This window comes from Anolis sagrei, chromosome 1, assembly GCF_037176765.1.
Source record: "Anolis sagrei isolate rAnoSag1 chromosome 1, rAnoSag1.mat, whole genome shotgun sequence".
In the NCBI taxonomy this organism is placed as follows: Eukaryota; Metazoa; Chordata; class Lepidosauria; order Squamata; family Dactyloidae; genus Anolis; species Anolis sagrei.
The window spans coordinates 321,947,871-322,494,729 of NC_090021.1; the positions used below are offsets into that span (position 1 = coordinate 321,947,871).

The window sequence follows — 546,859 nt, forward strand, 5'->3', positions numbered from 1 at the left end:
CTCCTGACAGATGTTCAAAAACTTCCAGAAAAAGAGACTTCAACACACTTCCAGGCAGCATATTCCACTGTTGAAGTCCTCGTACCCTCAGGACATTTTTCTTAATGTTTCAATGTAATCCCCCCCCCCCCCCGGTAATTTGAATCCGTTGCTCTATCTCTAAGAGTGCACCTATACCGTTGACACCATTTTACCTGCCATGCCTCAATGCTATGGAATTTGGGAGTTATAGCTTGGCGAGGCACGAGCAGTGTTTAGCAGAGGAGGCTAAAGACCTTGTGGAACTACAATTCCCATTATTCTATTGCTTTCATCCATGCCAATTCAGTTGATGCTATACTGTGATAATTCCACAGTGTAGATTCAACCTAGGACTTTGAAGCAGCACAAAACAATCTTCCCCTCTCCTCAATATGACATCCTTTTAAATAAACATAGTTATCATGTTCTCTCTAAACTTTTGTTTCTCCAATCTAAACATCCCCATCCTCAAATGGCTCCTCATTGCATTTGGTTTCTAGACCTTTTACCATTTGGTTCACCTTTCTCTAGACACGTTTCAGCTTCATGCAAACCAGCATTTTGTTTTATAAAGCATCCGTTTCCTAAGCCACAGTTCTATGAACGAATTCACCTTCTCTTAGCAACGGGACCATAACTGCACAAGTCTCAAGACTGCAAACCAAGGTTGAGCTCCATGGAACATCTTTTTGAGATTTAACTAAGCTCTCCTCTTAAATGCCATCTCTGATTTAGAATATTTCAGCTGATAGATGATAGCAAAGACCTTTCTGTCCAAGTTCTTGGGCAGCTGCACCAGTCCGAGAAAACAATCTAGCTTGGCCACAAGTATTTTAAAGTTCTTTGTCACCACCATACACTGCCACTGAAAATTAAAACTACTCAATAACACACTGCTCTCTGATGGACATTCTGCACTTCTCTCATTCCTCTGTCTTCCAAAATCTGTTTCCCCCTTCATAAAAGTCTATTTCTGCGCAATGTACAATTGCTCCAGAGTTGAATGGATGTTGTAAAGACACATGAGTGACCCAAGGCAGTCAATATGGATTTGTTAAATTGACCTCCTTTATTTGCATTGGATTGTAATTCTCACAATAGGAGCAAAAAACCCTTGAAATATCATTTGCCTAAAATAGCATATACTTGGGCAATCATGTGTTGCTAGCAAGTATAGCAAATGTTTAAACATCTGCAAAAGTTTTAGAAGAAAAGAGGTCTTTTGGTATTCTGCATTTGCACATTGATAATCCCTAAACATAGCAAAGGTCACATAGGAATATATATTTTGGCATTCGTATTCCAAAATTCTTTTGAAGGATTATTATCATGATGGTTCCATGGCACTCACAAATAGGAATTTTATTTATTATTATTTATTTATTTGCTTTATTTCTATACCGCGTTTCTCAACCTAATTAGGCGACTCAATGCGGTTTACACAATAATTAATTAACCACAGCAATAACAATTAAAACACAGCATACACCATAACAAACACACCACAATCATACATAATGCCTCGATCACAAACAAGATCCAGTCTCATATCCTTATGCCGTTCCTATGTTCAGTTTACCGTCATTCTGTGTTCAATTGCGCTGATTAGCCAAACGCTTGCTCAAAGAGCCAGGTTTTGAGCTTCTTCCGAAACGCCAGCAGCGAAGGGGCCTGTCTGATGTCATTTGGTAGGGCATTCCATAACCGAGGGGCCACCACCGAGAAGGCCCTGTCTCTCGTTCCCGCCAGCCGTGCCTGTGACGCAGGCGGAACCGAGAGCAGGGCCTCCCCGGACGATCTTAATGTCCGTGTCGGTTCATAGGAGGAGATGCGTTCGGAGAGGTAGGTGGGCCCGGAACCGTTTAGGGCTTTGTAGGCTAACGCCAGCACCTTGAATTGTGCCCGGTAGGGAATTGGCAGCCAGTGGAGCTGGCTCAACAGAGGAGTGGTATGCTCCCTGAGAGCTGCTCCTGTTAGCAACCTGGCTGCCGAGCGCTGGACCATCTGAAGCTTCCGGGCAGTCTTCAAGGGCAGCCCCACGTAGAGCGCGTTGCAGTAATCTATACGGGATGTGACCAGAGCGTGGACTACCGTGGCCAAGTCCGACTTCCCGAGGTACGGGCGCAGCTGGCGCACAAGCCGGAGCTGTGCAAATGCTCCCCTGGCCACCGCTGAGACCTGAGGCTCCAGGCTCAGCGATGAATCCAGGGTCACACCCAAGCTGCGAACCTGCGTCTTCAGGGGGAGTGTAACCCCGTCCAACACAGGCTGTAACCCTATGCCCCGTTCGGCCTTTCGACTGACCAGGAGTGCCTCTGTCTTGTCTGGATTCAACTTCAATTTGTTCACCCTCATCCAGTCCGACACAGCAGCCAAGCACCGGTTCAGGACCTGAACAGCCTCCTTAGAACTGGGTGGAAAGGAGTGACAGAGTTGGACATCATCTGCGTACAGATAACACCGCACCCCGAAACTCCGGATGATCTCTCCCAACGGCTTCATGTAGATGTTAAACAACATGGGGGACAGTATTGAACCCTGCGGGACCCCACAAGACAATGGTTGTGAGGACGAGCAGCTGTCCCCCATCAACACCTTCTGGGTACGACCCTCTAGGAAAGACCCGAGCCACTGTAAGACAGTGCCTCCAAGGCCCATTCCCGCGAGGCGTCCCAGAAGGATACCGTGGTCGACGGTATCGAAGGCCGCTGAGAGATCCAGCAGGACCAACAGGGACACACTCCCCCTGTCGAGCTCCCTGCGGAGATCATCCACTAAGGCGACCAAGGCTGTCTCGGTACCATGTCCCGGCCTAAAACCAGACTGTGCCGGATCCAGATAATCCGTGTCTACCAAGAATACCTGGAGTTGTGAGGCCACCACACGTTCCAGGACTTTGCTCAAAAAGGGAAGATTGGAAACAGGCCGATAGTTGACGAATTGAGTGGGGTCTAGTGATGGTTTTTTCAACAGCGGTTTTATTACAGCTTGTTTTAGGCTGGCTGGAATTTTGCCTTCCCGAAGGGAGGCATTAACCACCACCTCCACCCACTCGGCCAATCCCCCTCTGGCCTCCTTTAGAAGCCAGGATGGGCAGGGGTCTGGGATGCATGTGGTAGCTCTCATTCCTCCAAGTATCTTGTCCACATCCTCGGGTTTCACCAATTGAAATGAATCCATCAAAATCGGACAAGCAGATGCTCGTGTTACATCCTCAGAGACTGCCGTTAACGTGGTATCCAGGCCAGAGCGGATCAAAGCGACTTTGTCCGCAAAGAACCGAGCAAATGCTTCACAGCGGGCCGTCGAGTTGTCAGGGTTCCCATCCGGAATGGTGGGGTTCAAAAGCGCTCTGACAACTCGAAACAGCTCCGCCGGACGGTTCTTTGCGGATGCAATATTGGCCGCAAAGAAAGCTTTCTTTGCAGCCTTTATTGCCACGGCGTATGCCCTTAGTAGGGCAACAAACCGTGTTCGATTTAACTCGCTCGGGTCCGAACGCCACACGCGCTCTAGTCTCCTCTTCCTTCGCTTCATCGCTGCCAGCTCCTCGTTGAACCAAGGTGCTGGTTTAGCTCGGCTACTTGAGAGGGGCCGTTCCGGAGCAATCGTGTTTATGGCCCTAGTCATCTCCCCATTCCAGAGAGAGACCAGGGCTTCAACAGGATCACCAACCGAGGTGGCAGGAAAATCCCCAAGAGCCATCAGGAATCCATTCGGATCCATAAGCCTCCTGGGGCGGACCATCTTAATGGGTCCCCCACCTCTGCAGAGGTTGGAAGGTGTGGTGGGTCTAAATCTGACCAGATAGTGGTCGGTCCATGGCAACGGAGAGGTGGATAACTCCTCGACACTGCCACCTTGCTCCCATCCCTGACAGAAAACCAGATCTAATGTGTGTCCCGCACAGTGGGTGGGGCCAGATACTTGTTGGGACAGCCCCATGGTTGCCATGGATGACATGAAGTCCTGAGCCGCTCCTCCTAGGGTAGTCTCGGCATGTACATTGAAGTCCCCCAGCACAAGAAGCCGTTGAGACTCCAATGCCAGGCTCGAGACCACCCCCGCTAGTTCAGGTAGGGAGACCGTAGTGCAGTGAGGTGGGCGGTACACTAACAGAATCCCTATTCTGTCCCGGTCGCCCACCCTCAGGTAGACACACTCGAAATTGGTTGACTGTGGGATAGGGCCTCTGGTCAGAGAGATTGAATTTTTGTAGACCACCGCAACTCCGCCTCCCCGCCCTCCAGGCCTCGACTGGTACTGTACGGAGAATCCTGGCGGACAAAGCTGGGTCAAATTTACTCCTCCAGCTTCATCCAGCCAGGTCTCCGTAATGCACGCCAGATCTGCCCGTTCCTCCAAGATTAGATCTTGGATGAAGGATGTTTTGCCATTGACAGATCTGGCGTTCAGCAGCACCATCTTCAACCCAGAGGGACTGCCATCCTGGGTACACCCACTTACCAAGTCAGGAGACCGATTACAGGTGATTAGATTATTTTTCTTTCTTTCCCTAGGCCGAATTTGGGTTGTTAAATTTTTTCTATTTCTAGGCCGAATTAGCCGAATTAGTGGTCTCCCTTTCCCGTATCTCCCCCTCCCCGTCACGGACTCTATGGGGGCCCCCCGGCCAATGGAATACCCCTCTTCTACCATATTGCACTTGGAATTCGTAGCTTCAACCCATGATTTGTTCCAGATTATTTGCTTTTGCCACCCAGTCTCAATCCGATTCTTTTCTACTCCTGCTATGCTATTTCCGGGGTCCCCCCACCCGTTCCACCCTCTATTATCCTCCCAGTCCACCAGTAACACAGTAAGCAGAAACCAAGGGAGGAATGCTGACATTAGGGAACAGGGTTGATACAGGGTTGAGTTGGAACGTTAGGATTCACGTAGCAGTAGGTCTTAAAATGCTAGGTCTTAAAGTGCTAAAAGTTTAAGTCTAGAGCTGTTAAAGTGCATTCAATAACGCGTTGTAAGAGACTAAAGTGCTATGGTGACAACTTAATAGCATTAATTACACAGGGTTAAAGTGCGATTTGTTGGTTAAAGTGCTGACAGTTGTCTAACTTAGCAGCGATTGGCCCAAAATAAAGTGCTAACAGTTGGAATATTTAGCAGCACCGGTTCAAATTAAAGTGCTGGTGGTTGGAAGATTTAATAGCGTTGGCTCATATAAAGTGCTGGCAGTTGGCAGGGATATCAGCGTTGGCTCAGGTGACAATTTACTAGCGCAATAAATGTGCAATTTGATCGTATAGTCCTCAGTCTTATTGGTGGATGTTAAATCCAGTTGATCTCTCACCTCCCCCACCCACTGTCAATGTCAGGGTCGGATGGCTGAGGGCCTTGCAATAGAATGACGGATCACTAAGATGGCCGCCGGAACTGCTGATGAGCTGGATAGTTCCGGAAATGGAGGCAGTAACGCGGTGGGTGGCGTTACAGTAATGGCGGTTGATCTCAAAACATGTAACAGCAGCTATGTAGCGGGATATAAAGTTCCAGCCGCCCAGGAGTCAGCCTAGCAGTCGTGAAGTCAGCGTTGCTGGGCAGGAGCGTTGCAGGCAAGAAGATCACGATCGCCGTAAGAGATCTTAGAAAAGACGCTGAGTCATCAAGCGGCGTTGGTCAGGCTCTCCCAAGAAAGGTGCTGAGTCACCGCCGCTCCGCAGGTCCGGCTCACCCACTCGAGCTTGCCCCAGTGGCAGCAGACGCGCGGGAGGACCAGCCAGGACGTCTCCGGGCCTCAGGCAGAGATGGAATATGAGGCCTGTCTCGGTTGGAGCCGCGGCGGAATCGCACCTCCGGGTGCAGGGGAGTCCAAGCTTGCCGCGGAGGGATCGGCACGAAGTCCGGAGAGCCGAGTCACGCTAGGGATACAAGCGGATGATGCAGAAGGAAACCGGGCCGGATCGCGCCGTGGTGCAGGCGGATGATGTAAGCGCTCGGGGCGACAGCAGCCCCAACAGCTCTCTTCAGCCCGGTAGTCCTTCAGCCCGTCTCCGACCGGCTCAGGCCACTATTCCGGCAGGCTCAGGTTGCAATCCAAGCCGCGGACGAGTCCGAAGCGCAACAACACAGGCCGCACAGCGCACACCGCCGAACTCCAAGGACGGCCGTCCCAGCCTCCCTCCGGTAATCGCAACAGCGGTGGAAGTTGGCGAGCTGGCGGGTTAGATGTTCCAGGCCAGACCGAGCAAGCGGGTTGGGAGGGAGCGTGCTAGACCGTAGCAGTAGTAGCGGCCTTCGCTCTACCTCCTTCCTCTCCCTTTCTTCTTATTTTTCTCCCTGGTTCTTCCCACTCAGCCCCCCTCAAGACCCCCTCCGGGGTCCTGAGGAGATGCCGGTTCAGGAGCCGATGAAAGGAGTTCAGAATAGGGGTGGATGGATCAGATTAAGCTCGGATTAGGAACTATCGCCTTACCCGGACGGGAGGTTAGCTGTTAGCAAGTCGCCATCTTAACCAAACAGTTCTGTCCTGTCCCGTCCCCCTCAAGTAATCTGTTTTTAATTCTGACTGATTTCCTGCCTGCAAAGTTTGTCAACTGGGACAGCATGGAAAATTCCCACCTTTTTGTCCACAGGGCACATATTCCATAACGATAGGTGTCAACACTATTGTTTTCAAAACAGGTTGTTGCAGGCATGGGCAAACTTTGGCCCTCCAGGTGTTTTGGACTCCAACTCCCACAATTCCTAACAGCCAGTAAGCTGGCTGGGATTTCTGGGAGTTGGAGTTCAAAACACCTGGAGGGTTGACGTTTGCCCATGCCTGGGTTATGCCATATTCATTTTCTAGCCATTGTAATTTGTTTACACCCCTTCCAGTTTTATGGTCAAATGTTCTTTTGTTGATAATGGAACCAATGTTTTGTTGATAATGGAACCAATGTTTGTGAATATCCACCCTTATCTTCTAAGCTTTGTAAAGATATCTGGCTGGTGTTGGGGCTGGGAATGTGTTTCCAGTTTGGCGAATGGTTCCATAGCATTCCTGATGACATGGAAGTCTTGCATACAAACTGCATTAATTCCACTGTAGATGTCAATCATCTGCCAAGCCTTTTGCAAGACTCCTCCTCCTTTGCATTCAGTGTAAACGGGAAGGGAGGTAACAATAATACATTTTATTTATTACCCGCCTCTCCTGATGGATTAAGGTCATTCCACAGTCTTCTTTTGGGACTGATGAAAAGGTCTTCTGGGTTCTGGTTAGTGGAGTGAGTGTCTGAGAGGACCTCAGTGTCCTAAAGTGTCGTTATAGAAAGAAGGTGATCCCATAGGTCACCTGGACCCAGGCATGTAGCCGGGGGGGGGGGGGGGGGCTTGGGGGGCTTCAGCCCCCTCCCCCCCCGAAATTCTCATGGTGGTCCGCGAGGCGACCTTACTGGTGCATTAAACTGTTAAGTTATTCATATCATGATCTGATCACCATGCTCAATATATCCCATATACATGGGGGTATTGGGGTAACGATACAAAAAGTTTGCTAGGGTAGACCCTCTTTCACTCAGACTCAGCCCCCCCATCTCCGAATCAAACTCAGCTCCCCCCGAAACAAAATCCTGGCTATGGGCCTGCCTGGACCCAAACCATGTAGGGCTTTAAAGGTCAAAACCAACACTTTGTATTTTGCCCAGAAACTAACTGACAGTCAGTGGAGTGACTTTAGGTTAGGTGTAACATGCTCACTCCTAGATGTTTCTGTAACCAATCTGGCTGCTGTATTTTGAACTTATTGGAGTTTCTGAACTTGGTACAGAGGTAGCCCAATGTAAGGTGCACTGCAGAAGTCCAACCTTGAGGTTACCAGTTTGTGCTCCAAAATCAATCCTCCCCCCCACCCCCCAAAAATTCGGCTCTCCTTATGTGTCATTACTACATGCTGGGAGAGCTTCAGCACAACTGTAATGGAGGGCAGGTAAGTTTTCTTTAATCTTAAAAGAGGTATGGGGGTTTTGGGGGAGGGAGTTGGGATTCCCACAGTTTTCCAGACTAATTTAGTCCGGAAAATTGTGGGAATGGTGTCTGGACTGAAGCCAGACACTGGAAGTAGTGGGTTTATCTAATTAATTTGCTACAAACCACAGTTTTCCAAGTTTGTGGCAAATTAATTGCAAGTTGCCCAGAACGTCATCTGGACAGCCCCCTTTTTATTGCAGAAGTTTATTGCGGAATTTCTGCAATAAAGGGGCTGTCTGGATGGGCCCCCAGTTCAAAGCAGATATTGTGGGATTTTCTGCCATGATATTCTGGGATATAGGGCTCTGTGGAAGGGCACTATCGCCCAGAATATCAAGGCAGGAATTCTCACAATATCTGCTTTGAACTGGGTTGCCTGAGTCCACTCTGCCATATATTCCAGTTCAAAGCAGATAATGTGGGATTTTGTTCAGCTATGTGGAAGGGGCCAAAGTTTCACAAGGTCTTCTTTACAGCTTCCTGTGCCCAAGAGTGCTGCTGCGTCTGTTGCCTCAAATTCCACACAGCTGTGTCAAATCCACATTGAACTGGACTATATGGTGGGTCGGGGAGAGGGGGGACTGAGATTGCACCCAGTTCAAAGCAGATCTTGTGGATTATCCTGCCTTGATATTCTGGGATATACATACATATAACCCAGAATATCAGGTAAAAGTATGATAGCTGGGACCAAGTGCTGGTAGTGCTAAGCTGATTCCAGAATGGTGGTTGTGAATGAGGAACATGTGTGTGACCATGTGGTCCATCTGAACATTAGGAAGAATTTCCTGACTCTGAGAGCTGTTCAGCAGTGGAACTTTCTGCCTCGGAGTGTGGTGGAGGCTCCTTCTTTGGAGGTTTTTAAACAAAGGCTGGATGACCATCTGTGCGGGGTGCTTTGAATGCAATTTTCCTGTTTCTTGGCAGTGGGTTGGACTGGATGGCCCATGAGGTCTCTTCCAACTCTTTGATTCTATGAGTGAGACCAGGCAGAGTGAGAGACGCAGGCAAGGCACAGTCAGCAAGATAGACGAGCCGCATGCGGGTCAGAAAGGGGGGGGGGACGACATAAAGGAGGGGACAGAAAGGAGGGCAACAATAAACAGGGAAGCATTACTCCACTGTTATCTGTGTCCCGCCTGTGTTAACTCAGTTGAGTGGTATCCTGGCGCCGGACTGCACTACCAGTGTTTGCAAAGTAGCGTTCCGGAATCAGCGTAGCACTACCTGCACTCGGTCCCAACTATCATACTTTTACCAAATACCATTGCATATATCAAGGTATACACACACACACACACACACATGCCTTGATATATGCAGTGATATTCGGTAAAACTATGATAGCTGGGACCGAGTCAAGGCATATATACACACACACACATGCACACACATACATATATGCCTTGAGATTATATATACATACATATACATATATATGCCTTGATATCCTGCCATGGTCCTTCCATACAGGCAGATGTATATGGCTGTGTGGAAGGACCATGGCATGGAGGAGCCGTGGCATTTTGATCGGCGGGGTGCTAGAAGGCAGCCACATTGCGCTATCAGCATTGGCGAAGTAGCGTTCTGGAATCAGCATAGCGCTACCTGTACTCAGTCCCAGCTATCATAGTTTTACTGAATATCATTGCATATATCAAGGCATATATATATATGTGTGTGTGTGTCAGGCATGTAGCTGGGGGGGGGGGCTTGGGGGGCTTCAGCCCCCCCCCCAATTCTCATGGTGGTCCACGAGAAGCCCTTACTGGTACATTATTTCAACTGTTATGTTTATTCATATCATGATCTGATCATCATGCTCAATATATCCCATATGCATGGGGGTATTGGGATAACAATACAAAAGGTTTGCTAGGGTAGATCCTCTTTCATTCAGACTCAGCCCCCCCCCCCCCAAATCAAACTCAGCTCCCCCCAAACAAAATCCTGGCTACGGGCCTGGTGTGTGTGTGTGTGTGTGTGTGTGTGTGTGTGTGTGTGTATACCTTGATTATGTGCAATGATATTCAGTAAAAATATGATAGCTGGGAAGGCATATATATGCATATGTATGTATGCCTTGACTGGTCCCAGCTATCATACTTTTACCGAATATTATTGCATAGATCGAGGCGCATACACACACACACACACACACACATGCCTTGCTATACTGTATATATACTCTGTGTTCTGGAACAGATGTTCCAGGAGCTCCAGATTTATTTGCTGTGTTTGCATGTTTGTGTGCAATCCCATGCTTGGGATTTTGCAGCAGGGAGTTTCCTGTTATAATTTGCATTTATAGGGTAAGCCACCTGCCAGTTATTGTTAGGTTCCCTGGTCCCGCCCCTTTTTGAGTTTTGGAGGGAACAGGAGCCTTTTTGAGTTCAGTTCTCACAGAGAAGCCTTTTGCACAGGACGTAGAACGAAGTGGCTCCTGTAGAAAAGCTTCGTCTTTTACAGCTTGGCCAGGGTTATACAGCCCTACGGCTTGGCCAGGAGACATACAGCCACAGCTTGGCTGAGGGTCTTCAGCCGGCCATCACAGCAACCTGGACTCCTTTTTCCCTGGAGGTCTACAAAGCTCTGTTGGGGCAAGGGTTGCTTGCGGAAGCCAGACGCAGTTGGTACCGGGTGCAGGGGCTCCACGTCAACAGAGGCAAGTACAGACTGCCCAGATTAGAAGTTAGGATTTCCCCATTAGTTAGTTACAGTTAAGAAGATAGTGCCTGTTCCCAGTGAACAAGATTGCAAGAGCCAATAGACTGTTACGAAACCTTTAAAGTACCTGTTTATTTTCATCAATAAAGAACTTTGTTGGACTTACTTTAAGCCTCTACAGAACTTTGTTTGGGGGAATCTAAGGGCCTTTAATCTGAGGCAGCCCCGGCGTCCCGTTGGGCAAACAGAATTTATGTCCTGTCTACAGTCATGCGCACAGGCCCAGCGTGCGACAGCACACTCTGTGTGTGTGTGTGTGTGTGTGTGTATATATATATATATATATATATATATATATGCCTAGATCTATGCAATAATATTCGGTAAAAGTATGATAGCTGGGACCAGTGTGTGTGTATACACACATACATACACACACACACACATGTATAAAGAAGGCATATATATGCATATGTATATATGATCTGAACATGAGGAAGAACTTCCTGACTGTGAGAGCCGTTCAGCGGTGGAACTCTCTGCCCCAGAGTGTGGTGGAGGCTCCTTCTTTGGAAGCTTTTAAGTAGAGGCTGGATGGCCATTTGTCAGGGGTGATTTGAATGCAATATTCCTGCTTCTTGGCAAGGGGTTGGACTGGATGGCCCATGAGGTCTCTTCCAACTCTTTGATTCTATGATTTGATTCTATGATTCTATCTTCTAGGTTTTATGATATATGCCTTGATATTCTGTCAAGGCCCTTCCACGCCGCTGTATGTATATAGCTGTGTGGAAGGACCATGGCATAGAGGAGCCGTGGCATTTCGACCGGCGCGGAGCTAGAAGGCAACCAGGCGACCGACCAATGGATGAATGAATGAGGCGCGCGCATGTTGGTGCGGGGTGTGTGTGTGTGCGTGCGTGCGCAACCGCGTCAGCCAGATAGGCAGGCAGGCGGCAGCGCGCGCCCATTGCGCTGGTGTGTGCTTTTGCACAAAAGCTAGTGCGCGCGCCAGGTCCGCGGTGAGCCTTTGGAGGAAAGGAGGAGGAGGAGGAGGAGGAAGGAAGGAGGAGGGAAGAGGAGGAGGAGGCGGACAGCCTGCCTGCCTGTCTGGCGGAAGTGTCTAGCGGCGGCGGCGGGCAGCCGAGCCCCGCAGGCTTTGTGCCTGTCTCGCTGGCACACACTCCTCCCGCCCCAGGAAGAGAGGAGCGGGTTCCCATCCACGCAGAGAGGGGTTGCCAGGAGGACTATGGCCGGGCCCTGGGTCCGGATGCACGGCGCCTCGCAGGAGGAGGAGCAGCAGCCGGAGCAGGAGCAGCAGGAGCAGAAGCAGGAGCGCCCTTTGGCAACGGAAGGGCCGAGGAAGGGGGCGCCGCGGACGGGGAAGAAGGCGCGGAGGGGCTGAGCGTCGGCCTCGGGGATCTCTCATTCTCCTCCCGCCTGGCCCCGACCACCACCACTACCACCAGCAGTGTCAGCATCAGCATCTGACAGCAGCGACCCGAGCGCGAGCCCTCCATCCCGGTCCCGGGAAAGCCCGCTGCGGCGAAGGCAGGGGAGACGGGAGGAGGAGGAGGAGGTCGCAGCGGCGGCTGCGCAGAGCGCGACTGCGGGGAAAATGAGGTGAGTCACGGCCGGCAGCAGCTTCTCCTCCTCCTCCTCCTTTCCTTCCTCCTCCTCCTCCTCCTCCTCCTCCCCTTGCTCCTCCACACAGGTGCAGCCCACCCCCAGCCCCGTCTTGTAGGAGAGAAGGCAAGAGGGGCAGGGCTGAGTTGCTCCTTCATCCCCCTTGCACAGATCAGGCGTCCCATTGAGACAGCTTATTCTCTCCTCCTCCTCTAAAACACAGAGACATGGCAAGGGAAGACATCCCACCTCAACATTAGGAAGAATTCCCATTTTGGGCAGTACAATAGACTGCCTGGGAGGGAGTGTATTGGAGCCTCCCTCCCTGGAACATGGCCACACAGCCTGGGAAACTCACAGCAAGCCATGAAAGCCTTCAACATCACATTGAACTTCCTGACTGTGAGAGCTGTTCAGCAGTGGAACTCTCTGCCCCAGAGTGTGATGGAGGCTCCTTCTTTGGAGGCTTTTAAACAGAGGCTGGGTGGCCATCTGTTGGGAGTACTTTGACTAGGTTCTTGTAGGTTTTTTCGGGCTATATGGCCATGTTCTAGAGGCATTTCTCCTGACGTTTCACCTTCATCTATGGCAAGCATCCTCACTACCTCACTACCTCTGAGGATGCTTGCCATAGATGCAGGCGAAACGTCAGGAGAAAAATTGCCTCCACAACATGGCCCTATAGCCCGAAAAACCTACAAGAACCTAGTGATTCCAGCCATGAAAGCCTTCGACAATACAGTACTTTGACTGTTTCTGTGTTCCTAACTGGCAGAATGAGGCTGGACTGGATGGCCCTTGGCAGGCATGTACCGGGGGTGGGGGTGGGGGGTGGATAGCTTGAGGGGCTTCAGCCCCCCCCTCCCCGAAATTCTCATGTTGGTTCACGAAAAGGCCTTACTGGTGCATTATTTAAACTGTTATGTTTATTCATATCATGATCTGATCACCATACTCAATATATCCCATATGCATGGGGGTATTGGGGTAACGATACAAAAGGTTTGCTAGGGTAGACCCTCTTTCACTCAGACTCAGCCCCCCCCCCGAAACTCAGCCCCTCCTGAACCCCCCCCCCCCCTGAAAAAAACTCACCCCCCCCCCCCCGAATCGAAATCCTGGCTACGGGCCTGGCCCTTGGGCTGTCTAAGAATCCATAGAATCCCTTCTTGAGCTGCCTGAGTTTACCTCAGAAATGGCATTTGGAGTCATAGAATCATAGAATTGAAAGAGACCTCGTGGGCCATCCAGTCCAACCCCCTGCCAAGGAGCAGAAAAATCACATTCATAGAATCATAGAATCAAAGAGTTGAAAGAGACCTCATGGGCCATCCAGTCCAACCCCCTGCCAAGGAGCAGAAAAATCACATTCATAGAATCATAGAATCAAAGAGTTGGAAGGGACCTCATGGGCCATCCAGTCCAACCCCGTGCCAAGGAGCAGGAATATTGCATTCAAATCACCCCGGACAGATGGCCATCCAGCCCCTGTTTAAAAGCTTCCAAAGAAGGAGCCTCCACCACACTCTGGGGCAGAGAGTTCCACTGCTGAACGGCTCTCACAGTCAGGAAGTTCTTCCTCGTGTTCAGATGGAATCTCCTCTCTTGTAGTTTGAAGCCATTGTTCTGCGTCCTAGTCTCCAAGGAAGCAGAAAACAAGCTTGCTCCCTCCTCCCTGTGAATTTCCCTCTCATATTTATACATGGCTATCACATCTCCTCTCAGCCTTCTCTTCTTCAGGCTAAACATGGCCAGCTCCTTAAGCCGCTCCTCATAGGGCTTGTTCTCCAGACCCTTGATCATTTTAGTCGCCCTCCTCTGGACACATTCCAACTTGCCAATATCTCTCTTGAATTGTGGTGCCTAGAATTGGACACAATATTCCAGGTGTGGTCTAACCAAAGCGGAATAGGGGGGTAGCATGACTTCCCTGGACCTAGACAGACACTATGCTCCTCTTGATGCAGGCCAAAATCCCATTGGCTTTTTTTGCTGCCACATCACATGGCTCATGTTTAACTTGTCCATGAGGACTCCAAGATCTTTTTCACATGTACTGCTCTCAAGCCAGGCGTCCCCGATTCTGTATTCAAAGCACGCCCAACAGATGGCCATCCAGCCTCTTCTGAAAAGCCCCCAAAGAAGAAGCCTCCACCACACTCCAAGGCAGAGAGTTCCACTGCTGAACAGCTCTCTCTCACGGTTAGGAAGTTCTTCCTCATGTTCAGGTGGAATCTCTGTAGTTTGAAGCCATTGTTCCATTGGTCCTAGTCTCCAGGGCAGCAGAAAAAAAGCTTGCTCCCTTCTCCCTATGACTTCCCCTTACTTATTTATACATGACCCTCAGAAAATAAGCTTGCTCCCTCCTCCCTATGACTTCCCATCACATCTTGATCCCTGGCCCTCATCATGTCTCCTCTCAGCCTTCTCTTCTGCAGGCTAAACATGCCCAGCTCTTTAAGCCACTCCTCATAAGGTTTGTTCTCCAGACCTTTGATCATTTTAGTTGCCCTCCTCTGGACACAGTTCTATGATTCTTCCAATTTGATGATTCTGTAATGGGCTTGGACAAACTTTGGCAGTCCAGGTGTTTTGGACTTCTCAGACTTTTCAGCTCCGGTAGGCTGTTAGGAATTGTGGGAGTTGAAGTCCCACAATTTTTTCCAAAGCTTCAAGGAACCATGACAAGATAGTTCAGAAGGGATTTGCTTTGCTTTTCTCCGAAAGTGTGATATTGAATCATAGATCCAAAGAGTTGGAAGAGACCCCCAAGGATCATCCAGCCCAACCCCATTCTGCCATGTGGGAACACCCGATCCAAGCACTCCCAACAGGTGGCCATCCAGCCTCTGCTTAAAAACCTCAAGAGAAGGAAGCTCCGACATGCTCCATATTTCACTGTCAGGAAGTTCTTCTTAATATTTAGATGGAACCTTTCCCCCTGTAATTTGAATCCATTGCTCTGTTTTCTAGCCTATAGAACAGCAAAACAAACTAAACTAAACTAAACTAAACATGCTGGTTTCATCTTCAACATGACATCATTTCAAGTAGTTAAATATAGCTATAATGTCCCCTCTTAACAGTCTTCTCCAGGTGAAACATATCCATTCCTTGAGTTGCTTCTCATAAAACACGGTTTCACTTGAAACCTAGACCCTTCCACACAGCTGAATAAAATCCCACATTTTCTGCTTTGAACTGGAATATATGGCAGTGTGGACTCAGATAACCCAGTTCATAGCAGATATTGTGGGATATTCTGCCTTGATGTTCTGGGTTATATGGCTGTGTTGGAGAGTCCTCAGGTAACGTTACCTGCTCCTTAGGAGCCCCCAGTGGCACAATGAGTTAAACTAGTGGTTCTCAACCTGCAGATTCCCAGATGTTTTGGCCTACAATTCCCAGAAATCCCAGCCAGTTTATCACCTGTTAGGATTTTTGGGAGTTGAAGGCCAAAACATTTGGAGACCCACAGGTTGAGAACCACTGAGTTAACCTCTTGTGCCAGCAGGATTGAAGACCAACAGGTTGTAGGGTCGAATCTGGGGAGAGCGTGGATGAGCTCCCGTCTGTCAGCTCCAGCTCCCCATGCAAGGACATGATAGAAGCCTCCCACAAGGATGGTAAAACATCCGGGCATCTCCTGGGCAATGTCCTTGCAGATGGCCAATTCTTTCACACCAGAAACGACTTGCAGTTTCTCATGGAAAAAAAACTGCTCCTTTTCTTCTGATGGGCCCCTTGGAGGTGCAGCGGGTTAAACTACTGAGCTGCTGAACTTGCTGACTGAAAGGTTGGCAATTCGAATTCAGGGAGCAGGGTGAGCTTTGGTTGTTAGGCCCGGCTTCTGCTAACCTAGCAGTGTGAAAACATGCAAATGTGAGTCGATCAATAGATAACCCTTCTGCGGGAAGGTAACAGCCCTTCATGCTGTCATGCCGGCCATATGACCTTAGAGTTGTCTACAGACAAAGCTGGCTCTTCAGCTTAGAAATGGAGATGAGCACCACCCACTAGAGTTCCACACGACTAGAATTAATGTCAGGGGAAAACCTTTACCTTTACTTTTTTTGGATGCCTCAATTACTTTTCGATATGCTCAAGTGAAAATTTGTGAGTTGCACAAATGTTAGTGATTTGGGGAGACAAACTTTTTCGTTGCAGGGGCAGTGCCTCTCATTTTGCCTCCAGTGCAAAAATCTCTCTTTGGAATATTAGTAGGATTACCAAGTCTTTGGTGGGATAGGAACCAACAAAGCAAGATAAGTTAATAGTGCCCCCCTTTAACAACAGCATTATAACAACAAAAAGGAACCCTGTTGGCACTCTTAGATAGCTTATTGTGGACTATAGCCTTGTTCATGTGAAATGATTTGACCAGATGCAGAAATCTGGGGCCCCTTCCACATAGCTGCATAAAATCCCACATTTTCTGCTGGGATATATGGAAGTGTGGACGAAGATAACCCTGTTCAAAGCAGATATTGTGGGATTTTCTGCCTTGATATTCTGGGGTATATGGCTGCGTGGAAGGCCCCTGGGTAAATCTGATAGACAGGGGCAAATAGTGTCCTCTTGATGCATCTCAGGAGTCATGGTGGCACAATAGGTTAAACCTTTGTGCCAGCTGAATTGCTGACCCGAAGGTCAGCAATTCGAATCCACAAACCAGGGTGAACTCCCATCTGTCAGCTCTGGCTTCCCAAGCATGGACATTAGAGAAGCCTCCCACAAGGACAGTAAAACATCCAGGCATCCCCTGGGCAACATCCTTGCAGACAGCCAATTATCTCACACCAGAAACGACTTGCAGTTTCTCAAGCCGCTTCTGACACGCACACACACAAAAATATCAGTCACTGTGCATAGCACCCCAAATCAATCCTATTATTTTGGTATCTGAGGCCAAACAACCTTCCACACAGCAATATAACCCAGAATATCAAGGCAGAAAATCCCACAATATCTGCTTTGAACTGAGTTATCTGAGTCCACACTGCCATATATTCCAGCTCAAAGCAGAAAATGTGAGATTTTATTCAGCTGTGTGGAAGGGGCTTTGCTTCTCAATTCGTTTTCTGTAGTTACAGTAACTATCAAGGAAATTGCTATCAACCCTTTCATGACATCCTGAATCTGCTGCCTGAGGCCATCTCCTCCATCTGCTTCTCTTAGGTGATGTGAGGTGAACTCCTTTTTATTTCAGCATGCGACAGACTGAGGGTCCTTTCATGCTGCACAATTGTAGCACTGTGAATACACGCCATGCTTCTCCTCAGGTTGAAGGGGATAATCCCCAAAGGGCCAGTTAATTTTATTTTGGCAGCTGTACCAGACAATTCCATAAGTGTACCTCTCCACCCACAGCAGGAAAAAAATATAGTCATAATAAATATAATAACGAAACCTTTCATGGTCCCCCAAATCATCCATCTGAGGAGTCTCCCTTACGTTTCCTATTGAGAGAGTTCACCTTGGTTAGGCTTCTGTTCTGTGGAAAGTTCCACATATTCCTGGTTTTTGTTAATCAAGTTACTGTTAGAGGTAGAAAAAAATAAGTCAGACTTTCCCTTCTCAGCTTTAAAACTGAAATGAGGTCATAACCATGAGAGTGTCTCTGAGCACATGCAGAATGGCTTGTCTTCAAGTCTTTGTCTTCAAGTCTTAAGGGCTGCTTTGTGCAGTACCTGGCTTTGGGGTATATATATCTCAGGAATGTGCTAATTCTCCTGGTAGTGTGTGCTGTTTGCAACTCAATGGCAAAGGACTAATGACAAGGGGCACCTGTCTATCAATCTATCCATCTACCTACCTACCTACCTACCTATCTGTCTATCTGTCTATCTGGCTAATGACGAGGACATCCATCCATCTATGTACTTACCTATCTGTCTATCAAACTATCTATCTACCTACCAACTTACTGTATATACTCGAGTATAAGCCAAGTTTTTCAGCCCTTTTTAAAGGCTGAAAAAGCCCCCCTCAGCTTATATTCAAGTCAATGTTATTGATTATTTAATTTTGCTATTATTATTACATTTATTACTTTATAATAATAATAACAACAATAATAACATTTACATTATTTTACTCTATATCATTATTATTACATTTATTATTTTAATCTATTTATTATTATTATTATAATTATTATTACATTTATTATTTTAGGTTCTTGTGGGTTTTTTCGGGCTATAGAGCCATGTTCTAGAAAGCCTTCGCTACGGGGAGAAACTGTTCCAAGACACAAGGAAATTGGAGAAACTAAGGACCAGGAAAGCACATCTACTGTGCTCCCTGACTTTCCTTCTACGCTGCAGAGACACAGATACCATCCCACAATTTCTCGCAGCCAAAAGGACTTTCAAAACACCACAGGCTCATCGGATCTAGAACATGGCTCTATAGCCCGAAAAAACCCACAAGAACCTAGTGATTCCAGCCATGAAAGCCTTCGACAATACATTTATTATTTTATTCTATTATTCTTACATTATTATTTTACTCTATTATTAGTATTACATTTATTATTTTACTTTATTATTATTGTAATTACATTTATTATTTTATTCTATTATTCTTACATTATTATTTTACTCTATTATTATTATTTCATTTATTATTTTACTCTATTTATTATTTTACTTTATTGTTATATTACATTTATTATTTTACTCTATTATTGTTATTATTACATTTATTATTTCACTCTATTATTATTACTGTTATTATTACATTTCCAATATTTTACTCTATTAATATTGTTATTACATTTCCATTATTTTACTCTATTGTTATTCATTTTATTAGATTGATTATTTTACTCTCTTCATTATTATTAGGATACGTAAGCACATTTACATTGAAGGAGGTTAGAATAATAGTTTAATCAGAGTTGGACAGTCTTATCGTAAATTGCAGTTTTATGCAAATGTTCAAAAACATTTAACCTACAGATGCCTCAATTGATGCAATTTTATGGGTATCTATTTTTATTTTGAAATTTATCAGTAGCTGCTGCATTTCCCACCCTTGGCTTATACGCAAGTCAATTTTTGTGGTAAAATTAGGTGCCTTGGCTTATATTCGGGTCAGCTTATAGTCGAGTATATACGGTACCTATCTCCTTCAAATTATATAGTATATTGTACATTGAAAGCAGTTAAAACCAGTCTGTTTGGCTCCTACTCTTACAGAGAAATGTTTATAAGGCAAAGAGACTTTGCGATGGACTTCAAACTCTCCCCCTTTTAAAGAGCGGTGTTTGTATCGGGGCAAATTCCTTCTCCAATCCATGAACAAATGGGTAGTGAAACATCATCTGGTCCCTTTCCCCAGTAATATTGGGTGTGTCTCCTGCACAAGATTGAATCTTATTTCTTGAACCTGTATGACAGCTTATTTGTACGTACTACTGGCAACATGTTGGCATTTTTTTTTCTGGGGACTCTTTCTGCATCCTGGCACTTAGTTGTACTTTTGCCCCATATTTCTTACTCCGTTCCACACCTCTGCCTCACAGGCAGCCATTCAAATGTAACACCATGCCTACACTTCTGTGATGTGTGAAGTCGGCTTTGTGGCCAGCCTTCCTTGTGTTATATATAAAACGCATGCTCTTTCTCCATTCTGTTTAGTTCCATTGTCATTCCAGCAAAGTCTTTCAAAGGTAGCCGTTGGTGTGTGTTGCTCAGAACACTGAACATGTATGCGCTGGTATGTTTCATACAAGCTAACGCTGTAGAGGGAAAATGGGCCTTTACATGCTGAATGATGGCTGTGGAGTGCATCACATGGAGAAATACAGAATATGTGCATGGCAACAGAGAGAGGAAACACGTAATTCCCCTCTGTTGCCATGAGGTGTGGGTGTGTGCGTTTCCTCTGCCGTGCAGAAGCAGTGTGTGCATGCTGAACGGTGGCTTTATCTTTGTCGCCATGCATAATGTGTGCTTTATGGTCTTCTGTGTTCATGGGTATTTATTTGTTTGGGGTTTTCTTTTGGCAGGGAGAAAGACCAATATATCCCAGCCTGTTTCTCTCTTCTACCTTTTTACATAAAAATGTGTGTATCCGCTGAAGCTCTCCTTCCCATTTCCCCATCTCGGTCTCATGCAGAGCTGGCATCATTGAGACAGCATTGTTGGGAAACTGTCAAGATCACCATCTAGCATGGGGTCTGCTCCTGGCCCCAGTTCCAAAGCTTTTTGGATCTTTCTCTTCTTGTTCTTTCATAGAATCATAGAGTTGGAAAAGACCTTGTGGGCCATCCAGTCCAACCCCTAGCCAAGAAGCAGGACAATCACATTCCAAGCACCCCCGACAGATAGCCATCCAGCCTCTGTTTAAAAGCCTCCAAATTAGGAGCCTCCACCACACTCCGGGGCAAAGAGTTCCACTCCTGAACAGCTCTCACAGTCAGGATGTTCTTCCTCATTTTCAGGTGGAATCTCCTGGAATATTCTCTGCAAATGTAAGCAGCAGCAAGAGAATAATTGGAAGAATTATTTCCTCTCTGTGCCCATAATATGCTTTCCTACTTAATAAGTGGGTCCAGGTAGAGGGCCAGTGTGAGGAGCAGACAAATCCATCGACATTTATGGGCCCCTCCGAATGTGGAACCTGGCCCCATGTAAGCCACCTCAAGTCTGTTCGGGAAGATGGAGGCGGGGTATAAAAAATAAAGTTGTTGTTGTTGTTGTTGTTGTTGTTGTTGTTGTTGTTATTCTCTGTATAGATAGTGATATTGCTGAATCTGTATGCTTCACATTTCAGGAAAAGAGATTCCACCTAAACATTAGGAAAAACATTCTGATCGTAAGAGCTGTTCAGCTACAGAGCGTGGTAGAGGCTCCACCTTTGGACATATTTAAGCAGAGGTTGGCTAGCCATCTGTCAGGAGTGCTTCGATTGTGTATTCCTGTACGGCATGGGTATGGACTGGATCACCTTTCATGATTTCTTCCAACATTATAATTCTATCATACAATTTTCCTGTATATAGCTTGCAATCTCCCCTCCCTGGGAGTGGAGATGAGGGAGCATGCCTGACTTCTGATAGCCCAGCAACTCCTAGAAAACCCTCAAATCAGCGAAGCCATTGCTGTCCAACAGAGTAACTTTACCATAGCTCAGTGATTCCCAACATGTGGTCCGTGGATCACCAGCAGTCCTCAAGAACTAAAATATGGTCTGCGGCCCCACCATTATTAAACTGTTGCAACGAGAACGATGGGTCTTGTGAAACCCTCTTATAGTGCTGAGGCAGTGAGGATGTCAGGAGGGGAGAGGCTGATTGTCCACAAAAGGTGTGACCACAAGCCTCCTGGCTGCCTTTTCTCCTCATTCTCCTCCCTCCCCCTGAGCAGAGCCGTTCCTTGTGGCGCCTGGAAGTGGAGACACTTTGGTGTCTTCATTTGTAGGACAGTTCCTGGGGTTATTTAGAGTGCTGATTCAGAAAATTGCATTGGATAGACCACATCACCTCTAGATTATTAAATATGGTTTTCTGTGGGCAAGTAGATGGCAATTATGGGATGGCATATGTTCTGTATTAGAAACTAGAGTTGATGTGGTCTATCCAATGCAATTTTCTGAATCAGCACTAAATAGCCAACTCAAATCTAAAGTTCACCAAAAACCGATTCATAACCCTTTTGGTGCTAATGTTGGAGAGTGGTCCCTGGTCAAAATGGTCCCCGGTCAAAGTGGTCCCTGGTCAAAAAATGGTTGGGAACCAATGCCATAGCTCCTGCTTTGGGATTAAGGGACAGGTAACATGTATTGACTGAATGTATCACTTTTTCTCTGTAGTACAGATTGAGCATTCCCTTATCCATAATTCCATAATCCCCAAATTCGAAATACGGTTCTCCAAAATCCAAAATTATCTGTAGGGATGGCTGAGATACGTGACACCTTTGCTTTTTCTGGTGGTTCAGTGCATTAAAACATTGGGTTGTTTTTTTGTTTTTTGTTTTTTGCTAAATTATTAAAATAGTATGTATAAAATAATTTTCAGGCTATGTATATGAAACATAAATGAATTTTATGTTCAGTTTTAGAGTCCATGTCCAAGATATCTCATTATGTACATTTATGTATTTATTTATTTATCATGTCAAAAGCAAATTGAGACTTCAGTTACAACAAAATTAAAAACTTGGCATTATGCTAAATGTCCTTGACCAGTAGCCAGCCACTTGGTGTGCCTCTGGTGTTGCTATAAGAAGGACTTCCATTGTGTATGTAGCAGGGCTCAGACTGCATTGTAGTAAGCGGTCTGTGGTTTGCTCCTCTCCGCACACTCATGTTGTCAACTCCACTTTGTAACCCAGTTTCTGAAGATTGTCTCTTTACCTCATGGTGCCAGAGCACAGTCTGTTCAGCTCCTTCCCAGTCACCAAGTCTTCTGTGTGCCCAGAGGGAATCTCTCATTCGGTATCAGCCATGGATTGGGGTTTTGGGTTTTAGCCTGCCATTTTTGGAGTCTTGCTTGCTGAGGTGTTCCTGCAAGTATTTCTGTAGGTTTTAGGAAACTGTTTTTTGATTTAAGTTGTTGGCATTCTGGCTGATATCCGAACAGAGAATGGGCCGGAGATGTCAATGCCTTGATACTTTCGTTTCTGGCTGCTACTTCTTTGAGGATATCAGGTGGTGCAATACTGGCTGAACAGTATAATGTCTCCATGCGGCGTTGGGAGTAGACATCCTGTGATAATGTGGCATGTTTCATTAAGAGCCACAACCACTGTTTTAACGTGGTGAGATGTATTCCACACTGGGCATGCGTACTTAGCAAAGCGCAAGGACAGATGTCTTCACTGTATCTGATATTCCAGATAAATGCAAAGATTCCAGAATCAGAAAAACTCCTAAATCCAAACTACTTCTGCTCCCAGACATTTTGGATAATGGATACCCAACCCAATCTTGATAGAGACATGGCAGTTTCTGTGGTGTTCTTTATTTTCTTTGCTTCTGATTTATGAAAGCAGGTGCCTTTGGAAATGATCCAGGAACAAAATTCTGGCAGAGGATTTTGGTGCAGCAATACCAACTCTGTGCAGTTGGCATTAATGCGCTTGCATGTGGCATTTCATTATCACTTATGTGACAGTCCTTTGGGATAAGATCAGGAGAAAAATGGAAAGAGAGAATCTGTCCTTTCTCAAGTTTTGTTTCTTCATAGGCAGACTTGATCTGAGAGGAGAACAATAACAAACTCCTATTTATAGTTAACGGGACATTCCCTGGTCAGAGAATTCTGAAACGTCATTGCATCTTGCTGCTTCTTGTTTGGGAAGAGTTGGACATCCAGAAAATAACATCAAAGCATCACCTGGTTTCTCAGTCTTTCACCATAATGAATGGATATAATGCTTGGTGGGTGGTGTGTTTCATTGCCATGACTGGCTGTCATCACTTTATTATGAGAGACGATGTTGGAGGTTGGAAAATACTGTAAACAATGCTTGGAAATAATACACCACCCCTGAGTTCTGTGCATGGATGTGTGTGTCTTGTCTTCTACTGTCAGGGGATGTGCTAACTGAAGTGCTTGTTAAACCTCTCATTTTTATGCTTATGACAAATATAAGACTGTTTAATTGTGTTAAAAAGCTGTTTGGAGACAAAGGAAGATACTTAGCACTCTCAGATGTATGCCCTGGACATAATTTGTGATCACGCAGCACAGTGGATGTTCAACTTGGCTTTCTTTTCACAGCTTCCTTTTTATATACATAGGGTCAAACTAAGTTCTGGCTATTCAGTACATATTTAGAAGAGGGGCTCTCTTAAGAAGTGGAAGATATCTCTTAGGGTACCATTGCTGAATGCAGTAGAGTCCTGGGATTTGTAGTTTGTTGAGTCGCCAGCACTCTTTGGCAGATAAGGGTGAAGATCTTGTGAAACTACAACCTTCTTGATTCCATGGCAGCTCAATAGTATCAGAGTGCATTAATCTTATAGTGTAGATGCACCCTTTGTCATAGCACATGCTTTCTCTAATACCCACACATTTTACATTAAGTATGTTTTATTTTGTGATTAGTCATTGGAAGATAAATATGGGTACATTTGCAAGTTTCATTGCTGAATCTAATCTCTGAAGAAATCCCATTGCTAAGGGTGAAATTGCGTTAACTGCAAAGAGTATACATTCCTGTAAATGTTTTCTTGGGCTACCTTTCAGGTTCAAAATTATTTGTGGTTAGATTTTTTCTTGTTGCCTTCTTGTATAAGATTGCAAACAAAAATCAACTCCTAGGACGTGGAGAGGCATACATAAAAATTAGTTCTGCTTTGCAACCAATAAGGTTTAAAAGATGGATGCAAATTTTAGTTTGCTCAAAGTACTCACTGACATTAAGTAACACAACTGCAGACATTAAAGGAGTAGTTCCCAACCTTTGGTCCTCCAGGTGTTTTGGACTTCGACTCCCAGAAATCCCAGCCAGATTACCAGCTGTTAGGAATTGTGGGAGCTGCAGTTCAAAACTCCTGTAGGACCAAAGGTTGGGAACTACTGCATTAAAACCTGAAGTGTGACAATGCTCTTTACAGTGTAGTCCTGTGTCTCCCACCATTCCTTTCACAAAATTCCTTAGACTGCTTAGATGAGTCCAGCTGTCTCTTCTGAACAGCAGCTATCTCTGTTTTGCGTGTGTCTGCGTGCGTGTGTGTGTGTGAGAGAGAGGAGTGACTTGAGAAATTACAAGCTGCTTCTGGTGCGAGAAAATTGGCCATCTGCAAAGACATTGACCAGGAGATGCCCAGATGTTTTACCATCTTGTGGGAGGCTTCTCTCATGTCCCCACATAAGAAGCTGGAGCTATAGACAGGAGCTCACCCCGCTCTCCAGATTTGAACCACCGACCTTTTGGTCAGCAATCCTGCCGGCACAAGGGTTTAACCCAGGGGTCCTCAAATTAAGGCCCTCCAAGGACATTTACCCGGCCCTCGCTCAGGTCAACCTATGTCTAAAACGACTTAAAAGCTCACCACCACAACAACAATCCTATCTCATCAGCCAAAAGCTGGCCCACACTTCTCATTGAAATACTAGTAAGTTTATATTTGTTAAACTTGTTCTTCATTTTAATTATTGCATTCATTTTAATTATTGCATTCTTTTAAAGTGTTTTTTGCACTACAAATAAGATATGTGCACTGTGCATAGGGATTCATTCCTGTTTTTTCAAATAATGTCTGTGATACTGTTGCTGTGAACCGGCCTGAGTCCCTCTGCGGAGGTGAGAAGATCGGTATATAAAAGTTCTAAATAAATAAATAAATAATCCAGCCCTCCAACAGTTTGAGGAACTGTGACCTGGCCCTCTGTTTAAAAAGTTTTGAAGACCCCTGGTTTAACCCATTGCCTCACCAGGGGCTCCATCTTGGTTAAAAATAGCAGGGAAGCTTCACATGGTTCAGATATTGTACTAAATCACAACTAAGGGTAGACTTTTATGATACCTGAAATAGATAAGCCATGGTTTGTGATCAGGGACCAAACCAGAATTTGAAACTGTGGTTTGAAGCAAGTACCGTTATTGGTTTTAAGTATTTGTCGTGATGTCCGAGCAGAACATCTGGACACCCATCCCAGAAAGCGTGCATCCCCCGGGAACATCTGTGTTTTAAAAACGCGAATGATCCTGGGATAAAGGACTGTCTGGAACTGCCCCAGGTGTCTTAGAGCTGATACAGAAGATTGCATTGGATAGAACACACAAGCTCTAGAGTAATAAATATGGTTTTCTGTGGGCAAGCAGATGGCAACTACAGGATGGCATATGTTCTGTATCCGAAACTAGAGCTGATGTGGTCTGTCCAATGCAATTTTCTGAATCGGCACCTCAAATAACCAAACCAAATCTAAAGTTGACCAAAAACTGGTTTATAACCCTTTTGGTATTAATGTTGGAGCGTGGTCCCTGGTCAAAGTGGTCCCTAGTCTAGTGGTCCCTGGTCCAAAAAAGGTTGGGAACTACTGCTGTAAATGATGCTATAACCTCATATTGAATGAAGAATGAATGTGATTTGATTCTAGTCGATGTTATCATAGCGTGCCTGTCTGCAGTTGTCAAGCTACCTCCACAATACTACTGAGCACACATAAAAAAGCAAAACAAAGAGAAAAGGAGAGTGCTAATAAGCCTCCCTTACCTGCTGCCTTCAACAAGTTAAAGCATAAATCTATAGGTTGACCGTAAGAAAAGAGAAAGTTGTTAAAGAAAAAGTTACCCTGGTGACTTTTTGGAAGAAACCTTCAAGTGGTCTTTTAAGGGTTCAAAATGGTTTTATTGACTTCTTCAAGGCTTACCTAAAATAGTTGTTTCATTTCATGTGTGTATATTATTAGTTTTGAATAAAAAGTTTGCTGAGACATATTGAAGTGCTTTTCATTTTGTGTCTTTCCATGTTCAGATACCAAATTTTCTATTAGAGTAATTAACTGAGGTGCACCCATAACTAAATACTATAGAAGGCTGTTAGAACTACAGAGAGATTGATATGTCCTTTTTTCTTGCAGTTCATCAGGAGCGAAACTATAATCCTAATTCAGTTTATTATCTCGGCCCGGATCTAGCAAAATAGACAACACAATCCAGTGCAGTGAGGCTGTTTCCCAATCCATGCAGTTTGCTGCATTACAGATGTTTTCCTCTTGTGTTACAAATACTTTGCAGCATCTTGGATGTATTCCTTGGGTTTTTGCATCTTCACAGCACTCTATAAAAATATGAAGACCACTGTACATGGCAGAACTTCAAAGAAAGAAATAGGACATGACCTCTCTATTTAAGCCAACAGGAAAGTCAGTAGTGACAAATGTAATATTTTTTCCAGAGCAAAATTAGTTACAGTTGACTCAGCTTGGACTGACCTCCTTTGTGCCCATTTCTGGATCCGATTTAACATTTTAGAACCACTTGAGTTAATTATGGATTAGACCAATACAAGATCCATGAATCAATTTGTGGAGCAAGGAGGATCCCATAAGGAAGAATGGATTCTGGCTGGTTGGCTGCAGGCAAGGAAGGAATGGTGACATTAAACTCCACATTTATTAAGTTTAGCTTGAATTAAGATACACTTCAAAGCATCCCCCAAGCCTTTGCTAAGATATATTTTAAATGAACTCCTGTGTTGGTCATTGTTAATGTAATGTATTTTAATTGCTATTCAGGGTATATGTCTTAATGTTTACTGATGTTTTAGTTTATTATCTCATAGTGGATTGTTTATATTTTGTTTTTCATCTTGTGAGCACTCTGAGGCTCTGTTGCTGAAAAATCAGCTATGCAAATCTAGAAGATAAAATCAATAGCAAATGGTAGAAATAAAATCCCGTTAGATCACAGATGAGAGAGATTTAACTCTGTCTCCCAGTCAAGACAAAAATCATCAATCTGAAACTACTGTTTGCATTGCCTCTGTGTATATATCCTGCTATTTTCCTAGACGGAACTTGAAATGTCTTATGGAAGACAAAAAATCACAATGAAATACATATAATTGAAAACACATAAAAGTTATGATTTAAACAACAGAATGTTTATCAACAGAATTAAAAAAAAACATTGAAAATATTGCTTTAAAATTAAAAACAGGATAGCACCATAAAAAACTCTTCTGCTGTTAACAGTCAGTTTCCAAAAGCTTGCTGGAATAAAAAGATCTTAAACAGCTGCCAGAAAGACAGTAAGGAAGGAGTCGTCCTAACTTCCCTAGAGAGGGTTTCCACAGCATGGGAAGAGCCACACACAAAAGGCTGTCTTCTGTCTTACGACCAGATGTGTCTGTGAAGGCAGTGGGGTAGAACGAAGTTCTTCCTTTGAGGATCTTAGAGCTCAGACAAGCTCATATTGGATGATATGACCAAATAGCCGTATACTGACATTGACTGAAACTTCTCTTACAATCAAAACATCTATGACAGATGGCCATTCAGTCTCTGTTTAAAAACCTCTAGAGAACGAGACTCCACCTCCCTGCGACGGCATCATATTCCACTGCCGAACAGCTCTTAACGTCAGGGAGTTCTTCCTAATGTTTAGATGGGATCTCTTGTCCTGCAGTTTGAATCCATTACTCTCTGTCCTATTCCCTAGAGCAGCATGAAATAAACTGGCCCTCTCCCTCTCAATGTGATATCCTTTCAAATATTTAAGTATTGCTGTAATGTCACCTCTCAATCTTCTCTGCTTCAAGCAAAACAAAACAGCTCCCTAAGCTGTTCTTCATGGGGTTTACCTTCCAAACTTTTGATATCTTTGGTCAACCTTCTCTGGACACTTTCCAGCTTGTCAACAACAACAACATACTGGTACTTTGTTTATCTTCTGCTCTAGCGGTTTGCATAGTTGTTGGTTATATGTGTTGCTATAAGGAGGTCCTCCATTGTGCATGTGGTGGGGCTCAGGCTTGTAATAGGTGGTCTGTGGTTTGCTCTTCTCCTCACTCGCATATCGTGGACTCCACTTTGTGACTCCATTTCTTAAGGTTGGCTCTGCATCTCATGGTGCCAGAGCGCAGTCTGTTCAGCACCTTCCAAGTTGCCTAGTCTTCTGTGTGCCCCGGGGGAAGTCACTCCTTAGATATTAGCCATAGCTTGAGACTCTGGGTTTTTGCCTGCCACTTTTGGACTCTTGCTTGCTGAGGTGTTCCTCTGAGTGTCTCTGTAGATCTTTTTCTTGATTTAAGGCTGACTGATATCCGAACAGGATGGGCTGAATACATCACTGCCTTGGTCCTTTCATTATTGGCTGCTAGGTGAGCTCTGACCAAAGTGGAATAGAATGGGGCTATGACTTCCCTCAACCAGGTATGGGCAAACTTTGGCCCTCCAGGTGTTTTGGAATTTAACTCCCACAATTCCTAACAGCCGGTAGGAATTTCTTTCCCAACTGAGGGTATCTAGGCTTCCCTTGTAGCTGTGGTTTGCATAATTAAAACATGCTATTTACTTTTTCACAAATGTCATGACTAGTTTGCTTTCTGATATGAACCATGACCAGAAAGCAGCCAAGTGTACAGCCTGGTGCTGGATTTTGCTTTATCAGAGCACATATTTAAGGCAAACTGAGCAGAACAGTAAAGATGATTCTGGTGTTTTGCTGTAGATTTTTGTTTACATTGGAGATCATGAGATGCTTGGTTCCATGCGTTTAATTTTCTCTGAGGTTTGCCTGACTTAAATAGGCATCAACTCCTCTCATTCTTGCAAACTTTGAAAATCTCTTTTGCTTTGCCTGCAGAAATTGCTATTTTTAAAACAAGGGGAAACAATTGCAACAGCTACCATTGAGGGGCAGCAGCAGCAAGCCATTTTTGAAAACCATCCCTCTCCACCTCCTCTTCCCCATAACATGCAAGGAAAAGAGAAGAGAAGTATATTCTATAAACAAAGAAACAGTTGTCAAACTTGAAAGCATGGTGATAACAAGGTGACTGTTTGGATTAGGGAAACCTGTTCATAGGCAGGATATTATTCATTCGGTTCTTATTCGAGGTTGACTGCCGGATACTTCTCTTTGATCAGGACTGAGCAATAGAACAGGAAGCAGTAATGAAGTCAGCTAATGCTGCGGCATTAATGCTACAGATTAAAACACAGGCATGGCCTTAATGTAGAGGGGCTTAAAGAAAGCCAGGGGAATATTTTCCTTCTGCTGTATTGAGATCTGTAGGAGGACAGGTATGGGAAGTGGGGCAGTTTGTTCAACCGAGAACTGGGAAGGCAAAGTCTGATTACTTGAAGTATGTGGAAGATGATGTCCTTTTTTAAAATATATATCCACATTCTCTATTGCAGTGTTTCTCAACCTTCCTAATGCCGCAACCCCTTAACACAGTTCCTCGTATTGTGGTGACCCTCAACCATAACATTATTTTTGTTGCTACTTCAAAACTGCAATTTTGCTACTGTTATGGATCGTAATGTAAATATCTGAAATGCAGGATGTATTTTCATTCACTGGACCAAATTTGGCACAAGTACCCGATATGCCCAAATTTGAATACTGGGGTAGGGGTTGTGGGGGATTGATTTTGAAAATACTGGAAAGGTTTGGTGGGCACTGACATTGAGTTTTGGAGTTGAGTTCACCTACATCCAAACAGCAGTGTGGACACAATGATGGATCTGGGCCAAACTTGGCACAAATTCCCAATATGTCCAAATGCAAACACTGGTGGAGTTTGGGGAAAATCGACCTTGACATTCGGGAGTTGTCGTTCCTGGGATTTATAGTTCACTTACAATCAAAGAGCATTCTGAGCCCCACCAATGATAGAATTGGGCCAAACTTCCCACACAGAACCCACATGACCAACAAAAATACTGTGTTTTCTGATGGTCTTTGGTGACTCTTCTGATACCTCCTTTGCGACCCCCCAGGTGTCCCGACCCCAGGTTGAGAAACACTGCTCTATCAGCTCCTTGGTTCTCTAGCAGCTCCATATTCTCTATCAGCCCCTTCCTGCATCGCCAGAAGGAGGTCCATTCGACTTGCAGCTGGAGCAGCTGAACGGCATTTCCATCATGTTTGGTGGAAACTGGGCCAGGAGTATTTAAGGAGTATCTTATCTAAGTATTCATAACTAAATACAGTCAGCCCTCCTCTTTTTCAGATTTCCCTTTTGCAGATTGATTATGTGAAGGTTAGATTTAAATGTTATCTCTAGAAATCTCCAGGTCCTTCACAGTAATTCTGTGGTCAGCTTCTGGCAGATGTTGACCATAGATTCATACTGGAGGAGCTAGAGATTTCTAGAGTGTGTTGTCTCAGTTTAAAAAATAGCTATTTCTTTAATTGTGGTTTTTTAGTTTGATTTGGGTCATGTGCCCCTAAACCAATTGAATGTGAGGAGCTGACTGATAGGAAATGCAAAGTCTGCATTTTTTAAAGTCACTAAATATTCTGCTGTTCATTACAGATCGTAAATGTTTCAGATATAATGAAATGAAATGAAATTTATTTATAGCCCGCCCTATCTCCCTGAAGGGACTGAGAGTGGCTCACAACAAAATACACAATGGCAAACATGCTGACAGTGATATATAAGCATATCAATCAACAAATCAAGAACAACTCAATACATTATAAACCAACGTAAATGAACAAGACATAGCGTAATCCACATAATTACTAGCATATTAAATACTTGAAATATCATTTAAAACCTCCAGAATTCAGCTAAAATTGTTGGGGGAGAGATGGAAAACAGCAAGTTACCAGAGTGGCTGCTATCAGCTAGTAAGGTGCAAATATATGTTCTTAATCTTCCTCCTCACTGTAAACTAAATGGCATAGATGTGTTTTTAATAGCTTTTTGAAGGAGAAGAGGGAGGAAGCCATTCTTAACTCTTTAGGAAGGGAGTTCCAGAGATGGGGAGTGATCACAGAGAAGGCCCTCTCTCATTCCCACCAGCCGCGTTTGAAATGGGAGTGGGACCAAGAGGAGGGCCCCCTCCGTTGACCGGAGCACTTGTCTTGGTTTGTATACGGAGATGCAGTCTTTCAAATAGTCTGGGCTTGAACCATTTAGTTTTGGTCTTGTTGTTACCTTTTCACAACAATGATGGGGGCAATTATCAAATGTAGTATTTATGAATGGAAAGATTGTTACTAAATGTAACGTATTTCAAGGGAGTACAACAGGGGTCCTCAAACTTTTTAAACAGAGGGCCAGGTCACAGTCCCTCAAACTGTTGGAGGGCCGGATTATAATTTGAAAAAAAATGAACAAATTCCTATGCACACTGCACATATCTTATTTGTAGTGCAAAAAACACTTTAAAACAATACAATAATTAAAATGAAGACTATTTTTAACAAATATAAACCTAATAGTATTTCAGTGGGAAAGTTTGGGTCTGTTTTTGGCTGATGAAGTAGGGTTGTTGTTGTTGTAGTTGTGTGCTTTCAAGCCGTTTCAGACGTAGGTTGACCCTGAGCAAGGGCCGGGTAAATGACCTTGGAGGGCCGTATCAGGCCCCCGGGCCTTAGTTTGAGGACGCCTGGAGTAGAATAATACATGGAAACCATCAAATGTCAGGTTTGTAGAATTGTTTTCCTGTTAGTATTGTCTGTATATATATGTGTATATGTGTGTTTTGTGTTTTGATGTAGGTCTGTAAGTAGTAGGTAAAATTAGTATTGCATTTCTGATAAATTCTTTCTTGAATAAACATTGTTTTAAAATTATTTTGCATATAAAAATATGAAATAATGTGTTTTTTTATATAACAAAATGACAATCTAAGACGAATCAATCCACATTTTAAAAAGAGCTATTCAGGTTGGATTTACACTGCCCTATAATCCAGTTTCTGGATCTAGATTATCTACTTTGGATTATATGTGTCTACACTACCATATAATCCCATTCAAATCACATAATGTGGATTCAGAAACTGGATTGTAGGGCAGTATAGATGGGGTCTCAGAAATATAAAATGCCTAGAATTTTTAAAAAGATTGTGCTGAAAATATAAAAAAACTTTGCACCAGGCAAACCCCTGGGGTAGAGATTTCCAAAACTGAGGCATCACAACAGAGAAGTCCCTGCTTCTGCCTCTCTCCAAAGAGGATGTTCATTAATATACAAGCAACTTCATGTGAGAGAATATTATACCCTAGTCTTAGATCATGCTATAAACTGAATGTGACAGTAGGTTCTATCATTTTTTCTTATTTAGAATATTATTAATTTGTAAAATCCTTTACAACAGAACAAAGTGACCTTGTTTACGTGATGACTTTTAAAACATGTCAGATATGGTCATAGTGACACATGCAAGACTAGGCAACGTGAAGCCCACAGGCTAAATATGGTACCCAAGTTCTTTTGCAGTTACAAACAAATGAACTCTAAGAAATCTAGCATCTCTTAGTTTCCGCCAATTAATGAGAAGCTGGCAAAAGCCTAAGCTGGAAACAGAAAAAGCCAAACAAGGGAAAAAGTTGCTATGCATTTTGAATTTAGCCTCTTCTACATTGTCAAGAAAGCACTGAAAGAGAATAGAAAGCAAAAAGTGAAATAACTTAAGACTCACTGAATACCCATTTTGCTTCATGACATGTTGTCTAATCAGTCTCGTTGTTTTATTACTACCGGTGTCAACTGACCTTTTCTCTTCATCATCTTCATCGACTTTTAAAAATTCAGATTGACACACATTGATCTCCACTTTCACATGCTGGTTTATTTCTTGATTTGGTGTGACTATTTCCAGGCATAGTCAAAGACTACGGGAAGCATGTATTAGGATCTGCAGACAAAAAGGAGGAAAAGGTCATCACATGTTTATTTTTTGATTATATTTTTTATTTAAACAAGTTTTTTTTGTTATTGATGTCTTTGCATTTCCAGACATAGATGAGTTTTGTTGATGTGCTGCAGAAGACAGAAGACTCTACATTATAGATTGTGTTCATGGACAGAGTATCTATACATGATCTGTGTTCCTTTCCAATATCAAGCTACATGTCTATTTAGAAATCTCTTTTGGAGTAATACTACTAACATATGAACACATAAGCAAGGGGCAGCTTGTGGGGTGCATGAAACTCAAGGATACCTGTCGGGAGTAAATTGTCCCCAAACACAAGGGTTGTGTGGAAGGCATTTTTACTATGTTTGGAGTCCCCCTTGGACCTCTTACAATTCAAGCAAAATGTTTAGATCCCCCCCCCCCCCCAATCTTTTAGAAATCTGCCTACCTTGGGTTTCATTCTGGGAGAAAGACATAAATTGTAAAATAAAAATAAAAATACATTTTAAAAATCAGCCAGCTGGGAGATCAGCTGGCTGAAGGGTTAAAAACACAGTGAGGGAAGAAGTGAGTTGTGCCATATCCTAACCTTGTTCAGCTCAAAGGCACAGCCCCATGCTGACACAAAGTTTGGCAGAGTTAAGATTGACATAAATTATGCCCAACACATGTAAATCAATGGAGACTCCTCTGAATGAGATTTCTGGGTTCCAGTTCCATTGCCCAGAGCCACACCTTTTCTGGAAGGGCTGATGGCTGGATTCAGCACAGCTTCAGTTAACCTAGGGACCTTCCACACAGCCTGAAAACCCGGGCTAAAAAACGGATTATCCTGAGGTATCTAGATGACATTTTAGGCTAATCCATTTCAAACTCAAGTAAACCGAATTTACTCGGTTTAATCCAGGTTTAAAAAAATACCTGTAAAGATCTGGACCTTAAGCTAAGATCTGGATATTTACAGGTGAGGGACCTGTGGGGACCGATTCTCAGGACGTTAGTTCCCACAGCCATCTCGCCTCTTCAGGCTCTTAAAAGGCCAGAGGAACGGGATAGCACCCCCCTTTCAGCCCCCCATTCCTTCCCCCAAACTTACCCGAGTGACCTGCCAGCTATGCAAACCCCTCTGAGGAACTCTGTAATTGCATCAAAATGATGCTTCAGGAGATGGGGGGGGGGGGGACATTCCTCACCCCCCCCCCCCCACCTCCTGAAGCATCATTCTAACATGATTACAGAGCTCTCCAGAGAGGCTTTCATAGTTGGCAGGCTCCCAGGCTAAGTTTTAGGGGAGGGAACAGGGGGCTGGAGCATGGCTGGGTGCCCTTTGGTTGACCCGGGCTGGTATCTACTAGCCACTCCCTGAGGGAAACCCCAGGTTTGGAGGTTGGAATGGGGACAAAGGCCTGAGAGGAATCAAGATTTTATATCCTGATTCCTCTCAGGACTTTCATAAGTTTGGAATGGCCCCTAGTGTTGTCTCCACTTACTGTTGGCCTTCTTCCTAAGTTAGGATTGCCCTGTGCTTGACAATTGTAGATCTGGAGCATATGGAAAGTGACAAAAGTGACATACCTAAAAGGGCAGCAATGATCTTGGATGTGCCTCCTGATAATCACCAGTCAACAGAGAAAAAAGTTATTATTTCAAATGTACTCAAAAATGCTTTCAAAGCAGTGTGAGATGTGGAAAACTTGGGAGTTGAATGTAATTTGACCTGAGATTCTGTGAAAATATGTAGGGATAGATCCAGGAAGGATGTTGGCAGAACATTGGCTACATCTCTATGGGAAAAAACATTTGGTGGTAATTAGAGGACTCTTCTGAGTAATGTAATTTGCCCGAATCTCCAGCACTTGTTCTTTCATGTGCAGGAGAAGAAGGCAGTAATATGTACTTGAAAATAAACAGGGAAACATTTATTTTCAACTCCACGTTGGTTTTCTTCCTCTGAACTCTGAAAGAAGTCCACTGTATCACTTGGAGCTTGTTTCCATGATGCTGTAGTATCTGTAATTCTCAGTGGAATAATAATAATAATAATAATAATAATAATAATAATAATAATAATAATTTTATTTTTAGACTGCCTTCTCTCCCCGAAGTTTTTTAGGGCAGTTCACACACAAAAAAGCAAGCATTCAGTGTCTCAGGTGAGTACAAATGTATCAAAATAAAACACAATTAACACAGTAATAACTGAGCTTACAATGAAGAGTCAAGCATTAAGATGAAAAATAAAATGAAACAATTCAATAAGATATAGTTAACTAAAATATAAGTGAACATTACAACAAATACCCTAAATGCAATTTAAAATACAGTTACATTAAAAATGCTCCAGAAATTGCATACAAGAAGAAATGGGTTGGGAGAATGTGAAGTTATCTTTTAAGGCAGCCTACTGTGTTAGCCAACAATCGTAGAAGCTGTGGTAATGCATCCCTGGAAGCATTTTAGTTATTTTTCTGCATGGCTGGGCCACAGGTTCTTCGGTGATGCCCCTTGTCACCACCAGCAAGCAGCTCTCTTCCCAAAGGCTTGGTGGTGACGTTACATTTCTTTTAATAAATCGTTTTTATTAATTAATTAGAAATGGAGATTAATTAATTGTACAATAAACAAATCTACAAATAAACTCTTGAGAGGAGAGCTATGACAAATCTCAATAAAATAATGAAGAGTAAAGACATCACACTGGCAATGAAGATCCGCATAGTTAAAGCAATGATATTCCCCGTAGTAACCTATGGATGTGAGAGCTGGACCATAAGAAAGACTGAGCGAAGAAACATAGACGCTTTTGAACTGTGGTGTTGGAGGAAAATTCTGAGAGTGCCTTGGACCGCAAGAAGATCCAACCAGTCCATATTTCAGGAACTAAAGTCTGATTGCTCACTGGATGGAAGGATATTAGAGGCAGAGATGAAGTACTTTGGCCACATCATGAGAAGACAGGAAAACTTGGAGAAGACAATGATGCTGGAGCAAATGGAAGGAAAAAGGAAGAGGGGACGAGCAAGAACAAGATGGATGGTATGCTTGAAGGGACTGGCTTGACTCTGAAGGAGCTGCGGGTGGCAACAGCCGATGGAGCTCTGGTGTGGGCTGGTCCATGATGTCACAAAGAGTTGGAAGTGACTGAATGAATAAACAATAAACGAATAAACACCCAATTTACTATCAATATACACTCATCAAACACACGAAAATACTCCTTCAAACATTTCTGGTCATACGGCTTAGTGTCCGACAGAACTTCACCAGAAATGTTAGGTTGCCAGCAAGCCTTTGGGAAAGAATGGCTTGCTGGTGGGTCCGTTGGTGGTGTGGACACTAGATCAGACTGGATCCAGCACAAACTATCTGTCCACAACTCCCAACACTGTGGGGTCCCTCCAGAGTTTCCAAAAATCCTATGTTTGTTCCATTATCATGGAGCAATGGATGGATGCAGTAAATGAGTTGTGAATCCAGCGCATCAGTCATGTGGATTCACTGCAGCATATGAGCGATGAGTCCACATTATTTTGGCTGAGTAGACATGGCCTTAGATTGGCTATTACTATAATGCCCCTTCCTGGCAGTAAAATCAATGAAACAATGACAAGAAAAAAATCAACCCTGCTTTAACATTGATCGCATATGCAGATAAAACATCCAATATTATTTCAAAAAGCATTTCCAGTATGCACTTTTGAGAGTTAGGAAACCAATGCATAGAAGCATTCTTGAGGAAGAAATTAAAAATTCTATTCTGTGTTGCAACAATATTTTATAAAATAATTTTGTGTGGCGAATGCACCCATGGCTATAAGTGGTTTTCCATTGTGCCCCATCGTTCCTTTCAAAATAACTGAAGGAAATAAAACATATTATTTGTAAACATTAACTGAACAGGCCGCTAAAGAAGTAAACATTAAAAATGCCACCTCGTCTTGCAGGAGCCTAGGCAAGGAACCAACTAGTGAGAATTGCATTTTTCCATCTCCTTGTGAAAATAAGATGAGGTATCAGAGGAGTTTACCATATGAAATGCTGGACAATTTTAGGACTATTAAGTGTCATTAAAGAATGTCCGTTGACTCATCACACTGAAGTGGAAAAATTAAAACATTTCACATTTTTGTAAGGAAATGGTTGGGCTTTCATGTAATCATACTGACTAATCTCAGTCTTAAATAGAGAGTTCAGAGTGTTTATTTTATTTTATGAGGCACAGAGATCAAATTCTTGTATACCTAGCTGTATAATCCAAGGCATGTTAGTAGAAATCCCACTGATTTGAATGGAAAGTACTGCCATAGTAAAGGTAAAGGTTTCCCCCTTGACATTAAGTCTAGTTGAGTCTGACTCATGGCTGGGGTGGTGGTGCTCATCTCCATTTCTAAGCTCAAGAGCTGGCGTTGTCTGTAGACAACTCCAAGATAATGTGGCCAGCATGACGGCATGGAGCGCAGTTACCTTCCCACAGAAACGGTACCTATTGATCTACTCACATTTGAATGTTTTCAAACTTCTAGGTTGGCAAAAGCTGGGGCTAACAGCAGGCGCTCACCCCATCCCACGGATTTGAACCACCAATCCTCCAGTCAGCACGTTCTGCAGCTTAGCGGTTTACCTGCTGCACCACCGCAGCCCCCTTAGACAGTGTGTATTTTGTTTTAATATGTGATGTATATTGTCTTGGATTCCATGTTGGGAGTAAGGCACAAATTATATAAGTAATCAAAAAGCTAAATAAATAAATAAGCAAACAATGGTTGCCTCAGAAGTTGGAAAAACTGGCCTCATACTAACATTAATTTTGAATGGTTAGGGAACATTATTTGGCTAATGATAAAATATTATGAAATACAGTTAAGAGAAAGAGAATGTATAAAAGTTACATTAAGAGAAAAATATTAGATTAATCAATTTGGATCAATTATATATATGCTATTAATTATTTATTTAATCCAGTTTTCTCCCAAATTGTACCTAAAGTAGCTCATACCATACTGTAAAGCTATATAGTTAAAAACAATCTGGAGTACAAAAAAGGGGCTGCGGTACCACAGTGGGTGAAACCTCTAGTTGCAGGAAATTTGCCGACCAGAAGGTTGGCAGTTTGAAGCTGTGAGTCAGGGTGAGCTCCCGACTGTAAGCCCTAGCTTCTGCCAACCTAGCAGTTCGAAAGCATGCAATGTGAGTAGATCACTAGGTACCACCTTGGCAGGAAGGTAAAGAGGCACCCCATGCAGATATGCAGACATGTTGGCAACACAATCGGAGATGTCTATGGACAACAGGCTCCTCGACATGGAAAAATTGAACAAGAGCCCCTCCCTTTGGCCAGAATTGAGTATCGCCTCCAGAAGCCGGAGATGGAAGAAAGAGGAAGGCCTTTACCTTTGCCTGTGTTGTATGTCATTGTTCACTGTGTGTAAAAGGCATTGGATGTTTGCCTCTTATGTGTATAATGTAATCTGCTCTTGAGTCCCTCTAGGGAGATAAAGCAGAATATAAATAAAGTGTATTATTATTATTATTATTATTATTATTATTATTATTAAATACAGTCTTCTTAAATAAAACAAATGAAAAGATCAGAAACTATTAAGTCAGTGGTTCTCAACCTATGGGTCCCCAGATGTTTTGGCCTACAACTCCCAGAAATCCTAACATCTGGTAAACTGGCTGGGATTTCTGGTAGTTGTAGGCTAAAACACCTAGGGACCCACAGGTTGAGAACCACTGTATTAAGTAAAACAATTAGTATTCATGTTTACATAATTAGAAAATTAAACTGTGGTCAAAATATTGATGTCATTGCAACTGAATTATTAAAACTGGTGGTAAAAGTGTGGTCAGAAAGATTTCAGGTTCATTTGGACATCTCACGATGGACAACAGCTTGTAGTTTACTTTCTGGTTAAATAAATTTCACCCCAGAGCTCAGAGATGAGTTGGCGACTGCTACTTTTGACTTCTGAGAATCTGTTTTTTCATCGATCTTTTTTTTAGTGGTTCTTCTCTACCGTGTTAGGTTATTCTTTGCTGAAGAAACAAACATTTTAGTTCTGCAACCCTCAAGGTTTTTCTGCTACTATCTTATCTTCTCTCATCTCCCTGTTTTTAGCTCCAGTCCTGTTTGTTCTCGCTCCTGGAGTTTGTTATTAGAGGAAGTCATAAATATTTTGTTAAGAGACCACTGGGAGAGTTTAAAGAATTTAGAAAAAAAACCCTTTCTTTTGTTTTGATAGTACTGCATGCAAAGTCATCCTTTGAAAGGAATTAAAGAATCCTATGGTCTAACAAATAAAATAGGTTATATTTATTTTTGAAGCATGCTTCCTACTACTGAACAGTTTTTTGTATTCTGAGATCTGATTGGTAGATGCAAAAAGGGCAGAGTGGTTTTGGAGCACCTTTATAACTAACCATTATTTTCAGCATAAACGTTTATGGGCTGGTTGTTGTTGTTGTTGTGTGCCTTCAAATAGCTCTCAACCTATGGCATCCCAAAGGTGACCCTATCATGGATTTTCTGAGGCTAAGAATGTGTAACATGCCCAAGGTCATCCATTGGGTTTCCATGACCAAATGGATTTGAACCTAGATCTTCAGAGTTGCAGCCCAACTCTTGGTTCTGAATGAATTAGTTCTGAAGGTGTCACAGACTGCTTCCCCATTTCCACTCAAATAGACTTACACAGCTACTACTCTGAAAAAATGATTAATAGATGTAATTCAGCTAACTTGGAAAACTATGCAGCAGAAAGGGCAAGAGGGAATTTATTGGGGATAGTTTTTAAGCTGAGAAAGTTAAATAACTCGGGGTTATTATGTGGTTTCTGGGCAATATAGCTGTCTGCTAGCATCATTTTCTCCTGACTTTCCTGCATCTGTGGCTAGCATCTTCAGAGGACCATCAGGAAAAAGTGCTGCTAGAACACGGCCACACAACACCCCAGTGACTCTGGCCATGAAAGCCTTCAACAATAGATTAAATAAATCCCCTTCTATGTTCCATGCTCCAAATTCTTCCTTCTACTTTTCTTCAAAAAATAAAACAGAATCAAGACTCAGATTCTATGCAATGTGTAGTTAATTGTTGAGAATACGACAGGAAATGTGTATAACGGATACGCATCAGTTTCACAATTCATGTTAGTTTAGTTTGTTTGGGATTGGGGCCATTCTAAAAACTCTAAAATATAAAAGTAAATAAGGTACAACACTAAAAAACAGGGGAATTCAAGACAAGAAACCATCAGGGTCAGCTAATCACCTCGTAACCAAGGATTCCCCCAGGCAGCCAGACCTTGAAACTGCTAGGCCATGAAATAAAAAAAAAAATAAATAAATTAATAAATTAATAAATAAACAAACCTCAAACAGACAAGAGTTCTTTCTCCCATCCTGGACAATCCACAGATATATAAACCCAATTTTCCTAGTTTCCAACAGACGTTACAACATCTGAGGATTCCTGCCATAGATGTAGGTGAAATGTCAGGAGAGAATGCTTCTGGAACATGGCCATACTGTCTGGAAAACTCACAACAACCCAATGATATTGGTCATGAAAGCCTTTGACAATACATAGAATTAATGCCATTTGAAATTTGGTGAGGCACCAGCACTCTTTGGCAAAAAAGACGGAAGACCTTGCAAAACTACAACTCCAGTGGTTCCATACCGTTGAGCCATGACGGTTAAAAGTGGTGTCAAATTGCATTAATTGTACAATTCAGATGCACCATAACTTTGGAAGCCCAGGAAGTTACTTTATATTGAGGCTTCATCTACATTGCAATAAAATGCAATTATGTTATTGCCTTATAATGGACAGTGTAAATTCGCATCGTGCAGTTCAATGTAGTTGATCTGCACTCTGAAACTGCATTCAGTCTCAACAGTATTGCGGTGTAGATGGGGCCTACAGTCAGACCAAAAGTTTGTTTAGTTCAGTGTTGTCTACACTGAGTGAAAATAGTTTTCCATTTTCAGGCAAATGTCTTTCCCAGCTGTGAAGAGATAGGAATCTGCATTTGGTTCTGAATGTAGACTGTTTTACAGTACACAATACAGTGTTCCCTTGCTACTTCACGGTTCGCTTTACGCAGACTCGCTGTTTTGCGGATTTAAAAAAAAAAGAATTTAAAATATTTACTCATTCCGTAGGTGGCATGAGCTGCGAGTGGACATGCTTTGTCCACCTCCTCGTTCGGGCAGGGATGCAGCCCGCTGGAGGCCCCGATGCCACCCCAACAACATCCAATAATGAATAAATATTACTATTAATATAGTGTCCCTACTTCATGGATTTTCACTTATTGCGGATGGTCCTGGAGCGTAACCCCTGTGATAAATGAGGGAACACTGTAATACCACTATAATTTGATTGGTTTCCCCCTGTAATTTGCAGTTTAGGGAGCAGCATTTTAAATTCTCACCCAGGGAGTTCAAGAGTCTCAACGAACAACATATTTTTGAATTCCATGTGACCCAACCTTGGCAGTTAGATGGGGAATGACAGTTCTATATTTATTTATTATGAAATGGCCCTTTGACTATATGATAAGATATCTCAGTAATACTGAAGTCACGCCATCAACTACCAGTTTGTTTCCAGGCACACATTTCTGTGTTGACATTGTTCAGTACAGCACAGACATATACCCCAGGCCAGAAGCTAGGATAAATGAAGGACCCACATAGCAAAAAATCTTCATTAGTGCTCTTCTTCTGTTATAGTGAAATGGATGGAGACTAAGGCCCCACTACACTGCCATATGATACAGTTTCTGAATACAGATTATCTGCTATGAACTGGATTATATGAGCTTACCCTATATGGCAGTGTAGAGTCATAGAATCCAGTTCAAAGCAGATAATGTAGATTCAGGATCTGGATTATATAGCAGTGTAGATTCAGCCTAAGAAGAGGGTATTTTTAGTGGTGGCACCATTTTTATGGTTTCCTACACCTAACAAAATATGGGAAGATGTCAGGGCAACATCTCGAAGATCTCCAAGTAAGCACATTATTTTGACACAGTCCAGAATATAACTAAGGCCTTTTATCTTATTTTACAAACATTTCACCTTTCAGCGCCGCTCATTTTCTACAGAGAGGAATATTGTGCAGAAAGGGGCTGTTGGACTTGAGATTTGTTACTCTTTCATCTGTACTTGAGCTTCTGATGGGCCCTCTGTATTGACTGAATGATTTACAGTACTTATATTGTACTCTTCTCACCCCTAAGGGCGGATCACAGAACACGTATATGGCAAATATTCAATGCCAATTATACAATGACAAGACGGACAACAGATAGAGGTATATTTAGGCTTTTTCTCATCATTCAGCATCTTTTGGAGGCTGTTCTTGGTTCTGGCCACAGGGGTTGCTGTCACTCCATCTCCTTGCTGAAGAGCTTTCTTTGTCCATAAACTTTCTGCCTAAAATGCTTCCCCGCTTAATGCGGTTCCTATTAATCTACTCACATTGCTGTTTTCGATCCTAGGTGGCCAGGGCAGTTGAGCTGAAGGTCAGGAGCTCACCCTGACACAGCTTTGAACTGTCAACTTTTCAGTTGGCTGCAGAGTGATTAACCTGCTGTGCTAAAGCCGTATTGGTGCACTAGCTCCAGGGATTGTGATTGATGGTGATCAGGGAAGGGCTCTTGAAAGAAAGGAAGCAATGTTACATTTTCCCATTGTGAAAAAGTCTTTAAAACCCACTATTTCAAAGTCTCTTCACTCTTTTGGAATACAAAAAATGCAGGTTCCTGTTTTGCACAGAACATGAACTTTTCTGTTCAAAAAAATATCTGTGCAGGATACAACATTTTCTTCACGGAAAATTGTATTTCTGTTTTATTCAGGGAAAAATGTTTCCTGCATAAAAGCAACATGCGAGTTTGAACAAAGAATATGTCTTGAATCACAGATATTCTTCTTAGTTAAAGGTTCTTCCCATCAGATTTTCTTCACATTCAAAAAAACATGTTTTATGGAACATTTTTGTATATTATTTCTTTCTCTACTTGACAAAAATGCTTCCTTAGCCTCTGAATCTTGTGTCACTGTTTTAGTAAGATAAAAGCTACACAAATGCAAACACACTGAATCCTTGGAGTTTCAAAGGAGATGATTTCAGACAAATTTGCATCAAGTTCCTTGGCTTTCTTCCCATCATGTTCCCTGTCTTAAAAACTTCAGTAGATTGGATATTTCTAAACAAAGAATTTTTTCCATGAGGTGATGACAATTCATACGGCTTTAAAGAGATGGTTGTTTTAAAATTCTTTCCTTATATGGAAAGTTGCTCCAGACTTGGCTGTCATCACCAGTGAATATTTCTGCTTCCCTAGAAAAAAAGCATCTCCAGTGTTTGTAAAGATCTGGTGAGTAGATGATGTGCATAGTTTCCGATGTTTGCTTTTTACTTACAGTCTGGCAGGAGGATCTGAGAAGCCCATGTCGACTCAGGGTTGAAGTGGAAACCTTTAGAGTTTCACTTCTTGAAAGAAGCATGACATTTCTTGGGTGTTATGAATACTGGAAGGAAATGTCACCTTAGAGATTCTTTTGCCTCAAAAGATCACACGGTTTAGCCACATACATATTTGCAAATATGAAAGATGATCACGAAAGATAGTTTGGGGGTTAACACTTAGGCTGATAAACTACAATTTAATTTCATAGAAAGCAGGGCACACTATTGGTGTGAACATACAGCTTGGTTCTTCTTAAATTTGCCTGGAAGAACTTGTTAAAAATATTAACTCACCTGGTGCTTGAAAAGATTCCCTTAGAAGGCTGCCTTATTTCAGGCCATCTAGGCAATATTACCATCTCTGACCGGGAGTAGATATTGAAGATCTTGGGAAGGAATATTTCCCATTACCTGCTGACTAGCTTGTTTATTTATCCTCTTCTTGCTGCCTACCTAGCAATGCAAAGAACATGATTTTGTCACACTTCAGGGGCTTACCACATATATTTGTATATAGGTTGTCCTAGGCATGGTCAGACTTTTTTGCCTTGGAACCACATTGTGGGCCTGGCCGGGAGGACCAGGGTGGGAGGTAGGGCAGCCAGGCACATGCCCGGTAAGATGGGCCTGGGAGGGAGAGGGCCTAGGAGAGGGTGGGGCCAGGAGGGGCCAGAACCAGAAGCGGTCATCTTCAGGTTGTCCTCCTGGCATAAGGACGGGGCTGCTGATCCCACCCTTATGCCAAGAGGAAACAAAAACATGCAACGATTGCTCTTATTCTACTCCTCAATACTCTTCCCCCAATCTTCGGGCTGTCCCCTCAGCATTATGCCAGGAGGAGGGCAAAACAGGCGATGTCCAAGAGCGCTCCGGAGGGTTCTCAACAAGATCTGGTAATTGCTCCAATCCTACTCCTCAATACTTCTCCCCCAATCTTTAGACTGTCCTCTCGGCATTATGCCGGAAAGAGGGCTCTCAACAGCTGTGTGCCTTTCTTGAGCCATCCCATCGACACAAGGACTGGGCTGCTCGTTCCATCCTTATGCAGGGAGGACGGCAAGACATGCTGTGGCTGAGAGTGCTCCAGAAGGGTCGCAGCTGCTGCATGCCTTCCTCTCCCATCCTTCCTGCATAATGATGTGGTGGGCCAACACATCCTTATGCTGATAGGACAGGGAAAATGAGGAGGGCCTGAGATAAGCACCCAGGGGGCCACATCCAGCCCTCAGGCCTTAGTTTGCCTATGCCTGGCTTGACCTCATGTATAAATCCAGGGTAGGTTTTGAAGCCAAAATTATGAATTTTGGTATGACTCATGAATAAGCTGAGTATTATTCTATTGAAAGGGAAAGCACCAATGCTGTCTCGGGTCACTACCAGTGCTATTTTGCCATCAAAGTATTCAAAAAAGTCAGATGTGGCACCACATCAGAGAGAGCAAAGGGATCGGTACTTCTTTAAGGTTCTTGTACGATGGACTAAGCTCTTGCCTTTCACCACTCTACTCAGAGAAGGAGATGGTTCCATTCTTTGATAAAAGTTAAGGTATAATGCTCCAATTGACCCATGGATAAGTCGACCCATTTTTTGGGGGTTGATTTTTTGTCTATAATTTCTAGACTTATACATAAATATTTAAGTTATACACTATCTGTTGAAAAGTGGTTTTGTGGATGATGAGTTGTCCAAATCACTATTAGTGTTGATGCAGGAATCCCACTGTTGATTATAGAATTCTGCAGGAAGCCATAAACATCTGGGTTCTGTATTGATGTAAACATATATATGGCACAAAACTGATTTCCAAGCTTGATTTGGGCATTGCTGGGCATGACATCTTATGTGAAAAGGATTTTTAAGTGATTTTTTTGGTTTTTTTTTTTTTACAGTAGATTAACTGAATGGGCAGGACTCTGTTGAACAGTTAAGTTGAAGCTCAACAAGTTTGAATCTTAATTCGATGCCACCCATATTGCTTTGGAAAGGCAAGCTCAGACGATACTCATAGTTTCAGATTCATACTAAACTGGCTGCTTTAGGGCAGTGGTTCTTAGTGTGTGGCAAAATCTCAGAATCTCTGAGCATTGTTAAATCTGCAGAAGAATGGGTGAAACTGGAGAAATATGGGAAGTGCTGGATTCTGCTTTCCCTCTATGGAAATTGCCTGACAAATTGATATAACAAGACTTTTCTCATTTCCATATGGTCATTTTGATTTACTGTTGATGCAATGTGTAAATAACTCATGAATGAGTGACTGTATTATATGTATTGCTTTTGTGTGTCATTTTTTTCAGTTGTTGGAAGCTGTCACTTTCTAATCAGATGCAATATACATCCACTTAGAAAACTTTAAATAGCAAATAGTACACATTATACAAAATGACAGTGAAATGTAATTGCTGATGATTCACATAAACTTACATTCATCTTTACCTGTTTATTTATGCTCCATTGCCTTTAAAAGCCAGAAAAAGGTATCAAAGACAGCTTCAAGCAGTGACATTTAAACTTGGCCTACACCTGTTAGACCGTTCCTCATTACAGTTTTACTATATGTTTATTTTGCATGCCTAATTGGAATAATTATGAATATTTGCTTGCTTTTGCACAGCAAATTTTTCATTATTTTTATATTGCTTTTTACCTGTAAGGATGAAGAGAGCTTTTAATTCAACAACTACAATATAAAGAGCTTCTTATTTTCTCTGTTTTGTTTATTACATTTATGGCTCACATTTCTTTGCATAGGCACCCTCTTTTATTCTCACAGCAGCCCTGTGAAATATATTATTTTCTTTCTCTTGTTCAATGGGAATATACTGCACCCCTATTAAAGCAGCTCCACTGGCTGCTGATAAGTTTCCGGCCCCAATTCAAAGTGCAGGTTATGACCTGCAAAGCCCTAAACCAGGGGTCCTCGAACTTTTTAAACAGAGGGCCAGGTCACAGTCCCTCAAACTGTTGGAGGGCCAGATTATAATTTGAAAAAAACATGAATGAATTCCTATGCACACTGCAAATATCTTATTTGTAGTGCAAAAAACACTTAAAAACAATACAATAATTAAAATGAAGAACAATTTAACAAATATAAACATTACTATTTCAATAGGAAGTGTGGGCCTGCTTTGGCTGTTGTTGTTGTTGTTGTTGTTGTTGTTGTATGCTTTCGAGTCATTTCAGACTTAGGTTGACCCTGAGCAAGGGCCGGGTAAATTACCTTGGAGGGCCATATTCGGCCCTCAGGCCTTAGTTTGAGGACCCCTGCCCTAAACGGTTCAGGCCCTGCTTATTTTCAGGATCACATCTCCCCCTATGAACCGATGCAGGCTCTAAGATCTGCTGGAGAAGCTCTCCTCTTGCTTCCACCACTGTCATAAGCACAGTTGATGACGGCAAGGGAGAGGGCCTTCTCGGTGGTGACCCCTCGTCTTTGGAACACCCTCCCCAGGGAAATTATGCAAGCCCCCACACTGTCCTCCTTCTGTAGGGATCTGAAAACCTGGATGTTCCAGCAAATTTTTGAGAATGATTAGTCCCAAGACCCAGTACCTAGGTAGCCAGAAAGCTCTCTGCCCTGCACTTCATTCACTTCCCCAGTCCTATGATATGCTGTTTGCACTATCTCTTGCCCAGCCCTTTTATAGTTGGCCACGTTCATCATGTAATTCTAGCCACTGGTCTGTTGAACCTCTACTGATGGAGCTACAATGAAATGGGTTTTTAATATTTTTATTTTCAGTGTTTAACAGGTATTTTATGATGGTTTTAGTTGTTGTTATTTTGTTCGTTAAATTAAACTAAGTTGTGTTATATTGTCAAATGTGTTTATTTTGATGTACCGTAAGTGTCTGTATGGTTTTCTTACAAGCAACTGAATGTTTGCCTTGTATGTTGGAAACCACCCAGAGTCCCTTCAGGGAGATAGGGCGGTATACAAATAATGCATTATTATTGTTGTTGTTGCAGAATATTATTATTCTGTGATGAGTATTCATTTCTTTTGGTTTTGTTTATTCATTTTGTAATGCTAGCACTGTCATTTATTTAAGAACCCCTTTCCCAGTAGTAGTTAGCCCTAAGAAAAATAATAAATGGATATTTGGAGAAGAGATGCTAAGAGGCATGTTGATCCCTGTATATATTTCATAATCTGTGGTGTGGTTTTCTGATTTTCAGAAAATAAAATAGCTTATTGATTGGCTTCAAAAGATCTTCAGATTTAATTGAGAAGATTATTCAATTAATGTCCATTCATCACTTGACAGTATTCAAGAATGATAAGAGAGGGACAATAAGAGGTTTTGGTTTTTTCAGGCACAAAGTTTTTTTTGTGAAGTAATTTTGCTATTTTTTCATACAATATCATCTGCCTATCCTAGGGAGTTCCATAATACTAACAATTAATACCTATAAAATATAACATTCATTTTCTATAGTTTATAGGTTGTGCTTGTATCAGATACAAGAGTGCTTTTGGTCCCATTGTGAAAATTTGTGGTCAAGAAATGAATATATCTACATTGCTTGGGATATTCTTGCAGTAAGTCTTGAGATAATTGGAAATGAATCTAGCTCTCTGTGGTGCTCCAGCAGTCCCTCCTATTTCTTCATCATGTCATTGACACCATGAGACCCCATTCCAAGATTTTATTCAATTTTTTATCATCCAAATGAGTTGAACTGCTTCTTCTAAGAATTTATAAGAGTTACAAGAAATAATACGATAGGGGTCTTTGGTTTTAACTTTTGACATTGGCCCAGTTCACTACTGGGATCGAGTATCTCAAGAACTTCTCTGAAATTGAATTTAGATACCCTTTTAAATCTGTTTTCTATTCCCAAGTGGAATGTTCTGCACAAGAATGAAGAATCTGTAGCAAAGGGCTTCTGGAAGTTAAAAACATCTACTACTCCCATCATGCTTCACCCTTGGCTAGGTTGGCTCTGTCGAAGGAGAATCAAAAACTTGGAGAAGACCATAGGTTCTCTCATGGTTTATTGCCTGGTGTCTTCACTGTTTAGCAAACATTATTTGAATGCAAGGAGACTTGGCAAATATAATATACAACTCTGTATTTGATACTAAGTGATTTTCAAAGTACAGGTAATTTTTATTTAATAATATCTTGTGTGTAACAAATCAGCATTTGACATATAATTTGTTATTGCAATAGTCATTGTACCAATGGTGTCTTCCAGAATGACTTACAATGGAAGTGTTGTTGTTCATTTGTTCAGTCATTTCCGACTCTTTGTGACTTCATGGACCAGCCCACGCCAGAGCTCCCTGTCAGCCGTCACCACCCCCAGCTCCTTCAAGGTCAATCCAGTCACTTCAAGGATGCCATCCATCCATCTTGCCCTTGGTCGGCCCCTCTTCCTTTTTCCTTCAATTTTCCCCAGCATCATTGTCTTCTCTAAGCTTTCCTTTCTTCTCATGATGTGTGAATCTCAGTTGAGTTCCTGCAAAAGCAGAAGCATTTTTTCACCTTCAGATCATTGGCCTGTGTACACACATTTTGCAATTCTTCAGCCTTAGTCAGTCCATGTGAGCAGATCTTGGTAACGCCTAATCTTGTAACCATAGCTCTGGGGCATGACATACTGGTGTTAAGTAATACTATGGCGTAAGCACAACTTGCGTTCTTAGTTCCACAGTGATTGAGGTAAACCAATGAACTTTTCATGATTCCTCGTATGATGGTCTTATGCTTTGAGAAATCATGCCTGAGGCTGAGCAGAGGTAATGATTTTATTAGAAAACCAACCATGCTATTCATGATAGTTCTAGGATTTCTTGTTCCTTTAAAATTAAAAAGTTGCTTATGTTTTTTTAATACCCACATTATTTTCCCTTAAGAGCAGTTTTGATGGAATATAAAACAAGTCAAATTATTGTTACAAGATGGAGTTCCCTATTGGCGAGAGAGCATGGGTAGAAAGAGCACTCCAGATGTCTTTGCTTAGAATCGTAACAATTGAAATAGGGATGAATTGGGCAAAAATGTAATATAGTGGGCCCTTCGGTATCTTTTGTGATTTTATTCTAGGACTCCCATGGATAGCAAAACCTGTGTATGCTCAAGTCCCATTATATACAGCAGTGGTTCCCAATCTTTTTTTGACTGGGGACCACTTGACCAGGTACTTCTTGACCAGGGACCACTTTGACCAGGAACCACTCTCCAACATTAGTACCAAAAGGGTTACAAATCGGTTTTTGTTCAGCTAGATATTCTGTTTGGGGTGCTGATTCAGAAAATTGCATTAGCTAGACCACATCAGTTCAGGTTTCTGATACAGAACATATGCCAAAGTTAGCAACATGGAAAGAGTGGCAGACGACGCGAAAGGAGTGGAAATAAACAAACAAACAAAGAGAAAGGAGGATTGCGGACCAGATTTTCATCCTCACAGCCCACCGGTGGTCCGAGGTCCACAGATTAAGAACCACTGATATACAGTACTATAATAAAATGATGCCGCTAATATAAAATTGTGACATCAAAGTTTGCTTTTTTGAATTTTGGGGGGAATATTTTCCAACCATGGATGGGTCAATCAGTGGATTCAGAATCTGTGAATTAGGGCGGGGAGATTGCATACAATCTTAGACAAAAATCTTATCAAGTGAAGGTTTAGCAAAGCTTTTCACTGGGTTTTTCAGTTCTGCATAGGATTGTGTTTACCTAAACATCTTTTCAATCCTTTCCCATATTGTTTAGAGCAGCTGGTATTACTTTGTTCTGATGTATTCCAGGAATGTTGCTCTGCAGCTCATTCCCAGCTTTCTCACATGCATATAATTGTCCACTGATTGTCTAGCATGCTAACATTGAAAATAACTGTTTTTGTAGCCCCCCATCCTTCCTCTTCTGTTAAGGCCACGTTTTCATATGTTCCTTATTCCTTATGTTTCATAGAGTTACCAATTTGTTCCCATGACCGCATGTTGTCTTCTGACCTAGAATGTTCTGCATTGCTCCTTGCGCTGTGGCGCTGTTGCTAGGCAGTTCTGGCATGGCCGTTCGCATGCTTCATTTCCCAACACTTTCAGCTTTCCTTAGCCTCATCTCACTCAGCACTATTTCTGAAATCTGACTTTGCTAATTTAGCCCTTTTCAAGCCATGCCATTCAGGCAGAAACAGTGTAATCCTGCCCTATGTTAAACCCCTTCATATGCCAAGATGCTGGATGTTTTAGGGATGTTTAAATGCCATGGCAAATAATTGGGAAAGATGAGAAGAAGCAAAATCATGGAGTTGGATAGGATTTCTACATGGTGAGGTGACTGCTTGGGAATCCAAACAGCTTCTAAATGGGATTGTAAAACCCAGGATAAGGTACTAGGCTTGTTTATACACAGAAGATAAGACTTTTTAATGGTTACGAATCATGATGGCAAGATTAGAGTGAACGTGTTTACAAATTCAAGCTGTATATCACTAATATAGTAGAAGAAGCCAATTTGATTTTGTGTTTTGCTTGGGTTCTTTGGATAGGCATTTGGCTGCTCACTGGAAGCAGGACGTTGGAGTAGATTGATCTGATCTTTTAAATTCTTTAACTAGTGGTTCCAGCATGGGAAGGAAGCTGTCCTATATTAGCCAAAAACTGTGGTCCATTTAGGTTAATACAATCTACACCAGTAGTTCTCAAACTTTGCTCCTCCAGATGTTTTGGACTTTAGCTCCCACTATTCCTAACAGCTGGTAAGCTGGCTGGGATTCCTGGGAGTCCAAAACAACCACCCGGCGGAGCATTATTCCTCTGATCTACACTGATCTACACAGTAGTTGTCAATCTAGGATCTCCTGATGTTTGATTTCAACATCTGTAGAGCCAATGTTAGAAATTACAGTAGACCCTCAGCTTCCAGTGGTGTTAGGAATGCAAGACTTTGGCAACAATGGAAAATCTACAAATTAAAAATGCTATTTTTAAAACTGATAGAACAACTATTGAGGACCGTAGAATTGCCCGGGAGAATCTCAAGATTCCTAGAAAAGTATTCGCTTTAGAAGAGGGGTGTCAAACTCATTTTCATTGAGGGCTACACCATCCTTATGGTTGCCTTCAAAGGGCATTTGAATCTGTGGTCGAAAAATCCATCGATATAGAGGGCCAACCATAATTGTTTTACATAGTTGTCATTGCTCTTTCGTTTTTACCCAGTTTGGGTCCCCAGAAGTTATTGGATGACAGTTCCTATCACTTTTGATTATCTACCATTTGTGGCTGTGAGGTTGGAGAAAAGGAGATTTTAAAGTCAGGCATCATATCCACAACCCTTGTATGTAAATTCAAACCCATTCTCTTGTCTAACAGAACAAACTGCAGTCTTCCAGATGTTACAGTATCCTAACTCCCATCAGCTCTAGACATGATGTCTAATGATGAAGAATACATGAGTTATAGCCCGGCATCTGGCGGGCCATGAACTACTTCATCACACTATTTATTTACAGTATTTCTATACCGCTTTTCTCACCCCTAGTGGGGACTCAAAGCACTAGAGAATTAATCCACTTTAAATCTGGTTTTTGCCTCCTGCAGAATTCTGGGGGTGTAGTTTAGTGAGAAAATGTGGAGGCAGGGACAGACTTTGTATTTCTAGGTGTAAAGATTACTAAAGATGCAGACTGCAGCCAGGAAATCAGAAGACGTTTCCTTCTTGGGAGGAGAGCAATGACCAATCTCGATAAAATAGTGAAGAGTAGAGACATCACACTGTCAACCAAGATCTGCATAAAGTGATGGTATTCCCCATAGTAATCTATGGATGTGGGAGCTGGACCATAGGGAAGACTGAAGGAAGGAAGATAGATGCTTTTGAACTGTGTTGGAGGAAAGTCCTGAGAGTGCTTTGAACCGCGAGAAGATCCAACCAGTCCATATTTTAAGAAATAAAGCCCAACTGCTCACTAGAGGGAAGGATATTAGAGGAAAAGATGAAGTACTTTGGCCACATCATGAGAAGACAGGAAAGCTTAGAGAAGACAATGATGCTGGGGAAAATGGAAGGAAAAAGGAAGAGGGGCCAACCAAGGGCAAGGTGGATGGATGGTATCATTGAAGTGACTGGCTTGACCTTGAAGGAGCTGGGGGTGGTGACGGACAACAGGGCGCTCTGGAGTGGGCTGGTCCATGAAGTCACAAAGAGTCTTAAATGACTAAACAAATGAACAACACTTCCATTGTAAGTCATTCTGGAAGACACCATTGGTACAATGACTATTGCAATAACAAATTATATGTCAAATGCTGATTTGTTACACACAAGATATTATTAGATAAAAATTACCTGTACTTTGAAAATCACTTAGTATCAAATACAGAGATATATATTATATTTGCCAAGTCTCCTTGCATGAATAAACAACAAAAGTTTAGTGAGACTGTTAAAGGCTCCTCCCTAAACTACAAACCTCAGAATTCTGCACCAGACAGCAGAATTCTGGATACTATGAGGTCCATAGTATGACATGGAGGGCTGGATTTGGCCCATGGGCCTTGGGTTTGACACATGTGCTTTAGAAATCTCTAGGTCTTTTGGTGAGGCTCTATGTTCATCCTTGGTCAGGAGCTGACCACAGAATCATTCTGGAGGACCTAAGGATTCCTAGAGAGAACATATTTATCAAATTGGTGAATATTCAAATCAGTAAAAGTCAAACCCACAAATACGAGGAACTGGCTGTACTTCCCTATTTGTTAAAAGCAATCCTTTTTGAGTTTCAGACATTGCTATTTTCTAGTCCTACCTTCCAATGGCAGGATTGACCCTGTTACCAACTGGGCGCAAAGCTTTACCCCAGAGCTATTCCCCTTTTTCTCTGTGTGTGATTTCTCCTTATAGCTGCTGTCTTTCATAACACATTGCGTATCCAAAATAATCTTGATGAATTTAGAACTGATTCAGCTCACGCTCCAATTATCTAAATGAACAGGGCTTAAATATGCTGGATCATGTCCTCGCTTTGCGGGGGCCTAATGAAAATCCTATTCAAACACCGGCATCCTCTTCTCTGCAGTCTTTCTCCTGCTTCTATAAATACTTTTATTGTTTGCATTTGCAACAGAAGAAGAAAAAAGAAGGAAGAGCACCCACACACGTCAGGAATCAGAGGTGTTAACTGCTGAGCATGTCAGGGTTCTGCATGTATGGCACCGATTTGGCATGAATAACAAAGATATCCGCCTGTATTCTTGGACTATGCTGCATTAATCAGACTTGCTGGAATGATCACATGGTATTCTATTGCCTTTCCCTGCGAGCTGCTGCTTGTCAGCAGCTGGCTGAGCTGCGGGCTCCAGGCCAGTATCTGCAGCCCCTTTTCTCTCCAAATGCCGCTCTCCGTGATGCCTGTAGCTTGACCAACTCAATGTTTTTCCTGCACTTTATGAAGATTGGGTTGTTTGCAGACCTCGAGGCCTTTGTCTTATCTTCTAGGCCATGTATGCTTTTGAAGAATTCAGGTAAGCTCTCCGTTTCGTTGCATCAGCATGCTTGCCTTCCCTCCCCCCTTTCCCCCTGTGCTTCTTGTGAGAATTTGGACGTTTAATGTCAGGCTGTTTTCACACTGTAAAAAAGGCTTCTTCCGAGACACAGACTTCTGATTTTGCATGGGAATCGTAACCCTTCTCTGGCATTTGGGAGGTGGGTGTGTCAAGCATGAAATGCAGGTAAACAATGGCTAACTGCATGATGAAGTATATAGATGAGCAATAGCATTTTTTAAAATATATTTTGCTGGATTGGGTGGGTTTTTAAAAAAGCATTGTTGCAGCGTAAATCTGCTTGTACAGTCTGGAGCTGTATATAAAAAAATGTGCTGTGCTGTCAGGAAAAAATGAAAAGTACCACTGCTATTTTTGGTGCATGACAGATGCTTCTCCTCTGTAAAGAATACAGAATATGATAGTTAACGGGCAAAATATTGATGCTGGGATCATACATGGAATGTGATGGGGAAGCTGTTGCACAAGAGATAGATATGTCTGCTGCTTGGGGTTTCATAGCTGCAGAATTTCATCAAACTCTCTTGGTAAAAATCAGATGCTCTAATCATACCACTGCAGGTATTTTGCTTTGGGTGAAAATGTCAGTATTATGTGCAGAAAAGCCAATATGTTATTTCATAGCCTGTTCCAAATTTATCATTGTGAGAGGTTTGTGGATTGTCTGCCAGATTATCTCTTTTCCTATGCAGTCTTTCTGGATTTACAGAATTTAAGGAAAAACCCTAGTATTTTCTTGTTGGAAACAAAACCGTATCCTGTAAGATTTTCTGACCTTCAGTGGTCTTTCACTTTTTTTAATGAGCCATTTCCTCTGTTGGGGTCATGTCTGCATTTTGTGTTGTTTCAGTAATATTATTTTTAGAGTTTGTTTGTGTGGGAAAAGAATTGCTTACTTACACACATAATGAGATTGAGGGGGAAAGAACTGAATTTTCTTATAGGGGCTGATTCATTTTTTAAAACTATTTTTAATATGAAGCATATTTTTATGTCAAATAGAATAGCAATTGGAGGTTTTATGTTTGCTTATCAGAAGTATTCCTGATGTTGATTATTAACACACATCTATTTTAATTTCTATTTAATGCAGAATGCAATGTAAGAAGGAGCTTGTAGGAACCACTACCATCTTGGTAGATGGAGGATTTTCCAAACGCTAGTGTGGTACTGAATTAAAACTGCAGTCATCACAAGAATAGGAGCAAATTTTGAGGAGGGCAATTACTGTCACCAAGTGAAGCTGCAAATATAGATGAGATGCCAAGCCTACTGTCTTTTTGTGCAGTCATCCTACGTAGATAGGAGGCGAAGTGATGGAAAAGCGATTCTCTGATTGTCTCACACAAAATATTTTTATATGCCATCTTATAGAGGGCAAGGCCCAGATATATTTATTTGACAGCCTTAGTTAATCTCTAAGATATGTCAGTCAAGATATGTGCTTTCTTATGAGCCACGGAGCAAATTTTTGGATTCCGTTTCCCTTGCGTATCTGTTTTTCTTTTGTTAGTAAGGTTTAATTTGGAAAACCAAAATAGTAGCTGATACTGTTCACCATATATAGCTGTTACCATGATAAATCTCTAAGCACAGAAGAGATGAAAGAAGTAGAAATTTTGGCATTGTGATAATTTTGTTTTAACCTACATAGACTTGACAGAATGAGAAAAGTAACAGATGTGCAAAGGAAACACAAATGGCTATAGGGGAAAATATTCAATTTAATTTAAATGCAGTCATCATATCCAAAGTGCATAAAAGACATGAGAAAATCCAGCTGCATACAATATATTATTAGTAGATTGTGGGAATGCTGTAGATGTCATTTATCTGGATCTCAGCAAAGCATTTAATAAAATCTCTCATAATATTTTGTGTAGCAAAATGATTAAAGGTGGACTAGGCAGGAATGTTGTTGGATGAATCTGTTAGAAAACCTTGCTCAAAGAGTTGTCATCAATGGTTGCTAATCAAACTGGCAAGGTTTCTGCCCTAGGGCCACTATTTTTCAGTATTTCTTATCAATGACTTACAGATGAATGAGAGAAGGAATATTTATCAAGTTTGCAGGTGACACAAAACTTGGAAGGGTGGTTCACACATTGGAAACCAGGAACAGAATTCCAAAGGACTCAGATAAACTTTAAAAATGGGCAGAAATTAATTAATCAAATTCAGTAGAGACAAATTTGAAATCCTATATTTAGGCCACAAAAAACCAAATGCACAGGCCTAGGAGGGAGGATATATGGTTCAGCAGTTTAATGAATGCCCCCATCCTATACAAAAAGGGTTTTGGGATGGTTGTCAATCTTCTGGAAATACTTTAGTTGGAGATCCATTATTATTATTATTATTATTATTATTATTATTATTATGAACTTTATTTATACCCCGCCTTTCTATCCTTAGGGACTCAAGGCATGTAACAATCCCACACTTTGGTTGAACTTGATGTCTAAGAAGATCCTTTATACTCTATGATGAATTAGAAACTTCTGCATTGCTAACCTTTTATATCTGAACTATGAAGCTAGGGTTCCATAGTAGTATTCTAATTCACCCAACTATGCCTTTGGGAGTCAGGAACAAAACTGCACAACTGGTCTAGGTTGCAGTTCTGTCAGCTTCAATCAAAATACTCTTTCAAAATGAGGAGATGCTGGTGGAAGCGTCAGCGGTAGCCCAGTAGTGCCCAGCAGTTCTATCAGCCAAGCTTGGAACTAGCACCCATGGAAGTAGCTACTACTCAGCCTGCAAAATAAGTGCAAGCAAGCTTTTTCTGAGCAGGCTGAAGAAGAGTTAACCATTCCAGCTTTTATGGACCTGCAAAGAGTGAGGACTCAGCTATGCAGTGCTTCAAGACTAGCTGAGAAACAAGCCAGCAGCAGATATCACATGAGAACTTCTGATTTAAGGAATTCAAGAGAGGCACCTAGTTGCTGGTTGCAAAGTCAGTTCTAGAAGCTATGGTCTCAAACTCTTGCTATCTTGTATTCCTGAACTCTGGACTTACCTTTGGACCCTAGCTTACGAATTCTAATTCAGCTTTGTACTCTGGACTCTCTAGTATTCGGTTTACGGCCCTGGAACTGACATTTGACTTCTGTGTTGTGTTGTCCTGTTAATGCTTGCCTTTCTTTTGGACGATCAGCTTGACCTCAGACCATTGATTAATGCTCTGCTGGTATTTGGGGATTGAGGCTTCTGACAATTGGGCTATGACTCTGGAGATCAGGATTTGAATCCCAGTTTGGCCATGGGAAAGTCACCTTCGCTCATCCTCAGATGAAGGCAATAGCAAGCCTCTTCTGAACATATCTTCCCTAGAAAACCCTATACATCTCCTTTAGGATCACCATAGGTCGGAGTGCCTTGAAGGCGCATAACAACAACAAACATCAAGTTGATAAATTCACATTCTTCTTTGTTTAAACTTGTGTCCATTTCTTCCTTCCTTTTCTGGTGTCTCCTCTGCCTGAAAATTACATTGTAAATGCCCCAGGAACAGTGATTTGTCTTCTTCTAAGTTGTAAAGCATGATGCATTTTGATTGTACCTTATAGACAATAATGACAACAGTTTTGCTGAGTGTGATATAGTGTGGAGATATTGGGTCAAAGGTTTCAATCAATAAAAGAGTGGCAAAACCACATGAAGAGATGCATAGAATTCAAATCAATGAGTAATCTAGCAAATAAATTAGGACTGTATGTTGGGACACAGCACTGTTTTGAAATGTTCATGCTTTTTTGGGAGGAGAGCATCTGAGAGGGAAAAGTAAATAGATGGAGAAGGGATGCCTGTGGATCCCGCACCCCCTTACAATCTATCACTCTAGTTTTATGCATGCTTCTCTAACGGAAAAGTAGATTTTATGGGAAGGATTGAAGTGAAGAGTAAGCAATCTGTGTCAATCACTCTTCCATATTCTTATTGGTTTTGTCCGTAATATACTGTACTGGTTACTCTTCCATTAGCTTTAGCTGGAAAAATGTACTCCCTGGGAATATATTTTATTGATCTGTTTACTGGATGCAGATCAGGTCTGGGCAAACCCTGGTCCGTGGCCTGGATGTGGCTCCTTGGGCTCTTGCCTCCGCCCCAGTTCCAGCTGTGTGTCACAGCTCCGGTGCCAGCCCTCCTGAGAGCTCTGCACAGCCGTGTGCCAAGTCCTTCTCTTTGCGGGAGGACATGGTTGGCCACCATGTCTTCGAGCAAAGAGAAGCGCCCTGAGGGATGTGTGGCTGTGTGGGACACCATGTCTTCCAGCGAAGAGAAGCTCACTGAGGGATGTGTGGCTGTGCGGGACTCTCTCTCAAGAGAGAGAGCCTTGCACAACCATGTTTCAAGCCCTCTTCTTGGCCTCCATGTCCTTCTGTGAAGAGGAGGCCCCTGTAGGCACACATAGAATCATAGAGTTGGAAGAGACTTCATGGGCCATCCAGTCCAGCCTCCTGCCAAGAAGCAAGAAAATCACATTCAAAGCACCCCTGACAGATGGCCATCCAGCCTCTGCTTAAAACCTCGGAAGAAGGATCCTCCACCTGATTCCATCTGAACATGAGGAAGAACTTCCTGACTGTGAGAGCCGTTCAGCAGTGGAACTCTCTGCCGCGGAGTGTGGTGGAGGCTCCTTCTTTGGAAGCTTTTAAACAGAGGCTGGATGGCCATCTGTCAGGGGTGATTTGAATGCAATATTCCTGCTTCTTGGCAGGGGGTTGGACTGGATGGCCCATGAGGTCTCTTCCAACTCTTTGATTCTATGATTCTATGATTCTACCACACAGAAACTTCCACTGCTGAACAGCTCTCACAGCCACGTGTGCCATCCTGCACCAACCACCTCCCGGCCTCCTCCCCTGGTGCCAACGCTTGGCCTCCCCTGGCTCGCCTGGCATGCGTCCTCCTTTGCAAAAAGTTTGCCCATGTCTGACGTAGATCCTACTGTCTAAAAATGGAATACATCTCAAAATAATATTAAATAAAATAACAGTACAATCAAAACACAAATACAGTAGTCTGCTGCTCCAGAGAGGCAGAGTGGTGTAGTAGTTTGAGTGTTGGACTACAACTCTAGAGAGCTTGGTTTGAATTCCTGTTCAGCCATGGAAACATGTTACATTCTCTCATCCTCAAAGGAAAGCAAAAATAGAATTCTTCTGAACAAATCTTGTCAAAATTTGATTTGGTTTGTTGTAGGTGTTGTAGGTACATCAACCCAGTGATTCCGGCCATGAAAGCCTTCGACAATACATTGAAAATTTGATTTGCCTTAGGGTTGCCATAGTCTTGAAGGCACACAACAACAAGAAGAGTCTAGGATCCAAAAGAGTGTATTCAACTTACAGGAATAGTAGGAAGAACTTTTTTTTAATTCTAAGAGCCGTTCAGCAATGAAATAGATTGCCTTCAGGGTGGGTGGACACTCCTTCAGGTTGAATGGGTGTCTTTGAGGAGTGCTTTAGTTGCATGGTAGGAGATGAATCTAGATGGCCTTTACGGTCACTTATGTATCTAGGATTCTAGGATTCTATTAAAACATGACATACTATTAAAATAATTAAACACAGATCTATAAGAAAAATGCAAAACCTAACTGGCAACCAATTCCTTCTTCAACAGCCAGTTGATAGAAGTCATCAAAGTCACAATACAATTTCCATATTCATGAAGGAAATGTTCCCGGACTTGCTGAGGATAAATGAAACCTTTGGATAATATTATTTAGAAAGGAAAGAATGACTAAATTACAAAGACAGGGATGTAGTCAGTGGTTTCCAAACATGGTTTTTCCTAGCATTTGGACTTCAACTCTTAGAAGGTTTGGCCAGCATGGCCAACAGTTATGAATTTTGGGCAGTGAAGTTCAAAACATCTGAAGGAGCAAAATTGGGAAGTGAATAAGTGAAACCATGAATGAGTAAAACTGCATCTATTTGTTCTGCAGATATGAGGCCCATACTGTAAACCCAAAATGCCCACTGGAAGAAGGACGGCCAGGAGTGAGACCTAGCGAGATAATCAATCTGTTTATTCACTTATGTAATCATTTATAATCACACTTTCCCTGAAACTGGAATTTTACCAAAACAAATGAATATAAAAGTGCATGCAAAGACATAAATAAAAAATACAAATGGTTGTTAAAGTGCTACTAAAGTATTCATAGAATTAAAATGCTTTAACAATCCTTAAAGATTAAAGATAATAGCCAGTCACTGGGTTGTTGTAGGTTTTTTGGGCTATATGACCATGTGGTAAAAGCATTCTCTCCTGACATTTCTCCTGCATCTATGGCAGGCATCCTCAGAGGTTGTGAGATCTGTTGGAAACTAGGAAAGTTGGGTTCATATATCTGTGGAATGTCCAGAGTGGGAGAAATAACTCTTGTCTGTTAGAGCTAGGTGTGAATGTTTCAATTGACCACCTTGATTAGCATTTTATAGTTTGTTCCTGCCTGGGGGAATCCTTTGTTGAGAGCTGATTAGCTGTCCCTGATTGTTTCTTGTCTGGAGTTCCCTTGTGTTTGAGTGTTGTTTTACTGTTATAATTTTAGAGTTTTTTTTAATACTGATAGCCAGATTTTGTTCATTTTCATGGTTTATTTATTATTTAATATTTATTGATTAACCATATTTATATACCGCTTTTCTCAGCCCGAGGGCAACTCAGGGCAGTTTACAAATGGCACAATTTGATGTCTACTATAACAAAGAACAATTAAAACATTTAACATAGATAACATTTGATAAAATAAAATAAAACCGATAAAAGTGTAAACCCATAGCATCTCATTACTAAAATCATTACCCAATCGCATTGTCCAGTCGTTCCGAAGATCAGAGTTTGTCTTCCTTTCTGTTGAAATTGTCCACATGCTTGTGGATTTCAATGGCTTCTCTGTGTAGCCTGACATGGTAGTTGTTAAGAGTGGTCCAGCATTTCTGTGTTCGACAATACAGTAGACAGTTTATAAAAGCCTGTTGGAACAGAAATGTTTGCACTTAATAGTGGAGGGAGCCACCCTAGCCTTTACTGAAATTCTGCTCTTCTATAAGTTATAGGAAACCAAAAGATATTTCCTAATTCTGGATTTTGTTCATTTTAGAATAGCCTTTGTTAGGCAAAAATAGACTGACCATCTATACACATAATAAAAGTGGAAAACAGTGAAAAATGTATATGTGTGTATGTGGTGGAGGTGTCCACTTACATAGACACCCTCCCACCTCCACAAACAGACTAAAGTTCCAAGTGCCGAGAAGCCTCCAAAGGCACTCCCTCCACTGACATTGCAGGTTATAGTGAGCGCCATGAACATGTAGCCCAGACGCTGACCATGTCCTCCACAAACATGACAGCCCACCACCCAAGGAATGCTTTCATTTGGGGAGAATTTCATCCTAGATTTGACATGTTTCTTCCACCGCAGGCAGGCATCCCAGGGTTCCTTGTGTAAAATTTGCATGACCATAACCCTTTCCTACGCTTTTCTGTGGCACACAATAAACAGAGAGGAATTGATCAGCAACTGAACAGGCACACAGATCCAAAATGGCCAATACTGGCAGGATTTGGGGGTGACTGCCCTTGACATATGGGAGTTATAGTTCACCGTTATCCAGAGGACACTGAACCCTGCTGCCCACAGATCTGGACCAAACTTGACACACACCCCCAACATGGCCAACTATGCATATAGGCCTGGCATAGGGAGGATTGACCCACGGTCCTGGGAATTGTAGTTCACCCACATCTTTATGTATTTTCTAATGTGAGCATGCATAAAAAATGAAATCAAAGATTGGCTTTTTCCTAATAAACAGTGTTACTTATTTTATTTTTTTTGTGTCGTGTCAGGAGCGACTTGAGAAACTGCAAGTCGCTTCTGGTGTGAGAGAATTGGCCATTTGCAATGGCGTTGCCCAGGGGATTCCCGGATGATTTGATGTTTTTATCATTCTTGTGGGAGGCTTCTCTCATGTCCCCGCATTAGGAGCTGGAGTTGATAGAGGGAGCTCATCCGCCTCTCCCCGGATTCAAACCTCTGACCTGTCGGTCTTCAGTCCTGCCAGCACAGGGGTTTAACCCACTGTGCCACCGAGGGCTCCAGTGTTACTGATTAACTAAATGATATTACCGAACACCTCAAAACAAATAATTTATTTATTTATTTATTTCGAGATTTTATATACCGACCCTCTCACCTTCAAAGAGGGATTCGGACCGGTTCACAACATGTGTTAACATACAAAAAATATGCAATAACAACACAATGCCACTTCATTACACGATTAAAATATCAGCACCATACACATTAAAACATTATCATCACAGTTAAAAGAGCCAAATCGTCCAACACCATCACAATCCCATTCATCATCCTCCTTTCATGTGGGCAAAGAATTAAATCAGTTGTCAAATGTCACGTTCCACAACCAGGTCTTTGTTAATTTCCTGAACGTCATGAGGGAGGGGGCAGTTCTGATCTCTAATGGGAGGGAGTTCCAAAGTCGAGGGGCCACCATCGAGAAGGCCCTGTCCCTCGTCCCCACCAGCCGTGCTTGTGCAGGCGGTGGGACCGAGAGCAGGGCCTCTCCAGACGATGGTCTTGATGGTTCGTAGGGGAGAATACGTTCGGAGAGGTAAACAGGGCCGGAGTCGTTTAGGGCTTTATAGGTTAACACCAGCACTTTGAATTGTGCTCGGAAGCTAATTGGCAGCCAGTGGAGCTGGTGTAACAGCGGAGTGGTGTGCTCCCTGTACCCAGCACCCGTTAGTAATCTGGCTGCCGCGCATTGTACTTGCTGCAGCTTCCGGGCAGTCTTCAGAGGCAACCCCACGTAGAGAGCGTTGCAGTAATCTAAGCGGGATGTAACCAAAGCGTGTACTACCGTGGCCAAGTCAGCCTTCCCAAGGTACGGACGCAGCTGGCGCACAAGTTTTAATTGTGCGAAAGCTCCCCTGACCACCGCCGAGACCTGGGGTTCCAGGCTCAGCGATGAATCCAGGAGAACTCCCAGACTGCGTACCTGCGCTTTTAGGGGGAGTGTGACCCCGTCCAGCACAGGCTGTAACCCCGTACCTTGTTCGGTCTTACGACTGACCAGGAGTACCTCTGTCTTGTCTGGATTTAGTTTCAATCTGTTGTCCCTCATCCAGTCTGTGACAGGACCTGAACAGCCTCCTTAGTAGCAGGTGAAAAAGAGTGATACCTTTTTCAAATAACCTGGGTACCAAACTAGTAATTTATAAAACTGAATGGGGCCTAAAATATTTTAAAATAAATAAAATCTTCAGAGTGTAACTTCTCTGGTCTAATGGATAGATGCAAACATGGAATCACTAAGTTAGGTTTGTGAGCTTGCTACTTTACAAGGCTCTGAAAATGTTAGAGTACATTTCCCGTACTACTTAAATGGGTGGGATAATAAATACGTAATTTAGCTGTTGCATCTTTGTGTGCCAGGTTATATTTACTTGGTTATGAGGCTGCTCTGACTCAGGAGGTAAAGATGCCTGGCCATAGCTCTTGGATAACTTCCAAATGAGGCCATTATGTTCTGTCTACTCTGCAGCTCCATTTGATGCATCCTTTTCATTTTCCAGCCTATATTGTTGTACCAGGCAGTTGTGCAGTCTAATATAGCTAATGGATTTCTTCCTGAAAGAATAAGATGCTGAAAGAATAAGATGCCTAATTTCAGTGGCGGATGAAGAACCTCTATAATAAAGTACTTGTGAGGGGAAAGGGGGTCAAGTCTACTTTGAAGTTTGGGGGAGAGTTGGATTTATACTTGTAATAGTTTCGTGTAGCTACTTAAATGACACAATCCTTCAAGTGTTTTCCTCTCTCTCTCTTGTTCTGTATTGTATAGGATGCCAGCCACATCGAATTGAAGTTTTTGATCTCATTATTTTGCCATGTGACCTAGGAAATGTCACAAAGTCTTTTTCGCAAAATAAATAAATAAATATGTGAATGAAACCTAACTGCACTCCATGAAACAAAGGGCCAAACTACATATGAAATTAACTGCGTGGATGCTTTTGAAGTCCATATTTTTGTGTAGATCAGAACTTTCCAAACATTTCATGTTGGTGATTCATCCTTTCGTGACAAAGTAATTCAGTTTTATTAGCAAACCAGGGGTTAAACCAACCTCTTTTTTTTATTTTTTTATTTATTTATTTACAGTATTTATATTCAGCCCTTTTCACCTTGCAGGGGACTCAGGGAGAATTACAATGCACATATACAAGGCAAATTTAGACATTGCTATTTAGACATTACACATATATAGACAGACACAGAGGCAATTTAACATTCCAGCTTTTTCCAACTTCATGAGGGTATGCTTGGTTCCAGCCACAGGGGGAGCTGCCGCTTCACCATTCATTTGTGACACCGGGTCCTTTGATGGAGTACTTTCTCATTCTTCTGCACAGTGCTGGAAAGTTTTATGGCATCGTAAATTAGTTAAATTAAACTCCCTGCATAAAGCGGGACTTAAATTTCCTACTTGACAGATGCAGCTGTCTTTTGGGCTGCATAGGTGAACAGCAAGCTAGACTATTACTAGTCGGGAGCTTACTCTGACCCGGGCTGGCTTCAAACTCATGACCTCTCAGTCAGTAGTGATTTAATGCAGCTGGCTCCTAACTAGCTGCGCCACAGCCCGGTCCTATATCTTAAAAGACATACAAAAATTTTCTCAGGACTGTGACAGGGAGCGAAAAGGTTAAATCCCCCCCTTTCCATAGACCCCCCCTCCAAAAAAAACTGGTATAAGAAAAAGGAGTGCAAATTAATGGTACATCCAAAAGTGAAAAGTGGTTTGTGTGCACTGTAGTATTTTCCATCTTTAGTGATGTAAAAAGTTGCTAGTTCTGTTCTCTTCTGTGTTAATTAAAAAAAATCAAGTTATTTTGAGATAATTTGCAAATGTTGGTGAAATCGTATTCTCCATCTGCATAAACTACATTGAACAGGTGTGGGGGTTCTGAACAACAGACCCACCTACGTAGCCCATTTAATGCAGATTCAAACAGGTATTGAAGAAAGTGTTTCACTGTAAAGATGATCACATAAAACATCCTGGAAACAGTTTGAGGCCCGATGGTGATCACAAAAGCCACAAAGACCTGATGCTCATTAAAAGCTTCCTATTGCATACTTTCATGGGTGTTTGTTATCTGTCTGGCACAATCTGAAGCTCGATTCGAACTGTATTACGTGGTCAGTGTAGATGGGGCCATAGAGAATGAAGATGACTGTGGGTGCACCTACAGCGTAGAATTAATGATGTTTGACACCCCTTTCACAAGCACAGCTCAATGCTATGGAATCCTGGGAGTTGTAGTTTGGCAAGGGCAAGATCTGGTAAAACTACAAATCCCAGAATTCTATAGCATTGAGCCACAATAGTTAGAGTGGTATCAAACTGCATTAATTCTATTGTGACGATGCATCCTGTCTTATCATGCACTTACGACTTAAATATCCTAAAGGCATCAGATCCTGTTGGATCTTGGAAGGAAAACAGAGTCAGCTCTGTGTAATACTCAACCGGGAGACCACCAATGGATGCCAGATGCTGTAGGCTATATTTTACTGGCAAAGCTACCTCTGAAAATTCCTTGCATAAGAAAACCAATTCTATGTGTGGATCTTTCTGGTACAGTGGGCTTTACAATCAAGTAGAGTCATAGAATCGTAGAGTTAGAAGAGACCACAAGGACCATCTGGTCCAAGCAAATCCTATGGAAGTCAAGTAGATATGCACCTATGAAGCAAATGTAAGCATGCTTCCAAAGGAGTGGGCTCCACAGTGGCTATTACTTCCTAGATATATGTGGCAGTCTCGTGCTATCAGTATTAGGATAGTATAGTGCTTTAGTGACATGAAAAGATATCAGAGTTCTGAAACTGCCCCTGGGAGTGAAACTGAGGAAGCTAAGAGCCTGTTCATAAACTAATTTCTGCCAGATTATTACAGATGTCTGTTCAATGAGAGTGCAATGTCTGAATTAATAAAGTCAAGAATCATTACAGACATGGAACCAATGTCCCAAAAAGGACTTTTAAAAAATCTCTGTTTTCTGGGAGTTGCAGAAAAAAATAATTCTTAATCGCTAGCAATTCTCATCTTACATACAGTCTACCTGGGACTGTTTATATGAACCCAGCAGAGATACTTTGAGTGGGACTTGGCAGGCATCCCATCTATTACATTAGTGAGATGAGAGACTAGCTGGGTCCCAAAGGTTAGAAATCACCGCATTTATAACAATATGATATCACTTTGTTCTTAGGCTAGCAAAGCAAGTTCCATGCTTGAGAAAGCTCCTTTTTGAACTACAACCACCAGAACCCTCTAACTAAACAACCGTAATTGGACCGGGTTGTGGCGCAGCTGGTTGGGAGACAGCTGCATTAAAAATCATTACTGACCGGAAGGTCATGATTTCAAAGCCAGCCCAGGTTGGAGTATGCTCCCGACCATTTGTCTAGCTTGCTGTCGACCTTTGCAGCCCGAAAGACAGTTGCATCTGTCAAGTAGGAAATTTAGGTACCGCTTATGCGGGGAGGCTAATTTAACTTGTTTACAACACCATAAAAATCTCCAGCAGCGTGCAAAAGAATGAGGAAATACTCCATCGGTGTGACACACGGACGATGAAGTGACAGCTTCCCCCGTGGTCAGAATTTGAACGTACCCTCACGAAGCTGGAAAGTTAAATAGCCTCTGTGTGTTTGTCTATATATGTTGTGTGTCTATGTCACTGAATGTTTGCCATGTATATGTGCATTATGATCCGCCCTGAGTCCCCTACAGATTGAGAAGGGCGGAATATAAATGCTGTAAATAAATAAATAAATAAATAAACACGGCTATGCTGACTGGCGGATTCTGGTAGGTGTAGTTCCAGAAAGTAATTTTTTCCCATGCTCTGAGCAAAATTTATTTTTTAAAAGCCAATCTCTGCAAACTCTACATAACTCTTTCATTGTTTGTATTTATGACAATAGTTACTATATTTCCCCAAGTTTTTATTTATTTGAGTTTCACAAATAAAACTATGCAAACAACAGGGAATGTTCAAACTACCATAGAATGTGAATTAACAGAGAAGTTTGCCTACAGGATGTTTGACAAATTATTCCAATTGTGTCACCGGGGCTTTTTTGGGTGCTTTCATAAGTCAGCATCTATTTACTTACTTACGCAATCCTTCGCTGTCTGAATATGGTGGCCTTCCCAGTGTAGTGCCTTGGTGGTAGATACGTAGGTGACTGTGGAGTCCTATTCTTGATCTGCATGTTCTTCCACAGTGAGGACATTGGTTTCCAGGTGGAAGGCAGTCCTGGTCAGGGTTAGCCTTGACGTGCCTTCCTCTTGGCACGTTTCTCCCTTTCGCCCTCCATTCGTGCCTCTTTGAATTCCACAGCACTGCTGGTCACAGCTGACTTCCAGTTAGAGCATTCAAGGACCAGGGCTTCCCAGTTCTCAGTGTCTATGCCACAGTTTTTAAGGTTAGCTTTAAGCCCATCGTTAAATCTCTTTTCCTGTCCACCAACATTACATTTCCCATTCTTGAGTTGGGAATATAGTAACTGCTTTGGGAGATGGTGATCAGGCATTCGGATAATGTGGCCGGTCCAGCGGAGTTAAGGGTGCTGTACTGCTGGTGATCTCTGCTTCTTCCAGTACGCTGACCTTTCTCTGCCTGTCTTCCCAAGAGATTTGCAGGATTTTTCAGAGGCAACACTGATGGAGTCGTTCCAGGAGTTGAGTGTGACATCTGTAGACAGTCCACATTTTGCAGGCCTAGAATGTGAATTAACAGAGAACAAGTTATTCCCATGGTGTCTCCAGGGCATTATTGGGTGCTTCCATAAGTCAGCATGTCTAAATGGTTGTTGATATGAATGTAAATTGGTAGTAGCATAATCAATAACAATGGATTAGTCTGCATAAAGAGCGTAGTTCATTGTGTCCATTACTACTATTGATATTATTTAAAAGATTTTCAAGCAATCATGTATTTCAGACTCTCATCCATCATTTTCCCAAGGTAAGATCATCCACCATTCAGCAAGCAGCTATTTCACTTGTAAAGAGAGGCAGGGTTGGGAGTTTGATTGGATTTTGCTGCATGACGGAGTTATGGACTGGATGGTGCTTGGAATCTCTTCCAACTCTGTACATTTATGATAAGAAGAAAATCAACTTATTCGAAATTTGGAGCTTCAGATATAGTTCTATGAATACCATGGAGAGCAGAAAAAAAATATGAATGGGTCTTTCAACAAATCAAGCATGAAATTTCATTAGACATAAATATGACAAAACTGAAGTTGGCATACTTTAGATACATAATGAGATAATGTGACTCATTGGAAAAGACAATAACTCTTATTAAATTCAAGGAATAGGAAAAGAGAGAGACTGCACGATATGTGAATTGCTTCCATCAGGAAAGCTCATGCTTCCCAATTTTGCAAGACTCAGCAGTGCTGTTGATGATCTAAGCTCTTGCAGGTCTCTGATTCATAGGTTCACTATAAGTCAAAGTTGACAGTGAATAACAACATCAAGAAATGGTTAGTTGAACTATTGATACGTGTTATGGTTACTTCTACATTAAATGAATTGAAGCTGAATACATTGCAAAAGTATTATAATTGGGAATTGTTTTTATAGAACCATAGAATTCTAGAGTTGGAAGAGACCACAAGGGCCCAAGTTTTTAAGTTTTTTGGACCTCAGGTCCTAAAAGACCGGCCAATAGTCAGAAATCCTGGGAACCAAAGTTCACCATTATTTGAAGTAAAGCCTGAAGTGGATTTACCACCCCAGTGGCAATAGAGTTATCAACATTCACTGATGGCTGAAAGCAAAATTTGCAGCATTGACACTAGATCCATTTGCTTTAGAACTCAGATGGGAAGAAATGAGGGAAATGAATTCTTTTAAAACTTAAGGTTAAAAGGATTATGAATCATTTCTGTCTTTGCAAGTGTAAAAGTTTGAAACCATACTTTATTTTTATTATTTGGCCTTTATCATCGAGACCGACGTGGCTTTTAGTTAAGTCTGAGGTGTGAATGTGCATCTGTTACTATAAAAGGCAAGAAGGGAGAAACGGGATCCATCAAGGTGAGAAATTGATCCCAACAATAAGAAAACCAGCTTCGCGTAAAGTTCAGAGATGAGGTTTTCCACTCAAGAAGGAGACTCTGGGGACTGTCTCTATAAACAGCTTGGCAGGTTTAAGGGAAATAAGAAGAGGAGAAAGAAAAGGTGAGCAGATGCTCTTGAGAGTAAAGGATTTCAATGGGGAGGAGTTGTTCCTTGTCCTGTTTCCCACATAAGTGGCTTCAGATTCCTTTGCATCATGCGTGCCCTCTAAGATCCTAAACCAGGGGTCCTCAAACTTTTTAAACATAGGGCTAGGTCACAGTCCTTCAAACTGTTGGAGGACCAGATTATAATTTGAAAAAAAATGAATGAATTCTTATGCACACTGCACACTTATTTGTAGTGCAAAAAACACTTAAAAACAATACAATAATTAAAATATTAGTATTTCAGTGGGAAGTGTGGGCCTGCTTTTGGCTGATGAGATAGACTTGTTGTTGTTGTTGTTGTTGTGTGCAAGGCTTTTCAGACTTAGGTTGACCCTGAGTGAGGGCTGGGTAAATGACCTTGGAGGGCCGTATCTGGCCCACAGGCCATAGTTTAAGGACCCCTGCCCTAAACTGTTCCAGCCCAGCTTACCTGTCCGAACGTATCTCCGTCTATGATCCATCACAGAGGTCAAGATCATCCGGGGAGGCCCTGCTCTCGGTCCCGCTTTGCAAGTGTGGTTGACAGGGATGAGAGACAGGGCCTTCTCGGTGGCTTCTTAACTCTGGAACACCCTCCCCAGCGAGATTAAATCAGCACCCTCCCTCCTGATCTTTAGAAAGAGAAAAAAAACTGTGATGAAATATCTACCTGAAAAACCAAAATGGATTTTAAATAGAAATTTTGTCAGCACTTCCCTTGCATGCATACTTGCATACATGTATATACCTAGGTAGGTAGGTAGGGAGAAAGATAGATAGATAGACAGACAGACAGACAGATAGATACCTGGGTGGATGGATGGTGAGGGAGCTAAGACCATCTGGCTTTAGTCTGATAGTTTATATATGTCTTTCTGCTTTTATATATAGCTATGTGGCATCATTCCTGATAGAGTAGTGGTTCCCAACCTTTGGTCCTCCAGGTTGGGAACCACTGCTCCCACAATTCCTAACAGCTGGTAAGCTGTCTGGGATTTCTGGGAGTTAGAAGTCCAAAACAACTGGAGGACCAAAGGTTGGGAATCACTGTGATAGAGGGAACTCACACAAGGCTCTGAGCTTGAGTTTGTGATCACTGCCACAGCTGTATTGAAATTTGTTCAGAAGGTTTTGCCTCACTTTGACATTTGGATTTTGAAAATTTTGGCTTGTAATGGCAATATGTTTTGGTGATAAAGCTTCGGAAGAGACATCTTTTCCCCATGACAACTCTTAAATGAGTGAATTTCCCTTAATAGAGCTAGATTTCGTCTCACTTCCTATTGTCGCACCTCTCTTCATTAAAATAGGAGTCACTTGTAAGTCAGATGTTTGTAGCTCAGAGATCGACAATATACTATATATATGTGTGTGTGTGTGTATTAGCCGCCCCCTGCCACATGTTGTTGTGGCCCAGTCTGTACATATGTGTTTTGTGTGTGCATATATGTGTATATATATTTGTGTATATGTGTATATATGTAGTTTTGCTTAGTCATTGTAATGGTTTTGTTTTTGTTTTTTGCTTTTCCGCTGTGTTTTTCAGTATTTTTATGAGTGATGGTTACTCGTTGGCCTGATAGGTGTATTGTGTCCAAATTTGGTATCAATTCGCCCAGTCTTTTTTGAGTTATGTTAATCGCACAAACGAACATTACATTTTTATTTATATAGATGTGTGTGTGTGGGTGTGTGTGTGTCATTGTTTGCATATTTGTGGTTGGAGTTACACTGAATAATGCACCTCTTCTGACTTACATACAAATTCAGCTTAAGAACAAAACTACGGAACCTATATTGTTTGTTACCCATGGACTGCCTGTATCACTGTATGCATGTGCTAAACCCGTATGAACCCTCTGAGATAGTGAACCCACTCTGGGTTTTAGTCTGAAAATTAGAGTTACCTCAGGTCCTGAACTTGTTTGGGAGATAGGAGTGGATTCACCATCCTAGAGAGTTAAGGTAACAGCATCCATCCCAGAGGATTATGGTGCACAAGTGATGGGAACCCTGTTTGTCACACCTAATGAGAACTTGAGTTGATGTGGGAATCACTACATCAACCCTATTAGAATTTGTGACATTGACAGCTTGGTGCTGGGATGAAGCAGCCTCAAAATGATAGTTGGGAATATTTGGGGGCTTTTCTTACAAGAGCCAAGCCCACTTTGCCTTCCTCTTATTTCTATACATAGGCTTCTTCCTTTGAGAGAACGTATCACATAGCTAAGACACAAACACCACACACTTTCAGCCTAGACAATTGCACAGGTGGTGTGTTGCATAGGTGCCACTCTGTTTCACAGATGTTGGAATCACTGTATCCCTGTCCATGTTGCCCTTGCTTTTTATAAAGGCATCCTATCTGTCACGCTAACGACATTTATCTCTCCCCGAGGCTTTTTCAATGGTTACACATTCTAGTAATCCCATCTGCTGAGATTTATCATATTATGAACTCTCCATGAACAAGAACAAGCTACTCATCACCCCAAAGCCTCGACTACACAATTGAGAGGTTTCTAAGCAGTGTATTTCCACTGGGTGACATTATGCTCTTTATTGTTGTGTGCTCTGAATATAAGCTGCTACGGTCTGGGTGCTGATTGCATTCTTTTCCCAGCCACATCCGAGGCTCAGAGGTTCAGCGTTTAGGCATTCATGAGTTCCTACCAAATGAATATGATAAATGATATATTCATATATTAAAACACAGAAAGGTGATTGTTCAGAATGGCAATTTTGAATCTAGCTACTCTCACCAATATCTTAAATTCTGTTCTCAAGAGTGCTTTCACAGCAGCATCACAATCTTTCCCAGCAGCATCCATGCTCTCTTTCAACAAATGTGAAAATAGATAGATGTATTTGAAAGGCTTTATGAGAGTGGGTATCTTTTGCATTCTCCAAATGAGAACAAAATCATATATTTTTTTCTTTCTCTGTTCCTATTGATCCTAAAGCAGTGTTTCTCAACCTGGGGGTCAGGACCCTTGAGGGGGGTCACGAAGGGGTGTCAGAGGGGTCACCAAAGACCATCAGAAAGCACAGTTCTGTGTTTGGCCCAATTCTGTCGTTGGTGGGGTTCACAATGCTCTTTGATTGTAGGTGAACTATAAAGCCCAGCAACTACAACTCCCAAATGTCAAGGTCTATTTTCCCCAACCTCCACCGGTGTTCGTATTTGGGCATATTGAGTATTTGTGCCAAGTTTGGTCTATCCCCATCATTGTTTGAGTCCAGAGAGCTCTCTGGATGTAGGTGAACTACAACTCCAAAACTCAAGGTTGATGCCCACCAATCCCTTCCAGTATTTTCTGTTGGTCATGAGAGTTCTATGTGCCAAGTTTGGTTCAATACCATCGTTGGTGGAGTTCGGAATGGTCTTTGATTGTAGGTGAACTATAAATAACAACAACTACAACTCCCAAATGACAAAATCAATCTCCCCCCCGCCCTCAACCTGACCAGTATTCAGATTTGGGCATATTGGATGTTTGTGCCAAATTTAATCCAGTGAATGAAAATCCATTCTGCATATCAGATATTTACATTATGATTCATAATAGTAGCAAAATTACAGTTGTGAAGTAGCAATGAAAATAATTTTATGATTGGGGGTCACCACAATATGAGGAATTGTATTAAGAGGTCGTGGCATTAGGAAGGTTGTGAATCACTGTCCTAGAGCCAGATGTTGGATGAGACTTTAAGAATTTGTAGTCTGCACATTATTGCACTTTTGCCACTTGAGGAAACCTATGCAACTTTAATTCTGTCATTTGCCCCTCTTCCATACCCATTCTGTCCAATGAAAATGGACAGGCCCATAAGGACTATTTAATCCCAAATCCCTGTCATGCTGATGGCTATCATATCTGATTAAGTATCCCCAAAGACAGGGAGCGTGTCAGCTTCTGAGGAAGTCTGTTCCATTGTTGAACAACTATGTAAGATTTTGGAACAATATAATTACAATGTAATATGAATCCCTTTGGTCATGTCCTAGTCATGGGAGCAACTGGAAAAAAAGGTATTTTTCCACTTCTACATATTATCCCTTCAGCTATTTAAAAATGTGTACCACATCTCCTCTCAGTCTTCTGTTCACCAAGCTGAACATGCCTAGCTCCCTCAGTCATTCTTTGTAGGGTTTCCTTTCCAAACCTTTAAATCTCAGAATGTTTGAAATTCATTTATATACCCACCATACATTTTAAAAATTTTCTTTTAGTTATTATTTACTTGACTTGTATACTGCTTTTCTCACCCCAGGGAGGGATTCAAAGTAGTTTCCAACATATGAATAGCAAAATTTAATGCCTTCCATACATACCAAAAAAAAAACAAAAACCTAACATAAAGCAACAATAACATAACTATCAATTAAATCATAAAACATGGCACATTTAGATGATTAAAGTGGGGAGTCTAAAGCATATTAATATAAACATTAAAATCACATAATCCAGAAATCATGGTCTAAGTTTTGAGTCCCCCTCGGGGTGAGAAAAGTGGTATACAAATACTGTAAATAAATAAATAAGTCCGCTCCAAATGTCAAATATCCATTGCATATTATCCCTGCTAATTCCTTGTATTGCTTACTGCCAACGGCTTGGTCCCATAGCCCAGTTTTTACTTTTTTTCTGAAGGCCAAGAGGGAGGGCACTGATCTAATTTCATTGGGGAGAGAGTTCCATAGTCGAGGAGCCACCACTGAGAAGGCCCTATCTCTCATCCCCACCAGTTGCACTTGCGAGGGAGGTGGGACCAAGAGAGCAGGGCCTCTCCGGGTAATCTTAAGCTCCGAGATGGTTCGAAGGGAGATATATGTTCGGACAGGTAAGCTGGGCCAGAACTGTTTAGGACTTTATAGGCTAAAGCCAGCACTTCGAATTGTGCTTAGTAGCAGACTGGCAGCCAATGGAGCTGGCATAATAGAGGGGTTGTGTGCTCTCTGTACTTCACTTCAGTAAGCAATCTGGCTGCCTCCCGTTGGACCAGTTTGAGCTTCTGAACTGAAGACAATGTGGGGTTGTCTTCAAAGGCAACCCCACATTGCCTTCCCACTTTTCATTCTTATTGGAGTTGTAGGCAACTGTGCATTTGATATGCCTTTCCTGCATGGTTTTTGAACCAGAAACAAGTCATCCTTGACCATGTGGAAACTTCTCATGGATGAGTAGGTGCCATATGGCAGGAATGAGAATTGTACAGTTATCCAAGTATCGTGAGAAGTATCACCCCACAGTCTTAGTCATAATTCCCAGTGATGATGAATGTTAGAATTTGTTGTCAAAGGCTTTCATGGCCAGAATCACCAAGTTGCCGTGAGTTTTCTGGGTTATATGGCCATGTTCCAGAGGCATTCTCTCCTGACGTTTCACCCACATCTGTGACAGGTGAGGCCATTCAATACTAATCAAGGTGATTCATTGCAGCATTCACACTTGCCTCAAGCAGACAAGAGTTATTTCTCCCATCCTAGACATTCCGCAGATATGTAAACCTCACTTGTCTAGTTTCCAACAGACCTCACAACCTTTGAGAATGCCTGCCATAGATATGGGTAAAACGTCAGGAGAGAATACCTCTGGAACATGGCCGTATTTCGTTTTTATTTATTTATTTACGACATTTATATGCCGCCCTTCTCACCCCGAAGGGGACTCAGAGCAGCTTACAAGATATATATACATACAATATATTATATTATTAGCTTAGTACAATATCAGTATTAAATATTACTATGTTGTACTATACCATTATATTGTAATATTATTACTAATATTACATGTAATATACATATATAATTAAAATATATTATTAGTAGTATTATATTGCATTACATTATAATATTATAAATATTATATGTATATACAATATATTACATTACATTATATTATATGCATAATATTGTATATTATATACATACAGCTTGGAAAACTCACAGTAACCCAATGAATGCTTGGAGTTGAATTTCAGCTCTATTTGGCGGATCACACAATTCCCATCAGCACAACACAGCAACAAGACTGTGTAAAGAATTCCTGAGTTTGAATTATGTTTGTCTTCATACTGCAGAAAATGGCAGCTAACTGTCCAAACATTTTAGATGCGCAACACAGGGTCAAATAATACTTAAATACTTAAATATGATGAAATGACTTTAAACCAACCAACCAACCAACGTTATCAGATTCAAAACTGATATTTGATCCAAGCACTGTAGGAAATGCCATTGCTTGAAAACGTAACACATTAAATACTCACTTCTGAAATAGGAGGGTGCTTTTTGTTCTTTTCTTTTCAGTACCTACATTGCCTAGATTATTTCATCTGAATTTGCCCTTATTTCCTGCTTCTATAACAATTGTCCTTGATTGGGCTTTGAGCCTTTCCTTTGCTTTCGCGGGAACATGATAAAGCTGTGGTTGCATATTTTGTTTTCAAAGCACAAGCAGTGATTCTGTAGCTATTCTGGCATAATTGGGACATGCATGCATATCTTCCCAAGAGGTTCAGCAGCCTTTGCTTCCATGCACTGATGCAATTGCCCCGAGCCATTGTGGTTACAAGGTCACATACACCAGCATACAAGTCGCTCCACTTCAATCGTTTCACCAAGAAATCCAAAGGGCCCTCCATGGCATGAATTTTGCCTTGTTTTAAATGCAAGTACAGTCTTTTAATCACCACTATAATCATATCCTCAGACGAGAAAAATAGAGGACAACAGCAAATGGATGTTAACATTTACGATTTCCAAAGAATCATTTGCTTGCTGACTCAAGGTTTTTTAAAAAAACAAAACATTTGAAAACAGCTGTGGCTTTTCTGTGCCAAGAAGAGCTCACTTATGGGTGAACTCCCCGCCTGCTTCATTTCTCTGCTACCAACATGACATAGTAAGGACCGAAAGGACAAATCCAACATGCAGACAGAGGAAAAATCTGACTGTCTTGACAACTTTTTGAAATTCTTACACTAATGGTATTTTCTGAAAAAATGTTTAATGTATATGTGTTCTACGTCAAACTTTTGCCGTGTGTGTGTGTGTGTGTGTGTGTGTATGTGTTGATTTTGTCATTTGGAGTTGTAGTTGCTGGGATTTATAGTTACCCTACAATCATAGAGCATTCTGAACTCCACCAATGATGGAACTGAACCAAACTTGACACATAGAACTCCCATGACCAACAGAAAATACTGGAAGGTTTGGTGGGCATGGACCTTGAGTTTGGAGTTGTAGTTCATCTACAACTCAAACAATGATGGATCGGGACTAAACTTGGCACGAATACTCAATAAGCCTAGATGTGCACACTGGTGGAGTTTGGGAAAAATAGGCCTTGACATTTGGGAGTTGTAGCTGCTGGGATTTATAGTTCACTTGCAATCAAAGAGCATTCTGAACCCCACCAACGATAGAATTGGGCCAAACCTCCACACAGAACCCCCATGACCAACAGAAAATACTGTGTTTTCTGATGGTCTTTGACGACCTCTCTGACACCTGCCCCCCCCCCCAGTGGTCCCAACCCCCAGGTTGAGAAATGCTGGAATAGATAATAGACTGCTGCATTGTTTTCCAAAGCCAAAAATGCTGCCTGCTCAGTTCAATTATTTTTGCTTCCCAGCAAGGGATCACAATTGGCCCTCTAGACTTGGCAAAGGCCTGAAGAATACTTGAAGGAATAAAATCTCAATCTGTGTATTTCATCTTGCAGCTGTTGAGAACATTACTTTATCAATATTGTGTAAAGTTTAAACAGATTCAGTTGTTTATTTATTATCTGTGCCACCTCTCAAGGCACCTTATCAAATCTGCACAAAAACAGTAGTCCATTAAACATTAAAACATTGTGGATTGGGATCAAGGTATTCTTTTCTTCGTTCAGTGTTCAACTCATATTTGAAGGTATTTTCCTAATGTCCCATTAATATAATGCAGCTCAATGCAGTTAAACTGCATTATATAAGACTACACTGACCATATAATGCGGTTCCAAACTGCCTTCTATGGCAATTGGGACTATGAGATGAGGCCTTTTATACCATGTTGACCAGCTCTGTTTAATTGCTGTTGTGTGCCTTCAAGCCATTTCCAATTTATTGCAACTCTAAAGTGGAGTTATCACAGAGTTAAAAAAGGGTTTTCATGGTGTCACTTTATCAGGAAGTAGTCATGTGCACAGTATTCATTTGTGCAGTCAAATTCGTGTTTTCGTTCCATTTGTTTGATTTGGGGTGGTACAAAAATTAAGCCTGAAAATTAAAAATAAGTGGGAATGGTGACCGTATTTTGCCCATTTTTTGGATTTTCACCCCATGTGAGAGCTGGACCTTAGGGAAGGCTGAGCGAAGGAAGAGAGATGCTTTTGAACTGTGGTGTTGGAGGAAAGTTCTGAGAGTGCCTTGGACTGTGAGAAGATCCAGCCAGTCCATCCTCCAGGAAATAAAGCCCGGCTGCTCACTGGAGGGAAGGATACTAGAGACAAAGTTGAAGTACTTTGGCCACATCATGAGGAGACAGCAAAGCCTAGAGAAGACAATTATGCTGGGGAAAGTGGAAGGTAAAAGGAAGAGGGGCCGACCAAGGGCAAGATGGATGGATGGCATCCTTGAAGTTACTGGACTGACCTTGAAGGAGCTGGGGGTGGTGACGGCCGACAGGGAGCTCTGGCGTGGGCTGGTCCATGAGGTCATGAAGAGTCGGAGACGACTGAACGAATGAACAACAACAAAGCCCTAAAAGTGAGGGAAGGGGAGTCAGGGAAAACCCACCCATGTTGGCCAATGGTCCAAAAATTTCCGTTTTTTCGAACGCAGAACGAAAAAGCTCATTCGGAAAGATGTCTGTTTTCAGAAGGCGTGTGAAAATGAAATTGGGGGAAGGGGGGGGGGCTGATGACTGAAAAAAACAGAAATGAATAGCGATTCTGTATAAATGCACAAGGTTATCAGGAAGCTTGCATTGGCCTCACCTAATAATTGTTCATCTTTGCAAATTACAAAGCGAACAGACCAGAATAGTTTTTTCCCCATTTATCGTGCAGAGCTGAACATTAGTTATCCTTTAGATTCCAAAACTTTTCTGAATTTTACTATGCATTTCTCAGTTCAAAATGCATTATATAACACACATATACACATAGTGGTGTATGGTGTGGTGTAATAGTTTAATTTTATTTCGCTGCGGATTAACATGGAAATGCAAAAGTGACGTGAATAAAAATAGATTCATCTGCCTATCCCTATTACTGTAGAAATAATTTATTTTCTAATAATTTTATTTGAACTGTTTGTAAAGCATTAAAAAAAACAAATATATCTACTTCATTGCTTGAATTATGCCCATATTCCATTCCAATCCCTTCCCTCTCCATCCCCTGTTTTTATGACTCAAGAGTGAGTTCATGTTTAGTATTGATTGATTGATTGATTGATTGGATTTCGATTTTATCTCTCTCCCAAGATATTTATTTATTATTTATTTCAAAGTTTTCTATACCGACCTTCTCACCTCATTGAGGGACTCAGCCCGGTTTCCAACCATAAAAACACATACAATCAGTAAACACATACAATCAGATACGATTCATGGTAGCCCATAACAGACCAGTCTTTGTAGTGTTGCATTGTGCAAATTGTTGCCTTGACTACTTCTTATAACATCTTATATCTGATAGGCTGCGTTGGGAAGCCCCCCATTGAGAAAAAACATCTCTAGTGCAAATCCTGGAGTTTTATGGGCATGATCAATGATCCATTTCCTCTAGTTTGCAGATTATACTGTTCTGTCTACATATGAAATGACAGTTCTGAAAATATATAAGATGCACAAATGCAGTTTTCTCCTAGCGCTAAAGATATTACATAACTGTATACCAAAATACCAGAGATGTGATATTCTGACGGGAAAAGTGGGGGAGGAAAGAACTAGGAAGACAGTTGATAGGCATTTTAAGCCCAGCTAATAGGAGTACCGTTACTAAGGTTGCAGGCCTTACTTGGATAAAATGCATGACATGGGGGGACCATCATTTAATTCAACAAGCCTAGGATTCTCTCCGCTGTTAGTCATGCCCCACCTTCTAAAAACAGTAGCTGAAGGAGCTTTGCTTTCTGTAATTTGAGCACTTTCATCTGGGAATGAAATCTCTGCACTTCAAAGCATTGCTTGTGGGGCAATTCCCAGATATGACCTGGGCAGAAGAAGCATGTCTGTTGTAGGTATTGCTCTCCCAAAATTATGGGAAGCATTCCAGTTTGATCTTTGATGGTTAATTGATATAGCACACCAGGATGGGTGGGGCAATGAATACGGTAGGATCCCAGGGCCTGTAACAAATCAGGCATTGCAGCGCTGTATTGTGTGTGATTTCTAGCAAAATATTGTATCTGAATGAAGGGTACAAGTTGTGGCAGAATAAAAATCACAGATAGTTCACGTCTTTACCGATCCATACACTGTTTTGCTAGAGAAAAGATATGCCACACAGATTATCAGTAAAGAATAAGGTGTTTACTCTTTGTTATGTAGAGAAACATGGATACAGTCATGTGAACTATTGCATTGACTCACACAATGTCCTTTCAGAGAGATTCAAAAGGTCCTTAGGTGTCCATGTAAAGGATCTCCTACCAGCAGCCAAGAAGCAAAAAAGACAAACTGTCCTTGTAAGCCCCTGCACAGAAAACCTAAACATGTAACTGTTACCACAACTCCCAGGCTCAACTAGCTTCTTGGGCATAGCCCAACCAATCAGCTTTGTACTTTGCATTTTTCAGTTAACACACTCACCAAGTGGTATTTACATGCTCCAACACAAGTCCCTTCTTCTGTTTTAACTGTTCTGTATTCCTGATTAGAAGAATCATAGGCTGCCCCTACACTGTAGAGTTAGTGAGGTTTGTCACCACTTTAATTGCCATGTCTCAATGCTATGGGATCATGGGTTTGTAGTTTAGTGAGGCGGTAGCGCTCTTTGGCAAAGAAGGCTAAAGACCTTGTAAAACTACTACATGATTCCGTAGCATTCAGCCATGGCAACCTGCATTCATTCTAGAGTGCAGATGCACCCATAGAGATGGAAGATACCACAAGGGCCATCTAGTCCAATCCTGGCCCCATCTACACTGCCATACAATCCAGTTTCTGACTCCAGATCATTTGCTTTGAACTGAATTATATGGCAGTGTAGACTCATCATCTAGTTCAGAGCAGATAATCTAGATTCGGAAACTGGATTATATGGCAGTGTGCATCGTGCACAATCAACGCACTCCAGCAGACGACCATCCAGTTTCTATTTAAAAACCATCAAGGAAGGTGACTCTGACACAATGTGAGGCAACATCTACTATCGAATAGGTCTTAATGTCATGAAATTATTCCTAATGTTAAGGTGGAATCTTTTGTGGGTTTCTTTCGTGATATTCTTGGGTATCCTGCACTGGATTCTTGGGTATCCTGCACTTTGCTCATCAGTCAACATGCAGGTTGGTTGAAGCCTCGATTCAGAACCATGTGTTAACCAATCCTTGTCTACACCTGTAATCAAACTAAATACTCGCTTAATATTATATCCAAAATATGGTGTCTGTCTGGGTTATTTGAGGTTCAATGTGTGGAGCATATTTCACACCTAAACACACAACCAAGTCCTGTTGCATTTAAGGATTTTTTTATTCCCAGGTAAGTTTGTACAGTATGGCATCAGTTCTGTAGTAGTGATTATGCAAATGCCAAAGGTAAAACAGGTTGAGAGTAATATGCAGGTGCCTATGGTAAAATAGTTGAGAATAATATGCAGGTGCCTAAGGTAAATAGATAAATTACATAGTTTTGCTGTGAAGATCATTGCCTGTTTGGTTAGGATTTTACTGGCACATTTAATATCTTAATTAAGGTTATGTAAAGTTCAACTGTTTAATTTCTTAAACTTGAGAGTGTGGTGCAAAAAGAGTTAGACATATATTTTGAATTAAAGAATCATGAGCCAGGGATCTGTTTTGATTAATATGTTTTATTTCTGGTGCTATTTATTTTGTTTATTGATCGAGTCATCAGCAACCAGTCAGTTATATTACATTTCTAACAGAACAAAGCAAACAAACAGACAAAATACAAAAATACAAAATACAGAGTACAACATTTATGAGTTTGGTAGTTGATTAAATGTCCTTTGACCAGTATCTGGCCACTTGGAGTGCTTCTGGTGTTGCTGCAAGAAGGTCCTCCATGGTGCATGTGGCAGGGCAGCAGGTGGTCAGTGGTTTGCTCTTCTCCACACTTGCATGTCATGGACCAATGACCAAGGCAGAGACATCTCCAGCTCATCCCCTGTTTGGGTATCAGCCAGCATGCCAACGACTTAAATCTAGAGATAGTTTTCTAAGATCTACAGAGACACTCGCTGGAACACCTCAGCAAGCGAGAGTCCAAAAGTGGCAGGCTCAAACCCAGAACCTCAACCAATGGCTGATACCAAATGAGAGACTCCCCCCTGGGCACACAGAAAACTGGGCGACTTGGAAAGTGCTGAACAGACTGCGCTCTGGCACCACGAGATGCAGAGCCAACTTTCAGAAATGGGGCCACAAAGTGGAGTCCACGACATTTCTGGTGCTGAAAGAATGGATGCAATTTGGGAAACCTAATGATAGATCATAGAACTATTTTTTAAAATACATGAGTTTATTCCTTATGGAGTTTAATTAGATCTTCTCCATGAAATAAATATTCTAACAGGTAAAGCAAGGTGGTTTCTTTGTAACTGCATGCTTTATTGTGCGGCATTTTGACCCTTGCAGGCATGTATCTGGCTGAACAAAGTATTATCTGACTGCACACAGTTCTGTTTTTCTGTTCAGTTAACATTAGTGCTATTAAATGTTTAAAAGTATGTAAATCAGTTGCTTATAAAACAGCACTTCTCTTTATTGTAGGTGGAAGTTGGAGTTGGAGTTTTGATCCACTAAGATATGCAAAAAAATCACTGGAAAATAAATATTTTAAAAAATATGTATATCCTGCTCTTTATTCAAAGATCTCAAGGCAGCTTACAATAAAAGCATCTTCAAACAATCAATAATTACAAAGGTTTGAAAACAGACACTTTCAAACCTGGGTTGCTGTGAGTTTTCCAGTCTGTATGGCCATATTCCACAAGCATACTCTATTGATGTTTCACCTACATCTATGCTAGGCATCCTCGGAGGTTGTGAGGTCTGTTGGAAACTAGGAAAATGGGGTTTATGTTTTCATACCTGCCTCAAACAGACAAGAGTTCTTTCTCCCACCCTGGACATCCCACAGATATATAAATCCCACTTTCCTAGTTTCCAACAGACCTCACACCGTCTGAGGATGCCTGCCATAGATGCTTCTGGAACATGGCCATACAGCCCGGAAAACTCACAGCAACCCTTTGATTCTGAGCATGAAAGCCTTCAACAATACTTTCAAACCTGTTAAAATTATCCTGAGTAATATAACGATAAAACATCTGCAGACAGGATTAGTTTTATACAAGACTTATTTTTAAAGAATCTGTTGTCACTTTCTGTTTTGCATTATCCGTATCCCAAAGTCCTGTTTTGTTGATTCTTCGTATTTAGGAAACCTTGTTTAAGCAGCCCTTTAATGAGTGATTGCTTGCAGGGAGCCTTCTTATGGGATGTGGGCTCCAGCTTTAGCTTTTCTGTTTGTAATTATTTTTATATTGTATTGTCAAAGGCTTTCATGGCTGGAATCACTGGGTTGTTGTAGGTTTTTCAGGCTATATGGTCATGTTCTAGAAGCATTCTCTCCTGACGTTTTGCCTGCATCTATGACAAGCATCCTCAGAGGTTGTGAGGTCTGTTGGAAAATTGGGTTTATATATCTGTCGAATAATGTCCAGGGTGGGAGAAGGAACTCTTGTCTGTTGGAGCTAGGTGTGAATGTTTCAATTGTAGGTTTTTTGGGCTATATGGCCATGTTCTAGAGGCATTATCTCCTGACGTTTCGCCTGCATCTATGGCAGGCTTCCTCAGAAGTTGTTATTTTTATATTGTTTCATGCCTGCTTTTTAGTATTTTAATTGTGTTTCAATCTGTATTGCTATGATTTTTTTTTTTACTTTTTACTTTTGGTGAGCCGCCTTGAATCCCACATGGGAAGAAAAGTGGCATGTAAATGCAATACAAATGAAGTAAAGTAGCTGTGGGAATAATGCACAATCTATTATAGTTGGCCCTTGGTATCTGCTGGGGTTTTGTTTCATGATACCCCATGGATACCGAAATCCATGGATACTCAAGTCCTGTGATATACAAAGTCTTAGGGAAATTGTGCCCCTTTTAGAAAATGGCAAAATCAAGATTTGATTTTTTGGAATTTCTAAAAAAAAGATTCAAAACATAGGTGGTTGAATTTGCAGATAGAGGATCAGTGGATATGGAGGGCTGATTGCATATAGGTCATGGCATCATTAGGACTAGTTAGTTGTTAATGGATACATAGGTATTAATGTTTTGATCCTGCCAAAAGAACCACAATAGTTCTCTATAGTGCAAAGACACTTTGCTTGTGAGTGTCATTGGATCAGAGTTGTCAGCCTTGTTGTAGACCATCTTCCTCAAATTTTGAATTTCATTTAAAACTCATTGAGGAGGAGGAGAGCTTGACTAGGAGACAGAGCAATGGATTCAAATACCAGGAAAGAAGATTCCACCTTAACATTAGAAAGAACTTCCTGGTGGAAAAAGCTGTTCAGAAAGTAGAATATGATGCCTCAGTGGCATCTTGTTCTCTGGAAGTTTTTAAGCTGGGTGGCCATCTATTGGGAGTGCTTTGATTGTGTGTTTCTCCATGATGGGGGTTGGACTCGTCTCTTTCAACTCTGTGATTCTATGAAAACCAAATCCTGGATTTTGTTGATACTGTCATTGAAGCTGGATGAGTCACCCACTTCTTTCCTGCTGGAAAGCACAACCCACACTATGGGCAGTTAAGCTTGTATGCGTTCCTAATCCAGCTAGCTATTTTTACCATCTGTCTTCTGGGTCCCTGAAGAAACTAGTGCAGAAGAGTAACCTACTCTGACTTCTGACATATGACCTTAATTAACAAACTATTTGGCTTAACTCAGCTATCAGAATGTGTAAACTATCTCTCCACCCCTTCCACTATTTTGTTTCCCCTACTCCGTCCCCGGCATTTTAGCGTTTTGCCAAGTCGGAGACTTAGCAAACTCTTATAAATCTGGCCAAGTAAGTTGTAACGAAGCGTTAATCCCACCGCTTGTCTACCAAAAATGTAAAGAAGCAGCGCTAATCTCACTAGATGCCACCAAAAATTATGTGAGGAAGCATTAATCTTCTTTAATGCCACCAATATTCTGTGAGGAACCTTCTTTTAAATATCTATTAAGCTGCCACCAATATGTTTAGAGACGCTGGTTTATGTCTCTGTTTATCTTTAGTTGGGTTGTGAGGTGATTTTGGTAGTGTGGAATGCACCAAGCATAACAGCAACGGAGGAGGCAGGTTTGAAATAAAAAGAGAACAAGTTTTATTGTTAACAGAACGTAATTGTTGCAGTTTTGAGAGTTTGAACTTGGCACAAAGCTTGATGTTACAAAATGGCTGGTTTGAGATACTTTCAGGCTTCTGAATGTTACAAATCTACAAACTCCTTCTTTAGTGAAGTGCTTATACTATTCCAGAGTTCCCTATTGTGAATGTCCACACTGTTTGCCCTATACTCGGAACAAACCACTGATCACCAGTCTTTCCTTACTGGCAATCCTGAAAACCCCCTCTGTTAGATTCTTTAACCTAAGTAATCTAACAAGGTAACACCTTCAGCTCTCTTGCTGAAGAAATATTCACAAATTCTAGGAACTACTGAATTCTCACAGCTTCACAACAGAGCCCTAACTGGGTCTCTTTCACCGGACTAAACTATTTTCCCCAGAGTCCTTTCTTGACTCTGCTATTTCCCAGAGCCCTTAACTGGCTCTGCTCTTCTCCGGGTCTCCTCCACCGGACTGGAGCTTAACTGCCACACTCCAACCTTTTTCTCCTTAAGCTCCGCCCACCTCCTCTTCTGCCTTGTCTTGTCACCATGGCAACCTATCCCTCACAGCTAGGCCATGGCAATAAATGTAATACATAAATGCAGTTTCAACACAGTACATTAAACACTCTATAATAAACATTATAAATAACACTTTATAATGAACACATCTCTACACCTTCCTCCCCAGAAATATTATTTTTGTACCATTCTCGATCCCAGAATGGCAAAAATAATTCCACATCTTATTTAACAATATATACCTATACATCAATTCTGAAAGGGAAACGCATCATAGTTAGGTACATTTCAACTATACATATATACAAACCTTTAACCTATGGAATTCTAGTATCATCTATGGATGTGGTATCAAAGTCTCACATTTTTATACTTATATATATATTCGTAAATATCTATTGCCTATTGTAAAACATATATACCTACCACACTTTATTATAATGGGATTATATTACACTACCTTACACATACATTAGATTTTAAAAGCTAAATCTTTTTCCATGGAATCAGTATTGATGAAACACCTTCCAATGAAACTAACAGGCTAACACTAAACCTATATCTATATAGCTTACCTGAATAAAACTATCCTTGTCTAAATGTGTTTCTATCCCATTAACATATATAATTGACTTTCTACCTAGTCTGGTCAATTTATGAGACATTTATCTATATACCATACCACAACTTTTTTCCATACATATGGTCCCACTTTGTTAATAGCCCACACAATAGTTAAACTCCCACATTTGATCATTGACATGTCTTAGTGTCCAATGTCCCATGGTTCAAACACAACCTCGGTTGTATTGGACCAACTGTCCACAGCAATGTCTCTTTATGATGATCTTTTAGCTTCTTTTTTTCCACTTCTTCGTTTCTTCTTTTTAGGTTTCTTCTTTTGTCTGACCTTCCAATTATCAGGAACAGTTCTGTTTCTATCGATTTTCAGGGCTTGAACAATGGCTTGCTTCCATGAAGCATCAGGTTGTGGTGAATAATCTGGAATTCCTCGAGCATCTTCTCTTGGCACTGAAGAGAATTCACTGTCCTTGGAAGAACGAACACGAATATTGTCCTTCTTCATGGCAAGCTCATCACTGCTATCTGGACAAACTTCCAAAGCTAGAAATTGCAGCTTTTTCTTTTTATCATCACCAATATAGTCTGTGTATATTAGTTTTCTTGTCAGTCTATCAGCTTGGCTTTTATTCTCTCTTTCCTCTCCGTTCAAGGATAAAGGAGATCTCTCTTCCGACACATGGCCAAATCTTCTTTTTCTGTTCACTTTCTCTTCAGATGTATGGATCTTTGTTTCACAGAAGACCCCTGGATATTCTGAACTCGCATCAGCTTCTACTGTCACATCCAGAGTTTGTTTTCCTTTAGCTTTCTCTTTTACTTTTATTTTATTGTCTTTGTCAAAATGTTCGGCTGAGGTAATTTCTTTATGTGGCGCTGAAGGAAATACATCTTTTAAGGTCAAGGATTCCTCTTTCTCCTCAGAGTTTATCACTTGTCTTTCCAGACCTATTGTTTCTATACTCTCTTCACTGGCTCTCAAATAATCAGCCACTGGAATCGGCTCTGCTACAGGGCTTGTTCCTCGTTTGCATGGTCTCTTCTGGCTGTACACTTCTGACTTTATATTTGGAACACCATCTTCAGCAATAAATCTACAGGGTTGTTCTTTTGCTCTTTGTTCCTGTTGAATTTCTTTGACTCCTCCTGTCTTCTTAATAAGCTCAGCAACCGTAGTGCTAGATTCTGGCTTCTCGTCCCCATCTTGTTGTATGGCAAAACACAGGGCTTTCTGTTCAGGGCTTTCATTGTTACATTCTTTCTCCCCATACGCCATCTTACAGTATTTAATCTCTTCAGCCAAATCATTTCCAATTAAACATTGATATGGTATGTCAGGACTGACTGCAAAATCCCACACACCCTTCCATCCTTTATATTCTATTGGCAAGGTCACCACGGGTGTCGGGATCGCGGGACCTAAACCTTTTAATCTTACTTCAGAGGTTGGCTGCTGAAATCTCTGAGGTATTATTTCAGGGTGCGCGATGCATATTTCGGAACCTGTATCTCTGAGTGCTTTCCTGTCTTTGTGATCAATATAAATGGTTTCTAAGTAGTCCTTAGATGGGCTGCCTGACAGGATGAACAGACATTGTTTCTCTTGAGGCTCTGAGCTTGAACTCTCCTTTGAAACAGTATCTGCTTCTGCCCTTGGTGTTTCTTTCATTTTATTCACAAAGAGGGTTGTTTTCTCTTTCCTTAACAAGGGACATTGATATTTTAAATGATTACATTCTCCACATAGATAGCACCGTCGTTTTACCTCAGGAGCAGTTGGTCTTATTACACTCTGCCTCCTACAGGTGGTGTCTTCTAAGTCAGCACCCTTTTCTTGCTGTGGGCGCTTTTGTTGTGAATAAGATGGCTGCCTGTTTGTTCTTTTGTCCCCTGGCAGATCTTCCCTTTCAAATCCTTCTTTCAAGGTTGTTATTTGATCTGCCATACCCGCTGCCTCTACAATCGTGGATGGCTTGCGATCTTGAATCACCCAACGAATTTCATAAGGAACTAATTGGAAAAATTGTTCCAATTTCAAAAGTTCCCTCAGCTGTTGATAATCTTCTACCTCAGACGTCTTTATCCAACTATCGAACAGTTGAGACAATCTAGAGGCCACCTGAGCAAAACTTTGTGTTTTATCTTTCTTCAACGTCCTGAACTTAAATCTATAATATTCAGGAGTCAATCTATATTCCTGTTGAACCTGCTTCTTAAACAGATCATAGTCTCTACAAGACTCCTCCGGCATCTGTCCATAAATCTGTAAAAGCTTCTCATTTATCTGAGGCCTTAGGTATATCATCCATTTGTCTTTAGCCAACCCAAAATCTCGACAACATCTTTCAAAAGATATAAGGAATTTCTCTGGGTCATCTCCTTTGGTAAATTTTGGGAATTTCTTTGTCAAATCTGGGGTATCCACTCCAGATCTCCCTTCCTGAACATCACTGGATGTTTGAGACAAAGTCAATCTTTGTTTTTCTAGCTCAAACTCCATTCTCTTCAATTCTAACTCCCGTTCAAATTCTCTCACTCTTTGTCTTTCTTCAAACTCTCTTTGTTTAGCCTCTCTCTCCATCTCCAATCGTTTCATCTCTAACTTGTACTTAAAAGCCATTTCTGACATAGGCACTGCCTCTGTCTCTGACTCAGAGCTCAAGCTTTCCCCTATGTCTCCCTCTCTTTCCTCAGCCAGCTTTCTCTGCCGCCTGGTAGCCATTTTTCAGCAACTTTTACCTCACAACTTATTTTAAAATTAAACTTAAGGCACTCGATTAGTTGTTACACGAATCCCGTCGTCTGCCACCAAAAATGTAACGAAGCGTTAATCCCACCGCTTGTCTACCAAAAATGTAAAGAAGCAGCGCTAATCTCACTAGATGCCACCAAAAATTATGTGAGGAAGCATTAATCTTCTTTAATGCCACCAATATTCTGTGAGGAACCTTCTTTTAAATATCTATTAAGCTGCCACCAATATGTTTAGAGACGCTGGTTTATGTCTCTGTTTATCTTTAGTTGGGTTGTGAGGTGATTTTGGTAGTGTGGAATGCACCAAGCATAACAGCAACGGAGGAGGCAGGTTTGAAATAAAAAGAGAACAAGTTTTATTGTTAACAGAACGTAATTGTTGCAGTTTTGAGAGTTTGAACTTGGCACAAAGCTTGATGTTACAAAATGGCTGGTTTGAGATACTTTCAGGCTTCTGAATGTTACAAATCTACAAACTCCTTCTTTAGTGAAGTGCTTATACTATTCCAGAGTTCCCTATTGTGAATGTCCACACTGTTTGCCCTATACTCGGAACAAACCACTGATCACCAGTCTTTCCTTACTGGCAATCCTGAAAACCCCCTCTGTTAGATTCTTTAACCTAAGTAATCTAACAAGGTAACACCTTCAGCTCTCTTGCTGAAGAAATATTCACAAATTCTAGGAACTACTGAATTCTCACAGCTTCACAACAGAGCCCTAACTGGGTCTCTTTCACCGGACTAAACTATTTTCCCCAGAGTCCTTTCTTGACTCTGCTATTTCCCAGAGCCCTTAACTGGCTCTGCTCTTCTCCGGGTCTCCTCCACCGGACTGGAGCTTAACTGCCACACTCCAACCTTTTTCTCCTTAAGCTCCGCCCACCTCCTCTTCTGCCTTGTCTTGTCACCATGGCAACCTATCCCTCACAGCTAGGCCATGGCAATAAATGTAATACATAAATGCAGTTTCAACACAGTACATTAAACACTCTATAATAAACATTATAAATAACACTTTATAATGAACACATCTCTACATAAGTGCTTTGCTAAACAGGGGACCTGATGGCTTAATCAGACTTGAATAGGACATGATTTTTGATTACCCCCAAGAAGCTGGAGAATGCTAGCCTGATTTGTGCTGCTGCTTGAAACTATAAGAGGAGATAACCGTGTATTTATGTGCTTGCTGGGTAGGCATAATTAAATGTATCTAAAGAGAATGATGCACAGGCCTAAGTACGTTGGTTTAGCTTCAGCATCACAAGATGCTTCATGTCTTTAATTAATTGTACCTTGTTTTAGAGTTTCATAGAAATGAAAAAAATGCTATGTGAAAAAAATACAAAATGTTCACTTGATCATTTGACAGTAAACATCTGAGAAGAGAAATTGCATTTCTGAGCGTATGTGTACTTATTTAATTTTTGTTTCTAGTTATTTATGGAATGTTTTAAAAGTACTTTCATCTGTTGTACATCGTCTTTAGTGGACCGAGATGTGATAAATAAATGCCTTAAATAAACAAGATGTCTGATATGTAATTTCCACTGAACTCGGCAAGACATACGGGTTTCCAGACCAGGCTTTTATTATGTAATGGCACTCTGTCTCATTCATAGAATTTGAAAATGGGTTCAGAAAACAGCATCTTACAAAAAAGGTGACTTGCTGTATTTCCTGTAATCTATCATTTCCAAAGTGCAGTAAGGCAGAAGTATCAACCTACCTTATTTCACCAAGAAGTAAAACAGGGCGAAGTGGCAGCTGGTGAGATCAGTAGGGTGGTGAATATACTCCAGGTTTTAGAACAGTGGTTCTCAACTTGTGGGTCCCCAGATGTTTTAATCTTCAATTCCCAGCAATCCTAACAGCTGGGATTTATGGGAATTGTAGGCCAACACACCTGGGAACCCACAGGTTGAGAACCACTGTTTTAGAATATAATCCAAAGAAGCTATCCCAAAATACTGAAATTTTTGAAGATTAGTATTAGTGTTCAGTACCCTGGATAGTTCTTTTGAAGTTCAACCCAAGAAAAGATTCCCTGCTGCATTGACTTTGAAGTTACTGATGGCGAGTGCCTGGGTGTGCATTTTGCTGCTTATTTTGTGGATTTTGGGCATGATGTGTCCAAGATGAAGCCAGCGTCATCATTACTTCAAACAGATGTTTCAGCAATTCATTCCAATATGCTCTGTTGCTGATTATGTCTGCAACGGAGCATTCCGATCACTGTTTTGTCAGAATCCATGCAAAAAGAAAATGAACTTGTGGATCATAAACAAGACTAGAGGAGAAATAATCAGCCAGAAGTGAGACCAAATGTGCAAAGTGGATCTGAGATGTGTTGAGACATTACAGACTTAACTTTTATTTGGGTGGAATATCTCAAATCATATAGCCCTTAACCTCTCTTATTATTAAAGTATGAGACAAGATCAGTGCCCACATCATTTGTGCCCAGAGATGGAAGGCAACTAGACCATAGGAGAAACAAGTTGAAAGAAAGCTGTGTGCTCATATAAACAGCTTGCAGTGAGATGTAATGGGAAATGAAAAGATTGTGTAAGTATAGTGGTGCTCTCTGATTTCCTGGAGGTAATAGCTGAAGTTCATAATGCCCTCTTAGCGAGTTAATCAGAATTATGTAAGAGGTAAACCATGTCCAGTATGAGGCTGGAGTAAATAATGTTTGCTATCCTGCCCTTTTGTATATACAGATTTTAAAGCAATACAACTGCCAGGAGTTGGAGGGCTGCATTGTCTGTCTATACGGGCCTGGCCAGACAGTGCCTTTATCCCAGGAGCTCCCACTTCAGAATAGAGGGTGACCAAACAACGTCCTCTGAAAACACGGGAGCAATAGCTACAAATGTCAAAAAACACGAGATTTTCAGGTGTGGCTGGAAAATGCGGATATTCAAATCTCTGTTATGTCCTTGCACTCAGAAAATATGGGATTTTTTAATGTTGGTTTGTTCCTGGATTATACATGTTGGTTCTTAATTGGTTGTATCTTAAAGACATGGCAACAATTGACTAGAGGGTGAAAACTTTATCCTAGCAAGAGAAACTATGTCTTCCACATATTTAATAAAGTTTGTGACAGACTAACAAATTTTTGCCATGTAAACAACTTTCCCCATGTTTTATGATAAACGCAATGAGGAACAGATATGTAGAACCCAGGAACAGCACCCTGTTGTTCCCAGGCACAAGTACACGGCCAAACTTGTCTGCACAGATGGCCATACAGCCTCTGTGCAACCCAGGAATGGAACTTATACAATGATTTGCGTATTTGCATCTTAAGGATTTTTTTTTTAAATCGCCAACATTTTCAGTGGATGTCCTGGGCTGCTATCTTGGGGGCTGCAAAATCCCAGGACAAAGCAGCAAGTGTGGACAATGGAAGAAGGAATCCCAGAACTCTTCCCAGGTCCCAGGATTTTTTGCCTCTAACTAAAACCTGCAATTTGGTGCTGTTTGGAAGTACCCTAAGACCTCAGAACAGGACAGATTTGCCAGCTTTAACTACCCTCTCTCCCACCCAGGAGAAGTTTTTATTTAACTACAAAATCCCCTTAATGGAGTAAACGGGGGCAATTTTTTAGTTATTTAAAAGAAAAAACAAAACAGTAGAATGGCTGGAGATCCCCCCAGGCTTAAAAACCAGTCTTGGGCAGCTTATACGTAGCCTACATACTTTATTTTCCTTATCTCTATTTTAAAAATCACACAAACCTATTTCTGGTGGAACAAGAAGGTCAGCAACCCCTTCCATGTATTTTGAAGAATACTTTCAATTTCTGGCAGCTTTCATTGAAAGATATGGTTGGAATTAACTCCCATCATACCTTTGCTATCTTTTGCAGCTAAGAGATGATCACTAAGTTGGGGTGAACAATATCTGCTGCTATGCACCTCCTTGGATCCCATTCCTAGAGGAAGGTGGCATATAAAAGTAATAAATAAATAACAGATAAAATAAGGAAACATTGAACATCAGGTATCCACCAGGGCTTGGTTATAGGATTGCTCATAGATACCAAAATCCATGGATGCTCACATTGCATAATATACAATGGGATAGTATAATGGTGTCCATTATATACAATGACAAAATTAAGTCTTATTTTCTGAACATTCAAAAATATTTTCAAGGTGTGGATGTTTGGATCCATTATATAGAAATTGTGAATACATGAGCCAACTGTACTTAGAAATCTACCTCCCTAACTGATATCTTGCCAGCCCTAAAACTACATTTATGGCCTGCTGGAACATGTGGCACAACTGAAACCAACATTTTCTTCCCAATGTTCAGCCAGGGGTCTATGCTCTTTTTCAGGTTTAGGATGTTCTGTCATAGTGGCACTTTTAAGTGTGCAAATAATTGATAAGACAATAATATATGCGGTTCCTCCCACATATAAAAGGGTATGTCTGTTTTATGCAGTAATTCTTTAAAACTGTGGTTTTTAACCTTCCTAATGCCACGACCCCTTAATACAGTTCCTCATGTATAGTGAAATTATTTTCGTTGCTACTTCACAACTGTAATTTTGCTACTGTTATGAATCGTAATGTAACTATCTGATATGCAGGATGTATTTTCATTCACTGGACCAAATTTGCCGCAAATACCTGATAACCCCAAATTTGAGTGCTTTGGGGGGGGGGGGGGGGATTGATTTTGTCATTTGGGAGTTACTGGGATTTATAGTTACGCTGCAATCAAAGACCGTTCTGAACTCCACCAACAATGGAATCAAATCAAACTTGGCACACAGAACTCCCATGACCAACAGAAAATACTGGAAGGTTTGGTGAGCATTGACCTTGAGATTTTGAGTTGTAGTTCACCTACATTCAAAGAGCACTGTGGACTTAAACAATTATGGATCTGGACTAAACTTGGCATGAATACTCAATATGCCCAAATGTGAACACTGGTGGAGTTTGGGGAAAATAGACCTTGACATTTGGGAATTGTAGTTGCTGGGATTTATAGTTCACCTGCAATCAGAGCATTCTGAACCCCACCAACAATAGAATTGGGCCAAACTTCCCACATAATCCCCATGATCAAAAGAAAATACTGTGTTTTCTGGTGGTCTTTGGTGACACCCCTTTGTGACCCCCCAAACGTTCTGACCTCCAGGTTGAGAAACGCTGCTTTAAAAGCATCCAAAGGCAACTGATACTGTGTAAAACATCCAAGATGTGTCCATCAAGTTCCAAATGTGTCAAATATTGTTGTGTGTTCAGCCTCATATCCTGATCTGGTTTCATGTGGATCTCATGAAGTTCGTAATCGTATTCTATGACTGCTTCATTTTTCTCTAAACTAGCTAGATGTAATGCTGGTTTTAATTTGCTACTTTTTAAGTGCAGTTCTTTGGAAGCCAAGATACAGCTGCTTTTTTTATTATATTTCAGATAGCTTCTGCTGGGATAAGCATGTATAGTATAAATGGCCTTTTCATGCTTCAGAGGCTGTTGTTTGTAAGATTGATATTGAAAACATCCAATGAGTCACAACGTCTCTGAACGTTGCACCACGGAAATCAGTTCCTCACAGCAGGATGATTTGCAGATAAATTGGCTGAGATCTCAAAAACTGTCCTGCTGGAATTGTTGTTTTGCCAGAGGTTTTATTAAAAACAAAACTACATGACATGAAAATGATAGACTTTCTCTGAAGAGAACTTAACTATGACTGTGAAATCTGGGCAGCATCCAAGTTGGAAGCAAAAAACAAAAAAAACAAACAAACATCATTAAAGGCTTTCACGGCTGGAATCACTGGGTTGCTGTGAGTTTTCTGGGCTGTATGGCCATGTTCTAGAAGCATTCTCTCCTGACGATTTGCCTGCATCTATGGCAGGCATCCTCAGAGGTTGTGAGGTCTGTTGGAAACTAGGCAAGTGAGGTTTATATATTTGTGGAATGTCCAGAGTGGAAGAAGGAACTCTTGTCTGCCTGAGGCAAGTGTGAATGTGTGACTGGCAACTGCCATAGATGTGGGTGAAACGTCAGGAGATTATTTATTTATTTAAATATTTATTTACAGTATTTATATTCTGCCCTTCTCACCCCTCAGGGGACTCAGGGCAGATTGCAATGCACATATACATGGCAAACATTCAATGCCATTTAGACACACAACATATATAGACAGACATAGAGGCAATTTAACATTCCAGCTTTCCTGGCTTCATGAAGGTATGCTTGGTTCTGGCTACAGGCGTAGCTGCCACTTCACTGTCCACTTGTGACACCGGGTCCTTTGATGGAGTACTTCCTCATTCTTCTGCATGCTGCTGGGAGGTTTTGTGACGTCAACTGACTTTTGAGATGCAACTGACTTTTGTACTGCATGGGTCAATAGCAAGCTAGAGTATTAATGGTCAGGAGCTTACTCCGACCCAGGCTGGTTTTGAACGTATGACCTCTCGGTCAGTAGTGATTTAATGCAGCTGGCTACTAACTTGCTGTGTCATAGAATGCTTCTGGAACATGGCCATACAGCCCACTCACCGCAACTCAAAAAGGAATACCTTTGTCCTGGATTCTGCATCTTTTAAGATACCTGTATGTTGATTTTGTATCTGTTTAAATTCCTTAAGTGACGGGCTCCGTAAACTATGTATAGCTACTCTTACCAGCCTTTTACAGGTGACATGGTACATAGATTCAGTGTACCCTGTGCTAGAAGATTGTTCTGGTTCTGTATGGCCACATTGGTCTTAAAGATAGCTTCTTATCTCAAGTGACATGTATTGATTGCACAGTATTGTATAGGGGAAGAATCTGCTCAAATAGAAGAGATGTATATTGGATATGCGTGTGTATAAATATTTTGTTAAAACAGAAGGTAAACAAAGTATTCAAGGTTAGTTATTGGACATTGAACAGAAACATAGTGTTCCTAAAAGTGTCCTTTCTTAATAGATATAGTTACTCACGTTTCTTTCTTCCACCCTCTGTTCGTGCCTCTTCAAATTCTACAGCACTGCTGGTCACAGCTGACCTCCAGCTGGAGCACTCAAGGGCCAGGGCTTCCCGGTTCTCAGTGTCTATGCCAAAGGTTTTAAGATTGGATTTGAGCCCATCTTTAAATTTCTTTTCCTGTCCTCCAACATTCCTTCTTCCATTCTTGAGTTCGGAGTAGAGCAACTGCTTTGGGAGATGGTGGTTGGGCATTCAGACAATGTGGCCGGTCCAGCAGAGTTGATTGCGGAGGACCATCGCTTCAATGCTGGTGGTCTTTGCTTCTTCCAGCACGCTGACATTTGTCTGCTTGTTGTCCCATGAGATTTGCACAATATTGAAATAGTCCTTAGTATTGTTTCCCTCATCATTCAATACCATAGAAGGTTGTAGTGGGACCCAAGAACATATTTTTAACTGCTCCCATACCAGTTATGGAAATGCATGCTCGTAAGCTTAACTTCCAGGGACATGGGAATAAATGTATAATTAGGAATACATATCTAAAATATTGTAGTCTCTAGATGAGGATAAGGGAGCTGACCTCAACTGCTTAGATCAGATAAAGATTTTAGATTGAGTGGAGGATTGAGTGGAGGAATTGGTTAACAGCATATCCCTCTGTGAAATGGTGACTCAAAGAGATAACAGAATCCTGAAAGCAGCAGCTCCAATCAGTGCGAATTAGAGAACTGAAATTAGGACTCATTCCGAAACGGAGAAGCAACCAGGAGATAAATGTGTTGTTGAGCACTCTTAAATGCTCTGCATGATTGATTGACGTAGATTATTTACAGGGGTCCTATTAAGGGGTCTGTTGAATTAATTTCATGCTGGGCTTAGACAAACCTTGAAAAAAAGATCTGCGGTTAGTCCCAGCATTTTTGAACAAATCTGAAATACATGCAAGATGTCATATTTTGAAACAGAAATGGAAATCTGGGCCTAAATCCAATTACCAGTTTTCTTGGCAAGATTTGTGCAGAGGCGGTTTTGCCTTTGCATTTCTTTGCAGCTGAGAGAGTGTGAGTGCCCAATTGATTGTGTGGTTGAGCAGAAGGTCAAACCCTGGTTACCAAAGTTCATGGTCCAGTGGAGAACTAGGCAGGTTCTTGTGTGACTTCCATCTAAGTCAGGCATGGGCAAACTTTGTCCCTCCAGATGTTTTGGATTTCTACTCGCTCAATTCATAACATTTTGTATTCGCCAATTATTTATTTCGTATCAAAAGCATTGCATAAATTAGTATAAAACTGATAAAAAATAGAAGGAGCGCAGGTGGCTAAATATCTTTTGACCAAAAATGGGAAACAGCAATAGCATTGTCTGTAGCTTCCAACAGTTCTTCCTCTATACATGAGGCAGGGCATAGTGGACAAGCATACAGATGCGGAGTTGTCTGTTCTGCTCCACAGTTACATAAGGTGTGGGATTCTTTTAGGTAGTGCCATTTTGCCAGGTTGTCTTTTGTTCTTCCCACTCCACTTCTGAGTCTGTTCATGGACTTCCAAGTTGCCCATTCTTGGTTTGCCCCTGTAGGAAGACCCTCGTGGGGGGCCATCCAGTTGGGATTTCCTGGTCTAGCTGCCCAGAAGGATATCCATGCTGTTGCTGGGGAGAGTTGCCGATGAGCAACTCGTCTACGTACAGTGTGCTACCTGATTGTGCAACTGCAATATTTACAAAAATATGCATAGAATAACAATCAATATATTTGTAAAAATATTCAAAACAACCATAAAAATATTGTCAAAATATTCATTAAAATATATACTAAAATAATCATAGAAATATTTACAAAAACATTGACAAAATAATCATGAAAACAATCATGAAAATATTCACAGTAATATTCATGAAAATATTCGCAGAAATATTCATAATGGAACGTAAAGGGAATTGATAAGTCATTCTGCCTCAGCTGGTCTTTTAAACAGCTTTTAACAATAATTATTTATAGTTATTGTAACTGTTCATTTTTAACTTAATGTACAATGTCTATTATTGTTTTTGTCTATTTTTATTGGGTTTTTTTGTTTATATGGGCATTGAATGTTTGCCTCTTATTTTGTTATTTTTGAGTTTCCTTGGGGAGATAGGGCGGGATAGAAATAAAACTTATTATTTGTTATTATTATTATTTGAAACACAACAAGATGAGTCCACAGCAGGCAAGATCACTCTGCTGGCTGTTGTATTGGATCACACGTCGGACACTTCCCAAGTGTCTAGGACTGTGTGATGTATCAGCGAATAATGCGTGCAGATCTCAGTAAGGTGGCCTTTTGCAGCCGGCAGATGGTAATTTTGTCAGCGCCGATTGTGTTTTAGTGCAAAGCAAGGTCTTTAGGCACTGCACCCAGTGTGCCAATCACCACTGGGACCAGCTTTACTGGTTTGTGCCAGAGTCTTTGCAGTTCGATCTTTAAATCCTCATATAGTGTCAGCTTTTCCAGTTGTTTCTCTTCAATCCTGCTGTTGCCTGGGATTGCAACATCGATGATCCATACTTTGTTTTTTAACACGATCATGAGGTCAGGATCTGTAACTTTTTCAGGCTTGTGATAGCACCAGTCCTTTGTCGCAAGCAGATGGTATTTGTGGCACAATTTCCAATGAATCATCTGAGCAATGGTGTTATGCCTCTGCTTGTAGTCTGTCTGTGTGATCTTCTTGCAGCAGCTAAGGATGTGATCTATTATTTAATCATCATCATCATCATCATCATCATCACGAATGCAGTTTGACACCACTATAATTGCTATGTCTCAGTGCCATAATATCCTGTGATTTATAGTTTGGTGAGACACTAGAATTCATTGGCAGAGAAGGCTGAATACCTTGTAAGACAACAACTCTCACAATTCCATAGCCTTGAGCCATGGGCAGTTAAAGTGGTGTCAATTTGCATTAATTCTATTGTGTAAAAGCACCATTTGAAAGTTAGCATTGTGAATTGTGTACCTTTTTGGACGAACTAAATCAAGTATTTCACTGCTACGAAGGGGTTGGCTCCATATTGACAACATCTCCCTGGACATGTTTGTTACTTTCTGCCACTTTTTGTGTGTTTTATTTGTGTGTGTTTGGGTTTTCATGCACAGAAAAACATGTTAGCTACAGCAGCCATTCTGCTGGCATAGCAATGGCTTTTCTCTCCCTCTTCTCATCTCTCCCACAATTCCTGATTTAATATGAATATACAATTCCTCTTAAAATTGGCTTCTTTCATGGGGGTCTTTCCAACAGAAACTAGGCAGACACTGTCTTAGATGTGACCTCCTACCCTTTTCAATTCTAGCATTTTCAGTCAGAAAATAAGAATTTAGCTGCAGATAAAAGGTCATCCCCATCATGGCATTTCTCCTTCTGTCTTTTAGCTGGGTAGTATTAAAACTCAACCTGCTGAATGTCAAGTAGTCCAGACAAGGGGCAAGGGGTCAAGGGCAGATTGCAGATTCAGGTAAATTAAGATAGATTTTTCCTCTGCAGTGTAACCTAAATACTGCAAGTTTTAAAATGAGGAAGATGAGAACAGTTTTGTCAGAGGAAAGATGTGATAACAATCTTTATTTCCACGTTTCCCCCCTGCTATTGGCCTATAATCCTGAAATACGCCTTTGGAAGAATGATTAATGGTTTAATAGTAGTACTGTTTAGAGTATGTGAATGAGATTCAAGTCAACTGCAGCTTACCGTATATACTCATGTATACACCGACCTGAATTTAAGCCAAGGCAACTAATTTTGCCACAAAAAACTGGGAAAACTTATTGACTCGAGTATAAGCTGAGGGTGGGAAATACAGCAGCTACTGGTAAATTTCAAAATAAAAATAGATACCAATAAAATTCCATTAATTGAGGCATCAGGAGGTTACATGTTTTTGAATATTTACCGTATTTCAAAGAAAAACAGTAAACTAGCTCTGTAGGTGGAAAAGTAGGGTCAACAAAAACAATATGGTATCAACAATATAACAACAACAACAACAACTTCATTTGTCAATAGTAGTAAACTGCTTCAAGTGCAAAAGACAAAGTAAAAACACAATCCAGAGCAGAAGAGAAAACTGGCGAAAGAAGGCTCCCCATGAAATTAGCATATATATAGTATATTTATATAGGATTTGCAGAGACTTGCAAACATGTGAGGGGAAAATTCAAATCTAAAAATAATGTATAATAGAGTCAGATGTACAGGTACATGGAAATCTCTAGATATCTATATGTGAATAGGATTTGCAAACATATGAGGGGAACATTCATATATAAAATTAATGTATATAGATAGATACAGATATATAGGTACATAGGGATTGCAAAGGTTTGTAGGGGGAAATGCCTATACATCTGCAGGAGAGATTAACAAATGTTTCAGGGGAAAATGCTTTTATAAGATTAATAGCTATTCCTGACTTGTTAGGGATTCTCTCTCCCTCCTTTCCCTTTTCAAAACATTCCAACCTGGGAGGAGAAGCAGAAAAGAAAACACAATGCTAAGGGAGGGGAAGATGAGAGTGAAATATATCTTATATTGCAAACAATGGCTTCCAGGCTCTGCTGCCCGACTTGACCCCATTATAAGCCGAGGCTTTTTCATCCCCCCCCCCCTTAAAAAGGCTTATCTTTGAGTTTATATGGTAACTTTGCATGTAAATATCATACCAAGTTTAGGACTACGCTAGGACTCTTTCTTTCTTTCTTTCTTTCTTTCTTTCTTTCTTTCTTTCTTTCTTTCTTTTGGATGTTGGCAGTAAAGAGGACCTGCTAGGGAATAACTAAATCCTTTTGTTATTTGTCTTTAAGTGTATGTTCATTTAATTAAGAAGAAGGTCTCTCTGCCCTGTTTGTGGCAGATGTTGTAGCCAAAAAAGAGTTCCTTTTAATGGAGATTTCATATATGTATGAAAAATGCCTCATAAGAGCTCAGTCCATTTATGTATACCCTCTGGAGAGCCAATGATTTATGCCCAGATAAAGTGGCTGTAAAACTCAGATTAATTAAAGTGGACATATTCGCAGTCACCAAGCAGTGGCATAAATGGCAGTGCAACGTTGCGGGAGAGTGATCTTCTTAACCTATAGATATCCTTTCTTCGCCAGCTGGGCAATTAGAAGGCATTCATGTCAGCCTGAATGAATTTGCTTGTAATATGCCTCTCTGTCCTGTCCTATCTTTTGCCCAGTTTTGTTCTATTTAAGTATGCATCTTTGTTTCTAAAAGGCATAAGGTATCTCTCATTCGAAAATCTACAATGTAAACAGATGTCCATTTTTATTTTTATTTGCCTGCAGCATTTTGTTTGTATAGCAGGATATTCTGTGGTGCAGTGAGGGGATGGTCCTTCCTTGAGTATTTCCATGGCATCCATGAAGAGTCCATGCATATTTGCTGGCCTACAGCTCCCAGAAATCCCAGCCAGTTTACCAGCTGTTAGGATTTCTGGGAGTTGAAGGCCAAAACATCTGGGGACCCACAGGTTGAGAACCACTGCTTTAGATGTTATCCAGTTCCAAGTTCCAGTAGCCGGAAATGATAATGAAAACTGGTGGAATGGAGCAGTAGTTCAATAACCTTGGGAAGTCTGTCCAATTCCTAAGTTAACAGGAGGTGTGCTATTTAAAATATCTAATAGGGGTTAGTTAGGGAGCCATGGATCACTTTAATAGTGGCTAAGTTTTTTTTGCTGCAGCTACAAAATTAAGGAGTCAGATTGCAGATGGTTTTAGTAGATAATGCTTTTACCTACACATATCATTGCACAGATTTTAATCAGGTGTTATTTGTTACCCATGCTTCAGACTCCACGGGGATTTGTATATACCATGTCTCAGGCTTGTCATGGATATTTTTGAAATAGGAAGCCGATTACGTTAGTTGCATATCTTGGACTTTCTGCTAACAACAACAACAACATTCAGAATTTGGAAGTCCCAGAGTTACAGAAAACGAACAGGTCAAAACACTCTGGGACTTCCGAATTTACACTGACAGAATTTTGCATTATTCACCGATATATCACATAGTCCTAGACACTTGGGAAGTGTTTGACAACAACAACAACAACAACAACAACAACTTTATTTATATTCTGCCCTATCTCCCCGAAGGGGCTCTCCGAGTTTAATGAGTTGAGCTTTTGGTTTTAAAGTTTCAAAAAACTCTGATTTTAATATTTTAATGTTGAAAACGTCTGGTCTGTGACTGTAATCAATAAATTAATTCAGCAGGAGGTGTTCACCTTAAACCCACCACCCTAAGCATTCCGCTCTGTTCTGTGGCAATAATACACAGTCCACTTTCCTCATTCACTGGGCTTAGTAGTGCAGGGGCCCAACTCTGCTTCTCAATTCCAAGGAGCCCCCGGTGGCGCAGTGGGTTAAAGCCCTGTGCCAGTAGGACTGAAGACCGACAGGTCGCAGGTTCGAATCTGGGGAGAGGTGGATGAGCTCCCTCTATCAGCTCCAGCTCCTCATGTGGGGACATGAGAGAAGCCTCCCACAAGGATGATAAAACATCAGAAATCATCCGGGCGTCCCCTGGGCAACGTCCTTGCAGACGGCTAATTCTCTCACAACAGGACACTCCTGAAACGACAAAAAAAATATAAAAATTCCAAGTATCCAAGGAGGGTTGTATCGTTGTTTTGTATTGAGGCTGTGGAATTCTGTGCATGATCAGATTCACTTAATTTTTAATAAAAAGTACTATTTCATGCCTATTTCCTTATAAAGCACCTAATTCTACACCAGGTAGTATTTGTGTTTCTTAAAAAGGGGGCATTGACCGAGATAGGATGCAACATTAAGTGGGTCATGGCTAAAACAGGAAAAAGCAAGGCTAAGTGCAAAACCATAACACAATCTTCATCTTTTTCTGTCTGAAAATGTCCAATTGTGTCCTGTCAACCAGTCAAGATGTAAAACCTATTGATCAAAATCAGATGATTCAGATATCAAAGAGGAATTGTGGAAATTAGCTGTGGATGCAAGCTTAGTAAAACACTATAGTAGGTAAATGCTAGCTGCAGTTTTTTGAAAAATCTGCAAAACGGAGATACATTCAGCGAGCGCTTGTGTGCATAAAGGCCACAGCATGCAATGCCAGTGATGCCGTGATTGTTAGAAACACTGACAGTCTTCCCTCCAGCTATTAACATTGTCTACTTTCAACAACATAAATGTCAAAATGTCTGCTAGCCTAATTAGAGCAGTAGGTCAACTTGTGCTTTCTGTGTAGCATCCTGGGCCATTAGCTACATTAAAAAGGACAGGCTTTGCTTATCTTTTTCCCATTCATGTTCATGTGTAGAAAGACAGCAGGTTTATTTTTCCATGTGGGTCTTATTGATGACTTGGAAAAAAAAACACACACACACACAGAGTCATGCACATTGGTGGTGAAAATCTATTCATTGAAATGTTTATACCCCACCTTGTATCTAGAGGTCTCAGGGCAGCTTACATATAGCATTAAATAAGTTAAAAATAACATATTCTTACGTATAAGTAAAAAAAAAGTCAAATATAAAAACATTTAAGTCAAAAAATCAGCCCCCAAATTCTGGGTCAGCTTATCCGCTGGTCACTATGAGTATTATCCCCTTTTCTGATTAGAGTGACATGCAATGGGTACTACTAGCACAATCTAGAAGAATCCTCCACTTTGTGTGACTATAGAGCAGAACAAACAACTCAGCATCTGTATGCTTGCCCATAATGCCCTGCCTAATGCACAGTGGAAGAATTGTTTAAAGTTAATAGACAATGCAGTTGCTATTGCCTGTTTTTGGTCTAAAATTATCAAGCTGCTTGTGATCCCTTTATTTTATCAGTTTTAGATAAACTATTTTATCCATTTTAGACACATTTTATGCAATGCTTTTGACATGAAATAAATAAATAAAGTGGGTACTAGTGTGTGGTGTAATGTAAAATAAACAATGTGTAGTTCACGTTTGATCAGCCCGTTTGACTTGCCAGATAAAGAAAATATTCCCCGCAATAAAGAACAAGTAGTTTACTCTTCTTAGTTCAGAACAGCATATGTACAATATGATCAATTGTATCAACTCATATAAATGACCTTTTATGAGAGATTTAAAATAGACATTTCTGTGTCCTTATGAGAGAACTTCTTTCAGCAGCCAAGAAGCAAATCAGTCTGTCTTTCTCTGCTTCTCTCTTCCTCTTTTTATGCATCTTCATACCTCAAGCCTGAACAAAAATGTAACAGTATCCAAAAGTTCCAGGCTCAGCCATCTCCCTGCGCATTGCCTAACCAATCAGCTTCATGCATTTTATTTTACAGTTGACACACACACACTCAGTGATTACTTATATGGTCTAACACAGTGGATTTAAATGTGCCCACCTTAGTGTCTGGGAATCTACTTTTATTTTCCAAACCTCTCCTATTGACATGCTTCTTGGTAACCCTAGAATTCCTTGTAAATATTCTAAGGATTCTACAAGAGAATTTTTTTTTTAAGTAAAAAAAATTCTGAACTATAGATATAATTTTTTTATGCAGGACTTCCTTGAGACCTGAAAATTATTACAATTATCACAGCCACAAAAACAAGGTTTCTGGAGTATAAGAACTACTTTCAAAGTAAGTACAGTAGAGTCCTGCTTACATAAATGGGCTGGCAGAATGTTGGAAAGGCAAAAACATTGGATAATAAGGATGAATTAAGGAAAAGTCTATTAAATGTTATGTTACGATTTTACAAATTAAGCACCAAAACATCATGTTTTGAAACAAATCGACAGAAAAAGCAGTTCAATACACAGTAATTACTGTATTTACGAGTTTAGCACCAAAACATTGCAATGTATTGAAACATCAGTGGATCCGGGCAGGAGGCACACTGCATTGGACAATACAGGACGTTGAATGAACAAAGGTTGGATAAGCGAGATTCTACTGTTTTGTTGTTGTTTATTTGTTCAGTCGCTTCTGACACTTCGTAACTTCATGGACCAGCCCACGCCAGAGCTCTCTGTCGGCCGTGGCCACCCCCAGCTCCTTCAAGGTCAACCCAGTCACTTCAAGGATGCCATCCATCCATCTTGACCTTGGTCGGCCCCTCTTCCCTTTTCCTTCCATTTTCCCAAGCATCATTGTCTTCTCCAAGCTTTCCTTTCTTCTCATGATGTGGCCAAAGTACTTCATCTTTGCCTCTAATATCCTTCCCTCCAATGAGCAGTCGGGCTTTATTTCCTGGAGTATGGACTGGCTGAATCTTCTTGCAGTCCAAGGCACTCTCAGAATTTTCCTCCAACACCATACCACAGTTCAAACACCACAGTTCAAAATCATCTATCTTCCTTCGTGCAGTCTTCATTATGGTCCAGCTCTCACATCCATAGGTTACTACGGGGGATACCATTGCTTTTACTTTGCGGATCTTGGTTGCCATTGTGATGTCTCTACTCTTCACTATCTTATCCAGATTGATCATTGCTCTCCTCCCAAGAAGTAAACGTGTTCTGATTTCCTGGCTGCAGTCTGCATCTGCAGTAATCTTTGCACCTAGAAATACAAAGTCTGTCACTGCCTCCACGTTTTTCCCCTCTATTTCCCAGTTATCGATCAGTCTGGTTGCCAGAATCTTGTTTTTTTTATGTTTAACTGCAGCCCAGCTTTTGCACTTTCTTCTTTCCCCTTGATAAGAAGGCTCCTTAGCTCCTCCTCGCTTTTGGCCATCAAAGTGGTATAATCTGCATATCTAAGGTTGTTAATGTTTCTTCCAGCAATTTTAACCCCAGCCTTGCATTCGTCAAGCCCCGCACATCGCATGATGTGTTCTGCATACAAGTTGAATAGGCTGGGTGAGACTTTACTGTACCGCACAATTAAACAGGAAATAACACTTTCAAACCAGGAGCAAAAAATGTTTCGCATTTTGTTACATAGTGTAAAAGTTGGTGTGTTTAAAAAGCCACAGTTAGTTTCAGCTTCTTAATGCTCCATAAGCAAAGGCTGCTGCCTGTCATGGGATTGGAAAACTAGCTTTGTAAGGGGTCTTGGAGGTCAGTATTTCATCCGTGAAACCTATTAACAACCTAAACAGTATATACAACGACAGAGCTAGGAGAAGCTTTGCTTGATTTGCGTTCTGTTTGTACTGCATTGACTCAATTTTGCTCAGACCAAAGAGCAGCAGAGCATCTCTCATATGATAACAAACCAATTATTTATATACATGAGATTCCCCGGCAAATTAATTAAGGTTTTGGTTTGGATTGAATCTTTAGGGGTCGCTCAGCTCATCACATTCCCTTTCAAGTAAGCCAGTGGCATTGATGATGGTGTAACACTGATCTGATTTCTAGTCAGTCTTCCTTGGTCTTGCCTCTGAATTAGCACTGTAATCAAAGTTTGCTTTTGGAGAATATCTTTGCTGTTGCATTCTGAGTGAACTGTACTAGTGCCGTCAGCTGAACTCTTGGAAATATACATTTCCACTATTTTCTCACAGCATTAACGAGAGTCTTCTAAGCATATCATCTCATACTGATAAGAAGAGGGATTCGAAAATCTTGTCTCTTCTTTAGGTTCATATGTAAGGTGGCTATTTACACATAGTAAGAAGAGACAAAAAAGGTTTGTCTTGCATAAAACAGCATGCTCTGAGTTATAGGCATAAATTGGGTTACTGTGTCTTTTTCGGGCTGTATGGCCATGTTCCAGAAGCATTCTCTCCTGACCTTTCTCCCACATCTATGACAAGCATCCTCAGAGTTTGAGGGGTGGGGATGCCTGCCATAGATGTGGGCGAAACATCAGGAGAGAATGCTTCTGGAACATGGACATACAGCCCAAAAACACACACAGCAACCCAATGATTCCTGCCATGAAAACCTTCAACAACACATAGGTACAAATGTAAAACAGAATTAATTACAAAAGATCTCAGCTGCAGACTGTGACCATGTGATACCCAAATACGGCATAGGTAATTGATATTAAGGACAACTGACGACGCAACTGGACAATGATTGGATACGGAGACGCTTTGATAATATTTTTTAATGCTGTGCATGGTTTTTATATTTTTATTGCTATCAGTGTCTTAATGGTATTTATGATTGTTTTAATTGTTGTAACTGTTCATGCTTCGAATTGTTACCTATTGTTAACCACTCCGAGTCGCCCTTGAGCTGAGAGGGGTGGTATATAAGCGTAATAAATAAATAAATAAATAAATAAATAAATAAATATCTGCAGGTTAATAGTTTGAATGATATAACAACTACTACTACTACTACTGATATAACAACAACAACTACTACTACTACTACTACACTTTATTTGTATTCCACCCTTTCTACCCGAGGGGACTCAGGGCGGATTCCAGCATATACAGAGACTCAAGGCAAACATTTGGTGCCTAAAACGATCTCTGGCTCTGGGGGTTGGTGCTCATCTCCATTTCTTAAGCCGAAGAGCCTGCGTTGTCTATAGACATCTCCTGGTCATGTGGCCGGCATGACTGCATGGAGCACCGTTCACCTTCCCGCCAAGATGGTACCTATTGTTCTACTCACATTTGCATGTTTTTGAACTGCTAGGTTGGCAGGAGCTGGGGCTAACAGCGGGAGCTCACCCCATTCCACGTAGTTGAACAGCCGACCTTCCGGTCAACAGGTTCAGCAGCTCAATGGTTTAATCTGTTGCACCACTACAGGCCCATATCCCTCTTACGATTATTTAATCCGTATATCATAAATGGCCAACATCACCCTTCAAATGGAGAAAATTTTAAAAAAGAGGACTATCCTTTAGCACACCTGCAAGGCTGTCCTTTTTTCTCTTCTGGGACTATAAATCTTATTATGTTCCACATCTTTGCTTGGTTTTCCCAGTGGCCTTCTCTTCCAAGTAGGTGAATTGCAGAAGAGCTTGTAAAAGTTTGGGTTTTTTGGACTGTAACTCCCAAAAATGCACCTAAACGATAGAATTAATGCAGTTTGCCACCACTTTAACTGTCTTGGCTCAATGCTGTGGGATTGTGAGTTTTGTTGTTTGGTCAGGCACCAGCATTCTTTGGCGGAGAAGGCTAAAACCCTTGTAAAACTACAATTCCCATAATTGCATAGCATTGAGCAGTTAAAGGGTCAAATTGCATGCGGGTTGGGCTGTCTGGCTTTTTTTTTAAGGATTAAAAAAACCCTTTTTATAGTAACAAAGGCATAAGCAGGTACGGGTGAACTCCTTTTTATCTAGCAGCAATCTGCCCACAGTGTGTGGTCTTGCTCTGTCTTCTCTATGAAGTTGGAAACCCGGCTGGCTCATGTCCTGTACCACCATGGTCTCAAGTCTCTCTTGTTCATAGACTCGAGCCTGGCTGTATGGATATGTTTATTTAAATATATGTTATAAAAATGTCTCAGGCACTTGGGGCCTCAAATCCTTTCATGCTTTAAATTAAATCTGTTAGCCATTTTGGAAGAGGCTAAATGCATTTCCATAGAGTACTGTCCCCGTGACTTGGCATTTGCTCTGCATCAGCTAATCTGTAGATGTGCTGCGAGTTGACACTGTTAGAAAAAGGCATTCCAGAGACTCCATTGTATGTGTGAGTTGGCAGATTATGGCTCTCCATATGGTCTATAAATTGTTTCATTGCCGCTCAGCGTGGGGTCTTGGCTCATTACCCATACCACAGTTTACAGAGAGAGTATTTTGCAATACCCACTGTGTTAAAAAGTTATAAAAACACTGTGTCACTTAACTCAGTCTCAAGCCAGCAGATTCTTCATTCATAGACTTAGAGGACAGCTGACCTTGAACCAGAAGTCTCCAGATTGTACTCTGATGGAGTTTGAAAATGTGGAATGTTTGAAGCAATGGCCAGAGTTTGACACACTTGCAAGGGCTACACGATGGTGGACATCAGAGTAGAGCTGGAACTATAGTTTGCCCTTCATGTCGATGAATTCTATATCCACGGATACCACCATCCATGGCTTGAAAATATTCTAAAAAGCAAATATTTATTTTGATATTTCTTTTTAATATACTACTGTATACAGTGGGACATGAGCATTCATGGATTTTGGTGCCATCAAGGGGATCCTAGAACCAAACTCCAGCAAAGACTAAGGACCCACTGCACTCTGTTGAACTCTTAGGTTCATATTTATCCCATTTTTGCTATAAGTTTTTTTTCTTCCCATTGTATATAGTAAAGGTAAAGGTTTCCTCTGACGTTAAGTCCAGTCGTGTCCGACTCTGAGGGTTGGTGCTCATCTCCATTTCTAACCTGAAGAGCCGACATTGTCCGTAGACACCTCTAAGGTCAGATGGCCAGCATGACTGCATGGAACATCATTACCTTCCCGCCAGAGCGGTACCTATTGATCTACTCACATTTGCATGTTTTTGAACTGCTAAGTTGGCAGAAGCTGGGACTAACAGCGGGAGCTCACAGTGCTCCCCAGATTCGAATCTTCAACCTTTCGATAAGCAAGTTCAGCAGCTCAGCGGTTTAACCCACTGCACCACTGGGGGCTCCCTCCCTCCAGATATGTGTGTGTGTGTGTAATGTTCATTTGTGGGATTAACATAACTCAAAAATCACTGGATGAATTGACACCAAATTTGGACACAATACACCTACCAGGCCAACGAGTGACCGTCACTCATAAAAACACTGAAAAACACAGCAGAAGAAACTTAAAAAGCCAAAAAATAAAAAATACATTACAACGCATGCACAAAACCACATAGATACATACATACACATACAAAACACATATACACAGACTGGGCAACAGCAACACGTGGCAGGGGACACCTAGTGTCTCTGTGTGTCTGTGTATATAAACCAATCTCACTAGCTACCAGATAGCCTGGACCTGTGTCCTACAAAAAAAGAGAAACGAAGCAGGTTAGAACATCCAGCACAGGGAAATGAGATGCAAGAAGTAAAGCAAAAAAGAACAAAATACCTGACTTCTATAGCAAGAAAACTGTAGACTAGACAACATCTCATCATCTTGTAATACTATAACAAAGTCACTCCCAGTTGACTATTACAAATGACCTGATGTGCCTGTGAGTAGATTGCCCAAGTGCTACCTATGGCTATTTTCAAGTTGTTTTCTGTATTCAGTGCTGCCTCCAGTACAACTTGTTAAGCCATCTATATCTTCAGAATACTATTGATTGTAAATGTGTTCTGGTGGCCAAAACAAAACAATTTTGGTATACTGGCAAACTAAATTTCAGATATCTGAAAGCACACCTTTCAGCATAAATTGGCGGTTCCCATACTTTAGTCTTCCAGGAATTTTAGTTCCAACTCTCAAGTCCCCCAACGAGGACCATAGTGAGGTTTCTGGGGACTTAAGTCTAAACATCTTGAGAATCAAAAGTTACAATGCCTTGATTCTCAATGCTTGTGTTTTCAATTGGTTGTCTCTACAACTTTTTTCCTGCAAACACAATGAATGTAAAAAACACAGACGCAGTCTAGTCAGAGTCGAGTACTTTTTAAGTACCACTGACATCAGTCCAGAACACACTCAACTTTTGTACTGAAATCAATGACACTTTAAAAAACAGTGATTCTTAACTTTCATTGCATGCAACCCGTGGTTTCTTGAATCTACATACAAACATACAGTTATGACAGAATTGTCATTCTCTGTTAATATTAGAACTCAAAGGCAGAACTTTAAAAACATAAATTTTGTCACACTCAAAATATCTGAGTAAAAAATAAATCAAAGTAACACATAGTATACCTTAAAACAATGTTTCTCAACCTTCCTAATATCACGACCCCTTAATACAGTTCCTCATGTTGTGGTGACCCCCAACCATAAAATATTTTTGTTGCTACTTCATAATTGTAATTTTGCTACTGTTATAAACTGTGATGTAAATATCTGATATGCAGGGTGTATTTTCATTCACTAGACCAAATTTGGCACAAATTTATAATATGCCCAAATTTGAATACTGTTGGGATTGGGAGTGGATTGATTTTGTCATTTGAGAGTTGCAGTTGCTGGGATTTATAGTGAACCTACAATCATAGAGCATTCTGAACTCCACCAATGATGGAATTGAACCAAACTTGGCACACAGAACTCCCATAACCAACAGAAAATACGGGAAGGGTTTGGTGGGCATTGACCTTGAGTTTTGGAGGTCACCTACATCCAGAGAGTGGACTCAAACAATGATTGATCTGGACCAAACTTGGGACAGATACTCAATATGCCCAAATGTGAACCCTAACCCTAACCCTAACCGTTTAGGGCTTTAAAGGCTAAAGCCAGCACTTTGAATTGTGACCGGTATTTTATTTGTCGTGTCAGGGCAACCAGTATTTCATTTCTAACAGAACAAAACAAACAAACAGACAAAATACAAAATTTGCGAGTTTGGTAGTTGATTAAATGTCCTTTGACCAGTAGCTGGCCACTTGGAGTGCCTCTGGTGTTGCTGCAAGAAGGTCCTCCATTGTGCATGTAGCAGGGCTCAGGGTGCATTGCAGCAGGTGGTCAGTGGTTTGCTCTTCTCCACACTTGCATGCCGTGGATTCCATTTGTGGCCCCATTTCTTGAGGTTGGCTCTGCATCTCGTGGTGCCAGAGCGCAGTCTGTTCAGCGCCTTCCAAGTCGCCCAGTCTTCTGTGTGATTGTGACCGGTAGCAGACTGGCAGCCAGTGGAGCTGGCGCAACAGAGGAGTTGTACGTTCTCTGAGTGCTGCTCCTGTTAACAACCTGACTGCTGTCCGTTGGACCAATTGAAGCAATTGAAGCTTCCGAACAGTCTTCAAAGGCAGCCCCACATAGAGAGCGTTGCAGGACTACCATGGCCAAGTCAGGCCAAGGTATGGGTGCAGCTGGTGCACAAGTTTTAACTGCAAATTCTCCCCTAGTCACCGCCAAAACCTGAGGTTCCAAGCTCAGCGATGAGTCCAGGATCACACCCAAGCTGTGAACCTGCGTCTTCAGGGGGAGTGTAACCCCGTCCAACACAGGCTGTAACCCTATATATGCCTTATAAATACATATTTACAAGAATATCTGATCTTGCTTCTCTTCAGAGTTCTTTTTACATCCTTGAAAAATTGTGGCTTTGGAGCATATAATAATCAAATTGTATATCTGATAAGTGGTTACGGAGTAAAGGTTAAGAGCCCCAGGTACACATCGACCATCAGCAGCTCTCCAGAGCATCAGAGTAGAGTCAAATAAGATGCTAGACCTTGTAATAATTGGGGATGTTGTGCATCTTTTCTAACTCATAAAAAATGCAAGCATAGCGGGACTTATGGTAATGGAAAAACAATAGCAGTGATTTGGGTAAATGGAGGAGAATAAAAAGAGGGATGGAGTTAGATGGACTGGGCTCTGTCCTATAGTTTAGGGAAGGATGTTTAGAAGTCTTGGCCAGAGAGCTTGAGCCACTCATCAAATTATCAGGATTTCATGGAATACGCTGAATCCATGGTGCTATAATTCTGAAGTGTGGAAGGGCTTCTGGTCTTGACTTTAAGTATTGGAGGTGTCATCTCATCAAGGGAAAAGGATGTTTACATTCCAAAGTGTTATGGAAAGACAATAATAATGAGCCCTGTCAACAAGCTCCACATCTGCCAATTTTCTTCAGAATCAGCCCTGCTGAAATTGGGTCGTCTCTTTTCCGAGTAACCTAATCTGAAAGGCAGCATTTGTGGAATGACAATTGGTTTTGTGCAGAGGCTTATATTTGCAAAAAAATAATGTATTAATTGATCATATGATTCCCAGCTAGACTGTCTAAGAATAATGATGTCACATTGAAATAATTTCAGTATTTGTAATCTTTCTAGCAGCTTGTTAATTTTCTTTTCTTTTCTTTCTTTTTTCCAAGGATCTTTAGGGGTCACTTAGAAGTCATTTCAGAAATTGCTTGTCTGTAATGCAATTTTGCTGTCAAAAGAAAGGCAGGTGTATTGTTATCACTCTACTAAAAAGGTTATTTGGGTATTTTAACTACTGAAAACCTGATTTGTCTTTCTCCTTGTTAAGATCTTTGACCTTCTGCAAATTAGATTGAAATGCCTGGGTGTTAATTGTGAAGTATTGCATCTGGATTGGTCACAGGAACAGATATAGCACAAGACTATAACCTAAATATAACCCATGTTTCTTTAAACATTAAGCGGTTCTGCTTTAAAAATAAAAACATTAAAATGAAATGTCTTTTTTAAAGTAAGTAAATAACCCACATTAGATTTCCATGACATTTGTTTGTGGAATTGGAATCTACTGTATTTTCCTTTTTGGAAAAAGCATGGACAGTTTGAGTAGGAATCTGCATTGAATGAAACTTGCATATTTTGACCCCAGTGTCTTGGGATTGAGATCTAGGGGTAGTGGATGTCCCAGATTTAGACATCTTTAATATTAGTATTATTAATAATAATAATTCTACTTTTTTGTTTTAATTTAACAATTATAATATTTAATTTTAATGTAATATTTATATTTTGTCGGTTTTAAAAAAATATTGAGAGACACTTTGGAACTGAAAATGGTGTCAAAATGCATCTACAGTCAAGATGCACTCAAAGAGGCTTTTGCTGAGAAACCAAGCTATATGTGCAGAACAGCAGGACTTTAGCCAACTCTTGTTATTACTGTGCAGAAGAAGGCAATGGTAAACCACCCTGAGTGGCTTTTACCTCAAAAGCCCTATTATGAGAGAGCCTATGAGCATGAATATGCACGCACATGTTCTATGCATGCATAACTCCTAATTGCCCTAGTTTCTATTTCAATTCCCACAGAGGCTTTAGCTATTATTTCTTATTTTTCTTTTTAAAATGGATAGCAAAATAATATTATTTTGATATTTTACAAAGTTGGAAGGAAAAACTTCGTTTCCATACCTGTTCTTTGTAAGTGTCAGATATATAGATGGTTCACATATGTATGTGTATATTTGTTACAAGTATTGTAAGTATAAGTGTTTTGTTTTCTCTCACTGTTTTAACCATGTTGTCCCCTGCCTCAAGCCACAAGGAGAGGCAAGATGATGATGATGATGATGATGATTATTATTCTGACACAAAACACAGTATACCACAGCAAATGAGATATATATGCTGTATTTCGTATCACAAAAACACAAGTCAAACACTTCCCAAGCATTTAGGACAGTGTGATTATTTTCAAATGATGCGTTCTGCACATATAGTTTGGCTTCTCAGCAAAAGCCTCTTTGGATGCAGTTTGGCTGTAGAATGAATGCAGTTTGAGACCATTTTCACTTCCAAAGTAAGGTTGCCGTTTGCAGTTGACAGATCGTGATTTTGTCAATGTTTATTGTTTCCAAATGCTGGCTGAGATCTTTTGGCACGGCACCTAGGGTGCCAATGACCACTGGGACCACCTATACTGGTTTATGCCAGAGCCTTTGCAGTTCGATTTTGAGGTGCTGATAATGGCTGAGTTTTTCCTGTTGTTTTTCCTCAATGAAGCTGTCACCTGGTATGGCAACATCAATAATCCAAACTTTTTTCTTTTCCACAATCATGATGCCTGGTGCATTGTGTTCCAAAACTTTTGTCAGTCTGGATTCGAAAGTCCCACAGTATTTTTACGTGTTCATTTTCCACTACCTTTGCAGGTTTGTTTTTATTATTTTATTATAATTTTATAATTTCATAATTATTTCATATTTTTTTATTATTATATTAAAAAGCTAATTGCACAAAAATAGTTTCTCATAGTTGCTCCTCAAAAGGTCCAGTGGTTTGTTTGTTTGGGTGGTTGCATACTGCAAGTCTCTTCTGGTGTGAGAGAATCAGCCGTCTATAAAGATGTTGCCCAGGGGACACGCAGGTGTGTTACTATCCTGTGAGGAGGCTTCTGAGAAACTCCTCCCTGTGCACACAGAAGTCTGAGTGATTTGGAAGGCACTGAACAGACTGCGCTCTGGCACCATGAGATGCAGAGCCAACCTTAAGAAATGGGGCCACAAAGTGGAATCCACGACAAGCGAGTGTGGAGAAGAGCAGACCACAGACCACTTATTACAATGCAGTCTGAGCCCTACCACATGCACAATGGAGGACTTTCTCAGAGTTACACCAAAGGCTCTTGAAGTGGCCAGTTTCTGGTCAAAGAAAATTTAATATAATGCCAAGTTTTTAACTTTCTTGTTGTGGTTTTTCTATACATTATAACTGTATTCTCAATTCGCTTCTGGGCCCTCTAAAATGTCTCTGGTATGGAAGCAACCCCTGGGGGTCTTTGGATCTGTTTTTTATTGAGCAACTATACCCAAAAGGACAAGTTGTCACTGGATCAGGAATAGGACCTGATCCAGGGCTGTCTCATATGATTTAGGGCTGTTTCATATGATTTAGAAAAGTCCCCTCCACCCCAAATGACTTGGCTCAGGGAGATAGAAGAAAAACATTTGCCACTTTTGTAAAGTTGTGTTGCTTTACATCTCACTTCTCCTTAGCCTACTTCTAAAAGCAACGTTTCCGCCATCCTCTACTGGTCACCCTTCAAATATAACAACAGGAAGAGTTTATAACGCTGTTGTGCACTTTCTGAAAGGAAATGAAACATCTCAACTACACAGAGTAGTAGCAAACCCCAAAAGCCATTCACTATCAAAAGTCTAAAACATTAGATTCTAGTTACAGTCTTCTATATCAATTGTAAGAATGCCTTCCTGTTCAGCATTTTTTTCTGCATTGAGTAGTAACTCCGCAAAGTCTTGGGCTGAAATATCTGATTAATGGGTTGTGATGTAGGCAACCAAATAACCAGGATCCTGTGAACAATTGAAAATACATGAAAATATAAAGCATAGACTATCTATCTATCTATCTATCATCTATCTATCATCTATCTATCTAATAAACTGTGGAAATATGTATGTGTATATGTGGCTGGGGTGCCACAGACGGTTAGGATCCCACTTCCTCAAACAGCTTTAACCCACAGTACTGAAGAGCCACCTAAGGTCCTCCCTCCAGTGACACTGCAGGTTATAGCGAGCACCATGAACAACTAGCCCAACCCCTGCCAATGTCCTCCCCAAACACTATACTGCCTAGCACCCAAGGGATGTTTGCATTCAGGGACAACTTCATCCTACATTTTACATGTTTCCTCCACCAGACATCCCAGTGTTTCTTACTCTCTCCATTGGTGTGGAATTTGCATGATCCCACCCACTGCCTCTCCCTTAACCCTTTCCTATTCTTTCCAACTCTGTCTGCACAACAAACAGAGAAAAAGTAATCATCAACTAAACTTACTGGAGGAATTTGGGGGATTGACTCCACATGATAGAAGTGTCACCTTGAGTCCCCCTGGAGAGATAGGGCATGTTACAAATAAAGTATTATTATAAAGTAGTAGTAGTATTTCAGGACTGAATTTCCCTTCCTAGGGGTCAATTTATCTCGCTTCCTGTTATCTCAACCCCATTCTTAACTATGAGTCATTTGTAAGTCGGATGTTTGTAACTCAAGGTCTGCCAGTACTTGTTAAGACAACATAAACGAGTCAAAGGAGGTTGCTGAATCCAACCGTTATTTTGCAATACAGCTGATGCTGGGAAAGAACACAGAATGAAATAAACCTCAACATGCACTTTGAAAAAAAGTTTCAAGCCCTGGTGGTATTGAAGCTAGGTTTCCAAACATCTGGACAATGCCTGCTGAAATCTCATAAGCTTGTTTGGGTGGAGGTGTTACTTTCAACATAGCTTCTTCTCCTTTCTCATGGCTATCTGAAACCAGAACAAGTTATGCAAAATGAATTATGCAGATTAAGATATGCAAAATAAGAAGAGTCACAGCAATGTAGATAGTGCGCACAAATTTAGATTCCAACTGATTCAGGGTTTTATTTTCTATCGAATGTATTGTGTGCATTTGCCATGGAGGCAGAGATGGCAGACATGTTCAAGAGGAAGAGATTAGGACAACACAGTTACAGCAGTTTGCTCCTGCATAGACCTAATGTCATCCAACAGGATTTTGGGATTTGTAGTTTGGTGATGTACTTAGCTTCATTGCCATTCTAGTGATTGGTGCTCTTAAAACGACTGATTCACAGAATAATAGAGTTCAAAGGTGTCCTATGGTCTATCTAGACCAGGGCTTCTTAAAATCTTTCCACTCATGACCGCTTCCCACCCAAGATTTTTTTATGTGACTCTAGATATATACGTATATATAATAGGTATAAAAATCAAACATTTACTGATCAGCATTTGCAAGGCTTGCTAAACATGCTGATTCCCTTTTTGTGGAGTGCAGCTTAAATATTTTCTGTAAACACTGCACTTTGTTGCCAACAGATTTGTATAAATGGGCGGCGTTCAAAATCCATTTACTGTTGAAAAATTTTCAAGACCCCAACATAGAGCTAAGGGGCCATTTGGGATTAGGAGCCGCAGTCTAAGAAGTAATGTCTAAATAACCCCCTGTTCAATACAGAATCTCCAACTAAAGGATTTCCAGCAAGTAGCTACCAGCCACTTTCTGGAGATGTCCAGAGAATGAGACCCCAGGCACATCTACACTGACCACTTAATTTAGTTTGAAGGCATCTTGACATTGCGGTGTCTAAACAAACATGCATGAAGGGCTTTAAACTGGAATAAGTAATACTGCAGGATACTCAGAAGTAAAGCTCGTAATGCAGTCAGCTTGCCTAAGTGTAAACTGCATTGCATGGATAAACCCTTTAAGGCAGTGGTTCCTAACCTATTGTCCGTGGATCACCAGTGGTCCCCAAGAACTAAAATATGGTCTGTGGCCTCTCCGTTATGACACCATTGCAACGAGAGTGAATCATCTTGTGAAACCCTCTTATAGTGCCGAGACAATGGGGATGTTGAGAGGGGAGAGGCTGACTACCCACAAAAGGCGCAACAACAAGCCTCCTGACTGCTGCTTCTCCTCCTCCTCCTTTCCCCTGAGTGGAGCCGCACCATGTGGCACCTGGGAATGGGGGCACCTTGGTGTCTTTGCTTTTAAGCCTGTTTCTGGCGTTATTTGGGGCGTTGATTCAGAAAAACTGCATTGTATAGACCACATCAGCTATATATTATTAAATATGGTTTTCTGTGGGTGAGCAGATCGCGACTACCAGGTGGCGTATGTTCTATATCAGAATCAGGAACTGATGTTTTCTATCCAGTGCAGTTTTCTGAATCAGCATCCTAAATAACCAAACTGAGTTAACCAAAAACCGATTCCTAGCCCATTTGGTACTAATGTTGGAGAGTGGTCCATGGTCAAAGCGCTCCCTGTTCAAGTGGTCCCTGTTCAAAGTGGTCTCAGGTCAAAAAAAGTTTGGGAACCACTGCTTTAAGGAATAAGTACTCCAGCAACCTACACATGCATATTCTGGTAGGGAAAGGTGAAAAGGAAACCGGATTCCTCCATGGCCGTCAAGTCGAATACTGCAGATCCTGGAACTGGTTCAAGGCCAGCCTCTAGGTACATATAAATACCATCCAGGACCTGAACTGGTTCCAGGGCTTCACTTGTAATCATCTGCATTGTAAAATTTCTTCCTTCTCTGCTGGGTTCACACCTAAATAAGTGGTCAGTGCAGATGTGCTGCTGCTTATCTCTCTGGGCAATTGATTCCATTGCCAAACCGTTCTTCCTGTCAAGAAATTCTTTCAAACCATTAGGTTTTGGGGCAGCAAAAAACAGGCTTGCCTTCTCCGCTCTGTGGCTGCCCTTGAGGTATTTAAAACATGCAATCATGTCATGCCTCAGTTTTCTCTTCACCTAGCTGAACATGTCCAGCTCCTTCAACATTTCCTCGTGTTTCTTCGGCATGACGCTTATCATTCTTGTTGCCCTTCTATGAACCTGCTCCAACTTTGGTTTGTATTTTCACTCTGCCAATAAGGGTGGTCCAGTTTGTGCATTTTAATTTAGATCATTCATATCTCTTCTCCAGTAGTCTCTCTGTTGAACAATAGAGTTTGTTTAGAGAGAGAAAAAATCTAACCAAAAAACGCAGAGTAGTTTCCTGCACATACGCTCTCTATTTTGGTAAAGCTTCCTTTTCCTGTTTGGTTACAAGAGTCTGTGTAAACTTTCAAGTTGAACTGCTTTGCTTACTTCACGTTCTGCTTTATAACGTGATAAACGTACAAGGACTACATGCTTTAGTGTCACGGTGGTGCCGGATAAGCTGTTAACACTGTATTTTCAAATAATTCCTGCTCTGGCAATGAGGTGAGTACAAGGATAGAATGTACACTCTGGTATGTTGCTGTTGTGTGCCTTCAAGACTTTTCTAACTTATGGTGACCCTTATTAGGACAACCTGTCACAGGGTTTTCTTGGCAGGTTTGTTCAGAGGAGATTTGTCTTTACTGTCCTTTGAGGCTGAGAATGTGTACGGATTGTATATTGTTAAGTATGCGAGACACAGATCCACTGCAGAGCGATAATCCTTGTTTACAAAGAGGAGGAGTTAATTTATGAAAAGTAGTGTAAAATTAAGTTCAATCTGTTTTCTCTGTGTGTGTGCATCTATGTATGTGTGTACCTGTTTACGAGAGAGAAGCAGACCAAGCAAATTATCTAGACCAGTGTTTCTCAAGCTGGGGGTCGGGACCTCTGGGGGATAACTTATCCGACCGCATCTCTGCCTATGAACCCACCAGGACTTTGAGATCTTCCGGGGAGACCCTGCTCTTGATCCCGCCTGCTTCTCAAGTTTGGCTGGCGGGGATGAGAGATAGGGCCTTCTCGGTGGTGGCTCCTCGGCTGTGGAACGCCCTTCCTACGGACATTAGACTAGCACCATCTCTAATGGTATTCCGCAAAAAAGTGAAGACCTGGCTGTTTGAGCAGGCGTTCCAATAATTAGTGCAATGATTGGTTAATGAACACTGGAATGGAACAATGGATGACGAATCTGGAACATGTTTTTGATGACGAGACGACAGTGAATGGGTATTGTAGTAACTGTTTATTAATTGTGTAATGTGTTAGGTTGTTAACTGTTTCTATACTGTAGCACTGAATTTTTGCTGTTTGTATTTGTTGTGAACCGCTGTGAGTCACCTTCGGGCTGAGAACAGCGGTATATAAGTAAGGTAAATAAATAAATAAATAAATAATAACGAGGGGGTTTCAGAGAGGTCCCAAAGACCATCAAAATCACACATAGCTGATGATCTTGGAAAATCAAATCCAGTATTTTCTGTTGGTCATGAGGGTTCTGTTTGGGAAGTTTGGCTCAATTCTATCGTTGGTGGGGTTCAAGGGGCTCTTTGATTGTAGGTGAACTATAAATCCCAGCAACTACAACTCCGAAATGTCACAGTCTATTTTTCTCAAACTCGACCAATGTTCAAATTTGGGCATATTGCCACGTTTGGTCCAGATCCATCATTGTTTAGTCCACAGTGCTTTCTGGATGCTGGTGAACTGCTCAAGGTCAATCTCCACCAAACCCTTCCAGTATTTTCTGATGGTCATGGGAGTTCTGTGTGCCAAGTTAGGTTCAATTCCATCATTGGTGGAGTTCAGAATGTTCTTTGATTATAGGTTAACTATAAATCCCAACAACTACAATTCTCAAATGACAAAATCAATTCCCAACCCCACCAGTATTCAAATTTTGCGTATCGGATATTTGCGCCAAATTTGGTCCAGTGAATGAAAGTAATCCTGCATATCAGATATTTACATTATAATTCATAACAGTAGCAAAATTACAGTTATGAAGTAGCAACAAAAATAATTTTATGGTTGGGGGTCACCACAACATGAAGAACTGCATTAAGGGGTCGCAGCCTTAGGAAGGTTGAGACCCACTAATCTAGACCATGGATAAAGCCCATTTAGTGGTCCAGATACATACCTGGTGTGATTTTGTTTTCTTTTGCATTACCAGTATTGAATGATTCTCAGAGAGCTTCATTAGAATCCCCCAATCTGATTCACAAAATGCTGTGCAACGAATGGCATTCTGTTTATGTCCATGTTGTTTCAATAATAAAACTAGATTTTGTAGTTTCACTGTACTCTTTTTCTGTCAAGTTGGGTTGGGTTTGAAATCTTACACCATTTCTAACTGAACAACATTTCTAACTGAACAAGTTTGCGGTTTGTAACGCAAACAGTCAAGGCTGAAGAAACTTGCTGGTCTAGTTAATCAACTAGGTTTACAGACTTAAGAAGCAGCTTATTCACTAAGCAATGTGAAAGTGTATTAACAGACTTGATGTAAATAATACGTACACTTTTCTTAAAGCAATACGTTTTAAAGGATTTTATAGGTCAGTTAGAATCAGCCTGCTAGTGTTGTCTGGCTGAAAATGTATTTGTGTTATAAACTGGAATGCATGATTGAGCAGTTTTAACTAAAACTATAGAATTTATTTGAAGGTCCTTCAACTAGTTTCTGTAAATGATGAAAAACTGTTGCATGACAGGAGCAACTAGTTACTAGCACATGTTCCTTTCAGCCATTTGCTTATCTTCCCTTTGGCCGTAATACATTAAGCACCTGCCACCCTCTTGGAACTGCAGTGAGGAGGAGTGAGGTTGTTGTTCTCTGTGATTTCCTTGAGAGAATTTCATTCACTGCTACAGCTGGAACTACTAGCTGTTAAAAGTTGTTTTGAGGATTCCCAGCACAGGGAATAACTTATCAGGACTACAGCTCTCTGAAACCACTAAGTAATTTTCCCAAAGGGGGACAAGAAGGTCGTTTTGAAAAACATTTTGGTAACTTCTGATAATTGCTTTTCAGCTCTCCATAGTATCTGTACAACTATAGTTCCCAGGATCCTGTCAGTTCTACTTTTGAAGGAAATTGCTCAATTGCTGCCAGTGAAGAGTGATTCATTTGTAGTCTGGTCTTTGCCAAACCAACTCTGTAGTGGCCACTGACCACCCTGGATCTGTTTCTTTATGCCAACACTTTAATGCATCCAACTGAAAGCTCAGTTATGCAGGGCTGATGCGCCACTCCCAGCAGTGGAATCCCAATAACTGATGTACAAACAGAGGTACAGAATTGAGAGAGGGAAGATTTCCAATCCAAAGACTTCCCAAGCTTTCTGCAGTCTGAATACTCCATTAATATTGATTTAATTAAGTTGGTTCTAGTGTTCAGTGTTCCCTCGCTACTTTGCGGTTTGCTTTTTGCAGACTCGCTGTTTTGCAGTTTTTTTTAAAAAAATGAATTTAAAATACAGTACTGTATACAAGTAGTGAGGGAACTCTGGAGGAGGAAGGAGGGGCGGATGGATGGATCTCTGCATAGGCTCAGCCTCCTCGCCCTCTGTACCTTCCTCCTCCTCCCCCTCTTCCTCCTCCATGGCGCCATCACACATTCATCATGGAGCCCAGGCTGGGCGCAAGCTCGAGGTGGAGGGAAAACAGTGCCCAGCAGCACCCAGACAGAGAGAGAAATTGATTGAGAGAAGGGGGGGCGTCTTCCAGAGGGAGGGCGGACAGGGGACATACGTATATGTATGTATACTGTACATATACTGTAAGTGTCCCTGCTTCGCAGATTCTCACTTATCGCAGGTGGTCCTGGAACGTAACCTCCACGATAAGTGAGGGAATACTGTATTCACATCTCTCGGTCGTCAACCATTCATAGTTTATATCATTTGGAATCCATTAATTTCTCAGATCTGGAATGCATATGAACATGGGGGAGTACATCTGCACTGTAGAACTAATGCAATTTGACACTACATTAAACTACAACTGCTATGATTCCACAGCATTGACCAATGTCAATGCTGTGGAATCATAAGAGTTGTAGTTTTACAAGGTCTTTAGCTTCTCTGCCAAATACAGTCATGTCATACTGCAACAAAGGGCAACTCCCACGATTCCATAGCATGTTAGAAAGTGGTGACATGCTGCATTAATTCTACAGTGTAATTGCACCTGAAAATTGCAGTCTTTTGCAATTATCTGTGTTTTGGGTTTGCCTGTTTTTTTAAAACCATTTAAGTTTGTAATGCTAACCTATATCATTACCCTTTCAGGTGTTAGATACTTAGTTCCATATGATTCCTGGTTGTTGATGTTTTGCTAGCTGTGGCAAGATCATCCAATTTGATGGACACTTAGAATGTTTTTGTCTATCTGGTGTCTGCAGTGGCTAGAAATACCCTTTAAAGCATTGATATCTAGGTTTTCCCTCCTGGAGAGAAAGGACATGAGTGCTCTGGTAAACTCTCAATGTGACTGTTGTAGTGTTTTATGTGTGGCCCTTGGAAACATCATTGTGGCAATATGAAGGGTACAAACCGTAGAGATCATGTGGCACCTAGCTTTCAAAGTTGCTCTGATTTCTCCTTTGTTTTCAAAATTCTGCTTTTGATCTTTAGCACAAAACAGCATGCTTTTATACATTTTCATCTCAGAGCTTTTACAGAGATTAATGAAGCATACTCTTGGTAAGTGGCTACAGGTCTAGAATCTAAGTAGTCTATGCTACAGATTGAATGGTGTACATTTCTTTAAATCCCCCAACAGTATTTCAGTAGTACACCACTAATTGAGTTAAGCCTTTTTGCAGACTGCAGTCGCTCCGTCTGCTTTGAAAGTTTTAGTCATACAAGGAAAGGGAAAGCAAAAAAGGCTCAATTTTAATGTATAACAAAACAAATAGAGGAAAGTAGTACAAGGAAATACATTTTTTATTTCAAGTTTTGAATCCTCCTCGAACCATTGGATGATGATGAGGAGGAGGAGAGGGACAATTTTATTACCTGCCTCTGTTTGGATAACCTTGGCAAGTCACAGACTCTCAGCTTCAGAGGAAGGCAGTGACAAAAGCCCTCTGAACAAATGCTGAGAAGAAAACCATCTGATAGGTTTTCCTTAAGCTAAGTTGGAAATGACTTAAACCACAAAACAGCACAAATGGTTACCATCTTCAGATATGTGTGAACGTGATATATAGTGTTTGTGGTCTCCTACTTCTGTGTCACTAATACATCACAATAAGCACAGCAGGACAACCACATATCCTGTGCCGTGGCATTTCTCATGCATTTAAAAAAAAAAACATTGCTAGGCTTATATCGCACCAGCTAGACATTTTTGGTACTATTTAAAAGGATAAGCTGGTTTCCATACACTTGGCAGCATTTTCTATTTCTCCAAACTACATTATTATCTTGTTCACACAATACATAAACGACTGAAACCCTTGTTAACCAGAATGTGGCATCTGTGCCAAACAGTGGTAAAAGAGCTCATATTGGCAAGTTTTGTGTTGGTTGCAGGATATTCTGGTCGTTTTATGAGGTTCTGTGATGCAGTTCCCTCTTTCAGAAATGGATTACTAAAACCATAGTCTCATTTTAAGAGAGATTTATTTATTTATTTATTTATTTATTTATTTATTTATGTGTTTGTTTTTTGTTTGTTTGTTTGTTACCTACCTCTCCTCACAGCTCAAGGCTGGGCACAACACAGAATATGTCTGAAACACAAGGTGTAGAACTAAAGCAACGTAACACCATTTTAACTTCCGTGGCTCAATGCTGTAGAATTCTAGGAGTTGTAGTTTGGTGAGGCCACAGCACACTTTGTCGAAGAAGGCTAAATACTTTGTGTGTGTCTGTCTGCGTGTGTCAACTTGAGAAAACTGCATGTCCAGGGAGGTTTTGTTAATATGGAGCTTAACTTTTCATAATAGTGAAACACTTGATTTAGTATATCCAAAAAGGAACACAATTTACGATGCTAACTTTTAAATGGTTCGCTGTAGATTTTTTTTCCGTATGAGGAGCGACTTGAGAAATTGCAAGTTGCTTCTGGTGTGAGAGAATTGGCCGTCTGCAAGGACATTGCCATGGGGATGCCTGGGTGTTTTACCATCCTTGTGGGAAGCTTCTTTCATGTCCCTGCATGGGGAACTAGAACTGATTGAGGGCACTCAACCTGTTCTTCCCAGATTCGAACCGCTGACTGTCCTGCTGGCAAAAGGATTTAAGCCATTGCGCCACCGGGGGTGCCTTAAATACCTTGTAAAACTCCCAACTTCCATGGCGGAGGTTGACCATTGAGTCACACTGGAGGATCTAAAGCAGTGGTACTCAACCTGTGAGTCCTCAGGTGTTTTGGTCTAAAACTCCAGAAATCCCAGCCAGGTTACCAGCTGTTAGGATTTCTGGGAGTTGAAGGCCAAAACATCTGCGGACCTACATGTTGAGAACCATTGATCTAATGATTTCTTGTAAGATATTATCCAAGGGAAGATAGATAGATGCTTTTGAACTGTGGTGTTGGAGGAGAGTTCTGAGAGTGCCTTGGACTTCGAGAAGATCCAACCAGTCCATCCTCCAGGAAATAAAGCCCAACTGCTCACTGGAGGGAAGGATACTAGAGATAAAGTTGAAGTACTTTGGCCACATCATGAGGAGACAGCAAAGCCTAGAGAAGACAATTATGCTGGGGAAAGTGGAAGGTAAAAGGAAGAGGGGGCGACCAAGGGCAAGATGGATGGATGGCATCCTTGAAGTGACTGGACTGACCTTGAAGGAGCTGGGGGTGGTGACGGCCGACAGGGAGCTCTGGCGTGGGCTGGTCCATGAGGTCACGAAGAGTTGGAGATGACTGAACGAATGAACAACATTATCCGAGGTGTAAAAAAATAGCATTTTAAAAAATACTTTTTTGTGGTCCTACACCTCCAACCCTCATGATAGTAGAAGGCCTGCAACATGTGTATGTATGCATACATCTAGTTATTTATTGGCTTTATATCCTTCCTTTCTCCCAAAACAGGATTCACAATTATGATTAGTAATTTTGCTTCTCTTCAGATAGTAAGCAAAGGCTGAAATTAATGAGTTAAATATAGCAAATAATAGCTTGTTTATCATCATCTGACAAGAATGAAGTAGAGAAGGGGGAGGGGAGGAAAGAAGGGACAAAAGGAAGGGAAGGTTGTGTTGGGTTGCATTGGATTGAGTTGGTCCATAGCTAGCTACTTAGATGGTAGGAGTGAAGTCCATCTCTGGGGGAACATCTGCATTGATTGATGAACAAGAGCCATGTAGTGTGCTTCTACAGCTGTGGTTCATTTCTTGCCAGATGTGAGAGCAGACTTATGCCTGTTGCCCAAACAGGCAGTCTAATTTCTCCTTCTCCTTCCTCCCCTGTTCCAAGGTCAAGGAATACAAGAATATATAGCCTTATATCATCCTACTCTGGTTTTCCTTGCCCCTTCTCATCTTCTTTGGGGGCAGCCAGGATATCCAGAGTTTAATGGTACGACATGGCATCTCACGAACCCAAACATCCCTGGAGAGAAGGAGGGCACAAGTTGCTGTTTTAGGCAGCACTCCCATGTTTTTGCCATAGTGTCTCTTTCTGCCCTCAGGAGAGATTGGACTGGGTGACATTCAGGATGATCCTGCCCAAAGTGTTTCCATGTGTTTTCAGAGACTGCCTCTTATTTTACAATAATGCCAAAAAGAAAATAAAAGGAAAAAAGATTAATTCCAGTGGTCTCCGTTAATCACTCCGCATACTACAGTGTCCCTTTTGTTAGCTTACTGCGCTTGGGATTGTTCCAGCAGAACACGCTTCATTGCTTTTTCTCATAGGCAGTAATTGTTTTTGCCCATTTTGTGAGTCTGGCCATACTGAAAAGGAATTTGTTTTGCTTTCCCCCTCTTCTGGTTCCTGAACCAAAATACTTGTTTACTCTTCACCTTCAACTTAAGAGTTCATGGATGTCCATAGTTCAGTGGGATAGATTTCTTCCCACTCTCATTTACATCTGAAAAAATATGAGTATACGTGTGTATTAACTCATCCCCTTTATTAATACATAGTAAAACAATATCAATACCAGAAGAGAATTGGAAATTTACTTTGAAAATACACTTTTTTGTATAAAATATCCCAACACTCTCCCATCATATGTCAAATTTGTTCTTATGCCCCCTTGGACACATATTGGGCTATTTAGAGTTTAAAAAATTAACAAAATAAAGTGGTCAAGAGGGGGAGATATTATTTTTATGGAATGTAGAGTGCTTATAAAGATCTACAGTGCCTACTTTAAATGTTAGGGGAGGCCCTTCTCTCGATCCCACCTCCCTCCTTGCAGGCACAACTGGTGGAGATGAGGGGTAGGGCCTTCTTGGTGGTGGCCCCTTGGCTATGGAACTCCTTCCCCAGGGAAATTAGATCACCTCCCTCCCTCCTAACCTTCAGGAGGAAAGCGAAGACATGGTTGTGGGACCAAGCATTTGCACAATGATTGCCAGTGCAACAATGATCCCTCTGTGCAATAATGATTTATTCAAGTGACAGTCAAGACGGTTCTTGGAATACGCTTTTGGATTGTGCAATTATAAGTAACTGTTTAAGTTTTGGGTGTTTTTTTTTTTGTGTGTCCAAAGAAACTGGAAGTCACTTCTGGTGTGAGAGAATTGACCGTCTGCAAGGACATTGCCCATGTGACACCTGGATGTTTTGATGTTTTACCATACTTGTGGGAGGCTTCTTGCATATCCCCGCATGGCGTGCTGGAGCTGACAGAGGGAGCTCATCCATGCTCTCTCTGGATTTGAACCTCCGACCTATCGATCTTCAGTCCTGCCGGCACAAGGGTTTAACCCATTGCGCCACCGGGGGCTTCTACTGTTTTAAGTTGATATGTTTGAATTATGTGATTTTAAAGTATATGTCGTTTTATGTTATATGTACTCATGGCATCGAATTGTGCCTTTGTTGTGAGCTGCACTGAGTCCCCTTCAGAGTGAGAAGGGTGGGATATAAGTGCAGTAAATAAATAATCAAAGAATAAATAGACAATTCACCAAAAAGTGTGACTGGAAAGACAACTGTAAAAGTAGAACCATTGTACAAACTTTCAATTTTGTTCATGAATCTGGGCTCAGCTCTAAGCCGAGGGAAAGCTCTGCCAGCTCTGCTCGTCTAATTTTTTTTTTACCTGACCCAGTCATTGAAGTCTTTGCAACCCCTGGGTTAGGTCAAAAAAATTAGACTATTCAAGCTCAAATGCTGCACAAAGCTGTGCATAAAACATGAGAATTTACTTCTTTCCTTTTAAAAAAATGTTATTTAAAAAGAGGTCACTAGAACAGACTGTTGCATTGTTAGTAGGGCAATTTATCATGTAACAGTCTGATGCAGATTAAGTGAATCATTGGTTAAATTTGAATTTAAACATGAAAAGGACAAGTTTTTGAATTATATGATCTGGATTATAGTCTTTGTAAGGGCTACCTTCAGTTTCATAGCCTCCACATTAAGATCAGTATGGATGAGATTACAAAAGTTATTAATGAGAAAGAACAGATAAACTGGGAGAGGTTGCAGCAGTTTGCTTTTGCCTGAAACTTCAGGAAACAGGAAATCTCTGCTTCCTCTTCTCTCTCTCTTCTCTACTGAGTTTGAGCACAAAGTAATTTTGCCCTTTGGGTTTGGTTCACACAATGCAAACAATCCAAGAAAGACAAAGAGTGAAAATGAATCATAGAATCAAAGAGTTGGAAGGGACCTCATGGGCCATCCAGTCCAACCCCCTGCCAAGAAGCAGGAATGTTGCAGTCAAATCACCCCTGCCAGATGGCCATCCAGCCTCTGTTTAAAAGCTTCCAAAGAAGGAGCCTCCACCACTCTCCAGGGCAGAGAGTTCCACTGCTGAACGGCCCTTCTCACCCTGAAGGGGACTCAGTGCAGCTCACAACAAAGGCACAATTCGATGTCATGAGTAAATATAAAAATAAAACAACATATACTATAAAATCATATAATTCAAACACATCAACTTAAAACAGTAGGAGCCCCCAGTGGTGCAATGGGTTAAACCCTTGTGCCAGCAGGACTGAAGACCAACATGTCGAAGGTTCAAATCCAAGGAGAGCGTGGATGAGCTCCCTCTGTCAGCTCCAGCTCCCTATGCGGGGATATGCAAGAAGCCTCCCACAAGTATGGTAAAACATCAAAACATCCAGGTGTCCCCTGGGCAATGTCCTTGCAGACAGCCAATTCTCTCACACCAGAAGTGACTTGCAGTTTCTCAAGTCGTTCCGGACAGACGCACACACACTCAAAAACACCCAAAACTTAAACAGTTACTTAAAATCACACAGTCCAAAAGCAAATGGGCAGAGGAGAAAGAATCTGGCACATTTTAAAAGCTGTTGAAAAGTTGTAGAGATAAAATATTTTTCAGGACTGTCCATACAAATCAAATAAACATCCCTTATCTGGAATTCCAAAATACTTGACAAGCCAAAATTGTCCACAGGAGATAGTGACACCTTTGCTTCCTGATGACTCTATTTATAGAAACGTTTCATGTGCAAAATTATTTAAAATTATTGTGCATACAATTAGCTAAAGTGCATGTATGTTTACACTTGGGTACATATATGCCAAATCCAAAAAAGCTAAAAGTCAATATAGTCTGCTTCCAAGCATTTCAGATAAAGGATACCCATCCTGAACCCTTCCCTTTTAACTCTAAGTCTGCAATCCTTCTCTATGAAATCATTGGTTCATGCTGTCATTTCTGTTTTCTGCTGCATAAACCAACAATTTCACTGAGAAGGAAATGGTGGCTTTAGCTCTTAGCCTGTGAAAAATGCCTAGCCACATGTGTGTGGCCTGTGGAGCGACGGTCTCTGGTGGGTTGCACTGCAGAAAGCTGCATTAGGAAGATAACACGCACATGCATACATGATCAAACACACACACCCCTGGTGCTTCCACTTCATGAAGGATTTGAGATCCTTTTCCTTTGTAGGGCAAATTAAGGCACTGCTTTGTAAAATCACGCTCCTCCGATTGGGAAATATTTCCATTATAAATCTTCCAGAATATTTACAAATGAATCCAGTATTGTATCATTGCTGCTGATATTTTTCACTGCAAGCAGAATTTGTCAGCAGAACCTGAAAAGTGTCATAGGGCCCATCCAGACAGGCCCATGACCCGGGACCTGTCTTGGTTTTAACGGAGGCGTCCAAACAACGCCTCCAGTGAAACCAAATTAATTCAGAACAAACCCAAGGTTTCTCTGGAAGTGTCGTTTAATGCTTCACTCCCTCCACGAAAGGCCCCATGTTGTGCTGGCTCGAGCAACGTTTTCCCCGTATGATGGAGAAAGCATCACTTTGAGGAAGTGGTGTGCAGGGTGTCAGAAATATTAAAAATGATTACAAAGGTGTGAGTCAAGCACTGAAAGAGTTAGTAGTCCAAATCCTGTTAGAGTTAGTAGGCCAAAGCTAGCGTCGTCCTGAGCAGTCTGAGGTAAACCTCAGTGGGAGAAAGGTCTCAGTCTGTGAGAAGGCTGAGTGTGAGAAGGCTTCGGTGAAAGAAGCCCCAGGTTGAAGGCCTTATGTGTAAATCCTCATGTGTAAAGCTCCAGTATAAAGGCTGCTGTGTGTAAAAAGCTACTGGGTGAAGCTCCAGTATGTGTTCATTATGAGAGGAGGCTCAGTGAGAGCGAAGCTGTTTATCTGCATGAGGAAGAAGCCCAGCATGGAAGCAAAGAAGGAAGTATAAAGGACTTTATTTGTGTTGTGGAAACCTTGTTGTTATAAATAGTACAACTATATTATTTTACTACAAAGAAAAGCCTCCTATGGAAGAGATAACATTGTTGTGTTTTTGTTCCTTTTATCACTTTGGGCTACTGGGCTGGGTCACGCTGCTGCTAATAAGTTACTCTGCTGTACATTTATGAGGAGGGTCTTTTGTCATTAAGCTCACTTGCCCAACACAGGGCAAGGGATTCACCCCAGCTGCTCCTCGTTTCCGTGGTGAAAACTGGCTAATATGATGAGGCGCTAAGACAGTCAACATAGTTTAGTGACTTGAGTATTAACTATGATTCTGAAGAGCAGGTTTGAATCTTCTACTTGGCCATTGAAAACCATCAGGTGACTTTAGGCAATTTACTCTCTCTCAGCCTTGGGGGATGCTAAAAGCATCCCTGAACAAAACTTGCCAAGAAAACCATGAGATAGGATTGCTTTTGAGTCTGTGAGGATTTGAAAAGGGACGCCATGATGTAATGGGTTAACTGGAAAGATGTGTCAGCAGCTGATTGGCAGAGCGTGCCAGGAGCCAGAGTTCTGATTGGCTGCTGCCTCTGGCTTGCTGCTGACACCAACGGTTCTAACTGTCATTTTCACTTTGGACAGTGGAGAGAGAGTGCTGGCTGCCAACTATCTTGAAACCTGATCATTTTAAGGCATAGGGCATATTTTAAAGACTATTAGAAGGATTATTTTATTCCCTCTCTTCTCTGTCAATTCAAAAAGACCGCTGTATATATTGTTGCCCTGTTTGAACTTTTGAACTGAAGTAAAGATACTAGAGAAGACAATTATGCTGGGGAAAGTGGAAGGCAAAAGGAAGAGGGGCCGACCAAGGGCAAGATGGATGGATGGCATCCTTGAAGTGACTGGACTGACCTTGAAGGAGCTGGGGGTGGTGACGGCAGACAGGGAGCTCTGGCGTGGGCTGGTCCATGAGGTCACGAAGAGTCGGAGATGACTGAACGAATGAACAACAACAACAAAGATACTGTTACTTGTTACACAAACTTGAGTGACATTTTATTATACTTCAGGGCATATCTTGGTTTAAATACTGTGGTAAAGCTTCTGCTTATTTACATTTATCAACCCTCACAGAGTCATCATGGGCTGGATAGGTTTTTCCAAAGCCAGAGGAACAAATTCAATCTCATTTCTCCACCTTTGTTTTTCTTCAGTATCCTCTTGTCTTGGGAAAGGGTTGCAGAGGGGAAGGATTTCATATTCTCCCTCTGTTTCCCTACTTTTCTGCTGAAAAATACCTCTTGGGTGTTTAATTTACCTTCTTTCATAGTCATAGATCTGTATCCACAGCACTTAGTTTGACTCCGAGTTCAAACCATGATTCACCACTATAATGATTTTAGAAAAGATTTGCAAAAAAACTGTTTTTTCTTTTAGTTTGAAAGGAAACAGGATGGAAGGGCTTTTCCCCAAAGCTAATAATGTTTAAGAGACTAGCTGAGAATTACTTGTCCTGGTTGACTTCTGATATCCCAGCCCACGCTCTAATGTGAAATGATTTTATTTTAATGGCACATTTAATGTGTTTAAATTGATTTGTATTGCCACTTTGTATTGTTCATTTAAATGGAGCTTAATGGAATGCTGGAAAATGTCATTTTTCATACTTTGCATACTCTTGGTAACTATCCCATTTTACATACTGCTTTGAATAGAGTTTTTTGTTTTTCCTTTTCAGCATGGAATTCAATAAAGTGAATTTCCACCCAAAGAAATATTTCTTCATTTGTTAGACTTCATATATTTTATTTTTGAATGACATGTTCTGAACAATCGTAGCTGGTAGTTATGTATGATTGACATTACTAAGGACCATTCCTAGGAATTATATTTTGGCCCCAAAATCTCTGGGCTTAAGATGATTCTGACTTGGCATCTATGACTCACAATATTATCACAATATCCCTATGAGGAAGAACATTGCCACACCCCTTCTTTTTTTGCAGATGCATCCCTTTGGGTCTCATGACATTTTCTGTAAAATATTCTTGCAATTTTTCACCTCCAGGGGAAATTTCTGCAGCAAGCAGAACAATTTGGGAAAACTGCCTTTTCTGTTTTTAAAAGTTGCTATCTTAAATGTATTTGTATAACAACAACAACTGGCACAAACAACAACAACAACTGGCACAAGCCAGTAAAGGGTGGTCCCAGTGTTGATCGGCACACTGGGTGCAATACCTAAAGATCTTGGTCTGCACTTAAAAAAACAAGTACAGAAACAAAGTACAGATATTGACAAGCTGGAATGTGTCCAGAGGAGAGCAACTAAAATGATAAAGGGTCTGAAGAACAAGCCCTATGAGGAGCGGCTTAAGGAGCTGGGCATGTTCAGCCTGAAGAAGAGAAGGCTGAGAGGAGATATGATAGCCATGTATAAATATGTGAGAGGAAGCCACAGGGAGGAGGGAGCAAGCTTGTTTTCTGCTTCCCTGGAGACTAGGACGCAGAACAATGGCTTCAAACTACAAGAGAGGAGATTCCATCTGAACATGAGGAAGAACTTCCTGACTGTGAGAGCCGTTCAGCAGTGGAACTCTCTGCCCCGGAGTGTGGTGGAGGCTCCTTCTTTGGAAGCTTTTAAACAGAGGCTGGATGGCCATCTGTCTGGGGTGATTTGAATGCAATATTCTTGCTTCTTGGCAGGGGGTTGGACTGGATGGCCCATGAGGTCTCTTCCAACTCTTCTATTGATTCTATTCAACTCTTTGATTCTATGATTCTATGATTCCAAGGTAAAACTCCAAAACTTGAATCATGAATAAAAAAAGCAATTAACACATGAATCTATCCAAGGCAAGACTTCCAAGGACCGGGAAAGATATCTTGATTCATTTTCAACGTTGCTTCGCCTGAACTACAGATTGTGTACTTGGCACGTTTATCCCCTAATCTACTGATTGTCCCAAGAGGCCTGGAACGGAGTTCGTTTCAGCCTTGACTCTGTTATCAATTTCTCTCAGCCTGGCAGAACACCTAAGAGATTGGGTTGTTTGCTTGTTCTGACAAAAAACATGCCTTCTATCTATTGGCTCATTAATTTCTGCAGCTGGCCCAGGTGCTGAGTTATTCTCAGGCTCAAAGTCATGGGAATTCCCTCTTCCACCATCCCCAAAGCCTTCAGGAACATTCTCATCAGAGAAGACACTTTGAACAGGAATCCCATTGTCATTCTCTTCATCAATAGCAACCTCATCATTAGATACATGAACCTCATTGTCATTCCCAACATCCAGAGTACGCTGATCATTAGACACAATCACAGGCTGAACTCCATCAATTCCAGGGATTGGTTTGGAACTCTTTGCATGGAAACTGAGACTCTTCCAACTTTCACAATCTAGAACAAAGCTTGGGATTGGTCTCATCAGTGCTAGCTGTTGTCATTGTTATCGTGTACCTTCAAGTCATTTCCAGCCCTAAAGTTATCCTATCATGTTTTTTTTTTCTAAGGCTAAGGGTGTGTGGCTTGCCTCAGGTCATGCAATGCAGGAATTTTAATCCTATTCTCCAGTCATAGTCCATCACTGAAACCACTATGTCATGCTTTCCCATGGCTAACACAGTAATGTAAAAATTTCATTGACGTTAATTCATTCATTGTGTTAATAATTAATAATACATTAGTATTACATTTTTAAAAATGATTTAAATTAATATATCTAAGAAATAAGAGTTGCAGAGGGGTTTAAATTTTTTAAAACCCTCAAATTAGTCTCTAAGAGAGAAAAATTACATTAGTGTAAAAATATGAATCATTACTCAGCTCGCTAATGTCATCATCATTAAAACAATTAACATCATGACTTGTACATTATTGTTAAAATGAGTTACAAGCAGTAAACTAATTTTAAGCATTAATTTGCCCCTGGAATTGCCTTGGACTTTCATACAATAAAAATGAAAGTGCTGTATTCATTCATTGGACCATTCTTTTCTGATTTTGCATCAGTCAGTGACCGTTTTAAAAATACAGTAGAAATATACTTTTTTCACAAAACCTGCATTTCTGTATACATTTTACTCTAAAATGGCATTTTGCTGCTTTTGCAGGCCAAGATCTACACAGTTCTTGTCCTTGTGGACAATAGATTAAACATGAGCCAACAATGACATGTGGTAGCTAAAAAAGCCAATGGGATTTTGGTCTGCATAAGTAGGAATCTAGTGTCTAGATCGAGAGAAGTCATACTACCTCTCTATTCTGCTTTGGTCAGACCACACCTGGAATCACACTGTGTCCAGTTTCCTGCACTGTAATTTAAGGGAGAGGTTGACAAGCCCAGAGGAGGGTGACTAAAATGATCAAGGCTTGGGAGAACAAGCCATATGAGGAGCGGCTTAAAGAGCTAAGAAGGCTGAGAGGAGACATGATTGCCGTGTGTGTGTATGCTTATGTATGGGAGTCATAGGGAGGAAGGAGTAGCTTGTTTTCTGCTGCCCTAGAGACAAGGATGAGGAACAATGGCTTCAAACTACAGGAAAGGAGATTCCATCTGAACATGAGGAAGAACTTCCTAACTGTGAGAGCTGTTCAGCAGTGGAACACTCTGCCTTGGAGTGTGGTGGAGGCTCCTTCTTTGGAAGCTTTTAAGCAGAGGCTGGATGGCCATCTGTCGGGGGTGCTTTGAATGCAATTTTCCTGCTTCTTGGCAGGGGGTTGGACTGGATGGCCCACAAAGGTCTCTTCCAACTCTATGATTTTAGAATTGACCCTTGTATCCACAGAACCAGTGCCAGTTGTCTCAGGGGTCCCCATCTGACAAAATATATAATCTCTAGTCATTTTCCAGGTCTTCCTGCGTGATTTTATTGTATTCTTGGGCCACAAATTTTCATTTCAATAGGTTTCACTATTATCTTCAGTATCATATATTCACGCGAAGTCTGGGAATGTATCCCTCATGGGTTATTATTTAAAAATTCAGCAATGTTTTGGAGGACAACAAGATTCAATTTGTGGGATTCTGTGAATTCATCAGTTTGGTGGAAAATGCTGGGCAGATTATAAAATATTTGACACATATCTTTCCCTCATTGCCTTATCATTTATGATTTTTTTTCCCCCTCTCCTCTCTCTTTTTCAGTGAACAGAGTATTTGCCAAGCCCGGGCGTCAGTTATGGTCTATGACGATACCAGTAAGAAATGGGTGCCTATAAAGCCCGGTCAACAAGGCTTCAGCCGAATCAACATTTACCACAACACTGCCAGTAACACATTTAGAGTAGTTGGAGTTAAACTTCAGGATCAGCAAGTGAGTAATTTGTGACTTTCTCAATTTTTTCTTCCTCTGCTCTTACAGGGATCCTTTTCTCTTTCCCAAGTTGCCTAGATCCCCTACCTTTCCCATTCAGCACCCTACATTTGATGAAGTTGGAAAAATTAAATCAGTTGCTATTCCAAAAACTCTCAAAAAGATTAAACAAGTTAATGTTCAATTAAGAGTTCTGCCTCCTTCTCTTTTGGTTTTCAAATTTCTAGCATTGCAGTGACTTAAGCTTCAGTTAAGCATTTAGACATAGAGGTTAAATGTCCATAGAAGAGGGGGACAGACTGTATGAACACAACAAACCTGGGAATTCTAGGTTTGAATTATTTTCAGGCTATCACTCTTTGCAATGCTGGAAATTTGAGGACTGAAGGAATATATCAAGAGTTGAATCAAATTCTTATGGAGACCAATGCCTTGTTTTGCCTCCTTGTAGCTCTCTGCATGGCCTTCTGGTGGCTTAGTGGGTGTCCCCCCCCCCCCCCCAGGGTTGAGAAGGGCGGGGTACAAATATTTGAAATAAATAAATAAATAATAAATTAAGCCACTGGGCTGCTGAATTTGCTGACTGAAAGGTTGGTGGTTTGAATCCTGGGAGTGGGGTGAGCTCCCGCTGTCAGCCCCAGCTTCTGCTAACCTAGCAGTTCAAAAACATAAATGTGAGTAGATCAATAGGTACTGCTCTGACGGGAAGGTAACAGTGCTGCATGCAGTCATGCTGGCCACTTGACCTTGGAGATGTCTACGGACAACACCTGCTCTTCGACTTAGAAATGAATATGGGCACCATCCCTCAGAGTCGGACATGACTAGACTTAATGTCAGGGGAAGCCTTTACCTTCAGCTCCCTTTAGTTACCTGAAAGCTCAAATTAGTTTTGATTACCCCACCAAAAATCCATCAAAGTCCTCAATTTTGTTCCCAAACGAGTTTTCAAAGAAGAACCCTTCTTTGGGACTTAATTCTGGTCCTTTTGTACACAAAACAGTTTCTCCATTGCTGAGCTACAGTATATTCTTGTCTTTCATTTGATGTATCTATTTGTTTTGCTGAATGAACTGCACATCCAAGCTATATGCAGTTGCCGGGATATAAGGTGAAACTCCAGAGAGAAATATGGAGCCATGTTGGTCTATGGAGCCCCATATCATAGGGCTATTGGAAGACTCCAGTGACCTACACCAAAGTTTGTTAACCATGGGGTCATGACCCCATTTGAGATCCTTCTTCTGAATTTGGGGTGTCATGAAAAATTTGTGTAGCTTGCCACCTTGTGGCTGTTTTAGATGTTTACATGAATTTGTTAGCAGCCATATGCAGCAAATGATTCAGTTGTTCTTTATAAAATAAAAGGGGAAAATGAGCCTTTTTAAAAAGTGCTGATTTTGCTTGATGGCTATATTTTCAGTTTCAGAAATATTTATCTTCAAATTTCCATTCTAAAAAACTAAGTTGGGTTCAAAAAACTAAGTTGGGTTTATTTCCATTTCAATGGAAATAAAAAAGTCAGTCATTTTTGAAGAATTTGCCAGAAATTTGTACAGGGAGGAAAGAGTTAATACCACGTATTTGTTTTGTGTAGAGGAAAAAATCTGGATAGCATACATGTATGTCAACAAATCATGATGGGAACAAGAGAAAGGTAGGTATGGGTCTGTTTCAGGCATATGGCCCAGTCTGCAACCTGGGACCTTTAAAGTTGGAGGTGAGGACCCCCAAAAAACCCCATTGTGATCTACCAAATCAAAAGGGAAAATGAGATCCAACAGAGTATTTTCTACCACTTGAGGTTGCAAACCCAGTATGCCAGCATGGCATGAAAAATGTTGAAGATGCTCTGGTATCACATATTCAGATTTTTTTTAGTTGATATCTTACTAGTATCATCTTATTAGTATGGAAACTAGGAGCCCCCGGTGGTGCTATGGGTTAAACCCTTGTGCCAGCAGGACTGCTGACTGACAGGTCAGCAGGTCAAATCCGGAGAGACTTGGTTGAGCTCCCTCTGTCAGCTCCAGCTCCCCATGCGGGGACATGAGAGAAGCCTCCCACAAGGATAGTAAAACATCATTGTGGGACGTCCTTGCAAACGGCCAATTCTCTCACACCAGAAGCGACTTGCAGTTTCTCAAGTTGCTCCTGTCATGAAAAAAGCATGCATACTGGTTTTCGTCTTTAATAAATGGTAAAATTATGCATATACCAAAGAATGGTTTTAAAATATGTTTATTATTTATTACCAGTAAATGCAGCCTGTTGTAACATGGAGTACAGGTTGAGTATCCCTTATCCATGTGCTTGGGAGTAGATGTGTTTGGATTTCAGATTTTGGAATATCTGGAGTTGCGTGAAACATCATTTATTTTATTTATTTATTTATTTATTTATTTATTTATTTAATACGCTTGTATACCGCTAATATCTCAGCCTAAGTCGGCGACTCATTGCGGTTTACAACACTTAAAAAACAGTATTCAATTTAAAAGCATAAAACACATATACAATACAAATTATTGGGCCACCAATAATAATCCTATGCATCTCGTAACTGGAATCGCAATCCAAAATTCGTCGTCCATGATTACCAATCCTTTAGTCATCAAAATTCGTTGCAACGGATTAACCGAATGCTTGTTTAAACATCCATGTCTTCAATCTCTTCCGAAACACCATCAGCGAGGGGGCTGATCGTACCTCTATGGGGAGGGTGTTCCAAAGCCGAGGGGCCACCACAGAAAAGGCCCTGTCTCTCGTTCCCGCCAGCCGCACTTGTGAAGCCGGCGGGATAGAGAGCAGGGACTCCCCAGAAGATCTTAGGGTCCTGGTGGGCTGATAGGCTGAGATACGTTCGGATAAATAAGTTGGATAGGATACTCAACTCTAAACTATTATTATTATTATTATTATTATTATTATTATTATACTTTTTTGTGTCAGGAGCAACTTGAGAAACTGCAAGTTGCTTCTGGTGTGAGAGAATTGGACATTGCTCAGGGGATACCCAGATGTTTTGATGTTTCACCATCCTTGTGGGAGGCTTCTCTCATGACCTCGCATGGGGAGCTGGAGCTGACAGAGGGAGCTCATCCACACTCTCCTCGGATTCGAACCTCCAACCTGTCGGTCTTCAGTCCTGCCAGCACAAGGGTTTAACCCATTGTTAAACTCCTATTAAACATGAAACAAAAATGCATTAATGATCATTGGAAGGAAATTTAAGACAGTATTTTAACAATTTTGTGCATTAAACAAATTTAGTATAACCATCAGAAAGCAAGGAGAGTCACTATCTCAGCTACCTATGTGGACTATTTTAGATGTAATTCCGTATAAGGGATTCTCAACTCGAACTGCACTAGAAAGATAAATATCCTGACCTAATATAAGCCGTAATATAATCCTTTGTTCTCTGAAATGTTGAGATTTCATATACTGGCACTCTGCACATTTTTCCCTGCCAAAACAGTTCCCTCGAAGATGAAAACATTATTTTATTTTTTTTTAAAAAAAACCAACACTCTTCCCTGAAGGTGAATAACAGTATTTACTAACACATAGTTTTTGCACATTGTCTAACGCTGAAGCCATGCTAGATTTCAACCCCTATTTTAGATAGCAACCAGACTATAAAGACTAGTGTTGTTTCTGCATTGTGCAGAGAGAATACAAGAGTTGCTGGGTTTTCTTTCACTCTTTCGTGTAACTCCTGCTTTCCCTAACCCTGTCATTTCTTTTTCCCTAGCTGTCTTGTATGAGACAGGCTTCAGTGGGGTGCAAAGCACAGTGGAGCTACAAGTAATGAAGTGCTAAGAAACCCAGCTCAAATTTATAGACTGAGTCTTCATTCCCTTTCCATTGACATCAACAAATTTTAGCTGGGACATTGGCAGGATTTAGGGGTGAGACTCTGTAGGGGACACATGTTGTAATTCTACATGGCACATGATTCCCTAACCCCCATGCATGTACTTGTAAGGAAAATGTAGATATACACTGCATGATTCATTTTTAATATAATTTGACCCTTCAAAAACTGTTGGCAGGCTTTCTGTTTCAGAAATATTGAAAAAATGAAAACAAGGACATGTTTCCTTTCTTGTTGCTTTGTTCTGAGATTGTATGGTTACGTTGCTTGTGTTTTAATGTTATTTGCAAATGCTTTTTTTGTTTTCAGCTGATTTTCCTCTAATGTTATCTATAGTGTAAAAAATGAATAAGCACTGTATAGAAACATTACGTTGGTAGCTTGGTTTGTTTTGAATGCAAAACTAGGTTTCTCGGAAATTAGTGTTTGAATCCCCATCTAGCCATGGAAACCCACTAGGTCACTTTGGGCAAGTCTCATTTCTTAACCCAACAGAAAAGCAATTGCAAATCCCCTCTGAAATAAATATTTCCTAGAAAATTCTATAATTCAATTACCTTATGTTGGAGTTAACTTAAACCAGTAGTTCCCAACCTTTTTTTGACCAGCGCCCACTTTGACCAAGGCCCACTTGAACGGGGACCACTTTGACCAGGGACCACTAATAACATCAACAACAACAACAATAATATTCAATGTTGCAATACCAGGTGACAGCAGGATTGAAGAGAAACCACTGGAAAAGCTGATATGATGTGAGGATTTAAAGATCAAACTGCAAAGACTCTGGCACAAGCCAGTAAAGGTGGTCCCAGTGGTGATCAGCACACTGGGTGCAGTGCCTAAAGACCTTGGCCAGCACTTAAACACAATTGGCGCTGACAAAATTACCATCTGCCAGCTGCAGAAAGCCACCTTACTGGGATCTGTACGCAGTATTCACCAATACTTCACACAGTCCTAGACACTTGGGAAGTGTCTGCCATGTGATCCGCAACAACAGCCAACAGAGTGCCTGCTGTGGACTTATCTTGTGTGTTTCAAATAATAATAATAATAATATTTATTTATACCCTGCTACCATCTCCCCGAGGGGACTCAGAGCAGCTAACATGAGGCCAAGCCCGGGAATTACAATAAAGCAAAATAAAATCCATACAGACAAATAATAACATTCAATAACATCAAACGAAGTGCAAGAATAACAAAATAATGCAATAAAATAAACAAAAAATGATCACAGAATTGAACATAGTGGGCTGGGCCAAATATAAAGAAGAAAATTGTAAAATCCCAGGGTGAGATAGGTAAATAGAGCAATGTATCCAGTGGGAGACTCAGGTGGGAAACACAATAGGGTTAATCTTTTCTGGGGGATGGGATAATGTGCATCAGGTGGACAAATTAGTACTGGGGTACGTATGGTATGGGGATTTAAATGGTGTATTGTAATATTGAAATAAATGTTTTTAATGTTTATGTATGCATATATGAATTCTTGTCCCGGCGTTGAATGTTTGCCGTATATATGCTGTGCTTGGCCCTGAGTCCCCTTTGGGGTGAGAAGGGTGGAATATAAATGTTTTAAATAAATAAATAAAATTTGTTGTTCATCCACTCTCCAACATTAGCACCAATAAGGGGCAGGGCTGGTTAGCTCTGCGGAAATAAAATAAACAAATAAAGAGGAAGGAGTTTGCAGACTGGATTTTCATTTTCATGGAAATACCATGGATTAAAGAACATTATCTTTTAAGCTTGACTGAATACCTCTCTGGGAATCTCTAGGTCTAGAATTTGGCTCTGTGCTCAAAATCCTCCAGAGTTGCACTGTATGATCCAGAGCAGGACTTCTTAAACTGTTTCATTTGGGGCCCTTTTTGGCCTGAGAAATGTCTATGTGACCCCAGGTGTATAGGTATATAAAATAGGTATAAATGATTTTATACCTATTTTATATACTTATACACCTGGGGTCACATAGACATTTCTCAGGCCAAAAAGGGTCCCAAGTGAAACAGTTTAAGACATTTTACTGATAACAAACATTGCTAAAAAGGCTGATTTTTTTTTTTTATGAAGTACAGCTGAATCATCTTCTGCAGACTCCACTATAAACAATGGACAACAGATTTGTGTAAATGTCTAGGACAGCCACTAGGTGACATTCAGAAACCTTTTACTGTTGCAAATTTTTGAGGGACCCCAACATTGAGCTAAGGGAATTTGTTTAAGAAGCAGTAAACTAGAGATTTCTGGATTCCTAGCGACACAATATTAATCAAATCCACAAATAATCAAATCTGCAAAAGTTAAGCCCACAAATATGTAGGGACAACAGTACATTCAAATGGCAAGTTATTAGAACATAGCTAAAAGACAGCTTTATGTAACAATAAAAAACAGCAGTAGATGAATTGCTGATTTAGGAGGAAAGCATCCATGTTTATTTTTTCTTCCTCGGCCACAATTATTAATCTCCTCTATTTCAATTTCAGGTAGTGATTAATTATTCAATTGTGAAAGGATTGAAGTACAATCAAGCAACGCCAACATTCCATCAATGGCGTGACGCACGGCAAGTGTATGGATTAAACTTCGCTAGCAAGGAAGAGGCAACCACATTCTCAAATGCCATGTTGTTTGCTCTGAATATCATGAACTCGCAACAAGATGGAGGTAAGAGGAGCGTCTGCCTTTGAACCTCTTCTAGGGTTCTTGTAGGGCTGCATTTGGGTTATTTCTATGTGTTTTCAAATATTGGGGGTTTGAGTGGTTTGGGAACAAGATTACCAAAAAATGATCCTGATTTTTTTTAATTAGATGGCTTTGTGGGACTGCTGGTAGTGGGGCTTTGGGACCGCATACAGTCCACAGACCACAATTTGTCCATTCCTGCTGTAGGGTCTCATTTGAAGATGGTATGCGCTTCAGATTTTATCACTGTATTATGGTAGTGGAAGTGCAGTAATGAATTTACCATCTAGTGTGCGATATGGCCATTGCTGCTATACAAGTTGAATGTGTTTCAGTGGTAGTATATTATTTCAGGTGTTTTGGTATATTGTTAGAGCAGCAACATCACATTGGTTTTATGATGAGATCCTGGCACTGGGATTTTTCTTGGATCTGGTCATAGTATCTTGTATAATTTCCTGCTCTCCAGGATGCCTTCTTTGGCTTTCTCCCAGACATTCTGTGGTTGCTTTCCAAGATGACATTTGAGATTGCGAAATCTTTAGGTCAGAGTTCTAGCTTCGTCATCTGTCATTGTTTGATTTCAGTATTGCCAAAGTTAGGGTGAGTGTTTAAGGCTGCAAGTTTTAAATGTGTTTATCGCAAGTCAAGTTCTTGTGAAATTAATATGATTTGGTTTAAAATAAATGCGTGTTGGGATGCTGCCTAGTAAACCTTATGAACTTTATGAAAGTTTATATATTCAATAAATAGTCAGTTCTTTAAAACTGCACTTACATTCAGCTACAAACATTGACCTGGCTTCCTTCTGCTGAAGAGCTTAGGTTCAGGTTGACCCAGGAGGATTAGAAGATTTGCATTCCTAGGTGTCAACATTCAAAGACATACTTGAACATAAGCTGAGTTTTTCAGCCCCTTTTTTTAGGTGATAAAGTCTCCCTCGGCTTATAATGAGGTCAAGGCTCGGAGCCATTGCTTGCAATATATGATATATTTCTCTCTCCTCCCTTAATAGTGTGTTTTGTTTTCCAAAGCCTCCCTCACTCTGCTTCTCCTCCCAGGTTGGAGTTGCCCATTTTGGAAACTCTTACTTTTCCATGAAATGCACTTCATTTCATGCATCTGATAAAGTAGACTTATGTCTACAAAACTATTTAAAATGTTGTATACAATTACATTATATTACAAATATAACTCGAATGTAAGCGTATACAACATTTTAAATAGTTTTGTGCATGAAACAAAACATTTAACCAACAGAAAGCAAAAGTGTCACTATCTGAGCTACCTGTGTGGACAATTTTGGAATATTTTGGATTTCGGAAGTCCAGATAACTACAAAAGAACAGGATGAGTCTGGCCTACCCCCCCCCCCCCCCAGATCTCTGAAACAATAATCTAGAAAGTAAACATAATGTGCGGGGTGCAACGTAAGTACAGTTCTGGAGAAAGAAAGAAAGAAACGCGTCATTTGGGCGCCTTAGAATATTCTTGGATATCCTATTTCAAACCTTGGTTTACTTCATAAACCAGCTTCTCGACACTTCAGTGTTTAGATGTTTGCAAGGCCTACGAGTCAGATTTTTGGCAGCATTCCTCTTGCTGCTTACTTAACTGAAACACCCACTTATGTGGTCAAAATCAATCTGCTGGCTGGAATGGGATAGAAGGGAGAATTCTTAGCACTTGGTGTGCTTTGAGTGGGACCTGTTTGTATTATGCAGCCATTTGGGGGGGGGGGGGGGGGGCAGCATGTTCCAAAGGTTGTATGTAAAATTAAATTTAGAATATAGGAGCAGTTCTGTCCAGTTTTCAGTTTTTATGTATGCACAGGGGCGGCTCAACCCATTACGCAAAGTAAGCATTTGCAGTATAGTTGCTTTTGCCCAGGGGCGCTCTTGAGCCGCTCTTTGGGGGGAAATAGACCTTGACATATGTGAGTTGTAGTTACTGGGATGTATAGTTCAGCTACAATCAAAGAACATTCTGAACTCCACCAATGATGGAATTGAACCAGATATGGCACACAGAACTCCCACGACAAACAGAAAATATATATATCAGTGATTGGTTGGGGGGGGGGGGGGCAAAATACTGTTTGCTTACCGTTGAAAATTACCTAGGGCCACCTCTGTGTATGCATTACATCCATATATTTTCAGGTTTCTCCAAACCAGTGGTTCTCAACCTGGGGTCCCCAGATGTTTTTGGCCTACAACTCCCAGAAATCCTAACAGCTGATAAACTGGCTGAGATTTCTGGGAGCTGTAGGCCAAAAACATTTGGGGGCCCCAGGTTGAGAACCACTGCTCTAAACAATAGTCACGTTCTTTGATCTCTCTCCAAAAGAAGTTCACTGTGTAATTTTCTGTTTGTTTCCTACTATTTTAATAATTGGGGAACACACGAAGTCTGCAGTAAAACTCTTGACAGAAACTGTGCGTCCACCTTTCCCGACCAGCAATGCTCTGACATTCAAACCAGAGCACAGAAAAATCCTGAGGGAGAGTCTCTTGTTTTCTCGTCTCCTGCAATGCCATCATATGACAGTGTTCCTGTTAAAATAGAAACTTGTTTCTGCTGAGCGCAAGCTTCATGACTGTTCAGATGTGTCATCAAAGTATAAGGGTTCACTTTATGTTGGGCTACTGTTTAAGCAAAACTCCAAGAAGTCTTGCAGATTTGCAGAAAGATGGTAGCTCAGCAGGAGGTTTCCAAATCTGTGACATTAATATGCAAAAGTTTTAAGGATGAAGCTTCAGAGATGGGTTTAAGTCAGTCTTTTTTTTTTTACTACCACTGGTATTGGACTCAAGACCTTTCGCAGCTCCAGGACTTATTAGGACTGGTTGTTTCTATATGCTTTTCTATATGCCTGTTACTTATTTTGTGAATAGTATATCCTTAGTTGAATTATAATATGAGAATTGTACTTTTACTACTCTGAATTTGGAAGTCTTTTTGACATAGTAATACAGCATGAAGTAACCTACTCTGAGTCAGAGTTTTGCGAGCCACGCACATACATTGTTGTTTTGTTGGTTGTTGCCATAGATATCTGTGCATTACACACTTTAAGTCAGGGTTCCTCAAACTTTTTAAGTCGAGGGTCAGGTCACAGTCCCTCAAACTGTTGGAAAGCTGGATTATAATTTGAAAAAATGTGAATGAATTCTTACGCACACTGCACGTATCTTATTTGTAGTACAAAAAACACTTTAAAACAATACAATAATTAAAATGAAGAACAATTTTAACAAATATAAACTTATTAGTATTTCAATGGGAAGTGTGGGCCAGCTTTTGGCTGATGAGATAGGATTGTTGTTGTTCTTGTTGTGTGCTTTCAAGTCGTTTCAGACTTAGGTTGACCCTGAGCGAGGGCTGGGTAAATGACCTTGGAGGGCCGTATCCGGCCCTCGGGCCTTAGTTTGAGGACCCCTGCTTTAAGTGAACCTTGCCCATCAGTTATAATGCAGTGTGATCTAGAGTGTTGTATGCAGGCCTAAGAAATTCCCTCATGTTCTGTGAGTATTGGCGAATACAGTACATTAATTTGGACCAATAGTTGATTTACTTGCTAGCAGCTCTGGGATTGATGTAGTTTCTTCATATACCTTGTTCATCAAGGAATCCAATTTATTTTATTTTTATTTATCGTGTCAGGAGCAACCGGACATTTGTATTACATTTTTAACAAAACAAACATACATACAAAACACAAAGTTTGCAAGCTTGGTAGTTGATTAAATGTCCTTTGACCAGTATCTGGCCACTTGGAGTGCCTCTGGTGTTGCCACAAGGAGGTCCTCCATTGTGCGTGTAGCAGTGCTCAGGTTGCATTGCAGCAGGTGGTCAGTAGTTTGCTCTTCTCCACACTCGTATGTCGTGGATTCCAGAAGCGACCAGAAGGAATCCAATGGGCAGGACCTATTAAAGGATTCCTTATGCCCTAAAAATCAACTTTTTGGAGAAGTCATGGAGAAGAGTTATCTGTCACTGCGGAGTGCATCAGTGTTCTAAATTTATCTTGCTGTGCAGTGTTTGCAAAAGGTTATGTATTCATGAGAAAATGTAAGACAGACATTAGCCAACTGTCAATTTTAAGGATGAGTAGCAAGGTCTGTCAGTCCTATCTTGCAAAGCCAAGGGATGTGGAATGCTGGGAGAGGCAGTCTCACAACATCTGTAGGGCTATCTAATTTTTTGTCACTGCCTTACATGGCATGATATTAGGCAGCAGTGACAACAAAGGTAGCAGAGTTCAGAGACATAGCTGTGTTAGTCTGGAATACCAGTATGCAATATCAGTAGCACCTTAAAGTTTAATTGAGAAAATGAAGTTGGTAACATAACCTTTCATAGACTTCCTGAGATGTACAGAGTGAAGTGCCTCATAACACACCTTTATAGGCAGATTCTGTGTGTGTGTGTTGTGAACAGCATAGAAATGCAAAACGTGTGGTGATAAGGTGACAAATTAGGTCCTTGGGAGACAAAGGCAAGAGGAAAGAGGGCCATGTTCCAACCTCTCCAAAAGAAGCAATTACAAGACTTTTGTTGGAAAACACTTATTGGGATCCCACCTTCCTAGATAGTTTTAGGCCAGTCTCTCTTCCCTTTCTAAGTAGGTCCTAAATGACGTGGTGGACATTCAACTCCAGTCTTTCTTAGATGAAATTGATTACCTGGACCCATTCCAATCTGCCTTCAGACCAGGTTTAAAGTTTTTCTTGTCAAAATGTTCACATGGGGTCAGGCATGTAGCCGGGGGGGGGGGGGGGGGCTTGAGGGGCTTCACCTCCCCCCCGAAATTCTCATGGTGGTTCGCGAAAAGGCCTTACTGGTGCATTATTTAAACTGTTATGTTTATTCATATCATGATCTGATCACCATACTCAATATATCCCATATGCATGGGGGTATTGGGGTAATGATACAAAAGGTTTGCTAGGCTAGACCCTCTTTCACTCAGACTCAGCCCCCCCCCTGAAACTCAGCCCCCCCAAACCCCCCCCCTGAAAAAAATTCACACCCCCCCCCCCCCCGAAATGAAATCCTGGCTACGGGCCTGCATGGGGTGGTGCCAAGGATTGTTATTCAGTCTTTTGGCTATTTCTATGTGGAGTCAATACTATTCCCTATTATTTTCAACATCCATAGGAAGCCACTGTGAGATGTCATCTGTGATTTTGGACTTCAGTTTGCTAACGATACCCAACTCCATCTATCTACAACTGGTAGCAAAGAGGCTATGATAGCACTGAATAGTTGCAGTAAAGGATTGGACCTGGATGAATAGATTGAGGTTTACTGGATATGGAAGACAGAGGTCCTAAGAGGAGTATATAGCTTGTACAGGTGGATCTAAGCGAATGAACCATGGATAAGTGAAAATGAATATGAGGATTCCGCAGATATGAGGATCATACTCTACTTACTTGCCATTTCAAAGCATATTGTGGGAAAGGTACCCACAATAATCATAACACAGTATTTCCACATCTCTTATACCAGTCAGCTGTTCTTCCAGGGACTTATTCTGGCTTATCCTTGAAGTAGTAAGAGAACCGACCACGACAGGACACAGAAAAAATATGCATGCACCATAAGCAATTACTGTTATGAGCATTCAAGTGTCTGAAAAGCTTTCATCTTTACTTTTATCTTTCAGTGGTACTTCGCATATAATTAGGATAGGATGGAAGCGTATTCTGCGAAAAGATTAAACACTTATTAGCTAATGGCAAGAACCAAATGGTCACAAGACAAGAACACAGGGGCATCGTAGGTTCTGATTTTAAGAGTGACTTTCAAGGTTTCTCCTTGACATTAATCTTAGTTGTGTCTGACTCTGGGGGGGGGGGGTGCTCATCTCTATTTCTAAGCTGAAGAGCAGCATTGTCCGTAGACGCCTCCAGAGTCATGTGGCCAGCATATTGATCTACTCACATTTCCATGTTTTTGAACTGCTAGGTTGGGAGAAGCTGGGGCTAACTGTGGGAGTTCACCCCGCTTCCTAGATTTGAACCACCGACCTTTCAGTCAACAAGTTCAACAGCTCAGCAGTTTAACCCGGGCTCCAATCAGCTGATACCACTGAGTTATTTTAGAGTGTTATTTTTAGTTTTTGACTATACATACAACTAACAAATTACAAAGAAGTATCAAAAACCACTGGGTGAATTGATACCAAATTTGGACACAAGACACCTATCAGGCCAATGAGTGACTATCACTCATAAAAACACTGAAAAACACACCAGAAGATATTTTAAAAGCCATAGAAAATACATTACAATGCATGCACAAAACCACACACACACATATTTATATATATAAATGCAAACACACACACATACACACACACACACATACACAAATATATACACACAGAAAACACATATACACAGACTGAGCCACAGCAACGTGGGGCATGGGACAGCTAGTAATCAGTATATACCCATTCAAGCAAGCCCATTGGATTGAAAATGCTTTTGCCTAATGCCACCTTGGTGAATAGTAAAATAGCTACCATCAGGACTTGATGCTGAATCAATATGCCGACCTCTTTTAGCATTTCCCACCAAAACCTCTGAGCAGCAATCTGATGTTACATGGCCACGCAACATCATGTATCCCAGTTTTGATCAGTGAAATGTTGGGAGTATATGGCATAGTCCTAGTCAGTGAGGAGAAATGTATTGTCAAAGGCTTTCATGGTCGGAATCACTGGGTTGTTGTAGGTTTTTTCGGGCTATATGGCCATATTCTAGAGGCATTCTCTCCTGACATTTAACCTGCATCTATGGCAAGCATCCTCACTACCTCTGAGGATGCTTGCCATAGATGCAGGGGAAACGTCAGGAGAGAATGCCTCTAGAACATGGCCATATAGCCCGAAAAAACCTACAACAACCCAGTGAGGAGAAATACTTGTGGTACTGTAATACAGGGCTGCATGATTTCTTCCTGTTCCCATCTAGTATCTTATTTAGCTGCTGAGAGCATGGAACAGAGTCTCTTCATCCTCTCTGTCTGAAAATGAAACAGGAAAATGAGTTATTTATATTTGTGAAGCACACAGGATTTCCCATAGAACCACTTTGAAGTGTGTTTAAAAATATTGCTACTTGTGGGAAAGTTTCTTTATGTTTTCATGACATTGAGAGAGAAAAAAGTTCTCCAGAAACAAAACAAAACAAAACTAGCAAGAAGATGCAGAGAATTGATATAGATTGAATCAAGACAATGAAGAGAATTTAGAAGAGTTTCTTTGTGCTGATACACTAATGCTGCTGCCTTTTTCAGTGGCTAGCAAAAGATGCCCATCTCTTGCAAAGAAGCAAGTGCTTGGCATGTGGATTTACCATATGTACACATGTGTAAGTTGACCTCATGTATAAGTCAAGGTCTGATTTTGGGGCCAAAATTATGGATTTTTATACGACTCGTGGATAAGTCAAGAGAAATGACCACTAATAGAGAATGCACCAATGCTACCCTAGAAGATGAGCTGTTGCTGTTCACATTTGCCCACTGTAGAGAACACCAGTACTTATTTTGGGTTCCCCCAAGACAACTTTTTTTTTTTTTTGGTAAAGGTTAAAGTATAGTATTTATATTGACCCATGGATAAGTCAGTCCAGGTTTTTAAGGTTGTACATGAGTGTATAGCAGTGGTTCTCAACCTGTGGGTCCTCAGATATTTTGGCCTTCGACTCCCAGAAATCCTAACAGCTGGTAACCTGGCTGAGATTTCTGGGAGTTGTAGGCCAAAACACCTGGGGACCCACAATTTGAGAAACACTCGTATTTAGGATACTCAATTTATAAAAGGTGTTCTGCTCTCTTAAATGGCCTTTCCTACAATGCAGATGCTTACGCTTGGAGCTTTCTACCCAGGTTCTTGTGGGATGTCACCCTCTCTGCAGCCATTCTTTTGTCCTAATGGAATGGAGGGTTTTTATGTGTAGAACAATTAATGGGGTTGCGCCTGATGTCACATGGCTGACTCACAAGTGGTGGCATACAATGGTCCCCCTTGAGGCTGTCCTCAACACGTGGACTTGGAGAGCTAAATAGGGAAGAGTAATTGCTTTTGATCTGTTGTGCAGTCCTTCCTCTTAATCCTGTTTAGCACATTTCCATGAAAGTTTGACTACAAGTTTAAATTGAATTTAGTTACCTCTGCGCTTGTACTGTTTATACATTAAGTTGTTTAAAATGAACTCCAGTGTGGAATATAGATTTTGTATATAGCACGTTGCTAGTTCAGTCTGTGCCATCTCTAACTTTAAAGAGTCTTGTAGCTTGTCTATGGGGCCTAAAATACCCAAAAGGCACCTGATCCCATCTGATCTTGGAAGCTAAGTAAAGGCAGGTATTCTTAGTACTTGGATGGGAAACTGCCGGTGAATCCTCTCGGTCCCACTAACATCACATGTGCATTTGGCGGGGAGACAGGGCCTTCTCAGTAATTGCCCCTTGGCTATGGAACTCCCTTCCTAATGAGATCAGGTCAGCCCCCTCCCTCTTGTCCTTTAGAAGGATGATAAAAACGTGGCTGTGGGACCAAGCCTTTGGGACTGTGCAATGAGGCAGCGATAGGAACCCTTAGTATGCCAGCCAAATTCGATATGGTTGTTGAGACAGTTTTAACTAGTGGATTTTAACGCCAAGATAAGTTATTTTAATGCTTTTGTATGTGTATGGTCTAATATGTTTCAACATTGAATGTTTGCCGTTTATATGTTGTGCTCCGCCCTGAGTCCCCTTCGGGGTGAGAAGGATGGGATATAAATACTTTAAATAAATAAACAAATAAATAATATTTCAGGAACTGACAAAACCACCTCTGAATATTCCTTGCCTAAGAAAACCCTATGAAATTCATTGGGTTGCCATAAGTCAAAAAATGACTTAAAGTTGCACGCATGCACGCACACTCACACACATAAATATGACACCATAGCCAATTGTTAGTCCTTACACCGAATCAACAGAACATACATAAATGATTTACTGATTTTGATTCAGTGAATCTAACTCCAGTTGGGACTAATAATTAGAATTAACACATTATTTTTATTATTAATAAGTGTCATCTGTCTTTCTGCCGGTGCAGAAATGTTCATCTGGCAGTTCAAAGAATCCTCCCCAATTATTTGTTGCATGATCCATCATATCAGCTAACTACTGTGATCATTAGCTCCTGTTAGATTAGTTCAGTGTATAGCGTTAAACTTTCTGGTTAATGCACAAGTCCTGGAATATGCAATGGCATAGTAAAAATTCTGTTCCGTATATAAAATGGCAAAATCAGTTGTTGTTGGGTTTTGGGTTTTTTTGGAATTTTGCTGCTGTTATAATTTTTTCAAGCCGTGGATGGTTGAATCTGTAGATGTAGAATATGTGGATAGGGAGGGCTGTCTTTTCCTTAGTATTCCCATACTCATCACTAATACCATGTTGCTTTTCACTTTATAGTCATATTCATATACATTTTAGTGCAGTGGTTCTCAACCTTGGGTCCCCAGATGTTTTGCCCTACAACTCCCAGAAATCCCAACTAGTTTACCAGCTGTTAGGATTTCTGGGAGTTGTAGGCCAAAAACATCTGGGGACCCCAGGTTGAGAACCACTGTAGTGCATGAAAGGTTGCCTCTCCATTTTAGAATCAATGTAGCTTGACACCATTTACACTGCTATAGCTCAAAGTGATGGAATCTTGGAATTTGTAGTTTAGTGAAGCCACAACGCTATTTGGCAGAGAAGGCTAAAGAACTTGTAAAATTACAGCTCCCAGGATTCCATCACATTGAGCCATGGCAGTTAAAGTGGTGTCAAATTGCATTAATTCCAAAGTGTACATGCACCAAAAATCAGATGCCTTGGCCTGAATCAACAAGTCAACTAGTACAGTCAACAAATCTCCTCTGCAGACATTATGCTAAGAAAGTATTATGATAAGTCCTCATAAGTTGGAATCAACTGGAAATAAACAACAACAAAACCTTTCATTCTTATTTCAGTGGTCTTTACAGAAATATTGCAGAATCAGGCTTTGGCAATTCACTCCTAAAGTTATAATTATCAGCTGGTGATTTCCGTTTTAGTGTGGCGATGATTCTACTCCAGATTTTAGCCTGAACTTAACGAACTTCAACCAACTATCCAAGATACTGAGCTTATTTGGGGGATTGAATTCCACACCTTTTATTTATAGCATGTTCAAGTTCACCCCGTCACTGACAAACATGTCATTACTTTACAGAATCATTTAATATATTTGCTGAAAACATGGTCTCACTCAAAACATGAAATTTACTGAGCAATGAATTGATAATGTTTTATTCAGAGTTTTAACTAGATCCATTCAGTTGCTGACCCACATTTTTGGCTGAGGCTGTGGGAAGTTCATTTGGACATTCATCAGATGTTTAATTTCTGTCTGCAGAAGATGGATTGCTTTTTTTTTTTTTTTGTAAAAGCCTTGATTTTTTTTTAAAAAAAGTGTACTTCAGTTTTATCTCAGTTTCTTATTGGCTTGGTTTCAAGACTAGTATTTTGAGAATCAATATATTCTGTAGCTCTGCGGGAAAAGGATGACTTCATTGCATTTAGAAACTGGAGTAAGATGGATATAACACTTGATATTGTCTTGTCTGACTTTCAGTTAGATTTTAATTACGAATTCATTGCTGACTTTTTGTCTGTATCCACATATTTAAAATTTCCAAGGGCTTTTTTCTATGTGTAATTAATTATTGTTCCCCTTTGTGTTGGCATGGTATTTGCCAGGATATTCTGGCAATTATCCCTTATTCCCTTCGCAGGAAAAAAATGTTTATCTTGGTAGAGAGCATTCCCTATTGCAGTAGACTAATGTCAACCCATTTCTCTAAAACTATGTAGTTACCAAATGTTATAGCCCTATGGTTCCACTTTATCTGCTATGACTGCATCCTGACATTTGTAGTTTGGTGGAGTATCAGAGCTCTCAGGCACAGAATTATTGTACATATGTATTCCATTTTTATGTTAGCTTTTTCCTGATACAAAACCCAAGGCTACTCACAATGCCAAAACGAGATCAGCTAAAAACCTGACAATACAAATTAGCACACAGTTAAAAAAAATCATTGCATTTTTTCCCCACGCTCAGTGGCACAACAGGTTAAACCGCTGAGCTGCTGAACTTGCTGACTGAAACGTTAGTGGTTCGAGCCCGCAAACTGGGTGAGCTCCCGTTGTTAGCTCCAGCTTCTGCCAACCTAGCAATTTGAAAACATGCAAATGTGATTAGATTAATAGGTACCACCTCAACGGGAAGGTAAACAGTGCTCCATGCAGTCTTGCCGGCTTGGAAATAGAGATGAGTACCACCCCACAGAGCCAGAAGGGGAAGCCTTTACCTTTATCTGTGTTTCGTTGTTTCTAGGCATTGAATGTTTGCCTTTGTGTTTGTATATGCTGGAATCCATCCTGTCCCCTCGGGGAGATAGGGTGGAACACAAATAAAGTGTTATTATTATTATTATTATTATTATTATTATTATTATTATTTGAAACACAACAAGATGAGTGAGTCCACAGCAGACACTCTGCTGGCTGTTGAGTTGGATCACACGTCGGACACTTCCCAAGTGTCTAGGACTGTGTGATGTATTGGCGAATAATGTGTGCAGATCCCAGTAAGGTGGCCTTCTGCAGCTAATTTTGTCAGTGGCGATTGTGTTTAAGTGCAGGCCAAGGTCTTTAGGCACTGCACCCACTGGGACCACCTTTACTGGCTTGTGCCAGAGTCTTTGCAGTTTGATCTTTAAATCCTCATATCGTGTCAGCTTTTCCAGTTGTTTCTCTGCAATCCTGTTGTCACCTGGGATTGCAACATCGACGATCCATACGTTGCATTTAGCACGATTGTGAGGTCAGGAGTATTATGCTCCAAAACTCTGTCTGAATCCGAAAGTCCGAGAGGAGTTTTGCGTGTTCATTCTCTGTAACTCTTGTGATCCCACCAGTTCTTTGTTCCAGGCAGATGGTATTTATGGCACAAGTTCCAATGAATCATCTGAGCAACGGTGTTATGCCTCTGCTTGTAGTCTGCCTGCGCAATCTTCTTGCAGCAGCTGAAGATGTGATCTATTGTTTCATCTGCTTCCTTGCAGAGTCTACAATTGGGATCTGTTGTCGACTATTATTATTATTATTATTATTATTATTATTATTATTATTACCCTTCTCTGAACTATAGATTTCAAGCTTCCATAGGATGGAACTTGGATCATAGAGTTGTGCTGTGTGAAAGAGCCCTAGCTGTAAAAAACTTGAAAGCTAGGATTTGTTAGAAAATGTATTTCAGCTCCTGATCACTGATATTGACACCATCCACATTACAGAATTATAGCAGTTTGATACCACTTCAACTGCCATAGCGCCATCCTATGGAATCCTGGAATCTGTAGTTTGTTGTGGCACCAAAACTATCTGACAGAAAATGAAAAAAATACCTCACAAAACTACAAATTCTAAAATTCCTTAACATCGAGTCACAACAGATATTAAATAGATTTTGTTTTATGGATATATCCATAATAAAAATTATTCAAAAATTAGGACACTCTTAACTGTAATGGTTTATTTCAGTGGCCAAAGTGTACAATGGTAAGTTATTATGATACTGAAATAGGATCTTGGTAAGAAGAAATGTAACAGTGTGCTGTTAATGAGAGTTGTCTATTTTAAAATCCTAGGTGTTAGTAAGACAAACTGACCTGTCATGAGTGCATTTTTTGGCTATCATTCGACAAGCCAGTAACTTACTTCTGCCAGGCTGAAACTTGTGACTTAGACGGGAACGCCTTCCAATCACATTGCTCACAGGCACAGATCTGTCTGTTCCCATTAGTTTTGGTATGGTGTTCGGTATGATGTGTTTATTTACAGAGAGAGTCGATCCAAGGGCAGCTGGTGGATCCATTGCCATGGGGTGGTGAATCCATTCTCATTTTTTATGTCCCCTCCTCCCCGAGCTGCACCCGGATTGCCCAGGAGCCATCAGCATTCTGGATCCTGTTTCTAGCAGAGATTTAGCACTTGTGCTGGAAGATCTCTCATACATTCCAGCAGCTTTAAATCCAAGAGTGAATGTAGTGCCCCATAACAATTGATCCATGAACCACCCTTTAGTAGGTCTACTATGTGTATTGTATTGTCTTGTATGGGAATAATTAAATTAGTTAGTTTTTCAAAGACAAAACAAACACTGAGCACAATCTGAGCACAATCCAATCAAACATAACAACAACAACAACAACAACAACAATGTGGCCCAAATGATTCACTGGAACAACTATGTGGCCCAAATGATTCACAAGTACCACCTGCCAGTAGTAAAGAACACACAAAAAATACTGTAGGACTTTCGAATCCAGACTGACAAAGTTTTGGAACACAATACACATGACATCACGATTGTAGAAAAGAAAAAAGTTTGGATTATTGATGTCGCCATACCAGGTAAAAGCCGAATTGACGAAAATCAACAGGACCTCAAAATCGAACTGCAAAAGCTTTGGCATAAATCAGTAGAGGTGGTTCCAGTGGTCATCGGCACACTGGGTGCCGTGCCAAAAGATCTCAGCCAGCATTAGGAAAATATATACATTGACAAAATCACCCTTTCAACTGCAAAGAAAACCCACCTTACTTGGATGTGTGCACATCATGTGAAAATGCATCACATAATCCTAGACACTTGGGAAGTGTTTGACTTGTGATTTTGTGACACGAAATCCAGCATATATATCTTGTTTGTAGTGACATTGAATTGTGAGGACTAATCTAATTTCTCTGGGGAGGGCATTTCAGCACTGAGGGGTCACTACCGAGAAGGCCCTCTCCCTCATCCCCACCAACTGTGCTTGGGACGGAGGTGGGACCGAGAGGAGGAGTGTAACCCCGTCAAACACAGGTTGCCACTCTATACCCCAATTGGCCTCTCGACTGACCAGGAGGACCTCTGTCTTGTCTGGATTAGGTCTGGATTAGGTCTCAGTTTAATAGACATGTTTGGGTCCTATTTATTTTCTTGGGAGGAAAACAGTTTTTTTTTTATTTATTTACTTTATTTATACCCCATCTTTATCCTCATGGGGACTCAAGGCAACTAACAACCACACACTTTGGTCATAATTTAAAACAAAGTGAGTTCAATTAAAAAAAACACACACACATAATTAAATTATACAGCAAAAATATAATAAATACAATTAAAAATACCTTTTAAAACACACAATCCACCTACAAATCCCACCCAGAACCTCCCCCTTGTCTTGGTCATGACAACCCACTGCTTTGGTTTGGGCAGGTAACATACTCTTAGCCTCAGAAAACTATAACAATAATAATTCTTTATTTATATCCCGCTTTTCTCCTTCACGGGACCCAAAGTGGCTTACAACATATTAAAATCATGTACTTCATAAGTTGAAATTACTTGAAGGCACACAACAACAAATTCCGGCTTTGGATAACTAATTTAGCCACTGTGGATCTCAAATCAGGGGAAACATATGATATAAATACATTTTGAAAACATTTCTTTTTGGTAAAGATTTAATACAGCATCAGTGACATTTCCACTCGAATATGAAACCGAAGGAATGAAGTCTAGTGGAATGCAGTGCTGGTGATGGTGGTGATTATTATTTTATTCATTTATATCTTTACCCAATATGGCATATTTTGGGGGAGGAAGGTTCCCTGCCAGTTAAGTTGGGTTAAGAAGCACTGAACCCAGAACAGAGGGAATCTATTGGTATGTAAAATGGGGATGAGGTTTCAAAGGTGTAAGAATTGCTTTAGCTAGAAGTTGGTCCAGCTTTTGCTGGGTCAAAAGGTGAAGACAAGCACAATATTTTTCCTACACTCTGTATTCATATATTTATTTTTTTTAACTGTTGGAAGACTGTGTGTGTATTGTGATACCTCTATGTAAGAAACGATACCCTCCCCCCAATCTTGCCTCCCCTGACAGCAGGGCAGTATTCTGTTTAAAAGGCAGAGGTTGCAAAAGTTTCCATGGCAGCTGATAAGAAGGTCTGCAAGGTTGGATTTCCCCCTTTGAAAGGTGAACCTTTCTCTTGCCTTGGAGGGGTGATCTGATATGTCTCATGGCTCCTGGAGCACCTTCCCAAGAACCTGGTAAATGTTGCAATCCCTGAATTTCACCCGCTCAGTTCAAACAATGGAGCATATTTAGTGTCACGGCACCAACCCTCTGGAATTATCTTCCAAATGATAGTAGGTGGCCACAGTCTTAGGCACATCTCGGATTTTGTCCCCATTATTATTATTATTATTATTATTATTAATAATAATAATAATAATAGCAACAACAGCAACAACAATAATAATAATAACTTTATGCTTGTACCCCTCCTCCATCTCCCCGAAGGGACTCAGGGGGATTATATATGGCACAAAGTGCCTAAAACAGAGCATAAAAAATACAATACAATAAAGTAAAACATATAGCATATAAAAACAACAACTTAAAACTCAGAACAACGCCCAATAGCCTATAGTTTTGTGTGTGTGTGTGTGTGTGTGTATTTGTCAGGAGCAACTTGAGAAATGGCAAATCGCTTCTGGTGTGAGAGAATTGGCTGTCTTCAAGGACGTTGCCCAGGGGACGCCCGGATGTTTTGATGTTTTACCATCCTTGTGGGAGGCTTCTCTCATGTCCCAGTATGGGGAGCCGGAGCTGACAGAGGAAGCTCATCCAAGCACTCCCTGAATTCGAACCTGTGATCTGTTAGTCTTCAGTCCTGCCAGCACAAGGGTCTAAAGCACTGTGCCACCGGGGGCTCTTATAGCCATTAATGACAACTACCGTAAGACATGGCCAGACTGTAAACAAGACAAGAGAGAGTAGCTGGTGGCTGAAGCAAGATTACTATACATTGTAACATTTTGTTATAAATCCTATTTAGTAAAGCACAACAGACTGAAGGGTTCATTAAAGTAACATAATTTCATTAGACTGAAATTTATTTATTTATTTATTTGAACCATTTACATTCCGCCCTTCTCACCCCGAAGGGGACTCAGGGCGGAGCACAGCATATATACGGCAAACATTTAATGCCGGGAAAAGAATTCATATACACATACACAAACATTAAAAACATTTATCTCAATATTAAAATACACCATTTAAAACCGTCTTGGTCATCGGCGTCAAATCTAATTGGCCTGGTAATCTTTCCTATTGCTGCTTTACTGCCCTGTTCCAAAGGCTTGGTCCCACAGCCAAGTTTTTACCAACCTTCTGAAGGACAGGAGGGAGGGGGCCGACCTGATCTCACCAGGAAGGGAGTTCCATAGCCGGGGAGCAATCGCCGAGAAGGTCCTGTGTCTCATCCCCACCAATCGCACCTGTGACAATGGCAAGATGGAGAGCAGGGCCTTCCTGGAGGATCATAATCTCCATGATGGTTCATAGGGGGAGATGCGTTTGGACAGGTAAATTGGGCCGGGGCCATTTGGGGCTTTGAATTGTGCCTGGTAGCAAACTGGCAGCCAGTGGAGCTGGCATAACATGGGAGTTGTATGCTCCCTGTATGCCGCCCCAGTCATTAACTTGGCTGCTTCTCATTGGACTATTTGAAGCTTCTGAGCAGTCTTCAAAGGCAACCCCATGTAGAGTGTGTTGCAGTAGTCTATCCTGGATGTAACGAGAGCGTGGACCACCGTGGCCAAGTCTGACTTCCCAAGTCTGCAATGGACCAAATTCCCTAAATCTTGAGTCTAAGGCTTGTACATTTTTCTGTAAGACACTGAAGTGTACATTGTGTAACTATTTTTCCTTCCTGAATGATACCGCAAAAGCTATTTTATGCCAAACATAATACAGGTCACATTCAAATACAAGAACATTTAATTATTTTGAAGTATGAAGGGAAAAATGATCTCCAGACATAAAAGGAAGACTGGATTTTTTTGCATAAATTGTTAATGTCTGAGACTTAATGAGCTCTTTTCAACTGTGGCTTCAGAACTAGGTAACTGTGTTAGAGTTCTGTAAGGGTAATCAAGCATCCAGTGAATCTCTGTTTCTGTGCTTCATTCTTCCCTTCTTGCTTACAGAAATCTTGTCTTATTCATGGTTGCGTGGAGAGTGCTGAGTGAATCATTTGCAGCTCTCGGGGTGAATTGGGTCAGAGAGCTCCAGTGAAGACCCAGATAATTCATTGAGGAATAAAATCAGGTCACAACTTGTATTGACCTCAGTGCATGGTGCTTACACGTATTATTCCTTTTCTGTGCTCCTTGTCTTTTGTCACCTAGCTTGAAATTGGGTTCTCCAGATAAGTCTACTTACCCATGCTTCCCCTCATTTTTAGTAGTTCTTGACTCACTATAAATGTGAGCATGGAACAAAAGTACTCTTTTCTGAATTACTAGAATAATGCATGAAGCCCTGCAGTACAGTTAATAACTTAACAACAACAACAACAACAACAATTTTGTTTATATCCCACCACCATCTTCCAAAAGGGACTCAGGGCAGCTTACAGTTAGACTCCCATATCTGTGGAGGGAACTGTATTTCATCTCATATTTGTCAACACCGCATAATGATCTCTGTTGGGTTTCATCCCTGTACTGCAGAAGTGTCTTGTGTCATCAAGTCTCCAGTTCTCAATGAGTAACTGGAGATAGGATTAAAGTGAGGGATACCTCCCTCCACATTCCTGTGTATGCTTATACCAGAAGGGGCTTTGTTTTTTACTCCTTCTTTCCACTATCTCCTCCTCCTTTGAAGATGTAGCAATATAATCTCTATCAGGTCACTTCCTTTTTAAAGGTATTTTGATTGCCCTGGGCTTGGCCATGTGGTCAGCCTCCATTGTTTTTTCCCCCTGACTTTTCTTCCTTCCAGTGAAAGCACATTTTGCCTCTCTCTCTCAAGGCAAAATGTAGTTGCATGGATATTTTGACTTTTTAACCTTTTCACATTTCTTAGAAGATGAGATTTAGTAAGCTAGTTAACTTTTCTATTTGGAATGTATTTCTTTTCTTGAATAAATGTTTTTTAATCTAAAGTTTTAATCTAAATTTTGTATGTTGTTGGATTGACTTTTTGCTCTTGTTGTGAACCGCCTTGAGTCGCCTACGGGCTGAGAAACTGCGGTATACAAGCAAAGTAAGTAAATAAATAAATAAATAAATAAAGTTCTGACTCTGCAATCTTGTGCTATCCTGTTGAATTGAAGTTTCTCCTGGCTTAACACATGTAAGTTTCTGTTGGTTACGGAGTTTATTTCTAGTATTCTGCTATATTTATAGTGGAATCACTCCAACTGAGGGTTATATTTGAGCCTTACAGTTCGGATTCCCCAACAATCTCACTCCCCTTTTTGGGTCCCAAAATGGTTTTTCCTCCTTTCCCTTCGTAATCATCACAGATGGTTTTAAACAAAACAAAAACAAACTAGAGTTGTCTCTTCTTCCTTCAAAGTTAGTTTAAACAAAAGTATCTGGAATGAGCTCACCCTCCTTCCACCTCTTTGTATCAGAGGTAATACTTAAAAATAACAAAAACAAAACCAAACACCATTTTCTTTCATTGCATAATAGTCGCACCCCCCCTTTTTTTTTTTACTAAAAAAAGGAATTTCAAAATGACTATTATGCAGTGACATCCAATACATCTCCCATTATGTGAAACACTGATATGAATGCATGCCATTTAATTTCCTCACTTCTGATCCCAGCATATCTTAAGGTGCATCAGAGGATCTAAAGATTCTTGGAGAGGTATTTGTTCTAGGAATTTCCCAGATCCTCCAAGGCAACTCTGTGGCAGCGTCCGGGGGAAATATGTCATAAAATGGCCCTGAGAACCTATCAAATGCCTAGAGAAAAATGATTAAGCGAAACCATTGATATCGGATCCACAGTTACAGTGATCTTACTGTATGTAAGAATAGCCCATTCATTCTATAGCTTCCTGTGGAGACTCAGAAGATTATGCCTTGAATGGGAGCTGGGATTTGCAAAGTGAAGAGTTTTGCAAGCCAGAGACCCGTTGCAGTGAGACAAATTATTTAAAAAACTAAAAAAAATCTATCTCCGCCAACATTGCTTTTCCCCACTCACTACTTGAATGCACCTCTCATGACCCTTCTCATATTGGGCTGAAAGTGTCTATCCATGTCATTTTCCCCACTCACTACTTGAATGCACCTCTCATGACCCTTCTCATATTGGGCTGAAAGTGTCTATCCATGTCATTTTTCACATATGTATGCATGGATATTTACATTGAAATATATGCAAATATATGCAAATATATTGAAATATATGCAAAACATGTTTCCCTTAAATATAGACTGAAGATTCTTACATTACCCAAGGGACATAGGGTTGATTAGTCCTGCAAGTCACGCTTTCCCACGAGATTAACAAAACCGGATTAAAAGGCTATAATACACTAAAACCATTTCATAAGATCTCCTTCCACTTTTTGCAGAACTCTGTCCCTGCTGTAATATGGAGCATTTAAGTGTCCGAGGATCTATTATAATAGAGTGTCTTGATATATTTTTCATTAAAAATCAGATGTTTTCAGAAGCCCTAGTGATTTTTGTTCTCAGGCAGTTCCATTAATTTAAGGAGGGTGCATTGTTCATTTTTGTATGCTGATTTTTAAAAATTGTCCTCTGTGTTGGTGAAATATTGCACCAAAAACTGGCAATTTAAATAATAAAAACGGATTGAGCAATGTTGGGGACAGCATTTCAAACCTCTGTGCCAACTCTTCCACTAATATCCAGCCTTTAGAACATCTGTCAATTTGGAACACTTCTTTCCTTCTGCAGATTAATTGTGATTAATCTCATTAAAATTTGCCTGGGAGTTAAGTGCTTAGGCCAAGGGGATCTGGCAATGAAGACCAAATTCTCAGGAATGAGTTTTGAATTCTTAATTTTCCGCCTCCACTCCAGCAACTGTCTCTGAGCTAACTGGTCCTCTTGCCAGTTTCCTTGTTTATCCTCTGATACAAAGCTAATAATATTTCTAACTTAGCAGAGTTGGCAGCTTTAGCAAAACATTAGTTTCTCCCTTTCCTTTCCTTTAAATGAAACAGGTTGTTTATAGTGTCTAGACATCTTTAATTTTCTTTCTCAAGCTCAGTGCGTGCTCTTTCAAAGTCGAATCCTGCTTTGCAAAGTGGGATCTCGAAACCCTGCTGTATTTCGTGTTGACAAGTGACATGTGATGCCGGTTGATGGGTCTCAAAGACGCATCTCCTGTTTCAGTCCTTCCAAAGTCTGCCTAATCTAAGACATATATGGTCGAGGGAGGCATGTGTTCTTTTCCCCTGCCACGGCAGCTCTGATTGGAGGGCTTTTAGGTCCAAAATATCCCAAGGAGTCTTTAGGGTTATTGGCTGCATTTCAGGTTTACTCTTCTCTCTTTCGCTCTCTCCTGTCCCCTCCTTTTTTTTCCTCCACCCCACTCCTGGAGGGGTATTTTTTCCTGCACAAGGGATTTTCCTTGTTATGTTGGAGACTGGTTCTGTGGCTGTTTAGCAACAAGCCCCTCTTCCGGATGTGTCGTTTGGAGACAATATCCTCTATGCCTCATGCAGAAATCAATCGGAGGGATTGTTTAAACTGGAACTCTTCATGTTGCAACGTGGGAAGTAACTCGATTTGTTTAAAATGCCAGTCCGGCGGACTCGGCACGGTCATCTGAAAGGAGTAAGCTGGGCCACAATCAGCCTCAGTACACGCTGTAAGTACGGACTTCAACTCCTTGGGACTTTGCAAGTCATGCAAGGCCCTCGCGTTGCCCTCCAATGAGCTGCAACAGCTCAGCACTTTTTTGAGAGTTTTTGTGCACACGCATGATTGTGTATTTGAAATCTTTGAAGGAAAACAGTAACAGGGGCTTTTTGAGCCCACGCTTCTGAGAGTTTAGCTGTCACAATTTTATTTGCTTCTTGTGTAACAAGGTTACAGCTGACTGCTTCATAGAGTCACTCTTCTATAATAATAACCAAGAATAACAATATTTCAGTTTAAAATGACAGAGGTGCAGAGTGAAAGCAAAAAAGAATAACGGGATGGATCGCAATTCTGCTCAGGCAGAATTACATGTTATTTTCTTACTAGATATCAATCACACATGATTTTTGGATAATAATGAAAATGTGACATTATGTTCCAAAAGCAAGAAAATAAGAATTGGGAAATTTATTTATCGTATCAGAAACAAACGGAGGGTACAGTTGTAATGTATTTTAAAAACACAAAGTTTAAAAAACTTGGTTTTATACTAAATGTTCTTTTACCAGTAGCTGGCCACTTGGAGTGCCTCTGACGTTGCTATAAGAAGGTCCTCCATTGTGCATGTGGTAGGGCTCAGACTGCATTGTAATAGGTGGTTTGCGGTTTGTTCTTCTCCACACTCGCATGTCATGGACTCCACTTTGTGGCCCCATTTTTTAAGGTAGGATCTGCATCTCGTGGTGCCTTCAAGCATCTTCCAAGTCGCCCAGTATTCTGTGTGCCCAGGGAGTTGTCTCTCATTCGGTATCGGCCATGGGTTGAGGTTCCAGGTTTTAGCCTGCCACTTTTGGACTCTCGCTTGCTGAAGTGTTCCTGCGAGTATTTCTGTAGATACTTGGGAATTAGGAAATAAGAATGAGAGAAGACTGTGATGAATAAAATGTATTGGTTTCTTTTAAATGTTCATTCTTAAGGGACTGTTTACATAATTTGACAGCAGTATTCCTGTTTCTAATTCCATTCTTATACTGTGGCAGTCATTTAAAGTATCATGAAATATAATGCATAGTGTAGGTGACCACATTGTTATGGGTGTTGTTAGTGAGGTACTTTTTAGAATTTACAAGTAATGGGAAAGAATTACTTATTTCAAGTAATTTCACAAGCAAACTTCGGCCCTCCAGGTGTTTTGGACTTCAACTCTCACAATTCCTAACAGCCTACCGGCTGTTAGGAATTGTGGGAGTTGAAGTCCAAAACACCTGGAGGACAGTAGTTTGCCCATACCTACTCTAGCAGGAGAGCTTGTTAATTTTTTCAAATACTGTTATGTGTCACAATATCTGGAAGGAAACAAGTGGTATTAGAATTTAAAGGGCTACACACCTATATACTCTTTCCTACGGGCAAATCCCAGACAGGCTTCTCCTAAGTAACATGCTTAGAATTGTCTTGTAAAACCAATTTGTTGCAGAGATATTGTATTGTGAGACATTCACTATAATGTGCCTCAAAACAGAATGATTTCTTGATAACAAGGCTGTTTGCTATTTTATTCTGTCTTTCTGCTACATCATTAGTTGCAAGAGTAAAGTATGGTGGACTCAGCTGAGTTATTTAGGATTTACAGCCCTCTGAAGCTGAGATAGCTTCTGGCTACTTGAGGTTAACTTGGATTGTAAATTATCCCCACCCCACCCCGATCTTTGCAGGGATAACAGAAGTAACGTTGAAGCCTGAAGTAACTGGAAAGTTTTCTCTTTGCCTACTATATAAACTCTTTGTTATATGTGACCTACTTTAAAATGGACAGAACTCTTTTTATACATGTATGCTATGAGTCAGCTGACCCTTCTAGTCCGTCGTAGCTTTTCAGAATACTTATGCCATGTGATGAACTTCACAGAGTATCTTTCAGTCTGAATGAGGCCCAAGGGATGGATGACTCATTTGCCAAGTGTATGGGTTGCTTCTCCACTCCAGGGACTATTATTCTGCGTTATTTGAAATGTAGTAAGAGCAAAAATTAATCACCACTGGAAAATAGAGGTCTTATTAGTCACAATAACTCACCTTTCCATGCACGAAATGTTGGATGGGTTCCTTCAGTGAACAGAGTGAACTGACAGCAAATAACAATACAGATTATGATCTTGTGAAGCATAGAAATTGAAAACAGAGGTTATAAGCTAGACTTTCTGGGTTGACAACATGAGTTGTGCCTCCAAAGGAGAGATACTTGGGGTGGTTCTACCCTGCTATTCAATGTGGTGCGGAAATCAGCCTGCATGTGTCCATACAACACATGCTAGCTGAAGCGGGCTAAGCCAAGGTAGCAAGATTTGGACCTTCCCCTGTGTTGGGATAGTGCAGCCACTCATTCAAGACGCCTATGTGGAATCTGGGGCCCTGACAGTCATTTCACGCTACCTGGGCCCAGGCAACCTGGGGAGCGGGGTGCGGTGGCACAACGGGTTAAACCATTGAGCTGCTGAGCTTGCAAACTTGATGGTTGGCAGTTTGAATCTGCGAGACGGGGTGAGTCCCTGCTGTCAGCACAAGCTCGTGCTAATCTAGTAGTTCAAAAACATGAACATGTGAGTAGATCTGCGAGATGGGGTGAGCCCTTGCTGTCAGCACAAGCTCGTGCTAATCTAGTAGTTCAAAAACATGAACATGTGTGAGTAGGTATTGCCTTGGCAGGAACATAAAAGGGCGCCCTACAAAGTCATGCTGGCTATGTGACCAGGAGGCGTCTACAGACAACGCAGGCTCCTTGGCTTGGAAATGGAGATGAGCACCTCCCCCAGACCTTGAGATGAGCACCGCTTCCAGAGCTGGAGATGAAAGGGGAAGCATTTGCCTATGTGTATTTGTTCTTCATTGTGTTTTTCAAAGATATTGAATGTTTACCTGTGTCTGTATATATGCTGGAATCTGCTCTAAGTCCCCTCTGAGAGATAGGGCGGAATACAAAAAAAGTGTTGTTGTTGTTGTTGTTACTCTCAGTACCCACTTCCCCCTCTCAAAAAAACAAAAACAAGAAACAGGAAAATTGCATTTGTCCTCTGGGATGCTTGCTTTGTGATCCCTGCCATGTGACTGAGCAAGACAGCTTGGGAGGGAACAGGAGGGAACTCACTCCCAACAGAGTTGTCTCGGCATTGATATTGAAGGCCAGTGCATGTTTAGCCTGCAGAAGAGAAGGCTGAGAGGAGACATGATCGTCATGTATAAATATGTTAGGGGAAGTCATTGGGAGGAGAGAGCAGGCTTGTTTGCTGCTGCCCTGGAGACTAGGATGCAGAACAATAGCTCAAACTACAGGGAAGGAGATTCCACCAGAACATGAGGAAGAACTTAATAACTGTGAGGGAGAGCTGTTCAGCAGTGGAACTCTCTGCCCCAGAGTGTTGTGGAGGCTCTTTCTTTGGAGGCTTTTAAGCAGAGGCTGGATAGCAATCTGATGGGGGTGATTTGAATGCCTTTTTCCTGCTTCTTAACAGGGGGTTGGACTGGATGGCCCACGAGGGCTCATCCAACACTATGATTCTATGACTCCAAATGCCATTTCTGAGATAAACTCAGGCAGCTCAAGAAGGGAGGCTTTTGATATAATGATGATGATGATGATAAAGAGAGGAAAAAATGCCTCTTTAACAGGGGTCCTCAAACTTTTTAAACGGAGGGCCAGGTCACAGTCCCGTAAACTGTTGGAGGGCCAGATTATAATTTGAAGAAGAAGAAAAACATGAATGAATTCCTATGCACGCTTCCCATATCTTATTCGTAGTGCAAAAACATGTTAAAACAATACAATAATTAAAATGAAAAACAATTTTAACAAATATAAACTTATTAGTATTTCAATGTGAAGTGTTGGCCTGCTTTTGGCTGATGAGATAGGATCATTGTTTTTGTGTACTTTCAAATCATTTCAGACTTAGGTTGACCCTGAGCAAGGGCCGGGTAAATGACCTTGGAAACTGTATCCAATCCCCGGGTCTTAGTTTGAGGACCCCTGCCATAGAACATGGCCATATAGTTCGAAAAAAAACCTACAACAAACCAGTGATTCCAGCCATGAAAGCCTTCGACAATACAATAAAATAAAACTTTATTTATATACTGCTCTATCTCCCCGAGGGGACTCAGAGCAGTTTCCAAATAACATCATCAATACATACAGAGTAAACAACATAACCATAAGATTAACAAAACAATATTAGCATAAAAATTGTCGCCATAACACATATATATTAAAAGTAGATCAGCAGAGCCGAAGTATGCCCATGGAAATTTTATTGTATCCTGATCAGCCATGTTATTGCTATGTGTCTTCAAATCATTTTCAGGTTATGGTGAACCTGATACAGGGTTTTCTTGGCGAGATTGTTTTAGACGACAATGTTGTAAGGGTGTGGCATGGCAGAGCAAGATTCTTCACACACCGGCCTCCCATCTGTTATTTAAACCACTAGACCACAATGTGTCTCATCAGCTTTCAAATATACACATTCAGAGACCCAGCAGACTGGAATAAAGCACCTTGTAAAAGAGAAGAATCCCATAACTCGGCTTCCCTTTGCTGTGAGCTGGTTCAAAGAGAACTCAGCTGGACAAAGTTGTTAGAGGTTAACACCCTTTGCCCCTCCTTCCCTTGAGGTCCCAGTAATATAATCTAGATCAACATACTCATCCAGGATAAGGTTCCCAGTTTTGGCTGTTTTCCATATACTGACTTGGCATTAAGAAGTAGGTTTATTAGATGTGGAGGACACTTTAGGGGGCAACCAACCCCTGTGGCTCTGTCCTGTCTTGTGGTGATAGGCTCATGATGCCACAATGCCTGATGCCACAATAAATGTTAAATAATGGCAGTAAAGAATGATAAGTTTGTAAGAATAACATTGCCATGTTGCAAAGAAACAAAAGTCCTACTTGCTTAAAAACCTTTAACATCCATCTCAGCAAAAAGCACAGTGAGCATGGACATCACGTACACCCAACCTTAAGTTTCATACCAAACTCTTTGATTCCTCTTAAGTTTTAGGGCCAAATTGGAAGTGACAGTAATTCTACAGTATGTACATATATGCTTTCAAGTTGCCTGTCGGCTTATGGTGACCCCATGAATCTCATAGGATTTTCTGAGACAAGGAATACTCAGAGGAAGTTTGCTAGTTCTTCTTCTGAAATATAGCCCACAGCACTTTATTATATGAATGCAATTAGTGTCCCTGTTTTGGGGTGGGGTTTTTTAAGCCATGGGTAAGCCAGTATAGCTAAGGGTTGATGTGAAGAGGGAATTTTAACTTGTTATATCTCCGTCACAGTTCCAAGAAGAACTAGTCCCCTGAGGCTATTGCTTGCATCTCCAAGTAAGTTTCCATTGACTCTAATGAGAGCTTCCATTGAAATGCAATAATAATTTTGATTTTTGTCAGGACTATGACAGGGATGGTTGACGGGAGCCACCTCTCTGCATCTACTGTGATTTGATGGTGCTCAGACCTCCCAACAGCTGATATTTATATAATAGAAATTCTGAGTTGCAGCAAACCTCATGAGCTAGTGATCTTTCCATGGAACTATAATTTCACTCAGTATCTAATTTGGTCCCAAGTTCCATTTTTCTCCCATTCAACCACTACAAGTTCCAGAATAAAGGAGATATGTTGGGACTAAATTCAATGTTGATCCCAACTAGAAACAGAACATTTACGTGAATAGGATTTATGTAAATAGTTCCTCAATCCTCTTTACTATGTCTGCCTCTCTCACTTGTATTCCACCTTCATCTCAGTTATATTCTATTTTTCCTCCAAGCTGGAACTGAATGTATCCTACAAAAATTAAAAGAAATGCAGATAAAATTCACATGGAACCTTAAATAGTCACATACAAAAAGTAATTAAGCATTCCATAGAATTAATTGCACTTATTAAATTAATTAAAAAGGCAAAAAAAGAAATTGGAGCTGAAGAGGATAATGGAACAAAGAGCGGGAGATACGACTATCCATTGAGCAGCTATTTAAAAGCCTGGCATTACTGCTTGCAAGTAGTTTACACAAACTTTAATTAGACTCAGAATTGTTTGTGGTTGCACTATTTTTCAAAGGTCATGCGCTGCTTATTTTTAGGACAACTGCTTAGCATCTTTACTCCTTTCCAGTGATTATTCCTAACTTCATCCCGCTGTGTCTTAACAATCCAGTTCCAAAACGAGAAAAACAGCATTAGAATAAGCTAACATAATTTTCCATCTGGATGCATTTTCTCATGTTTTTACCGAAACTAGGTGATAAATATGGCTTATCTGAGCAAACACAGGGCTGTGTTATTAGCTGTAAATACTCATGTGTAAACTGAAAATTTTGGCACCAGATGATTCTAAAAAAACTTGGTAGAGTTATATATGTGTCAATATTGGAAAAGGGACCTTATATGAAACACTGACCCCCATCCCCCTTTGTAACCCCTCAAGTAAACAGATAGTCTCCTTCCCTTTGGCTCTTCCTAATCTCTATGCATTTTTAAAAGGGAGGAAAATACTATTTTACATGCCCCTTACTCTTGACTTATCCGTAGTTCAAAGCAAAACCCATATTTTTGTCCCAAAACCTGCCCTAGACTAAAAATGAGTTTGACTTCTACAACGGTGTATACATGGTAATTAACCCTTGGACCAGATAGTATTGAATCAGTAATCTTTTGGCTGGCATTTTCCTAAGGAATTTGTCTAAATAGTTCACACACTAAATTTAAAGGCAGCATGCATATCCCATAGGGATTGGCTAATGTTTTGATAAAGGCAGCCTTGTATTAAGTTTAATTCTTGTGATTGGCTTCTTCTTGCCTGTGTTACAAAAATGAGACTTTCTGCGAGAAAACTAAATCAAGCTGGTGATGTGATCAGAGCTGAATAATGTGAAATTAATAAAAGTATAAGGGGGAAAGGAACCATATTGAAAGTGCCAATGAGCCCTCAGAGTCCCATATGTTCTCTGGAAAAAGGGTCTTTTAAATCAACATTTGACAAAGGGGCTTTATAGAGCGATATATCTGTTGCCATTCATTGCTTTCCTCCTATTCAACCACTACAAGTTCCAGAAACGAAGTTTTTTAGCTGGAATCATATTTTTTTTTACTTAAATCCTATCAAACTCTTCTGAAGGAAATGTACAGTTTCTGGTTCTGGGTACATTCAGAGGTCAAAATATTGGAAAGCTAAAAGTGAATTGTGTTTCGTACATGTTAGGCTCTTCCTTTCTTTTAACTCCTTGTGTGCATTGATGGTGCAAACCAAGCAATCTTTCAGTATCCAGTGAATTAGTCTTTAAATCCAAGTCTTGAGCAATGGAAACCTAGAATTTGAGGTTGGGTTCTCTGAATGTGCAGATGCTATGTTGTGAATACTCTTTGACAATACTTCCTTGGAAGTATTTTGGAAATTAATATGCACTAAACTTTAGGCTCCTCCATAAAGAATAAACATGTCTAGGAGTTGCAGGGTTTGTTGCTTTAGTTTATATTTTCCCCATTCTATCCCATAGTTTTGTTATATCTATTTGTCTGCAATCTATGGTTCTATTTTGTATCAAAAGCATTGCGTAAAGTAGTATAAAACTGGTAAAAATAGAAGGAGCACAAGCAGCTAAATATGTTTTGACCAAAAACCGCATTGCCTCCAACAATTCTTCCTCTGTATATGAGGCAGGGCATAGTGGACAAGCATACAGATGCAGAGTTGTCTGTTCTGCTCCACAATTGCACAAGGTGGAGGATTATTTTAGGTAGTGCCATTTTGCCAGTTTGTCTTTTGATCTGCCCACTCCACTTCTGAGTCTATTCAGGGACTTCCAAGTTGCCCATTCTTGGTTTGCTCCTGGAGGCAGACTCTAGCTGAAACATCTGTTCCCATCCTTGAATGAGATCCTTTGTAATTCAGAACGTATCAAAACCAAAAAATTGTGGGGGGTTTTTTCTCTTTTTAAAATTTTAGATTCAGAGTACATCAATGAAACAGTGAAGAGGCGATTTTTACTGTATCGGTGCAGATTGAATAATTCTTATCCAAAATGTGTGGGTCCAGAGGTGCTTTGGATTTCAGACTTTAAAAAAAATGTGTATATATAGTAAAGTATTTCAGAGATGGGATCCAATCCTAAGTGCAAAATTCATTCTATTATATGTTTGTCTGTGTTCTTGGTGTATATCCAGAAAACCTTGTTGTCTATTGTACAATAAACTGCTGATTATTGTATTGTGACAAGTCCTGTTTCTCAACCTGGGGGTCGGGACCCCTGAGGGGGTCGCGAGGGGGTGTCAAAGGGGTTGCCAAAGACCACCAGAAAACATATTATTTTTTGGTGGTCATTAGGATTCTGTGTGGGAAAATTGACCCAATTTTATTGTTGGGCGAGTTCAGAATGCTCTTTGATTGTAGGTGAACTATAAATCCCAACAACTACAACTCCCAAATGTCAAGGTCTATTTTCCCCAGACTCTACCAGTGTTCACATTTGGGCATACTGAGTATTCGTGCCAAGTTTGGTCCAGATCTATCATTGCATGAATCCACAGTGCTCCTCTGGATATAGGTGAACTACAACTCCCAAACTCAAGGTCAATGCCCACAAAACCCTTCCAGTGTTTTCTGTTGATCATGGGAGTTCTTTGTGCCAAGTTTGGTTTAAATCCATCGCAGGTGGAGTTCAGAATGCTTTTTGATTATAGGTGAACTATAAATCCCAGCAACTACAACTCCCAAATTACAAAATCAATCCTCCCCCCCCCCCAACCACACGAGCATTCACATTTGGGCATATTGGGTATTTATGCTCAATTTAGTGAATGAAAATATATCCTGCATATCGGATATTTACATTATGATTTATAACAGTACTAAAATGACAGGTATCAAGTAGCAACGAAAAAAATATGGTTGGGGGTCACCACAACATATGGAACTGCATTAAGGGGTCACGGCATTAGCAAGGTTGAGAACCACTGTTCTAAACAATTTGGACAATGAGTTTAAACAAAATATAAATGTGCAATTCTCTAAGTATTTTACAGCTAGTTTTACATCAACTTGTGTACCAGATTTGAACATTGCAGCCAAGAAATCACCTATTCCTGTTTGCAGCTCAGAGTTCAGCACTATGATTTTAATGTTTGTGTATATTTATAGTTTATGTCCTGACCCCTGCGGGGTGAGAATGGTGAAATATAAATGTTTTCAATAAATAGATAGATAGATATTTCAGTGCAATCCCATATAGATCAAATGGGCATTGGGAGCATTTCCTCTTCTTGGAGATAAGACATTACTCAGTGGAGTACTATAATTATTGATTTCCATAACACTGTGGATAACATAAGCCACTGCTTTAATTTGAGGAATATGTTAGGTTTTTGTCTTTTCTTATCTTCCCTGTCTCGCTTCCTATATGAACAAACTGGATACAGCATTAGAAGGAAAACTGTTTTATTGTGCTTAATTCATAGAGCATGATTAAATAGGGAGAAGCAAAACAAAAAACTCCTGGCCCAGTTTCTTCCACATATAGTTTTTCCTCCTTCCCTTTGAAATGTCAGATTTAAACAGTAAATAAATAAATAAAGCAACTGCATTAAGCAGAAAATAAAAGGGAAAGAAATATACAGGTGCCGGGTGCAAAGATGAGATGCCTGGAGATGTAGAGACATTTTTAGGCCATTCTGCCAAGATAGCATTGACAAGACTGTTCTGCCTCTTTCAAAAAATTCCCCCTCTTGAAGGTTGTACAAGCAACCAGACAGACCTTCCCAGTTTCTCCAGAGAGTCAGTTGCTGTTGCAGGTGATTAGGCTGAATTTCAGGTCACTTGGTAACTAAAGCAGGCAGCTTGCCATGTGCTAAGGTTCAACTTGGGTGATAGCTAAGTAGAAAGGAAGACAAGAAGTGGGGCCGATCTGTCACGTGGTCCCTCCCTTTCCTGACCCCCTTTTCCTCCTCTGTGCCTCATAGCGGTTTTGCTGGGAAACAATGCAACTCCCATTTGGATGCAAAGGCAACCCTCCGACATCAGGACTCTATCTGCGGCAGCTGCTTGGTCCCTCTGCTAATGATGCCGTGGAAAGGGTTTCAGCCCAGAAGCAATTAACGCAATCAACCCACCGCTTGTGAAGCCTCCTTGTCTTCACTAGGTCACAGCAGGTGGTGCACAATGATAAAAAGGGGGATCTTATATTTGAATGGGGTCATGCAGGATGAGAGGGAAAGGAGGGGGAGGGAGATTGAGAAATCTGAATATTTGCCCCAATCTTTTCATTGGTTATGTTGTCTCTCTTGTCCACAAACTTCAGGAGAAAATAGCTTTATGTCTGCATTTTTCACACAACAGCTTTTGTGATTTTACTGTTGTTTTGTTTTTGGCTTTCCTTGTAAATAGAAAATGGATATTCCAGTATTAGAAGATGAACACATCGCTTTGGTTTTTCGTTACTATATTGGAGATATAAACAATATTCATAAATGTATTATTTGTGACAAAGAAGGCAGCGTCACACCGAAAAAATGGAGAACAGCCATTAGAATAATAGGCTCATCGAGTTGGAAGAGGTACCCTAGGGCAATCTAGTCCAACCCCATATTTTTCACGTGGGAATCTACAGTTAAAACACTCCTAATAGATGGCCATCCAATCTCTGATTGTAAAACCTCTACCAAACTCTACAGCCACCTATTCCATGGTTGGACAGATCTTACCATAAAATCATAGAATCAAAGAGTTGGAAGAGACCTCATGGGCCATCCAGTCCAACCCCCTGCCAAGAAGCAGGAATATTGCATTCAAATCACCCCTGACAGATGGCCGTCAGCCTCTGTTTAAAAGCTTCCAAAGAAGGAGCCTCCACCACACTCCGGGGCAGAGAGTTCCACTGCTGAACGGCTCTCACAGTCAGGAAGTTCTTCCTCATGTTCAGATGGAATCTCCTCTCTTGTAGTTTGAATCCATTGTTCCGCGTCATAGTCTCCAAGGAAGCAGAAAACAAGCTTGCTTCCTCCTCCCTGTGGCTTCCTCTTACATATTTATACATGGCTATCATATCTCCTCTCAGTCTTCTCTTGTTCAGGCTAAACATGCCCAGCTCCTTAAGCTGCTCCTCATGGGGCTTGTTCTCCAGACCCTTGATCATTTTAGTTGCCCTCCTCTGGACACATTCCAGCTTGTCAATATCTCTCTTGAATTGGGAATTACCATCAGGAAGTTCTTCCTAAAATGTAATCTCTTTTCTTGTAGTTTAAATCAATTTTTCTGTGTCTTAGTGTCTGGACCAACAGAAAACAAGCTTGCTCCCTTCTCAATATAACATCCTTTCACTATATTTACTACATAACAAAAAAGTTCCCAAAATGATGTATAAAAAATCAAAAACAATAATACCAGAAAACAAACTAATGAGAAATGAGGCATACAAACACATGAAAGTAGCATCAAAACTAATAAAAGCATCATAAAAGGGCAGCTTGATAAAATATGTGTGAAACCTTGTTTATATACATACTCTCAGACAATGTATGTTAAAATGTGTTTTTTGAGCATACAAAATGATTTTCTGTGCATACAAAATGATAGTTTTGCACAGAAAATAATTCTTCATTTCCTCCACCCATTTTACATCTATTCATTTGTATCTTGATTTTTTCCACCACCTCCTGAGGTGTTTTTATAAAAAAAGAAAAAACACAAAAATGGACCAAAATGTCATTTTTTAATGTTTTGAGCCTTCTCTCAGAAAATTCATATGTGCAAAAATTTGCTTGTTTTGTTCAGGGGTTAGAGAAATATTTCTCCCAGTGAAAGAGGAAATATTGTGAATACATTAGCATCTCTTTTTTTTAACCTAACATTTCTCTAGGCATTTCTAGTTTCTCCAGAATGATTCTATGATCAACATCCAGCAGAATTTGTTCATAAAATCATACTGGCAGATGTAGAAATGGCTAGAGAGATTAATTTTTTTTGGTCGCATATAAGGCAGCATTGTCAGAAGTGGCAAATATAGTTATCTGTGAATAATCAAACCCACAAATGTTTAACTTGAAAATATGGAGGGATAATTTTTACATCAATTTCTCTCTGCCAGTTTAAATTGATCATTATTAGTCTGCTTCCAATGGAAAAACATTGTGCAGTGATTCCATCCTTTGCGAGCTGTGGTGCAGCTAGTTAGTAGCCAGCTGCATTAAATCACTACTGACCGAGAGGTCATGAGTTCGAAGCCAGCTTGGGTCAGAGTAAGCTCCCGACCATTAATAGTCTAGCTTTCTGTGGATCTGTGCAGCCCGAAAGACAGTTGCATCTGTCAAGTAGGAAATTTAGGTACCGCTTTATGCGGGGAGGTTAATTTAGCTAATTTAGTATGCCATAAAACCTCCCAGCAGCGTGCAGAAGAATGAGGAAGTACTCCATCAAAGGACTTGGTGTCACAAGTGGACGATGAAGCGGCAACTCCCCTGTGGCCGGAATCGAGCATACTCTCATGATGCCGGAAAAGTTGTAATGTTAAATTGTCTGTCTATATATGTTATATGTCTAAATGGCATTGAATGTTTGCCATGTATATGTGCATTGTAAACCGCTCTGAGTCCCCTGTGGGGTGAGAAGGGCAGAATATAAATACTGTAAATAAATAAATAAATAAAATACTTATTATATCCTAGTATTCTGCTGCGGTCCCCCTGGTGGCACAGCGGGTTAAACTGCTGAGCTGCTGAACTTGCTGACCAAAAGGTTGGTGGTTTGAAACCGGGGAGCAGGGTGAGCTTCCACTGTTAGGCCCAGCTTCTGCCAACCTAGCAGTTTGAAAACATGCAAATGTAAGTAGATCAATAGGTATCACTTCTGCGGGAAGGTAAAGGCACTCCATTCAGTCATGGTGGCCACATGACCGTGGAGGTGTCCACGGACAATTGGTGGCTCTTTGACTTAGAAATGGAGATGAGCGCCACCTCCCAGAGTCAGACATGACTAGTAGGCCTGGTCAATCCATGGTTCTAAATGGTTCTAGAGTACTTACAAAACTAAATTTCTGGTGGTGAAAATGTCAGAACTCTAACAAAACTTTCAAAATTTAATTATGATTTCATTATTGGTGATTTTTATGATAGAACTAATTAGGAACTGCCATTTATATTGAAGTTTTGAGAGTTTTTTTAGAGTTCTGAAATTTTCATCACCAGAACTTTAGTTTTGTAAGTACTTTAGAACCATGGATTGACCAGGCCTAATGACTAGACTTAATGTCAGGGGAAACATTTACCTTTACCTTTTAGTATTCTGCTTCCAGAAATACTCATAGAGTGTGAGAAAATGATGGCCACTTGCTTTTCTTCTGAGTCTGTGTTGTATGCCCTTGGTGCCATTTTGATCATATTTCTCCTTGCTCTCCAGCCAACCTGTTATATTAAGAAAACTAGCCCTCCAATGAAACCATCCTGATAGGCTAGGAAAGGCAGCCTTGGAGTAAATAATTCAAGGGAGAGGCCCACTGTGCTCCTGCGGAAGGGTATGGATTACACCGCGTGTAACATAGCCCATTGTTGGAAGCCAGGTATGTGCTTGGCCATGAGAGAGTAGCGTTGACGTTTATCCGAGCAGAAGTGCCACCATACTATGGTTAACAGGGAATGGATTTGCCACTGCTTCTGCCTCTGTCAGTGTGACTGCATCCTCCTGTGCAGAATGTCTTGTAGGTGATGGAAATTTTCTCCTCTTCTTTTTTTGATGTTCTTTCGGGCTCAAACCACTGCTACAAGGGGTGGCATTGTTGATTCCTTGCCCTGTGTATTTGAATAGTGGCAGGGTTTTGAATTGGAAGACCTCCCTTTGGGAATCCCTTTGAGATCTATTTATATTTTCTTGTGGTTGATGACTGAACTGCAAGGATATTTCGATATAAGTTTCAGTTGTTTGGAGGGGAAAGGTCTGAATAGGCATAGAGAACCCTGACTTTATTATAAGATGCTCTGAAACCAGATTGTATTACTGCCTGTGAAATTCTGTTGGTATCAGTGTCATCTTATATTTGCTTTGTGTCTGCTGCCATTCTCAATGTGCTGTTACTTCTTTGCTTTGCTGTACTTTAGGACTTAGTTGTATTTTTCAAAATGTCTCTTCATATATATTTTATACATGTATGATCTTGATGTATAGGTGTGTGCAGACCTTGGCGGCAGGGTGGTGAATCTATTTCATATTTTATTTCAAACATTAAATGAGCTTTTCAGCGCATGGAATTTTTTTTGTGGATAAGGTTTATATTTTATTACTCCTTTAAAGCTATAAATATATTAAAACAGGTACTATAACTAAAATATGTATGCAAAGACTATTAACAAGGTATTGGTTTTTTTAATCATGAAAAAAGCTATTGTGAAATTGTAATATAATAATTATAATTATATAATTATTATTATTATTATTATTATTTATTTGTATCCCACTCTATCTCCCCGTGAGGACCCAAAACAACAGGCAAACATTCAATGCTTATATAAAACAAAAACCACAACAATTTAAACAAAGAACAATGTTGTTGTTGTTCATTCGTTCAGTCGTCTCCGACTCTTCGTGACCTCATGGACCAGTCCACGCCAGAGCTCCCTGTCGGCCGTCACCACCCCCAGCTCCTTCAAGGTCAGTCCAGTCACTTCAAGGATGCCATCCATCCATCTTGCCCTTGGTCGGCCCCTCTTCCTTTTCCCTTCCACTTTCCCCAGCATAATTGTCTTCTCTAGGCTTTCCTGTCTCCTCATGATGTGGCCAAAGTACTTCAACTTTGTCTCTAGTATCCTTCCCTCCAGTGAGCAGTCGGGCTTTATTTCCTGGAGGATGGACTGGTTGGATCTTCTCGCAGTCCAAGGCACTCTCAGCACTTTCCTCCAACACCACAGCTCAAAAGCATCGATCTTCCTTCGCTCAGCCTTCCCTAAGGTCCAGCTCTCACATCCGTAGGTTACTACAGGGAATACCATGGCTTTGACTAGGCGGATCTTTGTTGCCAGTCTGATGTCTCTACTCTTTACTATTTTATCGAGACTGGACATTGCTCTCCTCCCAAGAAGTAAGCGTCTTCTGATTTCCTGGCCACAGTCTGCATCTGCAGTAATCTTTGCGCCTAGAAATACAAAGTCTGTCACGGCCTCCACGTTTTCTCCCTCTAATTCCCAGTTGTCAATCATTCTTGTTGCCATAATCTTGGTTTTTTTGACGTTTAGCTGCAACCCGGCTTTTGCGCTTTCTTCTTTCACCTTGATTAGAAGGCTCCTCAGCTCCTCCTCGCTTTCGGCCATCAGAGTGGTGTCATCTGCATATCTGAGGTTGTTAATGTTTCTTCCAGCAATTTTCACCCCAGCTTTGCATTCATCCAGCCCCGCACATCGCATGATGTGTTCTGCATACAAGTTAAAAAGGTTGGGTGAGAGTATGCAGCCTTGCCGTACGCCTTTCCCAATCTTGAACCAGTCTGTTGTTCCATGGTCAGTACTTACTGTTGCGACTTGGTCCTTGTACAGATTCCTCAGGAGAGAGACAAGGTGGCTTGGGATGCCCATCCCACTAAGAACTTGCCACAATTTATTATGATCCACACAGTCAAAGGCTTTAGAATAGTCAATGAAGCAGAAGTAGATGTTTTTCTGAAACTCCCTGCCTTTCTCCATTATCCAGCGGATATTGGCAATCTGGTCTCTGGTTCCTCTGCCTTTAAACATTATACACTAAATTAAAATAAGCAGTTATATTAAATAATATTTAATAAATTGTATTTAAAAAACCCAAGATTTTGCATAAAAAAACAGGAGAAAGGAACAATGTCATAGTAAAGGTTTCCCCTGACATTAACTGTAGTTGGGTCCGACTCTGAGGGATGATGCTCATCACCATTTCTAAGCCAAAGAGCCAGCGGTGTCCATAGACACCTCCAAGGTTATGTGGCCAGCATGACTTCATGGCGCACCATTACCTTTCTGCAGAAGAAGTACCTATTGATATATTCACATTTGCATGTTTTTGAACTGCTGGGTTGGCAGAAGCTGGGGCTAACAGCGGGAGCTCACCTGCTTCCCAGATTCGAACCGCCAACCTTTTGGCCAGCAAGTTGAACAGCTCAGCGGTTTGACCTGCTGTGCCATCAGGGGCCCCAGCAATGTCATCCTCATCCTCAAATCATTCCAAGATTAGTCATTTTTTTAAAAAATCTCTCATCCAGATTTCTTTCCCACATTCTGCAAAGTTCTAAACTACAGTAGAGTCTTGCTTATCCAACCTTTGCCCACCCAACGTTCTGTATTCTCCAACGCAGTCTGCCTCCCGCTCGGATCCACAGCTGTTTTGATACATTGCAATGTTTTGGTGCTAAAAATAACATTATCATGTATTGAACTGCTTTTTCTGTCGATTTGTTGTAAAACATGATGTTTTGGTGCTTAATTTGTAAAATCATAACGTAATTGGAAGTTTAATAGGCTTTTCCTTAATCCCTCCTTATTATCCAACATTTTCGCTTATCCACCGTTCTGCCAGCTCACTTATGTTGGATAAGTGTAATTATTTTGGGAATATGAAAACCAAAGTGGACAGATGCTTTTGTTGTGAGATGGAAACAATAGAAATATGGGGATATGTTCTCTTTGTTATTACCATCCCTCATCTGAACATGAGGGAGAACTTCCTGACTGTGAGAGCCGTTCAGCAGTGGAACCCTCTGTCCCGGAGTGTGGTGGAGGCTCCTTCTTTGGAAGCTTTTAAACAGAGGCTGGATGGCCATCTGTCAGGGGTGCTTTGAATACAATATTCCTGCTTCTTGGCAGGGGGTTGGACTGGATGGCCCATGAGGTCTCTTCCAACTCTTTGATTCTATGATTCCTTTTCCCCAGGATTGTGACACAAAAGCAGCTCACATGTGATGTTGAAGAGGAAATGGACAATACCAAAAGAGTTAAATTGCATTCTCTCATGAAAACTCTTTTTATTTTGAAAAAGCGAGTTCTTGATTTTAATGGCATGCAAAATAAGTCCTATTGTTGTAACTATTATACTGACTATAGGAGTTTCCTTTAGAAATGACATATGAACAGTTGCTTCAGTTTTAATGGTCAGAGAAGACAACCGTTGTAGCAGATGGGGATCTGATCAGATTAGGCTGCAAGCAGGAGTTGGGGCATTAGATACTGGCATCTGCTGGTTTCCATATCAGGTCATGGAAGCCAATGAGATCCACTCTCATTTGTAGTCTGAACTTTAAAGTGACTATCCATGTTGTTAAACCTTTTTTTTTTCTTGTATTGATGCCCGTAAGCTCTGTAAAGTCTGGGTTAAAACCTACAGTAAACGCATCACCCAACTGCCATGGAAACCACAAGCCTCACTGGTATTAGGGTAAGCACTTGCTCCTTCTCCAAAACGTAATTCCCAATAGCCCAGACCAACCCGGCCAATGGTAAAGGTTTATGAGGATTGCAATCTAACCATCTGGAGGGCCAAAGGTTCCTCACACCATATTCTCAGTTTCTTGTACAGATGAATAGTAAGAAATAATTGCTATTCTGTTTTGTTATTGTTTTGATTTACTTTCACTTGGTGACTAAAACATTGAATTCCATTCATATTAGAGAGAGTTGTTGAAAGACAAATTCAGATTGGGTGACAGCCCTGTGACAGTGTTAAATTCCATATGTTTAGCATAGAAAGTTGTTGTGTTGTGGGAGAAAGGCAAGAAGGTTGGTTGGTGGGTTTTTTTGAGAGGCAGGTGCAATCCTCACTGGATAGGGTTACAGTCTTCTCTTTAGAAATGGTTCCTTGGTAATTTGATCATTTCTTTAGTTTTGTTCTTTCCAAGTACAGAGTTCCCCGGCCTAGCAGAAAATGACAAATGGTTGTCCAGTGCTTTGCAGCAAAGCTGGAGTACCTCTGGCCTTCCTGATGTTTTGGATTTCAATTCCCAATAGCCCAGATCAACTTGGCCAATGGTAAAGGTTTATGAGGATTGCAATCCAAGCCATCTGGAGGGCCAAAGGTTCCTCACACCTGGTTTATAGGTTTTAGGTTTAACCCTTGGGGTTTAAGGGTTTATGTAATAATTTTATAGCAGGGTTGCACTGTCATTTAAGCCCCAAGAGTCACTTTTGGTGTCACCTGGCATTTCAAGGGCTATGTAGGGACAGAGAGAGGGAGAGACTCGAATCACAGTATGCAGAGATGTGGATGTTAACTTCTGACCTTGCTTGCTGGGATCTTGTGGTTGTTTCTATATGTCCGGAGGGAGATAACTGAGAACCTATTCCTTTCCCTAGCTATCCCAATTGAGATTGCAGTTTTCTCAGTTGAAAAGAGCTATTTTGGAAGCTGGTGAAAAGGTCGATGTGAACTCCCTACCTTTGGATGCTGCATAAGGAATGTCTACAAATTTATCACTGTGGGTGCTTCTTTTTCTGGGGACTTTTCATAGAAATATCCTAAGGCAAGAAAGATGCAGTTGTTCTGAATGAAAGACAGCAGAAGCCTTTTTATTAACTGTTTGATGGAATCAAAAGTGAAAGAAAGTGGCAGGAATGCGGTGGGTAGAAGATAGACATTGAACATCTTCCACCCAGACAAATATCCAGTATATCCCAGTCCTGCCACATCCTATGTATATAATGGGATTTGAGCATTCACAGATTTTTCTATCTACAGGGGATTCTGAAACCAAGCTCCAGCATATTTTTAGGGCCCACTGTATCCATGTTTACAACTTGCCCATTATTTGTCAGTTGTTTTAATTCAGTGGGTTTTTCAGTTTTTGAAACTATATTCTTGTATATATATTTTTCAAACTGAGTTTTGAAAGGATGCATGCACAAGAAGCTATCAAGTTTTGTCATGTTCCCCATATGAACTTTTTGGCTATTCTTCTTGATCCCAATACATCCATGACCTGTACACTCTTAAGTCAATGTTTCTCAACCTAGGGGTCGGGACCCCTATGGGGGTCATGAGAGGGGTGTCCAAGGGGTCGCCAAAGACCATCAGAAAACTCGGCATTTTCTGTTGATCATGGAGGTTCTGTGTGGGAAGTCTGGTCCAATTTATCATTGGTGGGGTTCAGAATATTCTTTGATTTTACTTGAACTAGAAATCCCAGTAACTATAACTCCCAAATAACAAGATCTATTTTCCCCAAACTCCACCATTGTTCACATTTGGGGCATATTGAGGATTCGTGTCAAGTTTGGTTCAGATCCATCATTGTTTGAGTCCATAGTGCTCTCTGGATGTAAGTGAACTTCAACTCCCAAACTCAAGGTTAATGGCCACCAAACTCTTCCAGTATTTTCTGTTGGTCATGGGAGTTCTGTGTGCCAAGTTTGGTTCAATTCCATTGTTTTTGGAGTCTAGAATGCTCTTTGATTGTAGGTGAACTATAAATCCCAGCAACTACAACTCCCAAATGACAAAATCAATCTCACCCAACCTCACCAGTATTCAAATTTGGGTGTATCGGGTATTTGTGCCAATTTTGGTCCAGTCCATCCTGCATACCACATATTTACATTATGATTGACAACAGCAGCAAAATTACTGTTATGAAGTAGCAACAAAAATAATTTTATGGTTGGGGTCACCACAACATGAGGAGCTGTATTAATGTGTAATGGCATTGGAAAGGTTGAGAAGCAATGCTCGAAGTATTTTGATGGATACAATACAGTTTGAATAGCCCTTAATGGTGAGGAACAGGGTTGCTGAACACCAGGATGCTTTTTGGCAGTGTTCCAGTAACAGGTGGCAGACTTATTAGTCTGTATATCACTACCAGCATAATTGATCAGCTGCTAAATTACTTATGTCTGGCTCGGGGGTAAGGATGGGTGAGAATTTATTTCAGTTTGTGTCTTTGATAAAAATGTGTCAAATTCTAGTGAACAATTTGCCACGAGTGCTATCTAAACAGTTATTTTTGCGTGTCACAAAGGTCTCTAGACCAAGATGGCTAAGCTGTTCCATCTAGAGGACCACATTAATCCTCACCACCAATGTCTTTAAGCAGAGAAAGTAACAGTGGAAGTGACAATAAGTTCACATCTAGTTTTCTACAAGACAATTTTTTGAAAGATTTCAGGGAAGATAAACCTTGTTTTTGGAGATATTTTTTGAAAAATTAATATCAAATTAATTGTTGATATTGCTGCTGTTGCAGTGTGTGTCTTGGTTAATGCACTCTTAATTGAGCTGCCTTTAGAAACTGTTCTGAAATGTCAGCGGGTTCAAAGTGCAGCACAGTTGGCAGTTTCAAGAGTTATTTAACTCCCCTGTTGCAACATTCAACCAGCTACCAGTCCATTTCAGAATTCAAACTGAATTCAGCCATAAACATCTTGGGTCCAGACTGTCTGAAAGACCATATCTCCCTGTACAAGCTGGCTTGAGTGTTGTGACCTTCAGGACAGATGTTTCTCTCAATCCCACCATCATCATACGTCTGTCTGTTAAGGATACAAGAGATAGCCTCCTCTCAGGCCTCTTTTACACTGCAGATTATCTGCTTTGAACTGGATTATATGGCAGTGTAGAAGGGGCCTTAACTGTTGGCATTCTCTTTTGCACTCTTTCTACTGGCAGGCCAAGACCTTTCTAATTTCTAATAGGATTATAGTGTCTAGATCAATGGTTCTCAACCTGGGGTCCCCAGATATTTTTGGCCTACAACTCCCAGAAATCCCAGCTAGTTTACCAACTGTTAGGATTTCTGGGAATTGAAGGCTAAAACATCTGGGGACCCCTGGTTGAGAACCACTGGTCTAGATCCAGGGATGTCATGCAACCCCTCTATTCCGCCTTGGTTAGACCACACCTAGAATATTGGGCACCATAATTGAAGAGAGATATTGACAAGCTGGAATGTGTCCAGAAGAGGGCAACTAAAATGATCAAGGGTCTGGAGAACAAGCCCTATGAGGAATGGCTTAAGGAGCTGGGCATGTTTAGCCTGAAGAAGAGAAGGCTGAGAGGAGACATGATAGCCATGTATAAATATGTGAGAGGAAGTCACAGGGAAGAGGGAACTGACTAGTTTTTTGCTGTTCTAGAGACTAGGACGCGGAACAATGGCTTCAAACTACAAGAAAGGAGATTCCATCTGAACATTAAGAACTTCCTGACTGTGAGAGCTGTTCAGCAGTGTAATTATCTGCCCCGGAGTGTGGTAGTGGCTTCTTCTTTGGAAGCTTTTAAACAGAGGCTGGATGGCCATTTGTCGGAGGTGCTTTGAATTTGATTTTCCTGCTTCTTGGCAGTGGGTTGGACTGGATGGCCCATGAGGTATCTTCCAACTCTATGATTCTATGATTTTATTTAGGCAGTCTTTTGACGCACAATCAGTGGAACTCTTTGCCCTGGAGAGTGGAGGCGGCTCCTTCTTTAGAGGATTTTAAACACAGGCTGGATGGCCATCTGTTAGCGGTGCTTTGAATGCAATTTTTCCGCTTCTTGGTAGGGGGTTGGACTGGATGGCCCACGAGGTCTCTTCCAACTCTATGATTCTGTGATTCTAGGAGCAGCATGTTTGAAAGTGATATGCTGTGTCTTCATCTTGTATCCTCACAGTTATCTTTCAAATCTGTTCTAAAGTGTTTTAGAATCATAGAATCATAGAGTTGGAAGAGACCTCATGGGCCATCCAGTCCAACCCCCTGCCAAGAAGCAGGAAAATTGCATTCAAAGCACCCCCGACAGATGACCATCCAGCCTCTGGAGTACCATCCAACATGGGAGTTTCATTTTCTGGCACTATTTCTCATTTTAACCTTGTGCCTTTTTATTGGAACTGTGATTCAATTTTTCAAACTTTTATAAGTTTTTAGACAAACTTGTGTTTTTTTTTTAAAAAAAAATGTTCCTAGAACATAGCTATATAGCCCGAAAAACCTACAACAATCAAGTGATTCCAGCCATGAAAGCCTTCAACAATAATTTATTATTTTGTAGGGTTTTTAAAAAAAAATAGGGAAAAATTTTCTAGAACCCCCCCCCCCCCCCCCCCCGGTCTCCAATAAACTGGACTATCCTTTCTTTCTAGCATCCCCTTTTGGCCTTTGTCCAGATAATGGAATAGTACCAATCTTTGTTAAAAGAAGATTCATTGCCATAGTTTTTATTAACTGATATACCTGTAATCAGAAGAAACAAAGCAGGTTACTTTGATGTAGAGTGTCGCCTTTATGTAGCTATATTTGAACAACATAAATCAGGCATAGGACCCCTGGTGATGCAGCGGGTTAAACAGCTCACTTCTGAACTTGCTGACCGAAAGGTTGGTGATTTGAATCTGGGGAGCGGGGTGAGCTCCCACTGTTAGTCCCAGCTTCTGCCAACCTGGCAGTTCGAAAACATGCAAATGTGACTAGATCAATAGGTACAGCTTCAGCAGGAAGATAATGGTGCTCCATGCAGTCATGAACTTGGGGGTGACCACGAAAAACACCGGCACTTCTGCTTAGAAATGGGGATGAGCACTTAATGTCAGGGAAAACCTTTACCTTTACTTTAAATCAGACATGTTGGTGTTAGAACTTGGAAATGTTACTTTCTTGGATTGTGGCTCTCAGAATCCTTTAGGAGTTTAAATAAATAAGTTTCCCAAGATTGGCTGGTGGTCTCGGTCATGACGGGAGGCAAGATAATAAGCAATTTCCTCTCTGTACAGTCAAGCAGAAGATTGACATAGAGACTGGAATCCTCTAATTGAGACTGACAAAGAGAATTTGAGTTGAACAACACGTAGGCAGGCAGCTTCTGGGGAAATAGACACTAAACCCTTTTCTAAATCAGGACAGTATTAGCGGAGAGAATTCAAAGATATATCACCTTTCTTCTGGGAGACATACATCCAATAGTGTTCATTCATACCTTGTGTATATTTAGGATCTGGACTGAAAAGTATCCTGAAGCACTGAACTTAAGCATGCTTTATTCCTAAGGAAATAGCCATCGGAAAACCTAGTTGGAGGAAGTCGTTGTCAAGTCCCTGCAATTCTCCCCCCACCCACCCCCCTGCCTTGTGTGCATGGACCTTCAGGTTGCCTGTCAATTTATGGTTTGGGTTGTTGTAGGTTTTTCAAGCTATATGGCCATGTTCTAGAAGCATTCTCTCCTGATGTTTCGCCTGCATCTATGGCACGCATCCTCAAAGGTTGTGAGGTCACAAACTCTGAGGATGCTTGCCATAGATGCAGGCGAAACATCAGGAGAGAATGCTTCTAGAACATGGCCATATAACTTGAAAAACCTACAACAACCCAGTGATTCCAGCCATGAAAGCCTTCAATGATAATTTATGGTTTTGTAGGGGTTTTTTTTATTAAGGTATGGAATAATCATAGCCTAAGACAGTCTGACCAGTGTTCCTGCTGATAGGAAGACTATGGAATTGATACTCCATAATGCCATTTGATCTTTCCCTGCTGCCTACATTTGAAAAACAGAAGACAGTGTGTATGTGTTGTCACCGAACCAGTAGTATGGATGCTATTTTTATGGGAAGCTGTCCAACAGTTATGCATATTTTCCTTGCATCTCAGTTCTCATCTTCATAACTTTTCTCTTCCTTACATATTCTTATACAGGAAATCTATTTATTAAAAGCCATCAAACAAATCATGGGAAAAGGAATAAAGTGGGGGGGGGGAGTGTAAATTGTTCAGTCTAATTAGAAAAACAAAATTAAACTCCCAGTAGAACAGCTGTGGTCAAATATTGGGAGTGTATCTGCACCAGAGAGCTTGGTTTACAAGTGACCTTGGGAGCTGTATCCAACTATGCTTCCATTAGTTTGTTTTGACCAGCTGGAAGTGGCATAACTAACCGAAAACCTATTAGCATCTTCCAGAATCAGTGGAAGAGAGGCAACAGCATGAAAGCAATCCCATGTTCCCTGGGCCAGGGTACATTCTTGCTAATTATCATGAGCTGAGAGAGGAGTCAAAACAGAATATAGTACATTTCCGGTATGGTTGCTCCCAAAAATACATTGCCATCTGATTCATAGCATGCTTGTACAAAACGCAGGGGTTTTTATTACAAAGTAATGCATGGAAGGAAGCTTTAGGCATTAGCAATATAATTCCAGAATGAACTACATTGCTGGAAAGGTCAAATTATAAAAAAAAATGCATCCTGGTATGTTTCCTCCCATCTAACCAGTGATTAAAGCAAAATAGAAAAATTCTGCTCATCTGAGCAAATTGTCAAAATTTGTCGCATTACACAGGTGACATTGCAGCTCAAGAGGGGGTGTTCAGATGGGGTGCAATCTATATAAATAAAAATGTAATATTCGTTTGTGGAATTAACATAATTCAAAAACCACTGGACGAATTGACACAAAATTTGGACACAATACATCTATCAGGCCAACGAGTGACCGTCACTCATAAAAACACTGAAAAACATAGCAGAAGAGACTTAAAAAGCCAAAAACCGAAAAATACATTACAACATGGATGTTCGAACAAGCATTCGGTTAATCCGGCGCAATGAATTTGATGATCAAGGATTGGTAATCACAGACGATGAAATTGGATTGCGATTTTAGTTAAGAGATGCATTGGTTTGTTATTGGTGGCCCAATATTGTGTATTGTGTATGTGTTTTTATGCTTTTTAAACTGAATATTGTTGATTATTGTAGTGTTGTAAACCGCGTTGAGTCGCCAATGTAGGCTGAGAAACAGCGGTATACAAGCACAGTAATAAATAAATAAATAAATAAACATGCACAAAACCACATATATACACATATATACACACACACACAAAACACATATACATAGACTGGGCCCCAGCAACGTGTGGCAGGGGATGGCTAGTTACTAATAGAATTGCATGCTTCTCATTTTTTGAAATACATGAAACAGTGCTTGAGATTGAACAGCTACATCTGTTCAATTAAAAAAAAGATAAGAAATGCTTCTGGATGAAGTGTTGAGTAGTTGTACTACATCTGTTTGTTTTTACACAGTTCATAGAGTTGGAAGACTCCAGACAATTTGACAAACTGCATCTCCCACTATAGACCAACTCAGACACTGTAGACATCGGAGGAGGCCCTGCTCTCGGTCCCACCACTGTCCCAAGTACGGCTGGTGGGAACGAGAGAAAGAGCCTTCTCTGTGGCCACCCCCCCACCTCTGGAACTCCCTTCCTAAGGAGTTAAAGATGGCCCCCTCCCTCCCTCCCCACCTTCAAGAAACAGCTGAAGACGTACCTTTGCTCATTAGCTTATGAGGAAGAGTAATAGGAGTAGATGGTAATACTACCATTTTACCTCTAAATAATACCTACCATCCATATCCATGCCCTGTTTGCCCCACCAGCTCAATAGACATCTTGAGCAATGATCAATCTGTTTGCCCCCAAGGAACTGGGAAATTGATGCTTCTGTTTGATGTTTAATGTTTTGTCTTATGCCTGATATAAAAGGTTGTGTTTTTTATTTAATTTTAGTTGCTAAGGCATAATTTGTTTTTATATGTTGGGTTGTCAATTTTCGTTATTAAGGGTGTATAGTTGTTGTGTTCTGCCATTGAATGTTTGCCTTTTATGTTTGTAATCCGCCCGGAGTCTCTCTAGGGAGATAGGGCAGAGCATAAATAAAGTATTATTATTATTATTATTATTATTATTATTATTATTATTATTATTATTATTTGAAACACAACAAGATGAGTCCACAGCAGACAAGATCACTATGCTGGCTGTTGTATTGGATCACACGTCGGACACTTCCCAAGTGTCTAGGACTGTGTGGTGTATCGGCGAATAATGCATGCATATCCCAGTAGGGTGGTCTTTTGCAGCTGGCAGATGGTAATTTTGTCAGCGCTGATTGTGTTTAAGTGCAGACCAAGGTCTTTAGGCACTGCACCCAATGTGCCAATCACGTCTGGGACCACCTTTGCTGGCTTGTGCCAGTCTTTGCAGTTCGATCTTTAAACCCTCATATCATGTTAGCTTTTCCAGTTGTTTCTCTGCAATCCTGCTGTCACCTGGGATTGCAACATCGACGATCCATATGTTGTTTTTTAGCATGATTGTGAGTTCAGGAGTATTATGCTCCAAAACGATGTCTGTCTGAATCCGAAAGTCCCAGAGGAGTTTGGCGTAACTCTGTAACTCTTTCCGGCTTATGATCCCACCAGTTCTTTGTTGCAGGCAGATGGTATTTGTGGCACAGGTTCCAATGAATCATCTGACCAATGGTGTAATTGTTATTGTTGTTATTATTATTTATTTTGCTGACACAAAAATACAGTATGTCACAGCAAATGAGATACATATGCTGAATTTTGTATTATTATTATTACTATTATTATTATTATTATTATTATTATTATATAAGAGACCACCAGGGCCATCCAGTCCAACCTCCTGTTGGTATAGTCTTTTCATTGCAAAAGTTTTCCCATATTGTTTCTACTTTTCTTCATAAAGATAAATAGAGGAGAGAGGCAGTAGTGACAGGTGTATCGATAAATCTATTCTAGGTTTTAGTTAAAATTTCTGCAGCTCTCCAAAGTGTTGAATCTCATCCCCTCCAAAATATTCAGCACCTTGGATAGCTCATTTAAAATTCAGTTTAGAAAAGATTAGGAGCAGATTCACCATCCTACTGATCCTGAAGATACCAGCTGCCATGGGAGGGAAAGACAATAACGAGAATACAGTTGTTTTCCAAAAGTACAAAACTATTGATGTGACTGGATTTAGCTACAGCTCCTTTGTCTCTTTACAACAGTCATAACTGGGAGTGGGCACACTTTCTCCTTTCTGTGTGATATTATTGCAAGAAAGTTGGGTTTATTGATAGTGACGAGAGTCTAACTTCTTAAACTCTCCAGGAGATTAATGTATTGTCGAAGGCTTTCATGGCTAGAATCACTGAGTTGCTGTAAGTTTTCTGGGCTGTATGACCATGTTCCAGAAGGATTCTATGGCAGGCATCCTCAGAGGTCGTGAAGTCTTCAGCAGATTCTTCTGTGCTTCCTTTTTTCCTTTGTTTGTTTTAATACACGCATAATTCATTTGATAATAGGCTTACTCTTTCAGACATTCGGGGCAGCAATTCAATATCTTCTAGGCACTGTAGCAAGATTAATTTTGCTCTATTATAATCCAAGATAGAAGGATTTGCAGACTCCATGCTTGCAATGAGAGAAATGATCCTTTGTTTGCAGGGAGCAGGGCCCATCTCTTCCACCACAGACAATATAAATCCCAATGTCTACTTAAATATCATTTTAGCCAATAGAAAAGAAGCAAACTTATAAACAGTTTTACCAACCTTTTGTTCCAATTCAGCACGAATTGTTGGCATTTAATCTAAATTGGGACAGAAATAATTATGTGCAAAATTGTATTAAGGGTTCATTTTATTGGTTCTAATTTGACCACAACCCATAATAGTCCCATGAAACAATTGTGGCAGCATCCTAATGGAATATAATTCTAAAGATGATTGCATAGACCTGCCCTAGTGCTAGTTCTAAAGGCCAAAAATCCTCTTTTTGGAAAAAAAGAGGAGTTAATGAAGTTAAACAGTATAGTTGTAAAGGTTCCAGTCTATTTTAAATGAGAATGGGTGCTCCTGGGTCCATTCATAGTACACTGTGATAGCACTATATACATTAACTGCCATGGTAAGATCAAAGCACAGACTTGTAATTTGGTGGGGCACTAGAGCTCTTTGGCAGAGAATTTAAAATGCCCCTTCTTAATCTACAAATGCCAGCTACAAACTGAGCATGGTAAAATCAAGATTTTCTTTGAGGATTTTCATCTGAATAGTTTTAAGGTGCCATTGGGTTTAAGCAACTATTGGAGGGCAGGCTGTAAGGGTGCATCTACACTTTAGAATAAATGCAGTTTGACAGCACTTGAATTGCCATAGTTCAATTCTATAGAATCAAAGGAGGTGTGGTTTCAAAAGGTCTTTAGCTATCTCTGCCAAAGTATGCTAGTGCCTTACCAAGCTACAACTCTTAAGGATTCCATAGCATTCAGCTGTGGCAGTTCAGATGGTGTCAAACTGCTTACTTACTTAGGCGATCCCTCGTTGTCCAAGTATGATGGCCTTCCAAGTGTAGGGTAGATTTGTAGGTGACTTTGGAGCCCTATTCTTGACTTACAGTAAGGGCATTGGTTTCCAGGTGGAACGCGGTCCTGGTCCGGGTTGGCTTGACGCACCATTCTCTTGGCACATTTCTCCCTTTTGCCCTCCATTTGTGCCTCTTCAAATTCCACAGCACTGCTGCTCACAGCTGACGTCCAGCTAGAGCGCTCAAGGGCCAGGGCTTCCCTGTTCTTGGTATCTATCCCACAGTTTTTAAGATTAGCTTTAAGCCCATCTTTAAATCTCTTCTCCTGTCCACCAACATTCTGGCATTTGGTCAACATGGCCAGTCCAGCAGAGTTGATGGTGTAGGAGCATCGCTTCAATGCTGGTGGTCTTTGCTTCTTCCAGAACGCTGATATTTGTCTGCTTGTCTTCCCAAGAGATTTGCAGGATTTTTCAGAGGTAACGCTGATGGAATAGTTCCAGGAGTTGCATGTGATGTCTGTAGACAGTCCACGTTCTGCAGGCATATAACAGGGTTGGGAGGACAATAGCTTTATAAAAAGCACCGTAGTATCTCTACGGATGTCCTGGTCCTCGAACACTCTCGGTTTCATTCGGAAAAATGCTGCACTCGGAGTGCTCAAGTGGTGTTGTATTTCAGTGTCAATGTATTTCAGTGTCAAACTGCATTCATTCTACAGTGTGGAGATGCACCGTTTGTTGGACAAAAAACGCAATCTGAAATGGTTGAGGACCATGAGAACAGCCTTGAAGGGCTACATGCAGCCCTGAGGTCAATTACTGCAATGGATACTATCCTGCTCTGATTCCTTTTACCCAGGTTGTTTCTCCTTCCCAACAAACAAAACCTGTTTGTTCCTTGGGAAATATTACTTGTGGGAGACAATTTTGAGCATTAAAAATAGGGGGTAAAAGATTAAGTTTCTCCCTTTCCTCCATTGCTTCTCTGCGCTGAATTGTTGCTTTCCACGGTTTCTTTTCATTTTTAAAAATAATGTGACCCCAGTGTGCAGTTAGATGCGTTTGTGTGTTTTGTGCAATCAGCCCCTGAAGTGAGTGACTGTGGTCAGCTTCAGACAGGTCAAGTGCATGTGAAATCTGGCTGCCTACAGCTAAAAATAATTCTATGTGCTGGATATATGCATGAAGTTTGGCAGAACATAAATGCAAAACTGAACTTCACGTACCCAGAGTGAAGCAGGACAGCATTCTGAGACACTGACTCTAAGGTCATGTAAATGTTTAATTCAACAATGGATAGTTTTCAAGCAGTTTTTATTTCTGACGTGACATTACCCAGACTTTTTTGGACTGGTAGTGGCCATGCTGAGTGGGGGATTCTGAGAGTTTTACTCCAAAAGGGAATGTTTCCAAACAAGAAATTTCAAAGGTTTTATCCTCACCTGTGCAACAATATATTTCATATCAGTCTCTAAGGAAACTAATCCTTTTGCACAAATTGTATAGCTAATCTGCAATAGTTGCTGTCTTTTTTCACTAATTAAACAAAAATAAGGAATTTAAATGGTTGTTTGCTCATTTTTCGTATAGATAAAGGTAAAGGTTTCCCCATGACATTAAGTCTAGCCATGTACAACTCTGGGAAGTGGTGTTCATCTCCATTTCTAAGCCAAAGAGCTGGCGTTGTCCATAGACACCTCAAAGGTCATGTGGCCAGTATGACTGCATAGAGCGCTGTTTCCTTCCCGCTGAAGCAGTACCTATTGATCTACTCACATTTGCATGTTTTCGAACTGTTAGGTTGCCAGAAGGTGGGCCTAACAGCAGGAACCCTGCCCCCTGGATTCGAACTGCTAACCTTTCGGTCAGCAAGTTCAGCAGCTCAGCGGTTTAACCCGCTGTGCCCCCAGGGGGGCTTTCCATCTGTACAGTCTTCTACTGCAGGGGTCTTCAAACTTTTTAAACAGAGGGCCAGGTCGCAATCCCTCAAACTGTTGGAGGGCCAGATTATAATTTGGAAAAAAAAAACCATGAATGAATTCCTATGCACACTGCGCATATCTTATTTGTGTGCAAAAAACCTTAAAAACAATACAATAATTAAAACGAAGAACAATTTTAATAAATATAAGCTTATTAATATTTTAATGGGAAAGGTGGGCCTGCTTTTGGCTGATGAGATAGGATTGTTGTTGTTGTTGTTGTGTGCTTTCAAGTCGCTTCAGACTTAGGTTGACCCTGAGCGAGGGCTGAGTAAATGACCTTTGAGGGCCGTATCCAGCCCCTGGGCCTTAGATTGAGGGCCCCTGTTCTAATGCTCATTTCATGTGTGCATTTTGCTTCATAAATGGAAAAGAAACTAGTTATTCGTAGAAAGACTCCACTAATTGCAGAAACTTCAACAGGCAAAACATCCAAGAACAAGTAATTCAATAACATTTATTTACCTCTCTATTTTGAGCTCTATGGCTGCATTGTATGCCTTCCTTTTTCATTCTTGGGTGTCATTATAAGTCCTTGTTCTGTTCCTTGTTTTATGATCTGTAAAAAAATTGACGTCTTCCATGGAAACAATCCATTGTGTGGATTCCACAATCTTGTTCATTAGTTTGGTTATCTAAAAATAGAAGTGCTTAATGTGGAGATTAAGTATCAAGGGTGATCCTATATCCCCTATCGAAAGTAATTTTGAAGTATATGCTTGCTTTCTGGACATCAGGGGACATCTCTTGATTTTGCCCAAAACTAATTCTTGTCTGTCTGCCTGTTGACTTATGATGAACCCCATGGTTTCATAAGGCTATCTTAGGCAAGAAGTGAAATCAAGAAGTGAAATCAAGAAGTGAAACATACTTTGTTGGCTACTGGTTCTGTATCACAATACTCCTTGATTCAGAATACTTCATATTCCTTGTATGTATGCGCCTTCAAGTCACTTGTTAATTTATGGTGGTCCCATGATTTTTACAGGATTTTCTTAGGCTAAGAGTTCTCAAAGATGGTTTTGCCAGTTTCTGCCTTGGAAATATCAACAGCAACTGGCATTCTTTGGCATGATCCCAGCCAAGTAGTAATCAGAGCTGACCCTGTTTATCCTTCAAAATCAGATGAAATCTGGTATTTCTGCCTCCTATCTCTTGCTAAATACAATAACTAGAGACAGTCCAGGTTATTCAATCATAACTTCCCATTATATCCAAACTGCTGAACTTTGGTTAAAGGATTCAGAACAAAACTGGATTTGAAGCATTTTGTTCATTTTTTAAAAGTTTTAACAAAATGATTATCTTAAATTTAATTTATTCATAAAATTCACAATTCTAAATGTATTTAAATGGATTTTAAAATATACTTTATCTTATCTTAAAACACACATTTCATGAGATTAACTTCACAATTCAGCAGCAGATCAGTTGCACAACTTCAGCGCTTTCCAGTAGCTTCTTCCTGCACAGTATTTTCAGTCAACTGCTTCCACAGCCTGAAGTCACTCTGGAACCTTTTACAGACACTTGAGCACATGCCTGGCCATTGTCAGTTTTACCATTGTCTTTTCCCCAGTCTAGATGACATTACAGACTTACCACAGCACACAGTTATATCTTGTCTTAGCAGACAGGTTCTTTTAATTACATATAGCCTTCGACGAACAACATCACAGCACAAGGAGAGAGAATACACTGTATATGACTTCCTTATATACAATTCTATACAATTACACATAGCAATCTCTGATTGGTTCCCAACTCATTGACTTAACTCAGACCCAGGATTGCATCATTCACAATCACCTGGACTAGGCCAGAACACATTCCCCAAATGAATCCCTATATACAGTTAATGCATGACTCAGCATTTCCAATAGAAGCCCATTAGCAGTGCATGACTCAGCTATATTACATTACAATACATTATAAAACCTATATTACATTACAATACATTGTAAAACCTAAGTCAATGAGACAGTATTTTAGTATACTCTTGGAGCCAAGAACATAATTGTGAAACTATGTTCCAGTCTGGACCTCTACAGTCACTGTATTGCAAAGTGCAGACTGAGGAAATCCATTGAGCATCCTTATATATCCTGTATTCTATAGTGGAATAAGCTATACTATTCTTGGGTTTTAAGTCATTGGCAGAGAACAGTCACAGAACTTGGTTGTGTCATCACTAGCTGTTGAACACTACTTCAGTTTAATTCATCTTTGCATAAATCCTTCATCTCATGGAGACAAGCTTACTACCTTTGCACTGATGAATGTATTTTTTCTAATATCTTCTAGGTCCAACAACTCAACGCCAAGTTCAAAATGGACCGTCTCCAGATGAAATGGAAATTCAGAGAAGGTAAGGAGCAAAACTCTGTTGAAATTCTACAAATTCAAGTTAGATTTTTCAGAGCATTGGAATAAACAATAGCTGGCAATTTCATACCATGTTGCCACCAAATCACCAGAGAATTATTTTAGAAGGTGTGTGACTGTGTAGGTCCTTTGCAGTTCAACAGTGTAAAAACCATGTCAAACTTGGCACAGTAAATAAAATGTTTATCCTTTCGAAGTTGACAGTTAGTTTTAATTCTGTCCAATGTTTACAGTCTTCATCCATTAAAAGCAGAGCTTGGCAGGCTGTGCTCCTGTGTTGATCAAAACATTTACCAGTTGTGATTGTAGCAGCGTGAGCTCTCTCAATCCCATTACGTAGTATGAGATCCAGTGAGAAAGATTCCTTGTCATCAAGGTCATGTTGTATCAGCCGTGAATGTTTACATGTTGTTGCTATACCTGACCAAGATGTGAACGAGACAAATCTACATGCACAGCAGTGTTTTCACTTTTCAAATAAGTCTTCCTACTTCTCCAATACTAATGCATTGGGCTATTTTTTAAGTGTGGAGTCAGAGTTACAATTTAAAACATAGCACTTTGAATGACTTTACCATTTTGAGTAGCTTTACTCCTACTCAGTCTGCTACTTGTACTACCACTGTTGTACTTTGTCTTTGCTCAGAGTGCATGTGGTAATTCAGGTGATAAAATCAAATGGTTTCAGTGATCAGGATCGATTGTTTAATCTAAGACATGGTAGCTGCAGCAATGAAACAAATTGAATTCAAAGGCTAACTCCATGTTTGAATGCTACTCATGTAGCATTAGCAACAATGTGAAATATGTACAGTGGTCTCTGCAGAAAATGCTTCAGCTATACTCCACAAAAATAAAAATCATCCTGTTTAGCAAGGCTTGCAAATGCTAATTTATTATCAGGGAATGTTTAGTTTTTATACTTATTTTATATAGCTATAAAAATGGGCAGAAAAAGTTTGGAAAAAGTTTAAGAAGCCCTGCTACAGAGAGTGTTGCGTCAGCTTTATCTGCAATGGTTATTTCAATCCATTGTATGTGATTGCTTATCCTCAACCTAGAATGGGCAAAGTGCAGCATGAAAGTTCAGAAGATGCAAGCCCATATGCAGAATAAATCCTAAATAGTGAATAGGCTTTGAAAACAGCAGCTTTGTAACATGTAATATACTCCTTGAGCAAGTTGCATCTTCTCAGTCTCATAGGAACAAACATTTCCAAAATAATCTTAAAGTTGAAAAGGCAATGCCAATAACAAAACACATAAAATCAGCTCTTATAACTTTGGGTCTGTAAACTAATCCATAGGCAAAATCCAGTGAAACCTGAACTCACTGGCATGGCACATTGTTGATATTTATGATACCACTAGAATTTAAGAGTTTCATTTCTTCATGGACTTCTTGCTTACGAAAAGAAGCAACATAATGTATAAAAAAAGAAGCAATCCATGAAGCTGGGAGTAAGAGTTGCTTGGTGGAGAAAGAAGTATATCTGATATATCAACAAGGGTATATCCAAATATATATCCTCTGTTCAGGTATCAGCCAGCATGCCAACGGCCTAAATAAAGAAACAGCTTCCTAAGATCTACAGAGATACTTGCAGGGACACCTCGGGAAGCAAGAATCCAAAAGTGGCAGGTTAAAACGCAGCACCTTAATCAGTGGCTGATACCGAATGAGATATTACCCCCCCCCTCCCCCCAGGGAACACAGAAGACTGGGCGACTTGGAAGACGCAGAACAGACCGTTTTGGCACCAAGAGATGCAGAGTTAACCTTAAGAAATGGGGCTACAAAGTGGAATTACGACATGCGAGTGTAGAGAAGAGCAAACCACAGGCCACCTACTACAATGCAACCTGAGCCCTGCCACATGCACAATGGAGGACCTTCTCACAATGACATCAGAGGCACTCCAAGTGGCCAGCTTCTGGTCAAAGGACATTTAGCATAAGGCCAAGTTTTTAAAACTTTGTTTTTTTAAATGCATTTTAACTGTACCCTCAACTCACTTCTGACACAATAAATAAATAAATCAAGGGCTGCTCACAGGAATTCAGGACCAATATTGGTTGTGAAACTTAAGGGCATAGCATCTTCCTGGGCTGTATTAGACCTGCCATTATGGCCATTTGTTGTTTAAATTTTGTGGCAATTGTGATTAGTTTCTGGGATGCAGGAAGGTGTATAAATTAACCTATCACTCTTGGTTTGCTGAGCAGAAAATCTTCTTCCGGTCTAGAAGGTTCTTCAGTTTTGTCCTGTTTTGTTTTGCTGGCACCACAGCTGACATTTTGGCATCAGGGTTCTGTCAACAGCTGCACTAATTTAGTCACTGCAGTTTCAGTAATGGCAAATTGGGCTGTTGGGCGATGCAGAAATGACTTTGGGGGCTGTGGGCTACAGACCACATGCTGTCAACCGCTGCGTTCCATCTTTGCACAAGGCAATTTCTGTACTGACTAAACTGCAACCTGTGGCTTTTCAAAGAAGAAAGCTTTGAATTGCTTTAGACAACAAGGACTAAAACCACTGGCCTCATATGCTCAGCTAAGAGAAGATTCTCCCCTATAGCATGAGGGTTTCATGTGCCGACGTTACTGCTGTGCTAAGGCTTCGTGGACCACAAAACTAACCGCGAATGAATCCGATTTTGCTATTTTCTTGTTCAACGGCAACCATTTAAATATGAAAAGGTTATCATGCAGCCCAAATTCTGATCATTTCTAAGTTAGGTCTGTTTCATTCTAGGTAGTGTTTGCTCACAAGCAATTGTAGAATCTAAAGATGAGCTATTTAAATCTTTTTCTTTTAGGCAAGCAATGGAGCAACAGCAGCAGCAACGGCAGGAGTCTCTGGAAAGAAGAACCTCTACCACAGGCATGTATCTTGGCTTTGTACACAATGCAAACACAGCATTTCCCCTGCTTGACTCCTCTGACTCTTGGCTGCTTGTTGTGCTTTTATGGAAACCATTTGGCCTGTGATGCTTCGCTGTAGCTCTTTTGTGGTTTGAAAATATTTCGGTCAGATAGCAACAGTAGTGCATAACCGTACATAGCAGGATACTGTTGCATAGATACTGTTGTAGTTCACCAACTCAGCTCAACATGCAATGCACTTTTGAGTGCTTATTATTTTCTGTAGGATTTTTTCTTACACCCAGGGAATTAAACTAACTTTGCTTTGAGTCACTATGTCAACATGACACAAATAATATGAGACGTATTTGCATTATCATCAAGTCTAAAGACACTGTAAAATGCTATAAATACTGTCACACAAGTGGTTGCATTCTCTTGGGGCTCTGCAAGGTGGAAACCTACTTAGGATTCACAAGTCCAGTTACTTAGATCCATTGCACAATTGTCCCTTAACAATTGAAGGTTGGATTTTTCCTTGAATTTGATTAATATGGCCTCTCCAAAAACTCTAGGACATTTAACATGACTCCGTGGTCAACTTTTGGTGGAGAAGACCTCTCTAGAATGCTGTAGATCCTCCAATGCAGTGTTTCTCAAACTCTGCTCCTCCAGGTGTGTTGGACTTCGGCTCCCAAAAATCCCAGCCAGCTGACCAGCTGTAAGGAATTGTAGGAGTTGAAGTCCAAACCATTTGAAGGTGCAGAGTTTGAGAAACAGTTTTGAGTGCAATCGAACAATCAGCTTCCATATAACTTTCACTGGAGGACCTAGGATTCCTAGAGAGATATTCTCCTTGTGTTCTTGTAGGTTTTGGGGGCTATGTAGCCATGTTCTAGAAGCATTCTCTCCTGACATTTCACCTGCATCTATGGCAAGCATCCTCAGGCCTCACAACCTCTGAGGATACTTGCCATAGATGCAGGCGAAACGTCAGGAGAGAATGCTTCTAGAACATGGCTACATAGCCCGAAAAACCTACAAGTACCCAGTAATTCCAACCATGAAAGCCTTTGACAATACATATTCTCCTTGGTTTTTTTTAAAAAAAGCCTTTCAATTTGCAACTTTTCACTTTCTTAAGGGTTCTGTACTCCTAACTCCTGTAAATGTGGAGGGGCTTTTGCAAAATGTTGTCCAAGCAATTGTGCTGTTTAGAAGAATTTGTAGTGCGATTCTGAGCATGGGAGGTTGGATCATGTGCTGACCAATTGCTGAACAACAGGAGAATTACGTACTCTACCATATTACTCTTGCATAATCAGTGGTAGAACAGTGAGTTCCAGTAGCACAAGTGTGGAGTTGTGATTCTCCGCAGAAGTGCCACTTCAGCATGAATAGAGATGTAAAATTTCCAGAAACTCTGAAATCATGAGTGTTTCAGTTTATTGTCTCAGGGATAAAACAGAAATCTTCAGAAAATAATGGGGACAAAAACAAAATGTTAGCATCCTTTATGAATTAAAGATTTGTTTATTTTAGGAGCATAAAATATGTTATAGTCAGAATACAATATAATTATACCCATTTTTGGCTTAAAATTATTGCCCTTCTGTTGATGAGATTTTAAGCCAAGCTTTACTCTAAAGGCGACAAATTCCTCCTGATTTTGGAAGCTCTAATTAGTATGGCCATCTGTCAGGGGTGATTTGAATGCAACATTCCTGCTTCTTGGCAGGGAGTTGGACTGGATGGCCCATGAGGTCTCTTCCAACTCTTTGATTCTATGATTCTATTTAGATGGAAGACCACCAATGAATAACAAGTGCTGTTGAATATATTTCAGAGAAAGGAACTGGCAAAATCACCTCTCAGTATTCCTTGCCTAAGAAAACTCCTTAAATTCATGGGTTTTTTGTAAGTTGATAGGCAACTTGCAGATGATATGCATAAGCTAGGCTTAGGATCGCATAACTTTTGAGATCCACATTTATGGTCATTAAAATAATCCAAGTAGAACCTAAAAGAAGCATGGACTCCCTTTGCTGCAGTCAGAACCACTTGTGGCCCTTTTGAATGCCTGGGAGGGAAAATGACAGTGGCCAAGGGCAGCACCTGAGGAGGTGCTGGCATGTTCCCCTTCTTGCAGAATAATCATCAATCTATCCTTGGGTCTCCTGGTGGTGCAGCAGGTTAAACCACTGAGCTGCTGAACTTGCTGACCGAAAGGTCACAGGTTTGAATCTGGGGAGTGGCATGAGCTCCCGCTGTTAGCCCCAACTTCTGCCAACCTAACAGTTCGAAAACATGCAAATGTGAGTAGATCAATAGGTACCACTCTGATGGGAAGGTAACGGCGCTTCATGTAGTCATGCCGGCTACATGACCTTGGAAGCGTCCATGGACAACACTGGCTCTTCAGCTTAGAAATGGAGATGAGCACCAGCCCCCAGAGTCAGACACAACTAGACTTAGTATCAGGAGAAACCTTTACTCTTTACCTATCCTTGGGTCATATCAAATCCATACTTTGGATCCCAAAATCTACCACTGACTTATACAAAAGTATATATGGTAGTTATAAACTAAGCTAAAGCTCCTCAGCTGTAAAGAACTTCTTTGGTTTTTCCACTATATTAAGAGAAAGTCAAAAACAGAATAAGCTACTGACCTTGATAAAACAGAGAAGGTTATTTTGTCTCATTTATCCTGTCAAAGCAGACAGAAATCATTCATTCCCATTTAAAAACTGAGAAAAAGATAGCAATACCACAAATTGCAGTGATCAAGACACTGTACATTATGTTACATAAACGTCTTCCCGCTTTACAATTTTTAGAAATAATTTGGAGGCAGATAAATGTATGAACATATTGTCTTGAAATATTTTCTTCATTGTTCTGAAATGAAACATTCCAAAATTCATTTCTCCATTTTTTATTTTAATTTTTTTCACTGTTTCTGAAAAGATGGAGTTGGGAATAGGATGAAACTGTGGGTTCCTTCTCCTCTAATGTTTCCTTCCCTCCAATCCCCAGGCCAATCACTCTTTTGGCATGGAGATAAAATGTATTATACTTCTTTCTTTGAGGTCTGCTCATTATTGCAATATTCAGTACTGAAAATAATGAAATGCAACTGTACAGAAGTGGCAACTGTACCACCAATCTAACACAAGGACTAATTTTGCTCTGAGTAAACCACTGCTTGCCTAGAGTTGTTTCTCTAAAATGCATGACTATATACCCAGTCTGGTGATATGTCAGTCAGTAGCTTAGGAGTTCCCGATGGCGCAATGGGTTAAACCAGTGGTTCTCAACCTGGGGTCCCCAGATGTTTTTAGCCTACATCTCCCAGAAATCCCAGCCAGTTTACCAGCTGTTAGGATTTCTGGGAGTTGAAGGCTAAAAACATCTGGGGACTCCAGGTTGAGAACCACTGGGTTAAACTCTTGTGCCGCTGAGAGGTCAGCGGTTCAGATCCGGGGAGAGCGGGCTGCGCATCCTCTGTCAGCTCTAGCTCCCCATGTGGGGACATGAGAGAAGCCTCCCACAAGGATAGTAAACATCCTTGCAGACGGCCAATTCTCTCACAACAGAAGTGACTTGCAGTTTCTTAAGTTGCTCCTGACACACACAAAAAAGCCAGTAGCTTTTCTACTGTGTGTTTTGGAACTCATTTGTAGGTTACCTAATCCCCTAGGGACAGTGCTAGGACATTATTCGACACCCTTGAACCCAGTGAATGGCCTGGATATAGTTGATGTTCAAGTATTACGAAACAAGAAAGAACCCCACAAGTGTATGGATGTGAGGCCACTGGGTTCCTCAAACAACTGTGACCTCAAGACATGGGCTATAGAGGATTCAATAAATAGGAAACTTCTTGGTTTAAAAAAGATAATACAGCTGGGTTGTTGTAGGATTTTCGGGCTATATGGCCATGTTCTAGAGGCATTCTCTCCTGATGTTTCACCTGCATCTATGGCAAGCATCCTCAAAGGCTCACCAGATCTATGACCGCCTGGAACGCAACCTCTTAAGAGAGAGAATTCACACCATCCGCAAAGAACTCGCGAACCCAGACAAGGAACTGTTGCATCTCCATATCAACATCAGCCAGGACTGGGACAAAATCGACAACCTCACCTACAAAAAATGGAGAAAAACATGACTCTCCACAGCAACAGACAAAAAAAAATTCCACAAACGCCAAAAGCAACAGCTGAAACCAGAACTGGATACATCGCGGACCATCATCAACCTGACAGACAGACAACTCTCTGAAGACGAAATATCCATACTAGCGAAAGGAAGAAATTTTGCTGTAACCGCCACCAGGATCCCAGTAGAAAACATCATTGTCAATGTCTAATCAGCAATTTACTGCCTCCCCGAGAAAGAAGCAGAAGAAGTAAGAGGGAAACAGCAAGGATCCTGAAAAAGGCAAAACTTCCCCTCAGCAACATAACAAGGAAGGAAAGACAAGTCATCAGAGATCTCAACTCAGATCCAGATATCATCATTCTCCCAGCAGACAAAGGGGATGCCACAGTAATCATGGATACAGAACAATACAAAGAAAAGATCAGAAAACTCAGACCTCACAATCTCTGAGGATGCAGGCAAAACGTCAGGAGGGAATGCCTCTAGAACATGGCCATATAGCCCGAAAAGCCTACAACAATCCAGTGGTTCCAGCCATGAAAGCCTTCGACGATAATGCAGCTGTTTGCATAATCACACATACAAGGAAATAAAAATCAACCTGTTTGGGGGATTCTCATTATTCGACCACCCAAATATCATTAATGATTCAGTCTCTTGCGATCTCAAACACTCAACATCAGGCTTGATATTCTAGAACTTGTTTACTTAAGGTCTTGAAAGGTGAACATAGAAGAAAAACTGTTTGGTCTGTGGTTAAAAAGTGTAGTAATCACCAGACTAGGACAGGGCTTTGTCATGGGCTGACTTTTGCACTAAAAGAATGAGCAGTTTTGCACTAAAACTATTCCTGGCTTTGTCTGGACATTCTTACATCTATGTGTCCACTAATCTTTTAAGCATTCGCTTCATTTCGATTTTATGTTTTATTTCGTTTCTTCATTTGCTTCTTCTATTTTGTAATCATTCCTCAGTATCAATCCATTTTATTCTTCCTTCCCCCTTTCCTTCTCTGTCCTTTTTTGTTTTCAGTTTCCACCCTTCAGATAAAAGTGTCTTCTTCCCCTTTCCACTGCCAGTCTCCTCCGCCAGACTACAGTCACTACAATGCTTCTCCTTCTACTGGCGCTGTTCCTCCGCCTCCTCCTTATGCCAAAGTTATCTCATCAGCATCTCCTCCTCTCCCTGAGCCTACTAACAGAGCTCCTTTCAGATCTGCTGTTCCTGGGGGCAGAGAATCCGCTCTGCATTGTCACCGTCCTTCTTCCTCTGAGTTCCTGCCTCCTCCTGGCCCTTCTTTTCCTCCAGCCTGGCCAGGCCACAGGACAGTTACACAGAGCACCAAACAGATCCCTCCATCCCCTCCTCCGGCTTCCCACTATCCATTCACCTCTCATCAACCTCTCAGACGTTCCTCTCTCTCATACTCTCCTCACTCTTCTTTCTCTCCTCCAGTGACCCTTGCACATCCCATACCAAAGGGGCTGATCTTGCAGCCCCATATTCCAGTAGTCCTTCCTGTAATTTCTGCCTCAAATGGCAGAATCAGAGGGCCTACAGATGCAGTGGTCCAAGATGTTTCTGCACACGTACCTCATCTAGGTCTGAATGGCCACCGTGAAGAACATTTAACCACACAAATTCCTCTAAACTCCTCTATGACCCAGGGAAAGAGAACGGACGGGTCCTTTTTCTCATATTTAGAAGCTGTGCCCGTTTCGCATCTACCCATTGCAAGCAGCCCAGCTGGGACCTTTATACAGGGTTTTTCTCAGCCCTCACAACAGTTGCCTTATTCTCCACACCAATTCTACCCATCCATGTCACATTTTGTTGCATTACCTCCTCATTATGCTGCTGTATCTGAGGTGAATTTTTCCAAGAGGACCCCTCCTTACATGACTTCATCAACCATTTCCCATTTGAGTAAGTACTTGGCTCAAAACAATTATATTTTTAATGCACAATGGCTCATATCCATTAAGAAAATTTCATAGTCCATAATCAGATAGCTATACGGTCAATTTTGATTTTAGGAACACGTTTAAGATCTTATGAGAGACTAGTTGTACCCGCTCCACATTGCTGTGGCCAACCTTCTCTCCTGCTTTCTCTCCTTCCTTCCTTCCTTCCTTCCTTCCTTCCTTCCTTCCTTCCTTCCTTCCTTCCTTCCTTCCTTCCCCCCTTTTCTTTCCCTTCTCCTTTCTTCCTACTCTACCTTTTTATTTCCTTCCTTTCTTTGTCGCTCTTTCTTTTCTTCTTTTCCTCCCTTTACTCTCCTTCTTTCCTTCTCTCCTTCCTTCCTTCCCTCTTTCTTTCCTTCCCTTTTTTCTTCCCTTCTCACCTTCCTTCCTTCTCTACCTCTTTGTTGCTTACCCCCTTTCTTTTCCTTCTCCCTCCTTCCTTTTCTGCTTCCTTTCTTCTCTCTTTCCTTCTCTCCTTCCTTCTTTCTCCTTTCTCTCCTTCATTTCTTCCCTCTAGACATAGGCCAGAAAAGAATTGGACTCGAAAGTGGCGCTTGAGAGAGGTTCGTCCCTGCTCTCTGCAGAGCAAGGGCTCCATGCTTAGTAAGCTGTGTGTCTGCATCTGTATCGTCATTTAGCTTTTTTGGGTGGTTTTAAGTCCTTTCTGCTGCTTCTTTTTTTGGGGGGGGGGGGGTTATGAGTGATGGTCACTTGTTGGCCTGTTAGGGGTGTAGGGTCCAAATTTGGTGTCAATTCATCCAGTGGTTTTTGAGTTACTTTAATCCCACAAACTAACATTACAGTTTTATTTATATAGATGTAGGATATAAGCTACAATAGAGTCTCACTTATCCAACCTTCGCTCATTCAACGTTCTGTGTTATTCAACGCAGTCTGCCTTCTGCCCAGATCCACAACTGTTTTAATACATTGCAGTGTTTTGGTGCTAAATTCGTAAATACAGCAATTACTACATAACGTTATCATTTATTTATTTGCAGCTTTTATATTCCGCCCTTCTCACCCCGCAGGGGATTCAGGGCGGATTACAGTGTACACATATATGGCAAACATTCAATGCCAATTTTGACATACAAACATAGACAGACATAGACAGAGGCTATTTAACTTTTTCTGGCCGCCGGGGAGCTGTCGCTTTCATCGTCCATCTGCGACGCTGATGAAGCACTTCCGCATTCCTGCATGCTTCCCTGCTGGAATGCTTTGCTGGAGTCTTCTTTATGACCTCATAAATCAGTTAATTTAGCCTCCCCACACTTTAAGGTGGTACCTTATTTTCCTACTTGACAGATGCAGCTGTCTTTCGGGTTGCAAAGGTCGACAACAGGCTACACATAATTGGTTGGAAACCCACTCCAACCCGGGCTGGCTTCGAACTCATGACCTTTTGGTCAGAGTGATCTTAATGCAGCTGACACTCAGCCAGCTGCGCCACAATCCCGGTGTATGTATTGAACTGCTTCTTTTGTCGATTTGTTGTAAAACATGATGCTTTGTAAAATCATAACATAATTTGACATAAAAAGACGTATAATAGCCTTTTCCTTAATCCCTCCTTATTACCCAACATGTTCACTTATCCAACATTTTGCTGGTCTGTTTATGTTGGATAAGTGAGACTACTGTATAACGAAGGGAACCCCAAAATCGGTGTAGTGTAGAACCATATAAGGTATTTTGAGGCCTAAGCCCTATTTAAATGTTCAAAAGCATATTCCATGAAGAGAAGGAACTGTACTGGACCAAGACACCTTTTTGTCTGGGATGAAAACAAGATTTCCTTCATCTCCATGTCTTATCATCTACATACTGAACTAACTTCCAAATCTCATACTCATCAGCTGTAGAGGGGAGTTATGACACTGAGGTGAGGTTTGCCACCATGTCCACTGACACCTCTGTTGGTTGGGAAAAAAAGCTTCCCACGTTGATATTACTTCTTGAGTTCCCAGTGTAAAAACTAGAAAAGATTTCTGTATATTTTATTGTTGTTTAGAAGAATGAATTCCAGCTGGTGTTACTTGTTACCTGGTTGCTGAATTCCCTCTTCTATACAACCATTAAAAGTCAAATTTTCAGTGTGGCAGCCTCAACTATTTCCACATACACTTTCTCATTAAACATACTTTTGAACGGGGCTATAGTATAGTGTAGCATCAGAAAGACTAAGCTTTAAGGAAGGAATTACTTTGTTATAAGGAGCCCCATGGCACAATGGGTTAAACCTTGTGCTGGCTGAACTGCTGACCTGAGGGTCGGCGGTTCAAATCTGCAAGACAGAATGAGCTCCCATCAGTCAGCTCCAGCTTCCCATGTGGGGACACAAGAGAAGCCTTCCACAGGATGGTAACACATCTGAGCGTCCCCTGGGCAACATCTCTGCAGACAGCCAATTCTCTCACACCAGAAGCAACTTGCAGTTTCTCAAGTCGCTTCTGACATGATTTTTTTTTTAAAAAAAAAACCTTGTTACAACATGACTTGTGTTGTGAATTCACAGGGTGATTATTGGTGAATCACTTTAGATTCTGTATAAATGCTGACGCTTATCCTTGTTTAACTTGATACTACGAGCAGGGGCGGCTCAAAACATTACGCAAAGTAAGCATTTGCAGTATAGTTGGTTTTGCCCAGGGGCGCTCTTGAGGCACTCTTGGGGGGAAAATAGACCTTGACATATGCGAGCTGTAGTTACAGGGATGTATAGTTCACCTACAATCAATGAGCATTCTGAACTCCACCAATGATGGAATTGAACCAAATATGGCACACAGAACTCCCACGATGAACAGAAAATATATATCAGTGATTGGTTTGTGGGGGGGGGGGGGGGGACACACAAAAATATTGTTTGCTTACAGTTGAAAATTACCTAGGGCCACCTCTGACTACGAGCAGGACTCTGAGAACTAAAAATGACAGAAATTCCAACTAGAACAAATGGAGTTGTGACTAAACTGTCTTTGAACTTCAACGTGACAATCTCTTAAATAAGTGAATAAAATGCATTGCAAGGGAAGGAACTACAAAGCGACTGCATAGGTAGCAGGCTAAGAAATAAAACTCAAGGGGGGGCGGGGACTGGATGAAGGAATGTAGAGACCACATACATGCAAGCAAATTGATTTTTTTTCATTTGAAGGGCTTTATTGTCAGTTGAACATACTAACTTTTTATTGCATTCTTTGATGAAAAAGTGAAGAGTATACTTTACAAATGATAACCCTAAATTAGAGGAATTGCAAGCACTTTTGTCAGATTAGAGATCAAAGTGGTTTAACTGATAAAAGAAACTAGAACTGTAGACAGGAAGAAATTAATCTAGTCATATGAGAAGGAATTTACTTGGGGAAATGTGCACAGGCAGAATGGAGAATCATTGACTGAGTAACTGATGGTAATTTGTAGGCTATTATAGACTCCACAGGCTATTATAGTCTCCAGCAGTCTGAACGTTGGTCAGACTATTGAGAAAAAGGAAGAAAACCAAGAGGCACATACATTCCCTTTCTTTTCAATACAGACCATTCCACAACTGGTTTGGTTCAGCTAAGAATCTTGAAAAATGTCAATAGATATGTGGAGCTCATAATTAGGAAGATATTGCCTAAATCCATGTGTTAATCCCAAGTATAAGTAGCTCCTTGTCAACGTGTCTGCTCTTATTGTGATCAAAGTAACAACTCTTGCGTTGGACTTATTGAATTAATTTCAGTTACAAAATGGAACAAGGTTGACAAGAATTAACAAAATAACAATAGCAACAACAGTTTACATCTTAAGAACCATGGATAGCATTCCACTTCAGAAGTGTTCATCTTCAAAAATTGAAGGAAGATGGGATCAAATATTGGAAAAGAAGTACAGGTATTTCTTCAAAATACATGTAATAGATCAAAAGTCATAGAAAGGCTTCCCTCATGTCGCACAATGTGTGTAACCTTTCAATTAAGTCTACAAGAATTGCTGTGTCACAATATATGTACTGGTTTGACTGTTTACATTTAGGGATTTGTGATCTAGAGCTGACATTAGACATTCGCACACCTTCTTATGGAGGGAGCATATCTTACTCGTCAACTTTAGGATTTTTTTAAAAAAAACATTACTCCTTGTTTTGTCGACAGCTTTCATGGTTGGAATCACTGGGTTGCTGTAGGTTTTCCAGGCTATATGACCATGTTCTAGAAGCATTGTCTCCTGATGTTTCGCCTGCATCTATGGTGAGCATCCTCAGAGGTTGTGAGGTCCTCACAACCTCTGAAGATGCAGGCCATAGACACAGGCGAAACGTCAGGAGAGAATGCTTCTAGAACATGGCCATATAGCCCAAAAATCCTACAACAACCCATTACTCCTTGTTGTTGCTTGTACTGATGGCAAGTTTGTATGTATTGGTCTGTGTAAAGGCTATCTTTAGAAGTGGTCTAGAATTCGCCCCAAATAATGTCTGTATCCCAAAATGTACAAAGAAAAAAATTGAATAAACAAAACTTTTGCATAGGAGAAATAGTAATAGTAACACTATGAGACAATAAATTACTATGCCCTCATTATCCTTAGAAGTGACATGGTCAAGACAACAGCGTCATTTATGTTCCATATTTTGGTTTTGTTGTTGTTGTTATGTTTATTTATAACCCCTTTTCTCTCCACAAGGAGACTTAAAGTGGCTTACATTAAAAACATTTCAATTACAATTTAAAATCTACAAATATACAAATGTTAAAACAGAATAAAATATCATTGGTATTTTAAAATGCAGTTAAAATCCATAAAAAATATTCAAAGCTTCCGTATATTCTCAAGTATAAGCCAATCCGAATATAAGCTGAGGCAACTAATTTTACCACAAAATACTGGGAAAACGTAATGGCTTGAGTATAAGCCAAGCGTGAGAAATGCAGCAGCTACTGGTAAATTTCAAAATTAAAATAGATACCTATGAAATTCCATTAATTGAAGCATCAGTCAGTTAAATGTTTTTGAATATTTACATAAAACTGTAATTTAAGACAAGACTATTCAACTCTGATTAAACCATTATTCTAACCTTCTTCAGTGTAACTGTGCTTACGTATCATTCCAATAATAATAGAGTAAAATAATAAATGTAATAATAATAGAGTAAAATATGTAATAATAACAGTAATAAAGAATAAAATAATAAATGTAATAATAACAGTAATAAATAGAGTAAAATAATCAATATAATAATAAAATAATAGGGTAAAATAATGTAAATGTAATAATTATAATAATAAATACAGTAAAATAATAAATGTAACAACAACAACAACAGGCTTAAATGATGAATAACTTTGATCCGAGTATAAGCTGAGACGGGCTTTTTCAGCCTAAAAGAGGGCTGAAAAACTTGGCTTATACTGGAGTATATAGGGTACTTAGTTATGATTGTGACATTTCCCCCACAATCAAAACACCACCATCCCAGCCTACTTTACCAAGCATGATCTGCCTGGGAAAGAAGGTCAGTTCTGAGGTCAACTGGAGCACAGGTGAATGATATTCCCATCAGGTTTAGAGGTGTTGGCCCAGGAAAGGTAATTAGTTAAGTAGGTAATGTAAAATACTAGTTAACATCATTTCTTGTAATGTATCACTTCCAAAAAATACAATCTAGTTCTGCCCATCTTAAAGTGTGCAAATCTTTAAACAAGAGAACAGGTGTTATTGCCCATAAAATGTGTGGAATCTAATTTATTACAGGAAGGCTTTTGGATTGATGCACCGTTCAGTGATAGCAGTCTAGATAACATATCTGATTTAGTGGATTGATAATATGCAATAAGATTCTAGCCCTTTTACTTGAACAGACAATTTTACAGAATATTGAACAATTTTCCATATTATGTCTGCACTTTGAGATTGATATACTGCACCTCTTAGTTCAGATAAATGTAATAAAACTGACTGGAATATGGATCAAGATAGAAGACTATGAGAAGTGCTCCAGGTGTGATGTTCCAGATGTTTAATGAGATTGAAAAATGCAGTGGAATCCTTGATCCTATTGGCTTATCTGAAGAGTTAATACATATGACAGTTTCATAAATCATGACATCAATTTTTAGTAATATTTGGGAAACATGGAAAATACTGGTACTCATATTGATGCGAAATGTATTGTCAAAGGCTTTCATGGCTGGAATCACTGGGTTGTTGTAGGTTTTTCAGGCTATATGGCCATGTTTGAGAAGCATTCTCTCCTGACGTTTCGCCTGCATCTATGGCAAGCATCCTCAGAGGTAGTGAGGTCTGTTGGAACTAGGAAAAGGGGTTTATATATCTGTGGAATGACCAGGGTGAGGCAAAGGACTCTTGTCTGCTGGAGTTAGGTGTGAATGTTTCAACTGACCACCTTGATTAGCATACAATGGCCTGACTGTGCCTGAAGCAAACTTTTGTTGGGAGGTGATTAGATGTCCCTGCCTGCTTCCTCTCTATTGTTGTGCTATTGCAATTTTAGAGTTTTTTAATACTGGTAGCCAAATTTTGTTCATTTTCATGGTTTCCTACCTTCTGTTGGACAATTTCTATCCTCTATGATGAAGAGCCGTCAGGACTTCCTCCTTCCTTTTGGTCGCCTAGCATTTTCTCATCTTCTTTCTTTATGGTGTCATAAAACACCTCCCCCGCTTTTAGCGGTACCTAATTTCTCTAATTACAGCTAAAGCTGTTTTCAAATTGCTTAGGTACGCAATGAGCAAGGCTGACGGTAGCTCACACCAACCCGGGGCTTCGAACTTCCAACCTTTTGGTTGATAGATCTTATAACTGCTGATGATTTACCAGTTGTGCTAAACCTCCAGCTCTGTATTTTAGTTTCTGCTACTGGGAAATATCAAAGTTTCATCTTAGTTATCATATCAGACCCATTAGCTTCCTTAGAGAAGACCCGCTTAAGTTTTCATCATCTGTTGCACATGTGTTTTTTCTAGATTTGTCGATTCTTCTTATTGTTACAGTTAGAAAATAAATATATTTTCTAACTGTAAAAGCCATATTAATGTGTCATGATACAGAATCCTCTTGGCAACATGACCCTTGTCCATTCTGGATGAGGAATTTGGAGAGTTGTACAATAAAAGGGCGCCAGATCCTGTCCGATCTGGGAAGATAAGCATGATCAACTCTGGGCGGATAGTTGGATAGAGATTGCCAATGTGCTGCAGATTATATTTCAAGGGGAGGAATTGGCTAGACCACCTGTGATGCCTAAGAAATCCTATGAAATCCATGGGATTGCCATAAGATGACAGTGCACAGGATGAAAAGGTAACCTGTCCTAGCTGTGATTCTAATAGTCCAAGAAATGGTTTCTCACTTGGTATGTGCTTTGCCTACTGATCACTACACAAGTAAAAGCTGGGCAGGATAAAGATATATATACAAGCAACTTGCAATTCCTAAAAGATTATTCTTTATGTTTTAGGTCCTGTCCTTCCACCAGGTCATCCCTCTGCTGTTGGACTACCTACTTTATCTGGAGGACCTCCCCCTCCTCCTCCCCCACCCCCTCCGCCTACAGGAACCGCACCACCACCGCCCCCGCCACTGCCAATAGGTGGTGGAGGAACAAACATTGATGACGGGTCAGTGTCCGGATTAGCGGCAGCTCTGGCTGGTGCCAAACTAAGGAGAGTACAACGGGTAAGGAGGCTTGTTGTGGCACAGAAAGCTTAAGCTGTGGGTGGAAAGCCTAGCTGTCAGATTTAAGCATTGCTGTGAGTTTCTTGAGATGGGCAGGGGCCTCTCTAAGCATGAGTCTCCTATGTTGGAGCCTTTGTTGTAGGGTCTGTTGTGGGCCATATTAGTCCAGAAAGAGACCACATTGTCCCACAAGGAAACAGTGGTTGGCAACACATCCTGACTACCCCTTCATATTGCTTCAAAATGTTCCCAATGCCCTCTGGGAACCATGTTAACCTAGGACAAGCCTTTTAAAAAACTCTTCACATCCTATTTTTAAATAAGATTTTTTTCTGATTTACAAAATTCCAGAAGATGCACATCTTTGCCCAGAACATACACACATAGTATTCAGCTAATAAATACACCTCAAAAATAATAAACATTGGCAAGGCAGCACTGTTGCAGTGGAAATGTCAAATTGTAAAGCAATACAAAACAAAACAAAAATCCACCAATAGCCTTGTGTTGTATTTTAGCGATTGTTTTCGTAACAACAACAATTGCCTTTAGTTCCAGAGGATCTAAAACACTGATTTCTGTCTCAAAAGCCAGAAGATGTATCCGGAGGCTCTAGTCCCTGTGGCGCTTCCAAGAGCGATGCCAATCGAACAAGTAGCGGAGGAGGAGGTCTAATGGAAGAAATGAATAAACTATTGGCAAAAAGGTTTGTGGTCCTGACCTCTGCCTACAGTAATCGAGGAATGATGTGTGTTGCATTTACTGTATCTGTGAGCCATAAAGCCTCTACCGGTCCTCCTCAAAAATTTCAAGGTGTCAAGAGAGGAAGGGACTGATTTTGTCCATGGAAAACCAGTTGCTGATTTCTAACCCAGGAAATTAAGTTTTTCAAAGCAAGGATCTGTTCAGAGTCTAGATAAGAAATGGGCAATTTCTGCCACTCCCTGGGCCAATTTTCTTTCCATGAGAACCTTGCAGGGCTTCATAGACAGCAGAAAAGCCCAAAAGAAATGAAACTTTGGAAATCCACTTCTCAAAATTATGCATTTTATGTCAATGTTCATTCTTGCCTCAAGCAGACAAGAGTACTTTCTCCCACCCTGGATATTCCACAGATATATAAAACCACTTGCCTAGTTTCCAACAAACCTCACAAGCTCTGAGGATGCCTCCCATAAATGTGGGCGAAACGTCAGGAGAGAATGCTTCTGGGGCATGGTCATACAGCCTGGAAAACTCACAGCAACTCAGGCGTTTTTTTTATGTTAAACACCGCAGGAAAAATATAATCAATTTAAAAAGTGTGTTTTCACTCTTAGAGGCTCCCAGCAAATCCCTTTATATGACCAGAAAAATGATAGTTTAGAAAGACTGGACCCCCTGTGGCACAGTGGGTTAAAGTACAGAGCCCCCAGTGGCGCAGTGGGTTAAACCGCTGAGCTGCTGAACTTGCTGACCACAAGGCCACACGTTCGAATCCAAGAAGCGGGGTGATCTCCTGCTGTTAGCCCCAGCTTCTGCCAAGTTTGAAAATATGCAAATGTGAATAGATCAGTAGGTACTGATTCGGCGGGAAGATAACAGCACTCCATGCAGTCATGCTGTCTACATGACCTTGAGGTGTCTATGGACAACGCCAGCTCTTTGACTTAGAAATGGAGGTGAGCACCACCCCCTAGAGTCTAGACTTAATGTCAGGGGAAAACCTTTACCTTTACTTTAGGGCCCTCCTACACCGCCCTATATCCCAAAATATCAAGGAAGAAAATCCCACATTATCTGAGTGTGGACTCAGATAACCCAGTTCAAAGCAGATATTGTGGGATTTTCTGTCTTTCTGTGTGAAAGGGCCCTTAGAAAGTCTGGATGGGTCAAAGGCCACACTTTGCCCACCCCTGATCTGGATGCTTACTGTCATTGTTGTTTCAAGATGTTGATCCACATTTTATTTGTTCAAGTTGCTATCCAGTCTGGGTTCTTTGTCACATTGCACTCTCTGCCTTTTGCACAAAATTGTTCTGATTGTGGGAGGAAAAAACATATCAACCAATTCGTTCTCTGAAGTCTTAGGTTGTAGATGTCTTTTTAATAGGGCTCCCAGGCAGAGATGCCAAGTGTCAAAAGAGAAAATAAGGGACGCAATAACAGTAACATTCTGGAAAAGGATGTTTCCACTCTCTTTCCCTCCTTCAGGCTCCTCTCTGTTACATTTCTGCTACACTGCCCGTTTCAGCGATGTAGTGGAAATTATGGGACATTTGGTGTACAGGGAAAGAATATAATGGGACGACGGGACATTTTATTCAAATATGGGACTGCCCCTTAAAATCTGGGAGGCCTGGCAACCCTGCTCCCAGGAGTCCCATTTTATATAGGACATCCTGCTTGTGGGGGCTTGAAGTCACATTGGTTCCAAATCCATATTGGTCCCAAATCCTATAATCCACCTAATCCCATATTCTTGATGTGTTCAGAGCATCATTGTTCTTTCAATGGACTAACTCCTGAGTACTTAATGTGCAGTGATAAAGCCTAACATACTAATTGCCAGGGGTTTACATTATGGTATGAAGGCTGGTATAGTGCTACTAATCATCTTTCTCTCCAGCCACTCAGTTAGAGTAGCCCAAAATCAAGTATTTTTCTCTCCAGCATGAGTGGAAACAACATACACCAGCTATGCCCATAACAAATGGATCCCTGAGAATTTGGTGTGTCCCAAAATGCCCCTAAATGGCATACAAAATCTTCTGGGGGTCTGTCTCTTTTGAGTACAGCAGACACCCATTCTTCCTGTTTTTGAGTCTCCAGGCACAGAAAACCAAACTAAGTAGCATGTGAAGTAAGCATATAGTAGACCCCTATATGACCCGACAGATCTGTTCCAGGATTCTTCATGTTATAATCCGGAACTTTCTTTTTCTTACCTAAAATACCTTGCACTTTCAACCAAAGCATACCAAAGAATCACACTAGAGGACTTGGAAAATGCCTTGAGAAGTGTTGTCATTAGATCTCCAGTGTGATTCTGTGATCTACTTTTATTGGCACTTGTTGACCTTAGAATTGCACTTGGAGACCTAGAGAGCATACTTCACTGGGCATTTCCTAGGTTCTCCACAGTGATTCTAAGGTATTCGACGCTTTTCAGATATAAATGACACAACAGAAAGAAAGCTTCCATAATAAACAAAGCTACATTATTTAAGTTTTGCTCACATCTCAGTAGAAGGTGGCATTTTGTGAGAATCCCAGGCTTTGGGAAAAGTGAGGTGGTAGAGACAATGATGATGATCATCAGAGGAACCTGGAACCATACAGTCTGAAAAACTTACAATAACCCAACCTGGAACGGTTTCAAGAGATTCACATGACTTGAGACAGCGTTTATATAGGCTTGCTTCACCTGAACTGATCTGGCTCAGAAGGAGTGTATTATATTGACGTTTGGAAAACATGGCAACTTCTGGGTTGTTGTAGGTTTTTTGGGCTGACACTATCTCTGAGGATGCTTGCCACAGATGCAGGCGAAACGTCAGGAGATAATGCTTCTAGAACATGGCCATACAGCCCAAAAAACCTACAACAACCCAGTGATTCCTGCCATAAAATCCTTTGACAATACATGGCAACTTCTTTACTTTCCAAGGGACTGGTTTATAGTCTGTCTCTCATTATTCCTAAGGAGGAAAGCAGCATCACAGTCAGACAAGCCAGCTGACAAAAAAGAAGAGGAAAGCCAAAATGTAAGTGAAACACACCCTCTCATGGCACATTCTCCGTTTGCAGTAAATGTTTCCTAGACCTGCTGATACACCACAAAGTCCATTTACAACATGCAGCAGGATGACAGGGAATTATAGATTTATTCTTGATTTGAAGATGACAGGATAAAGTGATTTTGCCTGACAAAATGCAAAATTCGAAAGAAACAAGAAACAAAGATTGTTTATTTTCTGACCCATAGACAGGAAAGTCTAATATTATTAAATTATACATAAACTTAGTACAGGTTGAGCTTGGGACTGTAAATGTTTTAGGTTTTTTTTAATTTTTTCAGATTTTGGAATACTTGTATTCGCATATATGAACATAATGAGATATCTTAGAATTATGACCCAAGAGTAAAACTAATATTCATGTATGTTTCATATATACCCTGTTTCCCCCAAAATAAGACTGTGTCTTATATTAATTTTTGCTGCCAAAGATGTGCTAGGTCTTATTTTCAGGTCACATCTTATTTTTCCATGAAGAAGAATTGACATTTATTGTTCAACAAAAAATTGAACATTTATTATATACTGTACAGAACTTGTCAGTATATAACAAATATATTGGCCCTCACACACAAGGTCACAAAAAAGGGCTGTAAAGTACCTGGCTCCCACACATTGTCTGGAGACCACTTCTACAACAGGGATGGTATTGCAGCTTCCAGCCACCAGGGGGAGCATGCTTCCAAACAAAAACTTTGCTAGGTCTTACTTTTGGGGGAGGTCTTATATTTAGCAATTCAGCAAAACCTCTACTAGGTCTTATTTTCAGGGGTTGTCTTTTTTTCAGGGAAACGGGGCGCCTCATACACATAGCACATAAGTAATGTTATGTGTAATATTTTAAATAATGAGCATTAAACAAAATTTGCACCCATTGAAACATCAGAAAGCAACGCTGTCATGAGCTCAGCCACCCATTTGGCTGCCAGACATACAAATTCAGATAAGCAAATAGTTTCTATTTTTATCTGAACTGTTTCTTCAATGGTTTACAATGAAAGGTAAAAAAAAAAATCCAAAGAAGGAAAAGTAAAACTTCAAAAATGTGCATTAGATAGCAAATGTTTTAACTCTTCTCTTAGTTCCAAAAAAAGACAAATAGCTGATGGTACTCTGAGGTCAGCCTGCTGTATTTCCCAGATTTAGATGTAAAATACGTTTCTGATATAGCACTTCAGCAAATTACCATTCAGAACCTCTTACCCAAGTCATGCTTAATGTGCTGTCAAATACACTTTCGGGGTCATGATAGTGGAGTTGCAAGAAAGAGTGGAAGTTTACTGGCTACGGCATGTATTTCCATGTAAGTGCAAGGATGTGCTGTGTTATTTCTGGTGTATTGGTCCTGGCAGTGCTTTTAAAGAAAATTGTATTCCCATGAGCTATCTCAGAGTACGGCCACAATAGTATAGCACAGGCTCTGAGTGTCAAAGGTTCAGTCTGCAGCGTTTTCAGTTAAATGGATCAGGTAGCAGGTGATCACATAAAACCCTGCTTGATACCTTGGAAACCCAATGCAGGAGTAGATGAATAAATAGTGTGACCTGGAGCAAGGCAATTTCCTGTCTTATCCGGGCAGACTGGCAGCTTCTCTTCACTTAACTACAGTCCCAGGTATTCCCATTCTTGCAGAAAAATCAAGAAGGAAATGGGAGCATAGAAGAGAATAAAAGCAGCAATTGCCATCAACTAAAGTAGGCCTTTAAACAGAGGCTGAATGACCATTTGTCGGGGGTGCTTTGAATGCAATTTTCCTGCTTCTTGGCAGGGTTTGGATTGGATGGCCCATGAGGTCTCTTCCAATTCTATGATTCTATGATTCTAGACCTACCTAATCATTATCCGGACCCCCAGTAATGCAATGAGTTAAACACTTGTGCCGGCACGACTGCTGACAGAAAGATTAGCAGTTCATAACCATGAAGTGAGGTGAGCTCCTGTCTGTCAGCTCCAGCTTCCCATGTGGAGATATGACAGAAGCCTCCCACAGGATGGTAAAACACCCAGGTGTTCCCCTGTCCAACGTTCTTGCAGACAGCCAATTCTCTCACACCAGGAGCGACTTGCAGTTTCTCAAGTCGCTCCTGACACACACAAAAAACCCAACATTGATGATAAAAGCAATGCTTATATAAATCCCATAGTTTTATTGTGTTTGCTCTAGGTAGAAGTAGCTTGTATAAAATTCATATAATTTGAATCTGATGTAAATCATTGGACCCTTAAATGTTTATACAGATTGCAGTGAGAGAAAGAGAAACTCACATTAATATACACACATACCTATGCATATACAAGAATGAGTAAAAAATTATCAGCACTCTGGTTATATTAAAACTTCTCTTATTTATTTATTTATTTATTTATTTATGTACTTATTGCGGTATTTATATACCGCCTTTCTCAACCCCGAAGAGGACTTAGGGTGGTTCACAGTGGCCGCATTGTCTTATCAGCTCTTTCCATATTATGTCAGTTTATTTGTGATTGCAGTAAAAGAAGAAATCCCCCCCCCCCCCCCAGTGTATAGGAAATAAAGGAGCAAAGGGTTCAACAATCAAAAATACTCATTACAATGAGATGCGCACCGAAGAGCTGACAAAATTGGGACAAAACGCAGTAGGCTGCTCTCCAAGGACATTGTGTTCATAGAATCATAGAACAATAAAGTTGGAAGAGACCACGTGGGCCATCTAGTCCAACACCATGCTGCCATGCAGGAGAAATGCAATCAAAGCACCCCTGACAGATGGCCATCCAGCCTCTGTTTAAAAGCGTGCAAGGAAGGAGCTTCCACCACATTCCAAAGCAGAGAGTTTCACTACTTAACAGCTTTTACATTCGGAAAGTTCTTCCAAATATTCAGGCGGAATCTCCTTTCCTGTAATTTGAATTGCTCCATGTCAGTGATTCCCAAAGTGGGCGTTACCGCCCCCTGGTGGGCGCTGCAGCGATCGGGGGGGGGGGGGCAGGGGTAATGGCCACAGCTGCATTTGGGGGCGATGAAATCATAAAAGAAAGAAGAGAAGATTTATAAAAATAAATTTCCAAGTGGTATGCCAAATAAGTTTGGGAACCACTGCTCCATGTCCTAGTTTCCAGGGCAGCAGAAAACCCCTGTTTGATCTTCTGAAAGAAACCCTACGAAGAGAAAAGGTTCATGTCTGATGAAGAGATGAAGAAAGTGGTGCATTTGTGGCTTGCAGCTCAACTTAAAACATTGCTTTTAGTAAGGAAATACAAAAACTTGTTGACAAATGGACAAAGTGTATTGGAAAGCAAGGAGATTATGTCAGAAAGTGATATATTGATTAAAATAAATTCTATAGCCAGAATGCGGAAATTTTTTGATTCACCATTATATATACATGTATGTGTATGTGTGCATGCCTAGCCATAGTTCAATTTTTTTCCTGCCACTTAGGTTCCTGAGGTCAGAAAAGACCATGGAGCAAAATCAGCAAAGCCCTGTAGAGGGGAAGTAACACATACTTGGAGCTCACCTGCTGATCTCTATAATACAGAGATTCATATGACAAGATGATCTAGTCATAGAGAAGTGAGAGTTCTTCCAAAATGCTAAACTGGTATTTTGTTTTGTTTGTTTTTTTAGGAAGACGCTAGCACCTCCCCTTCACCTGTTTCACGAGGCCCTGTTCAGCAACAGAATTCTTCAGGTATTCCGCCCTTCTAACCTTTCCTCCCAGAACAGTCAGTGCAGTGATGGGATCCTGGCTCCCTCTCCTGGTTCTGAACCAACTTTGTTGCAGATTTGCTTATTCATAGGTTTGATTAATATGTTCTTCCTTGGAATCTCTTGGGGCCCTTCCACACATACCAGAATATCAAGGCAGAAAATCCCATATAATCTGAGTGTGGACTCAGATAACCCAGTTCAAAGCAGATATTGTGGGATTTTCTGCCTTGATATTCTGGGATATAGAGTTGTGTGGAAGGGCCCTTGGTCTGTGGCACAGCTGGCTGGGAGTCAGCTGCATTAAGATCACTACTGACCAAAAGGTTATGAGTTTGAAGCCAGCCCGGGTTGGAGTGAGTGTCTGACCAATTTGTGTAGCTTGCTGTTGACCTTTGCACCCCGAAATAGTTGCATCTGTCAAGTAGGAAATTTAGGTACCGCATATGCGGGGAGGCTACTTTAACTAATTTACGATGCCATAAAAATCTCCAGCAAGCCTGCAAAGAATGAGGAAGTACTTCATCAGGGTCACAAATGAAAAGTTAGAATTTTAAATTGCATCTGTATCTGTCTATATATATTGTGTGTCTATGGCATTGAATGTTTGCCATGTATATGTATATTGTAATCCGCCCTGAGTTCCCTGTGAGGTGAGAAGGGCAGAATATAAATACTGTAAATAAATAAATAAATAAATAGTATGACTCTGTAGTCATATTCTACCAGAGGACCTAGAGATTCTTATAGAGGTCTTTTCTCAGGTTCAAAACATAGTGGGAGGTTTGTTTGCAGTTCTTCCACTTTCGTGGAAGTCCTGCACCCTATAAAAATGGAGCATCCAGATTCTCTAGGAATCTCTGGGTCCTCCTTCATGATCAAGCAAAGAGATTTGTAGTATTTCTTTCTTTTTTCTTTTTAAACAGATGCTGGCAAGAAGCTTTGGGAGCGAAGCAACTCTGTGGAAAAGCCTGTCGCTTCCTTACTGTCAAGGTGAGCTGCAGAGCATCCTTTACAGGTCACCTGCACGTTTTGAACTCAATGCATGATGCTTCCATTTGTGTTCATTTCATATGCTTTTTCATTTCATTGCCATAGAAACTCATCAGTGGACAGAAGTTCTGAACCTAAGAGCCCCATTCAATACCAACCATCCACTAGGTACCAAAAAATCCCCTGCTCTGACTCCTCTGTTGTCTCTTGGCTTATCCCCTGCAAAGTTATATAATTCTTCCATCATCAGCTACCAACTACCTGTATATCTAGATTTTTTTTATCATGCCAGAAGCAACTTAAGAAACTGCAAGTTGCTTCTGGTGTGAGAGAATTGGCCGTCTGCAAGGATGTTGCCTAGGAGACCCCCGGATGTTTTATCATCCTGTGGGAGGGTTCTCTCATGTCCCCACATGAGCAGCTGCAGCTGACAGATGGGAGCTCACCTTGTCTTGCAGATTCGAACCGCTGACCTTCAGGTCAGCAGTTCAGCTGGCACAAGGGTTTAACCCATTGCATCACAGTGACTCGTTTGTAAATCTAGATCAAGCATGGCCAAACTTCGGCCCTCCAGGTGCTTTGGACTTCAATTCCTAGGACCAAAGTTTGCCCATACCTGATCTAGATGCAACTTGCTACCATTTTCACTTCCTGTTATTCGGCAAATGCTGGTCTCAGTTTGAGTCACTCAAGAAAACATGATTTTTTTTCTTGTTCCATAAAAGCATAAAAAGCTGCAGGTGGCTCTGAAAAAGACATCAAAGAGCCAAACTGCACATTACGCTAAATTCATAATTTGGGGCTGCATTATGCTTTTTTAAATAAACGTGATCCTGTTAAGTAATTACAAGATTTTTTTAAATGGACTCATAACCACTAAGGATTCACACTGACAACTATTAACAACCAAACAGAATCCTAAAAACCTCTTTCAACCTGGCAGCACTCGAGTCAGAAGGTTCCAGAGTGAAAAATTAAATTGCTGGTTATGAATTTCCCTATATCATAGAAGCATTCTTCAAAATGCTACATCAAAAACACAAATTAGAAGCTAATTTCTATTATCAATATCTGCAAATACTCTTACAGAGCCCCCAGTGGCACAGTGGGTTAAACCACTGAGCTGCTAAACTTGCTAACCAAAAGGTCACAGGTTCGAATCCGGGGAGCAGCGTGAGCTCCTGCTGTTAGCCCCAGCTTCTGCCAACGTAGCAGTTTGAAAATGTGCAAATGTGAGTAGATTAATAGGTACAACTCTGGCAGGAAGGAAACAGCGCTCCTTCCAGTCATGCCGGCCACATGACCTTAGAGGTGTCTATAGACAATGGAGGCACATTAGCTTGAAATAGAGATGAGCACCACTCCCCAGAGTTGGATACAACTGGACTTAATCTCAGGGGAAAAACTTTACCTTTACCTACTCTTATGGTTAATACACATTTTGCTGGCATATTTATTTATTTATTTACCGCTTTTTTCACCCCGGGGGGGGGGACTCAAAGCGGTTCACAACATAATCAGTGGCAAAATTCAATGCCTCACATGTATAAAAATACCACATATCAAATCAACAGCATATGAAAATAGATTAAAACCATTAAAACTATAAAACAAGAATCGCAGACACAATGTAAATGTGTGGTGCAACACAGTCACAGTGTGGTGCAACACAGTCACAGATCACTTTATCACACAAAGATATGTTCAATGTGCTGCCCATACAATGGCCATGTATGTGAGGGGAAGTCATAGGGAAGAGGGAGCAGGCTTGTTTTCTGCTGCCCTGGAGACTAGGACACGGAACAACGGCTTCAAACTACAGGAAAGGAGATTCCACCTGAACATTAGAAAGAACTTCCTGACTGTGAGAGCTGTTCAGCAGTGGAACTCTCTGCCCCAGTGGAGGCTCCTTCTTTGGAGGCTTTTAAACAGAGGCTGGATGGCCATCCGTTGGGGGTGCTTTGAAAGCAATTTTCCTGCTTCTTGGCAGGGGGTTGGAGTGGATGACCCATGAGGTCTCTTCCAACTCAGTGAGTCTATGATTCTATGGTTCTACTCCTCGGAAGGGTAATTCACTCCTGAAAGACTTATTGTCAAGGGGAAAGGGTGTCTCCACTGAAGCTTTATCACCAAGCCTTGTTTCCAAGATAAGCCATTTTTTTTCAAAATCCAATTATCACAGGAACAGAAAGTGATGTGAAATCTTCCGAACATGGACACAGACAGCAAAACAAAAACTATAGGGGTGTTAACCTTCCCTATGCTATTAAGTGCTAACACACACACATACACAAACACATGGCTGGAGTTACACTTAGAAAATGTATCTGTTCTGACTTCCAAACAAATTTAGCTTAAGAACATACCTATCTTGTCCGTAACTTGGGGAATGCCTCTACTGCAAAACATGAAAGTAGTGAAATTGCTGCTGTTATGCATCTTCAGTTCATAACATCTCTCTTATCGGGTTTTCTTGACAAGGTTTCTTCAGAGGAAGATTTCCATTTCCTTCCTCTACATCTGAGAGTGTCACCAGCCCAAGATTACACTGCGGGTTTCCATGGGGCTCCAGAGTCCTAATCCAACATTCAAACTAATATATCACACTGTGAAATTATGAGGTGGAATCTCACATTCAAGTTTCATCTCTCATGTTTGAATGTTTCTTGGCAGGGGGTTGGACTGGATGACTCACGGGATCTCTTCCAGCTCTGTCTATATAAATAAAAATGTAATGTTCGTTTGTGGGATTAACATAATTCAAAAACCACAGGACAAATTGACACCAAATTTGGCCACAATCTACTTATCAGGCCAATGAGTGACCATCACTCATAAAAACACCGAAAAACACAGCAGAAGAGACTTAAAAAGCCAAAAAAAATTGCATTACAACGCATGCGCAAAACCACATATATATAAGTATACACAAATATATACACACAAAACACACATGCACAGACTGGACCACAGCAACGCATGGCAGGGGACAGCTAGGTATAAATAAAAATGTAATGTTCGTTCGTGGGATTAGCATAATTCAAAAATCACTGGACGAATTGACACCAAATTTGGACAGAATACATGTATCAGGCCAACAAGTGACCATAACTCATAAAAACACTGAAAAACACACCAGAAGAGACTTAAAAGCAAAAAAAAAATACATTACAATACATTCACAAACACACACACATATGCAAACACACACATATACGCATATATACAAAATATGCACACACATACACACACACAAAGCACATATACACAGACTGGGCCACAGCAATGCGTGGCAGGGGACGGCTAGTGATTCTATATAATCTCATCCAAAACAAAGAGAGCAGACGGTTTGGTCCTTCTTGCACCTTACTGCACTGCCCAGTATCAACCACATGAGGTCCCCCTGGATCTGTTATCAGAATGAACAGCAACCAAAATGCTTGGATGAGAGAAGCAAACTTTTTGGACTAGACATTGGTTACTTTTTGTTGGGACATATGGGTGAAACACCAATTGCATTATTAGCGGGGAAAGTGTAGCATACGTGGGAGGATAATAAGTTTTGAAAATATCCCTAGCAGACAACCTAGCCCAGAACCTCTGCAAAAATTAGGGTAAAGATTTTTCCCCTGACATTAAGTCCAGACTCTGGGGGTTGTTGCTCATCTCCATTTCTAAGCCGAAGAACTGGCGTTGTCCATAGACACCTCCAAGGTCATGTGGCTGGCATGACTGCATAGAGCACCGTTACCTTCCCGCCAGAGCAGTACCTATTGATCTACTCACATTTACATGTTTTCAAACTGCTAGGTTGACAGAAGCTGGGGCTGACAGCAGACGCTCACGCCTCTCCCCAGATTTGAACCTGCAACCTTTCAGTCTGCAAGTTCAGCATCTCCACACTTTAACCCACTGTGCCTGCAAAAATAGAGCATAGTAAATAATTAACAGTAGCAAATAGCTCGACAATGATGTAGTCATGGAAATTATCTAGATTAGCATTGCACATTAAAAATCCTTACGTACACTGATGTGTTATTGACTTGGTCCTCCCCGCTTCGCAGTGTGTTTTCATGCTTTTAATGATGGAAGGCGGAAAGGGTGTAATGCAGTTTGCTCAGGAAGTCTTTCCTGCAAGAGGGAAGCAAGGCAGAGTCGGAAGCAATTAAGGGTTCATGTGCTGTGTGTTGGGCTTCTGCTTGCTTTCATGCTCCACTTTGCTCATAAGAAATTGCTTGCTCAGTACCTTAATAAACAAGACCAGTGGCTTTCCAAAACAACGGGAATACCTGCCTTTATTTCCTTTTGTTTCTCTCTTTCTCAAGAATGAAGCCGGCAAGCAGCAGCAATGATGTGGCAATGGACACCTTAGATTTTGATCGCATGAAACAAGTGAGTTCCTAGTATATTCCTCCATCAGTCCAGATGACCGAGACTTTTATTCATTGTTTGTCCATTTGGATGGCATGATACGAAAATGCACGAAATGCAAAGTGCCCGGGCCTAGGGGTGCAGGCCTTGGGCCTTGCAGGGCCAGCAGCCGAGCACCGAGTACCCCCCATAATGGGTCAAAACAAAACGGATCTTTCAGCCCCCAAAACAGAAAAATAAATATCTGACCTCCAGATTTTGAGAGGCTCAGACAAAACAAATTGAGGCACCCAGTGAAAGCTGGGACACAAAATGGATCAAGGTAAGTCCCAAATGCACATGACTAGTATCTATCCATTGTTTAATTTAGGGGTTTTTTTTCCTTCCTAGGAAATATTGGAGGAAGTTGTAAAAGAGTTACACAAAGTAAAAGAAGAGATAATTGATGGTAAGTAGGAAAATGGAACTTTTGTGCTGGTCTTTTCTAAAAATAAAGTAAACAAGGAGAGGGGGATTTTTTTTCTTGTTAGTGAGTTATCAATTTAATCAGTGTATTCCATAGCTGCCAACCTAGATGTATGTGGGAATAAAAGAAAAGGAAGCTGGGTATATTTACATAATGTCAGTTGTATATCAAAATAGCTTTCATAGCCTCCCACTGACAATTGCAGGCTGATGAGAACAAAGCTAGGAAGAATACATTTTGGGATTGCATCTTCCCAGTTTGAGAGCCAGAATAGTGCAGTGGTTTGAGCATCGGACGGCAACTCTGGAAACCAGGCTTTCAAATCTCCACTTAGCCATGAAAACCAACTGGGTGACTTTGGACAGGTCACACACTCTCAGCCTCAGGTAAAGGCAAAAGTCCTTCTCAAAAAATCACACCATGGAAACTCTGTGACGGGTTCAGTTTGGGGTCTCCATAAGTGTGAAATAACATGAAGGTATAAATTAAGATGGCCCCACTTGTGGCACAGCGGGTTAACATGCTGAGCTACTGAACTTGCTGACCAAAAGGTCGGTGGTTTGAATCCAGGGAGTGGGGTGAGCTCCCGTTGTTAGGCCGATCTTCCAACCTAGCTGTTTGAAAGCATGTAAATGTGAGTAGATCAATAGGTACTGTCTGGCAGGAAGGTAACAGCGCCCCATGCAGTCATGCTAGCCACATGACCTTGGAGGTGACTACGGCTTTTCGGCTTCAAAATGGAGATGAGCACCACCCCCTAGAGTTGGACACAAGTAGACTTAGTGTCAAGGAGAAACCTTTACTTTACCTTTATACAATAACAACAATTCCCAAGACTCAGGATTTGGGGAGTTGTGACTCAAAAATAATGAAAAAGACTCTTAAGTTCTGAGTATAAGTACAGAGATTTCTGTGTGAATACGAGCCCAGCACCCACAAAGAATTGCTATTACCAAACTACCCAACTGAGCAGGATGAACTGATATGAGGGACTGGTGATTTCGTCCTTAATATCCCGTTATTTTGCCCATTGACTACTATTGTTTTTTTCTTTCCTGGAAATACTTCAGACCATTAAGCAATGGCTTATGGATTGGCACTATTGCAAGGACCACCACTTTGAACACACTAAATTGGTATTAATTATTCCTAGAGAGTCTGGAAAATAAACGCTTAAAATAGCCTTGTTTTGAACCTCATATTAAAGCCAGTGTTGCGTAACGCACTGCTAATCAAAGTGTGACCTGTAGACCATCACCAGTCCAGAAACCATTGTCTGCTGGTCTGCAGCGAGTTTCCAAGAAATAAAGAGTTGTAGCCATTGCACTAAGATACGAGGGTTGAATGAAAAGTAATGCCTCCACCTTCGTAACTCCTCAACAGATGGCAGTACTGGTATGCGGCAGGTACTGGCTTGTTCAGTAGATTCTCCTCTACAGTTCCATTTTGGCAGGAAGCCTTAGCATTGAACTGTTGCGTTGTTAAAGTACGAAGTATGGAACCCTGCACAGACGGTTGTTCAATGTGACATAAGCAACGTGCAGTCATTGAATTCTTGACAGCAGAAGGTGTCACCCCAAAGGAGATTCATCAGAGAATGCAAGCTGTTAATGGTGATTGTGTTGATGTGAATACTGTGCGTTGTTGGGTGAGGTAAGTTTAAAGATGTTGAGGTGTGAACATCTGACTTGCGTGACAAACAAAGAGTTGGATGTCCTGTGACAGCAACCACTGAGTTTCACAAGGAAAAATTGACAGATTGATTCAGGATGATCATCGTATCACTCAGAGAGAAATTTCAAGCATAGTAGCCATTTCACAAGAATGTGTGGGTCACATTATTGTTTTGCTTGGCTATCGGAAGATCTGTGCACCATGGGTACCCAGGATGCTGATGCCTGAAATGAAAGCGCACAGATTTGAAATTTCAGAGACTGGATCTCACCACCGTACGACATCCTCCATACAGTCCAGATTTAGCACCATCTGACTTCCATCTGTTCCTGATAATGAAATAAGATCTGCTGGGACATCATTATGCTTCTGATGAAGACGCTGAGAGAACTGTGGAACGCTGGTTAGAGAAACAGAGTTTCGACTTCTTCTGTGATGGCTTCAGAAAACTTGTTCATCGTTGGTTAGAAATGTATCCAATTGTCTGGTGATTATGTTGAAAAGTGAATAGTGGTAGTTAAAGAGCACATTCTAAGGATTATTTCTGTGTTTTATTTATTAAAATATTCCCATCCAAACCCAAGTAGCAAAGGTGGAGGCATTACTTTTCATTCAACCCTCGTATTTTGCATGTTGGGAGATAAACATGTCATACCACATTGCTTATGCATGACACAAAGACAATAAAGACTCGTGTTTGATGAAAATCAGGTTTTCCCCACCTTTGTTTGCATTTGCTCTCGCTCCACCTCTAACTGTGCGTTAAACACACAGTCTTGCCTTAGTGCCAATAGCTGCTTCATTGAGGGAGAGCAGGGAAAACCCTGACACTTTTCATGACATTGAATGAAAGGATTACCCTTGGACTTCTTGACTAAATTGAGGCTGAGCAGTACAGTGCTTAAAGGGAAAACAAAGGCCTGCCATATGACCTAAACTCATTGAAGCCAAGAAATTGTGGGGGAAGCGTAATGCTGCATTTCCTTACTGTTATGGGATCAATTTCCATGACACTTCCCCACTGTCCAGCTTCCTCCCCAACTTCTTCTATGAGAGGTTGGTGTACATCCAACTCTTCTGGGCTCCATTTCTCTGTGCTGCCAGCATGAAGCCCAATGGAGCCCCACCAGAAGTAGACCTGCATCATCTGATGGTTTCCAGGGGACTCTGTGTCAGCGGCATGTTGACAACACAGAGAAGCGTAGAGAAGACACTTCTTAACCTCAATGTGATGAGGTCCATAGTAACATCTCCTTGGAGAAGTGGGGGGAGGAGGGAGTGGTAAAGAAACTGTTTATATCTAGTTCTCTTCATAAGAAATGGCCCTACAGAATTCGCAAGGGATAGCAAGATGAAAAGCCAAGAAAAACACAACTACAAAATCACAGAGCTAATCTGCAGATGGAGAAAGGGGGTGGAGAGGTTCCTACAAAACTCTTACTGGAGTGTAAGGGAACAAATGTGCTGCCTACACTAGAATTTCACCTGTTGAACTGCTGATCTGTGCAGTGGGTTAAACTGCTGAGCTGCTGAACTTGCTGACCAAAAGATTGGTGGTTCGAATATGGGGAGCAGGGTGAGCTCCCACTGTTAGGCCCAGCTTCTGCCAATCTAGCAGTTTGAAAACATGCAAATCTGAGTAGATCAATAGGTACCATTTCTGTGGGAAGGTAATGGCTCTCCATGCAGTCATGCTGGCCATATGACCTTGGAGGTGTCTATGGACAATGCCAGCTCTTCAGCTTAGAAATAGAGATGAACACCACGCCTCAGAGTCAAACATGAATAGACTTAATGTCAGGGTAAATCTTTACCTTTACCTAAGGCTTTTTTCTGGAAACCACAGTCTGTGGTTTTTTTAATCCATTGGGCAACTGTCATGTCCAATGGGCTGCTCTGGCCATTGACTTGAGTGCTGATGATGTGTTCGTTTTGAATAGGGCACAAAGGGCTGGCTAAATTTCCTTGCAATCCATCAACATTCAAGGAGCCACACATTCCCCAGCAGTGATATAATGAATCTGGGGTAGAACTCATGTCCTAAATATCGTATATACACAACACATCCTTGTGTTGTTTCTTCAGTAATTACTAGCATCCTGTTCATGATTTGTGATGTCGTAAGTCAGGTATGTAGCACATTTATAGCTGTTGTACCATGGCAATGATCAAAGGTGCCTCTAGGGCCTACCTTTTAGGCAGCAAAGGCCCCTCTCATCACCCTCAAAAGTGTTTCTAAAGTTCTGGAGAGTACAACAGAATGTGAAGGTGCTTCTAGCCCTTCTCCAATAGAGCCAGCTGGAGGTATCATGCAAATATGGGCAATCTTCAGCCCTCCAGGTGTTTTGGACTTCAGCTCCCACAATTCCTGACAGCTGGGATTTCTGGGAGTTGAAGTCCAAATCATCTAGAGATCTGGTTTGCCCATGCTTGCATCATCACATACTGCCCACTGTCCAGCGCCTTATTCAGTGGGGTGCGATCCTGAAAAGGTCTATTTCATAGGCAGCTTCAGGAAATGTAGCTACAACGTCTTCGTAGATGGCTGATTCAACATTATAGCCACATCTCCTGATACATGATCTCAGCCTGGGATTTCAGCCAATCCCAAAATTGTTGTGTGCTCACTATGTTAGGTGTGAAGTTGTGACCGCTTTGAGCCTCCCTGTGGAGAGAAAAAGCGAGGTATAAATAAACATAAACATAATCATCATCATCATCATCCGCCAATACATCACATAGTCCTAGACACTTTGAAAGTGTCCAGCATGTGATCCAATACAAAAGCCAGCATAGTGATCTTGTTTATTGTGTGCTAATCTTGTTGTCTGTCAAATAATAATAATAATAATAATAATAATAATCCGCCAATACATCACATAATCCTAGACACTTGGAAAGTGTCCAGCATGTGATCCAATACAAAAGCCAGCATAGTGATCTTGTTTGTTGTATGCTAATCTTGTTGTGTATCTAATAATAATAATAATAATAATAATAATAATAATAATAATAGGCACTGGTTTGCATCTTGGGAGTCCTCCTGGACTTATCACTGAGTCTGGAACCTCAGGTTGCAGAGGTGGCTAGGGAGGCTTTCACACAATTAAAACTTGTGTGCCAGTTACGCCCATACCTTGGGAAGTCAGACTTGGTCACAGTGGTCCACTTTTCGTTACATCCAGAATAAACTACTGCAATGCACTCTACATGGGGTTGCCTTTGAAGACTGTTTGGAAGCTTCGAGAGACAGCTAGGTTAATAACTGGGGAGGCATACAGGGAGCACACAACTCCCATGTTACGTCAGCTCCACTGGCTGCCTGTTGGCACAATTCAAAGTACTGGCTTAGGCCTATAAAGCCCTAAAGGGACCTGGCCCAGTTTACCTGTCCGAACGCATATTCCTTTCCGAACCACGATGAGGACTAAGATCTTCTGGGGAGTCCCTGCTCTCAGTCTCACCACAGTCACAGACGCATTTGGCAGGGAGGAGAGACAGGGCCTTCTCAGTGATTGCCCCCAGCTATGGAACTCCCTTCCTGGCAAGATTAGATCAGCCCACCCACTCCTGTCCTCCTGGCTGTGGGACCAAGCCTTTGGGACAGTGTAATGATGCAATAATAGGGAACCTACTCTACTGACCAGAGCCAGCATGGTGTTTTGAAATGAATTTAAACAACTGATTTTAAAGTAGATATGACTGATTTTAATGTTTATGTATATTTATAGTTATTTTATGTCCTGGAATGGGCCATATATATATGTTCGGGGTGAGAAGGGCAGAATAGAAATGTTTCAAATAAATAAATAAACAAATAAATTCATTTAGCCTTAAGCACAAACATTTTTCATTGTTTCTCTCTCTCTCCCTAGCTATCAGGCAGGAGTTGAGTAGAATCAGCACAACATAATGACCATGGAATCATCCGGAAGTTGAAAAGGACAAGAGACAATTGGATCATTTCTAGGTGTACCAAGATCATGCAAGATGGTGAAAGAGGACACCTGGCCCTGTCTTTTGTTCTAAAATCCTTTTTATTAGCAGACTCAGCAGACTTTGAAGCTTGCTGCTGCCTTGGATTTGCTTCATTTAAAAAAAAACGAAAGAAAAGAAAAAAGTCTTAAAATCGTAAAAAAGAAAAATATTAAAATTTAAATATTCTGGATTTTTTAAATTTCATCTGACAATGCACATCAGATTTGGTCAGCCTTTTTTGTATTTTGTATTTGCTTATTTAAATGTATGACATTTTTCTTTTTAGTATATAGTAGGTAAAGAAACACGTGAACCATTCGCTTTTACTAGATGACTTCAAAGTAATTTTACTGGTAGTCTGCATTGTAAATGAAGACCTTTTGCCAACAGAATCTTATTTGTGGCATTACCAGTGGAAGCCGAAAGACGCCAGCTGTCAACCAGCAAGTCACTGGTCTCAGAGCTATCACAATATTAAAGCGGTACATCAGTGCATCACAGTATCTGTGTTCATATTGGTAATAAACTGTTCATTGTCCACAACGTGCATGGATTGGCTTTTCTTTCATCTTTCTGCAGCAGACTTGGACTCCACTGTGGAACCTTCTATTTATAATTTATATTCCTGAGATTACTAATTGGCAAATATTACACACGAAACTAAATAATGTCAGTCCCCAGGTTATGCTTGCAAAAACAAAGAATTGTTAAAAAAGATTTCACGCTCTACATCTCTGACAATGGTTGTCTTCCTCTTAGTTATTCCCAAATAAAATAGGCACATTCAATAAATCAGTGTTTGTCAACCTTCCTAATGCCGCAACCCCTTAATACAGTTCCTCATGTTGTGGTGACCCCCAACCACAAAATTATTTTGTTGCTACTTCATAGCTGTAATTTTGCTAGTGTTATGAATCGTAATGTAAATGTCTGATATGCAGGATGTATTTTCATTCACTGGACCAAATTTGGCACAAATACCTGATTTGCCCAAATTTGAGTACTGGTGGGGTTGGGGGGGGGGGGGGATTGATTTTGTAATTTGGGAGTTGTAGTTAATCTACAATCAAAGAGCTTTCCAAATTCCACCAACAATGGAATTGAACCAAACTTGGCACACAGAACTCCCATGACCAACAGAAAATACTGGAAGGGTTTGGTGGACATTGACCTTGAGTTTTGGAATTGTAGTTCACTTATGTGCAAAGAGCACTGTGACTCAAACAATGATAGATCTGGACCAAACTTGACACAAATACTCAATATACTCAAATGTGAACACTGGTGGAGTTTGGGGAACTATAAATCCCAGTTGTAGTTGCTGGGATTTATAGTTCACCTACAATCAAAAAGCATTCTGAACCCTCTCACACAGAACACCAGTGTCTTGAAGGAACTTGCTGGCCCAAGCCTCCCTCCACCGTTGGCGCTCTCCCTTGTCCGTACTTGTGCACCACGCTGTCAGGCACTCGCCCCTTCCCACTGGGAGCTCTTCCCTTGACTGAGAGGCTACCTGAGAGGCCAGCCAATCACAGTGGAAGAGGGCTTTTGGTTGAAGATTTGCCGTCTGTTTCAATAAGGAAGAGATCAGGTGGAGAGATCTTTAGCCTTCTTGGCCAAAGGGGTTGCTAAGACCATCAGAAATACATGTTTTCTGATGGTCTTTGGTGAGCCCTCTGAAACCCCCTCAAGGCACCCCCCCCCCCGGGGTCCCGACCCCCAGGTTGAGAAATGCTGCAAAAATGGTTGGATGGCGAGTCAACATGGAGACAAATTCCACTAATTCAGTAGGGTTTTCGAGTCCGAATTATCAACAGGATTAACAATAATATTCATGATTGAGATACTACTGCCTTGATCATAAGTGCCTCCAATTCACCTGAAACTCCAGAGAGTTTGGACCAATGCACTGGATTTTTCAGGATGATATATTGACTAACGTCTTGCATTCAAGCCAAGGTATGGCAGCTTCCACTTTATTATTGTTGTTATTATTATTAGTCTTTATACCCCGCTTTTTCTCTGTCAAAGGAGACTCATAACACTGCTCAAGTGGTGGGAGAGACTGGCTGCATTATCCTAAAGTGCCCCATTCAACTGTGCCACAGATTTTAATCACTTGTAGTTTATTGATTCCGTATTGGTGACTATGGTTGCATAGCTAGAAACATGATGGGTTGTTGATAGTTTTCAAGGCTATATGGCCATGCTCCAGAAGCATTCTCTCCTGAAGTTTCTCCTTCATCTATGGCAGACATCCTCAGAGGTTGTGAGGTCTAACGACACAGAAACATCAGGAGAGAATGCTTCTGGAACATGGCCATACAGCCTGAAAACTCACAACAGCCCAGTGAGTCTGGCCATGAAAGCCTTTGACAATACATAAAAACATGATGTAGGATCTTGGCTCCAATGTTTAGGCATCTATTGCATGCAGTCTTAACTTGGGAGTGTACACCCTTAAGCTCATTGAGGTTTTCTTCTATGTAAGGCATGCTTAATGTTTCTCCATAAGCCAACAAAAAGAACTGCTAAGCACCAGGAAAATTAATGAGTTTTATTTTAGATGAAGTTCCACAGACTCATGTATCAGATACATTTGCTAAAGTAGGCTTGAATACATAAACTCTGATAACTAAAACTAATTAGTGTTTAAAGTGCCTCAGGATTCTTGTTTCTCCTGTTATGTCACATGAGATATCCGTAACCATAAACAGAGAGATGTTATTGTATTCATATCAGGGTACATCCATTCGGTTTAGGAGGATTCAAGGTGTTGCATATGCCATTGCATTGGCTATAAAAAGTGTTCCCATTTTACCTTTCCAACCAATATGCATTGCTAAATCTTTCATAAGCATCTTAAAGCTGATACTTGAAGGCTTTCTTGTATCCATTGGCTGTTATAGAGAATGTCTATTGAATCAGCCATCAATGAATCAATCAATATATAGGTAATCACAATTGAGTGAATGGCTCAGTTCTGGTCAAAATGATCCAAGTAGGATTTCCCACTTGTGAGCTCCAAACATATTGGTAGCACGTATCATTGGATTATCGATTTTTATTTGACATACGGTAGATATCTAAATACCTTAAATGATGTCTGGCCACTCTCCTGTTTGCTGCAAAAGCTCCTAGGATAAAGATACTGTCTGGACAGGCCCTAAGAAGACCCACCCTACCTTGATCCAACATACCTTGTCCCTCTGAAATCTGTTTTCTACAAAGAAGCTATGATCTTCAGGTTTTGTTTGATTTGCCAGAACCAGCAGAGACAGTAGCCACATGTGATGGGAGCTATACTTTTTTTTAAAAAAAAATGGCGGTATGGGTTTTTTTTAACCATTCATGACCTCTGATCTATAGCTTAATAAAGAAAACAAAATACAACACAATTTGAAAATACTTCTGACAGGCTTCATAGTCATATTTCTTCATAACTGGATTACAGCAAATCCTCTGAAAAATAACATCAGCCTTCTCTGCCTTGCAAGCATCTATCACAGAACATACTTGTTGGATAAGGAAGGTATGCAGAAAGTCAAAGGTCTGTTAAGCTTATAACAAGTAAGGGTGGAGCTGGAGCTGGTATCTATTGAGATTCTGATGCTAGCTTGCATATTCGCTTCACCCTTGAATAAGGGCCAATGGTATTGTCGAAAACGAAGTCCCAAAGAACTCGAACCCAGGACTGGTGCTGTGGTAAGGTATCGTAATATTCTGCTGCTATCTTCCTTACCTGTAAAAATAAACAAGATTTTTTTTATAAAATAAATTCTTTACAACCTTTAAAGTCAGCATTTTTTTCTAAAGTAAATTCTTTATAATCTAGCTTCAAACTAGTGAAAATATTCAATCATACATAGTGCCAATAGTTCATTGAAAACAAACTTGTGGGGAGGGGGAGGTTGTGTCAGGAGCAACTTGAGAAACTGCAAGTCGCTTCTGGTGTGAGAGAATTGGCCACCTGCAAGGACGTTTATTTATTTATTTGCAGTATTTGTATACTGCCCTTCTCAGCCCTTAGGCGATGTTGCCCAGGGGACGCCTAGATGTTTGATGTTTTACCATCCTGTGGGAGGCTTCTCTCGTGTTCCCGCGTGGGGAGCTGGAGCTGCCAGAGGGAGCTCAACCTGCTCTCATCGGATTCGAACCACTGACCTGTTGGCCAGCAGTCCTGCCAGCACAAAAGTTTAACCCATTGCACCACTGGGGGCTCCAACAAATTTGGCAAGTCTAATGTTTATTAAGGCGAGGTTAGCAGGTGACTAATCGACCTAGTTTATTAATTGTTTATATACATTGTAATTCAAAATTTTGAACTAGGTAGAGCCAGGAGGTCAACTGAGAAATCAACTTTGCATGCTATCTAAGGACAGTAACATATTAGTTGATTTTCTAGCTAGAAAAAAATAACTAGAGTGGCCTCCTTGACTTCGGTCTGTGTTTATGTGTTATTTTTTTTCCCTTGGCTCTAACAGCAGAATATCAATAGCAGGTCTTGTATGGGATGCTGGTATCTTGACTCTTCTGACCCTGACTTTTTCATAAATGCAAAAAGTCCATGCGTGGTTCCAATGGACATACATTTAATGTCAGTACAGATATTAAACCTTGTGCAGCAGTCTCCATGAGTGTTCAAGTGATTCTAAGACTCTACACAATCAACGAGCCATAAGTAAAAATAAATAAATAAAGGCACATAATGGAAAAAAAAGGATGGGAGTATGTCACTGCCTGAAGACAAATCATAATAGCACACGCAGAACACTGGTTGGGACACTTCCTTCAAGCAATAATCTAGAAGCATAATCATTTGCACAAACCAATTTATGCCAGGCTTAGAGACTAACAGGATCCCAGCCCTAAAGTCTAGTTGGTTGCACATTATGACGCCTTTCCAGAGATAGGTGTGGTGTGTATCAAATTGACTCTTCCTGCTTACACAGGACTGTTAATGGAAAATGTGACTGATTCCACCCTTTCAAATAACAGAGGTGCCTAATAGTTCCAAGTGGCTTGCATACATTGTGAAGTTCTTTAAGATGTCATTTTACTTGAATATCAAAAGCAGTTTTAACATCGGCTTTTGAAATGCAGTGAACCAAACTCCCATTCGACACACCTTTCATGTCTGCATGCAACAAGCGAAAGATCCCTTGGCAATGCACCCTTTCCTGCTCTCTGTGTGTGAGGAGGGGAGGAGGGGAGGCGTGTGGGGTGCCATGAGCCACCCCATGCATTTTCCTTTTTGTCTTTGGGCCATGTGAAGAGATCCTGAGTAAAGTTATTAATGAGGAGATGTGGCATGGACAAAGGGACATACTTTTATTTATGATGGTAATGCCCCAAAGTGAAGAGTTTTTAGAATGATATATTTATCAAAATAGGTAATATTATAAAACTAAATATTACTCTGGATGCTTGGTTAGTACTTTACTTACTTACTTACTTACTTACGTACTTACTTACTTACTTAGGTGATCCCTCATTGTTCGAGTAGGATACTCTTCCAGGATCAGTGTACTGGCAGTGGGTTCGTAGGTGACACGGGTCAGAGCTTCCCAGTTCTGTGTCTATGCCAGAGTTTTTAAGGTTGGCTTTGAGCCCATCTTTAAATCTCTTTTCCTGTCCACCAACATTCCATTTTCCATACTTGAGTTCACAGAGTAGAGCAACTGCTTTGGAAGATGGTGGTGAGAAATTCAGACAACTTGGCCAGTCAACGGAGTTGATGGTGGAGGACCATCGCTTCAATGCTGGTGGTCTTTGCTTCTTCCAGCACACTGACATCTGTCCACTTGTCTACCCAAGAGATTTGCAGGATTTTTCGGAGGCAATGCTGATGGAATCGTTCCAGGAATTGCATGTGACGTCTGTAGATAGTCCATGTTTCACAGGCATATAGCAGGGTTGGGAGGACAAAGCTTTATAAACAAGCACCTTGGTATCCCTACGGATGTCCTGGTCCTCAAACACTCTCTGCTTCATTCAGAAAAATGCTGCACTTGCAGAGCTCAGGCGGTGTTGTATTTCGGTGTCAATGTTGACATTTGTGGAAAGATGGCTGCCAAGGGAGCGGAAATGATCAATATTTTCTAATGTTACACCATTAAGCTGTATTTCTGGCATTGGAGAGGGATTGGCTGGTGACTGCTGGAAGAGCACTTTGGTTTTCTCGATGTTCAATGACAGGCCGAGCTTCCCGTAAGCTTCTATGAAGGTTTTTAGAGTGGCTTATAGGTCTTCTTCTGAATGCACACAGATGACATTGTTATCAGCATACTGGAGTTCTGTAACAGATTTTGTTGTAACCTTGGTTTTGGCTTTCAGTCTGCTGAGGTTAAATAGCTTGCCATCTGTCTGATTTCTACTCCTAGCCACTAGTGGAGCGGCTAGGTTAGTATTACTAACGGACGCCACAAAAGTGAATTTAGAAATGGAAAAGAAAGAATTGGTGATTATTTTACTCACAGTGGCAAGAATTATAATCTCAAGGAATTGGAAAATAGTAACTTATCTTACACCAGAAGCATGGTATAGGTAGGTATGGAATGTAGCCTTAAACGCTACACTATCATTTAAGTTTTTTGGGCTGTGTGACCATGTTCTAGAAGCATTCTCTCCTGATGTTACACCTGCATCTATGGCAGGCATCCTCAGAGGTTGTGAGGTCTGTTGAAAACTAGGAAAGTTGGGTTTATATCTCTGTGGAAAATCCAGGGTGGTAGAAAGAACTCTTGTCTGTTTGAGACAAGTGTGAATGATGCAATGTTCCTAGATTCGTGTTTGGGCAATGCTGCGTTTGGTGGTCCCTATGTAGATTTGTTCACAGCTGTATGATATACGTTAAACTCCTGCAGAGGTGAGAGGATCCCTCTTGTCCTTTGCTGAACGTATCATTTGTTAGATTTTCTTAGTGGGTCTGTAGATTGTTTGTATGTTGTGTTTCTTCATCAGCTTCCCAATGCAGTCAGTGGTTCCCCCTTTTTTGCAGGTTTTTTATTTATTGTTATAAAAATTATACATAACCATAATTACCATGCATTTTGTCCTTTTTCATTCCCTTCTCCCTCCCCACTCCCACCCCTCCCCCTTCCCTGTTGACAATGTAATCCTTTTGTTTCCTGTTACATCAATTCTATCCAAGTTTTACTTCCAGCTTTCATCATCTGGTTTAGCAACCTATAACCATCTTTTAAATAGAGTCCAAATTTATTTAATTTTCTTCTGTTTGTCTGACCATGTCTTTTTGCTTCTTATTATGTCCAGAATATCCAGTTGTATTTGGTCCCACACATATTTATACCATTTTTCAAGTGCCCATTTTTTTTTCTTTACACCCCTGAGCTATTACTACATGTGCTGCTCTAAACATCATCATCATTCATTCTTGGTCTTGGTCCTTAACTCCTCTATCACCATATATTCCTATTAATAGAATTTGCATATTTATATCAAATTTTATTTTAGTATGTAATTCTACTTGGTTTAGAATTTGTCTCCAGAATTTTTGTATCTCTTCACACTCCCACCATAGATGTGAACACCATGCCTCCCGGCTTCCACAACGCCAACATTTGGGATTTAATCCCTGAATCATATGTGCCTGCTGAATTGGTGTTCTGTCAGTGGTTCCCTTGATGTATGGCAAGAACACTTTTCCTCTGGGTGGATCTTTGTCTTTACTATCGTGGTTTGTTGTCGGTCTTGCTGCTCTTCTGATGTCTGAGGTGGAGTCTCCATTGGCCTGTAGAGCCCAGCTTAGCTGGTTCGGTTCACCTTGTAGGAGGTGGGGTTCACAGATACTTTTTGCACAGTCTGCCAGGGCTTTAATGGTGCTTCTTTTCTGACTTGGGTGATGGTTGGATTTTTTTAATGTAGGTATCTATCTGCGTGTGTAGGTTTTCAGTGTGACCCAATCGTTGAACATGAAAGGCACTGCAGGTTACTTCAACCAGAGAAGTCAGCCATAGCAGAGCACCTGATGAACCACCCTGGACACCACATATTATTTGAGAACACGGAAATGCTAGATTACTCTAACAACTACCATGTCAGGCTCCACAGAGAAGCCATTGAAATCCACAAGCATGTGGACAGTTTCAACAGAAAGGAGGAAAACATGAAAATGAACAAAATCATTGGCAACCAGTATTTAAAAAACATTAAAATTATAAAAGTAAATAAAGAACAAAACTCAAACAAAGGGGAGCTCAAGAGAGGAAACAATCAGGAACAGCTAATCACCTCTCAATGAAGAATTCCCCCAGGCAGCAATCAGCCAAGCTTTGAAGCTACAATGCCATTTAATGCTAATCAAGGTGGCCAATTGCAACATTCACACTTGCCTCAAACAGACAAGAGTTCTTTCTCCCACCCTGGACTTTCCACAGAGATGTAAAGCCAATTTTCCTAGTTTCCCACAGGCCATGAAAGCCGACAATACAAGGAAATGAGGGTATTCGGGGGGAAACAAACAGATCGGATTTTGATGCATACTGTTTGGTTTTTTATTAAATATGCTTTAGAGAGTGAAAATAGATAACAATATAACTTTGTTGGTCAGGAATTTTGGATATGACATTTGATTAATGGTTGATGTATAAATATACGGCAAAAGGAAGGATACTTGTTCAGGCCTTGGTGGTGGGGTTATGTGTTTGAAAATGTTCACTGTTTTTGTGTTTTGTTTACACTGTAAGTTGTTAATGTATGTAAATAAAAAAAACTACAAAAAATTAATGAGGAAGAGCACATAAGCTAAAAGAGGCCGCCACAATTTGCTTTTGTCAGAGCATACAGTAAAGGGCAAGATTTTGCCCCTTCTCTTCTCCATTTTGAATTAATTCAGTGCATACTCCGCAAAGCGAGACAACAGAATCAAAGCCGCTCCTGCCAAACTGAGATAGTTGGAAGGCATGTGGGTTTGATCAGGCTACAAAACTTATTCTCTTTTTTTGTAGCAACTATATATCAAAGAACAATCCAAAAAAACTGGGGGAATTCAACTTGCCTCTTTCTATTTGTTCACAGAGAGACTGTAATTGCATTCAGGAGCTAGTCTGATGGCATGAAACTCTCATGCACTTAATTAGTTACTCATTTTCCTGCAGGTAAAATTGCCAGACAAAAAGTATGAATGCTCTATTGTAATGTATTGTTAGAGGGGGGAGAGAAAAACTAAGTGTGAAATGTGTCACCGGTTGGTACTAGATTTTCCTCGCCTGCCTCAAAAAAGTCTCCGTAACTTGCTCAAGGAATATGCTACAAGGATCCCCAAAATATTATGCTGTATATGCTATCTGCTCAACAAATTGAAATGAGATGCAAACAGTGCTGAGTGGTACCGTATAGACTCATGTATAAGTCAACTTCATGTAAAAATCAAAGGCAGGTTTTAGGGCCGAAATTAAGGAATTTAGTATGCTTACTTATTTAGGTGATCCCTCATTGTCCTAGTAAGATTGTCCCCCAGGGTTGGTGTACATAGGTGACTGTGGAGCCCTATTCTTGACCTGCATATTCTCTTGCAGTGAGGGCATTTGTTTCCAGGTGGAAGGTGGTCCCAGTCGGGGTTGGCTTGATGTGCCATCCTCTTGGCACATTTCTCTCTTTCGCCCTCCATTCATGCCTCTGCATGACTGCAGCACTGCTGGTCACAGCTGACCTCCAGTTGGAGCGCTCAAGGGCCAGGTCTTCCCAGTTCTCAGTGTCTATGCCAGAGTTTTTAAGGTTGGCTTTGAGCCCTCTTCAAATCTCTTTTCCTGTCCACCAACATTCTGTTTGCCGTTCTTGAGTTCAGAGTAGAGCAACTGCTTTGGGAGATGGTGGTCGAGCATTCAGACAACATGGCCGGTCCAGCGGAGTTGATGGCGGAGGACCATTGCTTCAATGCTGGTGATCTTTGCTTCTTCTAGCACACTGACATTTGTCCACCCAATTTTCCCAATTTAGTATGATCCATGGATACGTTAGGGGTCATTCTGCAGAGAGCCATCCACCCATGTTGCCACTGCCATTTCCCCACCCAGGCACTGAAAAAGGCCAGAAGTGGCACATGGCAGAGAGGGTTGAGGGATTGGTGCATCTTTTAGGTTCTGCTACTAGGTCTTTAGCCTTCTCTGCAAATAGCATTGATGTCTCACCAATCTACAGTTCCCATTATTCTACAGCATTGAGCCATGGGAGGTCCCTAGATAGGCATCTTAGTGATCCAATCACAATGGGATTTAGCTGTTCTCAGCCTAGTCTTTGGAAGGACTCCAACCCTTCTATTCACACCTATTCCCAGAACCAGCCTACTCATCTTCTCCCAGGTTCTCTACTTGTTTCTGCTAGATTAGAAGAAAATGTGTATTTAACACAGTGATCGCAAATCAGCAGGACAAACTGTGCAGCCCTGCAGTCATTGGTGGGCTGCAACTTCCACATTCCACACATTTGGCTATGTCAGCTATGGCTTTTGGCAGTTCATGTCCTCTTAAAAATGAAGTCCCATCAGTTTCAGGTTTGCGGCACAGGCAAGAATGAAATACTATCAGTTCTAATGAACTGGACTGGACTAAATTATGCTGGAATATGGGAATGGGAGTCATCTTGACATCAGTGTCCTCCTTCCTGGCCTTCAGAAAGAAACAAAGACGTGGTTGTGGGATGCAATGCAAAGAATAGTCAGGAAAAACATGCTATGGCAATCGGAATGGCCACGGTGGACAATTTTTGGATCATGTGATTTAAATATTTATATTAGGCTGTTTTTAATGCTTTGTCTTAGTGCTTACATGTTGTATATGCTTGTGTTTAATTGTTTAAATGATTTTAATTTATAGTTATATGTCAATGTTTAGATATTGTGATTTTATTTTATTATATGTATGTTGGCATTGAATTCTTGCATTAATATGTTGTAAACTGCCTTGAGTCCCCCCAGGGGCGAGAAAGGTGGTATATAAGTATCCTAAAGAAATAAAGAAAGAAAAGGGCAGTTAACGTGGTATCAAACTGCTTTAAATCTACCCCAAAGAGATTCAGATATCCTCAAAAAGGTAGACTCAGAGAAGCATCTCACTGTATCTTCCTAAAGAGATGTGAAAGGATGACATCAGCACCGAAATCCACTGGGATCTTCTGAAGGACTCAAATGCTACTGTGTTCAGATCAAGGCATAAAATTACCTAGCTGTCACTTTGTTGGTGTGTTTACATTTTTATTCTATTTATTCATGGTTGTTAGTTGTCAAGCAAAGAATGCCAACTAATAACTTTCAAAAGCAACATAGTCTACCCAATGCTGGTACCATAAACATGGATTGAATGCTGGTCCTTACCAGTGGCAGCTTGGAACCAGGAATGCTGGGGAAATCATGATGCTCCATATGGTAGCCAACATTAAATGTAATGCAGTTGAGGGGCCCATAGTAGGAATATGTTTCATATCCTTTCAAATACATATAGTGTTCTGCGATGAAGTGCCCAGAAATTGGATGCAATCCCATGCAAAGTAACGTTCCACTTATCATGTAAATAATGGGCTTCAGACCCCACAAGTAGAAGACGAGAAGGTCAAAGGCGAACTGGATCAAGGCGTTAAAGATTTCCATCTCAGTAATGGCTTTGGGATTCACACAGAGTGGTCTCAAGGCATAAAACAACGGCTGGAGAGTGATCCAGACCAGTTTCCGAAGTGGCGTGCAAAATAACCAACCCTCAAAATCGGTAGGAATATCCACATCCAAATAATGTCCGCCAAGGTACCGGTGGTGGTCAATGTGGTATTTCTTGAAGGAAGCAGAGTAAGGGAGTCCAACGGGCAAGTTGGCAAAGATAGCAAACCATCTGTTCCACTTGGCTTGCTTGTTCCCAAAGGCCACGTTGTGAGAGATGTCATGGATCGCCAGCGTCATGGAGTGGTTGATGCAGCCTCCGAAAGCATAGGCCCAGAAGAAAACCCACTTCCAGGATAAATTTCTCACCAGGTAACAGGCCAGAATCTGGGTGAAGACCATCCCTGCCACAACCCATTTTAAGTGGGGATCTGGCCCCATTAGGGATTTGATGGCTGGATATTTTGCTGAGGAGGGAAAAAAAGAAGATATCAATTAAGTACAATTAGAATTCTGTTGATAAAGAATGTATACTGTAATTTTTACAGGGATTAGATATGCTGTACTGTGCTTTTCTGATGTCCTGATCAGTTCTCCATTAATGGAAGATAATGAGCAAATTAGTATTGAAAAATGTAGTAATCCCCTTTATCTGTGGGGTTCACTACATTCCTCGTACATAAATCTGTGGAAAATAGCTAACCCTATTGAAATGAAGGCCTAGGAATACTATAGAGGACCAAGAAAATTCCTAAAGAGAACATATTTTATCACACATGAATAAATGAAACGATGGATACTGGTGCTGCAGAATTCATACTGTATAACCAACATTAGTGCTATAGCCATTGGAACAAGGTTGCAGATACCAATCCAGAATTATTTCCTTTGAACCTGTTCTGTATGGGTACTAATTTATGCTTATTTTGTTCACTGAATCTGTGTTATGTAAATCAAGTAGGTAGGTTTTATTTTGGGCTTCTTCTTCTTTCTTTCTTTTTTTGTCGTGCAGGAGCAACTTGAGAAACTGCAAGTCGCTTCTGGTGTGAGAGAATTGGCCATCTGCAAGGATGTTGCCCAGGGGATGCCCGGATGATTTGATGTTTTTATCATCCTTGTGGGAGACTTCTCTCATGTCCCCGTATGAGGAGCTGGAGCTGAAAGAGGGAGCTCATCCGCCTCTCCCCAGATTCGAACCTGCAACTTGTCGGTCTTCAGTCCTGCCGGCACAGGGGTTTAACCCACTGCGCCACATTTATGCTATTCTTGTTTACAGAGTCTGTGGACTAGAATTCAGAACATTCTAATATAATGTAAAGATCTGCAGGGCACGACTGAAAACAAACACAATGCCAATGAATTCTAATTGCAAATCATGCAACCTGTATATGATACACAAAATGCTTGAAAGTCACTATGGGCAGTTCCAGACAGGCCTTTATCACAGAACCATTTGCATTTAAAAAATGCGGATGTTTCTGGGGGCCTGCCTACACACACCCCACAAAGCTTTCTGAGGTGGGTGCCCACGGAACTGCCTGCGAGAACATCTGGACGGCCCTACCACCCTTCCTCTTTCCCCTTTCATCTAATGAAGCCACTAGTAGGCCTAATGAAATTGATCCCATTAGAAATGTTCCCTTTTGTGCTACAATTCCCACCATTTCTCTTCTCCAGCCTAAACATGTACAGCTCCCTAAGCTGCTCCTCAATGAGCTTTTCAAGAAAGAAAGAAAAAATTCAATAGTCAGTTCCTCTAATCCTGTTAATTCAACCATCCACAGATCAAACTTTTGAAGAAAAAAAACCACATTGGTTTTGTAAGAGACATCATTTTACTACACGATAGCAGTAGTAGCAGTTTATTAATGTTTAGAACATAGTCCATTTGCATAAAATACTGTAAATAAATACAATATAAAAGTGCAACAATACAAAAATGCTACACAAAACAATTGATATCTAGATTCTGCTTATTAAAAAGTCTACACAATTAAAATACGATGCAATTAAAGCACATTAAATAAGAATAGCATTAAAGAATTATATTAAAAAATTAGATTGTATATAATAGGATTTGAGTATCTATGGACTTTGGAACCCAAATAGGTTTGGGCTGAGTGTGTCCTGGAGCCAAATATAAAGGGCCTTTTCAACATACCTAGATCCTTAGGGGATCTAGTTTAAAACATATTTTTCTTTGCTCATCACAGGAGTGCCCTTCCACACAGCCCTATATCCCAGAATATCAAGGCAGAAAATCCCACATTATCTGAGTGTGGACTCAGATAAACCAGTTCAAAGCAGATATTGTGGGATTTTCTGCCTTGAAATTCGGGGATGTACAGCTGTGTGGAAGGCCCACAGTCCCTGAAACTACCTCCACTGAAGCACAAACATACCCCAAGCAACTGGGAATTTGGGGCCAAAATGAGGAATTCAGCTCTCTTGACCTGTGCTCCCTCTACTGGCAACTATGAAATTGTTTTTGTTGTCTGACCTCAAGTTTTCAAAATAAGGACAACTGCAAGGTGAGACTAGAATGTAGAGCAAGAGAGAAAATAACATACACACCCATCCACCAGCCAAATATTGACTGTGCTTTTCATGCTCTTTTAGCCTGCCAACCATCCTTTCAATAGGATTTTTATGAGACTTATTTCCTGCTGCTCAAGAAACCAAAACACTGATACCAGGGAGTTGTTGAACCTGAACCACATGTTACCCGTTTCTCACAATGTTAAAAGTGAACACATTTTACTGGCTGAAGATACATTGGCAGTCTCTGAGATGTGATGGTATCAGAGACCAAACTGAAATGGACAGAATTTAATAATGTGAAAGTTATTAGAAAAACTGATGATAGAAAGCAGAACTTTCCAGTTGTCAGCAAACCTGTGGTGAGAAAAAATAGTGCCAGAAACAGTGAATAATGATCCAGAATATAGCTGGATCCCAAGCAGCTGGACATGTCTGTCTTTCTGTCTTGTAGTAAGTATCCTCCTCAGTCAAAGACATAAGAGTCATGAAGTTGGCTTCAATAATACACAATCAATTTAAGGTTCTGAATAGTGAAAAGTACAAATAGTCATTTTTCAATATATACATCTTTTTCTCTCTCTTAGGAAGAGCCAGCATAGTATAGTGATTTGAATGTTAGACTAGGACCCTGGGAAACCAGGGTTCAAATCTATTCGTCATGTTGGTGACACTGGGCAGATCACAAGCTCGTGGCCTTAGAGGAAGACAACGGAAAAACTCATTTGAAGCAACCTTGCCAAGAAAACACAACTAAAGGTTGCCATCAGTATTGTCTCCCCTGTTGTTTAACATCTCCATGAAGCTGTTGGGAGAGATCATCCAGAGTTTTGGAGTACGATGTCATCTGTACGCAGACGACGTTCAACTCTATCACTCCTTTCCACCTGCTACTAAGGAGGCTGTTCAGGTCCTGAACCGGTGCTTGGCAGCTGTGACGATCTGAATGAGGGCAAACAATTGAAATTGAATCCAGACAAGACAGGGGTACTCCTGGTGAGTTGAAAGGCTGAACAGGGTATAGGGTTACAGCCTGTGCCGGGTGGGATTACACTCGCCCTGAAGATACAGGCTGGCAGCTTGGGAGTTCTCTTAGATGCATCACTGAACCTGTAACCCCAGGTTTCGACAGTGGCCAGGTGAGCTTTTGCACAAGTCAAACTTGTGTGCTAGTTGCATCCACACCGTGAGAAACCAGACTTGGCCATGGTGGTCCATGCCCTTGTTACATCTCGCATAGACTACTGCAACACACTCTGAGTCACCTTTGGGCTGAAAAAGGCGGTATATAAATACAGTAAATAAATAAAATAAATAAATACATGGGGTTGCCTTTGAAGACTGTTTGGAAGCTTCGAGTGGTCCAATGGGTGGCAGCCAGACTGCTCACCGTAATGGCATACAGGGAACATACAACAACCTCCTTGTTACATCAGCTCTACTGACTGCTAGTCTGCTACCAAGCACAATTCAAAGTGCTGGCTTTAGCCTATAAAACTCTAATAGGTCTGTCCCAGCTTACCTGTTTGAACGTATCTCCCTCTATAATCCACATCAGAGGATCATAGAAGCCTTGCTCTTGGTCCCACCTCCCTTGCAGGTGCAGTTGGTAGGAACAAGAGACAGGGCCTTCTCAGTGGTGGTCCCTCGTCTATGTAACTCTCTCTCCAGTGAAATTAGATCAGCTCCCTCCCTCCTGATCTTCAGGAAAAAAACTACAAATGTGGCTATGGTACCAAGCTTTGGTCAGTAACTTTTCATCAGTGCAATAAGAAACTATGAAATAGTGCAATGACGAAGGGAACGGGTATCTGAGAGTGCCACAAGAAAGGGATTCGAGCCACATGGAGCTCATACATTCCCCGCCCCTGTTCTGCGTGTTTAAACAACACAGAATGGAGAAAACTCCTCAATGGACCCAGGCATCATTCACCAAAAGTAAATAAAAATTGTCAGTTTAACCATGACTTAGAAATTCATTCAGGGGAACCTGTATGTTGTGTAAACTTAAACAATGTACACCATGCCAACCATGGAAAATCAACTGGGGAAACATGGGCAAATTTCTACTGTATGTGCAGTGTTTGCTCTGTCGCCCTCTGCTCCTCTCTTTGCTCCAAGATGATGAGTCAGAGAAGCAACTGGACACGCAAACAAGAAAAGTAAACTATTTACTTGTATGCTAACTGTATAAAAAATACAGGCACAGCCCTTCCCAATGCATGCAGTACAGACTTCTATTGCACACAGGTTGTAACAACAACACTGATCTATTCATTCAAAAATCTCCAGTTATATCAATGAGACTGGAGTGTTGCACTAAGTGGTACTGGAACAAAGTGCAATATGATCTGACATGATGCCACAAGAATGTAAATGTATATGTACCGATTGTTTTTATGTACCGATTGTTTTTAACTGTGATAATTGTTTTAACTGCTGTTTTGTACGTGTGTGTATTTTGTGCAGGCATCGAATTGTGCCTTTTTGTAAGCTGCCCTGAGAAGGGCGGTGTAGAAGTACTAGAAATACTCAAAATAAAATATATTATTGTTGATTTAAATTGTTATTTGATGATGTTTTATACTTATTATCGATGTATTTGGATTGTTGTTTACAAGGTTTTAATACGTTTAAGCTGCTTTGGGACCCGTGAGGGAGAAAAGAAGGATATATAGTGCTGATTTATTGTTATTTATTTATTCATTTATTTATTTCGGGTACTTTTACCCCGCCCTTCTCAACCCCCGAAGGAGGACTCAGGGCAGCTTACAAAAAAGGCACAATTCGATGCCTATACAAATTACACATAACATACAAAACCATAATTAAAAGCAGTTATCACAGTTAAAACAATCAAACAACCAGTACATAACACATCATATAAAACATCATATAAAACATCATATATACTGATATATAGTGCAGATCATCAAAGCAGATAATCCACATCATCTGCTTTGATCTGGATTATATGTGTCTACACTGCCCTATAATCCAGTTCAAAGCAGAAAATCTGGATTTTATATGGCAGTGTAAATGGGGTGTAAACCGTAAATTACAAATCTGTTCCTGCTCTTTTGTGTTCTCTGTGAAATGAGGCACTGTGTAAAAAATTATGAATTAAAACGCTAGGAACTCACTTGAAAGGGAGAGCCACAACCGAATTCTTTGCAGAATCTGCAGATAGCAATAGGAAAAGACCACTCACAGTCCCTCCTGTTTGCAGGGACATTTATTTATTGATTTATTGATTTATTTGGTTTACGCTATTTATACCTCGCCTTTCTCTACCCCAAGGGGGACTCAAGGTGGCTTACATGTGGCAATTATTCAGTGCCTTAAACACATGCAACATTAAGCTTAAAATCCATTGAATTAAAATTTATACATATTAAAAATTAAAAAAAAATATATTCAATATTAAAATCATGCCACCCAAAATTTGTAGCCTGAGGCCATTCTGTAGTCATTGCACATATTCCAATTATATTATATTATTGTACTGCTTCTCCAAAGGCCTGGTCCCAGAACCAGGTTTTTACTCTCCTTCTGAAGGTTAGGAGGGAGGGGGTTGATCTAATGTTGTTAGGGAGGGAGTTTCACAGCCGAGGAGCCACCACTGAGAAGGCCCTGTCTCTCATCCCCACCAGTCAACGCCTGAGAAGGAGGTGGGACTGAGAGCAGGGCCTCCCCAGACGATCTAATCTCCAAGATGGTTCATAGGGGGAGATACGTTCAGACAGGTAAACTGGGCTGGAACCATTTAGGGCTTTATAGGCCAACACTTTGAATTGTGCTTGGTAGCAGACTGGCAGACAGTGGAGCCGACGTAACAGTGGGGTTGTATGCTCCCTTTTCACCGCTCCAGTGAGCAACCTGGCTGCCACCCGTTGGACCAATTGGAGCTTCTGAATAGTCTTCAAAGGCAACCCCACGTAGAGCACATTGCAGTAATCTATACAACATGTAACCAGAGCGTGGACCACCGTGGCCAAATCTGACTTGAAAATTTCTTCTGTGCTAATAATACATCATCTGTTTACACCAGGCAGATTTTGTCTGTAGCTATATGTCTACATGAAAAAAGAGACCAATGCATCTCCAAGTGCTCAGTAGAGGAGGTTTAGTTTTTATTTTGCAAAAAAACCCAATCTACTGAGCACTTGGAAATGTATCTCTCCTTTTTTCCCTATGGAATCTATTGTTTGCTCTCCATTATCTGCCTCTTGAACATCTGTCTGTGTGGCTAGCTGGAGGTTATTAAACAAAAACTAGATGGACAAGTCAGTGGTTTGAATCCAGGGAAAGAGGGTTGAGCTCTCTCTGTCAGCTCCAGTTCCCCATGCAGGGACATGAAAGAAGCCTCCCACAGGGATGGTAAACATTAAACATCTGGGCATCCCCTGGGCAATGTCCTTGCAGACAGCCAATTCTCTTACACCAGAAGTGACTTGCAGTTTCTCAAGTCGCTCCTGACCCCCCAAAAAAACAAAAACAAACCCAAACTCTCTGAAGTCATTGTGGTCAACAATCAGATTGCTGAATGCTGAAGAGACCCAATGCAGCAATTTTTGGTTTGCAAGAAAAATAAAAGTCTCTGAATTAAACATGTGATCTGGTCTCACTGAGCCTGTCTTTCTAACATATGTTGACTGTGAGTATCAATGCATAACTGTGGCTTTCTCATTAAGATGGTGTGACATAGGAAACTGCATGTTTCCCAGAGTTCAGAACAAGTTCTGGTATTAAAAAGTAAGGCGCGGCACTGGACGGGACAGGACTTTGATTTCTGTGACGCTTGATCATAAAGAACTGTCGCGAAGTGAGAGGGGTGTGGTGCTGAGATTAGGGCTCATCTGAGCTGGCCCTTCATTTGTTTCCTAGAGGTTGCCATGCTGTAATATGAAGCATGCTGTGATCTGTTGAACCTTCACATGGTTCCACTAATCCATATCCTCCAATCTGGTAAGGAGAGTCCCAATGGATCCTCAGCATTCCCACATTTCCAGCTACTTTTAGAATGTCCCAGTTTCCTCCTCCTCTCCCTATTTGTCCTCATCTGATTTCAACTGTTGCAGAGATCAAAACTTAAAAGGCGTCTGCACTAATCAATTCAGTAGGAGGGAAAGGAAAATTACAACAGCAAAACAACAGAGAGGAAACAAACAAGGACCTCTAATCACCTCTCAACAAAAGATTGCCCCAGACACTGCCAGGCCATCAAATGCTGATCAAGGTGATCAGTTGAAACATTCACACCCAGCTCCAACAGACAAGAGTTCTTTGTCCCACCCTGATCATTCCACAGATATATAAACCCACTTTCCTAGTTCCAACAGACCTCACTACCTCTGAGGATGCTTGCCATAGATATAGGCGAAACGTCAGGAGAGAATGCCTCTAGAACATGGCCATATAGCCCGAAAAAACCTACAACAACCCAGAAAGGAAGAGGCTTAATCATTATCTTTCCAGTAGGCTTGGGAGAAAGGATATTTCTTACAGCCCCTTCTAGTTTTGTGTGTTTTTCCTCATTATTGTATGTTAATTGATGATATTTGGATGTTGTTTGGTCACATGTCTCCTGGTTTTCATCTGTGAAGTGTTAGAGGGCATATGATTCTCACCCTTAGAAACAGCCCCCATTAAAAAACTTTCTCGGAAGATTTTCAAGTAGAGGATGGATGGCTCTCTGTCAGGAGTGCTTTGATTGTGTGTTACTGAATAGCAAAAGGTGATTGAACTGATTAGTCCTTGATATCTCTTCCAACTCTACAAGCCTATGAATCTGGCATAGCCCAACAGATGCTAAGGTGGACTCCCAGTATGTCTCACCATTAATCATGCCAGTTGGGAATACCAGGAAGAACATGATTTCCATCTCCGCTCTAAAATGTATCTTACTGATACTGTGAATAAACTCAGCCCTGGTAACTGATCTATTGAGATTTTTTCCTGCTGGAAATTCAAGTAAAGTTGATTCACTGGGCTAATTATTAAATGGTAAATCAAAACTGATATCAGTCCAGTTGATTGAATGGGTCTACTCCATCTGATAACAAGATCCAAGGTAATGGGACAATATTATTCAACTAACTGCTTGAGAAAATAGCTTCTATTGAGCCACAGAATGCAAAATCCATCAACCAGAAAGCCCCACCAAGAAGATCACCATTGTTATGACTGAAAGTTCACATTGTCACCAAATTAAGGAACTAGCTACAACATAACTACCTCTTATGCCTTAATCTCAGAACCTCTGAAACACTTGAAAGAAAGGAACCTTCCTATGTCACTACTGACCATTCAAGACATATCAAGTTAATGTTACCATGAGCAATCATCTCTGGTGGAATACCTCTGAATTATATGAATTCAGCATATATATCTCTTTTGCTGTGTCATACTGTGTTTTTGTGTCAGTAAAATAATAATAATAATAATAATAATTATTATTATTATTATTATTATCATCATCATCATCTTTATTTATTTATATCTTTATTTATATCCTGCCACAATCTCCCAAAGGGACTCAGAGTGGATCACAAAGGACACAAAGCTGCAAACACACAAAATTCAACAAATGCATGAACAATAACACAAAAACAATAACAAACAACATAACATCATAAACCCCACCGGTTAAAAATCAATAGAATGCAACCATAGCTGCAGATACAAAACACAGTGCAAACAATGTTTCATAAAGCACAAGGTGATACAATCTCTTCATCTTCAAATATGTTCAGTAAAGAGTTCTAAACACGGTCAAATGTTTGTCTAAAAAGCCATGTCTTTAATTGTGTCTTCAGGAGGAGTGTAACCCCGCCAAGCACAGGTTGCCACCGTATACAACGATCAGCCTCACAACTGGCCAGGAGGACCTCTGTCTTGTCTGGATTAAGCCTCAGCTTGTTGACCCTCATCCAGTCCATCACAACTGCCAGGCACCAATCAAGGATCCGGGGAGCTTCCTTGGATTGAGGTGGAAAAGAGTAGTAGAGTTGTGTATCATCTGCATAGAGATGGCACCCAACTACAAAATTCTGGATGACCTCACCCAGTGGTGTCGTATATATGTTGAAAAGCATGTGGGGAAAAATACAACCTTGCGGGACCCCACAGGTCAATGGCCAGGGATCTGAACAGGTGTCCCCTAATATTACCATCTGTGTGCAATTCGCCAGGAATGAGCGGAGCCACTGAAGGACAGTGCCCCTAAGAACCATTTTGGATTGCTGACCCAGAAAGATATCATGGCTGATGGTATCGAAAGCCGCTGAGATCCAGGAAAACCAGAAGGGACACACTCCCCCTGCCTAGTTCTCTGCGGAGTTCATCCACCTAGGCAACCAAACCTGTGTCCATTCAGTGACCAGGCCTAAAATCAGACTGCAAGGGATCTAGAAAATCGGTTTCATCCAAGAATCCCTGGAGTTGGGAGTTGTTGCCTTTTCAGCCCAGTCTAACTTACAGGATTATTGTGTATATCCACTGGGCTGGGTGGAAAGCGACTATGTAAACTAATCTGATCCTCTTAGTAGAGAAACATAAGGGCTATGAAACTAAAAATAATAACCATGAATGAAGCCCAACCCTCATTGTATATAGAAGGACTTCAGCACCAGAATTGCCCAGAATAGATTTCTTGGAACTTATATTTGAAACAAAGCATTGCTCATTGCAAAGTGTGGCCAGAAAGATAGGCAAAAAAGGGTTTTAGAACAGAGGGCATGGCCTTGGGGAGACCCTTTTAAAATGAGAATTGTTTTTAGCAATTTTTATCTATTTGTTTTACTGAGGTTTTAATTAAATGGTTTTAATAATTTTAAATCAATTTTAATATTTACTTTAATTCTATTGATAATTTTTATTTCTGTTTTAATACAGTAGACTCTCAGTCAACCACCTCCACAGTCACCTACATATCCACCACCCAGACACTGCACTTGGAAGGCCATCATACTCGGACAACGTAAGTCAGATTGGTAGATGCCAAATGAATGTAATTTCTGGTTGTTTGAGAATTATGATTTAAAACTATACCATAAACTCTGTATTTACCTGATCTTAATATTGAAATAGAGCCATGAAAAGCAAATCACAACAAATAAAAACAAATATAACTTAACATACTACCCTTTTACTGTATTAGAAAAACAGTTTTGTGGATGCAGTATGAAATTTTGGTGAAAGTTTTGCTCAAGAGTCTACTGAAGTTTCTCAATCATCCTAATGCCGTGACCCCTTAATACAGTTCCTCATGTTGTGGTAACCCCCAACCATAAAATTATTCTCCTTGCTACTTCATAAGTGTAATTTTCCTACTGTTATGAATCATAATGTAAACACTGAATATGCAGAATGTATTTTCATTCACTGAACCAAATTTGGCATAAATACCAATTGATTTTGTCACTTGGGAGTTGTAGTTGCTGAGGTTTGTAGTTAACCTACAATCAAGGAGCATTCTGAACTCCACCAATGTTGGAATTGAACCAAACTTGGCACACAGAACTCCGACGACCAAGAGAAAATACTAGAAGAGATTGGTGGGCATTGACCTTGAGTTTTGGAGTTGTAGTTCACCTACATCCAGAGAGCACTGTGGACTCAAACAATGATGGATCTGGACAAAACTTGGCACGAATACTCAATATGCTCAAATGTGAACACTGGTGGTGTTTGGGGAAAATAGACCTTGACATTTGGGAGTTGTAGTTCCTGGGATTTATAGTTCACCTACAACCAAAGAGAATTCTGAACCACACTGGGCCAAACTTCCCACACAGAACCCTCATGAACAAAAATACTGTGTTTGTTGGTGGTCTTTGACACCCTCTTTGTGACACTCTCTTTGTGACAAAACGCGGGTCTAATGTATTTATATTTTATAGGTTTTCGAAATTGTATAGTTTTTAAGGCTATGACCCACTTGAGTCTTGATCCAGAGGGGAAAGTAGGCTACAAATGTAGTAAACAACAACAAGGATATAGCCCCCAGTCACCAGATATTATGGGTGTTGTACTCCAGTCCACGTCAAAAGCACAAGGTTGGAGTAGGTTAGATGCAAATCTCCAGTCTTCCTCCCCATAAAGATTTTTACTGCTGCAAGGCAAACAAGAATTTGCAAGGGAAAGGGTTTTCCCAGCATGCAAAGGAGCAAAGAGAGAAAGGTGGAAGCAGCTGGAGTTTTTCTGTTGGCACAGCAGGTGGAGGAAAGTCATCAACTCACAAGTGTAACTTTGGACAAAGTTATGAACTATAAATCAGTAGGATAAAGATGTCTGCAAGGATGTTACCTAGGGGACGCCCGGATGTTTTACCATCCTGTGGGAGACTTCTCTCATGTCCCCACATGGGAAGCTGGAGCTGACAGACGGGAGCACACCCCACTCCTTGGGTCAAACCTCTAACCTTTCTGTCAGCAGTCCTGCCGGCACAAGGGTTTAACTCAAGTATGGGCAAACCCAGGCCCAGGGGCCAGATGCAACTCCTTGGGCTCTTTTCTCAGGCCCTCCTCTCTCTCAACATATTATTCTTCCTTCCTCCTCTCTTTCCTTCCTTCCTTCATTCCTCCCTCCCTCCCTTCCTTACCTCCCTCTTTCTCCTTCCTTCCCTCTCTTTTTCCTTCCTTCCTTCCCTTTTGTCTTTCCTCCCTCCCTTCCCTCCCTTCATTCCCTCCCTCCATTCCCTTCCACCCATCCTTCTTTTCCTTCCTTCCTTCCTCCTTTCCTCCTGGAGGATGTTTACCTGGAAGAAGAGAAGGTGGAGAGGGAACATGAGAACCATGTTTCCAGATTTGAAAGGGTGTCCCATTGAGGAGGAAGGAGGGGGAAAACTGATTTCCTGCTGCTCTAGAGACCAGGGCACAAGAGAGTAATAGTTCCAAATGACAGGGAAAGAGATTCAACTGAAAAGATTAGGAAGAACTTCCTGAGAGTACGAGCTGTCGGAGAGTGGCATAGGCTGCCTGGGAGTGTGGTGGCGTCTGCTTCTCTGGAGGCTTTTCCGCAGAGGCTGTCTATCGGGAGTGATTTGATTGTGCCTTCTTGCATGGCAGGGGGTTGGACCGGATGGCCCTTGGGGGTCTCTTCCAATTCTAGGATTCTAGGATTCGATATCAGGAGTAGGCAATGCGGGATCTGGTGGAGGAAAAGGCAGGGAGGGGGCTTGGGGAGAACCCCCTCCTAACCAGCCCTAGACCACCATGCGGCCCCCAAGTTGGAAAGTTTGCCCATGCCTAGTTTAACCCATTGTGCTACCAGGGGCTCTAGAGGGATGGTGCTGAAGGTGAGGCATGAGACAGCATTCATGGCTAACCTGAGGAAACGCTGGTTTTCAGCACAACAACAACAAAACTTTATTTATACCCCATCACCATCTCCCATAGGGACCCGATGCAGCTTACAAAATAGCACCCAATGGTGCCAAACAACACATAAAACACAAAACATCAACATATAAAATCAATAACACATTTACATAAAACCAGAAGGAGCCCCCAGTAGTGCAGTGGGTTCAACCGGTGAGCTACTAAACTTGCTAACTGAAAGGTCACAGGTTTGAATCCGGGGAGCGGGGTGAGCTCCCACAGTTAGCCCCAGCTTCTGCCAACCTAGCAGTTCGAAAACATGCAATGTGAGTAGAACAATAGGTACCGCTCTGGCGTGAAGGTAACAGCGCTCCATGCAGTCATGCTGGCCACATGACCTTGGAGGTGTCTATGTACAGTACCAGCTCTTCGGCTTAGAAATGGAGATGAGCACCAACCCCTCAGAGTCGGACATGACTGGATTTGATGTCAGGGGAATACCTTTACTTAGACATATAAAATTAACAAAAGCAATCTCTATTAAATAAAACCAGTAAAATGTGGCTATAGCCCTGGAATAAAAGATCCACGACATCGCTTAGCAATCAATTGGCAACCAATCTGGCTAGTATCCATTTCTTGTCTACGTAAGGCTCACATCCCATGATCTAATGCAAGGGTCCTCAAACTAAGGCCCGTGAGCCAATGCGGCCCTCCATGGTCATTTATCTGGACCCTGCCCAAAACTTTAGACTTAGGTTTGCCCAAAGTCTGAAATTACTTGAACGCACACAACTTGACTATTTCATAATCCAAAAGTAAGCCCACATTTCCCATTGAAAGATGGGTAAGTTTATGTTGGTGAAATTTGTTCTTCATTTTAAATATTGTTTTGTCTTTCACTGATTTTTTTTTGTTTGCATTATAGATAAGATATGTGTAGTGTGTATAGGAATCAGTTCGGTTTTTTTTCCAAACTATAGTTTGGGGGACCCAACAGTCTGAGGAACCTTAATTAAAAAGTTTGAAAACTTTTTTCCCCAAGACTTTTGTGCTTGGGAAAGGTAGCAAAAAATCAAGACAGACAGTCAGGACCCATGTCATGGCCCATGCTAGGACCAACACCACCACAAGGAAGGCAGGAGGAGATGGTTAAGGTGATCATTCAGTAGTGCAGAAGCACAGTGGATGGGAGAGTCCCAGTGTGACTTATACCGGGGCTGAGCCAGTGTACGACAAGCTAGATCAGTCCCAGATTATCTGTCAGTGTAGATCAACCCCAAAAGACATCGGAGTGTGGTTCAGATGATCCCCTATTGGCAAGGGCAATGCCAGACATACAGCTTAATGGTGTAATATTATAAAATGTTGACCATTTCCGCTACCTTGGCAGCCACCTCTCCACAAAAGTCAGCATTGACACTGAAATACAACACCGCCTGAGCTCTGCGAGCGCAGCATTTTTCTGAATAAAGCAGAGAGTGTTTGAGGACCGGGACATCCATAGGGATACCAAGGTGCTTGTTCATAAAGCTATTGTCCTCCCAACCCTGCTAGATGCCTGCAAGACGTGGATTATCTACAGATGTCAAATGCAACTCATAGAACAATTCCATCAGCGTTGCCTCCAAAAAATCTTGTAACTCTCTTGGGAAGATGGGTAGACAAACGTCAGTGTGCTGGAAGAAGCAAAAACCACCAGCATCGAAGCGATGGTCCTCCGCCATCAACTTTGCTGGACCGGCCACTTTGTCCGAATGCCCGACCACCAAATCCCAAAGCAGTTGCTCTACTCCGAACTCAAGAACGGAAAACAGAATGTTGGAGGACAGGAAAAGAGATTTAAAGATGGGCTCAAAGCCAACCTTAAAAACTCTGGCATAGACACCAAGAACTGGGAAGCCCTGGCCCTTGAGCGCTCCAGCTGGAGGTCAGCTGTGACCAGCAGTGCTGTAGAATTTGAAGAGGCAGGAATGGAGAGCTAAAGAGAGAAGGAAGGCGCCTCAAGCCAACCCCGACAGGGACCGCCTTCCACCTGGAAACCAATGTCCTCACTGCAGGAGAAGATGCAGATCAAGAACAGGGCTCCACAGTCACCTACTGACTCACCAGAACACTGACCTTGGAAGACAATCCTACTCGGACAACAAGGGATTGCTTCAGTAAGTTAGTAAGGCAAGGGTAAGCCTTCTTACCAATCCTGCTCTCACCTCCACTGAGTTGTTTCAGTGCAAGCTACTTTCAGGGCTCTAGAGGTGCATCTCCAACATTCATGGGCAAACTTAAGCCCTCCAGATCTTTTGGACCTCAACTCCCACAACTCCTAACAGCGGCTGTTAGGAATGGTGGGAGATGAAGTCCAAAATACCTGGAGGGAAAGTCCTGGAGGAGAAGGAGGTGAGCCTGCTAAGTTGCTTTTCGCGTGGAGAAGCGAATAGAAGCCCCATTTCATCTCCGTCTTGGGTGAGCCTACCTAGGATCTCCTTCCTGCGCTGGGTGTGGGGCTGGTCGGTGTAGACCCACTCGAAGTCGCTGCGGGTGACCCGGTTCCCCATCGCGGAGGCACCTGCCGCTCTCCCTCCTGAGCCACCACTGGCGCGCCGCCCGGAAAAAAAGGGACCAGGTCTAGATCTCACCTCTGCCCACCTGAGGGGCGGGGCGAAGCGAAGGGCGCGCTCCTCCAAGCCACGCCCCTTCCCCCACCCAGCCCCAGGCTCCCTGGGTATGCACCTGCTGCATCAGGCATAGCTTGGATTGCTTTTGTGTGCCTCCAGGTCGTGCCTGAGTTGTGCAGACCCTGTCAAGGAGCTTCATTGGCAAGATGCATACACAAGTGTGTCCCCCCCCCCCTTCCTCTGAGCCTGAGAGTGTGACCTGCCCAATGGGAATTGGGATCCCCTCCAAGGGTTTTCTTCTGAGGCTGAGAGGGTGTGTTTTCCATACTAGAGCACCTTCTTCATCAGTCCTGGCCCATCATCCAGATCAATCCAACACATTCGCTGCATGTAATATGACTAAGGGCTTTCTCCTTTACCTTCTTCTTGAGGCGGAGAATGGGACTTAACCACAGAGGGTTTCCATAATAGAGAAGGGATTCGAATCCTGTGCTCCAGAGTTCTAGCCCAGCGTTCAAGCCACAGCAACTACACATATTGCGGCTTTCCTTTGAGGCTGTGAAAATATCAGAGAATCATTGAGTTGGAAGAGACCTCATGGGCCATCCAGTCCAACCCCCTGCCAAGAAACAGGAAAATCACATTCAAAGCACTCCCAACAGATGGTCATTCAGCCTCTGTTTAAAAGCCTCCAAAGAAGGAGCCTCCACCGGGGCAGAGAGTTCCACTGCTGAACAGCTCTCACAGTCAGGGAGTTCTTCCTATTGTTCATGTGGAATCTCCTTTCCTGCAGTTTGAAGCCATTGTTCCATATCCTAGTATTTAGGGCAGCAGAAAAAAAGCTTGTTCCCTCCTCCCTATGACTTCCTCCTACATATTTATACATGGCCCTCATAGTGTCTAGATCTAGGGAAGTAATGCTACCCCTCTATTCTGCTTTGGTTAAACCACACCTGGAATATTGTGTCCAATTCTGGGCACCACAATTCAAGAGAGAATGGAATGTGTCCAGAGGAGGGCGACTAAAATTATCAAGGGTCTGGAGAACAAGCCCTATGAGGAGCGGCTTAAGGAGCTAGGCATGTTTAGCCTGAAGAAGAGAAGGCTGAGAGGGGATATGATAGCCATGTATAAATATGTGAGAGGAAGCCACAGGGAGGAGGGAGCAAGCTTGTTTTCTGCTTCCCTGGAGGCTAGGACGCGAAACAATGGCTTCAAACTACAAGAGAGGAGATTCCATCTGAACATGAGGAAGAACTTCCTGACTGTGAGAACCGTTCAGCAGTGGAACTCTCTGCCCCGGAGTGTGGTGGAGGCTCCTTCTTTGGAAGCTTTTAAACAGAGGCTGGATGGCCATCTGTCGGGGGTGATTTGAATGAAATATTCCTGCTTCTTGGCAGGGGGTTGGACTGGATGGCCCATGAGGTCTCTTCCAACTCTTTGATTCTATGATTCTATGATTCTACGTCTCCTCTCAGCCTTCTCTGAGAGGAGCAACCACTGAGAAGGCTCTTTCTCCTGGCCTCACCAAGTGAGGTTGTGATGGCAGTACGATCACAACAAAGCTATTAATGTTTGTGTGTGTCAGTAATGGGATGCCAGTCTGTGTATAACAGTACCTCAAATGTATTGATTTTGTAACTATGACACAGATAAGACACCGTTTCTTGGGGATTACTTGTCTAAGCTCATTCTCTCTGCAATAAATGATAAATAAATAAATAAAGGAATGAGTGGAAAAGAATGGGAACTCCAGGTAGAAGTAGAGCTTGAAAACCCTTTTGGATTACAACTTCCTTATTCCTCCAATCAGCAGGAGGGAGATTCCGAGTTGGGGCCCAAAATATTCCTTTCCAAGTTCTTCTTGTATTCAGTGGGACAGACTATCTTGTAGGGTAATGAATTCTTCTTCATTAGGAGAATTAAAACAGAGGTAGGGTGGCCACGCCTCAGAGGTTCTTTGAAACTGAATGCCTGTTCTGACAGGTAGTTGGATTAGGTGGCCCTCTGAGTCCTGTGACTGACATGTTTACTTAACTTTCCACCACATCACTATTTATTTATTTATTTATTTATTTATGATTTTTCTATCCCGCTTTTCTCAGCTTGAAGGAGACTCAAGGCGGCTTACAAATTGGCAGCAATTTGATGCCATAACAGTCCATACTATACAATTAAAACAATAAAACAACATTATAAAATCCATACAACACCATTAAAATATATAAAAACCAGTGTCTTCCTGTTAATCTCATTTTCCAATAGCATAGTCTCCATCATTTCTGCAGTAGCTTTAGCTCTCTAGTGTAAATCCCTTTCAGGAAAAAAAAACCCTTCAGTTTTAACTTTTCTCCTCCAGATAGACCATTAGATTAAAAAACTACAAGGTTATCCCATGTCCTTTTGTTTTGGGGACGTCCTATCTATTCTTATGAAACATGAGTTTCTGGCTTCTCGAATACCTCATTAAGTAGCAAAAATGTAACGGAAGTGCCACGAGTTGCAGGAAAAAAAATCCTGTTCTGGATGGCTTAGTATAGCAATCCATCTGAGCTTTCTGTAAATATTTGCAATCAAAATGTAGATAGATCATATTTTCCAGTGTTCTATATCAAGCTCAATGTGTATGTTGTCAGGACCATGACAAGTCCAAAGACCTGTATCAATCAAATACAGCAAGCCTTCCACTTCCATGACAGTTGGGGGTGAAGGGCCCCTGTGATAATGCAAGCAATTTGATCTATAACTTGCAAAGACTGTCTGGGGAATCTTTGTATTTATTTAGTTATTTTCCTCCTTCCTTCCCAATTCATTATCACTCATATTCTGGTTTACATCCACCTTCTGGATAGAAACAAGAAGTATTGTCGAAGGCTTTCATGGCCGGAATCACTGGGTTGTTGTAGGTTTTTCTGGGCTATATGGCCATGGTCTAGAGACATTCTCTCCTGACGTTTCGCCTGCATCTATAGCAAGCATTCTCAGAGGTAGTGAGGTCTGTAATGAACGAAAATGAATGAAAATGAACAAAATCTGGCTACCAGTATTAAAAAAAACTCTAAAATTACAACAGCACAACAACAGAGAGGAAACAAACAAGGACATCTAATCACCTCTCAACAAAAGTTTGCCCCAGGCACTGTCAGGCCATTATATGCTAATCAAGGTGGTCAGTTGAAACATTCACACCTAGTTCCAGCAGAGAAGAGTCCTTTGTCTCACTCTGGTCATTCCACAGATATATAAACCCTTTTTCCTAGTTCCAACAGACCTCACTACCTCTGAGGATGCTTGCCATAGATGCAGGTGAAACGTCAGGAGAGAATGCCTCTAGAACATGGCCGAAAAAACCTACAACAACCCAGAAACAAGAAGGCTACGCTAAATGTTCCTTAACCCATCTCACTCAGTAAGTGAGAAGGAATAATCCTTTCATGTCACTTTGTTCTTGGAACAGTCTCTTTTGTTAAGACCTATGGCTTGATTTCCAAATACAAAAATATGTTTTGCTTATGTGTGTGTTTGAATGAAAAGCTGTAACTCTGGTTGGTACTTAAGGCATAACGCTTCACGACATTACCAGGGATTATTCCCAAGTTGATAAGGGCAGGAGTTGTCAGAAGGTGTGGAGGCTGTTAAAACGATTGAGCAATGATCCATCACAAACTAATACCCACGCCAACATAAAGGCAGCTCAGATAGCACATCAACTTCTGAACAATGGGAAACCCAACCTTGCAACCAAAATACGAAGGAAACCAATAGTCAGACAACCAGATAATGAAAACAACCTTAATGAACCTTTTACATCTACCTAATTGGAAATGGCTCTCAATAAATGTAAAAATGGCAAAGCAACTGGCCTGGATGATCTACGGATGGAACAAATTAAGAACTTTGGTCCAAAAACAAGGTGCTGGCTGCTGAAGCTGATGAACAACTGCATTGCATCCTGAAAGATCCCTAAAATCTGGAGTAAAGCAAGAGTCATAGCCATTTTGAAACCAGGCAAAGATTGTAATGATCCAAAAAGCTATAGACCAATCTCCTTGTTGTGCCATCTTATAAAGCTCTGGAGAGATTTGTCCTGCACAGAATTATGGCGAAAATAGAGCCATATATGATTCCACAGCAAGCTGGTTTTAGGGAAGGGAAAAGCTGCACATCACAAGTGCTGAACCTGACTCAGCACATATAAGATCGTTTTGAAAGACAGCAGATTACAGGAGCTTTCATCATAGACCTATCAGCAGCTTATGATACTGTAAATCCTTGCCTCCTCCTGAAAAAAAATGTATAAGATCACAAAGGATTAACACCTCACCCGCTTCATTGGAAATCTGCTACAAAACAGGAGCTTTTTGGTTGACTTCCAGAGTCAGAGAAGCAGATGGCGAAAACAGAAGAATGGCCTGCGTCAGGGGAGCACGCTTGCTCCATCAATGTTTTAACATTTACACAAATGATCAGCCACTGCCATAGGGGACAGAGAGTTTAATCTATGCTGACGATTTTGCTATCACTGCTCAAGAAGGGAGCTTTGAAATGGTTGAACAGAAGCTCTCCGAAGCTTTAGGTGCTCTTACTGCCTATTACAAGGAAAACCAGCTGATTCCTAATCCATCTAAAACACAGACATGTGCTTTTCATCTTAAGAACAGAAGAGCGTCTTGAGATCTGAGCATTACCTGGGAAGGAATCCCACTGGAGCATTGCAACACACCAAAATATCTGGGAATTACTCTGAATCTTGCTTTGACTTATAAGAAGTACTGCTTGATTATGAAGCCCAAAGTGGGTGCTAGAAATGATATAAGAAAGTTGACTGCCACAACCTAGGGATCACAACCAGGCACAGTGAAGACATCTGCCATTGCACTTTGCTACTCTGCTGCTATGTACGCATGCCCAGCATGGAATACATCTCACCATGTTAAAATAGTGGATGTGGCTCTTAATGAGACATACCGCATTATCACAGGATGTCTACGCCCTTCACTGCTGGAGAAATTATACTGTTTAGCTGGTATTGCACCACCTGACATCCATTGGGAAGTAGCAGCCTGTAATGAAAGGATCAAGGCATTGACATCTCCAGCCCATCCTCTGCTCAGATATCAGCCAGCAAGCCAATGCTTTAAATCAAGAAATAGCTTCCTAAGATCTGCAGAGATATTCACAGGAACAACTCAGTAAACAAGAGTCCAAAAGTGGCAGGTTAAAACCCGGAAACTCAATCAGTGGCTGATACCAGATGAGAAACTCCCTACTGGGCACACAGAAAACTAAGCGACTTGGAAAGCACTGAACAGACTGTGCTCTGGCACCACGAGATGCAGAGCTAACTTTAAGAAATGGAGCTACAAAGTGGAGTCCACAATATGCGAGTGTGGAAAAGAGCAAACCACAGACCACTTACTTCAATGCAGTCTGAGCCCTGCCACAAGCACAATGGAGGACCTTCTTACAGTGACACCAGAGGCATTTGAAGTAGCCAGCTTTTGGTCAAAGAAAATTTATAATGGCAAGTTTTTAACATTGTTTGTGGTTTTTCTATACAATATAGCTGTATTCTCAATTTGCTTCTTACATGATAAATAAACAGATTTCCATGTCTCATATTTAAGTCTAGAAACCTCAGGGCCTCGTTTGATTCCCCCCCCCCCCTCAAATGTTGTAGCATTTTTAAGGATGCTAGCATGGCAAGGGAATTTCTTTCCATACCTAAATAAAGATCACACCCACTGTTTTCCACAGTCTTCTTGGGGACTGGGGAATCTAGTAGAAGAATAGTTGAGGGAAGTAATAGGACCACTCCATTTTGCTTTGACCAGATCTCACCTGCTAGAACAAGGGTGTATGACACGGCAATAGAAGCTGCACAAAATTCCTTCTATTCGGCTAATATTGCTCCACAAGGAACCGTCCGGCGGAGTTATTTCGAGTAGTCAGAGGGTTGTTGAATCCCACCTTTCAGGATGGGTCCCCTGACGACTCAGCAGCCCGCTGTGAAGCATTTGCTCAGTTCTTTGCGGACAAAGTCGCTTTGATCCGATCTGACTTTGACACCATGTTAATGGCAGTCTCTGAGGATGTAACACGAGCACCTGCTTGTCCAGTTTTGATGGATTCATTTCAATCTGTTCAGCTCGAGGATGTCGACAGGATTCTTGGGGAAGTGAGACCTACCACATGCATCCTAGACCCCTGCCCATCCTGGCTGGTAAAGGAAGCCAGAGGGGGTTTGGCAGAGTGGGTAAAGGTGGTGGTTAATGCCTCCCTTCGGGAAGGCAACATTCCAGCCAGCTTAAAACAAGCTGTTATAAAATAGCTGTTGAAAAAACCATCACTGGACCCCACTCAATTTGTCAAATATCAGCCAGTGCCCAATCTCCCCTATTTGGGAAAAGTCCTGGAACGTGTGGTGGCCTCGCAACTCCAGGATTTCTTGGTAGACACTGATTATCTGGATCCAGCGCAGTCTGGCTTTAGGTCGGGACATGATACTGAGACAGACTAAAATGATCAAAGATCTGGAGAACAAGCCCTATGAAGAGTGGCTAAAAGAGCTGGGCATGTTCAGCCTGAAGAAGAGAAGGCTGAGAGGAGACATGATAGCCATGTATAAATATGTGAGGGGAAGTCACAGGGGGGAGGGAGCAAGCTTGTTTTCTGCTGCTCTGGAGACTCCTCTCCTTCAGAAGGATGGTGAAGACCTGGCTGTGGGACCAAGTTTTTGGGGCAGTGCAATGAGGCAAAGTGGTGTCCTGAGATGGCTTTTAAGCAACTTTTAATGTGAATATAAGTGATTTTAATGTTTGTATATATTTATGGTCTTATGTCCTGGCACTGAATGTTTGCCATATATATGTTGTGCTCCGCCCTGAGTCCCCTGTGGGGCGAGAAGGGTGGAATATAAAGTTTTAAATGAATAAATAAATAAATAAATAAGACACAAAACAATGGCTTCAAAATACAAGAAAGGAGATTCCATCTGAACATTAGGAAGAACTTCCTGCCTGTGAGAGCTGTTCAACAGTGGAACTCTCTGCCCCGGAGTATGGTGGAGGCTCCTTCTTTGGAGGCTTTTAAACAAAGGCTGGATGGCCATCTGTCGGGGGTGCTTTGAATGCAATTTTCCTGCTTCTTGGCAGGAGGTTCGACTGGATGGCCCATGAGGTCTCTTCCAACTCTATGATTCATGATTATTTTTTTCTTATGGAGTTTAAACTGGGGAGTCCGATTCTGATGTGAGTTTGGGTGGATTATTCATCTTCACATCAAAAATGTTGATTAAACATCTGCAATGTCAAAACTTGGTCACTTCCACTATGTCGGTTATTGCAGCTATTTCAATGTAAATTGGCAGAGAGGTAAATAATGATCATGTAAATAAATTAGGAAAATTTGGTTGAGATACTGCTTGCAGTTTTGGAGTTCTATGAGAAAAATTTATTAGCATGGCAATTTGATTAAATAATCAGTTAAAATTGATGTGTCAACCAGGTAGCAGTATTTGATTGTATTTTCCCAGCATGGCAAGGAGTTGGACTGGTTGGTCTTTGCAGTCTCTTCTAACTTTAGGATTCTATGACAGTTGGTTCTTCATCTCGTGGGCTGCATTGGTGAGTTATTGGCAAATTGCACAGGCCTGCCTTTAACAGAAGCTGACTCTCAGGAATGCCAAGTAATGAAGATTTTGTTGTTTAGTAAGTGTACCACTCCTTTACTGGTAAATGTTTAACAAAACATTATCAGTTGTAAGCGGTTGTTGCCCTTTCCATGATGCAATTACCAGCAAACTGTGTATAGACAATTTACTTACTTTTCACAATGTTTTCAAAGAGGCTAATTTCTCCATCACAATATCAGGGGGGAAAAACAGCTAACAGTGATGAGTATCAATTGATAAAAATAAAAGTATTGTCGAAGGTTTTCATGGCTGGAATCACTGGGTTGTTGCAGTTTTTTCAGGCTGTATGGCCATGTTCAAGAACCATTCTTTCCCACAAAATGCTTCTAGAACACGGCCATACAACCCAAAAAACTTACAACAATATCCAGGAAGAAATTGCCAACATAACGCCTGCTATGCTGGCAAGAGTCATGACAAACGCCAGGAATTGGTTTTGTCAGTGTATGGAGAATGGGGGACGTCACCTACCTAATTTGATCTTCAAAACTACGTAAAACAAAACTTTAGGTATGCACCGACATTATTAAAAAAATCTGATTCATACAATGGGTTTTATTAAGTTTTGAAAAAAGGAAGTTATGCTGCTGCACCCTGTACGATACTTGCATTTGCTTCCTCCCTGCTTAACCTTTGCTCATACAATGTTCTGTATTATCCAGTGCAGTCGGCCTCCTGCCCAGATCCACAGATGTTTCAATACATTGTGAAGTTTTGGTGCTAAATTCGTGAATACAGTAAGTACTACTGACTTGGCCACGGTGGTCCACGCTCTTATTACATCTTGAATAGACTACTGCAATGCACTCTACGTGAGGCTGCCTTTGAAGACTGTCCAGAAGCTTCAACTAGTCCAACAGTCGGCAGCTGGGTTACTCACCGGAGCAGTGTACAGGGAGAACACAAGCCCTCTGTTATGCCAGCTCCACTGGCTGCCGGTCTGCTTCCAAGCACAATTCAAAGTGCTTTAACTTTTAAAGCCCTAAACAGTTCTGGCCCAGTTTACCTGTCCAAACTTATCTCCTGTTATGAACCATCACAAAGTCTAAGATCATCTGGAGAGGCCCTGCTCTCAATCCCACCACCGCGATTGGTGGGGACGAGGGACAGGGCCTTCTCAGTAGTGCCCCCCTCCCCCCGTCGTCTGTGGAATTCTCTCCCTGGGATATCAGATTGGCCACCTCCCTCCTGTCTTTCGGAAGGAAATTCAAGACTTGACTATGGGACCAAGTATTCGACCATTGAATAGCAGCAAGCGAGAAGAAGATTTAAGCAACTGGCGACAATGAATTGACCCGGACCAGGCTTTCATTTTAATTGGCGTATTTAATTAATTGCTTTTTAATTAACTGTTTTAATGTTTTCATTGTATTTGTTGAATGTTTATGTGAAAGCACAGATCGTGCTTGCTGTGAGACTATCCTGAGTCCCCCTTCGGGGGTGAGAAGGGCAGGTTATAAATGCAGGAAATAAATATTACCATGTATTGGACTGCTTTTTCTGTCAATTTGTTGTAAAACATAATGTTTTGGTGCTTAGTTTGTAAAATCACAACTTAATATGACGTTCAATAGGCTTTTCATTAATCCCTCCTTATTATCCAAATTTTTCTCTTATCCAACCTTCTGCCGGCCCATTTATGTAGTTACATTTCATTACTCTTTGAAGGCAAAAGTATTTTCCTGCCAAGCCCTGTGGAAGGGACAGGTTTGTGTCACTTCGAAAGAACTATGGGAGTTTGCTGGCCAGGTGCTGAAATTCCTAGCCCACTTTCCCAGAACTACCTGTCTTGGAATCGTTTCAAGTGATTTGCATTTCAAAGCAAGTTTGAAGGAAGTTAGCAAGGCTGGGGTCTCTAGCCTTAAGTCTCCAGTTTTCATGGAGATTTCCAAGTGAGGGATGAAGGTACAAATTCTCTAGGTTTTGCTATATTTAATTCAAGAATGAAGAAAGGACTCTACATATCACCAACTCACTCAACAGAACAGCAGCTTGCTACAGTTTTGCAAGAGTTCATTGACTGGTCACTGCAACTTGCAAAGATTATTTGGGTGGCATGTCTATATACAGGTTGAGCTTCACATTTTGGAATTCCAAAATCCAAAACACACCAAAGTCTGATTTTGTGTGTGTGTGTCTGGAGCGACTTGAGGGTATACTTAGGGAAACCTTTGTTTTCAACTGATTCAATATACACAAACTTTGCTCCATGTACAAAATTGTTAAAATTATGTGTTTGCGTATAAAGTATATGAAACATAAATGAATGTTGTGGTTGGATCTGGGTCCCATCTTCAAAATATCTCATTATGTATGAATATGCAAATACAGCTACTCCTGTGTCTCAAGCATTTAGCATAATCCTCAACCTGTATTAACTTGGATTCCTCCTTCCCTCCCAGCATTTCTAGCACCAGGACTCATATCTACTCTGCGTTGCATCTACCTTCTGGCTAGAAATAAGTAGGCTATGGCAAATGTTTCTTATTCCATCTCCCTGGGTAAGTGAGAAGGAATAATACCCTCATTTCCCTTTTAGCTATAAACGGTTCCTTTAGCTACAATTCCTCTCGAAATTTTCAAAAGTAAAAAATATTGTGTGTGTCTGTCTTTGAGTGAGAAGCTGTGAACAACTTTGGTTGATACTTAATACACAATGCTTAATGCCTGTTCTTAGGATTTCACCCAGAAACCTTAGGGCCTGGGATGATCTTGAACTGGCAACACTAAGCAATGCTGGAGCCTTGGCGCTTTATGACATAAGCCTGTTGTCTAGCAGCAATCACCCTGTTTAAACAACTAAAACCATACCAGTATGGAAATACAGTAATAACTTTCATGCCTTATCTCCAACAGCATTATGGTGCTGCTTTGTTGATGAGTATTTGCGCGACTAGGCTTTCATCTATTTTGCTTGACCCCATTCTATTCATTTTAAACCTATATATCCTATTCATTTTCAACCTATAGTCTATGTGTTCTGTTTAATCTTTCTTGTGCTGCAACGGCACAATTGAGCAATTGCAATGCTTCTTCTAAATGAAGGCACTGTTTTAGTTTCATAATTGTGATTTGCTACAGCAGCACAATTGCCTAATTATGGCAAAAGATTATATATTTATAAACACACAGACACATATACTGGGAAACAGAGTAAAAAGAGCATTGTTCCTGTATACCACAATGTCCTCTTTGCCTGGGCACAAAACCGGAATAACTATACTTAGGGATAGGTGGAGTGGGAGAAATGTCAGGAGAGAATGCTTCTGGAACATGGCCATACAGCCTGGAAAACTCTCAGCAATCCATTAACAAGTTTTTTTTTGTCCATGAAAAGATGCAACCTAATAACAATGGAGATGCAATGCAACAACAGGACAATCACAACATCATGTGATATGGAAAGATTAATGCTATGGAATCATAGGAACTGTAGCTTTACAAAGTCTTTAGCCTTCTTTGATTAAGAGTTCTGCAGCCTCACCAAATGATGAATCCCAAGATTCTCTATCATTGAAGCATTGGAGAAAAATGGCATTCATTCTACACCAGTGGTTCCCAGCCTGTGGTCCATGGACCACCATCATCCCCCAGGACTAAAATACGGTCTGCAGCCTCAGTGTTACTACACCATTGCAACGAGAGTGACTGGTCTCGTGAAACCCTCTTACAGTGCTGAGGCTTATTAAATGTGGCTTTCTGTTGGCAAGCAGGTGGCGACTACTGGATGGCACATGTTCTGAATCAGAGCTGATGTGGTCTATCCAATGCAATTTTCTGAATCAGCATCCCAAATAACCAAACCAAATCTAAAGTTGACCAAAACCTGATTCGTAACCCATTTGGTACAAATGTTAGAGAGGGGTCCCTGGTCAAAGTGGACCCTGGTTAAGTGGTCCCTGGTCAAAAAAAGGTTGGGAACCACTGTTCTACACTGTAGATGTAGCCCTCTTTCAACACTCAAACCACTGCTCCAAGCTAGATAGCAACACATTTTTAGAAATGTATGAACCCATTTTCCAGCCCACAATTTCAGAGATGAATAGCTCTCTCCCATGCAGTTTTCATGGGCTGCATCTACATCCTGTCCTCTAATTTGTACCCCCCACATTTCATTTTCACTCTGTTGTGATGAATGAAATCAATGGAGAATGAGCATATAAACGATAAAAAGGAAGCTAGACTCTGAATTCTGTGCTGAATTCTAATGCCAGTTAGAAGACAGAAGAAAGCTGAAAACTAGGCAATGTGTAATTGTCAAGGCCAAGGGCTTGCATTTGTTTATTCCATGCTCAATATATCCCATATGCATGGGGGTATTGGGATAATGATACAAAAGGTTTGCTAGGGTAGAACCTGAGCCCCCCCCCCCGAATCAGCCCCCCCCCCATCAAAATCCTGGCTACGGGCCTGCATGGCTGAATGGGGAATCCAACTCTGGCCTCCAGAGTCATAGTTTAATAGTCAAATCAATACAGCAGGGTGTTGTTGGTTTTTTTTTTGGGGGGGGGGGGGTCTTTTTTAAAAAACCTGATTGATATGCCTGAGATCATGGGAACTCTACATATGTTATCTGTTTATAAGGTCATTCATGAAATATTTTATGGACTTAGCTGATGGCTAGCGGGCACACCCATCAGTTTCTTCTACTTTGCTACGAGAAACATTTCTCCTGGGGCTACACATTTGATTTATGGAACTCTGACATCTGGTGGCCAGTGGGGCTAATAGCACATTCACATTTGACAGACACTTTTTATAAAAAGTTTCAATATGTGATCCCACACGCCAACGGAGCCCAGGATGTGTGTAAAGTTAAGCAGATGATTATATCCACACTGGTACAGTTCAACCCCCATATCCGTGAAGGACATGTTCTAAGGTCCTTGCAGATAACAGTGAACTATTTTGACTATACATAAAATCATACCAGAAGACCTAGAGGGAAAAAAAATTGGAGCACACTTAGGGGAATCTGTAGATGTCAACTTTGTGGATAAATGGGTTGTACTGCATACTTAAAACTGTATTCGAAGTAATATGCAATCAATACACAAGATGTTTCAAAATGATGGACCCAATTTCAAAGCAGTGTATTTCATGATGGCAACACGTTAGTTACATAAGTGTAATGAGGTATCAAGTTTTGGAATGGGCTGTAAATGTGCAAAGGGTTCTCTTTGCGGTTTTTAGTATTTCTTTCTTTCCTTTTTATGTCTTTGAGAAAGTATATCCTGAAAAATTCCAAGAAAACTTGGGTATCACTGGTGGAAGAAAACTATTAAGGATCTATGGAGTAGGTCTTTTTCACCCATGACACAGTAGGCAGATTTGGGTGCCAGAAAATTCTGTTGGCATAATAGTGAATCTACAACCAGAAGGGGATATATTTTTGCAGTGCAAAGGTGGTAAAATCTAAATGTAATAAGGACTTTTGAAAACATTAAATAGGTTATTTTATTCCACTTTTGGTGAGACAGGTTGGATTAGACACTTTCAGAGAAAGAAGTAGACACAGACTCTAGTACTGGGTTTTATAATAATTATAATGGTTACACAGACAGGGGGATATTGCAACATCCTTTACACATACACTCTAACATTCATTCATTCATTCATCCATCAAGTATCCTTACCATTCTTCTTGTTGAAGTTGATCATTTTCTTGAGATGAGGAGGCTGTTCATAATGGTGTTCAGAATTTTGCATTTTCTGAGGTGAAAACTCAAGATAATTTCAAACAGGACAATTATTTACGATACCAGCAGAATATTCCTATTTGTTTTCTATTTCTGTTTTATTGACTATTCTAAAGCCCTTGACTGTGTGGACCATGATATATTGTGGCAAGTTTTTGGTGGTATGGGGAGCCACCTTGTCTGTCTCCTGAGGAATCTGTATAACGACCAGGTAACAACAGTCAGAACAGACCACGGAACAACAGACTGGTTCAAAATTGGGAAAGGAGTACGGCAGGGCTGTATACTCTCACCTGACCTATTCAACTTGTATGCAGAACACATCACGTGGCGTGAGGGGCTTTATGAAACCAAGGCCGGAGTTAAAATTGCTGGAAGAAACATTAACAACCTTAGATATGCAGATGATACCACTTTGATGGCTGAAAGCGAGGAGGAGCCAAGGAGCCTTCTAATCAAAGTGAAGGAAGAAAGCACAAAAGCTGAGCTGCAGGATTCTGTACACTTTGTGCTTCTTTCTCAAGGGAAGAGGAAGGAGTATGTTTTGAAGTCATGATACGTTTTCAGGGTGTCAGTTTCTGCTGTATGGAAAACAGGGAGCTGGTCCTTGGCAATGTTCTTAGGGAAAGAAGTTTTGGTGTTTAGAAGTTATGGAAGTTTTAGAACTATGTGTCAGCAGGCTGCAGAGAATTTGTCCCCAAGAGAAGTTCAATATGCGCAATTATAACTTAACAATTTTCCAAAGAACATGTATGATTTTCAGCACACATAGATAAGATCTTCAGTGCTTTTCCATTTGTCAATCATAAGTGCAAGATGCAATTCCACAGAAGATAATAGATATGATTACAACATCTGTTGTCTATGGAGTCCCTGCATCCATGATATGATTGCTAGTGGGGTATTGAAGTAAATTATGTACTATCATTAGAAGTCTTGCAGAGTCTGGGATCTGTCGAATGAGTGCACCCAATCTCAAAAAATATAACTTGGTAGCACAAGAATTTCCAGATGTTTCAAATATTCTACAACACCCCCCACTCCTACTAGTGAGGATACTTTTCTAAAGCTCTATATGTGAAAATAATCAATGGGCACAGATACTGCGACTGTTGAAAACACCCATAAAATGGCATTGTTGCAATTATTTTCATTAAAAAATAGGGGAAAGCATTTCAAATAAGTATTTATTTATTTATCGTATCAGAAGCAAGTTGAGGGTACAGTTAAAATGCATTTGAAAACACAAACAAAGTAAAAAAAAATGGCATTATGCTAAATATCCTTTAACCAGAAGCTGGCTACTTGGGAGTGCCTCCGGTGTCGCTGTGAGAAGGTCCTCCATTGTGCATGTAGCAGGGCTCAGATTGCATTGTAGTAGGTGATTTGTGGTTTGCTCTTCACATTTGCATGTCATGGACTCCACTTTGTAGCCCCATTTCCTAAGGTTAGCTCTGCATCTTGTGGTGCCAGAGTGCAGCCTGTTCCGCACCTTTCAGGTTGTCCACTCTTCTGTGTGCCCAGGAGGGAGTTTCTCATACAAGAAGCAACTTGCATCATTCAAATAATGTAGAATAATGGGAAGTGTGTTTTCCAACCAAATGTGTGACATCGTCAACTTTTTGAATCTTAACATTATCAGGAAAGGAAAACAGCCAGGCAACATGTCTCTGACAGTTTCACGTATTTCATGCCAAAAGTTAAAAAATCATCTGTTCTGGATGCCATTTACCATAGTGAAAGCAAAACCAGGTTACTTACGTGTAACAATGTTCAGCGCAGAATAGATGTCATAGTTATATATAAATGAAAAAAATAAACGATGACTTCTGCATGCCAGCTCAGTTCTGCACCCAACAGAGCTCACTGTAAAGTATAATGCGCCATTCAATGTAATGTGCCCCTCAATTTTGAAGGTGCACATTAGAAAAGAAAAAGGTTTTGCTATCAAATGTAATGTGCTCTTCGAATGGCCAAAAGGAAAGGTGAAGAAGTGCACTGGCATCCTTTATGGGGCCTTCAAAACCAAGGGAAAGATTTTGAAGTTCTCCTGAAGTTGGCAAGTCAGCCAGCCTCGCCTGATGGAGTGGCATAGGCTGGTTTATGTGCGTGATTTTAATATGTCATCAAACCTAATGCACATCTAAATTTTGACTATGTAATTAACCAAAAATGATGTGCATTAGACTCAAGTAAATACAGTCCATCTGGATAGGTCTGGTGAGAGACTGGCAAAAGTTGTTTTGTTCAAAGATACTGGAGAAATGTAACAAATGGTTTTGAGCTGAAAAATCAGAATACATTTGCTTTACTTTCAAGAAGGTAACTGTTTTTATTTTAATTGATTACACTAATTAGGTAAACCAGCTATTTTATGTCGACACTGATTCATATCAGATATATTCTAAATAGGGAGAATGACAATTACCATCCGATTAAGAACAGAAGGTGCTGTGAGCTTTCAAAGGACAATGGCAAACTACCTCTGAATATTCCTTGCCTAAGAAAACACTATGTAATCCATGTGGTTGCCATAACTCTAAAGGTGACGCTTGTTTCTGTTAAGAAAACTCTGTTAGACTGAGGCAGTCATGGGGATGTGGAACTAGGCAAACCGTGGTCCATTCCACTCTGTCCTTATATCCCAGGATCTGATCCCCAGTTATCTGCCAGTGGGGACTCATCTAATCCAGTTTAAAGCATATAATTTGGGATCAGATCCTGGGATATAGGGCAACATGAAGGGTGCTGTGCCAACTACTGAGTAATTTATTTTAGTTGTTGTAATCAGGAAATGCTTCATTTTTTAGAAATATATTTAAAAGATCTATACATCCTGAAAAGCTATCCTACATGATTTAACAAAAACCACAGCAAAGTGTTTCTTTGTGCTCAACAACTGCTCTAGTAAAAGTAACATAGGTTGTATCAGGGAAATTGGACCACATTCTTAATTACTATCAGACTAAATGGGAGAGATTTATCAGAAAATATTTTTAGACAGTTGCAAATGGATATAACTGGGTTCCAAAAATCCTAATTTGGCACTGTGGATTTTAATAATAATAATAACAATATTGATGTATTGTTATATTGATGTAGTTGCCGTAGTTACTGTTTTAAATGCTAATGTTGTGCACTTTGTATATTGACCTGGCTGTAAACCGCACTGAGTCGCCTACGGGCTGAGAGAGTGCGGTATACAAATAAAGTAAATAAATAAATAAATAAATAATAAGTCACAATCCCAGGTGACAGCAGGATTGCAGAGAAACAACTGGAAAAGCTGACACGATATGAGGATTTAAAGATGGAACTGCAAAGACTCTGTCACAAGCCAGTCAAGTTGGTCCCAGTGGTGATCGGCACACTGGGTGCAGTGCCTAAAGACCTTGGCCTGCACTTAAACACAATCAGTGCTTGGGAAGTGTCTGACGTGTGATCCAATTCAACAGCCAGCAGAGTGTCTGCTGTGGACTCCTCTTGTTGTGTTTCAAATAATAATTCCATCAATTTTGAATGCAGTTTTACTTCAAAGAATGCTTCAGCAAGACTAAAATACTGCTTTAGTCTCTTTATTTGGCTTTTCTCAAGAAGCCTTCCATTATGCCTGGGATCACAGCTGTTAGTTAAAACATTAAGAAAGATCCACATCTAATAAAATTGTCTCACTGCAAATATGAACAGACTTCAAAGCTTTAGAGAAATCTATTATCTACTAACCAAAGCCAGATACAGAACAGTTAGTGTACTAACTTATTAAGAAACAGGGTACATCTTCTGTTTACAAAATTCAGGACCTCCCCCCCCCAAATCCAGAAACCTGATGGGGGGGGGAGGACTTCACTTTCATAAGACCCTGTTAGCACTTTCTGCCCCCTTTAGCAAAAGGACCCATTTCCCAGTTTTTCATTCCCTCTGATACAGGTAGTAACTGATGGGGTCACAGGGATCTGCATTAGTGAAGCTGCAGGATCTGGAGTCTTTCATCCTTTCTCTCATCCTGCTCCCTGGGCCAAATCTATTGACACTGGAGGAGCAAAGGTTCCCCATGGAAATACTTAGTGGGTGCTAGATGTGTGAACAGACCACCTTTCCAAAGGCAGAAGTGAGTACCTGGCAGCAAAAAACCTAGTATTTCAGGTTACCAGGTAAGGGAGATGCAACCTGTATGTATCAATGGGGAAAATATAGTGTCAAATACCACTCTTAAGATTATTTTTTTAAAAAAGCTTGGCACTCCCTAAATAAATTTGCAGTTTATATTGTAACAGCATCTCTTATTTTCTGGCCCGGAAAGAACTTTTCACGCTGGGTATTTCTGAGCCCTATTTTATTACATAGTGCCTCCTTGCAGCTAGAACACAGCAAGCCCTTCACCTATTCCAGCAACCTTCAGAGTCATTTGCTCACTCCCTATTCAGTGGCTTAACTCTCTTGTCCTGGATGCCACTTGCATCATAGCTATCCTAGCAACATTGGGAGTGCTTCCACAAACAGAACAGTGGCTGTTTTTGCAATCCTCTGGGTCACAATTTCCTATATACTCAGTCTGCTGCCAGGATGCCCTACAGCCATAATCACATATTTTTTTTCTCTAGTTGGCCCAGGATAAAAATAAAAGCAAGCACAATAGAAGTACAAGACTTCTTTCTTCTCTGTTCCTATGTAACCATAGACAGCGCAGAGCCTCCTGGAGAGGAAAGAGGCATGCCTGCCAATCAGGTTGGTGTGGAGAACAGCAAACAAGGGTCTCTTAAGTGACCATTTCATCAGGTCACTAATGTTTCAGTTGAAGCTGGTTAGGATAAAGACAATAATTTCAAAACTTGGTGCTCATGCTAGTATATATTCCTCTTCCCCCATTTTTCCCTTTTCCTTGTGAATTGTATTGCCTTGTTAACTATTTCAGTTTATCCACATGTATTCACAAACGGAATTGACATTTATGACAGTGGTTATGGCTGGGATCCTAACCACACATACTAAGAAGGGTGCATATGTGTGTGTGTCATCAGTCGGGGACCCCTCCCTCCAGCGTTAATTGCTGCTCTGGGCCAGAGTGAAGAGAGATGAGGCCAGGGGACAGTTCCACCTTGTCTCCTGTGCTATTCTAATAATAAAATTTAATATATTATATTGTATATACATATAATATTTATAATGTAATGCAATATAATACTAATAATACATAATTATATATTTATATTACATGTAATATTACTAATATTACAATATAATTGTATAGTACAATATAATAATATTTAATACTGATACTGTACTGTGTTAATAATATAATATATTGCTCGAGGTGAGAAGGGCAGCATATAAATGTCGTAAATAAATAAATATGTATTATATACACACTATATGTGATGCTATGGTACACACAAAATTGTGAATGGGAGAATAGCCACAACTAGCACTCACTGGCCCTGCTCAGAAGGCTGATGGGAGCTGCAATCAGGAACACCTTCTCACATTGCCCATCCATGGCTTAAATTGAACAGCTATGATCAAAAGCACTCAACAAGTTCCTAGTGATTTAGTGGAAAACCTTTGGATTTAGAATTGGATTTAGGCCTCAAGTCATAATCCCATGTGGGTTTACTAATATGAAAGTGTCAACAAAATGAGCTGTGATTCATGTTCGAGTAAATATAGGATTATGAGAAGATACCTCTTCATTAAGGGATACTCTGCCTGGTGGACACAGCACTCGCCTTATTGCAGTCAAGGCAATCCTACCTGCACTTTCTAGAAATTTGCCAAAGAGTTCCCAAATGGAGACTTGCAGTGAGCAAAGTTTCAGGCAAGTAGTGCTGGTTCTGTTGTGATGTTTATAGGGAGAAGGAACTGCTGCTTGTGCAAAGAAATCCTGTGGTTTTATGACTTGGATTTATTGGAGAATAATGGGAAACTCTACACAGTATTTACATAATATCCATTGATTTGCCAGGCCTACTTTGTTTGGGGATAGCAAACAAAGGATTCAGATCATGGGCATGAAATGTGTGAAGAACTCTACCAGTGGGACTAGTGAGAAATGCTGGAAGTTATTGTTCAGTGACACATTTATTTCCACCATTATCATAAATTCTCATGAATGATGGAAGGCAACACAGATTAGGAAATTGGGGTCTACCAATTTCATGCTCCACAAGAATATAACATCACGTATAATATATATAAGGAATTAAAGTGTGTGTGTGTTTGTGTGTACACACACACAAAATCAGGAATGGGCAAACATGTTAGGAATTGTGGGAGTTGAAGTCCAAAACACCTGGAGGGCTCAAGTTTGCCCACGCCTGATCTACACTGTAACACCTTGTTTCAAAGTAACCAAGAGTTTGTTTTTATTTGCCTTTTCCAAAAGAAAAACAGGATTCCACAAACCGCTGGTCTATGTTACAAAACATACTGCATTTCTGTTCTCCCTCAACTCAACATCCGCAACAGTAGCATGAATAACAGCGCAATTAAGGACATGCAGAAATGTTCTTTGCCATTTCATTTAGTGAGTCAAAATCTCTGTAACCATAAAAGTAGATAAATCTTATATCCAATGTACCTTTGGGTGGATTGTAATTGTAATGCAATATACCTATCTTTTCATTATTGGTGAAATGGGTTAACTGTACTTAGCTAGTTTACATTGGCAACTCATTACAGTGTATGCATGTGCATGTGGGAGAATGGGTTGACAACACTGAGGCCCCCACAAGGTGGGGTGTTACTTGCAACAAACCAGGCAGGGGCAAACTTGGGCCTTTCCTCTAGGTGTTTTGAACTTCAACTCCCACAATTCCTAACAACGTCAGACCCCTTCCTTTCCCCCCTCTGCCGCTTGGAGGGCCCAAATTATACCCATGCCTGGGATAAACCCTTCTTAGCAAGTGTGGTTAGGATTACAGCCACAGACCCTGCAAGGAACAAGAATTCAGAGTGTTGGCTGAAATAATCAAAACAGCCTGTAAATATAACAAATAACGTTCAAAAAATTAAGACAATTGTAAACAAAGTAATAGTAATAAACCTAAGTACGAGGGTTGAATGAAAAGTAATGCCTCCACCTTCGTTACTTGGGTTTGGATGGGAATATTTTAATAAACCAAACGCAGAAATAATCCTTAGAATGTGCTCTTTAACTACCATTATTCACTTTTCCACATAATCACCAGACAATTGGATACATTTCTGTCAACAATGAACAAGTTTTCTGAAGCCGCCATGGATGAAGTCGACAGTTTCCGCAACCAGCATCTTACAGTTCTCTCAATGTCTTCATCAGAAGCTTAATGATGTCCCCTTTCATTATCAGGAACAGATGGAAGTCAGATGGTGCTAAATCTGGACTGTATGGAGGATGCTGCACAGTGGTGTGATCCAGTCTCTGAAGTTCTGTTGTGGTGGTATGCGAAGTGTGTGGTCTGGCATTGTCATGCTGCAGGAAAACATTTCCCTTTTCCTTTTGGACCCTTGTTAGCTGTCATTTCAATGTTCGCAGAATTGTGATGTAACTTTCTGAATTTATTGTTGTTTCACGTTCAAGGTAATCAACATGGATAACACCCTCTATATCCCAGACCGCTGTTGCCATGATTTTTCCAGCTGAGGGCTGTGTCTTGAATTTCTTTTTCTGAAGCGAGTCTTTGTGTCAATTTTCCATAGACCGACGCTTCATCACCGGGTCATACGAATAATGGTGTACCTACGTTTCATTTCCTGTCACAATTGAATGGAGAAAGGCATCACTTTCATTCTCGTAACATGAGAAGAGTTCCTGGCAAATTTCAAGTCTGTGCGCTTTCAATTCAGGCATCAGAATCCTGGGTACCCATCGTGCACAGATCTTCCAAGCAAAGCAATAATGTGACCAACACATTCTTGTGAAATGCCGATTATGCTTGAAATTTCTCTGAGTGATACCACGATCGTCCTGAATCAATTTGTCAACCTTTTGCTTGTGAAACTTGATGGCTGCTGTCACAGGACGTCCAACTCTTTGTTTGTCACACAAGTTAATATTCCCACCTCAACAATCTTTTAACTCACTTGCCCAACGACGTACAGTACTCACATCAACACAATCACCATAAACAGCTTGCATTCTCTGATGAATTTCCTTTGGGGTGACACCTTCTGTTGTCAAGAATTCAATGGTAATAGTATGAAAGCTGGGTCCGCAAGCTCTGAGCCTTACTCTGTTTCCGCTTTGCTCCTTCGGGAGCACTTTTTGTGCAACACAGAATGGAACACAGATATCATAGAATCATTATTATTAAACTTTATTTGTACCCCGCTAGCATCTCCCGAAGGACTCGATGCGGCTTACAAAGGCCAAGGCCTCAACAACAGCAACAAACAATAATACAATGCAAGCAAATTAAAAACATAAGCAATAACAACAATAAAACATAACACTATTACGCAATAAAACCAGGGCCGGGCCATAGAGTTGGAAGAGACCTCATGGGCCATCCAGTCCAACCCCATTCTGCCAAGAAGCAGGAACATTGCATTCAAATCACCCCTGACAGATGACCATCCAGCCCCTGTTTAAAAGCTTCCAAAGAAGGAGCCTCCACCACACTCTGGGGCAGAGAGTTCCACTGCTGAACGGCTCTCACAGTCAGGAAGGAATGTAGGAATTTTTAATGGTAAAAAACTAACCCAAACCCTTACCCTAATTCTAATCCTAACCCTAAACCTTATTCTAACTGTCCCCTCCTTTCTATCCTTCCACCAAATTGAATTATATTCTCGCCCTCAGTGTGCCGCCCTCCCCTTCCCTTATTCACAACCGCCATTGCGGAATATGCATAACGCTCAGAGCTTCCGGACCCAGCTATCATACTATCACCAATTGCATGTTGCTTATGTCGCATTGACTGTCTGCATGTTGCTTAAGTTGCATTGACTGTCTGTGCAGGGTTCCATACTTCACACTTTAACAACACAACCGTTCATTGCTAAGGCTTCCTGCCAAAATGGAACTATAGAGGAGAGTCTACTGAACAAGCCAGTACCTGCTACATACCAGTACTGCCATCTGTTGAGGAGTTAGGAAGGTGGAGGCATTACTTTTTATTCAACCCTGGTAATATAAAATGCGGAGCCCCTGGTGGCGCAGTGGGTTAAAACACTGAGCTGCTGAGCTTGTTGATCGAAAGGTCACAGGTTTGATTCTGGGGAGCGGCGTGAGCTTCCGCTGTCAGCCCTACCTTCTGCCAACCTAGTTTGAAAACATGCAAATGTGAGTAGATCAATAGGTACCGCTCCGGCGGGAAGGTAACGGCGCTCCATGCAGTCATGCCGGCCACATGACCTTGGAGGTGTCTACGGACAGCGCTGGCTCTTCGGCTTAGAAATGGAGATGAGCACCACACACCAGAGTCAGACATGACTGGAATGGATGTCAGGGGACTACCTTTACCTTTAATATAAAATGCAGCAGTCCTGATTCTTTCAGGCGGTCGGGAAACAATTCAGGTTAGTAGGAAATTGGAAGCAGGGGAGAGGAAGGGAGGGAGAGGAAGGGAGAGAAAGGAAGGGAGGGTGCACGCGCGAACAGAGGCCCCGCTGGCCCTTTTCCCTCCTGACTGAAGGAAGCGGGCACATCTTCTAAGAGCCTCGGCCTCCCGCCTCGCAGTCCGGCTTCGCACAAGGGCCCAGGCCTGGTCCGCCCCTCAGCCGCGACCTCCTCCCGCTTCTCCTCCGCCAGGAATGTCCTCTCTCTCTCTCTCTCAGGCGCGAGCTAGGAAAAAGGGGACGGGGCCAACGGCCGCCCCAACGGCCGTCCGCGAGACGCCACGCGCAGGCGCTTTCCAACCCAAGCGGACGAGGCGATTGGCTGAGAAAGGAAGTGGGCGTGGCTTAGGCCTTAAACTCAAGCCGAGGAGTATGAGGCTAGCAGAAGAAGGGGAAAGGGGGCGTGGCCTAGGCCGTAACACACCGTTGGCACAGACTCAGGCGGAGTGGGCGTGTCCTTGAGGGGGAGAGGAAACCCCTCCCTCGCACGCCATTGGCTGCGGGTGGCGGGGAAGGGGCGTGTCCCGGCGGCTGCGGGTCTGGATGGCGGGTCTGGATGAGGCAGGCTCGGGGCGCCTGTCTCTCTCGGCGGTAGTCTCGCGAGGCGGCGCGGGCGGGATTTGGCGGTGGCGGCGACGGCTGGAGCTCGAGCGGACGAGAAGCTGGTGGTGTTGGTGTGGGAAGAGGAGGAGGCGGCGGAAGAGGAGGAGGAGGAGGCTGTGAGGCGGCCTGCCCGCGCGGCCCTCACCATGGCCTCCGGGGACACTCTCTTCATCGCCACGGACGGCTCGGAAATGCCGGCGGAGATCGTGGAGCTGCACGAGATCGAGGTGGAGACCATCCCGGTGGAGACTATCGAGACCACCGTGGTGGGCGGCGAGGACGACGAGGAGGAGGACGACGAGGAGGAAGAGGACGACGACGAGGATGAGGATGAGGACGACGAGGAGGAGTGTTGCGAGGAGTGCGGCCCGCACCACCCTCCGCACCGCCGCCACCACCACCATTCCCCGCGCCACCACCACCACCACCCGCCCATGATCGCCCTCCAGCCGCTGGTGGGCGACGGGGACCCGAGCGGCGTGGGCGTGGGCGGCGGGGCCCAGCTCCACCTGCACCACCACCCGCACCACCAGGAGGTCATCCTGGTCCAGACCCGCGAGGAGGTCGTGGGCGGCGACGACTCGGACGGGCTCCGCGCCGACGACGGCTTCGAGGACCAGATCCTCATCCCCGTCCCGGCGCCCTCCGGAGAGGACGAGTACATCGAGCAGACCCTCGTCACCGTCGCCGCCGCCGGGAGCAAAGCCGCCTCCGGAGCCGCCGCCGCCTCCTCTTCCGCGCCCTCCTCCAGCCGGGTCAAGAAAGGCGGGAGTAGCAGCGGGAAGAAGAGCAGCAAGAAGAGCTACTTGGCTGCCGGCGGAGGAGGAGGAGGAGGCGTTGGCGGCGGAGGGGCCGAAGGAGGCGGCGGAGGAGGAGGCGGAGGCGGCGGGAGGAAATGGGAGCAGAAGCAAGTGCAGATCAAGACCCTGGAGGGGGAGTTCTCGGTCACCATGTGGGCCTCGGGTGAGTGGAGGGCCGTTTTGTTTTGAAGGGAGGCCATGTTGGGAGGTGTGTGATGGGCGCCGCCATGTTCGTCTCGCCAGGGCAAGCCAGTATGGCGGCGGCTTCCCCCGAAAAGATGGCGGGGACTGGGCTGCGCCTTCGCCTGATTGCCCGGCTCCCTCCGGCGGAGGGAGGGAGGGAGAGAAGGAGGGGGAGAAACAAAGATGGCGGCCGACCCGTCCAAGATGGCGCCCGGGAGGGAAAAGAGAGCAGAGCGAAGGGAAGGAGGGGGGAGGGGAAGGGAGGGGGGAGGCCGCGCGCGCTCCCTCTCTCCTCTCCCCCCGCCCCCTCTCTCTCTCCCCTCCCTCCTCCTCCTCTCGTCTCCTGACTGGCTCCGCCACTAGGCCGCAATGGCGTAGTTTCTGCAGCAGGGAGGGAGGAGGAGGAGGAGGAAGAGGGAGGCGGGGAAGGGAAAGGAAAGGGACGGGAAGGAAGGAAGAGGAGCTCAGGGCCTGCTTCCTCCCTGCTCCCCCTTCCCTTATCAGGCCTTCTCTCTCTCTCTCTCACACACACACACACACTTTATATTCGCCTTTTTTCCTCTCTCCAGCCCCCCTTTCTCCAACACACTTTTATTTCTATATTTTCTTCTCCCTCAAGCCTCCCTTTCCCTATCAGGCCTTCTCTCTCATACACACATACTTTATATTCTGCTTTTTCCCTTCCTCTATTTCTATATTTTCTTCTCCCTCAAGCTCCCCTTGTCCCTATCAGGCCTTCTCTCTCACACACACATACTTTATATTCTGCTTTTTCCCTTCCTCTATTTCTATATTTTCTTCTCCCTCAAGCTCCCCTTGTCCCTATCAGGCCTTCCCTCTCACACACACATACTTTATATTCTCCTTTTTTCATCCCTCCAGCCTCCCCTTTCCCTATTAGGTCCCCTCTCTCGTACACACTTTTATTTCTATTTATTTTCTTCTCCCTCAAGCCCCCATTTCCCTACCAGGCCTTCGTTCTCCCCCCCACATACTTTATATTCTCCCTTTTCCCTCCCTCCAGCCTCCCTTTCCCCCCTTCCCCTATTAAGCCTTCTCTCTCCTACACACTTTTATTTATATTTTCTTCTCCCTCCAGCTCCCCCACCCTTTTTCCCTATCAGGCCTTCTCTCTCACGCACACATACTTTATATTCTCCCTTTTTCATCCCTCCAGCCTCCCCTTCCCCTATTAAGCCTTCTCTCTCCTACACACTTTTATTTCCATATTTTCTTCTGCCTCAAGCCCCCCCCCCTTCCCTCTCTCCAGCGTCCTCTCCCCCTTTCCCTATCAGGCCTTCTCTCTCACACACATATTTATATTCTCCTTTTTTTCCTCCCTCCAGCCTCCCTTCCCCTATTAAGCCTTCTCAATCGTAAATACTTTTATTTCTATATTTTCTTCTCCCTCAAGCCCCCCTTTCCCTATCAGGCCTTCTCTCTCACGCACACATACTTTATATTCTCCCTTTTTCATCCCTCCAGCCCCCCCTTTCCCTATTAGGTCCCCTCTCCTACACACTTTTATTTCCATATTTTCTTCTCCCTCAAGCCTCCCCCTTTCCCTATCAGGCCTTCTCTCTCACACACTTTTCTGCCTCCCCCTTTTTTTTCTCTCCCTTTATCATCCTCTCCCCATTTCCCTATCAAGCCTCCGCTTTCATACACACACTTTTATTTTCCTCCCTTTTTCCCTCCCTTCAGCGTCCTCTTCCCCCTTTCCCTCTTAGGCCCTCTGTCTCTCTCTGTCACACACACACTTATTTCCCCCTTTTTTCTCTCCCTCCCACTTCTCCTCCCCTTTCCCTACCAGGCCTTCTCTCACACACATACTGTTACCCCCCCCCCCTTTTTTTTTCTCTCTCTCTCTCTCCCTCCAGCCTTCCCCCTTTCCCTATCAGGTCTTCTCTTTCACACACACATACTTTTATTTCCCCCCCCCTTTCTCATCAGGCCTTCTCTCTCTCACTTACTCACTTTTATTAACCTTCTTTTTACCCTGCACACACTTCTACCCCCCCCCCCCTTTTTGTTTTTTCTGCCTCCAGCCTCTTCTTTCTCTATCAGGCCTTCTCTCACATACACACTTTTATTTCCTTGTTTTCTTCTCCCTCCAGCTTCTCCACCTTTCCCTATCGGGCCTTCCCACACACATCCTTCCCTTTATTTTCTCCTCCTTCCTCTGCCCCCTCAGCTCCTTTGGTTTCCGTAGCCTCTGCCCCCACTCCTCATATCACCCCCATTCTGCATTCTGGTTTATTTAAGACAGCTCAGGGCCTATCCAGACAGGCCTTATATCCCAGGATCTGATCCCAGGGTTTCTGTTTTCATGGAATCCTAGAATCATTTAGTTGGAAGAGTCCTTGTGGGCCATCCAGTTCAACCCCCTACCAAGAAGCAGGAAAATCAAATTCAAAGCACCCCCGACCATCCAGCCTCTGCTTAAAAGTCTCCAAAGAAGAAACCTCTACCACACTCCAGGGCAGAGAGTTCCACTGCTGAAGAACTCCCATAGTCAGGAAGTTCTTCCTAATGTTCAGGTGCAATTCCTTTCGTTTAGTTTGAAGCCATTGTTCCGCATCCTAGTCTCCAGGGCAGCAGAAAACAAGCTTGCTCCCTCCTCCCTGTTACTTCCCCTCACATATTTATACATGGCCATCATGTTTCCTTTCAGCCTTCTATTCTGAAGCCTAAACATAGCCCATCTCTTTAAGATGCTCCTCATAGGGCTGGATTATATGAGTCCACACTGCCAGATAATCTGGGATAAACAGATAACCTTGGTTCAGATCCTGGGGTATAGGGGCTATCTGGAAGGGCTTCAAGCTTATTCATTTACTTACTGTATGCATTAAATAAATTTAGTTAAGATATTTATATGGTGCCCTCAGAGCAGCTTACAAGTTATATGTGCATACAATATATTATACTATTAACATAGCACAATATTACTATATTGTATTATACCAGTATACTGCAATATTATTAGCAATATTACATGTAATCTAAAATATATAATTATATTGTATTATTATTAGCATTATATTACAGTATTATCAATGTTATCTGTATATACAATATATTACTAGCATAGCACAATATTAGTATTGTATATTACTATATTGTACTATACCACTATGCTGCAACATTATTAGTAATATTACATGCAATATATAATATACAATTATTATATTTATATACCGCCTTTTAACCTGGGGGATTCAAGGCAGTTTACAACATACTGGCAAAAATTCAATGCAAACATACAGTGAAACAAATAAATAATAATAATTAATTACTACCTATAACTATGACCTAAAATCATTAAAACCATTAAACATAAGACATAAACAAAACTTAAGCATTAACATCATCCTAGTATAAATATTAAAATCACATGATCTAAAAATTGTACACCATAGCCACTCCAATTGTCATTGCACATCTTCCTTAATTATTCTTTGTTCTCTTTCTAAAAGTCAAAGAGGAGGGTGCTGATCTAATCTTGCTGGGGAGGACCCTGTCTTTCGCCCCTACCAACCATACTTGAGACGGAGGCAGGACTGAGTAGAGCCTCCCCAGAGTATCTTAACCTCCATGGTTGTCCACAGAGAGAGAGATGGTTCATAGATACTTCCCTTCTCTCTACTTCTCCCTCCTTCCCTACCAGGCCTTCTCTCACATACGCCCTCACTATAATGTCTTCTTGCCCTCCCTCCTCTCCCCCTGTCTCTGCTATCAGCTACTCTCCCTTCATCACCCCCCCCCCCTTCCTCCCCGCAGCATTAGAAGAGACACCCCAAGGACCATCCAGTTCAATTCCATTTTGCTTTACAGGGACACCCAATCTATTATTATTGTGGCTGTTATTTATTAGAATGACAGGAATGGAAGTGACCTCAAGGGCCATCCAGCCCATCCCTCAATCTTTTGTAATTTTTTCTAATCACAAGGTTGGAAGAAACTACAGGAGCCATCCAGTCCAACCAAAGGCAGAAACTCATATCTACATCTACATATACATAAAGCAACAATCAAGGTGTATACAAATTCTAAACAGAATTATAAGACTACATTATATTTATTTATATTTATACTTATATTTCACTGACTTCTCTTAAATTAGACTCAAAGCAGTTGAACACTATGCCTGTAACACTGAATTAAACAAACACAAGTTTTTATTAACATATGCATTTTAAACTACATAAAACATCAGTCAAGACATATATAAAGACATTCAAACATATACACATGTTTACACAAGTAACGTAAGACACCCCCACCCTACATTTAATTCATCTAATTGTTAAAACAATCTAATGATAAACTAAACATTCCCAATTTTAATTCTTTAACTCTCCTGCCTCTATTACAGAAATGTAATAGCCACCAATTACTCCACATCCTCCTTGCCTCCCTCCCTCTTCTGTCACCACCTTTGTCCCTTAACTCTCCTTTGCTTTCTCCCACAACCTCTTTCCTTCTCACATACCTATTTCTTTCCCTGGCATCATTTCCTTCTTCCCGTGGTATATTGCTTGGCTCCTTTATTCCCCTTCCTACCATATTTCCCTGGGTGAGATGGGGATGGCTGACTCTGGGAGCAGGGAGGACACTGCCAGTACGGTTGACCATCCCTTATTCCAAAATATGAAATACTGTCAAAATTACCCAGATGTGTGGCTGAGATAGCGACAGCTTTCCTTTGATGCACAAGAACGTTGTTTCATGCACTAAATTATTTAAAATTTTGCAGAGATTACCGTAGGGCTATATGTATAAGCATGTAAAGTGCATAAATGAATTCCATGTTTAGACTTGAGACCCATCTCCCAGATGTCTCATTATGCAAAAACAGGCATTCCAAAATCTGAAATCCAAAATGTTTTCTGGTCCCAAACATTTTTGATAGGGGATACTCAACCTTATTTATATGCTGTTTAAAAAAGTCCTGCTTGATGCTTTCCCTCTCCAACAAAGCCTTTTTTAAGCAATAGTAAAGTTGTTGGTCTCTATCAAACATGCTGAAGAAAGGAAACTTTACTTCCTTCTTTTGTTGTTGTTTTTAAGTCCTATGATCTAATATCCAGTGAGTGGTTGAAAGGCTAAGGGACTTGAAAGGGGCCTAAAATAGAAGTGCCTGTCACTGACATAAGCTCTGGAGGAAAGAGGTGGATCCCCTGACACTAGAGGTTGGCTCTCCAGCAGTACAGCTAAGATAGACAGCCATTCACTTGCAAGCTGTACTGTCCACGAGCCAGGCCTGCATTTCTATATTTATTACACAGCACGTATATGAAACTAGGCCATCGTCCCTAAATTCAGTACACATTATTTGAAAATAAACCCGAACGATTTTGAAAGAATTATTATTTTACAAAGGCTGCTTGTGGCTGTTGCATATGTAGTAGAGTTAATAGTCAAACCTAACAGCTGTATAAAGCTCTGCTGATATTTAGCTCATAAGTGGTTTCTAATGTTTTTAATCACATATAGTTTAAATTGCCAAGAGCAGTAATGTTTGTAGAACTTAATGCCATGAGCTTTATTTTTATTGTTTTGATTCCTATTAGGCTACCGCTAGATGATGTACTTGTCCACAGGCTAATAGGAATAAAAACCATTATGTGTAGGTGACTAGAATCTTAGTGCACCATTCAGTGTGGTGAGCAATAGTATTCATATTTTCTGAATGAATTCAAGTTCTTAATATGTTACTGTGTGGATAACGTATGCTCTTGAGAATGTTTCCAAGCTTGGAATCCTTTAAAAAGAGCAGTTAGTTTCATATTATCTATTGACAGTATAATTTCAATGTAATCAGTTTGGTCAGGGTTACTAAGGAAAAAACATTTAAATTACTTTTTCCAATTTGAAAGTCATATTTCCTAAGTAAGGCAGCCAGGATAGGAGTTGTTTACAGCACACTTGTTTGTAGTTAAGACTTTTATAACTTTATATTATTAATTAAATGTCTGGCAAGGCTATAATCCAAAATATTTGGAGTGCAACAGGACAGACTTGTTGTTATAGTCTAATATCTGTATATAAGAGCTCAGCATGATCAATTACTTGAGCAGGCTTTAGTAGTCTTAACTACTGGAATATGAAAGTATAATCTGATCCTGTCGATATTTACCCAGACCTACATGTTCAGAACTTGCAATTTAAAAATGGCTGGTAGTTTGACCAGGGACCATTCTCCAACATTAGTACCAAAAGGGTAACGAATCAATTTTTGGTCAGCTTTAGATTCGGTTTGGTTATTTGGGGTGCTGATTCAGAAAATTGCATTGGATGGACCACATCAGCTCTAGTTTCTGATGCAGAACATATGCCATCCAATAGTCGCCATCTGCTCGCCCACAGAAAACCATATTTAATAATCTAGAGATGATGTGGTCTATCCAGTGCAATTTTCTGAAGCAACACCCCAAATAACCCCAGGAACAGGCCTAAAAATGAAGACACCAAGGTATCCTCACTTCCAGGCACCCATGAAACATCTCCACTCAGGGAGAGGGAGGAAAAGGAGAAGCGGCAGTCGGGAGACTTGTTGCCCCTTTCGTGGATAGTAAGCCTCTCCCCTCCCGACATCCCCATTGCCTCAGGATTAAGAGGGTCTTTTTGCAACAGTGTAGTAACGTTGAGGCCGCTGACCATTTTTTAGTTCTTTGGGACCACTGGTGGTCCACAGACCACAGGTTGGGAATTACTGTGCTAGTATTATAGGTATTCATGACTTCAGACATGAATACTTTGTGGAATTCAGGTAATTGACTTGATAGTTCTTTCAGTAGAAAGCTGGGAAAAAATAGATAATAATTGTCTATGTCAGTAGTTCTCAACCTGTGGGACCTTGGGTGTTTTGGCCTACAACTCCCAGAAATTCCAGCCAGTTTACTAGCTGTTAGGATTTCTGGGAGTTGAGGCCCAAAACATCTGGGCGCCCACAGGTTGAGAACCACTGGTCTATGTAATTTATTAGTCCTGCATTAAATCAACTAATTTCCTAATTTCACTTTAAAAATGCAAGACTCACTGGGTGGGGTATAAACCTGTAATGCTGCAGTTCAGAACACCCTTTCCTGAGAGTAAGCCCATTGAATGTTGTGAGGCTTGTCTCTAAGTACACATGCCTAGAGTTATACTGTTAAGTTTATGAGGAAAGACATTTTGTCAAGTTTGGAGGACATAAATAGATTAGGACTTGATTGTCATTGCTAGCATGTTAAATTCAGACCAGAAGTGTATTGGAAATGGATGCAATTCACTGGTGTCACACATTTTCTGTACAATGTTTCAATCAGCCATCCCACTGCAGTTTCTGGGTCATCTTCAAGGACTGCCTTAGGTAGAGCATACTGCAGTAGACTTATAGAAACTACTATGAACTACTGTAGATAGGTCATCCCTGTCAGAGAAGCTGGTAGACTAATCAAGATAATTGTTTTTAATTTCTATCCCACCCTTCCCCAGATTGGCGCTCAAAGTGACTTACACTGATTTTTAAAAGATTGTAAAAATGTCAATGACATACAACAATTAAACAACAATGACAAAAAAGACTAAAACATCTATCATTAAAACATAAATACCAGCACAGCCATTAGCAATGCCCAGCACATATAGTAAGACAGACCTTATATAGTTGTTCATCAAATCCCTGTCAGATTAGTAATGACTTTATTTACCTGCAAAAAGATATTCGAAAGAGTTCCAGTATTCAGGGGCAACCACCAAGGAGGTCCTCATCTGTCTTCCCACTAGATGTGGGAGACAGTTGGACAGAGAAAGGGCCTTCCCAGCAGATCTCAAATCACAGGCTGTTTTGTAAGAAAGAATATAGTCCAGTGATTCTCAACCTGTGGGTCCCCAGATGTTTTGGCCTTCAACTCCCAGAAATCCTAACAGCTGGTAAACTGGCTGGGAGTTGTGGGCCAAAACACCTGGGGACCCACAGGTTGATAGCCACTGGCTTACAGGCTTTCATTCAGTTTTCAAATGTCTGGTGAATATTTTTTCCCATCGTACCATATTCTGTGTTTTTATTTTATAGTTCAGATTTCGTGCTTGGTGCTATGCAAGTGTTGTGACACCTTGGTGATCATTCTGTAATTAAGTTTTCTCAGTGTTTCATAGAATGTTATATGTTGAATGGAGAATACCCTTTATTACATAAACGACCACAACTAGGTTGGTGTTATGAATACTTAGAATCAACTTCTGATATCAATGTGACCTACTTTCTGTTTACTGTGAGTAAACTGTGGGTCTTGATGTTTTGTGTTTCTAGTATGTGTGTTGTATGTATGTGTGTGCATGAGCCTTCAAAGCCCTTGTTTTCTTATGGTAAATCCTGAACATCATTGTGTTTTCTTACACAACAAATGCTTTAGAGGTGGTTTTCCCAGTTCCTTCCTCCAAACTGTAGCCTACAGCTCCTGGGATTCATTGGTGCTCTCCCATCAGAGTACTCACCAGAACCGATCACTGTTTAGTTTCCAATACCATATGGGATCTGGTGCCTTTCACATACTTAGATGTATAGTTTTCTGATATACAGTTAGCCCTCCACATTTGCATGTTTAATATTTCTGAATTTGAATATATAAGATAGTTGTATGACCCAGAAGCCATCCAGTTTTCTCTGTTTTCAGAATAAGAATGAGTAATAAAAATCATTGCTCCCTTACAGAGAGACCTGGCAACTTGAAGTTAACTTTAGTATCAAGTAAAAACATGGCCTAAAGACTTTGGAATCTAGTGATTTTATCTAGTTTGATTAGGTATATGATTTTAACTGTGCAAACTTGATTTAATTCATTAGATGATTTAGTTTTTGAGCCTGAATTACCATTTAGTATTTTATGTTTTAATTTTTTATAATTTTCCCACCGATCTTTGGATATACAGGCAGTCCCCAAGTTACGAACAAAATAGGTTTTGTAGGTTTGTTCTTAAGTTGAATTTGTTTGTAAGTCAGAACACACACACATACCTTGAATAGCTTAGGGAAGGGTTAACACCCCTGTGGTGTTTTTTATCAGGAAAGGTGTTTGTTTTGCTGTCTGTATTCTTGCTCAGAAGATGTCCCCTCACTTTCTGTCTCTGTGATAATTAGATTTTGAAAATTAAGCTTGTTGTGAAAACAAGGATTGGTGAGAAAGTTTCAGTGGAGATGCCTTTTCCCATTTCCCCATGATAACTCTTCCAGGAGTGAATTTCCCTACCTAGGGGTAAATTTATTTCACTTCCTGTTGTCTCACCTACATTCATAACTTTGAGTCTTTTCTAAGTCAGATGTTTGTAACTGCCTGTATTAGACCGTAATACATAAGTTGGCATCATGAGATTACTATCAAGATCAAAAGCATGTTTTTGTCTTTGTTAACTTAAATATCTTCAACTATGTATAAACAATATTATAATGGCTTTCCTATAGGTAATGACATATTTATTTGTCTTATGTTTCACCGTTTCTTATGTAGCTAAACAGTTCTAGAGACATCTATCATCTGTATTATATAAACCATTTCAGTCCCTTTTGAGTTCATAATTGGTATGCCACACTTTCTTTGATGGGCAGTTACAGAGAAGGCTGCGTGAAAGCTGTGCAAATGTTCTGCTGCATTGGTTTTCTGTGATTGTGTGTGTGTGTGTGTGTGTGTGTGAGAGAGAGAGAGAGAGAGAGAAGGTATTTTCCTTATTGCCCCCTCCCCCCCCCCCCCCCCCGACATGGCCTATATACAGTTTTCCCCCACAAATTCCCACCTTTTGGGGATGTTTGTTAAGCGGTATAAACGCATTCCAGACAACATAGTGGATCTGCTTGAGATGTAGAGATGAGGAAAGGTACAGAGGTGATTTTTAAATTCTACCTATCACTAACATTAGCTACTAATTTAGATTTGACGTAATAGAGTGCAATTGGACATTCGTTATCAGCATTTTGATGCTGGAATACAAGCCTAATCATACCCAATAGCAGCATATTGGTGAAGGCTACTCTGTGCTATGCACTATTAACAACAGGAAGTATTGAAATAGTACAGGAATATGTTCAGCCACTTATAAAAAATAGAATTGCTTGCATTACGTTTATCTATCTGCCTAGTTTTGTTATCTCATTTTTGATGTCAGGCCCCTGTTCTGGGTTTTATCCATTCCTGGACGGATACATCTCTTGATTGGAGATATAATTTTTCCATAAAGTTACAGGTGATCACCTATAAAGCCTGAACGGTTCAGGACCTACCTATTTCCGTGATCACATCTTCCCCTACAAACCAGTACAGACCCTGAGATCATCTGGGGAGACTGCTCTCTTTTCCGCCACCGTCTCAAGCACGGTTGGTAGTAACGAGGGAGAGGGCCTTCTCGGTGGTGCCTCCCCGGCTCTGGAACTTCCCTAGGGAGATCAGACAGGCTTCTACCTTGTCCTCCTTTTGAAGGGAACTAAGAACCTGGATTAGGCAGTTCACTAGAAAACTATCCTGTCCCTGCTACACTTTATTTGGCCCTCTTATCAGCTACCTCGACACTTGGCAATAGTTTTCCAGCCCTTGTTTCTTTCCATCTTGGCACCTTCCAAGGGCTCCTTGGAATGTACTTATTGAACCTGAACTTGTTCCCTTTATCTCAACCATATTGTTTTATAATTTTTATTGTGTTTGTTTAATATTTTATTTTATTTGTTTTAAATAAAGTTGTTGTTGTTGTTAAATATGCTGCTTTTACTTTCTTGGAAGATAGGTAGCATAGAGATGTAACAAATGAATGTATAAACATGATAAATTTTGATGCTGTCTTTATTTATAAATTTTTATTGTGTGCTCAAAGTAACTAGAACATTAAATTTAAGTACTGTGCAGCATTTAAGGCAGTAACTTCTAAAAATAAATGTTATTTTACCTTTTGTGGCCTTCATAGATATCTTGTCTTTGCTGTTTTTGTGCAGATTTATCTAGATCAGTGTTTCTCAAACTGTGCTCCTCCAGGTATTTTGGACTCAGCTCCCTGAAATCCCAGCCAGCTTATTAGGTGTTAGGAATTCTGGGAGCTGAAGTCCAAAACATCTGGAGGAGCACAGTTTGAGAAACACTGATCTAGATTAATACCTTGGTACAACACTATTGCTAGTTAAACATTTTACCCGCTAAGAGTGTTGTCCTTCGTGGATGTTAAATCAAAATTCAGTTTTCTCTAATCATTTCAGATGACAAAAAAGACATTGACCATGAGACTGTGGTGGAAGAGCAGATTATTGGCGAGAACTCCCCTCCTGACTACTCAGAATACATGACAGGAAAGAAGCTGCCACCTGGAGGAATACCCGGCATTGATCTTTCAGACCCTAAACAGTTGGCTGAATTTGCAAGGTAAGAGATGTGTTCTAGTAAATACAGTTTTGCTTCATACATTCATATTTCCTAGTGAGAATAGGATTTTTTTGTTTCAAATTCTATCAGTGGGGATGTAGTTTTTCCTAAGAGTGGTAAATGATTAATAATTACTTTTAAGAATGGCAATTTCTTGGAATTATAGTGGGGTTTGGAATTATTCAGAAAGATTGATGACTGACATAGGTTAGATGCCACATTTTTCTTCCAAATTGAAATAAAATCTACTTTGAGTTGCAACCATTTAAGCAGCGAATTTTATGCTCTGGTAACTTCTATAAACCATACAAAACACTAAAGATTAAAATTAGAACAAAATTGGAAAGGGTCAAAAGCCAAAGCCATGTGAAATACTAATGTTTTTGAGGTAGTTCAGTAGGTAAACCCAAGACCTATTGAAAAGGTGTAGCATGTTAGAATCTAAACCCTGCAATTATTTTCTTCAGTCTATACTCCATCACTAGTCTCCTTTTAGTGCTTTGAACCCCGTTCATTAGGTGTTTCCCATACCATATTCTTCAAGCCTTTGCTCTCATCAGTTATGAGCTCCCTGTCCCTCAATATACAGATAAACTATCATGCCAGGACCTCCATTCTCTTGCTAACCCGCCCTGTTTGATGTTTTAGTCCCAGCCAAACTGATAACTTTCTCTTCCCTCACAGAAGCTGGTCTGTAAACTGTTTAATTTCCTGAGCAACTGAATAGTCCATGCCACAACACCAGCTCAGCCAATCAGTCAGAGGCTTCGCTACTACAATTACAATACAGTATAGATGGTTTTTGACAGAGGGGTACTTTGCTAATGCAGAGCAGATAAGAAGGTATGTGCTGTTCACTGATCAATGCTGTTGTGTTTTTTTTTCTGTAAGAATGAAGCCAAGAAAAATCAAAGAAGACGATGCTCCAAGAACGATAGCATGTCCTCACAAAGTGAGTGAAATACTATGATTGCTGAATCACTTGCAGGGCAAATCAGAACGCTTCCTAGGACTATTTTTAAATATATGTACTAATGTTTATTTGAATAACTATCACCTCTTATAGTAATATTTTGATATTTATTTATTATTTACTGCATTTATATACTGCTTTTCTCACCCCCAAGGGAATTCAAAGTGGTTTCCAACATAATACTGGCAAAATTCAATGCTGTACATACATGTGAAACCAAAACATAATTTCTAGACAGTAAATTAAAAACCTTAACAATATTATACATATCAGCCTAAAACAACATATACATTTAAACTGCACCATTAAAACATATAAATTAAAACAGTTATTTAAAATCACACAATCCAGGAGCATAAGTCATATTTCTTCAGTTTGCTCTTTATAGGCCAGCATACATTTATTTTGAAGGGCTACTTAGTCTTTTTCAGACAGCTATGGATTCAATAGCTTAATACTTCTGATAAGGAAGCAGAAGAACCATGGCTATTAGGATGAAGGACACACAATAATTTTAAAGAGAAATAGAGAATGAGGTGACAAAAACAACACGATACATTATGTGTTTATAAATGCTGCTGTTCTAATTGGACTACAGAACAATGATTGTAGAAATGTGTGAACTGAACATCTGTATCAATATATTAATGGATTTTAGTTACTGGTGTATTTTTAATATATTTTAAAAAGATATTTAACATAGCACATATATATTTTGGAGTGAGATTGGCTACAGCCTCACATGGACCACTTCAGAAAATACCATGCCTAATGTCGTATTTGACTGTTAAACATACTGTGGGGATATATTTACCTTGTAATCCCCCAGGGATTTTACATTTTCTTTTTAGAAATGAGGTTTTTTAATCTGTTGTCTTGTTGTGAAATTTGAGAGCTTATCCTGTTGCCCTCCTGCTTTGCATCCAGTTTTGGTGTATGCAACTCACTGCTTTTGAATAATTGGATAATTTAGGTTGACGAACCTTGTGATTTGTTTTGAAGGGCTGTACGAAGATGTTCAGGGACAACTCGGCCATGAGGAAACACCTGCACACACATGGGCCACGAGTACACGTCTGTGCAGAATGCGGCAAGGCCTTTGTGGAGAGCTCAAAGCTAAAGCGACATCAGCTAGTTCATACTGGAGAGAAACCTTTTCAGGTAACTGTTTCACGGGACTCTAGCTGGACACTATTTTTTGTGTCATTTCTACTGGCGATCCAAGTGTGGCTTTTTCTTTTGAGATCCAAAAAAACAAAATTAACATACTTTTATATTAAACTATATGAATAAGTAACATCATCTGAAGGGATTGAAAGGATTTACATGCCGTCCTTTCAGGCATTTCTTTCTCTAGCCTTTTTAAATTAACCACAGCATGAAAACAAAAGGGATTAAAATAGTAAAGCTGCTCATCTCTCTGGGTCATTCTTCTTCATGATTTAGTGGAAGATTCAACTGGATATGGACTTGTATATTTGAATAGTACAGGTGTTTCCTGAAGTATCCTAATTTGGATTAGAGCAGCACACTTAGATTTAACTAGTGTGCTGAATTTAAGGATCGTAATACATTAAAATGCCAGTTGTCTTCCATAGATCACCACGTAGTTTGGTACTAGGCCTTTATCAAGTTGCAGGTTATTCCTAACAAGACAAATGAAATCACACTGTCATTTTCTGTCATTATCCCCATGTAAAAACTCACAAATACTAAGTGCATTTCATCACACTTCATTGTTGTCAGTGGCTTTTAACATTGTTGGAAGACTTCAAAGCAATTGATGTAGATGGAGTGCAGTATTTTGAGACCTGTTTCTCTCTTTTCTGACATGCTGCATTTTTCCACTACAGGCCAGGCCTCAGAGATTATGTAGGTGTGAGATGTCTTTCACTGATAAGTCATACAGTCTAGTTTGCCAGATCGAGATGTACAAACTGGACAGCATCATAAACAAATTGTATGTTGTTTTGTTTTTCTTTCAGGTTCTAAGAATGTGCTTATATACAAACTGAGCAGTGGAGAAATCCTGTTTACAGTCCTGTTTTTTTTTTTTTTTTTACAGTTCTTGTTTAAAAAGATGATTCACTGTTTTACTGTCTAGGTGATAATAGGGCGAGTTTGCCATTCTCAGTCTTAACTGTCATGTATGTAAAACAGTCAGTGGCAACATTTTACCATTCCTGCCTTTTCTGTTTTGCCTTTCTGCTGCTTTTACTTTGCAAAAATTATGCTGAAGGGCTATGAATACAACACTAGGAAGAAGAAAGTAATAAATAATGCATGCCAACTTGGATTCCAGTAGATAAAACATTTTTATGTCTCCTAAGAGGTTATCATGGTAACCCCGCTCTCCCTTGACGCTAGGGGCCTAGAGTAGGATTTCAGTCAATTTAAAATCATGCATACCAAAAGCAGAAGGTAGGGTGGGTACAGCCTTTAGACCATACTTTGCTCATTCTTATTTATACTGTGCAATTATTCTCTACTCCCACCATGAACATCATATTGCAATATAAATAGAATTGTGTGAATCTGCATCTTCACAGGGTTACTACTGTGGAATTGAGTAGCTTGAGGACTTCGGATTCAGAGTTTGAACCCTTAAATGACATAGAGAGTATAAGAACGTTTCGCTGACATATGGACTTTGAGAGATAGGGTTTCAAACTTAATCCAAATGTTAGTTTCACCTACAGGTGACTCACTGAATTATTTGGAACTTGGCAAATCAAAAATGATTAAGTGTCTAATTTTTTTAGCAGTCCCCAGGTGTTTTGGCCTACAACTCCCAGAAATCTCAGCCAGTTTACCAGCTGTTAGGATTTCTGGGAGTTGAAGCCCAAAACATCTGGGCACCCACAGGTTGAGAACCACTGCTCTAGAGGTTTCCATCAAGAAAATACACAATTGACTTTTTACCTCTATTTTGATTTTGGAAGAAGAAAGCAGTAAGTGTCTACTGTTGTTGGGACTGACAGTCCACTCTAGCCCTCAGGGCTCTGGATGGCTTACTTATGCTGTCAATGTGTCCAGTTCATTTCAATAGGTTCTGCATGTGATCAGTTTACTTTGGATCCAAATCAGTGTTACTGATAAGCACCAGCTGTCTAGCAGCCATCACACTGTCTCAAATACAAGGCTACTATGTCATTGTATGTGGCCCAGGGCAACATACCGTGTATACTCGAGTATAAACAGAGTTTTTCAGCCCTTTTTATACTCAAGTGAGGGTTCGGATCGGCTTATACTCAAGCATATAGATAATCAGAGTTGGAAAGTATAAACTTAAATTATAGTTTCAATATTCAAAATATTAAATATCCTAAAGCATTTAACCTACTGGTATCTCAATTAATGTAATTTTATATTGTCGAAGGCTTTCATGGCCAGAATCACTGGGTTGTTGTAGGTTTTTCGGGCTGTATGGCCATGTTCTAGAAGCATTCCCTTCTGACGTTTCACCTGCATCTGTGGCAGGCATCCTCAAAGGTTGTGAGGTCCTCACAACCTCTGAGGATGCCTGCCACAGATGCAGGTGAAACGTCAGAAGGGAATGCTTCTAGAACATGGCCATACAGCCCAAAAAACCTACAAAATTATCATTTAATTTTATTGGTATCTATTTTTATTTTTGAAATTTTCCAATAGTTGCTGCAGTTCCCACCCTCGGCTTATACTTGAGTCAGTAAGTTTTCCCAGTTTTTGTGGTAAAATTAGGTGCCTCGGCTTATATTCGGGTCAGCATATACTGGAATATATATGGTAGTTAAATTCATGCAGTCTTACAATTACAACCAACGCTTTGAAGGCAACTATAAAGCTGATATGATCCTTTTTGACATAGTGATGTTTTGATTCAGGCAACAATACTTGAGAAAGTGGCCAGTGGGAATCTCCTTTAGAGAAAGAAGAATCAAGGAGATCCCGTGATTTTTCCCACAGCATAACACGTTCTTGCTAATTTGGTTTTCTGACAATATGATTAAATAGTAGATGTAAATACTAATTGTATATGAATTGACTGCTTATGTTCAGCCTATAATCTATCTCACGTGTGAATTTTATGTCCATGGCATGTGACATACAGGCACATATTGCCCCAATGTGTCTGTATGGCTATACCCTTTATCAACCAATTTGCACAGTTTCTTTACATGGCCTTGCAGATGGAAAGGGTATCTGGAAACCTGCCAAAAATAAATAACTTGGGAGTTTCAAAAGGACTCACTTTTGAATAATAAGGGATCAGTTTGTCATTGTAAGAAAGATTCCTTTTAAAAAGATAAATCTTGTAGCGTTTCTTGCTAAGACAATGTTCTTAATGTGCTGTCTTTTCCCTCAACAGTGCACATTTGAAGGTTGTGGCAAACGCTTTTCACTGGACTTCAATTTACGCACGCATGTGCGGATTCATACTGGAGACAGGCCCTATGTGTGCCCTTTTGATGGCTGTAACAAGAAGTTTGCTCAGTCCACTAACCTGAAGTCTCACATCTTAACACACGCTAAGGCCAAAAACAACCAGTGAAACTGCAAGAAGAAACCTCTTGGACTCAAAGCGTCTTACCTTACAGGAGAATGGTTGGAAATACATAAGCCTCCCCCCTTTGTATATTGTTTCTAGGAAAGAATTTAAAAAAACAAAAAAAGAACCCTATGCGCCTAAAGGACTTTTTTTTGATAAAGTAGCAAAATAAACTTTTAAGGCAGCATTGCTGCAATGCGCAATTTTGCTCTGCAATTTGGTTCCAAGAGCATGGTGTTTTTCTAAAGTGTGGCTCCACTCGGAGGAGGCAGACAGTTCATGGACTTGCATCAGAGACAGTTCTTTCTACAACAGTGCTAAAATTGGACTTTTCACGTTGTTATAAATATGAATCTCACCTGTTGCTTACAATTTTTTAATTTTGTATTTTCCAAGTGTGCATATTGTACACTTTTTGGGGATATGCTTAGTAATGCTATGTGTGATTTTTTTTTCTGGAGGTTGATAACTTTGCTTGCAGTAGATTTTCTTTAAAAGAATGGGCAGTTACATGCATACTTCAAAAGTATTTTCCTGTAAAGAGAAAAAAAGTTATATAGGTTTCGTTTGCTATCTTAATTTTTCGGTTGTATTCTTTGATGTTAACACATTTTGTATAATTGTATCGTATAGCTGTAATGAAATCATGTAGTAACAAATATTAGATGTGATTTAATAGTGTTAATCAACCTAAAACCCATTTTAGTCACTTTTTTGGAAAAAATACTGCCAGATGCCAATGTCCCGTGTACTTTCTCTTTGCCTGTTCAGTTAAGGAAAGTGGTGCTCAGTTGTAGAATGTATTGTACAGGCACTGACTTTTGAACAACACCTGAAATGTACATCCCGTGTAAAAGAGTGGGCAACAATAAACCAGTGGTCCTGAAGAAAGAAAATGGCAGAAAATTATCTGTAAGCACAGCCTGTTTTCTTCTGTTGTCCAGAACCAATTATAGTTCTTTAACCTCCCAGAATTTGGAAGATAAATAAAATTCAAGTTACCTTTACTTTTTTGGCATTCAGTTAAGATTTTTTTTAAAAGTAAGAGCTCTGTTTTCAAGATAGTAGTAAAATTTCTGTATGTGGACTTTCTGGGCTAGGATCCAACAATATACTTGTTTGTGCTGTATCTGTTTTCTGCTAATTGAATCAGGATTTTCTTCCCTTCCTCCTCTGCTTAAACTTTATGTAGTAAGCAAAGACTGACGGCCAGATCTGTCAGAAGTTCACAGGTGAGTCATGTTCCTGTCTTTTGATTAGACTAGTGGTTCTCAACCTGTGGGTCCCCAGCGGTTTTGGCCTTCAACTCCTTAACAGCTGGTAAACTGGCTGGGAGTTCTGTGCTAAAATAACTGGTGACCCACAGGACGGGAACTATTGGATTAGGATACAACTATTTATTTATTTAGAACATTTGTACTCCGTCCTTCTCAACCTCCAAAGAGGGACTCAGGATGGCTTCCAACACAATATAATGCCGACACAATATAATAACATAATATAAAATACAATTAGCATACATTAAAAGAGTTATAAATATAGATTAAAACAGTTTGCTGGTTCAAATTGTCATCCAAATCAGTCCATTGTGGTCTACTAAAACTTTATCTTCACCAGTAAATCAGTGTATTCTGCAAACGCTTGATCCCACAGCCAGGATTTGAGTTTCTTCCGGAAGATCAGGAAGGATGGGGCAGATCTAATCTCATAAGGGAGGGAGATTCACAGCTGAGGGGTTACCACAGAGAATATACTTGTTTGTGCTATATCTGTTTTCTGCTAATGGAATCAGGATTTTCTTCCTTTCCTCCTCTATGCCGAAGCCTTGTGTGGTATCCAAATACTGGCCAAATCTGTCAGAAGTTCACAGGTGAGTCTTGTCACTGTCTTTCAATTAGGTTGTATTCAGCATCACATCTGTTAACAGCTTGCATAAGACTTCTCCTTTTTCCCTTCAGCTACCATAATGGCTGTAGAGCACTTTTATACAGGGTTGATGAGGAAATGCATTCTGTCAATGCATTTCTGAAAGGTACCAAATTTAAAAAAAGAAAAAAGTGTGTTATAGATGGCATCACATTGTTGGCTAGGAGCAGAATATTATGTACAGATCAAAACTAAGAAAATGTATCACATCACTTCAATACAGAGCTTGGAAAACTAAATTTTATTGCAAAATCACATGCTTAAGAGGTTGCTATGAGGTTTCCGGGCTGTATGGCCAGGTTCCAGAAGTATTCTCTCCTGACGTTTTACCCACATCTATGGCAGGCATCCTCATCAGGTGTGAGGTTTGTCTTGTTTCCAACAAACATATCCTCTGAGGATGCCTGCCATAGATGAGGGTGAAACATCAGGAGAGAATGCATCTGGAACATGGTCATACAGCCCGGAAAACTCACAGCAACTCAGTGATGGTAGCCATAAACTCCTTCAACATCACATTTTTCTATTCCTATAAAATTTGTTCAGATGGATTTGCAACCTTTTGGAAGCAAGGTCCACAACTGTCCATTCTATTACTGCAGAGATGGGAAGCAGATGACAATCTATATGCAATTCCCAGCTTTACTCACCTTGGCTATGCTGGTTAGGGCTGCTGGCAGTGCAACAATGGCCACATTATTCCAGTGGTGGTTGGGCATCCTTGGGTGCGAGCTCTGTTTTTGTTGCTAATAAGCAGTAGAGCAGGGAAGCTTTTCAATCTCTCTTGCTCTGATTTGGCTAAGTATGATTTGGTGCTGTATTAAGAATAGGGACGTCAGGCTGCTGAGGTAACCTGTGTTTAGTTTCAGCTACTTGACTTTCTTAATGTGGAGTGCATCCCTATAGAAAGGTCATTGTTCAATTTGAGACAATTTCTGATAAACATCTAGAGGGAATTTATTTAAAACAAGATTAAATAATTGTTTTTCATTCCTGCAGTCTCGAAGTACCCCAGATACAACATGAAACATCACTTGTAGAGTCTCAACTTCATTTTAATATTTCAGAATGCAGATTTCAGTATCAAGTCAGGTTTTTTTCTATTGCCCCATGAATGTGATTTTCTTTTTGAAATATATTGGATGCTTATATGATCCTGCAGATCCTCTGGTGACACAGCAGGTTAAACGACTGAGCTGCTGAACTTGCTGACCGAATCCGGGGAGTGGGGTGGGCTCCTGCTATTAGCCTCAGTTTTGCAAACCTAGTAGTTTGAAAACATGCAAATGTGGGTAGATCAATAGGTACTGCTCTGCGGTAGATCTGTGGGTAGATCAATAGGTACTGCTCTGCGGGCGCTCCATGCAGTCATGCTGGCCACATGACCTTGGAGGTGTCTACAGACAACACTGGTTCCTTAGCTTAGAGATGGAGATGAGCACCACCCCCTGAGTCGGACACAACTAGACTTAAAGTCAGGGGAAATCTTTACTTTTTACTATATGATCATACACATTTTAAAATTGTATATACAAATTGGCGCCTAATAAAGGTACTTCTCTGATAAAGGTTTAACCATTGAAGTATCTAGAATGCCACAGTGCTGGAAATGTACTGCTGTTGACAGATTGTGTATATGTATGCATTGTCCTTCCTTGCACAATATTTTTTTCTTGCATGCATTTAGAGAATTGATGTTGCAACCATCTGATTCTAATTCTAGGCCAAGAAAACTGGAAGGTACTTTTAGATAATTTGCTTATTTCTGTGCAGTTATGTAGTGTCTCACTATGAGGCATAATTTGCTCAAGGGAAAGGGAAGAAACTATGTAACGTGTTAAATCATCATCTTTCAGAACTGGAGATTTATTTGACCGGCTCTGAAGTTTATGAGTCTTCATCCAAGTGGTTACAAAGTACTCTTAGACTTATCTTTGTCACCACTAAGCAAATAATTTAATGTTATAATCAGAAATTCTTAAGAAATACAATTTTGATTCTAAAGGCATTCAGCTTAGGCAGAATTACAGAATTAATGCGATTCTGTCTTTTGAGAAGGAAAGAATTTTAAGCATCTTCATTCTTGTTGCACTAAAGGTGACCATTTTGCAGAGAACAGATATAAATGAGGGGGAAATGCCATCCTATCTTTAACTTGAAGAATCTCTTGGGTAGCATACCCTGAGAAAATGGTCTGATCTTGGGACTACCAAACAAATCTGCATAGAATAATTTGATATTTTCTCTGGCAATTAGAGAACTCAATGTGATCTGCTGTCAGTGTGGTTAATTCTCCACTGGGCTGCCAACTACGGTCTTACAGTGGTTGCTAAAAGGATAGAATCTAGTTTTTCCAAAGAAAACTGGGGGGAAATGCAGAAGCAAAACATGTCTTTGTACTTGTTCTTTTAAATTTGCTTTTAAAAGAATGTAGATTACATATTACAAGTAAGACATTGTATTCACAGTTACAGCATGCGAGAGCTAAAAATAAGTGTTCCTGTTGAATCCACAGTAGGAAATAGCCAGGCCCAAATTTAGTCCCCACCATTTAAAGTGGCTCCACTGAAAGCATTGGGATTTATATTTGTGATAATGATCAATGAAATTAAAATAGCATTCAGAGTTAGAATCATTGAATCATTGAATTGGAGGAGACTTTGTGGGCCATCCTATCCAGCCCCCTGCCATGAAGCACATAACCTTTAGCATAAATATTTTCATTCTCTACTCTGTGGCTTTACATTTTTCTGCACAATATCATTTGTGTGCTCTTGAATTATGCACTATTCTCTAAATCCCCATAGTTTTGGGTTATGCAGCATGTGGAACTGATGAATTCTTGTTGAGCATGCTTATATGGAATTCAGAATATTCCAAAATCCAAAATGTTTCCACAAAGTTGACTGAGATAGTGGCATCACTTTGCTTTCTGGTTGCTCAATTATTTTAAAGTATTGTATTAAAATACCTGCAGGATAGATGTGTAAGGTATAGATGAAAGATACCTCATTTTTGTATGCACAGTAGAGACACTTATTCAACCTTCACTCATCCAATGTTCTGCCAGCCCGTTTATGTTGGATAACTGAAACTCTATTGTATCTACAAATACTGGTGTTCCAAAACTTAACAAAAAAACTGCTTCTGATCACAGCCATTTCAGATAAAGATGCTCAACTTGTACTTTCACTCCCTGCATAGCAGAACCAACTCAAAAAGTGTTCGGTTTTTGTAAAATGTAGGTTCAAAACTTCAGCTGATTAATTTTAATTTTGGAAAGGGAAAAGGAAAGCAGATGTGCTTCTAGCTTTGTCCCCACTTCGTATGTTGTGTCTTTAGAGAGAGGTTCTTGGAAGAAAGAATACCACAGAACTTCACTGACTCTTGTCTTTTGTAGGATTGTGTCCCAAGTTTCTACCTGTTTAATTTGTCAACAGGTTGCCTCTAATTGGACATGTTGGAACCAAAGACAAGCCAATATCCTCTGTAGTCCCACCTTCCAGCAAAATTTGTTACTGTGGCAGGTTGCATTTGAATCAGAAATATTCTCAAGGTAGAAGTATAGACATCCACAAGGCTGGCAGTGAAAGTGCCTTGTGCTAACACATGTCTTACATTTGTCTGTCAATGAAATTACTCAAGAGCAGTTGTGTGAAGTGCTAATCCTGAATATGTAGCATGGCTTTTGGAGGCACCTCAGGCAGCCTGTTGGTGGAACTTATTGCATGATGTCAAAGAAACCTCCCTCCCAGATGTCTCAGCATCGTAATGCTTGGCTTGACAAAGAGAACACTTGCTGGGTATAATGTAACATAGCCTGGCTGTTCGACTTGAGCAATAGATTTCTAGAAAGCAAATCTGCTTATATGAGTCATATCCATCCTTGGCACTTGAACAATCAGTCTCCTCATGGGAAAAGACTTCTAAATCTATGTAGCATGAGACTGCAAATGGGAATATGGTCTCCATAAGATTTAGTGCTATTTCTCTACCTCATTTCTGTCAAGATTTTGCTTTGTGGTTCATGAGCAAATCACAAGTTTATTGAGAGGTGCAAGGAGACAACTGGACTGATTCAATAAAGAAAGCTTTGGACATAAGTAGCCAGACTTGTTGGGGGTATCTCATTTATAGAGTTGCCTTTGGTTGAAGTCAATTTGATAGCAACTAGGAATTGATAGGAAATCCACAATAGCTTGCTTCATTTTCTTTAGGTTATTTGGAAACTGGCTAATAGGGGCCTTAGAGTTAATTCACTACATGTTGAATGCATTGACCATCCCCAGAAATTTGATTGTATGCTTGGGACTAGCAACTGGTTTATTTTCACTATGGATTTAGTGCAGTTTGACACCACTTAGCCTTGGCTCCATACTGTAGGATCATGGTTGCTGTAGTTTGGTGTAGTATCAGCAGTATTTGGCAGGGAAGTCTGAACATCTGGTAAAAATTGCGGCTTCCATGATATCATAGCATTGAGCCATGGCAAATAAAATGGTGTTGAAGTCCATTAATTCAGTGGTGTAGACACACCCTTTGATATTTGGAGGCTTCCCACCCTTGAACTACAGGCACTGACTTTAGCAGACATTTCTTTGCCATACTTTAGTGCTGCTAGTCCTGAATTACACTGTCTTCTCCTCTGAGGGAGATACTGGATGACGCCTTCATTGCTACAAGAGGCATCCCTTGGTGGGGGAATCAAGCAGTTCTCAAATTGTGGGGCTGTGTTACCTAGGACTGCTTATGATTATTAACATCAGAGAGTGCAGAGCTCTGTGCCTGCAGAATTTTTCCAAATGAAGCAGAGTGTTTGAGGATCAGGACATCCATAGGGATATCAAGGTGCTTGGTTAATAAAGTCATTGTCCTCCCAACCCTACTATATGCTTGCGAAACATGGACTGACTATAGACATCACATTCAACTACTGGAACGATTCCATCAGAGTTGCCTCCAAAATATCTTCAAATTTCTTGGGAAGACAAGGGGACAAATGTCAGCATGCTGGAAGAAGCAAAGACCACCAGCATTGAACCAATGGTCCTCCGCCATCAACTCCGCTAGGCTGGCCACATTGTCTGAATGTCCGATCACCAATTCCCAAAGCAGTTTCTATACTCCCAACTCTGGAATGGGAAATGTAATGTTGGTTGACAGGAAAAGAGATTTAAAGATGGGCTTAAAGCCAACCTTAAAAACTATGGCATAGACACCGAGAACTGGGAAGCCCTAGCCCTTGAGCACTCTAATTGGAGGTCAGCTATTACCAGCAGAGCTGCAGAATTCGAAGAGGCATGAATGGAGGGTGAAAGGGAGAAATGTGCCAAGAGGAAGGCACATCAAGCCAACCCTGACGTGGACCGCCTTCTACTTGGAAACAAATGTCCTCACTGTAGAAGAACAATCAGATCAAGAATAGGGCTCCACAGCCACCTACATATCCACTGCCAAAACACTACACTTGGAGGACCATCATCCTTGGCCTACGAGGGATCACCTAAGTGAGGGAACATAATAATCATAAGCATAACCATGCTTATGATTATTAACAACCTACTTTTTGCTAGGACTACAAAGGATCAGCTGTTCAGATTACAAAGATTTTTCTTTTTTTAAAAAAAGCTTTATTTCTTTTGGGTTTATATACAATAGTTACAGGATACTGTACAAAGCAGGGGGTGGTAATTGTCACTGTATTGTGCAAAAACAATTCAATTGGAGGATCCACATTCAGTTATGATGTCCTTGAAAGTAGGCACCAAAGCAAGCCAGTATACCTTCAAGGCATAGAAACAGTCAACCAGTTTTACAGGTTTCTTCAGCATAGTACCTGGTGGGTGGAGTTACATGGCTACATTTTCCATTCAAAAACCAAGTCAGCCACATTGCACCTGTCCCAATTTTAAAAGTGTCACATATGGTAGATCCATATTTGCCAGCTTGTGGTGTCTTCTGCAAAAATTCTATTTCCTATCCTTTACATAGATGTTTTCTTCTCCAGGTTTATCTCTAAGATAATGTGTATTCAAAGCAGCCAGAACTCTGCCAGCATTCCTAAGCAGTGGTCATACTTCTGGGAGTGATGGGAATTGAAGTCCAAACATGTCAGGGCAGGTTGCATTCAAGCACTGGCTTTTTTAATGGCAGAAGCTACAACTTGTTTTGGCCCCAACTTAAAGTCAGTTCCTAGGGTTATAGGAATTGCTGTATTCTTTTGGGGTTACATCCTCACAGCAGAAAACGATGGGAAGAACAAGCAAGTTGAAAAGGGTTTCATAAATTCCACACAGCTGGTTCTCTGAAATGTGATGCGGCTCTAAAATATTTTTTGCGATTGTTCCTTAAGTTATATGCTTTCAAGTTAGTTCCAACTTATGACAGGTAAGAATTATTCAAATGTGTACGTTTGCCTTCCTGAATGTGTGCAGCTTACCCAAAGGCATCTAGATTTCCGTGGCTGGCATGTGATTGAATAACTTACCAAATTGTCAAACCTGGTAAACTGATAGCTTTGTATTGTGTTTAGCTAAGCAGCAAGGAACATCTTCCCAATGTTCTAATTCTAAACAGTATACAACATCACAATGCTTTACAGTTGGTATTGCACATATACTTTGGCAAGAGAGCTAGCTTAATCCCCCCTCCTCACATGGAAGATTACTTCTCTGAAGCAGAAAATCTCTTCTACAAGAGTCTTGTACTGTTTTGAGTATGACTACATAGAGCCTTCATACAAGAGCATGCTCACCTCTTCAATTGTCCTCCATCACATAGAGCAACAGTTTGCAATTATGGCTGATTCCTCCAAAGTTACAGCAGTCTTGAATTGCAGTTCCAATCACTGGATTGTCACTCTAGCCACTCATTTCCAGTGTTCATGTTCCATACCAGATGGCAAAGTGGGCAAATGCAATTCCGAACATATATACCCACTGGATATTCTACGTGATGGGAACTACTGTCTAGTACTATCTGGAAGGTTGCATTTTGCTACTTCAGCATATCTTGCAGTGTACAAGACAAGTGAGAGGTTAAGGCCAGTACTTTATCTCTCCTTAAGGAGTCTTCAAGTGAGCCTTGTCTAATGCAGAATGAGTTGACTTTTAAATCCCCAATTAGAGTAACTAATTATCCTGAAACAATCTAGCTCTTGTTCATGACTGTTGTCTCTAACACCGACTATTGGTTAAAAGGAGGGATTCTGAATGTGGGAAGGAAAACTACTTCCCATTCAATGCCACCTTTTCAAAATGGCTATTCCTCCCCCCCCCCCCCCCAAGATAACCATCTAAAAGAAAACAATTAAAATGGAGAAAGCCAAAATAAATAGCTCTCTACTCAGGTATCCAAATCTGAGGTATTTGAGTGTTATTTCTTACTGTAGGTTGCAAAAATAAGGTCAACTTTTGTTTACCTGGCCTCTTGACAAACTGGGTGGAAGAGAAGAATATGATTGGCACCAATCACTTTCAGCAAAATGTCTTAAGTGACATTTAATGTACTGAACACATGGCATCACCAAACATGGCTTCTCATGTTAGTGTGTAACTAGAATGCCGATGAAGTCACAGACAAAAGTGACAGTATGACCCACAGGAATAGTCCCTGCAGGTTCACCTATCCACCTCACTGGGCATGAGACAAGGAATTCCCTCCTGGAAACACAGAAGAGTGGAAGACACTCTGGCACCACAAGATGCAGAGCCAACCTTAAGAAATGGGGCTACAATGTGGAGTTCACGACATGCAAGTGGGGAGAAGAGCAAACCACAGACCACCTACTACAATGCAATCTGAGCCCTGCCACATGCACAATGGAGGACCTTCTCACAGCGACTCCAGAGACACTCCAAGTGGCCCGCTTCTGGTCAAAGGACATTTAGCATAATGCCAAGTTCTTTCTTTTTTTAAAAAAAAAAACTTTGTTTTTAAATGCATTTGAACTGTACCCACAACTTGTGTCTGACACAATAAATACCTATCCAGCTCTTAGTAGAAATGTCCCGTCTTAATAATTGTGTAGATCCTCCAGTAGATCAGACTGGCAACAAAGATCCACCTAGTCAGAGCCATGGTATTCCCTGTAGTAACCTACGGATGTGAGAGCTGGACCTTAGGGAAGGCTGAGCGAAGGAAGATCGATGCTTTTGAGCTGTGGTGCTGGAGGAAAGTTCTGAGAGTGCCTTGGACTGCGAGAAGATCCAACCAGTCCATCCTCCAGGAAATAAAGCCCGAATGCTCATTGGAGGGAAGGATACTAGAGACAAAGTTGAAGTACTTTGGCCACATCATGAGGAGACAGGAAAGCCTAGAGATGACAATTATGCTGGGGAAAGTGGAAGGCAAAAGGAAGAGGGGCCGACCAAGGGCAAAATGGATGGATGGCATCCTTGAAGTGACTGGACTGACCTTGAAGGAGCTGGGGGTGGTGACGGCCGACAGGGAGCTCTGGCGTGGGCTGGTCCATGAGGTCACGAAGAGTCGGAGGCGACTGAACGAATGAACAACAACAGATCCTCCAGTAAATTCTGTGGCATGCTCCCACCAGAAGTTACAACATAGTCTCACTGAAGGACCCAACAAATTCCTAAATATACATTGAGGTATTTTCTAGATCCTCTGGCAAGACACTATGATAACTTCTGGTAGAATTCATTCATTTCATTAGGTTTCACAATTATCCGGAGATTTCTGTTTTTTCAGGAAGTTCAGAAATGTTTTTCCCCACACCTATGGCAGTAGTACTGTAAACTATTAATGCCTGGCCGATGGTGGTGTGTTCATAGTAAATTCCAAGGCATTGCTGTTCTGAACTCCAGCTACACATGTATCCAGGTAAGAAAAAGATTACAGATAAAACCGTTTGTTACTGAAATCCAACTGATACTGTGGTTAGATGAGTTCTTGGTTTCAGTTCAGCATATGTTCTAAGGTGCCTGCTTTAAAAACAAAGCTATGGAATTGACTTAAAAGTTTTCCAGACATTATCTTACCCAGCTAAAAAGAAGGGCATCCTCATTCTCTTCTGATATGTTGATGTAATTTACTGTTGGGCTGATGCTTCATTGCCTCAGCTGTTCCACACTAGGGGTGAGGTCCAGGTAGGTTTCCAGATGTGGTTGCACCACAACACTCATCACCCTTAACCTTCTCCCTGGGATCCATGGGAGAAGATGTCCAATCACATCTCAAAGAGGACACCTTCCTTAGCCCTCTTCTAACATCTAAGCTTTAACAGTCTCCTGAATTGGAACCACTGTACTATTTTTCCTCTTGACAATGGACGTAATTAGTAGCTGGAAGGTTTTCCCTACATTCTGAAACCATATAAAAATACAGCAACACACAATACAGTAGAAAACCCTGAAGGCCAATGCAAAACAGCAGCAAACTTGGCTTGCCCAAGTGAACGAATATACAAGCACAGCAAAAAAGAATATTTAAAATAGCAGGGTGGGGGATCTGTACAGCTGAGAATTGATCAAGAAATAAAACAAGCTGCCAGATTGTATTGAAGTGCTGTGTAGGGAAAAATAGAGGATTGCTAATGGTGAAGGCACCACCCTAGTAATAAAATGGTAAATGCTATATTACCACTATTTTGGAGAATTAGTTTCACTCAGGAGTGGAATTCTATATTACAAATGCTAAGATCCCTGGAGAGGATAATAGCAGTTTTTCATAAAATTATGGTTTTCCTAGAGGCCCAATGGCACCTATTCCTAACAAGAGGATTCTACAAAAAAGGAATTTAATGGAAGGACATATTTTGATGTCTGGAATAAGCAGATATCTTCTCCATACTATAGATCTATTCAGACCTTCAATAATTCCACTTGGAGATGAACCTTTTGACATTCCAGACCTTAAATAATTCCACTTGGAGATGAGCCTTTTGTCATCCCAGGAAGATAGTCTTGTAACTCAGCCAACAGTTAGTAAGGTGAACATATGTATACTCCATGACACCAGGAGCCCTATCTTTCTTCTCCCAAGGGAAGTAAGTCTATTGACCTTCAGTGTAAGTAGGCAGGATGGGGTGATACCAACTAGTCCATAATGCAATAGGTGGTAGTGTATTTCTGTGGATCTTTTTAAAATCATGATTCCCTAGATCTCAAAAACAGCTCTCTTTATAAGGCAATAAAGCTGGCTGTATAAAGAAGGTGAAATCCTCAGTTAACATTAAAAGGAAGCTTTATACAGACAGAAATGTACAGTGTCTACATCCAGGGATATGTATCTTTTTTTAAAAAAAAATGACTGATTGCATCTCAAATTTGTAACAGGTGCATTAGATTATAAAGCTATAAATCTAAAAGCTAGACGGCTGCTGGATTGCAGGGCCAGCTTCGCACCCACTTAGATCGCCTCTGATTTGGTTTTCTTTGATTTGGTTATCTTCCGACCGCATATACATCAGGAACACTGTAACGGTGGCAAAAGTCGCAGCGTTTACAGGGAAAGCCCGGAGAAGCGTGGATGTGAGACCCCTGGTGAACACCCTCAAGCCTTCAGCACGGTAGCTTTTCCTAACACAGTCCAGAATGCCCTGGTATCGCATGACTCCGCCAACTCCATCAGCCTGAAGGCGGGACTTGATCACGTCAACTGGGTATGTCGATAGCCAGGAGACAATTCCAGACATACCTCCGGCCAACAGCAGTTTCGGGATAATGTAACTGTCCTCCACCTCACAGCCCATGTATCTGGTTAGGCAGTCATAAGTCAAAAAGTAGAAACCAAAGCTGGGGGTCTCCCGCATGAATGTGGAAGCCATGCCCCGGTTGATGCCCTTCAGGCCTTCTTTGCGGTAGATCTTAACCAAGCAGTCCAGGGAGTTTTTGTAGTTCTTGGACTTCAACTTGTATTCGCCCGTTCCTTGGAGCTGCATCCGCGTCTTAGCCAGTTCCATGGGACAGCATATGACGCACTGGATGGCACCTGCCGCTGAACCTGCAAGGAACTGGTTTAGCGGTGTGTCCTTCCCGAGAGCGCGGATCGTGTTCCCTTGCACCCCAAACACAAGGGCATTAATGAAGGTAAGTCCCATCATGGGTGACCCAATACCTTTATACAGTCCAAAGGCCTAGGAGAGAAAAAGACAAAAGCAATCATGTTAAGAACCATCTTTAAGACTCCAGAACCCAATGTGAAATTCCTTTGAATGGTTTGAAGCAAAACAGACCTTCCCCAAATGTCCTCCAAATGCTTCTAATTACAACTACCATCACCCACAGCAATAGACAGGAATTATGTAAATTATACATAAAACCGCTTTGAGTCCCCCCAGGGGTGAGAAAGACGGTATATAAATGCTGTAAATAAATAATAAATAAATTATAATCCAAACACATCTGAAGACCACGGCATTGGTTAAAGGATTAATTATTATTACTATGTTTATTTATACCCTACTTTTTCTTTCTACAAGGAGACTCAATACTATTATATATTTATTTGTATACTGCTTTTATCTGTAGTTGAGATAAAATGTGATGCACAACAATGAAAAAAACACAATTTAAAATCTCTAGAACATAAATATTTAAGTAGGATTAAACATATAAATTGGTTTAAAAACATGCAAACAGGTAAAATACTATACAGCACCCTCCTGGCTTGCTCTTAGAAACTTTATTCTTCAAAGGTCTGATTGAATAAAAGGTTGCAAGGACTGTAGGGAGGGAGCCATTGTGTCTACCCTGGGCAGGGAGTTCCAGTCGAGCGATGCCACCAAGCCAGCCCTCTCTTGTGCCCCCACTATCTGAGATTACAAAAGCCTCATCATTGCCCTCCACCATTGCCCTCCACCATTGCCCTTCAGCAGGCCAAACCCACAAAAGCCTCATCATTGCCCTCCACCAGGCTGGGCCCTAGAGGGCCTCGTCATCGCCCTTCAGCAGATCGGGCCCTCGAGGGCCTCGTCATCGCCCTCCACCAGGCTGGGCCCTTGAGGGCCTCATCATCGCTTTCCACCAGGCCTGGCCCCCGAGGGCCTTGTCATCGCCCTTCAGCAGGCTGGTCCAAGAAGGTCTCATCATCAGCCTCCACCAGACCATGCCCAAGAGGACCTTGTCATTGCCCTCCACCAGGTTAGGCCCTGGAGGGCCTTGTCATTGCCCTTCAGCAGGTCTGACCCAAGAAGGCCTCATCATCACCCTTCCACAGGCCGCAGCAGCTCCTGTTGATTTGTTGTTTGTTCACTTTGGCCCTGAATGTTTGTCACTCTGTTACTTTTGTTGTAAACTGCTCTCAGTCCCCCTGGGGAAGATATGGTGGACTGACAGAAGGGTTTTTCCTGATGATCTCAGGGCTGGAGATAAGAGCTGTCAAATAGCCTGGTCCTGAGCCATATTGTGATAGCTTCTTCTTAGATATTTTGGACTGAAACTCCCATTACCAGCCAGGACTGCTAGCATGGCCAATGGTTAGAGTTCCTGGGATTGGTAATCCCAAAACATACAGAATGCATCACATAATTTACCCATAAACTAGATTACATTAATACCTTCCCAATTAACTAACAAGAACTTCAAAACCATAGAAACAATGGCTTCAAACTACAAGAAAGGAGATTCCATCTGAACATGAAGAAGAACTTCCTGACTGTGAGAGCCGTTCAGCAGTGGAACTCTCTGCCCTGGAGCGTGGTGGAGGCTCCTTCTTTGGAAGCTTTTAGACAGAGGCTGGATGGCCATCTGTCAGGGGTGATTTGAATGCAATATTCCTGCTTCTTGGCAGAGGGCTGGACTGGATGGCCCATGAGGTCTCTTCCAACTCTTTTATTCTATGATTCTATGAAATCTGGGTTAACACTCTTTCCTGTCTCTTAAATTATGAGTATGTAAGAGAACCTGTTTTTAAGTACAATTGGACCTTCTCGTTCATCAGGGTTGGGGGAGCAGGAACCCCGTGAGAGTGGAAACCAACAAACATAGACCTGCTTTTTTTTTTTTTTACCTCAGAGAACATTTCTCTAAGCATTTGTAGGTCCTCCAGCATGATTCTGTGATCAAGTTCTTGCAGAAATTGATCACAGAGAACTACAAATGCTTAAGAGAGAACATATTTTTCAGTTGCAAGCAGATATGGGTTCTGCAACTAGGGAGACATTATGCAAGGCCACAGAGGTGATGGCAGCAAATGCAGCAATCCTCAGTGTGAATTGTATACCAAATATAGGCTCCCATTTAGCCTCTTCAGGATAAACTAGTGAACGTGCTGTCAAGTAAGTCTCAAGTTGTTAGGTTTGGAGCAGCTAGCTTCATTGTGTTGACAAGACAAGAACATTGCTTTCCAGGCTATCTAAAAGACTAAATTATCCCACAAGTCTACTTGGGCTTTGAGACTTCAGGTGAGGTCTTTCTCTCTGTCCCACAACTTCCAAGAATATTGTGTCATGAGACACAGTCTTCCAAGAGGATAGATCCATCCCCAGACCCTTGTTATTCATTAACTATTTTAGTTTTTAGAGACGGAGCTTTAAAATGACTATTAATTTTACTGATAGATGAATTACAGTTGAGATTCTGCATAAGGAGGCGTACCCATGTTATCTCACAATGCTACCTTCCAAAAATCATACCTTTCAAGCTTCATAGCAACCCAACACAACCACTGGTGAACAGATGCCAAGTCCTCTCCCAGTTGTAGGCTGTGCTGACAACTGGTGCCCAGTGTTTAGGAATGGCTGTGTTGGAAAAGCCAAAACCTAGGGGTTGTTGCAACTTGTGCAATACACATAATTATGAATTGGGAATAATTATGTCATACTAACAGGTTTACAACACTGTAATTATCGTGCAGGATGCCAGCCTACAGCATAACAATCTTTTGCATGTGTCTAGTGATGTTGTACCATAAGGCCTCTCTATCTGAAGAACCTGTATCTGCATCTTGAGGGAATGGTTTCTCTAGACCAGTGGTTCCCAACCTTTGCACTTCCCAGGCTGTTCCAGGAAAATAAAATAAACAAGAATTGAATGAAATTAAAGACTAAGTTGGGACTAAATGGATATACTATGGTAAATTTTAAAGTTTTTAAAATAAAATTTTATCACATACACATTGCACAACTGTTATTTATTTCATAACAAAAGCATTGCAGACATAAGTATGAAACTGATAAAAATAGGAGGAGCACTAAATAATTTGTTACCAAAACCAGACAACAGCAACTGCATTGTCTGCAGCTTTAAACAATTCTTCCTCTGTGCATGAGGCAGGGCATTGTGGACAAGCATATATGTGTGGAGTTGTTTGTTCTGCTCCACAGTCTCACAAGGTGGAGGATTCTTTTTGGTAGTTCCATTGCACAATTGTTTAAACATCTCTTTACATTCCCTTACTATCTATTCCCTCTCTTCCTCCACCCGTAACCTTCCTTCTTGACACCATTAACTCAGCTTACCTGTCCAAACATATCTCTCCCTATGAACCATCTTGGACCTTAAGATCATCTGAAGAGATCCTGCTCTCAGTCATGCCGTCTTCGCAGGCGCTACTGGCGGGGACAAGAGACAGGGCCTTCTCAGTGGTGGCCCCTTGGCTGTGGAACTCCCTCCATAGGGATATTAGTTCAGCCCCCTCCCTTCCTGACCTTCTGTAAGAAGGTGAAAAGGTGGCTTTTTAATAAGCTTTTGGAGATCTTGTGTAATAGATTAATACAGAATTGTGCAATTGAATATTGGAATGGCTCAGACTATGACTTTGGATAGTGAGGCTAACAGTGAAGATATTGTTTTTATGTGTTTTAAATATCTTAATGTATGCAATTTCTAATTTGATTTTAAATGTTTGATTTTGTTGCACTTTGTTCTGAAGGAATCGAATGGTTGCCTGGCTGTAAAGCCACCTTGAGCCTCCTTTGGGTTGGAGAAAGGCGGGGTAGAAATCTCGTAAATATATAAACTCATAAGACATAGGATAAGTCGAATGGGCTCCCCCATAGAAATTAATTCTAAAAAGGGATCCACCAGTGAAAAACCTTGGAAACCACTGCTCTAGGCACTTGCCAGGCACTTGAGTAAAATTCAATAATATGCTTTACCTGGAGCATAGAGTTGTGTTGGAGGACCTAGTCAATGCCATGAGAGAGTACCCCTCTAGGGATCTCTACACTGACCAACCCCTCTCTATGTCTGGTTGCAGGAAAATTACAGGGAAAATGCAGGATTCAAATAATAAACTAAATTACAAATTATGTATTAGGACTTCCATTTTCATTATTTGTATTAGACTGTATTTTACCTTGCTGAAATTCTGAGTTATATTTTATCTTTATGCCTATATGGAGTTGTAGGTTATATATATAAGCTTTTTGCTGAAATACAATAAAATACAGATGGATAGATAATGCTTCTTCAGATCATTCAAACTTCAATATCTTGAGATAATTCTGAAACAAACTGGGGCTGAACATTTGATTGAGCGTCTCCAGTCATAACCCTGGAAATTGTATTTGAAACCAAATGAACAGCAGGGCTCCTTTATTGCAAAATTTCAGTTGATGTAAACAGTTGATGTAAACAGTTTTGAGGATAAAAAATATCCTACCAGCAGCATCACCTCAAAGCAACACTGCCTACTTTCTCAGGAGGGTATAATATGAGTTGGAGGACCTACAATATGACCTCCTTCTGAGTGATTGTAATGTTGCCACAAAGACATAGGAAACCGTTTCCTAGAGAATCTCCTATAATCTCTGAGCAAAGCACCACATTGTGTCAATGCAATGTAAATATCCACTGCAAAATATACATTATGTTTCTATTCTGCAACTCTTGTGTTGAATAGCAACACAGTGGAACAAATTGCCTGCAATTGTGTATCTTCAAGACATTTCTACCTTATGGAGAGTCAAGTGCAAATCTAATACAAACCCAGCAAGATCTTTTCAGAGAGGATATGCCATTGCTGTTCTCTAGGGCTGAGTGGTATGACTTGTCATCCACTGGGTTTTCACGGTTCAGTGTGGATTTGAACCCTGGTTCCCCTGTCTTAATTCCACATCCAAATCACTACACTCTGCTGACTCTTGAACAAACAATGTATTTAGTTGTCAAAAGGGGCTGCAACCAACCAAACATAGAATAATTGAGTTGGAAGAGACCTCATAGGTCATCCAGTCCAACCCCCTGCCAAGAAGCAGGAAAATCAAATTCAAAGCACCGCCGACAGATGGCCATTCAGCCTCAGTTTAAAATCCTGCAAAGAAGGAGCCTCCATCACATGCCGGGACAGAGAGTTCCACTGTTAAACAGCTCTCACAGTTAGGAAGTTCTTCTTAATGTTCAGGTGGAATCTCCTTTCTTGTAGTTTGAAGCCATTGTTCCACATCCTAGTCTCCAGAGCAGCAGAAAACAAGCTTGCTCCCTGCTCCCTATGACTTCTCCTCACATATTTATACATGGCTACCATGTCTCCTCTCAGCCTTCTCTTCTTCAGGCTAAACATGCCCAGCTCTTTAAGCCTTTCCTCATAGAGCTTGTTCTCCAGACCCTTGATCATTTTAGTCACCCTCTTGTGGACACATTCCAGCTTGTCAATATCTCTCTTCAATTGTGGTGCCCAGAGTTGGACATAATATTCCAGAAGTGGTCTATCCAAGGCAGAATAGAGGGGAAGCATGACTTCTCTGGATCTAGACACTATACTCCTATTGATGCAGGCCGAAATCCCATTGGCTTTTTTAGTAGCCGCATTACATTGTTGAGTCATGTTTAACTTGTTGCCCATGAGGACTCCAAGATTTTTTTCACATATACTATTCTCGAGCCTGCCAACCCCCATTCTGTATCTCTGCATTTCATTTTTTGTGCCCAAGTGGAGTATCTTGTCCCCAATGAACTTCATTTTGTTAGTTTTGGCCCATCTCTCTAATCTGTTAAGATCATTTTGAATTCTGCTCCTGTCTTCTGGAGTATTGGCTATCCTTCCCAATTTGGTGTCAGTGTATATCTGAACATTGTTAAGTGAACTTTAAAGTACACTCCAATGATTCCACATGTTGAGCTCTCCTTTCACCATATGTGCATATGAACATTGCATATTGTTTGCAAAATTCACTCCACGTGTATAATGCAACTTTCATCCAAGTATGTCACCACAGGTTGAGTATTTCTAAATGTGAATTTATTTATTTATTTGAATTTATTTAATTATTTGCCATACTTGTACCCCTCCCTTCTCTATCCCGACAGGGGGACTTAAAGCAGCTTACAATGGGGATAATGTCGTGCCTCAACACAATCACCTAAACATTTTAAAAATTGCAACATATTAAACTGAGTTAAAACTGAGTTCTTTGTCCCACCCTGGTCATTCCACAGATATATAAACCCATTTTCCTAGTTCCAACAGACCTCACTAACTCTGAGGATGCTTGCCATAGATGCAGGCGAAACTTCAGGAGAGAATGGTTGTAGAACATGGCCATATAGCCCGAAAAAACCTACAACAACCCTGAGTTAAAACAGATTTTAAAAGTTAAAAACTTAGAAAACACGCCATCCAAGTTCATGGTCTGAGTTCGTTCCAAGGTCAATTGCACAAGGTTTTGATTCAATATGTACATAATGTGATATCTTGAAGATGGGACCTAAATCTAAACATGAAATTCATCTATGCATCATATACACCTTATATACTGTGTTTCATCAGTTTTTAGATGCCACTGATTCTAAGATGCACACTAATTTTAAGTTTTATTCTGAGAGAAAAAAAATTAGAAGATGTGCTACTGGGGAAGGAGGGAACAAGGGGATGTAGGAAGCGGTTGTCATTCTGGCTCCCCACCGCATTCCTGTCCTCACTGCTTCTTACCTTTTACCATGCTGCCTGGCTGTCCTGGTAAGCCACCGGAAAGCTTCCCCAATTCTACACCCAATGCTGCTCACCTGCCCTGATTTTCTCTTTTTGAGCCCTTGCATTCCCTGATGCCACTTCCTCCCATGGCTAACTCACCATGGCTAATATGCACAGCTTCTCCTCTCAGAGTTGCCACTACTGTTCTTTGTCGCTGCTGTCTAAAAAAAGAAGTTGAGGAGAGGCAGCGGGCAAAAGAGTGGGAGGGCAGCCAGCAGGAAGCAAGTGGAGAGCAAAAGCCAGCCATTAAGAATGGAGGCAGTGGCGAAGAAGCTGCCTGTGTCAGAAGTGTGAGGCATCAATGGAACGGAGAAGCACTGAAGAGCCACCACCTCATGCTCTTGGCAGGCATCGCTTCTTCTTATCTTGTCTCTTCGCTGCTGCCAACTACACTCTTGATGGCTGTGGCTTGCCCCCATGTGCTGGCTTCCCTCCCAGTCTCTCACTCAGCACTGCTCCAGATCCTCTCTTTTTTAAAGCAAACAAACCACAGATCTAGGATGGGAGCGATTTTAGAGAACACCCCTTTTTGGAGCCTTGATTTTGGGGTAAAAGGGCACTTTGAGAATTGGTGAAATATGATACATAGCCCGAAGGTGAATTCATACAATATTTTTTTATAATAATAAAAAATCTAAGGTATTACTATTTCAACCACTCATGTGGATGATTTTGGAGTATTTTGGAATTCGGTAGTATGGACAAAGAATGCTCAGTCATAGAATCATAGAGTTGGAAGAAACCTCATACAATCATAGAATTATTGAGTTGGAAGAGACCTTGTGGGCCATTCAGCCCAACCTCCTGCCAAGAAGCAGGAAAATCACATTCAAAGAAACCCCAATGGATGGCCATCCAGCCTCTGTTAAAAAGTCTTGAAAGAAGGAGCCTCCACCACAGTCCAGGGCAGAGAGTTCCACTGCTGAACTGCTCTCACAGTTAGGAAGTTCTTCCTCGTGTTCAGGTGGAATCTCCTTTACTGTAGTTTGAAGCCATTGTTCCACATCCTAGTCTCCAGGGCAGCAGAAAACAAGCTTGCTCCCTCCTTCCTATGACTTCCCTTCACATATTTATACGTGGCCATCATGTCTCCTCCCAGCTCTTTAAGCTACTCCTCATAGGGCTTGTTCTCCAGACCCTGGATCATTTTAGTCACCCTCTTCTAGACACCTTCCAACTTGTCAACATCTCCTTTCTATTACGGTGTCCAGAACTGGACACAGTGTGATTCCAGGTGTGTTATGACTAAGGCAGAATAGAGGGGTAGCAATGAGTTCGCTGGATCTAGACACTATACTCCTATTGTAGAGCTCCCGGCGGTGCAGTGGGTTAAACCCCTGTGCCGGCAGGCCTGAAGACCGAAAGGTCAGAGGTTTGAATCTGGAGAAAACTGCATCCAAAGCACCCACGACAGATGGCCATCCATTCTCTGTTTAAAAACCTCCAAAGAAGGAGCCTCTACCACACTTTGGGGCAGAGAGCTCCACTGCTGAACAGCTCCCACAGTCAGGAAGTTCTTCCTAACGTTCATAACCTGTCCATATCAGGATGCTGCCCAAATTCTTACAAAAAGGACTCCATGCCTGGCTCTTTATATTTGATTGATTCTTCCCCACCTCCTGTCCCACATACACAATGTGAAACTGTTGACATTCATTCTGTGGATACTCACCGATTCTTGCTTTATGATCGACTGGAAACAGTGCAGGGTTCCCCGATAAAGTGGCTTCTCCACATTTTGAACTTGAAGGCGTACCTGCAAAATGCAACCAGGATTTACTGAGATGGCAAAAAAAATCAGCACTCAGCTTGAGAGTATTTTTTATCTGGGTACATACAAAGTAGCTATGTGCACATACACTTATGACATTACAGTGCCTCAAAAAGACATGAAAAAGAATACTTGAATTTGGGGAATCTCTCAATTTTGGGTCAAGAGTACAGGAGTGGTCACTAAACAGTGCTCTTATTTAAGCAATGCAGCCACAGCAATACCTTTGCACTTAGTTCAGCTGCTGCTGCAGCAACAATTCTGGCTCTTTGCAGTCTTATCAGAGCATTTTATTCTTCCGAACCAAGATATATGTCCAGTAGGGATCTCGTGTGAAACCAGAAATAGTCGAATTTAGATTGATTTATAAATGGTTACTTACCCGATTGCCTGTGGTGACTTGAGGATTTTCTCCAGGCAAGCAGGCATGGATTTTTTGTTTGAGGCCACAATTGATGGAACGGTTATGTGATACCTTGACTTTTACAAACCCAATTAGTATTATCAGAATGGAAAAAAATCTAAATAAGTTTCAGTCCATGTAAATCTTTGTGAAATTTGCCAGAGAAATAAACCTTGGTATTTAAAGGATCTATTTTTGGGACCTAAACATTATTTAAAAAGAGTAATATATCTAACCAATATGTCTTCAAGAACACAACAAAGGTAGAAAATCTAAGAGCATCTGTCTGGTAACACATTGTTACAAGCTTGTCCCAAATACATTTTTTTTCATAAAATTTCCATTACGTTATGTCAATTCCCCTTTCTCCTCTGCGTCTACATTGCCAAGTTCTGTAACTCAGACTTATTACAAACTTGCATTTGAACACAACTGAGTGTGAAACCACAAGCCAACCAAGACCTAAAGAAATTATTAATATAAACATATAAATAATGAGCTCCCAATTTAAGGAGTGGATGAAATAAAATTCACAATGCAAGAGGGCTTGTTTCCCAAACATATTTACACTTTGTCAACTTTAAGCACAAAGGGGATAAAGCAATATTCGCACTACAGAATGAACTGCAAAAGTTAGAGAAGTAAAAGGTCATTCTCTAAATCAAGCTTGCAGACCCCACTCCCACCATTCCAAAGCATTAGAAACATCATAAAAACTTAAAAGGGGGGGAATAAAGGAATGCACTACAAATTGTTTCCTAGTTGTTTGTTTGTTTGTTTATAAAACTTGAACTAGTCATACATGTTGGAATAAATGAAGACCGAGAGAAACAGAATGTTCACCTGGTCTATACTTACTAGGTAACTCTCCCGTGATGAGGCTTATCTGTCATCTACAACAAAGTAACACTTTTGCTGTTAATGAAGACAGCCCCTAGCTTAAAAAGTAAAGGCAGTTAAGCAACAAAGCAATTGTACACATGACATCAATAAACTGGGGTGGAAGGGGTAAAAAAGAGTAGCCACTTGGAGATTTTGTTTAGATTGAGTTCAGCATCTTTTACGTTTTACATTGTCCCACCAATCCCACAAGCTGTCTGCAGAGCTTGAAATAATTTCAATTTTGGTTTTTGGACTAAAACTCCCCAAGTCCTTCAGCTAGCAGCCACACTGGCTGGGCAAACCTGGAAGTTTTTGTCTCACTTCTTCAGGCTCTGGATGTGCAGAGAGGAAAGTAAGCATTGGTTTAAAACCCAAGAATAAAAAACCCCCTAAAATTATCCTTCAGAAAATGTGGTTTAAAATAGAAAGCCCACTTAACAGCATTTAGCCACCCAGAAAAGCATTACAACTTTAAGTACAGCAAGCGAGCTGCAGATGGACAGACATTTGGGGGTAATTCTGCCATCCTATGCACACTTTCCTGGGTGCAAGTTGCCCAGTGGTGGGACTGGTTTCCAAATCAACATGTATAGGATCAGACTGCAAGAGGATCTTGAAACAGAGTTTTCCCTCTTGGTGTGAGTAGGGATCCCATACTAATCAACAACACAGGAGCAAGCCAAATACAACTGAATTGAGTTTCTGTTTCTGTAAAGGATTTCAGTTTACACCCCGACCTTGAATACATTTGCTTTGCATGTACTTTCAAGCAAACTCATTTCAAAGTAAACATGTTTCTTGGTTTCGTGCTATGAAGAAGCCACAGTGCAGCCGCTTAGAGAGTTTGTGCCTGGCCAATGTGTAGTCCCATAGTAGAAGAAAAGTGGTAGCAAAGTTTTATATATGCTATACCTACACTTTACCAATTAAACTTCATTTTAAAAGATGATAATAAACACAGTGCTTTGATATTTTGTCTCATTCTGAAAATGTGCTCATTCGATGAATGAAGGCGTACAGAGACAGGAATTTATCTCATTTTAATAGGAGATAACATAGGGGAAAAATCAATAGAATTTTACTGATAAGATTTCTGTACCAAAGAATACATTTTTTCATGTCAGAAGTGAAGTTTGACACCACTTCAACTTTTTTTCATGTCAGAAGCGGTTTGAGGAACTGCAAATCACGTCTGGTGTGAGAGAATTGGCCATCTGCAAGGACATTGCCCAGGGGACACCTGGATGTTTTACCATCCTGTGGGAGGCTTCTCTCATGTCTCTGAAGCTGGAGCTGACAGACCGCTCCTCGGATTTGAACCTCTGACCTTTCGGTCAGCAGTCCTGCTGGCATAAGGGTTTAATCCCCTGCACCACTGAGGGCTCCATGAGAGGACTAGAAAACATGAAGCTGCAAGCAAAGAGCCTTCGTCCATAATACTTGCATTCTATGAAACACTAGACTTATGTATAATCACTGACATATTATTGGCACACATCTCTGCCACGACTCGGAATGCCTTGCTGAAACTCACAAACCATATGAAATAACTGGATTTAAGCCCATTTACTCTGGTTTGTGTCTCTGATACACTGGTCCTCAGAAGTTAATCTAGATGCAGATATGTTCACCCATCTGCATGTGAGCCCACAGGTCACCTTCTGCTGTTCTAAAATATTATTTTATGATACTATATTAAGATATTATTTAGTATTTGTACAGGAACAGATTTAGCTCATGTAATCGTGTATCTCCAAAAGAAAGAAAGAAGAACTTTAAACTGATATAGAACAAATGGTCTTCAAGCAATATATTTCAATGTCTCAAATAGAGACGGGGGAAATAGACATTTCAAAAGTACAAGACTGCTTTTATTTGGTGTCGAGAAACACATTAAACAGTAAGACTGTTTCTTCAAGCAGTAAACAGCCATCTATACAAAATATTTTTGTAGTTTCATTGCAAACTGGGGAAAATGTAAATATTCACCAGATAACAATAAAGCAGATACGAAGGAGTTTGGTATTTTATTTTGCAACTCTAGAACTGTATGTTACCAGGAAATCTGGTAGGATTTCTGTTAGACGTTAATGAATAAAATGCATAGTTTTATTCCTCATTTGCATCTCAGGATTATTTATTTTCTGCTGATAAGTTAGATGTAAGTGTGAGGAAGTTGTTCTGCTTCAGTGTGAGTTTAAATCTAATTTGAGTTCTCCAAATCAGTATTTGGCCTGCCAGGATTTTTATTTAAAGGGTCTGAAACATGGAAGATTTCCCACCGCCACTGTGTCCATTATTAAAGGCCAGAGGTAGCTTCAACCTAGTGTTTATCATAAGTAAGCCAGTGGAAAGTTAACCCACCTTAACTGTGTCAAACGGATGTCCTACCAACACACCAGCGGCACCTGAAATGAAGCGAAAGACAGTTTCAGGACATCTAATATTGCATTGCTACAGCAACCAATGCAGAAGAGGCTGTTTGTCATGTTTCATATGAAATATCTAAACCACACCATTCCTTCCCGTAAGAACCAGAGATGGTGGTCAGGTATTAAGAACTAATGCACAGCCCTTGACTAATGGGAATCTGTCAGTAACATTGAAAGAGCCCCATGCCCCATCTACACTGCCATACAATCCAGTACAATCCAATCTACAAACAAGTCATAGTTAAGAATGGGGGTGAAACAACAAGACATGAGAGACATCTACCCCTCTGAAGGGAAATTCACTCCTGAAAAGAGGTATCATGGAGGAAATGTGTCTCAACTGAAGCATTCTCACCAATCCATGTTTCCACAACAAGCCAAAATTTTAAAAATCCAATTATCACAGGGATGGAATATGCAATTTTTGAACAGAAGCACAAACAGCAACACAAACATCACAGGGGTATTAACCCTTCCCTGTGCATGTATGTATGTGTGTGTATACATGTGTGTGTGTGTGTTGTTTATTTGTTCAGTTGTTTATGACTCTTTGTGACCTTGTGGACCAGCCTCCCCCCCCCCCCCCAATAATCTGGAGTTACATTTAAAATGTATCTGTTGTGACTTACATACAAATTCAACTTAAGAACCAACCTACAGAACATATTTTATTCATAACTTGGGGACTGCCTATATCTCATTACAGATTATATGGGATTATATGGCAGTGTAGATTTATATAATCTAGTTCAAATAAGATAATAGTGGAATAGTTGAGCTATGGCTTTAGAGACCAGGATCCTGGCTCTGCCAACTTGGACAAGTCACTATCTCAGCCCCAGAGGAAGGCAAAGGTAAACTCCCTTTGGGTTGTTTGATAGGGCATCATATGTTGGAAACAACTTAAAGGTGTTGGAGTTCAGCCACAGCCTGTCCAAGTCTATAGTCCTCCTCAAGGAAATAGATAGGCAGCAAAAAGGATTACATTAGGGAATACCTTCCCCATTATCCTCCCTGAATGCCTGTTGTCTCTGCCTGCCTTTCTCTCTCTCTATTCCTTCCTCCCATCTCATTGATGACGCAGACTGATATTTCTCAGGTTGCATGCCTTTTGTGTTAAGTTACCCAGACCTCATGTTCTGTGTGCTCTCCCCAAGTCTTTGTGTCAGATGCTGAACTTAGTTTTTGAGTCTTTCCTTTTGTTTAATCTTAGATGGAAATGGAGATTATACTTGGATTGAGCCAGATAGTTTAGCCCCATCTTTTCGATCTAGAAAATGTAGTTGTTCATGTTTTTAATAAACCTTTAAAAACCTAAGGGAAGACTCTACTTTTCATTGTTTTTCAGCTCAAGATCCCTTCAGCCACACTGTTGCCTCCTGCTTTGCAGAAGTAAGCTACTCTGCTGTGTTTTGTCTTTAACATGCTGGTTATTTGGGGAAAATTTCCATAACAGAAAGCACACAACAACAACTAGCATTAGAATAACAAACAAGCAGAAATAAATATGGGTCTAGAAACTATTAATTAAAGGAGGAATGCCAACTAAGAAAAACTTTCCAGATGGTGTGGACCATGATTTTCAAACCGGTTAAGGATGGTGGGAGTTGTATTCCAACATACTTGGGAAAGCGACAGGTTAAAAAAGGCTTGTCTAAAGTCCTTTCCACAAAACTGAATCATTTCCTGACTCAGGAAATGCTGAGGTCTCTCTGCTACCATGATAGTAAAGCACCAGTGTCATGAGTATACTGCTGCCCTAGTGAAATTCTCAGGTAGGGATAATTATGTATTTTCTCAGGAATCTCTAGGTCCTCCAGGATTACTCTATGGTCGATATAGCAGAGATTGATCACAAAGTCTTACTGGAGGATTTAAGTATTCTAGAAATCTATAGGGATACCAAGGTGTTTGTTTATAAAGCTATTGTCCTTCCAACCCTGCTGTATGCCTGCGAAATGTGGACTCTCTACAGACGTCACATGCAACTGCTGGAACGATTTCATGAGCGTTGCCTCCGAAAAATCCTGCAACTCTCTTGGGAAGACAGATAGACAAATGTCAGCATGCTAGAAGAAGCAAAAACCACCAGCACTGAAGCGATGGTCCTCCGCCATCAACTCCACCAAACTAGCCACATTGTCTGAATGCCCGATCATCATCTCCCCAAAGCAGTTACTATCATCCCAACTCAAGAAGAGGAAAAGTAATGTTGGTGGACAGGAAAAGAGATTTAAAGATTGGCCTAAAGCTAATCTTAAAAACTGTGGCATAGACACCGAGAACTGGGAAACCCTGGTCCTTGAGCGCTCTGGCTGGAGGTCAGCTGTGACCAGCAGTGCTGTAGAATTTGAAGAGGCATGAATGGAGGGCGAAAGAGAGAAATGTGCCAAGAGGAAGGCACATCAAGCCAACCCCGAGCAGGACCACCTTCCACTTGGAAACGGATGCCCTCACTGTGGGAGAAGATGCAGGTCAAGAATAGGGCTCCACAGTCGCCTATGTATCCACCGCCAGTACACTGATCCTGGAAGACTATCCTATTCAGACACGAGGGATTGCCTAAGTAAGTAAGTAAATAGCTGGGCATGTTTAGCCTGCAGAAGAGAAGTCTGAGAGGAGACATGATGGCCGTGTGTGCGCATATATATACACATACAAGATTACATTAGGGAATTATATATGTGTGTGTGTGTTTGTGAGAGTCATAGGGAGGATGGAGTAGCTTGTTTTCTGCTGCCCTAGAGACAAGGATGCGGAACAATGGCTTCAAACTATAGGAAAGGAGATTTCACCTGAACATGAGGAAGAACTTCCTGACTGTGAGAGCTGTTCAGCTATGGAACTCTCTGCGCCAGAGTGTGGTGGAGGTTCCTTCTTTGGAGGCTTTCAAACAGAGACTGGGGGGCCATCTGTCAGGGGTGCTTTGATGGTAATTTTCCTGCATCTTGGACTGGATGTCCCATGAGGTCTCTTCTAACTCTATGATTCTATTTCCCAAATAATTCACATTCCCTCACACTGCAAACTTGAGCAAGCCAAGTGAGATACTACACACCCTATCATTGCAGGAGCAGTTCCAAAACATGGGAAAGAGAAACACAAAACCTTCTACAAATGGTTAGTGCTCTTGCCAGATTGTGGTAAGCAACCATTTCGTTGTCAAAGGAAATGATGCAAGAACTTAAGAAAGATTTGTGTGCAAACATTCATGACTTTGAGGAGCCTTACTGTTTCAAGATTGCCACAAATTTCAGTTCTGATTCCTCTCTTGTCTTCAAGATTAGACCAGGGTTAGTATCTAAAATGGTTGTAAATCCTACTTGCTGAAGATCTTCATGTAAGGACACCAGTTTGCTGCTGTGTAAATCTTATTAAAAACTACTTGGCAAGGTAGGAATTCACATGTAAGTGGCTTACGGATGAAAATCCCAAGTACAGACTGTTCCACCTAACCCTCCATTCTGCTTGCAAAGGGGAAGTTGACACAGAGACGTCAACAAGCAAAGAGAAAAGGGAGCTTTGATAGGCTGAAGACTGTCAAATGTTCCTTGGCAAACCAACTGGAGGAATTTCCAAAGTGTTCAGTCTGTTGCAGCAAAAAAAAAAAAAAGAATCACATGGCTTCTGAAAGACTGAATACAGGGTAAAGGTAAAGGTTTCCTCTTTACATTAAGTCTAGTCATTTCCAACTCTGGGGGGTAGTATTCATCTCCTTTTCTAAGCTGAAGAGCTGGTGTTGTTTGTAGACACCTCCTAGGTCACGTGGCTGGCACGACTGCATGTAGTGCTATTACCTTCCCTTCTGAGCGGTACCTTTTTATCTACTCACATTTGCAAGTTTTTGAACTGTTAGGTTGGCAGAAGCTGGGACTATCAACGGGAGCTCAATCCATCCCACAGATTTGAACAGCTGACCTTCCGTTGAACAAGTTCAGCTGCTCAGCACTTTAATCCACTGTACCATCATGCCCCCTCCCAAAAAAATACAGGATATAAGGCGGTTTTTCTCAATCTGGAGGTCGGGACATGGGAGGGGTCATGAGGGGGCATCAGAGGGGTCACCAAAGACCATCAGAAAACACAGTATTGTCTGTTGGTCATGGGGTTTTGGTTGTGGGAAGTTTGGCCACAAGTTTGTGAAGGTCAGGATGCTTTTTGATTGTGGGTGAACTATAAATCCCAGGAACTAAAACTCCAAAACGTCAAGATCTATTTCCCCCAAACTCCACCAGTCTTCACATTTGGGCATATTAAGTATTCGTGCCAAGTATGATCCAGATCCATCATTGAGTCCACAGTGCTCTCGGTGAACTACAACTCCCAAACTCAAGGTCAATGCCCACCAATACCAAATTTTCTGTTGGCCATGGGAGTTCTGTGTACCAATTCCATTATTGGTGGAGCTCGGAATGCTCTTTGATTGCAGGTGAACTATAAATCCAAGCAACTACAACTCCCAAATTCAATTGAGGAGGGTTCTATGGGTACCATGAATGGCTACAAAGACAAATGAATGAGTCCCAAAAGAATGAATGCCAAGACTGTTGGATTTTGAGTGTATGATGAGACTACAAGACTTACTGGAAAAGATATTAACACTATGCAACACATTTTTGTTCCTGGGTTATAAATGTCATTTCCTTATTGGTTCTATCATAAAAACATGAAAAAGGTGTATTAAATTACAAAAACTTTGTTTTTACGATTTGCACAATAGGTTAAAAATAGCAAATAAAAGCTAAAAATGGCACATTGAAAAGTAAAAAGTGACAGCCACAGAAACGAAGTTTCTGGAGTATAACAACTACTTTCAAAGTAATTACCTCACAATTAAATGGAAAGTAACACTTTCAAACCGGAAACAGAATTTAGTTACATAGTGTAATGTTTGGGAAAATAGAAAGCAGGGAGTGTTTTGAAGGCGATTTTCCTGCTTCTTGGCAGAACGGGGTTGGACTGGATGGCCCACCAGGTCTCTTTGAATTCTATGATTCTATGATAAGGCTAATCAAGGTGGCCAATCATGACATTCACCCTTGCCTCAAGCAAACAAGAATTCTTTCTCCCATTCTGGACATTCCAGAGATATATAAAGCCCACTTGCCTAGTTTCCAACAGACCACACAACCTTTGAGGATGCCATAGATGTGGGTGAAACGTCAGGAGAGATTGCTTCTGGAACATGGCCATACAGCCCAGATAACTCACAGCAACCCAGTGATTCCAGCCATGAAAGCCTTCGGCAAGACATGCTTTCTTCTTGTCAACAACCAGACCCCAACTGAGGGCCCTTCCAGACAGCCTTTATATCCCAGGATCTGATTCCAGGTTTTCTGCTTATCCCAGATTATCCGGCAGTCCAGTTCAAAGCAGGAAATCTGTGTCCAAATTCTGAGATGTAGGGCCTATTGGGAAGGCATGATCTTGAGGTTTTAGCAAAGGAAACTGGCCATAATGAAACTACCTAGGCAGAGGCTGGGGCACCGCTTTGAAGTAATACTTGTTAGACAAAGCCTCCTTGCTTCTTTTTACATGATCTCTTCACTTACTTAAAGTGGCTTAAGGAAGTTATTTTGCCCTCCAGGGAAATGAGTAAGAAATGGCTCAGGAGTTCTTACAAACCAGGAAGAAAACAATCTGCATTCCCTCAGGGTCCTCCTTACTCAAGGCTTCTACTACAACAGTGTTTCTCAACCTTCCTAATGCCACGACCCCTTCACACAGTTCCCCATGTTATGGGGACACCCAAACATAAAATTATTTTCGTTGCTACTTCGTAAGTGGAATTTCACTACTGTTATGAACTGTAATGTAAATATCTGATATGCAGGATATATTTTCATGCACTGGACCAAATTTGGCACAAATACTCGATATGCCCCAATTTGAATTCTGGTGAGGTTGGTGGGTGGGGAATTGATTTTCTCATTTGGGAGTTGTAGTTGTTGGGATTCATAGTTCATCTGCAATCAAAGAGCATTCCGAACTCCACCAATGATGGAATTGGTACTCAGAACTCCCATGACCAACAGTAAATACTGGAAGAGTTTGATGGGCATTGACTGTGAGTTTGGGAATTGTAGTTCACCTACATCCAGAGAGCACTGTGGACTCAATGATGGATCTGGACCAAACTTGGCATGAATACTTAATATGCCCAAATGTGAACACTGGTGGAGTTTGGGGGAAATAGATCTTGCCATTTGGGAGTTTTAATTGCTGGGATCTATAGTTCACCTAGAATCAAAGAGCATTCTGAACCCCGGCAATGATGGAATTGACACACAGAACTCCCATGACCAACAGAAAATACTGGAAGGATTTGGTGGGCATTGACCTTGAATTTGGGAGTTGTAGTTCACCTACATCCAGAAAGAACTGTGGACCCAAACTTGGCAAAAATACTCAGTATGCCCAAATGTGAACACTGGCATAGTTTGGGGGGAAATAGACCTTGATATTTCAGTGTTGTAGTTGCTGGGATTTATAGTTCACCTACAATCAAAGAGCATTCTGAACTCCACCAATGATAGAATTGGGCCAAACTTCCCACACAGAACCCTCATGACCAACAGAAAATACTGGGTTTTCTGATGGTCTTTGGCGACCCCTCTGACACCCCCTCATGACCCCCCCCCCCCCCAGGTTGAGAAACACTGTACAAGGAACATTCCAGGAAATGGTTGAACATCACCACCTTCCTTTAACAAAAGAGGAGATTGAACCTAATTGCCATGGGCACACTTGGGCCTTCCCTCCAGGTGTTTTGGACTTCAACTCCCACAATTCCTAGCGGCTGTTAGGAATTGTGGGAGTTGTAGTCCAAAACACCTGGAGGGAAGGCCCAAGTGTGCCCATGCCTGGCATAGCCCAATATCCCAACAATCCAAAGGGAAACCCGCACCAATCCCAAACACTTCTGTTCCCATGCCTTTGAGGCTCGACCGGTCTCATGCCTAGAATGGCAACGTCATCTCCAGCCCTGGACTGGATCCAAGCGACATCTTTCCAAGCAGAGTCAGGCTCCTGGGGCCTAGAGAGCTCCGCCTTCGCCCTCCTCCATTCAGGCCCATGGAGTCCCCGGTGCCTTTCCTCCAAGAGAGCCCTCAGAGGGAGAGAAGCCCCATTCCTGCGCCCTGACTCCCTCCCTCCCTCCAAAGACAATGCGCCTCGGGGACAATGGGCCAAATGCCGCGGCGCGCCACTCCTGGGCAGGAAACCCGGCTCGTTGGGGACAAACGTCGCCCCGAATCGCCCCCGGGACCGGGTTTTCCAGCAGGGCGGATTCCCCCTCCCTGCCTAATCCACGCGTGAAAGCAAGCAAGCAAACAGAAAAGCCTTCTCTTTCTATGCGCATCCCAACTGCAGTGCGCCAAGCCACGCAGGCAGCTCTGCCTCCAAAGGCGCAACGAGGCAGGCAAGCCCTTCTTCTCTCTTTGCGTTCTTCCTTCCTCCATCTTCTCCTTCCTTTTTTCTCTTTTTTCCTTACTTCCCTTGCAGTCCCTCCCTTCCTCCTTCCCCTTTCTTCCTTTCTGCATCCTTTCTTTCCTTCTCCCTCCCTCCCATTTTCACCTTTAACTTGTCTTCTTCCCTCTCTTCTTCCCCCTTCCTTTCCTTCTCCCTTTGAATTTTTTCTCCCTCCCTTTATTCTCTTTTTTCCTTCCTTTTTCTTCCTTTGCTCCCTTCCCTTCCTTCCCCTTTCTCCCTCCCACTCTTTCTCCTTTACCCTTTCTAGTTCCCCTCTTCTTCATCCTTTGCTTCTTTCCTCCCCCCTTGAATTCTTCCTTCTCTTTCCTTCCCCTTTCCTCCTTCTCACTCTTTCTCCTTTGCTCCCTTTCCTTCTTCTTCCTTCCGTCTTCCTTTCTTTCCCTCTCACTGTCCCGCCTTTACCTTTTCTTCTTCCCTTTCTTCTTCCTTCCTTTCCTCCCTTGCATTCTTCCTCCTTCCTTCCCTTCCCCTCTTCCTCCTCTACCTTTTCTTCTTCTTCCCCTCCTTCTCCCTTTGAATTCTTCCAGTATTCCTTATTTCCTTTCTCCCTTCCCTTCTTCCACCTTCCCCTTCCTTTCTCTCCTTCCTTCCTTTCCCCTTTCCTCCCTCCCACTGTTCCTCCCCTCTCTTCTTCCCTCTCTCTTCTTCCCTTCCTCTCCCTCTCCTTTCCTTCCTACTCTCTTCCTTTCTTTTCCTTCCCCCCTCTCCTTCCTTCCTTCTCTCTTCCTCTCTCCTGTCTTTCCCCGTCTCTCTCCTTTCCTTCCTTCCCTCTCTCTTCCTCTCTCCCTTCCCTTCTTCCTTCCTTCCCTCTCTCTTCCTCTCTCCTTTCCTCCACGCCCCTCTCCTTCCCTTCCTTCCCTTCCTTCCCTCTCTCTCTTCCTCTCTCCTTTCCTTCCTTCTCTCTTCCTCTCTCCTTCCCCCCTTTTGCCGCTCTCACCTCCTACGCAGCCGGCGAGGAAATCCAGCGCCATGATCCTCTCCAAGGCGGCGCGCCGTCGGCTCCCAAAAAAAAATCTCTCTTTCCCCTTCGAAAAAAACCCTTTTTTTGCGATTCCTGGTCTTTTCTTCTTGTTTAAGATCCGGATTCCTTTGGGGAAGAATTGGGGGAGGAAGGGGATCTGATCAAGGGATGGAGGAGGAGGTCTGCAAGGGGAGAGAGGAGAGCGGGCGAGGCTTGCTTTGCAGGAGAGGACGCTTTGGCGACGGGGGTGCCTTGGGGCTGGCTCTGGCTGCCTCCTTCCTCCCCAAAATACAAAGGCTGCTGCTGCTGCCTCCTTTTCCTCCTCCTCCTCCTCCTCTCCCTCCGCTTCCTCTCTGCCCGTTTCTATTTCTGACGCCCAAAGCAGGCAGGAGGAGGAGGAGGAGGCAGCGGGGGAAGCGCGGCGCCTTATCGGGAAGCGGCGGGGCCCTCCAATCAGAAGCGCCGAGAGGGGCAACGCCCTCCCGGGGGGCCGCCCTCAGTCCTCGACGCCAATTGGCCGCCCGGCTGGGGAGGCTTCCAAGGGAGGCCAAGGGAAGCCACGCCCCTTCCCTCCCTCCCTGGAAAGGCTTGTCTTTCTATAGTCGAGTCCTCCAGGTGTTTGGGACTTCAACTCCCAGAAGCCTCAGCTGCTTGAGCCAACCAGCAGGGACTCTGGGAGCTGGAGTCCAAACGCCTGGAATTCCATCCTCCAACCTGCTGCTTGAATTCCTGGCCATTGAACAAGCTGGCTAGGGCTTCTGGGAGTTGGAGGCCGCAGTTTGAGGATTGTCTGGGTTCCGTCCTGGGCCCGGTCCTGTTCAACATCTTTATTAACGACTTAGATGAAGGGTTAGAAGGCAGGATCGTCAAGTTTGCAGACGACACCAAATTGGGAGGGATAGCCAATACTCCAGAGGACAGGAGCAGATTCAAAACGATCTTGACAGATTAGAGAGATGGGACAAAAGTAACAAAATGAAGTTCAACAGTGACAAATGCAAGATACTCCACTTTGGCAGGAAAAACGAAATGCAAAGATACAGAATGGGGGATGCCTGGCTCGAGAGCAGTACGTGTGAAAAAGATCTTGGGGTCCTCGTGGACAACAAGTTAAACATGAGCCAACAATGTGATGTGGCGGCAAAAAAAGCCAATGGGATTTGGCCTGCATCAATAGGAGCATAGTGTCTAGATCTAAGGAAGTAATGCTACCCCTCTATTCTGCTTTGGTTAGACCACACCTGGAATATTGTGTCCAATTCTGGGCACCACAATTCAAGAGAGATATTGACAAGCTGGAGTGTGTCCAGAGGAGAGCGACTAAAATGATAAAAGGTCTGGAGAACAAGCCCTATGAGGAGTGGCTTAAGGAGCTGGGCATGTTTAGCCTGAAGAAGAGAAGGCTGAGAGGAGATATGATAGCCATGTATAAATATGTGAGAGGAAGCCACAGGGAAGAGGGAGCAAGCTTGTTTTCTGCTTCCTTGGGGAGTAGGATGCGGAACAATGGCTTCAAACTACAAGAGAGGAGATTCCATCTGAACACGAGGAAGAACTTCCTGGCTGTGAGAGCCGTTCAGCAGTGGAACTCTCTGCCCCGGAGTGTGGTGGAGGCTCCTTTTTTGGAAGCTTTTAAACAGAGGCTGGATGGCCATCTGTCAGGGGTGATTTGAATGCAATATTCCTGCTTCTTGGCAGAATGGGGTTGGACTGGATGGCCCACGAGGTCTCTTCCAACTCTTTGATTCTATGATTCTACTGAGTCGCCTGAGGCCTGAGAAGGGTGGTAAACAAATACTGTATATTAAATAAATCTATATAAATAAAAATGTAATTTTCGTTTGTGGGACTCGAAAACCACTGGATGAATTGACACCAAATTTGGACATAAGACACCTAGCAACCCAATGTACGTCTTTCACCAAAAAAAAAATGATTTTGTCATTTGGGAGTTGTAGTTGCTAGGATTTAAAGTTCACCTACAATCAAAGAGCATTCTGAACCCTACCAATGATGGAATTGAACCAAACTTGGCACACAGTTCTCCCATGACCAACAGAAAATACTGGAAGGGTTTGGTGGGCAGTGTCCTTTGGTTTTGGAGTTGTAGTTCACCTACATCCAGAGAGCACTGTGGACTCAAACAATGATGGATCTGGACAGGCCCGTAGCCAGGATTTTTTTTCGGGGGGGGGGGGGGGCTGAGTTTGGTTCGGGGGGGGGGGGGGCTGAGTCTGAGTGAAAGAGGGTCTAGCCTAGCAAACCTTTTGTATCGTTAACCCAATACCCCCATATGCATATGGGATATATTGAGAATGGTGATCAGATCATGATATGAATAAACAACAGTTTAAATAATGCACCAATAAGGCCTTTTCACGGACCACCATCAGAATTTGGGGGGGGGGGCTGAAGCCCCCCAAGCCAAATGTGAACACTGGTGGAGTTTGGGGAAACTAGAATCTTGACATTTGGGAGTTGTAGCTGCTGGGGTTTATAGTTCACCTACAATCAAAGAGCACTCTGAACCCCACCACTGATAGAATTGGGCCAAACCTCCCACACAGAACCACCATGACCACCAGAATGGGCCACAGCAAGATGTGGTAGGGGACGGCTAGTAAATAAATAAATAGTGTTTCAGCAACACTGCCCTTGGTTCCACGTCCACTGCCCTTGGTTCAATTTTAGAGGACAGTTTTAAATGGTGTATTTTAATATTGAGATAAATGTTTTTAATGCTTTATAGGCAAATGCCAGCACTTTGAATTGTGCTCAGTAGCAGACTGGCAGCCAGTGGAGCTGATGCAACAGGAGGGATGTCCTCTCCCTGTAGGCCGCTCTAGTGAGCAGCCCGGCTGCTGCCAATCGAACTACTTGAAGCTTCCTAACAGTCTTCAAAGGCAACCCCACACAGAGCATGTTGCAGTATTCGGGATGCAACAAGTACGTGGACCACTGTGGCCAAGTCTGGCTTCCCAAGGTACGGGCACAACTGGCACACAAGTTTTAATTGTGCAAAAGCTCCCCTGGCCATCGCCGAAGCATGAGCTTCCAGGCTCAGTGATGAGTCCAGGATCACTTCCAAGCTGTGAACCTGTATCTTCGGGGGAGTGTAACCTCATCCAGCACAGGCTGTAACCCTATGCCCTTTTCGGCATTATGACTAACCAGGAGTACCTCTGTCTTGCCTGGATTCAATTTCAATTTGTTTGCCCTCATCAAGACTGCCTTTCTGTCTTATGTTTTGTTATCTCTAGCTCAAGTGTGGGCAAACTTGGGTCCTCCAGGTGTTTTGGACTTCAACTCCCACTTCCGATAGGCTGTTAGGAATTGTGGAAGTTGAAGTCCAAAACACCTGGAGGGCCCAAGTTTGTCCATGCCTGGAACAGAAAAATGACTGTATCTCAGCTGCATTGTTTTGTTTTTCTTCCTTTGAACTGTTGGAATGTTTCAAGACTCTTGGCAAGATCCATGCATAACATTCCTTTATTGAGACATTAAATCTTCAATATCACCAGTCCTGTTCAGTAATAAAGATATTAAAAAAGAAACTTTAAACCAGAAATATTCTTGTGTGGTTGCATGCCTTCAAGATGCATGTCAACTGCTGGTGACAGCATAAATTTCATAGGTTTTTTTTAAAGGCAAGAAGTGTCAGTTCCTTCCTCTAAAATACTGCTTACACTGCCTGGAATTTGCTGGCAGTCTCCCATCCAAGTAATAACATTCCAAAAAATCTTTCCATAATCTCTAATCATTTCTGCCAGTTTTGGCTTCCGAGCTAAGGAGACTCGCTGTACCGCAAACCTTAAAAAATAGGTTTGCCATTTTTCTAAGCCCTACATTTTCTACTTTGTATCTGCTTATTGGCAGAGGATTTGTCCTTATTATAAATAAACCTTGTGGCCTGAATAGCGCCCATATATTTGATACCAGATGTTTAAGTTAGACAAAAAGAGTCAACATCTGCTGGGAAACTGAGATGAAGCCAGGATGTCTCAGGATGTGTGGGAGGCAGGTCCAAGCTGGTGTGCTTCACTATGATTGGTGGAGGCACCAGTGATGTAGCCAGGGATCTCCTCCAGCTGGGCAGGGAAGCCCGGAAGCCTCCAATCACTTGACAGAGGAGGCCCGAGGGAGCTCCGCGGGCCATGCCAGCCCCTGGATGTGTAGTCCGGGAATGTAGTGCCCCCCCCCCCCCAATTCTCATGGTGGTTCACAAAAAGGCCTTACTGGTACATTATTTAAACTGTTATGTTTATTTATATCTTGATCTGATCACCATACTCAATATATCCCATATGCATGGGGGTATTGGGGTAATGATACAAAAGGTTTGCTAGGCTAGACCCTCTTTCACTCAGACTCAGCCCCCCTGAAACTCAGCCCCCCCCCCCCCCCGAAACCTTCCCTGAAAAAAATTCAGCCCCCCCCCCCCCAAATTGAAATCCTGGCTTCGGGCCTGGGGCTCGGCCTCATGTAAATCGCACCGAGTCCCTTGGGGAGATGGTAGCGGGGTACAAATAAAGTGTTGTTATTATTACTATTATTATTATTATTATTACTTGATTATGCACACATTCGCAGAAGAAGAATAGTAAAATTTAAAAAATAAGAAGGAAAGAACAAAGTGGAGAATCATAGTAGCCAGGGAGGAAAGGAAGGATATACAAAGTGTCTGGAGCTGGGAAATGGAGGTGCTTTGGCTACTGTGTGGCCTTCGGATGGCTTCCCAGTGGAGAAGGGGGAAATGATCAGCTTGCAAGTCTCCCCCACAACTGCAGAGGGTCACCAGCGCTGACCGACTCAAGCTGTGCTGCTGTGTTGTGGGTACTGGGATGGGTATGTGGGAGTCTGGGATCATGATGTGTGGGCTGCTGGTGGTCCTGGGGAGTCGTGAAGGATTGCGGGAGATGGAGGCCGTTTCCAGTCCATTATGGCCTCCATCCTTCTGAGAACTATAGATCACAGAGTTCAATTTATGTATTTTATTTTATTTTATTTATTTTCAAATATTTATATCCCGTCCTTCTCAACCCCCGAAGGGGGACTCAGGATGGCTTACATTAGATGGCAATCATTAGATGCCAACAATGGCAGTACAAACAATCAACATTAAGTAAATCAACAAGATTATAAAAGAAACATTAAAATATTTACCATTAAGTATTAAAACACAACAGCCTGAGTTCCCAAAACCAAATCGTAATCCAGAGTTCCAGTCCAACATTGACAGTTGCTGCTCAGTCAGCTGACCAAATGCTTGATCCCAAAGCCAAGATTTAAGCTTTTTTTTTTTGGAAAGGAGAGGAGAGAGGGAGTCACCCTGATTTCACTGGGGTGTGCATTCCATAGACCGGTGGGCCACCACCAAGAAGGCCCTGTCTCTCATCCCGGCCAATTGTGCTTGCGAGGATGGCAGGATCGAGAGCAGGGCCTCCCCTGATGATTGTAAAGTCTGAGGTGGATATATTTTATTGGCGTGGGGTCTGGGGTCCACAGTAACACCCTCCCTCCAAAAAGCCCTTATTAAAACATCAGACACCTTTGTGACTTTTGGCCCACCCTATAGAATTCTCACTGTTTTTTGGGAGGATTTTTGCAACACAAGAGTTCTGTTTTTATCTTGGGTGACATATGCAGGTTTGTTTTAAAAAAAAGTACAAAACTCTTGTTTGAGTAGCGTTGTAAAATAAAATTTTGCTGGTACCATTGTCAAGTGAAACCAAATTGAGAGTGCTGCGTAGTGGCTTAAGAGACACCGTTTCCTACTACATTAGTTGATGAACATTTCTCACCACCATCTCTACACATTCTTTGAAGGAATATATCCTCTTGCGAGTGTACTAGACAGGCGATTCCACCCCCTCCACCGCCCACTCTTTTGGATGCCAAATTCAAATACTGCCAAACAGTTTAATGCTGCAATTCGCAAACAAAACAGTGACATAGCATTGCAGATTTTCTTTGAACTTGCTCCCCTGTCAAGGTGCTTTGGTTACAATAAGCTGGGCCGAATGTGAAGTGTTGGGGCGGTTCCAAAACAAACAACTGAGATTTTCAGAGACAGAGAATACATGCACAGTGACTCAAAAGTAGGCTTGTTTTTCAGATACTGGAAAGTTGCTTCTCCATTTGGCTTTCTGGCAATTGAATGGTAGCAGCTTGGGAACTGGGAAGTAGCGTGGAAAAAAGTGACACCCACAACACACCATGGATTCTTCCAATCTCACTTCAGCAGCACTAGTGACTCATCACACCAATGTCAACATTGAAGTGAAGCACTTTCAAGTGCTTTCAGGGTTTTCCCCATAAATATGCCAAACAAACAGAGGGAAAATGAAATGCCACCACTTTTAAAACGGCATTCCACAAAAAGCGCCATTAACCCTCGATATTAACCAGTGGTGAATGTGTAGCATTCGTTGATAATTTTCCAAAACAGGGCACAGGATCACTCTACAGTATGTATAAACCCAACAGTTTCCAGTTTAGAATTAGAACAAGCAGGCTGGGAGATGAAGCATGACAATGCCTTGAGGGTTTTCCATTGGGAGTCAGAGGTGAGGTAGCGGCAAGCCATGAAATGAACAGAATGAACTGAAGAACAAACCTGAACATCATGTGTAAAACTATCGGTTTGGTGCTTGGGGCTGAATTCCAACTTAAGAATAGTCAGGTCGCAGGGCCCGCATTCCAGAAGTGGGTAGGACCTGGCAGGCAGGGCAAAGCAAAGTAGATGAGGTTAGGTGGAATTTTCATTGGGTTTGGACATTTTTCCACATTTTCCCACCAAGCATACAAAGCATGTCTCCTCAGGAATTCCTAGATTGTAACTACATTCCATGAGGCAAGAGATAATTGTAGGTAAGGGTGCTGTTCATTGCACAGATTTGACCAAGGACTCAAGCACTTGTCCATACCCAGTTATTGAAGAATTCATTATCAACACCGTTTCCTGTAAGAATGCCTGGTAATTGGCTTTACTGGAGCCATTGCCTTGGAGTGAGTGTGTGTGCTCACATTATTGTGGTGTTGTGTTGTAGGCATTTCCCTACCCTTCTGCATATATTAACCCCCTTTCTGTGAAAGCAACAAATTGAGATCACTGGATGTTCAATCATTCACTGAACAGTGGAAAGTAATATGTTTTCTAGGCCTGTTGATTGGTGTGCATGCACTTGCACCTATTTATATATCTAGGGGTTATGTCATTTCACTATAGCTGCTGAACTTTGTTTGTTTGTTATTACAATGTTTTCACCATGCTTTATATTATAAAATCTCAGAGTGGCACACTGATAAAAAATAGAATTTGGAACAATACAAAATTAAAAGATTATGGTGTACAGGCAGTCCCTGAGTTACAAACATCTGACTTACAAACATTCATACTTAAGAACAGGCATGAGACAACAGGCAGTCTGAGTTGGAAATAGCAAGCTTCCAAGCCTCCACTAACAGTTTGCAAATGTGTATAATTGTTAACCTATATTGTATTTACATGTTGGTTTGTCAGTTTGACTTTACCTCTTTGGTGTGACACAGGACTCAATTTTGTATTTGGTTTGCATCAGACCTCAGTGGAGGTGGATGCATGTTGCTGTTTGAACTTTAGTAGAGTAGTATGACTTACGGGCTTTAATGGGTACAGCTATACTTAAAGACTATGGGCAATTGATTAAGTATCATGCCCTGTATACTCAACACAGAAGAGAAACTGCATCTTATCTAACTGAACTCTAATAAGAAATGAATGTGTGGTGAATATATACAAGAAGTTTGTTAGTAAACCTGACATGTTATTTTTCAAAGAATACTTTGTTTTGTCTCTTGAGTGCATGTTTTAACTAAGAGGTTTTAAGGGAGTATCTGTCTTTTGGGCAACTGCAATTACGATTTCATCTTAAAAGAAACAACCATCCTCTGCTAACCAAATATATTTTTCTAGTGGCATGTCTTTATTCTTGAGAGTTTAAAGACATGGTTCTTCAGTTTAACAGCTGAGTTACCTGTGTATCATTACACACATGCTTATGAATATCACTTGTTTTAAAAGTTGACTTCTAACAATGAGGTACCCTTCAACAAGGTCACACTTTTCTTGACTAGTGGTTTTCAAAAGGTGGTCTCCACATATTCATGGAGAGTCACATTTGCCAAGTGGTTGTGACATCATTTTTACCTTTTCAATAAGGTTATCGTGCAGTTTTTTTCAATAGGTTATGGAACAAGATAGGTCTTTTAGGTTTGTTCTTAAGTTGAATTTGTTTGTGAGTTCGTAACTTAAGTGTTACTCCAGGCGCATATGTGTGTAAGTGTGTGTGCACGTGTGCATACACACACTCAAGTTTTGGAGAGCACAGGGAAGTGTTAACATTCTTGTGGTGTTTGTTTTTCTGTCTGTACAAAACAAGATTCCACCTCACTTTCTGTCCCTATGATAATTAGATTTTTTTAAAAAATTGGATTGTTGTGGAAACAAGGATTGGTGAAAAAGGCTTCAGTAGAGACACCTTTTCCGCATGATAACTCTTCCAGGAGTAAATTTGCCTTCCAAGGGGTAGATTTGTCTCACTTCCTGTTGTCTCACCCTATTCTAAACTATGAGTTGTTTGTAAGTCAGATGTTTGTAACTTGGAGACTGTGTGTGTGTGTTTGGCTAGAGATACATAGAAATTCAACATAAGAACAAACCTTGTTTGCAACTTGAGAACTGTCTGTATAGGTATTTCTCAGTAAATGAAGCAGATGCATTCCTGGGTTTTATTTCTTTAACAGGGACTTAGACACAAAAGATAGAAATAATAGGGAAAGAATAGGGATAGGTTCTAACACCACAGAAAAGAAGAGTTGCACAACATGTTTCAACACACTTTTTATTCAAAACTAACAGCATGCCCATGTGAAATGAAACAACTGGATCAGTTAAATCTTACACAACTAAACAAAAAGATTTTGAATATTCCAGGATCCACTTGATCTTCCAAAATGCTTCCAGGGATGACTTTTTTCAACAGGCTCATATTTTCATACGATTTCCATTTTGGTAGCAAAACTTATGGATCTGTACTTTTTCAGCATGGTGAAGCATGCTAATTTTTTCTTTCTGCTTTGCTGTTAGGTTGCAATTCCCATAATCCCCAGCCTACACAGCGAAAAGTCAAAGGTGAAGGGAATTGTCATTCAATAACATCGGGGGACCCAAAAGGGTAAAAGCTAAAGAGAACTAACCACTATGTAAAGAAATTATAGTTGGCTATCTGTATCCACAGATTCTCCATCCATGGATTCAACAGCCCTTTGAAGACAACCATAAGTCTGATATTGTGCATTTAAGTAATCGGATCAAATTTTGCCATAGTCACTGCTGAATGTTTTTATGTTGAATGTTTTTATATTGAATGTTTTATATTGTGTATAAGCTATTTTAAATCGGAAGTCGCTCGGAGCACTTTGGTGGAGAGCGACTAATTAAGAAATAAAGCTAACTGTTTGTAGATATGTATAATTGTATATACAAGAATTTTGTTAGTAAACCTGAGATGTTATGTTTAAAGAAGACTTTGTTTTTGTCTCTTGAGTGCATATTTTAACTAAGAGGTTTCAAGGGAGTGTATATCTTTTGGGCAATTGCAACCTCAAATTCTACTTCAAAGAAAAAACCATCCTCTTCTAACTAAATTTATTTTTGTAGTGGCATGTCTTTATCCTTGGCAGGTTAAAGACCTGGTTCTTTAGTTCAACAGCTGACTTATCTGTGTTCCATTACACGAATGCTTATGAATATCACTTTTTTCAAAGAGTCAGCTTCTAACAAGGTCATGTTTTTCTTGACTAGTGGTTTTCAAAAGGGTGGTCTCTACGTTCATGGAGATTCACATTTACCAAACAGATGTGACATAATGTTTACCTTTTCGATAAGGTTATGATACTCTTATTTCCAATAAGTTATGGAATTTCCAATAGATATGGCCCTTGAGGAAAACAAGTTTGAAACCCTGAGCTAGAAGACAAGAAGGGGGCTGGGTTGCTTTCCATCTTTCCCAAGATGAATATGCATATGTGCAATAAGCCAACATCCTCCACCACACATAAAGGTAGCAAGCTGTCTGGGTTAAAATAATTTATTTTGTATAATGAATGAGTTTGTCCATTTTATTTGGAATCCATTCAAGGTCCAGCTTCCATTTCCTTTACTTTCCAGCTAAAGCCATGACCTCACCCAGATTTGGAGTCAGATGTAGCCTCTCTTAACCCTTAGTCTGATCATAATGGTGTTCATGTGAAGCTCCTTTGCCTCAGCATCAGACAATCACCCGAGGATCCACATGACAGTTACATTCACATGTTCAATGCTTGCGTGAATTACACGTGGCAGGAGAGCAGGAGGAAACAAAGTACATGAGGCTAGAGGTACCTCAGAGACATGTGGCTTCAAAAAGCCTCTGAGCTGGCTATTTGGCCAGACTATGCATCTTCTGACAAGAACCCAAGAAGGACTGCATGTCACAAGTGAAGTCTAATCATATTTGGCAGTCTTGGTGGAATCACACAGACCTGAAACGGATCAGCCTTATTAATAAGTGACATAGTTATGCATTATATGCAGTTAGAGAAAGCTACTGGATAACTCTATCACTGTAGCTTCCTCCATTTCTTCTAACCAAGCTTACATAATGATTTGCAACATGATCCAAGCACAATGAGCTCTACATAGAACAGCTCTTATTCACATGTCACACTCCTACGATTTTCTTAGGGACTCTTGCCCTATTTTTACACATTTCAGTTATACTAGACTATGAACCCCATCATATATAGTCAGCAGGATGTGCACTGGGCATGATTTGTGGAGGAAACAGTCAGTGATGTACTAGGACTCTGGTAGACCAGAGTTTGAACCTCTGCTCAGATATGAAATTCCACTGGATGACTGTGAGCAAGACACACTTTTGTAGCCTAAGAAGAAGCAAATGGCAAACATCCTCTGAACAGATCTTGCCGGGAAAACTCGCAGTGGATTAAACTGTTGAGCTGCTGAACTTGCTGATTGAAAGGTCAGCATTTGAGTCCAGGGAGCGGTGTGAGCTCCTGCTGTTAACTCCAGTTTCTGCCAACCTAACAGTTCAAAAACATGCTAATGTGAGTAGATCAATAGGTACCACTCCAGTAGGAAGGTAACAGTACTGCATGCAGTCATGCTGGTCACATGATCTTGGAGACATCTATGGACAACACTGGCTCTTCAGCTTAGAAATGGAGATGAGCACCACCTCCCAGAGTTGAACACGAGTAGACTTAATGTCAGGGTAAACCTTTACCTTTACCTTTACCTTCGAGTTGTTGAATTACAGAATTTCTAACTTGAGGCCACAAAGCAACAACAACAATAGCACCCAGGACATTGTAAAGAAAGAGAGCCAGCATAGTGACAGTGAGAAACCTCTGAAACCCATGACAGTTTTGCCTGAAGGTCACCATAAATGACTTGAGGGCAGGCATCAACAACGTCCCTTCTTCTAACATCTGATTATCTGTGGGTGCTTGACCCTAATAACTCATTCCATTGCTTCTTGCTGAGCCAAAGGATTTGGTAAAATGAAACAACCCAACAATACAGCATTTTGGAAACATAGATCTGACCCCTGCCATTAACATTCTTTTGCCTTCAGCACTTGTAGGACAAATGGCAAGAGGCGGGGGCAAAGTTTCATTTCTCTACAGTGATGCAGCATTGCCTTCAGAAGTTATGCATTGACAATATCCTTGGATTCAAAGTCCTGTCCTGATCATGCCAACTGGAAGCACAATCATCAAGGAGAGAAGGAGCTGCAGAAAGCAAGTGCTGCAATCTTCAGAGACTCTGTTTGTTCAATCCCTTCAGAGAGAAGAGCTCCTTATTCCTGGAAAGACAGGTTGTGTTCCCTTTCCCCTGGCTCTGGCTGTGTGGCTCAAGCATTCTGATCTCAGGACTGGCAAAAACAGCTGGCTCCCTGCAGATGGATTTCATTGCAGGAGCCATTGGAGGTAAATGAATAAATAAATTTGTGACCCAGCAGCTTCTTGATGAAGAGAGACAACTGTTATTTTGTGCTATTTCCTTTCAGGCACACCCTACTACCAAAAATGGGTATTCCTTAAGTGAAATATAATTTGGGACAGGGGGTGCATCTTCTATGCTGTACAATCATTGCAATTTGTCACCCCTTTAATTGCCACAGCTCAATGCTCTGGAATCATGAGAGTTGTATTGTGGGGATACACAAGCACTCTTTGGCAGATAAGATTAAAAAAGTTGTGAAATTACAAGTCCCAGGATTCCAGAGCATTGAGCAATAAAAGTGGTATAAAACTGCATTAATTCTACAGTGCAAATACACTTGAAAACAGTTTTTTGTGTGTGTCAGGAGCAAACTGAGAAACTGCAAGTCACTTCTGGTGTGAGAGAATTGGTTGTTTGCAAGGATATTGCCCAGGGGATGCCTGATGTTTGATGTTTTACCATTCTTGTGGAAGGCTTCTCTCATGTCCCTGCATGGGGAGCTGGAGCTGACAGAGGGAGCTCATCTGCTCTCCCCAGATTTAAACCATCAACCTGTCAGTCGGTAGTCCTGCCCACACAAGGGTTTAACCCATTGAGCCACCAAGTATGTACAGAAATAATCATTCTCTAATTTGTTAACTATTTTATTTACACATAATTGTATTCCTCAGTTCCTGGCATCTTGAGGTAGCAGCAAAGCCTCATTGCAAAAAGTGAGAGAAATGCAATGGCAAACCCTCCCTGAACAAACCTTGCCAAGAAAACCCTGTGATCGGTTTGCTGTGGGGCAGTAGTGTTAAAATTTTGGCGCTCCAGGTGTTTTGGACTTCAGCTCCTTGAATTCCTGCTACTGGGCAAACTAGCTAGAGCTTCTGTGAGTTGGAAGCCCAAACATTTGGAGGGCCACAAGCTTGATAAATCTGCCGTAGGGTTATCATAGGGCAGAAATAACTTGAAGGCATACAACAACAACAACAACAACAACAACAACAACAACAACAACATTGCTGTTCTGTTGCAACATTGTAGGGCAACAAGGCTATGGCCCCAGGTACACTGCTTTATAATACAGTGTACCTTGTAAAACTCCACCCTATATCTTACAGTCAGGATAATAAACAAGTGCTGTGTAAACCTCTGATGGATCAGTCTTGACTTCTGTGGTACAGATAGACCATTTCATAATAGATTATCATGCCATGCTGTAGCAGTGGAAATCAAACAAGGATTCCCGATTGTCGGAATGAGTTCATTTTGGAATTATCCCAAGGATACAATTGATCACAAACAGAATGCAAGCTGCATCGCTCATTATGTCTTGGCATTCTTCTCCCTTACCCAATGGAGGATCTACATATGACACAAAAGCAAATGACACCATAGAGTTCCACTTGGGGCATGTCTCAAATTGTATTGTTTTCCTTTACAAAAGACAGCAATAATTTAATCAGTGCAGGTGTATCTATACATGTTTCATGCCTTGAAGGGGAAAAAAAAGAAAGCTCAGATTGAGCATAGGTATTTAATAGCTACACATCTACATTAAGCACTTTATTTATTTATCGTGTCATCAGCAACCATACCATTGTGTTACAATTCTAACAGAACAAAACAAACACACAGATTAAAAAGAAAAAAAGAAAAGCACTTGGAAAGAGTAAATAAGATATGTGAACTGGGGGTTTATATTAGATGTTATAGTTGAATTTATGTTTGGGATTACTCAGTGCTAGGTTGCAGCTTCATCATGAACTAGGTTTCTAAGTGTATGCAATACAAATGTGCATTCAACAAATGCTCACTGCTGAGATTCATTCTGGCTTGTTCCAGTGAAGTCTGGCTCTGGTATAAATAATTTGGCAAGAGGCCAGACCCTCATCTAGTTACTTGTAAGATTGCACAAGACAAAGGTATTCTGTGGCTACAATTACGACAAACTTACGAGAGAAATGTATGTGCTGTCATCATTACTAGAGAAGGTTAGATGAATGTGGCAGGTGCTGATAGTGGAGAATGCTGCAAACTCACCTGTGCCAGATCTTCTCAGTCTTCTGGCAGTTGCTCTTAGCTAAGTGTTCCAGGTTCCTCTGTCTCTCCATTCAGAAATTGCAAGTTTAGACTTGGTTGACTCAATGATAAAATGATAGACATGGTGAAAAACCACAAGGTGCTATGCTCCTGGGGCTATTCCATTCAGAACATAGGACTCCCTGGAACATTAAAATGCCCTGCACATAGATAGAGCTCAGAGAAAGTATTTATTATTATTATTATTTGGGAAATTAACTTCCAGAATATCCCAGCCAGCACAGTTGGGGGATCAGGAAAGTTGGAATCCCCAAGGGTGATATTTCCAAATTCTGCACAGAAAGTGAGCAAGTGAGGGAGAAGGCTAAAATTAGTACCTTATGTCATAAACTGAAGCTGATCCAAGGGAAATATATGTAGCCTTCAAGACCCTGTGAGGATTAGAGTATTTGCTGACATTGCATTCGTACTTTAAAGCTTTCACAATTTGGCACCCTCCAGAAGGTAACTCTCATTGCCCTGCAGAAATGGAATGGCTATGGCCTGCTGTCTGGGGAGAATGGCATTTGTAATCAAACACATCCAATCCATTGGCAATACTTCTTAGTGGATGCTGGTATAAACAGTAGGAATTCATCTAAAAGGCGATGCAAGTTCTTCCTATGCAAAGATAATACTATTTGGAGCTGTATAATTCTTGGTAGCAGATCTCTCTCTATCATTGGATTGTTACTACTGCACAGGATTCTAGCTGGGGCATTTCTCTGCCATGTCTTGGCAAGCATATCTCCGATGTTTAATATGTAAAATACACACAGAGGGGGAAAAAGAACAGACCAACACTGAGAGCCTGGAGAAGCTGGAGAAATAAGCTTATGGAAGCTTGTAGTGGTGATGCTGAAAGTAAAGAAAACATGGCAGGTGTGCCGAGAGCAATTCTGAGTCACCCAAGGGCTGAGAAAAGCGGTATATAAATGAAATAAATAAATAAATAAATACCTCAGAATCATAGAGTTGGAAGAGACTTTGTGGGCCATCCAGTCCAACCCCCTGACAAGAAGCAGGAAAACCACATTCAAAGCACCCCAACAGATGGCCATTCAGCCTCTGTTTAAAAGCCTCCAAAGAAGAAGCCTCCACCACACTCCAGGGCAGAGAGTTCCACTGCCGAACAGCTCTCACAGTTAGGAAGTTCTTCCTAATGTTCAGGTTGAATCTCGTTTCATGTAGTTTGAAGCCATTGTTCCGCATCCTAGTCTCCAGGGCAGCAGAAAACAAGCTTGCTCCCTCCTCCCTCTGACTTTCCCTCACATCTTGATACATGGCCCTCATCATGTCTCCTCTCAGCCTTCTCTTCTGCAGGCTAAACATGCCCAGCTCTTTAAGACTTCTTCTCCAAACCCTTGATCATTTTCGTCGTCTTCCTCTGGACACATTCCAGCTTGTCAACATCTCCCTTCAATTGCTGCAACTTCACAAAGTTGATTCCATAGAATTCCTCTCTTTGCTACATTTATATCCTTTTGTAATCCAAGGAGCTCATTGTGGCATATATGACCCTGTTCTGCACTTTAAACTTAGCAGCAAACCTGTATTATGAATCTCATAGTTGAGTAGTGATTTGAACTAGCACGTTAGAGCTTCTTTCCACAACTGTGATCCACATGGGTGGATCCAAATACCTCACTTTACCATTTCAGAATTGAGGCATTCTGAGCTTGGATGCTTTCCCAATGTACAAATAAGTTACCAGTGTAATGGGTTGCAGTGACCATTGTGAATTGGCAACTATGATAACAAAGGAGTTCTTTTATGAATCAGCTGTGGCTTTGCAACCTTGGAACTTGATCTGGGTATCTTTTTCCCTAGAGAAAATGTCATAGTGAATGCCAGCAGAGATAGATGTTAATTTGAAAATGTTCAGGAAGGCAATATTCTCCAGACATTTTTATGAAAATGTTCTTATTGTTATTTTTTTACTCTGTTCTTCAACCCTAAAAGGCTTTATAAACAACCATTTAAAAGTGACAACCCTTACATTGCACTTTCACCTCAATTGGGCTAACCTTTGTGTTGAAATATATAGGACTGAACAAAAAAATGAGCAAGTTTTCAAGAATTGTGGCAGATAAACCTTGAAAATATAACAGAAGTTCCAATATGATTACTGTATGCAACTAAAATGTACACTATATTGCTATTTTAATAAAAAATCATTTTGAGGACACATATTTAAGAATATAATGAATAACTCTGGAGATATAATCTCCTGGCTTCTATGGCCCACTATCATAGTATGAGACAAGGTTCTCTTGTTCTGTCATCTGTCAAGATTCAAACCCTGTTTTCCAGTTGTAGTCCAGCATTCAAACTGCTATGCCACACTGATTCCATTTACAGCATATTAGAATAATCCAACTAGGATGTAACCAAGGTATGCACTACCATTGCCAGCTCTGGCATTTCCAGGAATTGTGCAAATGCTTTTCTAGTCATTGCTGAAATCTCATCAAAAATAATAAACAACAGTGAATTGCAACTCCTGGAATGATTCCATCAGCATTGCCTCTGAAAAATCCTGCAAATCTCTTCGGAAGACAGGCGGACAAATATCAGCGTGCTGGAAGAAGCAAAGACCACCAGCACTAACCGATCCTAATTAACCTCTTCGCAAGTTTGCAAGTTTGCAACATAGGATAATGGTGAGGCTTATACTTATGAACTGCCATTGTCACAAGGCTAATAGTTAGAAAAAATATGAAGAGAGAGGAGAAAATAGAACCAGATAGAACAGAGTGGCTGAATTCATTAGACATATCATGTTGTGGGTATATGTGTTGTCTTACTTCTTGAGGTGGAAATTCAAGCTCCATCACAACTTGTTAGCATTCTCCTATCATCCCCTCCACCCATCTCCAGATACTCGCAGGTTCAATAATTTTGAGCTAAGCAAGCTTAAGATCATGATTCACAGATATTTCCTTGTTAACAGAAGAGACAGTCGATTCATTGGAATTGAAGAAGGCTTACAGTGTGGTGGTGTGTTTTTCCTTCTCCAGTTGCAGCAGTAGCTTTCAGCTTCCAAGCCATGAGACTATTTTAGGCTCAATAAACATCTGTGGGTTGCTATATCTGGCATGTGGAAATCCCTAGAGAATGTCAAAAGCTGTATCTTTGCTGTCACTGTCAATGCATTAAGAAAGGTCAGTTCATGTCCAGAAGAGCTCTGCTGATGAGATAGACTTGATGCATCTTGCATCTCTTTTTGTTGTTGTTGATTTGGCTTCTCATCAACTGAAGCACATGGGGACTAGGTGCTCTCATCACTCTTTCTAGTTATAAACTCAATGCCCCCATGTTGACAGGACAAGGCCACTAAGAAACAAGAGGGATGTGCCAGTAGCCTAGGGTGAAACCCAAGGAGGGTGGCTTGGTCAGGATGACCCCAGACCCTGAGATTTCAGGGACAAAACCTAAGAACCGAAGGGCAACACACCCGCTTGTGATATCATAGTATGGATCCTGGTGATTTTACAAAGTGCAGCTTCTTGCAATGTCTTTAAACACAGTCCCTTAAATATCAACCACAGTTGCTCAGATAATGCCAACAATTAAAAAATACTAAGCGATCGGATCACTGCAGTTGTTGTTATCTAGTTCTGTATCTCGTGGTGTCACCTCCATGGACTTGTTGCTTTACCAGACTGGTTCCTTGTGAATGCAATATTGGCTGCAAAGAAAGATTTCTTTGGGGTGTCTATTGCCATAGTGTATGCCCTTAAATAGAAAGAAAGATTTCTTTGCGGTGTCTATTGCCGTGTTTGATCTGACTCATCCCGGCTGGTACGCCGCATGTACTCTAGCCCCCCCCCCCTTCATTCACTTAATTGCTGCCTCAGTTAACCAAGGAGATGGTTTAGCTCTGCTACTTGAGAGGAGATGCTCCAGAGTGATCGTGTCTACTGCCCTAATCATCTTCCTATTCCAGGGAGTGACCAGGGCATCAACAGGGTCACCTACCGAGGTGGCTAGAGTGCGTGCGACATACCAGCTAGGACGAGTCAGATCAAAGACAGCAATGTTTCTATTTAAGGGCATATGCCGTGGCAATACATGCTGCAAATAAATATTTCTTTGCGGCTAATATTGTGTCCTCAAGGAACCAGTCTGGTAAAGTAAGATACAACACTAGGTAACACCAACTGTACTGATGCCATCGTATGGTATTTTTTTACTTGACTGCATTCTCTGAACAACTGTGGTTGATACTTAAGGGATTGTGTTTAAGGGAACCAAAGTTATTTTCAGTGGGTTGTTGTAAGTTTTTTGGACTGTACAGCCATGTTCCAGAAGCATTCTCTCCTGACGTTTTGCTTGCATCTATGGCCGGCATCCTCAGAGGTTGTAAGGACCTCACAATCATTGAGGATGTCTGCCATAGATGCAGGTGAAATGTCAGGAGAGAATGCTTCTGGAACATGGCCATACAGCCTGGAAAACGTACAACAACCCAGTGATTTTGGCAATGAAAGCCTTTGACAGTACAAAGTTCTTTTCACTTTGGTAAGGCATATGTCTACTTATATTATAGTTTGTGTCCTGAAACCTATTGGGCAGTTATGAATGTGTAACCACCATAGTTTTGTAGTTACACTGTCAATCCTGTCTCCATTTACTGGGAAGGGAGGAGACAGGAAGAGAATCATGCCTTTCCCTATAAAATACAAGAGCAAACTCCTGCAACATCTCCTAAGTTGTTTGATTTTCCTCATTAATATATTTTGCCATCTGGACCATTCACTGATGTTGCTCGGACAAATGTGTCCATGTTTTCACCTGTGAGGTAGGCTGAGAGAAAATCCCTTGTCAAACCTGAGTTCTTAAAACTCAGGTTAGCATACATGAAGATATGTGGTTTCCAGAAAGTAGCTAGAACCTGAATCAGTTGTTGAATGGTGAGTCAATACATAAGTAAATCCCATCGATGCAATGAGTTTACCCCAATTGGGAATAACAAGCCATTGTTTTCTCAGATAATCCTTTTCATGATGTTTGCGTGAACATCCTAGTTTCAGTTGTATAGCTACAAGCTGAGTAAACAATAAGCTTAATACACTCATTCTTCAGAATCTGGCTACACCAGTTTTTCTGTTAAATGAATATAAACATACACAACTTGCATTATGTTTTTTGAATCTTCAGATTTGGGTGGTTGCATTCTGTAGAGTGTGTACTGGGGTACAGTATTGTATTCTTAACTCTATGGATAACAAGCAGTTTCTACCAAAACACATGTTTCAGAGCAATAGATTGGGAAATGGGAAGAATGGATAGAACTTTTTTTTTACAAGTTTTGATCTGCTAACTTCAAGCTTCCCTTTTCCCTGTGATCTCCAAAATCCTTTGCCAAAGTTCTTAAAACAAAGTTCTTAAGACTAATTTAACATGTCCAAAACAATGATCTCTTTTAGGCGGAGTTAGTGCTGCAGTTGGTTATCCTCTGGACACCATAAAGGTATTGATATTTTATTTGTTTATATGAGAACAGGCCTATCTTTGACATAGCAAGGCAATGCAAATACTAGAAAGTAAGATTTTATTTTATTTTATTTACACATAGTAACAGAAATAAAAATAAAGGCAAAGAACAAGTTGTGATTTGTTTTTTAAAAATGACAAAACCAAAACCAAATTGATAAAATAGTGCTACACTTAGTAAGAGAGAAAATGTAATTAGAATCAGGAATCATTACTATTTTTATTATATTGTATAATTAGCAGACCCACCATGTCATTTTATGTTGCCCTCCAGATGCAGGACTACAACTCCTGTATTCCTCATCATTAGACATCATGACTAGAGCTGATGGGAGTTGTGATACACCTGGAAGGCTGGAGTTTGTCCTGTTTAGTTAGGAGAACTGGGTTTGAGTTTAGTTACCAGGTTTGTGGTAAACGGTCTTTAACTGTTTTCCAACCTCAGAGCCACAAATACTGTTAGTTTGCAATCCACATGGTGGATAATTAAATGGTGGCTAATCAAAAGTGATGGGAGTTGTCATTCAATAACATCTATGGACCCAGAGCCCCCAGTGGTGCAATGGGTTAAACCCTTGTGCTGGCAGGACTGAAGACTGACAGGTTGGAAGTTCGAATCCAGGGAGTTCATAGATGAGCTCCCTCTGTCAGCTCTAGCTCCCCATGTGGGGACATGAGAGAAGCCTGCCACAAGGATGGTAAAACATCAAAATATCTGAGCATCCCCTGGGCAACGTCCTTACAGATGGCCAATTCTCCCACACCAAACATGACTTGCAGCTTCTCAAGTTGCTCCTGACACACACACAAATGCACACACACAATATCTAGGGACCCAAACTGGGTAAAAACTAAAGACCATAGACCCCTATGTAAAAAAAAATAGTTTTCCCTCTGTATCCATAGGTTCTCAGTCCATGGATTCAACAGTCCTTTGAAGGCCACCATAAAGCTGATGTGGCCCTTGATAAACATGAGTTTGACATCCCTGGATTAGAGAAACACAGACTTTTGTTGTCAGGTTGCAGTCAAGATCATGCTGTGTGCAATATAATAAAGCTTGATCTGGGATCTAGCTGATTCTATTGCTCCTTTCCATCAAATGCCAGGGATGCCGTTCCAGTCCTGAACTGATGTCTGTCAACAGCAATGGACTGGATGAGGGTGAACAGATTGAAATTAAATCTTGACAAGACAGAGGAGCTCCTGGTCTGAGAGCGGATTATTTTCTTAACTTTGCATAATTAATGTTTATGCTGGAATAAGATCCAAATAGAGCTATGATTTTTAAATTCTACTGGATTCAAAAAATATAAAATTTTGTCATCATATGTTCATGGCCATTAGTAATCAAACCTACAATTTTAGTGGGTTGTTGTAGGTTTTTTCAGGCTATATAGCCATTTTCTAGAGGCATTCTCTCTTGACGTTTCGCCTGCATCTATGGCAAGCATCCTCAGAGGTAGTGAGATCTGTTGGAATCCTACAATTTTAGGATGTGCTTCAAATAGCCATAAACTAATACATTAGACGGGATATCCATGTTATGTGCCTCTGCGTAAATTAAATAATGCAGAATCAATTCCATTGTTTTTTATTTGATTCATAGCATTTGTGTGCAGTTCTATTAGAGAAATACAATGATCATCATTATATTTCTAAATAACCAAATAAATTGGTTACTCCATCATATCAACTGTATCAACTCTTAATACATCTAGTGACATCAATGCTATTTTGGATTTGGATTCTGAATCATAATCATATTGCGAGCTCTTCTGAAGCCTCCCTTTTGGGCATAATCCCAATTTGATCCATTGAGATGCATTTGGTAATGAAATTATTTAGTCTTTGTGCCAAGATTGCTATTACAAGTTTAGTGTCTTGATTAAATAATGCTATTAAACAATATATAAGAAAAATGCTAATATATTGGAAGCTCTTTTTTGGTCAGGATGCATAATGGATTGGTTGTCTCAACAGGTGAGGATTCAGACTCAGGCAGGCTACCGTGGAGTATTGCACTGCATCTTGGACACATACAGAACCGAAAGCGTGAGTAATATGATAAAATCCTGTGACCTACCCAATATACAAGCCAGTTCTTTACAAGACGCCAGGCACGTGTGATGTGAATATCAGGAGAACCGATATGTAACACTAGGTATGTTTGCCTCCTGCATAATGCCATCGTTCTGCTCATGTGGAGAGCAATGTTTTGAAGGGGGAAAACTCTTTTGTGTGTGGGGATCCTCACATGATCCCATGAATGTTGGATAGTCAGCATTTCCAACAGTGTGAAAAACCTCTGACAGTCTGTCCTTTAGAAAGTCTCCAGATTTCCATGTATTACTATTGTTATTGTCTTTGTTTTTTATATGTATGTTTATGTTTATTATTATGTATAGACAATGATGGAAATAATGACAAAGATGCTTAATATTCTTCCTTCCCTGCAGTTTTTTTTGTATCCGGGATCAATAATTCCTGGTAGAGTTTGAACGTTTACTTATTTATTTACTATTTACAACATTTCTACCCTGCCCTTCTCAATCCCCGAGGGAGGACTCAGAGCAGCTCTAATAGTGGCAACAATTTGATGCCGCAATATCACAATATAACACAATATAAAACCATAAGTACATAATAGATTAAAACAATAACATTAATTATACAGTCATATAGACGTTTCCATTAACATAACAATCATCATATGGTCCAGTTCAATGTCCAAAGTGCCGTTGTGCCTGCTAGCCAAAAGCCTGGTTCCAAAACCACAATTTCAATTTTTTCCTAAAGGAAAGGAGGGAGGACATCGATCTAATCTTGCTGGGCAGCGAATTCCACAAGTGGGGGATCACCACCGAAAAGGCCCTGTCCCTCGTCCCCACCAGACGCGTTTGCGAGGCCTATGGGACCGAGAACTGGGCCTCCTCGGTGGATCTTAAACTATGAGGCAGAACATAGAGGGAGATATGTTTGGACAAGTAAGCTGGGCCGGAGTCGTATAGGGCTTGTGAATATGAATATCAATACAAACTGGGCTACAGTCAATTAAACTTAAACTTAATTTGTTTTTCTTCTGCTTTGTGCCCTGCTGTTTTGTCCCCATCTCCCTCAAGACAATTCTCCATACATTCTTTGGTCTTAGGAGCACAGGAGCATGTGAAAGTAAAAAAAACAAAAAAACAAAACAAAAAAACACACTCACACACAACTAAACTGAATGCTATTTTTTAAAACCTGACAGAACACCTTTCTAGGAGTCCGTAGGCCCTCCAGCATGACTCTATATTCAGTTTCTGCTGGAGGATCTAGAGAGTCAATGCGAGAACATTTGACTAAAATCTGTTATTAAAAAATCTGCACTGTACATCTATAGTGATGTACTTCTAGCACATACTGTTTTGCTAGTACAGGTTGAGTATCACATATCTGAAATGCTTGGGACCAGAAGTGCTTTAGATTTTGGATTTTGGGGAATTTTGGAATACCTATGTTTGCATACATATTGAATGAGATGTTCTGGAGGTGGGTCTAAATACAAAATTCATTTATGTTTCATACACACCTTATACAGCTAGCCTGGGGGTAATTTTATACAATATTTTAAATACTTTCGTACATGAAGCAAAGTTTGTGTATATTGTGCCACCATAAAGCAAAAGTGTCAGTATTTCAGCCACCCATGTGGATGAGTTTGGATTTCAGAGCATTTCGGGGTTCAGAATTCCAGATAAGGATGCTCAAACTGTATTTGATACCTTTCAGCAATGCTGTTTATTTCCCTGTGTTTTCATGTTCTGTGAATTCAATATTGATAGTAGCAGATATAACTAGTCTTCTTCAAGCTCTCTATATATGTATTGGACTACAAATCACACATTCCGGACAGTATGACCAGGATCTGTCTGTGTGGGAATTATGCAAGGTATAGTCCAACACCTCTAAAAGTTGCTTTTTAGGAAAAGACCAGAGTTTTTAGATTTGCTGTTTTAGTATTCAGCAGGCAAAACTGACAGGCGAGTTATGATTTTGATCTCTCTAATCTTATAATCATTAATATATTCATTATGGAAACTAGAAGAAATGTACTCATTTCTGCTGCTCTGTAATCATGGGTGAGGAAGACAGGTGTTTCCAGTAGTTTCAAACTGTGAATCTCATCGTCTTTTACCACTAGACCTGATGGGAAATACAGCCCAAAATACCAAACAAGTGAGCAACTTCTATCCCTCCAGACATTTTATTGTATTTCCCACCAGGTCTAGCTAGCACTGATGAGAGATTATGGATTCACAGTCTAAAAACATCTGGTAGGACACGAGTTGCCCACTTCTGTTCTATATTGGAGAGGTTTGTGTCATTAACATAGTATTAATGGCAATTACTTCTCATTCTGTTTTTTAAAAGGCATTTTCTTTATTTTTCTGTGCATATCAGGTGCTAGGTTTCTACCGCGGTGTGTCAATGACAGTTGTAATGGCATCATTAATTTCATCTTTTTCATTTGGCATCTACAAAAACTTCCTTTATAACATCTGCAGATTGCGATATGGTTCTGCAAATAGCCAGCCATCAAAGCTGGATATATCTTTTGCTGGAGCTGCTACTGGTGCTATTCGGGTAGGTTAAAAGTAAAAATAAAGAATGGATTAAAAAACTTAAAAGACAAAATGTTTATTTTTAATATCCTGTTGACACAAAGCTACAGTTTATAATTAATATTATTTATTTTACATTTCTTATCTCAAGTATACAGTTGCAAAGGCAACCTGTTGCTCTTCAGGTATTTTGGACTACAGGTCTCAGAAGCATTCATTGTTGGCCACACTGGCTGAGATTTATGGAAATATATTTTGGGATTTGTAGATGATACAACTCCGTTTCTTCCTCTGCTTAGGCAGATTATAAGATAGTTGGCTACAAGAGTTAATAATACACTTTATTTATATCCCACTGTAGCGAAATTGCTACTCTATGTTAAAATTTTGGTGTATAGCTCTATGTTTACATATGACAGATAGGGAAGAATAGGCACAGACAGGATAGCAACAGCAGAGATAGGATTCATTTGCATATGAGAAGCCGATTGGTCATATGCAGATTAGTGTAGGCCCAGGATTTGAAAAGGCTGCTAGGCCAAAATGACAGTTGGGGAGAGCAGAGCTGAACATTCCAAAGGGGCGAAGCCAAGGTTTTGAAAGAGACAGTTAGAGTGAGAGAGTTTGAAAATGACAGTTAGGAACCTGTGTGTGAAAAGGATAGTTGGTTTTTTTGAGTGCCTGTTAGAAATAAGCAGTTATGAAGATGTGTTAAAGACTTCTGATATAGAGAAGCAGTTAGTTAAATAGAGCTCGAGTTTTAAGGAACATAAGGAAAGCCAGTGTTGTTTTAGTCAGAATATAATTCAGCCAAGAGTGTGTAAAGCAAGTAACATGTTTGTGAATGTGAAACATTGAAAGTCTATTCAGAAAAATAAACCAAGTAAATGATACTGACTGTAAGCCTCAAGATTACAACAAAACACAAATGTAACCACGAGCGTTGGAGACAGAAGTTATAAATAAACTGTGTTACTTCGTTATACACAAGAGTATCTCGTTGCCTGTGAATAAAAGTACAAAGGTTTAACAGCATGCAGAAAGTCCCAGTCAATATAAAAGAAGAAACTGAATCAGTATAAGAGCAAAGAGGTTTTTAATAAGGAAATAGTCTCTCTCCCTCGCCTCACCCACCCTTCTCTGCTAGGGGACTCAGAGCGCATTACAGTATTTACATACATAGGCAAAGATTCAATGCCTTTACAGACATATACAATGAGATACACAAACAAAGGCAGAGGCTTCTCCTTTCATTTCTGGCTTCTGGAGGCGGTGCTCATCTCTGGATTTTGGGAGGTGCTTTCCTCCGTTTTTCAAGCCAAAGAGCCTGTGTGGTCATCTCCTGATTGTGTGGCCAGCAAGATTGCTTGGAATGTCTCTTTGCCTTTTCTGCTTGAAGTGGTACCTATTTATCTACTCACATTTTGTTTTTGAACTGAGGAACTGGAGCTGACAGATGGGAGCTCACCCTGTCTCATGGGTCAAATTGCCAACCTTCAGGTCAGCAGTTCAGCCAACCTTCAGGTCAGCAGTTCAGCAACACAAGGGTTTAACCCATTGCACCGCTGCAGCTCCTCCAAGTTCTTTCTTTACTCTGCAAAGTGCCATATAGTTGAGAGTGCATGATTAACGCATAAATCACAATGAAAGAAAAGACTTTTTTTTAGAAATTTGTAAAACTGTAACAAAGAAAAAGTTAACAGGACTTATCAAATGTCTTCCAAAAGAGATAAGTTGTGTAAAGTTGATAGTGGAGTAGAACTTCTGACATAGATTACTACTAATTTTCTCATGCCCTTGTTAATTGAGATTTTTTTGAAAGTTTTGGAAATGTTTTTATGGAAATAAGCTTTGGTTTACAGACTTTGAATGCTTTCCATGGAACACGAGCAAGATTTGCAGCTTGGAAAGCTGTTGAACTGTGGCCCCATCTACAGTGCCATATAATGCAGTTTCAGCATGTAGATTAACTGCATTGAACTGGATTATATGAGTCTACACTGCCATATAATGCAATTCAATGCAGTTAAATTGCATTCTGGGGTCTGGGTCAAATGGAGATAAGATGTGTTATGGTGCAAATAGCAGTGCTGTGAATGCCTGGCAAATGATCAAGTGGGATGGATGAGTTGAAGGGTCACAAATTCAGGAACCTGGCCTTCTTGGAAATAATGTCCAGGTATTTTGGAATATCAAAATAGCCCCACTCAAAACTACCCATTCTCCATTCTGTCCTGCAGGTTCTCCTGATAGCACCTGCTGAAATAGCCAAAGTAAGATTACAGATCCAAAAAGACCCGTTCCCCTCAACTGCATCACCCCATCTCCTTGCTACTAAGCCTAAGTACCAAGGTGCTATGCATTGCTTGAGGACAATTGTGAAGGAAGAAGGTCTTCGGGGTCTATACAGGGGGTCTTTGGCTCTACTATACAGAGACTGCCATTCGTCTGCAATGTATTTCCTTACTTATTCTGTCCTGTGTGACTGGCTTACTCCAGCTGGCCAAGGCAAACCAGGTATGTATAAAAATAGTTCTTCCACAAGCATCAAAATCTGGCCTTTGCTGTCTCTTTCATGACATGCTGACATGTCTTCCCTTCTATATCTGAGCCACCATATTCTTGGGTATGGGTTTGGTATACACCCACACACGCATGCATGTATGGTTATAAAGGTGGAACAGTTTGGAGGATATGATGACAGAGTGACTTGAGGTCTCTAATTGAAAAGTTAATATAAATTGAAGCCAGTTTAATTAACAACAACCTCTTGTTTGGTGGTGATAATTCTGATCCAATGAGGAAATGGTTTCTAGTTTCATGCTGTGTAACCCGAAGGAAACTATATTTCACAAAACCACATAGCTGAGTTTTTAATGTTAATTATTTTCTATAATTCTTTCAAGGCATTATTATTTTTTCATGTTAAGAGTGACCTGAGAAACTACAACACGGGAGCTCACTCTGCACCTCATATTCGAACGTTTGACCTTTCGATCAGCAGTCCTAACGGCACAAGGGTTTAACCTATTGCGCCACCTACTATATCCTCATTGCCTTAGGATGTACTAAATAACATACTTAATGAAGGTATTAATTAAGTATGGGTTGTTGTACGTTTTTTGGCTGTATGGCCACATTCCAGAAGCATTCTCTCCTGACGTTTTACCTGCATCTATGGCAGGCATCCTCAGAGGTTGTGAGGTCCTCAGAACCTCTGAGGATGCCTGCCATAGATGGAGGTGAAATGTCAGGAGAGAAGGCTTCTGGAACGTGGCCATACAGTCCAAAAAACTTACAACCCAGTGATTATGGCCAAGAAAGCCTTCAACAATTAATTAAGTATATGATTTACTATATTCATTTGTAGTCCACAAACTTTTAAAGTGATTTTATGCTAAAATACAGAAGTTCTTTTCACTGAACATACAAGTAAGGTACATCTATAATTATGTCAGGAGGATCTGAATGAAATCCAGTGGGTAATCCCCTGAATATAATGGATTCACTGAATTATCAACACATAGATAAATCCCATGGATCCAGTTTACTTTAGTGAGGAGTAGAACTTTGATCAATGTGTATTTTTCAGTGACGGAGCAAAAACATTTCTCCCATCTTTCCTTTGCTCTGGATCTGAAAAGCGAAAAACCTGCCTTGAAAAACCAGAAATGCTGCCTTTCCTGAGGAATCAAACTGCCTAAGGGGAATTCTTGTTTTTACAAGCATTGTGTTTGAAAGACAGATAAAGAGATATTTCTTTAGCATAACAATGTTTCTCCGGAACTAATTAATTTTGAAGACAGCTTTAAACTGGAGAACTATAACCAAAACCCAAATCCACCCAAAATAAATCATTTGAATTTGAATTGTTGACTTCCATTCAGCTATGGATTTCATAGGTCTCCATTAGCTGGGACTAGGAACTGGATTTAGGCCAACATCAAAAAGCTATGTCAAATTCTTTTTGTGTGCAGAATCAAAGTAAAGGAGAGTGTAAACTACATTGTAATTGTGCTGACAGCATACCCTCCAGCTATCCTAATTTGACAAGGGCATTCCTGATTAATCCTCTGTTGTTCCACTTTTCAGCTGCTTTTGAAATGTCCCAAGTTCTGCTCCTACTTTCATTCTTTGTGCTCAGTTTACTTCACTTGCTGCAAACTAAAGTCAAAATGCCAAAGTAATGGAAATCTGCACTCAATTAACTCAGCAAGAGGAGTAGAGTAGAGAACAACATTTAAAGTGTCTTCATCCAGAAGGTGGGACCTGTTTAGAAAACTTTGTCTGCTGAAAGTAGATATCATAAGTTGTCAGGCATGGACTGCAAGCATTAGCCCACAAATTTATTTATTAGTTGCAATTACACTCTACTTTTCCTCACAAGTAAGTCATGCTGTTGTAAAGGGGCTCCCTTCTTTTGGAAAATGGAAATCTCCAGAAACCTTTGGAGATTTTATGATCTTTGGAAAGGCATGACTTTGTTAAGTCACAACCTTTTGAAAAAGTATGCCATAACCTCTTGGTAAAAGCATGACCTGGTAGAGTTATAAATTTTTGGGAAAATGGTAGCACTCGTATACACACACACACAGAGCAGTTTCAGAAGTGTTCCTTATAGCTTCCCAAAAACATCTACTCTCAAACTATATTTGCCTTTAAATCATACTCTCAAGAGACAAAAAATAAGCAGACTTCTTTAAATGTAACATAGTTGGTTCACTTACAGACTTCATGTATTCAGCAATTAGGTACTTTGCTTATCTATTCAGTTACAATCAGATTTAAAGTAGTTTCTCTGTGTAGGTAACACAGGGTATTTTCTCAGAATCAATAGTCCATAGTCCAAAGCATCTCTCTGTTCTGAGAGTCTAATAGAGTCTCTGTAGTCTGTTTCAACTAACTTCTAAACTGTCTTGTTTCTACTGAAGTCTCTAAGTATAACTGCTCCTGCAGTCTTCTAAAGGCATACTTCTCTACTGAACTGTTCTAAACTGGAGTCTGAGTCCTGAACAAGCCCAGTTCTGATCACAAGGTCTACAGCCCTTCCCACAACAAAGAGTTAAGATAAAATTGCAAACCAATACACACATATACAATACAAGAAGCATTCTGAATTATATACATAATAAATAACTGGTGGAGGCTTGAGAAGATTGCCATTTCCAACATTTCCCAATTTTTTCCGCTATAGCTAGATAGCGGAAAAATTGAGACTTTGAGTGGTCCACAACTGAGATTATGACTTAATAATAATAATAATAATAATAATATACTTATTATACTTATATAACCTGACTCAAAGTGGCTAACAACACTAAAACAACACTAAAAACAACACAATACACAATTTTAAATCTAAAAAACAAATCAACACTAAAATAGGATTAAACATGGAAACTGTTAAAAAAATAATACAATAGAGTCTTGCTTATCCAGCCTTTGCCCATCCAATGTTCTGTATTATTCAATGCAGTCTGCCTCCCACCCGGGTGCACAGCTGTTTGAATACAATGCGATGTTTTGGTGCTAAATTCATAAATACAGTAATTACTACATAATGTTACTGTTATTGAACTACTTTTTCTGTTGATTTGTTGTAAAACATGTCGTTTTGGTGCTTCATATATAAAAATATAATTTGAGATTTTATAGGCTTTTCCTTAATCCCTCATTATCCAACATTTTCACTTATCCAACATTCTGCCTGCCTGTTTATGTTGGATAAGCAAGACTCTACTGTAGTTAGCACCATAAAAAACCTATTAACATTCACAAAACCCTACACAACAGCCTGGCTTGTTCTTAAAACCTTTCTTCTTTAAATGCCTGCTTGAATAAAAACATTTTAGCCTGCTGCCAAAAGGACATCAGGAATGGGGTCCTTCTCGTCTCCCTGGACACATTTGTTTAGACTCCCCAGTTGCCTGTGCCTTAATCATGAAAAAGCAATATGACCTGGTAGGGACCATGGCAATCATAGGAGATAGCACAGAAATTGTAAAAAATATTTTTCAACATTATACTTCCAAGAATTCCCAGCCAGCAGACCTGATAGACAAGAGCAATTGTAGAAAGCTCTTCTTCCGTTGGGAAGCATGGGATAAAATTATGTAATAATATTTGGCACCGATTATAAATGTTGAGTAATGTATTCAGAGAGCCTATTGCAAAATTCTGTTTGAGCTCTTGTGAAACTAGCTGACGAAGAGGCTGTGTCCTCTAATGGCATGAGATAGTTCTTCCTCTCTGCTTGGTCTCCTTCTCTTTCTTCATCTTCCCTGAAAATTGTGCTGTATTGGATTCCTACAAAATCCACTCATGCTTGCTTTCTAATTGTATCTTCTAAATGCTTTGCTAAAAGGAATGCATTTTACAAGGCTTTGTCACACATTAGTATAATCATGTAACTCTTCAGGCTAGTAAAATCAGATAAACTGGATAATTTGCTACCAAAGCCAGGTGAATTTCCGTAGAGCTTGGAAGATTTCCAAATGGTGAAATAAAATGGATGTTATTGTTAGCACTGGACTAGCACTAAAGGCTTTGTAATCCATGCGTAGAGAGGGAGAGAGAGGATCCCACAAAGTGGGTGGATCAATGCAGTAGTGACATGATGCATGCTGCCAAAAACACTGCCAACTAGACAGGAGGTGAAGATTGAAGGAGGGCTGGGAGTGTAAAAATACTTTGTAGAAAGGAACTTCACTACCACTTAGTTAACCAAGGTATGTCCACACTGCAGAAGCATTCTGCTTCTATCACTTGAAGCAGAAGGCTCCTGACCAGAGCTTTACCCCTTCCACATCCTTAGGAGTATTCATACTGACTTTAACCTAAATCTCATTGCCCAAGGGTGGGAATCATGTGGTCTTCCAAATATTATTGCACTGAAATTTCTTGCCAACATCTGGAGAGCCATGTCATTCTTACCCTAATCTAGGCCATGTCTGAGGTTCTTGATATTTCTGCTGTGAAATATCTTAGGTCATTCTAAGGCTGTTTTTCAACCTAGGGGTCGGGACCCGGGGGGGGGGTCATGAGGGGGGTGTCAGTGAGGTCGCCAAAGATCATCCGAAAACACAGTATTTTCTGTTGGTCATGGGGTTCTGTGTGGGAGGCTTGGCCCAATTCTATCATTGGTGGGGTTCAGAATGCTCTTTGATTGTAGGTGAACTATAAATCCCAGCAACTACAACTCCCAAATGTCAAGGTCTATTTTCCCCAAACTCCACTGGTGTTCACATTTGGGCTTATTGAGTTTTCATGCCAAGTTTGGTCCAGATCCATCATTGTTTGAGTCCACAGTGCTCTCTGGATGTAGATGAACTACAACTCCAAAACTCAAGGTCAATGCCCTCCAAACTTTTCCAGTATTTTCTGTTGGTCATGGGAGTTCTGTGTGCCGAAATTGGTTCAACTTCATCATTGATGGGGTTCCAAATGCTCTTTGATTGTAGGTAAATTATAGATCCCGGCAACTACAACTCCCAAATGACAAAATCAATTGCCCCCCCCCCCCCCATCCCATCCCACCAGTATTCCAATTTTGGTGTATTGGGTATTTGTGCCAAATTTCATCCAGTGAATTAAAATACATCCTGCATATCAGATATTGGATATTTACATTACAATGCATAACAATACCAAAATTACAGTTATGAAATAGTAAAAAAATAATTTTATGGTTGGGAGTCACCACAACATGGGGAACTGTATTAAAGGGTCGTGGCTTTAGGAAGGTTGAGAACCACTTAGTTAAGAGGTTCTTCTTTCCCTTGCTTTGTGAATCATACCTCCCCTTTCTACAGTGACTGTAAGTAATTTTTCTTCCTGTTTTCTGGCTAGTTACCGCAAGATTCCAAAAAAGGTTATCTCTTTCTTCAACTTGATCATTGTGACTTTGTTCAGTCTAGTTCAGTGATTACATCACACTATTATGCAATCTATGCATAATAATAATAATAATCATCATCATCATTATTATCATCATCATCATCTTTATTTATGTCCCACCCCCTCTCCATGAGAACTCAGGGTGGCTCACAACAGGATCATTCCCTGAGATCCATTCTTTTCTTTCCAAGGCAATGCCTTTGTTATGCAGAAATGGATGTTTTCCACAGGGTTCAGACATATTTAACTGCTTAGAAAATATGCTTCCACATGTTATATACTATTGTCTATATAATGTTATGGTAAGGAAGGCTGCAGTACACAATGTAATAAAGCTTGAGAGGCAAAATATTGCAGTTTTACTCTAGCGGTGGGCACCAGAGCTACTGACTATAGGCAAGGTAAATGGTCTCTGCTTCAGGAATCCCTTACTAAGTTTGCAAGAATAGCAAACCTGAAAGAAAAGGGCAGGGAGCCTGTTTTACCAGCGTGTTCATCTCAAAAATGGGAAATGTAAGAAAAAGGAAGCTGGTGAACAAAAAGGGCTATCTGTGGATACATTTTGGAAGACTCTTCAAATTTCCTCTAGAAGTTTCCAAATATTTTTCTTTACTTGTGCAAGGCTTAATTCAGCTTCCAGTTGTGGTTTTATTTCACACATGCATATTGTTTGCTTTGAATAAAAAGTTTGTCGAAACATGTTGAACCACTCTTTGTTTTTGTGGATTGGAACCTATTCAGAGTTATTTTTCAGAGTTATTTTTGCCTCTGGTATCGAATTCTCTGTTAAAGAAGTAATGCCCAGGAATACAGCTGGCCCTCCATATCCATGGATTCTGTATCTAAAGATTGAACCAACCACATTTTAAAAACTGCCCAAAAGGAAACCTTGGTTTTGCCATTTTATATAAGGGACAACATTTTACTACTCCGTTGTATATAATTGGGCTTTAGCATCTATTGATTTTGCTTTCTGTGCCCACCAAATAGGGCAGTGCAGTAATCTTAATGCGGAATTGTGTGCACAGAATGGCTTTAGATCTTGAACTCTGGATAGCATATTTTAACCTTGAATGTATTTTAATCATGTTTATTATGTTGTAATTTTAATCCAAACAATTTTAAGGTGAATTTTGTATGTTTTGAGGCAATGTGTAGGTGCCATTTGTAAGCCACCTTGAGTCCCCCAGGCGTAGAGAAAGGTGGGGTATAAATAAGGCAAATAAATAAATAAATAAATAGCACCAGATACCAAGGAAACACAATACTGTACATCTACATTGTTCACTGAAGTATACTCAGGAATTGTGAACAGAAGGATGCATCTGTATTCCTGTCCTGATTTCCCATAGGCATCTGGATGGCCACTGTGTGAACAGAGTGTTGGATAAGACAGGCTTTTGATCTGATTCTGTAGAGGTCTTTTTCTATTCTGAAACTCAAGGGTATTGCCTTATCTGTATCCATGGATGTTACTGAACATTATGGTCTTATCTGATACAGAGGCATTCAGTCGACATTTATTCTTTGCAGGGAAATGCATACAGTGTCCTGGAAGGGTCCTTGAAGCTCTATAATTATACAATAGGCATATATTTTAATAGGTGCAATAACATCAAATCTGTTGTTATTTTGAATAATGTATGGTTAGCGAGCTTCAGAGATTTGCTTCACTCTATCATATCACATCACATCATTTCATTTCATATGATATCTAATAATAATAATAGAAAACATTTTTTATAATTCCCAAAAAGGAACCTCGGTTTTGTCATTTTATATAAGGGACAACATTATATACTCCATTGTATATAATTGGACTTTAGCATCTATTCATTTTGCTCTCTGTGGGGGGTCCCAACACCAAATTGCAGCTGGAGTCTCTGGTAGAGTTTGAACCAGCATATATATCTTGTTTGCTGTGTCATACTGTGTTTTTTGTCAGTAAATAATAATAATAATAATCCTTATTTATATCCTGCCACCATCTCCCCAAAGGAACTTGACAGCTTATAAGGATGCACATATAACATACAACAGGTAAAAGTAATACAAAAATGTAAAACAAGTCACATAAAATTATAAGAACAACCCCCATCAACACATGTAGCGTAAAATCAAGATATCATATCTATCTTTCTGTCTCTCTCATTTTTCTATGCATTCATCTTCTCTCTCTTTCTCTCTCTCTGATCTGGTTCACATTCACTTTCCCTAATAGGATTGATATTTATGCACACAGGTATGTGGGCTGTCCTTCTTTCTGGAGGCTCTGCTGGAGTGCTGGCCTGGGGTGCAGCAACCCCAATGGACGTACTTAAATCCAGGATGCAAGCAGATGGCGAGGGGCAACGTAAATATTCAGGACTAATGCACTGTGCCCGGGATAGTGTCAGGGAAGAAGGCCTGAGAGTGCTTTTCAAAGGCCTTGGACTGAACTCGCTCCGTGCCTTCCCTGCGAACATGGTGGTTTTCTTTACTTATGAAGCTGTCCTTCGGCTTGGAGAACGTTTCCGGAAATAAATTAACACTATATAAATATCAAACTGTTTGTTATTTCCTCTTGGAATGAGATTTATCAAGATTCTCAAGTAATTTCCATTAAAAAAGATGTCCACGTCATGAGAAATTGTTTCTGTGCCTGGGAATAAAAAAAGATCGCTATCAAATCTTTTCCCACAATTATCTGCATCTGTTTGATGTAGACAGGTTAATTGTAGCTTGCAATGTCCCTGGTGTTTAGCAGGAAATGAAAATGGGAACTTCCAGACCACTGGTGCTGATTGGAATGTTGCTGCAAATGCTGTTAGGAAGTTTAGTCTCACCCCAGAAAGTAACTTTCCCATATTATGGATGCATGAGGGCAGGAGGCAGTCGTCCAGAGGGAACTTTGCTGCTTGTATGGTGCATATAGGGTTGCTAGTTTAGGAATGTCTCAGACTCTGAGGTTTCCAGCCCAAAACTCAGGAGCTTCTGGTTGTGGCATTAAACATCATGTGCAAACCACAGTTGATTACAGGTTGACATTCAAACACACACACACACACATTTTCCTGTTTGGAAATTAAGATAGAAATCTAGGAAGAGCATCTAGCATAAGTTTTTTTTTTCCATGTCAGGAGCGACTTGAGAAACTGCAAGTTCTGGTATGAGAGAATTGACCGCCAGCAAGGATGTTACCTAAGGGACGCCCAGATGTTTTTGATGTTATACCTTCCTTGTGGGAGGCTTCTCTCATGTCTCTGCATGGGGAGTTGGAGCTGACAGAGGGTGCTCATCTGCACTCTCCCCAGATTTGAACCTCTGACCTGTCAATCATCGGTCCTGCCAGCACAAGGGTTTAACAGGGGCTCCTAGCATAAGTGACAATGAATGTATCCTTGTGAAGTTTCCTGGCTTACCAATTATTGTTCGATGAAGATATACTTTAGTTTCAAAGAACCCTTATTGCCAACACATAGAAGCAATGCCATTACCAAAACATTTATTTGTTCAGACTGAAATGTTTCCCTATGTTTACACATATTAAGGTGTATACATCAATTGAATCCAGGATCTCCTGTAATGCAGTGATGGAAAACATTTCCCTTTCCACAATCTAGGGGTAATTAACCTTTCATTGTATCTCAATAACATATTTATGGTTCCTGTCATTTGGCCTCCTCACATCCACTACTCACACATATATTCTACTCTTCAATAACATGGCCAAAAAAAAGAAAAAGAAAAAAAAAGGATTCCCTTTGTCATTCTTGCATCCATGACAAGTTTACGTGATTTGGAGAGCCAGCATCTCAGCCATGGAAACCCACTGAGTGACTTTGGGCAAGGTATTCTTACATCTCCATCACACTAGATAAAGCATCCACTTTAAATCTGGTTTCTGCCTCCTGCAGAATTCTGGGATTTGTAGTTTAGTGAGGCTGTTAAAGGCTCCTTTGTAAACTACAAACCCCAGAATTCTGCAGGAAGCAGCAAGTGGATTTAAAGTGGATTCATTCTCTAGTGTGATGAGGTCCATCAACTCAGAGGAAGCTAATGGCAAACTAACTGTGAACACATATTGCCACAAAAACCCATGATAGCAGTTTCTTAGCCTCAGAGGAAGGCAAAAGCATACTCTCCCTCTGAACAAATCTTGCTAAGTAAACCCTGTGATAGTGTTGCTTCAAGGGCACCATAATTTGGAAATAACTTGAACATAGCAACAACTTATATAGCTACAGTGAACTGGTAATATATTGTATTTGCACAATTCCTGAAGAATAAATTATATTTTAAAAATTACTATAAAGGTTTCATTCAAGAGGATTAATGGAGAGAAAAGATGCATCAAGGTATATTTTGAGAATGCCCAAAGGAACGCCTGCACAGAAGAAAGGGATATAAGGAGAAAGGGAGGAAAAAAAGAGGGAGAAAGAAGGGAGAAAGGCGGAAGAGAAAGAAAACAGGAGGTGAAAAGGGGAGAGACTGAAACTGGGAGAAAGAGAGAGCACATAAGGGAGAGACAGAAAGAATGAAAGGAACTCTGCATTAGCAGGGCCAAGACTGATTCCACTGAGAGGGAGGCTTTCTCCTAAGCGGGCCGGATAAATACCCTTGGTGGGTCACATGTGGCCCATGGGCCATAGTTTAAGGACCCCTGCACTAGATCCTCCTGCTTGACTCTATGGTCAACTTCCTCTAGTCATGATGGAGGCCTTTTGCTGGTCCAGAACGCCTGTCTAGGGATCTGTAGGTCCCTCAGTGTGATTCTATGGTCTGTTTCCAATGGAAGTCATATAGTCATTCTGAAAGACCTAGAAATTCCCAGAGAGGTGTTCTCTTGGGTACAAAAAATAAAAGCAATTTCCTTATTTGCAATTTTTCAGTTTCCTGGTGATCCTGTAGCCTTAACCTTCACGAATGTGTAGAGATGACTATAGGAAATAACCATGTAAGGAAATGCAAGAAGTCATTAGTTCTGGTTGAGATCTTGCATTGGGAGAAATACGTGGACTTTTCCTATCCCTCCAAAATCTCAGCTTGTAAGCAGTGCAACCCACCTGCTTACAAGTTGATGGAAAGTGGGGGGGGGGGGGAGGATTCATAGGCATCTGCAGAGACTTCTGGGTCTCTACACATGATGCATTTACAATCAACAAAAAAGTGAATTGTAATGATGTTACTCCAACCTACACATTTGTAATTCACTAACATAATGACAACCAATCATGTTTTGTAATGCTAATTTCTTATTTGTTGGGAACTGTTAATATCGTTGGGTAGGAGTTTGCATTGAATTGCCTAACAAAATACCAACACTTGTGGGTTTGAGCAGTTTGTTCCTGTGTGCCTTCAAGTCATTTCCAATTAATGGTGACCTTAAGGTGAATGTATCATCAGTTTTCCTTGGTGAGATTAGTTCAGAGGGGTTTTCCTTCGCCCTTCCAAGACTGAAAGAATGTGATGAGCTCAAGCTCACCCAGTAGGTTTTGATGACCAAGTGAATATTCAAAGCCTGGTCTCTAGAGTCAAGGTTCAATGATCAAACTATGCTGACTCTCACAGCTAAACTTCTAAAATCCACATACTGTAAATGTTCATAGAGAAGCAGAAATTAATTAGTGCCAAGACTTACATTTGTAAAGTTCTCAAGGACACTTTGAAGAAGAAAGAATACACATTTAAATTGCCACCTCCATATCAAACACCCAGCTTTCTAGAATACTGCAGCTTGCAGTGGAAACTATGGTATGAAAACAAGAATACAGTTTACATTGTTTCAAATGGAATGGTTAACTTAGTTCCCATTTCGATACGTGTTATAGACCTTGGTTTTCTAGATTGTTTTTTCCTCCTCAGCATTTGCTGACCTTCCTAAGCTAAGGGACATGGCTGCTCCTTTATTTGTGTTATTTCCAAGACAACGGTGAGCTGGTTGTGTGAAGTGAGTACAGGTTGAGTATCCCTTATTCAAAACACTTGGGATCAGAAGTGTTTTGGATTTTGGAATATTTGCATATACAAATACCTACATGCATAAATTATCTTGGAGATTAGGTCCATATCTAAACATGAAATTTACTTATGTTTCATGGACACTTTATACATAAAGCCTTTAGATAATTTTATAAAATATATTATGGTTTTGTGCCTGAGCCATCAGAGAGCAAAAGTGTCATTATATCAGGTATCCAGGGAGAATTCTGGGTTTTGAATATTTTGGATTTTGGAATCCTGGATAAGGATGTTCAACCTGTATCTCATGGAAAACCAAGCTATTTAGCCAGATAAAGTCAAACTCATGGGATAAGCGTACTTGAAGTAGCAGATCAATAGTTGCAGTGACTGCTTCACATCCATAGCTCAGAATAACCAGAAGTATCTTCAAAACAATTGCAGGTGTTTCATAGAATCATAGAGTTGGAAGAGACCTTGTAGGCCATCCAGTCCAACCTCCTACCAAGAAGCAGGAAAATTGCATTCAAAGCACCCCCGACAGATGGCCATCCAGCCTCTGCTTAAAAGCCTTCAAAGAAGTAGCCTCCACTCCGGGGCAGAAAGTTCCACTGCTGAATAGTTAGGAAGTTCTTCCTAATGTTTAGGTGGAATATCCTTTCCTGTAGTTTGAAGCCATTGTTTCGTGTCCTAGTCTCCAGGGCAGCAGAAAACAAACTTGCTCCCTCCTCCCTATGACTTCCCATCACATATTTATACGTGGCCATCATGTCTCCTCTAAACCTTCTCTTCTTCAGGCTAAACATGCCAGCTCTTTGAGACACTCCTCATAGGGCTTCTTCTCCAGACCCTTGATCATTTTGGTCGCCCTCCTCTGGACACATTCCAGCTTATCAACATCTCCCTTCAATTTCTATTCATCAGCACTTATGCAGCTATTTTAGGAAGGTTCTTCCATAAGATGAATACATACACAAAAATGTATAACCTTACATAATAGACAACAATGGCAAAGACAATCTGTTCTGCAAGTTCTCCCAGTTTTTATTGTGTGTGATTTTGGTTTGTACAGCCCTTATGCATCATCCACAAGGAATTCCTTTTACATCAGTATGACTAAGCTGCCTTACAAGATGTCTGAGCAGGGTTGGCTTCTTTGTCACCCTTCTCACTTGGCCCTTTTGAAAGCACACACACACACACACACGTGTGTGTGTGTATAATCAACAGTTGTACTATGGTGCAAAGACAAAGAGAAAAGCTCCTGAACCAGTTTCTTTTGACATCAAGATTCATTTCATCAACTTGTGGCAGGTTACAAGATTGTAATTGCAAACTTCTATCTACACAAATCTTTGTCACATATCATGTTACTACTTGTATTGCTAAAGCATGGTAGTAGCACAGTGGCAGAGTATGCTGTCAATGCATGTCATGAAGAATAGGTGCAATAGCGATAACGGCTGCAAGGATGTGCTATGCAAAAAAATGGAGGCAAACAGAAATACCAGAAGAAGATGATTGGAGAATAAAAATGCTGGACATTAGTAACCTAGACAGACTGACTTTTCTATTACTGAAAAATAAGGAAAGTGGAAGAAAAGAAACAGACTGGAAAGAAGTCACCGAATACTTAAGGGAAAAGAAGAAAGAGACAATGATTTAGAGGGAAAAGAAGAAATTAAGGAAGAAAATCAAAAAAAAAAAAGAGGGGAAAGAAAACTTAGAAGAGAAGAAAACTTAGAAGAGAAGAAGAAACAAAAATTTGGTTCTTTTTCTTTGTTGTTTTCACTTTTATTGTCTATTCTATGACAAGATGAAACCGAATGAACAGAAGATTTTTGGAAGACACCAGGAGGTCGAAACACTCCTATTTTATTTTCCTCACATTTTTTTTCTTTTTTATCTTTACTTCTCTATCCTCTTCATTCTTTAATAGTCTTTTTTTTTCTTCTTTTCTTTTCTCTTTCTCTCTTTCTTTTTACCTATAAACATACTTTGTATGAAAAAACTTCAATAAAGATTATTTTAAAAAAAAATGAAGAATAGGTGCAATATTATCTGTCCTTCAAATTTGCATGTGGTAAGTTCATAAGTATTAGTGTGCTGAATTCGGTGAGTTCAATTTGGTTTGGACATCTAACAGCAGCTATTAAAGTGCTTAAGGATGTTTAACAGTAAGGCCATACCTACTCTGAAGCATTGTTACATAGGGTTGCTGTGAGTTTTATGGGCTGTATGGCCATGTTCCAGAAGTATTCTCCCCTGACGTTTCTCCCACAACTATGTCAGCCATCCTCAGAGGTTGTGAGGTCCTCACAACCTCTGAGGATGCCTGCCATAGATGTGGGAGAAACGTCAGGAGGGAATGCTTCTGGAACATGGCCATTCAGCCTGGAAATCTCACAGCAACCCACTGATCCCAGCCATGAAAGTCCTCAACAACACATTGTTACACAGCCAGCACATTCGACCATCCCAGCTCAGTGAATCAGAATGAGGAAAATTGACAAACTTCAGGCATATATGCCACCAAGTATACAAACAGCAATTCTTATGACTCAGTAGAGAAAGGCATAGGACCTGAATTCTAATCTGTGGAAAGCCTGAATAGTGGATGAGGCAGATGTATTGATTATTACTTTGAACATAACAAAGCTCAGTTCAGTATTACACAACAGATTCTTAGGTGGCAAAGCATAATTCATCAGTAAGTGATAGCTTTCTAGACTGCAAAACACAATTCAGTATTATGCAACAGCTTCCCAGGTTTTCAATGACCTCTTATCTGTTGTAGGATCTCCTGCAGGCTGAGTCTGGTCTGTGAAGTGTAGGTTCTCCAACTCCTGCATAGGGGTTTTACGAAAATAAACATAGCTCCTTCTCAACTTGGGAAGGGGAACAGAAAGCAGCCCATACCTATATGGATATTAAGCAAAAAACCTGTTAAGTCTGTCCCATGGAGTCTAAATCTCTGAGGCCAAACAATGGAATGCAGGACTTTAATCAGTATGAAAGCCTGTGGAAGACTACAGGGCTATTAAACACTTTCCCCAGATGCTCACAATTGACATCCAATGGATGTTAAGAGATTTAAGAAGCGGTGTTATCCTACTGAGTCAGATTATTGAGACACCTACTTTAGTATTGTCCACTTTGGCTGGTGCCATCTACTCCTGAGTTTCAGGATGTCCCCCTACAGTTGCCTGAAGACCCCCTTTATCCCCTGGTCTCAGTACTAGGCCAAACCTTGCTTAGCTTCCAAAAACATATGGGTTCCAAAGTCTTTAAACTGGATTGTACCTGCATGTCCAGCCAATGCGCATGTAGCCCATAGGGCCTATATATAAAAGCCAATGTATATGTACAACTCATGTGATCATCCCACCGGTATTTGGTGGTATTCGTTTTACACGTAGATACACTGTGCTCTGTGTAAATCTTAAGAAAAAGGACCAGAATAGGCACGGGCAACTTGATGTATTTCAGCTGTGGTTAGACTTCACCTCCCATCAGTTCTAAACAGTACAGCTAACAGTGAGGAATGATGGGGACAAACTGGGATGGAAGGTCAAAAACACAATCCTCATCACTGTATGCATACACAGTTTTAGTATCTAAAACAAGTCTAACTGAATGTATTTCAATGAATTTGACAATGTGTAGTACCAAACCACTCTCTTGCATTCAGTGTGAGCAACAAACTTATTTTTTAAATGAAAAGCAGAAGAGTTTTCAGAGTTAATCAACGGAAATCCAATTTTTATGCAACCTTTCATATGTAATGAATTCTACAATTGATTTTTAGGCTCTTTTGGTACATTACTTGCTGTCTTCAACTATGTACATGGATTTGGTACAGCTGGAAATAGTAAAGACAGAAATGAAACAAAGGCACAATTTAGCTGCATTTTCTTTAATTGCTTGAACAATGAGCAATTCTATTGTCTTCCATCAAAAGTAGGCCACCATTATTGTTTCCCTACTTTATGACCATAGCAACTATGAGCAGCAAATACATAAATTAATATAGATTTCCAAAATTATTTTCAAATTGCTGCTCAGAACTGATTTAGAATTATGTTAAACGTAGCAAGCATATAAATGCATCGATTACCATTTCTGGCCTGTTAGAATATGGCATCTTGGGGCTAGATGCTTTGTTTTACATTCCAAAACCAATCTGGAAGACATGTCATTTAAACTATTGACCTACTTCATCATGTTGTGCATACATCTCATAAATCCCATTCTATTTAAATCTAATCTGGGGAAGATGTTTTCCGCTGAACTGTGTATTCAGGTCAACTCTAATTCTTATTGCTTAATACAAAGTAATAGGCAAACTTTATGTCAGGCCTGTCAGAAATATTAAAAATTAATTATATATTTTTAATTACAAGAATGTGACAAGCACTGAAAAGGTTGAATGGATGCAAAGACTCAGCAAAAGCTGTAGTTCAATATAAGTAGGTGTGTCTGTTGCTCATTTATCAGGAGGATATTTTGTTAATAAGGCCACTCGCCCAACAAGGCTTGATACCTGTCATTTAATTTATCCAACAAAATATGTCATCTCTAGGAGTTTTCTCCTCTGTGGCTCCCCGACTCTGAAACCCATTACCAGGAGAGATTGGGAAAGCCCCTACGCTAGAAACCTTTAAAAAGAACCTCAAAACCTGGCTCTTCTGCTGTGCCTTTGGTGAGTAGGTACACACCCTCACACTATCACTCAGTCGCAATGTTTCTGTCATTGAAGTACATGCCCCCCCCCTTGTGGGAAAGCTGGGACTCATTTTTATGAGCTCCCCTTGCAAATAACCTGCCCCTCCTTTTATCTCACCCGAGTTTTTAATCATTTTTTAATCATTTTATTCTGCACCTGTGGCCCGCCCATTGTCACTGTGATTGTAATTTTATATTGCTAATGTATTTGTTTTTTTCTTTTATTATTATGTAATTATGATGTTGCTGTTTGTTGCTTGTGTTTTTGGTTTTACTCTGTTGTAATTTGTTTTTTGGGCTTGGCCTCAAGTAAGCAGCTCCGAGTCCCTGTTGGGGGAGATGGTGGCAGGGTATAAATAAAGTTTATTTATTTATTTAGTATTATTGTTATTGTTGTTATTGTTATTATTAGGTCCTCCATTGCAACTCCATAATATTCTTGGGTAGAAATTCTTCAGTTCAATAAGGATTGCAGCTTTGTGCATCCATGCAAATCCAGGGACACATGTCCTACTGATATGAGAGTGAGAAGGTTGTACTGAAAACAACATCTCAGCTTCTCATGCTGCTCAGGGTAAAATGGTACTTTGCTTGTCAAATTTGCCAAAATCTACTATCATACTCAACATATCCAGCATATCTCTTAGAAAAGTATTGCTCAGAAAAATATTTATCTGAGAACAGTTAGCTTTTAACAGTAAAACGAATGTACTTATGAATACTTTTGCGAAACATGTAAATATACTATGACTTGGGAGACCATGCTACCATACGGTTAAGAACTTTTAAACTAAAAAAAAAAGAAACAAGAGCAAACTGGACCAAAGATATAAGCTTGTCTTTAAAGCAGGACCCCTTCGTGGATATAAAAGAATGCTAACAGATCTCAAGGCTGTAGCACCTGGCATTGTACATAAATCTTTATTGATGTAACATTATCATATTCTCTTAATCACACATTCTATGAGGCATCTGTTGATGAGTAGTCTGCTCTTGAATGATTTTTCTAGGTGACCTAATTATCCTGGGAACTTACAACAGTCCAATCAAGGCTGCAATTTGTGGCTGGTTCTTTCAGACTCATAAACAATGCTCTCCCAAACAGTTGTTGACACATATGGAGTAAGTAAATTTTTTGAAGAAACACTGACTTCAGCCCAGACGTCATCACAGACAGGTGACATATGCAGTAGGGCAGGACAGCATTGACCGACTGTGTTCTGAATCTATTGATAAATTAACATGCACCTGTAGGATTAAAAATCAAATGCCAGCTTCCGCGGAGTCATGAATTCCTTCACCATTTCATCTGTGATCTGCTTTCGCCTTTGTTGGTGAGTTGCAACCAATGGCTGAAGTGTTTCAATCAGCATCTTTTTGAGTTCTCCCGTTAGCAGTGCTCCACTTGTATAGGCCTGAGAAGAGAAAACAGTGGTCACTATCTACTAACTTCTGGAAGGAACGCCTCAGGGAAGTTTCTTGACTATACAGCTGCTGACACATAAATGAATGATAAACAGCTGTCCTTAGTATCACTTTTACTGTAATGGAATGGGATATTTTAGGCATAGGAGGTTTGATTTGGTGACTCATGCAGTGTTCCTCATACCGAAGAACAGTTAGCTACCAAAGATTAGATACTTTTTACTTTACACTATCATGCTGTGTTCAGACTTGATAAAGAGAAAATCATGGCCTCTTCCCGTGAGTAACTCTTATGGGTGAATTGCCTTAGTGAATTTGCACACTTGCCTTTTACGGCATACTAGAAAGTTTCTATGCATTACTTACACTGTTAATAAAGTGCAAGAATGTTTGGACCGCAAATAGTCACTATTTGCAGGTGGAGGGTCCTTCTTTGGAGGCTGGATGGCCAGCTGTTGGGAGAACTTTGATTTTGCTTTTCCTGCATGGTAGGATAGCCCTTGTGGTCTCTTTCAACTCTATGATTCTGATTCTAGCAGAGGATCAAAGCGTAAAAAAACAATAGGAGGTTGCTAATGCGCACCTTTGTTGCTTAATACTCTGAAAGATTACTATTGTGGACTACATCTCCCAGAATCTCTCAGTCAGAATTCTAGGCGTTGCAGTCCAAAAGGTAACATTTCCTTTTTGGTAACACTGGCTTTCCCTTCTGTCAAGTGTGGACTAGACCTGTCAAAAGGACAAGCATCAGAGTTGCCTCTTGCAGCTGATGCCTGCTGTTGACAGTTTACAACTTCTTCTGTCACATTTCTGTGCATTTTTAATCATCCTGCAGCCTAATCCCTACTAGAACAGACATGGAATCAATTGGATTTATTTATGTGTTGGCTCTTCACATAATAATTGAATGGATCTACTCTAGTTGGAGCTAGCTAACAGGGTTCCAGCCTGTGCCCATTCTGACAGCTAATACCCGTATTTACTTGAGTGTAAGGCACCACCGAACTAATGTGCACCACAATTTTCAAAACCCTAAAACCAAAAAAGTGAATGAAATCCACAGCAGCAAAATGTTAACTCTTTCTAATTTGGCCAAAAAAGGTGTGTATTGCAATCTGCTTATAAATAATTACCTGTTTAATTTGTTCCAATTTGTCATCATCTTCAAGGAAGAAGGAGAGGTACATGTAAGATACATCTACTTCACAATTTCCTCCATATTTCCTGTGCTCTTCAATAGTATCTTTGCCGCCAGAGAAGGCATGTTTATTGATCTGGAAGAAGACAAAGAAATGTCATCATGTCATACACAATTTTTACCATACTTTTATTATACCTCAGGTGTTTACAATTTGAGGCAGTTTATCTTTTGTTTGTGAGTGGTTTATGTGAATTTACAAACAAGTTACTAAAAAGCATGAATGAGGTAAAACATAACTGACAGATACAACTGTCATTGGGTCACTCTTAAAATCAATGGGGCAATGAGTCTATAGTTCAAGTTTAACTCCATATGGAGGTTGCCTACATATCAAGTGTAGTCTCACTCGCATAATCTAGCATATACTATGTCACAATTAGGCAGAATAATTAAAAACAAAAATTGAAATTCCTTTCAAATGCTTTATGTTTGATTATTTTTGCTGCTTTTATAATGCTCTTTCATATTGTGATATACTGTCAGTTTTATTGCAGTTATGTAAAACACCTTGAAAACTTGTTGAAGGGCGGAGGTATAATCCATTGAAGTGGAATGAAAATAAATAAATTACATGCACTTTTCATATATTTCCAGGAAGTGAGCTAGAAGTCCAATCATTTACTGTTTGAAAAAAAAGCTGCATAGATCTAAAAAAGACAGACCCCCCTAAAAACAATTAAAATATATCAAGATGACCCTGACAACGGGAGGAGGGATGTACTGCCCTCTAGGGTCCCATGGGAGACCAATGGAGTTCTCTAAAGACTACCCTGGAATCAATATGGAATTAACCTCCATAACTGTTTCTAGCAATAAAATCTGAAAATTTTATTGCTGGAAACTGTTATGGAGGTTAATTGAATTGTTTAATCAATCACAATGTTATATTTGAAAGGGGGACTAATGTGGGGTCGGAGTATGCAAAATAACCTAAAGGATTACTTTTTGTAGGCTTCCTATGACATACTGAGTACACTTGCTCTCATTTGATTTCAGAACCTAAGCTAAATTGGGCTTAGATATATTTCTTGGATATATTTGGGTTGGAGACCATCAGGGAATACTAGGGATCTCCCAGGGAAGGTTCAGAAAGAATCCTTACATATATGCCATCATAACTGAAAACAGCTGGATGAATCAATGCTCTGACTCAGTGCAGGGTGCCTTCCACTGTTTCAGTGTGAGATTTTTCACTACATGCTTGAGCATCATGTTTTGTCCTGTTGAACCTCGGTTTTTGTTTTGCCCAGATACCACAATGTACGCACATATTACAGAATCCTGGAAACAATCATGCCCAATCCTCTTCAGGGCACGCAGGCTTCACGCTCAAACACAATGCTCAAAATGTGGTCCAAGAGGAGGGTCAATGGAACTATTAACAATGAAGCAGATTGGGATCTCAGGCTATAAGAGCTTGCCTAGCAACTGTCAGTACACAACACATGATCAGGGAGAGGCAGGTTGTTTTGGCTTGATTTACATCACAAGATATTAACATCCCAAACCATGGAAACCTACCATATATACTTTTGAGCAAAGAGTGATATCACCAGCTTAACATTTACGTCAGCTCTTGATCTGTGCTAGATAAACAAACTGGATGTTCAGTGCATTAGAAATTATTGTTTGTTTAGCTTGATTAGAGCTGAATATGTATGGACCACTTCAATTTAGATTGCTGTTTTAGATAATTCTTAGTATGTTTTAGAATGGTGTTTTGCCCCTAATATTTTAATTAAGATTTTGACTATAAAAAACCCACAAAAATGCACAAATACATACTTAGACAATGATTGCTTAACAAACATACATCTCTACCTATAACTCTAAAACTACCAACATATACATACATTGGTTTTAAAAGTGGATTTCCAGCTTCTCTCTTCTCTTTTAGAATGATATTTTGATACAAATTGCACAAAAAACCTAATAAGACAGAGGGCTGTTCCAACAAATGGCCAATCAAATTAAGAATGTGCTACAAAACCAAGGTGAAATTAAAAAAAAGTTAGTATCACCATATCAGCCTGGGACTGGCTGCTTCGGTTTTCTGCCATAAAGAAGGAGGGGGAGACTCTGAGTACAGTTGGGGAAGGTAATGAAGATAAGACATCTGTTTTGTGAGGGAATTTTAAACTGCAGTTAACAAACTGTGGCCACACTGTTTGGTCACTAGAGGCGGATGGGAGTTGGGGCTCATATATACAGGGAGTATATATGACCTGTATATATCATGACACTTTAGAACTGTCTTTTTAGGATTGTAGAAAGAAGTAATAAACCACTTTTCTCCAGTGTTTTATTATTGTGAGCTTGATTTTAACTCCAAGACCTTCTAGAGTCTGACAAAATGTCTGCATTAAGCAGACAACTCCCATGTTACAGCAGCTCCACTGGCTGCCGATTACCTTCCAGGCTAAATACAAAGTGCTGGTTATTATCTATAAAGACCTAAATGGTTAGGATCCAGGTTACTTAACTAACCACATATCTGCATAGAAACCTACATGGACACTGTAATCACTGGACGAGGCTCTGCTCTCGGTCCCACCCCTGACTCAAGCTTTGTGGGAATGAGAGAGGGGACCTTCTTCGTGACCACCCTATCCCTCTGGAAGTAAGAACAGATTCCTCACTCCTCTCCTTCAAGAAGCAATTAAAAACATACCTCTGTACACTGGCCTTCAGAGAGGAGGATGATTAGTTTTTATCAACTTCTTATGCTTCTATTCTGCCTTAACTCACTGCACAGCCACATTTTTACTGTTCATTTTTCATGCTGGTCTTATTCATTCACTATGTTATTTATGGAACTTATTGTTTGTTTTAATAATTACTGTGTTATTTGTGATTTTTAATTGCTTCAATTGTTTTTTTTTACTGCTGTTTATCTCTATTTTGTTTTTGTTTGTGTAAGCCACCCTGAGTCCCTTTAGGGAGAGAGGGAGGTTTATAAATAAAGTTAATATCATCATTATTATAGTGTTATTATTACCTTGGTTTTAATTTGTTTGGGTGTATCAGTAAGAAAAATAGAGGAATTGGGGTCACTAGCACTCATTTTTGTTTGTGCTCCCTGCAGGGCTGGAAAGAAGACCGAATGGAGCAATGCCGGCTTGGGATATCCAATCCGAGGAGCCACATCCCTCGTCATTCTGAAATATGGATCCTAAAAACAACAATAACAATAACGATCAGAAATGAGTTTGTGGGAAAGTGAACAAAAACAACTTATAACTGTGGGATTACTTACTTCAGTGACGTTTGAAAGGTTTTACAGAAATATCTGGTTGCTAATATCAATGATCTAACCTTTGAAATGCTTTCTTAAAGATCACTGCAAGGTGAATGAGTAACAGGAAGTGAATACATTGTGTACTCTGGTGGGAAAGGCCAAATTCTATGTCACGAAAATGGATGGCTTGGCTTAACTGCCAATTACTCTTCTTATTTGCAAAATGTTAAATTCCACATGAGATATTACTAGTTTGGACTATGATCCTCAAATGATGGAATGGAAGTTCAGAAAAATATTTTCTTTCCAATCTTTCCTTTTTAGTAATTTCTAGCCTCAGAAAATTCTCTGGGTGCTATAGTTCAACATCTCGAATAACATGGGAGGGCAGAGCAAAGGGAAAACAAAAATTCACAATAAAATTAGACATAAAACCTAAGTTAAAAGTTTAAGGAAGTTCAGAGAAGGAATTCCCTGTTTCGCTTTCTTTCCCACAACCAGCCCTTGTACCTCCAGAAAAGCTTTTTGGGGAACAACAAAAAGCTTCTAACTGGAACAATTTAAAAGATTTTTCAGAAAAAAAATTCTGTACCTGATCAATTGCACATGGGATCAGACACTGAATGTCCTCCCTGTTGTTGAAGATATGTGGAAATGATGAGCTAAAGGATGGAGCTGCTTGAATTGCAGGAAAACTGATTTTACCTAAAAGGGCACAAAATAGTCACTTAGGATGGGATTTTTCTTTTTTCCTCCCCTTTTATTCTTTTTTTAAAAATTCACCCAACCTTGCTTAATGCTACTGGTTTAATATTGTTCTCAGATGTCTAGTAACAGACTGAAGTTGGCTTGAATTGGATCTCATACTGGGAGAAAAGCATGATAAAAATTAATTGAATTAAATGTCACGCCTGTAGCAATGTTAGATTTAATCCAAGGGCTCTTCAGAGTATTTGATAGGCAGTGCATAAATTTACTAAAACTATACTTAGGAGCCTCCAATTAAACCGCTGAGCTGCTGAACTTGCTGACCGAAAGGTCGATGGTTCAAATCCGGGAATCGGGGTGAGTTCCCACTGTTAGCCCCAGCTTCTGCCAAGCTAGCAGTTCGAAAACATGCAAATGTGAGTAGATCTATAGGTACCACTTTGGTGGGAAGGTAATGGCACGCCATGCAGTCATGCTCGCCACATGACCTAGGAGATGTCTACGAACAATGCCAGCTCTTCGGCTTAGAAATGGAGATGAGCACCAACCCCCAGCGTCGGATACAACTAGACTTAATGTCCAAGGGAAACCTTTACCTTTACCTTATCAGCTGATTAAAATCAAAACCCATGATGCCTCTGTGTCTTTACCTTTTTATACCTACGACTGCAGTATCAGCCTTTGAAAATTAGCAGCAGTTTTTTCTGATACTGATCAGTTTAGAAAACCAACATTTAATCAAGTTTATATATTTATATTTTTATCTCACATTTCTTCTAAGAAGGCTATGAAATAAGTCAAACGTACATGAGTGGTCCAAAGTCACCCAGTAAGCTTCATTTTTACATACTAGTTTTATTTATATCCAATAACTTCAACGAATGCATGCTCTCCTCTCAATTTTATGTTCAAAACAGTACTGTGGGGTAGATCCAGCTGAGAAAGAGTGACTGCCTAAAAGTCACCATAGGTTTTAATGGAGACAGGAATCTAGATCCTTAAAGTCCTGGTGTGTTGCTTTTCCTTTTATGTAGATTGACTAAAGGTGCATCTATACTGTAGAATAAATGCAGTTTGATACTGCTTAAATCGCTATGGCTCAATGCTATGGAGAAAGCCCTGATGGTGCAATGGGTTAAACCCTTGTGCCGCTAGGACTGAAGACAGACAGGTCGGAGGTTTGAATATGGGGAGAGCGCAGATGAGCTCCCTCTGTCAGTTCCAGCTTTCCATGTGGGGACATGAGAAAAGCCTCCCTAGAGGATGGCAAAACATCAAAACATCTGGGCGTCAGCTGGGCAACGTCCTTGCAGAAGGCCAATTCTCTCATGTTAGAAGTGACTTGCAGTTTCTCAAGTTACTCCTGACACAACAAAAAAATGCTATGGAATCCTGGGAGCTGTAGTTTTACAAGGTCTTTAGCCTTCTCTGCCAATTAATGCTGGTACCTCATTAACCTACAACTCCCAGGATTCCATACCACTTAGCAATAGCGGTTAAAGAACTGTCAAACTGAATTAAGTCTACAGTGTAGATGCAACCTTAGTCTAACAATCTAACCTCTACACTGTGCTAGTTCTCTGGTACAGTTTGAAACAGAATGCCTTCTAGATTCTTCTTTCCACTCATTTCTATTCATGAGTCACTTGAGATGTTTCAGGAACTCACCTATGCAGTCACTATCTGTAAAACCAAAAATTCCTTTCACTTGGTTGAATGTAACATGTTTCTGGACTTTAACAATGTTCTTGTAGAATCCTGGGCTCAACCTGTAAACAAAAGCAAATGGTCAGAGAGAAGAGGAGTCAGAACCTAAAGTTTGGAGAGGGAGAAAAATGTCTTGCTGGAGATTGCTGACAAATGAATAATGCAACTCAACTCCGCAGCAGCAAGGACTTTTGACATCCTATATGCGGAATGAAAGGCTTAAAGGAAACTGAAACATTTTGTTACATTTTTCATAAGTTTTCTAAACATTATTTGTAAACACATAACTTCACTACAAAGGTAAGACCAAGTACATGAAATGTCCAATGTGTTCCTAGTCTTTAATTTAATAACACACAGAAGCAAAGCCACACTTTCTCTTGTTGTGTCACCTTGATATGAGTGAATACCAATTTGTTCGGATACACTGGGCTAATAAGAAACAATAGCCATAAACACCACAGTGATAAGATTATGGAAACCTGCCTACAACAGCTCAGACGCTAGCTACAAACAAATGGAGAATAAACTATATTACATGTCAGTTGCAAAACAAATAATGTTTTAAAAAAGAATGCACATTAATGATAAATCTATTAGCAATCAAAAGTGAGAACAAATGTGCAAGTGAAGCTGATTTATATGACTGTGCCTTTCTTATCTGCGCCTTTCACAGGAACACATTAAACTGCCTTCTTCAAATTGGGACCGTGTAGCTCAGGATTTCCTGCATCAATCTCATCCAACAGGGTGTTTTAGACAGCATTTCCCGTTATCACCAACCATTGCCCATGCTGTCTGTGACTGATGGGGGTTGTAGCCCTAAATGACCCCCTTTGGGGAAGAATGATCTATTGATACTGGTAACAGCTCTGCACAATGTGAAGCAGATATAGCGAAAAATTGAATATGCAATAGAACAAATTTGCATGTGGTGCAAGTACTTTAAATCATTAAGCTATGGATAAAAGGTAAATATTTCCCCTTGACATTAAGTCTATTTGTGTCTGACTCTGGGAGGTGGTGCTCATCTCCATTTCTAAGCTGAAGAATTAGCGTTGTCCGTAGACGCCTCCAAGGTCATGTGGCTGGCATGACTGCATGGAGTGCCATTACCTTCCAGCAGAAGCGGTACCTATTGATCTACTCACATCTGCATGTTTTTGAACTGCTAAGTTGGCAGAAGCTGGGGCTAACAGCGGGAGCTCATTCCACTCCCTGGATTTGAACCACCAACCTTTTGGTCAGCAAGTTCAGCAGCTCAGTGGTTTAACTGGGGGTCTTACAGATAGGGACTGGAAAATTTGGGGATTTTGTGAATCATAGGCCTACATTTGGTTGTCAATACTGACTAGAGTAGATCCATCAAATAAAAAATTTACTCATATGTTGAGTAATCCATCAACAATTCATTGAGCAGGTTGCCAACTGTTAAACCACTATATAATTATGATAGTTTACTCCTACTTTAACTGCATGGCTGCATCCATGGAATCCTGGGATCTTTAGTCTGTTAACCCATAACTAGAATTCTCTTCTTCATCAAGCTCCATTGCACTTCATCCCCTTGAGTTAAAACATTATAAATGCCAGGTTTCTATAGGACATAGCTACTGCTGTTAAAGTAATATCAATGCTATATGTTTTTTTTAGTGTAGATTAAATCACAGTCCCTTCAAATAACTTTCCCAAGTCCCTTTATGGCTCTTTTCCTTTTCCATTATTTTTTTCCATAGCTGGCCTCTGTTAATACAGATTTACAATGTCCAGCCTCTCTCTCAGATTGTTGATGTTGTTATGTGCTTTCAAGTCATTTAGACCTGTGGAGGACCTAAGGCGACCCTATTACAGGGTTTTCTTGGTAAGATTTGTTCAGAAGGAATTTGTTGGGAGAATGTGATTTGCCAAATATCAGCCAGTGGGATTCATGGCTAAGTAGGATTTGGAACCCTAGTCCAATGCTCAAATCACTACACCATACCAACTCCTTGATTACAATTAAGATAAAATTATGACAATGACTGTGGTGATTCTATGCCACTCATCGTGGCTTATTCTCAGATCAGATCAGTGTAATCAGAAAAATGGATACTGTTAAGAAGTAAAGCCACACATGAAAAGAGTTCTATTTTATACATCTGAGGCTGTAAACTCTTGATGTTCAAAAACTCTAGAAAACTAAAGGCGATTTTTCCAGTAACTAGCCAAACAATTAGTTTGATTTATTAGTTCACGATCTGTTTGCCTTTTGATAAATTGCTATTTCTTTTAAAGCTGAAATAACCTCAAGGGGTTGCTGTACCCTTGCACCCTCTGCTGGAATTTAAAATAATAACGAATCAGCATCAAAATGCCTGTGGTTCTCTGCAGACAAGCTGGAACTATCAATAGTAAAATAACTTCTGTAATAAATTTACAGGTACAATTATCTTCCTATCTTGCTGAAACTATTTGGTAAGAAAAGTCCTTCAAACTGTGGAGGGCTTCACATCACAGAAAATAGAAGACTTTTGATCATACACTTTCAAAGGAATTTGAGAACCTTACCCCAAATAATGGAGATCTGAAAAGATGAAGGTTTTGTTGACATCAAATCCGCAGGCTATAATGTCCTTGATGTTTTCTATAGCGTACTGGTAAGCTTTCTCAATTGTAAGATCTTTCCAGAGATACTTTTCATCGTCAGTCAACTGGACAACTAAGGGAACATTAAACACGTCTTGTAACCACCTGGTAAACAAAGGAAACAGTTTAAGTTAAGCATTTTACAGTGCATTAGCCAACATGGCATTTCCCTGGGAAACCCATGATGCTGGTTAAAATTATTTTATTTCATGATTGTTCTGGGATCCTTTGGAGAAACATTTTCCCAATTGCAGAGACACTTATAGATTCCTTTACTTCTGTGCAGGACAGAGCATCAACAAGCAGGAAAGTGTAACATGATATGACACAGGACGTATTTCATAAGGAAGTAATGTACAGGCGGTCCCGAAGTTACAGACATGGCAGTCCCCAATGTGCAAATGACTATAGTTTAGAATTGGGGTGAGGTAACAGTAAGTGAGATAAATCTACCACTAAGAAGGGAAATTTACTCCAGGAAGAGTTATCATGGGGAAAAGGTATCGCCACAGAAGCTTTTTCATCAATGCCTGTTTCCACAACAAGCCAACATTTTCAAAATCCAATTATCACAGAGGTAGAAAGTGAGGTGAAATCTTCTGAACAGGGACACAGGACAACGCTAATCTTTCTCTATGCTACCCACAAAAAGAAAGATAGATCAATAGATATGGTTGGAAATACTTAAAAATGTACCTTTTCCAAGTTACATACAAATTCAAATTAACCTTCAAACCTACAAAACCTATCTTGTTCATAACTTGGGGACTACCTGTAGTTGTTTGATTTTGGTAGTAGTTCTGCCTCCTGTCTTGGAAAAAATGAACTGAATCTAAATGGTGAATTCTATGGGTGGATCTTCTTCCAGTGGAAATGGAAGATGTGGCAACCCTTCCTCCTTGCAGCAACCTCTTTAGCCCCATGACAAGCTGTGAAGGGCTGTGAAACCCTTTGGAATTGATTTTCAGGAAGTACAGGGCAAGTGAGAGAGGAAGAACATAGTGCCATAATGGTGGTAAAGCATCAGCATGATGGTGGCTTTCGGTCAACACTCTGCTCTTTTTCTTTTATCTTAAAAACACAAGGAAAATCAGCACCACCAATTGAAACACCTCACTGTGAACGGTAAGCTTATCCTTTGTGTGATAAGCTCACTATTGTTATTATTTTGTATTGTGTTGTATTACTTTAATGTATTTGCATTTGTTTGGGCATTGAATGTCTTTTCTGTGTGTAAACTGCTCAAAGTCCCCTCGGGAGAGGGGACGGTCTATAAAATTTTATTTATTTATTTTGTTGTTGTTGTTATATATTCGGTGGTTGAACTGTAATACACTTTTACAGGGGTTTGAGGTATATGACCTTGAGGTAAATACTTAGAGAAGATTTTTCTGTAGGAATCTCTCAGTCTTTCAGCAGGGCTCTTTGATTCAATGGCAGCTGACCAGAATTGCCCCATAAAACCTACAGATTCTTAGAAATAACATATTGGTCAAATCTAAAATGATCAAATCCATAAAAGTCAAACCCACAAACATGAATGGCTGACTGTACTTCCCTACTGAAGCTTAACGGAATATTTATCTTATGATACATAGTGCTTTCAGCAGTGATAACATCTAGCTTTATTTTGTGTTTAATTTCTATCAAACAAAACTAGAAGGATGCCTTTATTTTTCCTGCAGGCTATTGTTTTCTTTCAGCAACCACTTAATCAAGTATTTATTTATTTATTTATCTTGTATACCGCTACTCCCAATTTGGCTCGGAGCAGTTTACAGAAGCAGATTAAAACAATACAATTAGCTTTACAATAACAATAACAAAACAATAGGCGGCGAGAACAGGCATCGTCCGGGTTGTTCACCTGTCAAAAGCTTGCCGGAAAAGAAAAGTTTTACAGGCTTTCCGAAAAGCAAGTAGGTCTCGGATGGTTCGAGTATGAATTTACTCAACATGTTAGTTCCACTTGTCTTACTCATTTGTGTTTTGTTTCATATTTATTCCTAGAGACATTAGGGCTATGGGGGAGAAAAATTGAATGGCTATCCATGATACCAAATATCGGTTGTCAAGCTGATATTGGTACAAACTACAAGGAAATCCAGAGGGCTGGTATAAGTCACCCTTTACATGATTTTAAGTAGGCCTTTGATCTCAGTCAATGTTTTTATTTGTGTGAAATCTTGGCAGTGGGGTGTCTATTCAATCAGATCAAAGACTGGCATAGCTGAATCATATTTTTTGCATATTCCATCATATCTTGAACTCTTGAAATATGGATACTATCTAGCAGGCACAAGGTAGTAAACAGGGGTCCAGTTTCTGTTATAAAGTATCTTCAAACTTTTTAATCTACAAAGAAGAAGATGCATAAATATTTCTAAGGCAACTTTTTTGCTTTCTGATATGCTGGTTAAATAGGCATCTGGAAAAAAAGAATTGAATCCCACTGTTGGATCCAGTCATTGATTTTATACAAGTGTTTTACACAACGGTTGACTTACAAAGCTCCTATCAATTCAAAGAATCTACCTGAGAATAACAGATGGATGTATGCTATTGATTGATTGATTGATTGATTGCTTGCTTGCTTTCAATCCCTTACTATTTTTCTATCCTTTCTATCCTTATGCATATATTTAAAAGTTTGATGGGGATTCACTTTTAAGGTGGCAGACCTGATGTCTCTCTCAACAAAACCACTATAAGCAGGCTTACTTGTGGAGGAGAGATAAATATGAGTTATTACTCCATTCCACTCTTACAGTGACACCAGAGGAACTCAAAGTGGTCAGATTCTGGTCAAAGAAAATTTAGTACAATGCCAAGTTTTTAACGTTGTTTGTGGTTTTTCTATACATTATAACTGTATTCTCAATTTGCTTCTGACAGGATAAATAAATAAACTTCACTCAGACAGCAACATTCCTTTAAGTGCATTCCTACATCATCCACTTTGATCACATCCTATTTCTGTTCTTGGAAGGTTCTTTTGTCTGATTTTGCATAGCTTCCTCTTTCAACCAATGTTCTCCTTTTCACTTTGTTCAGTGGTGGGGAAGTCACTCATACCTTTAGAGATTTTTTTTTCCAAGCAGGAAGGTGGGACAAAAGAGCGTATTATCATAATTTTGAAAAGAAATAACAAGAAACCTACTATCCTTAAGTTACTTACTTTGTAAAAATAAATGGGATAAGGTGACCAACATGCATTGCCTCGGAAGAAGGACCTCTGCCCGTGTAAAGGTAAAATGGCTTCTTATTTTCATATGTGTCCAGAATTTGGTTCATATCTCTAGAGGTAAAAAAAAGATACGGCAAGCTTTTCAAAATGAGTGCCAGAATAAATGAAAAGGGAAGAAAATCAATTTGAAAAATACAGTTCAGATCTTTTGACATGCATTTCAATGAAAACATTACTACTGAAATGGCATAACATGACTTTGTAAAGTTTTGCTAAATGGTCTTTGAAACAGAGCATAATGCATAACAACTTCCTATTATTTTCTCCACAAAATGGCTATTACTTTCTTCTATAGATATATATGCTGGATAATACAAAACAGAATAACAGAATGTAAGAAAAATTAGAATAATTTTTGTTCATTCAGATTTTTTAAAATTACTAAAATGTACCAACCTATGAGAAAAGAAAATGCCTCTGCGTAAGAAGTGGTGTGGTTTGTGCCCTGTAATTCTCTCAATTCGATTGATGAGGTCTTTATCAATTTTGCTGCTTCCAAATCGATCTAAAAGAACAAAAATTAATGAAAGATTATACACACTTCTAGATAAAGAGTACCATACAACTAACAAAACATCATGGGCTGAATTCTGGCTCAATCACACTTGAACAAAATCCAGTGAAATTATTAGGACAAACTGGTTATGATTAACAGGGCTGATATCAACTGGTCTCCTATGAGTATGATAACATCTGGATCCAACTCTGTGCAGGAATTACCTCCCCAAAAATTATAGCCTGTAAACTCTGATATGCTGACAAATGTACAATAATTAAATGTGTATTTTTCTTTAATTCGATTCCAAGCTCTTTACCTGATACTAAATATTTCATCTTCACATTTCAGTAAAAATTATCAGACTTATTGAGTGACCATTATTTAGAATAAAACCCCATTTTTAGCGGCGAGCTGTTCCATAATTAGTATGTTAATGATCACAAAAGCAAAAATATTCCACTTAAATTTCCCATCATATCATTCTCTCTCCTCATTAAAACTCACTGTTCTACCAAATGTTATGGATCTAAAATGTAACATAATGTTGTGACTGAATATTATTCTAATAATATCTGTACAGCCATAAAGTTCTGTCACATGAAAACGCTGCATTAAGTTATAATCATTGTTTTTTAAAAACCAGATGGAGCAGTACATACCAATAAGTTTATCATAATCGACTCCTTTTGCGTTAGATGTCTGTACTGTCCAAGGGTCAACAAAATCATCACCTTCAGCATCACCTGGACCATTACTGATGGGTGCAAACTCTGTCGGAGGGGACCCTGCTTTATAGTCTTCGCCCGTTGCTGTTTTATAACTCAGTTTTAAAGATAACAATAACTGAACTGCTGCATCGATTTCATCCTGATGTAAAATATGGGGGAACAGGAGGGAATATTCAGGTTAGTAAAGCTTGCAAAGCTTCAGCTTTCTAACTATTTGCAGACATTTTACAGAAGATGAACTATTCAACCTGCTTGAAATCAAATAAATTCTAATGAAATATAGACTGAAGGCCAAGGAGAGAGAGAGGAGAAATGAAACAGTTAATTCTTAAAATCAAACGGCCTGCTTGTGTAACCTTGATTATGTCATTTAAGATCTCCACTCAATTTTTCCACCTGCAAAATGAATACAAATATTTACTTATCCCACAGGAGCTCAGTGGGATTTAACTGAAAAAGTTCAAGGTTGTCATCTGAAAGGTGGAGTGAAGCTATACTTCTGTTTGCAACCTGATCCTAGTCACCTGCCTTTTTCTATTTATACTAAGCAAATTCTTCCTAAAGACAAAGCTATAGGACTTTCAGTTAACCAACATCAAAATTAACCCCAAGCATAATGCTGGCTTTAACATATAAAGCCCTAAACGGGTCTGGCTCAACTTAACTGTCCAACGGTATCTCCCTCTGTGATCCACCATGGAGGGTATGATCTTCTGGAGAGGCCCTGCTATTGGTCCCATCTCCATCTCAGGTGCTATTGGTGGGGGTGAGAGACAGGGCCTTCTCAGTTGTGGCCCTTCAGCTATGGAACTCCCTCCCCAGAGAAATCAGAGCAGCCCCCACCCCCCTCCTGACTTTCAGGAAGAAAGTAAAAACCTGGTAATGGGACCAAGTATTCAGCTAGCAAGTTAGTGCAATATGAGTATATGGAATTGTGAAATGACTAATGGAATTGTCTTGGATTTGACTCTGGATACCGTGAATTAACAACTGTTTTAATATTGCTCTTGATTTTTGGTTTTAACGTATATGTCTATTTTTACTGTATGTATGTATGTGAATGGCATCAAACTGCCGCCTTTTCGCAAGGTTGCACTGACTCATCCTTTTAGGATGAGAAGAGTGGGATATAAATGTAGTAAATAAATACATTTCTGAAATTCTTACCCATCTCTATTGCCTCCCCTGCTATCACTCCATTTATGAAAATAAAGTTTTTAAGTCTACTGGGGCTTGCACCTGCCTTTCTGCTTATGGTATTCTGTAAAATATAATGTAATACCATAGAAGAATTTTTAAAATCACATATTGAGAAAGGAAACAAAACCTTAGACTGAATTGAGATTTCAATCAATTATGGAAATTCCTGGGGGAAAAAAAGAGATATGCTTTTAACAATTGCTTTCTCCCCTTGCTGCCTCCCAATATGAACTCTAGGGGAAGTGATGAAAATCATCTGTTCCACCTTTTCCACCTGAGATTCTATGAAAGATCCCAGATTCTTCCATGAACACAAAAATGCCTTCCATTAGTGGCAAGGACTACCTTGATCTTTAGCAAATGAAGGAATGTCTAAATTATACATTTGATGAGAGGGTATTGCCAAAATTGGAAAATGTCTGTGTTTTATATTTGAGATTTAAGACATTAGATGCTATTTCCACTAAGACTGTATAATTAAATGCTATGGAAAAATACTGAAACCCTAGAAGACTAAACAGCAATTCTAACTACAATATATACTATATGGAGGAACTCATTGCCTCCATATATTGGAGCAATGTCGGAGTTGCGACCTTTTGTAAAAGTGCTCAAGACTTGGCTGTTTGGTTGTGCATTTAAGTAATTAGATCTAATTTGCCAAATAGTCACTGTTGAATGTTTTTATGTTGAATGTTTTATATTGTGAAATGCTATTTTAAATTGTAAGTTGCTCGGAGCACCTTGGTGGAGAGCGACTAATTAAGAAATAAAGTGAAGTGAAGATTCAAAGTATTAATATTACTTTACTATTTTCTGAGGTTTACCTTTGCTGCTTTCTCAGCCTTTAATGACCTGACTTTTTCTCCTTGTGCAGTTACTTGTTGAAAAAGTTCCAGTGGATTAAGAGAGCAAAAATCACCAATCTGAACGTTTGCCATTTTCTGGAGTGTTGAGAATCTTTTGTATTTACAGCAAATGTTTCTTTTATTAAGAAACTTGAAAACGGCCTGAAGGACTCTAGAAGACAGAAGAACACAAAGGTTTTAATGTTCTGTTTTTATAAATGTACATCATTCAAACATTACACAAGCAAATAGACTATTATGTCTAGAAAATAACCTGAACATTACAAAAACCAAGAATCTGAAAAAGGTTAATATCTAGCACAGATTTGTGGTAAGACCAGTAGTGCTTTACTGTTAAATACCAAGCTTTTTAAAAAAAGAAACTCATAGAGTCATAGGATATTACATAACAGAGCTAATGACCTGAAACAATTAGGCAAGACACTTAGAGAAAAGGCCTGGTCAAGCTATCTTACAAACCCGTTTCCTATCTCAGCCAGACATTCTCTAGCCTTCCTCCTCACATCTTTTCAATCCAATGCTACTTCAGACTTGGTACTCCAAAATGTAAGAGCCACTATGATAGCATGATGTAGTAGTTTTGAGTATTGGACTATGACTCCAGTGACCAGGGTTCACAGAATAATAGATACACAAGACTGCCATACATGAACACACACACTCAAAGCACTCCAGGCAGATGGTCATCTAGACTCAGTTTAAAAATGTATTAATCTCTTTTTGATTCCAGTACTTTACAAATGTATTTGCTTTATACTGTTTAAATATTATGTCTATGAACAGCACATTTCATCTAGACATAGTTTTTTATTGCACTTACACAAAAAGGGGGCAAAGGTAAGGGCTAAATTCTCCTAGATCTTCTGTTGGCTTCTACCACTCCAGAATGTCAAAATACATTTTTTTCTTTAGTGTTCCTCTAAAAATAGCACTTATTGTTACCTTTTCCAGTGGGACTGTGAGAAAAGCAAAAGTATTGGGAAGCTGCACTCTGGATGTTGTGTGGTGGTGGGGAATCTTTCCATCCATTTGGCAGGTTTCAACATCCTCATCATATTGTTTAATTATTTTATTTTATTTATTTTATAATGATACAGCCTACTAAACTTCCTGCTGCATAAACTACTTTCCCTGAAACTCTACTGAACACTTTTGCATAGCTCTGCCTATCTCTGCATTGTCATATCATAGGGCAGAAGTAATATCTGTCTGAGCTGCTGTGCTTCCTTATTAGTTCTCTGCTCCAGTTCTGACATTGCTACACAGCTAAAATATTGTAACTGCATTCCTCCCTAATAAACTTTATGAACTATTCATTACTTATTCCTGTTCAACATTCAAACCTTCACAATGTTCTACTGTATGCTTTGAGAACTCTGTATGAGTTATCTCTGTGACCCCATTATAGTGCTGAACGCTTTGATGCAGTCAATTAAGTTTAAGCAAAAAAAACTGTATGTAATGACTTCAACACCAGTATTTTCCCACTGAAAATCCATTCCCACAGGGACTAATTTCAGTCATTTAAAAAACCTTCCTGCCAATCATTTTTAATAACATTTTACCTCTTCAACAAAAATGAGAAATGGTAAACTTACTTATACAGTGTCTGGTTTTCCACTCAGGAAGAAACAGGATATACTTGCCATTTTTAATTCCCGCTGTGCTTGTAAAATTAGTTTCCCCACAACTTGATAAAATGATATAGGCTTTTGGACCCTTTCATTGTCTTTCAATATGTATCCCAATAATAATTATGGACAACTCATTGTTTCAATGACAACTCAATTAAAATTAATCACAACCTAAAAAGAACTAAACCTTGATCTGCATTTAAAGACCCAGATTTTGTTATAAAGCATGACAGTGTGTCAGAGAAATCAAAGTCTTGTACATTTTCGACTATTCTTGAAAATTTACATGGACTAAAAGTCTGCATCCTCCCATAGCTAATTTACTTCACTGCTGAACAACTCACAGATTAATTTTTAAAGCATACACAGTTTAGATAACCTAGAAGTCTGGAAGCTTATCAATGAAAGAAGCCATCACATTTTGCAGATGCTCACTTTCCCAAGTTAAAACAGGGCAGCAAATTAGCATTTTCCTTCTAGTAAAAGGAATCATTCCACCCTTCACTGAATTTTTAATCTCCTCTATAACACAATTACAAGCCAACAAATACTGATATCAAATTGTCCAATAAACAGTTAAATCTGAAGCACAAAAGAATAGCCCCAATTATTTTAAGCTAATATAGAAGACCACTGACACGTTGAGGAGCCATGAGTCTTGTGGAAATCTTATTATGAATATCAATATAGAAGATTTCCAGAGAGACACCTGTTAGGTAGGCTGTTAGGACTGTGGGACTTGGAAGTCCAAAACACTTGGAGGGCCAAAGTTTGCCCATGCCTGCTCTAGCGATCTTACCGTACATTGAGTAGAGTGTTGGGCCTGATGGCCCAAAGCTCCCCTTCTATGATTCTGTGACTAATTCTGAGAGATAGTGGTTCATCCTAGCAGTTGTGTAGAAAAGAAAGATTTTAAACCTAGCAGTTTTCAACAGAAAACTCAGCATTTAATGGCTATTCTCCTCTTTGCACAATGAACATTATACGGTTATTCAATTTTGGCAATCATGTAATGTTTCATTGACATGTTATGCCATTAAAAATCTAAGTGTATAACTATGGAAACTATAGCAGGGGAAAAGACATCTCTCACCCCATCTTGACCCTTGGTTTTGGGTGAGCTTGAAAAACAAATAAAGTAAATAATAATAAATAAATGAAAACAAGCTTGCTCCCTCCTCCCTATGACTTCCTCTCACATATTTATACATGACTATCATGTCATAGAATCATAGAATCAAAGAGTTGGAAGAGACCTCGTGGGCCATCCAGTCCAACCCCCTGCCAAGAAGCAGGAATATTGCATTTAAATCACCCCTGACAGATGGCTATCCAGCCTCTGTTTAAAATGTCTCCTCTCAGCCTTCTCTTCTTCAGGCTAAACATGCCCAGCTCTTTAAGCCGCTCCTCATAGGGCTTGTTCTCCAGATCCTTGGTCATTTATCCCACTGCTGAAAAGCTCTTACTGTCAGGAAGTTCTTCCTCATGTTTAGGTGGAATCTGAATCCATTGCTCCATTGTGGCCTAGTCTCCAGAGCAGCAGAAAACCATCTTCCCCCCTCAATCCTCAATGTGACATCCTTTCAGGTATTTAAACATGGCTCTCATGTCAATTCCCAATCCTCTCAAAGATAAACATGCCCAGCTCCTTCAGCCCTTCCTCTTTGGGCTTGGCCATGAAACTTGGCCTGTCACTGAACATCGAGAAAACCAAAGTACTGTTCCAGCAGTCACCAGCCATCCCCTCCCCAATGCCAGGGATACAGCTTAATGGTGTAACATTAGAAAATGTCGACCATTTCCGCTACCTTGGCAGCCACCTCTCTACCAAAGTCAACATCGACACCGAAATACAACACCGCCTGAGCTCTGCGAGCGCAGCATTTTCTCGAATGAAGCAGAGAGTGTTTGAGGACCGGGACTTCCGTAGGGATACCAAGGTGCTTGTCTATAAAGCTATTGTCCTCCCAACCCTGCTATACGCCTGCGAAACATGGACTGACTACAGACGTCACATGCAACTCCTGGAACGATTCCATCAGCGCTGCCTCCGGAAAATCCTGCAAATCGCTTGGGAAGACAAGCGGACAAATGTCAGCGTGCTGGAAGAAACAAAGACCACCAGCATTGAAGCAATGGTCCTCCACCATCAACTCCGCTGGAATGGCCACGTTGTCCAGATGCCTGACCACCGTCTCCCAAAGCAGTTACTCTACTCTGAACTTAAGAACGGAAAACGGAACGTTGGTGGACAGGAAAAGAGATTTAAATTTATTTATTTATTTAGCAATTTTGTATATCGGTCTTCTCCCCTCTATCGGGGGACTTGGGCCGGTTTCCAACAATAAAATCACAAAACAATCATTAAAAACATCATATAACATATTCAATTAAAACGTTATAATAGCAAAATGCAATCACATAATAACAATGGTCAGTCGTCATAGTGAATTCGTTGTCCATCATTCATCGTCATCTATCCAATACAGAAATATTGATTCACTCGTCGAAAGCCAAACCCCATAGCCAGGTTTTCACCCGTTTTCTGAACGACAGAATGGAGGGGGCAGTTCTGATCTCCAGTGGGAGAGAGTTCCAGAGTTGAGGGGCCACCACCGAGAAGGCCATGTCCCTCGTCCCCACCAGATGCACCTGAGAGGCTGATGGGACCGAGAGCAGGGCCCCTCCAAACGATCTTAACAACCTAGATCAGTGATGGGCAACCTTTTGAGCTTGGTGTGTCAAAATTTGCCAAAAACCAGAGCATAACTTGGATGGGGTGTCAACTTTGAGAGAAAAAAAAAATCATAATTTTGCAATATTTATAGTTTAAATAAGAAAAATGTATATTCCAGGTTGAGTTATGGAGTGAACAATGCTCAAGCATGCAGATCGTAAATTTGTAGAGCCTTTGACAAATTTAAGGATGGAATTAGATGGGCTCTTATAAGGTGTACTTCTCTGTGTCTGCGTGTCATCAAAAATAGCCATGTGTGTCAGTGGTGACACGCGTGTCATAGGTTCACCACCATGGACCTAGATGGTTCATAGGGGAGAATATGTTCGGACAGGTAAACTGGGCCGGAGTCGTTTAGGGCTTTATAGGTTAACACCAGCACTTTGAATTGTGCTCGGAAGCTAATTGGCAGCCAGTGGAGCTGGTGCAACAGAGGAGTAGTATGCTCCCTGTACCCTGCTCGTGTTAGCATTCTGGCTGCCGCACGTTGGACTAGTTGGATGGTCTCAAAGCCAACCTTAAAATCTCTGGCATAGATACTGAGAACTGGGAAGCCCTGGCTCTTGAGCGCTCCAGCTGGAGGTCAGCTGTGACCAGCAGTGCTGCAGAATTCGAGGAGGCACGAGTGGAGGGTGAAAGAGAGAAACGTGCCATGGGAAGGCGTGTCAAGCCTACCCCGACCAGGACCGCCTTCCATCTGGAAACCAATGCCTTCACTGTGGGAGAAGATGCGGGTCAAGAATATTTATTTATTTATTATTTATTTACTTTATTTGTATACCGCACTCTCTCAGCCCGTAGGCGACTCAGTGCGGTTTACAGCTAGGTCAATATACAAAGTGCACAACATTAGCATTTAAAACAGTAACTAAGGCAACTACATAAACTACATCAATATACAATACATCAATATGACATCAATACATCCATATAACTAATCCATCACGTCTCATCAGTAAAGTCATAATCCGAATTTCCTCGTCCATTATTCCAAGTTCCAAGATCAATCAATTGGTTGCACTGCTTAATTAAACGTTGCCTATTCAAAGAGCCAGGTCTTTACTCTTCTCCTGAACGCCAGCAGGGAGGGGGCCGATCTAATGTCTGCGGGAAGGGCGTTCCACAGCCGAGGGGCCACCACTGAGAAGGCCCTGTCTCTCGTCCCCACCAGCCGTGCTTGGGCTCCACAGCCACCTACGAATCCACAAGGAAACCCATCATGGAAGACTATCTTACTCGTCCAACCAGGGATCGCCTAAGTAAGTAAGTAAGGCTTCCAAACCTTTGATCACCTTCCAGAACAGGACACAGCCTGATTCCAGGCGAGGCCTGGCCAAAACAGAACAGAGTGGGACTGTGGCTTCCCTCATTCTTCCTCTACTCCTCTTGACAGACTGAGCTTTGCGGCCTTCATCACCCCCATCTCCCTCCATTTGGCCCCAAAGCCTCACCTGCCAGCAGCACAGCCAAGCGTTCCTCTCAGGCAAAGCGTGATCCCATTGCATCAGCAGCCAGTCAGGCAGAGCCGGTGCGTCACCCCTCTCCCTCCGACCGGGAAACAAATTCCTCACCCGGAACCGATAGCGACGACGACAAGGAGAGGACAGTCAGCCAGACCACAGCTCACATCTGCGGCAAGAAGGAACTCACTCTGCAATAGTAAGTCATAGGGGAAGGCGGTGCGTGAGAGGGAACTGTAAGACATCGGCTGAGTTTCCGGGGGGACCTCTATGAGGGATGGACCCACTATTCTCATGCCAGAGACGAGTTGCGTCAGTGTTACCGTGAAATGAGTCCCCCACCTCATAGGTCATACACGCAGCAGCATTCGTTTTCTGCTTCTGTTGTGTTAAGGTTTATATTCAGCCTTCTCCACAGGTAAGAGGTGCTTCTGAGGCCCTGTGTGAGATGGAGTATTCCAAGGGTGCATCCCCACTGTAGAATTAGTGCAGTTTTGCACCACTTTCATGCCATGGCTCAATGTTGTGGAATCCTGGGTGCTGTAGTTGGATGAATTCCCAGCTATCTTTAGCAGGAAAAAGCAATGATCAGTGGTTCTCAACCTGGGGTCCCCAGATGTTTTTGGCCTTCAACTCCCAGAAATCCTAACAGCTGCTAAACTGGCTGGGATTTCTGGGAGTTGTAGGCCAAAAACATCTGGGGCTGATACCAAATGAGAGACTCCCCCCTGCGCACACAGAGGACTGGGTGACTTGGAAGGCACTGAACAGACTGCGTTCTGACACCACAAGATGCAGAGCCAACCTTCAGAAATGGGGCTACAAAGTGGAATCCTCAATATGCGAGTGCGGAGAAGAGCAAACCACTGACCACCTGCTGCAATGCACCCTGAGCCCTGCCACATGCACGATGGAGGACCTTCTTGCAGCAACACCGGAAGCACTCCAAGTGGCCAGATATTGGTCAAAGGACATTTAATCAACTACCAAACTCACAATTTTGTATTTTGTCTTTTTTTTTTCCTTTGTTCTGTTACAAATGTAATATAATTTGACTGGTTGTCCTGACACGACAAATAAAAAAAATCTGGGGACCCCAGGTTGAGGACCACTGAGCTAAATGCTTGGTGCAACTACAACTCCCAGGATTCCATAACATTGAGCCATGGTATTAAAGTGTCAAACTGCATTAGTTCTACAGTGTAGATGAGGCATGGGCAAACTTGGCCCTCCAGGTGTTTAGGACGTCAACTCCCACAATTCCTAACAGCCGATAGGTTGTTAGGAATTGTGGGAGTTGAAGTCCAAATCACCTGGAGGGCCCAAGTTTGCCCATTCCTGTTGTAAATACACCCTTGGGTAAATGCACTCTTGGACAGAGAAAGCTAAAGACCTGGCAAAACTCTCACAATTACACAACAGATAAAGTGATGCCAAACTGCATTAATTGTGCAGTGCAGATGCACCCAGTTTTGCTGTTTCGTGGCAAAAATATTTTTAATAGTTATGTATTGCAGATGGAATTGACCATGTGTTTATACCAATTTATGCAATGCTTTTGATACAAAATAAATAAATAAGCTGCATTTGTATCTGGTTGCCATTAAAACAATGATAACGTTTCCCAACACAGTCTTGAATTGACTTTTCTGCTTCCTTTATATTGATACTATCATGCACTTTGATTTGAGTTACTTTATTCTTTTCTGGTCACACATGGCCATGTATTTGCAATTTAGAAAGCTAAATTAACGGGAACATGCAGATATACTTCATCCACATAAATACAGGGTTGTTGCTAAGTAAATATAGACCTTTTCCACACAACGGAATAAAAATCCTACATTATCTGCTTTGAATTGGAATATATGGCAGTGTGGACTCAGATAACCCATTCAAAGCAGATATCGCGGGATTTTCTGCCTTGATATTCTGGGTTATATGGCTTTGTGGAAGGGCCCATAGTGGGCTTTTGAGCCCCTTCCACAGCTGAAGAAAATCTTACATTTTCTGCTTTGAACTGGGATATATTGTAGTGTTGGCTTGGATAACCCAGTTCAAAGCAGATATTGTGAGATTTTCTGCCTCTGGGTTATATGGCTGTGTGGAAGGGCCCATAGTAGCAGCTGGGGTTTGTTCTCAGGATACCCAATAAATATATGGATTCCCAAGGCCCATTATATGCAATGGCACAATAAAATCATGCCCCTTAAATAAAAAGGGTTGCTTTTTGGATCAAGCCCCCCCCCCCCCGCAAACAAACAGACAATCAAAAAAAAAAAACTCATGGATAAGGAGGATCATCTGTATGTCAGAATTTCACAGGTCAGTGTTTCTGCTATTCACTCCTGGCTCAGTAACAGCTTGCAGCTTTTGTTTTGGGGCAAGGCACTACAGTGTAGATTTGCCCACTGTTTCTTTAGGCACAGAGTTATACCAATTTCTATAGTTTGGTCCAGCACCAGCATTTTTTGCCAGAGTTGGCTAAGTACTTTGTGCAACTTTTTGGAGAAGGTTAGTAGTTTTTTTTGGAGAAGGTTAGTAGGTCAGGTTAGTATTTACAGCCTTGTATTGTAAACTCAATATTGGTTACATGTCTGACAGTCACTTGTTAAAAGGCTTAACGTTTCACTACTGAATTCTGAGGTTGAGTTGTATAGCTGTTTGTAAATAGTAAAAAATGTAAGTCAAAAATATTTATTTAATTAAAAGGTCAAATAATTCATATTTTCCTAATTTGTTCGTTACTTTCATTGTAGATGTGGTTTACTGCATATGACATGAACTAGATTCTAGTTTGCGAAGACTCTAAAGACAGAAGTTGGAAATTTGTATTATAGCTGACTTGATGAACTCACTTGTTGCTTATGATGATTCAGATACTGAATCAGAGGCTGAGAAGTCTGAAGATGCTGCTATTAGTGAAACAAACTTGACAGATTCTACAGAGAGTGCCATTCAGTACTGTAGTGAACTATATACAGTTTGTGAGAATAAAGCCCATTCAATGAAAGGAACTGGCGGCTCCAGAAAGAACATCTGTAATGAAGATATTTTTCTACAGAATCTACAGAGCAATAAAAAGCATCAGCTAACAGATTATCCCAGGAAATTTTGTCCTGTTGATTTGAAAATAACAAGTAAGAATAATAAACAACCAGGAACCTCAATATTGGAACCTAATGTGCTTTCTGGAAATGAGAGCTTTTCATCAAAGAGGACCCGTGATGACAATGATGTTCCTATACAGGGCCTGAGGCCATATATTCCTAAAAGAATGAGACAAAGTAATAGTTCAGTTCCTCATGAAGATGAAGACTGTAGAGATAGTGCAAGTTGTGCAACCAAAACGGAGACAGCAGGAGATAGAATATCCATTCAAGTTTCTCAGTATATGATGCCATATTTAGGATCCAAATATGGAGTTAGTGAAATTCCGAAGAATCTGGTGTTTCAGATGTCTGAACACAGTGGTCCAGTTAATGCAGTCCGATGGTGCCCTCTTCAGAAGTGGAGCCATTTGTTGCTTTCTGTGTCTATGGATAAAACTGTCAAGGTAATGCTTTACATAACATATTTTTATTGCACTCTGTTTCATAAAAAACAGCTGAATGTTTTTATATGGCAAAGAACAAATGAGGTATCATTGAATTATAAAAGTCTTTGATGTACCTCTGTGAATCATTTTCTATGTCACCAGCTCTTTTATGGCAGAAAGGTGGAGACATTCATGTAAGTTCACAGCAGCCGCTCCCAGAAAAGACACAGGACGCCAATCCGTAATCAATCAGGAAACTTTTACTACTGGATACACATACACAATGAAAGCCAGGATTGGCATACAGACGCAAGCCAACCCTTATATACCCTCCCCCACATTCGAATCCCCTCTTCCCGCCGACTGAGGATCCCGCTCAATATTCCCCGCCAAACCACCAACTGCCCTTCCCAAGGCCACCAGCTGCAAATCCTTATCGGTTCTCCATGTCAGGAATCTGGTTTCTTGCGCCACCATCCAAGGCCAGGAAACCGAGTCCTGACACATTCATCTATTGTTCAGGGTAGTGTACTGCATGTGAAACAACTCCATTAAATGGTGAGTATAGGGACAAGCACCAATTCTTCTGAATTCTAATGCTACATCCAGTCATAATTCAGTGTTGTAGCAAACAACTTTTATGGCTTTATTGTGAAAATGAATCTTGAACATCTGGGCAGTTCTTATATTTCAGGAAAATGTGAGTGGTTGTAGGAAACTACTGGTATATAGAAGAATCCAAGTTCAGTATTTGTGATGCTGTTGATGTTGGCAGATTGTTATAGGCCAGAGAAATTTTAGTTGGCAACATCTCAATTTGTGCATATATCTTTAAAATGTTTATATGTCGTTAAATAAATGTGTGTACCCATGTAGATAGTAGAATACAGAGCCTAAAATTCATTTTCTGCCTTCTGTAAAATAAGGGAGAAGTTTGTTTGAAGTTCAAATCTGGGAGGAATTCCAAATAATCTTTTAAAGAATGCCAACAAAACCCACAAAAAAGACCTTAGGTCACCCTATGAATTAGTCTATTATGGACATCTGATGGCAGGTAGTAAGGTGTATCCTAAAAGTGGAGTATGCACTAGACGCTGGAGTGCTAAACAAAAAGATAAGAGCAAAACCTCTGATTAGCTAAGCAATACCCTGCGTGAGTATTAAGAGAGAACCAGATAATTAGGCTGCATATACATGTTTCCAATATAGGAAGAGCGGGTAATATAGCCTTCCCAAGGAAAGATCCTGATAAGCCCTGACATTTCACTCAAAAATGCTGATTCTGGTAAGGTTAAGTTAGATTGGTGATTAATTACTCGTGCCTTATCATGTAATTAATTACCTATGATTCACGCATTTTTAAAACTTTGCATTTTTTCCAATTTGTGTGTGGGTTCTGTGACCCTAACCCCTGTAAAAGCCTATGGTTTTAATTTACTAATTGAGTTTTTAACCTACTTTTAATCGCTTTTGTTATGTTTGTTTTATTGATTTGTTTTCATGTTTAGTTAAGATTAATTATTTGCATTTAATTTATTATGTATTTGTATTTTCACTGTGAATTGTATGGCACCGAATGGCTGCCATTTATGTTGTACGCCGCTCCGAGTCCCTAATGGGAGATGGGACGGGATATAAAGAAAGTTGATTTGATTTGACTACTATAGTTACATCTGGTGGAGAAAAGGTATTGAAGAAGATGCTGTTTTATTGCCCATATTGAAGAAAGATCTTGCCAGTCCGCTTGGCTTTTCTGTAAGAAATGAGGCTGGATCTATAATGCCCTATAATCCAGTTTTAGAATGTGGATTCATTACATTGAACTGTCTACACTACCCTATAATCCAGATCAATGCAGCTAAACAAATTCTGAAACTGGATTTTAGGGCAGTGTAGAACTAGCCTGAGACTGGCCACAACCCTTTGGTTTTCTCAGATGGCATCATGTCTTGGGCAACCCTGCTGTATGCACAGATAAGAAGAGTTTTGCTTTAAAACACGACTGTTTTCACTAGTTAAGCTCAGGGTCTTGACTTAATGAATAAGGAAATGTGTAATTCCCTTTATTAGTGTTTTTGCTGCCCCTTTTATCCCTTTTTACAACATCCTCCTTGAGCCCAGAAGTGTATTCAGTATCCAGCTGTGATTTCATTTTCCGATTTATGTGGAGCTTGATGACACAGTGGTGTTTTCTCTACTCTTTTGCTGGATTTCTAGTTGGTGGTTGAATTTTTCCTCTCAGTCCCCTGCAGTGAGCCTAGTTGCTAGTGTTCCCAGTGATTCCATAGTGTTTTTCCCCAAGAAGAGTCAGCTCTCTGACTAGGCAGGATGAGCTGCCCCACTTTAAGCAACATATCTAGATGTACCTTTTAAAGAACAGCGAATGATGAATTACATAGATTATTATTGTATTACTACTACTGTGTGGAGAGGGGAACCAATTGGATTTTCTGCCTCATACATCAAAAGTTCTGGGCTTTTTCTATGCTTAGAAAGAGGACACAGCCTGGAACTGTTTAAATAGAGTTTAAACTGTACTTAAGGAGCTATTTGTTAGAATTACATCTTGTGATATTGTTTATTGATATGAAAGAATACAGGGAAGAAAAAATGAAGAGCATAATATGAACCTCAGCTCTCGCAATAATTGGTTGGAAACTAGTTTTCAACAGACCTCAAGGATGATAAAAACATCAAAATCATCTGGGTGTCCCCTGGGTAACGTCCTTGCAGACGGCCAATTCTCTCATACCAGAAGCGACTTGCAGTCTCTCAAGTCGCTCCTGACAAAATAAAAAAATAATAATACAGACCTCACAATCTCTGAGAATGTCTGCCATAGATGTGGGTGAAACATCAGGAGAGAATGCTTCTGGAACATGGACATACAGGAAAACTCACAGCAACCCAGTGATTCTGGCCATGAAAGCCTTCAACAACACATTCTCTCAATAATATTTTCTTCCACAGGAAAAGAGTGTAAAAACAACCCTGGCATCTTTGAAATGCCCGACATATGTAGACCCTACAGTTGGAGCGGAAGATTATTTTAGGATTTTGCTATTCTTGTCTTTCTGTGTCACAGCGATTTCATGACTTTAATTCCCTTATCAGGCAGTCTGATTCAAAAAGAAGCATACATTGCAATAGCTAAGCCTTCTATTACTTCTCAGGCAACTGAAGCAGATCCAATGTAAAGAATCAGAAGCTTTCCTTAAATATTAGTCCAGCACTGCTGACTTCTGTAAGAACAAGGTGGAATCAAATCAGAGTCATAGTATGTGACCGTAGTGGCATGATTTGCAAGTGTTGTATAATCCCAAGTGCTATGACCAGATATCATCAGATGTAAAAATGTCAGGGTTCATTGTATAGAATCAAATCTGTTCCATGTGGACCAGTAATGCTTTGACTCACAGAATCAAACTACTTTAATTCACAAAAAATCTCCCCATAGCTTTATGATAGGGATGGAGAACCTCTGGGCTTCAGTCCAGATTTGTCTACCATATCTCCCTCTCTAATCTCCTGTGAGGCTTTCGTCCTTCCCAGAATACCAAGGCAGATAATCCACAATATCTGCTTCACAGTTTGAGTCCACTGTCATATACTCCAATTCAATGTGGATTTTATGCAGCTGGGTGGAAGGGGCCACAGAGAAAGGAGAAGGGAGATAATAGTGAAACTTTGCAGCTGGCACTTCTTCTCTTTGTTTTGATGTAATTTTGTTTATATGTCTTCTCGTTGGCATTGAATGTTTGCCTTATATGTTGGAAACCACCCAGAGCCTATTGGGAAGATAGGGTGGTTTACAAATAAATTGTGGTGGTTGTTGTTGTTGTTGTTATCATCATCATTTGTTTTAGCTGCATTTTCCTCGTCTGTCAAATGCTCCTTAAGAAAGTGTCTCCATCTATTGTGCTCTGCCTTTGTTTTTCTTGGTTGGGGAAGGCACAGGAGGAGCAAAGCTGATCCCCAGCTGTGATACTGACTAGAATGCTCCTTTACTGGGGCTTGATCTAGTATTTATTTATTTAAAACATTTATATTCTGCCCTTCTCACCCCGAAGGGGACTATGGCAGATCATAACATAAATACGGCTAATATTCAATGCCGGAATATAAATATATAAACAGTATATATAAACATTAAAACCAGTCATCTCCACTTCTAAAATGAATTATTTAAACCATCTCAAATCAGAAGAGATGTTGTTACCTTATTGCGTTGTTCCAAAGGCTTGATCCCACAGCCAAATTTTTACCATCTTTCTGAAGGACAGGAGGGAGGAGGCTGATCTAATCTTGCCAGGGAGGGAGTTCCATAGCTGAGGGCAATCCCTGAAAAGGCCCTCTCTCTCGTCCCCGCCAATTGTATACTTAATGTAAGCCTTCCTGAGGTAGGAAGCATCGGTTGGGAACAAAGCTGACTGGACATTCTGATGCTGCTGGGAAAAGCAATTGTTCAATCACATCCTTTGTAGAGAAAGGGGAATGGATAATGCTGGATGGCGCAGAACTTCAGGGGAAAAGGCCTGCCTCAGATGCTCCTTGGGAGATGTTCTGGAAACTGCTTTCCTGTCCCGGTTTTAGCAAAAATCTTTTCTACAGATATTTAACACAGTTGGCTAGAATGGAGAAATCCTTTCTGTGCTCATTACTTGAGATCTGTAACTGGAAAAGCTCTGGATTCAGTATCTGCTACTGTGAACTTTTACCATCCAACTGACCTTCCTTACTTCACACTCTGAATAATTGGACCTAAGTGGCTTCAAACTACAAGAAAGGAGATTCCATCTGGACATTAGGAAGAACTTCCTGACTGTGAGAGCTGTTCAGCAGTGGAACTCTCTGCCCCGAACTGTAGTGGTTGCTTTTTCTTTGAAGGCTTTTAAACAGAGGCTGGATGGCCATCTGTCTGGGGTGTTTTGAATGAAAATTTCCTGCTTCTTGGCAGGGGGTTGGACTGGATGGCCCATGAAGTCTCTTCCAAATCTATGATTCTATGATCCAATGAGTTATTTTCTGTCTCTGACTTCTTTCAAATCATATAGCTCTTCACTCTGCAAATAACATTAAACCTTGTCAGCTTCAAGGTGTATTATATGTATGTGTCAAAACAATGGAACCTTGAATGCCAGAGATGAAGAAATTACTAAAAAAGATAAAGCAAAAACCAACCACCCAGAGCGACACAGACCTTCTGATATGGTTTTGATTTCCCGTGACCTATTATGAGTTGTAATTTTCCTGAACTGCTTTCTTTGTACTGATTTCAAATGACTGTTCATAAGTTATCCTTGTAATTAAAGTACTTAGATGATTCTTAGGTTAGTTGTAATGATGTTTGATATGCACTGTACAATTTTATTGGAAGGCTTCTGAGGTGTCCTGCTGTTAATTCCAGTTCTTCACATCAGCAAGTGACTTATGTGCTTTGCTGTCCGTAATGTCTCATTTTTCATTTTTGCAAAAAAGATCTGAAGTATAAAACACTTGCAACAATATGTATCTTTTCCCCCCTTTAGCTGGCATAAGTTTTGCTTTCATATGCCACTTTGCAATAAGTTAATTGACTAAGGAGGGAGAATAATGAGAATACAAGCCACAAAAATCAATTTCTCAACATCATTATGGAAAAACAAGGTGATGCCTTATTATCAATAGATGTAGTGTAATACTTTGGCTACAGAGCAGCAATACATAAAAAGTTCCCTTGTCCTCCGTTTTATGCCTCGGGTCCCTCACCTAGCACATACTGATCACCGTATACAGTATTCCTTCACTACTTCATGGTTCACTTTTAGCGGACTCACTGTTTTGTGGGTTTTTAAAAATATTAATAAAAATATAAAATGTTAAATATTTATTTACAGTGTAGGCCAGGAATCCCAGAAGTGCCACGAGCTGAGGTGCGGCAGGGAAGGCCTGCCTCCCTGGACTGCTGCTGCCTGTATAGCTCCGGAGGCTCTGTGAAGGCCAGGGAGGCAGGCAGTGCCCTTGGGATGGGCCGGGAGGCGGGTAAGGAAGCATGGGTAAGAAAACAATATATAAAGTGTATAAAATAATGTATAAATATTAAAATTAATATGACGTCTCGGAGTTTCACTTATCGTGGGTCGTCCTGGAACGGAACCCCCATGATAAGTGATGGAACACTGTATACTTGAGTATAAGCCGAGTTTTTCAGCCCTTTTTTTAGGTTGAAAAAGCCCCCCCCCGGCTTATACTTGAGTCAAAGTTACTTATTATTTTATTCTGGTATTATTATTATTATCATCATTACATTTATTATTTTACTCTATTATTACATTTACATTCTTTTATTGTATTATTCATACTTTATTACGTTTATTATTTTACTCTATCATTATTATTACATTTCCATTTTAGTCTATTATTATTTTTATTACATTTATTATTCTACTCTCTTTATTATTATTATTTATGACATTTTTATCCCACCCATTTCAGCCCAAAGGCGACTCAGGGCGGCGATAAAAATTATTGGAAGGATATGTAAGCACATTTACATTGAAAAAGGTTAGAATAATGTAAACCTGTTGATACTGGCTAGAATTACGTACATTGCCTTTTTTGGCCCCTGAATCACACTGTTGCTTCCAGGCATGTAGCCAGGGGGGGGGGGGGGGGCTCGGGGGGCTTCAGCCCCCCCCGAAATTCTCATGGTGGTTCGCGAAAAGGCCTTACTGGTGCATTATTTAAACTGTTATGTTTATTAATATCATGATTTGATCACCATTCTCAATATATCCCATATGTATGGGGGTATTGGGGTAATGATACAAAAGGTTTGCTAGGCTAGACCCTCTTTCACTCAGACTCAGCCCCCCCGAAACTCAGCCCCCCCGAAACCCCCCCTGAAAATTTTTTAGCCCCCCCCGAAACGAAATCCTGGCTACGGGCCTGGTTGCTTCATGTTTAACTTGTCATCTACTGAAATTCTTAAATCCTTTTCAAATATACTGCTTTCAAGCCTTCTTTAAGTCATCTTCAATTGCTCAGAGGTACAATTTCTAGTTAAAATATAACTTATTTGCAGCCACACCATTAAATAATACACAAACTTCTCTCTTGAAATAAAGTCCTCGACCTCTTTAAAAAAAAAAGAAAATTGAGGGTCTAGTAAGTTCTAGTGAGCAGTACATATTAATTTTAGTCTTCTCAAAGAAGAGTCAAAAATATACTATGAGTCTGCGGATCAGAAGAGAAAGTGCATTGTTGATGGAAATTAATGAGCTCAGGTGGGAACATTGGTTGTTGTATGCTAGAGCTTCAAAAATATTAGTCTGTAGAGTATGAGCCTCTCTGCATGTTAAACAGCCTTTGCGAACTATTCAATGTCTTGGAAAAATAACCATTACAATTATTTTATTTTTAAAAAGTGCTCTTTGTTCAGTTAGCTGCTGCAGTTGCAGCTTTCAAGTCAGTAGAGGGCACAGTCAGATTAAATATAAATGCCATAAGAGTGGGATACGAACCACAGCTAACTTTTCTGTTAGATCACTTATTTCAGATAGGTTACTTTGTGATATAAATAATATCAGAAAATGGAAGGCAGAGTTTTAAAATGAAATCAAATCAATTCATTATCCTGGTTTGTTTCTAAGATATTGAAGGGGAAACTAACTAGTTTCCCCTTAGGTTTAGGCATAACAAACTCCACAAATCAGGCTATATCTTGTTTCTTTCTTGCAACTATTTATTTTATTATTTATTTATTGCATTTCTATACCGCTTTTCTCACCCCTGGGATGGTTCAAACGTAATAAATGGCGAAAAAATTCAGTGCCTCACAAACATATAAAGCAACATATAACTATAAATTAAAACTATTAAAAACTATACAAAACATCAGGCAGAGCATAAAACATTTAGACATTGCATCAATCCTGTGATTTCCTTTATCTGTCTGAGCATTGCTATCATTCGTTGAATGCTTGCTTTCATAGCCAAGCTTTAAGCTATTTCCTGAATATCAAGAGGGAGGAGGCTGATCTCATCTCCACAACTGAGGAGCCACTGCCGAGAAGACCCTGTTTCTCATCCCCACCAATTGCGCCTGTGAAGGTGTTGGGACTGAGAGCAGGACCTCCCCGGCCGATCTTAGCGCTCTAACTGGATCATAAAGGTAGAAGCATTCTGACAGGTAAGCTGGGCTGGAATCATTTAGGGCTTTATAGACTAAAGCCAGCACTTTGAATTGTGCTCAGTAGCAGACTGGCAGCCAGTGGAGCTGATTCAGTAGGGGGGTTGTATGCTCTCTGTAAGCCGATCCAGTAAGGAATTTGGCTGCTGCCCATTGGACAACTTGAAGTTTCCAAACAGTCTTCAAAGGCAACCCCACATAGAGCATGTTGCAGTAGTCTATTCAAGATGAATAACTATGCTGAAGATGGATTGTGGGTGAGGGTAGGTGGCAGTCTGAGGCCAATTTCTGCTGTTTGCATAACACTAAATAATTTTGTACCATTGAATTAAAGGACAGTTTAAATACTTTATTTCATGTGTCCAAAAAGTGGCTGCTTTGTGACTATTGATTCAATTAATTGAAGGAAGACTGACTCATGTATTAGACTGATTTATGTACTGATTTTCCCCATTACAAAATAAAAAGAAGATTATAAAATATTAGAAAATAGTGTAAAAACAGTATTTCATGGAAATACACTCCAAAAGTAGCAATTAAAACAATGGCCAAAGTAATAATAATATTAAAAGCAGTTGCAAAAGGAAACAAAACAAAATGAAAAACAACAGTCCAGCACCAATAGATATGTGAAAAAAAAAATTACCAGTCAAAAGCCTGAATGGACAAGATAATGATAAATGTTCCTGGTAGACCTCCCTGTGGAGGGTGTTTCATAATGGGGGCACAATCGTAGAAAATGTTGCCAGGAACTTTACTTCCACAGGTGAGAACAGATGTGAAAAGGTCTCCGATAGTGATTTCAGTTGCTAGACCATCTTATATAAGCCTGGGCCTAGAGTGTTCTGAACCTACGCTTTGAATTTTGTTTGGAAACAAACTGGGAATGATCTTTTCTTTCAGGCAATCTAGATCTGAGATCTTCTTTATCTCTGCTCTTTATTTTCTAATTCAGCTTCTATCACTGTAGTTCATATCTGTTAGCTAGGAAACCATGGTCATGACCTGTTTTTTTAAAGCAGTTATACCTATCTCTGGTGGTGGGATTTTGTGCTCCTGTGAGGCAAGAGGCTATGCTGATGTTAGCCATGTTGCTGGTAGGCTGTTTCATGTCAGATAGGCTTTTGCTGAGGAGTCAGACGAATGTGGCAAACAGCTACTCAGCAGAGGCAGTCACACTGAGGATCTCTCGGAGACAACAGCTGTGGCATCACAGCTAACATTTGTTAGTACTGTGCAGAAGGAGATGCTGTAACCCCTGTTTTGTATGTCTTTTACCATGAAAACTCTATGATGAGAGAGTTTCAAACAAAACAAGAGTTACTGGGGGAAGATGACACTTCCAGGTTGGAAGGCACTCAACAAGCTAGTGGGGTACAGCAGAGGATAAATACGTGTCATGGACTTAAAGATGTTCAGCTGCTGACATGCCCAAAGGTGAAAAGTCTGAAGCTGCACAATACATATTATAGGAATCTAGAATGCGAGAGGCATGAATCAGAGGAAGCTAGTAAAGCAAGACATGGAATGTATAAAAGCTGCAATACTTGTGTTGAGCAAGCTAAGGTGGAGGAGGTAACATAATTTATGCAGATGACACCAACGTACCATAGTACTAGCAGAAAATAATAGCAGTCTTTCAATAATTACTGAAGAAAGTTGAACATTAAGAAAAAAAGGAACACAGAAGACAGATGAATGGACTGAATCAAGGAAGTTATGGCCCTGAGTCTGCAAGACATGAGCAGGGCTGTTGATGATGGTGGATGTCTCATTTGTATGTGTGTGCATGCCTTCAAGAAACAGCCAGAGGGTGAGAACTCTACCTTAGAACTCCTGCCTGGGGCCAGCCTTTCCAAACATACTGGGCATGGCCCCCACAGCTGTGCTATCTCACCTGACGCCAGCAGCAGATAAAACAGCCAGCACTAGACCCAGAGCCTGCTTTGCAATCCAACTATGTTAAGCCAATCAATAAGATCTTGGCACTATAGGACTTTTACCAACATGGTTAGAGACACCTTACCATCACGAGAAAAAACACCCCCCATCTGCCTCCCAAAGAACCTTATAACACAGTTTATACCCCCCCCCCCCCCAAATGAAAAGCTGGGTTGCATTGCTGTCCTTAAACAGTATTCAGAGGACTCCTTAATTGTGAGGATCTGGGAATCTCTGGGAGGGCATAAAGAATGGGGGTGGATATTATGGGGAGGCGAGTGTGGGAGGGGGATGGTAACTAGACCCCTATAGGTCCTATAATAATTTTCTTCGGCCAGCACCTTAATCACTCTGACTTGGACACCACCTCAGCCCAGTTGACTTGTAAATGCCTTTTTATTTAAATGTTTTGAGTGTTTTCTATCATTAGATCTAGTAGTAAACATGTTCTAAATGTTTGATTTATATATTTAAATATCTAAGTTTGTTATTTTTGAGTTTGTTTATGATTTGATTTGTTTGTTATGTTATGCCGGCATTGAATGTTTGCCTAATAGACATTAGTATTTAGTCTCTCTTGTGAAACTTAAAAGATAATGAAAAAACACTTTGCTTTTCTTTTTCTTGCTTTAATTCTTTAAAAAAATTAACATGGATTTTTGAGTAGTATATAATATCAATAAGGAAGGACTGGGTGTATGGAGTAAAACTTATCCCGTGAAATAAATCAACAATAAATTCCTAAGGAAAAGGTTTTTCTGTAATATCCTGTTATTACTATGAAAATCAAATTCTAGCTTAACTGTGGAGCCCCTGGTGGCACAATGGGTTAAACACTTGTGCCGGCAGGACTGAAGACCAACAGGTCAGAGGTTTGAATCCAGGGAGAGCGTGGATGAGCTCCCTCTGTCAAGTCTAGCTCCCCATGCGGAGATATGAGAGAAGCCTCCAACAAGGATGGTAAAACATCAAAACATTTGGGTGTCCCCTGTGCAACGTCCTTGCAGATGGCCAATTCTCTCACACCGGAAGTGACTTGCAGTTTCTCAAGTGGCTCCTGACATTAAAAAAGCTTAATTGTGAGTACAGATATTTTAGTACAAATCAATCATGTTTCAACTTATAACATATTGCCTGATTCATAATCACTTTATTCCCAATATTTATTTTTTCATTCAAAATCTTGGTTTCACGCATGCTCCATGAGCATGCTGCTTTAGAGGGTTTTTCTTTTCTCTAACTGAGTAGCTTGGTCTAAGGGGAAAATATGTGTCTGATTGAAATCTAGCAAGCCATGATTTATGAATGAGCTACTTACTATAAAGCACTTTGCACACTAAAAAGTGCTAGGAGAGGATTAATAATACATAGAAAGCTTCATGGTTACGGTACATGCTTTGCCACCATCTTCTCCACCAGTAGGTGAGGCTGTTCAGCACCTTGGAGAGCTAGAACTGAAAAAGCTGTGTGTTAAAGGTGGAAGATAACATTGTCTTTTGCATATGAAGCAGACCTGTTTTTATGGTGTTGAATAAGACTGTGCAGAAAAGCTTTAAAGAAACTTTAACAGGGTTATGAAGATCTGAAGGACAAAACATCTCAGAGGAGAAATTGTTTCAAATGTAAGTGTAATGAAAAGGGTCACCCTTTGACTCTTTGTTACTCCAGACAGAGGTATAAATTGGCACTGAATTTGCCGGGTCTCAGTAGTCCTCTTCACTTCATTTTCCTGATCCTCCGGATTTTAAAGTGATACTAAAACTCACTACAGACGTGTACCCTGTCTTGCCCTTCCTGTGGTTGCGTCAGTCATTCCTTGCTAAGAAGTCAAAGGATCACACAGGCACCTCTTTTAGAGATTTCTGATCTGAATGGATTGTCATTTCTGCCCAACCCTAGATTATAGTTTTCATTTCCCGGCACTTTACTTCTGGCCCGGCCCTACAGCTTTGTGTTGTACAAGCCCTTGCCCTGCCCGATCAATCCTGAACATGACCACTTTTTCCTACTACTGGTTACAATTGAGGTTTTTAAAGATGTTTTTATTATTTTGATTTTATTGTTTTAATAATATTTTACTGTTATATGTTGTATGTTTTAAACATGTTACTTTGTAACTCTTGTTTATGCTGGGCTTGGTCCTCATGTAAGCCGCCCCGAGTCCCTTTGGGGAGATGGTGGCGGGATGTAACAAAGTTGTTGTCATTATTATTATTATTATTATTATTATTATTATTATTAAAGAACCCATCTAATTTTGGATCTCCTAAAATATAGTCAGGCCATTTGCCAGGTTTTTACTTAGTCTTTACTTATATGTTGCTGTTTTGAAGTACTAGAAACATGTATACATACATACATGCACAGCTTAGCAAGACAAGGGGGACTGCCTTCTGCCATCTTTTGCACACACACACACACACACACACACACAAGTATCAGCCCCTAGAACAGAGCTTTCTGAATGTTTCATATTGGGGACAGAATTTTTAGTCATGCATCATTATATTGTATGCTAATGTTTTTATGGTGTTGTTGGGCATTGAATTGTTGCTTCTGTAAATCGCCTTGAGTCGCTTGTGGTCTGAGAAGGGCGGTATGCAAATATAGTAAATAAATAAATAATAAATAAATTTTGTGGTACAGTGATTCAGTTTTATTAGCAAATCAAAGGTTAAACAAACTCCTTATAGGAGATATGGACACATACATAAATTATAATAATGAAATGTATGGGGACACAACATATCTTATGAAAACCATATATATATATATATATATGTATATGTATATGTATATGTATGTATATGATTTGTGAGATAATAATATATATCTCCAAGATTTTTGTCATTTCTCAGTATGTTTGCTCAACACACCAACACACTGCAGTAGACACACATATATTATGTTTTGATACATAGTTTAGAAAACTCTGCTCTAGAGAATCCAGGATTATCTGCTAGTAAGAATTTCTTTCTAATTAGGAGTATCGTTTTAAGATTCTGGTAACATACTGTGTTTTCTAGCCTAATTTTGACAGAATGATTGTTTTCTCTTGTTATTTACAGACACTGAGTATGCAGAAATCTGAAGGCATAGTCACACATTTAGCTGAAAATGAAAATAATTGTTAATGGGAAAAATATACACTGGTAGGGTAGGAAACAGCTCATCCAAGAAATACATTTGTACATTTTCTCCCAAGCATTTTTTTTAGTTGATGCCTCTTGTTTGAAACTAGTACATTCAATTTTAGTTCTTCAGCTCTTTAATTGCTATGATTTTAAACATTTATTGATTCCCTAAATTTCCTATAGATATTTTCATACTACCCCTCAATTAAAAAATCAATTAAAAAGACACAGAAAAAAATCTGTATTTTTTAAATGTGAAAAATAATAATAGTTGAAACCATCACAAATTTGAAAAATCTAGGAGGCATGGAGATCTTAACAGACAGTTAAAAACAAACCAACCTGGCATGGTTAAAATGATTTACTGATCTGGGAAAAGAAGAAGCCTGTTGTCGAAAGAATGATGAACCAGGCCACATGTCTGGGGGAGTGCATTTCATAATTGGGATATCTGTTTCTTGGTCTGAAGCCCAGGCCTTCTATCTTTATCCCAGACATTTTGATGGGATGTCCAATTTCACCTTCTGTCATTAACCGCTTGTGAATTTCCAGTAGAAATGCTGCACTCACAGCCATTTCCTATGAGTCAACCTCTGTCTAGCTTGTAGCTGGCTAGAGTAATCACTTCAGTTTGAATCCCACGGAGGCCAGAGTGACATGTGCAGCACAGACCTGCTGCTGAAAATAGCACCCTTGCTCCATTCTTCCCATCTCCACAAAGGTGGCTTATTCTGTTGTGAGACATTGTTGTGTTGTGAATTTCCTGGTCATGTATCAATGTAATTAACAGCAGCCATGAGGCAACATCAAAAATTTGGGGAGTTGAAAAAACATGTCTTTAAAAGAAGGACCGTGCTCCTTTTTTACAAGTAGAAACACCTTTTTGTGGAGTATAGTTCCCATTATAAACAAAGTCACCTTCCACTGGTTTATCTCAAATAAACTATCATTTGTTTTCCCCCATTTGTGGACTGCATCCTACAGTGACCATAATGTTTAGATTGCCATTTCTGTTTCTTCTCCAATTTTTGCATGTCTTTTATGTTGTTAGACATTTTATGTTTTTGCAGAGTGGTATATAAATGTAGTAAACTGATAATACTGAGACAGGATAGGAGTTGGAGTTAATAGTAGATTATGAAGCATTAGTTTTGGGGTAACCAGGTTCTAGTCCCATGAAATAGGTGTGATTTCTTTCTGGAACATGTCCAGAGGAGGGCAACTAAAATGATCAAAGGCTTGGAAAGCATGCCCTATGAAGAGCAGCCATATTTAGCCTGCAGTAGAGAAGGATGAGAGGAGTCATGGTCACCATATATACATATTTGAAAGGATGTCATAAGGAGGAGGGAGCAGACCTGTTTTCTGCTGCTCTGGAGACTAGGACTTGGAGCAATGGCTTCAAATTATAGGAAAGGTCATTCCACCTGAACATTAGGAAGAACTTCCTGACTGTAAGAGCTGTCCAGCAGTGGAATTCTCTGCTTCAGAGTGTGGTGGAAGCTCCTTCCTTGGAGGCTTTTAAGCAGAGTCTGGATGGCCATCTGTCAGGGATATTTTGATTGCACCTTTCCTCATAGCAGGGGATTGGACTGGATGGCCCATGTGGTCTCTTCCAACTCTGTGGTTCTATGATTCTTTTTCTAAACATTTTATTTAAGACAAAATAACTTATTTCACACAAATCTTCATTATGGTTTAGAAAGCTTAGTTTAGAAGGGAGAATGCTTTTCAGTTGTTTTTCTTAGACAGGTGGGAGTCTACCACAAATCACCCAGACATCACCAGTAGCTCCTGTTTCAGCTTCTGTCCTATTTTTCTACAATTTTGTACAATTTTCCTTTAGGTGAAAAGGTGAATCTATATGTATCAAATTGACAATTTGTTGGTAATCTTATTTCTCCAGATTTTCATAATTTTCTATCTATTTAAAATGATGTTTTGGTGAATATGTTTGATAGTTAGTTTCATAACATAAAAGCAATAGATAAAGAATAGAGAGACAATGTCTTATTGAAAATGACGATTTCAGTGCATTTGTCATGGAGATTCTGAAATCAATAGGAGTTGTGAAGAAACAATTCATGGGCATATATCTTATCAGATGTTTTAAACATTTTGTTTCTGAGTCTGCTGTTTCCAAGGAAACAGAAAGTAGTCATTGCAAAGGATGGTTCTACATTTTCAGTATCCCAAAGTGGAACATATTTCTAGGTTACGGTATTATGGTATTCAATAATAAGTATTAATCTTACCTTAAAATACTTCTTTCCAAAGATGATTATATACTAACACTACCTGATCTTTATCAGAAAGACAGCACCTTCCCTGGCACTTGACGTAAGACTGTTTATGAAGCATTCCTGGTTCCAAAGCCCACACTTATCTCTGGCAGTGGAGAGTATGTGCCACTCTTTCCCAATTGGTACAATGATTGTGATGTGTGGGGGATGATGTGGATTTGGATGTGGATTTCAGGCTACCATATGGGCAGCGGAGCAGATTGAGATATGATGACCTGTGTGCTTCATATTGTACTACTTCCATTACTTTGACATGCAGTTTCTTGGAAGGTCACTTCTTTGAGAAAAATGTCTTCCTGTTAGTAAGATACACAAGAGATTAGGCAAGCCCGCATCCTAGCAGCCTTTAAGAAAGATCTAAAAACTTGGCTCTTCCAATGTGCCTTTGGAAAGTGACCATTTAACCTGTTTTTGTGTGTTTCCATCTACAGTTGTCCTCATGATGCACTTTTCCCTGTCCTTAATGAAGGCCTAACCCCATTGTTCCTCCTTCTTGGCTCCTCCCTTACAAATACACTTTTTCTATTCCTATCTCATCCAGGGTTTTATCATTTTATCTTGTGCATTCGGTCCGCCCTGTGTGTTCGACTTTTATTATGTTATTTTGCACCATTTATTTTATTTTGTTAGTTTATGTATTTTGTTGTGATGTAAGTTTTCTGTTGTTTTGTATTTTATTTTGCTGTATTGTATGTTTTGGGCTTGGCCTCATGTTAGCCGCCCCGAGTCCCCTTCGGGAAGATGGTAGCGGGGTATAAATAAAGATGATGATGATGATGATTAGAGCTTGGAAAAAGTAGTTTTCAGACTACAATCTCCATAATGAGAAGTGCACCTGGAAAGGACCAGACGCAGAGCTTTTTCTATTTCTGCCCCTTCCTTGTGGAATTCCTTGCCGCCCTATATGAGAGCCATTCGTGAGTTATGGCCTTTTACCCTACCACTTAAGACTTGGCTTTTTACTAGAGCTTTTGATCTTTGTTAATTTTATCAATATCTGTATATATTTATTTTTATCCTTTACAATTTTATCTTGTAAATCACCTAGAGCATCTTGGATGGAGGGCGATTAATAAGTAATTAAATGATGATGATAATGATGATGATGATGATAATGCCTCGGCCATACCGGCTGGAAGATTCTGTAGTGAAAATCTAGCTAATGTGAATTATTTCCAGCACCTGTCTAAATTTTCACTGCAGTTGAATGTAGGTTCTGTCTCCAAACCATCTCCTCTCCATTCCCTCTTCTTTTTTATTCTATTTTCCACCCTCCTGGATGAAAAGTTCTCAAGAAATGTGAAAGCTTGTATAATCTTTGGTCACCTTGAGTTGGGCTTATAATGATAATACAGTATTTAGTTATGATTTATTTGAAAATTCTGTTGCGGTCAACATGGTCATCTTTACTTATTTACAAGGTAATTAAATACATTTTGTTTTTTCATTTCTTCAAATTGAAACTAGAGGCTGCTCTGTGCTTTAGTCTATGTGTGTACAGGCTAGGGGAAACATTTGTTTTTGGTATCAGAGGTGCTTCATATTATACAAGATGTGTATGCAGTGAGCTACTGTACATATTAAGGCTGCGGTGATTGCCATGTTTTCATAAAATTGTGTTCTCATTTGGTCTTTTGTGGCTGGCATAAACTTTAGTATTGCCTCAAGACACGTACAGACAGAAATTCATGGTTTCATTAGCTGCAACATTGGCTTGTTGATTTGCTTCCTGGTGTAAACAGATACTTGCACAATAGGCACATCAAACATGACCCAGCATGTGGTCAAGGCTGTAGTCTCATGCTGTGAGAATAGAGAACAAATGGTCCAACACAGGTGGTTTGATTGCAACCCACTGTTGGCTATATTGATTAGAAGCGATCTGAGCTGTAGCCCAACAACATCCAAAGGATCCATCATTGCGCTATACTTTACAAGGAAGATATAAGCCTTTGGGCTCATGTTTTGTTGAATACCTAAGTAGATACATATCGGATTGCACTGCTACATCAGTTGTTGATACTCTGTGCCTTCAAGTTATTTACGACTTATACTAATTCTAACCCTACTGTGTTTTTGGGGCACAGGATTTGTTCAGAGGAGCTTGCTTTTGTCTTTCTCCAAGAATGAAAGAGTATGCTTAAGATTATCCAATGGTTTTCCATGAATGAGATTCAAACTCTGTGCTCCATAGTCTTAGTCCAGTGCTCAAACTGCTACATTATGCTGACTCTCATGAATTAAGTAATGAAGTAATATATACACACTTATGCCTATATGTATGTAGACATGATTATGCTGTTAAATTGCTCCTCTTCGGATACTCTCCCCCCCTTTGTGTGGGCTGTATGTGGACATTTTCCTGATTGCTTTTGTTCTGGGTTCAAAAAGCAGTATATACCTAATTGAAAAGTAATTCAGTACCTGCTTTTATCTCATGCAGTGCTTGAATAAGTAACATCATAGACAACTATAAAACAAGTAGCTTTTTGAGCCAAAAGGTGAGCTCTATCTTTGGCTTTCATAAATGCAAACATTCCCAATCTCATTTCAGTTAAACAGCGATATCTCTTAACTTGATCTTTCTTATGCTGAAACACCTGAGCATTTGATCATTCCAAAGGTAATTTTTGGTTCATGCTGTGGAACTTGTGGCAGTGCTTGATGTCTTTGAGATAATGTAAATCCTGGAATGGAAATAAAAATCCACCTAATGTATTTGTCGTTGGTAATACTGTATATACTGACTTTTTTTAAACACCCCAAAACAGCTTGAGAAATTAGTAGATTCATATGGATTTGAGAGGTTTTGTTTCATATTTGGTTTTGTAAATTACAAAAAAGTAAAGTTTATGTCTTCATGAACTGGAAATCTCTATTGGACATATCCCTTTCAGCCAAAGGCTAATGGTGCTGGAATCCGTTAAAACAAACAAAAATTAATTCTTTCTCCTTTCCATGCATTAAAAATAACTTCTATTTACTATTTATTTACTTACTATATTTGTAGACCACCTTTCTCAGCCTGTAGGTGACTCTAAACAGCTTTTAGCAAAAATCTCAACAGCTAAACAATGGTTTAAATGATCTGTGTAAAATATTCTCCTTTCCATCAACAGGGGTTAATTTCACCCAAACCACAAACTGAGTTAGAATAAGGCCCTTCCATTTCAGATCTGACCAGATGAGAATTCTTCAAGAGTCTTCCCCCTCTTTCTGAAAGCTCAACTTTAGGAGGATAAGTGCAGATAAAGTGGTAAATATCTTATGAGCCAACAACTTCTGACATTTTAGAACACTTGACACTGCCTTATATTTAGAGTTTGTTCAATCTAGCCCACCTTGGTTTGGCAGGGGCACTTCAAGGGCTTCAGGCAAGACACCTTTCTAGCCCTTCCTGAAGATCTAGCAATGTATTATCCAAATTGTAGCCAGGTCTGATGATGCTTGGCTTCCAAAATCAGAGAAAAGGAGAATATTCAGAGTGGTGTGTGACTTTCCTCTGTTGTATTCCAATTTGCATTTTGCTCCTCATGGTTTACTGCCTCTGTAGCCACAGAACTAAAATTATTTGTTGTTGCTTTTTAAAAAAAATCTATAGTTTATACTGTCTTGTGTTTATTATGTTTTAGATTTTTGTCTTTGCTTTTCTTCTTCTGATTGGTTTTGGAGAGGACTGAGGGTATACTATATAAATGTAATTCTTAAAATTGAAAAAAAAACAAACCTAGAATCATAGAATTGTACAGTTGGAAGGAATCCCAAGGACAATCTAGTTCAACCTCCTGCCAATGCTTGAATCTACATCCCAAGAATTGTTATTATAATTTTTATCCCGCTTTTACCTCAAATGTGATGCAAAGTGTCACACAATAAAAAACCAGTTCAGTTTAAAATCCACAACATACAACTATTAAAATAGAATTAAACAAACCAATCAATTTAAACCCCCCAAAACTGCTTGAATCATCAAAAACCCTACAGTACACCTCTCACAAATGGCCATCTATTCATGTTTATTAACCTCAATAAAGGAAAGTTCATCATCATTCTACTGTTGAACAGTTCTTCAAACTGTTTAGTCAAAATCTCCTTCCTCATAATCTGAATTATGAGGTTCTGTTCTCTGGGACAAGCTTCCTCCATTTTCAGTGTGACAGACCTTCAGAAAATCATGTGACCTGCCATCTGAACATTAGGAAGAACTTCCTGACTGTGAGAGCCGTTCAGCAGTGGAACTCTCTGCCCCGGAGTGTGGTGGAGGCTCCTTCTTTGGAAGCTTTTAAGCAGAGGCTGGATGGCCATCTGTCAGGGGTGATTTGAATGCAATATTCCTGCTTCTTGGCAGGGGGTTGGACTGGATGGCCCATGAGGTCTCTTCCAACTCTTTGATTCTATGATTCTATGATTCTATGATTCTTATTTAGGTTGAACATACTCAACTGTTCCTCTTACATGTGCATAGATAAGGATGGTGTATAGAAGTGGCTTTCTGTGCAATATGAAGGACCAGAGAACAAGTTGAACAGTATAGATTTTGTTCTGAAAGTTGAAGTACAGTGTATGTCGTACTTCAGGATCCTGACTCTGCGGCCATCAAAATTGTCTTTTAGACAGAGGGACTGAGAGTCCTTACTATTTTGTCAACTAACCTGGATTCTGTCTAGAGTGTTGTTGTGAACTTCTGGCCTCTTAGGACTCCAGTTTGTGATGGTGAGCAAAGCCAGTTATTGAGTTAACATCAATATCCCACTAAAGCTTTCTTACATCTTGGAATTATAGGATAGTTATATGGAAAAATGAACAGGCGTTTCAGTAATCTTTTAGGCTATTATATGCAGTCATAGATATCCAAATATATACATTTTCCTTAGTGAGGAGCATAGAAATGGCTGGGCACATTGTTTACATTGCAATATGTTGTATAACTTGTAAGACATCCTTTATTATTTACATTATGAATTTACAAGGTTGATATTCTTGATCTATAAACTTTTGTTACATAGCTGTAAACATCCTTATATCTATTTTAGTTGTTTCTTTTAATAATGTTAGCATGTCTGGGTAGATTGTCAAATTATCAGTTTGGAGCAGCAGTACCTTGTTCTTATCTCCTTTTGGCTTCTTTTATTTTCTCCCTACTGGCTGCCCACCTATCAGCAGTCCTATCAAAACAAAGGTTCTGGTAGTGCCTTGTTTATGTTATCAAATCAAAACAGAGATCTTAAATATGACATCACTCTGGGTCTTGTTGAATATAATATGAACAAGCTGTGGAGAGCTGGTTCTTGGATGCCTCTCACCTGATTACATCAGCCATTTCACCTGCTAGAAGGGTTTGGAGCTGTCAAATCTGCTCATATCTCATTGCTGAGAGAAATGCAGACAGCCTCTCTTTGTTCACTTTTGAATAGGTATCCTATCTGGCATTAGCCTGTTTCTTTGTTCCCGGTAACATACATATTCTAATACTCATAGCTTCCTAAATTATCTCCTTTGCACTATATATTTTATTCTATTGGTTATACTCTGTACTTCTTAGATATATTCCCAGGCATCGGTCTGGCAACCAAAATAAGTCTGGCCTGTAACAGCCATACATGTACAGAGGAAGGTAGTAAATATGGTGGAAAAGGTAAGGGGGATAAGAAATTTATTTGGTTCTATCCATTTTTAGCCATAACACAGCTCTATGGTCTCATTTAGGTTTCTAAAGCAATAGCTAAAATGGTGATCATAAAAGTTAAATGTAAGGAATGTAGTCCTTTTGTAATTTTGTAAGATGAGGAAAAAGGTGGTTGATGCTATGTTTGCCAGTTTGATACCGAGCACAATTCGAAGTGGTGGTTTTAGCCTATAAAGCCCTAAACGGCCCCGTCCCTGTCCCAATTTACCTGTCCAAACGTATCTCCCTCTGTGAACAATCTTATTGTCCCACAGATGCATAATTTCTTAGGCTAAATAGCAGACAGAAGCAGCAGTCTAGATTCTAATGATAATCACCAGTCTAAAGTTGGCTCTCCTGCATCAAATGTTCCTTTGAACATCATTGTGCCATAATTATAATGTGCAAGAAAGGCATCTGGTGTCACTGCCCAAACCAGGATATTTTTTCCCATTTGGTCATAATTCCTTCCTCTCAGGAAGCAGTTTTGATTGAAAATTAGAAGGTTAATTGCCACTTGGTAGACTTAGAAATGTATTGTGTAAATATACTGCCCTGTGTGTTACCATGCTAGGGCTGGTGATGACTAAAAGCATGGCAGGCAGACACAGCTTGCTGTAATTTTTGCACAGCATTCCCATGTGGGAACTCACTTGCCAAAGTTTGCTTATAATTTTCTCAGTTTGAATAATAAGTGGACAGCTCCCAAATCCTGTTTGGGTCTTTTATCGCTGGAAGATAAATTATATATTCACAGTTCTAATAGTATTTTTATTATTGAAGGCAGGTAGGTAGATACTAGTGACATTGTGTAGAATTGCATTTTCAGCTTTCTAAATAGGAGTCTTGAAGGCTTTTAATGCCCATGTCAATTGTGGGCTTATCATTATTATATTCAGTTTTAATCTTAGATAGGGAAGAATCCTCCACTTGCCTTCCCAAAAACCCAGCCAGTATCCAAACTGGCTGGGTTGCTGAGAGGAGTCAGATGCACCAGTTTCTGAACCTTGTGGTTTGCCCCAGTATTCATAGCTTGTTCCTTGCTCTTGCTAGCTCCAATGGTGACAGTGTCCAGAATTGTTTTAGTACAGATTTGATTACTTTCATTTCATGCTTTGAAATGACTACTGCGCAGTATATTACATTGAGCTTCCTTCAGAGCACTACTTCTTAAACTGTGGGTCCCAACCCCAGATTGGGTCTCCTTAGATCAGTGGTTTTAAACCTGTGGGTCCCCAGATTTATGTATTTATTTCGGGTACTTTTACCCCGCCCTTCTCAACCCCCGAGGGGGACTCAGGGCAGCTTACAAAAAGGCACAATTTGATGCCTATACAAATTACACATAATGTACAAAACCATAGTTAAAACAATTATCACAGTTAAAACAATCAAAACAATCAGTATATAACACATCATATAAAACTATTTCCTGTCGTAGTCACTGTGAATCGTACATTTGGTATCTGTGCGCATGCGCAGTACAGCTTTCGGAACCTTCTAGATAAAAATATAACAATTTTGAGCCCACCAGCCCCGCCCCCCCTCTCCTCGAGTATAAGTAGCCCGAGGGCGGGGCTAGCCGGCAGTTCTCTTTTCCGCGCTATTGCAGTAGCTTGAGAACCTCTCTCTATCTCTCTCTTTGCGAGCTCTTACATTTGACTGGACTGATTCTGATCGTTTGGACTGGACTGTTTGTGACTAAGGTATTGGACTTTGAATTGGACCATGTTTTCAGTTTTTTCCTAAAGGAAAGGAGTGATGTCGCTGATCTAATTTCCCTGGGGAATGAATGCCATAGGTGGGGGGCCACCACCGAGAAGGCCCTGCTCCTTGTCCCCGCCAACCTCACTTGTGATAGAGGCGGGGTCGAGAGCAGGGCCTCCCCAGAAGATCTTAGACTCCGGAGTGGGACGTAGAGGGAGATCCGTTCAGACAGATACACTGGGCCGGAACCATATAGGGTTTTGTAGGTCAAAACCAGCACTTTGAATTGTGCTCGGAACTGGATCAGCAGCCAGTGGAGCTGACACAACGGGGGGTGGTATGCTCCCTGTATGGCGCTCCGGTGAGCAGTCTGGCTGCCTCCCGCTGGACTAGTTGGAGTTTCCGAACAGTCTTCAAAGGCAACCCCACGTAGAGTGTGTTGCAGTAATCTAATCGGGATGCAACAAGAGCGTGGACCACCGTGGCCAGATCTGACTTCCCAAGGTACGGGCGCAGCTGACGCACAAGTTTTAATTGTGCAAAAGGTCTCCCGGCCACCCCTCCTAGATATCCTAACATCTGATAAACTGGCTGGGATTTCTGGGAGTTGTAGGCCAAAACACACGGGGACCCACAGGTTGAGAACCACTGCCTTAGATCCATGTTGGAGTTCTGAAAAATTGGGCAACGGTGAAAGGTTTCTGAATGTCGCTGATTTACATGAATCTGTTAGCAACAACATGCAGTGTTTACATGGACTCTGTGAAAAATGCTCCAGCTGTACTCCACAAAAAGGAAAATCACCCTGTTTAGCAAGCTTTGCAAATGCTGCTTTATTATCAGTAAATGTTTGATTTTATACCTATATGCCCAAGGTCATGTAAAAATTTATCAGGTTGAAAGGGGTCATGTGTGGAAAAAGCGTAAGGAGCCCTGCTTTAGATCATCTTCATGAGCATTACTTAGATTTTGTTCTATGTAATGTACAACTTGTTTCTTAGACCAAGAGTGCATTATACCAGGCATTGGCAAACTTCAGCCTCCAGTTGTTTTTGAATTCAACTCCCACAAGCTAGCTGTTAGGAATTGTGGGAGTTGAAATCAAAGACACCTGGAGGACTCAAGTTTGCCCAATGCCTGGTCTACACTTTAGAATTAATGTATTTTGACACCACATCAATTGCTGTGACTCAGTGCTTTGGAATAATGGGAGATGTAGTTTTACAAGTCTTCTCTGCCAAAGAGTGTTGGACCTCACCAAACTATAACTCCCAGGATTCCATAGCATTGAGACATAACAGTTCAAATGGTCTGAAATTGCATTAATTCTACACTGTAGATGTACCTCAAGTTAGCATTTGATTTTTAAAGCCTTAAAACATCCAAGTTTGGTTGTAAAATAAAATCACTGGATAGCAAGAGAAAAAGAGAGAAGAAAATAAAGGGGAAAAAAGAAAAAGAAAAAGCAGGAAAAGAAGAAAGAGAGAAAGAAAGTAGAAAGAAAAAAAGTAAGGAGGGAGAGAAAGGAGAGAAAGAGAAAGTGGAAATATATATATATATATATATATATATATATATATATAATTTTAGCAACAGCTATTTTTTTTAATAGCAATGATGTTAACTCTAGTTCCCTCAAAGAAATAAAATCTAGATTATTTTTGTTATTTTTTTTTCAGGAGATTGGGACATTTCGGGCCAATTTTTGTGATTTTGTACCTTTTCTCCAACAATGGGAATAATAGTGTATTGATCAGCTTTCTTGAAGTGTACACAATTAACATGTTAATGTAAAACTAGTATTCACACTAACGAATAGATAACTAAATGGTTCAGAATGCATGCCATTTTAAGGACTTTTTATGCCTGTTTGAACAATCTGAAAATGCAGATTAGCATTAGAGGCTTTTTCTGTCTCTACTAGTACTGACTGAAGTGCTGGAAATCTTCATGATAGAGAGGCCTTTCAGTTGTGACACTTAGTTAAAGGATACCATCCTACCTGATCCTGCAATTTGTCACTTTTTAAAAAGCAGTGAAAACTGATTATTCCATAGAAGTTGACAAGATGATTGTGTTTTGTTCCTGATCTCTTTGCTGTTGATATTTGTTATTACATCTTCTTTTCTGTTTGTTTTTGCTGTGGTGAATAAAATTGAACTGTTATGTTTGGAACCTGCTGCGCTGATCTTTTAGACAGAAAAAAAAAAGAATTACTTGAATGAATTATGTAGTATTTTAGGACAGTATATTCAGTGGTGCATGCTAATGGAATCAAATAAATGGATGATTGGCACAGCATGTTGACATTTTTCTTGTCTTGGAAACCGATCCAAGAGTGAAATATGAAACTTCGGTACATTTAGCAGTACACCTGAGATGCATACATGGATGCAAGTAATAATATTATTTTAATAAGTTATTTAGTTGTATAAATCTAGCAAATTACTACTTACAGATCTTTGATGAATTCTCTTCGAGAAAGTTTGCTGAGCTATCCAAGTAAATTTGAATGTTTAAGTATGAAGACTATCTGCTGTTATACTTATTTACTTAGGTGATCCCTTGTTGCCCGAGTATGATGGCCTTCCAAGTGTAGGGTCTTGGCAGTGGATACGTAGGTGACTGTAAAGCCCTATTCTTGACCCACATGTTCTTCTACAGTGAGTTCATCGGTTTCCAGGTGGAAGGTGTTTCCGGCCAGGGTTGACTTGACACGCTTTCCTCTTGGCACGTTTCACCTTTTTGCCCTCCATTTGTATCTCTTCAAATTCAACAGCACTTCTGGTCACAGCTGACCTCCAGTTAGAGCGTTCAAGGGGCAGGGCTTCCCAGTTCTTGGTGTCTATGCCACAGTTTGTAAGGTTAGCTTTAAGCCCATCTTTAAATCTCTTTTCCTGTCCACCAACATTCCACTTTCCATTCTTGAGTTGGGAGTATAGTAACTGCTTTGGGAGATGATGATCGGGCATTTAGACAATATGGCCAGTCCAGTGAAGTTGATGGTGTAAGATCATTGCTTCAATGCTGGTGGTCTTTGCTTCTTCCAGCACGCTGACATTTGTCCGTCCATCTTCCTAAGAGATTTGCTGGATTTTTTTGGAGGTAATGCTGATGGAATCATTCCAGGAGTTGAGAGTGATGTCTGTAGACAGTCCACATTTCGCGGGCATATGACAGGGTTGGGGGACAATGACTTTATAAACAAGCATCTTGGTATCCCTACGGATGTCCTGACCCTCAAACACTCTCTGCTGTTATAATATAACGCCATCCTCATCTCTGAACACATTATTGTGTTTACTAGTAACGTCATATTGAATTTATATTCTTCTCCTACTTTTCTGTTAGTATTATTTCAGAGTGAGAACGTTTAACTATACCTTTAAAAAGTCATCCATAGTCATGACCTAGTGGCCTCTGGGTCAGCGCAATTCAAAGTTATCATCACTGGACTGATAGCAGTCTTTGAGCCATTGGCTACTGATCTCTATACATTTCTATGAAGGAAAAAAGCAGCTGTAGCCAAAGAAGAGAAATATAGTGCTAATACCTAGCAAAATGGGGGGAAAGAATTGCCAGCCCTCCACAAGAGATCATGGATAGAGACCGTTGATTGTCCAGATATTTTGTTCTGCATTTTTCACAATCCCATGTTGCAAGTCATGGGTGGGTGAGAGTGAAGTGCAAACATGTATTTATTTATTTAAAATATTTATATATTACATCTTAGTCCACAAGCACTCCTAGGGCAATACACAACAAATAAGAGCATATGAAACAGCACAAGACAGTACAGTACGAGAGCCTTCTCTAGATTGTTCTGACAAAAATAACATCAAATGCTATCTTTGTCTCAAGCATCATAAAAACATGTCAGGATTCCTTATCTGTATATACATGAGCAACTATTTTCAGAACCAAAGTGTACCCTGTAAGTCTTGGGATTACTCACATATTTAACACTAAAGGCAGTTATTTAGCTAGTGCTTCATTTACAATTTGACATCACTTTGCTATATATTCAGGTAAGTCAGTATGCCTAATTTTTCTAAAGCAAGAAAATACTTGATTACAGTTTTAATGATAGCTTAAGTAGTGTTTTCAGATGTGCAGGAATCAAGGTCTTCCTGCATATGAGCTGAATTATGCCAGATACTGTTCACGATCACATTAAGGTGCTTTAAAATGTCACATTTGGAAATGCTGCTCTATTGCTAGTTAATTAACAGTCATTACTAAAACCCGCACTTATGCTTTTGATGTTTATGCCTTCTGTGTTTCTGAGATAAGAAAATGTTTTAACCCTTTTTACACACTTGTTGGGGTTAAATAGTTGTGACGTTGTTCAAAGAGGCAAAACACCCAGCCAAGACAATTGACCATGCAATCATACCTCTCAATTACAGATTTAGTCTCCAGCAAAGGGTCACCGCCTTGTTGTGGCGCTGGAGCTTGAGCACCTCAATGATGTCATGAGCGAAACCGTGAAGGGCCACCCAAGACGGGACGGTCGTGGCAGAGAGGTCAGACCAAGCGTGATCCCTGGGGAAGGCAACGGCAAACCACCCCAGTATCCTTGCCAAGAAAACTAAATGGACCAGTACAACCAGAGATATGTCGGTATGCCATTGGAAGATGGGACTCCCAGGTCGGAAGATGGCCAAAATGCTACTGGGGAGGAGCAGAGGATAAGTTCAACTAGCCCCAGATGTGATGACGCAGCTAGCTCAAAGCCGAAAGGAAGGCTAGCGGCCGACGGTACTGGAGGTGAACGACGAATCCGATGCTCTAAAGATCAACACACCATAGGAACCTGGAATGTAAGATCTATGAGCCAGGGCAAATTGGATGTTGTTATTGGTGAGATGTCAAGACTAAAGATAGACATTCTGGGGGTCAGCGAACTGAAATGGACTGGAATGGGCCACTTCACATCAGATGACCACCAGATCTACTACTGTGGACAAGAGGAACATAGAAGAAATGGAGTAGCCTTCATAATTAATAAGAAATTCGCTAAAGCAGTGCTTGGATACAACCCAAAAAATGACAGAATGATCTCAATTCGAGTGCAAGGAAAGCCTTTCAACATTACAGTGATCCAAATATATGCCCCAACCACAGCTGCTGAAGAAGCAGAAGTAGATCAGTTCTATGAGGATCTGCAGGACCTACTGGATAATACACCAAAAAGAGACATTATTTTCATTACAGGAGACTGGAATGCCAAGGTGGGAAGTCAAATGACAACTGGGATCACAGGCAAGCATGGTCTGGGAGAACAAAATGAAGCGGGACGCAGGCTGATAGAATTTTGCCAGGAAAACTCGCTGTGTATAACAAACACTCTCTTCCAACAACCTAAAAGACGGCTTTATACATGGACTTCACCAGATGGTCAGCACCGAAATCAGATTGACTACATCCTTTGCAGCCAAAGGTGGCGGACATCCATCCAGTCGGTGAAAACAAGACCTGGGGCTGACTGTAGCTCAGATCACGAACTTCTTATTGCTCAATTTAGAATAAAACTAAAGAGATCAGGGAAAATACACAGACCAGTTAGATATGATCTCACTAACATTCCTAGCGAATATACAGTGGAAGTGAAGAACAGATTTGAAGGGCTAGATTTAGTAAACAGAGTCCCAGAAGAACTATGGACAGAAGTCTGCGACATTGTTCAGGAGGCGGCAACAAAGTACGTCCCAAAGAAAAAGAAAACCAAGAAAGCAAAATGGTTGTCTGCTGAGACACTGGAAGTAGCCCAAGAAAGGAGGAAAGCAAAAGGAAACAGGGATAAGGGGAGATATGCCCAGTTAAATGCGCAATTCCAGAGGTTAGCCAGAAGAGACAAGGAACTATTTTTAAACAAGCAATGCATGGAAGTGGAAGAAGACAACAGAATAGGAAGGACAAGAGACCTCTTCCAGAAAATTAGAAACATTGGAGGTAAATTTCAGGCAAAAATTGGTATGATAAGAAACAAAGATGGCAGGGACCTAACAGAAGCTGAAGAGATCAAGAGAAGGTGGCGAGATTATACAGAAGATCTGTATAGGAAGGATAACAATATCGAGGACAGCTTTGACGGTGTGGTGAATGAATTAGAACCAGACATCCTGAGGAGTGAGGTTGAATGGGCCTTAAGAAGCATTGCTAACAACAAGGCAGCAGGAGACAACGGGATCCCAGCTGAACTGTTTAAAATCTTAAAAGATGATGCTGTCAAGGTGATGCATGCCATATGCCAGCAAATATGGAAAACACAAGAATGGCCATCAGACTGGAAAAAATCAACTTACATCCCCATACCAAAAAAGGGAAATGCGAAAGACTGCTCCAACTTCCGTACAGTGGCCCTTATTTCTCATGCCAGTAAGGTAATGCTCAAGATCCTGCAAGGAAGACTCCAGCAATACATGGAGCGAGAGTTGCCAGATGTTCAAGCTGGGTTTAGAAAAGGCAGAGGAACGAGCGACCAGATTGCCAATATCCGCTGGATAATGGAGAAAGGCAGGGAGTTTCAGAAAAACATCTACTTCTGCTTCATTGACTATTCTAAAGCCTTTGACTGTGTGGATCATAATAAATTGTGGCAAGTTCTTGGTGGGATGGGCATACCAAGCCACCTTGTCTCTCTCCTGAGGAATCTGTACAAGGACCAAGTTGCAACAGTAAGAACTGACCACGGAACAACAGACTAGTTCAAGATTGGGAAAGGCGTACGGCAAGGCTGCATACTCTCACCCAACCTTTTTAACTTGTATGCAGAACACATCATGCGATGTGCGGGGCTTGATGAATGCAAAGCTGGGGTGAAAATTGCTGGAAGAAACATTAACAACCTCAGATATGCAGATGACACCACTCTGATGGCCGAAAGCGAGGAGGAGCTGAGGAGCCTTCTAATCAAGGTGAAAGAAGAAAGCGCAAAAGCCGGGTTGCAGCTGAACGTCAAAAAAACCAAGATCATGGCAACAAGAATGATTGACAACTGGAAAATAGAGGGAGAAAATGTGGAGGCCGTGACAGACTTTGTATTTCTAGGTGCAAAGATTACTGCAGATGCAGACTGTGGCCAGGAAATCAGAAGACGCTTACTTCTTGGGAGGAGAGCAATGTCCAGTCTTGATAAAATAGTAAAGAGTAGAGACATCAGACTGGCAACAAAGATCCGCCTAGTCAAAGCCATGGTATTCCCTGTAGTAACCTACGGATGTGAGAGCTGGACCTTAGGGAAGGCTGAGCGAAGGAAGATCGATGCTTTTGAGCTGTGGTGCTGGAGGAAAGTGCTGAGAGCGCCTTGGACTGCGAGAAGATCCAACCAGTCCATCCTCCAGGAAATAAAACCCGTCTGCTCACTGGAAGGAAGGATACTAGAGACAAAGTTGAAGTACTTTGGCCACATCATGAGGAGACAGCAAAGCCTAGAGAAAACAATTATGCTGGGGAAAGTGGAAGGCAAAAGGAAGAGGGGCCGACCTAGGGCAAGATGGATGGATGGCATCCTTGAAGTGACTGGACTGACCTTGAAGGTGCTGGGGGTGGTGACGGCCGACAGGGAGCTCTGGCGTGGGCTGGTCCACGAGGTCACGAAGAGTCGGAGACGACTGAACGAATGAACAACAACAAGAATAGGAAATCTATAGCTAGGACTAGAGAACTTATTAGTTCCAGTTAAGTAACAACCAAGGTGGCAATTGCCATGTTGGAGACTCCTGTTAAACTACCAGCACCATTATTGTTCAAAAGGTGACAAAAGTAGGGGATTCTGCCATCTGTAACTTCTCTGGACAGCCTTTTCCATCTACTACCCAGCTGACTAATGTTCTACTGAGGGCCTGATTCCATTGGGGCACCTATGGTCTCACACAGACCTGACCACCAGCAAGAGCCACAAGTGCTGCGACTTTATTGGTGGCTTTCCTGAGCTGCGCTCCACTTGGCCTTCCTGCCCATTGTCCAGCATCAACCTGGAGAGGTTGGTGCGACAGAGCCGCTCTACCATTTGATGCCGTTTCCCACTACCATGCCATGACCTCGCTGTTAACTGGTCATAGCCTGAAGTTACTTCAAGTCACAGATACCTTATAAGATGACAGTACTGGGGAATTTTACCAACCAGCCCCCCTTTGATCATCAACTTAGTACTTCAGCTGGGCCTAGCTTGGATTGGGGCCGCTGGCTTCTCTGCAGATGTTCCACTTTCGACTCTTAGTGAAGACTTTTGTTTTGTTTTTCAGAGTTGTTTTGTTGTGGAGGCTTCTCTTAATTTTCTTGCTGACTCATATTTATATGTTGTATTTGTTTATTTGTATTTGTAATGTGGCATTGAATTTTGCCATAATTGTAAGCCGCTCAGAGTCCCCTTCGGGGTGGGAAGAGCGGGGGAGAAATATAGTAAATAAATAAACAAAATCTTGATGGTCTTAACATTGCCCTTTGGAGAGCTAAGAGGAGTTGCCCATACATGAGCCTGTCACTCAAGCAATCAGTTGCATCTTGTGACCCTAAATTCTACAGTATGATTTCAACTTGCATGAGACTGGTATTTGTGGTTTCTCTATGTCAGAGTTTGCCAACCATTTCATGTTGGTGACACACCTCTGAGATATGTATCATTTCGTGACACAGTAATATAGTGTTACTAGCAAATCAGAGGTTAAACCAACTCCTTATAACAGATACAGACACATACATAAAATGTAATAATGAAATGTATGGGGGCACAACATATCTCGTGCACATCTTTCATTTATATTTTAAAAAATACAGTAGAGTCTCGCTTACCCAACCTTTGCTCATCCAACGTTCTGTATTATTCAACTCAGTCTGCCTCCTGCCCGGATTCATAACTGTTTCAATACATTGAAACAGTTGCTAAATTGGTAAATACAGTAATTACTACGTAACGTTACTGTATATTGAACTGCTTTTTCTGTTGATTTGTTGTAAATGTTTTGGTGCTTAATTTGACGTTTCATAGGCTATTCCTTAATCCCTCCTTATTATACAACATTTTTGCTTATTCAACATTTTGCTGGCCCATTTATGTTGGATAAGTGAGACTCTACTGTATATGATTTACTTCTTATTTCACACAGACTCAGAAGTTTCAGAAGTTACTAACATGTTCTGACACACAGTTTGAAAAGCTCTGCTCTATGGTATTTTGGGACTTAATGGTCTTCATTAAGATTCAGGAAGAATCTGAAAACCTGGTTATTCCAATGTGCCTTCAATGATTGAATGTAAGATACTCCCTGACCAAATTTTGCACAAATGACCTCAGAAGCACTTTATTTTATGGTTTGTGCAATTAATTCCTTCCTCAATCTGGATCTCCCTTCCCAATAATTTCCATTGCCTAATCTCCCAGTGTTTTAAAATTTTAAATTTTTATCCTTAAATTTGGCCTTGCCCCATGCAATTTCTGTGTTTAATGTCCAATTTCATACTGCTGTATTGCTTACTATTTAGGTTTTGCATTTTATGTTTTTTAGTTCTGTTATACCTTGTGTTATATTGTGTTATGCTTTTGTGTAATATTGGGTTTACTGTATTGATGGATGTGGTCTCATGTAAGCCGCCCCAAGTCCCCTGGGGGAGATGGAGCGGGGTATAAATAAAGTTTTATGATGATGATGATGATGATGATGATTCATTACCATAGAGTTCTCTATTAGCGGTTATTTTGCATATCTATACAAATTCTGGGAATATATTCCTTATCGATATGAGGGTTATTGTGTAGTTTTAATGGAGTCCCCGCTGGCGCAATGGGTTAAACCCTTGTGCCAGCAGGACTGAAGATCCGACAGGTCGAAGGTTTGAATCTGGGGAAAGCACAGGTGAGCTCCCTCTGTCAGCTCCAGTCCCCATGCGGGGACATGGGAGAAGCCTCCCACAAGGATGGTAAAACATCAAAACATCCAGGTGTCCCCTGGGCAATGTCCTTGCAGAAGGCCAATTCTCTCACACCAGAAGTGACTTGCGTTTTCTCAAGTTGTTCCTGACACACACACACAAACTGGACGGAAGTGGGGAATCTTATTTTTCCCACATCATAGACCATTTTTATAAATTTTGGCAGTCCCCCCTTTCTTTATCATATTTTATTTACTCATTATTTATTTATTTATTTATTTACCACATTTGTATTCCGCCTTTCTCAGCCTGAAGGCGACTCAGGGTGGTTCACAATCGGCAACAATTCGATTTTCCTCTCTAAGCCAACAGACTTATTTTTTTTAAATACTTGGTCCCCAAAGCAAATAAAATTGGCAATGCTTTTGAGTTGTGCTAAAAGCAGCTAGTATGCTGGCTGTTGAAAGCAGTCACCTTGGGAAGCAGGGCTCAATGTTGAATATAGAAGTGAACTGAGGATTTCAAGAGGGGGGAAATGAAAGAAAAAAGGGGAAACCATTAAGAAATGCATGCAAATTAGAATGAAGTAAAAATGCAGAATTTGGCAGCCTACTTCCAGACCCAATTAATAGATATAAAAAATGGATAAGAGGGTAAGGAGAGCATTGAGGAAAGAGCATTTTCTTGGTAATTGTCTGCCTTTCTAAGGAGGTTCGCTGTATTCTTGGAGGCTTACAGGGTTTCTGTGTTCAAAGCCCAAAAAGATTTTCCAGAAGTGTTCATATTAAAAGAACTTTCCCTAAAATTCTGAAAGGAAATTTGTCATTGCAGTGTCAGGTACTGTTTCAGCTCCAATTATGGCCCATCTTTTGCTTTTCCCCTGTGAAAGCTTTTATGTATTCCTATTAAAAAGAAATGTCAAAGTCCGCCTGTACTTCCAAGCACAAATAAAATAGAGAATGTTAAAAAAAGCAGCCTTCGAAAGTGACAGGCTAGAACTCAGAGTCCCTTCAGTCCTAATGCCTCCAGACTTGCACTAGGGTAAAAGTGATTTTATAATCAGCTATGCTTAATATGTAGAGAGCTGCCTTATCTTAAATGGAAAAATACATTGACCTTTGAATATGTAAAACAGCTATTTTTGGGTCCAGTTTTCTGTATCGTAACAAACTTCTCCAAAAGAAACGGCTGAGATCATTTTTAAAGTACTTGGAAGTGAAGCCTAGGTACCTACAATAAGCTGTATTTTTTCAGTAACATGGGCTTTGCTGAAGGAGTTGCATAAAAAGTGCACTAAGTATAGCTAATCAATACAGGCTGAGTACAGCATTCCTGAAATGCTTGGGATGAGAAGTGTTTTAATTTTTTTGTTTAGATTTTTGGAATACCTACATTTACATATATATTCATAATGAAATATCTTGGAGCTGAGACTGAAGTCTAAACATAAAAAGTCATTGGGTTGCTGTGAATTTTCTGGGCTGTATGGCCATGTTCCAGAAGCATTCTCTCCTGACATTTCGCCCACATCTATGGCAGACATCCTCAGAGGTTGTGAAGTCTCTGAGGATGTCTGCCATAGTTGTGTGTGAAACGTCAGGAGAGAATGCCTCTGGAACATGGCCATACAGTCTGGAAAACTCAAAGTAACCCAGTGATTTTGGCCATGAAAGCCTTTGACAACACATAAAAAGTTATTTGTGTTTCATATACACTCTGTACACATAGCATGAAGGCAGTTTTGTCCAATATTTCTAAAAGTTTTATGCATGGAACAATGTTTGTGTACATTGAACTATTTGAAAACAAAGGTGTTACTATCTCAGCCACCCATTTGGCCAATTATGGACTTTGATGTAATTCCAGATAAGGAATACTCAACCTGTAGAAATATATATATCAGAATAGCAGTTTTGAGACAGATGCATAGGTCCAATTTCTTAGTTTGGGGAGGACATTGTGGAAATATAGCATTAGATTGCGAAACAGTTAATTCCTTCTCCCCTCACTTGCTCTTTCTTTCTTGCAAATTACATTGCAGTAAAGATATGGGAGCTGCAATTTACAAGCATTAAGTACTTCTGGTCATGGTAGTGCAAAGATTGGTAATATTCATAGATCTCCAGGGCTTTGCTTTGGAGTTGATGGATTTTAATTGAAATGCCATTAAAAAATAGAAGCATATTTTCATATTATATCATAACATCTAACAAAAAAGGCAAAAATAGCATTTAAATACTATTTAAAAAAACACTAGATTAACATGACATTGTTCTTATTCTTATTCTTATTCTATACACAAGATTAGTACACACCAGACAAAATCACTATGCTGGCTTTTGTATTCGATCACATGTCAGAAACTTTTTAAAAATTTATTTACAACATTTCTACCCTGCCTTTCTCAACCCCGGAGGGGACGCAAGGCAGCTTTACACATAGGCAACTATTTGATGCCATTAAAAACAATATGCAATTAAAATGAGCATTTTAAATAGAATTATAAAATACACCAAGACACCTAAAAAACATTTAAACCAATATCACCATTTTCACCTAGACACTTCCAAAGTGTCTAGGACTGTGTAATGTATCAGCGAATATTGCATGCAGATCTGAGTAGGGTGGTCTTTTGCAGCTGACAGATGATAATTTTGTCAGTGCCAATTGTTTTGAAGTGCAGGCCAATGTCTTTAGGCACTGCACCCAGTATGCTGATCACCACTGCAACCACCTTTATTGGCTTGTGCCAGAGTCTTTGCAGATTTATCTTTAAATCCTTCTATCATGCAAGCTTTTCTTATTTTTAAAAGATCAAATTGCAAAGACTCTGGCACAAGCCAGTAAAGGTGGTCTCAGTAGTGATTGGCACACTGGGTATTATTATTAACTTCTTTATTTTTCCCACCTTTCTCCCCAGAGAGACTAAAGGTTCCTACCAATAACATGGCACAACAGAATTTAAAAACAAGGCAAATGTGTATACATATGAATACAGTAATTAAAAATAATAATTAAATATTTGTGTTGTGGATAGAAAAGTTATAATTCAGATAAAATACAAAAAATACAATTAAAAATACATTTAAAAGCTAAATATCTTGCCAAAATCCCATCCATAACATTCCCAACAGCCTACATGCTGCATACCTCTAAAAATGAAATAGGTTTTTAAAAACCAATTTTGGGACGTGTTACATTAAACCAATTAAAAATGAATTTCACATTCCCAGATCATAGAATCATAGAGTTGGAAGAGACCTTGTGGGCCATCCAGTCTAACCCCCTGCCAAGAAGCAGGAAAACCACACCCCTGACAGGTGGCTGTCTAGCCTTTGTTTAAAAGCCTTCAAAGAAGGAGTCTCCACCACACTCCAGGGCAGAGAGTTCCACTGCTGGACAGCTCTCACAGTCAGGAAGTTCTTCCTAATGTTCAGGAGGAATCTCCTTTTTTGCAGTTTGAAGCCATTGTTCCACGTCCTAGTTGCCAGGGCAGCAGAAAACAAGCTTTCTCCCTCCTCCCTATGACTATGATTGTAGTGAATTGTGTGTCCTAGAACTGAAAGGACCAAAGACTTATTTATTTATTGATTTGAAAAGTTTATATTCTGCCCTTCTCACCTCTAAGGGGACTCAGGGTGGAGCACAATATATATATGGCAAACATTCAATGCCGGAACATAAAATAAACTATAAACAAACAGTACATAACACTGAAATCAATCATCGGCATGTTAAAATCAACAGTTTAAAACTATCTCAAATCATCCATAACAAATCTGGTTAGCAAGATGAAGTTTTCTATTTGTTGCCTTATTGCACTGACCCAAAAGCTTGGACCCACAGCCAAGTTTTTACCATCTTTCTGAAGGATAGGAGGGAGGAGGCTGATCTAATCTGCTTTGATTGGAGATTTTGTCCAGGGCTTAATACTTCTACAACAAAAACTGAGTATTTTACTCTTATGATCAGAATGACAACCAGTTTAGTCTGAAAGTGTTAACAAAGACTTGGTGCTAACAGACCCAGTTTCTCCATTAGCTTCTGAAGATTCATATTATCCAGAACAGGACCCTTTAGTGCAATGAAATGAGAAAGTTTATAAATATTGCTGCCTTTCCCAGCAGATTGTATGTTGTGATGCATTGAGATTTTGACTGATGAGTGCGTAGTTCTGTTATAATGGGGACCAGACAGAATATATATATATTTTAATCATTTTTTAAAAAAAGAGAACTATGGGGATCTGATTGTCTAAAATATTGTTTTTATTTAAAATGCAGAAGAAAGGAAGCATTGTATTGTCGAAGGCTTTCATGGCCAGAATCACTGGGTTGTTGTAGGTTTTTTTGGGCTATATGGCCATGGTCTAGAGGCATTCTCTCCTGACGTTTCGCCTGCATCTATGGCAAGCATCCTCACTACCTCTGAGGATGCTTGCCATAGATGCAGGCGAAACGTCAGGAGAGAATGTCTCTAGACCATGGCCAAAGAAAGCATTATCAGATAGCTTAAAGAATATTTTCTGACATACATGTTCCCGATTGGTTCTTGGCAGTATAACAAAGGTTGCGTTTCAAGGTGGTCTAAATACATGGGAATTGGATCTGATACCATTAAGGAAAAGGCACAATTGGGAAGAAAATATAATGAAATTTCTCTTCCTCTTCATTTCTACTGCTTACAGTTTAACATCTATATGACTTATAATAAATACGGTATATGTGTTAGATCTTAAATATTGTTAAAATATTAAATTGTTTTAAAAATTCCTAAGAATATTAGAGGCAGGAATATAACTAGGCAGTTTCTATCTCGGCCTTTAAATTTATGTGACGGGGAAAATATCTGTTATTAGCTTTATTTTTAAATCAAATTAAAACTAACATAAATTGAATAAGAGTAGTGGAGGGATTATTTATTAAACCGTCTTGTTCATTTTATGTATTAGCAGCTGTTCCCTAAGGCTTGAATTATTTAGGGATGGAATAGTTTGTAGCCATTTGCAGCATAATGAAATAGAGCATTTAAATTCAGTACAGAACTTTCTTCATTGCACACAGAGTCTTGAGTCTTGCTTTAGTGACTTTGGTTTTTCATTTTCTTTTCCTTTCCAGTGGATGCTTATGCCTGTTGTCTTGCATTCCCCTATTGCTATTATAGTTAAGGGAAGGGATATGCTTTACTTCTTCACTGAATTGTCAGTTTTGCTCATTGTATGAGAAAAAAGAAAAATAAGTCAGTTATGGCTCAGCTTTTTTATTTAAGTTTAAATAAAGTTGTTGGAGCAAGCTTTTTTAATCTGGCAAGAACACTCTGCTTCTTAAGGCAATGTTGGGGCATACCGACTGATATTGCGTTCCTGAGCTTATATAAGTTCTGGAAATACATTCTGAAATGCATGGTCATTGTTACAGAAACCAACGGTAATTTTTGTTCAGTTCTGAATGCATCACACTTCAACTAACCTATCAAAATCACACTTCATTGCTGTTTCATTAGGAAGCAACTGTTATCTTCTGGTGGTGGAGTTATGAAGATGCTAAGCAAGCAACAAAGGAATATGCTTGTATACACAATTTTTGTGTGTTTAAATTGCTTTATGTTATCGGGTAATTGAGTAAGACGAATTACATGCTCAGAAATATGTCACAAGTTTAAAAAAAGCTTTTAGTGATCTCCTTTTTGTTAAGAAATTATAGAAATCAATCTATTATTCCTGCTACTTATTGTCATGTAAAAGTTTTGCATGTCTAACATACCAGCACAGAAGTAGTTAACCTGTGGTCCTCTATTCACCAGTAGCCCTTAATATGCCCTTGTATGGAGATGAGGGGAAATTCCACAAGGAGAGAAGGCAGGTAGAAAAATTCTGCAAGTGTTCTGTGAAGATCTCTGGCAAGAATAACCCTTCCTTCCCTTTCAGTAAATGTATGGGATGGTAGGTAGAGAGGGAGGGGTGGTAGAAAGAGTCTAGTGATGCAGGCAAAACATCAGGAGAGAATGCTACTGGAACATGGCCATAAAGCCTGAAAAACTCACAGCAAACCAAATATTGGAATGCTTTGTCTCTTGTCTGGCCCTATGAACCAGTGGTTCTCAAACTATGGGTCCCCAGGTGTTTTGACCTACAACTCCCAGAAATCCCAGCCAGTTTACCAGCTGTTAGGATTTCTGGGAGTTGAAGGCCCAAACATCTGGGGACCCACAGGTTGAGAACCACTGCTATAGATGAATAAAGGTAGGAGGGAACTCTTCAATAGTTTGGAATAAATAAATATATGTGGAATAGAATTTGTTATTGAAGCTCATTGTTAAACAGTGAAGACCATGTGCTTTGATGTCTCATTCCTCTTGAAGTTGGCAGAAGGTATCATTGTCTTTCTGTAAATTTTAGTAATGGCCAGTGAATCTGGATTTCCTCTCTAAGTTCAGCTTATCAACTATTAGATCATGTGGGCTCATTAGTACAAACTGTCATTACAATGGCTTGTAATTTTTGACTCCTTCTTCACTATTTAATTTGGATGTTCAGTTCATTTCTATTTTGAGTTCATTTCTCTTAATGTTCTTCTCTTGTCAATGATACTAAAATGCTTTTGAACATTTCCTCGGTCAAGACCTTCTTCTCTGAGCTATGTCTTTGTTGAGGCATGTGAAGCCTCTGAGGATGAGGATTTTCTGGTTAAGCCTCGTGTGTCTGTGGGGGAAAGTGAAAGTGTTTTTCGAGATGATGGGAATGTTTTGGGTAGATCTGTTGGGGAAACAGGCACCGATTCTCATGAGAATTGGCCAGGGATTGACTCTGAAATGTATGTGGAGGAGACAGGAGGTTTACAGATAACCCAGTGTTTGCAGATCAGAAGGTAAAGTGTGAGACAGAGACAAATCCATCGTTCCCAGAGACTGAAAGATAAACAAATGGAACCTAGCTGTGAGAAAGAATGATGTCAGGGGCCAGAGGGAATATTCTTAAGGAATTGGAGTCAATGTTTGGCGGGGAGATCAATGATGGATTTTCATGTATCAAGTTTCCTGTCTTGGGGGCTCTGAGTTAAAAGTTCTGCTCTTGGGTCTGTACCTTGTTTTCCTGTTTAAGTTCCATGCCTCCTCTTTGAATTACAAATTTTGTTTCAAGTTTCAAGCCTTTGGTAAAGTCAAGTTCAAGTATCAAGCATTTGGATTATGGTCATGTTTATGCTTTTAAGCTTTTGGATATAATTCTACTTTAAATGCAACAACCGTTAGATTACAGTTTCTTGCTTTTGCCTTAAGTGATTTTTGGAATTCCTGTTCAGAGTTGGTCATTGCTTTTGTTAAGCTTCTGAAAATCTAGCTCATTTATGTGTTTTGAAATTGTTTTTATATTAGATACTCTTTTCTTAAACTTACTATTCTTGTTCATTGGTGTGGTGTTTGGGTGAAAAGGGGATCAAGTGGGTGACTAGGCTGCAAAAATAGTGTCGGCCATTGTTCTCTTTGATTACCGTCCTTTTTTCCTCCTCTGCTCTTCTTTTGCCTCATTTTGATCCATTAACATCCAGCCAGCTTTCTGCCAAAATGATTTACCTCTCTCATCACTTGATCATATATTCCACCTCCACTTTTGAATGCTCACTCATATCAGAACCAGTATCATTTGTGTAACAAGGGTAAGACCTAAAGTGACTTATAGTGGGCAAATATAAGGTAGAAGAAAAGATGTAGAATATTAGTTGCACACACTCAGAGTTGGGTAACTTTGAAGGTCTGGGGTCATTTTTGCCCTGCAGTTTGGTACAGAACTAAAATCCCTTTTCTACTTCCCCATAAAGCATTTGTTTTCACCCTTATTCACAAGCTGCAGGAAGGGCACTATGTTATTTCAATGCAGCCAATTTTTTGGATTAGAAGTGGTTTTTGCGAGCAAGATGTGACCAGATAAAGCAGTATACAAAAATATATCTTATGACCTAAAATAGATGGGGAGAGTAAAGGTAGAATTCAAATGGAAAATCACATTCCTTCCAAGTTTTCTGAGGGCAGAAATGTTAATGTGAAACTTTTGGCAGGAAATCTTTTGAGAATTTAGTGAATGGTGAAAGTTCTTGCCCATAGTTTCTTCTTCCCTGGACAAAACTTCTTTTGTTTAAATAAAGATGTTCTTGGGGCTGCAAACCAGAACGGATGTTCTGAGAGCTATAAACCAGAACACTTTGGCCACAATGCTTTTTAAAAACAACAACATCCAAAATTATTCTAAGGATACAGTTGCAGTAGCAATTAATTTCATTTTGAGTTGCCTTGTTATTTCTTCTGAAAACAATGCATTGTGCCTTGTTAACCAGTCATAGAGGGAAGCCAGAATACCGTTAGAAATGCTATATTACTCAATAAAACTTAATCTATACAAGATTTCAGTCATTTCTTTGTAATCTTGCCCATTGCATAGGTGTCTGAAAATTCCTCTGCAACTCAATTTTCTGTGCCTCTCTGGAGAGAAAGAAACACTGTGTATATATGTTTCTGCGTTGTGTATTGTGATGCAGTAATGATTTTTAGCAGCGGAAAGACTGCCAGGTTTCTATGTTTGAAGTTGATTTGTGCTTTCAATTTTAGTTTGCTGAGAGCTTCTTTTGCCTCTTTGAGTTTCATATTAGTGTTTAGACTACTGAATTATATATGTGTTAATTTGCCAGAACAGATGGCCAATAGCAAGTATCTTAATTTAAGTGTAATAGTTATACTAATTAAAGCTTCATTGTGAGTGTTTCAGTTGCCTCATGAAATCAGAAGCACAGTATGTCCTGTATTAGAGTTTGTTTTTTTAAAAAATGAAGTCCTTGCTGGTTTGCTTCCTGAATGTCCACTGGGTATTCTGGAATACTCTTCTTTCAGCTTGGAGATGTGGATCCATGTTGCATCTGATGCCAATGACAACTTTCTTGTTAAGAGCAGCAGAGAATTTAGAAGACGTCATTCTGTGAGCAGTTACTTAGGAGTAAGTGTATTAAAATATGTAAATATTTAAAAGGACACCGAAATGAGTGAACTTAGAAATACCAATTTAGTTGTATCGGCCTGCAAACTGCCTGTCAACATATGGCGACCCCATGATTTTCATGGAGTTTTCTTAGATGAGGAATACTCAGTGGTGGTTTTGCTAGTCCCTTCCACTGAATTAAAGCCTGTAGCACCTGGTATTCATTGACAGTCTTCTGTCTAAGTACTAGCCAGGGTTGATGATGCTTAGTTTTCAAGATTGAATGAGATCTGGTGTCTTTAATGTATTCAGATAGCTCTTCTGAACACCTAAAATGAACTAAATATTTGATTAGGTAGTCCAATGGAAAAATCATTATAGATTGGCCCTTGTACCTCATTCAGCGTCCATATTTGCCAGGGAGCTACTTTGTCCAGCTGTACTTACTCCTAGAGAAAATACAGTATAGTCTCATTTAATTGGCCTTCGCTTAACAAACATTCCGTTTTATATGATGCCGCTAAACAAACAAACAAACCACCCATAAAGTCATGATGAGAAAAGTCTGCTGCTTATTTGGGATCAAGACTGTACTCATTCTTGTTGATCCTAATGGTGAGGCACCATAACGCAAAAATCAATTACAACAGGTCCACCAGGTGCATGCTTTATGACTCAAGTATTGTTCGGTCAGTCTCACTTTTCCTAACGGTTGCTTAGTGCAGTTTGTTCTAGTAAGCGGAACTGTTTGTTGCGTGTTGCTGTACAGTGCTTATGCATGTTTTCCCCTAAACTTTGCATGAGTATGGCGATGAAAAGAAGGAAACTCATTGTATCAATGGAGCAGAAACTTGAGACAATCAAGAGGCTGGACAAAGGAGAGACAATGTAGAAGACTATGGTGTTGAACGAGTAACAGTAGGAGACTGGAAAAGGAAACGATCGGCGATATTAAAATGTTCCTCCAGAGTTTTGGTGCTAAAATTATAAATAATTGCTGCATAACATTACTGTGTTTTGAACTGCTTTTTCTGTTGATTTGTTGTAAAACATGATGTTTAGGTGCCTAATTTTTAAAATTAGGCTTTTCTTAATTCCTCCGTATCATCCGACATTTTTGATTATCCACATTCTGCCGGCCCGTTTATGTCAGATAAGCAAGACTCTACTGTATCTATAAACATTTTAATGTATGCTCTTGCTTGTATTGTGACTACATGGATAGGAGTCACTATTTGTCCTGTGGAAAAGTGCTTAAAAATTTCAGATTTTCCAGGGTGCAAAAAAATAAATAATTGAAGATATTTTTAAAGTAAAAAAAAAAAAAACACCACAACAACCCTATCTCAGAATTTTGGGAATTGCTTCACCTTCATGTCCCCCTGTATCTCCAGTTAGAGTCCCATCTAAAGCATGAGTGTATTCAGGCACCCTTTTAAACTGCTCTGCTGCAGTTCCCTTATTCATATACATTTTGGTCACTGAAACATCTTATTAATTCAGTGTCTTTGAGCAATTGCATTATCACACTACGATATTCTTTATATGCTATGTGGATGAAAGTAAGCATGTGGTTATGTATGGGATAACGATGCCATTTTAAACCTTGGAAAATACATGGTATTAGAAAAAAGCTTGGGAAAATTTGACACTGCTTTGTAATTGAAAATGTTTACTCAATTTTGTAAACCTTTTTGTGAAATCAACAGTTTGATATACATGTATATGCTTTCTTCCATCTATCATGAAAGACCAGTCTAATGGTGGGTTGTATGTAGACTTAAAAACCAGCTGAACTTCAGATTTGAGGAAAATCTCATATTTAACATGAAGACTAGATGTCTATTGTTCAGGTATCCTTCAGACACATCCTGAATGACGTATTCTTCATTGATGAAGGGATTGAACAAGAATAAGTGAGAACTTTTGGTGGAAGTGATTGTGCTTTGCTGGGATTTATTGTACAAATAAAAAAGAAAGCTGAGGGTAGATGGATGTTCATTTTAGATTTTAAGAAATCTGGTTTCAACAAGCTGTAAATATTATTTATTTATTTATTTATTTCCAACATTTCTACCCTGTTCTTCTCAACCCCCAAGGGGGGACTCAGAGTGGCTTACACTGGCAACAATTCGATGCCGCAAATATATAACAAATATAACAGCAATGTAAACAATAAAAACAGTATGTTAAAACACTTTAAAACATTATTATCAAACCAAATAGCCACTTCCAGTCCAGTTCAACATCCAAAATGCTTGCAGGGCTCCCATGAAATACCCAGAAAAGATAGTTCATGATGGACAAAAGTTTGCAAACTCAGAGGGAAATCCCATAAGATGTTCAGACTGGATATGTTGGTAAAATCATAGAGTTATTGGTTCCAGTTGAAGATACTTGACTTGACCATGGATCCAGATTCATCATTGCTGGCTGGCTGGCAGATGTAGCCAATGAAGCTTAAATTTCCTGTTGGGCGATTCCAGAATGACAGCTATGGGAATCCACATAAATAGGTCAAGGTACAGCATGTTTCCGGTACTCCCTGGGAGTCATGTGGAGCCATTTCCCTTGAGCTGGGCATGGCCTATTTTCCTGTGTCTCCAAGTTCCCAGGTGAAGGCCAACCCCCACTCTTGCCAAACCTGTTGACCATAGAAAGTAAGACAACATATAACCATGTTTTTTGTCCCAAGCCCAGCAGCTGCACACCATCTGGCCAATGTGAAGTTTCTAATCCAAAAAAGATGTCTACACAGTGCTCACCTTCTCCAGGTTTTGATTTTTGCATCAACTACTTCACCATATCAGACCTCATGATAGTCACTTATGTAAAGTGAGAGTGAATCATGTTGAGGTCTGCATCTGCCTTGGCATTCAGCTCAAGTATTTTGTACTTGCATGGAACATAACTCCCTAATCAACTAATGATGATATCTGAAGTTCATGTTGAACTTACCTCTATAGTGTTGGCAAAAGCAAGAACCTTTTAATTCTTCTCCATCCATATAATACAGTCTTGGTCTTCTAGGCAAAGATATTGTCTTCAGCTCTTCTTCAAAACATACTTCCCACCTGAATGTGGCTACAGGTCCAAACCAGATTGAAACAGGTGTCTAAACTAAACAATACAGCATATGATTCAAGCAATGACTCTCAATTCCAAATTATGTCTTGACAAGTCCTAGAGCATTACCTGCTAATGCCTTTTATATTGGCCACCTCAATCAACTGTTGAGGTGGCATCCCTCAGTATGACATGAGTGATCTCATACTTCTTGGCTGGAAAGCCCAGCTGTGACAATTCTGGCTTGAAGAACTGCCACAAACTGAGGCCTGGTTCTGGGAAGCCCATCAGAGTGCATAAGCAAAGATCAAGAGCCACAGGGGTGCACTGCCAAATATCTTTCTGTCATATCTACTAGACAAGTAAATATATCAAATGCTCTAAGTGTTAGTATTGCGTGCCTAGATGGATTACGCTTAAAAAGGGTTTATATGCAAATTGCCTTTGTGTACATAGCAACCTGCAGGGCCCTGAAAATGGCAAATGTATAAGCAGCTCTTAACAGCACATTCTATACAATCTTTTGGCCAACTGAGAAAGTAACATGAAAGAAAGGAGTCTTCTGGAATCTGGCGGGGGAGGAAATTATATATGTGAGCCTTTGATAGCTTTTTTTGTCATAAAGGAAGCAAGAGGTTGAGTAAACCACCTACTTCGCTAAACAACAAGGCAGCTGCCATATGGATAGCTGTATTGCAGGTTGTGACAATTTAATCTTTTAAATCAGCCAAATATAGTAGGATACATTTCAGCGTGAGTGGCATCATAGCCTGGTAACACTTCTGCACTTCTGTTCCAGAATGGTAGAAACTTTTCCAGGTACTGTAAAATCAAAGGTCTTTTGGAGGGATTAAATTCCGTACTCTCTGTATCATGCTTTTCTCCCAACCTGCCACAGGAGTAATTGCAAAAACAGAAGGAGGACTGCTTTTGCGATTTGCCTCTGGTACTAGAGAGTGAAATCTGACTTTGTGAAATCAATATAAAACATCTGCTATTTCAATATGACATTCTGGGGAGGAGATGTTATCTGTTAAGCACACAAAAAGAAAACCAGCAAACTATACTTTTAACCCTCGCAAGCTGGAATGACAGCTTTTTAATGAACCGTACTTCTTATTTGAGAATGCCATATACCAAATTTTCAGTCACTTGAAGTGGGGGAGAATTCCAGGAGTACCATGTACTTCAAAATGTTTCTACTTGCTCAATCTTCTTGCAGTTGCTTTGTGCACCAGTAATGTTGATGATCTTGGAAAGAATTAATGTAGTCATTTGGCTAAATATAAGCTAATAATAATAATAATAATAATAATAATAATAATAATAAAACTTTATGTATATTCCATCCTATCTTCCCTGGAGGACTCAAGGCAGATTCCAACAAACAAAGGCAAACATGCAATGCCTCAGTGACAATAATTACAAACATAATAACCCAGAATGACACCACATAAAAGACATCTTAAACATAACAATAACTTGAATAAAACATAATTGATCAAAAATTATAATGAACATAAAATTTAATCATAATGTATTTAAGTCAGGGATAGTCAGATGCAAAAATATCGGATGGAAGAACCTGGCTTGATAGCAGTATTTGTAAAAAAAAAAAAGTAATAGATTACAAGGTAGCAGTCAACATTGTGATGCGATGGCAAAAAAATAAAAGAAAACAAACTCAGTGCTAAGTTGCATCAAACAAACTATTCTTACTTGAATGAAAATGATTCATCAAAAGAAGGGTTCAGGTGGTATTTTGCAGTCACTACCTCTTTGACTCTGTGCTTGGTCATGCAAATAGAACCAAGCAGGGGCATCCCTAAAATCTTTCCTTCTCTCAGCCAAAAGGTGACTTGGGTAGATCTTCTCTGTGTCTGTGCAATACAAAGCCAACACTCCATCTGTAGAGGTCACTCAGCTGTACAAAAGGGTGTACAAAAGGGTGATTTGGAATTGCTTCATGACTCCAATTACTTTAATCCACTTCTGGCTGAGATATTGTCTGTAAAACTTTTCTTTGTGTTTATGTTTTGCCAATATTATTTATTTACAGTATTTATATCCTGCCCCTATCACCCCAAAGGGGACTCAGAGCGGCATTACAAAAGGCAACAATTTGATGCCATATCAATAACAAATATAAAATAGACATATACATTAAAACATAAATTTAAAAGTCAAATAGAGATCAAGATACATTATTAAAATCACACAATCCTTTAGTTCCTGTTCCTTTAGTACACATTAAGGATTATTTTCAAAAACTAATTCTCTATAGTTCATATTATCAGTAAAACTTGCTTCTCTACTGTACAAGAAATCTCACCATATTGATAAAACCACAATAAACCTAGAAACAATCAAACAACACAGCAAGAAGAAAAACAAATCAGCATCAGAAAACCTATTATGAGCAAACATTGGGATATATTTGCAGTTGTAGATGATACTATAGATGATATAGATGATACTGTATATAGAATGAATGAACCTGTTCTTCCTAACAACCTGTTATCGTAATTTGCTTCACAATTTTGTTTGTTTCTTTCTGTATGTATCCCCTCCTTCCTCTCTCATCCAGCATGTAGTCCACAATTGCCTATCAGAAAACCACCAACTAAGAAAGAAAGAAAGAGTGTATATTTTGAGAGATCATCAGAAACCTACAATTCTAAAGGAGCAGGAACTGTATGTTAATAATAGTCAGTGATTTTGCATGAAAAGCTACTTTAAGATGATTTAACAACCCATTTTGGGCTGTTTATTTTTGTGGGTTGATTTGTGAAGCAGCACTTGCGAAAGGCAAGCATGTGAGTTTCCTGGTGAAGAAAACACTAGGAAAGGTGGGGAAGAAGTAGCCTCTGATGTATCTCAATGAACTAGCACACAAAATCCGTTTAGTTTACTCCTGCATTCCCCATTTAGTTTTATACTTCAGTTCTGCATAATGTCACACGTGTGTTGAGTATTATTAGCACTTAAGTAGTATGCACAAAAGTGTAATGTGTGTCAATACACTAGCCCTCCACATTTGTTGGCATTAGGAGCTCAGGATCCCTATGAAAATTGAAAAAAAAAATCACAATTTTAAAAACTGCTAAGTTTTTGACCTGAAAAACTATTTCTCTAGTAATATGTAGGTGCTCCATTGTGACTATAATCACCCTTTGCCAGAAGTTGACCATAGAGGTGATCTGGAGAACTTTGAGATTCTAGAGAAAACATCTTCAATCAGATCTGTAAATAATCAAATCTGCAGAAGTCAAACCTGCAAGTGTGGAGTGCCGACTGTAATTATGTTTCTTATCTGAGTCTTTCATTGCCCCCACCTTGGACATCTAACCCAATCACTTGGTAAATCTTGTGTAGACTTGGCCCCTGAGCAACCTATTTGTCTGTTAACATCTCTTATCTGTCAGCAGATTGTCCTTCCATTATATATATATTTTCTAGATAGCTTTATTATTGTAATCGCTTTCTTGGGGAGTTTGCAATTGGTATAATCTCTTTAGCAATTGCAAACAGTATTGATCACCCTTAATGCTGTGGAAAGAGGACTTTCATTTTTATAGCAGAGTTGTCATAATGTCCTAGACATTATAAGCTGTTCTTACACAGAATAGAGTGCAAGAGCTGCAGCTTTTCCAGATTACTTTGGTGTTGGTCAAGAAGATAGGTATTGCCTTCTGCAACATTATGAATAAGGGCCTGGTTCAGAGCTTTTCTTAACTGTTAAGCAGTATTAAATAGCCATATTAGGTAGTAGATGCTGCGGGGTAGATAAATTGTGGTTCTTGTTGTGTACCTTCAAGTCATTGACCTATTATAGGGAGAAATTGTTCAAAGGGGCTTGCCATTGCTTTCCTCTGAGGCTAAGAGTGTGCCACTTACCCAAGGTTCACCCAACTACTATGTAGTTTCCATAGTAAGTGGGATTCCACTGCACTCCCAGTCAAGTCGAAACTTGAATCCTCAAACCACTACATCAGAGTAGTACAAAGGTATTGCAGGGAAGAATGTGAATACTGTCCAGCCCATCATGGGCTTCTTAAACTACTTCACCACCATCTGGTGCAGCAGGATATGCCAGTGTCAAAGTAAGTGTCGATTATCTGACTACTTATCTTCTTTGTTGCTTCAGCTAATAACATGGCTCAAAATGTGAGTGAAATAAAGTATATGAAATTTTAAAGAGCTCCTCCTAGTTTAACATAAAGTTCAGAATTTAAAATTACCAGATACTATTACTGACTATGAAATCCCACCAATTCAGCTATAGCTGGCAGGTCTATGAAATTGCATCATAATTGTATGTCTGGTTTAGAAAGCACGTAGCTATTCTTGTGCAAAGTGAGGAAGAATTAGGAATTGGAGAATGCAATGAGGAGTTCAGATTTTCAGGCTGGTTCCCATTTCCAGGGCATAGAAAAACCATTTCAGCTACCTTATTTGAAAAGTGTGGAAATGAGTATGTGCTGAGGAAATCTCATATGCTTCATAGATAACATGTAATATGCTATGTATCTCACAGCTATGTAGCACGTCACATATTTTCTCATAACCATTTCCTTTTTGGAATAAGCTGCATGATGAATTACTTCTTAAAGTTGCTTTCAAGGCTCGGGCAGCAATTATGTTCAATTAAGTGAAATACTCTTTCTTAACTATCCTGTTTAGGAATAATTTTAACTTCATTCCTCTAAAAAATTGGAAAAAGTGTCCACACCACAAAATGTCTCACTGTGTGTTTTTGTTGTGTAAATTGCTTTTACATAATTACGAATATTGCCTAAGCACTTCGGCGAGAAAAAACCCAGATACATCTATGCAATTTATGACCTGTCTTTCCAACTTTATTCAATCAGCCACTTCCTCAAAATTCTCCCTTCCAAAGTCCACCTGGACATGATTTACTCTTTATTAGTCTAGTAAAATTTGACAGAACCATCAAGTTTTTCTGAAGAGTGATTTTCAAGAGCATTTTAGCACTTCTCAGAAAATAGGGCAGAGTAAACTATACTGACAGCAATGCTTGCTTAAAATATATTATCAAAGACTTTACAGTAAATGAATGCCCAACAGAGCATCTGTTTGCAGGCACAGAAAAAAGACCCATGTTGAACAAAAAAGACTGTGTTAAACAAAGACCCATCATTTGCCATGTCAATGAAAGAATTTTGTGTCTCAAGGTAACATTAAATTACTTTGGTGGGAGTTGAAGTTGTAGTTGAATTGATTCAATGTGACTGTGTGCAACCAAGGACCAATTCATACTTCTTTCCAGCATGACCACTGCGCCTGCTCTTTTGAAATCGAACATAAGGCATTGTTTCGACATTCAGATCTCATTCTAGTAATTTTAATCTTTGCTTGTTTTGTTCTCCCATGCAAGAGATTGGCCCCTTTTCTGATATTTTTTTCACACTCTTGTGCTTCCTTGCAAAAACAAAAATATTTTCATACTGAAAATAATGTGCCTCATCACAATATATTTTGTGCAAAATATATTGTCTGTACAAAAAAAGATGCATAGCCAAGGCGTGTGTGTGTTTTAATGTGCAAAATAAACCTCATGGTAGTTGGCTTTTTTTCAGTTGTGTATCCTGATGTGTTTTTTTTTTGTTGAGGTCAAGAAATTTGCAATTATTATTAATATTCTTATCTGCTATTAATGCCTTTCTCTTCCTTTTCCTGCCCCTAGCACTCAGATCTCCAAAATAACTGATAACATGCAACTGCTTGCATCATATGATGTTTATCTACATCAATATATGATATTTATTGGCTGTTTCATTCTGCTAAAAAGAGGGGAAAAATGGTAGTGTTCAGCTGGAAAGCCAAATAACTGATAAAGCCAAATAGAAGATAATAATACAGTATTGCCTTGAGATATTAGCATTGTTTGAAGATATAAAAAGGTAAATCAACATAATTTATCATAAAGAGACCCATTAGGAGATTAGCTGGATATTACTTTGTTGATAAATATTGAAGATACATTTTTATCAGGGCATGATTAAAAACAGTGAATATAAAGCCTGATAACTGATTAATGAGAAAGCTTGATTATCCTGAAACCCAAAATATAGGTGTTAAATTCTATTTCAAACTATTTATTTATATAATAAAATCTTTATTATCTCCTTCTCTCCCCATTTCTTCAAACATTTGTTTTGGTAATCTTATATGAACAAAGCTAGTCTTCCTCAAGCTTGTACCCTTCAGAATACCAGCAATCTAGATTTCAACCACACCATATTATTCTGGGAATCAGCTTGTTGTCTGGAGTCGCCTGCGGGCTGAGAAGGGCAGTATACAAATACAGTAAATAAATAAATAAATGAATAAATTGTCTAGCCCACTGCTTCTTAAACTGTGGGACCCAACCCCAAATGGGGTCCTTTTAGCTCAATGTTGAGGACACAAATATTTGGCAACAATAAAATGTTTCTGAATGCCACCTTGTGGTTGTTTTTGTTTGAGTCCCCCTAGGGGTGAGAAAAACTGTATATAAATGCTGTAAATAAATAAATAAATAAATAGACAGTTACACAAAAATCTGTTAGTAACAACATCAATGTTAACATTGGGCTCTGCAGAAAATGCCTCAGCTGTACTTTATGAAGAGGAAAATCAGCCTGTTTAGCAAGCCTTGCAAATGCTAATTTATTATCAGTAATTTTTTATTTCTACTTTGTATACCCATATACCTAGAGTCACATAAAATTTATCAGATGGAAAGGCGTTGTGAAGGGAAAAGTTTAAGTAGCTTTGGGTCTAATTTACTTGGTTTAATTAAGTCTTCCTTATGTATACACCTCCCATTGTGGCACATTCTGGGAGTTTCTCATCTTTTGAGGACCATGGTCTTGAAATAAGGTGTGAATGTGAAAGTCAGAATTATGCAAATAACCTTTGATCTGCTAAACTATAGATGTGATTGAAATAACATAAATAGATTTGTGTTTCTGGAGCAAAAATATTTGACTTTCTCCTCTTCAAAGATTGCTACGTACATAAATTGCTTTTCTCAGACTATTAATATGTATTTACCAGTATATAGTGAAGTTTGGATTCATCTGGATGTAAATGTATGGAATTTAATTTCTGTAAACATTCTCATTGAAGAAATACCACCCCAAAGTCAATTAATACGAACCTTGCAATCGAATACTAAAATTGCATTGTTTTCATGAAGATGAAATATAAAGAATAGCTTTCTATGTGATAAGGTGTATTATGAATAAGCTGGGAGTGATAAATGTTCCAAAAGAAATTCTTCATTATCAGATGTAGTATTTTACGGAAATTGTGCTGCCACATACTGATTTATTTCCTGTAATATCTGTTGTAGCTTCTGAATGCAAGGTTCTCCTTGTTTATTTTAAATCCAATATTGCAGACAGGTTGAGATGAGGTATTCAAGAACATTAGCATGTCCAGTTTTGATATATACGATTCAGCTGCTACTGTTCAATGGACAGAGAACATTTCTTATGGTTTTTTTGCTCTTCGTATTGGGGCTTGTGAGGACACCAGGGTGCCAAAGACGTTCTGAAAAACTGTTTTATAGGTGTCTGTGAATGTTTTGTGCTTCTGAGCCTTGTGAAATATTTTCCTTCCTAGTAGTGAAAAATGAATGTCAGTTTCAGTTTCTTGCTCTACCAAAACTCAAGTTAATTTCATCCCATTTCTAAACCAGTTGCATTTTTGTAAAGCCTTTTTGTGACGTTTTTCTATATATTTACTTTTTTGTAAAATTGTTTTGCTTCTTTCTCCATGTGTGTTTTACGGTTTCTCTGGATATATATACGTTTGCAAGCAGTTTCATCACATTTGGGGCTAATTCCCATTTTGAATTGCTGATTGCATCATAACTACCCCCTTCTTTCCTTCCTTTACCTTTCCATTCCACTTGAAAGCAATTGTGCTGTAGTCCCAGCGACTGATGAATGCCTACCCACCATCCACCCTTATTGACACTTATTTGGCCTCTGAGTCAGAGAGAGCAAGCAGGGTTGCTATGTGCCAGAAACAGCTTGCAGACACACATCATATACATATTCTGTGTTCTACTTAATTATTCTACCTTGTATCTGAAGTTCTGTAGTGAAATGCAATCAATAAAACATTTTAAAAGAATTTCAAAATAATCTGAACTATTCAGAACAATTGTGCAATAGAATTAGATCCATGATCCAATAAACGAAAACCAGGCTTTGAATATTGAGCTCCAAGAGTCTGAAGAGTTAGCTAAGTTTGTCACCTCATTGACCAGCCCACACCAGAGCTCCCTATAGACTGTTGCCACCATATAGCATTGAAACTATAGGTGCATCTACTCTACCATGTAGAATTAATGTGGTTTGAGATCACTTTAACTTTCATGACTCAATGCTGCAAAATGAATAATGGGAGCTGTAGTCCTCTTCTCTAGGAAATAGTGCTGGTGCCTCACCAAACTACAACTGCCTTGATTCCATAGCATTGTGTCATGGCTGTTAAGGTGGTGTCAAACTGCATTAATTCTACAATGTAGAAACACCCTAAGAGGAGAGCATGAAACAGGCAAAGAGTTCTGTAATTTTGTGCTCCTAACAGTAGGATAATGATAAGACAGTAAAGCTTTGAGAAGATAATGATGATGGGGAAAATGGAAGGAAAAAAAAGAGAGGCAGACCAAGAACACAATGAATGGATTTTATCCTTGAAGTGACTGGCGTGACCTTGAAGGAGCAGGGGGGTGGCAACAGCCTATAGGGAGCTCTGGTGTGGGCTGGTCAATGAGGTGACAAAGGGTCAGAAGCGACTGAACAAATAAACAACAATAGTAGGATACATAGGAGAGACCCTCGCCTCACTAGATTGTATCATTAGGTACAAGTCAACATTACTCTCAGAACCTGAAAAATTAATTTTGTGATTATATGTTCATACAACATTACCATTAGGCATATTAGCTGCAGGACACTGGGAGTCATGCTATCAAGGAATTGACTTTTCCAAGATCTAGTTCTACCTGTCAGCAGAGACTTAAAGAAGTCTTTCCACTTCATTTCAGGCATTTTTGTGTTGCTTCCGGATGATATTCTGTGAAGATATTTGGCTGACTTGATGACATTCTTCTTCTCTGCTAGCCTTAAATGGGTTTGGTTGGCTACTTTGTGTTTTTAAAGTTCATTATATGTTTCTTTCAGGTTTGGGATGCTGTGGATCAAGGTTGCTGTTTAAAAACATACCATCACCACACTGGTGCCGTCCGAGCTGTTCAGTGGTCTCCATGTGGAAGCCGTTTTGTCACTGGAGGTTTTGACAATATGCTTCATGCTATAGACATTGAAACAGGTAAATGTTGTTACAGTCATCTGTTTCTCTCCCTCTCCTTTATTCACTCTCTTTTTCTCTCTACAGCATTTTTCACAGTTGCACCAACAATGAAGAAGATATAGATGTCCATAACTGTGAGGTATAGGAGGAAAAGTTATAAATGCTATTTAATCTGTGCTAGAATCCTAATTCTGAAAATTGAATTGGATCTTAAGATACATTGTTAAGTTGTTGGCTTTCTGTGGGAGTTTCTGAAATGGGAAAACCTTGTTGTGTGAGTTCCATATGTAAACTGTGGCTTGTTTAAGAGATATTGATTCATATAATTGGATTTTCATGTAATTTCATCCAAGCTGAAAAATTGCTAGGCTGCGTGGACACTGAGGAAGGCTATCAAGTTAAAATAACTGGCTGTCAAAAGTAACCCTTTTTCCATTTGAAAGTAATCGTCTAAATATATGTGATGCTAAATCTTTCTTTGTATATATGCATAATACATATTTTAAATGTAATTGAGCCATATTGAGATGCCACTGATACCAAATGGGACAAAGTCAGCATGGAGAGGGAGTTTAACCCTTACCTTCTTTGTTCTGAAGCATGCTAAATTTGCATTGTTGGGAAACCTCCATTGACACAAATAGGGGTTTTCTCCTAAAGACATATTAGATGCAGAAGAAGGATTTTCTTAGGGCACAGAAGGGAAAGAAATTGTTAATTTCCCTCCCTGTGTCTGCTTAGTTCCTGTTAGTTATCAGCTCCAGACTGATCCAATTTGTATTATAGAAAAACAATGTTAACATTTAATATCTTGTGTGCTTTGGTTCCAAATTCTACTGAAAGACATCTTTCTGATCAAGATCATTAAGGACTCATATGTAAACATTTAATTGATCAACGCATTTTCTAGGATGCCGCTTCTAATCTTTCTGAATGTCTGTCTCTTTATCACTTCTTAATATTTTTGAACGAATGTCTCTAATACCAGCTTAACCTTCATCTTAGTGTTTTGGTATTTAAATTATTTCTTCATTAACTGGAAATTTTGAAGAATTAACCGTGTGAATCTGTTTCAGTATATAAAAGGGAGAAAGGAAGGACTCTTGTGACACCTTTCAAACTAACCAAAGTATTTTGGTATTTTCTTGGATTTTGTTGTTGTTAATTGACACTCCATGGAGTTTGCAAAACTCTCATCCAGCACCCTATTTCAGATGATTTGGTTTTCTTGTTCCTTTGCATTATCTTAAATAGTGTATTCAGGGAATGGTATTCATCATCCGCTACCTGATTTTTAACTGGTTTATTAAGAATTAATATATAATTGCCTGTCTGGGTCTTACTGGATTTTTTTTGTTATCTTGGGTTTTTTTTTTACAGCTTTTGCTATTTCATTATGGTAATTAGATGGTTTGATTGATATTTATTTTGTAGTTTATTTTATTGCATGTGTAAGCAGGTATTTGTATACAGCTAAATCTCACATAATAAAGTAGATGTTCCTGGACCCATAATTCCTTTGAAGGAAACTTTGGTACTGAGGCTAAATTACATGGAGTAGTCAAGTTCCTACACTACCACACAAAAAAGGCAGTTCAGCATGTTTCAGCAGACGTTTTAAGCACATCTAACCATATGAATGTGTGAAGTGAACTAGCCAACATTGGCCAAGCTTCTCCCAAAGACTGCTTCTTCCAAAATGCCTCTAAGAATGATCAAAATTTTATTTTACCAGCCTTATGATTTCCATTTTGCTGGTCAAACTTATAGATCTAGGTTTTAAAAAAACATATTAGGGGTAGCTGGTGAGGTAGGCTTATTTGCTCTCCTTTTAAAATCTGTTTTGCTGTTGAAATGTTCAATAAGAGGTCCTGGAGGCTGCTGCTGCTTACTTTGCCTGTTGTAAGGTTAGAGTACATGTGTCAACAGTAGATTCAGCTAAATTGGAATGCCACTCTTTCCCAGTTGAAGCTTTATTGCACTGTTTAGTAAAGTAACGTTCCTGCAAATCAACATTGAAAGTCTATGTTTCTCTAGTCTTCTTTCCTCATCCTCCCAGTGCTGATAAAAACATCTAGCTGGACAGAGAACTAGGAGGAAAAAGTGGCCACGGAAAAGCTTGGTAGAAAGGAACTTGACAAAAATACATTATTTTGTATTTGTTTCACACTGTGTTGTTAATTATTTAATTAAAAATGAATTTTAAAAAGAAAAAAAATTAAAGGAACTTGTCAGAGGCATTTTTCACAGAAGTATGCAGGTATTATTTTATTTACAAGTTACTTTGTTTACTCAATATACAAAAGAAAAAGCTGTGAGATATAAATTTTTACAATCAACATTCAGTCAAATATTCTGAAACATGTCTGGATTTGGATAAATAAAATAAAAACACATCTTTTAGATCTGTATGCATCTCTCTTTCTACTTTCCTTTGCCTGAAGATGCCACAAACCTGAAGTCTCTCAATTATCTATCGTTATCTTGTTTGATCCAAGGAAGATGTATTGGTGTTAAACCAGTGTCTGCTGTCAGTAATGATAGGGGATGATAATGGACTGGATGAGGATAAACAAATAGTCTTGTTCTGGACAAGACAGAAGTGTTCCTGGTCAGGGAATAGGATTCACTCTTTGCTGGATGGGGTTCCCTTGAAATGTCTGGCTCATGCCTTGAGTGTGCCTGTTGCACTTCCATCCATTAGGGAGAGATGTTAAAATCATACCTATTAATTAGGATTGTATAATTTCCTGTTTTGAACAGGCTACTGGCCTATGGTCTTCAAGGTCTCTTCTAACTGAATGGTCTTTATATCTTTAGCAAGCATAAGTCCACCTTACATTGCATATGTCTTTTTGGATGGTTGTGGGGATTGGTTGTCTCTTCCAGCCTATGCAAATATCAAAGCTTCAGCATATGATGTCAACAAAGGAGGGACTGAATACTTCTCTGACCCTGCCCCCTTCACCAGCCATTAAATTGACTTTGTTGGGGTGGGGTGGGGGCTGTACAAGCTAGATGATAAATCAAAGAAGAGGGATGTGCAGTAGCATAGTTCTGCCCGAGTGTAAGCTTCTATTGAAGATTGTGAAACCATTCAAATATGATGGCTGTACTTTAACTCCCAGTGGTCCTAGGTAAACATGGCCAATATGATGGATATGGATGTTTAACGTTTTGGGTGTTTACACAATCTCCATCCCTATTGTAAAGGAAGATTTAAATATTTCATCTGATGGTTCATGCCACCTCCTAAAACAGATTATTTGTGGGGAAGGGAGTAGATACCTACAGTTCTTTTTGTATAATCTTGTCTGTCAGCTGCCATCTAAAGGAGTTATATTTTTGTCCTGAAAGCTGAGACTTCATCATTACTGTCTTGATTTACTGGCTGTGTTGTAGTCCTGCGGGCATTTGAACATGTGGTCAGTGACCAATTTGTCCAGATCACTATGGGCAATAATAGTATAATGTAGTACATAAACTAGCAATATGGCACTTGGTCAGCACCACTTTTTCTTTAATGCTGTACTTCTGGAACTGGTGTCCCATCAGGTATATACCTTGTAATGAAGGGGAGTAAACGTAACTGCACAAACATTAAATCATTCCAGTTCAGCACCCCACAAATGACATCTTTCCAGCTTTAGTGTATTAAAGATAGATTTATTTGTACCACTGCACAATACACAGTGTGCCTGTTATTTTTGCAGAGGAGATTACAGGACTTGATCAATTGGGATGTTAGTCATTTGGAATAGCCTCTTCTTGTATCAATGTCCCCCATACCTCTCTTCACAATGGTATTTTCAACAATTTAGAAAGATGAGACTTCAGTACATTTTGGTGACGCCATGGTAACACGATAGAAGCCACAGTTTGCTCACTTCATGTCAGGACAAATTGATCAGGGACTCCTGAATTGTTCAGAGGCACTAACTCAAGACAGCAGGGAGAAAAAAAAGCAGCCATGGCAGATGCTGCTGGCCAACTGGAAGCAGCAACCCTCCCATCCTCCTCATCTCTGGTGAGGGGGGCAGTTCCCTGTTCTCCTATTCATGAAACCCAGGACATTGTAAGGCCTTATGTACCCTCCATCTTCTACACATGACAAGTGCGTGGGACCAGTGAGGATAAAGACAGATTCAAGGTACTTTGTCAGGCAGGAAGGAAGAAGGGAGACAGAAAGTTTGGCAGTGTTGTTTCTCCTCTCTCCCCACTCCCCCACCCCCCGTTGCCTTTCCTAAGGAAGGACTTTGGCTCCCCCCCCCCAAGTTTCTTTCATGCTCGTAAAGTCATATTTTATTGCACTAGGACTTCACACTCCCCCCCCCCCCCCAGAAAACTGTGTGCATTGGCATATAGACTTCTAAAGCCTTATTTATTCAATTTTTTCCCAAGTAGTCACATCTCTTTTCATCAAACATCTTCCTGATGTTTATTTTTTCCCCAAGTAGTCGCATCTCTTTTCATCAAACATCTTCCTGATGCTCTCACGGGAAAGCTTTGTAATCTCCAATTTTTAGAAGTCACAGAGGCCATGTAGAAGAGAAATGTGCTGTTTACCTGTAACTGGTTCCTCATATGGTCATTTGTGAACTCATACTCTCCCATTTACTCTCAAGGACTTGCTTATATTTGTACCTTTGTTTATTTGAAAACTCAGAACTTAGGGAAATTGGAGAGAGTGGTACTGACATAGATGTTGGACAAGGTGGGTCTCCTGCCAAACATTTACATAGCTCACCTTGATACAGGCATAGGGACAATCAGATGCCCACTCGAAGAATCACAGTTAAATGATAGGCAAACTCTTTTTTGTTAAAAGTTTTAATTGAAAAAGAGAGAGAAAAGGCGGATGAAGGCATGTAAATTGTTGGCTGTCCTAACTGACCCATGAAAATGTCACCTTACAGGTAACTCCCCTTCATGTTGCTGGGTGAAAATCTTTCCAGGCAGAGTTTTCTAAGGAGGAGAGATTGGGTGGCTGTCAGAAATAGGTCCTTTTAAATAATAGATGTAACAGTGTTTTTCCTGAAAAAGCAACATTTGATAGCATATTTTAAACATTGTTTTATTTAAGTATTATTATTTTTTAGCTTTTGACATTTTACAAAATGTTCCTGTTTTCTATAATTTTGTGATCTCCTCTCCATGTTTTCTTTGTGTACGTGTATGTAACAGAAATATAGGCTTGAACTAAAGAATACAAGTTTGTTCTGACACCAACTTCCACATCCTTTCCTTGTTTATCACTAACCCCAGCTTTCCTTGCAGATACGTCAGTGAGCCTTTCAGCAGAAAATAGCTTGTTACTAGAATCCAAATTGGGTGCATTCTCACTTGAAAAACATAAAGCCAGCTGTAGAGATTAGAACTGCATTATTTACTGAACCATTTGTTCACCTCTTTCCATTCTTCTTAATCAGTGCAGAGCTTATTTAATCATTTATCAAATTCACTGAGATATTTTTCAGCAACATATTTGGGGTTCTCTCTTAATTTCTGTTTTAGGCAAGATTGGGGGAAATTCTTCCTTCTTCTGCATTAGATGAGTGAGGCTTAAGGTCCAGGGACCAATTATGGCTTTCTGTTTTTAGGGCGAACTCTGCTGTTTGCCCCCGATCCACTGCTTTAGGGGAATATTTTTAGTTCTGTTTTGTGCAGAACAATTTTCCTGATGGAACACAAAAGGAGGCCTGCAGGATTAGAGCAAAGGCATGTCTACTCCAACAGAAAGCAACTTATGCCATGGCAAAACATTTGTTTGTGGAAATCCTTGAAGCAAAATATGCGTACAATGACACCCTCCTTTTTGCCTTCCCCAGCAACTGATATTACAATCCTATATGGCTAAATGTATTGTAGCTGTTTCCCATGCAGACCTATGCTATGCTAAGCAATGTAATTCCCCTGGACCTAATATATAGGTTCTAAAGCCCACCCCCTGTAGGGCCATTCCATGCTCAGTGGGGAGTGGGCAGGACTGGAGAAGTGTTTAGCTAGAAACAAAATTATTACAGCAGTGATAACAAACAAGGCATTTGAAGCGTGAATGAAATAGACATATTAGTGGTGGTGGAAAGAAAAGAGAGATGCAGATGATTGGCAAACTGAATTGAATACGATGTCCAATGAGACACAATACTTTGGGAAAGCCTTTGTCAGCTTGACATTTCCCAGATCTGTCAGACTCCCACTGTTCCAAGGAAACAATTATGTATATTACACATCGAGCATCATTTCTCTGGAATTCTCTGGAATTCCAAAATTCTCCAAAATTGCTTTCTGATGGTTCAGTGCATGTTGTCTTGGTCTCAGCCCTGCTGTTATAACTTCACATCTAACTTCTGTATAGTGGCATAGCCAGATGCTTCTTTGATTCTGGCCACTCTCCTTGAGGGACCGAACAGCTGTGTGTGGGCAGGATTTTTTCCTAGAGATGCCATGATTGGAATCAGGGATTTCAGGTTCCTGCATGCTAAACATGTGCTCTACTATTGATCCTTGAAGGCTATGCTTTTTGATAGGGAATGAGGAAGTGCAAAGCATTCAGTTGCAGGGGAAAAAAATCTCCATAAGGCTCCCAAACTATTTTTGATTAAGAATTCCACCTCCTTGATTCAATGAGAGATATTTATATCTATCCAATTATTCCTGTGGTGGGCCAGTTTCCTCTAAATGAAATAAGTCATTCCTCATTAACCTTTAACAAACGAGGCATTTGAAGCGTGAATGAAATAGACATATTAATGTTGGTGGAAAGAAAAGAGAGATGCAGATGATTGGCAAACTGAATTGAATACGATGTCAAATGAGACCCAATACTTTGGGAAAGCCTTTGTCAGCTTGACATTTCCCAGATCTGTCAGACTCCCACTGTTCCAAGGCAACAATTATGTATACTACACATCGAGCATCATTTCTCTGGAATTCTCTGGAATTCTAAAATTCTCCAAAACTGCTTTCTGATGGTTCAGTGCATACACACACTTTTTCCTGCACAAAATCATGAAAAATATTGTGTATGAAATTACTTTCAGTCTGTGTGCATATATATACAGTTTGTATATTAAACATCAATAAATTGTGTGTTAAGACTTGAGTCTCATCTGGAGGATATCTCATTACATAAATGTATGCAAATACAGGTATTCCAAAATCTCAAAACAAAATTGAAATCCAATCCATTTTGTGGTCCCAAACTTTTCATACAAGGGATGTCCAACCTCTATGGATTTTGTAGTCTTATGTGGGAGGAATACTCCATAGTTTTAAAAGGATCAAAAGGCCCATGTAAAGTAACCTACAGCACAATATGCTTCTCTAAAATCAGCAGTGATAACATTGTGCCATGTTCTGTGCCATGGTCTTGCCACACACAAACATGAATTAATTAACAATAACTAAACCAATTAAACTGCTTATGATATTGAATTATTTTACCAATTTCAAATGTTTGACATTATTTATTAATTTTCAAGCCTAATTTCCCAGCGTCATGGAAACGCCTATAATGGTCAAGAGGAACCAGGAACGAAATACAAGATTCATTTTCTTTCTCCAAACTGACCTCTGGTACTCCCAACCTTGAAGGGAAATTTCTTTCTTTCTATGCCTCTTGGGATTGTTTTCCAAGAGAACTTCGCAAAATAATTGAAAGCAACAGAGTCAAACAGAAAATGTTAACATACCTGAATAGTACTTTGTGGAAAGCTTAAATCCTGCTGTCCAGACATACTATAATTATTCAGTCATTTTTATCATACTGTAACTGCTGCTGGTTACTAAAGCTCAGCAAAATCTGGCATGCTGGTATTGCTTAAAATTAAAAATTTCTATGTTGGAGCATTTGCATAACAGTGAACATTTTAATTAAGCTGCCAGCACATTGTCACACATAAAACAATGCAGCAGCACCTGCAGATAACTGGGAGAGGAGGAATCTTGTTCTTTCTATGCCACAAAGGCCAGTTTAGTCTTATTAGCACAGCTGTATTAATATTCTGGGATGATTTAAAGCACTCAGTTTACTGGAAATTTCCAAACATTAGTTACAGTAGAGTACATACATTAAATATAATTTGAACATATGCCCATGCACATATATCAAATCTAGTTTTGAGAGGGAAATATTGGTTCATTAAAGCTTGTTTAATCTTCTCTTCGTAAAAAATGACGAAAAGAACAACAATTGTTGTTGCTGTTATTATATCTTAACCACCTCTGGATTGCAGGGGGAACAATATATTAAAATATAACATGTGCAGTAAGTTAAAATCAAATAACACATAAAATAAGTTAGAACATTAATGAACATATAATGTACAACAAATACAAATTAAAACAACTAGCACATAACTTAAAATTCATAACTTACAAATTATCCATTATAATTTATATGGTTCCAATTAAAAAAAACCCATAGAATTAGATATCCAAAATCTGTTGTACTGAAGGAGCAAACAAAGCTATCAGTTATGTGTTTTGAAAAGATGATTAAAAGGGGAACAAAGAAGTAAAATGTGGCTATTTGAGAGGAACTGTTTTTTGAGAAACCTGACAAATCTTGGCTGTACAGGTCCTGTTCAGTGTCTCGCTCTTTAGCAGGGATAGGTAAAGGTAAAGGTTTTTCCCTGGTTTTTCCAGTCGTGTCTGACTCTTGGGATTGGTGCTCATCTCCATTTCTAAGCCGAAGAGCCGGCGTTGTCCATAGACACCTCCAAGGTCATGTGGCCAGCATAACTGCATGGAGCGCCGTTACCTTTCCGCCAGAGCGGTACCTATTAATCTACTCACATTTACATGTTTTCGAACTGCTAGGTTGGCAGAAGCTGGTGCTAACAGCGGGAGCTCCCTCCCTCTCCCTGGATTTGAATCACCGATCTTTCGGTCAGCAAGTTCAGCAGCTTAGCAGTTTAATCCGCTGCCCTACAGGGTGCTCCAGGCCTGATTATATTATATTATATATATTTGCTATTTGCTGTTTTACAGTGGCTCCTATTTATGTCTTTCATTTTTGAGTATGCATTATTGAGAGAAAAATAGTGTTTACAAAGATTGCTGAATTATATCACCACGGTGCCCCCATCCTTCTCTTTTAGGATGGTTATCTATTTAATGTGCATGTGAGAGATCTTGCTCAAATATCTCCAATGGCTATGGAGTTTGCTTGGATTTTTTATTTTATAATACATACGATATATGCCCCAAGTATTTTTCTGAGCAAGGACAAGAGATTGCGGAAATAAATTAATTTTATTTTTTGCTGGCATTGGGAAATGATCTACAAATTTCATTGTACAACTCATTCTCTTCTTGTCAGAGCAACTTCACACACTGGGGCAGGTTAAGTACTCACTATAAACCATGGTCTATCGTGACAAGAATGGAGCCCTTGGGTTAAATTGGGTTGAAATGCTCTCTTTGTTTTCTACTTCTCTAGAGAGGCCATAATTAAGAGATCAGAAGCTTTTGTTTCTTTTCTTTTTTTTAAAATATGCATTTTTAACAGTCTGTAGTTAAACTTAATTATGTTTTGTTTACCAGATGTATACATCGTAGTTTGAAGTTCAGTTGTTTCAATTGAACCATATTTGTCCTAACCATTTGTCTGTCTTAACATTAGGATGAGAGTGCAAGCTATGGTTAATCAAAGACCAAAACAGAAGATTCTGATCTCCTGCTTATGTTGTCCTTAACTACTATCAAGTTAACTTTGACTTATGATACTGTCAAGGTGATGCATGCCATATGCCAGCAAATATGGAAAACACAAGAATGGCCATCAGACTGGAAAAAATCATTTTATATCCCCATACCAAAAAAGGGAAATGCTAAAGACTGCTCAAACATCTGTACAGTAGCCCTTATTTCTCATGCCAGTAAGGTAATGCTCAAGATCCTGCAGGGAGGACTCCAGCAATACATGGAGAGAGAGTTGCCAGATGTACAAGCTGGGTTTAGAAAAGGCAGAGGAACGAGAGACCAGATTGCCAATATCCGCTGGATAACGAAGAAGAGCAGGGAGTTTCAGAAAAACATTTCTGTTTTATTGACTATTCTGTTTTATTGACTATTTTGACTGTGGATCATAATAAATTGTGGCAAGTACTTGGTGGTATAGGGATACCAAATTACCTTGTCTCTCTCCTGTGGAATCTGTATAAGGACCAAGTAGCAACAGTAAGAACTGACCATGGAACAGACTGGTTCAAGATTGGGAAAGGCGTACGGCAGGGTTGTATACTCTCACCCAACCTATTCAACTTGTATGCAGAACACATCATGCGATGTGCGGGGCTTGACGAATGCAAGGCTGGGGTTAAAATTGCTAGAAGAAACCTTAACAACCTTAGATATGCAGATGACACCACTTTGATGGCCGAAAGCGAGAGAAGCTGAGGAGCCTTCTAATCAAGGTGAAAGAAGAAAGTGCAAAGGCTGGGTTGCAGCTAAACATAAAAAAACCAAGATTATGGCAACAAGAATGATTGATAACTGGGAAATAAGGGAAAAAACGTGGAGGCAGTGACAGACTTTGTATTTCTAAGTGCAAAGATTACTGCAGATGCAGACTACAGGCAGGAAATCAGGAGACACCTACTTCTTGGGAGGAGAGCAATGACCAATCTCGATAAAATAGTGAAGAGTAGAGACATCACACTGGCAACCAAGATCCACATAGTTAAAGCAATGGTATTCCCCATAGTTACCTATGGATGCGAGAGCTGGACCATAAGGAAGGCTGAGCGAAGGAAGATAGATGCTTTTGAACTGTGGTGTTGGAGGAAAGTTCTGAGAGTGCCTTGGACCGCAAGAAGATCCAACCAGTCCATACTTCAGAAAACAAAGCCCAACTGCTCATTGGAGGGAAGGATATTAGAGGCAAAGATGAAGTATTGGCCACATCATGAGAAGACAGGAAAGCTCAGAGAGGATAGTGATGCTGTAAGGAAAATGTAAGGAAAAAGGGAGAGGGGCCAACCAAGGGCAAGATGGATGGATGGCATTCTTGAAGTGACTGTCTTGACCTTGAAGGAGTTGGGGGTGGTGACAGCTGACAGAGAGCTCTGGCATGGACTGGTCCATGAGGTCATGAAGAGTCGGAATGAACAACAAATATTATGAATAAGAAACTTCCAAGTCACTTTGTCATTAACAGAGTGACTTGAAAGTCATAGGAGACTTAGGGCCATCACCCCCTTGATTGCATTTATCCATCTGGAATGGAAACTTCCTCTTTATCTTCTACCTTACCTTGTATTATTGTCTTTTTTTATTCAGTGTTCTCAGGATAAGGCCAAATTACGATAGCTTTAGTTTAGTCATCTTGGTTTCTAGTGAGAATATAGCTCAATATACTCTATTTTGTTGTCTTTTTAGCAGTCTGTGGTATCTGTGGAAGTTTTCAAACGAGTTGATTTTCTTTCTATCAGCTTTATTTCCTCATGGTTGTGTTAAAACAAAGCTGAAGAAGAGAGAAGTACATGGGGCCAAGATTTACACTGACACAATAAATGGTAGAAGTTGACTGATATAGAAAAAAACAACTTTCTATCTGATTTAGCCTTCTTGGTTTTTTTAATGTCACTGAATGTCATGGGAAACATTAACATAGTCCATACGAAGAAAGAATCAGTGCCCCATTGTTTCTGAAACTACAGTTTATGAAAACTTCAGGGAAGGAAAGTGGTACTTATTGTGCAAATTATAAGAAAATATGACAGTTGTTGTGAAAATGGCCCTCTTGTGGAAAACACTATAAATCATCATTCAAAACACTAGATTCATTTTCAAAGTTATAACAGTTTTAATAATGGAAATATTTATGCTGGCGAGCCAATATCTGATTTTACTCCAAAAGTAAAGAATAAATGAATATCTCAGATTTAATACTCTACTTATCAAAACAAGGACAGAGACATTACTTGAAGTCAACTTAGGTTTGATGAGATTCTCAAGAAAAGAGGACAAGAGAGGATTGAGAGTTGTATAAAAATTGCACAGGAAAGTGTATGTGTGTATAAATAATTAAGAAAATTTGAATATAAATATTTCATTACAGTTAGGAAAATGTGACCAGATGTCTTGATGTGACCTGTTGTCTAGGTATTTATTGCTTATAAGTAATTTTGAAGGTTTTGTTATCCACGTTTTTACAGTTCTTGTCTTGAAGTCAGACTTTCCAAGTGTACAGACTAAGGGAAAGGAAAAATCAGTGAGCAGCATGAATAAATGGGAGGGCATTTTGCCTAAGGGTCTCTAGATCCTTAGTATGTTCTATCATTCAAAAAACCACATTTTCAAAACAATGTTGTGTAACTATGCTAGAGCCAGTAGGGTGTCGTGGTTTGAATACTTGACTAGGAAGACAATGTTTTATATCCCATCTCGCCAGGAAAATCCACTGATTGATGTTGGGCAAATCACAGTTTCTCAGGCTCATGAAGGCAGTGGCAGACCTGCTCTGAAGAAATCTTGCTGAGAAAACTCAATGAGCCTTAGACATACTATAAGTTACAAACAACCTCTAGGCCCACAATAAGGCAAAGGCTCTGGCATAAACCAGTACAGGTGGTCCCTGTGGTCATCGGCACACTGGCGCCATGCCAAAAGATCTCAGCCAGCATTTGGAAACAATAAACATTGACAAAATCATGATCTGTCAACTACAAAAGGCCACCTTACTTGGATCTGAGCGCATCATTTGAAAATATATCACACAGTCCTAGACGCTTGGGAAGTGTTTGACTTGTGATTTTGTGATATGAAATCCAGCATATAGATCTAGTTTCCTGTGACATACTGTGTTTTTGTGTCAGTAAAATAATAGCATGCCCTCTCTTCCAACTCTATGATTCTATGATTTCATGAAAAATGGGACTATTCAGACTAGGTCAAGACTTTGAAATTTACGGACGTAGGAATATTTGTGGATGGATTGTTGCAAGATGTGCCGAAGGAACTGTTTAAAACTCTGGGTGTTTTTTCGTTGTTGTTGTTCTGGCATGTCTTTATAAATTATTAAATGCTATAGAGCTAAGCTGAGTATGTCAACATGGATATTGTTACTAGATATTTTATATTCTGCTCTTCCCCTGAGTTCAGAACAGTGCACTTATGGTGCTGAGAGCCTCCCATCCAGATCTTGCTTTAGGTCATACATTTCTTAGCATCTGGAACTGAACTTGTATCATATGCCTTCAAACCATTTCTTTGCCGTAACAAAAATAGGATTCAGGCATGAGCATGGTGCAATATTACACAGTTTTCTTAAAACAAAAGCTGATGAAGTTGTCATCTCACTGGGAAGATGTGCATTTTGCAGGTAGCGAGCTTACTTACTTATTTTAAAATCTTCCTGGGGTACAACTAAGCTCTGGAGTGGCAGAGATTGGCTGGGCTACATCTTTGTTTTGTTCATCATGGAAACCATATCATTATGCCATTGCTGTAGATGAGGTTTTCTTATTTTTCTTCTTAATGATCCTGAGCCTTCTCAATCACACTATTGGGTAAAAATTTCCATATATTCAGATTCATTGCAAGAAAATTAAGCTTTTGTTTGATAGTGCTCCATATTGGCATGTGTGGAAAATATAGATGTTGGGCATCATATATTCCTTTTCAAAGCAGAGGTTTAAACAACCCCCGTTTCCTCTGCAACCTTCCATTACAGTTTGGAATAGCTATCCTTATCTATCTCATCCTGTCTGTTAATCCTGCTCTCTTCTTCTCTTTGGAGTACAACTTTCCAATGTAATTCTATGTTCATGGTCTTCTGTACTGGGTCAGCCTGTGCCTCAAGCCTCTAGTGAAGAGTCAGGGGATGAGTTATCTCTGGAGACTTTTCAGAGCCATGAGCAGAAACCTATATCACATCTGGATATAGACTTAACCCCAGAGCCAGAGGCACCAGAAGAGGATGGACATGTAGCAACACATCAGCCTGTAGGGGCAGAGCAGGAGCAAATTCAGGGTAAGGGTTTGTCTCCACTCTGTAATCAACTACCGGCTGCTTCTGAACAGACCCCCAGCTCACCTGAGTCACCAAAAGAGCAGAGGCGACGGGATAAGGTTTGCCTTGAAGCAGTGGTTCTCAACCTGTGGGTCCCCAGGTGTTTTGGCCTACAACTCCCAAAAATCCCAGCCAGTTTTCCAGCTGTTAGGATTTCTGGGAGTTGGAGGCCAAAACATCTGGGGACCCACAGGTTGAGAATCACTGCCTTAAAGGAAAGGCATAGAAACGCTCAGGAGCAACAGAGAGGAACTGCTGTAGTTCAAGCCCATAGCTTACTGACTTACTATAAAGCTATGGGCCCATTGTGGGAGCAACTTGCATTTCTGTTGTATTCATTGTTTGTATTTTGCTGTGAATTTCCAGACCTTGACCTCTGTTTTGGATTACAGTTGACCTGTTTGCTCCAGCCTTGACTTGTGCATTTGAACTTTGGACTACTCTCTAATTATTCTTGGATTTGGCATAGTGACTTTGGTGAATATTATTCCCAGTTGTGTTCCTGTATGTTGGTGTGGCTGTTAATTGACTATTGGTCTTTGGGCACCTGATATCTGGGGTTAGTCAGCACATCTTTTGGGTTTCTTAAACTTTTCCACCACTTTTGGTTCAATAAATTTTTAAGCAACCCTGGGGTTTACTGGTATATAAAGTAGGTATAAAAACCAAACATTTACTGATAACACATCAACATCTACAAGGCTTGTTAAATAAGCTAATTTTACTTTTTACAAAGTACAGCTGAAGCATTTTCTGAAGAGTCCAATGTAAACATTTCCTGTTCTTGCCAAAAGATTTGTGTTAATGTCTTAAATAGCCATTAGATTTACTGTTGCCAATTCTTAGAGACTCTAACATTGAGCCAAGGGGACCCCATTTAGGGCCAGAACCCATAGTTCTACAATATAATATAGTAATACAATGTAATACCAGTACTAATAATACAATATAGTATATAATTATACTATTACAATATAATGGTGTAGTACAGTATAGTAATATATAATACTGATATTGTACTATGCTAATAGTTTAATATATTGTATGTATATATATCTTGTAAGCCACTCTGAGTCCCTTTCAGGGTGAAAAGGGCAGCATATAAATGTTGTAAATAAATAAATAAATAGTTTACGAAGCAGTGATCTATGCCAGCTGGTTTTCCATTTGCTGGAGGAGGACAGAATTCTATTAGATCTGTATTCTACATCATTACCATATTCTGCATTAACTCTGTGGCTTCAGAGAAAATGCTTGCTATATGATTTCCTGTGTTCTGTTTGTGAATCAGTTTATATATATAAGTTCCTAAGAAAAATCAGAAAATGGCCAAACCGTGATAACCAAATGCCTCTAAGATGCCCACAATAAGTTTATCTCCCAGTATTGTTCCTCAGAAGTTAGTATTCAGAGACATTCTCCTATTAATTAAAGAGTGTATAGTGATCAAAGAAGCTACTGAGAGCCTTATCCTTCACGAATTTGCTTAATCCCCTTATATTAGAAGTACCTGTTTGTGACAACTGGCTCCATGGTTGTGCAAATTATATTCTCCCTGTACATGGTAAATCTGGCAGAGTCCAGAGTTTAGCAGTAAATTTGCTTGAGGATTTAAGAGCAGCTAGAACTGGAAGAGGTTGGCAGATAGATAGGAGGAAAGTACGGAATTGTTTCCTGTCAGCTTTAAAGTGGAAAAATCATAACTGTATATGACTTTTGCCCAATAAATTTTATATAGGACCAGAAGAATCATATTGCATAAGTGGCTTCACTCCATAGTTTAACATAGCCACTAATCTGTTTCACTAAGCGAACTTCTGGAGAAAGACATTGAATTTAAGAAATTGGCTTTAAAGAATAAATGAGTTACCTTTCATAAAAGTAGTTAGTTATCATTATGGCCACATTTTCCCCTGTTATGCCAGCTCCACTGGCTGCCTATTAGCTTCTGGGCACAATCCATAGGTTTTAACCTATAAAGCCCTAAATGGTTCTGACTTAATGTATCTCCTCTACGAACCATCAAGGACCTTAAGATCATCCGGTGAGGCCGTGCTCTTGGTCCTACTGCCATCGCAGTCATGTTTGGTGGGGACAAGAAACAGGGCCTTCTGTGTGGTGGCCCCTCAGCTGTGGATCTCCCTCCCTTATGAGATTAGATCTGCCCCATCCCTCCAGATCTTCTGGAAGAAACTCAGATCCTGGCTGTGGAATCAAGTGTTTGCAGAATAGACTGATTTACTGGTGAAGATTAGGTTTTAGTAGACTGCAGTGGACTGATTTGGATGACAATTTGAACTGGCAAACTGTTTTAATGTATATTTATAATTTTTTAATGTATGCTAATTGTATTTTATGTTATGTTGTTATATTGTGTCGCCATTGATTAGTTGCCTGTTGGAAGTCGTCCTGTGTCCCTCTTTGGAGGTAGAGAAGGACGGGGTATAAATGTTCTAAATAAATAAATAAATAAATAAAAATTTCTTAAAGGGTAGCCATGTTGAGGAGAGATTCTGTGGTGCAATGCTTTGAGTACTGAACTCAAAGTTTTCCAAGTCTGGAAAGAGAGTTTGATTCTCTGCTCAACCGTGGAGTCCCAATGGGTTACCAGGAAACGCTATGATAGGGTCACCATAAGTCGAAACAACTTGAAGGCAGACAACAACAACAACAACAACAACAACAACAACAAATCATGTCCATGTAACAAAACACAACAAAATTCACAGAACAGTGATCCCTTTACTGGACCAACTAAAACAAATAAAATACACCATGCAAGTTTTTCAAGCTTCACTGGCTTCTTCATTAAAGCTTTCAAAGTGTCTTTGCCTTCTTCATTAGGCAACAATGAAAAACTCAGTGAAGCTTTGAAAGCTTTCATGATGTATTTTGTGTATTTTAGTTGGCTCAATAAAGGTTTTGTGGATTTTGGATTCTCTGAAAAAAAATCCTATTTTGCAAAAGAAATTGAAATAGATACTTTTTTTAAGTTGCTGGACTGTGATTCTACATTTACTTGCTGTCATTGCATGATGCCCCATTGTGATAATGTAGCTCAAAAATGAATGACGAATAAAGTCTTTCCTTGTAATCATAAAGACGCTAAAAAGTTACCATCAGCACCACAAAAAGAGTAAAATTATTCCTTGTTTGGTTGCAATTATAATGTTATACCTTTGTTATTAGAATAAGGAATTTTTAGTATATGGTCATTACCAAGCAATTCACAGTTAAGTCTGTCCTTATGTCTGTCCTCACCATGGAAACACAACTCCATGGAGTTGTTGAAATACACAAAAGTACTAATGGTTCCTGACAACCATATGTTTTGGCAGAGGAGCAAATGAAACACCCTTCAAGTTTGGGATAAAAAAACAAAACACTGAAACACAGTGTATTGCAAATAAGTAAAATATGTTGCCCTGCCCTTCAGACATGCTTCAGATACTCGTAAATGGGATGATTAAAGGATAGACATTCATCTATTTCAGGGCAAGGTTATATACACTAGTCTGTTTTCACAGAAAACTTGAGTGCGGTGATAATTTTAGACTGATACTACAAAAGAAGAAGATGCAGCCTTTGTGAATTCTTCTTTATCTACCTGAGTATTGTTTAGACATATTAAGAAATGTGATAGGAGAATACATGGGAAACATTGGCTTAAGGAGTTGCCATAAATTAGGAAATGCTTCTCATTGCATCCCCACCCCTGTAGATTAGGAGAAAAACAAGGTTTTCATCTGCACCAAACTCATAATATGTATTATTCATCAAAATATATAAAGCAAATTAAAATTGTGAAAACACATTTGGCATCACACCTTGAAGTGAACTGTTTATTAACATCATTAATTTGATAAGTATAACAGCAATGAACCGAAGATAAAATTCAAATCCTCATAGCTGAATTTCCTATGGCATTAATTTACGGTTCTGGAAGGGTTGTTTACAAAGACGATTGGTATTAAGCCACAGGATCCTGTGAAGATTACCACATACAATTAAATTTAGAAAAGAGTGTATCCATGGGAACCAAAACTGCCTTACTTGAAAGGGTATGCAAATCTTTATTTGCTTTGAGAGAAACATTTTGGTGTCCTTCCTGCGCTTTATCCCGTGTCAGCAACAAAATATATTTAATCTATGGAGATTAGCTAATCAATGTGGTGCATGCCTTACCATTTTTCTGAAAGCCCTAACAGTTGGAGCTAAGAAAGACAGTGGTTTCATTTTAATTATTCTGACTATTGGGAAGACACCTCACATCTCCAATGGTGTACATTATGTTATTTGCATAATTCACCTAACAATCTTCTCATAATATGCCATGTTTACCTGAACTGCATTAACACGGCAGGTGGTGGACTAAACGATAGTCTTTGTTACACTTGTGTCATTTTATTTCTGTAGGCTGCGGTTGAAAGATGAGTGGAAATTCTTGGGGTGCTTAAGAGCTGATTATCAGTTTAATAGCACTTTAAGCCTACTGCTGTGTCTAATACTGTATAAGATCACTTTCTAAACCTGTTCTCCTCAGCAAACATGTTGTCTTTGACACCCTTGGTTCTCTTTTATTTTGCTGCATTTTGGTTGTCATTATTTTGCTGCATTTTACTTGTTGGGCATTTATTGTAATGCCCTGCCCTGTTTATCTCTGTAGCTACTAAAAAAGCTACTAAAAACAGGTTTGAAAATTCCTCCATTTCTCTTTAATTTCTTATGAGGAAAACACTGAGTTTGGAAACATTATTTTTTTTTGTACCACAGTTTCCAGAATCACTAATTCAACATGGTTAGTGGCTATGCAAGTTTGTATACTCTGGGAATTGTAGTTATCAAAAATAGAATTGTTCTAAGCTCTATAATGTGATGTTAAACGATTAATATCTCACTGCAACCCCATGTTCTTCAGGAATGGGCAACTTGTGGCCTTCCAGCTATTTTTGGGTTCTAGCTACGTTAGTTCCTCACCAGTGTCTATAGTGGACAGAGCTGATGGAAGTTACTGCCCAGCTGCATTTAGATGGTCAGAAACCACTCAACCACTATGGGACGCCTCATAGATATGGGACGCGTGGTACAGCTTTGCAGTGGCTCCAGTCCTTTCTCGAGGGACGGTCCCAGAAGGTATTACTGGGTGACACCTGTTCGGCCCCACAGCCGTTGTCTTGTGGAGTCCCTCAGGGTTCAATTCTGTCCCCAATGTTATTTAACATCTACATGAAGCTGCTGGGGGAGATCATTCGGAGTTTCGGATTGAGATGCTATCTCTACGCAGATGATGTCCAGATCTGTCACTCCTTCTCACTTGTCACCAAGGAGGCTGTCCAGACCTTGAATCGGTGTCTAACTGCTGTGTCAGACTGAATGAGAGCTAACAAATTGAAACTGAATCCAGACAAGACAGAGGTCCTACTGGTCAGTCGTAAGGCCGAGCAGCCTGTGTTGGATGGGGTTACACTCCCCCCGAAGACTCAGGTTCGCAGCTTGGGAGTGATCCTGGACTCATCGCTGAGCCTGGAACTCCAGGTCTCAGCGGTGGCCGGGAGAGCTTTTGCGCAATTAAAACTTGTGCACCAGTTGCGCCCGTACCTCGGGAAGTCTGATCTGGCCACAGTGGTCCACGCTCTTGTTACATCCCGTCTAGACTACTGCAACGCACTCTACGTGGGGTTGCCCTTGAAGACTGTTCGGAAACTTCAATTGGTCCAACGAGCGGCAGCCAGACTGCTCACCGGGGCGACATACAGGGAGCATACCACCCCCCTGTTGTGTCAGCTCCACTGGCTGCCGGTCCAATTCCGAGCATAATTCAAGGTGCTGGTTTTGACCTACAAAACATTTTACGGTTCCGGTCCAGTGTATCTGTCTGAACGTATCTCCCTCTACGTCCCACCCCGGAACTTGAGATCATCCGGGGAGGCCCTGCTCTCGACCCCACTGCTATCACAAGCGAGGCTGGTGGGGACGAGGAGCAGGGCCTTCTCGGTGGTGGCCCCTCACTTGTGGAACTCACTCCTGGGGGAAATTAGGGCGTCAACATCCCTCCTCACCTTCAGGAGGAAGGTAAAGACGTGGTTGTGGGACCAGGCCTTTGGGCAACCTGACAATTAGATATGGAAACCAGATGAATAGGACTAAAAGGACTGACAATTACGGAATTGGAATTTAAACTATGAGACTGTGAAACGCTGACCGTCAAGGAGGTTTGTATAGATTTTTATTGCTTTTATTGGTTTTATGGTTGTTTTTATCTATTATAATTATTGTCTTATGGTAATTGCTGTTATTGATAGAATTGTTGTTGTTAAATGATGTTACTGTCTTTTGCTGTATGTGTTACGGGCATCGAATTGTGCCTCGCTTTTGTAAGCCTCCCTGTGTCGTCCCCCCCCCCCCCCCCCCGGGGTGAGAAGGGCAGGGTAGAAGCAACCAAAATAAATAAATAAATAAAATCCCTATTCTAATCTAATGGCTTTCTGTAAGATGAAATACCAAAGGGTGATCTTCTTGTACAGTGGATAGTGTTAGGGAGAGTACTTCCTTCTCTACTCCTAAGACACCCTAGACCCTATTCACATCTCCTGACTTGAAAGCAGTGTGTATGAAAAAAATCTAGCGGTCTTAGTAGACCACAAGCTAAACCATGAGGCAGCATTTTGACACAGTGGCCAAAACGATGCAATTTTAGGTTGTATCAGTAGAACATACGGCCTTATCATAAAGTCCTGGTGAAGAGTCTCGCTTCGCTAGGCTTCTGTGGAGGAAATCGCTTGGCCCCTGTGTAGTTCCCTCTGTGATGTTTTTCCCATCACACGGGGAAAGTGTTGCCATTGTGAGGAGCGAGCACAACACAAGCCTGTGTTGAGAGGGAAGCGTCCGGCGATGTTTTTCCTCCAGTTGGAGAAGGGGCTTCCACAGGAAGTTCCTTTACATTGTTTGATAAGCAGCAACCCCATCAGTCCTCCAGAAGGGATGGAAGCATCCTAGGATGCAAAAATCATCCTATCTGATGAAGTAGATAGTATCCTTAGCAAGTTGTGAACTCTCTTTTTTTGGGAGATTTTTGAACAGATGTTGGTTGAGCATCTTTCAGGAATGCTCTAATGGAGGAAGGATTGGACTAGATGGCCCTTATGGCTCTTTCTAACTCCAAGATTCTATGGTTTCATATCAATGCTATGACATTTCACATAAAGCATACTAGTACCATGCTTCCTGTAGGTAAGGAAGTGCATTCCATTTCCACCCTCAAGTGGCAATTATTCAGGCACAACCAAGGGCCATTTGTGGATTTGTTATGGGATTTGTTTATGGGAGTGACAAATCCACTCAGGGTTTTTACAACTGTTCCTCCTGCATTTGCTCCAAGTTGAACAAGGGCATTGTTGATGGTCAACTAGAGTTCAGCTCTGCCAAAGGTCTTATATTCAAATCAGAAAAACTGCAGGAAGAGAGGAAGTAAATTCCACAGTGGATTCAAAGTCTTTGTTATGGGCTCACCTGAGCACAACTGACACTGGGAAGAAAATTCTCAAAATGTCTCCATAAATTACTTTATGTATATGTCATTCATTTACTCCCATCACTTTCTGACATAATTTCCTATCCATCTCATATCTCACACTAAATCTTTGACACAGATGTGTTTTCAGCTCCCCATGGACAGGACAGTGTTAAAGATAACGAGTACTTGTACTTCTCTTACTGTTTTATCAGATTCACAAATGTAGATGTTGTTGTAGGATGCTTAGAAATTCACAATTGCCATCTTCCTCCCCCCCCCCACTTTCCTACCACAAAGTCCAGTATCTTTGATTTCACACTTTCCACATATATCTGTATCTACAGGTAAAGCATCTTTCATATGCTCTCTCCCACTTCTTTCACAAATTCTCATTGATATGAGCATGGTGCTACTACTTACTCCCCTGTATCCTCCTCTGCATTTTCTTTGGAAATGGACCAGGTTGTTTTAATATATTGACCATAATTTCCTTCAGGAGCAGAGCAACAATTGAGACTGTCTAATAGTTCAGTTAATCCTAGAATGGCTCTGTCAGTTCTTGTATTGTTTTGTTTTTAAGAATTTGATATCCTCATCTTCAATTCAAAAAGGATTCTCAGAGCGGTTTATGAGATTATAAACCTTTGTAAAACCAATATACCTATAAAACAGTAACCCAGCCTTGAAAATACTATATGGTCACAAAAGCTAATGGCCTGCAAAATTTTGTGCTAGTTTTCTGAGCTGTGTTCGAGAAAATACTCAGCTGTAGGGACGGTTTTACTGCTGATTGTATGTGTGCTTGTCTTTTGGTGACAGTAGCCAGTTGATTTATTTATATTGTATGTGTTTATGTGTCTTATCTGTCTGTGTTGGTCTTCCTCTTTACATCATGTCTCCAATAAGCAGAATTAAGTGGTAAACCTTTTCCTGGATTGTTCTCTTTCAGATTACATGCATATATTCAAATACCACCTAAATAAACCCTCTCTTGTACAGTAAACCAAATAAATATTTCTTAATAAACTCTTGCTCTAACAACAACAACAACAACAACAACAACTACTACTACTACCACTACTACTTTATTTTTGTATCCCTCCTCCATCTCCCCAAAGGGACTTGGGGCAGCTTACATGGGGAGTAGCCCAATCAACATGGCTACAATATAACACACTAAAAGTCATAAAACAACATCATAAAACATTAAAAACAAACCACAACATAACACAATATTAAAAACAACCATCGAACAAACCACCAATGACCTGAATAATAAACAGTTTCTGAGCTCAGGCGGGTGGGCTGGTGCAAATCAGTTGCAAGGACAGGGCTGATAGATAAAGTGCAGAAGCCAGATGACAAAATTAGGAATGGAGGGCAATATAAAACAGAGCACTTTATCTTTGGGTAGGGAACAGTAGTAAAGTGCCAGGTGTAGACTTGGGGTCATAGCTGGGGGCCAAATTATCTGGGGAAATATCTAATCAAAAGCACATTGGAACATACACGTTTTTAGATCTTCATAGAAGGTGAGTAGGGTGGGTGCGAGTCTAAATCTCCCAGGGGAGAGAGTTCCAGAGTTGGGGGGACACCACCAAGAAGGCCCCCTCTCTCACCCCACCAACCATGCTTTTGACGGTGGTGAGAGTGAGAGGAGAGCCTCCCCAGAAGATCTTAGAGATTGTGCAGGTTTGCCATAAACCAAACTGTTTTTTTTAAAATAGGTACAGTGGGGGGGGGGATTTAGTCAGATACCAATTGTACAAGTTCTCCCACTTAGAAAGATGAGAAAGGCCTGTAATTGACATCATAGGTAGACCTCAACTATGAGAAACAACATAAGAAAACACATCCAGAAAATAACATTGTCTGATTTTTAACAAATTTATGTGTTTTCTCATGTTGTCTCTCAAAGTCGAGGTCTACCTATGGTGTCAATTACAGGCCTCTCTCATTTTTTGAAGTGGGAGAACTTGTACAATTGGTATCTGACTAAATACTCCCCCCACCCCCCACTGTATGTAAACTGTTTCTATTTTCCTTTATTGTTTTCCAGCAGTTTCCAGCTCCAGACCTTTATTTTGTCCCTCAGGAGGTTTTTTTAAAAATTCTGAGACATATTAGGATCATACGTTTCTTTCTCTTTTCCTCCTTTCTTTTTTAGAGTTGTAGTGCTATAATGCGTCAATGAAACAGCACTTTTGCATAATAACTTTTAATCCTTAAAAACAAATTCAGAGAGGAGAAAATCTTTCAAAACTTAGGGTCACTTCACAATACCATGTCAAATTGGGGAGGGAGCAATTTAGGAAATCTCTAGCATGAATCCAAGAAATATCTCCAAATAACTCCCCCCAAACCAGAAAAACCCAAGGACTCATGCCACAAGAATGTGCACTTCTTTAGATAACCTCAATCTAGAACAGTGGTTCCCAACCTTTGGGCCTCTGGAAGTATTGGACTTCAGCTCCCACAATTCATAAAAGCTGGTAAACTGGCTGGGATTTCTGGGAGTTGAAGTCCAAAACAGCTGGAGGACCAAAGGTTGGAAACCTCTGATCTAGAAGAAGACATGGGGGGAAATGTAAAATGTGTTTCAAATGTCGCATTGCCTTCCAAAGTCAAGATGGAACTAGCTCCAATTCGCTAGTCTGGGAATTTAATCCTCCAGGAATCAGTCTAGAACAGGCTGAATACTTTCACTCAGGATAGACAAAAAGTCAGTAAAAATAATGGGCTTCATCGATACACTCTGACTTGTTTTATGTCATTTTTATGGCTCTTCTCACATTTGTTTCAACAATGAAAGTATTTGTTTGCAAATGTATTTAACTATTAAAGGCAGATATTTTTGAAAAGTACATGTGCCATGTGGTCTCTTCCAACTCTATTATTTTATGCTACATTTTCAGTATTACCTTCAAAACTGCAATAATAATAATAATAATAATCATCATCATCATCTTTATTTATACCCCGCCACCATCTCCCCAAGGGGACTCAGGGTGGCTAACATGAGGTCAAGCCTAAGAATTACAATCAAACAAAACAAAGTACAAACAACAAATAATAACATCAAAGTACCATGCATACAGTAGCAAAATATACAATAAAACAAACACAAAATAAAATGGTAGAAAAATCAAAACACAGTGGGCAGGCCAAATGCAAGGAGTAAAATTTATAAAACCCTGGGTGATATAGATAAATGGAGTAATGTGTCTAAGGGGAGACTCAGGAGGGGCGAACAATGGGGTTAAACCTTCACTAAAGGATGAGAGAAAGGGAAGAACTATTTTGGAACGGACATGGAATGGGGATCTGGCTGTAAATCTTTCTGACATCAGACTGGAGAACTTTGCCTCTAAATCCCAGGAGCCCATAACTACACGCTTTGTAAATACATATAGATTTTACCTTTGTAGCCTTTAGCATCCTAAAACATGGGTGATAATATAATTTTTTTCTTTATAGCACTGCATGGTTTAAGTCTGTAATGTCTCCAGTTCTCTCTTTCCATCTCCCTCCAGTCCTCTTTCATATGAACTCCCGTTCCTTTCTCTAACAACACTGTTGTCTTTGCCAAAATTAATGCATCAATCACAGTTGATATCAAAACCAGAATTGCAGTCTTATTGTATGCTCAGGATTGACGTAATGGTACATAGCTTTGGCATCCAGATTAGAAAATGGAAAGGGATGGATATACAGACGAGAGGAGAAAGGTGTAATGAAGGTGTGACTCAAATGCAAAGGTGTAATGAAGGTGTGACTCAAATGCAAACCACTAACTGTGGTTTGCATTTGTGCTGGACCAGAAAATATAGATACACTGGAATATCCCATGACCTATATTACTGCACCATTACCCTTTTTGCTCTTCAGTTCCCACATATTTGGTGCTAAAAGCATCTATCCCTCTTGTGGTTTTGATCACAGGACTTTCCTCTTTAAGTCTGTGCTTTGGCTTCCTGTGGGATCCTAGATTTAACACATAAGCATTTTCTCCTTGCCTTCAAAGTCCCCACTTTTCCTTCCCTAATACCCAATTGTTCCTCCATTTCCACCAGCCCTACAAAAGTCCTCATCCTTTCTGCTTTATTGCCTGTCATCCTTGGAAATGGTGCACAGAACACTTGTGCAATGCCTTTCCACTTCCTTTAAATCCCTCCTCAAATCCCACATTTTTAAAGGAAGCCTTTTAGCAGTTCTTCTATCCTAACTCAGACTATAAAGAAGCCTAACCAAGTGTAACTAAACTGCATATTTTTCCCCTGTTCCCCCCATAGCTGTTTCTTCTTTATCCCTTGCATTCTGTAATGCACCAGACATACAAACGCCCTTTTATACATAAATATTATTGTTGGGTTCCCAGTTTGCTAGATGTAAAGTGAAGTTTTGGATTCTACCCAGGAACCTAAGCATCCTTAGATCATGTGACACATTCCAAGTAGTGTCAGTTTTTGTAATTCTGGACTTGTGTTTCTTATGTTTTGTCAGTCTGTTGTGCATTATTCCAGAGCATCTGCCATTAATGGAACTATAATTGTTTTCTTTCTTCAAAGGTGCTGAATCCCAATTTGTGTATCTTAATACTTCTTAATTTTGTTATTTGTTTTCAATTCTGCTATTCTCTGAGAGTGTCACATTTTATCATCAAAACTTTATTTCTTTTTCCCCCCAGTCATCGTGATGTTTAGCATGTTATGTTTTATGTGTTTGTTAGTTTGAATCTTAAGGTTCCTTAGAATGTTTTCATCACCATTTTCAACATCTTTTTAGTCTTGTGTTCCTACTACTGTATATACTCATACTCATGTATAAGTCGAAGACAGGTTTTCTGGCTAAAATTATGAATTTTAAGATGGCCCCTCGATGGATCGTGGTTTATACTGTGGAAAGGTAAAAGTACCAATTCCACCATAGGGAGCCAGCCTGCCCCTATTTCCTCATCTAGGCATTAAAAAAAAAAAAGAGTCAGAAGTAGCACCACTATGGAGAGAGAAGAGTGGGTTGGGGCTTTTTTTTTTTTTTTGGTTCCCTAAGAACGAACTAAGCTCTTCTTTTTCACCACTCTATGAGAAGGTGGTGGTTCCTTATTTCGATATGAGTTAAAGTACAGTTCTCACGTTGACCCATTGATATGTTGACTCAGTTTTTTGGGGGTTGTTTTTCTGGCTAAATGTTTTAGACATATGCATTGCAACTGGGAACTGCCTCTGCCTGTTGCAATGCAGATTGTTCATGAGAGGCAGTGAGAATGTCAGTCAGCTGCATCCCAATCAGCAGGGGACCGCTTTTAATAGCTGTGGCTCCTGTCTGGTAAGTGGTATGGAGTTTGAAGCAGGAGATACCACATAACTATGGTGACTATGTAGTTATGCAAGTGTATAACTACATAGCTGATAGAGAATTCTGGCTGTTGTTGTTATTGTTGTCGCTGCTGATGCATTTGAATCTATAAAGGTAAAGGTAAAGGATTCCTCTTGACATCAAGTCTAGCCATGTCTGACTCTGCTGGGTGGTGCTCATCTCCATTTCAAACCAAAGAGTTGGTGTTGTCTGTAGACACTTGCAAGGTCACGTGGTCAGCATGACTGTTTGGAGTGCTGTTACCTTCCCACTGGAGTGGGACCTGTTTATTTATTTATTTATTTATTTATTTATTTACTATATTTATATACCACTTTTCTCAGCTCTCGGGCAACTCAAAGCGGTTAACAGTAGCAAAATTCAATGCTCAAAACATCATAAAACAGTTAAAAACAATTAAAACAGTAGCATATTAATCAATCATTATAAATCAATTGATCTACTTACTCTTGCATATTTTCATACTGCTAGGTTAGTAGAAGCTGGGGCTAACAGCAGGAGCTCATCCCACTCCCCAGATTCGAACCACCAACCTTTTGGTCAGCAAGTTCAGCAGCTCTGTGGTTTAATCTGCTGCGCCTCTGGGGGCTCCCTTTTGAATCTATACATTACTACTATTACTATTGACATTCCAAAGGACATGCCGCTTTGAATTACACTTACCGTATTTTGGTTTTATGTAAGACCTTAAATGAGCTTTGTCATACTTGTATTATTTTGCTACTTTACATTTTCTGTCAAGCTTATTATGTCATAACACTATTTTATAACTATAAATCATTCCTATACCAGTAATTTTCATTCTTCTCTGTTATTAGGAGCACAACTTTTTAGCAGTAGGAATGGATTTCGGATCAGCACCCTGAAGATTCACCCTCTCGATCAAAATGTTTTAATTTGTGGAGGATTCAGTCCAGAAGTTAAAGCCTGGGATATGAGGTCTTCTAAGGTAAATTTAAAGCAGAAGCAAAATTACTTGTACTTGCTTGATATGCACCCTAGGAAGGGAGAAGCCAGGTAGGCAGGCAGGTAATAATGTTGTTTTGGAGAGGATAATTGGCATTTTCAGTTGAAGCAGCATGGCAACATGATTTTATCAATCATTCTTGCCCTGTTTTCTAAAAGTAAACAGCCAGCTACAATTCTTTATGCTCTGTTTAAAACAAATGGGAAATGAAGGAGAAAATATGAGCACAATCAAACATTTTATTATGCATTTAATTTTCAAGTGTCATTCTACTACTGAGCAAATCTGGGAGTTGTCATAAACTGATAAAGAATTAATTTACATGAGTCAAGATTGACTTTTTAAGTAGGGAATCATCTGGCACAGTAATCATCATATTTGTGAGGTGCTCAAAGCTGTTTTGCCTCCTTCCCCCTCTTCACTGATAAAGACTTTTGATTTGATTTTATTGTGCACAATTCTGTATTATGATTTGGATGCACATCTAACCTCATATGGTTCTCTATTAAAATCCTGCTATCCTTACCTGGGAATAGACTTTGTTGACCATAATGAGATTATTTCCTAAGAAACATGCATAGTATCACACTATGTAATACAATTTTCATTCCTCGTTTCTAAATGTCATTTCCTAATTGTTTCTATCATAAAACACGGGAAAGTTTATTAAACTGCAAAAACTTTTTGCAGGACATCCTGTAGCACATTTTGCTATAGTTTTTCAATGAATATCTCATAGAGTTTCAACCAAGCCAGCTTAGTTTGTGGCAGCCACAGAAACGGAGTTTCTGGTGTATAACAACTAATTTCAATGTATGTCCTGCACAATTCAACAGAAAACAGCACTTTCAAAGCAGGAACAGATACTTTTTCAAATTTTGTTACACAGTGTTATCAGCCCAATTGTTTTCACTATTAAACAGTGTAATACCGTGAGGTTAGATCTGCAATCAAACATTAATATAGAATTGTGCAAAATAAAATAAATATCCAAATCTCAGAAGCATCTTTCTGAAGACAAGAGCTTAATTTGTAGTTAACTTCATCAAAAGGTTTGTTTAAAGTATGTAACAAATACAAAGAAAGTGCTGCAGCTTTTTTAAAGTTAGCTAATTAATTGACAATTTCTCACCATGGTGAAAGCCAGTGTTCATGTTCACAGGAAAGCAGACTAATATTATTAAGTTGTTGCAACCAAACAGATGACGCAAATCAATTAAGTGATGGGTTGCTTTGAGTTTCCTAGCTGTATCGCCATGTTCCAGAAGCATTCTCTTCTAACATTTCACCCACATCTATGGCAGGCATCCTCAGAGGTTGTGAGGTTTGTTGGAAACTCGGCAAGTGAGTTTTATATATCTGTGGAATGTCCAGGGTGGGCAAAATAACTCTTGTCTGCTTGAGGCAAGTGTGAATGATGCAGTTGACCACCATGATTAGCATTTAATGGCCTTGCAGCTTCAAAACCTGGCTGAGTCGTTCCTGGGGGAACTTTTGTTGGGAGGTGTTAGCTGGCCTTGACTGATTCTTGTCTAGAATTCTCCTCTTTTTTTTAGTGTTGCTCTTTATTTACTGTCCTGATTTTAGAGTTTTTTTAATACTTCTAATTATTAATACTAGTAATATATATACAGATATATAAGCCCCACTTGGCTAGTTTCGAACAGACCTCACAACCTCAGAGGATTCCTGCCACAGATGTGGGTGAGATGTCAGGAGATAATGCTTCTGGGACATGGCCGTACAGCCTGGAAAACTCACAGCAATCTAGTGATTCCAGCCATGAAAGCCTTTGATAACACAATTAAGTGTTGTGAGGTGTTTTAAAGACTGAAATTCTAGTTTTTTTTAGATTCACAGATAAGCTATGATACTATGTGTTTGTATAGCACACATATTCTGAATACATTGATATTTGCACTTACGTGAATGAAGACAAGAGAGTGAATAATATTAGACACAACACTAATAAGAGGATTTGCTGTTAGAACTAAAAGCCATGGAATATCAGCTCTCGTTCTTCACCTGGAAATTGAGAGGCTATTGACATTAGATTTAGTTTGAGGTTTCTGGGATGGCATATAATCCAAACTTTAAATGTATCTGAGTATATAAATAAGACTAGGATAGATGATTCGATGCTTATATATGAAGACCATAACAGTTGACAAGAAAAACAGTATTGCTTTTGTTGATTCTGGTCCAGATAAATTTGAAAGGATGAAAACCATGGAAGAGGAAAGCTACTGCCTTTACCATTTATGCACCTCTTTTGCTTTTAAATAACTCTTCATCAGCCTTATTCTTTCTAAATGGGCAGATAATTTACTGAAAGTAATATTATCCTGATTGTTCAGGTGAAACATCTTCAAGTGGGTTGTTAGTTTTCCGGGCTGTGTAGCCATGTTCCAGAAGCATTCTCTCCTGAAATTTCACCTGCCTCTATGGCAGGCATCTTCAGAGATTGTGAGATCTGTTGGAAACTAGGAAATTGAGTTTATATATCTGTGGAATGTCCAGGGTGGGAGAAAGAACTCTTGTCTGTTTGAGGTAGGTGTGAATGTTGCAATTGGCCTCCTTGATTAGCATTTAATGACCTAGCAGTTTCAAGGTCTGTCTTCTTACTGCCTGGGGAATCCTTTGTTGGGAGATGATTAGCTGGCCCTGATCCTCAAGGCAGTTACAAATAATATTAAAAAGTGTATGTCTGTTTGTCACTATATGTGAAGCAAAAACATAGCAACACTGAAGATCGCACCTGCAAAATAGAGGGTCATGCAATCTTTCAAAACAATATATGCTGGGTTTATGGGATTTTTAAATTCTAAATTAAAACAACCTCAGATTGGTGCCACCAGATCCACTTTTTCACAACTTGCTTTGACTTTCTCGTTTTCTAATTTGTGATAAAGATTTGTTTGGTTGGCAAAAAATAAGAAAGAGGGTTAATGTCCAAACACTTTAATTAGTTGATATGAAATGCAAAAATATATTCCAAAGCACTAAAAGAAATTGCATTGGAACACCAGCAAAAAACGAATAACAAACTGAACTATTTATTTATTTATCGTGTCATCAGCAACCATACCATTGTGTTACAATTCTAACAGAACAAAACAAACACACAGATTAAAAAAACAAAAACAAAACACAGATTTTGCAAACTTGGTAGTTGTCCTTTGACCAGTATCTGGCCACTTGGAGTGCCTCTGGTGTTAGCGCAAGAAGGTCCTCCATTGTGCATGTGGCAGGGCTCAGGTTGCATTGCAGCAGGTGGTCAGTGGTTTGTTCTTCTCTGCACTCGCATGCCGAGGATTCCACCCTGTAGCCCCATTTCTTAAGATTGGCTCTGCATCTCGTGGTGCCAGAGCGCAGTCTGTTCAGCGCCTTCCAAGTCGCCCAGTCTTCTGTGTGCCCAGGGGGGAGTCTCTCATCTGGTATCACCCATGGATTGAGGTGCTGGGTTTGGGCCTGCCACTTTTGGACTCTCGCTTGCTGGGGTGTTCCAGCGAGTGTCTCTGTAGATCTAAGAAAACTATGTCTTGATTTAAGTCGTTGACGTGTTGGCTGATACCCAAACAGGGGATGAGCTGGAGATGTCTCTGCCTTGGTCCTTTCACTATTGGCTGCTACTTCCCAGCAGATGTCAGGTGGTGCAATACCGGCTAAGCAGTGTAATTTCTCCAGTGGTGTGGGGCGCAGATACTCTGTGATAATGTGGCATGTCTCATTAAGAGCCACATCTACTGTTTTAGTGTGATGAGATGTGTTCCACACTGGGCATGCATACTCAGCAGCAGAGTAGCATAGCGCAAGGGCAGAACTGAACTGAAAGAATTGTGTATGGTACATTTTGCTGTGTTCTTCAGATGTATCACTTAAAATACATTAAAAATACTTATATTTTTTCCATCACAGACCTGTGAAATGAGCCTCCATTCCCTTAAGAGCAGATTGAAACATCCAGGCCTCAGACTCATGTTTATAAATTTAGTCAGTGCAGGACCTTAGGAATGCAAGAAAGCACTCCTAAAAAAAGCCCCTTTTCTGGCCTTGTTAGCAGATTTTTTAAATATGGAAATCTGAAAATACCTTGCTTACTTTAATCAGGGAAGACCCAAAGTGCTATGGTGCAATGTGTAGTATGGGAAAGACCCACTTAGATTGTGAATGCATGACATATAGGTAAGTTCTCTGCAAACAAGTCTTAATGTCATAATACATTTATTATAAGGCCCCATCTACACTGCCGTATATATAATACAGTTTGAAACTGTGTTATATGGTGAGCGTAGTTTCACATAATGCGCTGTAACTGTATTTAAGAGTGTAGATGAGGCCCTAGAGTTAATTCTAAATCTTGAGGAAGTTTTGAGGCTCCCTTCTAAGCCTGCTTTCTCTAATGAAGCACTGGCCCATTAATTAGGGTATTCTGAAAATAAGTGAAGTCATGAACCCGGGTTGAAACTAATTTCCCAGAGGGATTTGGCTGTACCAAAAACTAATTAGAATGCTAACAAGTGATCCCTGTTGGTTACAGCAGCAGCAGCAGCAACCACCCCTCCAACAGAAGAGATGGATTGCAGAAAGTACAGAAATAGATTTTAATAAACATGTCACCTGCCCAACTTGTTTTGATGGGAGCCCTCCTTAGGGACATACGGGCATAATTTTGTCAGCATACTTTACTAAATTAAGATTTGTTGTCATGCTGGAGTATTTTGTAATATATTTGCTAGACTTCTATGGTAATGAACTAGAACATAAAAAAGCAATAGATATACACATGTTCTATATCCATAATAAACATGAAAATAACTATGTATGTGTATGGCTAGGGTATCCACTTACACAGACAGGCTCCCATTTCCACAAATAACTATAGCTCCCATTGCTCAGGAGACACCAATGGCCCACTCTCCAATGAAATTGCAGATTATAGAGAGTGTCATAAACATGTATAAGGTCCTGCTAATGTCCTCCACAAACACAATATTGCCCACCACCCAAGTGAAGGTTTTCATACAGGGGCCATTTCATCCTAGATTTTTTTGTTTTTCCTCCACCACAGACATCTCAGTGTTTCTTACTCTCTCCATTAGTGTGGAATTAGCATGACCCCTCCCACTGCCTCTCCTATAACCTTTTCCTATACTTTTCTGTGGCACACAGCAAACAGAAGAATTGATCAGCAACTTAACATAATAGAGAGGTTTGGGGGAGAATTCACCATGATTTATAGGAGTTGTAGGTACTGGGATGTATAGTTCACCTGCAATCTAAGAGCACTCTGAACTCAACCAACAATGGACCTGGAGTTAACTTGGCACACAGAACTCCCATGACCAACAAAACATACTGGAGGTCTTTGGAGGGATGTATAGGAGTTATTCACTTACATTCAGAGCGCACAATGAACCCAAACAACAATGGATCTGGACCAAACTTGGCATGTATGATCAATATGCTCAAATTTGAATACTGGTGGGTTTGGAATTGGTCTGGGCGTTTTGGAGTTGTAGATACTGCGATTTATAGTTCACCTTCAACAAGTGAGCACTGTGAACTCCACCAAAGATGGAATTGGACCAAACTTGGCACACAGAGCTCCCATGACCAGCAAAAATACTGGAGGTCTTTGGGGGAAAATTCACCTTGATTTGGGGAGTTGTAGTTCACCTACATCCAGAGAGCACTGTGAACCGAAAAACTGATAGATCTGGGCAAAACTTGGCACACATACTTGATATGCTGAAATTTTATTACTGGAAGGCTTTTTTGGGGGGACACGGGGACTGGCCTTCCTTTCTGTGAGTTGTAGTTCACCCACAACCAGAGAAATTGTGACCTTGTGCGAACCTTGGGACAACCAATCCCCATGGAGGAGTTTGAGGCGACTGACTCACCATAATGGGAGTCGTAGTTTACCCTACAGCCAGAGAGCACACTGAACCTCACCAATGATGCATCTAGAGCAAACTTGCCCAACATAACAAACTTTAAGTGCTGACGGAGTTTCCTGAGGTTAACCTGGCATGATGTCAGTTGTACTTAATCCACAAGCTTATGCATTTTATTCAACGAAGAAATTTTCTTTTTAAAAATAACCTGGACAACGCCGGGTACCCAAGCTGGTAATACATAAAACTGGAAAAGGAATCATAAAGAGATAAGAAAGGAAGAGTAAAGTGAAAAGGAAAGTGACTTCCAATAATTTTCACCGCTGCTATAGCTAAATCCTAATTAAACCTCCTCAACTTTTTAACATTAGATAAAATATTAAGCCTTAAAACAAAAATACATTTTCTATAATCTATCAATTTTGTTAATATACGTATAAAAGACGATTGACCAAACTAAATTATTATCCTACAGAAAGTTAATATGTTTAGCTCCAACATCTGTTCATTAGTAATAATTCATAATAATTACTTCTATTTAAACCGAAAGCAATCCTTCATTTTTCTAAACTCTTATAATCCTGAGGTTTGAGGTTTAAACCTTAAAATTAATGGTTCAGTGCACCCATTATCTATTATGTTAATACCATTACATTAATGCTTTTTAAAAGTAAAATCAATTGTTGCCCTCGTATAGCCATAATGTAACCTCTATATTAAAAATTCATATGCTTTGTTACGTCAAAAACATCTTTTTCTTTTTTTATTCTAACATTAGATTAACAGTGAATTTAATAATAATCCCCAAAGCTCAAACAGAGCAACCAATCCAACTTTAAAACGATTTAGTTAAACACTCTAGGTCCTTTTTAATTCACATTGTGCATTAGCCTTAACACGTATTCCCCCCTGCCCCAAAATGCATTTGCTGAAATACAAATTGAGGAAGGTGCCTCATATTTAACAGTGCATATTTTTTAATATACGGTACTTTTCTACTCCATTTCCCCCTTTTGATATCTACTTCTTCCCTGGTAAATTTCCTGCATATACCCCACCCCCAAATCTCATGCCTAATTTCTTTCATCACAGCTTCAACAGTCTCAGAAGTAATTTTCAAACCCAGTGTTCCCATCTGGTTGCTAAGCTTTCTATCTGATGTTGAAACTGTATAGTCCTACGGTATAATCCTAGAATCATAGAATCCTAGAGTTGGAAGAGATCTAGTGTGCCATCCAGTCCAACTCCCTGCCAAGAAGCAGGAAAATCTCACTCAAAGTACCCCTAACAGATGGCCATCCAGCCTCTGCTTGAAAGCCTCCAAAGAAGGAGCCTCCACCACACACCGGGGCAGAGAGTTCCACTGCTGAACAACTCCTACAGTTAGGAAGTTCTTCCTAATATTCAGGTGGAATCTCCTTTCCTGTAATTTGAAGCCATTGTTCCGCGTCCTAGTCTCCAGGGCAGCAGAAAACAAGCCCGCTCTCTCTTCCTTGTGACATCCTTTTATGTATTTATACATGGCCCTCATCATGCCTCCTCTCAGCCTTCTCTTCTGCAGGCTAAATATGTCCAACTCTTTAAGCCACTCCTCACAGGGTTTGTTCTCCAGACCCTTGATTATTTTAGTTGTCCTCCTCTGGACACCTTCCAGCTTGTCAACATCTCCCTTCCATTGTGGTACCCAGAATTGGACACAGTGTGATTCCAGATGTGGTCTGACCAAGGCAGAATAGAGAGGTAGCATGACTTCCTTGGATCTAGATACTATACTCCTATTTATGCAGGCCAAAATCCCATTGGCTTTTAAAGCTGCCGCATGACATTGTTGTCTCACGTTGAACTTGTTCTCCATGAGGACTCCAAAATCTTTTTCACACATACTGCTGTCGAGCCAGACATCCCCCTGGCTTGACAACATGTAATCTTCATTTTCCTTCTTTTCCTCTGATGATATTCTATTCCAGTATATTCAAATCTTGTGGTTGTTGATTTATCTCTCCTCCTCCATTATCATCTTCATACTTCTCATTTTATTCAAAACAATGCCCAATCCAGTGCCTCTTATTAACAAATAGTTTATCGTGATGTCTCCATCTTGTACTCCGAAATTAATAAATCCAAACTCATTAAATCCACTGTAAAAGAGCTAATGAATCTTTCAGATATTGTTGTTGTTAACCCTTTGGTTCATTGCAAACATTTTTTCCTTCCGTCCTTGCTTAATTACTTTGCCACTTCCAATTCTAGTTGGACTTTATCAAAAAGAAGGTAACTTACTGAGGCGGAAGTATCACCACTGGGTCCAAGATTCCGTTATTTCCAAGGGTTAGTAAGCAAAATATATGAAATTGAGGTTTTATAAAGAAAGAAATGATTTGGGGTCCAGTGTCCATTGGTGATCTGCTTTCTAGATCTCCAGGTACATGGCAAAGGGAGGTTGTGATGAAATCTTGGCTCTCCCGAACAATTTTACCAGCTACTCTTTTCAGTTTTCACCACAGTTTCTATGTTAAGGAGCTGTTTTGGCTTATCCTCCCTTAATCCAGGAAGATACATTTCTAACTGGTGGTGATTAATGCCTCCTTCCAAGAAGGCAAGATTCCGGTGGGCCTAAAGGAGGCCGTTATCAAACCACTGTTGAAAAGACCATCACTGGACCCCATTCAGTTGACCAACTTTTGACCCGTTTCCGATCCCCCTGTTTGGGCAAAGTCTTGGAACATGTTGTCGCCTCGCATTTCCAAGTGTTCTTGGAAGAAACCGATTATCTGGATCCATCTTGGAAGAAACTGATTATCTGGATCCATCACAGCCTTGGTCTCCTTTACACAGAGACCTTGAGAGGGGGAGTGTGTCCCTGTTGATTCTCTTGGACCTCTCTACGGCCTTTGATACCATAGATCACACTATCCTTCTGAGGCGCCTCACAGAAATGGGGCTTGGAGACACCTGCAGGATTCAATACTGACCCCCATTTTGTTTAACATTTACATGAAACAGCTGGGGGAGATCATCTGGAGTTTTGGAGTTTGATGCCATCTGCATGCAGATGACGTCCAACTCTATCACTCCTTTCCACCTACTGCTAAGGAGGCTGACCATATCTTGAACCGGTGCTTGGTAGCTGTGATTGTTTGGATGAGGGCGGACAAATTGAAATTGAATCTAGACAAGACAGAGGTACTCCTAGTCAGTCAGAAGACTGAACAGGGTATAGGGTTACAGCCTGTGCTGGATGGGGTTACACTCCTCCTGAAGTCTAGGTTTGCAGTTTGGGAATTCTCCTGGATTCATCACTGAAACTGGCATCCCAGGTCTCGGCAGTAGCCAGAGGAGCCTTCACACAATTAAAACTTGTGCACCAATTGCACCCGTAACTGGGGAAGTCAGACTTTGCCATGGTGGTCCGTGCTCTCGTCACATCTCAAACAGACTACTACAATGCGTTCTATGTGGGGTTGCCTCTGAAGTCGTTTTGGAAGCTTCAAATAGTCCAACGGGTGGTGGCCAGGTTGCTTACCGGAACAATGTACAGGGAGCACACAACCCTCTCCCCCTGTTATGCCAGTTTGCTACCAAGCATAATTCAAAATGCTGGCTTTGGCCTATAAAGCCCTAAATGATTCTGACCCAATTTACCTGTCCAAATGTATCTCCCCCTATGAATTGGTTAGAGCATTAAGATTGGCCGGGGAGGCCCTGCTTGATCCCACACCCTTCACAAATGTGATTGGTGGTGATAAGAGACAGGGCCTTCTCAGTGGTGGCCCCTCAACTGTAGAACACCCTCCGTAGTGACATTAGAATGGCCCTCTCCCTCCTCACATTCAGTAAAAAGTTGAAGACCTGGCTGTGGCACCAAGCATTTGGGGAATAGTACAATATGGAATGCAGCACTAACTATGACTGTGGTTCTAGACACTACCTTTTTAAATCTTTTAATTTTATCTTTTAATCTTTTAATTGTATTTATATTCTTTTATCTGTTTTACTACTCTAGATGTACTTTGTTATTTATATTTGTAATGCATCATTGAATCTCGCAATACCTGTAAGCCGCTCTGAGTCCCCTTCGGGGTGAGAAGAGCGACATAGAAATATAGTAAATAAATAAACCAATATTTCCAGATGGTAGAATAGCATGTGCACAATTTCAACAGAAAGGAGGAAACCATGAAAATAAACAAAATCTGGCTACCAGTATTAAAAATCTCTAAAATCAGGACAATAAATAAAAAGGAACACTTAAAATACAGGTGAATTCCTGACAGGAAACAATAAGGCCAGCTAATAACCTCCCAACAAAGGATCCCCCAGGCGGGAAGCATTCAGGCTTTGAAGCTGCAAGGCCATTCAGTGCTAATCAAGCTGGCCAATTGCAACATTCACACCTACCTCAAACAGACAAGAGTTCTTTCTCCCACCCTGGACATTCCATTCCATAGATATATAAACTTCACTTATCTAGTTTCCAACAGACCTCACAACCTCTGAGGATGCCTGCCATAGATATGGATGAAACATCACGAAAGAATGCTTCTGGAACATGGCCATACAGCCCAGACAACTTACAGCCACCCAGTGATTCTGGCCATGAAAGCCTTCAACAACACAAAGCCATAATTCATTGCTTATTTTGACTGAACATGAGCATTGTGGTGGTACATGTAGTTTTTCCATTTCTCCTTCAGCTCTCCTTCCTTACGATGGTGCTGGCTTTCAAACTGTGCTTTTTTGGGGAGCACCAAAGTAGAAAATTTGTTTTATATGTCCAAGTAAATTATCCCTTCCTGGTTGTTTTTCTCCTTCTTATGCAGTATGATATGTACTCAGAATAAGCCATGAATGTGCTCATTTTTAACCACACAGAAAACAAGCTAAAGGTTTGCAATGAGCTTTTTGTATGGAGGAATCTTTTATATGGAGGAGCCTTTTATATGGCAGAGCATTGTTCTCTGCAACATGAAGCCATATTGTAGTGAGATATAACTCAGCCATAGATTTGTTGCTTCAGTGGGAGATCGGCTTTTCTTGTGTGATCGTTGAGAACAGCTTGAAACCAGCCTATGCAGACTTCAAGTGCACGTTGTCAGCATTTTCCCTTGCATCTAACTGCTATTTACTGTATATATACATTGAGAAGTCAAACACTTGTATAAGACAAAACACACACACACACACACAGAAAACCTGGGGTAACTTATACTTGGGGCACTGTTGGTAGAGGGACCAGCATGAAGCCAGTGAGAAGAGGCAGAAGCAAGAAACTCCCACCCCATTACCAGAGAACGAAAGCCAGGCCTTCCTCTTTCCTCATCTTCTTTTTCAGACCAAGCAGACTTCAGCAGCACTGTTTAGCAGCAGTCATGTTAAGTAGGGATTAAGTGCATGCAGTTCTCTGCAAAGATTGCTGTGATGGTTTTGAATTAAAACCTGCCACCACAGTGTCTCTACAGATAACCTTATCGCCTAATACCCTACTTAACATGGTCACTACTGCTTCTCTCTAACTCAGTGGTTCCCAACATTTTTTTGACCAGGGACCACTTTGACCAGGGACTACGTGATCAAGGACCACTTTGACCAAGGACCACTTGACCAGGGACCACTCTCTAACCTTAGTACCAAAAGGGGTATGACACAGTTTTTGGTCAACTTAGATTTGGTTTGGTTATTTGGGGTGCTGATTCAGAAAATTGCATTGGATAGACCCCCATCAGTCCATACTTCAGGAAATAAAGCTCGACTGCTCATTGGAGGGAAGGATAGTAGAGGCAAAGATGAAGTACTTTGGCCACATCATGAGAAGAAAGGAAAGCTTAGAGAAGACAATCATGCTGGGGAAAATGGAAGGAAAAAGGACGAGATGCCGATCAAGGCCAAGATGGATGGATGGCATCCTTGAAGTGACTGGATTGACCTTGAAGGAGCTGGGGGTGGTGACAGCCAACAGGGAGCTCTGGCATGGGCTGGTCCATGAGGTCACGAAGAGTTGGAAACGACTGAACGAATGAACAACAACACAAAATAAATAAACAAACAGGAAGGAGGCCCATGGACCAGATTTTCGTCCTCGTGGTCCACTGGTAGTCCGCAGCCCACAGGTTCTGCTCTTAACAGAAGTCAAATTGGCCACCAGAATCTCTCTACAGAAAACCTTATGAATTGAACCCCTTTATTAAAATGGCTGATATTGCTTCACTTTGTCTCAAGTGCCTCAAATCCTCCCCCACGTTGCTGCCAAATTCCGGTTGTGCCCAAAGGAACAGATCCCCTCCTTCTCTGTAGCTCTTCCTAAGTATGGTCTTTATATGAATTTTTAAAAGGAGAGGAAGATACTTAGTTCATGTCCCTAACTTTTACCTTTGTCTTAATATAATAGCAAAACCCCTAATTTTGGACCTAAAACCTGCCTCAGTTTATACATGAGATTGATTTATACATTAACATATATGATCGTTTTTGGCAGTAAAAATGCTTAGCTGAAGCCTCCTATAGGGAATCGCTGTTCTTAATTTGGAATGTATTAAAATAAAAATAATTAGGGATATGTAGGGTGCCCTGATGGTACAGTGCGTTAAACCACTGAGCTGCTGAACTTGCTGACCAAAAGGTCGGCAGTTCAAATCCGGAGAGCACCACCCCCCAGAGGTCGGACATGACTAGATTTACTGTCAGGGGAAACCTTGACCTTTTCTAGGATGCCCAAATGAAGTAATGGTCGTTTTCCAGATGTGGCCTTGGTGGCTGCTTTTTAAGAGTCTGCCTGGTCTTTTATCATACATTGATATCAGATTGCTTTTCAGAACCTGGAAACACTTTTATAGAATGTTAAAACTGAACACTTCCCTGGCTTTTCACCAAGAATGATCTTAATTTATCAGAGCGAGATTGTCACAGCTGATTTTGATATTAAATCAATGTTAACATTTATAAAGCACATCTAGTAGTATATAAACTATAATAGAGTTTCAGCAGCACTCAGAACAACTACAACCAATGTTCCTATCATTCAGAAAGGTGAACTGTAAGGAGATGGAAGATCTAATTTGATCTAATGACCAGCCTCATTATTGAAAAATAACATACTGTGTGCGACATTGGCAGTATACATGACATGCTGTATATTATAAGACTTGGAAAAAAGTGCTATCAATTTGAGTATGCTGATGATACCCGGTTTTCATGAAAATGAGCTGGACTTTTGGAAGTTTTGAATAATTCTTCAGACTGGATCAGGCTAGTAGAGTGAAGCTTAGTTTATATGAAACAAAAATACTCTGAATTGATTATTTGTTTGGACTGTTGTGTGTTGTTCATCTTATCCTGGAAGTGGTTGCACTGATGGAAATAGCAACCTTCCAAGTCTATTCATTGTATTGTTGAAGGCTTTAATGGCTGGAATCACTGGGTTGTTGTAGGTTTTTCAGGCTATACGGCCATGTTCTAGAAGCATCCTCTCCTGACGTTTCACCTGCATCTATGGCAAGCATCCACAGAGGTTGTGAGGTCTTACTATTAGTTTGTTAATGTATATATCTGCTAACCTGTACTGTATGTATGTAAGTATTGATTTGCCAGTTTTACTGAGCTCTTTGGTGTGGGAGGGGCTACAGACCTGTGATTGTCCTAAGCATGTTCAGGCTCAAGACTCCATTTTGTTATCAGTATGTTTTTGGACTTCAATGTTAGCAGTTCTCTTTAGAGTGGAGTTGGATGCAGTATGCTTTTGGACTTCAATGAAAGTAGATGTAATTTGGACTTATGCACGAACACTTTACTATATGTTTGCTTTGAGAAGCAGTGAGTACAGTTAAACAGTTTGGACTTTCATAAGATGTATACTTAAATACTTTGGACTATGGACTATTAATTAAGCATGATGTCCTGTGTTCTCAACACAGAGAAACTACATCTTATCTATAACTAAACTTTGATAAGAAATGTGCCTGTATAGCGAATTAATACCAGATGTTTGTGAGTAAACAAGATATGTTACTTTTTAATGAAGACTTTGGTTTTTGTCTCTGAGTGCATATTTTAAACTAAGAGGTTTCAAGGGAGAGTATATGTTTTGGGCAACTTCAATTTCAACTTCAATTTCAAAGGAACATTTAAAAAAATCTTCTAGTTAAATATATGGTGTTTTTGTGTGTGCGTGCAGTGGCATATCTTTGTCCCTAGCAGTTCAAAGACCTGGTTAATCAATTTAACAGCTGAGTTACCTGTGTCCCATTACGTGAATGCTTGTGAACATCACTTTTTCAAAAGGTTGATTTCTAACAAGTTCATGCTTTTCCTTGACTAGTGGTTTTCAGAAGTTGGTCTCCAGATGTTCATGGAAATTCACATTTGCCAAAAGGATATGACACCATTTTTCCTTTTCAAAAAGGTTATGAATGCATTTTTTTCCTCAAAGAAGCTTTGTCTGTATAAAACAAAACTACTCTGGATTGATTGTTTGGACTGCTGTGTGTTGTTCACCTTATCCTGGAAAGGGTTACACACTATTCTTTCAAGATATTTTGCTATCAGATCAGCCTTTATCTGTAGAAGTCCAAATGCATCTTTTGCATGAAGTGCCTTTCAGCAGCTGGATGGAGATAGCCTAGCCACAGTTATTTGCACTTTGTGAGTATATTCTTTGGACCACTGCTTCTTAAATAGTGGGCCCTGACCTCAAATGGGGCCCCATTAGCTCAATGCTGGGGTCATGAAAAATTTGGGACCAGTAAAAGGTTTCTGAATGTCACCTAGTTGCTGTTTTAGACACTTACACAAGTCTGTTGTGCAGTGTTTACAGTGGATTCTAAAGAAGATGCTTCAGTTGTACGTAATAAAAACAAAAACCAGCCAGTTTAGCAAACGTTGCAAATGCTGATATATTACCAGTAAATATTTGCTTTTTATATCTATGTTATATACCTATATAACTAGAGTCACATAATATTTCTTGGAGAGAAAGAGTTGTGAATGGAAACATTTAAGAAGCCCTACTTTAGATCACTTCACATACTTATTCATGAGCTGCCTTTGCGAACTTCCCAGAAACCACAAATAGCACAAAATACAGCAACATGCAGTAATTGGGACCACTGTAGGTCAACATTGACTCCTGTTGCACTTCTGAAAACGGTTTTGACCTATACAACCACAAACAACATGGGAGTTCCTTTTTCTACACACTTTTGCTTGCATTCCTTTAAGTACCAGTTGGCAAAACTTAAAAAAAACCCGCACAGGATTTTTACAGTTTTCAGTCTTAACTCTGCTGGTGTTTTATTGTGCACTGCTGTGACTTGCTTTTATTTATTTTGTAGTTTGTTCTCAGCACTTTGGCTGAACAGTAGCTAATTAATAGTTGCAAAAAATACCTACTGTACATTTGAGAGAGTGATAAATATAAGGAAAATGTGACTCTCCTTACTTTTCTTTGGCCAAGTAAAATAGCAGAGGACAACTATAAGTTGTTTTTATGGCCAGGGTAACAATGGCTTGTGCAGTGAATCTGGGCTGTGCAAATGGATGGAATTTACAGCAAAAATAAGGCTTTGAATTCAGTTTCATGTGTACTGTTATCCAATTCAAAAGTGGATGCATCTCCCTCAAGTGGTTTTCATGTGCCCAAAAATGATCTTTTATGAAGTAAGCCTTCAGCCTCAAAGCCCCTTCGGTTTAGTATGAAAAAATATATGGCATAATACTGGATTTTGTTAACATCAGATACTATTGTGCCTCTTTCTCAAAGCCACTTATAAGTATCTAGGGATGCTGAGCTTCAGCAAGCAGACTATAGGCCTTTGAATACTTTTTTAAATAAAATAAACCTGTTCCCAAAAATCAAGTGGAAAGATTAGCCTGCTGAAGTATGTCAGGATTTTGAAACTGCAGGGTTTAATTATTTTTTTTACTCTCAGAAACCTACCAGAGCACAAATTTAATAACACATTTTTGTCCTAAGTGAACACTTTTCAACCTTTTAATAGAGGCTTTTTTCTCTTATAGGAGTTTTGAATTCATTTTGTGTTCACAAGACACCAAATATTATAGAGTAGCATGGAATGTGGTGAGAAAGGGGAACCACAACCACCATTGCTGCTTTCATCTTAGATTAGACCTCAGATGTCAACTTAATGTTCTCCTCTTCCTTTCTCTATGATCTCTTTTCCATTCTGAATTGTCTGCCAGATTAAGACACGATGAGGTCCTGAAATGTGTCAGGTTTACAAAGCACCATACAATTGCTAGATGGGCATTATTTTAACAGTTATGCAAACCAGGACACATGTCACCAAGCTATATCAGGGAGCTATCAATATGCCATTTTTTTTGGCTTGAATCTATTGGAAATGGAATGATTGTGTCCTTGCATCTCCTCCCTGCTCAGTTAATTGAGCGCAACCCATTTTTTTGCATGTTAAACTCAGTTTGCGGTAATCAAGGTAAGCTGAGGACAAAGAGGGAAAGCAGGAGGAGAAAAAAAGAAAATGGGACTAAATGGGACAACAGCTGGACTAAATGGGACAACAGAGGATTAGTTGGGAGTCTCTCTGCTCAATCAGAATAGCGGGAGAGTATGCCGTTGCCCTTCATCCTTAATGGGATGAATGGATACATACAACCAATTATATCACAATACAAATGTATCACTACATGAACACATTCTCCCACTCTTTCTATTTCTTCTCCTCTACTAGGTTCTCACCTCATGCATGGTACAGTATGTCTGTTTCTCTGCTACCAGAGAGCTGGGAATGAACTTCCTTGGCTGGTGTCTGGCTGGTTTATGAACATCTAACAGAGGCTACATGAGAAATCCTGCTTTCTGAATCCACCAGACTATCTGATCCTCCTGTGATGAAGGATGATCCTCTATCCATTTGGCTACCCTTCACTTTGGCTCTACTGCTACAGTGACTGAGTCAATACTATTCTGACAGGCTTTGGTGTCCATCTGGTGCCTCCATGAATCTTGGCCATTATCTTCTCCAGGACCTAAAGAGATTTTTTTGGTCCAAAACTCTGGATAGATGGGGTTCAGTATAGACAGTACTGAACAAAAAGGATCAATCATTAACGTGATTAGCCTTCCCCTGGATATAAGGGAATAATAATAATAATAATAATAATAATAATAAACAATCAAGAAGTATGGTAAGCTCTGAGTGCATGGAAATTTCACACAAGAAAACAAAAATTCACCTTGCTGTTTTTTATTTTTTTGATTTCAGTTTTGTCTATAAAATGTGTAATACAATAATAATTATAATAATAATACATTTTATTTATATTCCACCCTTCTCTCCTTGGGGACTCAGAATGGATTACAGCATTTACATACAGAGGCAGACATTGAATGCCTTTACAATCATATACAGTGAGGTACACAAACACAAACAAAGGCAGAGACTTCTCCTTTCATTTCCAGCTTTCTGGAGGTGGTTCTCATATCTAGCTTTGGGGATGTGCTTTCTCAATTTTCAAGCTGAGGAGCCTGTGTTGTCACCTCCTGGTTTTGTGGCCAGCAAGATTGCGTGCCTCTTTGCCTTTTCCCGCCGAAGCGGTACCTATTTATCTACTTATATTTGCATGTTTTTGAACTGGTAGGTTGGCAGGAACTGGAGCAGACAGATGGGGGCTCACTCTGTCTCGTAAATTCGAACAGATACGCAGTTCAGCCAACCTTCAGGTCAGCAGTTGAGCAGCACAAGGGTTTAACTCATTGCGCTGCTTTGGCTCCGCAGTAGAATCTCAATTAACTGGGACTCAAGCAACTGGCCAAAAAAAAAAAAAAAGAAAGAACATGTTTTTTAAAAAGTTGTTTTTATATTACAGTAAAAAATATTACATTTAGTTAAGTTTTTTTATTTGTTTTAATTTGCTTTTAATTAAGGTATTTCAATAGTAATATCAAGGCAGTACAGAGTTTATGGTATGATATACCGGTGACACAGTGGATTAAAGCACTGAGCTGCTGAGCTTGTTGATCGAAAGGTTGCAGGTTCGATTCCGGGGAGCGGCGTGAGCTTCCGCTGTCAGCCCTAGCTTCTGCCAACCTAGCAGTTCGAAAACATGCAAATGTGAGTAGATCAATAGGTACTGCTCCGGCGGGAAGGTAACGGCGCTCCATGCAGTCATGCCGGCCACATGACTGGAGGTGTCTACGGACAATACTGGCTCTTCGGCTTAGAAATGGAGATGAGCACCACACCTCAGAGTCAGACATGACTGGACTTAATGTCAGGGGACTACCTTTACCTTTACCTATAGTATGGTAAAGTTAGGCCTATTTTAAAGTTACTCTTAAGCAACCAGGAATTCCATTTATCCAGCATCCAGAAATCTCCATGGTTAATTGAGAGACAACTTGTTTGGATATAAATATGGAAGGAAGGGGAAAAAAAGATCCATGTAACAACCCTCTGGGTATAAACATGATATGCATGCTATATTTATATCCATGTGTAGATACATTTCACAGCACTTTCAAACAAACATTGGGTTTCTGAGGACCCTAATCATATATTTCATTTTATTTTTGGGAACTTAATGTGTGACCGAAATATCTATGCACGCTTCCTCCGGGACTCCCGTTTACTAGCGCCTTGCTTTTTCTCCCTTTGCTTTTATGTCCCCCGTCTGCCGCTAATTAGCTTCCGTCCCTCTGCTTGCTTGTCTCGCATCCTTTGCACTTTTGTGTTTTTCTCCCTTCTGATCTTTCCAACTGTCAACATCCACTCTTTCCCAAAGATTCTCGTTGCCAAGCAACCACTTCCAATAAAAACCCACGTATTCTTTGTTCAACTTTAAATCATTCAAAAATTTTGCTGCAGATTGCTGATATGGACTCTTCTTCTCCCTCCCAACCGCTTGCCACCCCTAACCAATATTTCCATCCTAAAGGAAAGGACTGAGAGCCATGGAGGTCTCTTTGATATGTAAAGTATTATTTATTTTGACAGTTGCTCTGCCAGACTGTGGTTTACATTGACTCCCATGATAATGCTGCTTCACTTTTGAATTGAGTTATCCAAGTACTATTATTTCCTTGCAGAATTAATGCAGATCAATTTGCTATTACCACACACATTTTGGAGGGGAAAACCCCCAAGAGCCTTAATTGGTTTGTGCACTACGCAGAATTTCCAGGACTTCTTCATTTTAATTGTATTCTGTTTTATAGCTGTTTAATCAAGTGGGTAGTGGAGAGGAAAAATAGGGGGGGGGGGTGTTTCCAATTCCAAGACTTTTTTTTTCAGAGCAGGAGTTACAATGTTCTCTCCCAAAGCATTCTCTTTACTCTGGCAAATGAGTGATAAGGAGTCTTTCAAAGTTTGCAGTTATTTTCTTGTTTGTAATAAATTAGCACAGTAGAAGTCAGAGGAAACAATTTATTTGAAGAGTTTATTTCTGCATTCTAGAAGTTTAAAGTACAGTCAGGAATCTCTAGGTCCTCCAGTAGAACTCTAGGGTTAGTCTTTGCTGGACATTGATCATAGAATCACACCAGAAGATCTAGATGTGTTATTTATTTATTTACAGCATTTATATTCTGCCCTTTTCACCCTGAATGGAACTCAGGGTGGATCGCAGAACACATACACAGCAAACATTCAATGCCCTTAAAGAGACAGGACAGACAACAGATAAAGGTATATGTCAGCATTTCCCCCAAGATCACTCTGACCAAAAGGTCATGAGTTCGAAGCCGGTCCGGGTTGGAGTGGGTTTCCAACCAATTGTGTAGCCTGTTGTCGACCTTTGCAACCCGAAAAACAGTTGCATCTGTCAAGTAGGAAAATTAGGTACCACCTTAAAGTGTGGGGAGGCTAAATTAACTGATTTATGAGGCCATAAAGAAGACGCCAGCAAAAACATTCCAGCGGGGAAGCATGCGGGGAATGCGGAAGTGCTTCATCAGCGTCGCAGATGGACGATGAAAGCGACAGCTCCCCTGGCGGCCAGAAAAAGTTAAATAGTCTCTGTGTATGTCTGTATATATTTGTATGTCAAAAATTGGCATTGAATGTTTGCCACATATGTGTACACTGTAATCCGCCCTGAGTCCCCTGCGGGGTGAGAAGGGCGGAATATAAAAGCTGTAAATAATAATAATAACTTCGGCATCCTGGAGGTTGTTCTCGATTTCGCCCACAGGAGGGGGCTGTTGCTCCATCCTCTATGACCAAGAGCCTTGATCACAGACTTCCTCCTTCCTTTGATTGCCAGCATTTTCTGGTATTCCCTTTTTATAGTGCCGTAAAATACCTCCCCACTTAAGCGGTGTCTAATTTCTCTACTCACTGCTCACAGCTGTTTTTGGACTGCTTAAGTGAACAGTCAGCTGGGCTGAAGGTCGGATGCTCACCCTGACCTGGGCTTCAAACTGCCAACCTTTTGATAGGTGTGATCTATTCCTCCTGGTGAGTAACCAGCTGTGCTAAAGCTAGAGACATGTTCCCTCCAGGCATCTAGGTCCTCCAGCATGACTTTCAATGGTTGACTATAAAGTCACACCTGAGAACTCTTATTTCCAAGATAATTTGCATTTCTAATGAAAAGCATAACCATGCTTTTCAGTTGGCTAAAGAAGAGCAGTTGTTAAAGATGAATCCATTTTATTTGTTCATCCTATGCAGATAGAATTTAGGGGTCCAGAATTAAATCCAGATTTTCTCTAAGTAAGCACACCCACAATGTCAATCATGCCCTTCTTAAGGAGCATTATATTATATTAGACCTTAGTCTTATAGCCCTTCCTCTTAACGACGGATTATTAATTGTGCTGGCGAACAGTAAATCCCTCCAGTCCTAGGCAGCGCTGAAAGATGGCATGGCAGAGATTGGACTGGACATTTTCTCCCTTCTTCTCTGTTTTGAATTGTCTCCCTCCCTTCCTCTGTCTCTGTGAGCAACTGCTATTCTGCTTTAAAATGTACTTGTTCTGGTTGAAAAATCAGTATGTCTGAGGGAGCACTGGAACAATGGTTGCCTTATGGTATTTTTGAATTGCAGATAATAAAAGTCTACAAAGCTGCAGTACAGCAAACCTTGGATATCATGTTCCTCCCAGGAGGACAAGAATTTCTTACCAGCACTGATGCAGTAAGCCAAGATTCAGCGGACCGCACCATCATTGCATGGGACTTCCATACAGCTGCGAAGGTCTCCAATCAAATCTTTCATGTGAGATGGTTTATGTTATATTTCTTTTTTTAGTAGCACATTAAAAATATTCATTCATAGCAGTTTTTTTCCTTGCAGTTTTTATTACTGCAGCTGACTGGGCTAGAGGATTATATGGTTCTCCTAATCCTTCCATTGGGTTCTACTCCTATTCAGATCAATGTAGTCTTTGTAGGAACAGCAGCACAGTCTTGCATCATGATTGATTGAATGTATACTTGGATGGGGATGGCGAGGGTATAATTTTCAGTCTCTCTCTGCCAGGCCATTGTTGCTTTGTCATTGAACCTAGACTTGAAGGTGGATGTCTCCAAATCAATATCCTATTCGCTGTTGTAACTACACCACCACAAGTGGAGTTGGTAAAGAAGGTAGCACAGTGGCAGATGAAAAATGACAAATGGTGCTGCCTTGAAAGTGTGGAGGATGGCAATAAAACCCATCTCTGTCTGGAGATAAAACTACGGTACTCTGCTAACTCTAACATTTGTTGTTGTATCCCTGCTGCCACTATGTCTTGGTCAAAAAATGACTTCTGATGATTTAAGGAGACTTCCAGGCGCATCTGTCACCAGCAGGTTTCTATCCTGAGAACTAGTCTGGATTGTGATCAAGGCAGTCAGAGGAAATGCAAAATCTGCAGGCTTTCAAAAGATCTACATGTCTTCATCAGACAAAGGTTGTAATAAATAGGCATGCAAGAGGAAACAAGAGTGGCAGCGGCTGGAGTATGCTGCACATACTGTCAAGTATTGTTTTAGCACTTTAAAAATAATAATAAAAGTTGACTTTCTTTTTGAAAATACTATACAATGCCCTTTTTACATAGTTCCACTTGTTTTCCGATTGCTAGACCAGCTTTCTTTTCTAGCAGTCTTTGTTCTCCAGCACATGTTTAAATTCGCATTGGAATTTATGTCTGTGTCCAATTGGGAAGGATATACATCTCCATCCTTGCTATGGAATGTGGACATGTAGGATAGACCAGAGCTTGGCATTGTTGACAATGCTGACTATGGGGAGGGAGCCTAAAAAGTGACCCTTCCAGATTCTGGAATGGATGGTAACTCAGTGGTAGTTGGTATGCTTTGCATGTGACAGTCTCTGCCATCTCTAGTCAAAGCAGGCCTTTTCTCCTCAAAAGTTGTTGTCTACTCAGGTAAACAGTACTGAGCTAAACAGACAAAAATAATTTGACCTGACATAAAGCAAGTTCCTGTGTTCCACCTAGGATACTACTCTCTATTTGCCAAATGTCTTAAGGCTGGCTCATAATTTGTAAGTGAGATACAAGAACAAGCTTCTGTCTTTTATACTTGGTTTGGTGGCCATTGCATATTCATTGAAATTAATATGCGACCTAGGACTTACTTGTCTGCCTCGAAATGATGAAGATAATTGGCACAGGTAGAACCAGTTTGTACATTCTGTACCATATATGACATTTGCATATGCAGTATACCTGGCATTGCCTGAGTGTCGGGGGGACTGCACCATGGCTGCTTTCTCCTTTCTCTGCCTCGCTTCCATATGTGCTTGCTCCTCTGAAAAGGCCTCTGAGTATTTCTATGGCAATACTCTGGCTCTCTGAGTGGCTCCAACCTAGGGAATAACCCTAGTGATTCTCTAGTCCTCTTTCATGTATTACTTTAAGTCTGAGGTAGCCTTTCTATCTATATGCTGCCCTATTGTAGTTACTGCTGAGTGCTGCACACATATTTCAGTTTTTGGGCTCTGCCTAAAATGGGGCTGATTTTGTAGTTGAAACCATGCAATTATTTTAAGTTGGGAATTGAAGGGTATGTGTGCCAAATTTAGTCCAGATCCATCAAGTCAAGTAGGAGGCATTGTGCTACAAACCAATAAATTAATCAGCCAACTATCATACATACATGTATAAATACTTTTGACTTTCATTCTTATAGATAGAGAAATAGAGATATCTATATAAATAGAAATGTAATGTTAGTTTGTGGGATTGACATAACTCAAAAACCACTGGACGAATTGGCACCAAATTTGGACACAATACACTTATCAGGCCAGTGAGTGACCATCACTCATAAAAACACTGAAAACACAATAGAAGGGACTTAAAAGCCAAAAAACAAAAATACATTACAACGCATGCACAAAACCACACATATATAAACAAACACACATATAAGATAAACAAATAAACATATAAACAAACACATATATACAGTCTGAGTCCCTCTACAGAGGTTGAGAAGATCGGGATATAAAAGTTATATACACACACACACACACACACACACATATATATATATATATATATATATATACACACACACACACACATACACACACACACACACACAAAGCACATATACACTGTCCGGGCCACAGCAACGCGTGGCAGGGGATGGCTAGTATTTACTATATTTATATCCTGCCTTTCTCCACCCCAAGGGGGACTCAAGGCGGCTTACAGATAGGCAACAATTCAGTGTACAATTCAGTTTACAATTACAATAAACATTTAAATTAAATTAAGATCAAAATTGAAATACATTAAAACTTTTTAAAAACATAACAGTAACTTAAAAACCACGCTATCTGCAAACATAATCCAGGTCTTTCCGGTAGTCATTGCACATAATTCCAAACTGTCTATTGCGCTTAGGTCTTCTCTGAAGGCTTGATCCCAGAGCCATGTTTTCACTCTCTCCCTGAAGGTCAGGAGGAAGGGGGCTAATCTAATATCACTGGGGAAGGAATTCCACAGCCAAGGGGCCACCACTGAGAAGGCCCTGTCTCTCAGTCATGCCTGGTGTGTGTATACACACACCACTGAGAAGGCCCTGTCTCTCAATCATGCCTGGTGTGTGTGTACACACACATACACATGAGGAGGGAGAACTAGTTTGACAGCAGTCATTCCCATGCCCTGTTGTGAGAGAAAATGTAAACCTCCTCTTAGATTTCAGTTTGGTGTTTTCAGAGAATAACAGGTCATTCCCTACCTCTTAAAGGCCTAACACTTTCTTGAAGCTTGAGCATTTGGTGATGCTCTTCTATGCTATGTGTGCACACACACACACACATATATAGCTATCCCCTGTCAAGCGTTGCTGTGGCCCAGTCTGTGTATATGTGTTGTGTGTGTGTGTCTGTGTGTGTGTATGGGGTTTTGCACATACGTTGTTATTTATATATATATATATATATATATATATATATATATATATATATTGGCTTTTTAAGTCTCTTCTGCTGTGTTTTTCAGTGTTTTTATGAGTGATGGTCACTCATTGGCTTGATAGGTGTATTGTGTCCAAATTTGGTGTCAATTTGCCCAGTGATTGTTAATCCCACAAATGAACATTGCACACACAAACACAAATATACGCATTTGTGTGCATGTATATGGTTGCATTGCTAAACTTCTGCACAAACTCAGAATAGAGTTCATTCTCTTTTGAAAATGGAAAGAATAAGGTCAGTTTGTAGCCCTTTATCTATGAAAAGAACTATTATGTCCTGGCAGAGAGATGGAGTGGAAGATTTAATAGAACTCTCCCATCGCCAACTTCTATGATTGCCTTTGTCCAGATTTGCAGATGCACAATCCTGCGCATAAATTGTGAGAGAAGGTTAGTCATTTGCACTTCAAAAGCAAAGCGCTTCAGTGAATAAGAAACTGCAGCACGTTCAATTTTGATGTATTCAGCAGCTTAAACACGCTGATTTCCTTGGTAGAAAAAAAGAGAGTGTTATTGAATGGGACAGTTTACTGCTCTCTCCAGAGCAAGCGTGAAATTGAGGGTGATTTTGTGTGAGTGTGTGCAAACAATTACAAAGAATTGCCTTTAGTTTCATAAATTTCCATTTCTAATCTTTCAGATGCACTCGCAACACACCAAAAAGTCGATTTTCACTCTCAGCAGGGATAAACACCACTTACTGAGCCAAAACAGCTCTCATTGTTAGTCTTTCTTTATGCCTGTATATCGGCCTAAAACAGTTGACTTTTGTATTCAAGCCTTTCCTTCTTCTTAAACTAGAACAAATGATCTGATATAGATGAGAACTGCAGAAAATGTAATCTCTGGCAATCAAGTATTTATCTTGTCTGCCCCTGGCTCTGAATCATCCTTAATTTAAAATTGCCGCAAAAGAGTTTTATAGAAAACTGCTTGTTTCCTCCCAGTTCCTTTCTTAGGCCCAATTCATACATTATTAAAGTGTCATGGAAGCAGGTGGGAAAACCTGGCTCTGTGTCATCTGTGATTACGGAGGTAAACACAGGAAACAGAGGCAGTCCAAATTTGGTGGTTCCTTTCCAAAGTAGGAGTCTAGTGAATGCACAGCAAAACAATATTGGGAGAAACAATTGATTTATATGATCAAACCTTTCTATTGTTAAATCCCACTCTGAGTCCCCTTTGGGGTTGAGACAGAGCGGAGTAAAAATACAGTAAATAAATAAATAAATATTGAGAGAGACCTCACAACCTCTGAGGATGCCTACCATAGATGCAGGTGAAATGTCAGGAGAGAATGCTTCTGGAACATGGCCATACAGACCAAAAAATTTACAGCAACCCAAATATTGAAAGATCTTGGAAAAAGCTACTTTCAGAGCAAGCCACTGTGTGTGTGTGTGTGTGTGTGTGTGAGAGAGAAAGTATGTTAATATGTCTGTCCATTTGTACCACAAATTGCTGTTGCTACATGAAATGGCCCTCCGATTTTACTGGTGTCTTTCTGTGATGTCATTGGGAAAGAAAGGTGACATGTGTATGAGAGGAAAGGAGACATTATGAGTTAGGCTTTCCCAGAGTTGGAGAAGGAAGGAAGGAAGGGAAGAAGGAAAGAAAGAAGGAAAAAAAAAGAAGATTTTGGCTTGGAAACTTGGCTGCCAATAAGTTGCTGAGCCAAATTCAAAGTTCAGATCATGACCTATAAAGCCCTAAAAACAGTTCGGGCCCCACCTATCTCCACAATCACATCTCCTTCTATGAACCGGCGTAAACTCTTAAGATCTTCCGGGGAGGCCCTACTTTCGCTCCCACCACCGTCACAAGTACAGTTGGTGGGGACAAGAGAGAGGGCCTTCTCGGTGGTGCCCCCCTCGCCTCTGGAACGCCCTTCCAAGGGAAATATGACAGGCCCCATCCCTCCCCTCCTTTCGTAAGAGCTTGAAGACCTGGTGGTTTCAACAAGCCTTTGAGACTGACCAGTTCTAGTCCAGCCCAAACATTGTTGAATATGGCCTTGCACTCTTACCCATTACCCCGGTCATCCCTCTAATAGGCCCTAGAAATGAGCAGCCACAGACTCGTACCTCCTATTGCCGTTAGCCTGTTATATAGCATTCTACTTAATTCCCGGCCCCTTCATATTTTGAGTTTGCACTAGCCTTGGCCCAGCTTTTTAATTGCTCTAAATAGGCAGGATTATTTTTAATATACATGTGTTATTATGATAATTTTATGCTTATGCTATGTTTCCAAATGACAATAAACATTGACAAAATCACGATCTGTATTATTATTATTATTATTATTATTATTATTATTATTACTTGATGCACAACAAGATTAGTACACAGCAAACAAGATCACTATGCTGGCTTCTGTATTCGATCACACGTCGGACACTTCCCAAGTGTCTAGGGCTGTGTGATGTATTGGCGAATAATGTGTGCAGATCCGAGTAGAGTGGCCTTTTGCATCTCACATGGTAATTTTGTCAGCACCGATTGTGTTTAAGTGCTGGCCAAGTCTTTAGGCACTGCGACCAGTGTACCAATCACCACTGGGACCACCTTTACTGGCTTATGCCAGAGTCTTTGCGTTGTTGTTGTTGTTGTTGTTGTTGTTGTTGTTGTTGTTGTTATTATTATTATTATTATTATTGATTACAATTATTTCCATACCTTTCAGGAGCGTTATACCTGCCCTAGTCTTGCACCTCATCCTAAGGAGCCTATCTTTGTTGCTCAGACCAACGGGAATTACATGGCCTTGTTTTCTAGCGTTCGACCATACAGAATCAACAAAAAGAAGAGATATGAAGGGCACAAGGTATTCTTCCATTTCTCTGCAGACACTCAATGGATACATACACTTTAATATGCCTGCTTATGGTGCTAATTTATAACAGAGTTAAAAATTAATAGACTTCAACCCTGTTCTCTGCATTTGATTTAATTTATAATTAAACTGAAGTGGGGATAGATCCGAAAATAACTAAAATCTTTATTAGTTGCTAATAGCCTTGTCACGTACACACCGACTGCAGCTAACAATGTAAAGTCCTTAATGGGGCTGTCTTAATAAACACCTGGGGGAAATAATTAGGCCATTATGTTAAAAAACTGACACCTTTATTACACTATAACATTTCAGGAGGTTATAGATCATATTGTGTTTTAGTAATTAAGATCCCAATTTATTTTAAACCCTCTTAATTCATGACTCTTTCAGGTTGAAGGATTTGCAGTAGACTGTGAGTTTTCTCCAGACGGAATGCTTCTTGTGTCCGGAAGTTCAGATGGCAAAGTGTTTTTCTACAATTATCGCACCTCTCGAATCCTTGGCACCTTGTCTGGGCACAGTCAAGCCTGTGTGGGTGCAACATTTCACCCGGTCCTTCAATCACTCCTTGCTACATGTGGCTGGGATGGAGCAGTCAAGATCTGGCAGTAATAATCGTGCTTATTTTAAGGCCAGTTGTTTACATAAGAAATGAGTTTTCAGTTTCATAACTAAATTTGCACACCCCCCCCTCTCTGTGTATTCATATTCTTCTATTTTCCCCCCTAGAAATCCTTGGGAGTGATATGTGTTTTGAAGTCCCCTCTACTATGTGTATGGTTCAAGAGTAATTTATTCTCTGGCTATATCATGCAGTTGCCTCATTTACCTTGCTTCTTTGCTCCCACATCATTCAATTGTGTCAATTTGTCACTAAATCTCTTTTATGATCAGCATAATTTTGCCTTGCTACAGACTGCTGTTCAGCAGTGGAACTCTCTTCCCCAGAGTGTGGTGGAGGCTCCTTCTTTGAAGGCTTTTAAGCGGAGACTGGATGGTCATCTGTGTTGGGGGTGCTTTGAATGTGATTTTCCTGCTTCTTGGCAGGGGGTTGGACTGGATGACCCATGAGGTCTCTTCCAGCTCAATGATTCTCTTATTCTAGGAGTAAGGGACCAGTCTTCACCTCTTCCCCTTCTGCAGACCATAATACAACCATTTCGGTCACTGGTATTAGTTTGGAGAACGGAGCTGTGTGCGTCCAAAGTTTTCATGCACTTTTTTGCATGAAAGAATTCACCAAAATAAGCAAAAAACATTAATGATAAACAATTGGGGGCTGGGCAGGAACTGCCAAGGGATTTCATAGAACACAATCATGGGGTTTGGAGGCCATTCCTCCATCAAGTACATTTCTGTGTCTAACCACCTCACGGTTCCTGTTTTAGATAATTAGGGAAAGATGAGTTAATTTCGAAAAAGGATGTCTGACTGGCTTGTAGTTCCATGTCTCACTAGAGACACCTGCTATGACTTAGTTCCTGTGAAATGCACAAGACCTGCCATTAGAAGTGATTGAAGGGGATTATTTAAGATTCTTTGGGAGCCTACAAGTTTGACCCATTTCAGATTTCAACCTTGACTAATCTTTGGTCAAATTAGAGACTAAAGGCGCAATTTGTTCTATCACTTTGCTAAATCAGTTCTTTAGACCAGTATTTCCCAAACTTTGGTCTTCCAGATGTTTGGGATTTCAACCCCCAGAAGTCTCAGCTGCCTTGGCCAATGATAATGAACTCTGAGAGCTGGAGTCCCAAACACCTGGAAGACCAGAATTTGGGAAAGACTGCAGTAGAACATTTTGTTTAAAACTGGTATTCTAGTTTTAACACTCCATGATGGAATACCTTAAGAGTTTCCATTTTGTTTGGGTATTTGGCTAAGTCACACTAAGATGGTTAGCACTATGTCTGGGTCAACCTTTAATAATTTTTTGATGCAGCATAATATGATCAGGATTGGATTTTGAAACCATTGTGGCAATGTGAAACCTATAGAATATGAAGGTATATGATTTTTTTTTACATTTAATGAGTTATAATAAAAGTTTACATAACTTTATTAAAGAAAAATTCAGGAAACCTGATCTGACATACAGACTGTCCAAATTTGAGGAATATGAAAAAAGGACTATAAATAAAACATTAAAAGACATTGCCTCTTTTTTCCCTTTGATAGAAAAACAACAAGATAGATCTATTTTATTGAACATTTAATTCATTTATTTTTTACTTTTTACCCTCAATATATAATATTTTCTCACAGATAAACATAAGCTGCAAAGGACTAGAAGAAAGTCACCAGATTTTTTTCTTATTTTTTCCTTCTCTATTTGTTTTAATCTATCTTATTTTCCTAGTTTTCTATCGTATTATTGTTCTCCCTCTTTACTTGTAGAAGGTATTTCTCTTTTTTTACCCCATCCCCTTTCCTATATCCACATATCCCCAACCCTTTGTATTTCTAATAAAATAAAATATATAGTAAAAAAAACTTACATAACTTGAACAGAGAAGACCTATGCACTTCCTTTTTATGGAAATATAGTTTAACGTTGCAACTTTTCCATAAGATGACAGCTGTATCCATTAGGCTAACGTGGCTGGGTGCACAATCACAGGGTAGTCCTATCCTCAGGAGGTGAGCAGAAGGGAGTCATCACAGCCTGCACTACACCCACCTTCTGAAGATGGTTCTGCCTTGTGAATATTCACATGACAGTCCTGTCCTTGCATGCTGGTCGCTTCTGTGGCCAACCAATAGTATGCCAACTGTTCCCAACAATTACTGACACGACAAATAAATAGTCCTGTCCTTGGGAGGTGGAGGTGTGGCGGCAGTGATCCTGCCCATTTTCCAAAGGTGGGGCTGTCTCTAGACATTCAGATGAGAGCCCCATGCTCAGGAGATGAGTGATGGGGGTCATCACCTTCCATGCCACCTCCCTAAGATGGAGCTGCTCTGTGACAATGGCGTGGCAGTTACATTTTCAGGATGCAGGCATGGAGTATGCAGCAATGATTCAACTTCTCCTCCTTCGGCCCACCTGAGAATGGGGCAACCTTATGAATGTTCACAGATCAGCCCATATATAGGAGCTGTATAGTGATCCCTCACCTCCCCTTACCCTACCTCTTGGGGACTGAACTGCCATGTGAAGGTTCACAATACAACCCCAACTTCAAAAGGTAGGTTCTGAGATACAAGCTCACGAATGCTCACCACTGCAAAACCTCCAAGTGTGCAGGGCCAACTGTATTTTATCCTTCCGTGATCAAGCACATTTCAAGATTTTTTTCGTGCACACAGAGTACAGCATTAGTAGTATAGATTATCCAGAGGAGAAATGCTGTACTGGTGCAACTTCTGCTGTTTGAAGGAATAGGTAGAAATGCTGCCTCCGTGGTGCTGATTGCTGTAGTGGTTGTGACACTCAGTGATTCAAGAGTCTCTTCAGTCCAATATCTTGGTGCATACTGCCAACCATAAATCAAGCTACCTTGATTTTGTTTCGTGTTACATTGCATTAACTTATTTTTAGGAAGGCTCGGACTCTTTTTTTATACCCAGAATGGGAAACAGTTGGCTTTCAGATGTTGCTAGATGGCAGCTCTCACAAGTTACTGCCAGCACAGCCAATGATGAAGAATTCCCACCCCCCATTTTAAACACCCTTGATTTAGGAAGGCTTCTTGTCATAATGAGTGGAAACCTTTATTGTATGGGAATATGACATTGATACAGCTGGGAGCTTGATTGGATGGTCTTTGTGGTCTCTTCTAACTTTTTGATTCTATTCTGGCAGCTCAGCCACTTGACAAGATATATCAATCACTTTTTACACTGAAAAAACAATGAACTTGTACATATTTATGTTAAAATGTATAAAGGATTCCAGTGTAAAGGTTGTATAAATCTGTTTTGTAGTGTTTAAAGTATAAACTAAATAAAATTATTTTACCCCTATTCATTCCCAGGTCTATTTGTTTGTTTTCTTAATAGCGTTTGTTTTTTCAATTGGATTCACACACACTAAAGTCATTTTCTTTTTTTATGTTTTTGCATGCATTGGGTCAGGGAACGGATTCTATTTTATTTTTTGTATCTGTATTTTGCCATTCTCATCTGGCATTCTTGGTTTGCAGCCTCAAGTGGCAGCTGGAGCATGTGCTGCATATAGTGGCTAACATATTCATTTAGATATCTAAAACAGCCACTAGATGGCAAGCAACAGAAATTGTTCCCAACCCCTAAATTCAGTTTATGAAGCAATGCACTAGATTACTGCTTCTTAAACTGTGGGTCCTCCAGCAAAGGATCACCGCCTTGTCAGGGCGCTGGAGCTTGAGCACCTCAATGATGTCATGAGCGAAACCGTGAAGGGCCACCCAAGACGGGACGGTTGTGGCAGAGAGGTCAGACCAAGCGTGATCCCTGGGGAAGGCAATGGCAAACCACTCCAGTATCCTTGCCAAGAAAACTAAATGGACCAGTACAACCAGAGATATGTCGGTATGCCATTGGAAGATGGGACTCCCAGGTCGGAAGATGGCCAAAATGCTACTGGGGAGGAGCAGAGGATAAGTTCAACTAGCCCCAGATGTGATGACGCAGCTAGCTCAAAGCCGAAAGGAAGGCTAGCGGCCGACGGTACTGGAGGTGAACGACTAATCCGATGCTCTAAAGATCAACACACCATAGGAACCTGGAATGTAAGATCTATGAGCCAGGGCAAATTGGATGTTGTTATTGGCGAGATGTCAAGGCTAAAGATAGACATTCTGGGGGTCAGCGAACTGAAATGGACTGGAATGGGCCACTTCACATCAGATGACCACCAGATCTACTACTGCGGACAAGAGGAACATCGAAGAAATGGAGTAGCCTTCATAATTAATAAGAAATTCGCTAAAGCAGTGCTTGGATACAACCCAAAAAATGACAGAATGATCTCAATTCGAGTGCAAGGAAAGCCTTTCAACATTACAGTGATCCAAATATACGCCCCAACCACAGCTGCTGAAGAAGCAGAAGTAGATCAGTTCTATGAGGATCTGCAGGACCTACTGGATAATACACCAAAAAGAGACATTATTTTCATTACAGGAGACTGGAATGCCAAGGTGGGAAGTCAAATGACAACAGGGATCACAGGCAAGCATGGTCTGGGAGAACAAAATGAAGCGGGACGCAGGCTGATAGAATTTTGCCAGGAAAACTCACTGTGTATAACGAATACTCTCTTCCAACAACCTAAAAGACGGCTTTACACATGGACCTCACCAGACGGTCAACACCGAAATCAGATTGACTACATCCTTTGCAGCCAAAGGTGGCGGACATCCATCCAGTTGGTGAAAACAAGACCTGGGGCTGACTGTAGTTCAGATCACGAACTTCTTATTGCCCAATTTAGAATAAAACTAAAGAGATCAGGGAAAATACACAGACCAGTTAGATATGATCTCACTAACATTCCTAGCGAATATACAGTGGAAGTGAAGAACAGATTTGAAGGACTAGATTTAGTAAACAGAGTCCCAGAAGAACTATGGACAGAAGTCCGAGACATTGTTCAGGAGGCGGCAACAAAGTACATCCCAAAGAAAAAGAAAACCAAGAAGGCAAAATGGTTGTCTGCTGAGACACTGGAAGTAGCCCAAGAAAGGAGGAAAGCAAAAGGAAACAGGGATAAGGGGAGATATGCCCAGTTAAATGCGCAATTCCAGAGGTTAGCCAGAAGAGATAAGGAACTATTTTTAAATAAGCAATGCATGGAAGTGGAAGAAGACAACAGAATAGGAAGGACAAGAGACCTCTTCCAGAAAATTAGAAACATTGGAGGTAAATTTCAGGCAAAAATTGGTATGATAAGAAACAAAGATGGCAGGGACCTAACAGAAGCTGAAGAGATCAAGAGAAGGTGGCGAGACTACACAGAAGATCTGTATAGGAAGGATAATAATATTGAGGATAGTTATGACGGTGTGGTGAATGAATTAGAACCAGACATCCTGAGGAGTGAGGTTGAATGGGCCTTAAGAAACATTGCTAACAACAAGGCAGCAGGAGACGACGGGATCCCAGCTGAACTGTTTAAAATCTTAAAAGATGATGCTGTCAAGGTGATGCATGCCATATGCCAGCAAATATGGAAAACACAAGAATGGCCATCAGACTGGAAAAAATCAACTTATATCCCGATACCAAAAAAGGGAAATGCGAAAGACTGCTCAAATTTCCGTACAGTGGCCCTTATTTCTCATGCCAGTAAAGTAATGCTCAAGATCCTGCAAGGAAGACTCCAGCAATACATGGAGCGAGAGTTGCCAGATGTTCAAGCTGGGTTTAGAAAAGGCAGAGGAACCAGAGACCAGATTGCCAATATCCGCTGGATAATGGAGAAAGGCAGGGAGTTTCAGAAAAACATCTACTTCTGCTTCATTGACTATTCTAAAGCCTTTGACTGTGTGGATCATAATAAATTGTGGCAAGTTCTTAGTGGGATGGGCATCCCAAGCCCCCTTCCCTCTCTCCTGAGGAATCTGTACAAGGACCAAGTAGCAACAGTCAGAACTGACCATGGAACAACAGACTGGTTCAAGATTGGGAAAGGCGTACGGCAAGGCTGCATACTCTCACCCAACCTTTTTAACTTGTATGCAGAACACATCATGCGATGTGCGGGGCTGGATGAATGCAAAGCTGGGGTGAAAATTGCTGGAAGAAACATTAACAACCTCAGATATGCAGATGACACCACTCTGATGGCCGAAAGCGAGGAGGAGCTGAGGAGCCTTCTAATCAAGGTGAAAGAAGAAAGCGCAAAAGCCGGGTTGCAGCTAAACATCAAAAAAACCAAGATTATGGCAACAAGAATGATTGACAACTGGAAAATAGAGGGAGAAACCGTGGAGGCCGTGACAGACTTTGTATTTCTAGGTGCAAAGATTACTGCAGATGCAGACTGTGGCCAGGAAATCAGAAGACGCTTACTTCTTGGGAGGAGAGCAATGTCCAGTCTCGATAAAATAGTAAAGAGTAGAGACATCAGACTGGCAACAAAGATCCGCCTAGTCAAAGCCATGGTATTCCCTGTAGTAACCTACGGATGTGAGAGCTGGACCTTAGGGAAGGCTGAGCGAAGGAAGATCGATGCTTTTGAGCTGTGGTGTTGGAGGAAAGTGCTGCGAGTGCCTTGGACTGCGAGAAGATCCAACCAGTCCATCCTCCAGGAAATAAAGCCCGACTGCTCACTGGAGGGAAAGATACTAGAGACAAAGTTGAAGTACTTTGGCCACATCATGAGGAGACAGCAAAGCCTAGAGAAGACAATTATGCTGGGGAAAGTGGAAGGCAAAAGGAAGAGGGGCCGACCAAGGGCAAGATGGATGGATGGCATCCTTGAAGTGACTGGACTGACCTTGAGGGAGTTGGGGGTGGTAACGGCCGACAGGGAGCTCTGGCGTGGGCTGGTCCATGAGGTCACGAAGAGTCGGAGACGACTGAACGAATGAACAACAACAAACTGTGGGTCCTCACCCCATATGGTTTCTGAGATATGAATCTATTAGCAATAATGTGCAGTGTTTACAGTGGCCTCTGCAGAAAATGCTTCAGCCGTACTCTATAAAAAGGAAAATCAGTCTGTTTAGCGATCCTTGCAAATGCTGATTTATTATCACCAAATATTTTATTTTTATGCCTATTTTATATACCTATATACTTGGGGTCACGTAAAACTGTCTTGGGTGGAAAGGGCTCATGAGTGGAAACAAGTTTAAGAAGCCCTGCACTAGATCACTTTTTCTATATGAGCCTCATTTGTGGAACTCCCTCTGAAGGGAAGTCAGGTTGCCATCATATTAATTGGGATTCCAGCTGAGATTCCAAAGTTGTGTATTGTATGGGATTTAAGAAGTTTTGAAAAAACATTTTAAATCTAATCAGTCATATTTTTTTTGGGGGGGGGGAGGGGGCACTAAATAAAAGTAAAGTTTTCCCCTAACATTAAGTCTGGTTATGTCCAACTCGGGGGGGGGGGGGGTTGGTGCTCAGATATATGTTGGCAACTGAAAGGGAAGGAGGAGGAGGAGGAGGAGGAGGAAGGAGGAAAACGAAGAGAGCATTTAAGAGCAGAGAGAAGGAGGCTAAAGTGCTCTTCATTTCTAAGCCAAAGAGCCAGCATTGTCCGTAGACACCTCCAAGGTCATGTGACCAGCATGACTGCGTGGAGTGCCATTACCTTCCCACAGAAGCAGTACCTATCGATCTACTCGCATTTGCATGTTTTCGAACTGCTAGCTTGGCAGAAGCTGGGCCTAACAGCAGGAGCTCACCCCGCTCCTCGGATTCGAACCACCAACCTTTCGGACAGCAAGGTCAGCAACTCTGGGGTTTAACCCACTGCGCCACCTGGGGGTGCATATTGGGGGCCCCAGTGCATTGAAAAATTTAATGCATATTACAATGCCAAACATTTAGATGAAATCTAATTGCTGAGAGTTTTTCCTTCTGGAAATGTTTTAAAATATGATTTAAGACATTTTACTCAATTTGGGGCCGTGTCCTATGAGTATTTCTATTGTAGCTCTGGCCAATATTCATTGAGAGGATACTGGATCCAATGCTTTAAAAAAAATGCATCTGTCTTTGTTTGAATGATGCACTTCATGTAACTGATTATATTGAGGAAAGAACCCTAATTGCACACTATACTTTCATAAGTAATGAGTTTTTCTTGAGACATGTTTCCTATATACTCAGAGATGATTTAATTGTCCTTGGCTAAACAGTGACACTTCATTACTGTTGTTAATGGCACCCTGTTTATAATCATTCGTGTACTTTTGAAAGCAATGAAATGTTGCAGTAATTGGAGATCAGTCTCATAATCTCAGCATCTTGAAACCAGTGTTTTGAGGCACAAATGTTTACTTCATGAACAATCTGAGCAAGCAAGCAAACACACACATTATTCAAAGTTTGCAAATTGAGATTCCAATGGTAATAATTTCATTCATTCATTAGGGGATTCCTCGTTGTCCAAGTATGATGGCCTTCCAAGTATAGTGTGTTGGTGGCGGATACGTAGGTGACTGTGGAGCCCTATTCTTGATCTGCATGTTCTTCCACAGTGAGGGCATCGGTGGAAGGTGATCCCGGTCAGGGTTGGCTTGATGTGCCTTCCTCTTGGCATGTTTCTCCCTTTCTCCTTCCATTCGTGTCTCTTCAAATTTTGCAGTACTGCTGGTCAGCTGTGACCAGTGATATTAGCAAAAACTGTCTCATTACAGGTTGAGCATCCAGTTCCGGCCCAGCTTACATGTCCAAACGTATGTCTCCTTATGAACTTGAGATAGTCTGGAGAGGCCCTGGTCTCGGTCCCGCCTTCTTCGCAGGCGCATCTGGCGGGAACGAGAGACAAGGGCTTCTCAGTGGTGGCCCCTCGGCTGTGGTACTCCCTCCCTAGGAATATTAGATAGGCCCCCTCCCTCCTGACTTTCCAAAAATGTAAAAACCTGGCTCTTTGAACAAGCTTTTGGAAATGCAGCGTAATAGATAAACATGGAACTATGGAAGAATGAAACATGGAATGGCTTAGATGATGCTACTGGAAAATGAGATTAACAGGAAGACATTGGCAATGATATGTTTTTAATGTTTTCTGGATAGATTTTTATAATATTTTTCTTTAATTGTATTTATGACTGTTGTGGCATCAAATTGCTGCCAATTTGTAAGCCGACTTGAGTCGCCTTCAGGCTGAGAAAAGTGGGATAGAAATTCAGTAAATAATAAATAAATAAATATCCTGAAATCCAAAATCTGAAATAGTCCAAAATCCAAAATTGTCAACATTGATGCCTAAGCTTGTGATACTTTTGCTTTCTGATGGTTCAATGTACCCAAACTTAGTTTCATGCACAAAATGATGATTGTTTATAAATGTTCCCCCAGGCTATGTGTATAAAGTGTATCTGAAACATAAAGTGATTCCATGTTTAAACTTGGGGCCCATCTCCAAGATACCTCATTTTGGATGTCTATGAAAAAACGGGTATTCCAAAATCTGAAGGAATCTAAAATCCAAAAAACTTCTAGTCTCAAGCATTTTGGATAAAGAATATGTAACATGTACTTGCTTTTTCTCAGGCAGATCTAAAAATTGGTTGCCAAGATGACAATGGAGGCTTGACTCTCCTAAGAACAGCAACAAAGGATACATGAACCATGGTGAAAGATCATCAGATCTAAAGCTGAGTTCTCCTTCCTTTAACTATATGTGGATGAGAGTCCCTAGATGCCAGTAGATGTGCTTTTGGGACTATTAAGATACCAAGAGTCTTGAATCAGAGACTTTGAGTAAGACCCAATTCTTTTCATCTCTGTCCCACCACAACAGTTTGCTAGAGGGGAAATCTGCTCTACTTTTTCTGTCTTCTACATTTTAATTACTCTAGACAGAGAGAAGTTGGTTCTGCAGCTTGCAACTCAGCAGGAGGCTGATGACACAAGGATCCAATAGAGCTCCATTTGGTTCAGGAGTGCTGCTGTGTCCTGAGTGATGAATGCTAGAGGCTATTGCTCAGGAACAGAAGGAGCTACTCAACCTTATATAGAGGTTGAGTAGCCCTTATCTGAAATGCTTGAGACTCAAAATGCTTTACACTTTTTTCAGATTTTGGCATGCCTGTATTTGCATATACATGCATAATGAGATATCTTGGAGACGAGATCCAAGACGAAACATGAAATTAATTAATGTTTTGTATACACACAGCCTGAAGGTAATTTTACGTAATAGTTTGAAAATAATTTTGTTCATGAAACAAAGTTTGTGAACACTGAACTTTCGGAAAGCAAAGGTGTCACCATCTGAGCCACCCATGTGCACAATTTTGGATTTTGGAGGATTTTTGAATTGCAGCAAAGGCAAGAAGCAAATTGAAAAGTCAGTAAAAATAAAATACTTAAATGTATAGTGTGTGTGTGTGTGTGTGTGTGTGTGTGTGTGTAAGTCCTCACTAAATGGTGGCAGACAAATATAGTAAGAACATGTTACTGGTACTCGTGGTTTCACTGTGTGCATATTAAAAATCAGCTTATATAGTATTTCTTACATTTTGTTTTTCCCTATTGTTTAATTTACTGAATTTCCTCAATTCTAAGGCACACTTTTTCCTCATGGAAGGTAAAGGTTTTCCCATGACAATTGTCCAGTTGTGTCCAACTCTGGGGGTTGGTGCTCATCTCCATTTTTAAGCTGAAGTGCCGGCTTCATCCGTAAACACCTACAAGTAAATGGCGTAATGTGTGTCTAAGGGGAGAACTCAGAAGGGGCGAACAATGGGGTTGAGCTTCACTAAGGGACGAGAGAAAGTGCATCAAGAGGACAAGTCTGGATTGGGACGGACATGGTATGGTGCTATCCGTTCATTCATCACAGGCAAGCCGGAAGAGCAAGGTTTTTAGGCCTTTCTTAAAGGCTGCCAGGGTGGGGGGTTGCCTAATCTCACTAGGTAGCGAGTTCCAAAGCCAAGGGGCTACAATGGAGAAGGCTCTCTCCCTCGTCCCAACAAGCCATGCTTGTGATTGAGGTGGGAGCGAGAGGAGGGCCTTCCCAGAGGATCGAGGAGATAATGCAGGTTCGTAGAAGGAAATGCGGTCACGAAGGTAGGTGGGTCCCAAACCATTCAGGGCTTTGTAGGCGATAACCTGTACCTTGAATTGGGACCGGAAAATGAACGGCAGCCAATGGAGCTCCTTAAACAGGGGAGTAGACCGCTCCCTGTAATTTGCTCTAGTTAGCAGTCTAGCTGCCAATTGTTGGACCAATTGAAGTTTCCAGGCCGTCTTCAAGGGCAGCCCCATGTAGAGTGCATTGCAATAGTTCAATCTTGAGGTAACTAATGTGTGGCCCACCATGGCCAGATCAGACTTCATGAGGTATGGTCGCCACTGGCGCACGAATTTTAGGTGTGTGAAGGCCCTCACAATTGCATACCAATTGACACTTTATGAGTCCAAAATTAGAAGCATGAAAGGATGCAATTTCCATTCCTGGTTGTGGTTTTTATACCAGGAAAGAGAAAGGATTGAACCTGGCTTCTCATTTCTTCACATCACGTACTCTGCGTCTTACTACGTCTCCTTCTTGAAATCAAAGAAAACGCGACACTCGCCATTTGAGGAGTATGTAACATCATGAGTATTTAATGATGCAACGCTGCCTTTTAAAAAGACTAACCAGCCTTCACTTTGAAGGAACACAAGACTGCGCTGTTCCACTGAGGCTTTTACAATCCTGTTGGTTGTGTTTTCAAATGAACGTGCGGAAGGATGTCGTGAGATTTTAATCACTCATGTTTCCAAAGCATTTTGACAGTTTCTCCTAGATGGCAACAAAGCTGAGTAAAGTGCCTTTATTTATTCATTCCTCTTATTTACAAAGAAATAACTGAATACTTACTCAGAATTCAGACAAAGCAGAGTTCGCATTTGTGACCCTTTTCCAAGAACACACTTGTCTTTCTTTTCTTAATGTGGTATCAGTAATGTCCTTAACATTTAAAATAAGTATTAAATAATGCAGAATATTTTAATGGTGAATAATGGACAGACTCTGTGGATGCCCATTGAATATAAACAACTATCTTGAAGCTCCACATGCGAAATGCTTTGATGGATCAAACAGAGATTGAAAATAATTAGTTACTGATAATATGTTCCTTGTAATTAAGTTAATTTTCAGTTATGAAGGTCTAATTGCATAACATTACAGTTGTAATGAGAAATAACATTTTAGTTCCTTTATAACGGTGATACCAAACACATTCTGCCTCATTGGCTTCATAGTTGCTCCAGCATCCATAAAACAGCATGAGATTACAGCACATTTCTGACCCCTAAGATGAACCTATCACAGGGCTTTCTGAGGTTGAGAGAGTGTGGCTCATCAAAGGTCACCCAGTGAGTTTTCATGGCAAGGCAGGGATTTGAACCCTGATCTCCAGAGTCATACAACGTTATCCCACAGGCAGGAGGGAAGGGGGCAGGGAGCGGTGGAAAGCAGGGGAAAGCGTCTTTAATGCTGGGGGTGCAAGCTACCCCCGGCAAGATCTGGTTTCGTGGATGGGCAGACATCCCATGACATTTCCCCGCTTTCCTCCACTTCCCATAGCTGCCAGATGTCAACACACAATCGCCAGAAGTGGCCGTGCTTCACGGAAAAACCTGTTTTATTTGTTTGTTTATTTGTTTGATAAAAAATGAAATACAACTCTTTGGTTTGCTCCTGACACGATAAATAAATAAATGGGAAGACCTACGTTGGACTCCGTTATGCCAGCATATGAAGATGGTGAGAAAACATGGGAATCAGAATCATTGAGTTGGAAGAGACATTGTGGGCCATCTAGTCCAACCCCCTACCAAAAAGCAGGGAAATTGCATTCAAAGCACTCCCGACAGATGGCCATCTAGCCTCTGTTCAAAAGCTTACAAAGCAGGAGCCCCCACCATACTCTGGGGCAGAGAGTTCCACTGCTGAACAGCTCTCACAGTCAGGAAATTCTTCCTAATGTTCAGGTGTTAATTTCTTCCTGTAGTTTCAAGCCATTGTTCCATGTCCTAGTCTCCAGGGCAGCAGAAAATAAGCTTGCTCCTTCCTTCCTATGACTTCCCCTCACATATTTATACATTTCTATCCTGTCTCCCCTCAGCCTTCTCTTCTGCAGGCTAAACATGCACAGCAATTTAAGCATAGGTCTCGTTCTCCAGACCCTTGATCATTTTAGTCGCCCTCCTCTGGACAGATTCCAACTTCTCAATATCTCCCTTCAATTGTGGGGCCCAGATTTGGACACAGTATTCTAGGTGTGTTCTCATCAAGACAGAATAGAGGGGTAGTATGACTTCCCTGGATCTAGACAGTATACTCCTATTTATGCAAGCCAAAATCCCATTGGCTTTTTTTGCCGCCACATGACATTGTTGGTTCATGTTTAACTTGTGTCCATGAGGATTCCAAGATCTTTTTCACACATACTGCTGTCGAACCAGATGTCCCCCTATTCTGTATCTTTTCAAATTAAGATCTCTAGTTCAGCACTCAAACCACTACATCACACTGGCTCCCATACATTGAAATTACCAACTGGAATTCAGCCATAGGAAGTTTTTTTCCTTCCAAAGATAGATAGATAGATAGATAGATAGATAGATAGATAGATAGATAGATAGATAGAGATAGACAGACAGGTGAGAGATGTTGGTGTCAGTACTTGTGTTAGTCGTTTCAGTACTTATTGCTATGATTGTGCTGCTTGCAAAAGAATATCACAGTAGAAACATTTCTTTTTTCTGTTCAACTTTGACTATATCAAAGAGCAGGAATTTGGCCCTTGCTGCATTTTGCATGTACCCCTCAGCCATTTTCTTTTTCTTCAACTCAGCTTGTAGAAATCTGGAAAAATTAGGGAGGATGAGATGAAACACAGAATACTTGTATTTGATTCCACAAAACTTACAAACCTAGGAATGAATTCTACCCAGCAGCCAGGCCAAGACCCATAAAGTTTGCAGGACATCTGTCCCTTGAAGTCATCCTGTCAAATCCATTCTTGATGCTGAAGTTTTAAATAAGCAAGATTTTAGGATTATTAGCCCAAATTTGGATCATACTGCACAGTGTATTTTGGAAGTATCTCTTCCATTTCTGGAGTTCTTTTTGGTGGCACCTGCTCTTCCTTTGCAATGCTTCCGCAGCCCCAAATGTGTGTAGTTTGTTTATGGAAACAACTGGTGTTAATGACACTGTCATAGCAATATTACAGCCTTCCTTCCTCCAGATTCAAGACCTTTCAAAGAATGCTTTAAGATTCTGTTAAAAAAAGCGAGAGAGCCTTGTGAAAGATAAACAACCAGAAAAACAAGCAGATTGACTAACCCGGCACCTAAACAAGAGCCTGAGTGTGAATTATTGGTGGTATTCTCAGCCTCAAATGAAGTGTTAACTTCAGCTTTGAATGTGAATCCAGCTCAGTTGAAACAATATGTCTAAATACTGTGAGGCTAGGAGATGGAGGAGGAAGTGTCATCACAGCAAAACGCCTGGTGGCATCTTAAAGAGTAAAGACTAACACATTTTATTTGGCATAAGCTTTGGTGGACTGCAAGAGACAACAGGCTATGGAAGCTTATGACAAATAAAACAAGACAAAACCCAAGGGATTCTTTCGAAGTATGGCATCAAGCCATTTTATCCTATCTCTGGAGTCTCAGTGAATGGGAAATGTCAGTTTCGTAGTCCATTTGGAAATGCTGAGAATGAATACGTTTGTTGTTTGATCAAGTCATCTCCAAACTATGGTGACCCTATCATGGGATTTTCTTGGAAAATCCTGGAAAGACATTTCAGTTCCACTATTATTTATTATTTATTTATTTGGGGTTCTTGTACCCCGCCCTTCTCACCCCGAAGGGGACCCAGGGCGGCTTACAGCTGCAAGGCGCACTTAGACGCCTGCTACACAAACAATCATCACAAAAAATATAACAGTACAAATTCCCACAATTCAACATTATCCACTAAAATCAGTAAAATGATAAAATCAGTAAAAACAATACAAACCTGGAACTTCCTCCTACCCATCAGTGTACAATTAACTCAAAGATCTGTTTTGGTTCCATTTCGACAATCCTGCCGATCTCACACATCTGATTGTCTTATTTGGTTGTCATTGTCTAATTGCCTGGTTGCCCAAAGGCCTGGTTCCACAGCCATGTCTTCACCCTCCTCCTGAAGGAGAGGAGGGTTGGTGCTGTTCTGATTTCCCCCGGGAGTGAATTCCATAGGTGGGGGGCCACCACTGAGAAGGCTCTGCTTCTCGTCCCCACCAGCCTCACTTGTGAGAGTGGTGGGGTCGAGAGCAGGGCCTCCCCAGATGATCTCAAACTCCGAGGTGGGACATAGAGGGAGATACGTTCGGACAGATACACTGGACCAGAACCGTATAGGGTTTTGTAGGTTAAGACCAGCACTACCAACATAGCAACCAAGATTAATCACATTCTAACTTGTGCTTGTTTTCTGTCCACACAGTGCAGGGATGCTCAACTAGGTTCCTCAATATGTTACATGCACTTTACAGAGGTGCATATGAGAACAAACAAAGTCAGAGTGTAGTCAGGATGAGAGAGGTTATTTCGGGGGTAGAAGATAGGAGGCAGTAAAGGCTACATTCTGAGCCTACTGGGAAAGACCCCATCTGCTTTATTCTTCTTCTTTCTTCTGACTTGACTGATTTCAAGCCATGTTTGTGTTTTAACTCAATTTCCACCAATTAAATTAAGCTGAGGACAAAGGGGGAAGGTAGGAAGAAAAAAGAGAAACAGACATTTTAAAATCAGTTGAAGAATGAGATGATAGAGGATTAATCAGGACTATCACAGCCAAATTAGAACATTTGGAGGGTATGGTGGTGTTGGACTGCAACTTCCATTGACCATAGTCTGTGTGGCCAATTTAGATCCTGGAAGTTGTGGTTCAACACTTTTTAGAGGGCCATTGTTATGCATTGATGCAACTGAGCCAACACAATGCTATGGTTACAGTATGGGACTGGAGTCCCCGGTGGCGCAATGGATCAAACCCTTGTGCTGGCAGGACTGCTGACCGCTCTGAAGAGAGCGGGTTGAGCTCCCATTGTCAGCTCCAGTTGCCCATGCAGGGACATGAGAGAAGCCTCCCACAAGGATGGTAAAACATCAAAACATCCAGACATCCCCTGGGCAACGTCCTTGCAGATGGCCAATTATTTCACACCAGAAGTGACTTGCAGTTTCTCAAGTCGCTCCTGAAATAAAAAAAAGAAGTATGGGACTGGGTTCCAACACCCCTCATGGCCATCAAGGTTACTGACAGTACTTGAGACGGTTCCAATCTGTAAGGCCAACCTCACTCACAGTCAGGAGTTACTTGAGAAACTGCAGGTCACTTCTGGTGTGAGAGAATTAGCCGTCTGTAAGGATGTTTTACCATCCTTGTGTGTTGCTTCTCTCATGTCCCCACAAGAAGAGCCAAAGCTGACAGAGGGAGCTCACCCACACTCTCCCCGGATTTGAACCTGTGACCTGTCTGTCTTCAGTCCTGCCGGCACAGGGTTTTAACCCATGGCATCACCGGAAGCTGCTGTTAAGATAAAAATGGGAAAGAAGACCTCATGCATTGCCTTGAGTTTCTGGAGGAAAGGTTGGATGTAGCATCACTAGTAATGCTAATAATAGCTGAGCAGCATTGGCAAAGGAACCAGCACAACTGAATAACAGAATCATTGACTTTTCACAGTGGGTCTTGACAGATCCTTTCCATGTGATATTTTTGTCTGCTGAAAGCCAAGACTCTAGTTCTTAACCTGGTGAATGAGAGGCCGCCATTAAGAGGGAATTTCAGTGCATTACAATGAGAGTGTTGTGTGAGCATGGGGGACTTTTGTACTCAAGAGACTATTCACACCTTTCCTGCAAAAAGCAGTTGTTTAGAGACATCTTCATTCGGTTAGCCCCGTTTCTCTTCCTGTTAACAACTTGTCATTACAACTCCTCAAACTTGGGGACAATTTATGTTTCCCAGCACCAGTAGCAAAGCATCAAATCCTTTTAGACGCTTGTGTGAAAGCCATCACCCACAACGGCATTGTTTTGTGATGTTCTTTCCCCTGGGCCTTCCATCCAAAGGTTTGCATTTGTAGAAAAGACAAAGGCAAGCAGGGTATTTGTGTTGCTAAAAGCTTTCTCTCCCAGAGACATTCCTTGAACATGATTTAAAGATCAGGGCAACATAATAAATGTTTTGACTCTGGTGCCTTATTATAGCAAGGCTGCGTGCCAGTTCCCATTATTAAGGAATAGAACATGGAGAGAAAGAGAGGGAAAAATGCCCAACAACGCACAAGCAGGCAAGCTCAGAACAATATTGTACAGGATCTTAGCTATGGGAGCAATTATATATTGCCCTCAATGCTTACTTCAAAGCAAACATACCAATCGGCCTGTCGAAATGTGTGGAGAAAGTGTACGCCACAGAGCCAAAAAGCAGTGTGTGTATGTGTGTGAAAGGGAGCAGAGCTGCTGAAAAGATGGATTAGAACAATATCATGGCAAACATTCAAGCTGAGATGGAACCATTTCCAATAAAACGAGGACAGCTGCATATTGAAAAATCCAATTCACTGCATCAAGCTGAATTATTGTGTTAGATGGTTTGATCTACAGAAATCTGCATAAATATAAATCCAATGACCCGAATGCTATTGGTCACTCCTAACTAGAGCTAACCTGCTCATTCAATTACTGGTGAGTCAACATGTAGGAAGATACCATTGATTCAGTGGGTCTGTTTTACTTGGACTAAAGAGGATTCAGCACCAAAATTCTCATGAAAATGTAAATGCCTACTTCTCAGATGGAAGCGATTCAGTCTTTTGCTCCAAAGGCAATATCCAAATTACATGCTTACTTAGGTAAAAAGTAGATGGCATCATTCTTCCTCCCTACACAAAGCAGAAGCTAGAGTGATAGTTGAAAATTTAATTGCTGTGAGGTTCCCGGGCTGTATGGCCATGTTCCAGAAGCATTCTCTCCTGACGTTTCACTCACAGCTATGGCAGTCATCCTCACAGGTTGAGGGGTCTGTTGGAAACTAAGTAAATGAGGTTTATATATCTGTAGAATGTCCAGGGTGGGAAAAAGAACTCTTGTCTGCTAGAGGTATGTGTGAATGTTGCAATTTGCCACCTTGATTATCATTCAAGGGGCCGGAGGTTTAGCACAGCTGGTAAATCATCAGCAACTATAAGATCTATCAACTAAAAGGTTGCAAGTTCAAACCCCGGGTCGGCGTGAGCAGCCGACTGTCAGCCCTGCTCACTGTTTACCTAAGCAGTTCGAAAACAGCTTCAGCTGTAACTAGAGAAATTAGGTATCCCTAAAAAAAAGCAGGGGAGGTGTTTTATGACATCATAAAGAAAGAAGGTCAGAAAATGCTGGGCAACCAAAAGGAAGGAGGAGTCCTGACGGCTCTTTGTCATAGAGGATAGAGCAACAGCACCCCCTGGACTCAAGCCCAACCTTCCATGGCACCAAAAACAGCTGAAACAAGCCACCTCCTGTTCTGTCGGTCTGTGTATTGTCTATACAAAGTGGCATTGAATGTTTGCCAAGCATATGTACTGTGATCCGCCCTGAGTCCCCTTCGGGGTGAGAAAGGTGGATTATAAATAAAGTGTTGTTGTTTTTGTTGTTGTTGTTGTTGTTCTTCTTCTTCTTCCTTTTCTTCTATTTCTTCTTCTTCTTCTTCTTCTTCTTCTTCTTCTTCCTTTTCTTCTATTTCTTCCTCTTCTTCTTCTTCTTCCTCTTCTTCTTCTACTACAGTGCAGTGGTCCCTTGATATCAGCTGGGATTTGGTTCTAGGACTCCCCATGGATATGAAAATCCAAGGATGCTCAAGTCCCATTATATGGTTAAATGTGTCCCTTATATAAAATAGCAAAATCAGGGCTTGCTTAAAAAAGATTTTAAAGCTGTGGATACAGAATCCCTGATGGGCTGCACAAGTCTTGTTTCTGCACAACAGCATTCTACTGACTAAATCACTGAAATACGTTTCATCTGTGAAATGTGGGAGGATATTTGATAACCCCTGGTACACTTTATTGGCATTTACTTGTGTTCACTTAATAATATATTTCTTATCGACCATACCTTCTTTTAACACAAACACAAAGACATCTCTTCTTTAATGTGAGCTCTATTCTCATGTCAACAACTACAGTGAATTGCTTTGGTCCTTTGTATTACAGTAGTTGTGATGGACCTATATAGATTGGCTGGCTCATGTGGCAGCTACATGTGCCTGGTGGGACATGGAACCAACCACAAGTTGTTTTAGCACCAACTCACTTGAATACATGAGTAGGGAAATGAAAATGCCCCTTTATGTTCAGTTTGGTGCATTGGATCTGGAACTAACCTGGTCCAGATTGATCTGGACCCAGTGTGATCCAATGTGGATTCCAAGCCAAACCTTCCTCACTGATTTGCATTGGGAAACCAAGAATGGCTTGTGTCTTCATCCACTTTTAGATGCAATAGAGCCACTCTAGATCATGACTCAGCTTCAACTAGGGCCCCTTCCACACAGCTGAATAAAATCCCACATTATCTGCTTTGAACTGGAATATATGGCAGTGTGGACTCAGACAACCCTGTTCAAAGCAGATATTGTGGGATTTTTGCCTTGATATTCTGGGATATAGGGCTATGTGGAAGAGTTGCCATCTTATCAGTTCCAGACTTTCCCCCCTTAGCTGCCCTTCAGAACCCTTCAAAACTTTGTCACTAAGCTATGAACCACATCCATATGGCATCCCTCATTTCCATGTGCTCATTTAAAGATCAGCACATTTTAAATATCCCAGTGGCAAAGCTTTCGGGGAATGTTAGCAGCGAAAACAAACAAAATGTCAAACAACTGGCCAGGACAGCTTCAAACTAGCCAAGCAGAAACCCTTGGGTCTAATTATGGAGGCCCCTGGCGTCTCTTCTCCCTGAGCTGAATGAGCACTTTGTTGCTTTTACTCCATCTTGGCCCCATTTCTAATCCCATGGAAATCCATAGCTCCGATCATCTCTTAAACCCAAGCCATATGCGAGATCTGAGTCTTGAAAGTCTGGATCTTGGATCTTTGTGGAGTCGTGTTCCTTTTTCTATGAATCTCCCTATGTGGGACATTAAAAGATGCAGGCAGCTATTGATGCTGGAAACGGAGGAGAGTAATTAATCGAGGACCTGCTGCTGTTTCTATTTTTAAACTCGAGAGCTGCATGAGCATTAAATTAGGTGGCGAAAAACAGCACATCATCTCAGTTGGTCATGTGCATCTGTTATGTAAATGATGAGGACAAATGCAAATTGAACTGACCTGGGTTTATCAACGCAATCGTCTTTATGTTTATTTCAGGAAAACAATGCACATCAGACTGAAGGTTGACATAGATGGTGGCGAAGGACATCATCGAGGTTACATGAACTTGGCACTCAAGCTCACTTTAGCTTACAGTCCAGGCCAGGATAACCGATCCCGCATCATTATTGTTATTATAATTTATGTTTGTGGGTTGACAAATTAGGGGCCATGTAAAGAGTGAGAAAAACAATAGCCTTACAGTCGTGTTTACAAATAGTAATGAGAGTGAACCACATTAAACATTTAATAGGATTTGCTTCCAAATCAATGTGAATAAGTTTGTGTTGTTAGACACAGAATCACAGAGTTGGAAGAAACCACAAAGGCCATCCAGTTCAACCCCATTCTGCTATGCAGGGATGCACAATCAAATCATCCCAGACAAATCATCCCAGCCTCTGTTTAGAAATTCAAGAGAAGGAGACCCCACTGTGCTCTGAGGCAACATATTCCACTGATGAACAGATCTTACTGTCAGGAAGTGTTTTGGTTTGTTTTGGTGGAATTTCCCCCCTTACATTGGAATCTGTTATTCCATATCCTAGTGTCTGAGGCAGACACCTCTCCACAAAGGTCAACATTGACACTGAAATACAACATTGCCTGAGCTCTGCGAGTGCCGCATTTTTCCAAATGAAGCAGATAACAGACAGACTTCATAGCCTCTGAGGATACCTGCCATAGATGAAGGCGAAACATCAGGAGAGAATGCTTCTAGAACATGGCCATACAGCCCGAAAAACCTACAACAACCCAACAAAGCAGATAGTGTTTGAGAATCAGGACTTCTGTAGGGAGACCAAGGGGCTTGTTTACAAAGTGATTGCTCTCCCAACCCTGCTATATGTCTGAGAAACGTGGACCGTCTGCTTAAGCGGCTGAGAGGGAAAAGGAAGGGGCCCGAGGCTGTTAGGAATTGTGGGAGTTGAAGTCCAAAATATCCGGAGGGCCCAAGTTTGCCCATGCCTGATGTAGATGCATCTGAGTGAAAGATAGGGTTTGCTTTCTGTAACATACCTGCTGCATCTATAAACCATCAACTCATCCTCTTTCATACCAGTGGCTTTGTCTGATCCTCCTTGAACAGACTTTGATGTAGTGGCCCTAATGAGGCCTCAGCTCAAGACTCCTATGAATGCCATCTCTTTGAAAAAAGGCTGTCACATAAATGGAGTGAATATATATAAAAAATCTGGAAGACCTCAGAAGAGCCTCCCTTTTAAGAAATGTCAGAACAAACTCTATCAGTGTTTTGGGGGCTTAATGATGAAAAGCTAGGAATTGGAGCTTTTGGAACTCGTTCTCTCTCTCTCTCAATCTCTCTTTATCATGCAAAGACAGCCCTACATTTTATCGTGCTTTTTAAATTTTTCATGCTGGCTTTGCTTTTATAGAAGAGGGCCACTTCTCGTTGTCAGTCTGTGTTGCCAGCCAGCAAAAGGAAACCTGTCACTCGCATGGATGCTTTCTGAGTAGAAGCCAAGAAAATAAATGGAAAAACCCTCAAGGCATTCTGTCTGAACTAAATGAGGATCTGATGGAAAGGCTATGAAGTCCCATCCAGTCCATGGTAGCAATGCACAAATGGCCATCATCTGAAAACGACCTGTAAAATTTGCTTAGATTTTTTTTTAAAAACTGGTGCTATTGAAATGCTGGTGGCATCAGTGTGAAGAGAAAGATCCCAACCATTTTTTCAGCATTCATAGTACATTTGATTACTGTTTACTCAACCTAACCTACAAGCTGAAAGTTAAAAGTCCCACTGATGGCCTGAGGGCCCATCCAGACACTACCTTTATCCCAGGAGCTTCCACAGCAAACAGGAGGGTGGCCAGACACCATTCCTTGTAAACCTGGAAGCAATTGCTACAAAAGGGAAAAACACGAGATTTCCAGGTGCGGGAATATCGCAGTTTTGAGCCGAATATCCAGATCTTTGCCTGTCTGTATGTCCCTGCAATTAGAAATTTTTATCTGCATTTGTTCCTTGGTTTTAGATGCTTGTTCCTGATTGGTAGGTTCCTAAAAAGAAGGGGACACCTGAGTGGAAGGCAAAAACTTTGTTTGTGTGCCAGAAACTTTATGAAATGTGTGAAGGGCACAGTTTCTTTGAATGGAACTTTTGCAGTGATCCGCATAATCAAATCTCTATATATCCACATAGCTGCATCTTGCGGGTTTTTTAAAAAAATGCTAGTTTCCAGTGGAAGTCCTGCGGCAGCCATCTTGGGAGCCTCTAAATCTCAGAACAAAGTTTCAAGTCTGGACAATGGAGGCAGAAATCCCGGGACCAACAGGTCTGTATGCGGAACTCTCCTGAAATCCTGGGATATTTTACCCCTCACTAAAACCCATCATTTAGTGCTGTCTGGAAGCACCCTGAGTTCTCTTGCTGCCTGAGGTAGGAAGAAGAATATTGCCAGAAGAAATGCAACATTATCTGCCTTCCACCACTGTTGCTGTCAGACATACTTCCTCTGAATTATACATTCTTGGCAGCACAGGTGATTTCCCAGAGCATCCTGGCCACAATGCCAGGCACACCAAATTAGGAGGGAGAGCTAATACCCCAGAGGACATGATCAGAATCCTAAATGATCCTAACAGATTAGAGAACTGGGCCAAAACTAACACAATGAATTACAAATAGAAGAAATGTAGGTACTATATTTAGGCAGAAATGAAATCCACAGATATAAGATGAGCGACACCTGGCTTCACAATAGTACACGTGAAATGGATTTAAGAGTCTTAGCACAAGCTGAGCATGAGTCAACAATGGAATGCAGCAGCTAAAAAATGCAATATGATCTAGAGTATAGTATCTAGATTGAGTGAAGCCATAGTCCCAAAATGAGATTTGGAAGCCAAGTCCTACGAGGAGTGGTTTCCAGATCTAGAGAAGGTTGAGATAGGATATGATAACCATGTTTAAATCTTTCAAAGAACACAAAGCAGGGTTATTTCTGGTTCTCTAGAAATTAAGACACAGAGCAATGGATTCAAATTACAGGAAAAGTGATTTCTCCTGAAAATTAGGAAGGACTTTCTGATGAAATAAGCTGTTCGACAGTGAAATATGATGCTTTGGAGTCTGGAGAATAATCCTTCTTTAGTGTTTTAAGCAGACTGGATGGCCATGTGTTGGGACTGCTTTGATTGTGTATTTCCGCATGGCAGTGGGTTGGACTTCCCACTCTATGATTCTGTAGTACCTCAAGTCAGTTGCTTGGTGAAGAATATTGTACACTACTGCCGCCATGGAGACTAGGACGTGGAACAATAGCTTCAAACTACAGAAAAGGAGGACATCAGGAAAAAATCTCTAACTGCGAGAGCTGTTCAACAGTGGAAATCTCTGTCCCTTTTTAAACAGAGGCTGGATGGCCATCTGTCAGGGGTGTTTTGAATGAGATTTTCCTGCTTCTTGGCAGGGGGTTGGATTGGATGGCCCATGAGGTCTCTTCCAACTCTATGATGCTATGATTCTATGACCACTTAGTGGAGCCTGCACTGCTATTCTTCACTGAAGCCATCTTGATGCCTTTAAGAGTGAACCAGAGATTGGGTGAAGTCATATCTAGAGGGCGGTCAGAGAGGGAGGGAGAGGGAGAGAGAGAGAGAGAGAGAGGGAGGGAGGGAGGGAGGGAGGGAGGGAGGGAGACCGGAATAGTAATCAGGTCTCATCAGCATCCCTTACAGGCATAGAAGACATCTCAGGGGGTTGTGACATCCATAGTAATAACTCATGGATTCACCAGTATGAACCTCTTCCCATGCCACTGTAGCTAAAATATCCCAAAATTTGATAAAATCAGCGACTATTTTAAAAAGCAATGAAAACAACAGTATGCATTTGTTACCTATGCAGGTTAAACCATGTGTTTTGAAACATTATTTCTTAATAATGTTTATTTGTTAATAATGTCAGCTCTGACAGGTCCATGTGGCACAGCCGGCTGGGAGTCAGCTGCATTAGATCACTACTGACCAAAAGGTCATGAGTTCAAAGCCAGCCCGGGTCGGAGTGAGATTCCGACCATTGTGTAGCTTACTGTTGACCTTTCCAGAAAACACGAGACTTCCAGGTGCGGGAATATCACCGTTTGGAGCCGAATATCTGGATCTTTGCATGTCTATATGTCCCTGCAGTTAGAAATTACAGGATTTTTTTAATCTGAGTTTGTTCCTTGGTTTTAGATGCTTGTTCCTGATTGGTAGGTTCCTAAAAAGAAAGGGACATCTGAGTGGAAGGCAAAGACTTTGTTTTTGACAGTTGCATCTGTCAAGTAGGAAATTTAGGTACCGCTTATGTGGGGAGGCTAATTTAACTAATTTTCAATGCCATAAAATCTCCAGCAAGCATGCAAAGAATGAGGAAGTACTCCATCAGTGTCACAAATGGACGGTGAAGCGACAGCTCCCAAGGTGGCCCTTATGAAGCTGGAATGTTAAATGGCCTCTGTGTGTGTATATATATATATATATATATATATATATATATATATATAGTGTGTGCCTATGGCATTGAATGTTTGCCATGTATATGTACATTGTAATCTGCCCTGAGTCCCCTGCAGGGAGAGAAGGGTGGAATATAAATACTGTAAACAAACAAACAAACAAATAAATATTATCAGAAGATTCAAAAATTAAATTATAACAGAGTTTTGGCCATGTAAGTATATTGATACATCACATGTTAAGTTGGGCTGATGAAAACAAAATTGTGGTTATCTCTTAACAACCTGGATTTCTTTTTATAAAATGAAATCAATTTCAGCTGAAATGGTGCACAAACATTGAATAGACAATTCATTTTCCTGTCCCCCACTCGAAGGGTGTCATCCAGTGTGAGTCACACCCCACACACCCACCTAGTGATGTCACTGGCAGCACCTCCTTGTGCATATATCCACAATCGTTTTCTTTCTGTTGCAATGGACAAGACGGTCTCCTTCCCTAATCCATATAGAAGTGATGTTAATTCTTATTTGAATACAGTAATTACATATCGTCCTCCAATAAACCCAACTCAATATGCTGCCAACCAAATTAGTCATAAGGAACCACCAGGAGCTGCCAGAACTTCCCCTTTACTGGCTAAAGTGAAAGAAGAGAGTAGGGATCTGTCTGAAATGTGTGTTGAATAGGGAAATTACCCCTCCTATTACACAATTCTTAAATTTTACCATCCTGGGCTTCTTTCCCCACATGGCAGTCTTCCTCCCAGCATCTGATGCTTAAGGTGGTCACCTCACACAGCCTTATGGCAGTGAAGCAAGGAGAGCATTCTCTTAGGACCACTCCATCTGAACTTTAAGAGTACGGTCTCTCATTTATTATCTGTCTTGGCTGCACTTTGCCTCCGAGGGCCCATAATTGAGTGTTCAGGCTGAAGAGACCATGACACATAAATCGTGGTTCAGGATGCAAAGTCTTGCTCTGAAAACATCCTCTTGCCAATCTGTAAAAATAACAGGGCACATCTACAATTCAATGGGTTTGACATGACTTTAACTGCCATGGCTCAATGGAATCATGGGAGTTGTCGTTTTGCAAAGTCTGCAGTCCTTTATGCTAAAAATGTGTTAATGCCTCACAAAAAAAAATCTATTCAAAAACAAATGCTGGGGTTCCATAGCATTGAGCCTTGGCAGTTAAAAGTGGCATCAAACTGCATTTATTCTACAGTGTAGATGCACCCTGAGTTACACCACTGGCCTCTTTAGCCTAGTATTGTAACCTCTAAGTCAGCGTTTCTCAATCTGGAAGTTGGGACCCCTGGGGGGATCATGAGGGGGTGTCAGAGGGGCCGCCAAAGACCATCAGGAAACACAGTATTTTCTATTGGTCATGGAGGTTCTTTGTGGGAAGTTTGGCTCAATTCTATCATTGGTGGGGTTCAGAATTATTGTAGGTGAACTATAAATCTCAGCAACTACAGTTCCCAAATGTGAATGTCTACTTCCCCCAAACTCCACCAGTGTTCACATTTGGGCATATTGAGTATTTGTGCCAAGTTTGGTCCAGATCTATCATTGCTTGAGTCCACAGTGCTCTCTGGATGTAGGTGAACTACAACTCCAAAACTCAAGGTCAATGCCCACCAAACCCTTCCAGTATTTTACGTTGGTCATGGGAGCTCTGTGTGCTTAGATTGGTTCAATTCCATCATTGGTGGAGTTCAGAATGCTCTTTGATTGTAGGTTAACTATAAATCCCAGCACTACAACTCCCAAATGACAAAATCAACCCCGCCAATATTCAAATTTGGACGTATCGAGCATTTGTGCCAAATTTGGTCCAATGAATGAAAATACATCCTGCATATCAGATATTTACATTATGATTCATAACAGGAGCAAAATTACAGTTAAGAAAGAGCAACAAAAATAATGTTATAGTTGGGGGTCACCACAACATGAGGAACTGTGTTAAGGGGTCATGGCATTAGGAAGGTTGAGAAACACTGCTCTAAGTAGTCCTGAGGCATCAGGCAGGAGCCCCCCTTCCCTGCATCCCTGACAGATGGCCATCCAGCCTCCGTTTAAAAGCCTCCAAAGAAGGAGCCTCCACCACACTCTGGGGCAGAGAGTTCCACTGCTGAACAACTCTCACAGTCAAGAAGTTCTTCCTAATGTTCAGATGGAATCTTCTTTCTTGAAGTTTAATGCCATTGTTCCATGTCCTAGTCTCCAGGGCAGCAGAAAACAAGCTTGGTCTCTCCTTCATTGCCCTCATCAATTTAAGATAATTTATATGCATTTTCCTCATGCATTTTGCTAAACTGAAGCTGGAACCATAAGCAGAACACCTCTGCAATGGGTCCCACTTCTGCCCAGCATTGTTATCAGTGATGCGCAAATGTGGATGCACATTTTGATTTATGAGGGTTGAATGAAAAGTAATGCCTCCACCTTCGTAACTCAACAGATGGCAGTACTGGTATGCAGCAGGTACTGGCTTGTTCAGTAGACTCTCCTCTACAGTTTCATTTTGGTGGGAAGAGTTATCATTGAACGGTTGTGTTGTTAAAGTGCGAAGTATGGAACCTTGCACAGATGGTTGGTCAATGTGACTTAAGCAACATGCAGTCATTGAATTCTTGACAGCAGGTGTCACCCCAAACGAGAGTCATCAGAGAATGCAAGCTGTTTATTGTGATTGTGTTGATGTGAGTACTGTGTGTCATTGGGCGAGTAAGTTTAAAGATGTTGAGGTGGGAACATCTGAGTTGCAGACAAACTAAGAATTGGACATCCTCTGACAGCAACTACCGAGTTTCACAAGCAAAAGGTTGACAGCTTGATTCAGGACGATTGTCGTATCACTCAGAAAGAAATGTCAAGCATAATTGGCATTTCACAAGAACATGTGGGTCACATCATTGCTTTGCTTGGCTATCAGAAGATCTGTGCTCAATAGGTATGTTGAGAGAACTGTGAGACACTGGTTGTGGAAACAGTGTTGACTTCTTCTGTGACGGCTTCAGAAAACTTGTTCATCATTGGTAGAAATGTATCCAATTGTCTGGTGATTATGTGGAAAAGTGAATAGTGGTAGTTAAAGAGCACATTCTAAGGATTATTTCTGCGTTTGATTCATTAAAATATTTCTATCCAAACCCAAGTAACAAAGGTGGAGGCATTACTTTTCATTCAACCCTCATATATAGGTGAAGCTAGAATACAGGTCAATCAGAGTCCAGTTATCTTGAATTTTTCATCTGTCAGAGAGTATTTCCACCATATCTTAAGTATTTGCAGTCTACTTAAATCCCCTAAGCCACCTGTTTGTTAGTCTCAACTAGAACAGCACCATGGAATCAATTGTTGAATGATGAGTCAATGGACTGGTAAATCCAATTGCTTGAATGACTGCTCTAGCCAAGACTAAAATTTAGGTCTGCTTGTTCTTTTTTGACAACCCATTAAGTTCCCTAGTTTATTTCACGTCTCTCCCAGTCTCTCTTATATATATCACAGATATGAATAGCGACAGAGATCAATACATAAATACAGCACCCACCCACTTGCGGTGATCTATTTTTGGATACCACCATGAATATATTCATCTCACTGAAGCATATTTCCCCATCTTCCAGCCAAATATCTTAACACCTCCGAGGCTTACGTTTGGGCATGAAATAACTCAGTGAAGCTTATCTGCCTGGTCTGCAGACATCTTGGGAATTGCAGCCAATTTGAAGATTTGTTGATCCAGGAATTAAATATTGACCTAGACAAGTTCAAAGTCAATTCTCATCGGTCAGGCTCTTTAAGTAGAAAACTTTCATAGGGGGAAAAGGGCAGATAGAAATTAAATCCTGGAGAATATTAGATGAAATGTATGGCTTGATGGATTGGCAAGATTAATTTAAGCCATCCTCAGAGACAGGCTACTGCATTTGTACCCAAACCATAGGAGCAGTTTCAGTTGGTGACTTCATTTGACGACAGTGCTTTATAACCCAGTGAAATAAATGTCAAGTTTACATTTAGAGGTTTGTATAAGCCAGTGTGACATAATGGTTTGAATGTTGGGCCATTACCTTGGAAAACAGAGTTTGAGTCCCAAACTTTCTACCAGCTTTGTCTTTTGCTCAGATGGAAGACAGAGCAGTGGGTGCAACAAAACCTGTTCGGGGGACACACTATTAAATGGCTGTAGTATGCAATGTGGAATGTGATTTTAATAGTGAATGCAATGCTCTTATATGTTTTAATGTGTATTAATTTTAATTTAAAAATTTAACGTAAATGTATTTTAACTGTATGTTGTCCAAAGGCATTGAATAGTTGCCTTAATGTAAAACTGCCTTGAGTCCCCTTTGGGGTAGAGAAAGATAGGATATAAATAGGGCAAATAAATAAATAAATGAACCCTTCCATTTGAAGTAGTCAGAAAAGTTAGAAATGCCAGTCTAAGCCTGCTTCTGTACATGAGACCTTATTGCTTTTCATCTCAGGCTGAAAAAATATCAGTGGCACCTGATATAGCATGGTCTAGGCTTCCCAGACATCAGGACTGCCACCACTTCTCCAAATCTCAGGGTGAGATGGCAGGATTGTAGGGCGACAGTGCTGCCTTGAAAAGCACAGTACAACCTCTATATCTTTGGGGAATACGCTACAATAAGTTGTGGCAGGACCAAGTGTGTGTGTGTGTTGAAGAAAAACCTTGTGATGGTAATTATTATGTGTAGTTGGTGATGTAGGTCAACCAGCAATCTTGGACCACACCCGATAGGGTATAACTGTATGAGTTTTTAGAATACAGTTCTGGAGAGCTTTTTCTCTGAGGAGATCTATGCTCAAATGTTCTGCTCTGAGGAGCAGGTTGGAGAGAAGCCATTATGCTGCTCTAAAGGAGGCTATGGTGGAATAGCTGTTTGCTCAAGGTTTATGTTTTGCTTTCTCATTTGACTTAAGATGAAGATGCCTTATTTTGTGTTACTTACAAAAACTATGTAAGTTTCTTGCACTGTTTGTTTTTTGTATGCAACATTGCAAGTTTGTATTTCATCTCTGCTATTAAGAGTAAAGATTTTTTTGTTCATTTCTACTCTTGTCTGAGAGTCTTGTGCATGGGATGCGGCTAAGATCCGCTTGCTGCACAGCAGAATATGTTCCCAGACTTTGTGTGGATACATGAGAGCAAACTCTATTGAAATGAAGGATTTCCAGTTCAAAAATAGGGGAGTTGTGCTGGATGATCTAGAGATGACATACTTGGTACATAAGTACTTGGTACATAAGTACTTGGATGATCTAGAGATGACATACTTGGTACAGATACAAGGGCCATACTATGTGTGTGTATATATTTTCTTCATTACTTTGACAGTGGTTTGCTGTGAGTTTTCCAGGCTGTATGGCCATGTTCCAGAAGCATTCTTTCCTGTCATTTAGCCAGCATCTATAGCAGGCATCCTAATTACTTTGGCAGTGTTTTCAATATGAATGGCATACTCTGTGAAACTGTGATTGATGCTTAGGGATATCCTGAAACTGCCATATTTGCGGCGGGGAAGCCGTGCTTAATGTACTATCTACCCTCCTGCTTTTTCATCTGTTTTTTCCAATGTTCCACATACCTTGCCCAACAGAGTTATTGAAAGCCACCCTTACTCTTGTCGTCACTGCCACCACTTCTTCCACCCAGCAAGGGGCTGTCTCCAGAACAGCAACAAGTTAGAAGAGTTAAAAGCATTGAAGGGATCTTGCAAAAATAATGAAAGAGCTTAGAATGAAAATCATGCAAGAGAAAGTTGAAAGAACAGGATTTGATCTACAAAGAGAAAGAGAGACAGGAAGAAATGACAGACATGTTCAATATTTAAAGAACTGTGAACAACAAACGAGAAACCTATTCCTCTCCTTTTAGCCTAAGGCTGGAGACATTAGACACAAAAAGATGTGGAAGACACTATTAGACCTTTAAGAAATCAATGGCACTATAACTCTCTTGGTGTCAGCTTTGAGGGTAGAGCAAATCCTGAAAATCTCTTGGGAAGACAGGCTGACAAATGTCAGTATTCTGAAAGAAGGAAATACTACAAGCATTGAAATGATGCTTTCCCACCATCAACTTCACTTGTTTAGCCACGTTGACTAAATACCTAATTAGTATCTCCCAAAGCAGTTACTTTACTCTCAAGTTATGAATAGAAAACAGAATTTTGGTGGACAACAAAAGTGTTTTAAAGATGGGCTTAAATCCAACCTTTAAAAAGTGGTATAAACACCAAGAACTGGGAACCCCTGGCATTCGAGCATTGTAACTAGAGGTCAGCTGTTACCAATGTACCTATGGATTTTGAAGAGGCATGAATAGAGGGTGAAAGGGAGAAATGTGCCAAGAGTAAGGCACTTCAAGCAAACCACCTTCTATCTAAGAATCTATGTCCTCAATGTGGAAGACCATGTGGATCTGGAGTAGGTTTTCACAGTCATTTACGGATCTGCTACCAAGACTCTACTTCTGGAAGATAATCATACTGGGCCATGAGTGATCGTCTATGATGACAAACTCTCTTGGCGTCAACTTTGAGAGAAGGGGCACCAGCATACTAGTCTAAAGGAGAGTGCTGATACAGATGGAATCCTGTTAAAGTCACATCCATCACAGGCTATTTGTGAGTTGTTGTAGGTTTTTTTGGCTGTATGACCATGTTCTAGAAGCATTCTCTCTTGAGGTTTCGCCTGCATCTATGGCAGGCATCCTCAGAGGTTGTGAGGTCTGTCGGAAACTAGGAAGCTTGAGTTTATATATCTCTGGAAAGTCCAGGGTTTATATATCTGTGGAAACAGATGCATAAACCCAATTTTCCTAGTTTTCAACAGACCTCACAATCTCTGGGGATGCCTGCCATAGATGCAGGAGAAACGTCAGGAGAGAATGCTTCTAGAACATGGCCATACAGCCCGAGAAACCTACAACAACCCAGTGATTCTGGCCATGAAAGCCTTCAACAATACAAGCTATTTGGCTAGAGAGGGATGCTTAATTCACTTTTACAGAATTAAGGGTGCAGGACTCCCACAAAAGTGGGAAAAGTTTGAATAAAAAACACTTTTTTAACTTCAGAGATCATCTCTCTAGGGATTTCTACGTCCTCCAGTATTTAGGAATCTAGGAATCTTACATCCTCTGGCAGTCTTTAGGAGGAGCTTGAAGACGTGGCTGTTCCAGCGTGCCTTCCCAGAATAATGATCCCATAGAACTTTGTCATCCATTACATTTTAGGTCTGCTTGTATGTTTTCCACAAACGCCCCATCACTTTTTCGCCCATGTTCCAGCATTACTTCCAATTTTAATTTTACATTTGGCCTTCCCATAGTTTTTAATCGTGTGGTCTTATTGTTAATGTTGGATTATTGCATTGTCCATGTTTATTTTAATTGCTTGTATTGTTGTTATTATTGCTTGTATTGTTGTATTTGGGCTTGGCCTCATGTAAGCCACACCGAGTCCCTTAGGGAGATGGTAGTGGGGTACAAATAAAGTGTTGTTGTTGTTGTTGTTGTTGTTGTTGTTGTTGTTATTATTATTATTATTATTATTATTATTATTATTATTATTATATGGTCAACTTCTAAAGATACCATATTAATTCAATCTGCAAAATTAAACCCGCTAACATGGAAGGCCAACTGTAGTTTCATTATGATATTCTAAAGCTAATTTCCTGATAGTTGCCAAATATATTAGAAGTAAAAGGAACAGTCCCAAGTAAGTATTTTCCTTCATCCATCTAAATGTCTAGCAATGAAATACTTTAAAACTTCAGCTGAGTATTTAGAAATACAGTTTAGACATTCAAAGAAACAGGTCAGGCAAAGTTATTAAGGGAATGGGAACTGTACAGGAGCTCTAGAAGTGAAGGATTTTCAATGTCTCACTGCTAGAAAGGTGTCAAGTGACATCTACCCTGCTAGTTATTGGGGTGTTGCAGGAAGAAGTTTCCAGACCTCCTTCGCCAGTGAACTGAGGTGCAAGAACTCCTCCTTGCAACTCAACGACAGGGGTCCTGCTCCCGATTTTTGCACTGCAACATGTTGGCAGGAGGGACAGGAAACACCCTCCTGTGCCCTGATTTCCGGCAGAATGGTCCTCTATCACTTGGTGTGGTATTGCAATGTTTTTCGAGCTCGCAGGTATTTATTTTATTTTATTTCTGCTACTTATACCCCGCCCTTCTCACCCCCGAGGGGGGACTCAGGGCGGCTTACAAAGAAGGCACAATTCGATGCCCTTATACAAATACATACAGATATAAAAACAGTAATTAAATAATTAACAGGTTAAAAACATCTATATATAGCACCATAGCACAACAGTAAGCAATCTCATAGTCAGTGTTTCGCGTTCCGTAGGTCCAATAGGTTAAAATAGGTTCCTACAATATTTGCCCTTCATTATGGTCCTTCTTTTTAGCTGCCAGAGTTTCCGAAAGCCTGGTCCCACATCCAAGTTTTCAGCTGTTTCCTGAATGAGAGAAGGGAGGGCGCTGTTCTAATCTCCCCGGGGAGTGAGTTCCACAGGCGG

General features: G+C 40.6%; 7 protein-coding genes across 20 annotated transcripts; 4 read left to right on the top strand and 3 right to left on the bottom strand.

The window, feature by feature from the left end:
• The first annotated feature begins 11,600 nt into the window (after positions 1 to 11,600).
• On the top strand, positions 11,601 to 232,316 carry EVL (Enah/Vasp-like). 9 transcript variants are annotated; one of them, XM_060755531.2, is made up of 15 exons: positions 11,601 to 12,282; positions 136,078 to 136,246; positions 142,625 to 142,805; positions 196,048 to 196,111; positions 198,948 to 199,012; positions 204,192 to 205,085; positions 212,601 to 212,818; positions 213,409 to 213,524; positions 216,504 to 216,564; positions 220,211 to 220,274; positions 221,218 to 221,284; positions 221,390 to 221,452; positions 225,610 to 225,676; positions 226,046 to 226,103; positions 231,671 to 232,316. In XM_060755531.2, the coding sequence occupies exons 1-15, from the start codon at positions 12,278 to 12,280 to the stop codon at positions 231,706 to 231,708; spliced, it is 2,130 nt and encodes a 709-aa protein (XP_060611514.2). In that variant the 5' UTR covers positions 11,601 to 12,277; the 3' UTR covers positions 231,709 to 232,316. The 9 variants fall into 9 exon arrangements, with proteins under 9 accessions (XP_060611514.2, XP_060611496.2, XP_060611488.2 ...); XM_060755513.2 differs by lacking the exon at positions 11,601 to 12,282 and adding an exon at positions 54,213 to 54,555 and having other exon boundaries at positions 216,507 to 216,564; XM_060755505.2 differs by lacking the exon at positions 11,601 to 12,282 and adding an exon at positions 54,216 to 54,555.
• Positions 232,317 to 235,104: 2,788 nt separating this feature from the next.
• On the bottom strand, positions 235,105 to 258,852 carry DEGS2 (delta 4-desaturase, sphingolipid 2). Its single transcript, XM_060755611.2, has 3 exons — positions 258,715 to 258,852; positions 243,106 to 243,848; positions 235,105 to 235,515 (listed from the first exon to the last, which is right to left on the bottom strand). The coding sequence occupies exons 1-3, from the start codon at positions 258,794 to 258,796 to the stop codon at positions 235,369 to 235,371; spliced, it is 972 nt and encodes a 323-aa protein (XP_060611594.2). The 5' UTR covers positions 258,797 to 258,852; the 3' UTR covers positions 235,105 to 235,368.
• Positions 258,853 to 282,295: 23,443 nt separating this feature from the next.
• YY1 (YY1 transcription factor) lies at positions 282,296 to 301,260 on the top strand. 2 transcript variants are annotated; one of them, XM_060755599.2, is made up of 5 exons: positions 282,296 to 283,348; positions 294,602 to 294,752; positions 295,644 to 295,704; positions 296,728 to 296,886; positions 300,074 to 301,260. In XM_060755599.2, exons 1-5 carry the CDS (start codon positions 282,532 to 282,534, stop codon positions 300,254 to 300,256), a joined length of 1,371 nt encoding a protein of 456 aa, XP_060611582.2. In that variant the 5' UTR covers positions 282,296 to 282,531; the 3' UTR covers positions 300,257 to 301,260. The 2 variants fall into 2 exon arrangements, with proteins under 2 accessions (XP_060611582.2, XP_060611574.2); XM_060755591.2 differs by having other exon boundaries at positions 282,297 to 283,348; positions 294,590 to 294,752.
• An 11,104-nt stretch (positions 301,261 to 312,364) lies between these two features.
• Positions 312,365 to 334,452, bottom strand: SLC25A29 (solute carrier family 25 member 29). Of its 4 annotated transcripts, XM_060755405.2 has the most exons (5): positions 333,970 to 334,427; positions 325,474 to 325,517; positions 323,086 to 323,120; positions 321,726 to 321,809; positions 312,365 to 313,274 (listed from the first exon to the last, which is right to left on the bottom strand). In XM_060755405.2, the coding sequence occupies exon 5, from the start codon at positions 313,239 to 313,241 to the stop codon at positions 312,501 to 312,503; it is 741 nt and encodes a 246-aa protein (XP_060611388.2). In that variant the 5' UTR covers positions 313,242 to 313,274; positions 321,726 to 321,809; positions 323,086 to 323,120; positions 325,474 to 325,517; positions 333,970 to 334,427; the 3' UTR covers positions 312,365 to 312,500. The 4 variants fall into 4 exon arrangements, 3 of the variants coding, with proteins under 3 accessions (XP_060611388.2, XP_060611361.2, XP_060611397.2); XM_060755378.2 differs by lacking the exon at positions 323,086 to 323,120; XM_060755414.2 differs by lacking the exons at positions 323,086 to 323,120; positions 325,474 to 325,517; positions 333,970 to 334,427 and adding an exon at positions 322,207 to 322,350.
• Positions 334,453 to 345,741: 11,289 nt separating this feature from the next.
• Positions 345,742 to 368,631, top strand: SLC25A47 (solute carrier family 25 member 47). Its single transcript, XM_060754885.2, has 6 exons — positions 345,742 to 346,026; positions 353,542 to 353,585; positions 355,592 to 355,663; positions 358,052 to 358,234; positions 360,453 to 360,729; positions 368,351 to 368,631. Exons 1-6 carry the CDS (start codon positions 345,999 to 346,001, stop codon positions 368,629 to 368,631), a joined length of 885 nt encoding a protein of 294 aa, XP_060610868.2. The 5' UTR covers positions 345,742 to 345,998.
• A 9,035-nt stretch (positions 368,632 to 377,666) lies between these two features.
• WARS1 (tryptophanyl-tRNA synthetase 1) lies at positions 377,667 to 400,132 on the bottom strand. The gene is made up of 11 exons (XM_060755367.2): positions 400,043 to 400,132; positions 394,179 to 394,371; positions 392,083 to 392,290; positions 391,321 to 391,429; positions 390,856 to 390,975; positions 387,600 to 387,782; positions 385,014 to 385,114; positions 383,230 to 383,342; positions 382,398 to 382,571; positions 379,332 to 379,472; positions 377,667 to 378,188 (listed from the first exon to the last, which is right to left on the bottom strand). The coding sequence occupies exons 2-11, from the start codon at positions 394,290 to 394,292 to the stop codon at positions 378,030 to 378,032; spliced, it is 1,422 nt and encodes a 473-aa protein (XP_060611350.2). The 5' UTR covers positions 394,293 to 394,371; positions 400,043 to 400,132; the 3' UTR covers positions 377,667 to 378,029.
• A 36-nt stretch (positions 400,133 to 400,168) lies between these two features.
• WDR25 (WD repeat domain 25) lies at positions 400,169 to 515,927 on the top strand. 2 transcript variants are annotated; one of them, XM_067462992.1, is made up of 7 exons: positions 400,169 to 400,250; positions 402,811 to 403,607; positions 457,614 to 457,761; positions 485,471 to 485,601; positions 506,538 to 506,708; positions 512,621 to 512,761; positions 513,164 to 515,927. In XM_067462992.1, exons 2-7 carry the CDS (start codon positions 402,900 to 402,902, stop codon positions 513,383 to 513,385), a joined length of 1,521 nt encoding a protein of 506 aa, XP_067319093.1. In that variant the 5' UTR covers positions 400,169 to 400,250; positions 402,811 to 402,899; the 3' UTR covers positions 513,386 to 515,927. The 2 variants fall into 2 exon arrangements, with proteins under 2 accessions (XP_067319093.1, XP_060611337.2); XM_060755354.2 differs by lacking the exon at positions 400,169 to 400,250 and adding an exon at positions 400,316 to 400,469.
• The last annotated feature ends 30,932 nt before the right edge of the window (positions 515,928 to 546,859 follow it).

Bases quoted from the DNA above. Each gene is read 5' to 3' on its own strand.
- EVL (XM_060755505.2), top strand. From the start codon at position 54,533: ATGTATGCTTTTGAAGAATTCAG. The intron at 196,112-198,947 runs GTAAGGAGCAAA...TTTTTCTTTTAG, and splicing joins GAAATGGAAATTCAGAGAAG to GCAAGCAATGGAGCAACAGC. The intron at 225,677-226,045 runs GTGAGTTCCTAG...TTTCCTTCCTAG, and splicing joins ATTTTGATCGCATGAAACAA to GAAATATTGGAGGAAGTTGT.
- DEGS2 (XM_060755611.2), bottom strand. From the start codon at position 258,796: ATGGGGAACCGGGTCACCCGCAGCGACTTCGAGTGGGTCTACACCGAC. The intron at 243,849-258,714 runs GTAGGCTCACCC...TTCCCTCCTCAG, and splicing joins GCGCAGGAAGGAGATCCTAG to CAAAATATCCAGCCATCAAA. The intron at 235,516-243,105 runs GTAAGGACCAGC...TTATTTTTACAG, and splicing joins CTGGTTCCAAGCTGCCACTG to GTAAGGAAGATAGCAGCAGA.
- YY1 (XM_060755591.2), top strand. From the start codon at position 282,532: ATGGCCTCCGGGGACACTCTCTTCATCGCCACGGACGGCTCGGAAATG. The intron at 283,349-294,589 runs GTGAGTGGAGGG...TAATCATTTCAG, and splicing joins GGTCACCATGTGGGCCTCGG to ATGACAAAAAAGACATTGAC. The intron at 295,705-296,727 runs GTGAGTGAAATA...TTTGTTTTGAAG, and splicing joins CGATAGCATGTCCTCACAAA to GGCTGTACGAAGATGTTCAG.
- SLC25A29 (XM_060755378.2), bottom strand. From the start codon at position 334,003: ATGGCGCTGGATTTCCTCGCCGGCTGCGTAGGAG. The intron at 321,810-325,473 runs GTGGGTTAACTT...TGCATTTTGCAG, and splicing joins ATCCGTTTGACACAGTTAAG to GTACGCCTTCAAGTTCAAAA. The intron at 313,275-321,725 runs GTGAGTATCCAC...TTTCTCTCCTAG, and splicing joins CGATCATAAAGCAAGAATCG to GCCTTTGGACTGTATAAAGG.
- SLC25A47 (XM_060754885.2), top strand. From the start codon at position 345,999: ATGGATTTCATTGCAGGAGCCATTGGAG. The intron at 355,664-358,051 runs GTGAGTAATATG...TGTGCATATCAG, and splicing joins ACACATACAGAACCGAAAGC to GTGCTAGGTTTCTACCGCGG. The intron at 358,235-360,452 runs GTAGGTTAAAAG...TCTGTCCTGCAG, and splicing joins CTGCTACTGGTGCTATTCGG to GTTCTCCTGATAGCACCTGC.
- WARS1 (XM_060755367.2), bottom strand. From the start codon at position 394,292: ATGGCAAACGTTCAGATTGGTGATTTTTGCTCTCTTAATCCACTGGAA. The intron at 392,291-394,178 runs GTAAACCTCAGA...ATTTTACATCAG, and splicing joins AGGCTGAGAAAGCAGCAAAG to GATGAAATCGATGCAGCAGT. The intron at 378,189-379,331 runs GTAATTATTTAT...TTCTCTTCTCAG, and splicing joins AATTGGAACAAATTAAACAG to GCCTATACAAGTGGAGCACT.
- WDR25 (XM_067462992.1), top strand. From the start codon at position 402,900: ATGAACTCACTTGTTGCTTATGATGATTCAGATACTGAATCAGAGGCT. The intron at 457,762-485,470 runs GTAAATGTTGTT...CTCTGTTATTAG, and splicing joins TGCTATAGACATTGAAACAG to GAGCACAACTTTTTAGCAGT. The intron at 485,602-506,537 runs GTAAATTTAAAG...TTTGAATTGCAG, and splicing joins GGGATATGAGGTCTTCTAAG to ATAATAAAAGTCTACAAAGC.